General features: G+C 38.6%; 2 protein-coding genes and 1 long non-coding RNA gene across 6 annotated transcripts; 1 reads left to right on the top strand and 2 right to left on the bottom strand.

Annotated features, from left to right (window-relative positions):
- Nucleotides 1-62,868: 62,868 nt before the first annotated feature.
- LOC137090840 (E3 SUMO-protein ligase ZBED1-like) lies at nt 62,869-65,447 on the bottom strand. Its single transcript, XM_067454787.1, has 3 exons — nt 65,217-65,447; nt 64,781-65,125; nt 62,869-62,961 (listed from the first exon to the last, which is right to left on the bottom strand). The coding sequence occupies exons 1-3, from the start codon at nt 65,445-65,447 to the stop codon at nt 62,869-62,871; spliced, it is 669 nt and encodes a 222-aa protein (XP_067310888.1).
- Nucleotides 65,448-176,354: 110,907 nt separating this feature from the next.
- Nucleotides 176,355-562,495, bottom strand: grid1a (glutamate receptor, ionotropic, delta 1a). 4 transcript variants are annotated; one of them, XM_067455445.1, is made up of 17 exons: nt 562,345-562,495; nt 534,928-535,083; nt 323,565-323,849; nt 295,063-295,268; nt 252,012-252,065; nt 245,402-245,575; nt 228,289-228,450; nt 228,008-228,127; nt 206,316-206,417; nt 203,082-203,279; nt 202,089-202,419; nt 199,138-199,276; nt 187,954-188,149; nt 183,217-183,383; nt 181,562-181,802; nt 178,943-179,078; nt 176,355-177,116 (listed from the first exon to the last, which is right to left on the bottom strand). In XM_067455445.1, exons 3-17 carry the CDS (start codon nt 323,836-323,838, stop codon nt 176,728-176,730), a joined length of 2,889 nt encoding a protein of 962 aa, XP_067311546.1. In that variant the 5' UTR covers nt 323,839-323,849; nt 534,928-535,083; nt 562,345-562,495; the 3' UTR covers nt 176,355-176,727. The 4 variants fall into 4 exon arrangements, with proteins under 4 accessions (XP_067311546.1, XP_067311544.1, XP_067311545.1 ...); XM_067455443.1 differs by lacking the exon at nt 562,345-562,495 and adding an exon at nt 539,740-540,102; XM_067455444.1 differs by lacking the exons at nt 178,943-179,078; nt 562,345-562,495 and adding an exon at nt 539,740-540,099.
- LOC137091217 (uncharacterized) lies at nt 540,598-541,482 on the top strand. Its single transcript, XR_010908051.1, has 2 exons — nt 540,598-540,736; nt 540,873-541,482. It is a non-coding gene; the product is annotated as an uncharacterized lncRNA (long non-coding RNA).
- Nucleotides 562,496-576,716: the final 14,221 nt, after the last annotated feature.

Here is a 576,716-nt window from a genome sequence, read left to right as displayed (position 1 = left end):
TGTGATTATGGGGTGTGTTTCAACCGAACCAGGAAAGACATCAATTGGATAGACCTACAAGCAATCAGAGCAACGAAGCGACGCATTGTCAAAATGTCAACAGAGTTCAACTGCACTGTTGCCAAGTCCACGTTTTTTCTGTGGGTTGTTTTCTATGTCCGCTGGTTTAAGCGACTATTATGTGATGTATAGACCCATGAGTGCGAATTTTAGCAGGCAACCTTGCCAAAATAACACACCCCCAAACGCCTTTTTTTTTAGGGCTAGTAGTTGGCGGGTTTTGTTGTAAAAACTTGGCAACCCTGTCTGCACGCGCGCTGAAATCAGGCTGGAATACACAATCTTTGCCGGTGTTGTAAAAAAATAAAATAATAATGATACACAGAGTACTTACCCAACATGATCATCATTTCTGAGAGAAATTGTGAAGGTGAATGCATACAAACAAGCTCTCCGTTTAGGATTCGAACAAATATAATCCAAGCCCCTTTGATGACGTGCATGATTACGTTACTGTTGATCATCTGTCCGTCGTCGTCTAAAGCCCGCCCTGATTATTTCATTGGTCTGAACAGTTTCTGTTCGGGGATAATTACTCCTCTATGGATCGAGGCCAGACCGAACTGCCCGACCTAAAAATGTTGTGGGCGGGGCTGAGTTCGGCTGGCATCCAGGTGTAACCCTGTTGAAATATATTTATTGGTATAAGATATACAAGTTGAATAAATAATTTCATAGTTTAATAAATAGAATACCAGGTAAAAAAAAAAGTTAAGATTCATTGACCAGTGACGAAGTTATGATTTTGCTCAATGAGAAAAATGCATATTGGTTAATGTTCATGGTTTACTAATACAGCATTTAAAATGTTAAATATTTGTTGAGTAATAATATGTGAAAATACTTTAAAACATGCCTGTAAAAATAGGAATATAAAGTTACACAAATGCTTTGTTAAGTTATTTTATTTCTGCGAGTATGTGTATGAGCCAATGAGAGTAGAGGTCAAGGGACAAGGAAGAGAGAGACGAACGCAGGTGGTTTTGTTTGCGGTAAAGAAAAGACTGTTGTGGTGAATGTATCGCACTGTGTGAGTGAGAGGGTTCCACAAGGACTCTTAGAACGTGAGTGGTGATAGTTCCGTCTGTGTGAGTGGTAAACTCATCACTGTAAGACAGAAGTAAGTTTAAATTAGCCGCTGATTAAGTGACTAGTGTTTGTGCATGGACTTTGCTGACAAGTTAGCGACCAGCGACCTCGATTAGTAAAGCCCGTGTTGAACTGTGCGACCGATGATGATCAAAGACCCTGACGGAGCCGGATAGTGCTATCGAGTGGTGGACTTTGCTGAGATCGTCATGTGCATCTTCTCTTCAGACTTTTCTCTTCAGCGTGAATCTTCTCGTTCTGCCCTCTGCTGCTGACGCCTTTGATCCTGTGCGAGGGAGGTTACATTTACATTGAGTAAAAGGTACCGTATTTTTTTGTTTGGCCTGTGTGGTGAAGCAGCCATTTGGTTTAAGGCTACAACGCACCCAAGCTACATTCAGGCCTGCATCGTTTGAACATTTGACGTGTATTTGAATATTAAGCTAGGGTTTTGCCGGCTATTTTCTTTTTTTGGGCCCTTATGTTTTCAATGTGATTTGTGATCTGAAAAGTGATTTTGACAGAACATATCTAACTTTTCCTAAGTAAATCCTGTTTTACTTTTTTATAAAACAGTTGCAGTTTCTGATTCTTTTGATATTTTAAGTTATTTCAGAAAAAGAGTATATTTGGACTAAATGTGAAAGTGTTTATAGGATAAAAGTAAGTCCAAGGCATTTAATTTCCTGTTCAAGTGTAGATATTACTGTTTAAATAGTGATTTAAAGGGGAAAAGTATTTAATATAATAAGTAAGTAAATACACACACACAAGTTAAACATTTATACGTTTATTAGTGAAACCTCACTTATTGGATAGTACAGTGTGACGGTCTTGCCTGGGCGGTCTGCACAATGAGGAAACAACACGTGGAAATGAAGGATCCAAGCAAGAAAGAATAAATCAGTTCCACAGCATATCTCGTTAGTTCTGCTCTTTATTTAAAACTATTTTCTCTTTTAATCCTTTTAAACTCATGCTTTGTGATCGTATAGTGGATTGTTTTAGAAAGAGAGAAGTTATAATAAACATTTTCAATGAATTAATCACAAATCAACTCAATGAAAGACAGAACAATTCAATTAAGTTCCATATAAAGGAAAACATCCCCACCTAGCGGTGAACATGCGCAATACATGAATAAAACAATTAATCCATTAAACACAACACATTTTACAAACATACCTGCACAATGAGGAAACAACACGTGGAAATGAAGGATCCAAGCAAGAAAGAATAAATCAGTTCTACATAAAACACAAGATAATGCACAAATTAATTACGATTGTGCCACGTATTACAAAATAAAAATAAATCATTATAAAACAACACATTCGACGCCAAACACATATGAAAAGTTCCCTAAGGAGTTCATAGAAAGAAACGTCCACAAAAAAAGGAAGTATATGCGTTTTACACACTTTTAACTGATAATTCTCTGCCTGCTCAAAACGTGCGACTTACCCACAGCATATCTCGTTAGTTCTGCTGTGGGCGGTCCCCATTCCAAGAGCTAAATGCCATCACGTATTCCTGCAGATGGCGCTGTCCCCATTTATGCATCATTTAACACTAACATTTACACTCCGTTACAAGCTAGTTAAAGAACTCAGGATAGCCACCTCTCGTTATAGTTAAGCACGCTAGAGAGGTGCTACACAGGCTAATAGAGTGTATGTATGTATAGTATTTTGAGAGAGAGAGAGAGAGAGAGAGAGAGAGAGAGAGAGAGATCAACTAAACAAATGTATTTCATGTATGCGGAAGCCATTGTAAGTCCACAAGACCGGAAGTGTGTATGAAGTGTGCCATTTGGGACAGGGCCTTCCTTGGTTACTACCATTCACTCATAATCATGGCTGTGCTGCCATCTAATCGTGTAATAATGTAACTTTCACTGAAGCCCATATCAAATTACCCAATACCACAAAGGCATATTATTTATATAAAATAACATTTATTAAACAATATTTAAAGCTGCAGTCTGTAACTTTTTGCACTCTAGTGGTTAATAAACAGAACTGCATGCATCTTGCCAACCCGTTCTCACCCCCAAGGCGTCAAAATCCGAAGCATGGTCAAGTGCCTTCCGCGTCACAATTAAGGCGCTAAAGGTGCCCCTGGGCGTCATTTTGCGACGCGCTGGGTGCTCCATTCATTTCAATGAGAAACCTTTGGCGTCATACACAGACGCATTTAATTATTTGCATTTATAAAAGCAGACATGATTTTATTAATATTTAAAGGCTACTTTTATATTTTGGAGCAACTAACTCCACTCCTACCCTAAACCTACCCATATCTAAACAATATAAAACACATACCAGGCAAATAAATGTACAGTCACAAGTATTTATTGCAAAAACTGACCAAAACAGTATAAAAGTATTAGCTCATGTTGCATTCCAAGTCTTCTGAAGTCATACGATGTCTTCATGTGAAGAACAGAGTTGATCTTGATGTTTTAATCGCTGAAATGATGATCCCGCTGCCCCGTGAACGAACTCATTCATATCTCATTCAAATAATTCAAAAGACTCCTGAGCATGACGCAATCGGTCACAAGACACACGAGAGCCAATGACATTTTACAATCAATGCTGACGTAATGACGCAATTGGTCACAAGACATACGAGAGCCAATGCAATTTTACTATGAAATCTCACGTAACGGGCACCAATATTTGAAATTTGATTGTGTTTGTTGATGATCTTCTGCGGATGGAGATGCTGATCGCTTTTGGGGATTTTCTTCATGCAAATCAATCGTTTGGCCTCGGAAAACTTGGATTATTTAACTTTTTTGAATAACTCGTGGATGCAGTAGTATGTTATATCCTGTGTTTTATATCATGTTCACACAAATGGGTAGGTTTAGGGATGGGATGAGGTTGGGTTACATGTTAAGCATGTCTAAATAACGTAAATAAATGTAAATAAAATTATGCTTGCTGATTAAATTGAAAAACACACTCCAACATGTCATAATGGCAAAATCATAAACTAATACAATTTCACCATGACGATAACATCACTAATACCTAGTGCGTCTGTGTATGACGCCAAAGGTTTATCACTGAAATGAATAGGCTTGTTTGAGATGAGCAAAATCTGCGCAGAACCGATCACCGGTGATCAGCGCGAGATGCATGCCGGTTAGAAATGTGTCCGAGGGCGGTCTGCCTTGCTCTGATGTCATGCTGACGTATGTCACAAATCTCTCGCGATGGCGAGGCGGATGTGTCGGATTCTACAGTCGAGCGCAGTTGCTCTCCACCGACTGCGCTGAACAAAAGCATGATGGGAAACGACTTGCTGACGACACAGCTTAATGCTTATTGGTTTAAACAACTGTGATGTATAGTTCTTTTTTTTAAATATTTGATTTTAAAACTCTGATATCATGTTTTTATGTGAATAAATTATGTGTGAATATTCTTAAACTCTCGGAGAGTGCGATCTCTCTGTTGGTTATGTGATTGTTGTCATATTAATAAAAATATATAAAAACATGTATGTAATTAAAGTAAAAATGCTTGATAAACAGGTCTTTCGAATGGAAATAAATAACAAAAACTTTGGGTGTCTTGTTCATAATCTTTATTTCCATATAAAAGCAACAGAACTTAAATTACATCCAGTTTATCAGCAAGAGAGCGCACGAGTGTGAATCCCGCGATATCCGCAACTGATCTCGCAGGTGTCTGATCCACTACGAGAAGAAAGAACTGTCCGGCTTGCCTGCCTAGTCTCGCCTTTATTTCAGGCGAGGCAAGGCGCATCTCAAACAAGCCTATTGGAACACCCAGCGCGTCGAAACATGACGCCTTGGGGTACCTTTAGCGTCTTTATTGTGATGCAGAAGGCACTTGAGCATGCTTCGGTTTTTGACGCCTTGGGAGTGAGAATGGGTTGATCTTGCAGAAGAACATTGCAGCCGGAGCTACTTCTCTCTGTTTATGTCTATGGCAGATCACGCAGGGACTGTGCTCCTCCGCAGTGCTACCTACCAGTCTGGCCTGAAATAGTCCCAATATAAATACGTATTATAAGTGTACCATAATGATTCAGGGTAAGATAAAAACACAGTTTGAAAAATGGATTCATGTTGTACATTCTCATGATATAATTTTTGTAAATCTTGAACACAAAAAAAGTTACGGACAGCAGCTTTAAAGGTGGGGTAAGTGTTATTTCAAAATTGTTTTAGAAAAAGTACTCGGGCAGAGTGGAATAACAAACTTGTAGCCAATCAGCAGGTTCAGTTCAAGAGAAGCTCAGTGCACGTCATTATTCAAAACACATGAGTCACACAGGACGGACATTAGCCAAGAAAGAACTAATATATGCAGGCTTTTGCTTCACTATGCTTGTGTGTCATGTTCGCTTGTTTGTCCATTTGTGATCGTATTGTGGCTCACTTCAGCGATGATAAAGACCCGATCATTTCCACTCCGTATGGAGCATCTAAAACCCCTCAGTATTTCAAGGTTTCAACCGTCTGACAGGTAAGATACTATACTCCTAATATATCTTTGTTTCCTTTTTTCAAGGACCCATCCGGTCATAATTGTAATATGTTGTTAGCTGGACTATCAAGCTTATACTAACATTATCAAATTGTTCATGAGAACTGTTTGTGTTTTGTGATCGCTATAACTCTAATCTTGTCATAATTGTAATATGTTCATTAGTTAGACTGTCGTGGTCGTGTACTATCGAGTTGTTCATAAGAACGGTTTGTGTTTTTGTGATGGAAGTGGTGACTTTTTCATTGAATATTGGACATGGATTAGTTACACACAGATTCTGCCGTAGTCGTTGCCTGGGTTACAGGTGTGGGGCGGAGCTATAAAAATAGGACAGAGACCCTTTAGGGGGTAGGGGCGTGTTTGTTTTGGTGATTTGAAATGTCAACAACGGTTACCAGAAAGCACTTACCCCACCTTTAAATTATCAACAATAGCCATTATAAAAGACAAAAGGAAATAAACACAAGAAAACAATTATTACAAGGTCTAGTGCAGGATTTAACTTAAATATAGTTATATAGTCAGTCACCTACTGAATCACTTTCCCACCGCGTTCATTTTCATAAAATCAGTTTAGTTAGAGAACAGACACTACAATTAAAAACTGAATGTGTCTGTTCAATATAATGTGATTTAGCCACTGAGGGGGAGGGTGGGGGAAGGCACTTTTAATTCCTTTAACAATGGAAGAAAATACAAGGGATCTGTGTTTCAATTCACAATATAAACAGCTGTTCACTTTGACTTTAGTCTTTGAGTTTTAGAACAAGGTGTTATCTGTTCTGCCATAGTGTTAAAACACTGGTAAATTTGGCAGTAAAAAAACAACATTGTTTTGGTCTTGGTTGAGTTTATCTGTAAAATAAGTTCAATCATTTTAAATTTGCATTAACTGTATGATGTGTTGCTAATTGCGTTAAGAGTTTAGGAAAATTGTTAAAAGTATTGAGAAAATTGTCATAGCTATTGTAAAAAGACTGTAAATAAATTGCTAGTAACCCAGATATCACTACTTTTTGTTTAGAGCCGCAGCTAATGCTGTTTGCATGAAAGCTCAACACAAGCCTGCTGTCGCAGTCGCAACGCTGCATATGCAGGATGGGTGAAAACTGGACACTACTATAAAGCACTATCCATTATTCTCTATGATCTTTAATATTTTCTAGAGAATTGTTTTCTTTAAGTATTCAATATACAGTTCAACTAGGAGATTGCCTATAAAACCTGCAATCTTCCATTTACCAGCCCTTAGCTTTACAACTAGCTTGTTCCAAATCTGTCTCTTTGATCCCACCTCTAAAACCTGCTGCATGTATTCAGTGAAGTGCACTCACTGTAGTTTGCCAGATGCCTTTGTTTTGTGGATCAGTAACCTGTGAAATTCTAGACAGATCAGCATACTTGATGTATGTCATACACACAGTACACTGAGTGCTTTTGTTCATTATGAATTCAGGGTTTTTAGAAATGTATGGATGATCAATTTTAGAACAGTAGTTCTCAACGGGCGGGTCGCAACCCAAAAATGGGACACAAGAAAAAACTCAAATATGCAAATGCAAATAAAAATATTCCAATTATTTCTAACCAATAAATCATGCATAGATAGTAGGGAAAAATAAATGGGTTTAATAAAGTGAAAAATTAACATTCATTTTAAAATGTATTAATTATTTTAATATTTTATTAAGTTATATCAATAAAATATGACTACAGAGTTTTTTGAGCTTTGAATTTTTAGTAGCCAAGAGCATGAAACCATCAATCAAAATTCAAGAGACATATATCATGTTAATAGTTTGATATATTGTAAGCAGTTCATTATTATATTGATATTATTATATTTAGGGACATTTTTAGTATGATAAACAGTTTTGGATCCTTTGTTGAGCTTAACGTTCAATGTAAAACCTGTCCAGTTGAAAAATACTGATCTAGACTGAACAGAAATCTACTAGAATCAGTCATAGCCCTCCACAGTGCACCATCCCACTTCTTTTTATGCTTTAAAACATATTTAAATGAGTTAAACATTTATATGGCAAATTAATAACTTGGAAAAGACACAAAAAAACTCCTCTGTCATGTCTCATACTTTATTGATAATTTGTTATTAATGATTATCTCAGTATTTCTCTCACATGATCTATTTTTAACGTCTGTTTTGTCAGATTAATCATTGATGAATCGACTGTCATTGTTTAAGCCTGTGTTTGCATTAGTGTTTGATGAAACATTAATGCACTTCTGTCTATTAGTAACCGTTTAATTAATATTTTAGTAGTTGTAAGCTCAAATCAAAATTTTGGATGAATAACAATGATTGATGATTGTCTGTGATTCAATATCCAGCAGGATTACAGATTAAATATTTAATTCTGACTAGGAGGTCTTTAAAAAAAAATCAAGATAGGTAGACACTATGTGAAAACCTTTAAGACAAAAATGTTGTACAATACAATATCAGTCATGTATAGCTTTTCCAATCAGACAAGCTTTCAATCTCTCTGCATGAGAAACAGGTTTTCCCTTCAAAAAGAATACAGTGTAATATTTATACTGCTCTAGGCTTCGGTTGGATTTAAAATGACCTGCAGAAATCTAGGGAGAGTTGAAATGGTACAAGCACAACTACAGAACCATATAACAAATACATTTAAGAATAGATCAATCTGATTCAGTGACACTATAATAATATACACAAAGGTTATGTGAGACATAATTTGCCATTCATCACTTGACTTTCAAACTCATAGCTATTAAGAAGATAAAGAGGATAATTGTATTATTCTTTCTGGATTGAAATCACTGTCTGCACAGATGATGTTTATCAATGTTTCCTGCGTTTGAGAGCTCTGTCACTTTAAGAGACAGACAGTCACCCTCCGGCAGTTTGCTAAGGGTCGTATTCTGCTGTAGGCAAAATGAATTAAAGGAAAAAATAAAATCAGAAATCCACCAAGCATAGACCTGAGTTGGTTTCATTCAGTAACCGAGCAAGTGGAGAAAATGGTATAGTGTGAAAGAGCCGTTTTAATCAATTTTGACACCCATGTTATTTTACAACCCCCTGTAAACAATTTCTGATATTTATTCATGGTCAATACAATAACAAAAAATATGAAGAGGGGCGGAACAGGATGATGAACCCAATGGACCCTTTTCAAAAACTGATGACGCATTTTAACGGTCATCAATATAAATTAAATCCTGCAATTTTTTTTTGTATTTTCATTTTTTAAAATGCATGTACATTTATAACTGTTATGTGTGTCGGATGCAGCAGAGAAGAGAAGATCCAAGACTTCCAAACAATACTGGCTTTATTCAAAACAGACCATCAAACACCATTATCTAACGTGAGACCGGACAAAGACAGAGTGAACAGGGGAGAACTAAATACCAACACTGAAGATGGGGAGTGGTGACAACGATGACACTTAACTAAACACAGCTGAATGGGACTAAACTAATGAGGGTTACTATGAAAACGGAAAGGTGGCGGGAAATTGAACAAAGGAACATGAGACAAATCAAAACAGGAAGTACAAGGAGAAAAACACAACCACAACAGACCATACATGTAACAATAACACTAATACTTTGTATTTTAACACTTTTGCATCAAATTACAAAAACAAGTTAACGCTGCTGTAAGGGTGTCTAAAATGCAGTAGTAATATAAGAATATCCGGTAAGTTTCAGAGTTGAAAACTTCCTTGTTAGTTAAAGAAAAGCATTTATTGACAGCTGGCCCAGCGAATGATTGATCTTTAAATGAAACTTAACAAAAGCCTTGTGCCTGACATAAATAAATAACAGGCCTACGTGGAGCTAAACCGGAAAGAACTTCCAAGCAATAAATGCAGTATAAACTTAATTCGGCTTTCGGCCGAAGAAAACGTCCTAGTTATGTATGTAACCCTCATTCCCTGAAGGATGGAAAAGAGATGTACGTCAGAACTGAAGGACGAACTCTGATCCCAATTCGTCATCAGTTCTGAAGTACATCGAACATGACCGACTGAAAGGGAACGATGGAGCTCAGCTCTCTTGTAGGACATCTCAATTCTCTAATTCCACCGCAAGGATCGAGGAGTGAGGAGGCTTTCTGAGGAGTCATGAGCGAGGATACACAGGTGCATCCTTCGCGGAAGTGTTTTATCGACTAAGTGTGACGCACACATCAATTCTCCTCCCCCTTCACATCTTGCCACAGTTTATTCATTATTATTATTATTGTTTACATGTACAAGAGCACTTGTTAAGAATAACTGGTAATATGAAATAAAATGTGGACAAATGTGCTATTTTGGCATATTCTTCTGGGAGAAATGCCCGTAAGTCCCAAGGAAATTCCGCCCTTGTTGACGTCACATAGGCCCATACTCGAGAAAAAGACAAAAACTTTCCAAAATTTGTGAGAAACAATAAGGAGTATTTTTGACTCAAAACAAAAAAAGGCAATGAATGGGGACTGGGACTTTTAAGCTTAAAGTGTTATAAAAGTGATCATTTTGTTGCATTTTAAGTCTTCTGAAGCATGAGAAACAGACCAAAGATGAAGTGCTTACTAATTAAAAGTAGTGACATCCACCTTTATTCTTCTTGGCATATTCATGAGAGAGGTAGCAGTAACTGATGATAAATTATTGTTATCTTTTTTGTGTGAGTCAGATGATATCAAATAAGTGGTTGATTCGGTGTACAAAAACGTCAACTCAATAATAAATTATTGATAATAGAATGTGAAATTTGAACTCACATGGTCGCAGTGGTTAACAGTTCACCTGAGGGAAGATTATTTAGTCATATGTGGCACTTTTAATATAATTTTATGTATATCCTTTTTTGAAGTTTGAAATCATCAGTCTCCATTCGAGTAGATGCAACAGACAGTATTCAGAATTTCTCATTTTGTATTCCACAGAAGAAAGAACGTTGTATGATTTTTGGAAGCAGGCGAGTGAAATAATGACAGAATTGTGGGTGAACGTTTTCGGAGAGCTCAATTATCCTGTTTTAGGATTATATAATATTTGTAAAAAAAAAAAAAAAAAATGTAGATCTGTGAAACTTTGAATACGATCCACTTTCATCAAATGCTCTATCTAGAAGATCAGGATATTTGAGTCTCTACCTCTTAAATGTTTGTTCTGTCCTCAGGAGCTCTTTTTTTCACAGTTTACCAAAGCTATTATTGTAATTGGTTTCCACTCTCTTTAGTTCCTTTTCTTTCCAATCCAGACGTGCACAGTGAGCTGCTGTTTAATCACCGCTTCTCTGCACTTGCCAAAGGCATATTACAAAGCCTGTGGCAAAAAGCCCCTACAGACAAAACTTTTGCCTATTATGTTTAATTTTTTCCTTAGCCACTAAGTTCTTTTTCTTCCAAAGCACCTAAAAGCACATAATCATTCACTGTTTTTATATGAAAGATGTTTGTTTTTTATAGTTTTTTTTAAAGCTGCAGGGTGCTTTGATTGCATCATACAAGGAGGTCTGCAATACCTGGAGAGAGCCATCCATTAGCATTTAAAGCTAAAATAAGTGGTTTAAAGTGGAAACACAAACTTTTTAAGATCCATCAATAATGTTTTTATATCAGGTCGGTCATGTATGGATTGTAGATTTGCTTCCTAGTTTTATCTGATTATAGGTTTTTGGATAATCAATGGCGGTGACCAGTAATCAGGCTCCTCGTGGGCACACTTGGCTCATGCTTCAGAACTGGTCAATCCCTATTTACGCTCTGCTGCATCTGAGTCTATAGTCCAATAATGGAAACTTATACATTTTATTGTGGGTCATAAGAGATGCTGATTCACTGCTGATGATTTTAATTTGTTTGCTTCTAAGGTGCTGTACTTTTTCTTCTTATGTACATTTACCCCGTCCATCCAGAGATGCTACATAAACAGGCTGTTTGTGCAGGCAGTACAAAGAGTTCTGTGTGTAATGTGGGTTATAAAGTCATCAAATTATGTGACTTATGAATCTGCCCCCTAGGTAATTAACCTAAAAGTTTATTTATTTATATGTATTTTATTTCCATTTTTCATCCCAGCCAGTGCTATTGTGCATACGATTGCATGTGCATGACTTTTATGATGCTTTCTTATTTAGAATTAAATTAATAGGATTTATTTTTCTTATTATTATTCAGTGGTTAGCGGTAGGGTTTTGGTTTGGGTATAAAATATCCCCTTAAAAATATAATATAATTAATATAAAATAAATATATTAAAACATATTGCAGTTTTATCAACTTCAGTGTTTTTTTGGTCATTTTAACCACATTATGATATCCAAATTTTGACAAGGCTTTGGTAGACTTACAAGAACGTCACACAAACTTTTGTTGTTTTGCCTTTTCTTTCATTTTCACATCCACTAAACACATAAACCTCTGTTGATAGTTATTTATTCATGTTAGACATAAACATAGGCGTAATTTATGGCTGGGACGGGTGGTACATGTCCCCACCACTTTTTTAAAAACATCTTGCTTCACGAATGAACCTAACTAATACAAACAAAACATCTCTGGTTAACTAGAAGAGTAGGCACTATCATTTAGTTCGTTTGTTAAATAAGAGGCGTTCTGGCACTCGTTGCCGCTGTTATCAGTGGTGCAGATTTCTCTCGCGGCTCATGCAGTCTTCACACAGATGAGCGTTTTAATCTAATGCTTAACGCCGTTGCAGAGACTTTCTTGTTCCGGTCAGATCACGAAACAAAATGCACAAAAACTGTCCCTGCTCTTGATGTACTGATGATATTCGAATTTGATGAGAGAAAAAAAATAGGCTACGAGGGCAGATAAGAAACGAGAACTTCTAACAAGTTTAACAGACTAGACCAGGGATTATAAGCAAAGTGTGCAAATCTATATGCCTTTATTCACGTGAAAATTCTTGGCACACCGCTATATTGTGTTTAGATGCAATAATTAAACGAGATTTATATCAATGAATGAACTATTTAATTGATCTTAATACTAATTTTTCTGCAATTGTTATTGTACATATTTTACTTCTGATATAACATTGTATCAGCAATGCAACCCCCTTAATTGGCCATATAGTGCATATCATATGCACGCGAAAAACTGCGTACCATATGCATGCCAAAGCTCATTTTGACGTATGAGCGCCCCTCATACGTCAAAAGGAGCTTTGACGTGCATATAGTTAGCAGTTTTTTGCATGCATATGATACGCAATTTATGTCCCACCCACTTTTTAAAACAAAGTTACGCCACTGGACATACATCACTTGCCCATGCATGTCTCTTCATAACCATAAATAAAAGTTGATCTGGCTAATTTGATGGATATATGGTGTGGAAGTACCATAGGTTAGTTGTCACATGAGTCAAGACATAGATACACTACATCTCAAACCACCAGAGAATCACCTGTTTAAAAAAAACAGAACAGTGGAGAGTATGTTGGCAAAAAGAGAAGGTGACAGTCACATATCGTAATAAAACAAGAATCAACATTGGCTTGGCTTTTTGGAGATACTGAGACCTGAGGGATTTGAAATGTTATAAAATGCAGAGAAGCCATTTTTATTACTCAACAGGGTAATGGGTAAGGTGTTTTGTCGAACAGATAAATTGCCATACAGTATTTAGAGTAGCTCTCTAGATTTTATTGTAAAGCATTATCTATTTTGATTATGGGTTGTTGTAGGGCTGTGCTGGAATTAATTTTCAAAGAAGTACCATTTTTATTAATGGATAAAGCTACAGTATTGTCTTTAGCTAGTCAGCTTGATATCCTTTCCATCTAAACTGGTTATATCTTAAGCCTAGTATTGATTAGAAACAAACCTTATTCATCGGCACAGTCACGCAGAGCCAAAGCACAACCAACTTCTGCAAAAAAAATGCACACCGTTTTGTTTTTTGATATGTCATTAATTTTGAATTAGTTAGTTAACAGTCATGTGCCTCAACAAGCAAAGTCAGAAGATAAGTATACCGTTGCAAATCATTAGCTAATTAATAATTAAAGCAAACAACTTGAAGTTGAAATGCATGGCTTTAACCCATTGTGGTAATTAACACATGACTTTACACTATTATTCATTAATATTATAAGTTATTAGGGATTTAATACATTATGACACTTCCACTGGAGGCAAGTTTAGATGATGAACCCAAGTGCAGTTTGTTAACAAACATGAACAGATACAAACGATGACTTAAAATTGACTTGACTAGAAAAGGCTTGACTTGAACCATGACAGACACTTACCAACATCGGGTTACATCAAACAATACTCAAACAAGGACCAAGGCAAACATGAGGGCTTAAATACACAGAGACTAATGACTAACAAGACATACATGTGAACAAAATCAAGACATAGAACCATTAGGTGTGTTCGACATCGGCTGCGGCTGGATGCAGCAGATCCGTGAGATTAAAGGCTACAACATACATAAAAAAAATTACGTAATTTTGTTCTCACAACCCTGGTTTGGGAGTTCTCGCAGGCTGTTCTCGACACATCGCAGATCTTTTTTCTTACAGGTGTCCTGTTGTCATGCGATGAATCCGACCAATAGTGGAACAGTTGTGTTGTCATCAGAGCTCATGCAGTCTGGTGCAGCCGCTCTAGAGAAACTGCACTGGCTGTATTAGCCGGCTCTAATGGCTTTGATGCCATACGTCACTTTAACGTGGCGTCGGTGCTGCTTCAAGATTTCTAACCGGCAAACACTGCTTCAAGCCGATTGGTCTGTGCATCGCTGCATCTAGTCGAACAAACCTAATGGCAGAACTGAATTAATAACGCATGACAAAAACAACCAATGAGAACATAACACATGAGTACAAGCGGAGCACAATACAATGGAACATATGGCAGGATCACATGACAAAAAGGAACAAAGGAACCCAAAACCTTGACAGACACATTTGACTAATAACAATTGATTGATTATTTAATCTATTAATCAAATAGAATCTTCATTTGTTGCTGATGCAGTAATCATTGAGGAATAGTTTAGTTCTTCACGAGTCATACATTAACTTTTAAATATAAAATATGATTATCTGTGCATTAATTGAATTATGCATATTAGTGCACCTGTATTGTAAAGTGTGACCAATTATTTTATATTATATTGCTGTGTTTGTAAGCCAAATCACAAAAGTGAATTTTGATTAGCTCTAAAATGTCTTCATGAGAGAGTAAAGAGTGAAAAGGAATGTTTTTGTTTTTTGTCATGACATTCACAAACCTCTGTATTGCTTTGATGAACTGCCAGTGTTAGGTTGAGTGAATATGGCTCTATTAAAGCATATTAAAATATACAGTAGATTTCCTCCTCCTCACAGAGGCCGAGATAAATGCATATATTTATCATTTCAAAGGATTCTAGTCTGTAGAATTTATAGCTCTGTTGACCTGAAGAAGTGGATGCAGCTTTAGGGCATCTTCAGGGGAAATCTTCAAAGAGCATGCTAGTTCCTTCAGTGAACTGAAGAAGACAGACAAACACCCTCACCCAGAAGAAAACACAACTGCCAGGTTCTCCATAAGAATAAGACCTCGGTCATTCTTAGAAACAGCTAAACAATAAAGAGAAAAAAAAAGCTGAGCCAATAAAGTGAACAGAAGTAACAGATACAAAGACAATGATACCCTCCAAACACACAGTTCTCTTCTGAGCCCTCTATAATCAAACACTTGGCCCCCAATTAGTAGCTTCAGCAGGAGGATTTAAAGTGAGAGATCAAACGGCAGGCAGGCCATTCTGAAGTGTGACAGAAATGGGTCCCGTCCACTGAAAAAGTGTGTCCCCGAGCGCTTCTGGAGATCAATAAGTGTTTATAAAATACTTTATATACATCCAGGGTGTGTTATAATGACATGCTACTGAAACTCTTCAGATTTTAATTTATTTTTATTTTTATCACTGCTGTAAAGCTTTGCTCTGTACAAGTGTGCAGTCAGTATAATCCACATCACAAGAATCTTCTAAATTCAATCAGGAATCTATCTAAATTCAAATTCAAAATTGCTTTATGCATGTAAATGATACAGTATTGCCAAAGCTAGGAAAATACATGAACACACACACACACACACACACATTACATACACATTCACCTGCTGTCGCTCAGGCTGTGGTACATCCACACGTATCTCGCACCCAACGCTGCTGTCTGTCTCTTTCCTGCACTTTGGGCGGTGGACAGGGGTCAGCATGGGCATCCTGACTGGTCTGCGCTTATGCAGCCCCATATGCAGCAAACTGCGATGCACTGTGTATTCTGAAACCTTTCTATCAGAACCAGCATTAACTTCTTCAGCAATTTGAGCTAAAGTAGCTTGTCTATTTATCACATGGGCCAGACTTCGCTCCCCACGTGCCTTGGTCGCCGGTTCACCACTGTTCCTTTCTTGGACCACTTTTGATAGATATTGACAACTGCAGACTGGGAACACCCCACAAGAGCTGCAGTTTTTGAGATAAACTGACCCAGTTGTCTAGACATCACAATTTGGCCCTTGTCAAACTCGCTCAAATCCTCACACTTGCTATTTTTTCCTCCTTCTAACACATCAACTTTAGGGACAAAATAATCACTTGCTGCCTAATATTTCCCACCCACTAACATGTGCCATTATGAAGGTAATCAGTGTTATTCACTTCACCTGTCAGTGGTCATAATGTTATGGCTGATTATATATATATATATATATATATATATATATATATATATATATATATACTACTATATATATATTTCCTGACGCAGAGAGCTCGATGAATTCAACAGCTAGCCTCAGAATATGACATTTAGTGCATCCAGCTCTTTCCACATATCTGAAATACCTTACTCTTAGAGGGTGTTTGTGGCAGAGTTATATGAGCCAGTGAGAGACAGACAACACAGCTGCTCTCAGGCTCCCTGTGAAGTGATTCAGCCTTCTGATAAACACCAAAAATAACCACCCGCTGAGCTCCTCTCCTCTCTGATCATTTAACACACCCCAAACCTGTGACAGACTGTGAACTCACCAGTGAGACCAAGCCCTGTCACCCATTTATGTGTCAGAACCCCTGAGCCCTGCGCTGTGATGGAGAAACATCCACTTCCTCCAGCCCTCAGGATCCAGAAAGGCTCAGGTGTTGACTGAACCCCTATGGCAGAATTTCATTTTGGGCATCGCTGAGCGGAAGCAGACAGCTGCAGATACGCTTCCCATATACACCACACTAAGACATGACTAATCGATATCTCACTCTGCGTGCGGCTGATCCTGCCTTCTGTAATGGGCGTATATTGGTGATGGGACCCGTTACTAAATCCAGATGGCCTCCGGTGCAGACTGACTAACAGTACACAGCCTGAAAGGTAAATGTGCCCCTAATGGTGTGGCTTTATGCTGTTGTGATGGTCACATTTAATAATCAGAGCTGGAACTGACAGAAAAAAAGGAAACCTGTCATGGCTCCATCTCATTATAATGAACGAATCTCACTGTAAGTGAAATTATAGCAGGTGACATTAAAGTAGATGCTGAATGATCACTTTTATCAGTTTATTAGATCTTTGTCTGTGCTGATATTTTTTTCCTACTAGATTTATGTTATAGGAAGTCAACATCCTTTTAAATGTGATCACTCTGTATGCATTTGACTGTGACAATTGTCATTCTAGATTTCAGTTCCAAACTCTTTTCTTTGCATGGAAGAACTTAGACAACCTAGAACACTTTACTGTATTTTTTTTTTTTTAGTAAAGGGAAAGAGCTGTTAAAGTTTGATGTTATTTTGACATTTAAAAGTTGTGTTATGTCGATTTTTGAGGTTCCCATTTGTGAAGTGGTTCGTGAAGACCTTGCGGTTAGGCTGTGCTGTTCTCAGCTGTAACTGTTAAGAAATGTTTTACTTGATCATTACTTGCATGCTACAAATGTTACAATTAACATGTGATCAAGTGTTTTATTGACTAGACTTTATAAAAGAAAATTAATTAATTTGACAAAGTTCCCACAGTCTAAATATGGTCATCAGTTCTACCCTTCTTTATCCTACTTTAGTTGGAACGACATGATTTTTTTAAGTACTCTTCACCAAATAAATTTAAGTTCTTACAACAGGATTACAAAAAAACCTTTAAAACCAATTCGATTTTGTTGGAAAAATGTAATTCAATTTTGTGGGAAAGTTTTCCTTAATTTAATTAAGTTCGTTCAACAGCTTATTTTCTAAGTGAAGGATATATGGATAGAGGAGAGAAATAAAAGGAAAGAAGGAAGGTTGAAAAAAAGAAAAAATAAGAAATAAATCAAACACTGTAACAGATTACATCTGCAATTCTCTGTCTGATTTTGTGTGTAATTTCCAGTACTTGAGAAGAACACTGGCTCTCTAACAACTGTTCCAGTAAGCATTTTAATCTTTAATGATTTTTTAACGCTTCTCGAAAGTGGATAAACACCCTTTAATGCAGCGAATGTTCAGCATGACCAGCTCTGAATACTTATTTCAATAAAGAGGCACTGACCAACATAAGAGTTACAGGAAAATTCACTTACCACAGTGCCTCATAGCCCTGTGTTTCCTGATAGGCCCATGAATTCATGCGGGATGGATGGGTGAAGGTAAAAGAATGTGGCCTGAGGTGTGTCTGTCAGATATGAATAAGTGCAGTCCTCCCAGGTGTCATCTCCTCCATCATCACAGTGGAGGGCTCCCCTATTTGGGGCAGGACTGCTCCAGGACTTGCCTACCCCGAGGTAAGACTGAGAGGATGTGGGGAGATCCCTGCTGTGCTTCGCTGGCGCACTGACAGATGGAATCCTCTCAGACAAACACAACTGAGGAGAACTACTGAAGAGTAGGGCATAGATACACTTTATCTTATTTTTAATGAATTTTGCCACTTATTTTCAGAGAATGACTTCTACGTTGCATGTGGAGCTGATCACGTATTGGAAGCACATGTGGTTATTTATTTCTTTTTTTATTTACTATTTACTCATTCAGTGAAAAAAAATATTTTTAATGTGTGTGTACTTTTATTTTGGAATTAAGAAAAGGGCAAAATCTTACAGCAAAACAAGTTATGGGAGGTTAGTACTGTAGTTATAAATATGCATGCAGTTGCCAAGTGATGAATATGCATATTTACAGGCATCTTATTGATGAATATGTATATTTTAGACCTCTCAGTCACTCTTGCTGAAAGCAGTGGGGGTTTTCTCAGAAGAACAGGTGCTCCTAGGGTGAGTCTGATAGGAAAGCTGAGTGAGCTTCTGCCACCTATGGAGATAGAAGAGCTCAATAAAACCTCTCTAACCTTGGTTTACAGCAACAGGCTCAAGATTCTCCACTGTCAGTGCCTCTCTCATTTAAACTAGTTTTATACTTCCCTTACAAAAGAGTTAATTTTGTTACATTTATATTTAATCCATTTAGCAGACACTTTTAACTAAAGTGACTTACAAATGAGGAAAACAATAGAAACAATCGAATCCAATAGGGTAACAATAGGCAAGTGTTGTGACCAGTTAGTCTAGCACAGTACATGTAGCCAGTTTTAATTAATAATAAAAAAATAATATACAGATTAGAATAATAGAATATCTTCTTTCCCTTGATCCTGACTAGTCTCCCAGTTCCTGACACTGAAAAACATCCCCACAGCACGATGCTGCCACCACCATGCTTCACTGTATGGATGGTAATGGCCAGGTGATGAGTGGTGCCTTGTTTCCTTTAGACGTGACACTTGCCATTCAGGTCAAAGTGTTCAATCTTCGTTTCCTCAGACCAGAGAATTTTGTTTCTCGTGGTTTGAGAGCCCTCCAGGTCTTCAAGTTGCCTTTTACTGAGGAGTGGCTTTTGTCTGACCACTGTACCATACAAGCCTGATTGGTGGAGTGCTGCAGAGATAGTTATTTTTCTGGAAGGTTCTTATCTCTCCACAGAGAAATGCTGGACCTCTGTCAGAGTGACCATTGTGTTCTTGCTCACCTTCCTGACTAAAGGCCCTTCACCACCGATCGTTCAGTTTGACCAGACAGACAGCTCTAGGAAAAGTCCTGGTGGTTCCCAATTCCTTCCATTTATGGATAATGGAGGCCACTGTGCTTAATGGAACCTTTAATGCTACAGAATTTTTTTTCGGTAACAATTTAGAATAATGGTCATTAGTTAACATTACTTAATGTATTAAATAACCAACACATTCTCACACCCAACTCGTCACATATGGAAGCTTGACCAGGACCCCTTGTCGTCACTTTTCAACGAACTGGGCGTACCTTTATCGTCAATTTTCGACGCGATGGGTGCTCCATTCATTTCAATGAGAAACCTTTGGCGTCATACACAGACGCATTTAATTATTTGCGTTTGTAAAAGCAGACATGATTTTATTAATATTTAAAGGCTACTTTTATATTTTGTAGCAACTAACCCCACTCCTACCCTAAACCTACCCACATCTTAACAATATAAAACACATACCAGGCAAATAAATGTACAGTCACAAGTATTTATTGCAAAATCTGACCAAAACAGTATAAAAGTATTAGCTCATGTTGCATTCCAAGTCTTCTGAAGTCATACGATGTCTTCATGTGAAGAACAGAGTTGATCTTGATGTTTTAATCACTGAAATGATGATCCCGCTGCCCCGTGAACGAACTCATTCATATCTCATTCAAATAATTCAAAAGACTCCTGAGCATGACGCAATCGGTCACAAGACACACGAGAGCCAATGACATTTTACAATCAATGCTGACGTAATGACGCAATTGGTCACAAGACATATGAGAGCCAATGAAATTTCACTATGAAATCTAAAGTACGGGCGGCAATATTTGAAATTTGTTGTGTTCGTGATCTTTGGCGGATGGAGATGCTGATCGCTTTTGGGGATTTTCTTCATGCAAATCAATCGTTTGGCCTCGGAAAACTTGGATTATTTAACTTTTTTGAATAACTTGTGGATGCAGTCGTATGTTATATCCTGTGTTTTATATCATGTTCACACAAATGGGTAGGTTTAGGGATGGGGTGGGGTTGGGTTACATGTTAAAATGTGTCTAAATAGCGTAAATAAAATAAATGTAAATGAAATTATGCTTGCTGATTTAATTGAGAAGCACACTCAAACATGTCATAATGGCAAAATTATAAACCAATAAATAATTTCAATAAATAAATCAAAAAATAAATTTCACCATGACGATAATATTCCCATTCCCAGTGCGTCTGTGTATGACGCCAAAGGTTTCTCAGTGAAATGAATGGAGCACCCAGCGCGTCGAAAATTGACGATAAGGGTACGCCCAGCTCGTTGAAAAGTGACGACAAGGGGTCCTGGTCAAGCGTCCATATGTGACGAGTTGGGTGTGAGAATGTGTTGAAATAACATGAACTAACCATGAGCAGTATATGTGTTACTGTATTTGTAGTTAATGTTAATAAAAATACAGCTGTTCATAGTTTGTTCACAGTGCATTAACTAATGTTAACAAGATTTTAATAATGCATTTGCAAATGTTGAAATTAACACTAACAAGATAAGTGCAGTTCATTATTAGTTCAAGTTAATTCATGTAGTGATGTGTTCTGTGTATGATGTTCTGCCTACTCCATCAAATCTCCACACGTGGGGGTTAGCAGAGAGCCCCAATTGTAAGCTTTGTGAAAAAACAGCTAACCTTGAGCATGTACTCTCATCGTGTCGGTTAGGCTTGGCAGATGGGAAATTTAGGTGGCGACACGACAAGATTCTAGCCCAGTTGGCAGATGGCGCAGAGCAGGCGAGGAAGAAGGTGAAGAAGATTTCTAACGGGCCTAACTTTATCCACTGCGTCAGGCCAGGAGAAAGCACTGCAACAGGACGAAAGGGTAGAGGGATCTTGGCTTCAGCAAATGACTGGGAGATGAGGGCCGACCTGAAAAAGCAGCTAAAATTCCCAGAAGATATAGCCCACACAAGCCTTAGACCAGACATTGTCCTCTGGTCGAAAGGTATCAAGCAGGTGGTGCTCATAGAGCTAACAGTGCCCTGGGAATCGAGGATGGAGGAGGCACAGGAGTGTAAGCTCAAAAAATACCAAGACCTTGTCCTCAAAAGCCAGCAAAACGGATGGAAGGCCTGGAACCTGCCCGTGGAGGTCGGCTGCAGGGGCTTTGCTGGGCAGTCACTCTGGAGAACCCTTGGAATACTGGGTATCGTGGGTCTGGCCAGGAAGCGTTTGGTAGCCAATGTCACCAAACAGGCAGAAACAGCATCCCGATGGATCTGGATACAGCGAGATGTGCGGTGGCGGAGCCAACCTGGGGAAGGATCAAGGATCAGGAGACGGGTGGTGGTCAGCTGGGGTAGATCCAGGACGCTGGATCTGCTGTCAAGCCCTCCCGAGGTGTCATTGGCTTAAATTGATGAAACATCAATGAAGGGGGGTGCCCATCTGATGACCGGCTGTGGCCACCCAAGTCTTGTTCAGGTATGTGGCCAAGGCCAGACTTGGCTCAGGAAGGAGGACGGTCCTGCTTGGCATAGTCCCGCTGGTGCCTTGGAAGGGAAGAAGGAGAGGAGAGTGGAGAGAGCGATGCTGCTGGCCCACAGATGGTGCAGGGCAGGGTACCTGTAAAGGTGGGCCAGGCGCGATGACCCACATCGTATTTTGCATATATAGTTAACTAATGTTAACTAATGACCTTTATTCTAAAGTGTTACCTTTTTTTCTTTACCCTTCCCCAGATCTGTGCCTCGATACAATCCTGTCTCGGAGGTCTTTGGACAATTCTTTGAACTTCATGGCTTGGTTTGTCCTCTGACATGCACTGTTAACTGTGGGACCTTATATAAACCTTATATGTGTGCCTTCCCAAATCAACTTGATCAAACATCTTGATGTGGGTTTGGCTTGTCAGGCTACCACTTTTTAGTAGTTTATAAAAGTGTCCTTTCAGTGTTAGGTGTATACTTATCATTTGTACTGCAACTATAATACAAATGAACTTAAAGGGGTGATGAATTGAGAAATCAACTTTCCCTTGAGCTTTTGATATATAAAAGGTCATGGTAATATAAGAATATCCTCTAAATTTCAGAGCTGAAATCTTCTTTGTTAGTCAAAGAAAAGCTTTTATAGACACTAGGCCCAGAAAACAATCTTGTGCTTCTTTCTTACTTCATAGTGCTATGAAACACACATCTACAGCACGTTTAATCCAGTAGCCCCGCCCACAGACTCATTTAGGTGATCGGCTCGTGCAACACACTTATGTGAGTAAAATGTTTTTATATTTAATAGTATTGCATTGTTATAGATCTTTTTGCTTATGTGTACGTGTCTAACAGAGCATAACTTTAGCACACTGGACACGTATGGGCCAGGGCTCGCAAAGCCCGGCAAACCGATGAATCTCATAATATTTCGTTCATGATGTGGTCTCTCTTGACTTGACATTTGAATGGCGGCGTGTGCGTGCATGTGTGTGTGACGGTTCGCGCTTATATCGGCCGATCTATGTGTAATATTAACATAATAGTCCAATCAATCGTGGGTGGATGAGAAATAAATCATTGTGTTTGTTTGATAAAGATGTTTACAAGCCCTGCTGTGATTGAGAAAATCATTCCGGTTGCTGCTTTCAAAGCAATCTTTCCTCTCCCTCATGTGAACTGACAGGGGAGCTTAAGCTAATTAAATATGCAAATCTTCTCCAAGTCTCCAGTGCATCACGGCCATCAAAGCCAAGTTTTTTGGAGAGAGCCTCAAAACCAGTGTAGAAAATAGCCTATTACTTATTGGTTATGATATGTAAAAACCACACGAACATCATTAGTTGACATCAGACAACAGTATAAAAAATATAAAAAAGCCAGTTCATGACACCTTTAAAGGTATATTGATAGTTTACTAGTGAAATACTTTTTTAGTTTATAAAAGTACAGTAAAAGGTATTTGAAGTATACTCTCAGTAATCTACTTGTTACATTTTTTATACTACAAGTATACATGCAAGTTTTCTTTAAGTGATCTTAATATCGTACTAGTTTACTATTTATATATACAAGTATACATGCAAGTTTTCTTTAAGTGAACTTAATATCATACCAGTTTACTATTTATATATTATTTTTGCACTTTAGGTATACCACTATGTTAAGTATATTAAGTATACTACTATTTAGGTATTAATTTTATACTTGATATATACCTTTAACTGTACTTCAACCCTGCCAGCATTTTATAAATTTTGTTGCCAGCCAGGATCAGCATTTTTGATCCTTTTCACAGGACTTTCATGGTCCCCAGAAGATTTTGATGAATGAATATCTGAACATATAATATATTAAAATACAGAAAAGAGCTTTTTTTCTGCTTGAAAAAATACTAGCTTCATGCTTTTTTTTTAAAATCAACGCTTGAATGTGGGTGTTACATTTTAAACAAAATGTTGAGAAAATCACACCATGGTTTGTTTCTGCTTCTTCTTCGACTGTGTTTTGAACTGGAGACTCTGTACTCTTTCAGAAGATTTGTAATAGCGTCCCCTAATGAATTAAAGTAAAAACATAGGTTTCCAGAAATGTTTGTTAATGGCGGGGAAAGAGTTGATTGGACTGTGGAAAAAAAAATAGACTACCCATTAAAAGAGTAAACACAACTACAAGCCAAGTATACTCTGGATACTTAAAGTATAATTAAAGTAAGCTCTAGGCCAAACACACTTAGACTTCACTATATGTCAAGTAGATTTCTTAAGTGTATTTTATTTAAAGTATATTTCTGAAAAGTACATAAACATAAAAATAGACTGAAAGTATAATAAAAGTATACTTCCTTATTTATTTATTTTTACAAGTGTAGCCTACTAATAGCACATTTGATTGAACTTATTTTTTTTATCTCATGGATGGGGACATAGATACATTTAATTTAAATAATTTGCCTTTGGCTATTGAAATATCCTTTTATAATACAGAATGTATTATGCAATGCAATTAAGTGAAACATTTGTTTATAGCATACATGATTCATATTTAAATTGTATTTTATTAGTTTATATGAACTGTGTAATATTTAGAAATGTGGTGACACATTCTATCCAGCCTTCATGTGGAAGAAATAGAAACATTTAGCCTCCCATCATTTTACAGCTTCCCACACACCAGAAGATGTGTCAAGATCTTTTGTCCTCACATTAAATTCCTGGCACTGTGTGATTATAGAGCAACCGAGTGTTTGTATAGTCTATATCTTTGTGCCTCTGCAGCATAATGGCTTGTACAGTATTGTCAAATATTCAGTCATGTCGGCAGTCTGAAACTCATATTGATTGGCTGCTATATTACCACAGGCACTAAAGGAACAAGATCCATGCACAGACACAAAGACTTGCCAAACTTTCACAAAGCAACACACTTTTGATCTCTTTTGAAGTATTATTGTAGCATTTACAAGACAATCATTGGCTGGGTGTTATCTGAGAATATGCGATGTGCTCTATCATTTTGAGTAGGAAGTCACTGCCAGCCATTTGTGGAGCGACACAAACAGTTATTGCAGTTATTATGTATGTTATATTACAATAAAGGCTGTTTTAATGTAAAGGATTGCCATATTTTTCAGTTTTAAAATCCCATAACGCTTGTGCTATATATCTTACTTATTAATAGCACAGAAAAAAACCAAATGAATATCATAAGGTATATAGAAAGATACAAAACAGCTTAAAGAAATGTAACTTATTGCCTCTTATTTAACCCAGTGTTTCAACTGTAATATTAATAAAACAGCAATTAATTAACAACTTGCCATTTGACTTGACAATGCATATCACTAAAACTGTGAATTATTGTTAAATATATACTCTATTATAAAAATTTTTTTTTAAAATTAAGCCTGCAATTTTTCTTTCGCTTGGTTTATCTTAGAGTGAAACTGTCCTTCTAGAAGATATCTCTTGTCTGTTGAATTAAAGCAATAATGCCAAACAACGCTGACCAAAGAGTTGCCCTATGTTTGAAAGAATAAGTATTCTAGTCCGCAAGGGGAATCAGTGCTACCCCACAGTGAAGCAATAGCTAAGGAGGAGTATCAGCAACAGATATGATGCTGGTGATCAGCTTCCTCATGCGGCTCCAGCTCAGTCCAATTAGAGCACTTGGTAAAGGTGTTATCCTTCAATCCCACTTTCATCTTGCTGAATGAGGTGATGAACAGGGGACAGAGAGAAAGGCACAATGTGATAAAGGTTGATGGAAGTTTAATGAGACAGAAAGTTCACATTCAGCAAATAACTAGAAAAGCAAGAAACTGAATGCAGAGACATGGTCATTTTATGGGAAAGGGGAATTGTTGCATGAAAATGTGACTTTTTTCACTGTACTTAAAAGATTTTTGTGAGACCATCTTTATTGTTTAATATATTTATTGGATTTTTCAATTTAAACTAATAAAGACAAAACAATACACCAATGGAAAACAAAAACAAAACAAAAAATAAAAATAGGAACCCCCCACACACACACGCACGCACACACAAAAATACAAATTAACAAAAAGGACAGACTCACAATGGTTAAGTCAGCCAGAATATACTATACAAAACTAAGTTACTCTTGCACCTTTGTAGATGGTTGATCAAAAATGTTTTAAGAAAGGCCTCCAAACCTGATCAAATTTCTTTTCTGAACCCCTCCATACAAATCTAATCCTCTCCAGTTTTAGATAGAACAACACATATTTGATCCAATGTGGCACTGTGGGTGGGGCAGCATCCCTCTATTTCAGAAGAATCAAGCGTGGAGCCAACAGAGTTATAAAAACAATGAGCCTTTGACCCCCAGCAGACAATGCTAAACTCTCAGTATTGAACCCAAAAATAAAAAATGGATTCAGTGTTATTTTGACTCCAAGTAAACAAGTCAGTGCTTCACGGATACCTTCCCAAAATTGTTGTAGGACAGAACCAGAACGTGTATTAGAGTGGCCTCTAATTAGAGTGGTCTCTAACTGCTGTCTTACACCGATCACACATCAATTACACCCGGCAGCGACAAGGAGTCAGAAGAAAGCTTCTCCATCTCCACCCATGCAGGCCCACTGTTGTCCGAGTAGTGCACCCAAAAGGACAGACAACATAGATTGGCAGCCCGGTAATAATAGCAAAAGTTTGGAAGAGCTAGACCATCATCTTTTTCAATTTCTGCAGATGTTCTTTACACAAATGCGGAGTTTTGCCATTCCAAATAAATGATGAAATTACAGAATCAAGTTTTTTAAAATAAACATTGAGATTCACACAGAAAGACTTTGAAATTAATATAAGTATCTAGGTAATATAGACATTTTGATCACATTCACTCTCCCAACTAGTGAAAGGAAAAGAGGTGACCATTTAGACAATCCCTGTTGAATTTTCAATTGCAGTTTAGTGAAATTTTCTTTGAAAAGGTGCCAGATTTTCCTTGTAACGGTAATACCAAGATTACCAAGAACTATGCTTAGTAATTTTAAAAGGTATGCTAATTTCGGCTAAAACAGAATCTGCTAGATTAAAAGGGAGTAATTCACTCTTGTGAACATTTAGTTTATAACCTGACATCTCCCCAAATTTAACCAGAAGATCCATAATATGAGGAATAGCCGTTTCAGCCCTAGAGACAACCAGCAGTAGATCATCGGCATAAAGAGACAATTTGTGTTCAGTGCCCCACCTCAAGATGCCGTGAATAGACTGATTACTTCTTATAGCTATATGGCTAATGGCTCAATTGCTAACACAAAAAGGAGGGGACTGAGGGGACAACCCTGGCGGGTGCCACGGTGTAAACTGAACGGTTTTAAATAAGTGTTGTTAGTGAGCAACATAGCTGAAGGGCAGGCGTACAAAAGCCTTACCCAGGATAAAAAGGAACTGCCGAACCCAAATCTCAAGTTTCAAAAAGATATTCCCATTTCACTCTATCGAACGCCTGCTCTGCATCCATACCACACTAGGAGTGTACATGATGTTAAGTAAATGACAAATACTAAAAAAAGTGTTTGGTCACGAGATACAATGTTAGGCAGAACTCTCTCTAAACGACAGGCCAAGACTTTGGCCAAGATTTTATAGTCACTATTCAAAGGTGAAATTGGTCTGTAAGATCCACATTCTATGGGGTTTTTATCCTTTTTTTGGGAGCAACGTAATGCAAGCCTGGTTTAGACTATCCGGAAGAGCCCGTCTGTTAAGAGAGTCTGTGTACAATGCGGTCAAGATGGTGGTTAATTTGTCAGAGTATGTTAAATAAAACTAATTCGGCAAACCGTCTGGGCCTGGTGACTTGCGAGACTGTAAAGATTTAATTGCTGCCAAGATTTCCTGCTGTTGTATAGGTGCATCCAAGGCTGAGACCTCATCGAGAGACAAAATATGCTGGCCTCTAAAGAAGTCAGAAAGAAGATTAGAATTACAGGTTGTTGTAATAGTGCCGAAAAGCATCATTTATCTGCTGCTGGTCAGTAACGATCTCATCCTTCCCTAAAGTCACACCATTAATGGTTTGCTTCGCTCTTGCACCCTTCAATTGCCTTGCCAGAAGCTGGCCTGCCTTATCTCCATGCTCGTATATGTTACTCCGTTTTTTTAACAATACATATTCTATAGAATGTGAAGTAAGTAGTCATATTCTGCACCAAGCTTCAAATGCTCTTTATACAGATCTTGAGAGGGATTATGAGAGTCTCTATTATCCAGATCAGTGATTTGCCTTTCTAATTGTTTTTGCTTAGAAACAGAATCCCGTTTTTTTTGTTTTGTTTTTGCCATGAAAGAAATCACCTGACCTCTAAGATAAGCCTTAAGAGCTTCCCAGACTGATGAAATAGGAACATCTGGTGTCAAATTGATTTCTAGAAACAATGAAATTTGGTCAGAGATACATTTAGTAAAAGTGTCATCACTTATTAAAAGAAGAGAGTTAAATCTTCAGAGCTGCCTAATAGGAAAAACACCAAATATGCTTAGATTTAATAAGAGAGGTGCATGGACAGATATCACAATAGGTTAAAAATCACTGACTGAATATTAGTGGTCAGTTTGTTATCCGTTAACAATAATAATCAATTCTGCTATAGGACTGATGGGCATTTGAGAAGAAAGAATATTGTCTATCCTGTGGGTGCAAATTGCCAAATATCTGAAATACCAAAAGTGGAGAGGAATGACTGTAAATATGAGGTGGATTTAGATACTATAACCAGGCCTAGCAGATGACCTATCCATCCCGGGATCTAGACAAAGATTAAAGTCATCTCCCAAGATAAGCATGTGTGAATTTACCCATGGACCCGTGCAAAAAAGTGTGGATCATCACAGTTTGGGGCATATATATTGGCTAATATAACATTACAGTTTTTTTCAGTCACTAACAAGCGTTTGTTCAATCAGTTGTCATATTTTCAAAACTCTAAACACAATTAGCACAGCATCAGTGTTTTGTGGCCATACCTTTCACACATTTCATGTCATTTTCACACAATATGCAGTGAGTGAACACATTTCCACAATTCTTACATTTTCTTAACAGACAAGCTATACCTCCCAACAAAATTATGGATTATTTTTGTAGCATTTACGAATGTTAACACACAACATCCCACAATAGAAAAAACAATATTCCAAACCTTAGATACAGTATAAAAACCCCTGCTTCTGCAAAGATATCAGTAAAAAAAAAAAAATCAGCTGATAATAAACAAACAATTGAATAATTAAAAACACAGCTGATTCCAGTCTGGCTTAGACTCAGTGACAGGGTTTTTTTTTTTTATATTACATTGACACTTATACAGTAACATGAGGACTTTGAGGAGTAACGTTTTTGGAAAAAGACAAACACTGTAATGTCTGGACAAGGAAGAGTAAGAGCAAAGGGCCGAGGAGAAGAGCAGGCCCAGTGAGAGATGCAGTGAGAGGCGCAGGATCCAAGGGTGGACATACTAAGCAGTTTTATCCCAGGTGCATAAAACCCTTGGATAAAATCAGATGTGATGTTGATGAAGACATGTGGCCTAACCCTGAAGATCACAGAGATTGGATAAACTTCAGTAAAACTTTTTCTGTTCTATCATAGCGTGTTTCTACTTTACCTCCTGTAGTACAGTTTTTCTCAATTGCTAAAACACTAAAACCCATCGGTTGAACAAATTTCTCAGTTGCCTGAACTCATTTAGCTAATTGTGCAGTCTGTTGTCAATACCTTAAAACATAATTTGCAGATCTCAGACTTTTCAGCTAAACTCTAAACACATTCTTATTGTCAAGACACATTCTGCACTCTAATGCACATGCCTTCATACGGGTTAACACAAGTGACAACAATCAAATACAAATGGAGAACACAATGTCATTGATTGAACACAACCACTCAAAACTGATTTAACCTGTTTCAAATGATGAGACACAACCAATATAAGTACAGTGCATTGTAGGCTGTATACTGTACAATGAACAAATCATATTGCCCTGAACATGTTGCTTTCCATTTGTTTACAGTAGGCTACTGACTGCTCAATAGATTTTGACTGGTTGCAGGTTCATATCAACAAAGGACAAGTTTGTGAGATGCAGAGTACAGTACTGTAAAAATCAGCCTAATCTAATGAAAATGCATATCTATAGCACAAATTGTATTTATCGCGTGATTTATGTGCCAAAATGAGTTTTTATGTGCATATGTTACACATGCAGTTTTCGTGTGCATATGATATGTACTTTATATTGTGTTATGTGCACGTACTCCAAACACCTCAACCTACCTAATAGGGTGACAATGCAAATCATATGCACATAAAAAATAATTGTGACGTATAAATATGCATTTCATGAGAATGAGTTGGTAAAAATAGGGCTACAAGCAAGAGTAAGAACAAAAAATTGCAAAGCAAAGCAGAGTAGTAATAATTTCTGACCAATTTTGAGCTACTATGATTACAAGACAATGACAGAAAAATATGAAATTTGTTTTGAGATTAAAAATTTACTTCTGCCTGAGAATGTTTTGAACAATGTGTTTTCTATTTTTTGCTGTATTGTTTACTGATTGCTTGATAGTGTTTATCATTTTGATCCCTTTGTTTATGATTTGAGAGCAGTGTTTGATTTTGAACACAGGTAAAACAGTTTTGAGGCGAAAGTTTCATTTTGCAAGAGGAGTCAGAGGTTTTGTGAATAGTGCTTGAAGAGGAGGTTTTGTGTTTAATGGTTTCAGAAAATGGAGCAAGGTTTCAGAAATAGTGTTTAAGCAATTGAGAAAAACTGTAAATAGTATAGGGGGAAAAAAACGAATGTGGTTTTTACTGTAATGCTTTTGAATTTGAACATTACTGTACATGTTGACATACAGTTCCCAACCAAGAAATGTAGTGTAAAAATGGTGGACTGCATGTTTTTCATGAAAATACCTGTAAAACTGAAACATAAAAGTCTATGCAATTTTTGTAAAGTTAACAATAGCCAGTATTTTGAAACCTGGTATACTTTGATTGACTGCATGTACCTTGTGAAGTGAAAAGAAGTGTTATTCTTTGACAGAATAATTTCATTTTGAGTCAGAATTCCAGTGTTTTGGTAAAATTAGTGTGTGCGGAGAAAGATGTGTTCTATTTTGAAATGAAGAGTTAGTGTATATTTAACAAAATGTTCTTTTGAGAAGAAAATTATCCATTTGGCCAACTGTGTTTTGTAGGTGTGAGTCTGTGTTAAGAGTTTAGAAAAATTATCTGAAGTATAGCTAAGCACTTGTTAGCGATTGAAAAAAACTGTAATATTATAAAGAGAACCAGTGTCTATGACATATCTGCCATTGGGGTCGGCCAGACTTGAAGGAGTAAAGGAAACACTTTTGCAACACCTCTCGCTTTATAAAAACTGAAAAGTTGAGTGAAAAAGCTGCCCCGACCATCCACATTTCAAGTGGGCAGTATCCAATGTTTTAAGATATGTTTCTTAAATAAATGCTATTGCTGTCCCCATATTTTTCAAGTGTGTGAGAGCCTTCTTTCTTTTGACTGGGTGGTTAAGGCCTTTAACATTCCAGGTTATAATATCAAGTGTGCAAGCCATTAAAGGGCAATATGTTTTTTTTTTTTTTAAATGAAGAATTTTTATTATTAACTTGCATTACACATACTTAAATAAAGAAAATGAAAACAAATAGTAGTTATAATAATATCCTGGCTGAAATTCCTAAAACAAAGTCTAAGCATTTTGGTCTGTTAAAATTTACAGCGATGCACAAAAACCCTCCCAAAAAACCTGAACCCCCAGGTGACACCAGATGCCAGAACAAACAGCACACCTAACCATGGGCGTAGATTACGCGGGGGACGTGTCCCCCTCACTTTTAATAAAATGTATTTTCGTCCCCCGCACTTTTACTGGGTCTCACCGATCCTAGTCGACCCGCTCCGAACGGGATTCGAACCAGCGTTACCTGCGTGGCAGCGGGCAAGTTAACAGCGACGCTAAAAATTAGCGTCGCTGTTAAAAATGAGCTTTCTCTAATCTCGGTTGATAGGCAGGTGTATTTACATAGAAACCAATGTGAATACATCAAGATTTAAATTCAGAGACAAAAAATTATCTATGCATGACCTGCCATTTTATTCGCATCTATATGAGGAGGGCGCTCAGAAAGTCCAAAAGTGGATTCGTAGAAGTAATACCCAGTCACACTGGAGCTGCAGCTGAAGGAAAACAATCGTTATGAGTGATGAAACGTGACGACGACAATCAGACGATTGTGACAATATGCTTTGTGTGTTTTTCAAGTCATCTCGATTTAGGCTATTTATTGACAATAAAGTAGGCCTATATCTTATGAATAATGCAGCTTTTAATGTTTAGTAGCCTATCTTCTGCTCACCAAGGCTGCATTTATGTAATAAAAAATAGTTAAAACAGTATTATTTTGAAATATTATTACAAATTAAAACAGCTTTTTTCCCTATGTGAATATATATATTCCTGTGATCAAAGCTGTATTTATCATCACTACTCCAGTCTTCAGTGTCTCATGATCCTTCACTAATCATTCTCATATGATGATTTTATAATCAAGAAACATTTATGATTATTATCTGTGTTGAAAACAGTTGTGCTGCTTTAAAGCTGAGCTAAGTCTTATTTCAAAACCGTTTTAGAAAAAGGACACATGCCGAGTGGAATAACAAACTTGTAGCCAATCAGCAGGTAAGGGGCGTGTCTACTATTGATGGTGAGAAGAGCGCTCGCTCTCGCTCTGTACACGTCATTATTCAAAACACACGAGTCACACATGACGGACATTAGCCGAGAACTTATGGAGCTAGAAATATGACTAAATGATCTGAATTTGAATTGTATAAATCTGAATTATTGACAAGTGTAATCTAACAAAATTGAATATTATGTTGCATTTTACATAGTTCTGAATTTTAATTTTTTAAAATGTTGAATATAGAACCTTTGAAATTGAACACATCTGAAATGCTTTTGTGTCGAAATTGTTTAGACATGTATTTTCAAACAGCAGATATTTTGTTCTGAATTAATTGACTGGAAATATTCAGTTTTTGAAAATACAGATTCAAGATTTCAGATGAAAAAGAAATTCAGATCATCAAATTCAATATTCTAAAATACAGATCATCAAATTCAATATTCTAAAATTCAGATCATCAAATTCAATATTCTAAAATTCAGATCATCAAATTCAATATTCTAAAATTCAGATCATCAAATTCAATGTTCTAAAATTCAGATCATCAAATTCAATATTCTAAAATTCAGATCGCAGAAATTCAGATCTTACAGAAAGTAGGCCAGAGGTCATCAGGGAAGAGTAAAGGATGTCAGAAAAATCCAATGGAGCACCATATCTGATCATTTCATTTACTATTTGTAATGGAATAAAGAGAAAAGATCAAACAACCCCTTTATACTTTTTTGTTTATTTTAGATTAATGCACAGAAAAAGAGATTTCGGCTAGATTTCTCATTTTTTCGTGTGGTTTACCGCACAATTAAATAAGGTTGGGTACTGATTAATATTTTATATATCAGATAAACTTTTTTTTCTGTGAAACAGGTTAAGTTGCACAGAAAAGTTGCCTGATCTAGGACCTGCCCAGTACAGTTTAAGAAGCGGTAGTCTTCTACTGCTATAAGACTACTATTTTGTTGAACAGACCTGGGCTGAATCTGAAATCGCCTCCTATACCCTCAATACCTACAAACAAGTTTCAAAATCCGGCCTATCAGGTAGAGTACAGAGTAAATTGTATGTACTGTACAGTGTATTGGGGGGATTTTTGGTGGTATAAATATATTGATTTTGTAGTAATATTCTCATCAGTGTTCTATCAGCTTTTACATAGGCCTAATTAAATCTGCATATTTGTGATGTTTACCCCAGGGCGTTATGTCATTTTATAAAGGCCATTTTTTAAATCTTATTAAATGTATGCATTTCATGTTCAATTCTTACATTTGATTAATAAATGCAGTTATATTAGTAAGACACTAGGGCTTTTACCAATCAAATTAATTAATTTAAACTGCAAAAATAAAACGGCAATAAATAATGTTATGAGATTGATGTTCTAAATGTTTGAATATACAAATAAAAAAATGCAATGATACTTTTAAACATGAAACTAAACCGCCAATAGGTGGCAGCAAGTGATCGTCTTAATGAGTGAGTCATTGAGTCGTTCATTCAAATGATTCATTCAAAACGCTGATTCATTCAGTTCAAAACACCGCGCTGAGTGTTGTTCCTTTGGAACTATATTCGTCGGTGAAATCATAGTTGAAATAGAAAAAAAAAAGGTTTTTGAGTCTAAAATGTAAGTACCTAATAATGAATTATGCTACACAATTCACGATTGCAATGTAGCTATTTGAAATCGTTTAGATTGCTGCTCACTTGTTTTGATTTCTCCACGAATGTCTCACAAAGAGATAGGCAGCGCCAGCCTCAACGCGACTTTGTTACCAGAGATACACTCCATTATCAGTCGCTGTTTACATTGAATATAATAATAAATAAATTATCTGGTTATTTTAATGTTTTATTTGTCCTGTCGGGAAAGTAAAACCCTCTTTGATTTGTCCCAGACAAAGATAATGGTTCATGTCATGAGCGCTGCCTTTTGCTTGAACTGAGGGCTACAGTTATCTGTGACTGTCACGCCATAGACTGTTAAAAAATAGGTCACGAATCATTAGAGTATTTCCCATTATTATTGTTAACAACTTCACCCCCCACCCCCAAAAGAAAACTCATTCATTCACTTGTTCGAGTTAACTGTATTAGTGGACTAAAGTAGGGAATAGTGAGGGTTTAGGGGGGCGATTTTGGATTCAACCCTGGAGAACGACAGATGACGTCAAACGCTTAGATTTTCTTCACTAATCAGCGATTTGTAAATCACGCACGAAAAATGAGAAATCTAGCCGAAATCTCTTTTTCTGTGCATTAATCTAAAATAAACAAAAAAGTATAAAGGGGTTGTTTGATCTTTTCTCTTTCTTCCATTACAAATAGTAAATGAAATGATCAGATATGGTGCTCCGTTGGATTTTTCTGACATCCTTTACTCTTCCCTGATGACCTCTGGCCTACTTTCTGTAAGATCTGAATTTCTGCGATCTGAATTTTAGAACATTGAATTTGATGATCTGAATTTTAGAACATTGAATTTGATGATCTGAATTTTAGAATATTGAATTTGATGATCTGAATTTTAGAATATTGAATTTGATGATCTGAATTTTAGAATATTGAATTTGATGATCTGAATTTTAGAACATTGAATTTGATGATCTGAATTTTAGAATATTGAATTTGATGATCTGAATTTTAGAACATTGAATTTGATGATCTGAATTTTAGAATATTGAATTTGATGATCTGAATTTTAGAATATTGAATTTGATGATCTGAATTTTAGAATATTGAATTTGATGATCTGTATTTTAGAATATTGAATTTGATGATCTGAATTTCTTCTTCATCTGAAATCTTGAATCTGTATTTTCAAAAACTGAATATTTCCAGTCGATTAATTCAGAACAAAATATCTGCTGTTTGAAAATACATGTCTAAACAATTTCAACATAAAAACATATCAGATGTGTTCAATTTCAAAGGTTCTATATTCAACATTTTAAAAAATTCAAATTCAGAACTATGTAAAACGCAACATAATATTCAGTTTTGTTAGATTACACTTGTCAATAATTCAGATTTATACAATTCAAATTCAGATCATTTTGTCATATTTCTAGCTCCATACGAACTAGCCTAATATATGCTGTTTGACTAAGCTCGTGTGTCATGTTCACTTGTTAGTCCTTTGTGATCGTATTGTGGCTCACTTCAGCGATGATAAAGACCCGTTCATTTCCACACCGTACTATGGAGCATCTAAATCTCCTCACTGTGTGCTTCAAGCATCAGCTCACACAATGTCTCCTTCAAGTAAGATACTATACTCCTAATATATGTTTGCTTACTCTTTTCATGATCTATATAACCCTTATCCAGTCATAATTGTAATATGTCGTTAGCTGGACTGTGTGCCTGTGTTCTATAGAGTTGTTCATGAGAACAGTTCGATCGCTGACTCTAATCTTGTCATAATTGTAATATGTCGTTAGCTGGACTGTGTGCTTGTGTACTATCGAGTTGTTCACGAGAACTGTTTGTGTGTGTTTTTGTGATTGCTGTAACTCTAATCTTGTCATAATTGTAATATGTTCATTAGTTGGACTGTCTTGCTCGTGTACTATCGAGTTGTTCACAAGAACGGTTTGTGTTTTTGTGATAAAAGGGGCGACTTTTTCATTGAATATTCGACCTAGATTAGATACACAGAGATTCTGCCATAGCCGTTGATGCCTCTGGGTTACGTATGTGTGGGGCGGCGCTATCAAAACAGGGGCGAGACTCTTTTGGGTGTAGGGGCGTGTTTGTTTTGGTGATTTGTTTTGGCTCCTCACGACACATTGGTTTGTTGATTTAAAATACCCACGGTTACCAGATAGCACTTACCCCACCTTTAAAATGTTGTGGAAACCATGATAGCCTACATGTTATTTTTCAGGATTCTTTAATGAATAGAAAGTTCAATGGACAGCATTTATTTGCATTTATTAAATAAATTATTATCTTTTGTAATATTAAAAATATCACTTGTGATCAATTTAATGCATGTCTGATCAATAAAAGTATTAATTTCTCTCTTTTTTAATTTGACCACAAATGTTTAGATGGTTTCCACAAAAATGAAGCAGCACAACTGATAATAATCATAAGTGTGTGTTGATCATCAGATCCTCATATGAAAATGATTAGTGAAGGATCATGTGACACTGAAGACTGCAGTAATGATGACCAATTCAGCTTTGATCACAGGAATAAATGTACTATATATTCACATAGAGAACAGCATGGTTTACATCAGAATATATATATATATATATATATATATATATATATATATATATATATATATATATATATATATATATATATATATATATCAGAATATATATATATATATATATATATATATATATATATATATATATATATATATATATATATATATATATATAATTTTATATTGCAGAAAATCTATGGAGTCTTAATGCACAAGTGTTTGTAGTATATAAACCAATCATAAAATTGGCATAAAAATAGGAGAATAATATTATAGATATTAATTAGTGGTTATTGTTCGCAGTGTATTTGATATCTTGCCCAATTAAAAGCAAGAGATGCGCTAAATTATATTGGTCAAAAAAAAATAAATAAAAAATAATGGTATTACGACATTTCTGTTCCCCTCACTTCTGAAAAGATGGCTACGCTCCTGCACCTACCCTATCCAATTGCAGAACTTCCATAAACTAATTCTAACTCAACTCCACAGAACCTAAGAGATTAAAGGGTTAGTTCACCCAAAAATGAAAATTAGATGTTAATCTGCTTACACAAATGCATCCAACATGTAGGTGTGTCTTTGTTTCTTCAGTAGAACACAAATGAATATTTTAACTCCAACCATTGCTGTGTGCCAGTCATATAATGGGGTGTACAATAAACAGGTAACAATTCTATGAGAGGAAAACATACAAACAAAAATACATGCTTAGGCAACATGCACAAAAACCCTGCTGCTCCTCACGACACATTGATTTGTTAAGACATGAACCGATCGGTTTCTGTGAGAAACCGAACAGTATTTATGTTATTTTTTTACCTCATATCCCGACGAGTCTCATCAAGTTTTCCCATCGGCTGTAACTTCCGTCTGATGAGGTCAAAACCGCCGTGATCATATATATACATATTATACATATATATCCTCATTTGTGCCTGTGCAGATCGCTCGAATGAGGAATCTACATGGTTTATATCTATTATCACATCGGTTTTGACCTCACCTATAATGGAAGTGGGTTGGGAAAACTTCGGGGAGTGTAGTCCTCACATATACGGAACGGCTGGTCCCGGTACTTCAATTGCGCCTCTCTTCCTGGCCTCCAGGATCAGTAGATCTTTATTTTGGTGCCGGTGAAAACAAATGATAACAGGGACCAGGTTTGGGGATCAGGTCGCGATTTGCACGATCCAACTCTGGCGGGGAAGGGAAAGTATCTTGCCCAAAAACATCCTGTAGCAGCAGTGAAAAAAACTTAGATGGTTGAGGACCTTCAATCCCCTCTGGTAGACTGACAATGCGCTAGCTTAGTTTTAAGCTTTTCATTACAGGCTTGTTAGGCGTTCATCATGGCTATCCGATGCCTTATGAAGTCCATCAAATTTCCCATTCACTTCATCAAAGAAAGTTGCTTTAAATTCTGCAACTAGAGCTGTCCTGTGTTCGGCTAGGCTGTTTTGTAGGGGTGTGCATTGGCACTGCCTTCACGATTCGATTCGATTACGATTCACCAGGTAACGATTCGATTCAATTCGATTCTACGATGCATTGTGATGCATCAAAATTCTACTGCACACAAAGCAAATTTTTCATCAGTCATGAGGCAATACAAGCAGATATTAAACAACAGATTGTATGGCTGCTATGTGTCTCCTGTATCTTTGACATAAAAGTTATTAAATTAAATAAAATGTAATTAAATAAAATTAAATAAAATGCAATTAACCCTTAAATGCATGACTGTTTCACCAAACATTCTTACATATTCAGGTCGTTAGCGACCCGGATCTATATTTAACATGGATAGACCTCTACCTGTCGTCATAATATATAAAACTCCTGATTTTAGAGTAACAGCTACAGAAGAATAAAATAAAACCTATTTCGTTACCTTTTGGAGCTTGGAAGGATTCAGTTTGAGCAGATGTTTAATACCATCATCATATGCAACCCATTCTCACTCCCAAGGCGTCAAAATCCGAAGCATAGTCAAGTGCCTTCCGCGTCACAACTAAGACGCTAAAGGTGCCCCTGGGCGTCATTTTGCGACGCGCTGGGTGCTCCATTCATTACAACGATAAACCTTTGGCGTCATAAACAGACGCATTTAATTATTTGCGTTTATAAAAGCAGACATGATTTTATTAATATTTAAAGGCTACTTTTATATTTTGGAACAACTAACTCCACTCCTACCCTAAACCTACCCATAGCATCTGCGTCATATTCGCGATCTCCAGCATATTCTCCAAACTCATTTTCAACGTCTTCGAAATCAATATTTTGATCACTGACAGCTTCTTGACCACATCCATCATCAAGAGACAGTGACACTAACATATGATTGTGTTTAGTATTTGCTCTCTGAAGTAAATCACTAAGTCATTTCAAGTTTTGCAGATTATAATTATTGTTTCGTTTTCTGTCAGCGGTAACTATGAGTGAAACGTCACTTCATCATTGGGTATCAGACATTGCCACCTTGTGGAATAAAGGTGAATTGCACATAATCGATTATGGCACTTTGCCGCATCGATGCTGAATCGTTCATGCCCCGCATCGCGATGCATCGCCGAATCGATTATTGTTGACACCCCTACTGTTTTGTAGGCTTGACTGATAGCTGCAGAGGCAACAGCCTCCGCTGCCATTGTTTTTTCAGCTAATTTATTAGAATTGGGTGGCATAACAGGACAAGCTGATAGCGCAAACCTCTCAAAGTGTCTCAAGGTTGCTTCACATCAAAATAAGCAATTAGGTAGGTTCAATAAGTTAAAGAAAAGCGGGTGGCTCTACTGCCAGCACCAGAGCCCATCCTCACTCCATCCACAGCTCTTCTTCCAGCACCAGAGCTAGGGTTGGGCATCGAGAACCGGTTCTAACTTGGAACCGTTTAAAAAATAACGATTCCATTGGAATCGTTTAGAAAATTTATTTTCGGTTCCGATCTTCGGTTCCAAGCGCGCAAGTTTTGGTTTCCATGGCTACCTGATTTCCGGTGCTTGCGCGCCCGCTTGTTCTTTTAGTCATGGAAGCCCGGTAAGCGGCTCTGAAGTGTGGATTTATTTCACTTTTAAAAAGCCTGGGTCGGCACAGTGCAACTAGTGTTGTCAAAAATATCGATACTGAAATATCTGAAAAGATACGATAGCCTGCTCAGCCTACACAATCGATCCCAGCTGCTCTGCTCTCCTCTCTGACCGACAGCGAGTTGACACGCAGCCGCATATTCTCATTCAGCCGGTTAACCCTCTGAACATGACGGACGCGCGTTCTGCTGGACTTTTCCTCATGACAGCGTGTTAGTGTGTGTGATCGGTCTGAATTTCGCGCGGGATTGCACATAATTCTACGAATCCCCGCAGATTTCAAGCTCACATCTGAAGCGCACACACACACATAGCCTACCGTAATAAAGCCGCCCCTGACATACAAGTGCAAATATTCGCTTCTTTTTACAGCTTATTATTGGTCAAATACACTCAAACAAATTATCAGTGCACATTTTGAACAGTATGTAAACACAGTCTTAAATCAATTCAGGAAGAAATGAAGAATGAGTAACAGGAACAGTGTTCAGGATCCATGAGTGCGGCAGTTCTTAAAGGGACAACAGTCATTTGTTATTCAAAGTCAAACTACAAAAAGACAAACGATCACACTGCTCTTGACTGATCAACTTGTCTAACTTTAATGGTTTTATATGAAACGATTTAATTTTTTGCAAAAACATTATCCAATGTTATTTTAAATTTATTTAGCCACTTTGCGTTTTTTTATTCAGTTTCTTACCTGAATGTTAGACCTACCTGAAAAAATAAAGCAGTCTATTTCATTTATATCTTTTATTCTATTGTATTTATTTGTGCTATTTTTTGTAATATGTATCTTTGTTTATTCAATTTACCATTCAAAATCAAGCTTACTTGTGCTGTGTGTAAACTATTGCAACACAATTACCCCGTTGTAAAAAATACATTGAGTTAACAAATATTTGTGAGATAATTTTAATAGTAATTGATCAATGTTTATATATGAGAAAAAGCTTAAAAGCTTTATCATATAAAGTGATCTCTTCAGAAGAAATGTTTGATTGCCTAGACTTTCAAAAGACAGACAAAAAACAAATTATATAAAAAATATCTAATTGACAGTATATGCAGCGTTTTCCCCCCGTTGTATTGAAAATAGCATTGAATATCGATGTGACATGTTTTGACTCCACCCCTCAAAGAATCGGAATCGAGAATCGAAAAGAACCGGAATCGAAAGTAAGAATCGGAATCGGAATCAGAATCAGAATCAGACTCGTTCAAATCAAAACAATGCCCAACCCTAACCAGAGCCCATCCTCACTCCATCTACAGCTCTACTGTCAGCACCAGAGCCCATCCTCACTCCATCCACAGCTCTACTGTCAGCACAAGAGCCCATCCTCACTCCATCCACAGCTCTACTGCCAGAACCAGAGCCCATCCTCACTCCATCTACAGCTCTACTGCCAGCACCAGAGCCCATCCTCACTCCATCCACAGCTCTAATGTCAGCACAAGAGCCCATCCTCACTCCATCTACAGTCTACTGTCAGTACCAGAGCCCATTCTCACTCTATCCACAGCTCTATTGCCAGCACAAGAGCCCATCCTCACTCCATCTACAGCTCTACTGTCAGCACCAGAGCCCATCCTCACTCCATCCACAGCTCTACTGTCAGCACAAGAGCCCATCCTCACTCCATCCACAGCTCTACTGCCAGCACCAGAGCCCATCCTCACTCAATCCACAGCTCTACTGCCAGCACCAGAGCCCATCTTCACTCCATCTACAGCTCTACTGCCAGCACCAGAGCCCATCCTCACTCCATCCACAGCTCTACTGTCAGCACCAGAGCCCGTCCTCACTCCATCCACAGCTCTACTGCCAGCACCAGAGCCCATCCTCACTCCATCTACAGCTCTACTGTCAGCACCAGAGCCCATCCTCACTCCATCCACAGCTCTATTGCCAGCACCAGAGCCCATCCTCACTCCATCCACAGCTCTACTGTCAGCACCAGAGCCCATCCTCACTCCATCTACAGGTCTACTGTCAGTACCAGAGCCCATCCTCACTCCATCCACAGCTCTACTGCCAGCACCAGAGCCCATCCTCACTCCATCCACAGCTCTACTGTCAGCACCAGAGCCCATCTTCACTCCATCCACAGCTCTACTGTCAGCACCAGAGCCCATCCTCACTCCATCCACAGCTCTACGGTCAGCACCAGAGCCCATCCTCACTCCATCCACAGCTCTACTGCCAGCACCAGAGCCCATCCTCACTCCATCTACAGGTCTACTGACAGCACCAGAGCCCCGGCCTCACTCCATCCACAGCTCTACTGTCAGCACCAGAGCCCATCCTCACTCCATCTACAGGTCTACTGACAGCACCAGAGCCCAGGCCTCACTCCATCCACAGCTCTACTGTCAGCACCAGAGCCCATCCTCATTCCATCCACAGCTCTACTGTCAGCACAAGAGCCCATCCTCACTCCATCTACAGCTCTACCGCAGCACCAGAGCCCATCCTCACTCCATCTACAGGTCTACTGACAGCACCAGAGCCCAGGGCTCACTCCATCCACAGCTCTACTGTCAGCACCAGAGCCCCGGCTTCACTCCATCCACAGCCCCACCAATGAGAGATCCATGTGGCCAGAAATGCAGAAGAAAATGCACAGACAAATTTAGTGAGGAGAGATGCAAGAAGATCAAGGAGATCTGGTACAGGTACTGGGACATGGACTCCACAGACAGACATGCATTCATGTTCCACAGTGTCAGCCAGGTACCAACAGCAAAATCTGTGGATAGAAATACAAGTCGGCGTGGCAGGTCCTTTGCCTAGGTTAAAGAATGAAATTCAGGTCCCACAGCAGGTCTGTAAAACGTTCTTCTTTTCTTGGCCACTTTGGGGTACCACCCGACAAATGACAGCCTGGTCCTCTCTGTGATGGGGAAGGAGATAGGAAATGAAGTGATCACAAGAGACCAAAGAGGAAGACATACACCTGCCAACAAGCTGGAAATGCAGCCTGTATATTATCATATTAAATCTTTCCACCCATCAGTGAGCAACTATCGCAGGGAGCATGCCCCACATCGTCGCTACCTCCCTAGCGACATTTACATCAAGCTCATGTATGATGATTATTTAGAAAAAGACAACAGCTGCTCCTATGAAAGCTACCGCAAAGCTGTAAAGCATGAGAACATTAGCTTTGCAAAGCTTGGAGAGGAGGAATGTGAGGAGTGCTTACTGCAGGATCAGCACATAAAAAATGACCATGATGGGGATGGCCATGACATGGACTGCTTGCAGTACCAGAGGTGGTGTGGGCATAAAGAGTCTGCCGTGCAGAGCAGGATGAGATACCAGGCTTATGCGGAGAAGGACTGGCCAGAGGACACATTAGTGAAGAGTCTGGACCTTCAAAAATTAATCATGTTGCCTCAGATGCCTGGTCTGAAAACATCAATCTTCAAAAAGCGCATTGTTGCATTCCATGAGACTTTTGCCTCTGTAGGCAAGAAGAAAAATAAGAAAAATACCATCTCTGTGGTCAGGCCGAAGTGCAGCAGAGATCACCTCGGCCTATGTGACTGCACTAAAGAAAGAACGAGACATATGTCACAGCATATTCTGGGTGGACAACTGATCTGCCCAAAAATAAGAATTGGTGCCTGCTATCCTCCCTGGTCTGCCTTGTTAATGGTGATACAACCTCAATGGAGGATATCACTCTAAAATACTTTGAGAAGGGACACACTTTCATGTGCGCTGACAGTTTTCACCATGGCGTCGAGCAGGAGATGAGAAATCGTCCTGGAGGAGTGGTGTATGACTTTGAGGATTTTGTGAGTGTTGTGTCATGCTCAAACCCAGGAAGGTGGAAGTAGATGAAGATGAAGAATGTGGATGTGCTGAATTGGAAGGATGGCCACTCTGCTGTTAAGATTAAGAAGGCCCCAAAGCTGGGAGAGATGTCAGTAATTCAGCTTCGACGTGGCTCCAGGAGCCTGTTCTTTAAAAAAAAACATGAGGAGGATCACTTTACTGAGTTGGACTTCCTCCGGGTTAAGTTCGAGCTGAAGGTGCCCTCTCTCCTGAGACCACATGACCGGGGGATAGAAGCGGCAAAGAAGAATGACATAATCAAAAAATTATGTCCTTTTATGCCCCCAAACAGGAGAGCTTTCTGGTCTGCACTGCCTGAGAGCAATGTCGAGGAGGATGAGGAGTAAGAACATCAAGAATCAACATCAAATGAACATGATTCCAAGTTCACTTAATTGTACATAGTTTATTATCTCTTATTCCAATCCCATTCATTTTTAATTTGTACATGATTTGTTCTATCTTTGTTATATCTGTTATATCTGTGCATTCCATTATTAAATTAATGTTTACTCATTAGAAATATGCTTATCTTGTATTTATTCATATAATTCAGTGTCACTTAACAGGCAGCCTATAAGGTTTGCTTCACACCAATTGAAGATACTCTTTTCTTGAGGTATTGTCATGTCTAATGTATTAATAATGCCATCAGAATGCAACCAAAGCACATGATAGTGGCTATGAGTAATTGTAAATCATCCAAAATAAATGCCAGGATCACTAGATTTTATAAAGGCATCACTATAATGATTTTGTAAATGGTGATCAGCAACTAAACACATGATAATGTGGACGGACGTTGCTGCCTTTTGCCTTGGCATGACTTCTAACTTTTTGCAGACAATACAAAGGCAGAGTGCAGTAACTTCAAAATAGGGGTCAGCTAAAACAGTTTTCTGTAGATAATTTTCTTTACTAAATCATCTAATTGTCAATTTCCAGTGTCCTACCTATAATTAATGTGGCTGGACATGCAACTTAAAATCTTTAAAGTCATTTTTATCAGTTCCACACTCTAGCGAGTTGAGGTCTTTTGCCTTTGTAGGGCAGACTTTTTATTCCTCAATAAATCCTCAATAAATCCTGAAAAAAGTATTACAGGTTCCAACAAAATATTAAGCAGCACAACTGTAATTTCAATAAGATTTCACAATTAAATGCAGGCTTGAAGAGCCTGAGACATCTTCAGAAACATTAAAAATAGTAATGCTTCCAATCCAAACTTTTGACTGGTATTGTGTGTGTGTGTGTATATATATAATTTGACTTATCTCATTTGACTTTTTAAAAAATATGCCTTTAAGTATAAAATGGATGAGAGGTTTATTAAGGGGAATGCTGTTAGTGCTGTGGTTTTTAGATAAATTAATTAAGGTTGGTACAGCCTACATTTAAAAAAGATGAAAGCTGTTATAAACCACAGAATGTGAAAGGGGTTGTCTGGATCACGAAAAAAAACGTGGATGAAATACATTTCTAATTCACAGAAGGAGCATTTTGTGACATGCTAAATCATTAAAACATTTTGTGAGACAACCCCTTTGGTGGAAAAGAAAAGTGGAATTCACTTCACTTCATTTTGTCATGAAGTGCCCCATATTCATTCAGTCCAAGAAATTAGTTTGGTTACACTTGGCACCCCATCATTTTAATCACAGTTTTATTATAATCAGAAGTATCCGGCCTACTGAGAGAGCATGTGTAAGTAGCATGTGTATTTTAAATTTGCTAAATTATTTAATCAAGTTTCATGATTGTTGTTGGTAAAAACACTTTATTTCAATTATCCACTTACTACCCTACTAATCATAAGTAACGTTGCAACTACATGTCAACTTACTCTCATTAGAGTATTATTAGACTATCTGCTTAATATCTCCCAACTCTTTATTTTGATAGTCTCCCAACAGACATTCTACTGACCATATGAAACATATTCTACTAACCCAAACCCTAACACCTAACCCTACCTAAAAGTCTACAGTCTACTAATACTCCAATGAGATTGGGCATGTATAGTTGCAAAGATACTTATAGTTAGTATAACCAAATATGTCATTATAAATATTATTATTTACTTCCCAACAAATTATTTGTCTATCTCACATAAATATCCTGTATATTTTATAGTTTATGAAACACATGCCAATGCAATAAAGCCAGCACAATCCCATGACATCATTCCAGGACTGATCAGCAAGTATTGACATCAGCCATCGAGTGATCGAGCAGCTGTCCACTGAAATCTTCTTGAATATGATTTATACTAATAATTGTTTTGGCAAAGCCAACTTAATTTCAGCTAAATCCTCATGTGGTATAGCTGCAGAAATCCTGATTAGTGTGTACAGAATTTAACACAGGAAATGAGTCTGAACAGCACAGGCCGGAGATCCTGGAAATCTCCCCGGCTGTTTGCTGTGTTCTGAATGAAACAGAATGGCAAACGTTTATGCTTCATATCCAGCAAGGCCCATCGTTCCCGGTGGAGCTACAGTGTCACTAATGGAATATCTCACAGCCTGACACTCTTCTGACGAGCCAGGCTCAGCTGAGAGAATAACTGATGGGGTAAGGCCAGTCCCCCCCCCGCTCGTCCTGCTCACTGACAGCTAACGCACTGCGCTGCGCTCGCTCGCTTTGTTTTCCTCCACCGGGAGATGAATGTTTTGTGATGGCGAGAGGAAAGAATCTGTGTGCTGAATATTACAACACCGCATGTTCCAGAAGCGTGGACAGTGCAGAAAAGATAGCAACAATATGTGAACATGGAAAGGCCAGTTTCACTGTTTAGTTTCATATAAAAAAAAATACTCCTCATTACATAGATGCACCAATGCTAAAATTTTGACCGATACAGATAAGCTGCTAATTATTTTCATGTTATGGTTGATAACCAAACAGGTCTTACTGAAATAAACTAAAATAAAAATTAAACAAAGGCTAAAATCAGTCAATTTACAAGCAATTTGGGGCATCATAACATTATAAAGTGCAATATAAAAATGTGTTAATGATTATAAAATTATTAGTGCTTTTACAAATTAACTGTGGCTGTTAAATGACAGTAAATATTATCGACATTTTTAAATATGAGAAACGAGCATGAACAATTAAATATTCTTGGAAAAAAATGAATTCAGCTGGACTATGTTTGAAGTCTAGAAGCCAATATATCTAAATGAGCTGCTGCCCATCATGGACTGTTAAACATTTGGTGCAGTCAGTAAATTAGCTCCAGAGGACTGTTGTGTGACTTCAGCGGAGTCTTGTGGTGTAAGGCTGGGACAGAATTTAAAAGTTATCATTAATATTTTATTCTGCAACCAGTGTATAAAGCGCAAAGCTGAGGATGATTGGAAGCAAATGTTTTAGTGTGTGTGTGTGAGGACTTTTTTAAGTACATTGAAGTAATTAAATCCTGTATTGAATGAGAATCAAATTACAGGAGTCTCAAAACGAATCTCAAAAATAATCTCTGATTCTGAGCCTAACAATATGCTTTTTCTCGCCGTCATTTGTCTCAACCTCAAATGCTGCACTCAAAGACCACCTGATGTCTGCTCACTGACCCACTGACGCATATTTTACACAAATCTGGAAAGAACTATCTGCAATCTGCCACTTCTAATCTGATTTACGGCAGTCCGGGTGATCCAGTCCACATGGAAACAAATTTGTGTTTACAAGACTGTTACAATGAGCTCTTATGAGGAAGAACTAATTATTAGATGAAAATTGGCCAGATCTGGTATCAAATCTTTGAGTTATTAAGAGTTTTGCAACCCGATATGGGAATCTGATCTTTCGTATGGAATTGTATACATTGAATCATAAGAAAACCTTAACTGCGGCATAAGCAGGTTGTGTGAAAATGAGATGCCGTGAGATTAGTGTTGGTGTTTTGATTTGAAGCAACTAGCAAATAAAGTAGATATCCATGAGCATAACTGGAAACCTATTACTTCTTGAACAGAATAAATTTTCACTCATTTCCATGTCCCCCGTCACATCTGTCTCATCATTAGTCTTGTTCTTTTCCAGCTGGTCAGGAATTCAAAATCAAGTTAGACAGCATTAGCAACCCTGCAGCATTAGGGACTGGGTGCAATTTTCATGTAAATGTGAATTTTTTTTGTGTGTGTGATGTTCAGACATTAAAGTTGGCATGAAAGTTGGACTGAAATGAAAATTCACCCTATTGATCTATTGTTGAACTATTCATCCGTGTGTATGCCTTTTTTTAGATTGTAAAGTTTAATCAAAAAGTCATAACCCAGTCTTCCAGTGAAACGAAAGACTTCTCTCAGCGTATGCGAGACTTATCCAATTATTTAGTCCACATAAATCCACCCTTTCTTGCAATTGACCCAAGCTCGCAATCAGATCTGCATTTATCAACAACCAATGGATAGAACCAAGTCTTTATTTCTGTAATCAGTTTCAGATGTGAAAAAATACTGAAGAATCTGTTTGCATGTCTATGTAGAAGCTGAAATTGTATTGCAATGATTTGCGGTTTAAAAACAGCTTTGCAATTACTTTTGGCTTTTTAATCTTTTGTATTTTTGTATCCATTTTTTGTTGTAAATATATTTTAAGTGGGCACTGCCTCTAGTCCACAACAATATATTGTTTTATTTCCATTTAAGTGAACATAAGCCTATCACACTGTAAAATGAGACTGTTAGGGGTTAACAGCTTATGACCCAGGACCAGTAGTGAAGAAATGAAGACAGAGTCAGGATTGCAATTAATTAAAAGAAAAATTTACTTAGAATAGTTTGCAGTTTCAAAAGCAGAAGCCAGCTTCAAGTCTCACAAGGAGTTCGTATAGGCTGTGCTCCCTCTCTCACCGTCTCGTTGCCTCGCCCTATCGTACATACAATTGGCCCAACAGTTATACCGTTTTCAAGGTCTTATCCACGTCATTCTGATTGGCTCAGATAAAATGTAATGTAAGCAACTTTCAGATAGGAGCACATATCGCCAAACAAGGTAGACAAGTCGTCACCCCATAACCAGAATTACATCACAGTGACCTCATAGGCCACCGAAAAGCGTCTTCAAGTTGGGCTTTTTCTGCAGAAATGTCCATCTCCAACATTAGGCCTACACAGATACACACACACACAAACTCCAGAGAATACTGGTTTCCTCCAAGGTTGAGAACATCTTAACTACCAAAACATTTCTCCAAAGCATGCTGATAGCATGTGCTTTCTCGCAGTGAGAGGTACGGACAATAGTAAAGGCAATATTCATCTTGACTCTTTAGTGGTTCAGTAAAAGTAAATATAAAAGGAATAAAATATAATAAATTAAATGAAAGACAAATCCATATTTCATCTCTGGAAGCCGGGCTAAGTGAGCAAACCCTGTTACTGCACTCCTGACATGTTAGGGGTGTGTGATACCTCCAAAATCCAAACACATGACCTTGTTGCCAGTGTTTAGTGACACATAGGTCAGACCCTCAGTCACTCCTCAGAGACCAAATACACACTTTAGAAAACAAGAAACAAAGCAAAATCATAACTGGAAAGAATCATTATAATAATATAGGTAATATAGGAAGATAAATATTAATTAAGGTTTTGATGATGAAGTTAATTAGGATATAAATATATACAGGTATATTGAAGCGGCAGTGGATTTCAGAATCCACCCTTCAAGACATAAGCCTATCACACTTTTGATGAGTTAAAACAATGTAAAAACATATGTTGTCATAACTTATTGAACATATAATTTTTTACAGTGCAGTGGCCTCCGGTCTACAACAATACTTTTTTTTTTTTTGTCAATAAAGGACGATGAAGACAGCTCTACTTTTGAGATTTGAAACCATTCCATATTTGTATGTACCTCTATGGTTGTTTTTTTCTTCTGCAGTGATTAGCTGTCTACATGCTATTGCTAGCACTATTGACCTTTTATCTCATCAGCCTCCTGACTAAATACACAATGGCATTACCTTTTCCTTTTTCATTAAATATTTCTCTCACACAATTCACCTTTAGACAGCTGAAGACATGCCAAGTATCAGGACCCGATACTTCTAAAAGACACTGTCTGTCCATGGTGGGAATTGAGGCATTCTTTGGTTAGGGCAGGAAGCTCTGTCAGATGCAGAGAGATGTACCAACAGAGTGAATATGAAATATTAATTATTCTAAACCTGTGCCAAACCTGGTCTACTCTTCCACGCTCTTCAACAAAACGAGTTTCACAGTGAGTATTAAAAAACTGCTCCATCTTCTCACCCTTAATATTTAATATAAACTGGCCAGCTGTAGTTTTTCTCACTAGGGTTGTGGTTGGTCTGGCAGGAGGATCATTTTTAAATAGAACCCTTACAAAGTTGTAGACAGTAAAAAAGGAGTTCCATATTTCAATATACAGTAAAATATATTCTATATTGCTGATTCTATAAGCCTTGATCGTCCTCTTTTTGTGTTGCAGTTTTTTATCTTTTAAAATATATATTCTCTTTGCGTCTCGTTGCTCTCTCTGTCTCTCTCGCTTTCTTTCTCTTTCTGGTCTTCATTAATGAATTTTAGTCTGGCTCTTGTCTGTCTTCTCTCTGAAGGGTCATTGGTGCTGAGTCTCATTTCTTCCCCTTTCTCTTGGTCGTTGCGGTTGGAAACAGTTGAAATTTCATACTCCATATCTTTGTTAACTAGTATTTAGCTATTATTTTTAGACATTTTTTTTTTTGGATCATCAGTAATCAATCGATAAAAAATGCAGGTGTCATGATGGTCAAAACCTGGAGAATACCTTTAATTTCACCTAAATGACACTTAACACCCTCACAGATTCATTTCAAGTTTGAATGTGGTGTGGCAAATCAGCAATATCAAGAGGGTTTAAATTGTTTACTTTTTTATTAGTCTTCCCATGAACGCCATTATCTTTTAATTCAAAGCGATTTGCAAATGCGGACCTCATGCAGAAACAAGAGGTTGGATTTTGCGTATGAATAGCGCAATAGCCAATCATAATGCAATTGAGGCATAGCCTCCTCTTATGTGACTCTCCCCTATTCATTCTCAATCACCCCCCATAAACACTTAAGGTGGTATGTTAAAGTCGGCATGAAATGAAAGTTGAGATTGTCTTTGCTTGACATATACTGTATATCTGAGTGAAGTGGCTTTCCAAACAAGAAAAAATAAGAGGGATTTGATTTTGTCCATTAAGAACTAATTGGATGATTATTGGATCAATGTGATTAGCTATTGCTGCGATCTCATGTGAGTGTGATTTTGTGCTAGTAAACACGTCAGTAGAAGAGAATAATAATAATAATGATGTGCTCGGATTAATTACGAAGAATATATATATATATATATATATATATATATATATATATATATATATATATATATATATATATATATATATATATATATATATATATATATATATATATATATATATATATACATATATATACATTTATATATACAAACCTGATTTGACATTGATGTTGAGATAGTATATAGTGTGTAATACAGAAGAAATATAAAATAACATTATCACTGGTCTCATAAATATACATTTTTATTCAACCACTCTAAACCCACCAACCTATTCAAGTAAAACATTGCACAGGGAAATCAGAAAAGGGCAAATGTAGGGAAAAAAGCCTAATATGCTTTATATTTGTATTATTGTAGTTCCTTTTAGTTATTAAAAACAAAATTATTCAATTTAAATATTTACTACATTGGTTTTACCGAATGACCAAGGCTGGTTATACCGAATGACTATGTCTGCTACCCTTGACATTATGACTATTTAAGACAATACACAGACACAAATAGCAACAAAAGAACATTTTATTGGTAACATTTAATTGTTATTGGAACAAACATATTTAAGAAAAACTCATATTGTAATGATATAAGTAATTAAAACACTTAAATGTTTAATTGTACATGGAACAAGTGTTTAAATGGTTAAACGATGAGCTGCTATACATTCATGAAAGCAACAAAAGAACATTTTATTGTTAACATTTAATTGTTATTGGAACAAACATATTTAAATAAAACTCATATTGTAATGATATAAGTAATTAAAACACTTAAATGTTTAATTGTACACAGAACAAGTGTTTAAATTGTTAAACGATGAGCTGCTATGCATTGATGAAAGTCGTCCAGTCTCTGGAACATAATCTTGAGGACCGTGAATTTAGAGGTTCTGGCTCACTAATTTTTGCATGCACATCTTCTTTAAAGTAAAATATCTTGTCTGGTTTGGCTGGCCAGATAAAGATATTTCTCTCCCCTGACTGCTGCATGCAGTTGATCTCAATCTCATCTTCAATCACCTCGAGGGCCTGGCCTACAGAATGATGGGCAAAACTGGCTAGGATGTTCTAAGTGGTTGCTAGGGAGTTGTTAGGGTGTTCTAGGTGGTTGCTATGATGTTGCTAGGAGGTTGGTAGTTATCACAGATAGTTACTATGGAGTTTTTATAGAGTTCTTAGCATGATTTTGCACTTAGCTAATCACTATTAGCATGGAATTATTCATTTGTTAGCATGTGTAGCATGATGGAGCTCCTGTTTGCTAGCATGAGTCAAAAGGACCAAAGCCTATGTCTATACAATGTTTTGAATCAGAGATATAGGTCTTGCTAAATGGTTGCTAGGGTACTCTGTTTGGTTGCTAGGGAGTAGCTTGGCAGCTGTCAATGATGATAGGCTGCTTGTCAGTATGAATGATATAAAGCAACCACAATGCTTCTAGGACATTCAGATTCAAAGATATCCCTAGTTGGGTTTGGGTTGCTAGGGTGGTCAACAGTGGTTGCTAGGGCGTGGCTAGGAACTGTTGAAGTTGATTGATGATTAGCTGTTTGCTCCCCCAAGTTAAACGAGCCAACCCTCATGTTTTTATGACACTTCTATCCAAAGATGTCCCTTTTGATCTCTTTGATCAGTCTATGGGATCAGTTGCTAGGGTGCTCTAAATGGTTGCTTTGGTATAATATAATAGTAATAATAATATAAATAATAAAAAAAAAATATACCTCTCTCTTCTTTTGGCAAGTAGCTCTTCTTTTTTAACAGGATCAGCATTGATCCTTTCCCAATAGCGAGCTGCTTTTTTCCTTATTTGATAAAGGCATCTGCAAAAGTAAAATTCAGTAAAAAATTATGTAAAAATATCCTCTGGACATTTCCTATTAATAAAATGTTGTATTTATTTATTCCAGATATGTACAAATATGATCAACATGCATTGCTGTCATTCGGAACAACCAGTAGGTCATTCGGTATAACCAGAATTTTGGTATTACCGAATGACAATTTTGGTATTACCGAATGACGAAATATACAAACAGTGCTAACAGGCTGATATCTATCTAGCTAGCTAAGCATCTAGCTATCTAGCTAGCAAAAGGACAATCAAACATTTTATATTCAGTACAAATTTTTAAAATATTACAACATTTTCCATGTTTTATTGCGGTTGTACCGAATGACCTGATATTTCGGGACATGCATATGAGCAAGTGGAAACATGATTTTTTCAAATAGTTAAGGGAGAGTTACTTACTTTGCTTCACAACCGTGTGGTCCTTTGCAGGTGTCTGAATGATGTTAGATCCTGTCACATGATATTGACAGCATGACTTGATCCAAAATGGTGCCTTTATACTGGTTACTCCGAATGACATCAATGAAATTCATTTTTCCGGACATTCTTTCTCAGAACAAAGCAATGACTTCTACACATAATTTCAATACCATTTTGCACTATGTTGATATATGATGATATAAAATCATGCCAGAATAAAAAATATATAATTTTATTACATTTTAAGATATTTTAATCACAAATGAAATGGCTGTATTGGCCTTTGGACGGTTAAACCGAATGACATTTTGACACTTCAAAGTCGTTAAAATACCGTTATATGTAGGAAGATATAATTAAAACCTTTTGGATTCAATAAAAGAGATCAAGTTGTACTATCTTACATACTTTGGCTGTCATATCTTTATTTTTTATTATTATTAAGGCCTTTGGACAAAAAAATGACACGTCACGTCATTGACCCATATATATATATATATATATATATATATATATATATATATATATATATATATATATATATATATATATATATATAAATTATTTCAAATTGGTTTCTTGAACATGACAATGAGTTCACTGTACTAAAATCGCCCCCACAGTCAACAGGACTGGAGCTTCGTGCCCTGGATGTGCATCCCACAAATCTCCATCAACTGCAAGATGCTATCCTATCAATATGGGCCAACATTTCTAAAGAATGCTTTCAGCACCTTGTTGAATTAATGCCACATAGAAATGAGGCAGTTCTGAAGGCGAAAGGGGGTCAAACACAGTATCAGTATGGCGTTCCTAATAATGCGTCTGAAACAGGTAGCATAGTGCATCTCAACATTTTCAACATTAACATTTTAATAACATTATAATCATGACTTTTTGAAAAATATTTTTTTTGTTTTGAGGAGGTGGGGTAGCGCACTATAGGCCCCCTGTGGAGCGGCCTAAGCTTTTGTCTTTAATGGCATTTTTTCCCCTTAGGCCTACATTACTTTTGCTTTTATACTTTGAAACCAGTACTTTTACACTTGCAAAAAGTAAAGTAAATGCTTGAGCTGATACTTCAACTTCTACAGAAATCTTTTTAAACCCTAGCATCTATACCTCTACTTGATGAATGTGAATACTTTTGACACCTCTGACCATTGCAGTGGGCTGCAGGGGGTCTCCTTGTAGGATAGTTTTTGTAGCTTTACAGTGTTTACACGTGTTTTTTCTTTTGTCTGAGGTTTCTTACACTCACACACCCGCTCTTTTCAGACTCACACGCACAGTGATTGCTGAGGTGTATTCAAGCTTGACCGAGAATAGGTTTTGTAACTCACTTGAATTGGGACGAAGGGAATATAGTTCTAGGAGTGCAGGAGGAAGCAATCAGTCGGCTTTCCCCTCTGTGGGGTCACACCACTCTGACAGAATGACCTACAAAACAGCATGTTTCTGTACAACCACTTCCTGTGTCGTTTATACACCACTGAACCCCATCAGACTGGAGCGAGGAAGAGCTGCTTCTGTTTTACACATCAGCCCTTCTGGTTCTCCTTTCCAACAGCTACAAGGTTTCCAGATGTTCTTAAAAAACGTTCACAGGTTATTAGGCAGATTTAAATTTTGGTCTGTTAAATATTTACAATATGTTTACACCAAATGTACAAATGTTCCTCTGGAGACTGAAGTAATTTACAAATGTAAGCTTTTCTAAAGATCGAGATTATTAGCCTGGTTGCCAGCCGAACTCAGCCCCGCCAACATTTTTTTTTAGGTCGGGCAGTTCGGTCTGGCCTTGCTCCATAGAGGAGTAATTATCCCCGAACAGAAACTGTCCAGACCAATGAAATCATCAGGGTGGGCTTTAGACGACGATGGACAGATGATCAACATTAACGTAATCATGCACGTCATCAAAGGGGCTTGGATTATATTTTTTCTAATCCTAAACGGAGAGCTTGTTTGTATATGCATTCACCTTCACAATTTCTCTCAGAAATGATGATCATGTTGGGTGTATCATTAAATTATTTTATTTTTTTATAACACCATGTATTCCAGCCTGATTCCAGCTCGTGTGCAGACAGGGTTGCCAAGTTTTTACAAAAAAATTTGGCAACACCTTTCGTTGCTCTGATTGGTTGTAGGTCTATCCAATTGATGTCTTCCCTGGTTCGGTTGAAACACACCCCATAATCACAGCCCAATGGAGCAGTTTCAGACTCATATTCTGACTAGAATTGAGTATGACCACGTCAGGCTAAGAGATTATAACAGTTTTGAGGCTAATTAAAAGTGATAATGTCCATATAAAATATAATGATTTTGAGTTACTGATCTATATAAATAACTGGATTGCTCATTGTGTTCTAAACTGCCATCAGGTAGTTGTGTTTGGTAGGAAGTGTTTGAGCAGCCATCTTACCATTCCCTACCGACAGAGGGCCTCATTGACATACAGCCAAAACACTCAAGACAGTAGCATAGTGTTGACTCAGATCCGGCCCATATCTGGTGTGCGTTGAATCCACCACCAGATGTGGCCCAGATCTGGGCCGACACTATGTTGCTGTCTGGGACTGACCTAAAATCGTCCGATTCACCCGCATCTCATCACACAGGATTAGTTATACACAGAGATGGAAAGAGTACTTAAATTTGTACTCAAGTACAAGTACTGTTACATTGTTACAAATAAAAGTACTGGTGTCAAAAAAGCACTTAAGTTAAAGTACCAAGTACTCTTCTCAAAAACTTCTCAGAGTACGAATTACTAGTTACTTTTTAACCAGAAATATTTAATGAATTACCAATATATACAGTGGTTATGGAAAGTATTCAGACCCCCTTACATTTTTCACTCTTTGTTATAGTGGAGCAAATTGCTAAAATCATTTATGTTATTTTTGTTCTTATTAATGTACACACAACACCCCATATTGACAGAAAAACACAGAATTTTTGACATTTTTGCAGAAAAAAAGAGAACCTGTAATATCACATGGTCCTAATTATTCAGACCATTTGATGTGACACTCATAGGTTTAACTGCTGTCCATTTCTTCTGATCATCCTTGAGTTCTACACCTTCATTTGAGTCCAGCTGTGTTTGATTATACTGACTGAACTTGATTAGGAAAGCCACACACCTGTCTATATAAGACCTTACAGCCCACAGTGCATGTCAGAGCAAATGAGAATCATGAGGTCAAATGAACTGCCTGAAGAGCTCAGAGACAGACTTGTGGCAAGGCAAAGATCTGGCCAAAGTTACAAAAAAAAATGCTGCTACACTGTTTTTCAGGTGCAGGGACAGGACGACTTGTTGAAATCGAGAGAAAGATGAATGCGGCCAAGTACAGGGATATCCTGGACGAAAATCTTCTCCAGCGTGCTCAAGACATCAGACTGGGCCGAAGGTTTACCTTCCAACAATACAATGCAACCTGACATTTACATTTAAAGGGGGGGTGAAACACTCAGTTTCAGTCAATCTCATGTCAATCTTGAGTACCTATAGAGTAGTATTGCATCCTTCATATCTCCGAAAAGTCTTTAGTTTTATCATATTTATAAAATAAATATAGGCTGTACCGAGTCTTTCCGGAAAAAACCGAGCGCCTGGAGGCGTATCGTGTGGGCGGAGCTAAAGAATGACAAGAGCGCAAAGCGATGACGTCCTCAAGCGTGGAGAAACCCATCTATCTCAGCTAATACAGATAATGATCCACAATCAAATCTGAGGGAGAAATAAATTGAACAGGAGAAACGGCAACAGCAGGACGTCCATCTCTGTGGTATGTAAGTTACTGTATTTAATGGCCTCTCCACATTTCTGTGTGTTTACTCGCAGTGTATGAGGACATGATTCGGTTTATGGACTATTTGTATGCGACTAGACCTTAGAAGTAGCAAGCAAAACGGTTTTGCACGTCAGAATACTGTAACGTTATACAGAGAACAACAATGGAGTAACCGTTAGCGCATTTGAATGACGAAGCACGCGATCGTGTCGTTTACTGATGTTTACTCATGCGACGGTAGCCAATAGCAGAGACATTTGAAGCAGTTTAAGTTAACTCACCGTCGAAGCTTTATCGCTGGGACCGCTCCGTCAGAAACACACTTCTTTGGTATGATTTGGTAAAGTCCTGTGACAGCAGTGGCGTGTAAATCCATTTTGAGACGCAACTGAAACGATGTTGTCAAGCTTCCCGTCATTTCTGCGTTCAAATCGGTTCAAATGCAGCGCTGCCTTCCCGGAATGCTGTGCTGAAGAGTTGAAGTCGCTCGACGTCACCCATAGGAATAAAGTGGAGCGCGGCGCCGTTCACGGACGACTGGATCTGCAGCTGAGAGACTGTTTACAGCGTGCTCTAGTCACGCGCACGCGCACCCTACCGGGAGAAGAGCCCGTACGGCCCATACAAGGACCTTCCGCTCTTATTAACGTCAAATAGACCCATACTCGAAAAAAACTCGCCGAAACTTGTGAGAAACCGGAAGGAGTATTTTTGACACAGAAATACTCCATCAAACGTCCAACATTAGTCTTTGAAACTTTGTCTATGTTTAGGATGGGAATCCAAGTCTTTAACAGTGTAAAAAGCTCAGTATGCATGAAACAGCATTTCACCCCCCCTTTAATCATTTAGCAGACGCTTTTATCCAAAGCGACTTACAAAAAAGGGTAGAGCAAGAGAAGCAACGAAACAAACAAGGCCAACAACCTGTAAGAGCTGTAAGAAAATCTCAATTAATTAGCACAGTACACAACTTTTTTTTTATTTTTTATAGCCAGCTACAACAAATACTCACGTACGGAAAATACAGAACACTGGATTTTGATAGCTATGACAAAACTGGAGAGGATCTGCAAGGAGGAATGGCAGAGGATCCCCAAATCCAGGTGTGAAAAACGTATAGCATCTTTCCTAAAAAGACTCAAGGCTGTATTAGATCAAAACTGTGCTTCTACTAAATACTGCGCAATGGGTCTGAATACTTAGGACAATGTGATATTTCAGTTTTTCTTGTTTAATAAATCTGCAAAAATGTCAACAATAATTTTTTTCTAATATGGGGTGCTGTGTGTACATTAATGAGAGAAAAAAGAACTTAAATGATTTTGGCAAATGGCTGCAATGTAACAGAGTGAAACATGTAAGGGGTCTGAATACTTTCTGTACCTACTGTATTTAATCAAGAGAATCTTTATTTTCAAGCTTCAAAAAGCACAAGACTCACTGTAGAACTAACCCATTTGTAGCGGTTTAATTTCAAGTCTTCTGAGACACGTCTGTATTTTATGAACAGTTTTTAATAGGGCTTTTGTATATTTAAACATAAATCAGCTAACCACTACAATAATCTCACTTAAATATTTGCTCACTCTGTGTGTTTGTGTCTTTACACACAGCTCATAGAAGCTTGAATTTTTTTAAAAAAAAAGTAAACAGTCAGTAATAAAATAATATTAATTAAAAATAAAACAAATTACCTAAATGCAGAGATTTGAAGGCTCAGTTATTCATTTTGATGCTTATTTTTTTAAAATGTATATTCACTTGCTTTATATTATATCCTTTTTTGTTTTGTTGCTTATTTAGTTCATTTTTATTTTTATGATATCACAGAGGTTTATTTTGTATATTATATCAAGTGTACAGTTAATTTTTTTTGCGTCTTGAAGTGAATATACTTTGTTCTTTATCACTCTGTGTTGTGTTTGTTTCCTTTTTTGTTTTGAAAAAAACTGAGCCTTCAAATCTCCTTTGTAAAAGCTTTACGAGGCATAACTATTCCTCACTTTAGATGAGCTCACAAAATAGTTCACTGACAAATAGCCTAAATGTTTCATAACTACCTGAATTAATCATGAATTACAGTAGGAATATGTGTTAATAACACAATAACTATATCTCCAATAATATAGTATAAATAATACAACGTATAAAGGTATATTTAAATTGTTTATTAATCATTTACTTATACTTTCTAAATGATGAACCACTGACAGCTTCTAAGTAACTGGTTTTGTAAATAATTTAATAATGTAGAAATTATAAATTGATCATTAATAAAGTATGAAAATACAATTATTAAACGCATTATAGATATGTTTATGAATAAAGTATGCTTTACAAATTATTAATTACCAGCCGGTACTTCATAGTTCCAAAGAAGGATGGAGGGTTAAGGCCTATTTTAGATCTGCTTCGACTAAACAGAGCAGTAAAGAAATTAAAATTCAAGATGCTCACGATAAAACAGATCGTGTGTCACATCAGGTCCGAGGACTGGTGTGTCACAATAGACCTAAAAGATGTTTACTTCCACATCCGCAGCACAGACAGTTCCTCAGGTTTGCTTTCGGGGGCGAAGCTTACCAATATCGAGTGCTGCCTTTCGGCCTAGCTTTATTGCCCCGCACTTTCACAAAAGTGTGTGGATGCGGCTCTGGCTCTGTTGCGACTCCAGGGCATTCGTGTGCTCAATTACATCGACGATTGGCTGGTATTAGCGCAGTCGAAACAGCTGGCGGTTCAGCGTCAAGATGCTGTTCTTGCCAACATGAGAGTGTTGGGGCTAAGGTTGAATGGAAAGAAAAGTGTGTTGGCACCTCAGCAGAGCATTACTATTCTGGGGGTAGTGTGGGACACGAAAACAATGTCGGCTCAGCTATCTCCTCCCAGGATGAAAACGATCCTGGATACCGTGAACCAGATAAAGCTAGGTCAGTCACTCACTGTAAGACACATTCGGAGAGTGTTAGGGCTGATGGCAGCAGCGTCCAATGTGATACCTTTTGGCCTGCTGTACTTGAGACCCTTACAGTGGTGGCTCAGGACCAAGGGGGTTCATCCCGAGCGGAAATCCCTTTTTCGCTTGATCAAGGTCACGCGGCGCTGCCTACGTGCCTTGGTAAAGTGGAAGGATCCTTGGTTCCTGTCCCAAGGTCCAGTTCTGGGGGTTCCTTGTCGTCACATAACGCTAATGACGGATGCCTCCCTAACTGGCTGGGGGGCGGTCATGAGTGGCCGCTCGGCTCGGGGTCTGTGGAGCGGCCATCAGCTCTCCTGGCACATAAACCAGTTGGAGCTGATGGCCGTGTTCCTGTCACTCAGGCACTTTCTCCCAGACCTTTGGGGCAGCCATGTGCTAATTTGGTCGGACAACACAGCGGTGGTCTCGTACATAAATCGCCGGGGGGGTTAAGATCGCGCGGTTGTGGAAGCTGGCGCATCGAATGTTGATTTGGGCCCAGGGCAAAATGCTGTCGCTCAGAGCTATTTACATCCCGGGGAGCCTGAATGTAGTGGCAGACTCCCTGTCGAGGCAGGGAGTGTTGCCGGGGGAATGGAGACTCCACCCCGAGGTGGTGGAGAGTCTCTGGATTCGCTTCGGGCGAGCTCAGGTGGATCTGTTTGCGTCTCAATAGACAACGCACTGTCCGCTATTCTTCTCCCTCACGCATCCAGCCCCACTGGGGCTGGACGCAATGGTACAGACGTGGCCGAGGCCGCGTCTGTACGCCTTTCCCCCTCTGGCGTTGCTCCCAGGAGTGCTGGAGAGAGTCCGCCGGGACGGGGCCCAGCTTTAATTGATAGCCCCGTTCTGGCCGGGCCGAGTGTGGCTATCCGACATCCTATCTCTCCTCGGGGGTCCCCCCTGGGAAATTCCCGTCAGGAGGGACCTTCTCTCGCAAGCAGGGGGGTCATTACTGCACCCCCGTCCGGAGCTGTGGAAACTGTGGGCTTGGGCTCTGAGGGGGCCCAGCTCATAGATAGGGGTCTATCTACTGAGGTGATAGAAACCATGTTGCACTCAAGAGCACCATCCACAAGGAGACTTTACGCCCTTAAATGGAGAGTTTTCGTCGCCTGGTGTACAGGCCATACTTTAGACCCTGTTAACTGCTCGGTCGGTTCAGTACTTGAGTTCCTACAAGAAAAATTCTCTGCAGGGTTATCCCCTTCGACTCTGAAGATGTACATGGCGGCTATATCAGCCTACCACACGCCTTTAGACAATGCATCAGTAGGGAAACACCCGTGGGTCATGCGTTTCCTTCGTGGTACTTTGAGGCTCAGACCTGCGGCACGCTCGAGGGTGCCTACCAGGGACCTGGCCATAGTGTTGGAAGGCCTTATGTTAGCCCTGTTCGAGCCGATAGAAGAAGTGTCAGAAAAGTTTCTTACATTAAAAACGGTATTTCTTCTGGCTATTTCATCCCTAAAGAGAGTAGGAGACCTACAGGCTCTGTCAGTGGCACCCTCTTGCCTCGAGTTTGCACCTGGAATGGTGAAGGCATTTCTCTTCCCGAGGGAAGGGTATGTGCCCAAGGTCCCGACTAATGTAGCGGGACCAGTAATGCTGCAGGCTTTCTGTCCTTCTCCATTTCTTGATCAAGACCAAGAGAAGCTGAATCTGCTTTGTCCGGTCAGGGCCCTAGACGCCTTTGTCCACAGAGCTGCCCTGTGGCGAAAGTCAGAGCAACTGTTTGTGTGTTTTGGGTCCCCGAGTAAGGGAAAACCGGCTTCGAAGCAGACACTTAGTAAGTGGATAGTCACTCGCTTACGAGCCGGCCGGACAGCCTTCACCACTGAGGGTCCGTGCTCACTCCACCAGGAGTATGGCTGCCTCTATGCCTCTATATCAGGAGTTTCACTTTCAGAGGTGTGTGATGCGGCAGGGTGGTCCTCTCTGCATACGTTTGTGAGGTTCTACAATCTAGATGTAGCCTCTTCCCCAGGGTCCCGGGTGTTTCTGGGTTGAGCGAAATTCACATAGACAGACATTTTGGGACTCTGGCGACATGGGCATTAAGTTCTCCTAGCGTTTCGATGCAGCTCGAGTTCCCTCGATAAAGGGAGTGTCTCAGGTTACGTATGTAACCATGGTTCCCTGAGAGGGAACGAGACACTGCGGCGCTATGCCATACTTCCGGCATGCCTGTGAGTGATTTGTTTGGCTTTTTCAGAAGCTAGTGACTGTTTGGTCCGGGTATGCTTTATAGCTTCCTGGTCGATGACGTCACCCGCCTATGATATCTCTCCCCGCTATTGGACTGATTTCACGAGTGCTTCATGACGCATCACGCAGAGGCGTTCCCTTAGCGTTTCGATGCAGCGTCTCGTTCCCTCTCAGGGAACCATGGTTACATACGTAACCTGAGACGTTTTATCAGAGCAACTTAGAAAAGCCCTTAATTTACTGCCAAAGACTTGCAAGATGACCTGATAAAAGGAGGAAAAAAGATTTCATAGCAGAGTATAAGTAAAACACTAGACAAACATGGTATTCATTGTGAAAACTTGCCGAATGCCACTCTTGACAAAAAAAAAAAACTGACTTGAAAATTCTAAAAATCATTTAAATACCTGGAGTTCTGGAATAAAAACTGGAACCTTCTGATCAGCGGTATGTCTGGTGCAAAAAAAATGGGTGCTTTGCTGTCACAGGAAGTGGAAATCTTGACTTTATGAAGCACATCATGAATTCTTTGAAGTATCGATTCATTTTGGCCAAGATGGTGATGTTTTCAGTGCAGAGACTAAAGCTTGAGGATCAATGGACTTTCCTGCAGGACAGCCATCCCGAAGTATACATCCACATCAGGGATCAGTCATAGAACGTTCTTGAGTGGCCTGTACAGGCTTCAGATTTAAATCTTATTGAAAATATATTTGGTGAAATTTTAATAAAGCAGTGGTTACATGAAAACCAAAGATTATCAGTGATCTGGAAGCTTTTTCAAGTGAGGAATTGGTCAAGATTGCAGTAGAAAGGTGACAGAAGCTTCTAAGCACTTACAGGCAGTGTTTACTGGAGGTTATAAAGAATAAAAGATTCTGCTGAACAATTGAACAGTTTTGTACATGAATGTTTAGAGCCAATTTGATTTTTTTTTCAACTCTACGGTATCACTCAAATGTGTATAAATAACTTTCTATAATAGTTTACTTATGCCTTTGTTGTATTGTTTTCATAATATTTTAATATATATATATATAACATTAATATTGTGAAATATTACAATGTAAAATAATGGTATTTATTTGTGAAGCAAAGCTGCATTTTCATCAACCATTACGTCAGTCACTGATTCATTCAAATTTGCTGATTTATTATTAATGGTGGAAACAGTTTAATGCTGTTTAATGCATTATTTTTATAACCTGTGATACTTTTTTCAGGTTTTTTAGATTAATAAAAGGTTTTTTGAAAACGTTTTTTTTCTTTATAGAAATATTTTGTAACCATACATTTAGTTGCAAATAAAATTATTCAACCCCTGTGACCTGAAGGATATTTCACTGCAGATATATATATATATATATATATATATATATATATATATATATATATATATATATATATATATATATATATATATATATATATATATATATATATATATATATAAAGGCTGCACGATATTGGGAAAATATGCGATATGCGATATCGTTGTTGAATATTGCGATAACGATATTTCTTGTGATATCACATTTCCCTTGAGAAATGCTAGATTTATTAGCTTTTTTTTTTTTGTTTTTAAATATGTAACGATCATATTAAATTAAACAGGTAATAGATTATCTTCTGATCTAATTAAATGCACTGTGAACAAAGGCTTTTTTCCCCTTTTTATTTAACTGTTAAGGTGCAAACATTTAGAGTTTAAATTAACACTATGAATGACTGAAAACCTTGGCACATATTTGGATTTCCGGTTTGCTGTTACCTGCCAACACAAAAAAGCACATTACTCTCTCAAACATTACTTTTTTTAAATTCACATGTAACCATGCAATCATCAACATCTTGAACAAAATATTCTCTTTCTTGCCTGTTTTTTTTTTAAATAAAAATATACTATTATTAAACAAAGTGTACAGGCCTTAAATAAATTGGTATTTAGTGGAAATCCTAACATCTTGTCAACATCCACCAGAATAAGTGTAAACATATTTCAGCACAATGCAATGTCATATGTGCTTAACAGTGAAAGGAATTTTATTTCAAGTTTTTTGCTAGGAAAACTAGCATATTGACCTTGGTAGGTTTTAAACACGTGTGTTGGCATGTCACAACATTTCCTGCTGTACTAAAAAGTCTCTCAGAAGGTGAACTAGTTGCAGGTATACAGAGATACTTCCTGGCTAGTTTACTCAGGTGTGGGAAGTTGACCTGATGGAGTCGCCACCAAGTGAGAGGGTCCATCTCACTGTCTATGGTGGGAGACACCAAGTAGTTGTTCAGTTCAGCCTCCACAGCGTGTGATGGTACCACAGATGATGGAGCTGGGGATGTCTTGAAGAAACTGCCCAGGGATTTTTTTGCCTTCTTTAGGATGACATCTGATGGACCCTGGTGGTCTTGATTACTTAGGCTTTGCTCCTAAAATAGAGAAATAAAGTAAACTAAATATTGCAATCAAATCTAGTAATAGTTTATTATCATCACTTACTATTGTCATATAAACATTTACCTTTGACACAGTTGCTTCAATTTCAGACATCACCCTGGCACTGATGTCTGACACCTTGTCACTGCTGATGTAGCCGACTTTGAATCTGGGGTCCATAAAGGTGGTCATGTCCAGAAGTTCTTGAGTTGCTGGGTTGTCGTACTTACTGTTCATGTAGTCTAGAATCTTCATCTTTATGGACTTTGTTAAATCACTGTCTTCTTCCTTTGCAGCAAGAACTGAGGTGTTCATCAAGTGAAGTATAGGTTTCACGTACGAAACACTTACGTAACTTTCACCTGACAAAGCATCTGTAAATTCTTGCAGAGGCTGCAATGCCTGGTTTATGGACTCAAGTACATCTAGGTCCTGCCAAGAAGGAACCAAATGTCTTGACTTTCTGTTTGCTGACAGGACGTCACATGGCCCGCTGCTGCTCCAAAACTCTCTGAATCATTTTCTGTCTCGAACCCCACCTTGTAGGGCATTCTGTGATGAGGAAGTGTTCCGGGAGGTTGTGCTCTTTTTGTGCATTTTTCAGGGCCATCTTCTCCTTCCAGCTGTGGGAGAAATGTCCAACTAATCTTTTGCAAAGACCAACAGCTCGAGTAATGCGCTCATCACCTTTAACAGCATTTTCTGAAGAGAGAAGACAAAACAAGGACATACGGGGTTAAATAACATTGCAATATTATAATTACAATTTTATATAAGAGCATTTGAGATAGAAAACAGTCGGCTACAATTTACTATCCATTTCCTAAATAAAAATTGTCTTAAATATTATTTTAAAAAATAAATATCGAAAACTATTTAGAATAATGGTCATTCATTAACATTAGTTAATGTATTAACTGACATGAACAGTACATTTGTTACTGTATTTTTCATCTTTGTTTACGTTAGTTAATAAAAATACAGTTGTTCATGCTAGTTTACAGTGCATTAACAAATGTTATGATTTTAATAACGTATTAGTATATGTTGAAATTAACAGAGATAAATAAATGCTTAATAAGTGCAGTTCATTATTAGTTAATGTTAACTAATAAACCTTATTCTAAAGTGGTACCGAAATATAATCTAGTATTTAATATCATGCCTACATTCAACTACACCTTTTCTGTTTTCATTGAAATATTTGCAAATATAAACAATAAAAACTCACCAATGGCCAGATGCAAGCGGTGACCGAAGCATTATAGTCTGACCCAATTGTTCACTTCGGTAGCTTTCACCACATTAGCGCCGTTGTCTGTAGTGATGGACACTTGATTAAGTTCCAGCTGGCTAAAACTTCCCGCAGTCCATGGGCTATGTTTTCACTGGTATGGGATTCAGAGAAATATACAACACCCAGACAACGTGCTTTTAATTCCAAGTCTTGTGTAAGAAAGTGAACGGTAAAGCTCATGTAGGGCTCGGTTGTACGACTGGACCACAGGTCAGTGGTGCTAGCGTAGAAGTCCACTTGCCGCAGCTCTGTGCTCACTGTTTTCACGCAGGTGTCGTACATCTCCGGTCCAATTTGTTAATCAGACTCACAAAGCCTTCTCTGCTCACGGTGTTAACAGGCATCATGTCTTTAGCTAAAAAACGCGTGATAGCTTCTGTTAATTCTAGGGATGTCAACGATTAATCGATGATCGATTAATTGTCGATAAGACATTTGATCGATAAGACTTATCGATCATCGATTAAGCAGGGTCATGCGCGTGCGTGAGGAAACGGGAGGAAAAATGATGCGAGCGTGCCCGAGTTCTATTTGGAACCATTTTACAGCTGGAGTCACACCTTCATCATGACTGCAAGCTTGCATGTGCATTCGCAGCCTTTTGTTTTGTGCAAATGTAAGTTGTAATATTGTGTTTATTTTGTGCAGGCCTATCTATAGCTGATTTATCTCATAAGGATGCATTTGGTTAATAATTAACGTTAGAGGCGAGCGGTAGTAAAAGCGTGGTGGTGATCAGCTTCAGCTCCAACAGCACTAATAATGACTATGATTGGGACTGTCATATTACACAACATTAATGAGAACACTATTGGAATAAAACATTGTGATTGTTAAGTATTTGGGTTTATTTGCCGTGTGTTTTATTGCGTTGATCCAGGAAGAGCGCGCACACAACATGAGTCACGCATTCTGACTCGCGCATGTAACTAGTTCAAGTTCACTTCTGCATTCGCATCAGATTGTGCTGAAGTAATTTGTAATATTACATTTATTTTGTAACGTTATATATGTGATCAATCATAAAGGATGCGTTTCTTTCAGCGAAATAAAACGCACTAGCAAGTGGCTTCAGTCAGTGATGGCTATCGGTTTTCATTCAGTGCTTCGGCTTTAGCGTATAAAGAGCAATGCATAATAACGATGATTGGGACAGTCATATTGTATAACAGAAATGAGAACACTATTTTAATAAATGGTTGTAAAGTCATTGGGTTTAGGTGCCGTGTTCAGAGCGTTGTTCCTAGAGCGCGTGAACACAACGCGTCTCCCATTCTGAATATGATCATCAGCAACTCAATTCAAGTTCACTTGTTCATTCGCATCATTTTGTGAAGATATATAATTTGTAATATTTTGTTAACTTTATATAAATCTGATTAATCTCATATAGGAAGCTTTTTGTTGAGGTAAATAACGTGCTAGCAAAGTTTCAGTGTAACTTACCAGTGTTGATTCAGCGCATCGGATTCAGCTCGCGCTGTTCAAACAGCAACGCACAACTAATAATAACTATGATTGGGACGGCCACATTACATAACATTAATGAAAACAATATTTTAATAAATCGTTTTGAATTAACTGGGTTTAGGTGACGTTTCAGCACGTTGCTCTTGCAAGTGCGTCCACAAATTCTGAATAACAGATCTGAGGCGGCGTTCGTACATGTTATATTTGGTTATTAAATAAGTAATTTAATTTCATTATAAATAACAGACTAATTTTACAATCCCATAGCCCTTTGTTTAGATAAAAAAAAAATCCCTCTCATTCATTTGGTGAAGAACATGGCGTTTTGAGCAGCATTGCACTTAGGCCTACTGTCATGCTGTCCGCTATAAGCCACTGCTGTTGCATATTTCAGTATTATGGTTAACGATTAATCGATTAATTGATCGTTAATTTAAACGACGATCGATCATGGGAATTTGTGAAAATTGACATCCCTAGTTAATTCCCTGTGGCGTTTCGAAGTTTTTTCATAAGGAGTTACATTAGCAAAACTTTGATCAATGCTTGTTTGTGAGACTCTGTTTTTTTTTTTACTTGGAATTTCTTTAGCAGTTTTGGGCTTACTTTTGAAGTCGTTATACAGCTCCCTGTGGTTGTGTTCCAGGTGACTGTGGAGATTAGTTGTATTTCCTCTCGACGTGGCCACAATCGTTCTGCATGACTTACAAAGTACCTGCATTTGTGACACGTCACCTCTCTTGAAGCCAAAATATTGCCACATTTCAGACGTACAGTTCTTTTTAGCCACAAGTTCATCGCTGTCATTATTTTCCTCGCTCGTCTCAACTCCCACCATTAGTTTTAATTTTCCAACATCTGCTCTGGGCGCTCTTCTTACCGCTCTGAGCCAGTAGGTACCTCTTACTGAGGAGGCGGGGTATAAAGATAGTAAGGCCCCATCTGATTGGTCAATTTTGGATAAACGACATATGCATGCAACGCACAAATGCTTGGCACATTTTTTATTTGAAAAAAGGTTTTATATATCGCACGTCTCCGCGATACAGATATTGCATATACTATTATCGCGATTGCGATATTTTTTTGATATATCGTGCAGCCCTATATATATAACCCCCTATATATATATATATATATATATATATATATATATATATATATGAAAGTCTTCTTTCAAAAACATAAAAAATAGTAATGTTTTCGATATCAGTTAAAATGTGAAATATATTTATCTTTTTTTTTTAATAGGTGCAATGAAATGGAGCAGTAAAACATGCAGGTATAATGCAACAATGAGGGGTGACCTCTTACAACATTACAGATTACAACATTGGCCATGTGGAACCTCAAAAATACGTACTGCTCACAATTCCAATGAGATTGTTATTAGCATCTAGTATCTGTTCTGTGTCTATGTTGTTGAAAAAACGTCACAGTTTCTTTTGTGTTCAGAAAAGGTGGAAACCTTTTTTCTTATCTATTTTATTTGAAACCACACAGCTGCATTGTGTACTTTCAGCAATTTGTGCCTATAAAGAAAGAAACATAAAAAGAGACGTGTTCTGTTCTCACCCTTTGTGAATTGATATGGATTAAAAGATACATGGGGAAAAAGATGTAGTTCTGTTGATAAAAAGTAGTGAATGTTCACTCTGAGAATATTAATAGATGCTATTTTTGTGATAGTTGTTGGCAATAATTAAGGAGTTTATAATTCATCTTGGACGTCTCTGTTACCTGAAATCAGAATTAATTAAATTATTTCAACCCATTCAAAACAATAAACAATTACATGAAGTAGTCTTCATTAGCATAGCGGGGGAACCAATATTTGCTATTTGCAGTTACTCCATTTTGAATGCTTGATTTGGATATTATTTGAATTATTAGATATTGTTGAACATTGCTTGTAATCTGTTGCCACAACTTTGAGTAGATATAGTGTTTTCATAGTGTAGATATGTTAAAAGAGAAACTAATTTAATATTTTGTTATAGCATTTAATAATCCATTCAAGTTCCTTTTTTGTGATGTTTTTTAACACATTTTGGGAGGAGCACGTTCAGATAATTAAACCTAATTAAACACAAGCGGAGAACATTAAGCCAATCAATTTAATCAATGATAAGAGGTGTATATATACAGCAGATTTACCTCCTTTCGGTGACTTTTATTTTTTTAAAGCACAGACATTTTTTCTCATCTGATGCAATTGGGCTCCTGTTAGATGCTGCAAAAGTATTTTTGATCGGTCGCTCCAAATTAAGGCTACTCCCAGTCCATTGGCCAGAAGGATGCCGTGAGCGGCTCCCATCAGAGGCATCACGGGTTCTCTGCATATGTTGGGGGTTTTCTGGTGGCTGTCCTCTGCTCTTTGCTTTTTTGGGAGATACTCTGGGTTCGGGCCAAAATTCCAAGCCCAGAGCCCTCCCCCGGACAGCACGCCAAATACGCATTGCTCTATTTAATTTGATGTAAGTGTGAACTTGTGAAAGAGAAAATAAAATAATATTAATAGAGTCATATATATTTTGAAATTATATGTCTCACAAAGCATCAATACATACAAGCAGTGACAAAAGTGAACTATGAAAAATATATAAAAGCAAAATAATAAACACAACATTAATAAAACAAGTTAGTAATACAATTGATAAAGTACAACAATAACTGCAATAAATCTTTCTTTTTCCAATAGCTTTGTTTGTCAATAGCTTGTAAAAGACAAACATAATAAATAAGCCACTCAGTAAGTCTGTTTTTCCCCCACAGAATTCATTGTTCTTCATCTAAAGTAAATCATTAAAATAAAGGCCACTTTATATTAATGATAATGCAAATTGCATTCAGTATAATATGAGTTAGATGAGGTTTCATGTCGATGAAGGGGTACTTGAGCCTGCCTGATGAGGTACTTAAGACGAGAAAGGTTGCAAAACACTACTATTTTACAAACCTGCAAATGTTCTTGAAGACCTAGTAAGGTGAAAATAGTGAAGATAAATAAATGTTGGTGACACTTTACAATAAGGTGTAACATTAGTAATGTATTAACTAACATGAACTAACAATGAAGTCTTTGTTAATCGGAGTTAATAAATATACAATTCATGTTAGTTCACAGTGCTTTAACTAATGTTAATAAATACAACTTTCGATTTTAATAATGTATTAGAAACTGTTGAAATTTAGCATATTAACTAACTAATGAAATCTTATGGTAAAGTGTTACCTATGTGTATACATTACATCTGAGCATAAAATAAGTCTTTTAAAAACAAAGTTTACGGTATCTTTCGGATGAGACGTTAAACTAAAGTTCTGACTTTCTGTTGTCATAAAAAAAATCCCAGGATGTCCTTTGGAAAAAGAGTAGGGGTGTGACCCTGGCATCCTGGCGAAATTTGCCCAGTGGTTTCTGTTCATAATGGGCTCCTAATCATCCCCATATACTAAATGCTTCAATATGGCTGCCGTCGCATCATCCAGGTGGATGGTTGAGGAGATTCCCACTCTATATACTGTAAAAAAAAATAATAAATAATCTAGTGACTGATCACATCTAAATTTTCCAGTTATCTGAATTGAAATTATGTGAATTGATACATTTTTCAGCTGGCCGAATTGAAATTCTATAAATTGATGCAATTTAATTCACAGAAATTCAATTCGGCCAACTGAAAAATGTAGATGTCATCAGTCACTTGAAAATTGTATGTAAACTTAGAATAGCCAGAGAAGCTCTATATAAATGTAACAAATCTAACAAATGAAAAGAGTTATTCTTCTCTATATTCTATTCTTTTCTATCCAGAGAGCATTCACATCAGGAGGTTAGCTCTTATTCTCTAAGTGGATTAAACTCAAAGCTAAATCATATGTCATATGATGGCACATACTGACTCTGCTGGATTTACTGCTCCTGATTCTGTGAATGTAGAGATGCAAGAGGTCAAGCAGTGTTACTGTTTTCTGTATGAAAATGAATGCCAGGTCAGAACTTTGATTTTGTGCCACTGTTCTCTGGCACAAAAGTTATTGTGTTTAAATCTGTATTCCATGATTGCTGGAGTATTTTAACGGTGTTTTTGTTGGCTTCAGATGGCGTTTTCTTAACAGGCAGGCACCTTGTCTCTGTACAGAAACATTTGCATCAAAGTTTAGGGACAAAAGACAATCAGCCCTTCCACAGATGGATAGCACAGCAGTTCATGATGATAAATGGCTTTACTGTCAGACTGAATAACTGAAGTTGCTGCCTTTACCACAGTCACTGTCATCAATGGAACGGTCATGGACGTCACACTATAATGGAAACCTGCAAGAATCAGGACTCTAAAGTCTAACAGGTGTAAGAAAGGTTTGATGAATGTGACTCAGTTGTGATGTCTAATTGTCTATGAGTCCTTACAAAAATTAAAACAGGATATGGGTTTAGAACAACATGAGAGTGAGAAAATGGTCCCTTTCGTTAGAACTATTTCTTTTAAATGGCAGATTAACCTTAAACTACCCTGAGCGGTATTGCAAGGTCTTGAAAATATCATTTAAAGTTTTGATGTGAAAAGTTGAAGGTTATTGCAGCGAATGTGAAGTGATCAGAATCACAAAGGGGTACAAATTACAGGCTAATGCCAGCATCACACTCCAAAAATAATGACACAATTCATTTTATAATTTTAGTTTTTCAGCCAAGGTTCTTCACAGCCAGTAGAAGCATTCTTATGGGCTTTAAGTCTGAGATTGAATAGGAAATGTGGCGAGACATTTTTATGCTCTTTTCCTTCCTCTCCAGTAGATGCTGACAGACCAGACACTTGAAGTAACAGGACTTAAACCGCTAGTGACGTTTCAATATAAACAAGCACTGCTAGAAATCCACAGGGAATTATGTTTTTTAGGCATTCTTTCCCTGCCCGAAGTCGGTGTCTTTGGATATTTAAGGAAGTGTTGTACGATCTGCAGTGTCCTTGAAGTTTGGACTGATCTGACAAGGAGATTGCTAAATACATCACTATTTAGAAATGGGTGCACACTAAAAGAGGTAGTTCTGTTTGTTTGACATCTACTGTTTGGCCTGCCACTATTACTTCTTTCACAAACACTTGTTGTTGTTGTTTTGTTTTTTTGGTCTTTTTTGACCTATAGAACACATTGTTTAATTGGATAAAGCATTACTTTTGCAATCACACACAAAAGCTAATGCATCCATGTCCAACTTGCAAAAATGTTTTCCTTGCCAACACAGATGACAGAAGCTACATGGTGGATTTCTTGTGGTCAGCCTGCCAATAGCAAATCTCACAGTGTGGATTTTATCTCAAAATGTGTCTCTGTCAACAATGCCTGTCAGTACATTATCTTCATCTGAGTTAATTAGTGGAAGAGTAAACACTGGAAATCGGCTCGGGTTATGTATATAACCCTTGTTCCCTGAGAGGGAACGAGCACTGCGTCGAAACGCTTTGGGGATGCTCCCTAAGCATCAGCGAATCTGAAGCCTGAATAAACACTAGTCCAATCCGATTGGTCGTGCGTGATGACGTCATTGTGACGGCGTACCCGGAAGTATAAAAGGGGAGCCGGCGCATAATGGCGGCAGTTCTTGCTCTGAAGCATGCGCTCCAGGCGTGCCGAGGTGTGGCGGTACGACGCAGTGCTCGTTCCCTCTCAGGGAACAAGGGTTATATACATAACCCGAGCCGTTCCCTTATCGAGGGAACTTCCCACTGCGTCGAAACGCTTTGGGGAACGAGTACCCACTAGGCCACACCGAGGGTAGCGCCTGTCCTAGTGTGAAGCCGGAAACCGGGCACAACTAGGGTTGGAGCACCCTCGCGCCAGGCGTCGCAGGGAGATCCAGGCTATAAAACCTGATAAAAGTGTGTGGAGTAGCCCACCCCGCCGCCTCGCAGATATCCTGCAGGGGGACCCCAGAAAGGAGGGCCACCGAAGAGGCCATGCCTCTGGTGGAATGTGCCCTCACGGCTACAGGTGAAGGCAAACTGCGCACCTGGTAAGCCATGGTTATTGCCTGGACTATCCAGTTACTGATAGTCTGGGTAGACGCAGGCAACCCCTTCTTGGGTGAGCCAAAACACACCAACAATTGTTGCGATCTCCTCCACTGTGCGGACTTCGCCAGATACACCCTGAGTGCCCTGACCGGGCAGAGTAGGTGAAGCCTCCCCTCTTCCGCCGTCACGTGAGGCGGAGGATGAAATGCCTGCAGAACCAAAGACCTGACCACCCTTGATGGGACCTTGGGCACATAGCCCGGCCTAGGGTGCAAGATGGCCTTTACTCCACCCGGGGCAAACTCCAGGCAAGTCGGCGTTACTGCCAAGGCCTGGAGATCCCCTACTCTCCTTAGAGAGGTAATGGCGAGTAGAAAGGCCACCTTAAGGGTCAGATTCTTAGGTTCTGCTGACTCTAGTGGCTCGAAGGGGGCCTCAGCCAATCCCTCGAGAACCACTGCCAGGTCCCAGGTTGGAACTCTGGACTGAGCCACAGGCCTCATCCTCCGAGCCCCACGGAGGAACTGTACAACCAGCTGGTGCCTACCCAAAGGCCCATCACCCAGAGGAGTGTGGAAAGCCGCAATGGCAGCCACGTACACCTTGAGTGTGGACGGGGTTAGGCCCGCAGAGAAGCGATCTTGGAGGAACTCCAGCACTGAAGCCACTGGGCAGTTAACTGGGTCCTCCTCACGCCTCCTGCACCAAGTGGAAAATACATTCCACTTGAGGCTGTACAGTCTCCTTGTGGACGGAGCCCTGGAGCTGAGTAAGGTCTCTACCACCTCTGCCGACAGGCCAGCCTCTAGGTACCTGGCCCCCTCAGGGGCCAAACCCAAAGGTTCCATATCTCCGGCCGGGGGTGGAAAATCGACCCCGCCGCCTGAGACAGGAGATCCCTCCTCAGAGGAATCTGCCATGGATGACCTGCCAGCAGGGCTATGATATCCGAGAACCAAACTCGCGTCGGCCAACGGGGTGCTACCAGAAGTAGACTGACCCCCTGCCGACGGACCCTCTCCAGGACTCCCGGGAGCAGAGCAATCGGGGGAAATGCGTACAGACGCAGCCTCGGCCACGTCTGCACCATGGCATCCAACCCCAACGGGGCTGGATGCGTGAGGGAGAACCACAGTGGACAGTGGGACGTCTCTTGAGACGCAAACAGATCCACTTCCACTGGGCCGAACCTCTCGCATATGGCCTCCACCACTTCGGGGTGGAGCCGCCACTCCCCGGGCCTCAGCCCCTGCCTCGACAGGATGTCTGCTCCCTGATTTTGAACCCCCGGGACATACATTGCCCTGATGGACAACAGTTTCCCCTGGGACCACAGGAGGATTAGATGCGCCAATCTGCACAGAGGGCGCGATCTTACCCCTCCCTGGCGATTGAGGTACGCTACGACAGCCGTATTGTCTGTCCGCACCAGGACATGTTGGCCGCGGAGGTCCGGGAAAAAGCTCCTGAGAGCTTTGTAGACCGCCATCATCTCCAGGCAATTTATGTGCCAGGAGGAATGACGGCCCTCCCATGGGCCCCTCGCAAAGCGGCCGTCCATGACCGCGCCCCAACCAGTGAGGGAGGCGTCTGTTGAAACGGATTTCCGGCAACAGGACGCTCCCAACACTGGTCCCTGGGACAGAAACCAAGGTTTCTTCCATATGACTAGGGAACGAAGGCATCTGCGCGTTACCCTGATCATACGAAAAGGATTCCCTCTGGGGGAAAACCCCTTGGTTTTCAACCACCACTGGAGGGGTCTCATGTGTAGCAGGCCGAACGGTATCACGTTGGACGCTGCTGCCATGTGCCCCAGCACTCTCTGAAAGTGCTTCACAGTGATGGTGTGGCCTAGCCTTATTCCTGAGACCATCGCCAGTATGGTCTCGACGCGCGCGGGAGACAATTGTGCCCGCATCGTCGTCGAATCCCATACTACCCCTAGGAACGTAGTCCTCTGGGACGGCGTCAACACACTCTTGTTCGTGTTGAGTCTCAGCCCCAAGCACTTTATGTGGGCTAGAACGACATCTCGATGCCGAACCGCCATCTCGTACGACTGGGCCAGTATGAGCCAGTCGTCGATATAATTCAGTACACGGATGCCCTGAAGCCTCATAGGAGCCAGGGCTGCATCCATGCACTTTGTGAATGTGCGTGGGGAGAGGGCTAGGCCGAAGGGAAGAACTCGATATTGGTACGCTTCGCCCCCGAAAGCGAACCTCAGGAACTTCCTGTGACATGGAAGGATGGAGATATGAAAGTATGCGTCCTTCAGATCTATCGTGACGAACCAGTCCTGGGACTGGATCTGACTCACGATCATGGGGATAGTGAGCATTTTGAATCTGAACCTCCTTAGAGACCGATTCAAATCCCTTAGATCTATAATCGGACGCAACCCTCCATCCTTTTTGGGAACTATAAAGTACCGGCTGTAGAAGCCGGACTCCCTCTCTGGCGGAGGAACATGTTCTATGGCCCCCTTTGCCAGTAAGGTCTTTACTTCTAGTTCCATTACCCGACCCCGCTCTGGTACCACTGTAGTCCAGGTCACCCCCCTGAACCCAGGGGGAGGCCGACCGAACTGCAGTCTGTACCCATTTTCTACAATGCGCAGGACCCATGTGGATACACTCGGAAGGCATTTCCATGCGCCGAGATAATCTACTAAGGGAACCAGCCTCTCGAGGCTGGCGTCGGGTGTTACACGAGCCTCGTCCCCGACCCCCTGAAGCGGTTGCCCGGCAGGAAGTGGTTGGGGACGAGTCTCTGTGTGCGGACGCGCCAGCTGCCCAGCCGCAGGTCTTTCCAGAGGCGGCTGGAGCAGCGTGCGTTCGCGGGAAATCGATGTGGCCCGAAGCGTCGTAGACGGCGGGATTACCACATCGATTTCCCCAGGGCGCCGCGAAGGAAGCAACCTCGGTTGCCCCCTCGCGGGAGGGACCGCCCTGAGAAGTCCTGCCGAGGCTAGGACTTCTTTGCGGCAGCCTTTCGCGCCTGAAGGACGTTCCTCAGATCGCCCTTCGGAGCGGAAGGCTGCTGTTGAGCGCGCCGCCTCTGTTGCCAAGCTCCCGGAGGAGGGGCTCTAGAGGCGACGCTCTCTTTTTGCATCTGACGATGCGAGGAGGAGCTGGTCGGCGGCTGAGGCTGCCCGCTAGGGCCAGCCTTCCCGGGCTTAGAGCGGCGAGGGAGGTACTGCTGGAAGGCCGCTGACTGTCTCTTCGCCTCCTGGTGTCTGGAGACGACGGAGTTAACCGCGTCCCCAAACAGACCAGAAGGCGAGATCGGGGAGTCCAGGAGGAAGGATCTGTCCTTCTCCTTTATCCCCGACAGATTCAGCCAGAGATGTCTCTCCGTTGTCACCATAGCTGCCATGGAGCGGCCGATGGCACGGGCCGTCTCCTTGGTAACACGGAGAGACAAATCTGCGACCTTCCTGAGTTCCAGTACATCCTCCGGAGAGGGACCCTCGCCCTCATCCAGCTCTTTTAGAAGGTCAGCCTGGTAGGCCTGCAAGATCGACAGAGTGTGCAGCGCACTACCAGCCCGCCCAGCCGCCATATAAGCCTTGCCCACCAGCCCTGAGGTGTCCCGACAGGGTTTGGTGGGCAGCACCGGGGTTTTAAGGGACGATGCCGATTCGGGCGAAAGATAGCTCGCGAGAGCATCCTCCACCCGCGGCATCGCCCCATAGCCCGCCTCGCGTGCCCCCAGAACGTTGGAATAGTCCAACAGTGGGGGATTAGAGACACGCGAGGAATAGGGCTTCCTCCACGATCTACACACCTCGGTGTGCAGATCGGGGAAAAAAGGCAAACCCCGGCGCGGTGTTTGGACCCGGTGTGCGAGGAACCGGTCATCCAGCCTACTGGGTGGCCGAACTTCCTGTTCCTCCTGTGGCCACTCAATGTTGAGTTTAGCCACAGCCCGGGTCAACACCTCGACCAATTCCTCCTGGGCGGGCGGATGAGGCGATGGAAAAACCTCATCCCCCGCCCCGATGCCCGCGCCCTCCGGCTCCTCGGAACCGGAGAGAACGAGCATCGGACCCTCCGCCCCGGGGGAAGAAGCCGCAAAGCGGGCTTCCACACGGGGAGGAAGATCATCGGAACTGTCCGAGGAGGATTGGGAAAGTGCCGCAGCAGTCCCAAAGCCCTCGGACAGATCCCGCTGTGAGCCCCATGATCTGCGACGCCGTGACGCCTCAGCGACCGCGGGTCCAGAACCATGGGGCTCACGAGGCTGGCCGGTCTCATCGAACACGGCCAGCCTAGAGCGGAGCAGCCTGAGTGTCAGCCGCTCACAGTGCTCACAGGCGGCTCCCTCGAGAGCCGCCCGAGCGTGCTGCACACCCAGACACTGCACACATAACAGGTGTGTATCCGATCCCGAGATGAAGCGGGGACACGGATGCACACACTGTCTAAATCCGCTCTTTCCTTCCATACTTTTACTATAAAGTTTTCACTCACACACACACTCGCAACTGGACAGACAACAGTAAATAGACAGACCAAACAGAGAGCGCTATGCTGAAGAGCAATAACTGCCGCCATTATGCGCCGGCTCCCCTTTTATACTTCCGGGTACGCCGTCACAATGACGTCATCACGCACGACCAATCGGATTGGACTAGTGTTTATTCAGGCTTCAGATTCGCTGATGCTTAGGGAGCATCCCCAAAGCGTTTCGACGCAGTGGGAAGTTCCCTCGATAAGGGAACTAATTATTTGGAGTTATTCATTTTATTATAGGAGAAGTGTTGTGCAATTAATACAGGTTTGACTTACTATATTAACTAAAATTACTGAAATTGCTTGCTTTAAAGCTTTATAAATCTCAAAAATGTAAATTACCCTATGATTTACACAGGTCTATATGATATTCTTCTTTCATATGAATACAATCAGTTATATAAAAAAAGTGTCCTGGCTAATCCAAGCATTATCATGGCAATAAATGGCAGCTCAAATTTTGAAGCCCAAAAAAGTGCATCTATCCATCATAAAAGTGATCCATACGGCTCCAGGAGGCTAATAAAGGCCTTTTGGAGTGAATCTATTGATTTTGTGGTTTAAAAACCAAATGAGAGCGCTGTCAACGGCTCCCTTAACATAAACAAAGCTTGTTGATGGAAGCACTCTCTTGCTTTCGCTCTGGTTGATGTGCGCACAACTCTCAGAGAAGTGCCCATACAAGCAGTTACACCCTTTATAACCTCATACAGGGCTGAAAATAACCTTCCAAAACTAGTTTGAATCCTGAAGGAGTGTATTTGTCATATGTCAAACTAATTTTTTCAGCATGAGAATCCATCTCTTTAACAGTGTAAAGTCAGAATGCTTGAAATAGCATTAGACCCCCTTTTAAGTAAAACAACAAAACTTCTGCCATTGTTTCATGATGTGTTAAAGAGTAGAGATTCTGGTGTGCTTCAAGTATAACATCAACATTAATTGAATCAGAAAAGAAACAACTTCAAACATCATCATGCGGGGCTCATTTATTGGGTCTGTCTCCATTAAAATGTGTGCTCATGCACACCACAGTCGCTTAAGCCGCTCTCTGCAGTCTGATATATTTATGAGACTATGGGTGTGTTTTTCATGGCTGAGAAATGACTATCTAGTCAACTTGATACAAGTGGACACAACTTGGAAGGAAAAGAATTTGCCTCATATAGTTAGTTTTTTTTATTATTATTTTTTTATTTGCTAACATCCTTTTATGCAATCTGTAGTCATTTTCAAAACTCTAAACACACTTAGCACAACATCCATCTGCTGTGACCATACATAAGCTCAATTCATTCTCCACACACTGGCTTTTCTCACAAAATGCTTACCCAATACCAAAACCATGGATCTTTCTTGCCTTATTAAAGGTGCACTATGTAGTATTTTTGCAGTAAAATACCAAAAAAACACTAGGCTGGTGTTATATATTTTGTTCAGTTGAGTACCTACAATATCCCAAATGTTTCCAACTATTTGTAAATTGTGAGAAATTGCTATTTTAACTAAGGACCGGGACGTTTCAGCATAGCGTTTGAGGGAGTCGCCTGTCAATTGCGTCATATCTGCGCTACCCTCGGTTTCGGGTTTTATTTGGCAGGAGCGCTTTACTCTTAGCAGTGTGAACAAGTGAACGCACGGAGTAACGTCATAACATAATTTTCAACACACTTAAATGTATCTAATATAATAAACAGAGCTGCATTACCTCATAATCATAACTGAAAGAGTGTATCAGTGCAGGCACCCGGCGAATGGGTCCCGTCCCTATACTGCTCTGCTTCATACTACAGTAACGTTAATAACTAGCCTAGAAATCTAGACGTACCCTAGCGGCAGCAAATTTAATAAAGTGTCGTCTAGGAACTCTCAATACCCTTCTGAGCTGTATTCCTCAGAATCTGGACGGGCCAATCACATTGTGTTTAGAGTCGGCGGGCGGGGCCATAATGACGACGGCCGAGTTGCGTTTGTGTGCTTCTGTTGTCTAGTAAACACAGAAACTGGCGAACGGCGGCGGTCTTTCGAATCAGTTTTGACTGCGATTGTGGAAGACTTGCAGTTAATCTTTTCTCTGAGAAAAGAACAAAGAACGGCACTGAAGTCATTCTTAAAAAGGGAAGATGTTTTCGGAGTTTAGCCGACCGGATACGGTGAATGTTTAATCTGTCAGCGAGCTCTGTTTCACCTTCGTTGCTCTGGTTGGTGTAGCGCTATCCTATCGCGTGCAGAGGGAGTTTGAAAGACATCCGTTTATCCCGGCCCTCGGATTGAGCCCTGTCTATGGTGAGTTTCCAGACCAAACATCTTGATGTGGGTCTGGCTTGTCAGGCTAGTTAATAACTGCATCCATGAACATGATTTCTGCCCGAGTCCTATTTTCCACCGGCTGTGAGGTTAAGACCACATGTCCCAAGATACTGCGCTCAAACTTTGCTTCATCAAACTACGCTTTTGTTTTGAATAGGCGCCCTCCAGTGGACGGAAAGTTGCATAGTGCACCTTTAACAAGACCTAATAAGACATAATGTTGTGATCTTTAAATATACTACTTCTGCAACAACAGCATTTTTAGGTAACAGATCACTGAAATATTGAGAAATAGGTGAATATGTGCATCACTATGTATTTCCCCCTTAAGGCCCTTTCACACTGGACACGATTTTGTTGCACAAATAATTTGGGCAATATTTCAATTTTTTGAACAGCTGTTTGTGTAATGAGTGCTTGCACAATGAACGCGAATGTGCTGTGGCAAATTTTTTATTTATTTTTTGTTTCGATGTCGATTATTTTTCTTTTAGCAGCAACAGAAACAGCTTCAACCATTCACATGCACAGAAACAATGGTGATGAAATGTCCAGTTGCTGTAACTAACTATTCAATCAACATTAACCTTTACCAGGCATGACATTTCTCATAAGATTACAGCTGTACACCTGCAGCTGTGTTTACTACTGTGTTGAAAGCAATAACTTAAAGGTGCCCTAGAATGAAAAATGTAATTAACCTTGTCATAGTAAAATAATAAGAGTTCAGTACATGGACATCATATACTGTGAGTCTCTAACACCATTGCCTCCTACTTCTTATGTAAATCGCGTGCATGAAAAACACCACGGAAAAATAAGTGATTCTCAACATAACGCCACCGGTGATGCAATCCCTGGGGATCATTAATATGTACCCCCCAACATTTGCATCTGTCCAAACATGTTCATTGTCAGGTGGAACTGACAGAGACGAATCATCAGGACTGCAGGTAAACAAACAACACGTGAGGAAAGCGAAAACAGCAGCTCTCATGGACACACGTCATGTTCCCGGCTGTGCAGGGGACGTGAGGACTTTTCATACCCTTCCCACAGATAAAACATGTCAACAGTCATGGTTGATGTTTATCATAATTGGATACCACAACAATTTAATTCATAATCCTTTGTTTGTTCGCCCCATTTCAAACAAGCTTCACTCAGCGTCTTAAACTGAAGAAATTGGTAATTACAACTGTATTCCTGCAAGCAGTAAGTAGCCATTTATCCACTTATTGACTGTGTAAAAAATTTCTGATTAAATTGAAAGTTTCTTTGAGAGAGAGCATTGTCTAGATAACGCAATATGCGTACAGTAACAATAGAAAACCAAATACCATACAAAACTAAATACCGTGTCTATGACAAAGTTTAATATTATTTTGTATTAAATATACAACCGTTTCTTACAGATCGTTCACTCGATCCTTCTAGCGAACGTCACCTTTTCCACCATGTAAGTTAAAACAATAGTCATTTGACAAGGCTATTCACCTATATATATATATATATATATATATATATATATATATATATATATATATATATATATATCTGTGTGCTATGGGGCGACGATATCCCAAAAGGAAGACACTTGCAGCAGTCTCTGCTGTAAATCGCTGAGCCATTTCAAGTTTACAATCATCTTCTACTTCTTCCATTGTACGTGCAGTTGAGTTCTGTTGTCAACTATGCATCGCTCAACAAAAGTCACTTACTTCCTTGGTTGTAGGTCTATCCAATTTAGTGCAGAGGTATTTTTGCCCCATAATCACAGCCTAATGAGCACATTCTGAATAGAATCTGAGTATGACAACATCAGGCTAGAAAAACACTGCTTTTTGAAAACTACTACTTTGTACAGCTAAAAGACTATATTAGATTTTTTTTATTTTATATTTTGAACATATTAATTAATATGTTTTATCAGTGATCCTGGATGTAAATTTTTTTCGAAATTCAACGTTAACACTTTTTAAAAATTGTTTGTTTGTTCTATACAGGCCAAAATGCCATTACACAAAAAAAAAATGAATTAAATAAATAACATATCAAAGGCTTGAGCCTTTGATATGTAAAAGTTCATCATTATATACGAATATCCTGTAAGTTTCAGAGATGAAAACGTCCTTGTCTGTCAAAGAAAAGCTTTTATTGACACCAGGCCCAGCAAACAATCGATCTTAGAATAGGCCACACCTTGACAGCATTGTATGCTGATACGCCGCCTCAACAAAAGAATATGTAAACCTGCTTCTGTAGCCAATTTTTCTGTATCCTGTAAAAAATTGTAACAAGATCCAGAGCAAATACTTTACAGTGTATCTGTATTTTTATATAGAATCAATACAGAAACAAACTATCTGTGAAATGAGATACTAGTAACACTTCCACTTATATACTGTACCATAATAAGTGTAACTTATCTGCATTGTGTTGGGAAGACAGTATTTGCGGCTTTGCGGATCTTTTATTTCTGAGTCTTTTAACAATGAGAGTCACCCTCGATTCCTCTCTAGTGTTTCACCAATGCAAAGAGAATAAATCACATTAAACAAGAAAATAAATGTAACAGAAAACATACCTGATATGAAAAAATAGAAGCAGCCTCTTAATGCATGAGAGTCATCCTCGTGTCCTAAAATGAATACCGGTCACCACGTGCTTCATTAATAAAGCAAATTTAACTTAAAAAGAGTAAAATAACAACAAAATAACCACATAGATAAGTAAAAAAATATGATATACATAAATTGAAGTGAAGATATAGACATAAAAGCAAGAATTAAAATAAGGATTACAAAAGATTAACAAGAGCCCAAAATAACCTCACCTATCCAGTGCATCACAAATGTAAAGAGGAAGAGGAGGGGACAGAACAGGAAATGACATTGACTCGTGATTGTATCACAATTAAAGCAGAAAGCACTCACATTTCAATTCGGGCAGTTATATCAGGTGTATGTATACGAGCAATTTTTCTGTGAATTCTAATAAACAATATATACAATTAACAGGAAACATTATGTACCTGTTATACAGGCAGTGTCTCAACTAAAAAAGCACTGCCCTGCCAAAATGCTTTCAAGCTTTTACAGCTAGACAGCGCCTAGCGTCTTCATCTGGACAAAAACGCATTTGGTGGACAAATGGCCTCAGCGACCAGTAAAAAATGCTGAGTTCTCAGTGCTTCGTTATGCTCATGGTGTTCTAAAAGCGTGGCATTCCCATTGAAAACAATTGGATACGTTAGCCAGCCACGTGAATAAACGCTTTGGTGGACACACAGTCTAAAGCCCTATTCGGATGGTAATTGTTTCTCACGTGGACGTCCGTAAAGATATATAATTGCATGCCACCTCAGTGATAAAACTCGTGCATGCGGATGGTGATTTATTCAGGCGGAGGAGCGAGTTGGTTGGAGGAGCAGTGATCCTGCACACCTGGGAACACTGCTCACGTGGTCAGTTGAATGATTGTCTACTGTAAAAATATCATATGTTTGGAATAATAAGATTAAAATCATATTTAATTTAATAATAGAAAAAGTTTAATTTTTTTAATTTTCCATTTTAAAATGAGCCCCACACTTTATATTAGGTGGCCTTAAGTATGCACTTACATCAAAAAATAAGTAAAATGTACTGTTTTCAAATTATATTGCAATACACCTTTGTTGATATTGAGGTGGGATACGGGTAGAGTTAGGGACAGGTGTGGTGGTATGGGTAAGTTTAAGGGTAGGTTTAGGTGTAAGGGAAGTGCCAACTGTGTAATTACAAATGTAACTACAGAAATTAATTACAGACATAATTACATGCAGGTATTTTTTTAAATGTAAGTACAGTGTAAAAACACGTATGTATACACAATAAGTGCACTGCATCAAATGATTAATTAAAATGTTAGTACACAGTAGTTAAAGCCACCTAATATAAAGTGGGTCCAAAATGAGAAGTCATTTTAAAATGTGGAAATGAGCGGAAATAATTAATACAATTTACCCTATATAACATTACTGCCGTGATAACGGCTCATTTCAAATGTTTACGTATTTTTTCTTTTCTTTTGAGTGGTAATGAAAGATTATTCTTGTAAATACTTTCCAGCATTTCAGTTATAAAAGTGTAGGCTATAGATTTTAAAATGCATCAGAATTACAGCGCAGCGCAACGATAAGGTGCTCCGCAGGGGTCAAAAAGGATGTAAACGGTTCATTTTGATGCAGTCTCTTTGAAAACTCAGAGATGTGGATTGGAATGGCAATTAAATTACTTTACGACCTTGGTGTTTGTCAAAAAACAGTGTGTATTTCGACCAGGGATTTTTTTATGCGGGTGGTGGGAGAAAACACTGACATTCTGGATTCGGACTGCAATAAAATCACTGACTAGCCCCTGTAAATGATGAATATACAGTCTAAAAAAACTGTGCTAAAATATAGTACTAAAAGTGGTTCTTTTGCTTTTAATCATAGAGGAACCACTTTAAGAGCTGTATAGCACCAAATCTTGGTGATTCAGTGTTTCTTCAGCGGTTCTTCACAAGTTCTTTGGGATGACTGGGGTGCGATATAGCACTGTTACCATATACAGAACCTGTTAAGCCCCTGTATGGTCCTTTACATGCCAAATAACTACTGTTGGTGCTGTTTAGCACCCTTATTGAGGAAGAAATAAAATGCGATATGGCACCTCTTATGGGTTCTACATAGCACCATTTGACAAAGGTGCTGTAGAGCAGTGGTTCCCAAACCTGTCCTGGAGGACCACCAGCCCTGCACATTTTGTATGTCTCCCAATATCTGACACACCCATTTCAGGTCTTGTAGTCTCTACTAATGAGCACATGAGTTGAATCAGGTGTGTTAGATGAGGGATACATACAAAATGTGCAGGGCTGGTGGTCCTCCAGGACAGGTTTGGGAACCACTGCTCTACAGCACCTTTAAAGATATGGTGCTATTTGGCACCAAAAGTGGCTCCCCTATGATTACAAGCCAAGAACCACAAATAGTTGCAAGTAGGTACATTTTTATTTAGAGTGTACCTTACGACCCCACAAGAAACAATTACCGTCCGAATAGGGCTTAAAGGTAGGGTAGGACGGACTGATCTAAAACACTTTTGTCCAAATTTGTTTAAACTTTCTTTATATGTCAATACATAATTAAAATGTAAGTTCTCTGAAAAGGAGAGTATAAAAACCGAGTGACTCTAGATTTTTTTAATCTGCAATAAATACCGCTCATTATTTTTGTTCGGGAGGAAACAAATGATTGGCTTGGGCGACTGCTACCATGGCGACCACCGCTTTCGCTACAGGATCTGCTCACATGCGCGCGCTCGTTTGATTTGAGCAGTTCAAGAGGCAAGAAACCTCTTTAAACCTCAAAATAGGGCCAAAATAGTGATCACAAAATAAACTTTTATTGCCTTTTTTTCTCTGTATCCACAGGCTCTTGGTGCCTGTTACCACTAAATGGCATCATATTTGGTCAAATTGCAATTGTGCTGGCCTTTTTGGATTTTGATTAGATTGAAGTCACATATGTGTTTAAGGGCCCTATTTTAACGATCTGAAACGCAAGTGTCAAAGCGCAAGTAACTTTGTAGGCGGGTCTCGGCGCTGTTGCTATTTTCCTGGCGGGATAAATGGCTCTTGCGCCCGGCGCAAATCTAAAATGGGTTGGTCTGAAGTAGCTTCATTATTCATAGGTGTGGTTTGGGCGTAACATGAATAAACCAATCAGAGCGGCATCCAACATTCCCTTTAAAAGCAGGTGCGCAAGTTCAAATATAGATTGCTATTATTATGGCGTATTTACCAGGCGCACGTTCTTGTAAGAGCAGCCCTTACGAAAACAAAAATATATTGCAGTATATTGGAATATTTCATGCAATACATTAGGCAATATATTCACATATATGGGAATTAATATTTATATCTTTCAATATATTGCAATATATTGAAAGCGGCAATCATTTGTATAGTTTGCAATATATTACATGAATATATAATATATTTTATTAATAATAATAATAATAATAATAATAATAATAATACGTTTTATTTATATAGCGCCTTTCCAGAGCTCAAGGACACTTTACAATAAACAAACAACAATAAAGCCAATTACAAACAGAGTAGACAGAACAACAGTAGGCAATTGAGAGTGCAAGTATAATAATAGAGAAATCGGGGTGAAAAAAAATATATATATAATACCATCAATATATTATTCCATATATTTACAATATATTAAAATATATTTCAAGTAATATATTGGTAACTATATTTTCCTTTCATAAGGGAGTGAAAGACAGAGAATGAAAGACAGAGAAGTTGTGTTGTATGGGGATGGGAGAAACCCACCCAAAATAGCGTTGGTTAAACAGTTTTTTAGTTTTTCAGTCGATTTTTTTTCCTGGTTCTTGACGGCCAAATCAATTTGTCAGATGTCCTTATATACATATATGTCTTGCCACTATTGGGCAAACAGGTCTGATCCTTAATTACTACAATAAGCCTGAATAATTTGTAAGCTAGGTTTATGCCTATTTTTTCACATCTTCGTGGCACACCACAGTGTGTTCATATTTTTTTAGTGTAACAATTTATGATTTGCAAAAATAACTGTTGCATCTGTGTAGATTTCATGAGCAAGTGTATGCGCGTTGTACACGCTATACATTATGGTCAAGCATGCGCCCTTAAAATAGCATAATGAACAACGCGCAACGCGCCACTGACTTTAGACCAGGTTTTTTCTGGTCAGTGGCGCAACTGTTTAATGGAACAGCAAAATACCACCAGGGATTGTTTGCGCCGGAACACGCCTCCTTTTTTGCGCTGAACCGCCCAGGGAGCGCAGGTTCACTAGTTTAGCAACGTGCTTCAAGGGTGATATTTGTGTGCTATCTATCCAATCAACCTTTGGAATTGACTGTGTTTGCACTAGTCTTGACTGTAAATGAATTAGACTACTAAGTTGCCCATTTTCAACCCATGTACTCATTTCCCATTAGCGAACCAGCTAGGTCCCACATCGGGAGCCCAGCTGGGTTTGTGGGAAGAACTACATTTATTAATATACAAAAAATCTCAAAGTGCTACAGACTTAAAACAATCAACAAAACATTTTAAAAAATAAAATGGAAAAAATAAGAAGTTATATATAAACTTATGAAATACTTAAAATGCAATAAATGTAATCAGTTGTTAGGGTTAGGCTGTTACCCATAATTGTACAAAAACAAAACCAACTGCAAACAATAAAATGTTACAATTCTAAATATAGCCCAAATGTGGCCCACATGGGACCCTCAAATAAACAATAATGGGCAACCTAACTGGGCCCCACAACTTTATCCAAGATGGGGCCCACATTCTGCCCATCAAACTGCCCACCCTGAGCCCATGCCCAGATGACGCCCATGTAGCCCAGCTAAACCCCATGTGGGGCCCACATGGACATGTTGGCTGGGAATAATGGCAGAGAAAGAGCATTCAAAATTCACAGTGCAGGGTTTTACAGTCAGCGAAGGCAAACAATGCAAAAAAAGGAAGACAAGGCAATGCACAGAAAGTCTTTGGATTAACAAAGAAATCAAACGCGAGTAAATATCTGCGTGGCTTTTCAACGATGGTGAGAACTGAGGGACCTGAAAAACGACTCATTGCTGGCTGTATTTCTGCTGGACAGTTAATCTTTCATTTTGATTATACATTGTTTTGTCAAGAGCACATGAAGCTGCCTAATATATCTAATAACATTACTTAGCATAAAGTTACAAAATACACTTAGCCATTAGTAGAGATGATAAATACTCAATATGCTTAGCTCAAGTTGATCGCTGTTGTGTTGAATTTCGCAAAATTAACTTTAGATAACAAAATGCATGTGTAAAAGCTAGTACACCGCATCCAGGAACTTTTTTTAGAGCTAAGTTAGCTTTAGCTACTACTAATCAACAATGCTTTCATCATAGAAACTCTTACATGCAAAACACAGTATATGTTATGAATCTTACCCGAAATTCATCTTCATCACAGTATAACTGATGTTATTGGAAAAACATGATGCTACCCGTTTTCTTTGCCTCATAAATATAACGTACTCGGTTACTTTCGTAACCTCGGTTCCCTGAGAGAGAGGAACGAGTATTACGTATGGGAAAAACTCCTTTTCTCGAGAATGTGAAGCAAAACTTTTAATAAAGGTATCTATGTAAAGCGCAGTGAGCTGCACGGCCATAGCCCAGCGCGAGGAGCGCTCTGATTGGCCGGGCTGCGGCAACTGCAGGAACCTATGGTGAGGCGGCTGAGAGGAACGAACCAATGGGGGGCGTTCCAGAAGCCCGCCGAAAAAGGTGCTTATATTTGCATACAGGAGGCTATATAAGACCCTAATTCGCCATAGGTGTCAGGTTTTAAGATCGACTGAAGCGATACCTGAGAAGCATAAACACGGCACGGAACGTAATACTCGTTCCTCTCTCTCAGGGAACCGAGGTTACGAAAGTAACCGAGTACGTTCCCTTTCGAGAGAGGTTCCTCGTATTACGTATGGGAACACAATGTAAAGCGCCGTGTGTGCTGACTGACCCAGTATACCCAAAGCACATGTTATAAACCCCCGAGACACCGACAGAGGCGGCTTATAAGGGGAATGAAGAACCGGAAGAGTCGGTTCGTTTGAACAGCTGATCGGACATAGTCGGATCTTATGATGAATGAATAGTGCTTAAGGACTAATGTGTACAGGCCAAAATGTAAGGCAATCTGTTTGCCAGGGTCAAGATAGAGCCTAGATGGAGAGAAGCCCTGCTTGTAGAGCTGGAACCTCCAACTTGTAGAATCTGATAAAAGTGGACGGAGAGGCCCAGCCTGCCGCCGCACAGATATCTTCCAAAGAAATGTCACACGACCAAGCCCAAGATGAGGCCATGCCTCTAGAGGAGTGGGCTTAAATGCCTGTAGGACAGGTTAGGTCCTGGACCTATATGCTAGTGGGACTGCATCCACTATCCAGTGTGAGAGACTGTTTCATGACAGCACAAACTTTAGTGCGGCCACCGAAGCAATGAAGAGCTGATCCGACTGCCTGAAGGGGGCGGAGCGCTCTAAATACAATCTCAATGCTCTGACTGGGCAGAATAGGTTTGCGTCTTATTCTCTCTGAGACGCGGGTTAAGCAGTGCAAAGACCTGCATACTGAAGGGGTTGATAGCACTTTCAGCATAAAACCATGCCTCGGTTTGAGCACAACCTTGAAGTTGCTGGACCCAAACTCAAGACAGGAAGGGCTCACGGAGAGTGCAGGTAAGCCACCCACTCGGTTAACCGAGGCCACAGCCAGCAGAAAAACAGTTTTGAGTGATATGTGCTTCAAGCTCGTGTTCTGAAGTGGTTAGGAGGGGGAACCCTTCACGGCCTCCAAAACCATGGCGAGGTCCCAAATAGGGACCGAGGTAGGGGCAAGGCGGGCTGAATCTCCTGGCCCCTTTAAGAAAACACACAATAAGATCACTTTTCCCTAGTGAATGTGCCGCGATCGGAGCGTGGCTAGCTGCTATGGCGGAGACACACACCCCGAGTATGGAGGGGGGACGGCCCGCATCCATTAGCTCTTGGAGAAAGCGAGCGGTTCCGCCAGTTCGCATGAGTGTGCGTCGATGTTTCGCGTGGCACATTGGTTAGAAAACCACTGACCACTTCAAAGCAGAGCTGCCAGATAGCAGGGGCTCTAGCTTCCGAAATAGTGTTCATAACTTGTCAGAGAGGTTCCCGGATACCGTTGATGGGCCATACGTGGAGGGCCCACAGCTCGGGATTGGGATGCCAGACCTTCCCTTTCATTGGCAGAATAGGCATGGGGCTGTGTCTGACAGCTGAAACAGTATGGAGAACCATGTGCGGTTCTTCCAAAGTGGGGCTATTAAAAAGCACAGGCTGCAGCTGGATCGCGATCGGAGGGAACATATAGAGGGAGTCTGGGCCAACATGGGCCAGGGCATCCCTGCGTTTGCAGAAAAAATATTGGGCAGCGTGTGCTGTGCGAGCTGAATTGTTTGCGGGTAAAGGGACCATCCCCCTGGGGACATGGGTCCTCTGGATAACATGTCCGGACCCTGATTCAGAATACCTGGCACGTAAGCCGCCCTTAGGGAGCTCAGATTGTGCTCTGCCCATAAAATGAGATGCTTAGCCATGCAGTGAACAGAGTCTGATCTCGGCTGCCCTAGCGATTTTATGTACATTATCAAGACGTGGTGGTTCTTATGCCGTAAGTCTTGAGTCTATGACAATGACTGTACTGATAAGCCTGCCCCTCGAAGGCGAATCTCAAGAATGGCCTGTAGTGGGGGTGGGGGGGTTATCGTAACGTGAAGTATGCGTTTTTCAGATCTATTGAGAAAACCCAATCCCCGGGGCGAATGTGCGCGAGGATTTGTTTCACCGTCAGCACCTTGAAACGAGCGTGTCATAAGTGCTTTGTTCAGATGCCTGGAAAATGGGCCTGAGACCGCCACCCATTTTCGGCATGAGGAATTAGCGACAGTAAAAACCTGACTCGCTAGCGTCGGGTGTACTGTTTTCGCCGCTCTCTCCTTTAACAGTCTCAATGCCTCAGCGAGAAGCACGTGACTGACACTGCTTCTTACAGAGGGCTCGACCACGGCTTGAATCGCGGGGTCTGCGAGCAAAACTGTAGCGAGAACCTCGTTTTATATGTTCAACACCCAATATTATATACCAGGAATGGCCTGCCAGGCCTGGGCTCGTAAAGCCAGGGGTTGAATTAGATTCGGGGGCTGGCCGCTTAGTAATAGGGGCCTGTTAGCCGGGTTGCTTGTGCTGTAACACTGCTTGTAACACTGTGGGGATAGTGTTAGTTTTGGCGGTGCAGGCTTTGCAGTGGGCGCACGCCTCACATTTATATTGTGTGTGCGAGAGTGAACTTTGTGAAAAGTGCTTGGGTGCAGGAGTGCAGACTGTAAAGTGGGCACATTTCCTACATAGAAAGCTCTTTTGTGTGTAGTGTAAACAATGTGCAGTGGCGCACAACCTACGTAGAATACCCACGGTGCAAACCAGTGAGCAAATCCACAGGGGTAAACGCACACAGCATTAGTGTGCAGACGAGCGTGTTTAACACAGGCTAGTTGACTGCAATATTTCATCTCCAGTCACTTAACTTAAGGGAACTGGGAGAATGTAAGGAAGTGCGGGTGGTATGTGAGCCATTCCACAATGCCGTTATGCTCTAGTCTAGACTGAAAGCGCGCATGCAGACAAGCGTGTTTGACCACAGGCTAGTTGACTGCAATAAGGCTAGTTGACTTTATATGGTGTAATCCGGCCGCGGCGGGATTTATTTGTGATTTTGTGAGGCTGAATTAACAGTGCTTATGTAGGGGTGCACACTGTGTAGTGGACACTTTGTCTACAGTGTAAAAACCTTTCCAGCCGCCTGAATAAAGGGGACTGGAAGTGATAGAGTGAAAAAAGGGCTTAGCTTGGCAGCCATTTTCCGACGCCCTTATGCTCTGACAGTGAGCGCGTGCTATGACGTAAGCCGCGCTCTAGTCAGCAACGCGCTGTGGAAGGGGCGCGCGCTATCATGACAAGGCAGCCATTACAACTTCCTTGGCAGTAAGCGCGCGCTGCAGCGACATTGTTCTTGACATACCCAACAGCCCGAGCTCGCTCGTCTAACTTACTCTAGTATTCTCTGTCCGCAGCGCTTCAGCACGGCGGCGGTAGAATGAGCACGGCGAGAGCTTCGGCTCGAGTTTGTTTATTCACTCTAGTATTCTCTGTCCGCGGCGATAGAGCGACAGGACGAGAGAATTGGAAGCGTGAGGTAAAACTCTGTCCGCGGCGCTTCTAGCACGGCGAGAGCTTCGGCTCGAGTTTGTTTATTCACTCTAGTATTCTCTGTCCGCGGCGATAGAGCGACAGGACGAGAGAATTGGAAGCGTGAGGTAAAACTCTGTCCGCGGCGCTTCTAGCACGGCGACAGCTTCGGCTCGAGTTTGTTTATTCACTCTAGTATTCTCCGTCCGCGGCGATAGAGCGACAGGACGAGAGAATTGGAAACGTGAGGTAAAACTCTGTCCGCGGCGCTTCTAGCACGGCGAGAGCTTCGGCTCGAGTTTGTTTATTCACTCTAGTATTCTCTGTCCGCGGCGATAGAGCGACAGGACGAGAGAATTGGAAGCGTGAGGTAAAACTCTGTCCGCGGCATCTAGCACGGCGAGAGCTTCGGCTCGAGTTTGTTTATTCACTCTAGTATTCTCTGTCCGCGGCGATATCGCGACTGAACCAGAGAAGAGGAAGACTGAGGAAAAAACTCCGTCTGTCCGCGGCGCCTCCTCAGCGCGACGGTATAGTGACGAGAGCTTCGGCTCGAGTTCGCCTATTCACTCTAGTATTCTCTGTCCGCGGCTGTAGCGCGACGGAATGAGAGAAGAGTGGGAACAACTCTGTGGCAGCGGCGGAAGAAGAGCCGCGGCGGCGGCAGAGTGAAGAGAGCTTCGGCTTGAGTGTGCTCATGTCCTCTAACATTCTCTCTTTCCGCGGCGCTATTCAGCGCGACGGGACGAGAGCAGAGGGAGAGTGAGAAGAGCTCCGTCTTTCCGCGGCGCTTAACGACGCGGCGGAACGAGAGAGTCCTCGAGTAGAACAAGCCTGTAAGCTCTAGAAGTGGCGTTGCAGCGGCAACACACACACAAACACATATAACACTCAACATAGACACAGTTTAAAGGATATATAACGCCGGATGGCGTAGCTGGAACGGCAGAGAAGGCGGAGAGGGAGTCCGTCGTCCTCAGCTGCAGGTTCCGCTGGTGCCTTTTCAACGGCGGTGCTTCTTCCGGAGACCAGCGAAGGTATCGCTGAAGGAGATAAAATCTTAAAACCTGACACCTATGGCGAATTAGGGTCTTATATAGCCTCCTGTATGCAAATATAAGCACCTTTTTCGGCGGGCTTCTGGAACGCCCCCCATTGGTTCGTTCCTCTCAGCCGCCTCACCATAGGTTCCTGCAGTTGCCGCAGCCCGGCCAATCAGAGCGCTCCTCGCGCTGGGCTATGGCCGTGCAGCTCACTGCGCTTTACATAGATACCTTTATTAAAAGTTTTGCTTCACATTCTCGAGAAAAGGAGTTTTTCCCATACGTAATACGAGGAACCTCTCTCGAAAGGGAACTAGCTCGTTACCAAATCAAACAAAAATATATTTATATACTTTACCATTCCAGCTTGATAGTGAGTACTAAAAGACATCTTATTTGTTTATATTCATACTGATAAAGTTCGATTTTTTTTTATTGCATGTGATTGTGACATGTTGTCACTACATGCTTGTCTGAGGTAAATAATGCGTTTTCCAGCTGATTGGCCATCGAGCGCTTCATGTATTTTGGGGGCGTGGCTTTGGAAAGAGCCCAGAAGGGAGAAGGTGGAGTGAATGGAAATAATGAGCTGTCTTTAAAACAGTCGTGAGAGGTCTACAGACACTCAATTTTTATACTTTCTTTTTCAGAGAACATTTTAATTATGTATTGATATATAAAGAAAGTTTAAACAAGCTTGGAAAAAAATTTTTTTTTAACCAATTCCTACCTTTCCTACCTTTAACAGACTAATGCTACTACTTTATACGGAGATAAGAGGAAAATAAAATGCCATCAAAACTTCTGAAGACTGTCAGTTCCCTTCAGTGATACATTCATATAAACTCCAAATCAATATTTAAATTTTTCTTTCGTGAACAGTGTTCCTGGTAGATTAGAGTATTTGCTCTCCTGGCACATATGTGCTCTTATTTTTGCTTCCCTGTTAAGCGTATGCCTGTGTTAACATCCTGTTTACAGACTTCATAATATTTTCACACATATGGCATTTTGGAAAATAATTGCAAAGCAGTTTGTTTGCAGGTCTAGAAAGAGATCAGCTAAAATAAAAGTAAAACCTGTCCACTGCGTGTGGACTAGTGAGTGCATCTCCTATATTACTTTTATCAAGCATTTTTACTTTAATTACATACATGTTTTTATATATTTCTATTAATATGACAACAATCACATAACCAACAGAGAGATCGCACTCTGTGAGAGTTTGGGAATAGTCACACATAATTTATACACATAAAAACATGATATCAGAGTTTTAAAATCAAATATTTGTAAAAAAGGACCATACATCACGGTTGTTTAAACCAATGAGCATTAATCTGTGTCGTCAGCAAGTCGTTTCCCATTATGCTTTTGCTCAGCGCAGTCGATGGAGAGCAACTGTGCTCGACTGTAGAATCCGACACATCCGCCTCGCCATCGCGAGAGATTTTTGACATACGTCAGCATGACATCAGAGCAAGGCAGACCGCCCTCGGACACATTTCTAACCGGCATGCATCTCGCGATGATCACCGGTGATCGGTTCTGCACAGATTTTGCTCATCTCAAATAAGCCTACGTGAGTCACTGTCCGGTCTCGTCTAAGAGAAGCTACTAACGCTCTCTGTTTTACCTCAGGACTCCCGCGAAGATATCTATTGATCTCCAACGTCTCTTGTCAAGTCTCCCTGTGTTTCTAGTCCAGTGTGTGTGTCCAGCGAACTTTCCAGTGATTCTCTCCAGCGATTCCCATTCCCTCACGAAGACATCCCTCTCACCTGCTCACCTACACTTCACCCTGTTACACTCTCTGGTGCTCAATAAACTCTGCTAACTCAAATCTTTGTCTCCTGCAGTCTCTGTACCGGTGACATTATTAAACTGCTGTCTACAATTCTTATTTAAGCAACATCACAGTCGTTTGTCACAGCATTGGCTCTACTGATAATTTTAGCTATAAGACAATATATGCAGTCAATTATGAAGTTTGTTTTTTCATATAAATGTGTTTTTTTTTTTTTTTTTTTTTTTTTTACATAAAACCCTTTTGTTGACAGTATTTTTGTGTATGCTGTAAGTTCTATATCAGTTTGGATAATTTAACTACCATCCTTCTCACGTTGACCTCCTTGTTGCCACGGCAACCTGATTAATCATCACATGTTTTTAAAATATATGAATAGGTCAGAGCATTAATGAGGGCGCAACATGAGATGAAGAACCACGGACTTCACCTCTCAGTTATGAAAGCCTAAGAAATACTGCAAGGGTCACAACCATTTTAAGGTTGACAGATAATCTGGGAGTATGATTAGTGTTATTAAGAGTTATGAGGTCAAAGTTCATTGCACCCACGCACCAAAGATTGTTAGAGTTTTTCTCAATTGCTTTAGCACATTTTTCAAAACAGTCTCTAAACTGTAAGCTCAATTGTCACAACTGTTTGCTGGAACATTAGAACTCTATTGCATGTCTGCAAAATGTATTTACTCGCCCAAAACATTTAATTCATGCTTCAAAACCTAGTCAATGTATAAGTAAAATGGCCAGTGCCACTAAAATAAAAAGTGTGTTTTTGTCATTGTGTGGGCCACACTGGTCAAAATGTTTAAATGTATTTTAATTTGTTATATATACATTTAATATATTTTCTACCTTTGTGAACACTGTCTGTTTACTACAGTATAGAATGTTGGTTTTGTCTATGAAAGCTCTTGTGTATTACACTAAGCTTTTAGATACAGGGTTTACTCTTTAAATTTTTTTTTTACTTCAACAACTAACACGAACACGCTTCCATCCTTCTCTCTGCTCTCCGAGGCAGATATTTCTAAACTCATCCTTTCCAATCACCCTACTACCTGTCCACTTGATCCTATACCCACACACCTCCTTCAGGCCATTTCTTCTTCAATCACTCCTGCACTCACTCACATTGTCAACACTTCTCTTCACACGGGAACCTTTCCCTCAGCATTTAAGCAGGCTCGGGTAACTCCACTGCTTAAGAAACCCTCTCTGAATCCAGCACTTTTAGAAAACTACAGACCGGTTTCCCTTCTGCCTTTCATTGCAAAGACACTTGAGCGAGTTGTGTTCAATCAACTCTCTGTGTTTCTTGAACAGAACAACCTCCTGGACAATCAAAAAAATTCAATTCAAAAGCGACCATTCGACTGAGACTGCCTTGCTTGCGGTAACTGAGGCATTGAGACTGGCAAAAGCAGCTTCCAAATTCTCAGTGCTCATCCTGCTGGATCTGTCTGCTTTTGACACAGTTAACCACCAGATCCTCCTGTCAAAAGACGACGGGGATCTCAGGAACTGCTCTCCAGTGGTTCAGGTCTTACCTCTCTGGTAGGTCCTACAGGGTGTCATGGAGAGGTGAAGTGTCTAAGTCACATCATCTAGCTACTGGGGTTCCCCAGGGCTCAGTGCTTGGACCACTTCTCTTCTCCATCTACATGTCATCATTAGGCTCTTTCATTCAGAAATACGGCTTCTCCTATCACTGCTATGCTGATGACACTCAACCATTCTCATTTCAACCAGATGATCCTACAGTCAGTGTTCGTATCATAACTCCATCAAGGACAGCCAGGAACCTTGGATTTGTGATTGATGACCAGTTAAACTTCACTGACCACATTACTGCAACAGCCCGGCCCTGCAGATTTGCTTTATCGACATTAGAAAGATTAGACCCTTCCTATCAGAACAGGCTGCACAACTCCTGGTTCTGTCACGATCCCAGCTCTGGGTCTTTTGTTTAGTATGGACTTTTATGTTGAAGTGCCTTCTGTTTTCATTGTTTCTGTTCTCTTCCTGTTTGGTTTCTGTCTCTCCTTGTTGTCATATCAGTTGTTATGGTTACCTTCATTGTACACACCTGCAGTCTATCTACTCATTGTTTTGTGTATTTAAGGTCTTGGTTTTCATGTAGGGTTTGCGAGTCGTTAATTGTAAGTCTGGATGTTCTGACCTGCGTTTACTGTTCTTTGGTAGGATCGTGTTTGTTTTCTGATTCTGATGTCCCTGTACTTTTCTGAGGAGTCTTGGAATTAAATGTGTGCGTGCAAATGGATTCTCTCTCAGCTTATTTTCTCAGTGATCCATTACAGAACGACTCTGGAAGGTCATGTTACACCTCTCTTCATCAGACTGCACTGGTTGCCAATGGCTGCTCGCATCAAATTCAAGGCACTAGTTCTCGCCTACAAAACAACCACTGGCTCTGCACCAATATACCTAAACTCGCTTGTTCAGACTTACACACCCTCCAGAATCTTGCGTTCTGCAAGTGAGCAGCGCCTCGTGGTTCCATCCCAAAGAGGAATGAAATCACTCTCACTGACCTTTTCCTGGACCGTTTCCACCTGGTGGAATGAAATGCCGATCTCAATTCGTGCTGCTGAGTCTGTAGCCATTTTTAAAAAACATCTTAAGACACATCTCTTCCAATTGCACCTGACCAATAAAAAATAGCACTTAACTATCCATTAATTTTTGTTTGTGTGTCCCAAAAAAAAAAAAAAACATCAACTGTACTGTGCTAATTAACTGAGACTTCTTACAGCTCTTACAGGTTGTTGGCCTTGTTTGTTTCGTTGCTTCTATTGCTCTCCCCTTTTTTGTAAGTCACTTTGGATAAAAGCGTCTGCTAAATGATTAAATGTAAATGTACTTGAAAAAATTGAATACTGTAGTAAATGAGAAGAAAATGGACATTTGGTCACACTTTATATTAGGTGTTTTTATCTTGTAAATAATGCACTTACATCATAAAATATGCACAGTGTATTTATTGTCTTCATATTGAACACTTGTGCTGCTATAGAGGTGGATACAGGTACGGTTACAGGGATAGGTTTATGGGTGGTTTAAAGAGTAACGGAAGGGTCAACAGTGTAATTATTTATTTAATTACAGCTGTAATGAAGGTATTTTTTTTTAAAGATATAAGTACAATATCAAGAAGGTAGTCATAATGCTATACCTGATCTGTATACTGTACAGATCTTAATATACTGTATATTAAGATACATGACAGATAGAGAGGTACACATGCACAACCTCACACCAACACACACTTCTGGACGTAAAACCAGACCAGACAACAATATAACAACATTTAGAATTTGAATTATTCCACTACCCCGTCTGAAAACGTTTTACTACAAAAAGGAGTTACACATGGCCCCTATGACAGTATCTGACCACTGCAGATCCAACGGGCTTGTAAATGTGAAGAAGGTCATTGCCTCTGGGTGCATCCATACACGACTAAATGAGGATCTGTCATGGAAAAATCCATAAATGCAGTTGTTACCTGCCACTCTCATCCATATAACATGAGGTGGCACATCTGTTTCTGCATGTATTAGAGCCTTGACAGATGGCATTGCAAGTAGAAATGTACACACACACACACACACACACACACACACACACACATCCTTTGCAAAGTTCTCATCTGTTTTTGAAAGCAACAGGAATCCAGATGGAGGTCCTTTCTCCACCTCTGGGTGCAGTGAACACACCTACTCTACCATACAGAATGGCACATTAGGGTAGAATCAGATTGAATTAAAGGCTTTGACATTATTCCCTGCTCTTAGAGGCTTCACGCTGCTTTCAAATGCTTATTTTTTTGACAATTTTCTGTGTGATGGAACCAGAGGGGTCATTTGAAAGTTCGATGCATGTAATCAACTGTTTTCTTTATTCAGGTCATCCATTATGATCTCCTATTACAATAGAGCACAGTTCTTCTACAGATGCACACAGTTTTGAACCGAGCTGGCGGCTAGATTTCTCAGAAAGGGTTGTTCTGGACGGTGAGAGGCTGAAAGAAATGGTTCTTTTGTTGTAGAAATGCACAGTACAAAATGTCTTGTCTGTGAAGCTTCACCTTGAAATCCATTTCTAAATGCAGCTATTATGATGGGGCTGTTTGGATAATCCCTTTCTTGTTTAATTAGAAGGAAAAAAATGCAATAAATAAAATGTAATAAATAACTAAATTAAATTCTTTAATGTTCCTAAGTTCCTTGTTTAATTTTAACCTGCATAATGTTTGATTTGAACACTGCAACAACAACAAAAATAATAAAATGCTTTTCTTACTTGTCTTGTCTCTAGTCCAAACATCTAAAAATTCTTAAAACAAGAAGTATTTACTAGACAAGCAAAAGTAATTAACTCCAAAATAAGACAGTTTTTGCTTAAAATAAGCAAAATAATCTGTCAGTGGGGTAAGAAATATAATATTAAACCAAGCAAACTCTTTATTTTGAGTATTTATTTTTCCCAAAACAAGACAATACATTTTACTTGTCTAGTCAAGTTTTACCAACCCGTTCTCACTCCCAAGGCGTCAAAATCCGAAGCATAGTCAAGTGCCTTCCGCGTCACAATTAAGACGCTAAAGGTGCCCCTGGGCGTCATTTTGCGACGCGCTGGGTGCTCCATTCATTACAATGATAAACCTTTGGCGTCATAAACAGACGCATTTAATTATTTGCGTTTATAAAAGCAGACATGATTTTATTAATATTTAAAGGCTACTTTTATATTTCGGAGCAACTAACTCCACTCCTACCCTAAACCTACCCATATCTAAACAATATAAAACACATACCAGGCAAATAAATGTACAGTCACAAGTATTTATTGCAAAAAACTGACCAAAGCAGTATAAAAGTATTAACTCATGTTGCATTCCAAGTCTTCTGAAGTCATACGATATCTTCATGTGAAGAACAGAGTCGATCTTGATGTTTTAATCGCTGAAATGATGATCCCGCTGCCCCGTGAACGAACTCATTCATTTCTCATTCAAATAATTCAAAAGACTCCTGAGCATGACGCAATTGGTCACAAGCATAGACCGTAAAAAAATAAGACACACGAGAGCCAATGACATTTTACAATCAATGCTGACGTAATGACGCAATTGGTCACAAGACATACGAGAGCCAATGCAATTTCACTATGAAATCTCACGTAACCGGCGCCAGTATTTGAAATTTGATTGTGTTTGTTGATGATCTTCTGCGGATGGAGATGCTGATCGCTTTTGGGGATTTTCTTCATACAAATCAATCGTTTGGCCTCGGAAAACTTGGATTATTTAACTTTTTTGAATAACTTGTATGCAGTCATATATGTCAGGCTATATCCTGTGTTTTATATCATGTTCAGACAAATGGGTAGGTTTAGGGATGGGATGGGGTTGGGTTACATGTAAGGCATGTCTAAATAGCGTAAATAAAATAAATGTAAATAAAATTATGCTTGCTGATTAAATTGAAAAACACACTCCAACATGTCATTATGGCAAAATCATAAACTAATACAATTTCACCATGACGATAACATTACTAATACCCAGCGCGTATGTGTATGACGCCAAAGGTTTCTCACTGAAATGAATGGAGCACCCAGCGCGTCGAAACATGACGCCTTGGGGCACCTTTAGCGTCTCTATTGTGACGCGGAAGGCACTTGACCATGCTTCGGTTTTTGACGCCTTGGGAGTGAGAATGGGTTGGTTTTACTCTGTTTCTTAATCTAAGAAATGTTAAATTTGGACTAACAAAGAAAAGGAAATCCTGCACACATCAATACTTGCAAACATCAAAACCCTTTTATTAGCAATGCTAGGAAAGTTTTAGGAAGTATTGATAGTGCTGTATTTCCTTTGCTTGTTTTTTTGTTGAGATTTTTGGATCTGGTTCTGCTTTGTCCAACGCACCTATCTATTATCGATGCTTATTGTGCGATGGTAATTGTGCACTAATAGAAATTTTGACTAGAAGCAAGACAAAAATACTAAGTAAGAAAAGCCCAGTGAAAGTGAAAAAACCCAGCATATGCTGGTTAGGTATGTTTTAAAGCATGACAGCTGTTTTTGCTGGCCAATTGCTGATCCTAAGAAACTAACCCCAGCTCAGGATCAGCTAAAACCAGCTCATGACCAATAAGAACCAGCATAAACCAGCTCAAACCAGCTGTAATGCTTCAAAACATACCTAAACAGCATAGGCTGTCTTGTTCAACAGGGAACTGCAACTGCTTCACCTCTTTCTCTCACAGTTTTTGTTGTTGTTGTTGTTCCTTCACATCAATAACATTTTAGAATTCAATTGCATTGTTGGTGGTTCGAGCGGGTATGATGCCGCCTGCTACAGTACATTGCTCTGAAACCCGACAGCTGTGAGTTTTCCTCTCGCTGTGTGCCGGCTGTGCTTGATGCTATGGTGTTTATCCTCGATCTGTGGCCTGGTAGCCACAGGTTGTCGTGGTTTGTTTTATCACTCCAGCAGGGACTGATTGTTTGGTTTTTATTTCTCCACTTGTTCTCATTCAGTTTGGTTTGGTGGATTGGCATGTTCGGAATACCTTTACTCTGGACTATGCTTGAGCTTTGTTGTTATGTGTGTGTGTGTGGGTAGTATATGTATATTATTTAGCTTGGTCTTCTTGTTTTGTTTAGATGTACGATCGTATTTTTGCTTGCCTACAGCAAAGGAAACATTGTTATTATTTTTCAGCATCACCTTGGTAATTAGATGGCACAGCTAGTCATGTGACACCAGCATTGAAAGCAACCCGCTCCAAGCTTCTTTAGAGAACATATTTCATGTAAGTGTAAATCATTTTAATAATATTTCACGAAACTACTTTAAGGCATCTGTGGAAAAAAGAACCTTGAGGCATTCATGTTCTTAATCAGAATACTATCTTTGTTTCGTAAACAAAACAATAATAGGCACTGTCAATCAAAAGAACAACACTTTGAATATTAAAATAAAACATCTTAAAAAAAAGTAAACCATCTTGTTAACAATAACTAGATAAATTTTTTTGTAGAAGTTCACTTTATAAAATGTATTCTTTTGAAACGCTGTTATTAAACCCGACAACACTTTACTCAGAAAGGGTTTATTGATTAAATGAAATGACTGTAAAACTACATATCAATGCATATTTAATGTTATACAAATTTGTAAAAGAAACCCCTGAGTTTACTGATAAATGATCCTATGCACAGCCGCCAAGTGACATCTACTCAAGTAAATTAAAGTCATTAAATAAAAAAAATTGTTTCTGCTAAATAGCGGCAAGCGTTTCCTCTTAAAACCTATTCCCAAAGCTGCTGAGACATTGTCTGGCTATCACCAAGCAGTTTAAGATTGAACATTAGACTGGAGAGTCTGCTCTGTATTTTCTACTGCACAAGAGGCGTGATCAAATGGCATTATTTGAATACCTTTTTATGCAATTAGATTTAACCAATCAGACCACAAGAGGCGTGATCAATGGGCAATGACCCATTGTTTCTCTATCTGTCATCGTGTTAAACCCGCCAATAGTGCGCCAGGTGGATAAGCCAGTCTGTGATTGGTTCCTGCGAAAGTGTAACAGAAGCAGTAGAATTGAATGTACAGGTTTCCAGACTGAGTTGCCGGGCGAAATCAATTTGCCGACAGATCAGGCTGGGTTTACCCAGTCTAGCTGAGACCTACTTTTACCAAAGAAGAGAGAGAAGTCTTAAGCTAAGAAAAAGGGCACAGATGACCTTGTTGTTATGGACGATGTCACCACGCTTACTAACAATGCCCACAGTGATTGGCTGATGGAGGTGGGCTCTCTGTCAGTGATTTAATCATAGAAATATTGTAGAACAAGGTATAATGTTGCCAAATGCAAATGAAGGTTTTTAAACAAGAACCTTTCCATATTCAAATAAAGATTTCAAAATAAAAATGTTGCAATACTTAAAGATATTAAACAGTAGGCTAAGTGTCATTAATTCAACTAGTATATATGTTCAGCTAATTGTCAGCCTCTTACATGTCTGCATTTCGAGAGATGGCAGAATTCAAGCAGCAAATTATATTTTATAAACAAAATTCACGAGGAGCATGTTCAAATGATCTAATCAGCTCAAGAGGAGACATATGCTGTACACAGCCGACTCACCTATAGTTACCTCGACAGTTTTTTTGAACCCCTTCCCCACCCTGACTCCTCACTCTGGGTTTGGATAGCACAGACAGCATGGCAAATAGGCTTTTACACAATCCGACCATTTGTAAGTGCGAACTTGTGAAACTACTGCCACAGGTAATCAGACAATATAAGATTTTTTCTTTATTTATTGAAGATTTATTTGTGGCATTTTTGCCCTTTTTATTATGGTAGGACAGCGATTATAAAGGAAGCGAAGGGGTGAAATGTCCAAATGTCTCCAAATGTCTAACTTGGCTCACCCGAACTGCCCACAAGGCTATCAGCGCAGATGATGGGACATTATTCTAACTTAAGAAATGTTTTATTGTCTATTATTCAATGCTTATTGCTTATATACCAATCAGGCATAACATTATGACAGGTGAAGTGAATAACTCTGATTATTTCTTTATCACGACACCTTTTTGTGGGGCAGTACATGAACATTTTGTCCTCAAAGTTGATGTGTTTGAAGCAGGAAAAATTGGCAAGCGTAAGATTTTGAGTGAGTTTGAGAAGGGCGACATTGTGATGGCTAGACGACTGGGTAAGAGCATCTCCAAAACTTCAGCTCTTTACATGGAGAGTGAAGTCTTGCCCGCCTGGTGTGATCAAACAGTTGAGCTACTGTAGCTCAAATTGCTCAAGACGTTAAAGGGGTGATGCATTGAGAAATCAACTTTCCCTTGAGCTTTTGATATATAAAAGGTCATGGTAATATAAGAATATCCTGTAAGTTTCAGAGCTGAAAACGTCCTTGTTAGTCAAAGAAACGCTTTTATAGACACCAGGCCCAGAAAACGATTGTGGTTGCATCTTGACGTCATCGGCTGAAGAAACACCGCCTCTACAGAATAGTAAGCACATGCAATTCAGTAGCTCCTACACTTCAGTAGTGTATATTTAGTTGAATAACTTGGATCATAATTTTAGTGTCCCCATGTTTTTTAAAGATGTAATTTTAAAAATGAGCAGAAATAAGTTAATACAATGCTGCAAATGTAACCTATATAACGTAATTACTGCTGCAAGAACGGCTCATTTCAAAAGTTTATGTATTTTTTTCTTCTCTTTTGAGAGATGATGAAAGATTATTCTTGTAAATACTTTCCAGCATTTCAGTTATAAAAGTGTAGGCTATCTTTAAAGTGCATCCGAATTACAGCGCAGCGCAACGATAAGGTGCTCCGCAGGGGTCAAAAATCATGTAAACAGTTAATTTTGAAGCAATCTCCTCTTGAAAACTCAAAGATGTGGATTGGGATGGCAATTAAATTACCATACGACCTTGGTGTTTGTCAAAAAACAGTAGATAATTGTGCCGGGGATTTTTACACTGGTGGTGGGAGAAAAACACTGACATTCTGGATTCGGACCCCAATAAAATCACTGACTAGCCCCTGTAAATGATGAAAATACCTTACGACCCGACGAGAAAGAATTACCGTCTGAATAGGGCTTTAGTACTCTTGACTACCTCTAATTTTTCACAGATTTGGGAGCTGGTTTTAACTCTAAAATGCTTTGTGATATACTCTTAGAGCCCTAAAATTAGTACTCATATGGCCATTATTTTTAAGACTTTCACCTAATTTGGGAAATTAGGAGCTAGCTGATGATTTGTAAATATGGCCCCAGACGTTTTTTTCTCTTTTTCTTTTTTAGAAATTGTAATTTGCGGTGAAGCGGTTGATTGCAAGCTCGCATTTAGATCTGTCTCCATTTTTCAATGCAAAACATGTGAAAAAGAAAAATACGTGGGCATCTTAAAATCCATTTAATAACCAATAGATTAAACCGGGGTTCCTCATATCTTGCCCTGCTGCGTTCCAGTTAGTTTTTATCATGCCCTTCACTCGCTAACTTCCCTCCGTCTCGTTCACTCTGATGTGCATCATTGCTAACGTTGCATGAGTGTCCACTACTGGCGGAACATTTGCAATGGACTGAACTGGACCGCCCTAAGCCCTTGATCACTTGGAATCCACTATGGAGTGTATTTATTTATTTATTTATTTTCCTTTACGAAATTGTTTAATGCAACATCCTATATGTATATAAGTGTATTCGGATTGTTTTAAAAAAAAAATTAATATTAAAAATATCATAGAGTTGTTTGTGGTGGGGTAAATTAAACGCGTTATGCGCTGACGTCATAATCGCATTGCATTGTGGTATGAAGCTGCCTGAAGTGTACATATGAAGTAGACTCACTCACTCGCACACATAACAGGCTTTGTCCATATAAACTTCCCTTGTCCACTTCATGAAGTGGAACCATAGACCGTAAAAAAATATGGACGACTCGACATCATCCGTTTCCGCTTGCCATATTTGAAGCTTTCAGGCATATGGGAAGCCAAACAATCCAAAAGTGGGATGAGTCAGCGGGCTGTTACAGAGCTCGCGCCGCGCGGACATGTCATCTGCGCGGTTCAATAGACCGAGCCGCGCGGCCGACTCGTCAGCGCAGCGCGGACCTGTTTACTAGTGCTACCCAATTGGCAGCGCGGCGCGAATTAATCCCTTTTTTTCACGGTCTGTGGAACTAATCCTCACCAGCGCTGTAATGAACAAACCCTTTAACTGTCACCGTCCCACAGGTGGGACGCTTGGCGCTCTTTTTTTGATTGCCTTTTTTTCGTATCATATATTTTAGTAATTATCATAAATTAGGTATCATTCGAAAGCTTACGAACTCAAAATTCATCCTGTGAAAACCGTTTTGAAATCAGACGTTGCTTTACCATGGAAACGGTACTCTAATTTCTTCTAGCGGGTTCCTCCCCTAGTGGGCAGTGTCATGTTTCATATTACGAAATGTATTTTAACTACTTTATAATCAAAATCTTTTCTAATCTTGACAAAACACATATCATTGGAAAGGTCTGAGTCTCAAGGTTCCATATGTGGTGACTGTTTTGTGATGGAAGTGATATTTGGACAGAAATTTACAGGAAAATGCATCAAAAAAACAATCAATGGAAATTGAATGACACCCGGTGGCTATTTTTGGTATAGCGCCTAAACAAAATCTCATGGGGACTTCAATTTTTGTGATATCAACTTCAAATTTGGAACACAACTTGGTTAGACATATGCCTTTGATTTTATAGTAATTTTAGAGTAAAACATTTTTTGTAAAATATATATTTTATATAAAATAAAAAATATTTAGTACTGTATTCTATACTAAATGCTTTCACTTCAGCAATAATCTGCTGATTGTCTTCTTTAAATCAAGACCAAACTTAAGTCTATATTCCAAACCATTCTTGAATTACAGCCTTTTAAGTTTGGATAGTGCATTTTCATGACTATTCTCAAAAACGGGGGTGACAGTTAAAGGGTTAAACCGATACAAGTTCATTTGAAGCAGAAACTTCAATGACTTATTTATCAATATTATGATATTATGATATAGCCTTATCTATCTATCTATCTATCTATCTATCTATCTATCTATCTATCTATCTATCTATCTATCTATCTATCTATCTATCTATCTATCTATAATTATGGAATTCAGATATAAAAAGCTTAAGTATTACAGTCATGGGCGTCGGAAGCAAATAAAAAAATGTAATTTAGTCTACAAATAATAGCTGAATGCAAAACTTCATACAATAGGCTAATACGATTAATTACCTGAACATAAACTCTGATATAATTACCAGGAGGTGGGCGCTTCTCAAGAGGAATATGATATTGAAAATCATTAACGTTTGCTTTACAGATATTTCCATATAGCGTGCAGTTCAGTATCGACACAACACTGACTTGACTTTTCAAGATAATAAACAAAAGAAAATGCATTTCATCCCCGATTTCATTTATCTACTGTAGGGAAAAACAATTAAACTTCAGCAGAGAACCAATGTTTGTAAGGAATGAGGGGTTTCTTTATTGTAGCCTATATTTGAGTGCATTTATGGTTCGCGCCGCGCTGCCCATTGGGTAGCGCTAGTAAACAGGTCCGCGCTGCGCTGACGAGTCGGCCGCGCGGCTCGGTCTATTGAACCGCGCAGATGACATGTCCGCGCGGCGCGAGCTCTGTAACAGCCCGCTGACTCATCCCACTTTTGGATTGTTTGGCTTCCCATACAGGCAGCCTTGCACGGCGCGGACATCTTGGGACCGAGTCTGCGCAGTAGCGATTTCGGGACCGGAGTTGCGCAGTAGAGCGCAGGAAGTAGAGCAGGAAGTACAGTCGCGATATCAAAAGCCCGCCCACACTCTCGCAGATGCAGAACAATTAATTATGTTGGTGTGAAATAAACAGTTATGGAAATGTAGAAATTAAAGCTAAACCTCTAATCTGCTCCCAAAAATTTCGAAAAAAGTCCGTTAGCGCCTCAGTGACAACTTCACTCAGAGAAGCCGTCAGTCTCAGCTGTCAATCATGACGTCACACCCCCGTTTTTATAGCACCAAATAACTAACTCAAACTAAACTTATTTTTAAAACGAACACCTGAAATGAAATCATCGTGATGATAACTGCCTTCAGTGACATAAACTAACTTTGGGGGAAACATTTTTGAAGTGTAATTTTATTATTTAGATTGCCTCGCGTCCATTAGAAATCACAGAGGGGCGGCTATACTGGGACCGGTCACCGGGGGGCGATCGAGGCGCGAAAGCTTCAGTAAATGAGAGGGAGACTGCAGGCTTGAGTGGAACGCACTTCAAAATGGCAGCGGGGATTCCCCCGAGGGGAAGTGCTTAGGGAAGTTCGCAAGTGCGTGTCTAATAGTGGTGTGGAACGCAGCACAGGAGGGCCAATGCACTGCAGAGTTCAGCTCCAACCCTGATCAAACACACCCACCTGCAATTTTCTAATGATCCTGAACACATTGATTAGCATGTTCAGGTGTGTTTGATTAGGGTTAGAGCTAAACTCTGCAGGAAAGTGGCTCTTGTGGGCCAGATTAGAAGATGTCTTGATTAAACTATGCTGTTACGCTCGAAAGTAGGCCTACATCAAAATACGAAAGAAAAGATCTATTGCTACTTTACTTGTGTCATTTTAGCAGCAGTAGAGACATTCAGAGAATCCCTTAATGCCTGAGTTTTTCTCAGTGGAATTTAAGTGACTGTTTTATTTATTTATTTATTTATTTATTTATTTATTTATTTATTTATTTAAGATGCAATTATTTGTATTATTTACATTTGTATATAAAATATATTATTTATAAAAATCAGTTTTCATTAAACAAGGCAGAGTTTTTACAAGCTAAACTAATACCATCGAATGGAAATAACTTTGATGCTTTGACACTTTGAACTGAATCAGCATGGAATGATATCATTACACTGTAGAGTGGAGTGTTGCAAGAGAGTGTAAAGAGATCCTTTGAGAGCTGTGTGTGAAGAACTCTACTTTGGCAATTCAAAATTACCTTTTATGGATTTAGCCTCATTCTTCATGTAGTGTTGTTGCCTCAGTTTGCCCAAATAAAACTCCCAAGTTTTATAAACACTGGCCAAAAAGAACATCACTTTGAATGCATGACTTGCTCCAGGAGGGAGGCTGTAGTTAGGCCATATGAAGATGGAGTGTCATATCTTCACATTGTCCCTTGATATGCCGCCAGCCTATTGGACAATTAGCAGAGCCTGAAGCCAGAAGAGAACCTTCCGTCATCACTCTCTCCTTCCATAAACAGGAGCTGATGAAGAGAGCAGCAGGGGGGTTGACTAAGTGCCATCTCACACCAGGCCTAATCTCCCCACAGATGCCTCATCTGTGTCCTCTAATGAAGACTAAACTTACTCTCAGCTGCTGCCTGATTGAGGCGAGGCGATGCTTCCCTAAAGAGGAACTGTAAAGAAATAGAGGAAGATTTAATCAATCAATCAAAACATTTTATTGTTTATATTTTATATCTCAACACATTGGACTGAAGTTTAGATAAGGGAGATGATGAAACTATTTCAATGAGTGGCAAGAAAAATGTGTCAAGTTCAAATACAAATCTGCAAATGTTATAGAAAACAAGTGTGCATCAGTATATCAATTCAAAGGAAATACAGAGAGAAATTTTGTCACTAGCTGTTCTGCACAAACTTTGACTAAAATAAATATAATGGAAACTGTTACTAACCACCGTTTCCTGAAGAAAGGAAAGAAATGTACACACAGTGACTGTCTGAATTTATTCACTCCTTCAAGTGAATTGGATTAGTGGGCTAACGTAGGGAATAGTTAATGAGGGTTTAGGGCTGATTTGGAATCAGACTTGGAGCATGCACATGGTGTCTGACTAGGGTTGAGATGTGGGGTGATGACATCATCATTTCACAAAATATATGGATTGGCTGTACACACGAAAAGACAAGGGTGTTTTTTTTTCTGATTTATCCATTCCAGGACCCGATTTAAAAAAAAAAAAAAAAAAAAAAAAAAAAATCAGGCTCCCAAACCGGCGATTTTATTTTATTAGCCTACCAAAATCAAAACATGCACAAGAAAAACTAATAAAACATCTTAATTTTGTATGCCTGATGTTTGCCTACAGAACAACGTCTAGCGTGTCAACACGCATATTCTCTCTCTCTCTCTCTCTCTCTCTCTCTCTCTCTCTCTCTCTCTCTCTCTCTCTCTCTCTCTCTCTGTGCGTGTGCGCATGTGCGGGCACTCTGAGGTGTGTTTGAGTGAGTTACTTTATTCCTATTTCCTTTTTCCTTTAATTTAGTTTAGAAATTTTGGTTTAGTATTTAATTGTCACTGTTTTAATCACCAGGATGAAAATGGGGGCAAATTCAGATGGTTGTGCTCCTTTAACCGCTCAACATGGGTGTAATTGTTTACCTGATGAGTCCATAACAGCTGAGGACTGTCTAATTGCGATTAGCAGCGAAGTTGGTGTGTGTAACATTGTGTCTGCATCCAGAATGAATAAGGCAGATTTTTTTGAAAGAAGTCTCCTTGGTTCAGCATCTAGTTGAATTTGGTTTATCCATCAAAGATACTTTTTTAGCGGTTTTGCCGTTGTCAAATCTGTCTAAGAAGGTTATCCTTTCGAATGTGCCCCCATTTCATCACCAAAGATTCACTTGAGCATTTGTTAGGACGTTATGGTAAGATAGTGGGGCCGATTAAAATGATCCCTTTAGGATTGAAAAATCCAAAACTCAAACATGTGATGTCATTTAGACATTCATTATCCTGAACACTGAATTTCAATCCTTCAATACATCAGCGAAAACCACCGTGCTGGGTAAATATTACACAATTTATATCGGGTTGAGCTCGCGATGCCTGCCGGAGAGTCCGTCGATTGTGTACATTTCACAGGCATCAGGATTTATAGCTCATCGTCTCAGGGCGATGATGGTGTGCTGATAGACAGAAGTGACATTCAGTAAATGGATTCTGATAGCGACGCTATATGACAGAAAATCCTTCTACTGTAAATTCTCAGGGAAGGTTTGTAGAGAGTCACAATCTTAAATTAAACATTCCTATTATACAGTTTGTCAAATCAATGATTTTTTGGATGATACCTTTAATCAGTGAAAACCAAACCTTATAAAATACTTCCCAGGTTTACAGCTTTTCGTTGATTCATGTACAATGGCAATAAGAAAGGCAACATTGGGTGAGTTTGATCAGCCGAAACGCTATAGGCTCAAAAAACACATGAACATGGTCATAAAAAAGATTAAAAGCTCGTTATAAAGACTATGGGGTCATGATTGTCAGTTTATTTTTTGGGGTTTTTGGATACCCTAGCATTTTCATTTCCATGACATCCATAAGTATTGGATCTTTTAACATCAATGGATGTCGGGACACAACAAAGAGACTTGCTTTGTTTAATTATTTACAATTAAAGAAGGCAGACATTATTATGCTTCAAGAGACTCATTGATTTACAGAATCAGACACAATGGAATTGTGACTTGAAGGGAAATCTTTTAATGAGCCACGGGACTAATTTTAGTGCTGGTTTTGCTATACTTTTTTCTCCATGTGTCTGTAATCAACCAGTTATGTCTGAAATAATACCTGGTCGACTTTTAAGAGCAGATATTGCGGTAGGACAAATCAGGTTTCCTTTTTTTAATGTATATGCTCCAAATGTTGGACTTGAGCGAAAGATATTTTTAAAAAAATTGTCTGATTCTTTGACACAGTGCCCACAGGATAATGTTGTGGTTGTAGGAGGTGATTTTAACTGCACATTAAACCCTGATTTAGACCGAAACCATGATAAACCACATTTAAGTTCTGCAGAAGAGTTAAAAAATGTTGTTGGTTATTATGACTGATGTTAATTTATGGAGAGAGGGAGTTTTCCTGGGGTTAAACAGTATACCTGGTTAAAAGTTAACTCAAATGTTTGTTGGGAGCAAGACTTGGCCCGATTTTATGTTGCTAGGAGTAATAGAAGTAGGTTTTATAATAGTCAAATAGTACCATCTTTTCTATCTGATCACCATTATATATCCATAGCTGTGTCTGTCCTGTCTTCTAAAATACACAAATCACACTGGCACTTTAACAACAGATTATTACAGGATCACTCTTTTGGCCTTTTTTGGCAATCTTGGAAAGAGGAGAGATGTGGTCAGTGGTGGGACATAGGTACAGTACATATTAAGTTATTCTGCCAACAATATACTGCCTATAACACCAGAGATCTGAAAGAAAAAAATGAGATCACTTGAAGAAGAAATTTTGATAAAAAGTAACCATGGTGGCTCTGCTGATTCCATTGAGGGGAATAAACTCCTTTTAAAGACTCTGTTGGAGGAGCAAGGAAAGACCGCCCTCTTAAAGACCAGATACTCTCAACTAAATGAAATGGATGCTCCTTCTGCTTTCTTTTTTGGTTTGGAAAACCCCCCCGAGAGAACATAAGTATTTTCATAAACTGAATTTACCAAAAGGTGGGGTGACAACTGATCAGCAGGAGATCCGAACTCACGCACTTTCCTTTTATGAGGACCTCTACTGTGCTGAATCATGTGACAGATCAGCGGCAGAAGAACTGTTATGTGACCTACCACAGCTATCAGATGAAGATCAACACATCCTTGAGAACCCCATCTCCTTTGCAGAACTCTCTATTGCCATCCAGGAATTGAGACCTGGGAAGTCGCCGGGGCTGACTGTCTTTCAGCTGAATTTTACCGAGCCTGCTGGACTTTGATTGGAGAGGATTTGTATGCAGTTTTTTTGGAAAGTTTCACCAGAGGGAAACTTCCATTGAGTTGCCGGAGGGCAATCGTAACATTGCTACCCAAAAAGGGAGATCTTGGATTCCTTAAAAACTGGTGACCTGTGTCACTGATCTGTGTTGACTTTAAAATTGTATCTAAATCATTAACTAATAGACTCAAAAACTACATGACAAATGTAATCCATGAAGATAAGTCATTTTGTGTGCAAAAACGTTTTATAATCATTTTATAATCATTTAATTTACAATTTATAAACGTTTGATAATCTTTTTCTCGTAAGAGACATTATTACAGTTGCACAAAGACACAAATTGGACATTGGATTCATCTCTGTGGATCAAGAAAAAGCTTTTGATAGGGTGGACCATCATTATTTGTTTAAGACCCTCGAAGCTTTTGGTTTCGGCACTTATTTTATTTCTCTTGTCAAGCTGCTGTACAGTGACATTTACAGTATGATAAGAATGAATGGGTCTTTAACGAGGCCTTTCTCCGTGACTAGAGGAATAAGACAAGGATGTCCTCTGTCTGGTCTTTTGTACTCTATTTCTATTGAACCCCTGCTAGTTATGCTAAGGAAACAGCTGTGTGGTATTGGTGCCCCAGGCTTCCCAGAAATAGCCCTGGTTAAATTAACAGCATACGCAGATGATATTACAGTAATAATCAAGAGCACTGATGATGTCACCAAACTTATTTATTGTTTGAATAAGTTTCAGAAAGCTACATCTTCTCGTATTAACTGGGATAAATGTGCATCCTTGTTGTTGGGAGACTGGGTAGATATAGGACCACCCCAATTGCCACAACAATGTAAATGGGTCCAAGATGGAATTAAAGTACTTGGTGTTTTTTTGGGGACCGCTCTATATACTGAAAAGAATTGGGAGGGATTACCAAATCGGGTGATTGGTAGACTGCAAAAATGGAAATGGCTTCTCCCACAGCTCTCTTTTCAGAGGGGTGTTTGATTATCAATAATCTGGCTGCCTCAATGATATGGCATAGAGTAACTGTTTTAAATCCTCCTAAGGAACTGCTTACAGTTTTTTTCAGTCGCTAACAAGCGTTTGTCCAATCAGTTGTCACATTTTCAAAACTCTAAACACAATTAGCACAGCATCAGTCTTTTGTGGCCATACCTTTCACACATTTCATGTCGTTTTCACACAATATGCAGTGAGTGAACACATTTCCACAATTCTTACATTTTCTTAATAGACAAGCTATACCTCCCAACAAAATCATGGATTATTTTTGTAGCATTTACGAATGTTAACACACAACAGCAAAAATAAAAAACCCTGCTTCTCCAAATATATTAGTTAAAAAAACAATATATCAGCTGATAATAAACAAACAATTGAATAATTAAAAACACAGCTGATTCCAGTCTGGCTTAGACTCAGTGACAGGGTTTTTTTTTTATATTACATTGACACTTATACAGTAACAGGAGGACTTTGAGGAGTAACGTTTTTGGAAAAAGACAAACACTGTAATGTCTGGACAAGGAAGAGTAAGAGCAAAGAGCCGAGGAGAAGAGCAGGCCCAGTGAGAGATGCAGTGAGAGGCGCAGGATCCAAGGGTGGACATACTAAGCAGTTTTATCCCAGGTGCATAAAACCCTTGGATAAAATCAGATGTGATGTTGATGAAGACATGTGGCCTATCCCTGAAGATCACAGAGATAGGATACAGTACATTTCTGTAAAACTTTTTCTGTTCTGTCATAGCGTGTTTACTTTACCTCCTGTAGTAAATAGTAAAGGGGGAAAAAAACTAATGTGGTTTTTACTGTAATGCTTTTGAATTTGAACATTACTGTACATGTTGACATACAGTTCCCAACCAAGAAATGTAGTGTAAAAATGGTGGACTGCATGTTTTTCATGCAAATACCTATAAAACTGAAACATAAAAGTCTATGCAATTTTTGTAAAGTTAACAATAGCCAGTATTTTGAAACCTGGTATACTTTGATTGACTGCATGTACCTTGTGAAGTGAAAAGAAGTGTTATTCTTTGACAGAATAATTTCATTTTGAGCCAGAATTCCAGTGTTTTGGTAAAATTAGTGTGTGCGGAGAAAGATGTGTTCTATTTTGAAATGAAGAGTTAGTGTATATTTAACAAAATGTTCTTTTGAGAAGAAAATTATCCATTTGGCCAACTGTGTTTTGTAGGTGTGAGTCTGTTAAGAGTTTAGAAAAATTATCTGAAGTATAGCTAAGCACTTGTTAGCGATTGAAAAAAACTGTAATACCATTCAAAAAGCTTTCGTGGATTTTTTTTTGGAACGATAGCATTGGCTTATTCCTGGCATACTTTACCTCCCTGTGGCAGAGGGAGGTCAAGGACTTATACATGTAGAGTCCAAAATATTAGGAATGAGATTACAAACATTACAGAGGTTGTTATATTGCTCTGATTCTTTAAGGTGGATCACATTTGGGTTATCTATATTAACAGATTTAGGTGGGATAGGTCTTGACAAACAGATGTTTTAATAGAAAAGCTCATTGAGGGAAATGCACAATGTATTGTTTGTAATTTTTACATGTCCATTATCAAGTCATGGAAATATTTCAATTTTTCAAGAGCAGAGGATGTGCACTATGGGGTTTCAGAAATTGTTTTTTTAACCCTCTTATAAAATTACCATCTAATTTGTCTTGTTTTGTTCCATATTTTTTAAATGCTGGTCTAAGTACAGTAAGAGATCTAACTGATTTGACACAATGTCAGTGGGAAACTGTTGCTCGCTGCACAGGTTAAATTAAAATCTCTGAGGACTGTAGATATGATAATCAAGTGTATTAGGGATGCTATCCCCCTGCATTGATGTCCTTTATAAACTCAGCCCTGTTAAATGGGTTTACACCTCAGAACTTTCCTGAATTGAAGGTGATCCCTAAAGATGGAGGAGTTAGGGGTAATATAAACCAGAATACATTGTTGAAGGGATATGGGGATTTGTTTTCATATAAAAATACCTTGTTTATATTGGGATATAAATATAAAAGATCATGGCAACAACAATGTGTTTTAGCCAATTTTTTAATTGGCCAAGCTAAGTTAGCTATTTTGAAATCCCACCCGTGTAAAAATGCAGGAAAAGAAGTTGGTATAGTTGCTATGTTTAAATCTTTAATAGAATCTCGAGTGGTCATTGAGTATACATATTTCAAACACACTGATAATATTGCTTTGTTTGAATGGAGATGGGGTGTGAGAGAGGCATTGGTGTCAGTGAGTGAGTACAGAAGTTTAGTTTTTAATTGGTAAAATGTTTGTTTTTATTCATATACAATTGTTTTTAAAATTAAGTTTGTTAATAAGTGGGTTAAACCCTAAATTGTATTAAATAAAAGGTGTTAAAAGTCTCTCTCTCTCTATCTCTCTCTCTCTCGCTCGCTCGATAAAAGCATCTGCTAAATGTAAATGTGATTATTACATGTGAAATGTACACATTTAACAAGAAATAAAAGGAGGATTGTGTGTTATTTGAATCCTTGAAAATGAAATGCCCGATAAATTTTGTAAAAAACTATTACTGTATTTCCCTGAATACTACATTTCTTAAATAAAACAGTTTACAAGACTGCAAAAAGACTTAAGGATGTTTGAATTACTAGTGTATAATGTGTTCTTTGAAACTAACAGCAAAGGACCTTCAGTTTTATGTTCTCTGATTCAATCGCCCTACATCGTGGAGTTACAACGCAAGCTTTGAAACTGCAAAACCATTTCACTCTTTACAATACTTATTTTCACATCTGTTTTTGAAAAGTCCCTTACAAATATTTTAAAAATGGCAACAAAATAAAAAAGTTGAAATAAGTACTTTAACAGCTTTTCAAAATGTTTTCATTTGCCAGAGTGAATGTGGACAGGACACATTGTATAAATGTTATGTAGCCCGTCTTTTTAGCTATTTTTGTCTCACAGTTTCTATTTTCACAACAAGAAGGTAAGATCTTATATAAAGTGCTTGTAAAAACAAAGGTTGATGAGAAAATGTAGACTGCTATACTGCTCTTTAAAGGAAGTGTATGTAAGATTGTGGCCAAAACTGATACTGCAATCACTTTCAAATGACTGTATAGTGGTGTTTCCCCTCTCCTCTTCCCCCTGACTCGAGGTTGCCAGATAGGCTGTAGGATCCAGCAGGAATGTTTGTAGCTGTAGATCTGGCAACCCAGATGCAGAAACACTTCTGACTTTGTGATTGGTCGAAAGGTGGAGGGTGGAGCTTCAGGCCAAAACACATGTCAACATCAGTTGAGGGCTGCAACAACAACTTTTAAATAAAAATATTCTGATAAGTATTTGAAATTAGTATTTGAAATTGATTTCTTCATGTCTAGTGACATATCAGGGCCATTTTATGATTCATTGAAATAAATATCTTACATACAGTTCTTTTAAAATAACCATTCTGTTCACTTAATTGGTTCTATGTGGAGTAAAAAATGACCTGTTTCCTTAATTTATTATATGTATGCAGTACCGAGTTTTGCAAGCCCCAAAATATCTCATCAAGTCCCAAGCAAAGCATGCTGGGAACTACAGTTTCAGATACTTTTCAAATATTAATTGGTTCACATTCACCCCAAATTAATGTAATCTAGATTGCACATTTTAGAGAATTACATTAATCGAAAGCAAAGAAATCACGTTTAGAAGAGAAACACAATTTTGTTGCGTAGATCGCAAATAAGATTAAGTAAATTGGACTGCGTGTTTTCCTTTTTTGTCAGTTCATATAATTAGAATGTCATCAAAAAGTTGATTTATTTCACAAATTCCATTCAAAAAGTTATACACTTGCATATTATATTAATTCATTACACACAGACTGATATAATTCAAATGTTTATTTCTTTTCATTTTGATGACTATAACTGACAGCTAAGGAAAATCCCAAATTACTATCTCAGAAAATTTGAATATTGTGAAAAGGTTCAATATTGAAGGCACCTGGTGCCACACTCTAATCAGCTAATTATTTCAAAACACCTGCAAAGGTCTTTAAATAGTCTCTCAGTCTAACTAGAATGAGTTGAAACAATATGTTAAATTGTTCTCTGATATCTACATAGAGGGTATGTGGCTTATTTAAGGGCAAAAATTGTCCAGATGCAGTTGTACAGGTCCATTTACAACCCTATAAATTGTCCCTAGGATGTAATGCTCTGTTTTTGCCTTATTTGGAAGAGTCATGAATATTAGTGTGGAGCTCTGCTCTGATTGGCTTCACAGCAGCTCACAGCAGTTCAGCTGTTAAGCTCGTGAGTCCTGGCCGTCCTGACAGAACACAGACCGACTGAATGACACTTTAAGCAGAACATCTCAAATGGAGATTGCTAAAATGCAGCTTTCTTGTTTATTGGTGTTTTCAGATCTGCACGTGTGTGAGAGAGAGCTTGCGTGCATATGGTTGCCAGATTGTACATGTTTAGGTAAAACACTGGATAGTATACTTGTTCTTTTCACAGAAAAGCTCTGATTGGGGGATTTAACGTACTGAAATCTGACAACCGCAAGCACTACTGCTCTTCCTTCCCTCTGACAAAACCAAAACCTGTGACTCGTCTTTTGTCTTGTTTATATAACGTTAGTCACAATGTAGGCTACGCAGTGACTGTGATGTACTCTTATATACAAGCATGCAAAAACATCATACTTAAGTTCTCAAAAATATAAATATATATATTTTTACAAAACTAATAGCCTTGTCAAATGACTATTGTTTTAACTTATATTGTGGAATAAGCGATGTTCGCTCGAAGGATCGAATGAACGATCTGTAAGCAACGTATCTACAGTTGTATTTTGTAATACAAAATATTAACCTTTGTCATTAGACACACTATTTAGTTTTGTATGGTATTTGGTTTTCTATTGTTACTGTACTAGCATCTTGCGTTATCTAGACAATGCTGTCTCTCTAAGAAACTTTCAAATGAATCAGAAATTGTTTAAACAGTCAATTTGTGGATAAATTCGCTACTTACTGCTTGCAGGAATACAGTTGTAATTGCCACTTTCTTCAGTTTAATTTCTTCAGTTTGTTTGAAATGGGGTGAACAAACAAACAATCTTGAATTAAATTGTTGCGGTATCCAATTATGATAAACATCAACCATGACTGTTGACATGCGTACGTGAGTTTTTGTTGTCGATGGCTATTGCTCCGCTTTTAGCTAGAATGCCATAAAAAACCAACCCATTGGGCCACTGAATCCGCATTAACGACAACAGTTGGGGCATCAGCCTTAGTCCTAATGGGTTGTTATCATAGCTATCAAAATCCAGTGTTCTGTATTTTGCGTACGTGAGTTTTTATTGTAGATGGCTATAAAAAAAAATAAAAATAAAAAAAAAAAGTGTATTGTGCTAATTAATTGAGATTTCTTACAGCTCTTACAGGTTGTTGGCCTTGTTTGTTTCGTTGCTTCTATTGCTCTACCCTTTTTTGTAAGTCGCTTTGGATAAAAGCGTCTGCTAAATGATTAAATGTAAATGTAATGTAAATGTTGACATGTTTTATCTGTGGGAAGGGTATGAAAAGTCCTCACGTCCCCCGCACAGCCTGGAACATGACGTGTGTCCATGAGAGCTGCCGTTTTCGCTTTCCTCACATGTTGTTTGTTTACCTGCAGTCCTGATGATTCGTCTCTGTCAGTTCCGCCTGACATGTTTGGACAGATGCAAATGTTGGGGGCGTACATATAAATGATCCCCAACGCTTGCGTCACGGTTGGGTTTATGTTGAGAATCACTTAATTTTCTGTGGTGTTTTTTATGCACGAGAATTACATAAGAAGTAGGAGGTAATGGTGTTTGAGACTCAGTATGTGATGTCCATGTACTGAACTCTTATTATTTCACTATGGCAAGGATAATTCAATTTTTCATTCTATGGCACCTTTAAGTCTGAACTGCAAAAAGCAATGCAATTGTCAGTCATCCATTTAACGCATGTTCACAGAGAAAAACAACAGATAAACAGCGCTGGTTGTTCTCTCAATACAGAAAGCTAAGCCTGTTTGTTTTACAGACTGAGAAATCGCTTCAGAAGATTCAGTGACAGAGCAGTCCAAACTCATTCAAGTAGATTCAGGCCTTTTTGCAAACGCGTTTGACTCATTTAGAACATAATTTAAGCGTCAAAATGTGTACACTGCACAGTTCAGTTAGAGTTGTTAAACTGAATGTATGATTTTTTTCTTCTTAAATATTCACATAAACAACAAATTGTTCATCTCTATAGCAACAGTAGACCCTGTAAATATACCCCCACCCGGGCTTCTCACATTACATTCACACAGGGCCTGTTAAGTGCTCCTCAACAAAATCAGTATCTAATAATAATAATAAATGTAAAAGATAATTAAAACAAAAAACATAAAAGGCTTTTCATTTCAGTTGAAAATATCTCTCCATTTCCATATTATTGTGATGTGTATCCAATCATTTGATAAACTATTCAGTTACACATCAAAGGCAGATCTATTTGGTTTCAATCTCATCTTATTTTATATATCCTGTCTACAGATTCCCCTCTCATATTTATCTTTATCATATTGTTCCAGACTCCCAGCGTGAGATCTTGATGGAGCAGCTTGGTACAGCTAGCACACTTTTGATCTGCAGAACGTTGTGGCCTTCTACCTGCTGCGCTACCTTTTCTAATTCCCTAGAAAGTCCTGTTTGCATAAGAATGCAACCAGAAACAACGGGGAAGTATACAATGACATGAAGCCCTGAGTATAACACATTAGTCGAAAAACTTTTTAGGCCATTTAGTGTGAAGTAAAGCTAAATGTCTGCTAAATGGAGGGAGATACAGATAAAACAAGGGAAAAAAAACAGCTGCTGATGTTCCTGTTGCTATGGTGACTGGAATAATCAAGAGCATCTGTGCATTTTCTTTCAAAAATGTGCTTATGAAAAAGTGTATATAGTAGAGCTTCTGAGGGTGCAGAAATGCTGAGATATAATTGAGAAGCTGGAAGAACAGGGGAAATGCTGCATCAAATGGAATGAACCGTCACTTTTAATTTCCACAGAGATTAAAATAACACAAAACTAAAGTGACAGGCTTCACAAGGGTGCTGCAGTTCCTTTCTAGAAAACTGATTGACTAAGTAAAGGGTAATCAGCGTTTACCAGTAACTTGTCGTTTCTGTCCTGGGGCCCGTTCTTCGTATGTCGCTAACTCAGTTATCTGGATTTGACTGTTGGCGATTTGGCTTGATCTTGGATTGTTTGGTTCTTTGAAGCTCATCCTGGACTGGCTGTCATAGCAACAGGTCCGTTAGCTTAAACCTGCTCGAGATCAGGCTTATTTCAATCAATCAATCAATCAATCAATCAACTTTATTTATATAGCGCTTTTAAAATGACGATTGTTTAAAAGTAGCTTCAATGTCAAAGCAGCTTTAAATTAATTAGCGTTTACTGGTAAATCATGTTTACCGGTAAATCCTGTTTTCCTGTAAACAGGATTAGATAACATCTTGAGGTGATACTTAAAATCTGTCCCAGCCACTGCTACTTTATTACAAGATTTCATTACTGAACCAGGGGCAATAATAATTTAAAATAATAATAGATATAGAAGTTTATTTGAAAATATTTTATTGTTGTGTAAAATTTGTGTATAATTATATAGACAGTCACTTGATCGAGAGATTTATTTGTGAATTGTGATGGAATGATTACTTTCTAGTTGTTTTGGAGGTTTACACACAAGTAACCTTTGTCATGCATTAATGTGAGTGATGACGGATATTATGGGAGTGGCTTCATGCAGTGCAAGAGATGCAGATCGTTTGATCTTGATTGTTAAGAAACTTTAAATAATACTGTCACATGACATCTGCTTCAAATTGAATTAAAAATGAAATTATGACATTGAAATCAAAAAATGTAAAGTGTGTACAAATATTCAGGGGCGTGGGACTGGGGGGATAAAGGGTACTGAGTAACCAGGGCCCGAGGCGGGGGGGGGGGGGGGGGGGGGGGGGCGCGGCGGCTTAGAAGTCAGTTTTCTATACATACACATACATGGTACGGGGGCCCAGCAAGATGGTTTGTACCCAGGGCCCAAAATTTGGTGCTACGCCCCTGCAAATATTATAAAATCATGAATATCATTGTGAATCATGTTCATCAAAACAGTGCACATTTAATTGATCTAACTTTTATGTTGGTTTGGTCGTTTGTCTGTTTCCTTATAAAGTTTCCTTATAAAGGTCCAGAAATTAGTTTTTTTTTTTCTTTGACAAGTTTCTAGCCAGGTGACTTTTAGGTAATCAGGTAATCCAATCCGCAAATTCTTTTTAAGAACCATTAGCCAGAGATCAGTTATCACGATTAAAAGATCTGGGATCTGTCAAATCATCTCAGATGCATTATTTGAGGTATGAATAATGGGAGTGTGGGTGGTCCCCTGCCCTTTAAAAACTCCCAGAGATGTTAGATTGTAAAGTTTAAGATGGAGTGGTTGTGTTTAATGCTTGGTCTTGAATGGTTAAAGCTGCAGTTTGAACCTGTCATATTATTTTGCCTCTTTGTCAGAACTTAAATGGGTTCAGATGCTTTAAATAATAATAATCACATGAGTTATGTAAAATGTCAAGAGCATATCTTCATCAAGCATTCACTGCTACAATAGAAGCAGCCAAAGCCTCATTTAATGGCAGAATGTCTTGTTTTGAAAGTGTAATTATATATAAAAAGGCATGCATGGCTGTAAGTAGTATTCATTTATTTAACCACTTAATATTAAAATGATTCTATTTGTTATTGAAAGCAACAAGCTGGCATGATACAGACTCAGTTGCAATTAAAAACAAAGGGACAAGTAACATTTATCAGAAACTGTCAACATCCAAACTAACAGTGGGAGAGGGTTGGATGTTGCTGTAAACAATTATATTCGTTATTCCATGAATATTTTTACATGTTACATTTATTTAGTTCAGATTTTAGTAGTTTGTTTGTGAGCTGGTATGAAACATGGTTTGACTTTAATGTTTTGGAACCTTTGGAATCATTTAGTCACTGCATTTGCCTCAGCACCGTTTGATCCAACATCACATGGAGTTCCTCTAATTAGTGCAGCTTATTATAATCATACTACAATGGGTGGCACAGAGAATGTACATGATTTATTGAGTAATTAAGTTTGAGTCTCTGGGAGGTTTCACTTTGAAAATGAAATTCCCTTTTGTGGTGATGGCCTTAGAAGGATTTCCTTTTTTTGTGCTGTGCATCCTCCTTCTCTGTCCTTTGATCTTACTTTAAACAAATTCCCTTGTTGAAAAATATTTAATTTCAAGTACAGTCGTGCCCTTAATAAACAATCAGAGCTGACTTCCTATCCAGTTATCTGGATTTGACTGTTGACGATTTGGCTTGATCTCGGATTGTTTGGTTCTTTGAAGCTCAGCCTGGACTGGCTGTCATAGCAACAGGTCCGTTAGCTTAAACCTGCTCGAGAGCTTATTTCATGTAAACAGGATTAGATTGCATCTTGAGGTGATACTTAAAATCTGCCTCAGCCACTTTATTACAAGACTTCATTACTGAACCAGGGTCACACAACAAATCTGCTTCAAATTGAATTAAAAATGATTTTACGGCATTGAAATAAAAATGTTAAGTGTGTACAAATATTGAATATAAATAGTTGCGAATCATGTTCATCAAAACAGTGCACATTTAATTTATCTAACTTTTATGTTGGTTTGGTAGTTTGTCTGTTTCCTTATAAAGGTCCAGAAATTAGTGTTTTTTTTTCTTCTTCTTTTTTCTTTGACAAGTTTTTTGCCAGGTGGCTTTTTTAATAATATGATGTCATTACATTGTCTTGACGCCAACCAATCGCTCCATTGCTGATCGTGGTTTCGAGTATCGATGCATCTGGGAACACAGGCACGAGCAGTGATCTCAGATAATTTAATCCAGATATTTTAATCCAATCTGCAAATTCGCTTGAAGAACCAAATTAGAGATCAGTTATCAGGATTAAAAGATCTGGGATCTGTCAAATCATCTCGGATGTATTAAGCGAGGTACGAAGAACCTTGGTGGGCATCTTCTTCTAAAAACAAAAAAAATCTTACAGATCAAAACTTGTAGTGTATTTTTTGTTACACATGTTTTTACATTAACCTCATGCCCTTCATGTAGCTTTAAGTCTATTTTAGGTTGAGCTAACCAAGGTGGAATTGGAGATATTACAAGTTTTGGAGCAAAGAACTTTGTGTCTAACCCAGTTTCCTTAACCCACTCCTTTATTTTCCATGCAAAGCCTTTATAGTGTATTCAGTTTCCCAACTTTCCGTAAATACTCCTTTTCCAGGATTATTATTTCTTTGTCCCTGTAGATTAATCCAGTATGCCATATCTAGTTTTTCTCTTCTTATATATACAGTGGCTTTTTTGATGCTTCAATTTGTAGTGCTGCAATTGATCTCGTTTTAAATGCCCATAAAATAAGTCATAATGCTTTGACTTGCATGATATCTAATTTCTTTAACATAGTTGCAGATTATGCCGATGCATGCACAATACATCCATAATATAGGACTGATCGCATGAGACCAACAAATATACCCTTTAATGATCGTTTGTCTTCACCCCAATCTTGTCTTGCAACACCTCTCATAAATTTGAGTACTTTACTCTTGTGTCTTCCAGTTGGTTCACCGTGTTGATTGCTTTCAGGTATGTATCGTTATGTCATTAGTCCTTGTGTATACATAGCAGAGGTGGGACAAAGTCATTGTTATGCAGTGGTGGGCTATCAGGGCCTTCTCTGCTGGCCCTTTCAAAATCTGTTTCTTTTGATGTTCTTATTGGTCCGTGTTTTTGTTTTGTTTAAGAATATTTGTGCCAGTGAGCTGATTTTGATTCATTTCATCATTTGCCTAAACGGTGACACGTGAGTGCAGTGGTACCATTAATAAATAGTCAAATTGCCTTTTTTTCTCGCATATACTTTTTGCTTGGCTCCTTCCCAACGAACACGTTGAAAGCAAGATTGCGGTATTGCGTACAGTGTATTGTATTTTTGTAGAGTGTGTGTGTGTTGGGGGGGGGAGGGGTTGTTATGGCGACAGTGTGGGGTGTGTTGATCGTTAGTGAAGGCCCTGACTGAAACCCCACGGTACGCTACTGTTGTTATGCAAGTCACAAGTAAGTCTCAAGTCTTTGCCCTCGAGTCCCGAGTCAAAAATGAGTCAAGTCCCGAGTCGAATCAGAAGTCAAAGCCAACAAGTCTCAAGTCCAAAGTCCTATACTTTCGAGTCACTTCAAGTCATCTTACCACAGAAATAAAATGTATACAAATTATGCATGTCTGTAAGATTTGTATTTATTTAAACCTCTTTTTATACAATGACATTAAAGGGGGGGTGAAATGCTGTTTCATGCATACTGATCTTTTTACACTGTTAAAGACTTGGAATCCCATACTAAACATAGACAAAGTTTCAAAAGTTAAGGTGGACGTTTGATGGGAGTATTTCTTTGTCAAAAATACTACTTCTGGTTAGTCATAAGTTTCGGCAAGTTTTTTGAGATCATGCGTCCCCTTTGACGTTAATGGGGGCGGAATTTCCTTGTATGGGCCTTACGGACAATTCTACCGGAAGCGCGTGAGAGAGAGAGGGAGAGAGCGAAAGTAACAGGCTACGCCCATCAAAGCGCTGGCTTGTAGGATGCTGGACAGGTGATGTGCACATAACAATGTCACCAAAAAAGTGCGTTTTTGGTTGCCAGACCAAGACAGTCCTGCACAGATTCCCCAAAAACCCCGCGTTAAGGCAACAGTGGATGTAATTTGCTTTTCCGGATCAGCAACTGAGTTGCGCGAATGTTTATATCTGTTCGCTGCATTTCGGTGCCGACTGTTTCATAAACAAGGCCCAGCTCGACGCCGGATTTTCCCAATCGCCTAATGCTGAAGGATGGAGCAGTCCCAACGTTAGAAGGGTGAGTGAGACTGCTTCAAATGTCTGTTTTTTTTTTAGTCCGCTTACTGTCTACACAAACCACGCGTAAACACACAAACACACGTGCACAACTGCACTTCCCACATGTACACCTTCAAAGACAAAAATACGACGATATAATTCAAGTATAAATATGTAAATAACACAAGCCGCTAAGCATATTATATAGTTAGTGTATAACTTGTACCACATAGAGACGTCCTGCTCTAGTCGTTTTTGCTGCTGCTCCTGTTCAACTGCAGCCTCTGGGTCTGATTCCGGATCATAGATGTATGGCTGTATCTGATTAAAAGCCATATTTTTATTTTCAATAAAGTTTTTTTCCCGCTGTTAGGGATGACGCACTCGACTCAACACAATAGCAGCGCGCTGCTGCACACGTCATTATTTAGCTCCGCTCACACGACACGCCCCCACCCGCTCGGCTTTTTTCGGAAAGACTCGGAACAGCGCATCTTTCTTATATAATTATTTAAAAAATAAAGACTTTTCGGAGATATGCAGGATGCAATGCTACTCTATAGGTACTCAAGATTGACATGACACTGACTGAAACTGAGTGTTTCACCCCCCCTTTAAGCAAATACAGTAAAAAAATTTTTTTACAAAAAAATGCTTGTATTTCAACAGCATATTGCTCTAGAACAATGCACAGCAGCTTCAGTCCTGTATTGTATTGACCTCATATTGCAAAACAGTTTAACTTTCAAATAGACATGGGTCCTTTTAGCCTAAACTTAGGGCCATTATGGGAATATTCTTTAACTTTTTTTGGTTTAATTTGGTTTACTAATTATTTAATTTATTCAATTATTTTGTTTTGCTATAATTTTTAATGCCAGCTTGCCATGGCCCCCCTAGCGGCACCCAGGGGTCACCGTCCCCACATTTTGAAAACCACTGCTATAAAGCATCTTTCAGACTTCAGGTTCTTGAGGGAAAGGGCTTTCTTATGGCTTTTGAAGCAGTGACAATATTCCTAATACTGCATACACTGAAACTGGAATGTATTATCGTATACCGTAGTGTATAATTGACAATGAATATTAACACAACAACATTGATATGAGTAAAGAGTAGTTTCAAATACAACATGTGAGGCTATAAGGGATTTTCTGACATCTGTTTCATATTCTTCTCAGGTATGAAGAATACCTAGAGGGGTGGAGGGCCCAAAACAAGCCCAATATTATTATATTATTTATTATCATCAGTATAATTTATGATCAATAATTTATCAATAAATGAGCCTGCAACATATTAAACTGAAATTTCTTGGAGTTTAAAAAGCAAATACAGATGGGATTTTACAAAACTCTTCAAATTGCAATAAAGACTGTGAACAGAAGATGTTTGGAGATGGAAATAGAGAAAAAGGGACGGTGAAGGTTAATTATGGTAACTCCAATCTGAGTTATTGCACACATATTAGGAGCAGTGGTGAACATTAGGAACACACTATAAACCGTAAAAAGGATAATCCCTGCATCTCAATGTGCAATCTGCCCTAAACAGTATTGAAAATTACTAATGTCACATAGCTATTATTTAGGATTAATATGCACTTTTTTACAGTCTATGATTGGGAGTTGCTGCACAGGAAAACAGGATGCGCTGCAATATAGAGACATATTTATAATAAAATACATTCGAACCATACCTATTAGTAGCCGAAACTTGTTTTTTTGTTTTGTTAGTTTATTTTTTTATTTTTTATGTATTATAATAGCCTGTCATAATAAATAGCCTACATTATACAAAAATTTTTAAAATTAAATGAGGTGCCTCTCCCTGTTTCCTCTCCATCTCTGTACATAGTGGCATTGTTTAAAAAAAAAAAATGTATTTGTCTATTTACGTCTACGAACTACCATTACATTTAACGTCACATCCCATGCCTGCACGTTGAACGCGATTTTTCTTCAATGAGGGGAAGAAGGAGGCGGGATGTAGCCTATATGAGGACGAATTACTACATCACTTGTATCATTGCACTATATCATTAGCTGTGAGAAGACAGTGCCAGTCAATGTATTTGGACAAAACAGCGACTATAAATGTAAAGAAACAAAGTTGCTTGTCATATTTTCCTAACGCAACCACATTTTTTCAAATAAGCCCAAAAAACTGCGACCCAGAAAAGAACTAAAGATTTTTTACCGCGACTTGCCAAAAAAAGAAGCCTAAAGTCACGTGTTATACGCGGACTTGGCAACTATGGATACTGTCGAATCAAACTGATGTGGGACTGCAGTGATTGGATGTCGCGCAGGCAGCGCGCGTGCCCTTTGCATGCTTACAGGTGCACATTTTTTTCACAGATGCAGATACACATAGAGCGGCACAGCCGTGTGAAAAAAAAATCCTCAGGATTTCATGGGAAGTAGCAAGTCTTCTCGAGTCAAAAGGCGCAAGTCCAAGTGAAGTCACGAGTCATTGATGTTAAAGTCCAAGTGGAGTTACAAGCCTTTGTACATTTTGTCATCAAATTCATGACTCTAGTCCAAGTCACATGACTCGAGTCCACACCTCTGATACATAGCCCTCATGTAAAGCTTTGTTCCCATCTGTTTGGTGAGTCCATGTTCATGCTACCCAAGTCTTAATTATAATCGTAAAAAAAATAAAAATAATTCCAATTCTAAATATGGACAAGTTTCAAAAGTTGGACGTTTGGAGTATTTCTGTAGCTGTGTCATTTCGGAAGGCTTGTATTTGAAGGCTGCATGCATCATAAAGCTCTCTCAATTCAAAAAAGTGAGAAGGCCACTCCAAATACGACCTTCGACTGCGCCTTTCTTTCACAGGAATTCAGTGTGTATGAGGTGCATCCTTCGCTGCTGCAGATAATTCAGAATTATTTGTCTCCATTAACAACCATCCCACTTTTTTTTTTTTTATATTTGAAAAAGGCACCACTGCCAGATTAACATACTTGGGTCATGCCACAGTTTCAGAGCTCTGATGCAGCTGTGATTGACTGGGATGCATAAAAAGCCTGATGTCCACAATCTACATGGGACTCTGGCCTTGAGCCAGAATTGAAGTGGACGCATATACAGGAGACCAAGATGGCAGAGTGACGAGGCGGAAGCCAGCAGCCTCTGGAATTTCTTCAGTGGCACAGACCTGCCTGGCATGATGTCACAGGGCAGAAAGAATTGTTTCCACGCGCAGGCGAGAAAGACTGGCCCTCATAGCTATCGAGTTGAAATAAACAAAGGGGGAACTTACTTTCCTGCATATTCACCCGTAGTCCCAGGTTTTGAAAAAAACTTTCCAAACTTGTGAGAAACCGGAAGGAGTATTTTTCACAAAAAGAAACTTTGTCCATGTTCAGCAATGGAGTCCAAGTCTTTAACAGTAAAAAAACAAAGTATCCATGAAATGCCCCCTAAAAAAAAAAAAAGTAATTAAAGAATACAAACGCAGGTGGATCATTTCCATAATGATCAATGCAATCTACCACGAGGTGTGCCAAATAGTGTCTAGCTTAATGCTGCCTTCACATACTATCAGAATTATTGGAAATACTCGTTTTTCCTAGTGTTTAGTAGTTGCCGAATGTCTGTGCCAGTCTGCAGATTTTGTTTTGGCTTAATTTTTCAGAACTTGTGTGGCACACTGGATTCACAAAGTGGGGTTAATGCAGCTCAGGTCGAAAAATAGAGAAATGACAGTGCCAGTGCAAGTTCTACCAGGAAGAATATAATGCCATGTCATTCATTCATAATACAGTTTTTCTCAATTGCTTAAACACTATTTCTGAAACCTTGCTCCATTTTCTGAAACCATTAAACACAAAACCTCCTCTTCAAGCACTATTCACAAAACCTCTGACTCCTCTTGCAAAATGAAACTTTCGCCTCAAAACTGTTTTACCTGTGTTCAAAATCAAACACTGCTCTCAAATCATAAACAAAGTGATCAACATGATAAACACTATCAAGCAATCAGCAAACAATACAGCAAAAAATAGAAAACACATTGTTCAAAACATTCTCAGGCAGAAGTAAATTTTTAATCTCAAAACAAATTTCATATTTTTCTGTCATTGTCTTGTAATCATAGTAGCTCAAAATTGGTCAGAAATTATTACTACTCTGCTTTGCTTTGCAATTTTTTGTTCTTACTCTTGCTTGTAGCCCTATTTTTACCAACTCATTCTCATGAAATGCATATTTATACGTCACAATTATTTTTTATGTGCATATGATTTGCATTGTCACCCTATTGGGTAGGTTGAGGTGTTTGGAGTACGTGCACATAACACAATATAAAGTACATATCATATGCACACGAAAACTGCATGTGTAACATATGCACATAAAAACTCATTTTGGCACATAAATCACTAGATAAATACAATTTGTGCTATAGATATGCATTTTCATTAGATTAGGCTGATTTTTACAGTACTGTACTCTGCATCTCACAAACTTGTCCTTTGTTGATATGAACCTGCAACCAGTCAAAATCTATTGAGCAGTCAGTAGCCTACTGTAAACAAATGGAAAGCAACATGTTCAGGGCAATATGATTTGTTCATTGTACAGTATACAGCCTACAATGCACTGTACTTATATTGGTTGTGTCTCATCATTTGAAACAGATTAAATCAGTTTTGAGTGGTTGTGTTCAATCAATGACATTGTGTTCTCCATTTGTATTTGATTGTTGTCACTTGTGTTAACCCGTATGAAGGCATGTGCATTAGAGTGCAGAATGTGTCTTGACAATAAGAATGTGTTTAGAGTTTAGCTGAAAAGTCTAAGTGAGATCTGCAAATTATGTTTTACCATGTGAAATGGTTTAAGGTATTGACAACAGACTGCACAATTAGCTAAATGAGTTCAGGCAACTGAGAAATTTGTTCAACCGATGGGTTTTAGTGTTTTAGCAATTGAGAAAAACTGTAATAGGTCTGGTCATCACTGCTTGACAGTAAGCACTGAATTATCTGTTTCATGTTCACAGTTGACAATGCTGACATTTCCCTCCATACTCCCCACCACCACCAGGTTGGCCCTGTCCATCTATCGGCAGTAGGTTCAGCCCCTGCCTTCATCTTCAGGAAGGATCAGCCAAATCTACAGCCCCAGGATTTGGACTAAGGAATAAAAACGAATGTGAATGTCAATACCATCAATATACTGTATAATCCATTATCAGTTGCTGTTTACATTTAATGTAATGTAATCAATCATTTGCAGCTATGATGTTTTCATTGAATTCATTGAATACCACAAAAAACGTAATTTAGGCTAGTTAAATAAGTTTTCCAAATTTCCCTGGAAAACATGAAAAAATGGTCTGTGGTTAATTAGTGAATATCAGAGTTGAGGCTGCTCTCAGAACAACTGAAGCTAGAAAAAGTTACAGTGAAAGTGAAACTGACTGAAAATGTTGGGGAAAATCTGGTACCAGTAATGTCATGAAAAAGAGAGGTAGGCCAGGAAAATTGCTTACTAAACCGTTCTTTAACAAAATAGGTCAGTGCACTGGGAGTCAATGTGATGCCGTGTCCCGACAGGACACCTGATAAGACCGTAGCCCGCACACTACGGGACGGTCACATCTCTGTATACCAGCACAGCGTGCACTGCCCGAACAATTATGCATTCAAAGTCCACGTTTCTTTTCGCACTATTATGAGGCTGGTTTGTAAAGCATGTATATCAAAAGGATTACAGACTTGCCAGCTGCTGATGTGATATTTTCATTATGAGTTTTTTTTCTCTCTAAAAAAGCTACATGTGGCACGTCTTTTTTTTAAAAAGACAATTGTGGATGAACATGACCATCACAATGGTGCAGTCCACACTCAATGACCTTCGTAAAGGTAGAGTCCCCTCCTCCACACCTCAATCTATTTTCTCCACGAGAGGGAATACTTTGGCTGGTGGTCAGGGAGATCTGAGGGTCACAGTGTGGGACAACCCCACAAATCTTCCTCATGCCCCATGTCTGGGCCGGTCATTCTTCTTTGCTGCTGGCTGATACTAGTTAACTCTCAAGAGCAGGTTTGTGAACACAGGAACCAGCTGACCATGACACCTTGCCCTTTGCTCCGTGCAGAGGATCTCTGATCTGGGTATGGAAATCAACTCGGTTGCCATGTGCACGCAGATTGCCAGTCAATTCGAGGGCAAGAGTGCAGTTTCACTCAAATTATTTCAGAGGCTTCTGGGGCATATTGTATCCACAGCAGTGGTTACTCCGCTCAGATTGTTTCATATGAGACCACTTCAGCATTGGCTTAGCAATTGAGTCCCGAGATGGGCATGGCAACAAGGCACGCTGTGGGTGCCAGTTACTTGGGCCTGTCATCAAACATTCCCTCCATGGTCGAACCTCTACTTTCCACAGGCCGGAGTGTCCTTAGAATGAGTATCCAGGCATGCTGTTGTGTGAAAATGCCTGTAAAAGTACTGAAGTACTTGTTTTTAAAAGTACTTGAGGTATCAAGAGTACAAGAGTATATTTTCTAAATATTGCATTACTGCCACAGTTCTTACATTTATGTACAGAACTGCCTACATGGAGTTATGAAAAATGTTAATACCTTGGAGAATGTAAAAGGAATTGAAAGTAAAATCAAGTAATTTTCATCTTTTTACCATGTTGCTTTATTTAAAACATTTCTCACTTGCCCACAAGGCAATAGCACAATGGCAACGCTTTTTCACCCACATTTTAATCTGACTGTATTAAACACACTGCATACTCAAGAACATCACTGGTTGGCCAACCGCAGAGGAAGCAAAGCAACCGCAGAAACCGCGGCAACAGCAGTGCTCAGGTTTTTTTGTGTGTGGCTGTACAATTGGTCACTGTGTGCATGTAATGCTAAATAAATTAATAATGATACAAGAGTGTTACGACTGTCATTTTCCCTCGAACGTATTTGTATCCGGTGTTTCCTTTATTTTAAATAGGCATACTAAAACCTATGGCAGGCGCTCATCCCAAAACCTAATGTCACGTCGCCAGTTAAATTAAACAATAAACTGTCACATACTTGTCTGTTGCTGGATTAAATTTATTTTTTACTTAAATAAATATTTTTAAACAAAAATGATTTCAAAAGATAAGATATATTGAAGGAAAAACATCTTTAGGCTAAATTCAGCTCACTTTAATGTGCATCTGTCTGTGCACACGTAAATAATAGGCATTCTTTTGCAGTCAGATAATTTTAAAGCATTTTTTTGTTGAGTAAAAATATTAAATGCATAGCCTATAAGTTATTTGGGTTGGATAATTGGTAGATCAATATAGAGGCGATGACAAAAGCTGCACTCATTGAAGAGATGGTGGGAGTGGAGAACGAAGAGACCGCCGCTGCCAGTGCTTCAGTGGTTGGAGACGAAGGGCAAGTGGTGGTGCCACCTGCAGAAAAGAAAAAGACTCTTGGAGACCTAGCTTTCTAAAGTCACGAACAACATCCGTGTCAGCGCCCATACCCAAGAGAGCGCAAGCAGATAACGAGCGCACGCACTGCATGAGGAGTGCTTCAACTCCAACGCGAATCCACTGTCCCAGTGGCGCGATAACCAGTCTAGATTTCCGTTGCTGTCCAAAGTCGTGTGCAAATAGATGTGTGTTTGTGCAACGAGCGCACCATCGGAAAATGTTTTCACATAAGGTCAATATGTTGGTTTTGCTAGCACGAAACAAGGACATGATGCCTTCAAGTGCTATCGGAAGTTTCCCGCTTCAGAAGTCGTGATAACGAGCTTGTTGTGTTCAGGTGCTTTGTTGTCGGAAAGAATGGAAGACGCCAAGTTCATACTTTTGTGCGTCTTTGGAAAATGTTATTTTAACACTATTACCATTTCAGTCATTTCCCGGTCCCAGAAATTCATAGAATTTTACCACACTATCTAGATAGTCAGCTTGCTCACTATTCTGGAATTATGGTCAACTGGATGCAATTTTCGATGTGTTTAAAATACACAATATGCTTCAAATTATTATTAATTTATGTTAATATGTACTACTTTAACGACAAGACAAGACAAGACAATTAAATTGTTGTGAAAAAAACCCCTAATAAAACACCTGCCATTCTCTCCCATTTTTAACGGTTATGCCACGGCCATCTCGGGAACTTGGGTATCAAAATTATTTCTGAACTTCCCAGTGGTAAACACGACATCAGAGGGCGTTCATGTGCAATTTTTACCTCGAAAACTCGTATTTACGATAATTTGGATAGCACATGAAGGCAGCACACATATGGGGCTATTGAGCCACCCATAATAACCACAATAGAAATTTCTTATCCGCGACAGCCCTATTTTTCCTTTTTTAAAATGTTCTATTAAGAAGTAATGGGTACTTACGGTTATGGATAGAAATGTAGCGGAGTAAAGAGTACAGTATTTGCGTCTCAAATGTACTTGAGTAAAGTCATGAGTACACCCCCAAAAAAAAAGATACTCGAGTAAAGTACAGATCCCTTAAAATTGTACTTTAGTACTGTACTCAAGTAAATATACTCCATTACTGTCTGGCTCTGCAAGGTTCCCACCACTCCTTTAAGAGATCTGGTGTTAAACCTGCAAGTGCTACCCCTGGAGGAGGCAGACCCTGCCATGGCACTGCTCTGTCCAAAACATGCTGTGCGCACTTACATAGAATGGGGTGTTTCAGACCAGCTCTGTGTGGTAGGGAGGGCAGCGGAAGGAAAAGGCTCTCTCCAAGCAGAGGTTTTCTCACTGGATAGTGGACATATGTCTTTCCCTTGACAAGATTACCTTGCCACCCCTGGGATTGAAACATTCGACCCTGCAGGCTGGTTCCCTCAGAGGTTCCATTTGAATCTTGTTTGTGGGTCATATGTGTATTCTGTAATTCCTCCCTTTGGGCAGGCATTGTGTTGCATATTTCCACGTGGGATATGCTTCCCCAGTGTACCTTGGCATCAGACATTGAGCCTATAGCCCCTTGTTCGTGCTAGCCTTATGGCAGCTTAGGTCAGCGCAGGATGCTGGAAGATTACTATTTGTTTGATTTTATGATTTTAAAGTCTGGTAGTATATGATCCTCAGTCATGTAGCATCTGACTCCCAGCTTTTCTCTGTAACCATTTGCAAAGTTGGCAAGTGATGCCTGCTGTTTAAAAATATGTCGAGTTTTAGTAATATTTAGTTTATTCTAACCTTTAGTAAATCCCCAGACTCTCATAACATACATGTACTGTCTGAAAAGGAAACTGCTAAATGCATAAGCAATAAGGTCAGTCCCAAAAATAACCCTGTCCACGCCTTTTTAGCGCAAATTTTTCACTGCGTATCTTGAGTAAACCTTGACAGTAGTTTTTAACACCAAAAGAGGATTTGAGCTGGCCAAGTTGTTAGTAAATTTGACCCTAAGACTGAGTAGTAGGTGTACTGCACAAATCAACCTCAAACAACAAAGCAACAGTCCCATTCTCTGCTTTGGTGATGTCTGTTTCTATAAGCACACAGCTTTTTTTCTGGGTGTCCAGTGATGTGGCTTCTCCAATTATGGTTGGCACGGTAACCTGTAATCTACTGAAAATAGGGAACACATTTGAAATAAATCCAGCTATTTATGAATGCACAAGACACCATTTTTGTTGATGCATGCCACACTCATGTCATATTTTAAGCAAACCTGTCCTTATCTTTATCAGTACCCATTTACGAGCAAATGCTGAAATTGGAGGCTTGTTCTGAAAATGTTATTGTCTAACATGCCATAAATGCCTAGCATTACATCAGTTTCACATTATTGAATTATCTTTTTGCCATAGAAGATTTAGAAAAAAAACAGCGATTCATGGAAAACAGCAAATAGGACTGTAAAGAAGAGGATGTGGCAGTAGATCTATTTTATGACTTCTTTGCCCTTTCCTGGATTATAAAATGTCTTCTGTGGTGCAGGGAAAAACAAATGCTCTGTAATACAATGTGACGTCTACAGACAGAAGCACACACATTCACACAGACCTTGTCAGCTCTTGGGACATTTCTGGAGGGAGACAGCCAAGCTCTGTGTTGTAGAACCCCGCTGTGATAGTCCCCTCTGAATGTTTTACTTGTGATGCAGCCTGAATCATAATCACACCATGTTCGTGCGTTGGTCAGAGGTGTATGGCTTCCTGACTGAGCGTGGTTTCTCCCAAGGTTTTTTCTCCATTCTTTAACCTGATGGAGTTTGGGTTCCTTGCCACCATAGCCTCTGGCTTGCTTACTTGGGGACACTTAATAATCAACAATATTATTGATCTGACTTCACTGATGCGGTTGTATGAGAATTGAACTGAGATGACAATTTTTGCAGAGCTAGATTATTGATGAAATTAATTAATTTAATAATGAATGCTCTTTACGATGGAACTGAATTAACACTGAACTGACTTCAGCTGAACATGCATAATTTTCCTGTTATCACCTGTAAACCTGCTTCGAAACAATATGTATTGTATAGAGCGCTATACATAAAGGTGACTTGACTTTAATTGATAGTAGTACCACAACAATGGGGCATTTCCCCGGGCTCCTAAAAACAACCTCCCGTCCTTGACAGATCCAGAGAGATTTCCACAGACATCTGCGTGATTCCCTGGAGAGTGTTCTAGCTTTCATGTGCTTTGTTTTCACAGTGGAAGTAAAATAATCAATTCAAGAGATAGGATTAGGAGTGCATGTTAACACAGAGGCTACAGTTCCATTGTAATTATGCCAAAGCTAATATTTTCCAAGAATCAAAAGTTACAGAACCATGTCTCGTTTGTCTTACAGGTGTTTAATTACTGTATAGGTGGTACATTGAAAACCTTTTTCAAAGGTTTTATTTTCTTTTTCCTGCACCTTGATTTTTCCCAATTGGCAAGATTTTATAATTGTGAGCCACTGGTGTGAAAATGATAGCTTTGTGCTGGTGTACATTTACATTGGTGTTTTTACACATATTTTACTTTGAATATAAAATGGCAACCCTACATTGTAATCAGGGTTCAAAATTTACACCCGCCAACTTGACAAATGCAGGTAAAAAATGTACTGTGACTGGTAGCGCTGTCAAACCACTAGTCAATTTGGCGAGCTACTTATTACTCACTTTGCTGTTGAAGTTTGTGTAAGCCAAATCTGTGCAGATTTAGCACAAATACTCAACTCATGAGTCACCACAAAATCAGTTAATCGGCACATTTCTGACTTTTATATAGGGGAGAGTGGGGCACAACTTTACACTTTTTGAATGTCTCAGTTTGTGTAAATCCACTTGGGGTTCAGAGTGTTTATTTTTTCCCACATTAATTTCCCACTTGACTAGAACAATTATGTGGTTTTGTTTCATTAATACATATTATTCAGTAATATATTCTAAAGATGTTTTAATTTAGCAATTTATTTCAATGTTGATATGGCAATATACACTAAGCTTCGTCATGCTGGCATGTGTGGAAAGTTTTAAAACCTGTGTTGCAACTTTCCACACGTCAGCATGACGGAACTTAGTGTTAGAGACTAGGGAAAGTATTGTAGTTCTTTGTTCTTCTTCTCTTGCAACCATTTTATGATGCACTCAATACGTTTGAGAATTGAAAATGTTGAACAGAAAAACAAGTGTGATTTACCAGACAAATATGAACCAAAATAGTTGTACAAAATATAACAAGTATAGCAGCCACCTACAGTATATTGCAGGGGTCGCCAACTGGACATCTGGACCGCGAAGCCTTTTGACGCAATTAAATAAATAAATGCCAAATGCATAAAATAAATAAATAATGAATCACATTTATATCAGGCAGCTCAGTAGAACCGTTTTTTCCTATGTCGCCACGGTTGCGTTGACAGTTAAAGGGGTCGCACACCGGATTGAAGCTCAGCGGCGCGTCTCGGGTATCTCACACCGGATGCACACATTATATACGCGCCAGCTCAGTTTTGAATTGACTTCTGACAGAAGAACTTCACGATGAGTGTCTCTCTTGTAGCACAGGGTGAAATCAGTATGTACATGGATGATTTCAGGGAAATATAATATAAATGTAATACATCGTGCAGCTTTTCTGTCAGAAGTTGATTCAAAACTGAGCTTGCTCGTATGTGAGCGTCCGGTGTGAGATCCTGAGACGCGCCCATGAGCTTTAGTCCGGTGTGCTACCCCATTTAGCGTAGGCTACATTACTAGGCTCACTATATGTTCAGACTCGCAGTCACGCATGCAGTGAAGAGACTGAGATTAGAAAGCGGCGCGCAAAACAGAGGCTGAATCAGAAATTGGCCCCTTAACCCGCAGTCACTACTCTCTGAGTTAGTCCACTATTACATTTCTTTTGAAGGAGTGAATGAAAACGAGTGCGTGAAGTCAGACAGCTGTTGTGTGTACATCGGCAGTGCAACGTGATTGAATGAGTGAAAGTGTCCACTGTGGTTTTGGAACCAGGAATTTGTATGCTTCCATTTCATCTCTTAGTTAAACTCAGCTCAGCCTCAGCCTTTTGAGATGTTATTTGAGGTTACTGGTATTTACGGTTTTCTGGATTTAAAGGAACAGTTGAAATGGAGATAAAATATTTTGTGCACTTTTTCATTTTTCCATCACTGGTGGCACTTTATTTTTTGCCTGTTTGTGTTTCTGGATGATATTTCTAATGATTTTTTACCAGTGCAATTTGAAGCACAGAGAGAGCAGTGCTGAAGATAGCCTGCAATTAGTTAGGTAGAGACTATACATGTCAATGAACATAAAATTATGTTATGAGATTTCTGTTTTGTTTTTTAACCAGGAGGGTTTGTGTTCATTGATTGTTACTGTTTATCTCAGTTCAGCAGAAAAAGCACTTTAGTTGCTAGTAATGTTGAAATTAATGTATTTTCAGTGCAGATTTAGAGATATTTTATTTAGAGACATTTTTTCATTCATCATATTTTTTGTCAGACATGGCTACTGGCTACTACTGAATTTAGATATTTTGTACCAAAGCAACTTAAACAGAACAACCTCAAAATGAAATACATTTTGTGAAGGATTACCTAGGTTTGCTTTAACAATAAAGACATTTATCTATATGAGAACAATAAAGACATTTTTAAATCTACACTAATTTATGTTGTTAGGTATATAATTGTCCGGACCTCGGCCTGGTGAGGAAGGTTTTTTTCTGGGCCCCAAGCTTTTTAGTTGAAGACCCCTGGTTTACGTTATATAAAGCTTTAAAGTTCTGCATAATTGTAACAGGGTGTCCACTGAAGGCGAGGTTGATGAACCCAAGTGCAGTTTAATTAATATAACGCAGAACATAAACATAGAACAAAGACCTGGCAAAAGAACATAAAACTTGGCATGACTTGACTTAAACTAGACATAAACTAGACTTGACAAACCACTCACCAACAGCAGGTTACACATACAATAACTGACAAAGACTATGGCAAACATGAGTGCTTAAATACACAAGGGCTAATGACAAAACAAGGGACACCTGTGAACAATGATTAACTCATAAACCAATGAAAACAGGAACACGAGGCAGGAACACATGAGGGCATGGAATCACATGACAATAGACCACATGACAAAACCAGGAAGTGCATGACAACATGACAGTGAACATGAAAACCTAAAAACATGAAACATGAAAGGTGTGTTCGACATCGGCTGCGGCTGGATGCATGCGATCGGCGAGAGTAGCCGAGTGCAGGCGGGGAGGAGCTGCAAACGGAGACGTGAAGTCGGACACTTTCAGCTTCTCGTGGTGACGCTTGCACTGCGTTTGCAAACTTTATCACAGCTGAAGTTAAATAAATGCAGTATTTCTCAAATACACAGATGTTTCAAATGATATTTTTATCCAATACTTTATGTACTGTTTAATAAAGCGTCTATTTGGACAAGATTAAAGTTCAACATATAAGTGTTGTCAACGGTTTTTATCAGTTTTAGTTTGATAAACATGACAATATAACGTCGCGACTACATGAAAAGAGGTTTTACTGTTATAAATAAATGATTTGTGAGCATTAGTGTAACATAAGGTTTTAGAATAAACATGAAACACACGTGGTCGCTGTCATGCGGTGAATCCGGCCAATCGTGGATCAGCTGTGTCGTCATCAGAGCTCGAGCAGCCTCCTGCAGCCACCCTTGAGAATCTGCACCGGCTGCATCAGCCGGCTGCTCTCGATTCGCTCTCGCGGTACTTTGTTGACATACGTCACAGTCACGTGCTGTCGGCGCTGTCTCAAGTCGGACAACATTTCTAACCGGCATGCACTGCTTCAAGTCAGCCGCCGATCGGTCTGCGCATCGCTAGGTGAAGTCGAACAAGCCTGAAACCTACACCAAAACACCCTGTGACAATAATTAAGGGCGTGGTTACAAGTGGATAGCCATTTATCTGCCGTCTATAGGGCATTTCAGAATGTTTCTAAACAATCGGCACGAAGATACTTCCGGGTGGCAGAACGCGAGCGGCTTCTACTGACAAACTGAAGAGATCAGCCGGCTACTGTAAACGGTTACAGTTAAGAACATTGTTGTTGATTAAAGTTCTAACTATGACGAAAACGTGTTGTGTTTGGGGTTGCGCTGTCAGATATACAGCAAAAGGTGTAGGATTTTATCGATTTCATTCAGAAAGAAGTAAATATATCCAGCAAAACCTGTGGATGAGGAGGCTAAAGCGAGTGGACGTCGGCAAAAGTGGCGCAAAAGAGAAATATTCTCAAAACGGTTCATCTGCAAAATCATAGCAGAGCATAATTATCTTCAGCTGGGGAAATTCGAGACTAAACTTTAGATCTCTTTTAAAGATTCAACTCATTGCCAGTCACTGCCTGAAGTAAAAGTAGGAAGAGACCGGACTTCTAGTGTCATGTAGGCTACTGATCCAATGTCAATGGAAGAAATAGGAAACGCAAAACATAGTTGTAGGCTGATGGATGATTGATGCTTGGCTTCATCATCACCTAACGTTAGCGGAGGAGCGCTAGTCTACAGCACGCTATCCTTTTGACCGTCAGAAGCTCACATCTGTGCCATCGGATCTGACCCCGACCGAGCAACAGAAAACGATCATAGCCTTTTTTAGTTAGATAACAGGAAATAGACCATCTACGATAGCCTAACGTATTGTAAGTCAAACAGCAACAGTCACTAAAAAAACTACTCAATGGTAGGCTAAGGCCCATTTAAAAATGATGGTATTAGACTAGCGCTACATCTACTGGAGCAAGGTTAGTTATTTCATGTATTGCTGTCTCCTGAATTAGTTAATCAGTCCCTCAATAATCATGTTAACTATGTCTGAAACCCAAGCAATTTACTAGCGTTGCCATAGGAACGCTTCGGATTTTGCCACCCGGACGAACGTTTATTACTGTTGTGACATCATGGTGAATTGTCGTATAGTCCTTGCGTCACCTCAGCTTCGCGCACATCCCGCCTTTTCATCTTCTGTTATCCGGGAGTGACACGCGATGACTCGCTCACAAGATGGCAACGCCCAGCTCGCCCCTACTTTAAGCTTCAGAACGGCTTATCGGAATCCTATGGGTGACGTCACGGATACTACGTCCATATTTTTTTAGTCTATGCTTTCATCACATAAATGTCGACTTAAAAAAATCTGAAGTCTTTTTCAACCCCTAGTGTTTAATGAATGCATACACGTTTAACTTTTTGAATGGAATTAGTGAAATAAATAAACTTTTTGATGATATTGTAATTATATGGCCAGCACCTGTATGTACTGACAGTAGTAAGTTTCTGTGCTTGCTATAAAAGGTAAATGAGGGAACAGCAGGACAGAATGTTGAAGTAATGAGTACCCAAGGAAACAGGTCCTGATAGAACTAAACACAGAAACTGACTGTAACATACTACCACGCTAAAATCAGAGTGAGAGTGACATGATGAAAATGTAATTTATTCCTCTGATTGCAAAACTGAATTTTCATCAGCTATTATTCCAGACTTCAGCGTCACATGATCCTTCAGAAATCATTCTAATATGCTAATTTGGTGCTCACAAATCTATTTAGGTTACATGCATCCTTGATGAATAAATTATTAATTTCTTTATTAAAAGTACATAGTACTGACCCAAAACTTTTGATCAGGTATTGTAAAAATGATATGTGCTAGACAGCTGAAAGTTGCTACAGCACATGCAAACTCTAGCTCCAGTCTAATTAATCTTACTTGTTATACAGACATTCACAGTGGCATCTGGCCTACAAAGATACTTTCCTTCATTTTAATATTCCTTTGTTAATTTAAATCACATTGGAGGTCTAACTTGAAAAACAATTCTGCACTCATTTTCCTTGCTAACTCCATCAATGACAGGGGTCATGGTGCTGCCGTAAGTCTGGTCTTTATATAGTTTCAGCTAAAACAAAGGCAAAGGAGTACATGGGAATAAATTCAAGTCAATGGGAGTGAAAAGGCCAAGTACAGGGGCAGTTATAGAGGGTGACCTTGAAGCATATAGTCATTAAAAAGTCCCATTAGGTGGCCTTGGCTGTATGTGTTCATGGTGGAGAGCTCCTAGCACATCGCTCATGGGACTGTACCTGGAAAGACCTATGTGTTAGCATCCTCATTCATATCAAAATCACTTGCTCTTCTCATCTATGTATATCTGTCAGTAGATTAGCAGGTGCACTTTCTGTCGCCCTCCATCTCTAAACACACCAGCATCACGCCATTAACTGCTTATTGAGGCATCATTTCTATCAATTACCTCTGCCTAAATCCCTATATGCAAATCAGTCCTCAAGGACATGCTCAGCTGTCACTCTCCACTAGCCAATCACTGTTTGTGCCATTGATTACCATGGAAATAATCTTAGGAAGGAGATGGCTTAGAGGTGGGGCTGCTTATTATGAGAAACTCAATTTTTATCAGGGTGAAACTTGTCATTTGTCTCCATTTTCAGTATCAGGCCTCATCTTAATGGCAGGGTGCTGTATATTGACATTAGCATGTCACGTTGCTTCTTTATTTAGAATCACAAGACAGGAAAGAGAAATGAAAAGGTATTTTCAGTATTTCTGGAGAATGTTAAAAGCCTGATGTCAGATCCATATTTTTACTCCCAGATTAATAATAAGATTATTATTATTACTATCATCATTGTTTTAAATATTTAATATGTGAAAACTTTTGAAATTATTATTTTTTACATATTAAAACAGGTATTTTAGATTGGAATAATACTTCCCATTATTACTGTATTATGTTTCATTAAATAAATCCAGCCTTGGTGAGCATAAGAAACGTTTGAATGGTAGTTTACAACATATTCTTTAATTTTCAGAAAAATTAAGACATATAAAATAGGGTACACAACAAAAGAAAATGGCTTCAGAGGGCAAAAAGTCATGATCCTGAAAAACGTCAAGACAAGTGAAATAGGCAAGCTTTCCATGCTCAATGTCTCTGTTTAGGAAACCACCGGCTGATTTGTTTGTTTCCTGTGACAGTAAAGAGAGGCTTTTTAATGCTGGGCCACATTTACGAAGCATTCACCCTGCACAAACAAACCAATTACTCTTACAAGGTCTGCAGAGCACATGGCCATGCCCACAGTTTTATTGGGTTCCAACTTAGAGGTGATTTTGTGTATCACTGAACACATTCAGAAGGGAGGATTTCATTCACTGGAACTAAGGACTAGTACAACCCACATTAAATAAAAAGGAGGCTTGTGAGCTATCTGTTTCTGTAAAGCAAGGATTTAAATCTGAATGTGAACTTCAAGTTCAGCTGTTCTGATTTCTTAAATTAAGATTTAAATAGGGAAAATTGGCCATATGAAGTTGTGCAGTGTTTAGGAAAGTGTTGGGGAAAGATACTTTTAAAATTAATGCATTAAAATAGGCCTATTACTCTCTAAAAAGTAACTAATTACAGCATTTTATATTCTTTTTAAGTAATGTGTTCTGTTACTTTTGCGTTACTGTGGATTGCAGAAGAATTGAACACTGATGATGATTTACTAAACACTGATGTTGCGAATAGAAACATACATTTTTTTTAGCCTAGAAATCTAGACGCACCCTATAGCGGCAGCAAATCTAATCTGCCCATGAGTGTTGTCTAGCAACTCTCAATACCCTTCTGAGCTGTAAACGCCAAACTCTTGTCGGGCCAATCACGTTGTGTATAGAGTCGGTGGGCGGGGCCATAATGACGAAGGCCGAGTTGCGTTTGCGTGCTTCTAGTAAACACAGAAACTGGCAAACAGCGGTCATTTGAATCAGCTTTGACCGCGACTCTGGAAGACTTGGACTTCAGCTTTTCTCTGAGAAAAGAACAAAGAACGGCACTGAAGTCATTTCATTAAAAAGGGAAGATGTGTTCAGAGTTTTGCAGACCAGATGCGGTGAACGTTTAATCTATCAACGAGCTCCACTTCACCTTCATTGTTCTGTTCGGTTGTAGCGCTATCCTATCGCGTGCAGAGGGAGTTTGAAAGACAACCGTTTATCCTGCTCCTCGGATTGAGCCCTGTCAATGGTGAGTTTCCAGACTAAACATCTTGATGTGGATCTGGCTTGTCAGGCTAACAGTTTTTATTTCTAGAAGGACACTGGACACTGCAGACATCCAGGTGGACACTGGATTTGCAGACATATTGAGATTAAAACACAATGCTGTGCCTTGTATATTGGATCCGACAGGAATGGTGCAGCAGACTTATGTGAGTAAAATATGTTTTTATATACTATAGTATTGCATTGTTATAGATTGTACTGATAATGTGTATGTGACGTGTCTAACAGAGCATACCAGCATGCGTTTACAGGCTGGAATCCCTTATTTTTTGGTTCATTGTGATTTGGGTTCAGACTCCCAGGGCTCGCAAAGCCCAACGTCCCAGGGCTATGTGTTTTCCAGACCGGCTAACAAAACATAAGCCCGTCGGAAGGCTGGTGAATCTTAAATAGTGAAATAATATTCCTTTCTTGATCTCCATTGTGTTTGAAGCGTGAGCGTGGGTGTGTGTCTGGTTTGCGCTTATATCCACCGATCGGACGGGCCAAGTAAAAAAAAATAAATCTATCAGGGGTGGATGAGAGATAAATCGTGTTTGTTTGATGAATACATTTTGAGACTGAGCCCTGTCAGAGAATTATTCCGGCCACTTTCAAAACAATCCCTTCCTCACCTAAACGGCTCGGGTTATGTATATAACCCTTGTTCCCTGAGAGGGAACGAGCACTGCGTCGGAACGACGATTTGGGGATACTCCCTTAGCATGAACGCGTCTGAAGTATGAATGAAACTAGTCCAATCCTTATTGGTCCTACGTCATGACGTAGATGTGACGGCATACCCGGAAGCTATAAAGGGGAGCCCGGCGCATAGTAGCGTCAATTATCGCGATGAAGCATAATGCTCTCAGGCGATACGCGGTGTGGCGACGAGACGCAGTGCTCGTTCCCTCTCAGGGAACAAGGGTTATATACATAACCCGAGCCGTTCCCTATATCGAGGGAACTTCGCACTGCGTCGGAACGACGATTTGGGGAACGAGTACCCACTAGGCCACACCAAGGATACGCCTGCCCTATTGTGAGCTGGAGACCAGGCACAATCAGGACTGGAGTACCCTGCCGCCGGGGGTCGCAGGGAGGTGTAGGCTGTAAAACCTTATAAATGTGTGCTGAGTAGCCCAGCCAGCCGCTTCACAGATGTCCTGCATAGGGACTCCGGACAGAAGGGCCACCGAAGAGGCCATGCCTCTAGTCGAGTGGGCTCTCAAGGCAATAGGTGAAGGCAGATTGCGCACCTGATATGCCAAGGCTATTGCCTGCACAATCCAATTACTGATAGTAGGGGTTGACGCAGGCAGCCCTTTCTTGGGTGAGCCAAAACACACTAAAAGTTGGTCTGATTTCCTCCACTGAGCTGACCTTTCCAGATAGATCCTTAGGGCCCGAACTGGACACAAAAGGAATAATCTCCCTTCTTCCGCCGTCACATGGGGCGGAGGATGAAAAGCCTGAAGAACCAAAGATCTGACCGTACTGGATGGAACCTTCGGCACATACCCTGGCCTAGGGTGTAGTACGGCCTTTACTCCTCCCGGGGCAAACTCCAAGCAGGTTGGCGTGATGGCCAAAGCTTGAAGATCTCCCACTCTCCTGAGAGAGGTAATAGCAAGGAGGAACGCCACTTTAAGCGTTAGATTCTTAGGTTCTGCTGTCTCCAGTGGTTCGAAGGGGGCCTCAGCCAGGCCTTCGAGAACCACTGCCAGATCCCAGGTTGGAACTCTGGTGCGCACTACAGGTCTTAACCTACGCGCCCCACGAAGGAAGCGTACAACCAACTGATGCCTACCCAAAGGCCCATCACCTAACGGAGCGTGGAAAGCTCCAATAGCTGCCACATACACCTTAAGTGTGGACGGGGTAAGCCCTGCAGAGAAACGATTTTGGAGGAACTCCAGTACTGAAGCCACTGGGCAGTTAACTGGGTCCACCTCACGTTCTCTACACCAAGTGACGAAAACATTCCACTTGAGGCTGTACAATCTCCTAGTAGACGGGGCCCTAGAGCTAAGTAAGGTCTCTATAACGTCTGCCGGCAGGCCCTCCTCTCGGAACCTGGCCCCCTCAGGGGCCAGACCCAGAGGTTCCAGATTTCGGGGCGGGGGTGAAATATTGTGCCCCCCGCCTGTGATAGGAGGTCCCTCTCCAGGACCCCTGGGAGCAGAGCGACGGGGGGAAATGCATACAGACGCCGCCTCGGCCACGTCTGTACCATGGCGTCCAACCCCAGCGGGGCTGGGTGCGTGAGGGAGAACCACAGTGGAAAGTGGGACGTCTCTCGAGACGCAAACAGATCCACTTCCACTGGGCCGAACCTCCTGACAATCGCCTCCACCACCTCTGGGTGGAGCCGCCATTCCCCGGGCCTCAGCCCTTGCCTCGATAGTATATCTGCCCCCTGATTCTGTATCCCCGGGATATACATTGCCCTGAGGGATAACAATCTGTCTTGTGACCAGCGAAGAATGAGATGCGCCAGTTTGCATAGCGGGCGCGACCTCAACCCCCCCTGGTGGTTCAGATATGCCACGACAGCCGTATTGTCTGTACGGACTAGAACGTGGTACCCGCGAAGCTCTGGGAGGAAACTCCTGAGAGCCCTGTAAACCGCCATCATTTCCAGGCAGTTTATGCCAGGTCGAATGATGGTCCTCCCATAAACCCCTCGCAAAGCGGCCTTCCATGACCGCGCCCCAACCAGTTAGGGAAGCATCTGTTGAAACGGTTTTCCGGCAACATGATGCTCCCAGTACTGGCCCTTGGGACAGAAACCAAGCTTTCTTCCATATACCTAGAGCCCGAAGGCACTTGCGCGTGACTCTGATCATACGGAATGGGTTCCCTCTGGGGGAAAACCCCTTGGTTTTCAGCCACCACTGTAGAGCTCTCATATGTAGCAGGCCGAACGGAATAATGTTGGACGCTGCCGCTAGATGCCCTAACACTATCTGAAAGTGTTTCACAGTGATACTCTGGCCTAGCTTTATTCTTGAGACTACCGCCAGGATGGTCTTGATTCGTGCGGGGGAGAGTTGCGCCCGCATCGAAACCGAATCCCATACTACCCCCAGAAAGGTCGTTTTCTGGGCTGGCGCCAACACGCTCTTTTTTGTGTTGAGCCTCAACCCCAAGCGTTGGATATGTGCTAGAACTACATCTCGATGTTGAACTGCCATCTCGGACGACTGGGCCAGTATAAGCCAGTCGTCGATGTAATTCAGTACCCGGATGCCCTGAAGTCTCAATGGAGCCAGAGCTGCATCCATACATTTGGTAAACGTGCGAGGGGAAAGAGCTAGACCGAAGGGAAGCACTCGATATTGGTACGCTTCGCCCCCGAAAGCGAACCTCAGAAACTTCCTGTGGCATGGAAGGATGGAGACATGAAAATAGGCTTCTTTTAAATCTATCGTGACGAACCAGTCCTTGGGCTGGATCTGACTCACGATTGTGGGAATGGTTAACATCTTGAACCTGAATCTCCTCAGAGACCGGTTCAGATACCTCAGATCTAAAATCGGCCGAAGCCCTCCATCCTTTTTTGGAACTATAAAGTACCGGCTGTAGAACCCGGCCTCCCTCTCCGACGGCGGGACCCACTCTATGGCCCCCTTTGCCAGCAAGGATTTCACTTCTTGTTCCATTACCCGAACCCGCTCTGGCACCACTGCAGTCCATGTCACCCCATTGAACTTTGGCGGGGGGTGATCGAACTGCAGTCTGTACCCTATCTCTACAGTACGCAGGACCCATGTGGATATATTCGGAAGGCATTTCCATGCGCCGAGATAATCTACTAAGGGAATCAGCCTCTCGAGGCTGGTCTCGGGTGTTATTTGAGTCTCGTTTCCCGTCCCCTGAAGCGGATGCCCGGCAGGGGACGAAATACGATTTTCGATATTTGGACACTCGTCCCGCCCAGTCGCAGGTCTTACTCGAGGCGACTGGATCGAAACGTGCCCTAGGAAAAACGATGTGGCCCGAAGCGTCTGTGACGGCGGGATTACCACATCGTTTTCCCTTCGAGAGCGTCGCGCGAGAGACAACCTCGGTTGTTCCCGCGCGAGGGGGACCGCTCTCTGAAGCCCTACCACAGCTAGGACTTCTTCCCAGCAGCCTTCTTAGCGAGAAGGACGTTCCTTAGATCGCCCTTCTGCACGGAAGCCTGCTGGTGAGAGCGCCGCCTCTGTTGCCAAGCTCCCGGAGGAGGGGCTCTAGAAGCGACGCTCTCTTTCTGCACCTGACGGTGCGAGGAGCTGGCTGACGGCTGCGACTGCCCACTAGTGGCAGCCTTTGCTGGTTTTGGCCGACGAGGGAGAAACTGTCGGAAGGCTGCTGACTGTTTTCTCGCCTCCTGAAACCTGTCGACGACCGAATTAACGGCGTCGCCGAACAGGCCAGAAGACGAGATCGGGGAGTCTAGGAGAAAAGTCTTATCTTTCTCCTTCATCCCCGACAGATTTAGCCACAGGTGTCTCTCCACTGTCACCATAGAGGCCATGGAGCGGCCGATGGCACGGGCCGTCTCCTTGGTGACGTGGAGAGACAGATCAGCAGCCTTCCTAAGCTCTAATACATCCTCCGGGGAGGGACCTTCTCCCTCGTCAAGCTCTTTTAATAGGTCGGCCTGGTACGCCTGCAATATCGATAGCGTGTGCAGAGCGCTACCAGCCCGACCCGCCGCCATATATGCCCTGCCCACCAACGCTGATGTGTCCCTGCATGGCTTGGTGGGCAGTACCGGGGCTTTTAGGGACGATGCCGATTCGGGTGACAGATAGCTCGCGAGAGCATCTTCCACCCGCGGCATCGTCCCGTAGCCTGCCTCGCGCGCACCCAAGACATTAGCATAATCTAATACTGGGGGGTTGGATATGCGCGCGGAGTATGGTCTGTTCCAGGACCTACACAACTCGTTGTGCAGGTCCGGAAAGAACGGCAAGCCCCGGCGAGGCGACTGAGCCCGGCGCGAGAGAAACCGGTCGTCCAGCCTACTGGATGGCTGGACTTCCTGCCTCTCTTGTGGCCAATCGATATTTAACTTGGCCACGGCACGAGTCAGTACCTCAATAAGCTCCTCTTGGGCGGGTGGGTGCGGTGGTGACATGTATGCGGCCCCACCCGCCTCGATGTTGATATCTTCCGGATCCTCGGATCCAGAGAGAATCAACATCTGATTCTCCACCCCGGGGGAAGAAGCCGCTTCGCGGGCTTTCACACGAGGTGGGAGAATCTCTGAACTATCAGAGGAAGATTGAGAAAGTGCCTCGGCAGTCTCAATCTCCGCTGATACGTCCAGCTGCGAGCCCCATGATCTGCGACGCCGCGCCGCCTCAGCGGACGCAGGCCCAGAACCACGGGGCTCGCGTGGTTGGCCGGCCTCGTCAAAGACCGCCAACCGAGACCTCAGCACCCTGAGCGTCAGCAGCTCGCAGTGGCTGCAGGCGGCTCCCTCGAGAGCCGCCTGAGCATGCTGAACGCCCAGGCACTGTACACAAAGAGAGTGCGTGTCCGTTCCCGAGATGTAGCGGGGACACGGATGCACGCACCTCTTAAACTCAGAACTACACATATTATCTTCGTTCTTAGGTCTCTTTTTTACTGAATATATATATATATTTATATGGGACAGACAACAATAAATAGACAGACAATGTTCAAACACACACAGAGCGTTATGCTGAAGAGCGATAACTGACGCTACTATGCGCCGGGCTCCCCTTTATAGCTTCCGGGTATGCCGTCACATCTACGTCATGACGTAGGACCAATAAGGATTGGACTAGTTTCATTCATACTTCAGACGCGTTCATGCTAAGGGAGTATCCCCAAATCGTCGTTCCGACGCAGTGCGAAGTTCCCTCGATATAGGGAACTGACGGTAGCAGAAGCTCATTAAATATGCAAAACGTTTCCAATCCTAGCTGTGGCCGTTTATTTAAGTTAAGTCTTCAGTGCGACACGCCCATCAAAACCCAGAGTTCAGGAGAGAGCCTCAAAATTAGTGTAGAAAATAGCCTATTAGTTATGATGTTTTTAATGTAAAAACCATGGGAACATCATTAGTTGACCTCAGACAACAGTATACAAAAATTTAAAAAAGCCAGTTCATGACAACTTTAAAACAGAAGTGTTACCAGATATGACCCTTTAGGCTGATTCAGTCACACTGTTAAATACTGATGGGTAGATGCATTGCTAGATGTTACCGCCTAAAGCAAACGCCTTTTGAAACGTGGCTAATATGTTCAAGCTTGGTTTGAGGCCATGTAAACTTGAAAGGGGTGGACTTAAGAAGGTTTTTAGGGAATTAGTCTTAATTGCATGAAAGCCCACAGCTAAGAATGAGTTTGTCCTGATGTGTGGCCACAATTCAGAGCCTTTCAACATTGGGATAGTTGTCTGTTGTCACAGAGCTTTTATAGGCCAGACTGCAGCTGTGTAGTCTGGCCCATAAAAGCTTTTTGAGAACAGAAACTCACAACACAGAAAGAAACTGCCGACGACCAGAGATGAGGGGCTGAGTGCGACTCCTTCACGCTCCTCACTCAAGCCCACTGTCACACAAACTGACATTTACTGTCAAAATACAGTAATATGATCCCTCTCTTGATCTGAGAGTGACTCTGTCATGAGAAATCCATAATGATAACAAAGATTTAAAAATGTAAAAGCCTATTAGGATGAGATTCACTGATATCTGACATAAACATGGGCAAGATGAATGATAACAGAACATAATACTCATTGTGCTTGTGGTATAATATTTCAATTCTCCTTAGGTGCTTTATTAGATTAATTTGTGTTTAATTACATTTTCTGATTACATTAGCTGCCTATTAGTCACTCTTAATTTATATCACCACTGAAAATAAAAAGGAGACAGTAATATGTTCATCTTGATCGTGTCATGTGCAGACAGACATTTTAGTAAAGCGGACCAGACCTTTAGTGGCATTAGGTCTGGTCCACAGCTTATATTGTTAGAGATCCACATGCTTGGTCAGAAGGAGACTGTTTGACCAATAAGTGATCAAACCAAGTCGACGTTGTGCTGTTTAAGGGTGGATTTATCTAAAACCAACTATACTATAACAATAGACTAGCAATTTTTTAAGCCTCTTTAGAACAGAGGTCCAAGAACAGAGTCTTGAGGAACACCCATGAAAAAGCGAACACGTAGAAGATTTGAAGTAATGAATAGTAATACAAAATTGTCTATAAGTGAGATATGATATAAACCAAGATAAAGCACCACCTAAGATGAGAGAGCTGATAGCCAAGAGGTAAGTATGTCATGAGATGTGTCGAAGGCAGCTGTTAAGTCAGTAAGACAACCACAATCAGCAGACATTAGTCATTTTTACCAATGCTATTTTTCAGTGCTGTGGCCTGACCGAAAGGCAGATTGAAAGGGATCAGGAAGATTGTTAGTAGAGAGATGAGCTTGTAACTGAGAGGCAACTACTTTTTCAAACAGCTTTGTAATGAAAGAAAGATTAGATATAGGTCTGAAATTATTCATAACAGAAGAAGCAGGACAGACCCAGAAGAAAAAGAACAGTTGATCAGATGAGCAGTGAGAGATGGGAGTTTTCTCCAGAGTGGCTGTACAGCTGAATTAAATTCTGTTGCATGATCTTCCTGTTAACACTGTGAAGCTGCTTTGAAACAATTGGACTTTTAAAACACACTATATAAATAAAGGTGATTTGATTTTAATGAGATTATAGAGAGGCAGTTTTTTAAAGAGAGGTAGGTGCTGGATCTAACTGACAAGTAGATAAACTAATTTGAATTGTTAATGGACTGGTGGGAGTAATAGAGGATGTATTTTATGGGCTGAGGTGAGGGCCAGTTAGAAGAGACTTCTGATGAGTTTGATGAAAATGTTTAATAGATTGATTTTATCTTATTTACAGAAAGTGGAGGAAGGAGTTGCAGATGTCATTTGAGCCAGTAATAAGATGGATCTAATGGGTTGTGATAAGATCCAAGAGTTTTATTTGCTTAGTTGTTAATATTAAGCATGGTGTCAATTAAAAATGTTAAAAAAGAGAATCATGCAGACAGAATTTAACAGGACATGTCAGAGTGGAAGGTTTCCCCCCCCTCATTTTCTTATACGATGTTATACTTGAACCAGTAGGATATTGGGTTGTTATGTCTTCGCTTGTGTTTATGGGTTAATTGAAATGGGTCGGTAATAATTTGGTGGGTTTTTTTTGGTTGGTGCAGCGCTTCTGGTGTGTATGATGAATAGTTGTTTAGGCCGCTGGGAATTTGTGAATCTACAAATTCCCAGCGGCCTAAACAATTATTCATCATACACACCAGAAGCGCTGCACCAACCAAAAAACCCCCCACCAAATTATTACCGACCCATTTCAATTAACCCATTGGTGAGACGTCTGCCGATATGCAATATTTTGGATGGTGTTCTTTGTTTTGGAAAGCGTTTTAAGTGCATCGTATTCTAACACGCTGAGGTGCTCGTGCTTCGGTCTTGAGTGCGATTACGAAAAATAACCATGGTTTTATTATAGTAAAAGTATAGCTAATTGTTTATTACCATTTATATAACCACAGTTTTACCACAAATAAACACGGTTCAACCATGGTTCATTTGTGGATACCATTAACTACAAAATGTTTTTTTGGTTTTATCTGTAGTAAAAGCATGGTTAATTTTCATATGGGTAAAGCTGGTGTGGATGTTGAACCTGAACAGGACAAATGTTAAAGAAAATTTTAACTCACAGCAAAGACTTTGGCTAATAAACTTGAACAACTTTAGAAAGAACATTATTTCTAATGTTGGAAGTAAAGGATGTCAATTCAACATAGCCCACAAGATGTTCAACAACATCAATGACCTCTTCAGCAAGCATCAAGGCAGAGGCTGATATAGCAGCTTTGTTGGTTTGTCAAAATTGAATGAAGGAAAAACATGAAAGTGAAGCAAAAGAACAAAACCTAAGGAAACAGAAAGAGGATTTTGAGTTGCGAATGAAAATTGCTGCAACTATGGCAAACGTGAAGGTGCTTAAAGGCTCTAGCGTGCATTGTGTTAAAATTGATGTGATGCAGCATTCTGTTGGAATAAATTCAGATTTTGATAAAGGACAACAGTCAACACAGACACTCAGCGCTGATGCAAAGTCATTTAATCCTAGAGCTAAGACTCAAAAAACTGTTTCTTCTAAGGATACAAGTACCAAGGCTACCATGGGCAATGTTTCTCAGACCATTTTTTCCCAGAAAATCTCAAATTCAAGTAAACAACTCAGAGTGGTTGCGTGAATACCAGTGCCCAGTATGGAAGTAGTTCTACTGGTGGCTGAGGAAATAATGATCAAGTTCTCCATACTATGGATAAACTAACTAAAATCGCATGTTAGCTGAGTCAACAACGGTGTTTGTCATCTTTGCCTAAAAGGGAACGTGTTTGATGGAAACCCTCTGCAATATCATGTCTTCATGAAATAGTTTAAAAATGGCGTGGAGCATAAAACTTAAAGCCCTAGTGATAGCTTTCTTGAACTGTACAAGGGGTTATCCAAAAGATATTATAAAGAGTTGCCAGCATATGCCTGCTGACCATGGGTATTTAAGGGCCAAAGGTTTACTACAAGAGCACTTTAGTGACCAGTAGGCCTATAAAATGTTATCTGCTTATGGAAAAGGCTCTTTCATGGGCAAATGTCAAAATTTAAGGTGTCAGAGCTTTACATGATTATAGTCTGTTCCTAAGAAGCTGTTGTAACTCCATGGAAGATGTAGTATTTTCATGAGATGGATACACTAGTAAATAAATTACTATACAAATTGAGTGGAAAATGGAAATCTGAAGTCTGTGAATTGCAGGAAACTGTCAATCAAAGAGCTACCTTTAGCGATATCGTTAACTTTGTTGAAAGAATGAAAAATAATAAAATAATGACTGATCCATTGTTGAAGCAAGGCAGGTCTCAGTCTTATCCTAAACCAAAATAAACAGTTTTGATAGTGCCATCACAGTAATGGAAAAGAAATCAGAAATTGGAACCAACAGAAAACAAGTTGTTTCACCGAGCAACAAGAGTTGTTTGTTTTGTAGATGTGGACATGCTTTGGAATTGTGCCCTCTATTGGAAAAGAGGAGTCATGGTGAATAGATTCCATTCTTAAAAGAGAATGGCATTTGTTTTTGGCTGTATGTGTACAGCCAAAGTAAAAATGTACAGTAAAAATTGTGAAAATTGCTTTTTAAGTAAAGTGTGTGATCTTAAGCACCCAAGAGAACAGGAGACTGATTCAAAACTTGTCAGGAGACAAACGGACACTGTAATAGGCAGTGCTCTGGAATCTGTTGAGTCCAGTGGATTTATTGGGGCTGGTGGATGCGAATTTAAACTTTTCATAGTTCCTGTGCAAGTGAAATCAAAAAAGGAAATCAGACTGTAGTTACTTATTCTTTTCTCAATCAAGGTAGCACAGTAGTATTTTGTACACCTGGATTGATGAACAGACTTGGTCTTTCAGAGAAAAAGACTAATATTCTCTTGCATACTATGGGTCAGGACTCAGGAGAAAGTCATAACTACTCATGTTGTTTCTGGATTAGAGGTGGCTGGTTTGAACAAAGAAGACTTCTTGGAGTTGCCTGATGTCTATACACAAAATATTATGCCTGTGCACAGTGGAAACATCCCAGTACAAAAGGATCTGCAGGGATGGCCAAATATGAAACGTGAATTTGCCTGAAATTTACTCTGATATAGAACTGCTTTTAAGAATAAATGCCCCAAGAGTTTTGGAGGATTCAACTCATCTGCAGTGTCAATAATGACCTTATGCAATAATAACTAGGTTGGGATGGACAGTAAATGGTCCACTAAGAGGAGATAGTGGTGACCAGTCTGCCTTTGGGTTTCCTGATGTTACAGTTAACAGGATTTTGGTTTCAAACTTGGGAGAGCTTTGCAACAACAATTCAAGCTTGATTTCCCTAAATGCAATACAAATGAACAAGTTGGGTTATCAAGAGATCACAAATTCATTGAGATGGTAACAGGCACATTAAAGATTCTAGATGGTCATTATTCTATTGGCTTCTCTTTGAGAAAGAAAGCTGTTCATATGCCGGACAACAGGACATGTGGTCAACACACAACAGTGTGTGCTGAACCTATAGAGAAGGTTGAAAAAGGTTTCATTTCATTCAGAATATTCTGTTTTCATGAAAGACCTTATTTCTAAAGGTTATGCAGAGAGAGTGCCAACTGAGGACGTAGTGATGGTAAAGTATGGTACATACCCCATCATGGTGTCCATCACCCTCGGAAATGAAAGCTCTGGGTCATATCTGATTGTGGTGCTACATTTCAAGGGACATCTTTGAATGTTTAACTATTACCTGGTCCAGTCCTTACCAGTTCATTGAGTGGTTATAACACAATTTAAGAAGGAAAGAGTGGTGATCATGGCAGATATTGATGCCATGTTTTATCAAGTGAAGGTGCTAAAGGATGATGCAGATTTGCACTGAACAAATGGATAAATAACAATCAATATATCCTGGCGAAAATTCCAGATGAATTCAGAGCAAAAAAATGTGAAGGATTTGGATTTGGAGCAATATTTACTCCTGGTAGAGAGAGTGCTAGGAGTACAGTGGTGCATTTACATTTAATCATTTAGCAGACGCTTTTATCCAAAGCGACTTACAAAAAAGGGGAGAGCAATAGAAGCAACGAAAAAAACAAGGCCAACAACCTGTAAGAGCTGTAAGAAGTCTCAATTAGTTAGCACAGTACACTTTTTTATTTTTTTATTTTTTTATAGCCATCTACAATAGCCATCTACAATAGCCACCTACAACAAAAACTCACGTACGCAAAATACAGAACACTGGATTTTGATAGCTATGATAACAACCCATTAGGACTAAGGCTGATGCCCCAACTGTTGTCGTTAATGCAGATTCAGTGGCCCAATGGGTTGGTTTTGTATGGCATTCTAGCTAAACGCGCCGCAATAGCCATCTACAACAAAAACTCACGTACGCAAAATACAGAACACTGGATTTTGATAGCCATGATAACAACCCATTAGGACTAAGGCTGTTGCATACAATAGGAAGTTTAGGATTGTGTTGCAGCAAAAACCTCTGACCATAGGAGGGATCCTAACCAAGAGTTCTGTCTCTGTTTCCTGTGATTTTATATGCAAAAAGACCTTGCCAGATCTGTGCAAGAAGAAACTTGGTTGGGATAAAGTTATTCCTGCTATATGAATGCTCAGGAGTGGATGAATTGGTTAGTTGGATTGCATGAATTGGAAAGTTACAAGATCGAAAGATGCTTCAAACCTTTGGGCTTCAGAGAGGTGAGCACAGTACAATCACAAAACAAAGTAATCACAAAACCACTGGTAATTGTCCTAAAAGGGAGTGGACAGTCTTACAAAAGCAAGAGCTTACAAACACTACAGCAAGCACTTTATCAACAAGAATGTTGGCTAGCAGAGGCCAACAGCTTTGCCTTTTGTTTACATCATAGCAACAACATAAAACATATAGTTGGAACTGTTAATAAAGAATGTGACTAGAAATAAGAAGACATATTTACAAGTTATGATCCACAAACTACAGAATGTCCTGACAGAGTGGGACCTGCTCCATTTCAGGAGAAGCTTTTTTTGCGTAGCCTGCATTGTGCTCTCAAGCTGTTCTCAGTAAAATGTGCAGCACACTGATAACTGGGGATATCATTTTTAGGAACAGTGTTTAAAATAAAATTGTCATTCTTAGGCCCGATAAGATAGAACGGTTTGAAAACGCGAGGCGCACTGCACTGCCTGTTTTGGTTGACGTTTTTTTATTTAGAAAAGAGCAGTGCGCTGCAGTTGTTTTTAATGTTGATAGGTAACCCATAAATCAGCTGTCCTGTAAGTTTGACGAGAGTGACGAAAGGCAGGGAGGAAAGTGTGTGCAGTAAGCCCTTGAGATGGTTGGGTTTGTTTATGTAAATGACTAACCTCGTGCATGCAGCCACTCATTTAGAATTCTCCACATTCACTAACATCAGAACGAGGTTAAGAACAAATTCATGTGTGTATGAACGCATGTTTTGTGAATCAGGTAGAGATTTTTCACGAGAAGTTCTCCTGTGCGTACAAATATGAAAGAATCCATGCAATTGACCTATCGTATAAGCCCCTCCCCTGGGGTACTGTAACACTGATTCCAGGCATCCTGAGAGGATTTTCTGGGTGTCATAGGGTGTTTTCACACTTGGTCATTTTCAGGGGTCTGAGGGTGGTTTGCATGATTTTTGGCCCATATTTGAACACTCCTAACGATATCAGACCCATTTAAAGCAAACCAAGCCGAGGCCATCACGAGAGGTGGTCTGGGTATGGTTCGATCTCATCTTATGGTACGGTTCGCTAAAAACACGCAGTCTGAACACAAGGCTTACTTTATTTTTCTGTTTGCGAATTCCAATATAGTTTGGTCATCAGATGCCTCTGTACAAATTGGCTGTTCATCATGAATGCTTCTTCTGACAAATCTCTGCAAATTATTTGTTCATAACAACAATTATGAAGCACACCTGAAGCACACGCACAGAAGTGTGAGAAATAAACAAATTCTTTAGCGAGAAACACTGGAATAGAATATTAGCGTCTTATTTCATCCTGCGTTCTGCCTGCGAGTGTCGTCTAGCAACTCTCAATACCCTTCTGAGCTGTAATCACCAAACTCTTGCCGGGCCAATCACATCGTGTATAGAGTCAGTGGGCCATAATGACAACGCCAGAGTTGCCCTTGCATGCTTCTTGTAAACACAGAAACTGGCGAACGGCGGTCTTTCGAATCAGCTTTGACCGCGACTCTGGAAGACTTGGAGTTAAGTTTTTCTCTGAGAAAAGAATAAAGAGCGGCACTGAAGTCATTCTTAAAAAGGGAAGATGTGTTCGGAGTTTTGCAGACAGGATACGGCGAATGTTTAATCTATCAACAAGCTCTGTTTCACCTTCGTTGCTCTGGTTGGTTGTAGCGATATCCTATCGCGTGCAGAGGGAGTTTGAAAGACAACCGTTTATCCCGCCCCTCAGATTGAGCCCTGTCTATGGTGAGTTTCCAGACCAAACATCTTGATGTGGGTCTGGCTTGTCAGGCTAGGTTTTGTCTGAAGTAAATGTAAACATCTGCATTATAGTCAAATAAAAGAATCAGTGGAGTCATACAGTGAAGAATAGGCTATGTATGCAGTTTTATTTTTCGATGTGATTATTCCATTTCTTACTTGAATGCTGCTTTTAGGCATATCTATACTTTACCTGGAAAATTTAAAGCAGTTTATTTCATTTTAATCTTTCTTTTATTATTTTATTGCATTGTTTATTTTTTGTAGCCTATGATGATGTTATAATTGCCTTCTGCAATAAAATTGTAAAATTGAATGAATCAAGGAAAACAATTCAAAATAAATGTTAGTTACAAATGTGGATGTGTGATATAGCTATATTTATAAGGTTTTTTGTAAAAAGATAAACTAATTAAATCAACAGCATTTGTAGCAATGTCATAAAGTAAAATAATAATCTTTACAAACAAATATCATGCTTACTGTACCAACACAAACTTGTGACTGCCATTTTTTAAATAGCAGCTAATCAAGCTAACAGCTGCTCGATTGTAATCTCCGTCTATACAAATCATGGAGAGCTGCACGAATGCGTTGGATTCGCGGCGTTTTGATGCCGATGTAGGATCTTATAAAGCCATGAGCCATTGAGGGAAGGCTCGTTCGAGATGCATCGGCACGTGCTGCGCAGACCGATCGCCATATGACATCAAAGTACAGCGAGTGCAAACGACTCCTTATGCTTTTGAATCGCTCACGCAGTATTTTGATATCATACGTGGATCGGTCCGCGCAGCGCCGATGCATCTTGAACAAGCCTGGTGTGTTTGTATTTCCCGCTGCCTTGCTAGCATTGCTATAACACTAGCAAGAAACATGAGACGTATACAGTGACATTAGACCTGGCTATGTGGTGGATCTCTAGCCTGTGGAAAGCCAAACCGGTTCTTAAAGGCTCTCAAGTCGAACCAACTTGGAATTGACACTAGCACTGGCTCTGAACTAGCACCTGGTTCATTCTGGTGGAAAAGGGGTATTAAAGGAGTCTGAGTTCGGTTCTTTTTAAGAGGTCCCAAGTGTGAAAACACCCACACTCTCATTAATTTACAATTAAAGTGAGTCCCTGCTAACATAGATACAATGTTTTTGTAGGCTTTCCCAGTAATGCTGACCAAGTCTGTTTAATCCGTGGGGGAAAACAATCCATTCAAATGAACACGCGTAGACCTTGTTAGATGCTTTATCTTTACTTGTAATGGTTATTATTGATTTTTGGTGCAATGCCGAAAAGTTGCTGTGTGGTGTTCTGCACTTCTAATAAGTAAAAAAAACAACAACAAAAAAACAATCTGAAGTTTTATACTGCCGAATAACAGACGGAGCTGTTCGTCAATTCCGAAAGCCTGTGCAATACGTCCATTACAATGAAACATTTGCACTAAATGATTTATTGTATTTTTCTCATCAGAAGCATGCTGCAACAAAATATTACATAATAGCCATAAATCATCCAGTCTTTTGTTGAAGACGGTTGCTATACAAAAAAACAAAAAAACGCTGCTATTGTCTGTAATTTGAGAATACTATTGTGAGACTGATATGTCAACTCCAAATTTGTGGATTTTTTACTAACTAACTCATTTACTGATCAAACTAATTCATTTGTGCATGGCTGTAGTGGTGTAGGCAGAAAGTGGATGATGGGTGGGCCTCTAATACTGTTGGTGGGCCAGCTGCTGAAATAATTTGCATTATCCCATAATTTGGAGGAAAATCCAATTGAAACATAGCAACACAGCTACTCCTCATGTTGGATCTTTGCATAATTTGTGTAATTTGTGTATGTTAATGATAATGCAACGTAGAAAGAGAGTTTGTGAATGAGACCTAAATGCGCACATTTTCATGCTTTGTTTGTTTAGCTCTTATGGTGATTTTTTATTTAATTTTTTGAGTGGAAAAAGGATGCAATTAACTTCATAAACCATCAGTTAAGTTTGACCATCAATCGGAGGGGGTCCACTACATTCTGTGTTCAAAAACAACTTGGGATAAGGTTTTCACATGGACAGCTGTCATTGTAAGACAGTTAGCAACTCTGTTTGTTTGTCCGAGATAGTAACAGTAACTAAGGGGGGCGGGGCTTATCGATAGATCAGTTAGTGAATGTTAGGGAACAATCCAACACTCTCCATTGACTTTGTATCACGTGAGGCTACCTCCTTGTCATTTCGGACTTATTACAAAAAGCAGAACCATTTCTAAAAGATGATATGTGACAAGGTGTACAGTAAACAGGCTATAAAACACATACTTACGTTTTTATAAGCTGTCGACCCCAAAAAACGAGCATTTAAGGAGATAAAAGTGGATACAGGCAATAAGACGTGAAGCTTCAGCACAAAGAATGGGTCAGTTTTGGGATCCTGACACTCAGTATGTCTCAGTATGTCTATGCGTGCAGTAAACATGTTGTCAAATATCCAAATGTCAGCTTTATATATTTCCTGTCGCTGATTAATCCCATCCAGTGGCCGTAGTTATCAGTGTAATATAGCATGTCGCGCTCTGTCTTAATTGCCTGTATCCACTTTTAGGTCTTTAAACACTAGTTTTTTGGGTCCACATATTATAAAAACGTCTGTTTGTTTTTTTTGGTACTGGGTTCTTTAGCTTGTTTTATGTACACCATGTCACATATCAGCTTTTAGACATTGTTAGATTTTTTTAAATAAGTCAGAAAAAATAAGGAGGTCGCTTCCCGTAGTAGAAAGTCAATGGAGACCCCCCCCCCCCCCCCCCCCCCCGTTGGGCGTAACTTTCAGATTATGACGCATGTCGCTCTGTCTCTATTGTCTCTTTGACATAGCAAAAGCATAGCAATAGCAATAGCACTCCAAGCATAGCAATAGCACATCTTCTTTAATATAGCTCAACCAGGCCTCATCCCCTTTTTGTGTATTCCATGGGCAGGAAATTTTTATAAGCTATGAGTAACATTGTTAGCCTAGAAATCTAGACGCACCCTAGCGGCAGCAAATCTAATTTGCAGCGAGTGTCGTCTTGCAACTCTCCATACACTTCTGAGCTGTAAACACCAAACTCTGGTCGGGCCAATCCCATCGTGTATATGTCGGTGGGCGGGGCTTAACATAATGAGGACAGAGTTGCGTGCGACTTGAAAATAAAGAAGCTGGCAAACGGCGGTCTTTCGAATGAGAAAAGAACAAAGAACGGCACTGAAATCCTAATTCTTAAGAAGGGAAGATGTGTTCAGAGTTTTGCCGACCGGATACAGTGAAAGGTTAATCTATCAACTAGCTCCGCTTCACGTTGCTCTGGTTGGTAGTAGCGCTATCCTATTGCGTGCAGAGGGAGTTCATCGTTTATCGTTTCACCGTTTATCTAGCCCCTTGGATTGAGCTGTCAATGGTGAGGTTCCAGACCAAACATCTTAATGTGAGTCTGGCTTGTCAGGCTATAACACTGTGACTTCATAAAGCAGAAAAAAAATGCTTTGTAGGCCAAATTAATTGTTCATTGTAGTTCTTGGAAAGTGGCTTCTGTGAAATAAAACTTTAAGCTTTGTTAAGCCTGAAGTGATGTGATAAAATGTCAACCCTTTGTCTGTGTTCTGTATTTTGCTTAATGCAATTGTTTTCAACTAAAAATATAAAGTGAGAAATAAAATTGCCATACTACAATTTAAAAGTTGTTACAAGTTTGTAAACTAAACTTTTGTCGGATTGAACCTATGTTAACAGACTGTTTTGCCACAATTAATACAATTCAATTCACAGATATTCAATTAGGCCAAATGAAAAATTTGAATGCAACCTGTCACTATACATTTTTGGAGAGTTCTAGAAGAGTTGGAGCGGTCTGGTATTTTTTTAGTTTTTAGTGTAGACTTCAGTTATGCTCATGGATATCTAGTGAAATAAGTGCCTCAAACAAAACTCTGAATATTTTTCAAATATGTAATGTCTTTCTCCTGGACAACATTGGCCAATCCAATGAATATTTCATCAGATTGACAACATACTTTCCAGTTTTGTATGCAAAATGCATTAGATGGTCAGTGAACTGTGCTGTCTGAGGCTGGTCATAAAAATAAAATTGCTGAGTTACACTGGTATTGCACTGTAAACTCTCACAAGAACACTTCATTAAACTCATTCTGCTGTGTTTCCAAAAAAATCACAATAAATTAGATCTTCAGTTGCCAAACATTTGTCAGTCAACACCATTAAACATCACATTCCTTTTAGTAGATGGCATGGCACAAACAAAAGGTTCTAAAACACAAGTCCTCATCTCAGGAGTGTACATCATGAATTTTATATTGTATATATACATTATTAATCTACTTATATGTGAGGAAGAAACAACTCAACTTAATTTTTTCTGAGTTACGCATTTCCCTTGCATTCTAATAAAGAGAGAGAGGCAATTTTTTATCTGTGCTAACGGTTCAGAGGCACAGAGCCCTTTAAGAAGATTCACAGTTTTGAGTTTTAGGGGACAGCAAGGGTTTATCTACATCACAATGTCTTACTTCTGCTTTGTTGCCAGCTCTTGCGTGCCAACGAGGTGCTGATGCAACTTTCAGGGGACATATGACAGCATGAGTGTGTGTGCGAGGGTGTGCCAGCACTCTTTGTGTTGAATACCCCCCTGCGTCTGCTGGAGTATGTGTCGGATACAAAGACATCAATGCCTTCATGCTAGGACAGAGAGATGTGACACAAATTAACAAGGATTAACAATATCTTGAAAGGAAACTTTTAATAAAAACTTGTTACTGAGTAGTATTCATTAATTTGTATAACGACTGGATTGCTCACGACTTTCTAAACTGCTATCACGTGGTGAAGCCACCGGATGTGTTCGAGTCAAAAAACATTGACCTAAAATCACCCGATTCGCAGGATTAGTTTTATGATATATGTATGTAAATTAATATGTTATCTGTAATGTTCATGGTCATTTCGGTGAGTCATTGAAATCGTTAATGTGGGTCAAAGCAGTTAACGTTACTGATCTAACACAAAACATATTTCTTTATGTATGAAATTATGGAAAAAATATTAAACATTAATACATATCTACAGAAGCCCAGAACAGCCATGGATAATATATTTTTTTCTGTCTCTTTGTGATCACAACTTAATTTTCTTGTGATCTCGAGATGACAAAAGTTGTTTTCTCGTGATCACGACTTTATTTTTTCTCGTGATCTTGAGATGACAAAAGTTGTTTTCTCGTGATCACGACTTAATCTTATCAAAGTTACACTACTGCCAACAGGTGTCGGTATAGAACCAAGTAACTGATGGGGTGCGGTGTAGCCTAAGCGTTTGCATCTTATTGTGCATTATTTAAGATGCCATTTTAACCAGCAGCCTAAATAACTGTTAGTTTGCCACATCATTGTGTCACTCAATGTATATAGCCTATTGATAAGAAATATGATTAAATAGCCTATGTAAAAATGTGTGGCAGCCTATAATTTAATTCAGTGATAATTTGTAACTAAAATTATTGTATTTTGTGCTTTTCTTTGTAGCAAACCATGCACATAAACACTTTCCTCAAACAGCATCCCAAGGTTGTATTATATCTACTGGATTAAACGTTTGAGAATAGCATAGAAGGAACGGACATGATACCAGGATAGTAATATACTATAATAACAAACAAATTATGTAATGTAATTTAATTTCAATCAAATAAGAAACAAAAAACAAAAGGCTAAATCGAATCTCTAAACGATTTTTAGAATAGTTACAGAATAATCGGCCATCCTTCTGAATGCACTGCCCCTGCGCTTTTGATCATTTAAACATGTTAATTACACAAATAATATGCTTTATTTAAGCTACACTATGTAACTTTTACGTCCGCTTGAGGGCGCCTATGCAAAACAAAGGTGTAGTTTGGTAGTTTGATGATGCCAGGATTGAGCGCAAAATAATGTGGTCTTCACCTAACACTAACAGCCAGTGGAAAAGAATCGGGATAGCATAGTTGGAAACATGTGGAACATTGTAAGAATTCAACTGAACAAAATATAATAACACTGGCCTGGTGGTATTTGGATATTTTACTGCAAAATAATACGTAGTGCACCTTTAAGCAAAGCAAAGATTTTGCTGAAAGATCCAGCGCATGGTTAATCCGTCAACCAGATGCCCGTGAAAGTCGTGTTTGTTGCTATAGCAACATTAGACTCTGGGTGCAGTGCAGTATTTCAGAATAAAACAATCGTGAAAAGATTGTCGTGATCACGACAAAACAACTTTTGTATCTCCTCAGGCAACGTTTTCTCATTAAAATCATATAATTTCCAATTAATTAAATAGAACGCAGACCTTATTAGGGAATATGGCAGCGTTGCAGCTTCACTTTTTATAACGTCATGAGCAATCCAGTTCTCTATATAGAGCAGTTAGCCTAGAAATCTAGACGCACCCTAGCGGCAGCAAATCTAATTTGCAGGCAGGGCGTCTAGAAACTCTCTGTTGGCTTGCGAGCTGGAAAAACCAAACTCTGGTCAGGCCAATCACATCGTGTGTAGAGTCGGTGGGCGTGCTTAAAATGACAGCAGAGTTGGTTGTGTTCCGCATGCTTGTAAACAAAGAAGCTGGCGAACAGCTGTCTTTCGAATCAGCTTTGGCCGCGACTCTGGACGACTTTTCTGGTTAAGCTTTTCTCTGAGAAAAGAACAATGTGTGTTCTGAGCTTTGCTGACCAGATACAGCAAAAGTTTAATCTACCAACTAGCTCCTGTGACTACGTCACCTTCTTTGTTGCTCTGGTTGGTAGTAGCACTATCCTATTGCGTGCAGACAGAGGGACTTTGAAAGACAACTGTTTATCCCGCCCCTTGGATTGAGCCCTGCTAACGGTGTGTTCCAAAACTCAACAGACTTGATGTGGGTCTGGCTTGTCAGGCTATAGATCATTGGTTGTATAACACAAATCCTAATGGAAGAGATGACAGACAGACAGACGGACAGACAGACAGACAGACAGACGGACAGACAGACAGACAGACAGACAGGCAGACATTACATTAACACAGTACAAAAATTCTAAAAATATGCATTTTACATTTTTTAATGTATGAAAATTAAATGAAAGACTGGGTCACTTAATTAGTGGAAGTGATCTGACAGTGTAATAAGTGAAGATGGAGCAATCAGAAGCACCAGTTCAGAGACTGAAGAGCCCATCATGACAGCTGTGCCGCTTTTAATCTCACAGACAGAGGCAGACATCTACATGTAGGAACTAATGAGTCAGAATTCACTATCAAAGGGTCATGGAGGATAAAGCTTTATTCAAGTATGCCTTTAATGTTTGACTAGAGACAGATTCAAAAGTAAACAAGGCGCTCAGAAGACTGAATCTGTAAAGGCACAGCCATCATGCAGGGTCAAGTATCACCCTAAAATTATCACACCAGGTTTTCTTGGACAGTTTGATGTTGCAGAATGACTAACAATACTTGCTGAACCTTTGCTTTAAGCCCAGTCTTGGAAACATTACTGACAAGTCCTATAAGTTACTGCTTCTATCTGCGAGTTTGATTGTTTGTGAGGTGTTAATCCTTGGATGATCTGTTTAGATAAATTTACATCAAAATTTACTGAAGTTACCCAAAAAGATTAGACTGGGTAAACCCAGCCTGATTTGCTGGTGATTTAATTTCGCCCGGCAACTCAGTCTAGAAACATGTACATTAATTTCTACTGCTTCTGTTACACTTTTGTGGGAACCAATCACAGACTGGCTTATCCACCTGGTGCACTATTGGCGGGTTTAACACGATGACAGATAGGGGTTGTTGCCTGTTGATCACGCCTCTTGTGGTCTGATTGGTTGAAAGACTATCCAATTGCATACAGAGTCATTCAAATAATGCCAGTTGATCACGCCTCTTTTGCAGAACTATTAATTCAATAAATTCATTTATAACTATTAATTTATACATAGCAGATTCCCCAGACCAGTGTTCAATCTTAAATTGAGCTTGGTCTGGTGATAGCCAGACAACCTAAAGATGGTTATTTGGTAAAACTATGTTGCTGGGGCACTTATAATAGTGCCAGAGAAGATCCAGTGCTTTCTTTCTTTCATTCTTCTTCTTAAAAAAAGAGAGAATATTGTTTCAGGCTTTGTTCATTCCAGTAAAAAAAATCCTTAATTTGCTTCATGGTTTAGTTTTGTCTTACAATTTGTAGCCTATTTATTTAGGTCGCAAAAATAACTGTTGCACAAATAGCAAGTAGCACAAACCTTTAGTCCTTTTACTTAAAGGGTTAGTTCACCCAAAAATTTAAATTCTGTCATTAATTACATTACCCTCATGTCGTTCGACGGCCATAAGCCCTTTGATCATCTTCGGAACACAAATAAAGATATTTTTGTTTAAATCCGATGGCTCAGAAACGCCTCCATTGACAACAAAGACATTTATTCTTTATTTAGAACAAATAAATGATGACAGGATTTCCATTTTTGGGTGAATTATCCCATTAAGTAATTAAATTCACATTCAGTGTTAGTCCATATAGTATGATAATTCTCTATTAAATGTTAAAGGGTTACTTCAGCGATTAGCATATGGCTTTGTATCAGTAGAAACCCTGGAGTATATTCAAATGATTGTGCTTTCCCCCATCGTATCCCCCTGAGACAAGAGATTTATGCATTTTATTTCTGGAAAAATTCCTCCTATGATGCAAATTGACGATATTTGCATCATAGGAGGAATGTTTGGCCAAAGGCTAAAGACTACAGCCAGCAGAGGGAGCCATTTCCTCATGTTTTGAACTTGCGCATGGGGGATGGAGATCACACACTCACAGCTCAGCTCGCAGCCACAGGCACTCATTTAAACGGAGCTATGGTGAGCAATGTAAGTCTTTTAACTTCTCAAATTAATTTCTATGAAAGTTAAGCTTGCAGAGGCATGAACTGAAACCCGCCAGACTGACCTCGCGTTGTGAATGTATCCCACGAGCGTAGTCGCGATTACCTCAGCTCTCATCATGAGAGCTCATTCAGCTCATTTATCTGACTCCTGCAGTTAGTGCTCAGTGCTATGACTCACTCATTATATTGAACAGACACGTTCAGTTTTTAATTGTAGCGTATGTTCTCTAACTCAGTCACAGTAATCCAGTAGCGGTGGCTTTGGGAATGGCCTCACAGGGCAGTGAAGCTTTCTGGGAATTGTAGTCTTTCATCCCCATGAGACAAAAATACATTTTCTGTCTTTTCTCAGTCTAGAAGGCACCAAATTCAAAAATAATTTCACATTGATGACCCAGTTTAAATACAGATTCATCTTCCTAGCGCTGAAGTACCCCTTTAATTCTGTCTAGTTTTATAGAACTACAAGCTCTATTGCATTTTTGCACCGTTATTAGGATTAACTGATATATAGTAGGACACCCTACTATATATCAGGTAATCCTAATAACGGTGCAAAAATGCAATAACTGATATATATATTAGGGTGTGTTTTTATGGTCAATCAACTTATAAAGAGAAGACCAAAAAAAAAAAAAAAAAAAAAAAAAAACCCACTTTACCAGAAAGTAGTCACAGTCAGAGCAAATTACATTCTAAAAACTTTTCTGGCAAGATATTTTTAATTTATCTTCACAAAGTGCAAAAGACAAATGGGATTTATTTAAAATGTTAATCACATGTTTTCAGCATGGTGATGTGAAGGGGTGAGAGAGAGAGAGAGAGAGAGAGAGAGAGAGAGAGAGAGAGAGAGAGAGAGAGAGAGAGAGAGAGAGAGAGAGAGAGAGAGAGAGAAATTCTGTAGAAGTCTGGCGCTGTCTTGTTTTTCCGAAGGCTTTTGCATTTCAGAGCATAAAAGTTTCATTGCCCTCACTCAATGCAGTGTTTCTCATGGATTATTTATTAAATGAGGAGTGGCTGTTTATCATATAGCTAATCCGGCTGAGCACAGGTACAGGCTAACGGCTGTCTGCACACTCATCATCCGTGATAAATCTCTGAGCTCGTGAACCACAGCAGGAAAGACGCATCTCATTCGTTTGACTCATGCTTGGTGGTCCAGAGAGGCGATGCAGTGGAGCGCTCTATTTGTTTAGCTAGAACAAGATCTCAAGAAGTGAAGTCGTATTTAGAGCTGTATTTTAATCCCAAAACACACACACCAAAAAGAATGTTTTTTAGACATTTATGATTGTGCAGGCATATAACACTAGACTGAAAGAAGACTACAGCCTGCAGAAAATAACAGTAGTACATATTTTCAGTAAAATCTGTTCTGAATGCAGTATACAAGCCATGATTGTCTTTTTTTTGCAGCAATTGCAATTATATTACAGTAAAAGTAATACAGGAATATTAATACGGAAGTCTTCTGAGCTGATGCAATTTTTTTGCTTTGATAATATCAGATTGCTGGATGGTGAGACTGGCCAATCAGAATTTAGTTTTTTAGAGACCTGTGTAAAGGGTTCTGTTCAGATTTTGCCATTCGTTTTTCCCGTATTGATTTTTTAAAGTCTTTGTTTAAGCATTATAAGCCATGAACCAAACAGTGGAAACTTTGATATAAAGCAAGATGGTTTTTGAAAATTGGTTTAGTAGCTCTAGCGTGGGTTTGCTCCCACAGTCCAAAGACATGCAAGTTAGGTGGATTGGATAAGCCAAATTGAGTGTGTGTGAATGTGTCCCAGATCTCTTGGTGCTGGGTTGTGTCAGGAAGGGTGTGTGTGAAGCAGATCCTGCAAATGAGCAGGAAATAATGCTAGGAAGATGGTCTTGTAGGTCTATCTGTTCATTTGGCGCACAACGTACTTTGCTGCAGTTAAAAAAATGTTGTACATTCTTTAGGCCTATAGTATGAATCTATAGGCCTAATATAGTATTTGATGCATCGTATTCATCAAATTCTTACCACATCCACATGTTGTCACTGTCAGGTGACTTACCAGTGTCAGTTGTGTTGTGTCGCTTCACTGCCATGTGCTGCTTCCGAAAGCTGGAACATGAAAACGCCATCCAGAGCTAGGAAGGACACAGGGCACATCCTTTAAACTTGTCACATCCTTGCTGGTAAATCTTTGTTAAAAAACATCTTCATGCTCTATCCATCTGTTCCTCATTTGTTGTTGAATTGGACCGTTCGTTTAGTCTTACTATAACCTACAATATTTAATATTTATAACTATATCTAATTGCTTTAAACCTCCATTCTCCTTCTTTGCACTCCCACCTCCTAGCTATCTAATTTCCTTGTATACTCCCACATGAGCTGATACTCATAAATATGTAACGCTTAATCTCATAATCTGACTCCTATATAACTTTTGTGAAAATGTAAATGTCTGCTCTGCTTTCAGTCTGTTGAAACATGGGAAGCTGAAGGTCCACACACAACTACACAGCTGATTCACACAACTATAATCCGGCTTGATACTCTATATGATTGTAAATACATTTTATTTTATTTCCTCCGTCCCGTGTTCTGTTGGTAATTCTACTCAAAATACAAGTTCTGTCACATAGTGTTTGTTTGCTTTCTTTATTTATATAACACAAATTAACAACAACCGGAGTTGACCAAAGTGCTTTACACAGTTAATTCACAAACAAACATAATATAAAAAAGAAACAAGAAAAGAAAAAAGAAAACCAATATTTAAAAATATACAGTTTAAACAGTATATGCCCCCTTCATTAAATAGGCTTTCAGCAACTTCTTGAAAACCGGCAGGAGTGTAACAGAGTAATAATAATTGCAATAAGAGTAACTCATTCCAAAGTCTCGGCCCGGTTACCGCAAAGGCTCGATCGATCGCCTTTGTGTACCCGGGTTGTCCTGGGCACTGCAAGTAGGTTTAGGTTTTCTGAATGGAGTGATCTTTTAGGATTATATGGAAGCAGTAGAGGAGATATGGCTGGGCCTGGTTGTGTAAGGATTTAAAAATGAATAATACAATTTCATACCTTATTCTAAGGTGAACTGGCTGGTGACCTCTCTGCACACAGTGACTACTACCACTCTACCGCCACCATCTCATATTAGAAATAAGGTTTGGTCCTTCCGTTGTGGAGAATAAATACAGAATGCCTGCAAAATCAATTTTAAATGCACACTTTCACGGTCAATCTTCCTTTTCTTCAGATCTGACAATTTGGAAGAGGCCATTAACGTGGCTTTTCCGACACTTATTTTGCAAATGACACTTGGCAGAACAAATGAGCTACCTGAGACATGTCAACATCACTACGCTTGGGCCAGACAGCGTTGTCATAACGTCTTTACGCTGCTCTGATCGGTTGTCATATGCCAACAGTTAATATAAGAAGGGGAGTTAAAAGGCTGGCTTTTTCTTGTTTTTTTTTGTGTGCAATTCTGTTAGACATTTAACATGCATGTAGCTAGTAGTGTAAACGGCCATTCGCACGAGCTTTGGTGAACACAATCCTTACACCATCACTCTCTGTCCAGATTAAATCTTCCTTCGGTCAGAATCCAAACCGGAATCCACATACTGAGTATCTCTGATGTAGTGAAGAATGGTTGTATTGGACTGAGAGGAAAAGGAAAAAAAAAGCTGATAAACTTATAAGTCTCTAGGCATTTTTTTTTGTACATGGTTTGTTCTGCACAATCATTAAATTGCAAACACTTCTGTATTATGTATTGTGTTCATGGGCTGTGTATCAGTTGCATGCTGACCACTGCAACTGCTTTAAATAATGCCTGCAAAAAGGCAGTTTACAAAACACACACTGGCAAGATTTTCCAGCAGCACTTGAAACTTGATGGAGTTTTAAAAAAATGCGATCTGACAGCCGCCATATTTCTTGCTTTCTCCACCTCTCACCTGTGGGCATTGATATTCCCTCCATCTCTTCTAAGCCACAGTATTCCGCCTGCCTCTCAATCTCTCCGCCTGGCAAATATTGATCTAGCAAAATGACTTCTCAAGGTTAGGGTGCTAGTTTGTGTGCTACAGTAGATAAGGCGAGGGGCTTGTTATTTGCCGTCTGCACTACTGAAGCCCGCTGTGTCACGGGTGGAAGTCTGAGGTTCGCCAGAATCAGGTGTAAAATATTTTCCATCATGACTTGTTTACTGATGTGGGGTTTCTTTTATCCTTTTGTTTTGGTTGGATGTTTTTCAGGAAGACACGCTGCACCTGTGAATCTTGAATGATTTGTGTGAGGGAAGCTCTGGGTTTCCCCCCCTATTTCTGCAGCCATCTTGCACTTAATTTATATGGCTAATAGCTTCATATTAACGGGACTCAATAGCATCAGTATCATCTTTGGCCACTGTGTTGTGTTCATTTTGCTGCTATAATTAGGGCTCATGGTTTTGCATATCGGAGCCACACTGCTTATACAATTACCAATGATTTTTTTTCCCCAGACCACAAACGTGCCAATCATTTCTTCAGAAAATGGGATATTAATAAAACATTTGCTGCCTTTTTATGAATGTGTTAATCGCAAAGTGTCTTCAGAGCAATTACCTTCTATTCACTATTGAGCCTTGGACCCAAAGCTTTTATAATTCAATTGCGATAGATATGATTAACATTTGAAAACCGATGCCTTGCGGACATGTATTTTTGTTCCTGTTTATGAGTTCATCCATCCATAATTTTTTAACCTTTCTCACGTGATAGAAATTAACTTCTATTTGTATGTTATGACTCAATTTAACATATTCAATATGGCATGCATTCTCATAGAAATGTAATGGCATAAGGGAAATCTTAATTGTGGCTAATTTACAAATTGTGTGCCTGTTTATGTGATTTATGAGGACACAATATTGTATAACTACATGGGTATTACACTGGTATTACACTATAAATATGTGGTATGTGGTTCATATTTCAAATAGCTTTAAAAAAGAACTAAATTATGTTTTTTTGAGAAAGTAAAAATGCAGAATGTTTCCTGTGATGGGTAGGTTTAGGGGTAGGGGCAGTGTAAGGGGATAGAAATGTGTGTGTATGGTATAGAAACCATTATGCCTATGGAGAGTCCCGTAAACCACATAGACCAACGTGTGTGTGTGTGTGTGTGTGTGTGTGTGTGTGTGTGTGTGTGTGTGTGTGTGTGTGTGTGTGTGTGTGTGTGTGTGTGTGTGTGTGTGTGTGTGTGTGTGTGTCGATCAGATAAAACATCATGACCACTAACAGGTAAAGTGAATAACACTGATCTCTCTTCATCCCAGCACCTGTTAGGGGGTGGGATATATTAGGCAGCAATTTAACATTTTGTCTTCAAAGTTAATGTGTTAGAAGCAGGAAAAATGGGCAAGCATAATTTGAGCGAGTTTCGTAAGGGCCAAATTATGATGGTAAGACAACTGGCATTTCCAAAACTGCAGATCTTCTGGGGTGTTCCTGGTCTGCAGTGGTCAGTATCTATCAAAAGTGGTCCAAGGAAGGAACGGTGGTGAACCATGCGCGGCCAAGGCTCAATGATGCACGTGGGGAGCGAAGGCTGGCCTGTGTGATCCGATCAAATAGACGAGCTACGTATATATGTATGTGATATGCCTGATCGGTGTACAGTGTATATTGATTTATGAAATTTGGAAGGGTGGTAGTAAGAATTACACCCTAAGTAATATCTGTTTGCTTTCTTATTTTTGTATTTGGAACAGACACATATAAAACAAGCCCTGAATAGACAATGAAATCAGTTGGTTGATAGTTTGTTCATTACAGCTCACATCAGAAATTTCGCACCTGTTGCTAACACCGATATCTGCAGTGAGCTGCAATATTAGAATGATTTTAGCAATGCCAACCAATTGAGGCCTTTTGATCAAATGTAAATGTGACAGGTTTCAACTTTTTCGATCATATTAAGCTAGAAGTTGAACCGAGCATTTTATAAACATGCTGTGAAACTGCATCTTCTCACAAATTATGCATAGCATAAAAATGTTTGCTGCATTTTGTTCAGGGCTTTTAGTATTCCATGGGTGCTCAGACTTTGATTTCAATAAATAATTTTATGATTTAAATACCTGAGATGAAAAGAATCAGACATGGACAAATGTCTGTGAACCTGCAAGCTAAATCTTTAAAAAAAAAATCTTACTGTAGAAATACACAGTCAACTTCATCATCACTTGTGTTGAAGTGTATAACTTTTGAAACATGTTTTTAATGTCTCTTGCCCTTGCAGGGTCACTCATGGCATCCACATGGTGCCCTAGATCTTATTGACACAGCTGGCAGGAGGGACGGAGAGGGCACTGCCAATCTGTTCACCTGAAAAACTCAATAGCTCAAGTACTTGAAATCCGGTGTGTTCACGCATCCTTATGGACTATAAGCACTATGTGACCTTTTGATTTTGCTTGACTTTGGAGAATGGGGTGCAAATAGTCAAGTGTCATACTGAGAGACCTGTGAATGTGAACTCTGCGGTGATCCGATTCATGTTGGCAACAGAGAGAGGCGCAAAAACCTCAAGTGACTGCTGATGTGTTCAGAGCTTCTGAATGGTTATGCTCATTAGTAGAAATAAGACTTGGATTTAACTAAGCGCACACCAAGAGGATTCTAAAAATCAATAATCATGTAGAGTTTATCTGAAAACAAACTGTATAATTAATGCTTTCATTGATTTGTTGCGCAGGGGAATGTCAGTTGTTGATCATTATAAGTATTTGAGATAGAAGAAACATTATTTAGAAGATGAAGCCTGGGGGCACTGCTCAACACCACGTGAAAACACTTCAGGCCTCATTCATAAAATGTCCGTTGAAACCTTCCTATCATTTGATTCTGAAATGTGCGTACATGTTATTCAGAGAACAAATGTACACCAAAAAACACACACCTCCAGAAGTAAAATGTATAAATCGCAAATGATCTTGAAATGTAGCTGAATGGTTTCTCTGCTTTGTAAACGCCACCTAATTATTATCATTAACAGTCAATGTCCAAATCCTTTTTCTTGAGAATGACGAATGGCAAGAATTGCTTCGATTTCCAAATCCCTGATGTACTCTGACTCTCTGCCACAAGGAAAAGCGCTATGTCTGCTTATGTTGCCTTCAGCATTAATGTCTTTACTGTCACTTTTGTTCAATTTAATGTAACCTTGTAAATGTTTTATTTCTTTCAATAATAAAAATTTAAAAAATCTTACTGACTTTGATCAGTACAGCAATACATTTTTAACATTAAAATATGCATAGCTAATATATAATGATCCAATATTAATTAAAAATAATACATTTATAAATTAGATTTTTTTTTTGTTGTTGAACTGAACCTTATTACATTTTTAGAGAATCATAAACATGATTTGGAGTTAAATAGAGTTTGTTTTAAACCAAAATAATCTTAAATTACCACTGTGATTTTCCTTCAACATATTAAGAGCATACCATACTGGTTTCAGGAACAGAATAAAGAAAGATTTTTATATTCTTCAATTTTTCTACTAAAGAGAAGCAACATAGTTGATACTTATATTTCTCTCTCATTTGTGTATCTAGAGTTCACTATAAAAAGACTCGAATTAAGCTATTATACGAGTTTGCAGAATTTCAGGTACATATAATGTGCATATGTCTCCCTTTTAAAACATATTTGATACTTAAGGCGAGTGTCTTGTGTGCTGTAGTCTACAGATTATTTTGTACACTTGGCTGTCAAAGGCTAAGACAGCTTCAGTCTTCATACATACTCTAAGAGCATAAAGAGCTTCTATTAAAACTTTGTTCCCTGGTCCTGCAGTTTCACTGATTAATTTCTTTTAAAGGATTAGTTCACTTCAAAACAAAAAATTCCTGATAATTTACTCACCCCCATCTCATCCAAGATATTCATGTCTTTCTTTCTTCAGTCAAAAAGAAATTACATTTTTTTAGAGGAAACTCGTCACATAATGGACTTCAATGGCAACCAAGATGTAAAGGTCCAAATGAATGCAGTTTCAAAGGGCTTTAGAGGGCTCTGCACGATCGTAGCTGAGAAAATCTCAGGGTCTTATCTAGCGAAACCATCGGTCATAAAAAAATTAAAAAAAACGCTTTATCCTCAAATGTGCAACTTCGGTGTTGTGCTTCTTCACAATGTATGATGTCATCACGTCGTAAAGGTAATGTTTGTGACGTACGTGGAAGTATCTACCCAGTGTTAAAACAAACTTGCAAAGACTAAATCAAATGCCATTATAAAAAAACAAAAAAACAATGATGTCGGATAATTTTAATGTTTTTCGGCACTAGGTCGACACGGACGTAACCTTTCCGGCGTAATGACGTCATACATCGTCAAGAAGCACAATACCGAAGTCACACATTTGAGGTTAAAAATTATAAAAACAAATGTTTTTAATGACCGATGGTTTCGCTAGATAAGACCCTGAGATTCCTTGTCTGGGATCGTGCAGAGCTTCTGAAGCCCTTCGAAACACTTTGAAACTGGATTGATTTGGACCTTCAACCAATCGGTTGCCATGGAAGTCTTTGATGGGGAGAACAATTCTGGAATGTTTTCCTTAAAAAAGTGTTTTCAACTGAAGAAAGAAAGACGCAGACATCTTGGATGAGATGGGGGTAAAAAGTAAAATATCAGGAAATTTCCATTTTGAAGTGAACTCCTCCTTTAAAGCTTCTTTTATATTAAACAAAAAGAAAATATGATCAAGAGATTTGCAAATTGTTTTCCTTTCAGTTGTTTTCTAATTCAAATAAAACAAATCTTTTAACGTGGCACTTAGAAAACATCCACAAGGAATTCTCATTTTTATTTTAGAACAAAATTTACAAAGCCATTCAAACAGTCTGTATTTTATGTAATTACTTTTTTTAAACTGAACTTCAAAAAAATCATGAATATTCAAAATACACTTTGACTTCACTGCTGTCTCTTATTATATACAAATATGTACAGGCAAGGATATTCAGTGTCTCACAGTCATATGTTTTTGTACTGGGAAAAAAAAGAGATCTCCATATCTGTTTGTATGTATGTAATTGTATAAATGCAACCAGACCAGATCCAAACTCAGTTTTTGTGATTGGTTGGTTGGCAGTCTTTATAACGGTCTGACAGGTTGGCTCAAATAGAGGTCCCATGGCTTGGATCAATGGCTTCTGGGATGGGTCCCCCGGGCACTGCCTGGTAAGAGATGGGCATAGGTGTCTTTACGGGGCTCTGGCGGAAAAGGCCTCCGTTGGGCGCCCGGTGTTTGCAGCGCATGGAGGGCGGCAGAGTGGAACTGCTGAGAGGGAGGGGGAGGCTCCGTCCGGGCACGCGGCCGACCCCAGGACCCTCCTGGAGGAACGAAGTCACGGACAGGCCCCCAGGGGGGAAATCTCTCATGGTTTCCTGGGAGCTCTGCTGTGGCCGCATGCTGCCCATGTCCAGGGCAGAGATCTCCAGAGACTGACCTGGCAGCTGCTTGTGCACCAGATCGTCCTCCATCAGCCCACTCAAACGCTGGTGAACCTGCTCCAGATCCATCTCTTTGTCCTGGGAACGACAAAGAAAACGGCGACTGAGACCGAGTCGGAGGTGAAGGGAAGATGAAAAGGTGGGGATTGATTTGTGGGGTGGAAGGCGGAAAGAAAATGAGAAATGACAATCAAAAAGCGGGGGGACTTCGAAGCAAAAACGGATGTGTATGAAAGGAACACGGAAGTGCATGTGATCTTTCAGAAAATAGCAGAAGGTGTTTACCAAGGGCTCCAACAATCACATCAGCTCTGATTAATGATAACAATTACACAACGTACTACTGACGGCGCAGAATAATCTCATAAAAATAAAATCAAATCCATCTCGTCTCCCACCCGCTCCAGCAGGCAAAAAGGTCTGAATGCTAAAACAGCTTCATATCCGAAAAGTTGCGAAATGAAAGAAATCAATGATGCAAATGAGACTGTGCGCTGGGAAACATGGGCCATAAATTGAATTGCAAACACAAGCCTTGGCGCTTCAATGTTTCAAGCTTATTCCGGAGGAGCCATGAAAGGGGTATTTCTTCATTCTTTGATACGCACTGCCGTGAAATAGCTTCGGTCATGCGCCAGTGACGCCATGGCGTGCCACTTAATGAAAGAATCAAGCCAACATTAACAGGCTGCTAACTGCTTGCATTTTTTCCCCACATAGTTCTGATAGTCATTTAATTCTCCTTCCATGCATCCTTCGTAAGAGAGTGAGAGAGGAGGGTGGACTCGACACTATGAAGCTTTCATCAAACGCTGATAACCGTTACATCCAGGGCTACCCTGTTAATCACTGTTCTTCTTCTCTGTTTTAGTACTGAAGTCAGTTCAGTAATGCATCATCCTTTCAATTTCAATGGGATTGTTCGCTCCAAAATGAAAATTCACTCATCGTTTACTCACCCTCCTGACATTCCGAACCTGTATGGCTTTCTATGGAGAAAGAATTTCAATGATTTCCAAAATGTTTTTAAAAATATATATATTATATGGATTATGTGAACAAAAACATGTTACATAATGTCTTCTTTTGTGTTTCTAAGAAAGATTTCTAATAACGAAATTCATACAGGTTTAGAACATGGCAGAGTAATTGAGTTTTCACTTTTGGGTGAACCAGCCCGTTAACTCAATTGTAAAGGTCTTTGGGTTCTACCGCGGTCGATGCCAGCAAATCAGCTGTATAGTCTACAGTTTTGTACCATTTATGGGTAATTAGAGGTGTCACATTATGAGACTATGTTTCTGAGTCATAAGATCAATGAGGAGATAATTACTGTAGAGCTCATGAAGCTGTAATAGAAAGTCTGAATGTGTCTCTAATTAAAAATGCATTAATTTCCCATTAAAATACACCCAATTTGGGGCACTTACAGCCGTGACAAACAACACAACCGGAGGCCAATGTCTTTTTGGATTCCAGATTGTGATATTTTGGGACATCAGTGTGGCCACTGAATGGGTGATCTGATGGATGATAACAGATGATGAATTTGATGAGAATGTGGAGCGAAATGGAGAGGCACACAGTGGGATTCCTGTTAGTGCTGCTTTGGCAAAGAGATTCCAGGAATAAAATAATCAGTCTCTTAATATAATGTACTTTATCAATCCACACAATATGGATGAATTAACCTCTCTGACTCAGCCTGGGTCTCTGTCATCAGTTAGCTCTCTATGCATGAGTGAGTCATAATAACCTCACTACCCACATCCACATATAATCATCTGATTGATCTAGAGTCCTAACCCGCTCCAGGAGAACGCATGTCCTTCCTCTAAATGACTTCACATTATCAAGCCCTGTTCACCCCACTGACAGGTATCCCTGCTCAGGTCTCTGCTGACCTGTGTAAAAAGCCTGCGTGTCTTCCCAGTCTCTTTCTCTCTCTGGCCAAACGTCCCGTGCGCATCCTGCAGCAGTTGCAATTTCATTATATGCCAATGAGCCAGACGCCATCTCCAGAGTGCAGCCCTTAGTGTCCTGTATGAGACCATAGAGAACCTGTGACTGCCTGGACATTGGCATATAATTGCAATAAGAAGACACAGAGAGGGATATAAAACGTAAAATGTGTAAAGTTGGTTATTGTGTGGTTCTTATTGCTTGCCAGAGCTCCAATCACTTCCTACGTACAGTGTGTATCATAAAGCAAACAAAACCATACATAAAAGAAACACTCAAATTGTACAGTCATACGGCAGACAGAACACCTTAAAGCGAGAACAAGGAGTCGGTGAAAGCAATATAGTCTGAAAGCTAGTAAAAGTTCTTATCTCTTCATGTGTTATTAATTCAAATCCAGTCAAATTTAAAGCAATTGATGAATGGAATTCATAATACAGACGTCTGATGGCTATTATTCAACGATGTCTGCAAAATGTAATATTACGTTTTTGGCAATCAACATTCCTGAACTGTAATATGTGGTTTATGATCTGTTGCTCTCGCCAACGTGCTTGTCATGGCTCAAGATATCACCAAAGGGAAAGGAGAGAAGGAGAGGAGACAAGGACGGAAGAGTAACTGCAGAACATTTGAACAAAAGTCAAAAAGTCACTGGCTTTCTCATTGCACACACTTTAGTTTAGGGATCCAGGTACAACCTTAGCCTAACAACCTATCTGAAGCAGCAGAAGAATTGAGATGTTTGTATGCAGAAAGTTACTTGGAAACATCTTTTTAATGAAAATACTTATACTAGTAGTTGCCCATAACAAAGAGCTAATGGATTTGACTACAGAAGCTATCATATCCACTTAAGGATATGGTACATCCAAAAAAGAATATTCTGTTATAATTTTCTGTGGTTCCAAGCTCGTATGATTTTCCTTCTTTTGTGGAACACAAAAGAAAATATCTTAAGCAGTTTTAATCTATTATAAAGTCAACAGGACCCCAAATTTCAAGCTCCAAAATGGACATCGACAAGTAGCGTGAAAGTATTCAACAATACAGCAACATAAAGTATAAAATAACATCAATCCTCATTAGTTTTTACACTTCTTGTGACCAAACAGCATTACGTTTGTGGTTGAAACACATGGACCAATTTCAAGCTACTTTAAAGTTCTTTTTTTAAGAGGTTGAAAGTTGTGGGTCCCATTGATTTAGACAACTGGATTTTGATAGGTAGTTGTAGTAATGTAGATTTTCGAATGCCCTGCCAGCATCTGAGGCTATCTTCATAGCAAAAATACAAGAGTTGTATGAACACAAAAAGAAAATATAGCAGTTAATATTATATAATATTCAGGTAACATCTTACTTACTACTCAAGTAAACTTTGTAGAAATGTTGTCTACTGGCATCAAAAAGTGTGACTACTAAAAGATGTTTAATGGAAAGGGGGTTTAATGGAAATCTAATACATTTGGGTCTTCTCAAATATTTTGAGATGTGGGCGTCGCACAAATAATTGGAAGCAGATGATTGCAAACGGACTAAGAATTTGGAAAATTCCAGCATACGTCACCAGACAGAAGTCTGATGTATTTTGATCAAATATTATGGGCCCTATCATACACAGAAACACTGTTGAATTTATTGTTCAATAGCGCAGTAGAGCATGTTAGTAATATGCACCTATAGGCGGGTGCGCAACGCGCATACAATCTGCTTATTATACACACAGGGATGAGCAGCACACAAACATATTCCTATCTGGAGAAGCGTTCAGTCCTTCTGCTGGCAAATGCCGCCATGTAAATAGTGAATCCGCCATGGTGCTAGCGCAACTGGCTTTTAAAGGGAATGGGTTATGAGACACTGATTGGTTTATTGAACGTTACGCCCAAAACACACCCATGACTCATTAAGAGACTAGTACAACCCTTTTGGACCATACGCCTGGCATGCCGGACGTTTTTTCCGTCGTTAAACTAGCAAAAGTGGATTTGGACATGCCCTAAGTACACTTGCGGCATACAATTCAGACCATGCGCTCAGATCGTTAAAAAAATTGCCCAATGAGGTCAAACAAAAACAAACCACTTATGTACGGATGACTAGTTTAAAATAAGATCAACAACCTTCATTTAAAAATAAATATATAGGGTGAATTATCATTTTATCCTGAAGTATTAAAAAATTTCCACAGTATATTTTGTGTTGCATGGAAGTAAGTCATACAGGTTTGGAACGACATAATGGTGAGTAAAAGATGACTGAACTTTCATATTTGGGTAAACTACCCCTTCAAATAATCAATGAATGTATCTGTTTTTTTTTTTTAGTGACTCCCTCCCCTTTCACCCTTCCCTCTTGGCTTTTCTTTAGCAACACTTGGCATATGGGAGGCAGTAAGTTCTTGATGGTCACACCTATAGCTGGGTGTACTGGAGTTCGACTAAATCAGGGCTTGCGTCAGTGGCATCTGGATCCATAAAGTAGAGTGTGGCAGTGGCTGTATAGTCCTGGGCGTGGTGGGCAGGGGTTGGCCGTAGTTTGGCCGCCTGTGGGGTCACCTCTTTGGGCTGTGCCCGTTGGCAGCGTGGCCCGTTCCACCAAGACTCCAGAGCAGCCACCAGGCAGGCCAGCAGCAGCCCCGCTGCTAGGATGCAGAAGACCCCAGCGAAGCTGTGCAGTCTCAAGGCACGGCCCTCCGGCTGAGGCTCTGCATGTTTGTCCAGGTCGCAGCGACCTTTCCGAGGCCACCACTTCTGCTTTAGAATGTCAAGGTCTCCTTTCTCCTGCAGGTCAAGGATCCTGAAGAGAAAAGGGACCGATCTTGTTATGAGGGTTATGAAACAAATCTGTCATTGCTTTAATTGGTAACACTTTAGAATAAGGCTCATTAGTTAATGTATTAACGAACATGAACTAACCATGAGCAGTTCACTTGTTACTGCATTTGTTCATCTTTGTTAAGGTTAGTTAATAAAAATACAGCTGTTCATAGTTTGTTCATGGTTTGTTCACAGTGCATTAACTAATGTTAACAAGATTTTAATAATGTATTAGTAAATGTTGAAATTAACATTAACAAAGAAAAATAAATGCTTTATAAGTGCAGTTCATTATTAGTTTGTAGTTAACTAATGAACCTTATTTTAAAGTGTTATCCTTTAATGTTGCCTGTTATATTGCTTTATGAAAAATATATTAGCAAGAGGACATAAAATGAAGCTCTGAAAAATGTACCGTACAGATGACCGAAAGGGGATAAAGAAGCAAATATTACATTCAGTGGTCACGGAAAATGACCAAGGAATAAATTATGGAATCACAGTAGTGTTGGTTTTCAATGATCTCTTCAGATTAAAGGCAGAGATACAAGGTTCTTAAATAGTGTTAACAAACTTTTCAAAACACAGAAAAAAAGAAAATCACTTCAGCAGTGGCAATGAACATTTGGTTTTCTATTACAGTCTTAGGTTTCTCTTTATTCATTGACAAGTCTTTCCTAGTTATTAATTTCAATGCAGCATACATTCAGAAAGAGAATGTATTTATAAAGAACCCAGAGCAAAAGGTCAATAACTATTGATAGAAAAGAAAATGTCAAAGGTTGAAAAATAAAGTCTGTTCAACTGCAATCGTCCTGGGTATTAATTTAAAAAGTGTTTGATTCTAATTCCCCGTAACAGACTGGCAGGTGATTGTAGAGGTTCCTTCATGAAAATGCATTTCAAGGCCTTGATGTTAGACTGATATGTGCATTATTAATTGCCGGCAAGCTTACCTCCCTAAAGCTAATTAGTATGTGAGCAGAGCGCCGGTATGAGCTGAAAATATGAATGCAAATTATAGTCAAACAAATGAAGGGCTGCAGGGTGAGGTGCTTTAAAGCCAGTGGAGAGAAGAAAGCATGGGTGGGAATGAAGATAAATGCTATGAAGAGCAGTAACTGGTGAATCAACACGATTCATGGGTTCTCCGGCAAGACTGCGTCTGCCAAGGAAATAAATGTAATGTAAACGAGAGAAAGGACAGATGATGAAAGAAAAAGGGAAGCAATCCATCACAGTCAGCCACTGTGATGTTTGCGAAGCGTCTGAGTTTTGTGATATTGACTTGAAATGATTGAAACAATGGTGTCTATCCTTCAGCTAGTTAAACGACTTGTATCGCTCTTCGCGATCGTATTGCACATATATACACTCTGAAAGGAAGAGCTCACTTCTGCGAGAAGAGATCTCGGTAGGGGCTGCCGTGCTGCAGGGCCAGGCCATATCCTTTGCTGCTCATGCTGTTTCCTGTGACCACCAGCGTACAATCATCATCTGTCAGAGCCGCATACTCTAACACCGCCAGGTCCCACAGGAAGGCATACGGATCCCGCTTCACCTGCGAGAAACCACACACGCATAGTACAGTGTTTCATTTGCCCATTTAGAACATTGTGGCAGATTTCTGTGGTTTTGATAACAGTAACGTAAACACAGCCTGGGGTTATCCTGAGATGGAGAGCTTCTCCTTTTAGTCGCTCAGTTCTTGTCAGACAGGTCACAGACATCATTGAAAATGAAAGATGTTTATTTTTCACTGAACGTCATGAGATGGCTTTGAACTTGTTTCTTCTCTGGAAACTAGCCACCCCCGCTTTCTTTTTCAAGAGATTAACACGCACACACTCGCTCTCTCTTCTCTCTCTAGGGAAAATGGCTTCCCCCCACCCCCCCTCCACCACATTAAATAAAGCAGCGTAAGCGTCCGCTTTCCTACGTCTCTTTTAGACTCTATCGCAGTTATGACAAACCTTCATATGACAAGTACAAAGGGGAAAAAATTGATGTCAAAGAAGAAATGACAAAGAAGTTATCGTCCCCTGGCTCTTCCCTATAAATATTACATTTTCCCTAAATCTTTGTAAAGTACAAATACCCGTCACCGCTTAAAATATTAACAGTTTGTCTTTCAAATGCACATCTATTAGTAGGATTTTCATACTTTCAACCTATTAAAGCATTTATATATATCTTGTTCAAAATAATAGCAGTACAATGTGACTAACCAGAATAATCAAGGTTTTTAGTATATTTTTTATTGCTACGTGGCAAACAAGTTACCAGTAGGTTCAGTAGATTGTCAGAAAACAAATGAGACCCAGCATTCATGATATGCACGCTCTTAAGGCTGTGCAATTGGGCAATTAGTTGAAAGGGGTGTGTTCAAAAAAATAGGTCTACCTTTGACTGTACAAACTCAAAACTATTTTGTACAAACTTTTTTTTTTCTGGGACTTAGCAATCCTGTGAATTACTAAACTAATATTTAGTTTTATGACCACAGTTTTTTAAAACTGCTTGACATCTGTGTGGCATGGAGTCAACCAACTTGTGGCACCTCTCAGCTGTTATTCCACTCCATGATTCTTTAACAACATTCCACAATTCATTCACATTTCTTGGTTTTGCTTCAGAAACTGCATTTTTGATATCACCCCACAAGTTCTCAATTGGATTAAGGTCTGGAGATTGGGCTGGCCACTCCATAACATTAATTTTGTTGGTTTGGAACCAAGACTTTGCCCGTTTACTAGTGTGTTTTGGGTCATTGTCTTGTTGAAACAACCATTTCAAGGGCATGTCCTCTTCAGCATAGGGCAACATGACCTCTTCAAGTATTTTAACATATGCAAACTGATCCATGATCCCTGGTATGCGATAAATAGGCCCAACACCATAGTAGGAGAAACATGCCCATATCATGATGCTTGCACCTCCATGCTTCACTGTCTTCACTGTGTACTGTGGCTTGAATTCAGAGTTTGGGGGTCGTCTCACAAACTGCCTGTGGCCCTTGGACCCAAAAAGAACAATTTTACTCTCATCAGTCCACAAAATGTTCCTCCATTTCTCTTTAGGCCAGTTGATGTGTTCTTTGGCAAATTGTAACCTCTTCTGCACATGCCTTTTTTTTAACAGAGGGACTTTGCGGGGGATTCTTGAAAATAGATTAGCTTCACACAGACGTCTTCTAACTGTCACAGTACTTACAGGTAACTCCAGACTGTCTTTGATCATCCTGGAGGTGATCTTTGGCTGAGCCTTTGCCATTCTGGTTATTCTTCTATCCATTTTGATGGTTGTCTTCCGTTTTCTTCCACGTCTCTCTGGTTTTGCTCTCCATTTAAAGGCATTGGAGATCATTTTAGCTGAACAGCCTATCATTTTTTGCACCTCTTTATAGGTTTTCCCCTCTCTAATCAACTTTTTAATCAAAGTACGCTGTTCTTCTGAACAATGTCTTGAACGACCCATTTTCCTCAGCTTTCAAATGCATGTTCAACAAGTGTTGGCTTCATCCTTAAATAGAGGCCACCTGATTCACACCTGTTTCTTCACAAAATTGATGACCTCAGTGATTGAATGCCACACTGCTATTTTTTTGAACACACCCCTTTCAACTAATTCAACTAATTGCCCAATTGCACAGCCTTAAGAGCGTGCATATCATGAATGCTGGGTCTCATTTGTTTTCTGATAATCTACTGAACCTACTGGTAACTTGTTTGCCACGTAGCAATAAAAAAAATATACGAAAAACTTTGATTATTCTGGTTAGTCACATTGTACTGCTATTATTTTGAACAAGACTGTGTGTATATATATATATATATATATATATATATATATATATATATATATATATATATATATATATATATATATATATATATATATATATATATATATATATATATATACAGAATCAAAGATATACTAGTCTTCAGTTTGGAGAAAGTGCATTAGTTAAACAAAGACAGTAACCTCTAATAGACTGGATGAACGGACACAGAAATGCAGTAAGAATAACTAAACCAGTTGTTCATCAGGTTTCTATGAGTACATTCAAGTACTTAAACAACTTTTGTTTTCATAATGCGGTCACATTAAAAACTATTTTTTTTTGTACAGGGTTCTGATGAACAGAAAGAACAGCATTTATTTAAAACATGTATACATTTCACTTTTGATCCTTTTAATGCATCCTTGGTGAATAAATGCCAGTTCAATCCATTGATGATAAAGATAACGATAACGGACCAGGGGAACGATATCATTGGAATCACTTTAAAATGTTATTTTGCTTTCCGCTTTGCTAAACTGTCCCTTGGTTGTGGCCTCATTTCCAGCACATACAATTTTCATGATATTTCAGGGGGAAAAATCATCTAAAAATGGAAACATTTCTCTTGTGATGCATGTGTATATACTACTGGACATTGTTAAAGAGCACATTAAACTAGTGATGGTGTGACACGTTTTGTGTAAGAGAATTATTGTTTGAGGGATAAAATAACTGACGAAGTACTTGTATATGTGAATCTGTTGGCCTGACAATAGCATTATTCAACACCATCCGAAGTGTGGGGGTGCTGACATACAGGCCTCTATTTCTCTGTCTTATCTCTTTTCATTATTCTGCTTAAGAAATCAATTCTGAGCCTGCTGAATTGTTAGCTTAATAGCCAGTTATAAAAAACTCTCAAAGAGATTCATGGTTTTGGTAATGTCTCCAGTGAAAAGCATGCCAGTAGATATGTGCTCTCTATAACAATAAGACGAGCTGTGAAATTGCATAGCTGCATTTTTTTGAAGTTTTATCAAAGGGTTTGATGTGGATATCAAGTGTAGATTCTCTTGGAATCTGCAACAGTTTATATACAAAGTGACTTTGAAAGTTTTACCAAACAAGCATAAATACATGAATGGATTCAGCAGCATATGAATTGTAATTTTTATGGCTCACACAATATGGAGGGATATTACATTGTCTGAGCCATGAATATTTATCTTGATACGCTAAAGCTGTTTTCTCATGCTTTCTGTCAGACTTGTATGCTACATTTCCTTTTCTCTCTTTAATGATGCAAGATGCCAGAATCATTCTGTTACGAACCTAAACAGACCGCATCTTGCTGATTGCTCTTTCTGTGTTCTGTGATATATTTGGATTACAAAGATCCACCGATAGCCAGACAGCATCAGCCACATGGTACTGCACAGAAAAGCTCTTGCCAGAACTTCAGCATCACTGACAGTTCTTACCAATCACCACACAGCTAAATTCAGCACCAAGGACAGCTCCACACCGTCTAACAGGGCTGGTGCTGATTTGAAAGGATTGAACCAGTTTAATAATAGCTTCTCTTATATTCTGTTTCAGGTGCTGTTTATACAGATATATACAATAACTGAACATATATGAAGACACACATATATATATATATATATATATATATATATATATATATATATATATATATATATATATATATATATATATATATATATATATATATATATATATATATATAAAATTGTAATAATATTTTACAATAGAACTGTGTTCAATCTATCTGTGGTAAAATAAATCCAGCCTTGAGAGAATTATTTCAAAAAACATTTTAAAAATCTTACTGACCTCAAACATTTGAACTGCAGTGTATATTGTTTGTGAAAAAAGTATACTATTATAAAGATACCCATTATTTTCAAAGACATGATATATATATATATATATATATATATATATATATATATATATATATATATATGTATATATATATATATATATATATATATATATATATATATATATATATAATACATGAAAATTAGTTTTTCTTACTGTCAGAAAGATATAAATATATACACCAAAAATATATACACCGATCACGCATACCATTATGACCACTGACAGGTGAAGTGAATAACACTGATTATCTCTTTATCATGGCACTTGTTAGTGGGTGGGCTATATTATAGTGAACATTTTGTCATTGTAGTTAATGAAAATACATAGATGCCTTGGTATTTAGGGGATAACCCTTCCAAAAACCCTTGGATTGGGCAACATATGTGGAATCTTTACATCAACTGTAAGTAACAGGACTGTGTACGTCTTATACCTTGCGGATGCCTTCAGCAGGAGAGATCACAGAGTTGTCCTGTCCCTGATTTTTATTGATAGTTCTCCACAGCTCGGCGAATGTGCTGTCTTGCTCCAGGGGGTTCGTGCCCTTCACCCTGAAATACTCGAACACAGCAGACTCTCTCACCGTTCCGTAGCTCAGCTCTGTCTGCTTGGAAAGGTCTTGAAATGTTCTGAATTGAGAAGAAAGGTAACAATAGTATAACAGGCACAAAATGCACATTATATAAAAAATAAATAAAACCAGATATATTAGCAAAATGTGGACGAATACAAGTAATATGCTGTTAAATTATTGATGCCTGATGCTCAGAATGTGCTTGCTAAATCACTGTTCACAAGTGTGTACCAGATGATTCGAGTGTTTAAACAATCTGGAGGTATATAATATGCCTCAAACTACAACATAAGAAGCTGTGAATGGTACATTTCACAACCTGCCTAAACAGTGTGAAAGGAGCATCAAACAATTAAAATCACACTCTCGTCGGAGCCAAACATTTGAGCATATCATATGGTGCTTTTCAGCTAACTAAACATATCACTTTATTATTTTTTGCTGTCATAAAAGCAAAGCTTTATATGCATGTAATTAAACATTTCATACAGTCATACCTCATAATAGTTTAGAAACCAAATGAAATGAATCACAATTAATGGAATGGTATAGTAAAAAAAAAGGCTATAGTGCATATAGGGCTATAGAGGCTGAATGTTTAGCATTGGTGTTGGTGTTATACGTATGTCCTCACGCCAAATAATACTACTACAGAGCCAGTTTATTACAAAATGAATTTTTGATTTCATCATTATCTAGTTTTAGGAAATTTAAAACTTCAAAAATATATCTGTAGTGTGTGTACTGCCTCCACTCAAAAAACTCTTCTCTGAAAAACCTCTATTTTTTTTTTTAATCAAGTGGCTTATAACCTGTGCGACATGTCCTTCACCTCTTTATAATACTATTCATCTCAAATGCACTCATGAATCACAGAGGTGTGAGGTTGAGCTAATGAAATGCTATGGGGGTTAATGAAAGACCCTTATCTAACACTACCATTACTGCTTGAACTGACCCTCTCTAAGTACCAATCTAAAAATGTGAAAATCTTTTTCTGGTTAACATCTGCAACAATACGATCTACTCCAGATTATAACAATGAAAGAGCTCATGCAACAATCAATCCCTAATGCAAAAGCAGACAAGGCACAACACTTAAACTGTCACAAATAATGAATCAATGCATACACATGATGTATTAATTAATTATTTGAATTATTAGGAGGAAAATAATACCCCGTGACAAAATATAGTTCTAAATGAGCTTGCCGTTCACAGCTGCTGCTTTCCATCTGCAACTTCTGATTTCACGCAGTCCATGTGTGATGTTTTTAAGGCAGCAGGCTGCTCTTCCCTCCTGCGTAATGACACTTTGTTGCTTCTCCTTCTGGTTTTAGTGGGGGAGTGATTTCACGTTGAGATAAGCATCTTCCATCACCCTTGACAAGCTATTTAACAGGACCCATTCCATTCCATTTTTTTTTTTTTTTTTTTTTTTGCAGATTCAATGAGTCGGATTGTAAATCTTGAGATGATAAATCAGAACAATTAATCAGTTTAATTATAGTGGTACTGCCACAGCTGGAGGAACTATGGAAATATGTTACATTTGGTGTCATCTTGTTGTATGGTAAAGTCATTTATACTCAAATCCCAACTGAGCAGCTTTTGTAGTCTTAATTATCTTTATGTATATGGATGCAGAAAAACAAAACAAAAGAAACAATCACCTTTACAAGAAAAAATTATATTTTAAAATATATTGAAAAAAAAAGTTATTTTAAATTAACAATATTTAACAATATTAATATAATATACATTTTCTTTCAAAAATTCTTTCAAACTCAACCTCCAACTTTTAAACATTATAGTAAATCTAGTCATTAACAATTATTTTTAAATTCTAATCTTTACATGTTGCAAAAACAAACAAACAAAGAAAAAAAAAAGCTTGCGTCTGTATCACTGAGCCCAGTTTAGTCTAAGACCCAATTTGACCCACAGCATCATATCATTACACTGAGATGAGATGCTGTATGCTCTTGAGGCAAGTGTAAGGCTCTGGTTAGAGCCTCCTTGGTTATTCGTAGGGTTAGGGGAGAGCAGGCACAATCTAACGTTTTTAACGCTCAGTTTTTTCCCCCACATTCATTTCCCACATGTACAAATATGTGGTTTTGTTACATTAATACGGTGTATACTTTGTAAACTTTTTTCTTGATTTACACCAAAAGAATGGAAGTACATTGTAACATGTGAGGGGCACATTTGTAACAGGACCAAATTACAGCTTAAAATGTTACCTGAAATAATCAAAATCATATCCAAGACCAACTAAAATATTTTTCAATGAAAATAAATGTATTCATTTTAAATATATTACCAATATAATAATTTTGGAGTTTGACAACAAACATCCAATTTTTTTTTTTCTAAATAATGTTGATAAGGCACCTATAAAAACACTCAGTTTTATCATCCTGGCATGTATGAAAAGTTTTAAGCCTTGAATGTTACAACTAACTCGCATTTGGTTGTATAATAATAATAATAATAAACAGGTTGTTGGCTGAGCAGTTATAATTTTTTAGCCTCTATTAATAGAGGTTGATTTTGGGTTGCTCTTGAAAGCCACAGGCTATGGTCCCTGAGCCTGAGCCATGCTCCCTTAAAGGAGCCCACGTTTAAGGTTAGGTTGAGGTCTCCAGGCCTTTGAGCTAGTGCCCTGGAAGGAGTCCTTTCTTTTTGGAATTAGACTCTTCTTTGAGTCATGTAGCTTGGGCAAACTGGCTGTAGGGAGCAGTGCCACTGACAGCTAGGCTGGTGCAAACCCATGGGGGGACTTAACCATGGAAGTTTCCATGAAGTTAGCCTCTTTTGCTTGTTAAACCCAATGTTGACAGCACAGCCCCTCAGCATGACAGTGTGAGTATTCTCGTTACCCATAGTGCTTCGATGCAATGCGAGTTTCGTTTCGAAAGGGAACATCTTGGATTATGACTGTAACCCTGGTTCCCTGAGAACAGGGAATAAGACATTACATATTTTTGCTATGCTTCAGGGCTGCCTGTGGATGACATGTTCTCTGTTTATACTTCTGGGTTGTACTAGTATGATGTCAGAGCTGTCGTCGGCCAATAGGATTGCCGTTATTTTACAGGTGCTTTAGTCATCAGTCACGCTGAGGCGTTGCCCATAGCGTTCTCTGTTCTCAGGGAAACAGGGTTGCAGACAACACACTGCAGGCAGCAAAGAATGAGCAATAAGCTTATAACACATGATGTGTTCTTGCATTAATAAACAGCTAGTCAGATGCAGATGTGTTTTTGATCTTGACACTGTTGTAAAAATGTGGTCACGGTGAGAGATGCTAAAAAAATGGCAAAAAGATAGCTAGAGATGATCAACTGGAATTTTTTTTTGATTGAATATATATATATATATATATATATATATATATATATATATATATATATATATATATATATATATATATATATATATATATATATATATATATATATATATATATATATATATATATATATATACATACATACATACACACACACACCTAAAGGATTGTTAGGAACACCATACTAATACGGTGTTTAACCCCCTTTCACCTTCAGAACTGTCTTAATTCTACATTGCATTGATTCAACAGCGTGCTGAAAGCATTCTTTAAAAATATTGTCCCATATTGATAGGATAGCATCTTGCAGTTGATGGAGATCCAGGGCACGAAGCTCCCGTTCCACCATATCCCAAAAATGCTCTTTTGGGTTGAGATCTGGTGACTGCGGGGGCCATTTTAGTACAGTGAACTCATTGTCATGTTCAAGAAACCAATTTGGAATATTTTGAGCTTTGTGACATGGTGCATTGTCCTGCTGGAAGTAGCCATAAGAGGATGGGTAGATGTTGGTCATTAACGGATGGAAATTTGTCAGAAACAATGCAGGTAGGCTGTGGCATTTAAACGATGCCCAAATGGCACTAAGGGGCCTAAAGTGTGCCAAGAAAACATCCCCCACACCATTACACCACCACCACCAGCCTGCACAGGGGTAACAAGGCATGATGGATCCATGTTCTCATTCTGTTTACACCAAATTCTGACTCTACCATCTAAATGTCTCAAAAGAAATCGAGACTCATCAGACAGGCAACATTTTCTGTCTTTAACTGTCCAATTTTGGTGAGCTTTTGCAAATTATAGCCTCTTTTTCCTATTTGTAGTGGAGATGAGTGGTACCAGGTGGGGTCTTCTGCTGTTGTAGCCCATCCACCTCAAGGTTGTGCGTGTTGTGGCTCCACAAATGTTTTTCTGCATACTTCGGTTGTAACGAGTGGTTATTTCAGTCAAAGTTGCTCTTCTATCAGCTTGAATCAGTCTGCCCATTATCCTTTGACCTCTAGCATCAACAAGGCATTTTCGCCTTGAATGTTTTTTTTCCTTTTCACACCATTCTTTGTAAACCCTAGAAATGGTTGTGTGTGAAAATCCCAGTAACTGAGGAGATTGTGAAATACTCAGATCTGGCACCAACAACCATGTCACACTCAAAATTGCTTAAATCACTTTTCTTTCCCATTCTGACATTCAGTTGTGAGTTCAGGAGATTGTCTTGACCAGGACCACACGCCTAAATGCATTGAAGAAACTGCCATGTGATTGGTTGATTAGATAATTGTATTAATGAGAAATTGAACAGGTGTTCCTAATAATCCTTTAGGAGAGTGTATATATAAAATGCAACATATAAGGTATTTAAATTTCTATAAATAAGTTTAAAATATACATAGTTTAAAAATAGATTTTATCTAAGTAGATATTGATACAGTATGTGTGATTATTTGCCATAGATTTGGTCAATTAATCAGCATATTATTTAAAATCTTTAATTGACTGATAGTCCTAAAATTGCAGGTAGTAAGTACAATCTCCATGTCTCTGAGTTTCTTGAAGCAGTACAAATCAATTGAGGCGCTCTAACAAGGTATTATTAATTGTAATATGAAAATAATTATTTGAGATCCATTTTCTTGTTTTTGTTTCATTTTGTATGAGAATGCAAAATGGTTCTGTTTTGAATGAAGCTTATTTATCTGTTTTAAACTAAACCAATAAAAATACATTTTAACCACATCATTAATCATGCAAAATTAAAAGGAAGACTAAATGCTCACAAAATAGTTTACAAACAATTTGCAAACAAAATTCAAAATAGTACGCCTACATTTTATACAAAAAAATGACATTGAAAATGAAGAGAGTCAACTAGCTGGCCAATCAGCAGCCATTCCACCAGCCAATCACAGCCTACTGACCTCAGGGGACCTCAGGACTGAACACAACATTTGTCAAGCCTGAATCCCATTTTACATCTAAGGCTGGTGAGAGATATGAAAGACTCCCAGTGGACTCACAGTGTGCTAACGATACCGTATCATGCTCCAGCAGGGCTGCCTGATTTTAATAACAGTTACAAACAAGGTGATTAGCACAACCATAGCAGCTGTGGATGCTGCCACTGAGAGACGGAGGAAATAATCCCCTCGAGCCTCAACACACACACACACACACACATGCACGCACACACGCACGTACGTACATACGTACACACGCACAGACACAGAGCTGAATGAGAAATGTGACAGAAGCAAACTCTCCATTAATGCTCCAAAGAAGAACATTTGGGCAAACAGTGTCGAGTCTTTTTGCTAGCGAACTAACAGGTCCGCCAGGAGTATAAAGTCAGAATTCAGAGGGACAGAATGCAATAAGCTTCTCCCACCTTGGATTTTCTGCTGGGCTGAGAGGGCTGAATTCAATGAGCAGGCAGATAACATTTACAGAGGCAGGAAACTATTTGCACATCAGGTATAGGGCATTACCAGTTCATACAAGACAACTCTCATAGTCAAATAAGAGGGAGGTTTTAAAGCAGAAAGCATTTATTTCTGCTCTGACAAAGCAATTATCCTTCTGTAGTGAGGAAAAAGAATTCACTGCCGCTCTTTTGTGGTACATTGTTATCTGACATTTGTACACTGTATATATACAGTACAGACCAAAAGTTTGGACACATTACTATTTGTAATATTTTTGAAAGAAGTTTCTTCTTCTCATCAATGCTGCATTTATTTGATCTAAAAATACAGATTTTTTTTTTAAATGTGATATATTATTACTTTGTAAACCCTAGAAATGGCTGAGCATGAAAATCCTAGTAACTGAGCAGATTGTTAAATACTCATTAAAATTGTGAAATAAATAAGTATTTAGTCAGCCACCATTTGTGCAAGTTCTCCCACTTAAAAAGACGAGAGAGGCCTGTAATTTTCATCATAGGTTCACTTCAACTATGAGAGACAGAATGAGAAAAAAATACACAAAATCACATCTGACTTCTGATTTTTAAAGAATTTATTTGCAAATTATGGTGGAAAATAAGTATTTGGTCACCTAGAAAAAAACAAGATTTCTGGCTCTCAAAGGGTATATAACAAAGTATTGGGATGAACTTTTGTTATTCACCAATTACTTATTGTCCACCATAAAATGCAAATAAATTCTTTAAAAATCAGACAATGTGATTTTCTGGATTTCCTTTTTCTCATTCTGTCTCTCATAGATGAAGTGAACATATGATGGAAATTACAGGCCTCTCTCATATTTTTAAGTGGGAGAACTTGCACTAAATGGTGTCTGACTAAATACTTTTTTGCCCCACTGTGTGTGTGTGTGTATATATATATATATATACACATATGTATGTATTTATACACAATAAGTATAAATAAAAAAGACCTGTCTGTTTATAAAAACATGCATGAGAATTATCTGAATTATCTGAAGTAGCTTGAAGAAAGAAAAAAAGGAAAAAAAACATGCAAAAACAAAAGTAAAAGAAAAGGCTCTACAGAAATAGAAAAAAGAAAAAGATTTTAATATGAGGCGACCTTTTCGTGGAATTTATGGAGAATGTCAGGAACTGCGAGCTCCCTGCTGGGAAGTTAAGGACCAACGTGATCTCTAAGAGACAGCCGGCATGCTGGGATTTCAGATTTAATTTGAAGAAATAGGATGCATTTAGCAGATTCACTGTATTATTTCTTTCAATTTTAGGCCTACTTCCCCTACTCCTGAAAAACAGATTCGCTGTCAGACAGGGGTTGCATTGACTAGGTTGCACAGTCATTTCCCCTTCAAATAAATAGCATAATGCAAAGATAAATATAAAATGAAACTAAAGAGATTTGTGTAAAAATAACACACACATGTTAAGCTACACTACACACACCTGAGATGGGTAATTTACAATATTCACATTTACCAAGATTTACAGTCTGTACGAATCAATACAGCCAAGTTAGAGGCAATCTACAAATTTGAATTTTAATATTTAAAAACGTGCAGTGTATGGGCTTCAGAATATGATTCAATCTAGAAGATATCATACATGTTTGATATTTCGAGCTGATTACACAAAACACATTGTTTTCATTTGTCATGCATCTCCTAGAAACAAGGTGCATGGAAACGAGGTTTACCTCTGTAACCATTAGGTTTGCCAGGTCTGTCCAAGAAAAGTATCCCAATGGCCATTCATAAGTAGCCCCGTGTGATTTTCTCCATCGCTTGGACAAATTCTTCACTGAAATTGTATGTCTGGGAGGTGTTTTGGGGCTGTTGGAGCCATGAAATCGAATGTACTGCATAAAAATATTTTCCCCATGGCAACAACTTAAAAGTAGCCGAGTTCTGTAGAAAAAACACAGACTTGGCACACACTGGTAACCATTTACAAAGTCTGCAATTGTATGTGTAAAAAAATGTATTAGCATTTTGAAAGTTGTGTGTAGTGCATTCCTGCCCAAAACGGGATTTTGAATGGCCATTGACTTTGAATGCCATGTCACCTCAATTTTAGCATCACTCCATTGGCTCCAGTTTAAGATCCAGTTCAAGATTTTGTTGTTTGTTTTTAAAGGTGTCTAAACATGAGGTCTTAAAATAAAATCCAAAATTAGTTGGACGTATGCCGGAGTATTTCTGTGCCAAATACACTCCTTAAGGATTCAAATAAGTTTCAGAATGTTTTTTTTTTTACAGAGTATGGACATTGCTCATTTTCGAGAATCGGAATTGCTTGTATGCTCCAGGATGAGAGCATGTGCACATCAACCAAAGCGAAAGCAAGAGCGCGCCCATCAACGAGCTTTGTTCGGGTTACAGGAGCAGCGCTGACATTTTGTTTTTAGACCACAATGTCACTAAAGAAGTGTGTTATTGTTTGTGAAGGAAAGATAACCTTGTTCAGCTTCCCAAATAATCTGCCGTTAAGGAAACAGAGGATGCTGTTCGTTTTTCCGGAGCAGCAGGGGAGTTCTGTAAGTGTGTTTATTTGATCCCCGTCATGAGTTAAAACCGTGGGCGGTGAATGAAACTGCATCAAATGTCTGTGTTTTGTTGGCAATCGGCACGTAAGTGTATATAATGTAAATAACATGAATGTATAGTGAATTGAAAGTTATCCAGGGATAATGCCATGATGTATTATGTGTGTGTGTGCTCGTATCTGTCTTTTATAAATATGAAAAAACTAAAGACTCTTTAGAGATATGAAGGATGCAATAAACTCTATCGGTACTCAAGATTAACATGAGACTGGCAGAAACTGTGTGTGTTGTGTACCATTTAAAGTTCTTAATGATAGAGCTCCATCTTATCTGAAAGATCTTCTGATTCCCCATTCATCTAAGTTGATCCTTTGACATGGCTCTTTTGTATGCCCCTTGTTCTTGTTTAAAAAACGAACGGCGGTTTTAACGCCGATGTGCATGGTAAGCAATGAGTGCATTCACACCGGCAGAGGGAGCAGCACGTGAGCAGCAGTGAAGCGGGGGTTTCGACGTCGAGCCTATTTTTGCTGCGCTGCTGACACAAAATAAATGTTTTCACACAAAAAGTGCTCAAAATGCACACAAGAAGCATATTTAGTGTGTTTTAACAAAAACTGGAGTGTGTCCGAAAATAAAATAAAGATTTTTTTTATTTTTATAGAATATATATTTTTTTGGTCTGAAAAATTTGTAAACATATCGAAGTATGAATGAAACAACATGATCGGAAATTGTTTTCTTGGCTGTGTTCGTCGTTTACCTTTTACATGCGAATGTTGTAGACTACACCTCCCCATGTTAACAAACTTTTAAGACTCAAGTTTATAATCAGTGTTGGGGAAAGTTACTTCGAAAAGCAATGCATTACAATTGAGCAACCAAGTTACTTTTTTAAGAAAAGTAATGCTCTATGTTACATTTGCGTTACTTTTTCTCACCTTTGTTTTTTTATAACAAAAAAAATATATTTTTGTGCAAATGTGAAGACCTCTTCACAGCAAAATTTAAATAATAAACCAAGTTAAAAATGAAAATTCATGCATGTACAGTAGAGGGCGCAGTGCAATCAAACCTTTCAGCTGTGCTGCCATTCTGGATAATTGAAGGATAGAATGCGGGAGAAAAAAGTTTTACACTCTTACTTCTCCAATAAAAACAAAAAAATCGAATTTTTTTTTTGCCTTTGGTTTAACTGAATCATCAAAAATTAGCAGCAAGACACTGGTCAATAAAGGTAGTTTAAATGCATAAATGCATTTTTTTAACAGTTTTATTAAATATTTAATTATTGGAGGTTTGCATACTATTCTGATTTTGCATTTGACATTTGAGTACTAAATCTTTATTGTGCAAATGAAATAAATGCTCACATTTAGTTTAGAACTAACCTGTTCACACACAACACCTTTGCACTTTTAAGTTCTTAACATGGCGACAAGATCTGGGGACAACATGTCAGTCAAATGAATGTGAAAAAGTAACTCTTTAAACTCTTTTAATATTTTGTTGTAAATTTTAAAAGTAATGCTTTTACTAGCAACTAGTAATCTGATTAAGTAACTCAAGTTACTTGTAATACATTACCCCAAACACTGTAAATGAACAACTTCTAAAAACAAAAAAAGGCTAGATGTCTTTATAAGGAGAAATACTCGTATGATACTTATATTATATATAGCGTTGGAGCCGCTGCTCTGACGCTGTACAAACGCTTCCGGTGTGAATATACTCTTGCGCGTCTGCAGCTGCAGTGACGGTGTGGTTGTGCTAATGTGAAGCTCACACTTGCAGAGTGAAACGGGCCCGTAAAGGGTGATAGAGGCTTTTCAGTTGCTGCCCCTGTTTATGGAATCAGCTGCCACTGGACTATCCGCCTTACACCTTCTATTATCATTTTTTAAAAAGAGCCTGAAAAGAAAAAGAGCCTTTATTCAGTTTTTTTAATTTAAATTCACATTTCTCTGTTGGTCAGCTTTGCCATTTTTAAATAAAATGAGCTTATTTACTTGATGGAGAAACCATAATCGGCTTTTTCGATACAGCATTTGGCTATATTGCTATTGCCAACCAGCTAAAACTTGACCCCTTGTCTGTATCACTGAACCCCACTGTGATTTTATCTCATTTCATCCTCCATTATGTTTCTTGCTGTTTCTTTTTGTCAGTGACTCTGCACTGCAGCCATGTAATAAGATTCACTCACCCATCACTCGTTTTTTCAATACCTGAAACGAATTAAGTCGCCTAAAGGCTGACAGAAACTATAAACGAAAGGTACACGCTTTTTTGTACAGTTTATATCAACACAAGCAGTATGAACTTTGCTATAAAGATAAACACACAATCATTTCCTCTATCCCGCATCAACAAGCAGACATTTTCTCCAGTAACACAATCCAGAAACGGCTCAATGCATTGTGAGTCATTTATATAAGGTAAACGTTGACCGACAGACTAATCGACTAATTTTCTGGATGACTAGTCAACTAGTAAAAATGAGCAGTCTGATCTAATCAAATCTGATGCTAATAAAGGCAATCTAGTGACGTGTTATCCTAACTTGTCCTGGAGCTACGTTTAGAGATGTGACGGCTCTAATAAAGCTCTATGACACACCATGTGGTTGATGGGAGTGCATACAAGCATCTGGAGATGTTTGGAGTTCTGCCACTGGACTAGTTAGCTTACCGAATTGCGTTGTCCATGCGGGACACAGTGAGGTAAGCTGCCAGGTTGGCTGTGTAGGATGAACACACAATAAGGGTGAATAGCCACCAGCTTCCCATTGCAATCCTGAGAGCCATCGAACTCATGAAGGATTCACCACCTGCAAACGCAAGAAATAATAGAAGAAAAAAAACATTCTGCTGGTTAAATCATTGTTTACACCATTTCACCGATACAAATAAAGAGAGAATACAATGAGTCAATGGAAAAACATGCTTTTTTTTAGACAGCAGGGTTTAACTGGTTCATGCTAAACCCTGACCCCGTGTCTATATCACTGAACCCTTCTGGGATTTTATCTCATTTCAGCCTTCCATTATTTTTCTTCCTGCTGTTTTTTGGCAGTGACACAGCACCGCAGACATGTAATAAGATTCACTCTCCTATCACCTGCTTTCTCAGAAAAGCTCAACACCTTATAAGCCTGTGCTGAAATGTCAACACAATATTCCTCTCAGCACACACAGCTTTGGAAATGTCATCACTGACACAGAGATGGTGAGAATAAAACGGTAAAGGAAAAGATCTGGAGCTATCATGCTCAATGGAGCTTGTTAGGGCCTGGACGTTTTTTCTTATTGGTCTCTGAGCCAAATTATCTGAGATCTGAGATGTCATTTTAGGGCTAAAAGGATATCCACAGAGTCTGTAATTGGAAAGGTCAAAGGTTAAGTGGGCATCTATGCTCATTACAGGGTTGAGAGTGGACTGGGAAAAAAATAACTGTCCCAATAAAAGAAGTGCTTGTGCTTTTATGTGACCAGGCATAAAATTGTAATCACTTTAGTTTGGAAACACCCACGCCAACAAGCACATTTCGTTTGTGGATTTCACAATAAAGTTACACATTTTCTTTCATTAATGATTAGCTGCATTTACAACATACTATCAAGTATTTAGGGCAAATTAAAATATGGAAAAATTATTTATAATCAGAAAATGCAGTTTAAAAGTTTTTAAGGTCTTTAAGATTTTTACAATTATTTGATAAAAATACAGCAAAAGTATTGTGAAATATTTATACTTTATTACATGGCTCTGTGAAATACTTGATTCTGATTGGTCAATCGCGCATTCCAGCGGTATGTTATTTCCAGATAACACCCGCTCATCCGGGTACTACGAGTTATCTTGACCGGTACTACTTCTATGCTTAACGCTGGCGCCATCTTGTGGCTTAAACAGCCGTGGGTTACAATGGAAGACTTCAAGGCAGGTTTCCTTTATAAAGTTTTAAATATGGATAAACCAATGGTTCTTTTTTCTGGTTTAAACAAAGTCGTTTATCTCTTTTAATAACTTTGAAAGAGTTATCCATGCTTTTATCAGCAGTAGGCTAGACTATTGCAACTCTCTATATTTGGGGATTGGGCAGTCTTCCTTGAACTGCCTTCAAATGGTTCAAAATGCGTTTGCCAGATTTTTCCTGTGCGTCAAACAATTGATTTTAAAGTACTGCTATTGGTTTTTAAACCACTACATGGATTAGCACCACAATACCTTACAGACCTGCTGATTGAACACCATCCAGGGAGAGCCCTTAGGTCTGCAAATCAGAGGCTCTTAGGGATCCCTAAAACTAGATTCAAATCTAGGGGCAACCATGCCTTCTCCGTAGCTCCTCCTAGACTTTGGAATACCCTGTCGATGCAAATTAGAACTGCTCCCACATTATCCATTTTAAATCACAGTTAAAGACATTTTTATTTGGTATGGCTTATAATTCATGATTCATCTGTTTTGAATGTCGTTGTTGTTTTCTGTGGTGTCATTTTCTTTATGTTTTGAATATTATCCTGTTTAATTATTTTTCTGTACAGCACATTAGTCAATGGCAGTTGTTTTTAATAGTGCTATATAAATAAATTGACATTGACTTGAAATATTGTGTTTCAGAAATGATCTCCGTCCATGTACACTGGGCATATGTGTACAAGTGGAAACAGTAGCCTCTTGTGCATGTAGGCAGCTGCGGTATTATAAAATGCCACAAGTCACACAGTCAGCAAACATGCAGTTCTGTCTCCATGTTATTGTTTACAAGGCTGGTAGCTTTTTATGCTTTTGGGAAACACAGCCCTGGTCTGTTATTGTCACATTTCGGTAACGTAATGTGGGCAGCCATGCCTTGGTTTTCTGTTTTGGTCTGTTTACACTGAAATTCAACCCTAGAGTTTTCAAACTAAAACGGTCAGCAGCATTTCTGAAAGTCTCACTGGAGAAGTTTAGTCGACAGACACCACCGTAGCTAAAGTCATGCGTTTTAAAACAAAAATGCACTAGTCTAAACAGGGCCTTAGTTGGGACGAGTTCCCGTGGAAGTCCCGTGGGAGTGCAGGTCTCTAGTTGGGGAACCACTAATATCGCTGACATAATTTGAGCACTGTAGCGCACTATATGGTCCTTCATAAGTGACAGTAAACGTTTTTTTAAGAAGGTGACACAAATGCAAGCCTGTTTTCATAATCATTCACCATGTGTGTTTCATTATCGAATTATGGGTCCAGGAATTATAGTTAGCTGTTGAAAAAAAAAACTGTACTGTAAATGTCACTTAACAGCTGTTGTCAATTGCTTGCATCTTGGTCTGAGTTGCTACATCTGAAAGTGCAGAGATAGACATAGAAATATGCAGCTTTCAATAGTGAGTTGCAGAATTCCTATGGAATAATACATTTTGTCAAACAGTCAAAATGTGTGACTCTGGGGATTGTCTCTGGTGCTGCAAGTTGTACTTAAACATTTGAAGAATTATATATTCTGCTGAAAACATATTTTCTTTAACTAAAAATATTAAATCGCTGTACAAGCTGTGCTCCTGTACACAAGAATGTCTGATTGCACCATCCAGGTGAGGTGACTTAATCAGCAATACCTCATCCCTCAAGTTCATGTGGCGTGACCCCGCTCACCTTGCTGTACAAAGGCTCCGTAGACGATCCAGATGGCACTTTGGAAGGACGTCGTGACAGAAGCAGGCTGGTGGGGCCCAGGAGGATTCTGGGAGCGAACAGACTGGACGCGTCGGAGCAGAAAGACCATGACACCCACCACAGGAATGGCGGCGGCAATGCAGGCCCACACTGCCAGGTCAAATGGTGCCAGCAAGGAGAAGATGTTGAGTCTTTCTTCTGCTTTAGTCATCAGGATTCCCACAGAATAATCCAGATAGCGTTTGCTGAAGTCCACCACATTCTCTCGTTCTGGAGTGATGGTGATGGCTGAAATAGCCACATCTGCTCTCTAAGAAAAAATGCATTAAGAGTATGTTAAAGCTATACTGTGATATTTTCCCCCATCTTGCGGTGAAAAGGTATATGACCAGCCAGTGAATAATAGTTTCTGTTCCTTTCAATTCCGATTTCATTTGAACTCCTACGGTGGCCGATTTAGTCCAAGATTAACATGGCAGTCCCCCTCTTCACATTCGACACGGTGCCATGGAGTCTTAAAACGCGAAAGGCGAAGCTTGAATTTACGGGTATGTCCCTCTTTGGCTAATGTACTTTCAAGGTGGAGGGCCAACATGGCGACCAGCATTTGAACCCCTCACCCGTATGTATTTTCAATGGCATATTATAAACTTACGAGAATACTTTATTACTTGAAAGAAGTAAATATACATTAATGAGCACATATATTTTTGAAAGAACTAAGTGTTTTTAGCTAAGAATAAACTAAAAAAGTTACACAGTGTAGCTTTAAATATGTCTGCGATATCAATAACATAAGTGAAGACTGGCTGTATATATGACAAGAAATTAAACTGAATAACCAAAGTAAATGTCTTCATATCTATATGCCTGCAGCACTGACTAATACAAATGTGCAGTTGCAGACAAAACCAAATATGCATGCTATATATGATTATTACACAAAACAGTCTTTATAAATGTGAATCTCACCTTTCCAATTAGCTCTCCAATCATTCCGTTCCAAGACCCGTTGGCCTGAGGAGACCCACATTTCCCATCAGCCACCTGATACATTTCATACTTAAAGCCCAGAATTTTGGCCAGGGCATCCAGAACATCTATGGAAAATCCCTTATATCTTTTGGGTTGACCTAGAATATTTTCAGCCACCATTACGAAGGGCTCCTCCTGAAGACAACAGAGAAAATTTGTGCTTTATTTGAAAAGTGTATTTATTTATTTGACACTTTGGTAACCTGGTTTAGAACTAAATTAAGGAGATATGAGAGGACGCATATACTTGTACTTTATTCACATTCGCTACTGTACAAAAGTTTGGTGTTGGATTTTTCTTTTTCTTTTTTCTTTTCGAAGTCTCTCAAAGCTGTGACTTTTTTGATCATTAATACATTGTGAACTGTTATTATTTAGAAGAATTTATTTCTATTTTAATATATTTTTATTCCTGTAAAGCAAAGCCGGATTTTAAGCATCACTTTGATTTGACAGAAATCATACAAATATGCCGATTTGGTGGTTCTCAGTATTATGTTTTACTGCTTAATAGTTTTTTGCAGGATTCCTTTGACTTAAAAAAAAACAGCATTTATTTGAAAAATAAATCTTTTGTAGCATTACAAACTTTTGTTAACAATTTTTTTGCATTCTTTCAGAATAAAAGTATTATCTTGCAAAAAAAAAAAACACTTTTTGTGTGATCTTATTCCCAGTATATGCAAGAGGATTCATTTGTAGAGGTTTTCAAACAATGGCATTCCGAGTCTTATTTTCCCACAATTCATATATCTCTCAAAGCATTTTAACATTAATGGACAGGGCTAAAAGCTGACATAGCCATTATTTGGCATTAGCGTCAAAGAGATTTAGATCGAATCTTATCATTTATTCCTTTCCAGGGGTGGATGAAACCAGGGAGCAGTCTGATTAATATGTTTGGACATATTTCTGCAAATAAAAAGATTTAATATTGATTTCATACCTTATTTTTAGATTAGGAATTCATCTGTTTAGTTTGTGACTTGCAGTCTGGTTGGCTCTCTGTCACATTCAAACCAACGGCTGATGTGACATTTTTACCAGTGCCAGCTGGGAACCTTTGGTCTCAGGTTAATCTAAATGAAGTTTTTTAGCTGACCTGTTACACCATGGCCAGGGGAGCGTGCAATGCCTCATCAGACAGAAATTACCTTTCTAAATTCACCAGGACAATTTGCAGTAAGGCATATTGCCACCAAACAAGACTGACTATTTGTCAATCAGTCCCTGTGCACTCAAATACAGATGGGTGAAATCTGAGGCTCAAGCTGGTAAACTGTAATTGTATTTAGAGAGAGTGCAACAGTGTTAGACTGGAGAATAAATAAAGAGCAAAACCCAAAGGAATAGCATGACTAAAGTACTGATGCATGATGAGACAAAAAGACGAAAACCACACAGTGCATTGCTATTTTGAGGCAACTGAAATAGACTGCACCTTTGACCAACTGAAAGCTGGGGCTTAACTGAAATCTGGTGACCAACTGAAAGCTGGTCTTAAGTCAATAGCACAATTTTGGCACAAAAAGCGTGTTAGTAATGTGCACCTATAGGCGGGTCCACAATGCACATACTCTTCTTATTACACACACAGGGATGTGCAATAGCACACAAATATTTAAAAAAATCTTGTGTTCAGTCTTTCCATACACAAATTCCACCATATAAATAGCGAATCAAAAATAGGCTTTTAAATGGAATGGGAGATGAGACTGGTTTGTTTATGCCCAAAACACACCCATTAATGATTAAGGTACAAACCTTTTATGCTGCGTTCCAGTTCGTTTTAATTATGCCCTTCACTCGCTAACTTCCCTCCGTCTCATTCACTCGGATGTGCGACATTGCTTACGTTGCATTAGTGTCCACTACTGGCGGAACATTTGCAATGGACTGAACTGGAACGCCCTAAGCCCTTGATCACTTGGAATCCACTATGGAGTTTATTTATTTATTTTTTCCTTTACGAAATTGTTTAATGCAGCATTCTATAGGCATATAGGTGTGTTTGGGTTGTTTTAAACGTTTTTTTAAATATCATAGAGTTGTTTGTGGTGGGGTAAATAAAACGCGATATGCGGTGACGTCACAATCGAGTTGCATTGTGGTATGAAGCTGCCTGAAGTGTACATATGAAGTAGACTAATGGTCTAAATTGAAGGAGCCAGGCTCTGTCCATATAAACTTCCCTTGTCCACTTCACGGAGTGGAACGCACTTCAAAATGGCAGCGGGGATTCCCCTGAGGGGAAGTGCTTAGGGAAGTTTGCAAGTGCGTGTCTAATAGTGGAGTGGAACGCAGCATTATGCTGTTTTTCCCGCCATTTAACTAGCAAAAGTTGATTCGGCCATGCCCTAAGTGCATTTGCGGTGTGCGCTTTAGACCAGGGGTTTTGTTCTGCTCTGCATGTCTTCCTCATCTAACACATCTGATTCAACTGATGAGCTCATTATTAAAGACTGGAAGACCTGACATGGGTGTGTCAAATTTTGGAGACATGAAAAATGTGCAGGGCTTGGAGTCCTCCAGGATAGGTTTGAAAACCCCTGCTTTAAACCATGCGCTGAGATCGTTAAAATAGGGCCGATAATCTTCCATAAAAGTATAGACAGTTTGTTAGCAGTCTTTTTGAAGGATTCATTAAAAGATTCAGATCATAAGAATCATTCGCTTATGAATAAAAAAACAGTTAAAACAATTGGTATACTCTGGTGTTATTGCATGCAGCCTGTAATGTGTTTTCTTTCATGATACACTGTCTATTTTATCTGGAATGTTTCTCTGAATTTCATATCATTTAAACAAGTAGGACATGTTCTCTGAAAATCACACACAGTTATTTCTGGAAAAAACATTCCTACCATCCAATGATTACCTGCAGGGAACTTGCAAGAATCATCATTATCCTAGCTGGCCCTGGATTAACATTCCTATCTTACAATCAGAGTTAAGCATAGGAATGGGGTTAGTGCCTAAAACAACATTCTTTCATTAATAACATTCAATTCTTTTTAGATGGAAGGATATGTATTGCTTGACAGGAATGTTATTCAAGGAACTTGTCCTACTTACTGTATGAAATTTTAAAGTGATTGTACAGTGCCCTGGCATCAGTAAGACATTGATTGGACCTACGGGGTGCTGAATCAGATGCATTGAAATACGCACCAGTAAGGTCACCACTTTTAGAGTAATTCCCTGCATGCCATGCTCGGCACGGTTCTCCCTCAGACTGCCGTTCAGCCCACGATCAGAGTCCCACGTCGCCAGCTGGAAGACAGGAAGAGATTGCGATTGAGCTTTGATGAAGTTTGAAATATTAGAAACGATTGCAGAGAAAAGAAAAAGAAAAAAAAGAGTACGCATGAAGAACTGGACAGTTGCTGAAAGCCAGGGATGACCGCACATGACCTAAGTTATGGTCCCCACACACTTGTCTATGATAGGTCTATGATGGACCCCTCATCATTTAGCAAAAATCACCAGCTCTTTCAGGATTCACCTCAAGGGTTAAGCTATTTGTGCTTTTGTTACACACCCAGGTCGAAATGGTCATAGAAGTGTGTGAGGTGGTAACATTTATATTCACAAAATCACAAATCTGTCACATTTTCCACTTCTCTTTTAAAAGTAATATGGGACACAGACCTAAGTTTGCATGCACACACACATGCACGCACGCACACACGCACACACACACACAAACACGTAGTGTTTCCATGTTTTATGGGGACTTTTCAAAGGCGTAATGGTTTTTATACTGTACAACCGTATTTTCAATCCCCTTACACTGCCCCTGCCCCTAAACCTACCCATCACAGGAAACATTCTGCATTTTTACTTTCTCAAAAAAATTGATTTATAAGCTGTTTTCCTCATGGGGACCTAAAAATGTCCCCACAAGGACAAGGATTTCGGATATTGCCATCTTTGTGGGGCGAGCGCACACACACACACACACACACACACACACACACACACACACACACACACACACACACACACACACACACACACACACACACACACACACACACACACACACACACACACACACACACACACACACACACACACACACACACACACACACACACACACGCTCCTTGTCGATATGCTTTCACAGGCTGTTGATTAGAGCCAATATCAGCACAGGAAACACAATAAAGCAGAAAACAATACAAAAAAGAGTAACAACTATACCAAAAGTTTTTTTTTAATTTAAAAAGGCCTTGAAGCTGAGCTGAGATGTTACTGAAAACAAAATCAACATCAACAACAATAAAACATATTCATTTGAAATGTAAAATGTAATATTCCAGAAGGATACAAATTATTCAAATACAGTTTTTTTCCCCATTCCTAACACACTAAAATGACGTGCACAGCACAATTATTTAAACTGACACACAGAGAGCAAAACCTCTACTCAAGTCTCCTAAAGTCGTAACACATTTTCTGCTTTACACACATTTTGCAATTCAAAATGGCACATTTTAAATGCCCTGAACACGGTTTTCTGCATAAGAAACAACTATCTGACATAAAGTCACATGTTTGCCATTTCAAAACACTGCCATTCAAAATGACACTGCATAAGCTAAATGGCCAATACATGAGCTGCCGGGCCAAACACCTCACTGGTTAATGGTTAACACTTCCATCAGGATGGAAGCACTATGAAAAGACTATAGGTCTTATTTAATTTATATATATATATATATATATATATATATATATATATATATATATATATATATATATATATATATATATATATATATATATATATATATATATATAGCATATTCTTGTTCAGTCCAATGTAAATATATCTGACTTTTTGGTGAAAGTTTAAATAACAAATCAACAGCATGTGTGTGTATCTGTAAATTAAATATTATACATAATATTGGGCATAGTATTATGGCAAAGCATTCTAAAGATGACAGTGTGTTTCATTATGCCCAACAGTGTGTAGTTGGTTAGACAAAAATCTGGTAATATGAATGAAGTGTGTGCTATTTCGTGCAAAAGTTTCACTTTGATAATGCTATATGCAGTTTTGGTTGCAGTGCTTCATTTTGCAAAATATTTGAGGAATTTTGCAGTTTGGGTGCGTGGTTTTGATAAAAACAGCCTAGTTTGCAAAATTGTGTGTTAGCAATTGGAAAAAACTGTAATAGTGGTAAAAATTCAGGTAAGATTAGGTTTTAGGCTTTTGTCGCTGAAAAACGCATCATCTTGTTTTCAGTCACAAAGCATGCAAGTAGATGTCAGAATAAAAAATAAAAAAAATCAACTGCAATTCTGTATGGTAATATTATGATGATTGCTGGAGCCAAAGCTTTGCAGGCAGCACATTGGCCTTGTCCCAAATGGCACACTTCATGTGCACTTTCGGTTTTAAGGACTTACAATGGCCTCTGCGCCTGAGTGTCCGTTAGGTCCACGAGACCGCAGGGTGTTCCATTTGTCATTTTAGGTCTCAGAAGGGTGCTTGCGAGAGCCCCGTTTGAGGTCAGTTTGCACCCTCGAAGCACTCTTTTGCAGAGCCCGCGCTGGTGCGGGTTACGCGGTGGACTACTTCCCGGCAGTCAAAGCGACATTACGTTGTGAAAGTGCAACTCAGAGGAAGACCGTGAGGGTTTCTGGAATATGTTTATATTAATATGTTTATGGAACATGTTTAATGCCATTTGGGACAGGGCCTTTGACATGTGGCACACTTTCTCATCTCCTAATGCTTCCTGTCTCCTTCCTACTGTCCCATCCATAAAAGGTAAATGGCAGAAATGATCTACAATAAAGCAAGTATGAACAGAGCTAGTATTAACTGTCTTGGGGTGAAACAATTGCAGCGGTTTCAGGAAGAAGAAAAATAACATTTCTGAGCAATATCAATAAAGGCTAATATCTAAAATGAAATCGACTTTATTGCTGAACATGCACATAGGCTATATAGAATATAAAAAACACAATAATATTTCTATTCTATATTATAAGAACTCTATTTCAGTATCTATATATTATTCCATGAAAAACTATCTTCAGTTTTGTAGGCATTATCCTGTATGCGAGTAGCATAGCAACATATTAGCCCGTATAGAAATGACAAAAAGAAAGCACTTAGATTCTCCTTCCACGAGCAATGACAGTGCTTCTGTAGAACACAGCGCCTCACTTCAAGATGAAAGCTGTGATACATCTATCTTTAACTTCAGAGCCATTCATCATAATCCCAATATCCCACCAGATCCGTTCCGCCGCTGTGACGGATTCAGCAGGCCACTGTACCAACATCTCGATAAGAAACAACTCTGACCCTGAAATCATGCTTGGCTCTTGTCTGGCCAGCGTTTGACCCCTCCGGTCCTCTGTGAGTGACAGGATGACAGAGGCTTAAGGCATCTGCCCTAATGACATGTGTCATATATCTTCACTGTAGCGGCCAATACACACAATCCCTCTCACAACAACAGAACCTACCTCATCCGCAATAGCAGATTCAGTTCAGAAAGCTTTACAAGCAAGGTATATCTAATATGATTAAATTAAGACGAATGTTTAAATCATGCTATGCTTATATCACACAGCATTTTCTCTTTGTTTAATGTACTAGCAATGGGATTTTTCAGTGTCTCTTACTGTGGGTTACACCCATAGGTCGCAATAAAAGGCAAGTGTCTTTATGAGAGGTTCATATCAATAATTTACACAAGTGATTTGTTCAAAAACACTTTATTCATTCATGAACAAACCAAGGGAATGTCTTTATGAGTGAGCCATTGAATCACTCACTCAAGCGGTTAATTAAAAAAAAACACTGAATCATTCAGGAATGAAACACGGGATTTTCATTATTAGAGTCAATTGAATCATTCACATAAGGGGTGTTTGGACAACATCGGGGTGGGGTGCTGGAAGCAGTATTTTTGAAAAGGGGGCTTTGAGGTATTAATGGGGGGAATGTTTGTTTAATGTGAGTTTACATCAAATATTTACAGGCTGAAACTCGTGACTACATGCAAAGAAAAATGGTCTGCAACATTCTAAAACTGTTACTGCACCGGCACATCCTTAGATACATCAAAGAGAATGCTCTGAATGCTTTCGTCTTTTCAGTATAGCGTAAGCATGTAGATCCGGTGCATCGAAAACAGAACATAGCATCTGTTTACTATCAGCGATTTGCCATGTCCAATATGGGCAGAAAGATCACTGATTTTAATGGGTCCATGTGCTTTGGGCTCGTCGTGTGACGTAATTTGCGACCAGTGTAGCTTAACCTGCCCAGAATCGACTATGTGTATCATTTTTCATAGCAATGACTATTTACTTGTTTTTGTACAGCGTATGTACACACGACGTATTTACTTAACACTAACAGTGTTTCTTTTAGCTTTCGGTATGGAAGCTCCCGAAATTCCAGAGTGTTTAGCATTCAGACACAATATCAAAACGATATGCTTTATTCTTGTTTTCTGTTGGAGAATGTATATGAATACCTCCTATTTGCTGACTGGCTGCAGTAATCTACATTATGTTTCAAAGACAAATTTCTAAAGCGTTTATTCAACACTTCACAATTTCAAAAAATATATTTTTTCCCCCTGTGATGGCAAAGCCCCATTACTGAAAATATTTGTTAGAAATGTTTATTAACATTATGAATCTATTTACATTTATTGCACATTAACAATTTAAGACATGCAGCAACATACCTATATAATAAGGCACAACGCATTTATAACACCAAATCAAATGGACTCATTTTACGGTTTTGGGTTTTGTTTGTGTTCACGTCTTCGTATTTATGCTTATTGTCCTGTTCCTGGTTGTGTCACGTGTTCCTGTTTGCCATGTGATCCTGGCATGTACTACATTGTCATGCTTCCCTCATTGGTTGTTTTTGTCCTGTGTTCATCTTGTTAGTCATCAATCTATGGAAGTAAAACTGTGCCACTGGATTTTGAATTCTAATTTTTAGCACTGAATTTTGTTACATCGAATTTTTAACACTGAATTTTATTTTGCATCTAAATCAGACTTTGAATTTTAAAAGCCATCGAATTTCTAGCTCTGTTTTTTTTTGCCTATGACATTTTTTCAATGTTTTAAAAAAATTCAGTGTAAAAAGAAATTCAACGTCTCAAAAAATTCAGTGTAAAAAAATTCAACGTCTCAAAAGATTCAGTGTTAAAAAATTCAACGTCTCAAAAGATTCAGTGTAAAATAATTCAACGTCTCAAAAAATTCAGTGTAAAAATATTCAGAGTCAACATCCGGGTAACCAAGGAGAAGCAATCGATCCCTGTATCAAATCATCCAACATCCAGCCAATCATTTACGCTCCATTGGTCATGAGTAAACTCACTGAAGCGCCATCGTGTGTGTTCTGAGCCATGCTGCTGAGCTCTGGAGCTCACCTGAAGTGAACTTCCCCGCCAGTGCCGTTTCTAGTCATAGGCAAACTAGGCGGTCGCCTAGGGCGCCAACAGTTGGGGGGCGTCAATGAGCCCCCGCCCCAACAAGATTTTTTAGTTATTTCATATATATTTTATTATTAATATTTCGTACTTTTGCTATTTCAAGGCATTATGATTAGTTGCGATTATTGGAGTGAAGTCGCCATGGTGATAGTGGAGCTGCTGTAATGAAATGAGATCATGTAGAGGGCGGCAGGGAACGTCGTCATCCGTGGCGTTGTAACGCTTGTGTCCGAGTGAAAAATGCGGATAGCTCACTTAATGTAACTGGAGTGGATGCAAACACGGAGGCGATTAACATCAAACAGATCGCACTTTATTCCCCGCTGAACTCTCATCACAAACTCCCTTTCCATCCACATCATTACTTAATAAAACAAAATAACTGACTGTTAGCAACAGAAAACAGAAAATAATCCCCACACATGGGAGCTCAAGACTCAGTGCGCACATACACAAAATGCAGACTTCGTTTGCAGGGAGCGCGCGCAACTCTTAAAGGGGCCACACTATATTTCTACTCGTTACAGCGTGCTTTAGTTTCATCATCATTAAAAGGTCCAAGCCATCAGGGGCTCAGTATCGTAAAAAGAAAGCGAAATATAGAGGTATAGCCTACTTATTGGTTACTTGTTCTCTACTAAGCTGGTCCCTCTATCATAACGTTGAGCAAAACATTACACTGAATATTAGTACTGGACGGACCACACGCCATGCTCATTTCAGGTGCAGAACATTATAGCAGTTAATTTGAATAATTTTTTTTTACATCAGAGATAGCTGTTTAGTGTAAATTGATCAAGTAGGCTAATACTGTCATAACCATGGGCGTCACTAGGCCCTTTTTTATGAACTTATGCATCAGCCCCCCCTAAAAAAATATGTGATTAACCTTTAAAACATGAAACTGGCGCAAGGCTTCGGCTACTGCTTCGTCCCGTCTTTTAGTCTTTGTGTCAGTGTGTTCTTAATCCGCAGCGGCGCCGAGTGACATGGTTTTCAAGCTATTGTTATCTAATTTTTTGGCCTTCAGAACATCTTAAAATACACATATGTAGATCATAGAAATCAAATTTTTCTCGGGGGAGCATGCCCCCGAACCCCCCAACATCTGTGATCTCACAGATAATAAACCTAGCTACATTATTCGATTAATGCATGTACAATATGCCCATGAAATAAGGAAGTCATATTTACTTAATAAGTTGAAGTTTAAAAAAAAAAAAGGGGGGGGGGGGGGGGGGTGCAACATATGAATCTCGCCTAGGGTGCCAGAAAGGCTAGAAACGGCCCTGTTCCCCGCCTTCCTGTTTTAGCGTCACATGACCAATGGAGCGTAAATGATTGGCTGGATGTTGGATGATTTGATACAGGGATCGATTGCTTCTCCTTGGTTACCCGGATGTTGACTCTGAATATTTTTACACTGAATTTTTTGAGACGTTGAATTATTTTACACTGAATCTTTTGAGACGTTGAATTTTTTAACACTGAATCTTTTGAGACGTTGAATTTTTTTACACTGAATTTTTTGAGACGTTGAATTTCTTTTTACACTGAATTTTTTTAAAACATTGAAAAAATGTCAAAGGCAAAAAAAAAACAGAGCTAGAAATTCGATGGCTTTTAAAATTCAAAGTCTGATTTAGATGCAAAATAAAATTCAGTGTTAAAAATTCGATGTAAAAAAATTCAGTGCTAAAAATTAGAATTCAAAATCCAGTGGCACAGTTTTACTTCCATATCAATCTCTGTGTATTTAAGCCATCGTGTCATGCGTCGTTATTGTTTCCTGTATACCACTGTTGGTGAGTTGGTCATGGTCAGTTTCAAGTCAAGTCAAGGAAGTATTTGTTCATGTTTGGATGACACTAAACTGCACATGGGTTCTTAAAGCTTGCCTCCAGTGGATCAACGTTACATCTCATAACCAAGGTGTTGAGAACATAATGAGAATATAACTAAAATAGTAAACATTTTTGACATAGAGAAACATAGGTTTTAGAGTTTCGCTTTTTAAAGGTCCCGTTCTTCGCGATTCCATCTTTCAAACTTTAGTTAGTGTGTAATGTTGCTGTTAGAGCATAAATAATACCTGTAAAATTATAAAGCTCAAAGTTCAATGCCAAGCGAGATATTTAATTTAACAGAAGTTCCCTTTCAAAGCCTACAGCGAACGGCCGGTTTGGACTACAGCAGGAAGTGCAGGGATGTAATGACGTCACTAGAACCATTTGTTGACTAACCCTCCGCCCACAAGAGCATGCAAAATAGGGGGCGTGGTCTTGTTGCTCTCCCACGTGGAGAAGAGCGTGCATTCAGCGCTTGCATCTCCCCATTATGGTAAGAGGCGACACCTTTCCGGGCAAAGTGCGCTAAGCTGCTGTCCAATCACAACACGGGAAGCGCTGGCCCAATCAGAACTCGTTACGTGTTTCTGAAGGAGGGACTTCATAGAACAAAGAAATCATCAGGCCGTTTTTAGGACAGAGAAAACAGCGCTGTACAGATAAGTAAATTGTGTGAAAAATACTTTGTTTTTTTTTTACACGCGAGACATGAACTCATGTTATATTGCACACTGTAAACATTATCAAAGCTTTGAAAATGAACGGAAAAGAACGGGACCTTTAAAGTATTTGAAGTGTTGACATATTCTCACAAAATCATAAAAAAATAAAGTAGCGTTTAAATTTCTTCCATTTACATGTGAGAATGTGATATTTTCAGGAAACAGGATATCTTCTAAGGGATAAATATTACTTTGCAAGATTATTAAGAAATGAAAAACAAACCGAAAACTTCTAATCTATAAAACTTCCGCTACATATGCTGAATGGAATTTTCTAACAAGTCTCTTTAACCTTTGGGTCAGCAGTGTGTCAGGAATCCTTGCTGAATACAAGTATCAGTTTCTTTAAAAAAAGTAAACAATCATTTGAACGGTAGTGTAAATATAATCAGGTCATGTATAAGTAATTAGGGGTGGTAGGGGACCTAGATAACAGGTGGGGTCCTGGCCCAAAAAAGGGAACCACCGATATAGGGGATTCTTTCAAACACTGCATGTGTTGCTATGAGATGTGCAAAAGTGATTCAACTTTGTTTGGATCTTTTTTCATTGACACAAAAATAGACAAAGGAACTGGCGAAATTGTGTCTAAGAAAGTTATTTAATGTTAACTCCTTGTTTATTGAACTGTTGTGAAAAAGTAATATCATATTTGCAATCATGCGTCTGGTCTCACTGGCCTCATATCTGCCAGTTTGACTCCACGACATGGGATTATCACAGTTTTCTTCGTTTTATTAAATTGAATATATTTTGCCATACTATGCTGAAATTGATTTGTGAATTGTGTGATTAAATCAAGCCTTGTAGCCTAACTTTTTATAGAAGTTAAATCAGAATAGTTCAGCTGCCTTCAGAGAGCTGCGAGGATAAGATCTCTTCTGTTATACACACTTCAGCAAGCTGAAAGAATTCCTCCATCCTCTCTTTCTGCCCTGTTTTCCCAGGTGAGGCTGACAGGGGTTTTTCTTCTTTATCTCATATATGTTTTCCCCCAAAATTTTTCTTTTAGCTTTTTCCTGTGCTGTTAAATAGTTAATCATGTGGGTGGGTGTTGACAGAGATGAGAGAGAGCAATGTGGCTTGTCCACTGGAGATGTTCTGTCAGTGAACACTTGAATGGCAGATATATCCCACAGCAAAAAAGAGCTCTCTATCATCTGCAAGTGTGTGTACTTCACACTTGCTAAAACCCAGTGTCATATGTCTCTTAAAGGGACAGATACCCCCAAAATGAACTTTCTATTATTATTGAATCACCCTCATGTTGTTCAAACCGTGCTTGACGTAATGCAAAAAACATAAGAAGAAATGTTGTAGTATTATGACTGATATGCGAATGACAAAAGGTAAGAAAACATTTATATAACATTTTTAGGTCTAAACTATTAATTTAACCTAGCAGCAAATATTCACAATAGATTGTCACAGTAGTATCTATTTGGACAGAAAGTCCATAAACTGGTACAAAACCCCCATATCCTCCTGGGACCCAGGAATAGACTTTTGTCCACTTTTGTTACTGGACATTATCCTTTAGTCAATTTCTCTGACATAATACATAGAGATTTTTAAAGGAATTTTCCTGCTTCAAGCCAATTTCCTTCAATATATATATATTTACACCAATAACATAACAGTTACATTCAGGACCTTTTCTTCATATTATAGAGCACATTGGATAAATTATGCAGCTATAATTGTGGGTGTGTTATCATGGATGTCAGAGTTTGTATGTGTGTGTATGTTGTATTTTTTGTTGTTGATAAAAATGTGTCTGGCATGTGATATTTATGAGAAAAACTACTGCAAATAACAAACCCAGCCACTGTGTCCCAGTGGATCTTTGCTGGCATCTAATCTGGAAAATTTGGGAATCTTACTGAAAGCTAATTCTTTAAAGTCCTGTAAAGAGCTTTGCAGAAATACCAAATGTTTAGAGGCTTCATCAGGACAACAACTTTTTCTGGATATTTAAAAATGGCTAACATTAATGTTTAGCACTCATATGGACTTATGATAATATTTTGTAATTCTAATTTAATTCCAATAAATCTGTTTGTTATAAATCAGCATCTCAGGAAAATGTTATGGAATTTCTAATTAAAATATGACTTTCTGTTACAGAAAAGGGCATTGATTTCATAAATGTCCACTGTGGACGCTAGGACTTAAATGTTTATCAGGCATTTTGAAGACAACAAGTGAATAAGGAAATAAATGACATATCGATATTGTCATGAAATATTAGAGATTATTATGAAAATGTTGACAATTATTACACGTCTATTTGCATTACATGTTGCACCAAGAACACATTAATATGCAAATTAGATGCAGTGTATAGATACATTGCATTGAATGGGAAATCCAAGTATGGCCATTTTACCCACATATTGCATAATGGCACTAATAGTATGGTACTAATGGTAAATCAATACATTCCGCTATATCTTTCATAGTTAGGAATCATATTTAAACAAAGTTTTGCCTATACATGTAATTTCTTCTTTTCTTAATTTTTTTAACAGTCCTGATTCCTGGCATCAACTACAGAAGGCATATAACATAATATGAATACTATAAAAATGTTCAAAAACATTTTTTTCCTCCATTTGTTTCTTATGCTCTAAACAATGTAATGACATGGAAAAAACTAAATTCAATGATACTTTAATAATTCATGTTCCGGTAATTCCTGTTTAAAGACATTAGGGAATTAAATCAAGGCTTCAATAGTCCTTTTTCAGCATTTACATAATACCTCTCTGACTGTCTTTTGTCTTTGCTGGGTGTTGTGTCGGCCGCTTTGTACAGGCAGACGATGAGCTGGTTTGTGCCGTTTTCTAGACTTGTGTTCGTTTCATCTCTTGTTCTTGATATTAGTGCTACAAGCCAAGCAGAACCTCGCCTGTGAAGACGTGATCATTTTGTCAAGACTAAAGGTCTGTGTGGCAGAAGTTTACAGCTTTTATTGTTTGTGACTAGGAGAGCTGATGTCTCTACTTGAGAGCACATAGGGGAAAGAGGCAGAGGAACAAAGAGCTAGAGAGAAAGGATTACACACAAACGAAACCATACAGTAGGAAACAGTATGAGAGACGTGCAAAGCGATGGGGAGAGAGAGAGAGAGAGAGAGAGAGAGAGAGAGAGAGAGAGAGAGAGAGAGAGAGAGAGAGAGAGAGAGAGAGAGAGAGAGAGAGAGAGAGAGAGAGAGATGAAATGTATTTTCGTATTGTGAAGCTGTTGACTTTTTATGATTCTGTAAGCTGTTGCTGTGATTGGTAAGTGAAAGATAGAAAGTGAGATGTCTTTTGGCCTCTTTATTGAGTCTGTGAGAGAAACTCATTACTGTTCATCAAATCAAATGAGACTTTCATGAGTGATAAATTTGCCTCTTCTCTGCATCAGCACACTATCAAAACACACACACACACACACACGCACGCACGCACACGCACACACACACACACACACACACACACACACACACACACACACGCACATACGCACACACGCACACACGCACACACACACACACACACACACACACACGCACACACTATCTGTCACACATGTGCTGCTTTATTCAACTCACCGAGCCAATTTAAAAAGATTTTGATGGATATATCATCATTTTAATCACTTGAATTATTACATTTCTTGACTATTTATTATTTTATGAGATCTAATTTAAACTCAAACTGTATCAGCAGCTTTTTGGCAATATAGAGGTAAAGAACTAAAACTATGATACTACTATCAGTTATACAAACCTAATTTTATGTTGATAAGAAAAACAAAGTACACTGTAAAAAAATATATGTTCAATAAGTTATGACAACATGTGTTTTTACATTGTTTTAATTCATCAAAATAAGTTAAGAAATGTTAAACTTTTTTTATAAGCTATACAAGATGCAACTATTTTTTTATTGTCAGTTATGTCAGTTTAACATAATCTAAGTTGAAATAACTTAAACATCCAAGTTGATTATACTTAAAAATTTCAGGCTGTGACTTTTTTTTTTAATTTTTTTTTTTTTTTACAAAATATACAGTGGTTATAATTTATGGAATCACTTGCAGAATTTGTAATTTGTAATTTTTATCATATAAATTCAAGTGTTGGTTGGTATGGATAAGTGTGGTTTGCGTAACTGCATACATTTTGGCACAAGTGTGTATTTTTAGGAATTCCTTTAATAAATATATATTTACAAATGGCACAAAAAAGTTAAATTTAGCACCTTTTCTGCTTCTGTATATTATAGAGACAACTGGATAAATGAGGCAGCTATAATTGTGTGGGTGTGTTGGTATGGATGTCAGGGTGTGGTTTGTTGTGTGCAATAAAAAAAAGTGTGCGTGTATGTATGTGATATTTATGAGAAAAACTACTGCAAATCACAAATCCAACCGCTGCGTCCCAGTAGAGCTTGGGTGGCATCTAATAGGGAAAATTTGGTACGGCACCTAAAAGAAATCTTACTGAAAGCTAATTTTTTAAGATCAAACTTGGAACGTGTTTAGATTTATAGCTTTGGTTTTCGAGCAGTTTTTGAATCAACATGTTTTATTAAACATATATTTTATATAAAATAAAGTTCAGAAATACTGCCCTGATCATGTCAAGGATCAGCCAAATTTCCATGTTCCATATTAAAAGAGGAAAATAAGATCAAAGGCGCCTTTTACCCCAGGGCACATTTAGCCCCATTGTACACTACATTGTACACTTTATAACCCATTATTATATGGAAAATCTACCTATTAAGCTCACCAAAGTACATTGAGACATTTTAGTGCAAAGGATGGGTTCAGTATAATAAGTTATGTTAAAATAAAATATTAATCTCTCACAAAATAATATTACATTTTTATTATTTTATGACGAAGGCATTTAAGATGTGCATCATTAAATGCAAAAAGTCTGGCTGTGCTTAATGGGTATGTTTGTACCCTTAAAGCACACCCCTGTTGCCATTAAGCTTTATTTTTTATTTTAAACAACATTACTAAAGAATAATAAAGATTAACTTGAAGCGACAACCATCAGTTAATATTTAAAGTTTGTTTTTGAACTACATAAACATTCATTGTGGATGAGCTTAAAGCAAGCACGCTGGTCTTATTGGAACAGCAAAAAAAATGTATTAATAAATATTATTAAATAAAATTTAAAAGGACAATTTTGCTAATAAAAAATCTAGGCATGTATTAAGTTCATACATATTTAAATATGGACCGCTATGAAAATAATATATGAAATTAATACTTTTTCTTATTTATATCACACTGAAGCTGTCTTTAGAAAATTACAGCAGTGTAAAACCACAGAACATCAACAAACTGAACATTTATAATATAATGGATTTAAAAGTACAATACAGTAATGCCTGTGAAGTAATATATTAGTGTAGCAAAGTCTTTTAGAGAGTAAGCTAACAATGTTCTCTAGCACCTGCGTTATGTTGCTTAAACTATTTTTTGGATCTAACTGTAATTATTTTCCAAATCAAGGTTCCAGGTTATACTAGGCAAAAATCTAAATATTAATCTCTTAATTTTACAATAAGAAGTTACAATTACAAAATAAAAGGCTTAAACATTTAAAACAAATGCACATTTGAGGGGTTACTTTTAGGTGAAAGTTTTCAGACAGCTTTCAAAATGGCCGCCAGACACTGTGAACACACAGATACCCATATAGCTTGATATCACAGGAGGTATATAGTAACAAACACATCAAACGGTAAAGACATCAAGTAGGAGGATAAATTTCAAGACATCAAGTAGGATGATTTTTTTTTTCTTTTTATAATCTGAGCTCAAATATAGTAGTGTGCCTAATGGGTATGTGTGCTTAATGGGTACTTGAGCTTAACAGGTACGTTTGCCCTATATGTTTGAACCAATTATTAAAAGTATTAGTAAAGGGACTATTATTAAAGGTACTAGTCTCTATTTATGTCAAAAGCCTGTGAATGAATCTGCATGTGCTCAGAGCTTACATATTCATATGCATATGCATGTGTTAGAAAAATAAAGAGCATTTCAGGTTTTGACCTTTATTCCATACAATAAGGTATGGGCATCCTCTGAGACCAGTGAGGTCAGCTGTATGCCTCTTTGCACAAGATGCTCACATTGACTCATTAAGGCTCTTTTTATCTCCCTCCCAGATTCACCTGCAACCTCGGCCAATCATTGCCATGGGAACTGCTCAGGTAATTGTGCCGAGGTCATTCACGATTGGGTTGGCCAGACTCAAACACAATACCCATGCTTCTCGAGAGACCCAAATTTAACCTGATGTCACTCACAAAGATCAGGCACGAGATCATATGTGTTCACTTCGGCCTTATCTTTTAGCAGCATGTGCAGGACAAAGTATCTGCCTAGCCTGACTTGCTATTAGTTTCGTCTGTCCTTCTCTCACTCCCTTCACTTTCTTGTTTATTCAGATCATTAAACCGTTGAATCAATCTAGTTAACCAAAATGTCTTGCTCACATGCGTCTCTAACTGTCAATCTAAATAATGTTTCAGAACTTAATTAATCCATCTCACATTACTGGATATATGACATCCCTAAACTGTTTATTCACATTTATTAATTCAGTGGCTTGTCAAGTTCGTCAACCTTTTAGAGGTTTCTTTTCTCAGCACCTGCTCCCCACATGGAGGTGTTGGGCTGAACTGCTCTGAGCGGGACTGGGAGCAGATCCATCTTGTATAAAATGCTTGGTTTCCCATTCTGGATTACACCGTATGAGACAATTTAATGAAAAGAGAAGATTAAAAGAAAGTGAGCGGGGGAGACAGGGAATGACACAGATGGAACTGGTAAGAATGAGAGCGGGAGAGAGAATAGCATCTCCATCTTCATTATGGAGGTAGATTCCTCTCTACGTCTGGCTGAAAAACAACCTCCTCATTCCAAACATCCAGTATACTAGACACATTGTTTTGCTCTATAGAATGCAGGGTTGCAGAAGTGTGTCTGCACAGCACAGTTCATATTGATTGGTCATTTGTGGGAAGAATTCTTTTGACCTCCTTGGATATTAGAAATGTTATCAGAAATGCTGTGTGTGTTTGTGTTTTTAATGATAATATTATTTATTTTTACATAAGTAAATATACAGTGTCACTTTTAAAAAATGAGAACAACATTTCAAGTAGAAATTTCAAATATATGTCAACTATCAAATATACTGGACGTTTAGACTCTGAGTTTTATACTAACATGCCCATATTTTCATATAATTAATAATGTAATAATGATAGAGTGTGTGTATATATATATATACTAGGCATGGTACATGAAAAACACGTTCGGTTCACTTTTCTCGCTTCAACTAATGCGCAATGTAGTCTCGTGCCTGTCAGTTACCTCAGACAGTGAGTGTCCTTTTTTACGCAAAATAAGAAGTGTGTGTGTGGACATCCAGTAAAAGACAGTAAAAGTGGAGTGCTGCAGGTCACGTCACATGTAGAAAATGGCATATGCGAGAGATAAGGAAGGCTGGCCGGAGTTGGAGGATGCGCCTGCGTTGTATAACGCCGACTTTACACTGCACACGCAAGCAGTGTGTTGGAAGGGCAGAAGTGGGTATGGAGAGCGGGAGCCGTGCACGCCCGTTGTGCTTTCGCAATTGTCTCGCGCAGTAGAACCGCGGCTCGTGTATAGCAAATACATTCTGTCACCTTTTCCGGTGTTCTTCTCTGATACCTGTCATTCTCGTGCTTTGATTCATAATGGGCAGCATATATCTGCTGCAAATGCGATGTGTTCCCCTCTGTCCAAAAAAACACATATGCATTAACATGTTGTATATAAGTATAGTTTACATGATAATGTAACATTAAAATTAAAGGGGTGGTAAAACACGATTTCACTTTTCTAACTTTAGCTAGTGTGTAATGTTGCTGTTTGAGCATAAACAACATCTGCAAAGTTACAACAACGACAGGTAGGGAACTACAGCTTTTTCCTCAGACTCGCTGACATCAGCAGCTATAATATTTACATAAACCCCTCCTCCGAGAATATTAAATAAGGGGGGCGAGTCCATATTGCAATGCAGACGAAACTACTGTTATTTTCATCTGGATTGTAGGTCCACTTTGTTCAGCCTTCCTAGGGACAGGGGGTTAGGGATCAATGGTTAAAATTTAAATCTCGCTCTCTGTGCTGCACATTTTCACGGAGGAAAATGTTCCCTGCATCGTACGATCACAATATATGATTGAAACGTTCAGTGATCAACAGCCAAATTCAAAAATGTAAATCTTCTTTAGCACGTTGCCTGGCGCTGAGCCTGAGCCAGAGTGAGAGACTGACTTGAGCTCAGTGTCTTTTAATGTTTATTTTAGAGTTACACTTCAAATTACATTTGAAAACAAATCAGAAAAATGTCACATATCATTCAGGAGCAGTGGATGATCTTTGGTTGTAAATCCAGCATGCTCCATCTCCATCAGTGTTTAAACATATACCAGCGGCCGGACGCCCACAGCCCGTGATAACTTTACCGATCAACTAACACAATCATTTTCTACCCTGTTCCCTCACGTAATGTCACATAACATATATCAGATGAAGTGGATGATCTTGTGTTGTAAATCCAGCAGGCTCCGACTCCCTGTCAGTGTTGAAAACATGGGATGGCGGCGCCTCACTACAGCTCGTGATAACTTGCTGATCATCAAACACGTGAACTAGGCGGTTAACGAATAAGAACACAGTTGGGCCAGCAAACTAATCTGAGCCCATTGTGTATTTTTGAGGGACTGGTTTCATAGAACCCATTACAAGGAGGTACAGAGCAGTGTAGAATAAAGGTAAAATATATGAAAAATAATGCAATTTTTTAAAAATGAACACGTTACAGTGCACCCCACAAACACAATCAGGCCTTCGAAAGAATGTGTTTTACCACCTCTTTAAGATAAGCTTCTAGTTTTAATAATTTAAACAGGCCTTTGAAGCTTGGGCAAAAAGCTGCTCACACTGAATTAAAGCCACAGTGCATTGTTCTGATCAAAATTGACATGATTTCATGAACATTTTTACGCCAATGTGTTGGACTCGGTACGCTGTGTAAGCAGGAGACAGCCAGTTATGAAACAACTTCTATATGATATAACTTTTTTAAAAACTGTATCCTAAATTGTGGATAATTTAACTAGGCCTATATATCATATGCTGAAGTAAATTTCTGGAGTGTTAACAATAAAAAGAAAAAAAGAAAAAGAAACGCACAGAACCGAAAACCGTGATGCTAAAACTGTGATACGAACCGAACCGTGGGTTTTGTGAACCGTGCCACCCCAAATACACACACACACACACACACACACACACACACACACACACACACACACACACACACACACACACACACACACACACACACACACACACACACACACACACACACACACACACACACACACGCACACGCACACACAGCTTGTTTTGAATCAGGAAAAATGGGCAAGTGTAAGGATTTGAGGGAGTTTGACAAATGCCAGATTGTGATGGCTAGAGGAGAGTCAGAGCATCTCCAAAACTACAGCTATTGTGGGGTTTTCCTGGTCTGCAGTGGTCAGTATCTATCAAAAATGGTCCAAGAAAGGAAAAGTGGTAAACCGGCGACAGGGTCATGGATGGCCAAAGGCTCATTGATGCACATGGAGAGCTATGGCTTGCCCGTGTCCGTGTCCAATCAAACAGCTCAAATTGCTAAAGAAGTTAATGCTGATCCTGACAAAAAGGTGTCAGAATACACAGTGCATGGCAGTGTGTTGTGTATGGGGCTGTATAGCTGCAGACCAGTCAGGGTGCCCATGCTGACCCCTGTCCACCACTGAAAGCACCAACAGTAAGCATCAGAACTGGACCATGGAGCAATGGGAGAAGGTGGCCTGGTCTGACGAATCACGCTTTCTTTTACATCACGTGGATGGCTGGGTGCGTGTGCGTGTGCGCGTGCACTGCTTACCTGGGGAACACATGGCACCAGGATGCACTATGGGAAAAAGGCAAGCCAGCAGAGGCAGTGGAATGCTTTGGGCAATGTTCTGCTGGGAAACCTTGGGTCCTGCCATCCATGTGGATGTTATTTGACACGTACCATCTACCTAAACATTGTTGCAGAGCAGACCATGTACACCCTTGCATGGAAACAGTATTCCCTGGTGGCTGTGACCTCTTTCAGTAGGATAATGCGCCCTGCCACAAAGCACAAATGGTTCAGGAATGGTTTGAGGAGAAAAACAACAAGTTTCAGATGTTGACTTGGCCTCCAAATTCCCCTGTGGGATGTGCTGAACAAACAAGTCAGATCCATGGAGGCCCCACCTCACAACTTACAGGACTTTAAGGATCTGCTACTAACATCTTGGTACCAGACAAAACAGCACAACTTCCGGGTTCTAGTGGAGTTCATACTGTGACGGGTCAGGGATGTTTTGCCAGCAATGGGGGACCAACACAATATTAAGAGGTCTTAATATATAGGTCATAATGTTATGCCTAATTTGTGTATATGTGACCCTGGACCACAAAACCAATCATAAGGGTCAATTTCTTGAAATTGAGATTTATACATCATCTGAAAGTTGAATAAATAAGTTGAATAAACAATATTTGTGCGAGATATCTGGAATCTGAGGGTGCAAAAAAATCTAAATATCGAGAAAGTTGTCACGATGAAGACCTTAGCCGTGCATAAAACTAATATATGATAGGAAATGTACAAAATATCTTTGTGGAACATGATCTTTACTTATTATCATAATGATTTTTGGCATAAAAGAAACATTTATAATTTTGACCGTTACAATTTTACCGTTAGAAAAAACGTTGGTTAATGTCACAAATATAGCCCCCCTCATGAATGAATGAATAAATAAATAAATAAATATGTACGTATACACACACATAAATAATCTATTTAAAATGCACCAATACAGTTTTCACAATTAAACTTAACATATTCTGTAACAATTCCCATCTTTGAATTTAAATAAACAAATGAGGTATGGAGAGGAGAGAGTGGAAAGATTAAAACGCAGGAATAGTATCATGTGATGTGCAGAGTGCCTCTATACGGCTTCAGAGAGCCTCGAGGAGGAGACATCATTTTAAGAAGAGATCAGAGCAGAGGATGCATATTCATGCTGATGGGCAGCAGGACGTGTATGTTTATTAGCTGTCAGTGTAACGGACAGTAGGGGTGCGTCAGTGTGTATGTGCGTGTGAGTGTGAAGTCATTAGCTCTCTGTTTCTTGCCAGAGGGAATAGTCGTGTTCATCTCACACGGTCACTAATATTCAGGCAACACGATTGAGATTTGGTGTGTGATAGACCCAGCAACCCTGCTAATGACCACAGCCATGTCGCAAAGCACTTCCACTGCCCTGCGAGCAAGTGCGTATGAGTGCTTGCGGATCAGAGAGATGAAAGAGAACTAGAGACAGAGAAAGAAGTGATAGATTCATCAGCTCTGACGGGTACATTTGAATCTGTTGAATGTGTTGATGTTTGTGTGTTTTTGAGAGATTTAATGAACTCTGAGCTATTTGTCTGTGTGTGTGTTAAAGTATCTTGGCCATGTTCCATATCAGTGCCTTCAGTTCCAAAACACAGCAGGACCCAACAATCTGTCGCTCATCTTGTCTCTGTCTGTCTGTCGCTCTCACTCATCTCGCCTACAGTCCACAAAATCTTACGGCATACATTTCTGCCAAAAATGGTGCAAAATACTATGCATGTCTATCAAGCTAACACGTCCAGGTAGAAACTGGTGCCCAGAGGGGGGTTTAAAAATAAAGGACAGTATCCAGCATACTGTATAGTGTGCCAATAGTGGTTCCATGTAACTTTAACTGTTGTGATATTTTGGGGGCACTTATTTTAAAGGGATACTTCACAGCTTTTTCATATAAAACTGTTATTCCGTTAACTAAAACAGTGCGTGCACTTAATCGCTCTGACTACTAAGCCCAGTTCATTCACTAGGTTACCAAACAGAGATCAAGTTAGAAGCAACCAAAGACCTCCACGTTTTCCCTATTTAAAGGGTTAGTTCACCCAAAAATGAAATTGATGTCATTAATGACTCATACTAATGTCATTCCACACCCGTAATACCTTCGTTCATCATCGGAACACAGTTTAAGATATTTTATATTTTAGTCCCAGAGCATAATGCAGTCTATGCACACTTTACTGTCCATGTCCAGAAAGCTAATAAAAACATCATCAAAGTAGTCTATATGTGACATCAGTTGGTTCATTAGAGTCTCTTGAAGCATCGAAAATACATTTTGGTCCAAAAATATCAAAAACTACGATTTTATTCAGCATTGTCTTCTCCTCCATATGCCTCCAAAAAGAATCAAACGGTTAATGAATCAGTGAATCATTCAATGATTCGGGTCGCTAATGTCACGTGATTTCAGCAGTTTGGCAGTTTGACGCGAACCGAACTGCTGAAATCACGTGACATTAGCGACGACCCGAATCATTGTGTGAAACATCACTGTGTTTCGATGATGAACGGAGGTCTTACGGGTGTGGAACGACATTAGGGTAAGTCATTAATGACATCAATTTCATTTTTGGGTGAACTAATCCTTTAAATACAGTTACACACATTGTTGAACGATCAAGTATGATGACGCTTTTCTAAGCAGATTAAAAGAAGAACTATAATGTATGGCGGAATATCATTTCTGAGAGTACTTCGACTCGGCACAGTAAAAAGTCCCGGTTGAAAGATCCTCCCTCACATATCCCCCTTCCTCTCTCATTTCTGTCAATAGGGGTAAGTGTTATTCCAAAACCGTTTCACAAAACGGACTTGGGCCAAGTGCAATAAGAATCTTGTAGCCAATCAGCAGGTAAGGGGCCTGTCTACTATTGATGGTGAAAAGAGAGCGCAGTGCATGCATAAAGTGCACGTCATTATTCAAAACACAAGACACATAATAACGGACATTATCGGAGAACTAATATATGCTGGCTTTTGCTTCACTATGCTTTGCTTGTTTGTCCATTTGTGATCGTATTGTGGCTCACTTCAGCAAAGATAAAGAGCCGTTCATTTCCACACCGTATGGAGCATCTAAATCTCCTCACTGTCTGTTTCAACCGTCAGCTCACAAAATGTGTCCGACAAGTAAGATACAATCCTCCTAATATGTTTGTTTCTTCTTTTCCTGATCTATATAACCCATATCCGGTCATAATTGTAATATGTTGTTAGCTGGACTATCGTGCTCGTTTACTATCGAGTTGTCATGAGAACGGTTTGTGTTTTTGCGATCGCTATAACTCTAATCTTGTCATAATTGTAATATGTCGTTAGTTGAACTCGTTCTCGTGTACTATCGAGTTGTTCATGAGAACAGTTTGGGTTTTGTGAATGTTATTACTCTAATCTTGTCCTAATTGTAATATGTTCGTTAGTTGGACTGTCATGCTTGTGTACTATTGAGTTGATCATAAGAACAGTTTGTGTTTTTGTGATTGAAGTGGTGACTTTTTCATTAAATATTCGACCTGGATTAGTAACACACAGATTCTGCCATGGTCGTTGCCTGGGTAATGTATGTGTGGGGCGGAGATATCAAAACACATGCATTGCCCTTTTCCAGAAGACAACCAAGATGAGAAAGCTTTGGAAAATCACAGCATTGCAAGCCGGGTTTCCCGATAGCATGCTAAATACTGCTTTTAAAATATCTATGTCATTCTCACCCTTTCACAAGATTTCCACTCACCCGCTTTACATCTTTTCCAAACGTCTCACTGTAACTGGTCCCCAGGATCTCAAACTGGACATGAGAGTTCGCGCCATTGCTTCGGAAGTCCATTAAACCAGTGAGCCCAGAAATCCGTCCCTGAAGAGAACGACAAATAAGACTTCTGTTCAGAAAGAAATTCATCATTCAAACCAGACCAGTTGTATTGAACACTATTGAACATTACTAGGCTGAACTGAAGAGAACTGAACCAGATCAGATTAAGTGTAAGTGAGATTAATTGAAAAGTGACTTTAGACCTTTTGGATGGTGTCCAGCATGGACCAGCCTCCATTCCAGGGCTTGGTTGACTTCCTCATGCAGTTCAGACTGGCCATGCTGTGCCACTTTCTGTCCTCTAACTTCCGGTAGAAGGCATTGGCCAACATCAGCACGCTGTCATACAGGTACAGACTAGACACCTAAAGACACATACACCAAACAAATGTTGTAATTACATTTGTATTTTTTTTCTTACATGCACATCTCACAGCAGTTACACTTAATAACCTGACAATGCATGTGAACATCTAAAAGAGATAGTTCTCCAAAAAATGACAATTCTGTTATCATTCATTCTCCCTCGTGTATGACTCTCTTCACACTCCAGTCCAGTAGGCGGCAGACATGTTAACCTGCTTCTTCATAGTGTTGTACAGTTTGCAGACGAATCATGCGTTTGAACTGTTTTTTTAAGCGAACAGGCTGAACCTCACTTTATGTTTTTTGCTGGTTTATGTAAAAAGGTGAATTGGTCAAGACTAGTTTATTCACTATAGATGTAAAACACCTGCTTCATATCATTATTGGCTGCTTTAACAATAGCATTGCGTATATGTGACATCATTGTGTTATTACGTAAACTAAATGGTGAATCGCTTTTTGAACCGGTTCATTGAAAAAAAACTCTCCAAAAGAACCAGTTTGTTGAAAAGGATCGAGCTGAGTCTGAAATCACCCCCTATTAGAGGGGACAGCCATTTGTAGTGGTGTCCGAAACCATAGTGGACGTTATTGAGAGCACTCATTCCATCCCACAATATAGTGTACCACTGATGTAAGCCCGGTGTATGAACTCAGTGTCCGAATTCCCTCACTCCAATCAGGTGTCATTAACTCCTTCAAGTGGACGTGAATGAGGGTATAGGGGATGATTTTGAACACAGCATTAGACCATCACTACTACTACTACTACTGGCATTTTAAAGTCATACCAATGTAAAAATTTGAATTTATGCCTCCTACTGGACTGGAGTGTAAAGCGCAAAAGAAAGCACTAGTGGAGACAGCAATTGTACTATACAATTCCTACAATTCCTTACATTTCAGATTGTTTTTCATCATATTTTTCCATTTTCGCCTTCTGAGTTCTGCAAAAGATGAACTTATTCAATCTGCATATGTCTTGTGTGGATATCTGTTTAGTAATTCCAAAATATCATGCAAGCGTGGCCTTAATAATAATAGTTATCAGTGTTTTGTTGTACATCAGTGCACTCAGTCCTTAATAAGGATGCCTACACACTAGCGTTTACGTCAGAGAACAATGCAATTGTAACAACAACGACTCATGAGTTTAATGTCTCGGGGAATAATTAACTCAAAAGGGATTTAATATTCAATATTCATGAATTTATGAATATAATTTGCCAGTTGTTCATTACGTATTAAAATTTTCCGATAGGGAAAATTGTTTAATTAAATACAAGTAACCCTTTATGGAATTGCTTGAACTTATCCTACTAAGTTTGTCCTGCAAATTAGTTATAGACTTTTCAAATCAATTCTCAATAAAGGGATTACTGCTTTACGAGCGCATAAGAAACATTAACTTTACTGATCAGGATAAGTTCAATATTTCAAATGGTCATACAGTTTACTTTACTAACATAGTAGCATAAGCAGTTAGGTAACGTTTAGATCGCAAGTTTCATTGACTTTGTGTATGTGGCAGAATAACAGATTCAACTCATTAAATGTCTTTCGGAGGTTTAATAAACACAGACTAAAAATAACACTACAATTCACACAGAAAGTACATACTAAATATGCAACAAGAGAGTAGAAGTATAGATATTAACGAAAGAATACATAAAAGAGAATAATGAATAGACTGAAGTTAGAGAGAGATAAAAGAGAGAGAGAGAGACAAAGAGAGTGAGGGGGAGAGAGAGACAAAGAGAGTGGGGGGGGGTAAGCAAGGCATGCTTTCCTTCAGTTCAACCAAATACGACCTTCACGGAGTTAATTTATCCCAACGGGAGAATAACACACCCTCTTTACAGCAGTAAGAAATAGAATACTTGCATTCTTTTTGGTTTCGTTTTGGCTTCTCGCTTGTGTGCGTATGTGTCTCTGCGTGTTCAAATGTCCTGCATGTCCGGCGGTCCTTTCCGAGGTTGGGAGGGAAGCGGCTGTTTGCTTTAGCGATGCTTCGTGTTCTTGAAGATCGGATTGTAGAAGAGAAGATTTTTGGAAGAGATGAGGCCTGCTTGGAGGGCCTGCATTGGTGGCCTGGCTCAAGGGCCAGCCACGATGACGTGTTGGTTCAGCCAGCGAGAGAAGAGAGAGAAGTAAGAGAACAAGAAGAAGAGGAGGAGGGCATCCGAGGTCCTCCTTTTATGGTCTGGCCGTAGTCCCACCCTCCAGGGTTAGACTTAACCAATGAGAGTGTTGGGATTTCCCGGCGGGAAATTCCTCAGCAGACTTTATTGCTCTTTGTTTGAAGGTTCGACTCAGTGGGTCTCTGAGTCTTCATACTATAATTAATGCAACAAACACACACTGCATTTTCTGAATAAGTGATATACCTGGAAGTGTAAGTCGTGAAGTGAGCATTAATTTGATAGGAGACATGACATATATGAGGTTATCTGAACTAGTACTTTGTTAAGACACAGACAAAAAGATGCAAAATACCATACAGAAGAAACATTTTACAAAACAATTATGTGTTTACATATAATGTCCTGGGGTGCATGTTCATTTATAGATGGTTTGTCTATAATTTGAGGCAAAAGCTCTGTGTCTCTGTGTCAAAAGCTCTGTGGCCACATTCTTTCCGGCCATAAAAGATCTTATCAGATGGTTTCCAGGGTGACTGAAGAATCTCCCTCTGTTGTGTTGGGGGGGAAGGTATGCTAGTGAGCACAACTTTCAAAACATATTTGTTAAATGTAACTGGAGATTGTGTGTTTGATTCGCCTGAGTCGCTACATAATCCCCCCTTTCGCTAGTTGTTGTCCCTCCTATGGACAACAACGAGCGATATCAAAGATTCAGGAAGATCAGACACACCATAGCCATGTTAGGCTCCAGTTGTTTGTGTCTCCGGAAGTGATGGTCGTTCCACGGCAGATAAGGCAGACAGTAGCCCAGTTCAGGTCTCTGTGCTTGTGCAGCAGGTGTCGAGGCAGCAGGTGCCCTGACGGGGCGTCACCTGTCATCCAGAAGTCCGTTTGTGTGGTGCAGGTGTGCTGTGGGCTTTCTGCAGCCCTGGGTGGAACCATGTTCCTCGCAATGGCCAGTCAGTCCTTTAGGTCTCCTGCCTAGGAAGATGGACTGCATCTTGACACTTTTATGTCCTATGCTGACTAGGAACTTTTCAGAGGGTGCCTCGCATTGTGGCCAGGCTGGGTGCCTTCTGGTGATCCACTTTGGTTTCTCTGTTTCAAAGTTCAAAGTCATTGGGGTTTTGAGAATCCCTTCAGAGGCGGCCTTGTGTTCGTTTAAGGCCTTCTTTCTCAAATCACATGCATGACATAGTGTGGGGCTTGGCAGTATTGCCTACAAGATGACTAACTGGTGTTGGAGGAGAAGGTTCTTGAAGCTGGTGTAAGGTTAGGCAGAGGGCTTGGTCTCCTCCCCCCCTTTGCGTTTGTGTGCAGGGCTGGAGGAGCTTGCGCTGCTGATGTGAAGTTCAGGAGAGTACGTCTTTCTTTTGAGGATTCATTTGCAGTTGGTGATCAGCAGTCCAGGTTGCTCTCTCAGTACGATGCCCGAGGCTGGACCCGGTGTGATGATGTCTGGTGATGGCTGGCCTCTGATTGTCTGGAGGCACAGGAGCATGATCACGGCCGCGTTTCTTAGGCATTTCCAGATCTGTTGCATGGCCTCAGTAGTGAAGTGGATGCCTCTGTCTGAGTTGATTCTCAGTGGCAATCTTGACAGGAAAAAGATGTGATTCATCAGGTGGTATGCCGTGGTCTGGGCGGTGTCGTTGGGTGCTGGTTGACACTCCACCCACTTGGTAAACTGGCACACCACTGTGAGAAAGTACTTTTTGCCTTTTGTGGACCTGGGCAGGGGTTCTACCCGGTCGATTTGTAGGTTTGACCATGGGAACGTGGTCCCTCTGTGTTGCAGTGGGGCTCTGTGGCTCGGGTTTGCTGGTTGGAACTGGCAGCGAACTAGCCCTTCTCTAACATACTCTGCTGCATCTTGATGCATCCCAGGCCCATATGCCACCTGTTTCAGTGTGTCATACGTGGCTCTGGTGCCGTGGTGTCCAGCACATGGTGTGTTGTGGGCGTACATTAGCATCACCCCCCTTTGCGACCGTGGCACTACAAGCTGTGGCGCTGTGTTGCCATCGGGTGCACACCAGAGAATGTTGTCCATAATACGCATCATGTGTCTGGAGTTATGTAGATGCTTGTGGCTAGAGTCATCAATGAGCTCAGAGTCAGTGATAGGGTGGTTGGAGGGGTCTGAGAGGTGGTCAAGAATTGTCTTTATTGCAGTGTCAGAGGTTTGCATATCCGCAATATCGTTGTTGGAAATTTGCGGAGTTAGCGGTAGCAGCTGCAAGGCCGGCATTGTAGCCGGTGTCGATCGCTTGCTGTGGGATAGCCCTGCAACAATGTGGCTGGATGTGGGGTTCGGGGGTGCCCACATGTCGCCGTGTGTTGTGTTTTTACTGATTGTATTGCACAGTGGTAGACTTTTTGTTGAGTTGTCTGCCCACAGTGCAGGGATACTGTTCGTTGTGACAATGTCATTCAGCTGTAGGTCATTCATGACCTGGGGGCAGAAGGCATCAGAGTCTTTGGATAGCTGAAATGTGCAAAGTAGCGAACTTGAACTTGGCTTTGGGGCTGAGGCTGTGTTGTCACAGTGTGCCGCAGGGGGTCCCGTGGCCTTTGTGACCTGGCAGTTTGGCTCTGTGGGAGTTCCCGTGACCTCTGTGACTTGACAGTCTTGCTCAGACGGTGTGTGTGTCTGAAGGGGCAGAGGGTCACGCACTTGAGCCCAGACTTTCAGCTGTTTGAAGTCCAGTACGGGTTCGAAGCGGTCCAGCAGGTCTTTTCCGATGAGAAACGGATAAGTGTTCATAGGGGAGATATAGACTGGGTGTATCAGCCTCATAGGTCCAATTGTCAGGTGGATGGAAGCTACGTGCTTGAGCTGGATGTCGTTTTGGCTATACGACTGCACATTTAGCTTACAAGTGTGAAGGTTAAGGGTGCGATTTTTCCTCTGTGCTTCAAATCTGAGTCTTTCAAACAGTTGGGCGGATATAAGCGTGAGGTCGGAGCCAGTGTCAACTAGGGCTTCGAGCTTAAATTCCCTTTCCATAGTGATAGTCAGATAGAGTTTTCGAGCCATCCCCTTCTCGATTAGGTTTCCCAGGAGTCTTGGTGTGGGGACCTGTGTGTTGCTTGATAAGCCGTCTGGATATGTGTCAAGTGTCTCATTATGCGTGCAAACAATCAAAACAGCGCTTTTTGGTACATTGGGCTGCGCCATGATACTGTCTTGATTAGAGGCTGTTGCTGTCAGCTGTCGTGTGGGTGTGCTGCTGACATGTGGGGGTGCAACAGTTAGTACACTAGTCCGTGGTTGGGGAACAGTGTTCAGGGTGGATGATTCAGTTGCAGGAAGGGCGGGAAGGTTGATTTCAGGTATTATGTCTAGTCGTGCTGTACCTGGTCCGTCCTTCTTGTCTTCCTTGTGAGGTTTCTGTCGGAGGAACTCTTTCAGGATCTTTATGAGCTCTGTAACTTCAGAAGCAGCTACACTTTCTTTTCCAGACGTGGGTTCAGGTCTGGGCCTACCATTGTCCCGACGAGAGTGGCCTCTTCGCTGGCTTTCTGGGCGAGGCGGGTCCCAGGATCCTTCAGAGCGATCGCTCTGGTACCGTGGACGGTCGCCATTATGACCACGCTGCCCTCTGCTGGCTTGGAGTGGTTTGGACTCTCTGTTGACGGGTCGGTAACTGTGGTTCTGTTTGGCGCCCTCTAGGGTTAGCTCTGGGTGGTGCACAGAGACAGGGCAGATGGTGGGCTGTTTTACAGTCTTTTCAGAAATGGTTTTCTGTTTGACGTAAGCTTTGTGAGCCAAGTCTCTTAACTGTTGCGTGCCCATGCTGCGCGGGCACGCCAGCACCCCCAGGTGGTAACTGATGGTAGGGTGCAGGTTTCGGAGGAAAAGAGTTTTGAAGTTGATGTCCTCCTCCATGCCTGGGTCGTTACGTGCCCCGAAGTAGGCACGTCGCAGTCTGTTATAAAAGTTCTGTGAGGTCTCACGTCGAGCTTGCTTGAGGTCCATGGCAGTGATGAACCCCTGGTCTGACTCGGGATCGGAGTACTCACGAATTAGAGCTTGTCGTAGATGCCAGTAGTCCGCTTTGATGGCCTCTGGTTGTCGATCCAGAAAGCTGCGTACGTCACGATTAGACGTGGCCCTGAGCAGGTACAGTCTGTCCCAGTTGTTCGCGTGAGCGACAGTTTGCAAGTAAAAGTCTATGTCTTTTAAGTATGCGTGGACGTCGTGTCCTCCTGCCGGGTCTGGGCTGAAAGTAGGAATATTTCTGGCCAGCTTGTCAAGGTTCTTTGAAGCTTCGTGGCTGTTGACCTTGACTTCCTGGAAGGGCGTCCTTTCCTTTGCTGCTGACGGGGATTCGTGGAGACTGGCGGGTGATCTTTTAAACAGGGGGCTGTCGTCCCCCCTCGTAGCTCTTGCTTCGTGGCTAAAATGTGCGGAGTAACTGGTCAGGGGAAACTGTGTGTTGTGTGTTTCCCCCTTCCGGTAACGTTGCACTATATATGATTGTCTCAGTTCTCTTTGCACCATGTCAAGTTCATTTTTGAGCTCGTGTCTTTGCTGGACGAGCTCGTCGATCTCGGCTTGTGCCGACTGCAAATGTTTTGCATAGACTTTAGCTTTAATGTCTCTGTCTTTAAGTTCATCAGTGGCTCTCTCCAGGAGGAATTCGCCACGCCGAAGCTTTTCGTCGAGGTGTTTCCTGGCGTCTTTCTCTGACTGTACTCGTCGGTCGGTGTCACGACGGAGCTCCTTCAGGGTCTTTTGAAGCCTTTCTATTTCTTGTCTTTGTTCTTTGTCTGTTTCGTCGTCTTTCTCTGTGTCTAGAAGCTGATCTAGACGAAGCTGGGTGAGGGCTTGGTCTCTCTGGGCCTCCTTGGCTTGAAGCTTTAGCGTTGCTGCCTCCTGTTCCAGGTTGTCGTAGCTCCCTTCGCTTAGCCGTGCCTGTGCGATGAGGACGTGGGCGAGGCTTCCGAGGATCTTGGCCACTTCCTTGTTGGAGTAGCTGTGCGTGGGGTCGTGTGTCATCAGCTGGTCTAGCTCGGTGTCCAGTTGCTCCTGGCTTGGCTGGCCCAGACTTCCTTGACTGGTGGCCGTTAGCGCTTCCAGCCATGTCGTTAGGCGATCCCACGGGACGGCGGAACTGGGGGCACGGAACATTACTGCGGACGAAAGAAACACAGCACACACACACACACACAGAGAGAGAGCCAATGCAAGCTTGTTCTAAGCTAACGAGCTATCGTACGGATAGCTGGGAATTTTGGCTAACTGATCTAGACAGTTAGATAATTAGACAATTCAGACAATTAGGTGGGCGGTAGCCCTGGGGGGTCACTTGGTGAACTGCTGCTCGGTCGTCCCGGGACTATTTAATTCTCCTTGGGGTCTCTTGGTGAACTGAAAGAAACACAATCGTGATAGTCCAACAGTGAGGATAGGAAAGAGCACAGTGGAAACAAACACAAGATGAATTGGTCTGTAATGAAAGGAATGTCAGCGTGCGCGCCGGGAGTGTTAGGGAAAATTAATAGGCTTAATGCTCAAGATATACTAAAATTCGGCTTGTACTATGGGTTATCCCATTTAGCTCATCCGGGGTGGATTGAGGTCGCTTAAGTGGAAGATTAAATATCAAGAGCAATTTAGAAAAAGGCAAAAGTTTCTGTCAAGTAATGATAAACAAAAGCACTTTTGATACTGTTTGTAATTACCAGACTGAGCTTTATTCCCACTGGTAGGGGAAAAGAAAAACTTTTGCAGAGAGAAAAAAAAATAAATAAATAAATAAAATAAAATAAAAATAAAATAATAATAATAATTTTTAATTAAAAAAATTAATTAAAATTAAAAATTAAAATTAAAAATTAAAAATTAAAATAAAATTATAAATAAAAAAAAAAAAAAAAAAAATAAATAAAAAAAAAATTAGAAGCTCAACTTAATTCAAATTAAATTCAAAGCAAGTTTAAATGAAATTTAAATAAGCCTGTAAGGAAAATCAAATAAAAGAAAGCCAATCAAAAATCTTATCCTATAATGATTAATCTCTAAGTGGGAGTTATCCAAATAACAGAATTAATCAGACAGGGAGTAGGGATTTAGTGTTGTGCTGACTTAACAGGGTATAACCACACGGTGGCGTCCTTCCTTCCAATTGGACTGTGTGACTTAAACCTAATTTCACTTTGAGTTAGAGGAAGTTATGTTTCTTTTTAAACTTCAAATTCGAATAAGGGTGTTTAATCAGCGAGAAAGGAGATTTGGTTGTTGCTAGAAAAATTGTATAAATGAAACTGTGTACAACAGTAAGCAATAAACAATTTATAGGCTCAAACTTATTTTGTTAAGGCAGAATCACATAACGGAGAGTGAAACTATCCGAATTTATCCACACGATGGCGCTATTGCGCCCGCCCTAGACTAGAGTTAGTTAGGCGGAAATGCTCACCAGATGGTTTTGTCTGGTTCTAGAGTCGCCCTCTGGCGGTTTGCAAGCGGCGTTGCAATTCTTGAGTCGCCCTCTGGCGGTTTGCAAGCGGCGTTGCAATTTCTTGAGTCGCCCTCTGGCGGTTTGCAAGCGGCGTTGCAATTTCTGAGTCGCCCTGGCGTTTTGCACTTTACTGGCTTTTGCAGATCATTTAAAAATGACTGCACTTTATGTGCACGAGCAACGAAACGGGTGACAAACAGGAATTTATCTTCTGCCTATTCACGCATTTTACATGGACTCCAATAGACATTTATCAATATGGCTGACGGTTTTCAGCATCTCTGATTCAAATGTTTTAGGTCTCAGGTCTTTGGTTAGCTAAGCCAGACTTAAACCAGGAGTTATCGTTTATCTTAACGATATAATAATTATTCTGAGGCCCCTTATATTGTACAGGAGAGTCTCGTCCTGTCCCAATCTTCCGCACAGATAGAAACTTTTTGTAGTTCAGATCAAGCGGGATAACGCAACGTACGTGTCTACAGACATCATCAAAATCTCATTATTTTGATGGAACACATAATATATTGCTCGAGTCAAATGTATGGGTTTCCTACAATACATTTGTTTGGAAATCACGCGGATAAAACCTATTGCGCCTACGGCTGCAGGGGGTTTCGGAGATCACGCGGATTTTCGTACCGTTCATATTTTTATTAATATAATCCGGCTACTTCAACATTTCTCAGCATCTGTTTATGCTTGGGTTCGCCTTGCGCGTACCGTTCAATTCACAAAACAACACCAAAACAAAACGAAACAAAAACGCGCGTGCAGGTTATTAATACCTCAAAAATACACAATGAATAGAATATGAATATCATTCACACATACACAAACGTTTGAAACTTGCCCGCATTCTCCACCAAATACATGTAACAACAACGACTCATGAGTTTAATGTCTCGGGGAATAATTAACTCAAAAGGGATTTAATATTCAATATTCATGAATTTATGAATATAATTTGCCAGTTGTTCATTACGTATTAAAATTTTCCGATAGGGAAAATTGTTTAATTAAATACAAGTAACCCTTTATGGAATTGCTTGAACTTATCCTACTAAGTTTGTCCTGCAAATTAGTTATAGACTTTTCAAATCAATTCTCAATAAAGGGATTACTGCTTTACGAGCGCATAAGAAACATTAACTTTACTGATCAGGATAAGTTCAATATTTCAAATGGTCATACAGTTTACTTTACTAACATAGTAGCATAAGCAGTTAGGTAACGTTTAGATCGCAAGTTTCATTGACTTTGTGTATGTGGCAGAATAACAGATTCAACTCATTAAATGTCTTTCGGAGGTTTAATAAACACAGACTAAAAATAACACTACAATTCACACAGAAAGTACATACTAAATATGCAACAAGAGAGTAGAAGTATAGATATTAACGAAAGAATACATAAAAGAGAATAATGAATAGACTGAAGTTAGAGAGAGATAAAAGAGAGAGAGAGAGACAAAGAGAGTGAGGGGGAGAGAGAGACAAAGAGAGTGGGGGGGGGGTAAGCAAGGCATGCTTTCCTTCAGTTCAACCAAATACGACCTTCACGGAGTTAATTTATCCCAACGGGAGAATAACACACCCTCTTTACAGCAGTAAGAAATAGAATACTTGCATTCTTTTTGGTTTCGTTTTGGCTTCTCGCTTGTGTGCGTATGTGTCTCTGCGTGTTCAAATGTCCTGCATGTCCGGCGGTCCTTTCCGAGGTTGGGAGGGAAGCGGCTGTTTGCTTTAGCGATGCTTCGTGTTCTTGAAGATCGGATTGTAGAAGAGAAGATTTTTGGAAGAGATGAGGCCTGCTTGGAGGGCCTGCATTGGTGGCCTGGCTCAAGGGCCAGCCACGATGACGTGTTGGTTCAGCCAGCGAGAGAAGAGAGAGAAGTAAGAGAACAAGAAGAAGAGGAGGAGGGCATCCGAGGTCCTCCTTTTATGGTCTGGCCGTAGTCCCACCCTCCAGGGTTAGACTTAACCAATGAGAGTGTTGGGATTTCCCGGCGGGAAATTCCTCAGCAGACTTTATTGCTCTTTGTTTGAAGGTTCGACTCAGTGGGTCTCTGAGTCTTCATACTATAATTAATGCAACAAACACACACTGCATTTTCTGAATAAGTGATATACCTGGAAGTGTAAGTCGTGAAGTGAGCATTAATTTGATAGGAGACATGACATATATGAGGTTATCTGAACTAGTACTTTGTTAAGACACAGACAAAAAGATGCAAAATACCATACAGAAGAAACATTTTACAAAACAATTATGTGTTTACATATAATGTCCTGGGGTGCATGTTCATTTATAGATGGTTTGTCTATAATTTGAGGCAAAAGCTCTGTGTCTCTGTGTCAAAAGCTCTGTGGCCACATTCTTTCCGGCCATAAAAGATCTTATCAGATGGTTTCCAGGGTGACTGAAGAATCTCCCTCTGTTGTGTTGGGGGGGAAGGTATGCTAGTGAGCACAACTTTCAAAACATATTTGTTAAATGTAACTGGAGATTGTGTGTTTGATTCGCCTGAGTCGCTACACAATGGTGTGTTATTGTGAAAGTACTTCATCATGCAATCAAAAGTAAAAGCATCCATTGACCGAGATGCCCAGTTGTAATTTCCTGTTGTAATTTAGTGCAGAATTCTGCTTGATTGCAGACTGATTCAGTTGTTTTCACACCCTCAAATCCATTCGTGTGTATTGCTATCTGTCAAACGCTCTGTCAGTTTCTCCAGTGTGTTGGCCTTAGTCTAAAAACATTTAAACATGTAGTTAAATAGGGCTATATGACCAAACCACATACTAAAATTGTTCTCTAACTTTGTGAAAGACAGATTGAGTATTTGAATGTGTCTGCTGACTCTCTCTTCGAGACAGAGCGCAAGAGGAAAAGAAAGAGCGCTGCAGGAGATTTTTGCATGACTCTGTTCCTGCAGAGAGCAGCTGTCGTGCTGAGAGACACCTGGAGAGAGAAAAGACACCCTCAACGACAGCGCTGTTATCGTCAAGGAGACAAGAGCACGGGGGCCGCGCGGACAAACTCAATGTCCCTTCAGACATGTGATCCTGACAAAACAACACACTTATGAGCAGATCAATGCGTAGGGAGAGGGAATGAAGGCGTGATTGAGAGAGGAAAGAGTTCATGCAAATGATGTTGGGAGGAATGAAAAACATGATTTTACAAGCACTGTCCTAAATGTTTTCTCCTTCAAGAATATACGTCAAATAGAAAAAGGAGTCACAATTCCATTTTTAACCCTAACCTCAAAGAACTTTTGCCTCTGTATCGTCATCTGTAATTGAAAAATCACATTTAGATTTATGAATCTGAAAATTTGTTTTTAACACTGATTTATTTATATTTATGTACACACACAATAATGTTAATTTTTACACCAAAGAACTTGTGTAAATACAAAGCAGTATACATCACCATGTTCTGATATAGTTAAACATTTTCTAAGTGTTATAATTTGCCCAGGCAGAGACTAAACTCATATGTAATTGTACTGACATTTTAAAATCAAATACAAATTGTTTAGTTTTACACCAGATACAATTAAGTCATATATGCTAGTGAGCCAAAATCAAAGTGACTGTATTTCAAATGCATGTTTAGTACTTAATTCAGTCAAGCATAACTGTATACACACATATAGCTGCAGGCATACAACTGTGAATGTGTTTCATTTCAGTTTACTATACAGTCAACTTGCCACCAATGGTTTACTAAAATCTTAAGTGCCATATGTGGTATAAAGAAATGGAGAATGATCTTTATTTGCTCTGCTGAAGCTGGCAATCATATCCACAACCGTTCTCACATACACTGTGTTCATGTTCATCTGGGTTTTCCAGCCTAGGCACAATCTGTTTGCCCATGTAAGATTTGCGTGAATACAGAAAATGCTAATGTACATGTGACATAAGGTTTTGATCACTGATGCTCCTCGTTCGTCCCCTAAGAAGAGAAGTGGTGAAGAGACTTCAGAATGCCCTGCCAGCTGTACGATTAGTCAGACATTTCCTTGACATGGATTTAAAGCTTTGAAAGCCCTGTGAGGACTGTGGAATTATGAGTCAAGGCCTGCAAGTGAGACAAAACGTGTTATCTGTTTTAACAGCTTACTGCTGATAGAGAGTGAAGACTCGCACAGCTACTAAGTAACAAATAACATGAATCTGTGACTTAACTTCTCTGTGTGCTCCTGTGTGAATGCGAGCAAGCCAGCATGATTCCTAACACTGTTTCATGACTTGTTTTAATGCCAGCATGTCTCTCACTGAGAACCGCTGATACCACAATGCATCCAATGCACTTAAAAGTGACTTTCAATTTGGTCCACTATCAAAGAGGTCTACAAATAAATGCTTTCTATTAGTATTCACATTCTTCTTAATGTCAGTTGGTGGTGCAGGCACAAGGAAGTACATGATTTTACATCTTACCATTTTCTCATGGGCTCCATAAGGCCATTATGCACCTAAGCGTTTTTAGCCAGCTGAAAACGCTAGGCGCTCTGCTGAAAAGGCTTAGCTGTGAGCACTTTGTCATTGACTATATAGGGTCCTGTTATGCCCCTTTTACCAATTCTTTATTTTGTTTCTGGGATGTACTAGAATTAGTTTTCATGCTTGATTGTTCAAAAAACAAATGATATTCCACATATTTTACATTATTGCCGAACCTCTCTTCCCAGTCTGTCTTAAATGATCTGTATAGTGCCTGTTTCGATAATTGTATTGTGATTGGCGCTTACAACTTAAAACTTAAAACATGTCTTGGAAATGTCACACCCCTTCCCATAACTGTGACTTTCATCTGCTCAGGTGTACAAATTAATGATAGCGTTGATTCTGCCATACTAATTCAGACACTGAAAAGTTTAACGAGCAAGAGGATCACACCGATTTTACAAGATGTTTAAGAGTGGTAAGAAGAATTAGTGAACAGTCTTAAGAAAGCGAGAGCTTACAAAAAACTGGAGCTCCATAACAAAACATGACATCAACACTGTAAAGTTAGCTTGCAGGCTAGCGGATCCAAATAGCTTTGCTTTTTGTTTACATAGTAGCAACAACATAAAATGTATAATTATAAAAGTTAATAGAAAAGACAGCAACAGATAATACAAAATACTTGTGATCCATAAACAACTCTTCATTGGAAGCTATTCATTGGAAATACATTTTAACCACTGGTTTCTTATTTCGTCCCCCATAGGAAGGCCACACAAAGGGGTTTGGAATCCGGAATGGAAAAAAACAGCATCTATTCGGTATGGCAAAGAAACATTACTAAACCAGTTCTTCTTCATCTTCTATATCTCAGCTTTGCTAGGCCTCATCCCCCTTGTTTTACATATTCCAAAGAAAGTGATTATTTAAATGGGTGACATTGTGACTTCACAAGATCCAGAAGATGTCCCAACGAGCCATTTGCTGTAGTTCTTGAAAAGTGTTCTTTTAAAGAAAATATCTCCCTTTGAAGTGGACTTTGAGCTTTGCAACCTTGCAAATCTTTTTTTATGCTAAAACAGGATCAATACACACTAACTAAAGTTGAAAAAGTTAAAAACATACTAGGACCCTTTAAAATAGCACGGTAAGAAATACCAGTCAGTAAGCAGCATACAAATTACTGGAAGCAGATGACAGCAGAAGCCAGATATACATTTACAAATAGCCATGCCTTCTTTATTCTATTGCCTAAGCTTATCTGAGGCATTTGAGTGGAAATAAAATATAAATAATTTATTTAGATACATTTTTTTACCAGTTTGAATTGGAATGGCATCCTTAACTCCAATCCCCACACTCCATCTTGCATGTTTATAAAACTTCTTAGTGCTGTATTTCCTTGATAAATGTAGGAATCATCAGAGTTTTGTCCTATTACCTTGTCAACTTTGCTGCCTAATGTCAACTCCTCTAACCATTTATGCACTGCCAATGCAAAACAATCTAACAATCCATTACAAAAAAAGGACACTATATGAGCAATATATATGTTACTTAATGTCTAATTGAACACATTTTGAGAACAACGTTGATGACACTAGCTTGAAATCTGAATGAATTAAACAAAGCAACAAAATTAAAACATCAATTAGATGTATAAAAGCATGGCACCCACAGAGCTTTTTGTTCAGCGTTGCGTGAACTGTCAGCATGGCGCATGGAAACCCGTGGCCCGAGGGCTCGGAATCACAATGCTGCAACCTCTTGAGTTAATTAAAACAGCCATTCTGCCACAGCAAAGATTCAATCTCTTACTCTTTTCAACCTGCACCGTATCGTTAGTACCAATGTAAGGGCGAGAGGTGTCCCTGAGGCTCCTAACATCTCGCATATCTCCTCCTTTTTTTCTGTAAAGGACTTATTTGTCCTTTTGTGGTGCTGCTTCGGCATTAACTGGTATGCAACTTTCTTTCTTCATGAATTATTAAGACACTGAGCCCCAGAGAAAAGACACATGGATTTGCCATCTGCTCTAAAAGAAGGAAAATGAATTCTAAGACCCAAATAAGGTTTGCATATAGCCAAAAACAGATACAGTGTTTTAATGTTGCGTAAGCGGGAGGGGGATGTTTTCACAATTACAGCGTACCGTCTGTGACTTAACAAGATCATATTTGTTAACGGGCAAAAGCATCAGGGCACATGCGGCTAATCTGGATAAGTCATGCATAACCCTGTTTTGAATTAAGATTCTAGAGAAATTAAACGATACAACCAAGAAAATAAACATGACAGTTACTGCAGTCATTATGCAGCGTCGCCGATACTTCTAAAGTGCAAATGCAAAACTGTGATGAAAAGACAATTACAGATGAATTCAGACTTGAGCTAGTGGAGTAATTAATTCACTCCTTTGCTGCAAGAAAGCAGCTGCCAAGTATCTTAACTGAACTGTGAATACAATATAACCTTTCGCAAAAGGCCACAGATATGACATTTCTTGTAACTCAAACGGATCTCAATGTAAAAAATAAATAAATAAATAAATCTTTGTTGAGGATAGCCTTGTAGCCAGAATTTCTGGTCAACTCTGATACAAAAAGAGACTGTCTAAAGCCAACAGCTGCGGTTTGTTTTGTTTTTATATGCCGTTTTTAGGTTGAGGCTTTATCTGAAATAGATTTTACTAAAAAAAATAGGCCATCTGAGGCTAGGGTTGGGTACCGAAACCCTATACAACCGGTATGTACCAGACCGAATCAGAACGCAGATTTCGGTTCCTCATTTCGGTGCCATCAAACATGCTTTCGCGCTTTGGCTGGCTTGAGCCAGAGACAGACACGCTCAGCGCTCGTCACATATCACCATGATTCAGTGTTTTCAACCACATCATGGTTTCAGACATTTAAATGCATATAAGCAGCAAAAACACACATTGGGAGTGGCAATAACAATCCTTTCTGAGAGTTATAATTTGACTGTTTTATTCATATCACACACATTTTATCAGTTACTGTAGTTTACTCTATTCTTCTCTGAGTTCATCGGTCAATTTCTTTCATGTATTTCGCTAGACGAGGATGAATTTACATGATGTAAATCCGAAAGATCCGATTCTCTGAGGTGCAAACTAACATGGAGGCGCCCATCGCACATTTTAGATCAACTAACATGATCATTATGACAAAACACATTCCCTTACACATATTTGAAAATCAAATGACATTGGTAACTAGTTTGTGAATATTATGAATAAAAAAGAAAAATACTAAGTAAACCGATACTGCTGAGCTCTGAGCTGTCATACAGCGCTTTTGCGGCTGCTGTGTGTCATGTGATGTGAGAAGCACAAATGCCATGGAAACAATACGGCGATGCGTTCTAAGGCAGAGAATGGTCATATTAATGAAAAATAATGCTGAACTGAAGCTGGTTTGTAGCAGACCAAGACTAAATACTACTTTGCTGTTATTAGTGCTGTAATATATCTTGTATTATTTAGTGTTAAATTAGGCCTATTGTAGTTGGGTTCGGTGACATTAGCTTTTATTGTGAATTTAGGTAAATTGTGTTTTGTATCTATTTATATATTTAAGTCTACTTTAAACTTTTAATAAATAGTTTAATTTAAAGAATAAAAAAGCCGTTATTTAATGTCATCCACCATCGTTTTGTGGCTCTTTTTTACAAAAGTATCGGTTCAGGGACCGTTATCGTTTTAAAAGTATACCGGTTTGGGTCCGGAATTGACAAAAAACCCAACCCTATCTGAGGCTGAGACTACATTGAAAATTGATTTGACCTTGACCTACAGATCTCATTCTGATGAATAATTATGAATTCACTGCGCTTTTGAAAAGATATACGCACCTCTAGAGATTGCAGGTATCCTTCCTGTGGGTCGCAAAGAAGCGAGGAGATGCGATGATTATTCCTCATGCAGCGGATGTTGGTGTCCCTCCACAGGGGGAAGATCTGTCGGATCACTGTCATCCGGCCCAGAGCGCTGTGGACAAGCTCCATGATCTCTGTGTCACTGACCTCCTACACTCAGAGAGAGAGAGAGAGAGAGAGAGAGAGAGAGAGAGAGAGAGAGAGAGAGAGAGAGAGAGAGAGAGAGAGAGAGAGAGAGAGAGAGAGAGAGAGAGAGAGAGAGAGAGAGAGAGAGATGAAATGTATTTTCGTATTCACAATGGTATAGTGTGAAGACTGGCATATACTGGCTGCACTGAGGACTTTCCCCTTTCCCTGCAAATAGAGTACATTGCTTTGGCCCAATAGCATTAAATATCCCTGCTGATGTTTCTGATAAAGAAAAATCAGAAGATCCCTGGTGTTATAGCTGACCATCTAGGGTGGTTGCTCATGCTGAATCGGATTCAAAGATGATGGCCATGCTTGCCCGGGCAGCCATGTGCATCGGACTCCAGTAAACCCTCTACCTTGTCCTGAGTGCTGGTGATTGATGATTGGTTCCTGGGTGTGGCGCGGTTCACAGCTTTCTCCCGGAAGTGCATAATTAGGAGGCACAGACGTTTTAGAAGGCACTTCTAGAAGGGACTTTTGTACTGCCCAAATCCACTTCACAGCCTCCTCTACTCTCATTACCTAGGATGGTGGGGCTGCCAGGAGATTCCCCAGGTGTAGCATGCAATTGTACCCACAAAGTGCTGCCACCTTGCAAACTAGCCACATGTCCCGTCCAAGGTCTGTAAGCCTCTGCCCTGCATGAGATGGCCATCCTGCAAATCCATCTGGACACAGGTAGTTCTGATCTGACAAAGTATGCTTTCGCATCACGTAAGGTGGCCTATTTGGCAATAGTCAAGTCAAGTCAAATTTATTTATATAGCGTTTTTACAATGTTGATTGTTTCAAAGCAGCTTCACAGTCTTAACCCGTTAGGCGGCAGAGGTTTTTTCCTAAAATGTTAAATTTTGACATCTTAATTTCAAAAGGCTATATCTTAAAAGAGATAAAAGATAGAAACTTTCTGTTAATTAGAGAAATATTAAGGATGACCCAAAGTTTATATAGGGATTAAGTTTATGTAGGGATACATTGTCCCATCTAATTTGCATATGACGTCATAATTTGGTGGCAATCTTGGATTATAGAATTTTCAATGAAAGCCACGCTTAAATGACAAAATGCAGCACTTCTTTCCCCAAACATGTCCCTCACCTTCTGTATGCTATATTGCACAATACTGAATGTTCTGGTAAATAGTATAGGAATATTCGAAACATCGGAGTCATCACGCTGGAGACGGGTTTATTGAGGAGGACTTGTTGATGAGGCAAATTCAGTGGAGACACTAATTGACATGTTCTCAGCAGACACTTCAATACTGTGGAGTACTTTGTCCAGCAGTCCGAAAGCAGACTGAGGTCAGTAAGCACATCTTGGTTTAGTGTGATACCACCGCCACCAGGCTGCTGTGGGCTGGTCCCTAGTCTTATTGTCGCTGAGGGCGTCCCCGTGCGCCTTCTACACCTGCTCCAGTGCGACCAGAGATGTCAATCCGGCTGCTTTGCTGAACCCCTGCAAGAAGGTGACACAGCAAAGCCGTTCCTCAGGCTGCCGATAAACACTCTAAGCTGCCTGATACGGGTGGCCCAGAGATGGAGGGAGCTGGTGCTGGTTATGGTTATTATCACGCCATCATTCTAAATTGGTCTTTTTTCATGCTTTAGAAAAATGTCTTATTAATATAAAATTAAACACAAGGTCTACTGCTTAATATTTTTTTTGTGGAAACAGTGGCACTGTTCCCAAAATTCTCTGATGAATAGAAAGCAAAAAAAAAAAAAAAAAAAAAAAACAGCATTTGTTTGAAATGTAAATCTTTCGTAACATATTATAAATATCTTTACCATCACTTTTGAGCAATTTAATGAATTATTGCTTAAAAAGTATTAACTTCTTTTTAAAAATGCTTTGCTTTTTTAATGTTAGTGTTTCTTACATTTATTGAATATAGAATTGTTACATAGGTTTTAATTCTTTCGGATGACAAAATGTCCTCTAAAGTGTGCACTGTTTGTTTATGGGCAGGTTATTGAGTCAGGCGCTTCACAGCATCTTTCGTCTACGAGTGAAACACAGTTCGAAGTTCACCGGCAGAGCATGAGACCACCTCAGGCATGAGAACCAGCGCTGATATGGTGGAAAGGAATAACAGACTACACGGTTGATTGCACTTGAGTCATTTTTAAATGTTTAATTTTCACTTCTTACATGCTTGTTACATGAGTTTAAATGTAGGTAATATTGTATGTTAAAACAGTATAAAATATGCTGTACTGCTGCTACTCATCGACAATAAAGGCCAATGCCATGTATACCTGTGGACTATTAGAGGTTAAGGTTTAGAGGAAATAAAAAGTTAATATTACCCATACTATAAAAGTTAATTGTTTTACTTACATTTACATTGATTCATAAAGTGTTTCATAAAGCTATTCTGCGTCCTCCTGCACCTCATTACACATACACTCACACATACATACATGCACACACACACACACACACACACACACACAGATCAAGCATAACATTGCCTAATATTCTGTTGGCCAAACTTTTTCTGCCAAAACAGCCCTGACACATAGTGGATGGACAACATGGACTCCACTAGACCCCTGAAGGCATGCTGTGGTAACTGGGACCAATATGTTAGCAGCAGATCCTTTATGTCCTGTAAGTTGTGAGGTAGGGCCTCCATGGCATGTACTTATTTGTTCAGCACATCCCACAGATCCTCGATAGGATTGAGATCTGGGGAATTCGGAGGTCAAGTCAACACCTCAAACTCGTTAGGCTCATCAAACCATTACTGAACCAATTTTGCTTTGTGACAGGGCTCCCCATACGCAACAAACTGCGATGCACTGTGTATCCTGTTCTATCAGAAACTTCTTGAGACAATTTGAACTACAGTAGCTCGTCTGTTTCATCAGACCAAAATATTCAGCTTTTGCTCCCTGAGCATCACTGAGCCTTGGCCTGTTCCTTCTTTGGACCACTTCTGATAGAAACTGACTTTAGAAACCCAAGTGCAGTTTCTTTATTGATTCAAACTTAACAAAACTCAATCATTAACATAAAACAAAAACTTGACAAAAACCAAACAAAGGACTAAACTTGACATTAACTTTCCTTTACATAACCAAACACTCGCCAACAGCAGATATACACATTCATATAAATCAATAAGAGACAAAGACTACGGCAAACATGAGGGCTTAAAGGGTTACTTCAGCGATTAGCATATGGCTTTGTATCAGTAAAAAACCCTGGAGTATATTCAAATGATTGTGCTTTCCCCCATCGTATCCCCCTGAGACAAGAGATTTATGCATTTTTTTTCTGGAAAAATTCCTCCTATGATGCAAATTGACGATATTTGCATCATGGGAGGAATGTTTGGCCAAAGGCTAAAGACTACAGCCAGCAGAGGAAGCCATTTCCTCATGTTTTGAACCCGAGCATGGGGGATGGAGATCACACACTCACAGCTCAGTTGGCAGCTACAGTCTTCGAAACGGAGCTATGGTGAGCAATGTAAGACTTTTAACTTCTCAAATTAATTTCAATGAATGTTAAGCTTGCAAAGGCATGAACTGAAACGCACCAGACTGAACTCGCGTTGTGAATGTATGCCACGAGTGTAGTCGCGATTACCTCAGCTCTCATCATGAGAGCTCATCAGCTCATTTAACTGACTCCTGCAGTTAGTGCTCAGTGCTGTCACTCACTCATTATATTGAACAGACACGTTCAGTTTTTATTTGTAGTTACTTCTCCAACTCAGTCAGAGTAATCCAGTAGCGGTGGCTTTGGGAATGGCCTTACAGGGCAGCAAAGCATTCTGGGAATTGTAGTCTTTCATCCCCATGAGACAAAAATACATTTTCTGTCTTTTCTCAGTCTAAAAGGCACCAAATTCAAAAATAATTTCACATTTCTACTACATTAATGACCCAGTTTAAATACAGATTCATCTTCCCAGCGCTGAAGTACCCCTTTAAATACACAAGGGCTAAACCAATGACAACATGACACAGGAACACGAGGCAGGAACCCATGAGGGCATATAGTCACATGACAAGGGAACACATGACAAAACCAGGAAGTGCATGACAGAACATGACAGTGAACATGATAAACTTAAATAACATGAACCTACACCAAAACACCCTGTGACAGTGTAACATTGAAGTTAACGGCTATTTTTGTAGTAAATCTTTTCAGGCTTTGCACTTTGCAGACAGTCCCTTCAGACTCACAGAGATCATTTTATATTAACGCAAATATCTTTGCTAGAAAATGCAAAAGTTTGAGAGAACAAAAATATCTCTGTATCTGTAAGAAACAACATAGGAGATATAAATTAGCTTTTGACACACTGCAGTATGTTTGGGTCTTACAGTGACTTTGATCTTACAAAACATTGCTCTATAATCTTGGCAGCAGTATAACAGTTGGCATATGGACAAAAAAAAAAGTATAGCTGGAGAATACCCAGAGATCACAGTGCTGAGATGACTCACATGAATGCTGGGAGTTCATAAGTAACCTCCAAACACATTCATCAGAACAGCCCAACATACAAATGATCTCTGATACTAGTCCCAGGTGAAGGTATTAATTATTCATGACAATAAAACTTTTTACTGATCAACTGATCAAGGTGACATTAAGCACCTTCTGATGTCACTGTCTGTAATTAAATCACCGCAGATGTTTAAATCTCTGAACACGCTGCATGAAATCTGTCATTTAATTAAACTTCAGGCATTTGTGACATTGAGAGAATGTTTTGACATCTAATAAAGGTCAGAGCCCCGGAATATAGCTTAAGACACACCTGTACATGAGCTTGGGCTTAAGGAAAGCACAGTTAATATTTCCCTGCTCAATATTTCATTTAAATTATTTCCAGTAAAATTGTTTATTTGGCATCATTTGTATTAAACTTGACTGTGTTTCAAATACTGATAAACCAAATCCAGCTTAAATGAACAAACTATACGATCTGCTATGAGTCATGACCTTGATGAATGAAAACCGTAGAGGCTCATTTCTGTTCATTTCTGCCGTTGTGTTGACCTTTATGTCCGCTTTGTGTTGAGGCACAAGCAAATTAGTCAGCTTCAATTCAGGATAAGAGACAAACAGAAGCATCAAAGCGATGTTACTCAGTGAACATCGAAACCTCTCTTGCTCAACCCTTGAGAGAAAGAGAGAGAGAGAGAGAGAGAGAGAGAGAGAGAGAGAGAGAGAGAGAGAGAGAGAGAGAGAGAGAGAGAGAGAGAGAGAGAGAGAGAGAGAGAGAGAGAGAGAGAGATGTGGGCAACACCTGAATAATAGATATTCTTATTTGAGCTATATATTTCACACGCCTTGTTCCTTGGTGACTTTTCTTCATAGGAAATTGACATCATCTGGTCACCCCTCATGCTGTTCCAAACCTGTATGTCGTAAATGAATGGTGACCACATGTTTTTTAAAGCTAGTGAATGATGACTTTTGTACACATTAGGTTCACAAGGCTAGAAATACATCATACTAGACTTAATTGGACTATGCTTATATAATGCATTCTTGTGTTTTTTTGTGCTTAACAGCTCCCTAAAAAGGAGCAAAAGTTTTTATTTGATATGATTGTCAGAGGTGCTCTCTTCTATACACCGAAAGTGGATGGGGAATCCACTTTCGGTATACAGTACAGAAGAGTGTACCTCTGACAATCATATAAAATACAAATGTAGGTATCAAATACCTACATCCAAAGTTGTTATATGTATTCTTGATACATGACTCCTCCATGTGAATGGTTTTCAAACTCACATTTGTTTGGCCAGTAGTGTAGAGGGAGACAGAGTGCTTTTGGATAAGCTTGTAGTGTGCTGTAAAATTTCAAACTCGAGTATGACAATGTCATATTGTCAGCTACTCCCATAGAAACAAACTAAAAGCAAAGTTTTCTTTCTCTCTCTCTCTGACATTGTCTGATTCTTTTTCGTTTTATGTAGAGATTTCTGTTGGTGTCAACACATCAAACAGCATCAGATTTTTTATGCCATCCACTGCACTTCACTCTTATTGGGCCAGACTCTCTGTGCTCAGCTCTTATTGGCTTATATAGGGCCAGACTCTCATGAGGTCTTGCTTCCATCCAGCTCTCAGTCAGCAGAGCGAGGGAGAGAGCAGAATAAGGAGAGCAAAATTGTGGCTCTGAGTCGTGCCAGTGCAATAATCCACTGTCAGCTTTAGTCTAGCATGGTGACAGCATATTACATACTGAATGAGAGATGTGCCACATATCAAACACTGTAAGTTGAAATTGGATATGACGACAGAAGACTGAACTGGGCTGTTTTCTGTATTTGACTGCCAACTGCTTTGAGGTTGATGTCTCTTTTCAGAAACAGATAAGAATGAATTATGAAACTCATTATGAATATGTGCTTACCTCATTGGCGTACACCCAGTGACTATCTTTGGATGCTAGATTCGTTTCCACTGCCTGGAGAAAACAAAAAGACAAAAGAAGAGATGAAAATAAACAACTATCTTCTTGGTCTGCATACAAAGTTATAAGCTCAAGCATGGCGTAAAGAGAGCCAAGAACACTCTTTTAAAAAAGTTTGCTTCATTTGCAACTTTTCAGAACACATTCTGTACACTTCTAATACATTATAATTTCTGCTTCTGGTAACAAACTTACAAAAAGTAAATTTGTGAATATTTGTGAAAAAGCTGTCAAAAGTTCATGTCTCACCTATGTGTGCACACACAGTCATAATAATTAAAAAAAAAACGTAATTAGTGATTATTTTGAGTCTCTAATTAATGTAGTGTAACACACACTATTCTTTATGAGGGTTTCTGTCACTTATAATTCCTTGCCGATACGAAATAGAGAACAGAGAGTCACAAATTGGGCTGATGGAAACGATTTACATTACATCTGTCAAACACTTAAAAAATATGTTGGATTTACTTCATTTTTTTATGTCAACAGGTTCCACAGAACTGGTTAATATGTTGAATTGAATTAACGTTGTTTATTTAAGTAAACTTAAGTTGTTGTTGTTGTTTTTTATGAAAGGTTATTTCAATGCCATTTAGTTGAATCAGGTTAACATTCTTAATTTTTTCCAAAACTATTAAGTTTAATTATTCTAAAATGAATATCAAACAAAAAACCACAACAAGTAATCCAGTTTAATTACAAATTTACAAATGTTATCTAACCAGAAAATATTTTAACAAAATCTTACTGGCTAGCCATACAATGGTTTTGTTACATCCATGGAATCCCCAAAATAGTTTTTTTTTTATTATTATTATTAAAACAACTTTAACACAAACTTTTAAATGCCAACATAACAGACCATTACACTTTAAATCATCTCTCAATTTTCTCTTCTTGTTAAAAGTGCATAAAATAGCACTTTATTTAAACATTTACTCTCTGAATTCTGCCCCATTGCGAAGCATGATGGGTAGTGAAAGTCCTGTTTGTTTGGGTTACTTGATTTAAACATGTTATTTAAAAATAAAAACATCAATTTATATCAAAGAGTAACGGTTTTAAGTCAATATAACAAGAAGCAGTTACATTTGAACCAGAAACCTAATATCATACAATGAGTGAAGAATGGTTAATCACAATCTGGTTAATTCCCCAAAAACGAGAATTCTGTTCTGTTTATGTTTAATTACTATTATTTATATTTTATACTAGATATTTTTGATGAACCCTAAGAGCTTTTTGTCCCTCTATTGACAGCTATGCAATTCCCACTTTCAAGCAGAAAGGTAGCAAAGACATCATAAGCCCCGTTTCCACCAAAATTACCCGGAACAATTTGTACCAGGAACTTTTTACAGGAACTTTTCTCCCCCCCAGACCTGCAGCTGTCTGCGTTTCGACCGCGATCTAAAGTTCCGAGAAGATTAGGCAAATTAGTCTGGTGATGTAGGACTGCACGCGACTTGCTCCTCCAAATCAGTGAAGCACAGTAATCATTTTTGTGTGTACCGATTGAAAGGTTTAGTGGACTATTTACATGAGACGTTATCTAAACCGATCTGGTGTTTACATGTGATGACTTTCAATCGCAATCATTTTGTCACATGCAGTTTGTCTGCCGCATCAAAAATGTCGCCGCTGTTTTCTCCAGCAGCTGGAGTGTGTTAACTGTAGCCATAGCAACTCTTAACGGCCACCAGGACTAATACAGTATTATTTATAGCTATTTATTTGTTGTAAAGTGTAATAATCATCTCAAAAAAAAAAAATCTTCTGTCAGGCGCAGTTAAAGTAAAAACTGCCTGGGGCAATATACGCTGTGTCATTACTCCAACATTATCTTCATAACTTACGAAATAAAAAGTTTACCCCTCAGAAAAATTAACTTTCCTCTTGTCAACATGAGCGCGGCGCGCGCCGTCACGACATGTAAGGACACACACTTAAAAGTAATCGGTCAGGTCGTTTACATGGTGAAAAAAAATGAATAACGAGTATGGAAGAGATTCAAGCTGTGCTGCTTTTGCTGGTTATGTATAGGTTTACTAAGAGGTAATTAACAACGACAGAAAAGAGCACTAATATGCATATTCAGCAGCATACAGCATATTCAGAAAGCTTGTAAAGCTAGATTTAAAATGACAATGTATATTATTATCAGCTATTACGGACACTGCACGTGAGATGGCTGAGACTAACGCGTGCCATCAGACAGACAGCACAAGACTGATATTTACTGAACATAGACCAAACCTCGCAAAAGACTTTTAAAAATGCCCGTTGAACTAAAATGCTGCGTGAGCTCAACCAATCAGCATGTTCAGCGCCCAAGTCCCGCCCTCGAAAGTTCCTGAACTTTGAAAAAGTACTACCTCGCGAGCAGGGCCGTTTGGAGGGGGAAATATTTACCCGGAACTTCATTTTGACCCTGGTTCCTGCGGTCTAAACAAACCAAGTACCACCCAAAGTTCCTAGTTCCTGGGTAAAGTTCCTGTGGTGGAAACGGGGCTATACAAGTAATCCATGTGACTCCAGTGGTTTAACTTTAGTTTTATGAAGAGACGTGAGGGATTTGCTTGCAAGGGAAAAAAAACATAATTTACCACTTTATTTACTAAACATTAATCTCCAACACACATTTACAAAAGCACCACAATGCATACAAGTTGTGTTGGCACAGCGGACATTGTTATGTGTACGTGCGTTGAAGATTAATATTTTGTAAATAAAGTGGTAAATTAGGTTTTTTGTACAAACACAAAGCACTCGCGTCACTTCATACCATTGAGGTTTAGCCACTGGAGTCACATGGACTACTTTTATGATGTCTTTACCTTTCTGGGGCTTGAAAGTGGAAGTTGCGTACCAGTCAGTGGAGAAACAGAAAGCTCTCAGATTTCATCTTAATTTGTGTTATGAAGACGAATGAATACTTTAGTGTTTGGACCGACATGACAGGTGTGTAATTAATGACAGAACTTTTTGGGTGAACTAACCCTTTAAAGGGATAGTTCGCCCACAACTGACAATTATTTTATTATTTACCTGCCCTGCATGGATTTCTATCTTCTGTGGAACACAAACTATAGTATTTGTTAAGGATGCTGGTAACCAAAAAAGTTTAGATTCGCATTTATTTTCATTGTGGACACAAAAAAATTCTTTCATGTTTCTCAGAAAGTCATACAGGTTTGGAACAACATCAGAATGAGTAAATAATTTTCATTGTAGAGAATTTTCATTTCTTTAGGTGAACTATACCTTTATGTAACAGTGAAAGTACATGGTACAGTTTTCCTCAAAAACACAGTCCTGTGGTTAGAAATGCAATGCAGTCACAAACAGTCAACGAAATGGGAATAGTGATTTTTTGATATCTGGGTGTGAATCTTGACAGTGGCCACAGTGGAATATCTCTGTGAGATAGGAACACCCGCAGAGGGACAGTCTGGCTTTCATGTTTAGGGAATATATTGGACTAACTGCAGGCAGTAATGAAGCGATAAGACCACATTGCAGGAGACTGATCAAAAACGTTCCTTATCAAACATCCTGACCACGTTCAATATAGGTGTATCCAAGAACGAGATAGTGGGAGTGTATTTCTATGTCAGATACAAACAGCAAAAAAGTAATTTTCCTGCTCAAGCTGCATTTCTAAGTGCGCATATCAGATGCTGGAAAAGATTAAAAAACAGCTAAGGGCTTGAACGCCGCTTGCATGAGCAAAACAATGAAGAGTGTCTTAGGGGTTCTTTACATAAACTTGAAAATATTGATCCGAATTCTTCTACTGAATTGCACAACAGATCAGGGGCCGTATTCATAAAACATTTTATCTTACCACTAAGAGTTCTCCTAAATGGCAGTAAAAGTTCTTAGTCTTAGTGGACATCTAGAGAGATTGCAGAATTCAAGCGAAAATTATGTTTTATATATATACAGCCAAGAGCTGACTTACTTAACATCAGATACCTCCAAAGTTTTCTGCATCCTTCCGCCACCCCGTTCCTCACTCTCGGTCTGCGATACGGGACAGAACTCTGGGTTTGGGCTAAATACCGAGCTCGGAGCCGTCAATCGCTTCGGACAGCATGTCAAATACGCTTATATTGTTTTACTTTATTCAATCATTTGTAAGTGTGACCTCGTAAAAACAACTGCCACAGGTAATCTGGCAGTATTTTTTATTATTATTATTAAACATACATTTATTATCACTATTGCCTCAATGTTGTATAGTGTCTTTGGCTAGATTGCGGCAGCAGCCATTAGGATTGTTTGTGATAGTCACTTAGTTTCGTCTTGACTAATCCTAGGGTTTCATGGATTTAGGAGATAATGTAAGTGCTAAAATGCGTTGTGAAATACTCTTAGAGCAAAACATTTGGAGTCCTAAAATTAGAAATGATACGCCCATTTTTAAAAAAAAGAGTTTCTCCTAAATCTGCAAATTAGTAGCTACTTTTAGCCTTAAGATGTTTTGTGAATAAAGCCCCCAGATCAATAAAAGTATCCATGACTGCAATCCCGTGCCAGGAAAAGTGAGTCTCTTCAACTAAAACTACTGATTTAAGGGAGAAGATCCTATTTGATCCCTTTATTCTTCATCTCAACCTTCAAAGAATCTATTTACGTTGTGGTACTGTGACAGAGGCTGGTATCACTTCCTTCAGCACCACTGCTTTGTATCACGAATAAAAGACAGAACATACAGTAGCACAAGATCTATCTTTAATGGTAAACAAAATGAAAAATGAGGTGAGCTAGATTAGCAAAAAAGCAGGTTTACACCTGATTCCACAGCAGCTTTTGAATAATAAAACTTTTGTTGTTTTTTTAGCTTTATTAAGCAGCATGTAAAACAAACAAAAAATGAAATTAGAGATAGCATCACTTAAGGAAAGACAATCAAAACGCAATAACTGCTAGTATACTAGACTACTTTGCTATGTTCATAATAAGAACAAATGATTCTATTATCTGACAGACAATTTATTCCTTGAGTGAGAAAAGTGTTTTGAAGCTGTGCTGTAAACAGTTTTTTGATTGCTCTTGGTAGATTAATACATTAAGGAAAGTGTAAAATGCATCCCACTCTATTAACAGTTAACATTTTCAAATCAGCCTGGTGTGTATCTGATTGCCGAAGGGAATTTATATGTAAAAAAAAAAAAAGACCAATAACACTGCATGCCCAATAATATTAATATAAGGGCTTGTTAATATTAAAGGTCCCGTTCTTTGCGATACCATCTTTCAAACTTTAGTTAGTGTGTAATGTTGCTGTTAGAGCATAAATAATACCTGTAAAATTATAAAACTCAAAGTTCAATGCCAAGCGAGATATTTAATTTAACAGAAGTTCCCTTTGAAAGCCTACAGCGAACGGCCGGTTTGGACTACAGCCCTGCACTTCCTGCTTTAATGACGCAACTAAAACCGTTTGTTGATGAACCCTCCGCCCACAAGAACACGCAAATTCGGGGGCGTTGTCCTTTTGCTCTCGCAGGTCGAGAATAGGAAGTGTTGTTTTTGTAGAGTGTGTTTGTCGCCATGCCATTGAAACGCTGTTATTTTCATCCCGGAGTCAAATCACCTTTGTTTGGCCTTCCCACGGATGCTGTACGTAGAGATCAATGACAACAGTTTATGGTTAACTCCGTTCCGGAAAATTATAATCACAATTTAAAACTATGTGCAGCACATTTTGCTGAGGACTGCTTCCTCAATCTCAATCAGTTTAATGGCGGATTCGCAGAAAGATTATTCTTAAAAGATGATGCAGTTCCCTCTTTGTTGTTTATGGACCACAACCGGTAAGTGTATTTTATTATTTAAGTTAGTCCGTTTATGTAACTCATTACACAAAGTGTAACGCTGTTTAGATTTGTTAACTAACGTTAGATGGTAATTGAAACTAATCTGAAAAACGTAGTATATAAAAGTGTAGTAATTCATTCAGACACCATCGATTGTTGGTGTTTGTAATGATCAGTTTAAACTACTGAATAGACAGCTTACCATTCTGAAACATCCAGCAAAAGACTTTCCTGAGCAGGTTGTAATCGATCCTCTTCGATATTCTTCGGGTCTGATTCCGGCTCAAATTGATAAGGCAATATAGACATTTAACATTGAGCGTGCGTATCTCCCCGTTATGGTAAGAGGCGGGACCTTTCCGGGCAACGTGCGCTAAGCTGCTGTCCAATCACAGCGCGGGAAGCACTGGCCTAATCAGAACTCATTACGTGTTTCGGAAGGAGGGACTTCATAGAACAAGGAAATCATCAGAGAAAACAGCGCTGTACAGATAAGTAAATTGTGTGAAAAACACTGTGTTTTTTTACACGCGAAACATGAACTCATGTTATATTGCACACTGTAAACATAATCAAAGCTTCGAAAACACGCGAAGAACGGGACCTTTAACAGTATTAATTAGTGTCGTACTCAAGACTTTTTTTTGAAGGTCTTGGTCTTTGACCACATTTGTACTTGGTCTTTCAAGACCGGTCAAGACCATAGCTGCTGTAATATTACTAAATTACCAGTGCATTGTCTGGTGTAATTATTAAAATCTTTAAAGGGGTGATGAATTGAGGAATCAACTTTTCCTTGAGCTTTTGATATATAAAAGGTCATGGTAATATAAGAATATCCTCTAAGTTTCAGAGCTGAAAACTTCATTGTTAGTCAAAGAAAAGATTTTATAGACACCAGGCTCAGCAAATGGTCCTGTGCTTCATACTGACGTCAGTGCGCGACGAAACGCCACCTACAGCGTCTCTAATCCAGTAGCCCCGCCCACCGACTCATGGAGGGCTCGTGCAAGCTGGTCAACAACAATTTAAGATATTGCGCTATTCCTGTTTGTGAAAGAACACAGTAGCTCCATAAGCTTCCTTCGGATCCTAATATTAGGAGTGTGTGGTTGAACTTTATTTTTAATGAAGTTCCAGCTCACGTGGGGAAGACATGTTCACTTCATTTCACTGCAGGATCGTTTGTAAACAAATCTCCAGTCGATGCTGGATTTGGATCCGACAGGAATTGTGCAAGACACCGTTGTGAGTAAAACGTGTTTTTATAAGTAATAGTATTGCTTTGTTATAGATCGTTTTGCTTATGTGTACGTGTCTAACAGAAACATACCTCAGTACGCTGGACTCAGACACGAACCTTGAATTGAACCTTGAATAAGACCAGCAGCAGCACTTTCTGAGCAGTGATTTTCAATAAAAATCGCCATTAGTTTTCCTTCTATCATTTCATCACACATGCATCATACATGAGTCCTCTTAAACTGTTAAAAAATTTGAATGGATCAATGCATGGCCATGATAAAGAAAAACACAGTGCCCCATTACTATTTAACAATTCATGTAGCTCAGCAAACAAGGTCATGGGTTTGATGCATCTTATAAAATGCAACAATAAAATATTCAATATTTTGTCATAATTGACAGTGATTCCCCTTTGACAGAAATCAAAGAAATAATGAAAAACGAGAGAGAGGCATATATGCAGCATTGGAAACATCAAACCAAAGAGCAAAGCCGTCTTCAATGTTATCTGGGACTAAACAGAGAGTACAGTCTGGCTAACTATCTCATCTCAGTCAGAAACACAACACACAGAGCGTTATTAACGAAGTACAGGCTGAGTGACCACACGCTGGCCATAGAAAGAGGGCGGCATAAGAAGACATGGCTGCCCACAGAAGAGCGTATCTGTAGAGAGTGTAGATCAGGAGCAGTGGAGACAGAGGCACACTTCTTCCTCCACTGTGATAAATACACCGCCCTAAGAGACTCACTGGATGGGCAAATACAACACATTATCCCTGACTTCCAGTCACTACACCATCACGAAAAACTGAAGGTCTTACTCGGTGAAGGACCTGCTTCCACTTATATAGCACAGCATATCTATAAATGCCACAAATTGAGATGTACTGAGTGAACACATCCTGATTAATAATATATGTATTGCTTATTATCTGTATATATAAATATAAATGTGAATATGTTTGATGTATGTTTCTGTTTTGCTTTGTGAAATGCTTTGGCAATATGTACCCATGTATGTCATGCCAATAAAGCACAATTGAATTGAATTGAATTGAAATTGAAATTGAATTGAGTGTGTGAGTGAGTGAGTGAGTGAGTGAGTGAGTGAGTGAGTGTGTGTGTGTGTGAGTGAGTGAGTGAGTGAGTGAGTGAGTGAGTGAGTGAGTGAGTGAGTGAGTGAGTGAGTGAGTGAGTGTGTGAGTGTGTGTGTGAGTGAGTGAGTGAGTGAGTGAGTGAGTAAATGCGTGTGTGTGTGTGTGTGTGTGTTTCTGTGTGAGTGTGTGAGTGAGTGAGTGAGAGAGTGAGTGAGTGAGTCAGTAAGTGAGTGAGTGAGTGAGTTTGTGAGTGAGTGAGTGTGTGTGTGTGAGAGTGAGTGAGTGAGTGAGTGAGTGAGTGAGTGAGTGAGTGAGTGAGTGAGTGAGTGAGTGAGTGAGTGAGTGAGTGAATAAAGATCTGTGGCTAAAGGAAAAGTAAACATGTTTTTGGTGAGTAGAAGCACGTATATATATATTGCTCTCAGATGGCAATAACAAAACATTTCAAAACACTTCCATAATTCAATTCTCACTGGCAGAAGAAGCATAAAGGAATAAATGCATCAGCTGAAGAGGATATACACTTTGAAATGAAATCCAGTCTGCTATCTGCAGTGTTTCTCTCCTGATTCTCGTCACATAACCTTCCTGTTTCTAAAAGAGTTTCAGTTCTGCATTGATTTCACCTTTGGTTTTCTTTGGCTTTGCTTTCTTACCACTGCATCTTGCAAGAAACAGCAAATACTGTAAGCTTGGAAAAATTTGAACAAACACAAAAAGGACAAATACAAACCTAAGCATGTCAGTTGCACTGGAGATGTTCTCCCTCTGCTGTTTCATTATTAAGTTGTTGAAGTTGAGAAATAAACAGCTTGTTAACAAGGCTGTGCCCTTGAAAGGTGCTCTGCTAAGACCATTTCTCACTTCTTCAGACGCACACTCAAAAGGCATAAACAAGTGCAGAAAGATTTGATCCTGGTGGATTTAAGGAGGAAAATCTAATGGTCAATTCGAGGAGGAATAGGTCTAATGAAAGTTTGATGTCTAAAACCGAATTCACTCAGGGTCAACAGCTTTAAACACTAAAAAAATATATATTTTACTGCATGTTCAAATTGCTTAAAATGAACTAAAGCAACACAAATGATATACATTTTGTCCTACCTTAATTTGATTGTGTTCGATCCACTTAAATATAATTCAAAATTGAAGTTTACTTAATCCATTTGTTTTGAGACTACATGAATGATTTGTGTTGCATTAACTGAAACTGGGCGAGTCTTGTTAGTTCCCAGCAAGCTTTGCATATGGCTAAATCGAGAGAGTAAATGTTGGTATTTTTATGTAAACGTGTTATTTTATGTATTTTTGAGGAAGATGAGAAAGGGGGAGACTTGGCTGTGTTTAATAGTGTTTAGTATTAAATTACATCGGAATTAGAATAATTTAAATTACAGTGGGCTACCATTGTGGAGAAGAGTGGAGCATTTGCTTAGGCTGTGGACTAATACAACTAATGTCATAACGGCTTTGCTGAAAGAGCTTTTAATGCCTAGCATTTAAGATGCTAATGTGTGCTATTGCTTTGCAAAAAGTTTGTCAACAAACTTCAGTTCTTTAACATTAAAATATATGAAATTGAAGTGGATGAATGAATATATAAAATTAAATGCCTGAATCATGTCAGAGAGCCATATAAAATTCACTCTGAGACTACTTAATTGGGTCACTTAAAAGGTAGTCATTCCATGATGTTGAAGTTACATGAACAAATTATATTTGTGTAACAGAGGCCAGCTAGTAGTTGCTGTGCGAGTGAGGGTGTGTTCAATTAAAACAAACCCTGGTACAATTGCTTGGTTATTGTGGTTCATTTGAACATCTGTGAAACAAGCGGACTGAAGCCACTAAAAAGATGGGTCTCGGTCCGCTTCCAAACGAACTCTGAAGTGGTTCGATTGATATATGAACGCAACACGGACCAAAGACATGTAAACTAATCAAAAACAGGACATAATGTCACAAGATGCGACGCTACAAGCATCAGTCCTGATACCGATACCGATGCCTGGGCTTTATGTATCTGTCGATACCCGATACCGATCCGATACTATTGCTGAAACTGTATACCTTCCTTGAAGAGACTAAAGGCACCAGACTTTACTAAATAAAGATAATAAGACAAAATAACATATGTATGCAAAGTGAATTGAATTGAATTCTTATTTATTTAAAAAACAATTGTGCATTCAAATCTAAAATATAATTTAGGGCTCGACATTAAGCATACTCTCTCTCCTTCGGATAAGTAAAATGGTCATTCACTTGTCCGAGTAAAAAATGTGCTTTGAAAAAAGTTAGATTTCTGTGTGTGTGTGTGAGTGTGTGTGTTGTAAATATAACTTATTCTGAAGCAATATTCTCAGAGTTCAATCAGCTTTGACATATTTTAAATCTGCATATTTGTGATATTTTACCTTTATAAAGGGCATTTTCCCCTACTCTTATTAAATATAAGCTAAGCTTCAGGTTTTTGATCTATACATTAAATGAAAATAAGACACTATAGGGATGTTACCAATCAAATTAAATTATTTACCCAGAAAAAATACTACTGCATTAAATAATGTTATGAGATTTGTATTTTTGAATAAACAAAAAAATGTTGAAAAATATAGGAAACTAAACCACCAGTAGGTGGCAGTAGATGAGTCTTAATGAGTGAGTCATTAATTCAAACGATTCCTTCAAACGACTGATTCCTTTAAGAATGAGGCAGTCGTTTACGAACAGGTTATTGAATCTATGATTCAGCCACTGAATCATTCAGAACACGCGAGACGTGTTCTGCTTTTTGGAACTTTATTGCTTGGAATCTTTGTTTGGAACTATTTTCGCAGCTGAAATAGAACAAAAGGACTCAATATTGCATCTAAAATGTAAGTAACTAATGTTAATCATTGTTTATGGAGCTGTCACAGGAAATCAGTGACATTTTCAATCGTGATGGTATTCAGGAAACAGCACATTTGGTCGTGTGATGTTGTTTAACTGTTTCATATGTTATAAAGATAAAAACGTAACATTTTAAATGTTTACCGCAAATGTTTACCGCAATTACTATGTGTGAGCGGCGCTTTTTTGATTTCTTCTCAAGATGCGCGAGCGTCAACAGCATGTTGTTACCGTCAGTTCATTACATTAGCCTCTATCCATATCCACTATCAGTCACCACTTACACTAAATTAATCCTTTGCATCCTGCAAAGTTAATTGCTGGGCTGTATTGTCCACTCCTTTAGTTTTGCTGAGCTGCAGGAATGCAGTGTGCTCCTTAACATGGTGTTTCTGGCATGGCAAGCATAAAATATCTTTACGTATCCGACTCTCTGGCTTGCTCCATGTTTCTTCGAGCATGCGACACACGTGAAGCTGACGAATGACGTAGGGTTCTGCTGCGATTAAAAAAACAAAATAAAAAAAACACCTGGATCGGCCTGTGGATCTGTTCATTTTTCCGATCCCCGATCCAGCTTTGTAGTCAGTATCGCGGCCGATATCCGATCCTAATATCGGATCGGTGCACTCCTAGCTACAAGTCAGCTGATTTGACAATGCGGAAAGATCGGTGTATCAAATGAGTAACGTTAACATTAGAGGGAAAACGTGGAGCAACGACAAGGTAAGTGCCTCATCAATATTTGGGCCGAACATGTTTCGAAAATGCTAGAAAAAAAGCATACCTGGTTCTTCTCATCAAAGGACCTGTGATGCCCATTAGTTGGTACAGATGACGGGACAGAACTGCCGTCTCTTTTTTTTTTTCATTTCTGCATACAACGGAGGAAATCCTGGTGCTGTTTTGAATGTTTTGAGCATTTTATGAGCTCTTCGTGAGTTCTCAGCTGGTAAAAATAATGCCATATGTACATGCATAAAATGACGGCGTTTAATCCAGCACACAGCATTGTTTTGAATGTTCGGTAAGCAAGCTCCTACGTCATATAAGCCGACCAATCAGGTTGTTACCGTCTCCCTATGCCTTTGGTTCTGTAACTTTAAGTTCGCTGATAAAAATGGCAGTGTGAACGCTAAGTGGACCAGGACTATATGTTTTTTTTTTGTTTTTTGGTCCGGACAAAACGAACCAATCTAACTGAACTACAAGTGTGAACGCAACCTAAACCTCACTCCTCTGACCTAAATAGATGCTCTAGAGACTGACACTAGAGGTTGCAGCCTTTAGCCTTCTTGTTGAAGCGTCTGACTCTCTTGCCGGCGGACCTGGATTCAAGGATAGGAGGGGTTACATTTGTTTAACTTAATTGATTCATGTGGAACCGATGTACACAACTAAATAATCTAAGTCCAACGCACTTTTTTTCAGTATACAGGAGAGAGATGCTCCACTCGAGACATGCTTTCATCTCAAAAGAGGGGGATGCAATCCAGCGACGCAAAATGAGAAGAATATTTTTTTATTACTTCTGTTCTCACCCAGCAAACCAGACAAAAACATATGAGCTAGGTAAACTAGAGCACTGGGGATGGAACGCAGAATCATTTGGGATGAGATATTGCTCCACATAGTGAGACTCTCCAGTGATTGGTCAGTGGGGAGCTATACTGAGCTCTGATTGGCCCCTTCATTGGTTTTCTGGAAATAAACAAACATGTCTTCTTTATTGCTACGAGAGCAAGGTGAATGCATTAACATCAGTTCCCCCGCAACTGCCCCATGAACCAAAAAAACATTTGTCTTCAGAATAGCACTCGAAAAAGATCAAATCAGCAAGCACAACTGAAATCAAATCAATACACACTACTCATAAAAGCACATTTGCCAATTTTTGGCCAGGAGGAATGCTTGCACCGGTCATGTTCACCTCTGAGATGCATGGTAACAAACACAGCAAAGCACAATGGGTGTCAATATTCGTTAGGTCTGTCAACAACACTTGATTAGGAGCCACTTCCTGTGTTGCCTGCTTGCGCATACCACCCCGTGGGTTTGTTTATGTATCTACATGCATTTCATATGCATGACAGCATTCTGACAAAAGCAAAGTTCACTGGCAAACCACCAATAATCCTTTGAGACAAACACAGTGAAAGTGCAGCTAGGCTTTTCCATTACTAACAGACCAAGTAAATTGCTTTCCATGCTAATAGCTGCAGTTTCTCTTTTAAATTAAACCAGGCAATAAACAAAACACAAAGATACTATAAATGTACACAATAGAATTAAAATAAGAACATTGTCTAATTTGCGTCTCTTTTTAATGACTACAGGGTGTTCCATTAAAGACAAACATTTGAATAATGTGGTTTTTATTCCTTAGGGAAGGAAGAGTCGATGAAAGGAGGAACCACGAGCGGTTACCATGTGTAATGGCATGAAATATCACTGCCAGAGAAAACAAATAAACAAAAATCTGCAGAGAAATGATACACCACTCGTATTGCACTGTCAAGGGCTGTTTAAGCAGGTGGGGGAGAGATGGGAGGACAGATAAGAGCGATGGAAATTACACTATTATGGTTGAAATGTGGGTTAGAATGTGATAAAGAAAGACTGTTAAATGATTTTGATCAAGTGGATTGAAAATGGCACAATTTTAAAGCACAAACTAGGTTATAAACAGTCCATCTGGGCATCTCGCCCTTATACCTTTGGGATCTACCCTCATCCATTATTCTGCTCTGTACTATTTTAAGTTTGTCGACACACTCTAACAGTTTGAAAAATCTCATCTGAACAGTCATAAACATGCTCTCTCTCTCTCTCTCTCTCTCTCTCTCTCTCTCTCTCTCTCTCTCTCTCTCTCTCTCTCTACCCCCCCCCCCCATCAATATGTGCAACAAACAATCAGCTGAAAGCCAATGAGAATTGATTCCCTGACACTGAGATTTGTGGGAGAGCAGGAAGTCTTTGATAGTCCAGGATTGGGTTCAGACTCTCGAATCAAACACCTACTGATTGCTGTCAATCCGCAACAGCATAAACAACAGCAAAACAGACAGGGATCCACTTTCAATGAGTCATGCATAAACTGTTTACCATCATAAAAAAATAACAGGACAACTCATTTTTGGAAATCAATTATCCCCTAGGGATGTGCAAAACTTTGCAATCGACTAGTAGAACACAAAAGATGATAATTTGAACAATCTTACTATTGTTTTGTCCATATGTCAATAATGTACAAACAACACTGAACCTTCATTGACTTAGAAGATAGAAGATAGAAAATGATATAGGTTTAGAAAATGGGGATGAGGAAATTACAAAATGTCTAAACTATCTCTTTAAAGAAACTTTTGCTACCAAAATCTACAAAATATGATGATATCCTCAAGAGTGTTTTTATATTTAAAGGGGTGATGAATTGAGAAATCAACTTCCCCTTGAGCTTTTGATATATAAAAGGTCATGGTAATATAAGTAATGGTAATATCCTCTAAGTTTCAGAGCTGAAAACTTCCTTGTTAGTCAAAGAAAAGCTTTTATAGACACCAGGCCCAGCAAATCTTCTGCTTCATTCTTATGTCGACTCATGGAGGTGACCGGCTCGTGCTAGCTAGCTATCCAACAACTATAAACATGCCGAGGAAGATAGCAAGATATTGCGCTATTCCCGGTTGTGGAAGAACACAGTCGCTGCATAAGCGTCCTTCGGATCCTAATATTAGGAATGTGTGGTTGAACTTTATTTTTAATGAAGTTCCAGCTCACGTGGGGAAGACATGTTCACTTCATTTCACTGTGGAATCGTTTGTAAACAAATCTCCAGTCGATGCTGGATTTGGATCCGACAGGAATGGTGCAACACACTTATGTGAGTAAAACGTGTTTTTATATGTAATAGTATTGCATTATTATAGATCGTTTTGCTTATGTGTATGTAGAAATCTAGGCCGAAGAATCTCATAGTGCTGTTGTCTGTTGACATTTGAAGGGTGTGTGTGTGTGTGTGTGTGTGTGTGTGTGTGTGTGTGTGTGTGTGTGTGTGCGCGCGCATGCGGTTCGCGCGTATATCAACCGATTGTGTGGCCTATGTGTAATATAAACATAATAGTCCAACCAATCGTGGGTGGATGAGGAATAAATCATTGTGCTTGTTTGATAAAGACCTTTACAAGCCCTGTGATCGAGAAAATCGTTCCGGTGCTGCTTTCACAACAATCCTCTCTATCATGTGAACTGACAGGGGAGCTGAAGCTCATTAAATATGCAAATCTTCTCCAATCCTAGCCGTGAGCGTTTACTTCCAAGTCTCCAGTGCGTCACGCCCATCAAAACCCAGCGTTTTGGAGAGAGAGCCTCAAAACCAGTGTAGAAAATAGCCTATTACTTATTAGTTATGATGTTTTTGAATGTAAAAACTACACAACATCAGTAGTTGACCTCAGACAAAAGTATTAAAAAAAAAAGACACCTTTAAAGTACATCATATAATATACAGTATTTATATTTATAGTACAGTATATGTATATAGACCCATTTATATCAAAACATTAAAACATGACTAATTGGCTTTTAGTTTTCAGTTTTATACTGTACTAAAGACAAAATAAATATGATCTGTATTTTTATATTTTTTCGAATGCATTTTAGATGCATTATTATCCGTGACAGTGAGTAAAGATTTAAAATGTTACAAAATATTTATATTTCAAATAAATGTTGTTCTATTGAACATTCTATCAACAACTTCTGAAAAAATGCATCACAGTTTCCACAAAAATATTAAGCAGCACAAGCATTTTCAACAATAATGATAATTCTTAACAGAAATTAAATTAGGCCAATTGAAAAATTTTGATGTCATCAGTCACTAGAAAATGTTCAATTGGAGAGGTCTGACTTTTTTTTTTTTTTTTACAGTGCATGATGATTTGCTGCTTAAGTGATGCAATTTAATTCACAGAAATTCAATTTGGCCAACTGAAAAATTTAGATGTGATCAGTCACTAGAAAATGTTTATTATTTAGACCTGATTTTTTTTTTTTTTTTTTTACAGTGTATTAGAATGATTTCTAAAGGATCATGTGACACTGAAGACTGAAGTAATGCCATTAAAGGAATACATTACATTTTATGTTCAAATATATTATACTAGAAAAGTTATTTTAAATTGTGATATTATTATTTCACAATATTTCTGTTTGAACTGTATGAGACACTTCTTTCAGAAACAAAAAATCTTAACAAATCCAAACTATCGAACAGCACTGTTTTTTTTATACCCACTACTAGAATAATGTCAGTAATGTAAAGAAAAATCTGTGAAAATCAAATTAATTTGTACAGCACTATATGTAAAGCAGTTTTACATCTAACTTTGACACTCTCACTCATACCTATCCTTTCCATCCTAGTTTTTCTCTCTTAAGGTACTCACATTCACATTATTGTTTCAGCTCTGTCTAATTCTAAGCTGGACCTTGTTAAGTTACCTGTTACTATGGTAACTCTTATCTAGGCTGGTGTTTAATTTAAGATGGAAGGCTTTAGACAGAGGCTGCTCTACTAACGGAAGCAACAGGTATTCATGTTACTGAAAAAGAGCAATAAATAGGGTTACTAACTACAGTGGCCGAGAGAGCTTGACATGGTGCACATGCACATGCAAAACACATGCAAATAAAGAAAACATCGGTTTGACAACACGTGCTGCAAAAGTTCACAACTCAACTAAATACAGAAACGCACTGCAAATACTCTGTATTTGGTTCTGCTGTGAACTTTTGCAGCATGTGTTTTCAAACTGATGAAAATGGTGAAGATGATGAAGATTTGCTGGTGTTTTTTCTATTTGCATGTGTCATCAGCTGCAGCGCGTTGAGCTCTATGGGCCACTGAAGCTATCCATCAAACGCATGAATTAAGAATGTGAGATCAATGTGTTCAATGCTTCACAAAGAAAAACTGACATCCTCAGGGAACAAGATTGTGACAAGATTCCTTTATTTTTTGTAATGTGTTGTGGGCTTGTTTTTTTGCCCCTGGATCAACATTCAACACATCAACATTTGCAAACATGTATAAGATACTGGATCCTCACGCATTCCTTCTAGTCCTTCCTTAATTTGATATTTCATCACGCACAAACCCTGCATTAACTCACTCTGGTATCTATCTGTTGCTGTGACAAAGACATTTGGCCTCCCTCCTTTACTGCATTCCCATATGTGCACTACCCTGACTATCATGTAAATTCAGGTCTCCAATTGAAAATTTTCTAGTGACTGATCACATCTAAATTTTTTCAGTTGGCCAAATTAAATTTCTGTGAATTAATTTGCATCAAATCACAGAAATTCGAGCAGGGCATTATTTGCCTAATGCGTCAGATCAAGAAGCATTTAATTCTTTGCATTTGTAAAAGTAGACATGATTTTATGAATATTTATAGGCTACTTTTATATTTTGGAGAAACTAACCCCACTCCTACCCTAAACCTACAATCCCAACCCACTCTCAACAATATAAAACATGTAACAGGCTAATAAAAGTACAATAAAGGTTTTTATTGCAAAAACTGACCAAAAAAAGTATAAAACTATTAACTTGTGTTGCATTCCAAGTCTTCTAAAGTCATACGATATCTTCATGGAAAGAACAGAGTTGATCTTAATGTTTTAATCGCTGAAATGACGATCCCACTGCTCCGTCAATGCACTCATTCATTTCTCATTCAATTGATACACCTGACTCTTTAGCATGACGCAATTGGTCACGAGACACGAGAGCCAATGAAATTTTACAATCAATGCAGGCGTAATGACACAATTGGTCACGAGACACACGAGAGCCAATGAAATTTTACAATCAATGCAGGCGTAATGACACAATTGGTCACGAGACACACGAGAGCCAATGAAATTTTACAATCAATGCAGGCGTAATGACACAATTGGTCACGAGACACACGAGAGCCAATGAAATTTTACAATCAATGCAGGCGTAATGACACAATTGGTCACGAGACATACCAGAGCAAATGCAGTTTCATTATGAAATCTGAAGTAACGATTCTTCAGATGGCAATTTGTTAAATTTGATGTGTGTGTGCATGATCTTCGGCGGATGAGACACAGATTGCTTTTGGGGATTTTCTTCACACAAATCAATTGTTTGTCATGGGAACACTTGGAATATTCGTACTTTTTGAATAAATTGTGCATGCAGTCGTATCTGCCTTTTATATCCTATGTTTAATATCATATTATACACAAATGGGTAGGTTAAGGAATGGGATAGGGTTGGGTTATATGTTCAAACATGTCTAACCACCGTAAATAATAATAAATGTAAATAAAAACATACTCCAACATGTCGTAATGGCAAAATCATAACCCAATATATAATTAAATTATGATGATATGCTCTACGCATCTGTGTATGACGGCCAAAAATTACACTAAAGGGGTACCCTGTGTGTTAAAATGTGACGCTGAGGGGTCCTGACCAAGGATCAATACGTGACGAGTTGGGAGTGAGAACGTGTTGTCCAGAGAGTTCCTGGATTTCATCAAAAATATCTTAATTTGTCTTCCGAAGATAAACAAAGGTCTTTGGAACGACATGAGGGAGAGTAATTAATGACAAAATTAAATTTTGGGAGTGAATTAACCTTTCAATGAAGTAACAGGGTTCATTTTGTACATATCATATCATACCACAAGACCAAATCCCTTTTCAAGGATGCAAATATAATTTATAGGGAGAAAACATACAAAAAAAAGTCTGAGTTACCTGGCAGACACAGCAGGACTAACCGCAGACAAAAAACTCAGGCCCTGTCCTCTCAAGCCCTGTCTCCGTCTGTCAGTCCATCTTGAGAGAGATTCATATAAAGATTCACAGTATGAGTCTACTGTGTGTTTTGTTCAATTTTTGAAAACTCAAATCACTAGTGTACATGACCAGGCAATAAAGCCAGAATGATTACTCAGGCATCAGTCAGTTCACAGCTGTTGGATACTCAAGGGAAATTGTTTCAAGAAACGGCAGCACTCAAGCAATAAAAAGGAACACCTGATAATGTACACAAATAACTGTAAATTCAACACAAATCCTCACACAGATGGAGGAGTTTCCCCTTAAGAGGACTCCAGCTGTCAAACTTTAAGAAAGGTGAGACAGCACTTAACCTTGAGAGAGTGTGTAGTAAAAACTAATATTATAAGTCATACTCATAAGTCAGCATTCAAGTGTGAGATATTTCCGTTTTACACAACTTTCTATTTCATATCCTGATTGGCTTCATCACTCGGTCTCCTCTCCACCAATCAGCTGGTGTGTGGTGAGCGTTCTGGCGCAATATGGCTGCCGTCACATCAGCCAGGTTGATGCTGCACATTGTGGTGGTTGAGGATATTCCCCCCTTCTATGTAAAGCGCTTTGAGTGCCTTGAAAAGTGCTATATAAATCGAACGCATAAATCGAACGCACATTTGCTTTTGCCCACTTGGCAATTGACCGCAGATACATGATATATGTGCCTATAAGTATTAGTTAATATTAGTATAAATATTAGTTATGTGCAAAACCTTTTATTGGAGGTCTGCACTGCCGCAAGACTACCTCAAGTTCCACAGGACCCGATGCAACAAAGCTTTGAACTGCTGAGTGTTCATATGGGAGGGAAGATATTTATGCGAGTGCAAGAAAAGAGAATGATAGATATCTAAAGACAAAATAAATGTTGCATGAATGCATTATGTTTTAAAGGTAAAGAATGTTGTTTGTGTTATTTCTCCACAGTTTACAGAGACAGGGTTGGATATTCTCAATGTTGGATTGTAGGAGGCAGCGAGGGAAAGCAGATTTCTTTCGCCTGCTCTGACAAATGCAACAAGGTTAGGTCTGAAGCATTGTGCATATGGGGAAAATGGGAAAAAATGCCTAAGGCACCGGAGCAAGACAGAATCTTATGTAAGAGGAACTAAAAATTCACATAGATCTCTACCTGTGGGAGAAAATGTGAAAGCGGCAGGCGGGAGCGTGTCAGGATCTTGCGGGAAACAAAAAAAAAATCCATCCTGTGAGGACCTCTATTGTTTATTTTATAAACTGATTTTTAATCAAAAGTATAGATCACACGGAAATGAAAATTATCTCATTACTTACTTCATCATGCCATCCCACAAGACTTTCTTTTTTCAGATAAACACAAAGATTTTTAGGAAAATAATCCATCTCTTAGCCCATATAATGCCACTGAATTGATGCTGCTTGTTTGACGCTTGAAAAACCACACACAGCAACCGTAACGGTCTATACAACCCCAGTGGATGAATCAATGTCTTATGAAGACGAACGATAAGTACATCATATGAAAAATACTTCTTAAAGTAGTATATAAGTACATATAAGTAAAACATTTTTTTAAACGTATTGATTGCTCATATGACAGTAAACTGGAAGCAATGACTTATTAGTTACCATCAAAATAAAGAATAAAATGTTACCTATATTTTAAATCCAAATATATTTTTTATATTTCCTAAAATAATACAACTTTGTATGGATTTACCCATAACGTATTTAAATATTCTATATTGACCCTTGATGTATGTTTTGCTGTATACTGTCTACTGTATATTATCATCTGTCTACAGAGAAACAAAGGCCCCAAACTTTATCCCATATACAACAAAGGCCTTGAGTGTCCTCTTTGAGAATATCTTGAAAATCCGGGAATTATCCATTTTAAAGGCAGCACTCACAGAGCTCGTGATAAGTGGAGAATCAACATCTGCCGTGGCTTTTCGGAGATGGGGAGAACAGAAGAATTAGAACTTTTGTAAAAGCAATGCGGAGATGGAGTTATGAGTAATGCATTTTATTGGACAAAGTGTTATGTATGCAGCTCTCTAACATAAAGTACTGTCTCACAGAAACCGATCAGTTTGTGTCTTAAGAAATCAATGTGTCATCAGGAGCAGCAGGGTTTTTGTGCATGTTGCCTAAGCATGTTTTTTTGTTTTTTTTGTATGTTTTGCTCTCTTAGAACCTTACCCATTTACATGATTATATGACTGGCACACAGCAATGGTTGGAGTTAAAAATCTTCATTTGTGTTCTACTGAAGAAACAAACACACCCACATGTTGGATGCACTGGGGGTAAGCAGATAAACATCACATTTTCATTTTTGGGTGAACTATACCTTTAACATAGCATTATCAATTGTGAAGGGTCATTTAATTATGGGTTGTTGCAGCAATATTATTTTCAAATAAGTACTGTGTATACTAATGGGTATAATTACAATAATGTCTTCAGTAAGTCAGCTTGAGATACTTTTAATCTAAACTGGGCTTATCTCTTAAGTTTAGTAGTGAGCAGTAGATAGCCATATTTATTTGCAGTCACGCAGAACCAAAGCACAAAAACAAAACAATGTTTTTATACAAAATGCATGAAGATTTTTAACCCATAGTGTTAAGCAGTGCGAAAGTTCCAGTAGTGTTCCTTTGACTATAATGTACTGAATCCTAACGGCATGAGATGATCACATCTGAAAGTAAATATGTGTCATTATTAGCCAAGGGGCCTTTATGATGGCCCCATTGGCTGCCTGCTCAAGATGTCTTTGTAGATCTAGGTGATAAGGTCTAGGTGATATCAGTAATCACAGCCTTATAAAATAGAATATAGAATGATAGCCAACTCACAGATAAACAGATTGCTCACTTTCTTTAAAAAATGTCATCATAAACGCTTCAATCAGTGCTTTAAGTAAGTTTAAATTGTGTAAAACTTTAAGCTGCACAGCACTTTTATGTTGCTACAGTTGTATCTATACTGATTGCAATGCCTCAAATTATTTGTTTAGCAGTCTCTTTAGGCTACAGGGACCAGTGACCATGGCAACACATGGTTTTTGTGTATGAAATAATAATTAGATTTGATTTTACTCAGATCATCTATTAGTGAGCAGTACACTTAAAACGCTAAATTGAATCAGTACAAAAATCAAATCACAATTTCCCAACAATAAGATAATGTAGAACAGTTTCCACATCACAATTTTTCTCAAATGATCCATGCTCACCCAGAAACTTGTATTGACCGTTAGTTCCGAACAAGACATTAAAATGCACAAAGTAGACGGTGAACTCTAAACCTCTGAGTGCCATTGTGAAATCTAAATAGATAGTGGGTGTGTGAAGCTAATTTGTAGAGGCGGGAATATTTCTCTGTATAATTTCACTTGCTTGCTCTATCTCCTTGGCTTGAAGGTAATAACAGACTTCAGAGCGGTGAATAAAAACAAAATAAAAACAGTGGTTTTAAAAATTGCTTAAATAGATACTCTTGACTGACCAATTTGTGGCTTGAAAAATTGGAGCCAGCTGTCGTGGTGAATAAAGAAAGCTCTTTATTATTGTAATTGCAAGTCACACTGACAAAGAGAGCCAAAATCTCCCAGTGCGTGGGACAGATATTTATGCAAACACTTCAGTTAGAAATGCATATTGAATGTCAAACTAACAGTTTTGTAAAGATATCAGATATCTCATTTAGACATTGAAAGATTATTTTGAAATGTTTCTGACTAGGCTGTAAAAAAATAAAAAAATAAAAAATGTAATTGGTGTTTTGCTGTTTGTCCACATTAAAACATTTCCCCCCATAAATGTATGCAAACAAATTGATATTTAAAAGTTTTTACATGACTGTGAATGTGTCAGGGGACTTAAGCCAAATATTATCAAAGAAACTGCACAACATGCCGATTCCCACTCTTGAGGATATTAACTAAAATTACAATTAGAATGTCATGCACTGGTGTGTTTGAGAGAATTGACAGGGCTTTATTTTCCCTTCGGGGCGCAGGCTACACGTGTACAGTGGGCCAAAAAGAATACATACAAAAGGTCATTTGTTCCTTTGGCGGTGACTGTGTTAAACCAAATTCTTAATTAAGATATTGAGGTATAATTATATGGGTAGGTGTTTGTACACCTATGATAGAACGCATGTTATATGCCGCAATAGTATGGTATTTACTTGGTCTATGTGCTTATGTTTTTTATGGGGACAATGTGTTTTATTATGTGATAGTGTGGATGTATAGTATTGCCAGTGTCAAAGATGAATTTCAGAAAAACTGAACGAAAATAAAGTTAAAATAACTAACTATGAAAGTTGGGTTAAAAATGATCCAGCCAAACAACCATCTTTGTCACAAACTACACATACTCCAATCTTTAGCTTAATCTATTTCGAACTCAGGTGGGAACAAAATGGGGTGGGTGGGGTGCTACAATTCAGGTGTGAACAGTCTTGTGTTGTCTGCGCACTCCATAAGTAAGAAGAATTGAACATGAGCTATAGTGATTGTGTGTTTAGCTCTCTGCCCACTTGCTGGGAAAACTAATTAAATCACCTGTTTCTCAATCAATAAATACCCTCTAAACCACACCTGAGACTATAAAGTTTCACAATAGCAATTTGAGCTTTTAAAATGCTGTGTGGCTAGATAGAAGCATTTAAGCCTTATTCTCAAAGAGGACACTCAAGGCCTTTGTTGGTCTATATGCTGGTCTATAAGTTTGGGACCTTTGTTTCTTTGTAAACAGATGATAATATATATGGATAATGACAAAGTATATAGCAAAACCTATATCAAGGGTCAAGGAACATTTATAATATTAAAATACATTATGGGTAAACGCATAAAAAGTTATATTATTTTAGGAAATATAATATATATATATATATATATATATATATATATATATATATATATATATATATATATATATATATATATATATATATATATATATATATATATATATATATACAATACCTCGCTTTAACACATTTATTGCACCTATTTAACTCATCAGAGTGTTAGAAGTGCATTAGTTGACTGGGGTGGTTAGGGTTAGTATAAGTTGACATGTACTGTAGTAGCAAAGTTACTTATAGTCAATGGGATGTCTTTTGAAGGACCATCACAATAAAGAATTAGCAGATATTAAGAAGACAGTCTACTAATACTCTAATGACAGATATTTGACATGTGGTTGCAAAGTTACTTATAGTCAATAGAATGTTCAGAATGTACCATCAAAATAAAGACCAAAATGTTACTTATATTTTAAATCCAAATATATATATATATATATTGTTTTTTAATTAACAAAACATTTTATGTAGAATTAATTTAAAATAAATTATATATTTTACTGGCCATTTCTTGTTCTGGCCATTTTATTTAAAACAAATTTACACTTTTGGGGGGGTTGTGAGGGGTGTGGTTTATTGTAAGGCCAGATTTACCGTGATGTATTGGTGACAACGTGGCCCTTCTTGTGATGTTAAACTACTGTCAGGATTTACTAAAGACACGCAATGAAAAGTTTGTGCAGAAAAGGGGGGGAAAGAGTTATTTTTGCACCTGACCTTATTTCCATATGTATTTGCAGGAGTTTCTCTTTCCGACTCAAAATTGTATGGGAGGAGAATATTTAAATGAATAATACAAGGTTAGTTACTAAGGTTTGCGCTCGACAGTTTACTGGGGTTTGTGCCATTATTTACCACCTCCAAAAAAACCTCTCAAACCAGACACTAATTGAGTTGGTCATTATGGAAATGATCCAGCTGTGTCTGTGCTTTTTCAATTTGTGCATCACCAGTAGATCAAGCTCAAGATCAAGAACATTCCACTCCCATCTGTGCTTTTTTGGAAATGCGCTCTCATGCTAATTTGCCGTGTTTAGTAAATCGGGCCCCTTGTCTGAACAGCCACTAGCTCTGCTTAGCATCACAAACTTCAAAATCAACCACTTCACAGCTACAGTAAGTATCTGTACTGTAACAGTTTCACTGTATTACTGATTGACACTGGAATTAGAGATCCCTGAGACCCCTGTTTTCCACATCAGGTTATCACTTAGTCTGTTCAATTACTGTCAATTAATTCGGATAGAAAGAGTCATCTAAATTGAAAGTTACCAAACTACTTTTGCTCAGCATTATGCATTGTATGCACTGTGTAAATGACACACATCAATGCTAGATGAAGTTGATTATGTGTGTTTACACACATGGCATGCCGGAGAGTGATGGTAAAAAGAAGACAACACCATGATCAAAGCCTGTATTTTCCAATCACTCCTGCCTCCATTAGTTTGATGAATGAGGCGAATCTACCTCCCAGACAGGGCCAAAGTCCTGAAAAATGATGCAATTACATGTCTTTGAATAGAGGGGGAGAGTGAGCGAGAGGGGGAAAGAATTAGAGTGAGAGAGAGAGAGAGAGAGAGAGTGAGAGAGAGAGAGAGAGAGAGAGAGAGAGAGAGAGAGAGAGAGAGAGAGAGAGAGAGAGAGAGAGAGAGAGAGAGAGAGAGAGAGAGAGAGAGAGAGAGAGAGAGGGAGAGGATGTGTCATTGAGGATACTTCACAAAAGGAATGAGAATGGAAAATTCACTCGTTTTCTTTCTCTATTAAATGCCGCTATGTTGGAATCTGTCATATGATTGTATGGGTGAACTGACCTGTACAGAGCTGTTACACCACAATAGAGCTACAAATTATTCTTACTCTCAGGAGTCAAAAAATATCTTCCTTTAGATGCAGATGTAGCTTTATTTAATTTGTTCAAAAGTGACCCCAGTCTTTTGCAATATTCATATACCAAGGTTTCATTTGACTTTCAACCACATGGAAGTTAATATTCCGTTCATTTAAATAAAAATGGTTGCGCTTATCAGATTTTCTGGGCTGACGCACATGCATGTGGGCAGCTCACTTTAGACGCAGGCAAGCTGACTACAATGAATACTTTTTTGTTTGTTAGACTTGCTGACTGTTCTTGGTCTTGACATTGATTTTAGTGCTTGCATGATTATAGCATAATTTGTTTTAAAATGTGCTTTAGAGATTAACGGGTTAGTTCACCCAAAATTAAATTGATGTCATTAATGACTCACCTTAATGTCGTTCCACACGTAAGACCTCCGTTCATCTTCAGAACACAGTTTAAGATATTTTAGATTTAGTCCAAGAGCATAATAAAGTGTATGCACACTATACTGTTTATGTCCAGAAAGGAATAAAAAACATTATCAAAGTAGTCCATATGTGACATCAGTTAGTTAATTGGAATCTCTTGAAGCATAGACAATACATTTTGGTCAAAAAATAACAAAAACTACGACTTTATTCAGCATTGTCTCCTCTTCCTTGTTTGTGTTCAATCCTCAAATGAAGATTCAAACGGTCACGAATCAGCTTATTGATTCATGGTTTCGGATCGCCAATGTCACGTGATTTCAGCAGTTTGGCAATTTGACACGCAATCCGAATCATGAATCAATACGCTGATTCACAACCGTTTGAATCTTTATTTGAGGATTGAACACAAACAAGGAAGAGGAGACAATGCTGAATAAAGTACAATTTTTGCACCAAATGTATTTTGAATGCTTCAAGAGATTCTAATTAACCAACTGATGTCACATATGGACTACTTTGATGATGTTTTTATTCCTTTCTAGACATGGACAGTATAGTGTGCCTACACTTTCATGAAGGAACAGAAAAGCTCTCTGACTAAATATAAAATATCTTAAACTGTGTTCTGAAGATGAACGGAGGTCTTACAGGTGTGGAACGACATTAGGGTGAGTCATTAATGACATAAATCTCATTTTTGGGTAAACTAACCCTTTAAGTAAAAAAAATGACTGTATATAAAAGGAATGGCAATGTGTGTCATTTCTGATACTATGGGTGTTTTGAGTGTGAGTTTATGTGACGCTTCACTCTTGGATGATAGAGCTTCAGTAGTTCTTACTATATCTTCTTGATGCTTTTCACAAACATCACCAGTGGTTTCAATGAAAAGTACATCACACAAATGATTATGTTGGTTTCAATTATTAGTAACAATTGTGAAGAAGCTGGCATTGAAAAAAAAATTCAGAGTTCAGATGGGCATTGAAATACTTGCTTCTTGGTTTAGTATGTGTTTGCTTTTACTGAATGACATGGAATGTAAAAGAATGGATTGAACTTAAAAGCACAGACCAGTACTTTTATTGCGTTGCAAACCATGTCTTCATTTGCCTTTCATAAAAATGGGAACAAATTGCGACATTTCACCTATGAACTTAAAGCGAAAATTTACCAAAACAAAATATAGCAGCGAACCTGAGGTTTCAGAGACCTTTGTACAATTTATAATCCACATCTTTTGTTGAAACACAGCAAAAGGCACTTTCTTGTACAGCATATCATTAAAAAAAGATTTTCTTCTTTTAACTCTCTATAGAAACACCAAGGTCTTGGTACAGCAATGTCTCCAAGATGCTGTTTCGTACTATGTTTCCGCACCTAATGTTCTTGCTCAGCTGATGATGCCAACAACGCCAAGGTCATGGGTTCAGTTCCCGGGGTACAAACATACTGAAAACAATGTGTACCTTGAAATTCTTTTACGCCATTTTGTATAAAAACTGCCCAAAAGGCTGAAATTATCTCAATGTATTCAGTTCTACAGTGAGTTGTAAATTGTTTTGTGGTTGTGCTTCCCACCTCTACCAGAACAACCTGTTTAGGATTCAGATCCTTTGTTTCTGCATGCACCATGCATTAATTGAAGAACAGAGGCCAGAGGCCACCCCATTATATAGTCTACAGGACACTGGGCCTTCTGTGTGGCAGCTCTCATTTGGCAGAGCTACTTTTGCATGGTTGGGATAGAGGACTAGTGAAGACTACGACCCACGTCCTGCCCTCATGCTAAACCTGCCCTCAGGATCCCACGCCTTATTGTGCCGCCATTAGTCTACAGATACAGGTATCTCACTGCACTTCCCTCAGCATGTGCCAATACAATTCTTCGCTAATGATGCTTTTTATTCCACCTCGTTTCTGCTCCAGAGCACCCTCAGGTTCACCGCCGATTAATTAGTCCTGTCAATCCACCCCCTTCCCCCAATAAACACTACCTTTCTTCATCCTAGCTATGTTCGAATTTATGCTCTTGCATTTGGTCTGATTACAACCTTTTTTCCTGTGCAAATGATATTCTTGTTACAAGTATCGTACAAATAAAATCAAAGTGAACTGGAATGAAATGGATTTAATTGAGTAACCAGCAGCTAACGAGCAGAATGTATAACACTACTTCACATAAACAAGCACACAGTAATATTAGCTTACAAATTACAGCAATTTGCCTCAAAATGGATTCATGTACATATTGATCTGAAAGCTGCCTTTGTCTAAAATCCTTGGTAAAATATTTATTCTGATTCTTTTCCAGGATAGCATTTGAAGGAAAATGCCACATTTACATACCCAAAGCCCTTCAGATCTCTTAGCTCTCTGGCTCCAGGGAGGCTGATCTTGACTGGAATTCTATATCTCATCTTACTCAGAAACACATCAAGACCTTATTGGCTGAATCTCTGTACCTCAGTGGTAATGACACATCGACTAATTACATCACTTGTTCTCTTCACATTTAATTCTACATATTGCTTAAAGGAACACTTTTTGGGACTTAAGCTTATTCACTGTATCCATAGACAAAAAAAAAAAAAAAAAAAATTTTGATTGTGGCTTTTAAATGTTGTGAGAGAACGGTTAATTTACGAATGTGTAGTGTAGCCTAGTTTTGATCACTTTATTTAAAGTGGTGGCTGTGTGCCGTGTGTAAAAGTAAAATAAAATAGTCTTAGCCTCCTGCTGACTAGTGTCCTGCCCTTCCCAACCCGTTTATACCGTTTATTTTTTTCCGGTCTATGGTTTACACACACATAGATGATTCGACTATCGGTCGACCATAGAGAGATTCGAAAATTCTGATTCGAATGTGTAAATCCTTAGTCGGGGACACCCCTAGTATGGACTTATCTAACGGCGTCTTCCTTCAAAGCAAAGGAACAGATATCTGAATATGATTACTTGTATAGCGTATCCAACACACATCTTCATATAAATATAAGCATTCATATTACATTTTTGTGGATGTATAGTTTGCTGGCTTTTACAGAAAACATCCTTCTGCTATTTACCATTATTCAAAAAAAATAAATCAATCAATGCTGATATCACACAATATAATATTTGTTCTGAGAAGCAGATTGAATGAGAAATTCAAGTTTTTCTATTTTTCTTTTTCTTTCTGTACATGGTCAAGTTTAGAGGTCAGTGTAAAATAGTTTTCTGATTGCTCCCTTTATGTCTGTCAGTGTGTTCCTTCAGCCATGGAGGTACAAAAGAGTGAAAGACACATACAAAAAGAATGAAAAAGGCAAAGAATAGAGCTATAGGACAGTCTGGGAAATGATACACATCCTTCATGTCTAATCAATTCATTTCAGACCACAGGTCTGGAGGTCTCAAAACATCCTACACCAGAGACACAAATAAGATTTACCAGAAGTGCACCAACAATGTGCTGCCAGTTCTCATTGAGTGTATTAAAAAAGCACCCCCCACCCCCCGCTCTCTCTCCAATTATACTAAAGAGGAATGACAGCTTTTATGGATCACCTTTCACTGGGTTGTTGATCGTAAAAGTTGTACAGTGACATCCAGATGCACAGAGTATTAATACTTGATGGGATATTTCACACACACACAAAACAAACTCTGTTGCTTACTTTCATGTTGCTCTAAACCTTCTTTCATTGTGAGGAAGATGAGTAAAAAGTAACAGAAATGTTATTTTTGGATGAACTGTTCAGAAATGTTTCTCACGCTAATTTTCCATTACATACATTTGTTCTACTATTATTCTAAATGAGGGGGTGTGTGCATGCAGTTAGTAAAAGAAAACAGGACTCAACAGACCAGGCGACCTTTTCTACTGCTCCAAGCAATCGATGATTGCATGTCCATTGTGCTTTCGATGGTGGACTGGGGTCATCGAAGGCACTCTGTTTGGACTGAGCATACACAGCCCCATACGAGGCAGAGTGTGATGCACTGAGTGTTGTGACACATTTCTCCCATAACCATCATAAAAATGTTGTGTGACTTGAGCCACGATAGACCTTCTGTTGGCTTAGGCCAGACAGGTTAGCTCATTGTTGCCCTCGTGCATCAATGAGCCTTGGGCGCCCAACACTCTGTCACTTGTTTGTGGTTGCTCCCTCCTCGGGCCACTGTTGGTAAAATCTCACCACTGCTGACCGGGAGGAACCCAAAAACCTTGCAGTTTCAGAAATACTCCAACCCAGTTGCCTTGCCATAACAATATGGCTATTGTCAAAGTCGCTCAGATATTTATTCCTGCTAATTTCTCCTGCATACAACACATTATTTATGAGGACTGATTGTTTGCTACCCAGGCCTAATCACCTATATTAACACAAAATGTAACTGTTAATTTATGGGGGAATCATAACTTCTGTATGAAAAAGTTATAAGTATATTTGTATATGTTTATAAATAAGACCAAATAAATGAGTTTTGAGAAAACATAATTCATTTATAATGACAAACAATAAGCAAACACTTCAAGAGGAATTAGTAAGTCCCCACAATTAACAATCAACCTGTAAATCAGTTATATATACAGCCTGATTTAGCATGTCTGAAATAGTCAGTATTAAATCTATAGTTTGTATATCATGCTGAACTAGGATATAAATAAACACACTACTGATGACTAGTTGCAAATTGAATCATGTCAACTATGATATTAATGACTGAATTGATTAATAACATTTAATTAAGAGTTAGAGTAATTTTACATTTTTTGCACTCACACTTTTAGATTATGCCTCTAAATATAAAGAAAAATTGCACTGAGTTTCAATGTAATTTGCTGAAATGAATTCTTTCTGAAGGGCTCTTAAATGTCCTCTTACGTTAAGCACTAACACAAGTAATAATCATCCATCATGTCGACGGGCTGCCAGATGTAACCTTTGCTGATTTTAATCTAACATCCTGCCACTTTCCATAACAATTTTTTCCCCTTAGAGAAAAGTGTTCCAAAATTCAAACTCGGGCTGTAAGTTAGTTAGTTGTTACAAACTGTTGTTGATTGACAGTTTGAATGGAAACACTGTCACACAAGACAGTTTTGTAATAAAGAGCGTGAACCCTCTACTCAGGCATTTGATTAATTGGGTAGGCGATTGCCTTCTGAGGTGTATTCTAAGACATCCTGTATGAGTTCAGAAAGAGATTCCTGAGAGGTTGAGAGCCTCTTAAAGACTTTTATCATGTTCATGATTAAACTTGACCTAGCTGTGACTCAGCACCTTAAGATTTGCTGACTCACCCGTCCACCACATCAAAGACGTTCCCCTTAGATTCTTCTGACACAACAGAGTGGAAACCTGTACTGTACAATCACTTCCTTTCTTAATCATTCAGGCATTCTGTGAGCGCACGCCATGTAAAACCTTGAATAGGCCTAGAAATACAGAGTGAATGTTCAGCGCAGCATTCAGTAGACCCCTCTCCGTATAGGTTAACAGTAATGCTAAGCACACCAGAGTGCTGTCAGGGCTTTAACGGTGATGCTGAGAGAAGCAGAGTTTTCAAAGTGATTTTGAAAGCCTCTCGAGTGTGTGAGGCAGCCTACGGGTCAGGTTTTTCCACTGTCACATTTTAAAACTATCACCTAACCACAGGAAACAGAGAATGGACGAGGAACTCTGTCTTTGATGTTCTTATTAGGGTTAGACAGCAAGGTGGAAGATTGATTAAAATGCAAGGAGAAACGGAAAGAGAGAAAAAAGAGGGAGAAAGAATATCCTACATCAGAATTGACGAGAAGGCGGGTTGAGGTAGAAAAGATGGAGAAATAGTGAGAAAGTGAAGGAGTACTTCTCAAAGATGAATGAGCGTAAGGACAGTGATAGATAACACGCTGACGAGCTTCATTTGTTGCTGCGGTGGGGGGTCAGGGGCTCTGGAATGTAGGTTGTGCCTTTGTGTGTTTGTGTGTTTGTGTGTGTGTGTGTGTGTGTGTGTGTGTGTGTGTGTGTGTGTGTGTGTGTGTGTGTGTGTGTAGTATGTGTCCGAAATGAATGGCTGGCAACCGAGAGCCAGGTCTAATTCAGAGTCTAATTCCACCAGAGTATTCCATTTTTGATAACCTTATGACATCCAGTTTTGTTATGGGTTCTGCACCCTTCTGCCAATGTGGAAAACACTGATCGTACTAAACCACTTTGGTAAATAATATGAAGATAATAAATTAACAACACATATTCCTAATGTGATGCCTGCACTGGTTGTATATTTCAACAGACACACAGCATAATCAGTGAGACTGATCAAATAACTGATAGTAGACTGTTTTAGTAGAAGAATGGATGGATGGATGGATGGATGGATGGATGGATGGATGGATGGATGGGAACAATTCATCACTTAATCTGACTAGTTGTTTGTTCATAACAATGTCTAATTAAAGACACAATGAGAACCGAATTGTGTACCAATACTTTATGCTTTTGAATTGAAACATAAATAAAAATAATAAAAATTTGTTTTAGAAAAGTAAAAAAATAAGTTACCTTTGCCTTCAAATTTTTAGTTCACTGAAATAAAAAAATGGAGTAACATTTTTTAACAACTGACAACCTTTATTCAAATATTATTCAAAGATTTTGTAAGCATATTGGGTAATTATTAGCCTGGATGCCAGCCGAACTTTTTAGGTCGGGCGGTTGGGTCTGGCCTCGATCCATAGAGGAGTAATTATCCCCGAACAGAAACTGTTCAGACCAATGAAATCATCAGGGCGGGCTTTAGACGACGACGAACAGGGCTTGGATTATATTTGTTTGAATCCTAAACGGAGAGCTTGTTCTTTTATTTTTTTACAACACCGGCAAAGATTGTTTATTTCAGCACACGTGCAGACAGGGTTGCCAAGTTTTTACAACAAAACCAACTACAGCCCAAAACAATAGCTTCTCGGGGGGGTTCTCCGGAAAAAAATGGTGTTTGAGGGATAAAGTGTGTTATTTTGGAACGGTTGCCTGCTAAAACGCACACTCATGGGTCTAAATATCACACAAGAGTCGCTTCAACAAGCGGACATGGAAAACAACCGGCGGGGGGAAAAAACGCGGACTTGGCAAGTGCAGTTGAACTCTGTTGACATTTGACAACTAACATAATGCATCGCTTCATTGCTCTGATTGGTTGTAGGTCTATCCAATTGAGGTCTTTTCTGTTTCGGTCAGAGCGGCTCTTCTGAAGCTCTCACTGTAAAAAAATTAAATATTTTTTTTACAGTGTAGTATTAGAAGTATTTGTTAATAAGTACTAAGCACTATAAGAATTGTTCATGGAATCTTTATCCTGAACTTTAAGTGGAATCTGAATTGGAAGTAGAATTATTAAATTCCTTACGGTTTCCATCCCTAATTCTAGCATCTGTGAAAAGGTCACAGTAAAGACAGAATATTTACAATGTTGACTGTGAAATCCCAAAGCGTTCAGCTGAATATACAAGGCATCTGTCAGGGTCTAGATGTATGCAATCATCGGTCTGTAAGTGATGCCTTTATTTTTAGAGCTATGACAAGGACAGTTCAGTGTATGGGCGGCTGAACTATCATGGCAGCTATAATCACTACTAGCAATAACAAACCATGCAGTGCTGCGAAATATAAATCCCTATGATACAACCACTTTCAAACATATCACCTGTTTGATTTTAAACAATACAGAAATGTCACTGCATATAAACAAACTGCCAAACTATGTTATGCAAAGCCTTGTCTATGAAATTGGAATGACGCACTCTTGTATTTGAATAGTGTTGCAGCAGAATGCAGAATTAAATCACCACAGATGTCATCTCATAGTGAAGGGAAAAAAAATAAAAAAATAAAATCACCAATGAAAAATATCATTAGGTTTCCTGAATACCCAGCTGAATCTAGTCATGGTCCAGTAAACTGTGAGCTGAAATTTCATTTCACTGCTGGTTTGTGTATGTTTTCATTAATAACACACAGACTGGGAGAGAAATTAGAGTTTAGAGGAATATTACTTTCATTTAAGCGATTTTATATCCAGCCTCATTATGGCTTCAACAAAGTATGAAATTTTGTTTGCAAGTATTATTTCTGCTGAGACTTCCTTACCACTTGATGCGGAAGAATTTGCATGTTTAGATAAACAAAATAATAAAATCAAACGCCCATCCCAGGAGTCCCCTAATACTCCTGACAAAAACAATGACTTGCAGACTAAAACAATTGATGAGCCTGGGACTCATTGGCATTCTGTGAGCGTTTAACAGGTCTTACCCCAACCTCTCTCTTTTTTTAATCAGCACGTCGGGAGTTTTCATTGGCGTTTTAATAATTAAATCTTTAAAATACAACTGGATGTGGGTAATTATCTACTAAGTCTCATTAGGGCTGCTTTTGAAGGATATGAAGAGGGTATGTGTGTATGTGTATCTATTCATGTTTTGCAGACAAGGGAGGGTAAAGCACTCATGTCATAATGAGAAAAAAAATAATATGCTAGATGTCTAATTGTGTTGTCCACAATTATCTTTATGTCTGGTAGTAAAGATAATGATTTTTATAAGAGAGACATCCCAACACAACTCTACAACAGCTGACTTATCAAAATGAGTTATAAGAAATGTGACAAGCATTTGTCTGTGCAAAACTCATTATGCCATATGAGAGATTGCCGGAGCATTACTATGCGGTTTCTAAAGACTTCGGGGTCGTTGCTAGGCCAAAATCAAAAGCAAACCCCAGGGGCTAGTTGCATAAACTTATCACCTATGTTAAGACTGTGTCTTAAGCACTAATTTGTCCAACTAGCAATTAGTCAAAATGTAATCAGTCTTACTTTTCTAAGGGTGCTTTCACATCTCTAGTTCGGTTCATTTGGTCCGAACCAAGGGCAAACAATTATACATTGTTGCATTTTTCAGCTTTTTTGGTTCCTTTTCACACCACACTGATTGCTTTGATCCGAACCAGTTGAAACGAACCAAAACGCAGGCACATGACAACATCCACATCACTCATTGGCCATGGCGTATTTCCTAAACTGCTTTTCGATTGGTCAGCATTTGCGTGTGGAAAAATTCCAACAGAAGAGGCAAACCCAGCAAACTATAATAACACTATGGAGAGACGATTGCGCGGGCCAGTTTTGTCCCTGGCCATAATCTACTACACTGTGTGTATTTACCACAGTATGCAAACAATACATTTTTATAATGAAGCGCGGATGCGACTTGAAAACAACGGTCAAATGCACTGCAGACGCCGAGCGTGCATCACTCGTCACTTCAAGCGGAGGCATGCCTTAATTATTCTTAATGCATTAATAATAACTGACATGCTCATCTTCCCAAATATATTTTCAACGATCTATCAGGTAATAATGTCATGCACACAATGTCAGCGCAGCTAACTACGGCAGCTGGTTTAGTCCAAAAATGATCAGTACTTTTGCAGTTGGTTCTGTTCAAGGTCGGATCACGATCTCACCACAAACAAACCGCTCCAGAGTTCGTTTGAAAGCGTACCGCTTGTTTGGTCCGCTTTTGGTGCGCACCCGAGTGCGATTGCTGCTTTCAGACCTGACCAAACGAACTACACCAAAGAGGGAAACGTACTCTAGTACGATTCAACGAACTCTAGTACGAATCAACCGAACTAAATGAGGCAGATGTGAAAGGACCCTAATTCAAATTAAACCAATCTACCATTTTATGTAACTGATTTTAAAAAGAAAGAAATCAATGACTTGCTTTTAAGACTAGTCTAAGTAGTTTATGCAACCAGCCCCTGGTCTTGTATTCTAGTCCCTACTTGCATGTCTTATACGAGTCATTGCTTAGAAAAACACAAAAGTTATAAAGCACAACTCTACTTGACGGTTTGAAGTAGGGCAGATTCTGATTATGAAAACATAAAAAACACTCGCTGCTCTTGATTTTGTCAAAGTAATGTTAATCGACAGTGTGCTGGTTTAATTTACATTACAAACTGTAGTAGGTTATTAGATGAATACTATGCTGTTTAATTGACAAAAAAAAAAACAAAAAAAAAAAACTATATAACTTTTTTATTTCAATGATATCTGTGATTCTTGATTCTTATATTTGTACTATATAAGCATAATCCCGTAATATCGGTAATCTCATAGCAACCTTATTTCCAGCATATACGATTTAAGCCATTATGTCCACTCTAAATAATTACAATACTGACAAACAGTACTTGCTAGAGCTTATTACAAACAAAAGCTAAACACCAGCCAGGACTCTTTGAAATTGCTCACCCTGGCAAAAACACATGGCACAGGTATATAATCCGTATCTGTTCAGCAGAACAAAAGAAATGACATATAAACCAGACGTGTGCTTAATCGCCCTTGGGGCCACCAGAAGCCTTTGTTTCATATAACAACAGATACAGATACATATTTTTTCTGCATTTTTCATCTAGTTACTCATTATAGTGATAACCTCCACCGATCTTTACTATGATCCATTAAAACCAAGGCAACTAGCATTCAAATACTAGTAACTACAGATCAAAGAGAAAAAACAAACAAAAAAAGATGTTTAATTACTAGGGATGCCACAATTCTCAATATAATTTTGAACCGTTCGTTATAGCATTCCGGGTTCAGTACTCGCTTGTGAATTGCTTTTTTTTTTCAGTTTTGCATTTAATTAATTATTTTCATTTCTCTCCGTTGGAAATATTTCTCTCCGTTTATTTCGCTCTGTTTGCCTGTGAGTCTACTCGCTGATATGATCAAATATCCAATCACTGCACTAAAGTTAGCGGGTGTTTAGCCACGCTTGAAATGCTGGTCTCAGAGAGTTATACTCACGGAAAACTATAGTTATTCACAATCACGAAAGTTCATTATTTGTATGAGTTTTAAAGCCTTGCCGTTTAAACATTTAATTTGCATGCTTATGCACTGTTTTACATGAGCTGAGCGCTCGCACTAAAAGCCTGTTAGTTTACTACTTAGATTACTGGACTAAGTAGTCTTACTGCGCTAATACGGTCAAAGACACACAAGGTTAACATAAATAAACCCAGTCGGATATGTCTAAAGTGAAAGTAAAATCTGCGTGTCTGTATATGAGATGCGAGCAGGTTGTGAACACTTGTCCTTAAAGGGACAGTTCACCTCTAGAATTATGTTAATAAAACAACAAAAGACAAGGGAAATATATATATATATATATATTTATATTATACAATACACTACGAAGGTGTACAATTATTTTTAAGTAAAGTTGTACATTTAAGTAAGGTTTTTCAAGTCTTTTAAGTAAAAAAAAAACCCTCCTTTACCTCTTATTGTTCCTGTCGCCTAAGAATAGAATAGCAAAACAACGAACTGAACCAAATGGTTCAATGGTTTGTATTGAACCGTGGACTAACTGTATTGTTGCATCGCTAATAATTACCATAAATAAGCTTAAGGCTACAATAATGTTTTTGTTAGACCGTCCATTTAGCAGCTTACACTGTGTACCACAACAGGGAGACTTTAGATTGAGCCAGAGTCATCTGGCTAATGGGCTCATGGCTCTCGAGAAGTCATGGATTTTCAAAGATCAGATGCATCTCTTGCTATATCCAGTCGTTCTTGGATAGTTTGTGCTTGGGCCCGGGTAAAAATGTGTCCACATGCACGAGTGGATGGCTATTAAATGACAATGACTAAATGACTATATGTACTGGATGGATACCTTGTGTCCTTGGCTATTTTCCACCTCTCTCTGCAAGTCCTGACAGGCCGACATGCTCGACCTAACGCACAACGGTGGTAATGGCTGTGTGAATCGCATAGAGAGCCATAGACGAATCAGAGCATGGAAAACCTCCCTAAAACACTGATAGCAGCTCTCTGAACCCAGCTGTTTATCTGACCGTGTCTCAGAGCAGCAAATCACCATGGAAATACACATATATACAAGACTTCCTCAAATAGACAAGGTTATTCAGATAAGAGTACTGCCCACAGGGCTTAAAGCAAGAGAAAGATGGCATGGCAAACTCATTCCCTCAACTACTCAGAGTTCAATTTAGACTTTAAGACTATTGCAGAGAACTCCCAGGATGTTTTACTGCTCCAAAGAACTCTATCTCTCAGCTGTCACACTGCTAACCAGCAGAGGAACCTGCTGTCCAAACTAGCTCTAGGTTCAATCTCAGCACACACACACACACACACACACACACACACACACACACACACACACACACACACACACACACACGCACGCACGCACGCACGCACGCACGCACGCACGCACGCACGCACGCACGCACGCACGCACGCACACACACACACACACACACACACACACACACACACACACACACACACACACACACACACACACACACACACACACACACTGGTTTCACTATATTAGTGAGGCTGTTTTATACATACAATGATTTTTATACGGAGGTGATGATATTTGCTAACACCAAGCCTTACCCAAACCTGTAGATATCAGTAGATTTAAAAAACAAAACATGATATAGCTGATGATTTATAATTTTCAACTTTCAAACTGAGAGGATCACAAGCCAAAATCTGTTAGTGTTTTCATACTTACACTACTGTTCAAAATTGTGGAATTAGTAAGATATTTCAATGTTTTACACTAAAGACAGCAATACTGAGAATTTAAATGACCTGTTTTGTATTTTTATGTTTTAAAATGTAATTTATTACTCTGATGGCAAAGCAGACTTTTCAGCAGCCATTTCGCCAGTATGTTACATGATCCTTTAGTGAGTTTTTATAACAAATGTAGACATTTGTTATAAAAAACATTATCAAAAGCCTTTATTGTTTATAGCTTAGATCTATTTAATGCATCCTTGCTGAATACAATATTTTATTTCTTTCTTTAAAAAAAAATAAAAAATAATAATTTAAAAACCCCAACCTTTTAAACTTTTCTGGCGCTACTACATAACTTTTTGCACACACTGACATGACTCACTTTTCTGTTAAACAGAATGTTGCATTTTAAATAATTAAATAATATTGTATCTAATAACACACACAGACACGCAGATGTACCTAAAGAGAGATTTTCATCAGCTTTACTGAACTTTGGAGTACAATTTTTTACCCCTAGTATAGCTAAGCAAACCCAAACACAATTGGGTCAAGATGAAACTAATAAATGAAACAAATAAATGTGTTATATGGCTTTACATTTAGTTTTTTTTCTTCTGTACATTTTTATGTGTCCTGTTTAATTTGACTATCATACTTTTTTTTTACCATGCTTTACTGAAGACACCCACTAAAATGCCATTGAGTGTAACAATATTTATGTATCAGAAAATCTTATTAGGCATATTTAAAACAGGAATCATCTGATGACATTAAAAGACTTCAGCCATAAATATGAATACATTTTAATTTTTAAATCTTTATAATTTGCCACTATCCTTCAAACCACTGGGTTTTACCAATTTGTCAGTAAGAAGTTTTTGTCAGAAAATAAAAAACATTTAAAATATAATCACATTTAGTATGATTTTTACATAACTATATCCGTTACACTGTTACCATGGTTTGTTATTCTTTTTCTTTATTTTGATAATAGATAATAATGCCATTGTTCCCATGATTGCAATGTTTTTAGTATTATTAAATACTGTATCATTAAGTTAGTTTGAAATGACGGCAGAAGCAGATTGTTAAAAATTAATAAGCATTTTATTCTACTGTTCTGATGCGTTCTGCAATGCTAGCTTAGCTTGTCACTTTCTTTCCAACTTGCTCGGCTTCAAAAATTACACCTTGCAGCTATATTTATGAATACTTCTTGTTTGTCAGCATAAATGATGTTATCAGGATGGGTATTTTGGGTAGAGAATGCCCTCAATGGTCTCTTTTGACCTATTGGACTATTCTCTTTTCCTTGGTGCCTGTTCACACCAAGTATGATAACTATATTGAGACATTATAAAGGTATAGTGTATTATATTTATATTAAAGATATAGCACATTATTTCCCCCATATGTCGATTTAAAAAAAAAAAATTAAAGTAAACATGTCTTTTAATGAAAATTACTTTTGTAAACTTTATTTGATGCAGACACCAAAGATTGTGATATCTCGTTGTTGACCCATATACACTGCTGAGCTGGAAATCAAGGATTTGTTAGAGGTGTAAAAGCAAGCACTACACCTTGTGATTCACAAGCAGTTCAAAATATGAATAATAACAAATAATGATTTTCATTACATCTTCCATTTTGATCTAGTCAATTCTGCAATAGATATGTAGCAAAAATATGTTTTGATTAAATATTATGTATAATACATCAATTATGATAATTTATTTTCAGTTTAGTTTCTTTTTAGTTTTTTCTAACCCGTCCAATGTACATAATGGTTTTATGTTACATCGAATGTTGTTAAAATAATGTCTATTGATGTTTTTGTTTTTTTACCATGATGGTGTTTAGTGTTTGCGTGAATGATGTGTACTTTCTTTACAAGTATTGTCCTCCTCAGCTTGTGGAAAATCTGTGATGAGCTTTGATCCATCATGTGAGACTCATCACCAAAGTGTTTGGTGGTTGTCAGTATATACCAAATACATAACAAATACTAACATTTCAGTAGGTTGGTAATTTAACATTATTTCAGGTAATGGAATACTTTTTTTTTTTTTTTTTACTATAAATTTTACTTAAATCTCTAACACCTAAAATGTTGCTACAGTATTTTCTACGGTAAATGTCTAGCAACCACAGCAGCCAGTTTTTTTTACTGAAAATGTAACAAATATTTTCAGGGACACTGAGTGCTCACTTCACATGATTCAGTTACATATGTGGACGTATGCAATTCTCAATTTCACAAGGTGGCTGTCTGATAAAATGAGCAGTTTTCAACCCTCTCATCAATTTTACATTAAGACATAAAAAAAAAAGTGTACATAAATAAATTTGCAAAAATGTCCTGTAAAGACTCCACAAGTGTATGATTGTGTAACACTTTATTCCGATGGCCCACTTTACACATTACATTTAGACTACATGTCAACAACTACCAGTCAGAGTATTAGTAGACTGTCTGCTTAATATCTGCTAACACTTTATTATACACTTGATGATGCATCCATATACATTCTACTGACTGTAAGTATCTTTGCAAGTAACTTATTCTACTAATACTTTAATGAGAGCTACAGTAGTTGACATGTAGTTGCAAAGTTATGACTAAAGTGGACTTTCAAAATAAATCTGTAACAAAATGTAATCTGGGACTGTAATAGCTGGAAGAGTCACTCATCTCTTTCTTGAGGGCCCTATGGCAGTGACCACAGCAGGGTGAGGGATTTTGATATAAACAGTATCTCCTGATACTCAGTCATAAGTCATCAGTCCTTCACACATCCCTATCAGGATTCAAACCAACAACCTTCCAAATCCCAAACGCAGCTTTCCCAAATAGCTCCCGCAAATTTAAACACGATTCTCTACTCTTTCAATCATAAAGTGTTCAGATCATTTTGCAGAGATTACAGCTAAACAGAATGCAATGCACAGGATGAGCCACTTTAGTTATTTTCCAGCCCATTTGGCACAACAATCCATGTGCTTCTCCAGCAAAAACTTCATTCAAAAAGGACTTATTAGCAGACAACAAACAACACTATGCTGTAGACTAGGGCTGTGCAATATATCGAAATTATTGCAAAATGTACATATCGCAATATGCATATCGCAATGGCACGCAATATCTGAATGATTTTAATAGGCTACTTCATCCTTGTGATTACAAACACAGTTTTGTCACAACAGCTGTCTTGATTAGTATTCATGTAAACCCAATCGGTTATGCTTTAAGTGAAGGATATCAGTTTCAGAAAAGAAGCCGAATGCGTCTCAATAGGATCCATGCATTAGCTCTTAAAGTGACAGGCAGCTACTACAGGAAACCTGTCGCTGTCTGTCAAACAACAAAAGCAAAAAAAATCACTCAGTGCTCTTTTTGCTAAATAAAATTTGTAGCATTATTATGTATCAGTGTATATTTAATTCATGTGAAGACTGTTTTTACTGTTTTTAATAACAAAGATTAAATAAAATAACAAAAATAATCATCCACCCCTAGTTCAGGTGTTCATGTTTAATTGGATATTCTTGATGGTAAGGTTTAGGTTGATATGACTATCTGTTACCAAGTGAAGGAAAGAGTTTTTGGTATTTAAATATTTGCATTACATTTTTTGTTTGTTTACATTGATGTTAAAATTATATTGTCAGATTTGTGACAATCATTTTTTTCTAAAACACTGCTGGTCACTTTCAGAAGTTGTATCAATGCTCTATTTTCCCAGAAAGAATGTGAAACACATAAATGGTATCATTCTCATTTTTTTTTTTTTATAATAGAATTTAAATAGATTTTACACACTAATAGCAATATCTGTATCTCATATCGGATTATTTAACAAGTTATTGAATATCACTTTTATTTTTCAATATCGCACAGCACTACCGTAGACAACACAAACACACAGTTTAATCAAATAAAATCTAAATCAGGACTTTCTGTAGATGTCTACAGACTTCTGTTGTGCTTAATTTGACACAAATCCAACCCTAACAAGAATATATATATATATATATATATATATATATATATATATATATATATATATATATATATATATATATATATATATATATATATATATACATACACACACACACACACACACACACACACACACACACACACACACACACACACACACACACACACACACACACATATTAATAAATTATTATTATTTTTTTTATTTTTTCCATCTATACAAGTATCACTTCTGAACTGCTGTTACAATGGCTCGTACCTGGTGTATGAAGACCTGGGCAGTGCGAGGACTGAGCAGCAGAATGGCCCGTCTGAGCGTGTCCCGGTAACGGTTCAGCTCCTCCATCCTCATTGTGCTGAACAGGGTAGAAAAGACTTTCGTCACATTCCGGTCAACCTGCTGTAGAGACACATCCAAACCCATTCGAGACGCCTGGTCCAGAAATCCACGCATTCCCCGCACGTCTGAAACAGGCAGAATGTGAGAAAAAGCAAAAGATTGTGGTTAAAAACCAAGACTCTGGCAGAAAGCTAAAACAGTATTTAAGATGAAGAGTGAGGTGAAACTAGATCAAATAGACTGAACATCTGATTCAAGATCAGAGGTTTCCCGACAGAATAACTTCATATAATTGTAAATTTGCTTTAGAGATATTATGCTAAAAGGGATAGCAAGATCTGTAAAAATATCTAGTTTTAGAGATTGCTTTAACTTTAGAAAGGAGAGTCTCTTCCTTGCTCTGGAAATCCTGTTTTGTTGCCCTTTTGCACATCACGGATTTCAAGTCACGTTGTGCTCAGCTCAGTCTACAGAAGTGGCTTTTTGATGGCTTAATCGTCTGGCATTGAGATTTCAAACCATCTACTCACAGAAAGGACACAAGAACCGTGCTCTAAGAGGGTCAAAATGTGAGAATGAGATTTTAATGTCTAATTAGAGCAATATAGACCAATCATAAAAATGCATGAATACTTCAACTTAACTGTGTACATTTATGGTCTTCACTTCGAGCTGTAATTACATTTTCATGGCATGACATTGAGGCAGTCAGAATGTTGCAAAGAGCTATAACTTGTCTGCATCTTTACACTTTCCCTTTCGTCTTTTATTCACTGCTTGTTGAAAAAAGGGAGAAGAAACAGAATACTTTCAAGAACCTGTCAAAGTAAGGAAGAAAAACAGACTGATAAAACGCATTAAGAGGGAGAGAAAATGTTTAGCCCGTCTGGAGTTGACAGCTGCCTTCTCCCCTGCAAACAAATCGGAAACTGTCTACGTATAAGCTAATTTTTCAGATATACGATTTTGCAGTGGACACCAAGTGGCAAAACAACACTTCTCATTGAAAAAAATAATAATTATATTTATTGATGAACTACATGATAAATGAAAACTGAATAAATATTTCCTAAATGCACAAACAACATCAGAAGTACGACTGATCAGCAAATCCGTTTGTCTGGTAACTATTTTCTTTTATCCTGTGTTATTTTGTTTGTCCATATTTTTTAAGGATGTGGGCATGTCATGTCATGTTTCCTGCTTGTTTGGATGTGAAAAGCTATTTTAATGGAAGTGTATGTAAGATTGTGGCCAAAAACTGGTACTGCAATCACATTCAAATGACTGTAGAGCGGTGTTTCCCCTCTCCCTCTCCCCCTGACTCGAGGTTGCCAGATAGCTGCAGGATCCAGGAGGCGCGTTTGTAGCTGTAGCTGTGGTAACTAGAGCAGATCTGGCAACCCGGATGCTGAAACACTACTGACTTTGTGATTGGTTGATAAGTGGAGGGCGGAGCTTCAGGCCAAAACACAACATGACAACATCAACATCAGTTGAGGGCTGCAACAACAACTTTTAAATGACAATATTCTGGCCGGTCTACTGTTGTCAGTGATACAAGTATTTGAAATTAACATGATTTCTTAATGTCTAGTGACATATCAGGGCTGTTTTATGATTAATTGAAATACATTTCTTACATTTCTATTTGAAATAGCTTATTTTGCAATCCTAATTATCAACCATTATGATTAGTTTCAGTAGTTTTTCATGCTTCCTAACAGAGCTGTGAACCATTTTTGGGTTAACAACCACTGTTGTAAAACATTCTGGTTAAGCAAACATAATAACTGATTCATATCAACTTTTCAAAACATTTCCTGTCACATATAATGAGCTATATCTGCATTGTATGATAATTTTTTGGTTTGTTAATAATAATTATCAAACATATCATCAGATATATTATCTAATGTATAAAATGAAATTGCCTGTCCTTTCTTCCATGTCTAACATCAACCTTTTGCTTCAGACATAATTTATTCAGACAACCACATGGTCCAGTTTTCAGGATTATATTGCAACACAGCAAAGCTAATTAGACATCAAGAATGATCAAAGACCACATATGTGTGAGTGTGTACTTGATATACTTGATTATGGCCCACCCTCTGTGCATTGCGGTATACTACAACCTACAAAGAGTTTTCATGTGTAACTGTCAAAGGCCAATAAGAGCTGTGCTTGTAAACCTCACTCCCCTGATCTCAAGAGACACCCTAGCAACTGACGCTAGACGCTACGGTCTTTAGGCTTCCTGGAGAGCGGCATTTCGAATCCCGCTCCGAGCAGGTTGAGTAGGACCGGTTACACATGACAACTGACAATCAAAACATTATGTGGCCCACAACAGCCTCGGTGTGCTCTCAAAACAACAACCAATAAGAAAGTCTAATCATTTGAGCACTTGTGCAAAGAAGTTGGACTAAATACACTAATGAAAACCCTTTCAGCATAACTGACAATAATCATAGTAAGCTAGTTCCCTATCTCGAGGGAACTTCGAGCTGCGTCGAAACGCTAGGGGACGCCTCTGCGTGCCACGTCATGAAGCACTTGTGTAATCAGTCCAATAGCGGGACGATACGTCACGGGCGGGTGACGTCATCGACCAGGAAGCTATAAAGCATGCCCGGACCAAACAGTCACTAGCTTCTGTGTCTTCACAAGCGCTCTGTGTGATATTGTATGTCCATTTATTGTGTGTGTGTCAAAAGAGAAAAGAGAATGTCTAGTCAGTTCAGGCGTTGTGTTCCTCCCTGCCCTCGTTACATCACGGGCGGAGATACACACGACCTGTGCGTTATGTGTTTGGGGCTCGAGCATGCCCAGTCAGCTCTCGAGGGGGTTGGCTGCGAGCATTGCGAGAGTCTCCCAATGCGTACATTAAGATCACGCCGGGCACTCTTCGAGGAGAGTGCTTTGGCTCGCGGTCCTCAGGGCTCGGGTCCCGCTGCTGCCGAGGCACAGCGAAGGCTCGCGTCTTGGGGATCGCAGTTAGATCTGGTGGCGGGGTTAGAGACGGGTGATCCCCTATCTCTGCCCTTACCCGCTGGATCTCAAGCCTCAGCTCGCGAGTTGGAAGCACGCTCTGCGGTTTCTTCCGCTCGCGCTGAGGCACAAGATCAGCTGCAGCACTCCAGTTCCGAGGAACTGGATGTTGTAAGCGTAAATGAAACTGACGAACTACTTCCACCATTACACACACACGCACAGGAGGAGCTAATGGAGGTTGTCACTCGCGCCGTTGCCAGATTAAGTTTAGACTGGCCGGCCGAGCGTTATGAGTCACAAAAGCACACAAGCAGGCTAGATGAAAGATTTCTGCCCTCATATACACAACCTCCTAAGCGGGGCTTGCCATTTTTCCCGGACCTTCACACCGAGGTGTCGAGGTCCTGGGCTAAACCAGCGTCAGCCCGAGTTTTCAACCCGTCAACATCTGAATATTCAAATATAAACGGGTTGAAGGCTCATGGTTATGCGGCGATGCCGCGGGTGGAAGAGACGCTCGCGAGCTATCTCTCCCCCGAGTCAGCATCGTCGCTGCAAGCCCCGCAGCTGCCCACCAAGCCCGTAAGAACAACATCAGCGCTGGTGGGCAGGGCGTACTCGGCAGCCGGGCAGGCGGCCGCCTGTTTACATACGGTGGCCGTCCTGCAAGCATATCAGGCAGATTTATTGGGGGATATAAATGAAGAAACTGAGGAAGTGGGGAGAGAAACGATCGCCGAAATTAGACGGGCGGCAGATTTGTCTCTTCGTGCCACCAGGGAGACGGCCAGATCCATCGGCCGCTCTATGGCAGCCCTGGTGGCCACGGAGAGACATTTATGGTTAAATCTATCAGATATAAAAGAAAGGGATAAGAAGTTTCTGATGGATTCGCCCGTCTCGCCTACTGGCCTCTTTGGTGACGCTGTAACAACAGTCGTCGACCGTTACCAGGAGGCCAGGAAGCAGGCGGCGGCGTTCTCAAAATTTCTCCCCCGCAAATCATATCCCCCAGGGGCTGCCGGGCGGGGGCAGCCCCAGCCGAGTACGTCCTCCTCCGCAGCGCATCGAGCGCAACAGAAACAGAGCGTGGCCGCTCGGGCCCCCCCGCAGAGAGAACGGGGGTCCGGGCGACGCGCTCAGCCGGGACCTTCCCGCGGTAGGACGGATCTGAGGACCGTCCTTATCGCTAGGAAGGCCTCGACTAAGAAGTCCTGACGCCAAGAGCGCAGGGCTTCCGATGGCAGTCCCCTCCGGGAAAGTGCGGCTCGCCGAGGCGCCCGCTCTTTCCCGGTGCCATCGGGGGGCCGGTCTGCCAACCCTGCCACCATTGGTGCTTCAGGGCGCGGCGGTCCCCAGCGAACGCATATCTCCATGTCCGCCCGGAAACGTAGCGGCTTGGGGATGTTCGCGCCCTCTCGGGAGGGCCCCTGGGCGGTCAGTTCGGTTGCTACCTGCCGGTTATCCGTTACAGGACACCGGGCTGACCACACAGGAAAATCCAGAGACCAGCCTCGAGAGGCTGGTTCCCTTAGTAGATTTTCTGGCAGCGTGGAAACTTCTGCCGAATGTCTCAGAATGGGTCCTGCGTACAATAGAAAAAGGGTACAGAATTCAATTCGGGTTACACCCGCCCGTGTTCAACGGGGTTACTGCCACGGTAGTAAGCCCCGAGCAGGCTCTGGTAATGGAACAAGAGGTACAGACTCTTCTGCGAAAAGAGGCTATAGAACGGGTCCCTCCCCACTGCAGAGAGTCGGGGTTTTACAGCCGGTACTTCATAGTTCCGAAGAAGGATGGGGGGTTAAGGCCTATCTTAGATCTGCGTCATCTAAACAGAGCAGTAAAAAGATTAAAATTCAAAATGCTCACGATAAAACAGATCGTGTGTCACATCAGGTCCGAGGACTGGTGTGTCACGATAGATTTAAAAGATGCGTACTTCCACATCTCCATCCTTCCGCAGCACAGACAGTTCCTCAGGTTCGCTTTTGGGGGAAAAGCGTACCAATATCGAGTGCTGCCATTCGGTCTAGCTTTATCGCCCCGCACTTTCACGAAGTGCGTGGATGCAGCTCTGGCTCCGCTGCGACTCCAGGGCATCCGCGTGCTAAATTACATCGACGATTGGCTAGTGTTAGCACAGTCGAAACAACTGGCGGTTCAGCATCGAGATGCTGTTCTCGCCCACATGAAGGTGTTGGGGCTAAGGTTGAACGAAAAGAAAAGTATGTTGGCGCCACAGCAGAGCATTACTTTTCTGGGGGTAGTTTGGGACACGAGAACGATGTCGGCTCGGCTATCTCCGCCCAGGGTAAAAACGATCCTGAATACCGTCAACCAGATAAAGCTAGGCCAGTCACTCACTGTCAAACACTTTCAAAGAGTGTTGGGTTTGATGGCAGCAGCGTCCAACGTGATACCTTTTGGCCTGCTGTACATGAGACCCTTGCAGTGGTGGCTCAGGACCAAGGGGTTCTCCCCGAGGGGAAACCCTTTTCGCCTAATCAAGGTCACGCGGCGCTGCCTACGTGCCTTGGTGAAGTGGAAAGATCCTTGGTTCCTTTCCCAAGGTCCAGTTCTGGGGGCTCCTTGTCGTCGCGTAATGCTAACGACGGATGCCTCCCTAACTGGCTGGGGAACGGTCATGAGTGGCCGCTCGGCCCAAGGTCTGTGGAGGGGCCATCAGCTCTCCTGGCACATAAACCAGCTGGAGCTGATGGCTGTGTTTCAAGCACTCAAACACTTCCTCCCAGACCTACGGGGCCGCCATGTGTTAGTTCGGTCAGACAACACTTCGGTGGTCTCGTATATAAATCACCAGGGGGGATTGAGATCGCGTCGGTTGTGGAAGCTCACGCATCACATTCTGATATGGGCCCAAGGCAAGATACTCTCGCTCAGGGCGATGTACATCCCGGGGGTCCTGAATGTAGCGGCAGACTCCCTGTCGAGGCAGGGAGTGGTGCCGGGGGAATGGAGGCTCCACCCCGAGGTGGTGGAGGAGCTGTGGATCCGCTTTGGGCGAGCCCAGGTGGATCTGTTTGCGTCTCGAGAGACGACACATTGTCCAGCATTCTTTTCCCTCAAACATCCAGCCCCACTGGGGCTGGACGCAATGGTACAGACGTGGCCGAGGCTGCGTCTGTACGCCTTTCCCCCTCTGGCGTTGCTCCCAGGAGTGCTGGAGAGAGTCCGCCGGGACGGGCTTCAGCTCTTATTGGTAGCCCCGTTCTGGCCGGGCCGAGTATGGCTCTCAGACATCATGTCTCTCCTAGAGGGTCCTCCCTGGGAAATCCCAGTCAGGAGGGATCTTCTTTCACAGGCCGGGGGGTCAGTACTGCACCCGCGCCCGGAACTGTGGAAACTGTGGGCTTGGCCCCTGAGGGGGCCCAGTTCATAAACACGGGTCTATCGACTGAGGTGATAGAGACCATGTTGCACTCCAGAGCACCATCCACAAGGAGACTTTACGCACTCAAATGGAGAGTTTTTGTCGCCTGGTGTACGCACCAGACTTTGGACCCTGTTAACTGCCCGGTCGGTTCAGTTCTCGAGTTCTTGCAAGAAAAATTCTCCGCAGGGTTATCCCCGTCGACTCTGAAAGTGTATGTGTCGGCGATATCTGCTATCATAATCCATTAGATAACGCATCATTAGGGAGACACCCGTGGGTCACGCGTTTCCTCCGTGGTACCTTGAGGCTCAGACCTGCGGCACGCTCCAGGGTGCCGACTTGGGACCTGGCCATAGTGCTGGAAGGCCTTATGTCGGCTCCCTTCGAGCCGTTAGAGGAAGTGTCAGAAAAGTTCCTCACACTAAAAACAGTGTTTCTCCTAGCGATTTCATCACTGAAAAGAGTAGGAGACCTACAGGCTCTATCAGTAGCACCTTCTTGCCTTGAATTTGCACCAGGAATGGTGAAAGCATTTCTCTTCCCGAGGGAAGGATATGTTCCCAAGGTCCCGACCAACGTGCCGGGACCAGTAATGCTGCAGGCTTTCTGTCCGCCTCCGTTCACTAGTCAAGACCAAGAGAAGCTAAATCTGCTATGTCCGGTCAGGGCCCTAGATGCATATGTCCACAGAGCTGCCCTGTGGCGAAAGTCAGAACAGTTGTTTGTATGTTTTGGGTCCTCCAATAAGGGAAAACCGGCTTCAAAGCAGACGCTTAGCAAGTGGATAGTCGAGGCTATTTCGCTCGCTTATGAGTCGGTCGGACATCCTTCACCTATGAGGGTCCGCGCCCACTCTACTAGGAGTATGGCTGCCTCTATGGCTCTTATTTCGGGAGTTTCACTGTCAGAGGTTTGTGATGCGGCTGGGTGGTCCTCTCCGCATACATTTGTGAGGTTTTACAATCTGGACGTAGCCTCTACTCCGGGGTCCCGGGTGTTTCTGGGTTAAATCACACAAACAGACATTTGGGACTCTGGCGACGTGGGTATTGAGGTCCCCTAGCGTTTCGACGCAGCTCGAAGTTCCCTCGAGATAGGGAACGTCTCAGGTTACGTATGTAACCATGGTTCCCTGAGAGGGAACGAGACGCTGCGTCGAGATGCCATACTCCCGGCATGCCTGTGATCGACTTGTTCGACTTTTTCAGAAGCTAGTGACTGTTTGGTCCGGGCATGCTTTATAGCTTCCTGGTCGATGACGTCACCCGCCCGTGACGTATCGTCCCGCTATTGGACTGATTACACAAGTGCTTCATGACGTGGCACGCAGAGGCGTCCCCTAGCGTTTCGACGCAGCGTCTCGTTCCCTCTCAGGGAACCATGGTTACATACGTAACCTGAGACGTTTTATTTTTTACATTTAAATACTTCGTATTATCAATTTAAAAACCTGCATCTTGATGAATTTTAGCATTTAAAGGGATAGTTTACCCAAAAAAGAACATTTGCTGTCAATTTACTCACCCTTAGGCTGTCCAAGATGTTGGTGACTTTTTTTTAGTAGAATAGTAAAGACAATTTTTAGCTGAAACCATAGTCCTCTGTGATAATGTGAGTCAATGGGTGCCATATATATATATATATATATATATATATATATATATATATATATATATATATATATATATATATATATATATATATACAGTCTTGTTCAAAATAATAGCAGTACAATGTGACTAACCAGAATAATCAAGGTTTTTAGTATTTTTTTTATTGCTACGTGGCAAACAAGTTACCAGTAGGTTCAGTAGATTCTCAGAAAACAAATGAGACCCAGCATTCATGATATGTACGCTCTTAAGGCTGTGCAATTGGGCAATTAGTTGAATTAGTTGAAAGGGGTGTGTTCAAAAAAATAGCAGTGTGGCATTCAATCACTGAGGTCATCAATTTTGTGAAGAAACAGGTGTGAATCAGGTGGCCCCTATTTAAGGATGAAGCCAACACTTGTTGAACATGCGTTTGAAAGCTGAGGAAAATGGGTCGTTCAAGACATTGTTCAGAAGAACAGCGTACTTTGATTAAAAAGTTGATTAGAGAGGGGAAAACCTATAAAGAGGTGCAAAAAATGATAGGCTGTTCAGCTAAAATGCTCTCCAATGCCTTAAACCTGTATATATATATATATATATATAAGCACCTATTATGGACTATTTAGCTCTACCTGAGCGTCGGGTTGAACCTCTCGCAGTTTATTATTTACAACATTTTTTTTTTAGCTCTAATCCACAGCCTTGGCAAACCATCCTGAGCATGTTTACAACAGTCTGCAGCACGAGCTTCCTGTCGCATAATGACATATGCGCAGGAGCTGATGCTGTTTGTTTACTACGGAAAGGGAGGGCGAGTATTTACCATTAGTATGAACGTCTAAAGAGGTTCAACCCGACGCTCAGGTAGAGTTAAATAGTCCATAATAGGTGTTTTTGGGAAAGGGAAAAGTCCAAAGACACAAAAAAGCCAGGTCCAAGGTACACAGTCAGATGTAAAAAAAGGAGAAGGAATGAATTAAAATCCTTTATTAGGTATGGCTTTAGTCATTTTTAAAATTACAACAGCCAACATGTTTCAACCAACAATGTTTTTTATCAGGGAAAAGCAGCTGCTTGTATATAATGTTCAGTTTCTTGATAGGCTGATCGTTTTACTTCTTGAGACCTCAATGTATCATGTGGGTATTCATTTTGTTTTGTTTGCATATGCTTTTTTGAATCTCAGATGAATCTCAATTTAAGAATTAATTTCAAATGAATCTCAAATTAAGAACAATGAAGACATGAAAATCACTAAAATGCGGGGTTAATAGGAGTATAATGTGTTCTTCCATGACCCAAGACCATGTAACATTTAGAAAATGAATTAGTGACCGAATGAATTAATACCTCCCCAGCTACAAAAGTGTATTGAAGTATGTGTTAATGCTATAAAAAAAAAATATATATACCTTAAAAAATATCATAAAAAATAAAAAATAAAAATTCTGACTGTTGAAACCAGGAATGGGTAAGAGCAAAAGTTGATATAAAGGACTTCTTGATGATAACCGGTCATTTTAATCTACAGGTGATTGATTAGCACTGGATTTAGTAGCATTAGCAGTGCTTCAGTAGACACCCAGTGAGCAAAGATTATTCACAATCATTTCCAGCAGCTGTTATTTCTGTTGAATTGGCAGTTTAAGAGAATGACTAAAGCATGTCCTACATTAACAGAGCATGATAGAGAACATAAAATCAGATTTGGAAATTGTGCTATTAGCTAAAAAGTCCAGGTAACGGTAAATGTCACTTCACACTGCTATAAACTGATGAATTATCTGATTGAACTTCAGCAAATACTGGATGAACTGAATTTGAAGCTTTTGTACATTTGGATACACTTAACATGTTTAATTTATCTTAATGATTAAACAATCAAATCAACATAATATTTTATATTCAACATTATATAATAACGTTTAACAATAAGAATTAGTGCTGGGCAACGATTAAAATGTTTAATCACAATTAATCACATGATTTTCTGCGATTAATCGTGATTAATCGCAGTAAGCGCAAAATTCTATAATGAATACGAAATTGCAGCTAAATGAACAAAAGTGCAATAAAATATGTATTTGTGATATTCAACCCAGGGCATTATTTAATTGCATAAAGGCCTTTAAAAACAAAAACAAACAAAAATCTTATTAAATGTATGCATCATCTTTCATGTTAAATTCTTACATTTGATTAATAAATTCAGCAATAATAGTAAAAACACTATAGGCTGTTACCAATCAAATTAAATAATTTAAACTGCAAAAATACAGCTGCAATACATAATGTATATAAGATTGATGTTCTAAATAAAACATGTAATCATACATTTAAACATAACCGCCAATAGGCGGCAGCAAGCGATCGTCTTCATAAGTGAGTCATCGAGTCGTTTATTCAAATGATTCATTCAAAATGCTGAATCATTTAGTTACAAAACACCGCGCTGAGTGTTTGCTTTCTTTTGGAACTATTTTTGTCGGTGAAATCATGGGTGAAATGGAACAAAAAAGGTTGTTTGGATCTAAAATGTAAGTAACTTAACTTAATATTATTTAGGCTACTTGTTTATTGAACTGGGCTACACCATTCATGCTACACAATTCATGATTGCAAAGTCGACTTGTGTTATTAACAATATCATAAATCATATGAGATCGGTGGTCAAATCAGGCTCCGCATATCGATGCATCAAATCTTCGACTATTCGGGGTCACCCCTAATATATATATATATATATATATATATATATATATATATATATATATATATATATATATATATATATATATATATATATATATATATATATATATATATACCCCTAATATATATAACGCCTAAACAAAATCTCTTGGCACCTTCAATTTTTGTGATATCAACTTCAAATTTGGAACATAATGTGGTTAGATATATTGTTTTAATTTGATACTACTTTTAATACAAACTGTATAACATACTTATTTATATAAAATGAAAAAATAAAAAACAAAAGTAAAATATGAAGCCCTGTGTTGTCAAAAAAAAAAAGTTAAAAAAAGATTGTTTTTAACCCAGGAGTGTACGGTTAAGGAGGACACAGTAATGCATCACTTAATTCGTCATATGCTAACCAATCAGTCAATCAGTAAATGTCATATGCTCTTTTCTTGATGTTTGTGACTTTGGAGTGACCAAACAAGTGAGCCATCAGTATTCCCAACCAGCAAACACACCAGACATAATAGTTCAATTTAAAGTTTTAGAATACCATTGTAATTCAATTATCACAGCTGTAGCTACAAACTGAAGAGAAAATTCAGTCTCTTGACGAGACGGTCTCTGAAATATATAAATAAAAGATGTGGAAACCTGTGGAAAGAAAGAGATGAGAGAAGTCTTTTGAGAAACAAATTGGATTTGCTTAAAGAGCGTAATTATACATATCTAAAGGCATATACAAGCTGCCGTCGCACTGGGTGAGACACGGGGTAAAGAGGTTTGCCGGGAATCAATGAAACTCTAACAATGACCGGTTCAATGTTCCCCTGTTGCTTCATTTGTTTGTTCAGGGTTCATCTCGATTAAAGCAGCATTATTCAGTGTAATCAGCAAAATCTCGAATACAACACATCTATCTTACAAAGATCCGCAGTCTGATATAAGCAATATCTTGCTAAGCTAAATTAATGTGGAGCTCTAGTCACAATATATTCAGTAGAATATTACTGAGGAATAAGATCATTCATTTAAACATCAGAGGACTTAAAATCACAACAACACTGTAGTAGACCTAAATTACTTCTACTGCATCATAAACATTCACTAATTTAATATTTTATGAATGCATCTTCACAAGAGGACGTACATTTTGATGAATGGACTGCAGGATGCTTGATCTTTGCATTAAAGGTCATCGAACACAACCTTTCAAAAGATGTGTTAATTGGTTCAGCATAGGGTTAGGAGTTTTGAAACCTCATGATTCGATCCTCTACAAGGGCATCTAGACAGTTGCTAGGAGATGGCAAAATCATTTTAGCTGCATTTTCTTTTTTCATGATTCTGTTTGTGTCTCTATCCTCCTGCCTGCTGTATACAGCGAACCAGGGGCCGGAGTGTGAGTATTACTCATGAAGGCCATGGGGAGCACTCTTCCCAGAGAGACTTGGAATACTTATGTCCTAATAAATGAGAGAGGGTTTGGTTGACAGACTGTTGATTGGGTCCACGTGACAGCACTGCAGAATCTACACGGTTGCTCATTTAACTGTCAATGACATGAACTGTCCAGAGACATACCCTGAATGTAAAACAAAGCTTCTGTCTATCTCTCTTCCTCTCTATCCAATTTAGAGATGGGTTCTCCTTGTGTTGAAGAGGAAGCCAATTAAAAAAGGTTCATCATCATCTTGTTCGAAAGCAGGACACAATGACACAGACTACATTATTACCCCAATGTTCTAACAAAAGAGCGAGACTTCCGCATTAACCACTGCATTTTCACTAATTTGACCAGGAGGCCACAAGAGGACATCCAGAACATTACAAATAAATGGCAAAACAACAACAACAAAAAATCTTGGTGGCTTGTAAAATCTCACTGTGGTGGATAACAACCAGGTTTAAAAAATAAATAAAATACAAACAAAACTACAAAAACTGACAAAAAACATTGTGAGGGTGGTTGCACTGAGAGCACAATGAATGGAATACAACTAACAAACAGTCTTTAATCAAAATCCAAAGAAACACCAGGAGAATGACAATGAGTAAAGATACACAACCACCTAACGCAAACGATACTGAACACAGAACACACAGCCCAGGTGATTATCTTGATGGTTCTGCAGATTATTTTATCATATTTTCCTGTGATGTGAGGTGTGTTAAGAGTGCTCGGATCTAAATCTGCTCAGAAGAACGTCAGAGCTCAAATCATAAAAATTCAACATGTTAAAGGATTAGTTCACCCAAAAATGACACCCGTAAGACCTCCGATCTCCGATTTTTTGTTTTTTAAATCCGATGGCTCAGAAAGGCCTCTATTGGCCACAATGTCATTTCCTCTCTCAAGAACCATAAAAGGCCCTAAAGACGTTGTTACAAAGCCCATCTCACTACAGTGGTTCGACAAAAATAGTTTTTGTGCGCAAAATTAAAAAATAAAACATATAATAACATATAGTGATGGCCACTTTTAAAACACTGCTTCCTGATGCTTCGGAGCTTGGTGAATAATATTGATTACTTCAAAAAGTCAAAACCTGACTTTGGCGATCGGAACCACTGATTCGATACACTCTTTTTTGAGCACAAAATCTATTCTCGTCGCTTCATAAAATGATTGTAGATCCACTGTAGTGAGATGGACTTTGTAATGACGTCTTTAGTGCCTTTTATGGGTTTTGAGAGAATAAATGTAATTGCTGCCAATTCAGTCCTGTCTGAGCCATCGGATTTCAACAAAAATATCTTTATTTGTGTTCCGAAGATGAATGGAGGTCTTACAGGTGTCAAACGACATTGGGGTGAGTAATTAATGATGGAATTTTCATTTTTGGGTGAACTAACCCTTTAAATGTTTACGATCAGAAATCCTGCTGTGTGGGGGATCTCCAAGGACAAATGCATGAGCGCTCTGGAGATTATCACGTGAAACAAATCAATACCCAATCAAAAAATGGGCTGAAGGAAGACTCATCGCCAACTCATGCTGTAACATGTAAAGCCCGTCATCACACTGTCTCCATGACTCCCTTATCTAAACATTTCTTAACTGTGAATTTCCTCTATAAAGCAGTACACTATAAGCAGTGTTGTAGTTGAGACCAGCTTATTCGAGTCTGAGTTGAGACCAGAGAGCCGGTGCAATCGTATATATATTTACATAGATTCCTCATTCGACCAATCCACGCAGGCACTAATGAGGAATATATATATATATATATATATATATATATATATATATATATATATATATATATATATATATATATATATATATATATATATATATATATATATATATATATATATTTTTTTTTTTTTTTTTTTTTTTTTTTTTTTTTGCCCTTCTTCATCGGAAACAAGCCAAAAGGCATGAGCCAAAGGGTTTAATATGGATTCATATGTCTGTGTGTTTGAGAAGTGTGTCGGAGGAAGAGAGGGCGTGCGACCTTAGACATTTTTGGTGGAGATGCTCATTTTATTAATAATTAAACAACGTTTGGATTTCTCTGTGACACTTTTGTCCTACTTTGTAAATAGTATATATATATATATATATATATATATATATATATATATATATATATATATATATATATATATATATATATATATATATATATATATATATATATATAAAAATAACAGTTGAGACAAATAATGTAGCAGCAATGTGACTTTCTGGAAAACGCGATAACTAAAGGATGCCAGGTGGACACAGTAAAATAGAAGTGTGACCATGAGCGCGGGCATAAAAAGTCACTTGCTTCTATCGAGAACGAACTACTAAGCATTAGCTGTCAAAATGCTGAGATTTTATGCATAGGGTAAAGAAATTATTAGTTCTTAATCTTTGTGCTTTCGCTCCACATGTCGATGAAAATTGGACGTTGTTCCCTTGCATCTGTAATTGATGTACCTCAGAATTTACACATTGCAGAATGTTTTTGTTTCTGAGTCTTACATATGAACTCTTTGTGGCTCTTATATGCAAACTGAATAACAGATGATGTAGCAGACATTTCCACACATAGTTAAGAACTAGCTCGCGCCACATGATCCTTCCTGACCTGAGTCCTGCTACCTTTGCGTTAGTCACGTGCAGTTGCGCGTAAGAAAACCACACATCATTGGAAGCGTCAAACATCAATTTTTAAATATTAACACAGAGTAATAATCATGAATATTTTGAATGGGACTCGGGTGGACTCGGAAATAAGTCAGAGTCCTAACATGTTCGAGTACAAGTCAATTCCGAGTCCAAATGCACACGAGTCCATGGCGAGACCGAGACCATTAAAATATGAAGACCGTAAAAATCTAATGATTAAAAACCATAAAAACATAAAAGTCTTGAGTACAAATCACTGACTATAAGCTCCATTTCTTCTTGCTGGTTGACAGCCATGTTTGCTTATTTTAAAGTATAAAGAACATACATATTGAAAATTGTATAAGATTTAAAAAAATCTTTTAGCGTGGCTCCAGCCATGAGGAGGCTAATCAATGGAACTCAAAACATGTGCATAGCATTTTCAGTGTTCATAACAAACAAGGAAAGCCAATCAAGATACAAAAGGAACTACCGTTACCGTTCATGAATGAAGTCAATAGTTTTTTAATAAGTAGGCTAAAGAAAATTTAACTCCATTTTATATGCTGAAATATTAACTGATTGAGTAACTAAAATATGTAAATGCTATAGAAAGTAAATAATAATATAAATAAAAATAAATAAATACATTTTAAACATTACTAATTATATTATTAATATTTAATAGTACTAACAACATATTTTCAACTATTAAAACTAAGGCAAAAGTCATCATCAGAGAGAGAAAAAAATACTTCTCAGAACAGGTGGTATTGTAGATTAGTGTTTCCCAACCGGGGTGCCGCTGTAAAAGGTGCCGGCATGCACTTGCACTGCGGTTCATCTCACATCTGATGATGCATATTTAATATGAGTTATAACTTGAAAATAATGCTTTATGTATGTTTCTGTCGATGGATACATGTGCTGGCTCCTCAGTTTTACACTAAAACAACAGCGATGATAAAAGAAAAATGTTCAATTCATGCGAGTGCTGCCGTATGTTCGAATATGAGCAGTCATTTTTTTGAGCAGTCATTTTTTTGTGAGAAGATCTGTCTGTGCACTCATCTGAAAGTGAGCACACGTCTCACAGCGCAATATTGAGTTATCTTTCAAATCTTGTGCTTCAACGGACAAACTCACACAGAAAGTATGTCAACATGTCCATCTTGATGAGTATCCAAGACATAGTCTGTATATACCTTAAGTGAACTTTATGCAGTCGAGAAAGACGACGCATATCTGTGCATTAGGTCTTAAAGGGGCAGTAGCCTTTACTGCGGTCTGTTTAATGTCAAATAAAATATAAGGACAAAAATGCAGTTACATATGCAGTTATTTTACATTTGATTACTTTATTCTATTTCTTTACCTAAAAAGTTACGTTAGACCTACCTGAAAAACCTGAAAAGCATTGTTTATTTTATTAGTATATTTGCTCGATAGTATTTATTTGTGCTGCTAAGTGAATCTAAGTTATTTGTTCTTATTTTCTTTATTTTTATTTGAGAGGTGTCCTTTTTTCCCTGAATATAGCCAATACCGAACTGTACTGAAACCGTCAACCTAAAACCGTGATACAAACCGAACCGAGAGCAATCTGTACCATATGCGAGGGGGTGCCACAAAATTTTGAACATTTTCAAAGGGTGCCATGACTGAAAAAAGGTTGGGAAACACTGCTGTAGATGAAAAATGCTATCAGTTCTACACTAGTGAATAAAGCAAAAGGACACATAAATCAGCGGCATGCTAAAAATAAAGGGACACTCGTAAACTGTGGGACTGCTCAGCTAAAACCAAAACATCAATAAAACTGAGAACTTGCTTACAAAACCAACTTTCACAGGTCTGTGGGCCAGCTTACTGTTGTTTATAAATTACACAACAAAATGATCTCAACATTAAGACGTTTTATAGACTTACTTTATGGAGGCTGGATGTACACAAAAATACTGTAAATAGGGGATAAAACAGCTCAAGAGAGAATCAGTTGCCAAGAAACTGACAGTCCCTCTGTAATAATCTAAAGCTGCTTTTCCACCATCGGGCCAAACCCTACTCATTACTTAATCATTCTATTCCATGCAGACACAACCCATCCAGTACAAATATGGTTTCATTTCCAATGTGGGGCTGAAAAACTGTGAAACTTTTTGAACTGTGAAACATACACTATATTGCCAAAAGTATTGGGGCACCCCTCCAAATAATTGAATTAAGGTGTTCCAATCACTTAAATGGCCAAATGTGTATACATCAAGCACCTAGGCATGAGACTGCTTCAACAAACATTTGTAAAAGAATGGCTCGCTCTCAGGAGCTCAGTGAATACAAATGTGGTAATGTGATAAGTCAACAGTCAACTTTCAGCAGTCAACAGCTGCAGACCTGCAAACTTTGTGTGGCCTTCAGATTACTTCGAGAACAGTGTGTAGAGAGCTTCAAGGAATGGGTTTCCAAGGCCGAGCAGCTGCATTCAAGCCTTATATCACCAAGTGTAATGCAAAGCGTCAGATGCAGTGGAAATCACTCCACCACTGGAATCTAGAGCAGTGGAGACATGTTCTCTGGATTGACGAATCACGCATCTCTGTCTGGCAATCTGATAGACAAGTCTGGGTTTGGTGGTTTCCAGGAGAACGGTACTTGCATGACTGCATTCTGCTGAGTGTAAAGTTTGGTGGAGGGGGTATTATGGTGTGGGGTTGTTTTTCAGGGGTTGGGATTGGCCCCTTAGTTCCAGCGAAGGAACTCTTAATGATTCAGCATACCAAGACATTTTGGACAATTTCATGTTCCCAACTTTGTGGGAACAGTTTGGGGATGACCTAAAACAAGGTCTATAAACACATTTGGTGTGGAGGAGCTAGACTGGCCTGCACAAAGTCCTCAACCCGATAGAATAATCCCATTTTTGGGATGAATTAGAGCAGAGACTGTGAGCCAGACCTTCTCATCCAACATCAGTGCCTGCCCTCATAAATGCGCTGCTAAAAGAATGGTCAAAAATTCCCATAAACACACTCCTAAACCTTGTGGAAAGCCTTCACAGAAGAGTTGAAGCTTTTGTAGCTGCAAAGGGTGGGCCAACTCCATATTAAACCCTATGGATTTAGAATGATATGTCATTAAAGTTCATGTGCATGTAAAGACCAAAACTTTTGGCAAAATAGTGTATTTGTCAGTCAATGCCTTGGTAATGCAAGAGTTTACAAATTATATGAGATATAAATAGCGACTGCATTATGGCAACTGCGTTATGGTGGATGATCAGAAATTTATTTAAATGTTATTATTAAGTTACTGCGCTTGGCCAGCTACAGAAAAATTGGTAGCCAGGCAACAGACTAGTGATCAATAATGTGTGGCAACATCACTACATGCATTCCAACTGCCACAAATTAACTTTATATAAAGCCAAGGTGCATGCAGACACTATATCTCTCACTTCTGGTATTTCATTCACCTAAATAGGAGAAACAACTCTATAATATCTTTTTTCCCCTGCTTTCAGGTCGTGGGTAAATTTAACACACCCACAGACTGTGGGTTTCAATTTGTACTGCCAGTGTCCCTGCACCAGCGTGAGAGAAGTTCTAAGATTAATTATTTTCTCTCTTTTACGTGCAGATTCATAATGTAAGATAATTTATGTCCTGTTCCTTAAATGTCACTGCGTTTTTGCTGTCTAAAACCAGCTCTCAGTGTATTTATTTTTAATATAGAATGTGCTGTGCATATTTTATGCTGAGCATATTTTATGAAATGATGGTTTTGTAAAAAAGTTTAAAGGCAAAGATTTTGGTATGGTGGGCATTGTCATAACAAAAAAGTTGTGAGACAAGTAAAGACAAGCCATCACTATATATATATATATATATATATATATATATATATATATATATATATATATATATATAAAAATTATAATAGAAGCACTGAGTATTATTTTTTCAGACACAATATGTAAGATTTTTAGATTAAAATAACAAATCAAAAAAAATCATTAGAACAATGTTATATACTTTGTTGTGTACTTACTACATTATCCTAGGGCTGGGCGATAAAACAATAATAATAATTATCACGATATAATTTTCCTCGATAAAACGATAACAACAGTTCAATAAAATCTCGATATAATGTTTATGCGCTATGCGTAATTCTGCACATGCGCATTGCAGACCGGGCGCAACACAGCTCATCACCCTGAACACACCATTCCCACTGTCAAACATGGTGGTGGCAGAATCATGGTTTGGGCCTGCTTTTCTTCAGCAGGGACAAGGAAGATGGTTAAAATTGATGGGAAGATAAATGGAGCCAAATACAGGACCATTCTGGAAGAAAACCTGATGGAGTCTGCAAAAGACCTGAGACTGGGACGGAGATTTGTCTTCCAACAAGACAATGATCTAAAACATAAAGCAAAATCTGCAATGGAATGGTTCAAAAATAAACATATCCAGGTGTTAGAATGGCCAAGTCAAAGTCCAGACCTGAATCCAATTGAGAATCTGTGGAAAGAACTGAAAAACCGCAGTTCACAAACGCTCTCCATCCAACCTCACTGAGCTCGAGCTGTTCTGCAAAGAGGAATGGGCAAAAATTTCAGTCTCTCAATGTGCAAAACTGATAAAGACATACCCCAAGAGACTTACAGCTGTAATCACAGCAAAACGTGGCGCTACAAAGTATTAACTTAAGGGGGCCGAATAATTTTGCACGCCCCATTTTTAAGTTTTTGATTTGTTAAAAAAGTTTGAAATATCCAATAAATTTCATTCCACTTCATGATTGTGTCCCACTTGTTGTTGATTCTTCACAAAATTCAACTCTCTCTCTCTCTCTCTCTCTCTCTCTCTCTCTCTCTATATATATATATATATATATATATATATATATATATATATATATATAATCTAATCTTTTTAAATCTAACCATTTGAATCGTTTGTACCGTATCCATGTAATTTTCCATACGCAAACGCTATCACTCACTGGTTTTCTGCAACCTAGCTGCGCATGCTTACAAGTTTACAAACAGTCAATTGGTCTGTTGTTTGAATCACTTGTTTTCTGTTTACCTGTTTGAATAACTTGTTTCGTTACCCTGCATACGCAATGAATAGAGCGGAAATGGCCAGCTGCAATGCATAATTAAACCTCTGCTGGCCTTGAAAGTGGTGTGTATTGCAGGTGCCTTTTATAACCATTTGTTCAAGTGGCATCATTAAAATAATACATGAACGCGATTTCTGTCCGAGTCTGTTGGATTCCTTTTCATCAGCTGTGGAGGTGAGGATGACAACTTCCTTGAATCCACGCTCATTAACAGAATCATCAAGCTACGTGTTTTTGTTTTTGTTTGTTTGTTTTTTTTGTTTTTTGATTAAGCACCCTCTAGTGGTGAAAATTACATATTGTGCCTTCAATTCCATTGTATTTTTTTACCATTATTATTATTTGTTTATAAAAAAGTGGACAAATATAGACAGACTAAACAACAGGCAATCAGGCAGATAGACAGACAGATAGACATGGACACAATGGACAGACACAGACAACAACTCTATATAAAAACAAATAAACAACAAAATGTCCCTAACAACCTACGCCCTTGCCAAGAAGCCTGTTATCAGTGTGTCAAGTATTTCACATCCAGAGTGACTGGAGGGTTTCATGTTCAGTGATGTGAGCTCTGCACCACGATCAATCATGTTATACATCTTGATTGGGGCTTTTCCTCTGACCTCTGCGATACGGTTTGAAGGATGCTACTTGCTCCAGGGTGCTTAGTGGTCTGACTCATCTCAGCCTACTGTCTGAACCTGCCTAAAGCAAATTCAGTTGCAGTTATAGCCTTAGCATAAACGCTGAGCTAAAGCGCAGTGTAGTTGCATCTATTCTGAAATAGATCTCAGCCATGTAGACCACAAGGGAGCTCTGCTTTGACCGGGGGGATCAAAATGCCCCATAGTGGTTGTGAGTTGCTTTTCATCCAGACTTTTGAATCCATCATGGCATCCTGTTAGCACAGCAAACCACCCAACCCCAAAGCAAGGAGAGAGCTACATGGGCTGTGGAGAGTTTCTTGGGATAATGGGGATTTTAAGAAGACAAGATTGGAACAAAAGGAGATTTGGCCTGCGTGCTGGTTATAGTTCTCTCGAAAATGAAAAATCTGACATCATTTATTTTTCCACACAATAACAATAAAAAATATCACTTCAAAAAAATCTTCAAAAAGCACAATAAAAGTGATCCATCTGATTTGTGCACTACATTCCAAGTATTATAAAGCATAAATAACAGCCTTGTGTGAGGAATAAACCATTTAACTAGTTTTTCACCGATAATATTCCCTTCCAGCAAGCTGTTATACACTAACCATTGAGTCTGTGAGCTGAACTAGAGAATCAGACCAGACCATGAACACATCATTCAGACAGTTGTTGTAAACTAAATCAACAATTTATTTGAAAAGACTCAAATTATTAAAAAAAAATCTCATGAGGCTATAGGGTGAAAGTCAAATTTTGTTTTTATAGTGTTTTGTCTCAAAAGAAAAGAAAATAGAAATTTCTGTCATGAAACTCTAGATGTCGCAGGCTAATAGGTCCTTAACTCAACCCACTTGTAATCACACTATCTATATAGGGCACAGATCAGAGTCCCGCACGGGTCCATTTTTGGAGACCTGCCCCCGCCTGTACCCGCAAGGTTTAACACCAGATCCGACCCGTGACCCGTGAAAATATCAAAATGAAAATCCGCACCTGCCCAGACCCGTTAATATTTGGCCCGTTACCCGACCCGTGCCCGCAATAAATCACACGCGCTAAAATCATTCAAATTAAAATGCTTTATTTTTTTTATCTTGCACCTCTCTCAACATCACAAGAGCGTCATGAATTAGCAAATAAAACAGGCAAAAGTGCCTTTAAAGACTCGTTGTCAACAATTTCATATACTCCACTCACCAACTTTACTTTTGCAGCTACTCCTGCAATGCTCGCTCCTTCTGGGCTACGAGAGGCATCAACAAAAGTTTCAATGTGGCAGTGGTGGTGACGTAATGGGTCTAATGGAATATCGTTGTTGCACGTATGTGTAATGGTAATTTGGACATAGAAATTGTAATAGCCTAAAATATGTTTGAGAGGGGAAGAAGGAGGCGGGAACCGGCGAACATTTAAAAGACTTTAACTAAACAAACCGAAAGTAAAGTGGGCAGCCCCTCATGGACATCTGCCACGCGCACACACATAATAAAACGTAAACACAACTCAACGTCAAATCCAGGTCTGGTGATCTCTCGTCCCATGATATGCCTCCAAGCTCCTTTAGAGGACTTGAGACCGGTGTGGCTCGCAGGTGACGCTCATTCACAATCATGCCCCGGTCTCGCTCGCTCTCTCACTCGTTCACCTCCCCACAGAAATATTGCACGTATTTTTCATCCGCGCTACTACCCGCCCGCACAGAGTCACAGAGTGAATTATCTGCCTGCATCCCCGCCTGTGAATTTTATAAATGTCACAATCCACACAATTTAGCCACTTTTATGCAGGTACCCGACCCGTTGCAGGACTCTGGCACAGATGATTGGTTCCTGCTGGTTCAGCAGCCAATGAGCTTGCATGCTCAACCTTCAAATACTCGGCTAGCATTTATTGTAGCAGTGCAGCGTGCTTTTAGAAACCCTCAACCTTCTCCAGTTCCACCTGTATAGAACTGCTACAGATAATTCATGTACGCTATAATGTACAGCAGCAGCAACAATAACAAACAGATCTATTCTGCCGAGACCAAATATATCAACATTGTCATACCTATTACCATGTCAAACATTCTGAGAGTTGTCATGAAAGAAGTACATTTCTTCAGAAGGTATCTCTCTCTCTCTCTCTGCGCGGATGCTGAGGGTGAGTGGGCAGAGTTTGCTGTGAGAGTACAGCTGAGTGAGTTTTCCTTGCTTTCTCTTAACTTTCATACTGTTTCTGTTTTAAAGTTTTTGGATTATATATTTTCTAAGTTTCGGAGTGTATAACATAGGATAGGTAGAGTCTTTTGGGTTAAAAGAAAATCACCGCTATCCAGTGTCTGCTGGGTGGCAATGGTGTCTTCAGGACGGGTGAGTTTGGACCAGTTGTCGCGTAGACGCGGTATAAAGCTTGCGTCTGTGTTTAATGTCTCGGTGGAATAATGTGCTTCGGCTGTAAGAGAAGTTGTCGGTTTTGACAGCATGCTATCAGCTTCGTGAATGAACAGTGCTGTTGTTGTTTTTCTGGACAATATTGAAAAACTAAACAGTATTGTGCAGAATGCCATTGTTATAAAATATACCATCATTCCTGTAATGGAGCTGCATATTATGCAGGCACATAATATGACCTATGAAAAAGCTAGACACAGAATTACAGGATTTTGCTGATGTTACTAAAGATCAGAGATATTTGAAAACTCTTAAATCACCCCAAAAAATCTATTCTCATAGATCTATTAGGAATTAGGGCACAAGGAACATTGGTTTTGATCTCGGTTTTTAAATCTTTCACAAATAGATGGCCCATGTAAGTTCTTTTTCAGTCTTACATGAAAGAATGGTCAGAGACGTTGTTTCACTGATACTCCAAAGCTAACAGAACCCTCTGAAATAAGAGGGAGAGCAGTACAGTTCTTTGCTGTAGAGCAGTGAGTATGCTGAGCATGCTGGTTTGTCTGCTGACTTCTACAAAGGTCTACCCAGTATTTCAGAGAGCGCAACAGTCAATCTGAAGAGGCCGCTGTGCTGCTCTGAAAGAGATGGAGGGGGGTAAAGCCCCTGGCATAAATGGACTCCCTGTAGAGTTTTACCGAGATTTCTGGGCAGTTTTGGGTAATCCCTGTTCTCAATGAGAGCATAACTGAGGGACTGTTGCCTTTAAGCTGCAGAAGAGCAGTGATTACCTTGCTGCCTAAGAAAGGCCATCTACAAGAAATAAAGAACTGGATGCCAGTGAGCTGGCTATGCTCTGACCTGCAAACATTCTCTAAAACTTTGGCTAAGAGGCTGAAAAAGGTGATGGGGGAATAATTTATGTTGATCAGACCTATTATGTTCGAGGAAGAGCTACTGTATTTTAGATAATGCTTGCCTTAAACAGGATCTTTTAAATGTTTGCAGTCTTTCTGATTTGGTCTTGTTGTTTGTTCAAGAAAAAGAGTCGAGCACAGACATCTCTGGAAAACTTTAGATGCTTTTGATTTTGGATTGGATTTCATTAATATGATCAAAGTTATGTACCAGGACGTTGAAAGTGTTTTGAAAATCAATGATGGTTTGAGTGCCGCTTTTAAAGTTTTTAGTGGTATTAGGCATGGTTGTGCACTAACGAAAATGCTATATTATCTGGCTATTGAGCCTTTGCTGTATAAATTTTTCTTTGCACTATGGTGATATACAGTTCAGGTCTCAGCATATCCTGATGATATTGTAATCTTGGTTAAGGGTCAGCGAGATATTAGACAAATGGAGGGTATTTTACAAGATTTTGGAACTATCTCAGCTGCTAAAGTAAATTGAAATAAGTGTGATGTCTACAAGTTTTACCAGATAAAATAACCTGGAAAATTTGAGGTTTTAAATATTTGGGAGTTTATCTTGGATATATAATTACACTGCAAAAAAAAAAAAAAAAAAAATGGCTGCTTGCACTGGATTCCACAAGGTGTAATGTTTTTAACTAAAGTTAAAGGTTGACAAGGTTTGGTGAATCTACCAAGCAGAATAGCAACAATTCATATACAATTAATTCAGAGATTTTTAACAGAACCTGCTGACTTGGTGGAGGAATGTGACTAAGTTTATTCTACAAAGAGTGGAGGGATTTAATTTGATGTTGGACTCTTCTTTATGGATTACAGGAACTTGCACCTGAATGGCGTATCTCCTTTTTATTGTGGACTTTTTAAAGCCTGGGGACTCTCCACTTTTGAGAAAAAGGACATAATCATTATTTCAGATTTTGGACGAGCCCCTTGTCAAGGGGGGTCGTCTAGACATAACGGATTAGAAGTTGTGTGCCTCTAGAACTGTGAAGCTGAGACAAATTGTCAGTGTGGCTAGCCATGACTTAAGTGATGTTACAGCAGAAGTCAATTCACCATACAGGAACAATAGTAGAAATGTGGAGAAAGAGGCCCACATAATGGAAAATCGCACTACTCATGGACTTTGATAAAGGCTTTAAGGTTCCTGATACAAAATATCCTGTTCCAATCTCCGGACTTGAAGGGCATGTCATGTCCTCTGCTAGACCTTCACAAGCTACAAAATTTGGATTTGGATATAGTGAAGGGGAAGACTTTAAATCAATGTTGTGTTAACATTTTGAATAGAGTTGCTTTAAACGGAAGAGTTGTCTGGAAGGAAAAGTTAGAAATGGGTGAAAAAACTGAACCATTTTGGAGAGTGTTTTACAAACCAACATTGATGAAAAAATCTGGAGATTTACAATGGAGAATTTTACACAGTGCTATGCAGTTAAACCGAGTGTTAATGATCAGTGTGTGAACAGAGATGGCGACAAAGAGGAAAACCTCTAGAGTTGTTGTTGATTTTAAGTACTAATTTAATAAACAATATGACATCTTTTGAGCTGCTTTGGTGCTATTAGACTATTTTCTTTGCTTTGATGGAGAGAGATTTATATTTTCTCTCTCTCTCTCTCTCTCTCTCTCTCTCTCTCTCTCTCTCTCTCTCTCTCTCTCTCTCTCTCTCTCTCTCTCGTTTATTTGTTTGCATTGTACAAGAGGAAAAAAAGTTTTAGCTGAACAATCCTTTTAAAAGGCAAGCTAAGCCAAAGAATTCTTTGTTAAAATGAATCTTTTCAGAGCCTGCGGCACTGCAGAGGAGACTGTTACAGTTTAAGTGTTAATTGGTGTCAGTAGTAAGTACAAAGCATTTTTATGAGGGAGCTTTATTCTTGACCTTCCCCAACAAAACCTAAAAATGTACTGTGGTTTTCAGGAAACAATATACGCCACACAAGACCCGACAATGAACAAGCAACTTACAGTTAAAGCTACAAAACTAAAGACCTTATTAATGTAAACTGCAAATGCTGTAGAAAATGCTTGTCAGCATATTCTGGGAACACTGAAACCCATAAATACGTTTTACTGTCAGATAGGACTAGAAAACAGAGAAGAATAATCATCAGCTAATGTGTTTTGAGCCTGGTATTATCTTAAGGGCAGATTAGGATTCAGGCACAAAACCAGGGTTGAGACTAGGAAGTAGCACAGGGTAAGTTGTATTACCCAGTTTACCCAATCAGAAATGAGATTTTGATTCATGTTAATATACTGTATGTCTACCACATTACTGAGGTGACAATCTTAAGGATGTCAATTAAGAAATTAAAATTGAATTAAAATGTTACCTATATGTTTATCATTTACACAATATATGAAGTATGAAGTAGCTAAGTTAAAAAAAAACATCTATTATGCTCACCAAGGCTGCATTTATTTGAACAAAAAAACAGTTCTAATACTAAAGTAAGCAAGTAAGTAAGTAAGCTTTATTTCTATAGCACTTTTCAGAGACAAAAGGTCACAAAGTGCTTCACAAAATTAAAATATACACATAAAAGATATACACATACAAATATACATATATACACAAAAACATACAAAACCATAATTGCTTATGAAATGCTTGTCTAAAAAGATGCGTCTTAAGGTGTTTTTTAAAAGCTTCCACAGAGTTCAAAGCTCTCAAGGCTAATGGAAGAGAGTTCCAGAGCCTTGGAGCTACTACACAGAATGCTCGGTCACCTCTTGTTTTAAAACGTGTTCTAGGAACAGTTAAAAGGTCTTGGCCTGAAGACATCAAAGAGCGACCAGAATTGTATACATGCAGTATATCCTGGATATAAGAGGGAGCTTGATCATGCAAGGCTCTGTAAGTAATGGTAATGCGCGTGCTTCTAGTAAACACAGAAACTGGCAAACGGCGGTCTTTCGAATCAGCTTTGACTGCGATTCTGCAAGACTTGGAGTTCAGCTTTTCTCTGAGAAAATAACAAAGAACGGCACTGAAGTCATTCTTAAGAAGGGAAGATGTGTTCTGAGTTTTGCCGACCGGATACGGCAAAATTTTAATCTGTCAACGAGCTCTGCTTCACCTTCGTTGCTCTGTTTGGTTGTAGCGCTATCCAATTGCGTGCACGCCGTGCAGAGGGAGTTTGAAAGACAACCGTTTATCCCGCCCCTCGGATTGAGCCCTGTCAATGGTGAGTTTCCAGACCAAACATCTTGATATGGTCTGGCTTGTCAGGCTAGTACAAAACATCTACTCAAACTGAACCCTTCCAAGCTACAAAAGGGAACGAAATATGCTTTATTTTATTCTCCTGTAATTGTTACTCTAATATCAGGAGAGTTTTATATTATCGCGATAGGTACAGATCTACCAGGGATATATATGGATCCAGGTCGCTAAAGACCCCAATATGCAAGAATGATATGCGAAAAACAGTCATGCATTTAAGGGATAACCATGTAGCTTTCAGACAAGACTTGTTGTTTTATATTTCATTTGAGGCCTTTTTATGGCATTAAATGTTGAGAGCGCATTATTGTAACGCGAGCGCGTATCTATGTAATGAATCTCTCCGCTCCATGCAGATTTTAATTTACGATAGCACAAAATTTACTGGACCAGTGCTTTTACATATGGCTCTGCTCTTGCTCAGATTTTACATGTGCATGCTCAAACTTTGCCTAGTGTGCTCTCGCGATCTCCTTGCTTTCTCTAGAATTGTCTTCTGATTTATACAGAAACCTGCCATTTTCACCACAATGATAATTTACGAAGCACGCCCAGCACCTACACGCAGTCTTTGCCTCATCATCATGACAATAGTCCAGGTCAGATTATGTCAGAGTTTGTTGTCGCCGATTAAACATGTTCAGTCGGGTGAAAACAAACAAAAACAAACTCCGGCCAACGGCAACAGACAGGGGTAACACACTAAATCGACAGACTTGTTTGCTGGTGTTTGTTTGTGAATTGGCCTTTAGGGTAAACATTAAAGATCAAACTTCAGTCTTGGGCTGGATTACAATTTAAAAGAGGTCAGGTTAAAAGTAATTTGTTAAAGAGGTCTGACATAGAGACAATTCTGGATTGACAGCCAAACTCGATTCCCATACAGCTGAACATCACTGGCTCAATGAGGGAATCAGAAGGTTATCCTAGTCCATGTGATATATATCCTAAAAGTTTCATGGTTTTCAAAACACTACAGTGCTGAAGCTAGTCAACAACTGACAGTCTGCCTTTTAGTCTGCCAGAGTCCACCTGCTCACATCAAATTTTAACTTCAGAGCTGATGTCTTTGCACAATTAATTTTTTTGTTGTTGGAAGAATTGTTAATGGACAGCATCATGTTTTCCTCTGAAATTTCTATGGACCAAAATATCATGATGTATTATGAATTCCAACTGATGTGTCAAAGAACAACTGTCTCCCTTCCCGTCGATGTGACCCCTGCCCTCCTATCATTGACCTCCAACAAGGCTCCCAACTGAAGATGGGTGCCACAAAGGTTCACCTTCACTCACCGTATTCGCTGTCATAGAAAACAATGAACTTGTGCCAGCGCAGTTCAGAGACGAGCGTGATCATGACATCATTTAGGCGCACAGGAGGGCGTGCAGCCAGAGTGTAGCGCTCTCCATCGGGGCTGGGATTGAGCTGGCACTCAGCGCGAGGTGTGCCGTCTCCATTCCTCTGGATGAACAGGTGAGGTATGTGCATGGCGTCCGTGAGAGATTGTAGCGCATTGGCTGCAGCACATCCCGTTGACGACACCAATGCCAGTATCCCCTGATTCATGAGCTCGCAGGCTAGAGAATTAAAGAAAAGAAAAAGGTTAGAGAATTAGAGAGTCTATGAGTCATATGCACTACTTTACAACATTTAAGCACATTGACCATAATAGAACTTATGGTCCATTTTCATCAGCCAGTGGCAATTAATGCAGAAAATGTCAGGGTGATCCCGCAGAGAACAGGTGGGATAATGTGTCCAGATTTCGCAGGGCAAAAGTAATTCTCTTCAGTGTATTGCCATATGCTGCTAATTCATTGCCTCTGTTGAACATCAGTGTAACAATTTCTCAAGGAAATCTAGTTAAAGTGGACATAAATAATTTATGACATATGACATTTAATAGATGTTGCCATCTGAGAGCCGCAAGCTAAGAAACATATGCTTGTACATATAGTTACCGTTGTTTTTTTATAATGATAAAAAGTGGACTTCTAATCCAAGGTTGTTCCAGGGTATGTATCTGACAATGTGCCCATATAAAAAGGGCATTTTGACATAGAAAAATTGTAGTAATATTCCCAGCTTTGTGCACATAGCATTGTTCTTCATATTTTGAGAACAGCACAAAAACATTACATCTATGCACAAATGTATCTTGGGAAAGAGGTATAATATACGTCACAGAACATTTGACTTCCTTCTTCAGTTAGAAGATTATTTTTCTTCTTATATTTATACAAATCAAATGTAGTTAAGAGTACTTTGCCGTATTTATTTGCACTGTAATACATATTTTATTATAGATCCCAAAAAGGGGGACTGTAAATTAATTTTGTCTAGTGAGAGCACAAAAAGTTTTATAACTGCAGGAGCTGGAAAATCAATTATTAATAAAACCAAAAGCATTCAAAATGCACACTGTACGGAGAGTGGCTAATGGAGGTGGAATTATTCTCCAAGTGAGAAATAAAACCCGATAGTTTCTGTAACTTTCACACAATAACTGTTTGTCCACATGTCCCCAGAGAGGCTGTGTGCTAGTTTCATTAAAGCAAAAGCCTGGATTCAGATTAGCTGATCGCAAAGGTTTTAAAAAAACGGCTCTTTAAAGACGTAGGCAGATCAATGGATTACAAATCCCAATGAAAATTAGAGGAAACACAATGATTTTTTTTTTCAGCAGAGAAACTAATTACTTTTTTTTCCTAAGAAGCTGAACAAATAATTTTGCACAAAGCTAACAGAGAAAACACATTTAGTAAACATCTGAACAAACACAATTTACATTGTTATTCCGATGAATGAACCCACTTTAACTGAACACAAAATACCCTAAATCACTTCCAGCTCCCCAGGTGAAATTGACGTACTATGTATTAAAATGCATTATGGTATTTTTTTTTTTGTACTAAAAACATACTCAAGTACATTTTAATGCATTTAATACTACATATTTTTCACCTGGGTCCATAATAGGCTGCTGAAGACTGAAGGATGTTTTTCAACATTATATTTTCCTTGCGTTAAAAAAAAAAGCTTTTAGAAATAATGACCTTGTATGAACTGAAAATCTCCAACATATGGACTCCATGTGGTTTAAACCAGTACAGAAAAGACACTTGTTATGCAAGTCATTTATTTATAGTCAAAAACACCTGCGAGGAAAACCATGAACCATCCACGAGCCTCAGACTGTACAGAGTTAATATGAAATGCCCTTTGTTTAGTTTAAGACCTGAACATGACGTACAGCGTACTTTAACACCATTTATCTAAACTGACATGGAAAAACACAGAATAATGCTTTGAGAAGTAATATGGCTCATATCTTACAGATAAATGTGTCTGTTCATGAGTTATGAGCTCCTTATCTCTCCGTAACTATGCAAATAGTGTTACAAAAAAAAAAATGTCTGTGTGTATAACAGAGCTATGGATGAATAAAGGTGTTAAAAGCCTGATAGATAAAAAAACATTTGCTGATTCACAACACGGAACATTATGTTCTTATCCAGAGAGAAAAAGATGAAAAGACTGATAGGGTTAGGAAGAATAAGAGGTTTGTCTACAGAAAAAGAAAACTGCCTCCATGTTATGCCGTCATGATAGAGCTGATAGACAACGCAGAAACAGTCGCAACTCCATCAATCAACCCGACAACATCCCCAAACTTCAGAGCAAGAGAAACATCCACAGCCTGCAGGGCACAGCAAAACACGCCAAGGGAAACCGATAAGTCATGTGAGAATGGTCATTAAACCATATGATGTGGAAATTCGCACTGGCAGACACTGTTCGCCGGTCCATGAATTCTACATCTATACCGTCTTACACATCGTGGCGATGACAAGCGCCAAACAAAAGGATAGTTCACCTAAAAATGCCAAGTCTGTCATCATGTACTCACCCTCATGTCGTTCCAAACCTGTAAAACCTTCTTTCTTCTGTGGAACATAAAAGAAGAGATTTAAAAGAATGTTTTTAATCCATACAATAAAAGTCAGTCGGTGAAAAAAACCTAAAAAACATTCTTGCAAAATATCTCATTTTGTATTCCACAGAAGAAAGAGAAGTCACACAGGTTTGAAACAACATCAGGGAGAGAAAATGATGACAGACGATTCAGGTTCCCTATTCAACATTCAACAAAGAGTTCTCAGGCAATCAGAGAAGCGAGATGGCACAATAAAAACACGCATCAATACAGTGCGAGTAGAATTAGATTAGAATTTAGTTTAATAATAACGCTGCTTCCCTCTCTCTAAATCCACACATAGCTTCTTATGCAGATTATGGCATATTATGACTAATACTCAATTATAGAGTCACGGTTTACGTACAGGGTGAACGGCGCCATTCTTTGTAATCCCTGATTTCAGAATTTGAATCTGTGTCTCTGCACCGCTGATATAATGCATTTAAAAATGTATTTGTCATGCAGATTAGCGACTTTTATCACAAAATAGGATTAAATAAAAGAAATTATCTCAAGGAATATATGGGGGCTCAAATCAGAATGCAGGACTAATTCATAATCTTATATTGACACAGGGCCAAATGAAATAAATTAATCCACAGCTCGCAGCACACCTCCAGAGTCTCCGTGTCATTGATTTGAAAAGCCCCTGTGTCGTAATTTTTTACGATATGGCAATAGAGACGGTTGATCGGGTGATTCTCTTACCAGAAATGACATAAGTCGTGCTGCCAGAAGGATTTCACACTAACGGTCAGATGTTTTCATTGGTCTTTGTGAGCAGAGAAACTGATGCTGAAGGTGTTGCGGACAGGCTTCTCGTTTGTGGTTCGATAAGTAAAACTGTGGCTTTTACGCACAGTCCATCAGTCTATGATTGGAGTTTCAAGACTGAATTTAGAAAACAGAAAGATACTGTAACACACTGTGTTTGTGTATTCAGTATGTGTAGGAGTGTGTGAATGAACAGTATGTGTGTAAGGTGGCATGTCCACTGGATAAGCTTAAAAGATTACCAGACCACAAACATCAACCCCTACAAAATCCCATAATCCTGTTGGAATTGGCATCATCAAAGTCATTCAGCGCCCTGTACTATCCGAAGGAAAACGATCCTCCATCTGTACATAATGGAAAAGCCTTTAATAAGCATTTTTATCCTAAAAAGCACATAAAATCATAAATGTGCAGATAAAAAAAGAAAAAAAAGAAAAGATTTCTATAAAACAAACGGAAAATTTTAGGGGGAAAAAATCCTTTAATTTGTACAAAATTTTTTACGCTTGCTTGAGGTGGTTTTTGACTTATGAAAAAGAGTGTGAATAAAGAGAGATAAATATAAATATATATATATTTATATATATATATATATAACAATAATAAAAATAATTTAGTGCGTAGCGAACAATTAAACAAACGTGACTACCGTAAGTGCCGCTGATGTTTTATTTACTGTTGGTTACTTGGTTACCAATACATCATCATCCGCTCAAACAACTATACAGAAACGCACCTATTTTACATTTGTTTTTGTGCGAACTTTGAAGATATTTGCTTTGTCACAGTGTCACTTTGTTACTCTGTCAACGTGTAAGATGCTGCAAAAGAAAAGAAAAAAAGTCGGACCCGTTTGTATGTTAACATAGTATGTACAATGTTAGGACAGCCTATTGAATTCCAAGGCTTTCTGTATCAGAACATAATACAAAACCATTTAGTGCTGGGCAGGTCTTCAAATTTGAAAAATAAAACCTCAGATGAACAACAACACACAACATATCACACTGTGTCATTATTTTTTAGCAAAAAAAGTCAAGATGGAAAAACCATGGGTGACAAAGTTAGGACACCCTATCATTCAATTGCCTGTAGATCCACTTTTAGCAGCAATAACTTGTAATCATTTCTGCATGATTTATCAGTCTCTCACATCCTTCTGTAGGAATTTTTGTCCACTCTTTACAACACTGTTTCAGAAATGTGTGGCCATTTGTAAATGCACAGCTCTTGCGCACTACATTTTCTGCCCTCCCTCATGCAGTATAATTGGTTAACTCCACATGATTGACAGGAGCAGAATGTGAGGGTGATCCATGGGCAGATCAGACAGAAGGAATGTGGTCTAACAGCGCTCGTCAATGTCAAAATGATTGAAAAGGCCAATCAAATCAAAGAAGGCGGGGTCTTCACACACAGACAAGCAATCAATCTATTGCTTAATGCCACTGCGGAGAGAGACCTTCCGGTGAAATCACAAAACAAAATACATAAACGTGTCCATGCTCTTAATGTACAATCATTGATGAACATTTTTTTATATATATATATATATATATATATATATATATATATATATATATATGAGAGCGGATTAGAACCAGGAACCTTTGACACGGTTTACAAAAGTTCTACCACCAGACCATTAAGGAAGTCGAATATAATCAGCGGATCTATGTATTCATTTACTAATGCGAAAATTCTTGGGACTAATAATATATTTGACGCAAATTAATGCAAATATTATTTGCAAATACATAGTACTAAAAGTATTTCCCAAATAGAATTAGATCTACAATTTTGTTCACTGTTCTGTTCTTTATGCTTTCTAAAAATAAAATAAAAATGGTCCCCCATATTTCATTTTTTCAAAATGATTTAATTTCTAAAGGCTATATTTTCAAAAATAGAGCCGGCTCTTGAGATATGCTTCCGACGTTCACCTAACAGCGTAAAACCGCTCAAGAAAGGAATGTTCAAATTCAGAGGAACAGTTCATGTTCAGAAGAAACATTCAGGTTGAAGAACAGTTAATAATAAAGATTGAGAAGATTGGATCACTTTTGCTCCTTTTTTTAGAATACTTGAAACTCTTTTTTGTGGAATACTTGATGCGGCCCAGCCTGACCTAGACTGGACCTCCAGGTAAGTTTGAGACCCTGTGGCCTGTTGCACAAAGCTGGTTTCAGTTGTTACCCAGGTAAGTTCAAGATTAGTTTGAGCAAACCCTGGTTTTTCGGGCTCAATAAGGTGGTTGTGTTTTTATTAGTGTTTATCACCATGGTAACTTACACTACACAGCTAACCTGCTCTGGAGCAGGATTTATTCTGGGTTTGAGATCGCAAACCCAAACTGGACCAATCAGCTGCAAGTAAAGATGCAATAGAGCCACACCCCCTGTATGTCTCGGTCCAAATTAAAGACGTTTATAATGAAAAAACTTGAAATAAAATTGTGCATCTTTTGGTGCTAATTATTTATTATATTTATATTATATGAATTTTAATCACTTTGAATTCATATATGTTCATATAAATATTATTTTAATTGACAAGTAGCCAAATAGTATTATAAATAAAATACATGCATTCATAATTCTTTTAAACAACGTGTATTCATTTGAGCTCTTTGTGATAATTATTAGGCATATATTCTTTAAGCTGCCTTCTCAAACTGTCGCTGCAGCATCAGAGTTTATTCCTGCTTTGTAAACATATTTCATTTCATAATAATTTTCAAAATGATCTCTCAATCTTCAGAAGAGAAGTGAATCAAACGTACACTGTGACTGGCTGTTTGCCACACATGTCACACTTTCAGGTGCATGCACTTCAGAGTTGATCGCTAACTCTGGATTAAACCTGAGTTGACAGAGAAAGCTTATACCGAGCTTTGAGAAACAGTTGAACTTGATCTAAACCAGGTTGGATTTAACTGGATTTGTCAACTCTAAACCTACTCTGAAACTCAGAGTTTGTTCAGCAAGCTTCATGCCTCTGATCTATATATACAGTATTATCACAACAAAACAAACTGTCTTCTTATACAGGTCCTTCTAAAAAAAATAGCATACGTGATAAAAGTTCATTATTTTCCATAATGTAATGATAAAAATTAAACTTTCATATATTTTAAATTCATTGCACACCAACTGAAATATTTCAGGTATTTTTTTGTTTTAATACTAATGATTTTGGCATACAGCTTATGAAAACTCAAAAATGAAATCTCAAAAATTAGCATATCATAAAATGGTTCTCTAAACCAGCTATTAACCTAATCATCTGAATCAACCAATTAACTCTAAACACCTGCAAAAGATTCCTGAGGCTTTAAAAAGCTCCCAGCCTGGTTCATTACTCAAAACCGCAATCATGGGTAAGACTACCGAACTGACTGCTGTGCAGAATGCCATCATTGACACTCTCAAGCGAGAGGGTAAGACACAGAAAGAAATTTCTGACCGAATAGGCTGTTCCCAGAGTGCTGTATCAAGGCACCTCAGTGGGAAATCTGTGGGAAGGAAAAAGTGTGGCAAAAAACGCTGCACAACGAGAAGAGGTGACCGGACCCTGAGGAAGATTGTGGAGAAGGACCGATTCCAGACCTTGGGGGACCTGCAGAAGCAGTGGACTGAGTCTGGAGTAGAAACATCCAGAGCCACCGTGCACAGGCGTGTGCAGGAAATGGGCTACAGGTGCCGCATTCCTCAGGTCAAGCCACTTTTGGGCTACAGAGAAGCAGCAATGGACTGTTGCTCAGTGGTCCAAAGTACTTTTTTCGGATGAAAGCAAATTTTGCATGTGATTTGGAAATCAAGGTGCCAGAGACTGGAGGAAGACTGGGGAGAAGGAAATGCCAAAATGCCTGAAGTCCAGTGTCAAGTACCCACAGTCAGTGATGGTCTGGGGTGCCATGTCAGCTGCTGGTGTTGGTCCACTGTGTTTTATCAAGGGCAGGGTCAATGCAGCTAGCTATCAGGAGATTTTGGAGCACTTCATGCTTCCATCTGCTGAAAAGCTTTATGGAGAAGAAGATTTCGTTTTTCAGCAGGACCTGGAACCTGCTCACAGTGCCAAAACCACTGGTAAATGGTTTACTGACCATGGTATTACTGTGCTCAATTGGCCTGCCAACGCTCCTGACCTGAACCCCATAGAGAATCTGTGGGATATTGTGAAGAGAAAGTTGAGAGATGGAAGACCCAACACTCTGGATGAGCTTAAGGCCGCTATCGAAGCATCCTGGTCCTCCATCACACCTCAGCAGTGCCACAGGCTGATCGCCTCCATGCCACGCCGCATTAAAGCAGTCATTTCTGCAAAAGGATTCCTGACCAAGTATTGAGTGCATAACTGAACATAATTATTTGAAGGTTGACTTTTTTTTGTATTAAAAACACTTTTCTTTTATTGGTAGGATGAAATATGCTAATTTTTTGAGATATGAATTTGGGGTTTTCATGAGCTGTATGCCAAAATCATCAGAATTAAAACAATAAAAGACCTGAAATATTTCAGTTGGTGTGCAATGAATCTAAAATATATGAAAGTTAAATTTTTATCATTACATTATAGAAAAATAATGAACCTTTATCACATATGCTAATTTTTTTTAGAAGGACCTGTACACATTTGGTTTGCTTCCTGTCCTCAAATATACTGTATAGAAGATATGATATACTATGCTGGAAGAAACTGACTCTATTTTATTGTAAACATAAAGAATGTCAAACCTTTAGCTCCATATGAATGTTTATTATTATTATTATTATTATTATTATTATTATTATTATTATTATTATTTGTAGTAGTATTAATTTACCAGTAATTCACATATGAGAGTATTTCTGTTTTATTCACCTGTAAATCGGCTGTGGTTTTCCACAGTTTTCGACCTGAAGTCCCATTTACTTCCATGGATGAATGAAAGCAAAACTCTTTTCTGTACAAAAGAGGATAAGGATGAAAAGAAGGTACAATTAGGAAGGATATAGAGAGAGAAAAGAAGAGCTAATTCACTGCATTATTCTCCATCATCCACACCCCACACATCTTTCCCAACACTCCATCTTCATACTAAAAACCTAGTGCCAACAAGGAGATACAGGGTGAATAGAGAGCCTCCATCGAGCAGACAGCCCGGCACTAAGTCCTTCCTGACTTTGTCAGAGTGAGTTATTCATATTGTCCCGCCCTGTCCTGTGTCCTTCATTAATACATAATGTGTAGCACCTGCAATTATGCACAGAAAAGCTATTTCAAGATTTGATGCTTTGAATTACAACAGGCCAGGAAGCAGCCTTGAAAATACGCTTGCTGCTTGTCTCAGAAATTTTACATTAAATATGAGTTATTGACATTTTACCTTGCCAGATGCTAGTCACTTTTTTCCTCTCAGTAAACAGAAATGCAGTACAGCCTGTTATTGAGCTACAAATAATGAAACAACAGTCATTTTCAAACAAATTAGTTAACTTTGAATGTTTATTTTTTCAGGCTTAAAGTTAACTACTTTTACTTCTGTAAAAAGTACATCAAAGAGAAAATCCTAAAAAAAGCTTCAATACTCACTCAAGTGCTATTCTTAGAGGAGAACCTGCAGAATTGGATGAGACACTTAAGTGAGATTCTTAATCCGTGTGACTCCTCTGAGATCTCCCAGTACACCTTACAGTGGAAATAACAGGACAGCAGCCTAATCTCTTCCACTTGAGTTCTGCTCTTTAGAAATCAATGATGGTAGAGAAGCTAGTATGTCCCAGAAGAACAAAGCACAACAGTGTTTCAGAGGCAGCTAAACAACATTGGCTGTCCTTGTGAAAACTGCATATCCTGGCTGCACATTACAAAATCATTCAACAGCCATTATGGTTTAATGGCAAATTAGAATATAATCCATGAGATATTTCTATGCTGGTCCAGTTAGTTAATGCTAGTGGATATGGCATACAAACTGCAGGAAGAATTCTTGCTTGTTTAAGGGAGATTTCATCCCCAAAAATGTAATTAGCCCATGATTTACTCACCCTCAAGCCATCCTAGGTGTATAAGAAATTCTTTCAGAGGAATACAATCAAAATTCAATTAAAAGTATCCTGACTCTTCCAAGCATTATAATGGCAGCCCAAAATATTAATAATAATAATAATAATAATAATAATAATAATAATAATAATAATAATTAATTACATTTATATAGCATTAAAAAGCCTAAAAACTGCATCCATCAAGTATAAAAGTAATCCACACAACTCCAGGAGTTAAAAAAAGGCCTTCTGTGATGTATGACATTAGGCATAGCATAATTATTTTGAATTGGGCATTACGCTTTCTTAGGAAGTTGAATACAAAGACGTTCCGCCAGAATATATTTTACTTTATAAAGTTTTAAATATGGATATTTTTCTTACAAAAATGTATCAGTTCGCCTTAGAAGGTCTTTATTAATCCCACGGAACCAATGATGATTTAATTATATAATAGATGGATGTACTTTTTTAGACTTCACATTTTGCCATTTGTCATACTGCCATTATAAAGCTTGTCCAGGACATTTTTTAATATAACTTTGAAGGTATTTGTCTGAAAGAACAGTCATATACACCTAGGATGGCTTGAGGGTGAGTAAATCATAGGGAAATTTTCATTTTTGAGTGAACTATCCCTTTAAGGTATTTGCATGTAGTGCAAAAAGGCAAAACACAATATCTGTTGGTGACAAATCATGCTGATTTATATCATGTGAAATGACGTTATGTAGATCAGAATCAACCAACCAAACTTATGAGAAGATACTCATCCAATACTTTGACCTTTATCATACAGCGTTCAAATAAGATAATCTAATTTTAAAGTCAACATAAAAGAGCGCTCAAAAGAAGAGTATAGAGTGCATTTTGAATTCAGGCTGACTTTGACAGCAGCAGTGAATGGTGAGGTCTGGTCTACAGAAGATGTCTGTCTACACTTGTGTTTGTTTTGAGTGTGCGTGTCTATTTTTATCTATAAATCACCGCACTGTGGCAGATTATTTTGCTAATTAGCATAGTTAGTCTATCACAGCTGGAGTGCTAATTGCTCTTCTGGTTGCAGAAGCCTGTCCTGTGACGGACCAGTCCTTTAAATTGGGAAACACCATGCCAGCCTCTCCGAAAGCTCTCCCCGGGGCTCAATCACATCACTGTTCCATGTTAAATCCAGTTTTTATTTATTTATTATTATCTCTGAAGTTACAATCTTCATTCAGTGGACTTGTGTGATAACCCCCCACACTTGACACCACAGCAACTGTTATTGGGATGCTGCCACTTTAAGATCCGCCGATGCAGCAATTTCTTTAAGTTAATTTAAGACATTATTTAACTCATTCAAGACTGCTATTTTGAGAATACTCAACAAAATGGGCATTTTGGCATACTTCTGTGTGTTATAGTTGGCTTTTGTCTAGTCATGCTTGAATGATTTAAAAGCATTTGCATGAATGATAGTGTGATCATATAATGTAGCACAGCCAAAGGATGACATAAAAAAGGGATGTTGCGTTAATTGTGTTAAATATTTTTAAAGGGGTGATGAATTGAGGTATCAACTTTTCCTTGAGCTTTTGATATATAAAAGGTCATGGTAATATAAGAATATCCTCTAAGTTTCAGAGCTGAAAACTTCATTGTTAGTCAAAGAAAAGATTTTATAGACACCAGGCTCAGCAAATGGTCCTGTGCTTCATACTGACATCAGTGCGCGACGAAACGCCGCCTCTACAGCGTCTCTAATCCAGTAGCCCCGCCCACCGACTCATGGAGGGCTTGTGCAAGCTGGTCAACAACAATACATGCCGAGGAACATTAAAATATTGCGCTATTCCTGGTTGTGGAAGAACACAGTCGCTGCATAAGCTTCCTTCAGATCCTAATCTCCAGTCGATGCTGGATTTGGATCCGACAGGAATGGTGCAACACACCGATGTGAGTAAAACGTGTTTTTATATGTAATAGTACTGCATTGTTATAGATCGTTTTGCTTATGTGTACGTGTCTAACAGAGCATATCTTTAGCACGCTAGACACATATGGGGGCCAGGGCTCACAAAGCCCGGCAGGCCGATAAATCTCATTATATTCCTTTCTTGTTCTGCTATTCTCTCTCTCTCTCTCTCTCTCTCTCTCTCTCTCTCTCTCTCTCTCTCTCTCTCTCGAGTTGACATCTGAAGGGCGGCGCGCGGCGAACTTGTGTGTGTGTGTGTGTGTGTGTGTGTGTGTGTGTGGTTCACGCTTATATCGTCCGATCTTGCGGGCTATGTGTAATTAGTTACTATGTGTAATAGAGTTACAAAAACTAAAAACATTTGTCTTTATTTTAATAGTCCATTATTGAAGGCAACCGATCCGCTTTTGAATTTTACGAGCCACCCTGTCCTCCCTACATGCCACTCAAGGTTGATGCAAGACGGACTGTCTTTATATCCTCATGTTACAACTGTCCTTTTTACCCATGTCCTTTGACTTTCAACAAATCAAAAGTTAACTCAAGTGTTGCTAAACAAGTAACCACGCTTGACAAATTCTATGGTCTCTATAGCCCTTAAACATTCTGTTATTGAATCACCGTGTAAGTTGGTTGACCACTGCTAGTTCATTTTAGGATCATCTTGGCACTCAAGATCTTCAGAGCTCAGCTGAGCAGAGACTTCCCACGGCCGGCTTCTGTTCTCTCAGCGGTAACTGTTGTGAAGGAGCCAAGCACACACTTTCAGCTAAAGTGTGGGGGACTGGTCACTTGGCGTCCTATCGAGGAACGTTATTGAAAGGACCTTTGGGGACGATCCATGCTGGATTTATTGTGCTGCTAATTTTAGATTTTCTTTTACTCGCGCTGTGTTTTAGATGGTCAAAAGTGCATTTCTGCTTAAAACAACAGTTTCATCCTCACAATGCTGATTCAATCAGACTTATTTAAGAGTCAAAAGACAATAAATAAAAGAAAAGAGAAAGCAGAGTGTGAGAAAAGAAAAAGAAAAACAGACCTCAAAGAAGAAATAATGAAGACTCAAATAGAAACAAAGACTGTGGATGAAAGGTACAGAAAAAAGTTTTGAATGATCAATAAATATATCTCAGTCTCACTAGACGGTAGAAGAAAAGAGTGAAAAGATAAATCCAGTTGTGTTTGATTTAAAGTCACTAAAGGCTTCAGCAAATAGTAGCACTAGACAACAGATAAGCACAGTCATCTCTGAAATCAATGTCTGAAGACTGTGACATTACAAGAAGCATCAATAAATGTTGTCTCAAGGGACTTCAGTTTAGACTCACACAAACACTCTGCTCGCTTACACACACATGGGCCGGTGGATTACAGAGAAGTTGCCATTAGATGACAAAATGTCATGGGATTGTGATTGCTGAGTTTATACAAACATAATGTAGAAATTCTGAAGACAAATCAGATATAAGCTTAAGTGAAGCAGAGAGAACCAAAGAGAGGGTCAAAAATGACATGGCAGATGGCTGCTGAAATTTCAATCTGTGGTATCTTCGGGGCCTTATGTTAAAAAAAAGTCCCCGAAATGTGACTCCAGTTTCTATTCATGTAACATTTACGTCGGAAGACTGATGTGATGCCGTTTGCTCTTAAAACCTGGAGAGATTCTTACTCTCTTTTAAATGCATGGAATATTAAAAACAGAGCACAGGTGTCACTCTTTCTTTCTCTCGCTCCCCCTTTCATCAAGTATATCTTCTCTGCTCTCACTCTCTCATCTTTGGTCTGACATTAACTTTCAAAGGATCCAGTCGTCTATAGTAGAAGGAGAGGTAGTCAAATGTCACAGAGTATTTGATGTACAATCCGCCTCCCTTTAAATCATTGTTGCACCTGTCTTAAAGGGACAGTACAAAAGAAACTGTTCTATACAATTCGGTCATTAGCGGCTTTTCCACTGTCGGGCCGAATGGTTCTTAGGATGGCAAGGACAGTTCCAATTGTGTTTCCACTTGAGCCTGGTACGGCACGGCACGATTACAAACCGGCCAGGAATTCTCTGCACGGTTGTCTCACCGACGGAGTTAAAGCGGCTATTGTTTCCTCACCTACATACCTTTCCAAACTCGCATGCTGTAATTTTTCTATTGAACACAAATGGAGAAATCTTTCTCTAGCTCTTTTCTACAACATCAACAGTTCATCCTTGGAAAAACGTCAAAACAACACCATAAAAGTAGACTTGTGCCCTACATTCCAAGTTTTTCCAAGGCATACAGTGACTTTTTTAAAATGTAATTTGTAATTCACTAAAAAAGGGACACACGAGAACCAATGACATCTGATGATGTTGTGATGTTCATCAAAAGCTACGGCAGATGGTATATGTTTTCACTAAATGATGATGAACATTTCTTAGTCTTTCCTCATCCAAAGCAAACATATGGCTATAGAGGCCTTAGAATACAGAGCGTGCATCATATAACTTTCATGGTGCTTTATTTTTGGCTTTTGACTGATGTTTCTCTCTCAAACCTTCTAGCTGCAGCCACTATGACATCAGCAAAAAAAAAAAAAAAAAGAAAAGTTACATCTTTCAAAGACTGTTCTGAGGTTTGTTTACTGCAAAAAACGGCAACAGGAGTTAGCTGCAAATAATCTTCCGTAATCACTGACTCATTCTTTCTAGATCATTTACTTGGACTTGTGTAATTGAACCCACCATAATGAATGTCTGGTAAATTCCCAAGATATATCAGGAGGCATGCCAGCATTTTAAATGGATAAATAAACAATGTCATATTCTAATTTATCTACTTTCACGACTCCAGAGTGACTGTGGGATATCAAGTGAGTCATATAATGGAGTTCAACAAACCAATGTAGAGCATCATGTAAACTGCAACCATCACCGTTGGAGTGAAACAATTTTTTTGGGAGACAATTTTTTTATTTGATTATGAGGTTAGAATAGTCCGACACTTGGTGATAGCTGTAATAATTACCTCAAAAGATAAGAGTCATGGAAAGATATGCTGATGCACTTACTGTGTTTTTGGGTTTACTGGATGATTTTTAAATGTGTTTTGATACCCTTAAGATTCTCATCTTTTCCTGGTTAAATAAACATCACTTTACATTAAAAAGGAAATTAAACTTTCATATATTTTAGATTCATTGCACACCAACTGAAATATTTCAGGTCTTTTATTGTTTTAATACTGATGATTTTGGCATACATCTCATGAAAAAAGAAAAACAATCTCAAAAAATTTGCATATAATGAAAAGGTTCTCTAAACAAGCTATTAACCTAATCATCTGAATCAACTAATTAACTCTAAACACCTGCAAAAGATTCCTGAGGCTTTTAAAAACTCCCAGCCTGGTTCATTACTCAAAAACGCAATCATGGGTAAGACTGCCGACCCGACCCTGTCCAGAAGGCCATCATTGACACCCTCAAGCGAGAGGGTAAGACACAGAAAGAAATTTCTGAACGAATAGGCTGTTCCCAGAGTGCTGTATCAAGGCACCTCAGTGGGAAATCTGTGGGAAGGAAAAAGTGTGGCAAAAAATGCTGAACAACGAGAAGAGGTGACCGGACCCTGAGGAAGATTGTGGAGAAGGACCGATTCCAGACCTTGGGGGACCTGCGGAAGCAGTGGACTGAGTCTGGAGTAGAAACATCCAGAGCCACCGTGCACAGGCGTGTGCAGGAAATGGGCTACAGGTGCCACATTCCTCAGGTCAAGCCACTTTTGGGCTACAGAGAAGCAGCAATGGACTGTTGCTCAGTGGTCCAAAATACTTTCTCAGATGAAAGCTAATTTTGCATGTCATTCGGAAATCTGGGGAGAAGGAAATGCCAAAATACCCACAGTCAGTGATGGTCTGGGGTGCCATGTCTGCTGGTGTTGGTCCACTGTGTTTTATCAAGGGCAGGGTCAATGCAGCTAGCTATCAGGAGATTTTGGAGCACTTCATGCTTCCATCTGCTGAAAAGCTTAATGGAGATGAAGATTTTGTTTTTCAGTACGACCTGGCACCTGCTCACAGTGCCAAAACCACTGGTAATTGAAAAAGAGAAAGTTGAGAGATGGAAGACCCAACACTCTGGATGAGCTTAAGGCCGCTATAGAAGCATCCTGGGCCTCCATAACACCTCAGCAGTGCCACAGGCTGATTGCCTCCATGCCACGCTGCATTGAAGCAGTCATTTCTGCAAAAGGATTCCTGACCAAGTATTGAGTGCATAACTCATGACTTTTTTTGTATTAAAAACACTTTTCTTTTATTGGTCGGATGAAATATGCTATTTTTTTGAGATATTGACCTGACATATTTCAGTTGGTGTGCAATGAATCTAAAATATATGAAAGTTTAATTTTTATCATTTCATTATGGAAAATAATGAACTTTATCACATATGCTAATTATTTGAGGACCTTTACCCCACTCATTCTCAATAAAATTATTAGAGTATATTCACAGATGCAAAGTAAATGCATCTAATTTTGCAGCAAGATAATAAAAAAAATGTAAATTTTTCCCTTATTTCCTGAAGAAGGAGACATATGTCGGAACTGACTGATGAATTGATGTACATCGAACATGACCGACTGAAAGGGAACATCTTTTTCAAGTGAACATTTTGTCCACAAAGTTGATGTGTTAGAAGCAGGAAAAATGGGCAAGCATAATGATTTGACTGAGTTTGACAAGTATCTATCAGTATCTATCAAAAGTGGTCCAAGAAAGTAACAGCGGTGAACTGGCGACAGGGTCATGGGTGGCCAAGGCTCATTGATGTACGTGGGGAGCGAAGGCTGGCCCATGTAGTCCCATCAAACAGACGAGCTACTGTAGCTCAAATTGCTCAATAAGTTAATGCATCCCAGTTTGTTGTATAAAGGGCTGCATAGCCGCAGACCAGTCCCATGCTGACCCCTTTCCAAAAAGAGGTCAGCATGGGAAAAAGTGCCACTGAAAGTGCCAACAGTGGGCATATGAGCATCAGAACTGGACCACGAAGCAAACAAGTACACTGTAAAAAAATATTTAGAAAAAAAGTTACCTGGTTGCCTTAAAATTTTGAGTTCATTGAAATTAAAATTTTGAGTTAATACAATGAACATTTTTTGAGATTCGACAACCTTTATTAAAAGATTATTAAACGATTTTGTAAGCATATAGGGTAATTGTGTGTGTTTTATTTCTGATGACGCAGTGAAACATGCCAAATAGTGCTATTTTCATGATTTATCACATTTTTTATGTGGTTCAGATACAAAAATATTTTGAGTTTCTATTTATTAAACAAATTTCCTTCATTGTATCAACTCAATTTTTTAATTTAAATAAACTCAATTTTAAGGCAACCAGGTTACTTACTTTTTTAAGTTAAACCAACAAAAAACAACCTACATTTTTTACAGTGTAGCCTGGTCTGATGAATCATGTTTCCTTGGGTCCTGCATCCATGATGTTACTTTGACACGTACTACCTAACTAAGCATTGTTGCAGACCATGTACACCCTTTCATGGAAACGGTATTAACTGGTGGCTGTGACCTCTTTCAGCAGGATAATGCGCCCTGCCTCAAAGCAAAAAGGGTTCAGGAATGGTTTGAGGAGCACAATAACAAGTTTGAGGCATTGACTCGGTCTGCAAATTCCCCAGAATTTAATCCAATCGAGAATTTGTGGGAATTGCTGAACAAACAAGTCCGATCCATAGAGGCCCCACCACTCAACTTACAGGACTTAAAGGATCTGTTGCTAACATCTTGGTGCCATGGTGATGTGCTGTAAATCCAGCAGATACAATTCTATGAATTACAGTGCAAATTAACATGGTGGTGTTCATCGCACATTACAGATCAGCATCATTATAAAGGTGTAAAGAGCGTTTTAACGCTAAGACAAAAGCTGAGATCTAACGCCCTGCAATAAAACAATAAAACTCACTAATCTGGAGAGAAGATCTCAGAGAGACTGTAGGACACCGCCCTGACTGAAACCGAAACGTGAAGATTGTGTACCATGGATTTATGTTTAATTAGGTTTACTTAAATTCTGCCTGGGTTAGTATTTCTTAGTAGTTCTTAGTATAATCAGATAATCTGACTGTATTAGCGCTGTATTAGCAAGTTACTAAATGTATATTACTAAAATTACACTTTTTGTCAAGTGAGCAGGTGCAACCATTTAAAATATTCACTCAGCAATCCTCTGACTAAATATCAGAACTGGCCAGTTTGTGTTCGTGAGTGAGTGAATCTGGACGTTTCGTCTTTGTGCGGTCTCTTGATGAACGAATGTTTGAAAATAAGAGATACTAAGAAATATCAATGATCCAAATTAAATCACAACAAAAGACGCACAAGTCATTGAACCAGTCAGTTAGATTTATTTCTGAGCTAACGGATGGAACTTACAAAGGTTTATAATAATAATACAGTGATGCAGTCAAAAATAATAATGGGAGATGCAGTCTAAAACTAAATCTAGGTTGTCAGCAATATTTTAAACTCACATGTGAAATGGTTAAATGTCAAAGCTTTTCTTAATCTTGTCTTGCTTTTCAAGAAAAACATAAACATCCTTAAAACAAGATCAATTTACTTGAGAAGGAAAATATTGTCAAATACTGTAGGTTTGTTTATCGTACCCTAGTGACATAGCTCTCACTTAGATTTATGCTTTATATTTGGGGAAAGTGGGGGGTGTCTGCTAAAAGAGTGAGAAAAATAAACTTAAATCAAGATCAAAACAAGTCTTATTACAAGTTTTAATATCTTATGTAATTTTGTTTTTTTAATTATATTTAGGTACTTCTACTGGGGGAAAATACTGATTAATGATTTATATTTGTTTTATAGCTTTGGGTTTGGGTTGTTTAGGGTTAGGAAACAAACTCTACTTGAAAGTGCCCTACAATGCATCAGGACACACAAGTTCCCCATACTAAAAAAAAAAAAAAAAAAAAAAAAAAAAAAGTTTGTTTAATGAACTTAATTAAATTAAGGAAAACTTTCCATGCAACTAGTTTAGGTCAGTACAACAAGAATAAAAACATTAATGTGGCACTACTAGACAATTTGTTTATTAATATATCCAATGAATAGGATAAGCAAGTAACAATATAAGAAATAATAAGAAGAAATTATCTTTTACTAAAAACACATAACAAATCTTTTTGTTTTACAAATGTAAGTGGATTTAAGAATCATGTTAATTTGTGACAACAAGTATTTTTAATGATTTTTAAAATGTACTGGGGACAAAATTACTTTAGTTAGGGTTTATCTAAATTGAAGCATTTAAACTTTAACAAAGTCATTTGAAGTGCACCTTCTCTGGCTCTCAAATATAAGTATTGCATAAGACTGACTCCAGTTGACGTTATGGGCTTCAAATTCCCAAAAAAACAACCTCACTCTGCTGGACAAACACACCATCTGACATTTAGGCCTGGAGGAAGCAAGAGGCTGAGCTTGAAATTATTCATTTTGAGTTTTCTGTCAGACCCAAAAACTAAGGAACATAATATGCGAGAAAAACCCTGCATGTTTCTTCTTTTCCTTTGTCTCTCGGTTTTTAATCTTGTTAGGTAAATTTACAGAATTAAAACTATTTCACTTAGTCTTGTTTCATCATTTTATAGTCCTTGATCAATATTGTGATGCCATCTGAAAGGCATCTAAATGTTGTCTTCCGTTCTTGTCAAAAAGTTATCTTGGCTGACAAGCCATAGCCAACAGATTCGGTCATAATCATAATCATTATCATGATTATTAGGCATAGTTTAAGAAAAAGTTCCCTGTTGAGGTATTTCTCTTTGCGCGTCATACTAACATTTTTTTCTCATAAATTGCAAGGCATATTTACTAATTCATTTCCATCCACTAGAGCTTCTACTTCATTTTTAAAAAGTTTTAAACCATACTCAAATCATACCAGTAGCCTAAAAGCAGTGTTATTTATACCATGTGATCACATGATGAGATCACGTGACCAGTCAAATGCTTGTAATTATATTCATTTGTTACTGGACTACAGAAAAGGCTGCAATTAGGCTATAAGCAAAATAACGAAACGTGACACAAGGTTGGATCTATTTAGGACATCAAATTAATATTGTGAGTATTTTTCTCCCCATTTCCTGTAGATCGGACTCACTGTACCCTCAGTGTAACTTATAAAACATTAATATGTTTTGATGCGTTTATTTATTTCCACCCTCCAAGGCCTTAATGGACTTTGTAATAGCGATGGCTGGGCTGATGCCCATTAGTAGCAGGGCTTAATGTTTGCTCACAGAAGCATGTGGGCCGCATTTAAAGTCTGGCAGAATGTGAGCATTGGCTTGACTTTGCTTGGCTAACGGCAGGTATACACATTTGAGGCTAATGAATCTCTCTCCCTGCGTTTTAGCATGTCTGTTCTCCTTAGAGGGCAATGAGGCTTAAAGCTATGGAACACAGCATCTGGGTAATATGCTTTTTAGTGTAAGGTTGTTTGCGCATTCATTTGTGAAAGGATTATAAGCCATTTTTAACATTAGCAGAACATGCTAATGCCTCTTTTTTCAGGTTGCAGCTAAGATGTGAACTTCTGTGAGAATTCAACATCACTGTGCACATTTTATTAGTCGTGCTGGCTTTTTTAAACATACAAAAAAAAAAAAAAATGGAATTGAAATAATAAAAGCAGCTATTGTCATGTAACCGTCCAAAAACTAGTATAAGGAGACTTATGAATCTTTGCTCTTCTGAAGATCTGGAAAAACCTCTGGCTATTATTAATGTAATGACACTGACAAAAAGCATGGAATTCTTCAGATTCATAATCTAATTTGATCAGTATTCCTTGTTCTTTGATCCATGATGAACATTTAAGCATGTGTATGTTGATGATTCTTATTTGCATTAATGGGAATATTTCAAAAGGTCCACATGTCTTATTGCACTTAGGGGAGTTTAATTTTAGAAAACCTCCCACAGATTTGCGTCAGGTACTTTTATTACTGCGAAAAACCTCAAATTCGACTATTACCGTGGCGTTAAGCAGCACTTAGGGACGGCTTATTAAAGAGCGGAAACCTGATGAGTATAATTAGCTCATATGTTTCCCTCGACAGATGCGCTGGGGACGTTAATGCGTTACTAAAATCTCTCTTGGATGCACGCTCACCGCTGATTATGCCGATATTGTCACAAACAAATGCGGACTGCATTTAAATGTACATTAAAGAGGACGGTGCCAATCACCATATAACGGGAGCAGGCTCCAACCAAATGTCAGATTAACACCATATTTCTTTCATTAAAAAAAAAAAACACTAAAAATTACATTAAATATAAATAATACAATGATAAAATGTCTAGAGAAATGAGGGACAATGCTACAGCTATAATGCTCTTAGTCTAGATTTACAACTACTTACAAAAAAATCATAAATATTTAAACTTCACAATAATTAGCATGAAAAAATATATAGCAAGTAATACAAATGTATTACATTAATAAAATGTTATTCAATTAACATTTTAATAATATTACTATATATCTTCTTTCTAATAATCTTCTTCCTCTTATATATCCTGAAGAGGGTTGCAACATGATACTTATTGCATTTGTGCTTTTGTTTTTATTTGGTTGTGCTTTTGTGAATAGAAGGATGAGAGAGAGGTCTGCTTCATTCTACAAGCCTCCAGATAGGTGTCTCTTTAGCCGTTGCACTTACCAGTGATCCTAAAGCGGCACTGTTGACATCTAAAATTAGAAGCAGAGCTGATGCTGATTCAGGCCACGCTCAGAGTCCAGGCTGTTTCAATTATGAGATGGGTATGCCCTATAGGTCACAGACTCAGACAGGATCCGTCACGAAAAACCCCTGAGTCAATGCCGCGGTCCTCGCCTACACGCACTGCTCCAGAGATGCATTACAGAGCGAGCAGGGAGTTTTAATGATCAGTGGAGATGCTAGGAGTTAGCATCAATTTTTAATTAAACTTGCATTTAGCTTAAATATGAACCGTTTTGAACCATTCTGATTAGTGTTTCTGTAGCCCATACTGAATGGTGGAACTGAACAACTGACCTGAACCAAATCAAACTCAACTAAATCGACTCAACTCAAATTTCAATGAACTGTAAAATCGAATCAACATAAACTGAACCAAATCCAGTGGTGCTTCTCAACGATCAAATTGACGGTTCCTCGTTTCCTCGCCTCCTACTTCCTCCAGCTCGTGACCTGGAAACCAATCAACCTCAGCTATCTTGAAGGGCATCTAAATTCTCTAATTGCACCTTGAGAAGGCGAAGAATGAGGAGCAAGGAAGTTTCCACAGGTGTATCCTTCCCTCACATCTTACGGCGGTGGAGCTAAGACGCAAGGAAAAGAAACGACGATGCACAAATAAGAAATAAGAAACACCACAGGTGAACAAATGAAATGAACCAAAATCAAACTGAACTAAATTGAATCGGCTTAAGTTACACTGAACTGTACTGAACAGAACCAAACTGAGTCATCAGTTTGATGCATTATTGATAACAGGCAGATTAATGCATAGGCCAACCCAGGCTGCAGACTAGGGGAGAAGGGTCCAGCTGCGGCTTGGGCCTTCCCGTCATGAAACAAGAACGCCTATAGGGCGTTCCTGGTAGCGTTTCATCGACCAATCTCGATGTGTTTCTCAAGGCACATGGGTATGATGTCATATGCGTTATTTTTCCCCCCAAACCGGTTCAGCGGAAATGCCCTGCAACCGATTCTAAACATTTCATTTGGCCATGTCAATCACAATAACGACTGCCTACACCCAACCCTGATCCATAAACCTACCCATCACAAGAAATTCATTGAAATTTGAGTTGAGTCGATTTAGTTGAGTTTGATTTGGTTCAGGTCAGTTGTTCAGTTGGCGAAGAAGAAGTAGTTCCAGTCTGTGAAAACGGTAACCCCCACCAGCACAATAATGCCATTTGTGGCCGCAGTTGGATGATATTGGACTAGGGGCCCATGTGCGCGTTTTTGTTGCAAATATTTACTCCAATAAATTGCACATTTTACTAGTTGATGGTTTTAAAATAACAGGCAGTTGACAAGCGCACAGTGCGCATCACAGATTAATGTTACATAACCCTCAGTATCACAAGGATTTGGCATTTCCAATTAATGTATTAAATTACAATTATTATTTTTGATAAAAAATTAGGCTATTCATATATAATAAATATGATGTATAATACAAATGATGCTACTTTTATTTATTTTTATTAACTGGAATTAATGTTACAATTATCTTGCCCCACAGTTATTTCACAGCACATCACACCACGCACGCTGTGAGGATAATAAAAAAATAGAGAGATAAGCTTAATGAAAATGTTTTAAAGACATTTAGGTCTATTATACAATGATTTAAAAGCATATCTTTAATATATTTAAATTAAGAACAAAGTTCTTTATTTAAGAGTTTTTAAAAACAACTTGCTTAACATGAAATACTTCTCTTATTTCACAATGGGCCACAAGAGAAATATTAATAAAATAAATGAAGACAGTTATATACTGTTATCAGCACATGTTGAAGTAGATTTGTCTCTGGGAGAACATTCACTGCTAATGCAGCATCAGATCACATCCATGAAAGTGTGATCAATTTTTACTTTCACTTTCTGCAGTAATTCAGTTTGGAGTTTGAGACTTCTTCACCAGCATAACTCAGCATAAACTCAAAGCACAGGAGGCACAGGTCTTATCCTTACTAACAATTGGAAATACTCAACCTACTCCTCTCTATGCATTAACAACTCGTTCGAATACCATGCTATTATAGTTACAACTCCTGTTGAGATCCATATTGTGGTCATTTACCGCCATCCTAGGTCAATTGGGCACCTTTGTGTCACGGTTTATGAATTCACCGTCTCTCTTCTCTGTGTCTTGTGAGGTTGTGTTGGAGGTGTGGTCACTGATTATGGGACTCATCACCTTCACCTGCTGCACTCATCAGCCACACTATTTAACCCAGTCTCTCACTGCCACCCATTGTCAGATCGTTACAGGTGCTCCTGGTGTGGTTTGTTTCGGCTTCTGTTCCCCTTGGGGATTTCTCTGTTCCGGGGCCAGGATTTCGGCCTCTGGTTGTCCGCTGCTTCCCTGCTCCACCGTGTCGCCCGCCTGGCCGCCTGCACCTGACCTTCGCTGTGGTGCGCCTGCCTGTGCCCTGGAGCCTGTCTTATTGCTACTTTTCTGCCTGTTAATTGAGTCTTGTTTATTGTCGATGCTCGCCATCATGTGTTACAATAAACCTGTTATCCTTTCGCTATTGGAGTCTCCTGTCTCTCATTACAGTTGTGACTCTTTGTAGAGGAGCTGGATGTGCTGCTGTCCTCATTCCCAGAGAATGGAAGCCCACTTGTAGTCTTTGGCTATTCCAACATTTACCTCCACAAACCTTATGCTACAGATATCCACTCACTTCTAGCCTCATTTGATCTCAAACGGCTCATCCATACACATACACACAAACCAAGTTGACCTCATCTACAAACGCAACTGCATTACACACAACATTTCATTGAAACCTCTACACATTTCAGATCATTACTTGGTCACGTTTAATCTACAACTCACTACTTGTGCACCACCATCCCTCAACCAGATACTTTCTGAGCTGAAAAACTGTGCTCACTTTCTCCTCCTCATCTGTCCTGTTGTGTCATCTTCTCTTCCCTCATCCACACAATTCTCATCTATGGATATAAATACTGCAACAGACATTTTCTACACCCTCTAACTCTAGGTTATCGGATGTTCTTCATGAACAGAAGTATCTAAACCTCTCCTCTCCAGCCATCCAATCACCTCTCCTCTAGACTCCATCCCCTCACACCTTCTACAATCCATCTCTTCTACACTCCTTCCAGTACTCACACACATTATCAACACTCTCTGCATGGGCATTTTCCCTACCACATTCAAGCAGGCTCGGGTAACCCTACTGCTTAAAAAAAAAAAAACACACATTAAACACATCACTTGTAGATAGCTCCCCTCTACCATTCATAATGAAAACACTTGAATGAGTTGTTTTCACTCAGGTTTCATCTTTCCTCTTAGAGCATGACCAGCTAGATGTCAACCAATCAGGTTTCAAAAGGGGCCATTCAACAGAGATTGCAATACTGTCAGTCACTGAAGCCCTGAGTTTGCAGATTGCGAAAGCTTATTCCAAGTCATTAGTTCTTATCCTCCTTGATCTATCTGCTGCCTTTGTCACTGTGAATAATCAGATTCTTCTGTCCACCCTCTCATCACTGGGCATCACAGGGATTACACTCTACTGGTCTGAGTCCTATGTCACAGGTCTTTCAAGGTTGCCTGGAGAAGGGAGGTATCCAAAGCACATCTACTGACCATGGAGATTCCTCAGGGCTCAGTGCTTGGACCTTCTATTCTCATACCATTGCTATGCTGATGACACACGGCTCTACCTTTCATTTCAACCAGATGATACCACAGTAGCTGCATGAATCCCAAGCTGTCTGGCGGACATATCAGCATGGATGAAAGAACATCACCTGCAGCTCAAACTAGCAAAGACTGAGCTTCACGTCTTCCCTGTCAATCTGACTTGACAACTAGATTTCACCATCCAGCTAGGTTCATCCTTGATTACCCCTTCAAGGTCGGTCAGAAATCTTGGAGTATCCTTTGGAACCAGCTGTCCTTCAAAGACCACATTTCAAAAGAATTGGTCATGCAGGTTTCCGCTGCACAACATCAGGAAGATCCGACCATTCTTGACAGCACATACAACACAGCTTCTCGCCCAGGCCCTGGTCATTTCTAGGCTTCTATACCGCAATGTACTTCGGGCTGAACTTCCATTGTGCATGATCAAAAGATTCAGAATGCAGCAGCACATCTCATCTTCAACGAGCCCAAAAGGGCTCACATGTCACTCCTCTCTTCATCTCTCTGCACTGGGTACCACTCGCTAATTGCATCAAGTCCAAGGTGTTGACGTTTGCTTACAGATCCACCACAAGCTCAGTACCTACGAGTCTACACCCCAATCAGAAGCCTTTTTTCACTTTTTGAAATTTTTCTTCATGACGGATCACTTCCTGTATTCCTCAGTTGTAAATCGCTTTAGATAAAAGCATCTGTTAAATGAATAAATGTAAATGTAGATGTAGATCCTTTAGGACAGTGGTTGCCAATCCGTCAATCGCGATCGACTGGTAGATCTTTATCACTGTCCCGGTAGCTTCTGATTAATAACCAAAAAATAAGCAAGTAAGTGGAATTAGGTACTTATTCTTTAAGGCAGAACGCAAGACAAACGTCTCATTACTTTCTGATGAGTGGGCAGTCCTTGGCTGGAGCGCAAGCTATGAACATTGCATGCGTTTAATATTTCTGTTGCTCATTGCACAGTTTATTTTCTGTTCAGTAACGCAGTTGTTAGTGGAGTGTTTTGCAAACTGCTCCATGTGTGCGTGGGATCGACAAAGCTGCTAATAAACCCCGGTGAAATATCAAATACATGAGTTTTGCTTACACTTGGCTACAACCATTCAGGCCAGCTATCCCGCCTCTCTGTGTAAAGCGTTACACATAATCAAGGCTCGAAATCACTCCATATGCTCCCAAAATGGGTTCTTTGCAACATCAAAATTCGAACCGGACAAATCGACCGACTTTATAGTTAGATGTGACAGCGCTACTGCAGCACACATCAGCGCTGATGAGCAGCTGAATATCTCTTCAGCAAACTGCCGCAAATTAAAGTGAAATTTGCACACGGATACACAATCATCATCATTGAAACTAAAGAACTTAATTATCAGTGCTTATGCCACTCTCTCTCCTATTGCAGTCCTTGATTTTGAATCAATAAAATGCTGTTGATCAATAAAATGCAGCTCATAATTATTGATCTCCGTGACATGAACTCCATTAAAAATGCATAGCGCAGGAATTAAAGATCGGAGACACATGGAATCGTTCTGATAAATTAGATAGATGTCTGACCTGTAAAAACGCATGAAGTTGAGAGATATAAATAGTCCCAGGAAGATCACTGTTTGGCATGCTTGAAACATAGGAAGAAAAATATTATATTGAATTGGTGAGGGGTGTTATATAAATGCATCTCTGAATGAAACTGACGGTCTTCAGTATAGTTTCGATGGCATTTTTACAGCTGTACCCAAAGAAACGCTTCTTTCCCATAAGCACGACCTACTGTCAGAGTGGGAATTAGCATTTTTATTCAGTTCATCTGTTTTTTTTTTTATTTGTCCAAATGTCTTATGTAACAATGTTACAAAGCTAAAGTCAGACCAATCTGTATTTGCTCTAAGTCTTGAGATTATGCAGTCTTGAAAAAAAAAAACTAGAAAAAAAACCCTGCTCATGCTACCTGTGTGTATCTTTGTTTGGATCATGATTAAAATGCATTGGTTGCCTCATTTCAATAAACTACTTTTTAGGCCAATTTGGTTACATAATTGTTATATAAAGAAACAAATAAAATACAAACAAACAAATAAAAAAATCGACAGATGTGTCAAAAAAAAAAAAACTCGGCCATAAAAAATCTATACGTAAATCTTGTCTTTCATCATGGCAGAGGTTCCATGCTCGAAAAGGTTGGTGACCACTGCTTTAGGGAAATGAAACCCTGAACTTTACTGAACAGAACAAAACTAAATCAACCAGAACTAAAGTGAACTAAATAAAAACTTGACAACTAAACTAAATCTACCAAAACTGAACTGAATTTACTCTGCTTGAACTGTACGGAACTGAACCGGACAAATGAACTGAAGAAAAGCAAACCAAGTCAAAATAACTGAACCAGACCAAATCAAACTGAACTGAGCACAATCAGCAACTTCAAATGCACCAAACTGTACTGAACTGAATCAAATCAAATAGAACTGAACTGTATAAATAAAATGTATCAAACCAAATCAAACTGAGCTCAATTAAATACAATAACCTGAACAACTGAACTTCAAAATTGAATAACTGAACCAAATCTAATCACACTGTGAACTAAACGATATTGACTCGATTTGAATTTCACTGAACTGTAATGAACTGAATTGAAGATTTGTTAAGACTGGCAATCACTGCTATTCGAAAAAATGAAGAAAAAAAAAATAATAATAATAATAAAAGGATAGGAGTAAAGACCTCCAAAGCCCAAAATGATAAATACTGATGGCCTAATGGTTAAAGATATGGGCTGCTGGTTTGAATCTGTTCTGCTCTGACACCCTTGAGCAAGACACATAACCTGACTTGGCTTCTGCAGAACTGTTCCTGTAATTAAATCTGTGTCTAACATGTCACATGGGATAAAAGCGTCTGCTAAATGACTAGTAACTAGGCAGGCATCAGACAATGACACGCTAATGGCAGAGCATGTCGGTATCATCACTGGAGGGGCTATAGCCCCAAACTGGCATCTCCACCACAGACAAAAGATTACAGGGGGAAAAAATGCTCAGTATAAGGATGATTCCTACAGTCAGTACACTGATTTAACAATGTGCAAAACCTTTGAATATAATCATAATATTAGCCAAAAGGTTTTTTTGTGTTCTTTGTGAAAACAACAATCTGCCACGGTCAGCAGATTCGAAACAATCCCTCTGAGTTAAAGAGTAAAACTACACAGCCACAGGCAAGCCCAAGCGATTCTCTCCAAATCATACTTCCGTTTAAACTCATCCTGTGGTCACACAGTAAGCTCTCTGTACAAAACAGCTCAACTCAGCAAGATACCGGCATTTCTAAACGCAGCGGATGAAGACAAATGTTTGCAGGCACCATAAGGTGTCTGCTCTTCCTGTTTTTGTTTTTTTTCTTTCTTACTTTTTTCCTCGAGCTAATGCAGCCCATTTTGATAAATGATCAAGGGCCAAGAAACTGAATCAAACGACATCTAATACGCTTGTTCGTGGCACTTCAGAAAACAGTTGGAGATTTATGCCATTGAATGAGTGCGGTCAGCCTTGGCATAAAAGGCCAGCGGGGGAGATCACATGCAAGAAGGGAGGAAGGGAATGGGCTAAAACAAAAAATGACACCAAATAACATGTTACGGAGGGGAATACAAAAGCTTTTCTGAGATTCCCAACAGCCAAGCACGAGCCGTTAAAACCAGAAGCAGAGCTCGAGGAAAATGGGTTGCAATTACTCTCAGAGAATAACACTGTCCAAATCAATCATTGCCAAAACCCAGACAGGTGTCAGGGAGAATGAGGAGCGGTCCGATCGCACACACGCGCCGACGCTCCAGTCACCTGAGAGCTTTGTCATAACAACCCCCCCTCCCATCTTAATTGGGGAATGATTAACGAGCTTCTGGGAGACGTGTCCTTGAATGTGCCAGGGAAAGCAGACGACCGCATCAGTCCTCCAAGAACTCTTCCGAAAGCTCATGTTTATACGGATTTCAGGGCCTCAAGAGTTTCTATCTGAATCTACCTGAATGGGTCAAAATCGTTGAAATGGATGAACTAATTACATAGTAAACAACTCATCCACTCGAAAACAAAGCACTTTCAGACACATCACAATCTAAATAACCTCAAAAGGATGAGGCAGTGAGTGAGCTGGTTTTAGCAACCACTTAGCTCAAGTAAAGGTGCACCTTCACGCCAGTGTCATTCTTTACACTTACTGAGAATTTGATGCCTAATACTTCCAAAAAAAAGTTGTTTGAATTACTCTTATTATTTTGATGCAAATGAACATCGGCTTAAAAACCAGTGGTGGCTCGTCAGGTTATATACAGTGGTGGTCAAAATTGTTGGCAACCCTGGTAAATGTGGCTGTAAACAAAATAAATCTGCGTTGATTATCCATTTGATCTTTTATTAAACAATGAAGTAAAGTAATTGAAAACCACATTAATCATATTATGAAATAAATGCTTTTCTCCAAAACACATTGGCCACAATTGTTGACACCCTTTTATTTAATACTTTTTGCAACCTCCTTTTCCCAAGATAACAGCCCTGATAAGATAAAAACTCTCCTCCTCGCCATGTATTAGGACGATATAGACACACGTCCTCTTTCAGGCAGAATTGTAACATCTTTAGTTTATTAGAATATCTTAGTTATCGTCCTGATGGTGGAAATGGGGATTTCCAATGCTTTAGCTATTTTCCTACAGCCACTTTCTATTTTGTGAAGCTCAACAATCTTTTGCTGCACATCAGAACTATATTCTGTGGTTTCACTCATTGTGATGAATGATTAAGGGAATTTGGCCTTTGCGCCTCCTTATATTCATACTCCTGTGGAACAAGACATCATAAGCGGGACAATGTAATGTTCCTTGTCACCCTGGTGTGCTAAAAAATGTAAATATTAATGTAAGTATACTTCAGAGATATTTTATTCATAAACAATTCTAGGGGTGCCAACAATAGTGGCCAACATGTTTTGGATAAAAGCATTTATTTCATAATGTGATTTACGCCCCATTTGCAATTCTTTTACTTTAATGAAAGGTTGGATTTGTGTGAATTTTTTTTAAATAAAAGTTCAAAAGGATAAACAATGCAGATACATTTTTTACTGCCATATTTGATCATATTTACCAGGGGTAATAACAATTTTGACCACGACTGTATACTATAGGCCCATAGTTGAAGAAACACCCATAAATGTGGTAACTAAAAATAATGATTTCCAGAAACAGATCTCTAAATGTGATATTATTATGCATACTTGCAGAATGCTTTTAATTGATTATTTTTCAAAATGCTGATGAGTTGTCTAAAGTGATTTTGGTCACTTTGCCTAGGGCTTGAAAGTGAACATAATCACTTTCAAATTGTATAGTTGTATTCTTTATTTGTGGTTTTCACTCAAGCAAGGTTTTTAGTATCACATTAATAGTTCCATGTTTACTGACTTTACAAATATTTTGAGTGAGGCATAATGAGAAATAATTTGCTTTAGAAACATACAAGTGAGCTGTGCATAAAACAATTTCCTGAATACGTGCTCATTTAGGATCAGTAATAAAAAGCCTTTATACTCTCAGCATGTCAGATCAGTGCAGAAGCTACAGTATAAGCAGTGGATGGGGAGGTCATGGTTATGACCATCATTTGTGCCCTTCATCTACTCGGTCTTAACTGCATGTCTCGACTTCATGCCCCATAACTCCCGTTTATGGACCAGCCGGTCCAGTTGTGGTATAAAGATAAAAATGAAGACGTCCTCAAATTCCTGTCCAATCTTATAAAGTGGTTCTAATGGACATCAACATTATGGCTTTAATATTAGATAGTAAAATGGCATAGTAAAATATAAAATAAGGAAAATCAAGGCTTTATACCATCTTTGCATAATTTGTTACATTTTATTTTTGGAAGGTTCATACAAGCAGATGCATTGGAAATGTATTCCTTTGCATACCTTTGATTTTAAAATATTTTAAAAACAAATGTATTAAACTGATTTTCAGATCATTCTAGCATGCTAATCATTCTAATATGCTAATATTCTTAATTTGAAAGAAGAAGAAGAAAAAAAAACATACTGACCCTAATCTTTTTATACAAATATCCAAAAACAAAAGTGTTGCCATGCATTCACAATGATGATTAGTGTGAAAGCATGAACATGACAATGCAAATATACAGTTATACAAAGAGATATATAGAGGAGAGCGGGGCTCTTAGTTTGTGTAAATCCACTTGGGTTTCAGAGTAATTATTTTTTTCCACATTAATTTCACACTTGTCTAGAACAATTCTTGATTTACCCTGAAAGAATGAAAGTGTAATGTGACAACATGCCCCTTAGGCGAGGTACATTGTGAGGGGCACATTTGTAACATAACCAAATGACAACTTAAAATGTTACCTGATATAATCAAAAACATATTATAGACAAACTAAAATATTTTGTCAATAAAATACAATTATTACCTTTTTAACATAAAAAATTAAAAAATGCAATCATTAAAAATATTTAAAAAATGTTGAAATTTGACAACAAACACATCGCAAAATACATCTTTATAGCATAGTTATAGCACCGGATTATTACCCTATAATGCAGACAGGGTAAACCAGGAACATACAATAGAAGTAGAGGCAACACCAATGACTAACAAAAACACAACTGAAACACAGGGGTTAAAATACACAGGGAACACAAGGGTTAATGATGGACAGATGTAGATAATTAGTTACTAATGAGGGTAACTACAGAAACTCGCCCTGCGTCCCAATTCGCATACTCTCCATCCTAAATAGTATTCGAAAATTAGTATGTCCCAAATCGTAGTATGTTGAAAAGTGTATTCCAAAGATTACCGGATGGTTTACTATTTCCGGTCCGAATTCGAAGTATGGATCGATGGGCACTCTAATGGCTGACATTACCCACTACCCACTGCGAGTTGGACGAGGATTCGATTAGAACTACACACGCGGATATAAAGCGTTAAAAAACTACAAACATGACGGATGTGCGAGTCAGACGGTTAAGTAGAAAAGTTTAGATAAAGGGGTTTGAGTGACCAACTATCAATATTTATCCTGACAAAAATATATTTATTCAGTGTTGTCCACATTATATTTCACCTGCAGCAGCATTGTGAAATTTTTTAATGACATGTTTGGCCATTAACTTTTAAATGCATCATTATATTGAAATTGCAAACACATGAGGATAGTCTCTGACCCACAAAGACCCACACATGGCAGATCAACGAGCGGCTACATTTCTCTCCGATACGGTAGGAGATTAAACTGAATGTGGAGGATTTGAACTGTGACGAATCTGACGATGATTGACAGGGCAGATAAACGGCGACGGGATGCACGTAACTAAGCACCAGAGTCTGTTAAAGATGGCGAAGTAGTATGTCCCGAAGCTTGCATACTTTTCTGCTACACACTCAAAAGTATTTACCTTTTCTTCACAAAAAAAATACATACTTTTAGGACGTAGTATAAGTAGGCGAATTGGGACGCAGCAAAAGGCTAAAGCCGAATGCCCCCTATTACCCTCAAATAGGGCATTATTTGAAGGGACAGCGATTTGGTGTAGTGTCCGAAACTATAGTGTATGTTATAAAGTGCACTCATCCTATCCCACATTGCACCGCATTAACGAGTGTACAGCTGATGTACACTCAACGGCTGACCAAATTTATTCACGTGTACTTTATTAGTAGAGAGTAGGGAATAGTGTTTGAGGGTTTAGGGGACGATTTTGGATTCAGGCAAAAGAGGCAACAGAGGCAAACAGGAACTAAACACAGGGACATTGGGAACAGAACTTCAAAATAAGACTCCACATGACAACACAAATTAACACAGACCCAGGGCACATTACAATAATAATGAACTGCATAATATATCCAAAACAACTAAAGTTCAGTTTATTTACATGAGTCATCTGAACGGATATATTCACTAGAATAATTCAGACTTTAAAGTGCCCCTATTATGCTTTTTTAAAGTTTCATTTTCTCATAACATTGCACATCACCACAGTGTAGGGTGACCACCCGTCCAGCATTTTGCGGGATAGTCCCTGCTTAAAAGAAATAAGTAGTGTCCCGTATATCAGTTATGTCTGTATTAGGCCTATTATTATTATTTCATCCCTGTATGTATCCCTGTTTCAGTCTGCATTATTAGACTCAGTTTTAGGTAATACTGCAGACCACAGCTAATTTACAGAAGCATTTCAGTAAGACCGTAATAACATGAGTTAGTCGGTAAGCCAGATAACTACACAATATGAAACACAATAAACACATTGTAGAGTACAGCGTCTTCTTGACATGATGCTATCTAGTATCCACTGCTGTGTTTGAGGGGTTTTCCCTGGTGTCTGCTCATGCAATAAGTGGATGGGCAATATGCTAATGTTTCATATTGACAGATGTATTACATCTGCCTTTCATTGCAAAGACACTTGAGCGAGTTGTGTTCAATCAACTCTCTGTTTCTTGAACAGAACAACCTCCTGGACAACAACCAATCCGGCTTCAAAAGCGGCCACTCGACTGAGACTGCCTTGCGTTCGGTAACTGAGACACTGAGACTGGCAAAAGCAGCTTCCAAATCCTCAGTGCTCATCCTGCTGGATCTGTCTGCTGCTTTTAACAGTTAACCACCAGATCCTCCTGTCAACACTTAAGACGACGGGGATCTCAGGAACTGCTCTCCAGTGGTTCAGGTCTTACCTCTCTGGTAGGTCCTACAGGGTGTCATGGAGAGGTGAAGTGTCTAAGTCACATCATCTAGCTACTGGGGTTCCCCAGGGCTCAGTGCTTGGACCACTTCTCTTCACCATCTGCCTGTCATCATAAGGTTCTGTCATTCAGAAACATGGCTTCTCCTATCACTGCTATGCTGATGACACTCAACAACTCTACTTCACATTTCAACCAGATTATCCTACAGTCAGTTTTCTGATCCTACAGTCAGTGTTCATATCGCTGCCTACCTAACAGACATTTCTGACTGGATGAAGGAGCATCACCTTCAACTCAATCTTGCAAAGACAGAATTGCTTGTTGTCTCAACCAACCCAGCACTTCATCAAAATTTCTCCATTCAGCTCGGTTCATCAACCATAACTCCATTCAGGAACCTTGGAGTTGTGATTGATGACCAGTTAAACTTCACTGACCACATTACTGCAACAGCCCGGTCCTGCAGATTTGCTTTATACAACATTAGAAAGATTAGACCCTTCCTATCAGAACAGGCTGCACAACTCCTGGTCCAAGCTCTTGTTCTCTCCAGACTGGACTATTGTAATGCTCTTCTGGCTGGGCTTCCAGCATGCACTATCAAACCCTTGCAGCTGATCCAGAATGCAGCGGCGAGAGTGGTCTTTAATGAGCCGAAGAGAGCGCATGTCATGCCTCTCTTCATCAGACTGCACTGGTTGCCAATGGCCGCTCGCATCAAATTCAAGGCACTGGTTCTCGCCTACAAAACAACCACTGGCTCTGCACCAATATACCTAAACTCACTTGTTCAGACTTACACACCCTCCAGAAGCTTGCGTTCTGCGAGTGAGCGGCGCCTCGTGGTTCCATCCCAAAGAGGCATGAAATCGCTCTCACAGACATTTTCCTGGACCGTTCCCACCTGGTGGAATGACCTGCCGATCTCAATTCATGCTGCTGAGTCTGTAGCCATTTTTAAAAACATCTTTACGACACATCTTTTCTAATTGCACCTGACCAATAAAGAATAGCACTTAACTATCCAATTACATTTTCTGTTTGTTTATCTTAAAAAATTAACTGAGACTTCTTACAGCTCTTGCAGGTTGTTGGCCTTGTTTGTTTCGTTGCTTCTTTTGCTCTCCCCTTTTTGTAAGTCGCTTTGGATAAAAGCCTCTGCTAAATGATTAAATGTAAATGTAAATGTATTGACATCAAAACGAAACGGCTTGGGATTCAATTAAAAAAACAAACACACAAAAAAAGATTGGCTTAGTTTAGACTCAGAGTCGACTCTTACTTTTGAGAGAGAATAACTTTTTATATGGTGCACTTTCAGATTTAAAACCTTGCAGGATGTTTTCATTCACTTATAACTATGTTACACACTACATGAAACATTATTTTCAAAAATACATAATTGGGGCACTTTAAAATAATACATATTTTACACACAGCACAGTTTAGCAGGAAGTGTTTTATTATTGCCTTATATATAGTTCACTCAGATATATGCTGTGTGCTCAAAATGTGACATTAAAAACTGAGATGTAGCATAATGTCATGCTATATCGCTACTTGATGAAAAAGTAGCTTGTTACAGAAAATGTTAAAAGTAGCATCAGGCAACTACAGTACTCCAGTAACCCAGAAATATCAGATCATGGGCCCTACAGTGTTAGAACCCCTGCCTCAGACACAACGGCAGCAGGTAAAACAGGATGACGCCGTTTCACCAGAGAATCCAAATGACAAATTTTGGACCATGACCGCCTTTTGACAGCCATAATCCATAAATAGCGTATTTAATGCACCAGAGGCCTGTAACGACACTGATATCAAATATACAGGAGTGTAAATCAGAGTTTCACAGTCCACTGCCTTAAACTCACTCAAACAGTCACTCAGACATCAGGATTATTCGTGCAGAAGATCTGGACCTCAGATTACAGGAGGACCGTATCTATTATTTGCTGAGGAAGGAGCCAAGCGTGAATGTGATAAGGGTATTTGGATGCGTGAAAGTATAAAGCTATTTGTTAGAGTAGGACTCTGGCCTTATACATGCCCCTACCACCCAGGCAGCTCTTTGGTTCAAATCAGAGGTCTTCCAGGATCCCTCGTCACTTTAAATAGCAATGATGTGTCTACAATCTTCTCAATCTCTCCAGAGTTGTTCTATAAACTTCAGATACAAAATAGCGTGCTCTTTTATGAAGGAAAACATTTGATGTAGACTAAGAATTTAAAAAAAAAAGAAAAAAAAGGCAAAAGGCAAAAGCCAAAACATTTCACATAAAGAAAATGAGATGCACATCAAGATGCTGGGTCCGGGAACTAACCTAGGGATGGGTATCATTAAGGTTTTAACAGAATAACTACTCTTACCGATACTGCTTATCGGTCCAGTATTTTAATGGTATTCTTATCGGTTCTTTTTGCTATACTTTTTTATAATAAACAGCAAAATTAAGAACATAATTAGCATTACTTTATAGAAAATGTAAAATATCTATAGCAAAATAAACAGCAATGTTTGAACAAAACAATTATAAAACATCTATTTTTGATGTTTTATATGTATATGATAATAGCAAGAACAAAGTACAAACAAATGGTCAATTAAATACAAAAAATATACAATAAAACAAAGATACAAATGAAATACAGTGCTTGAATCTCAGGAAGGTCTAACATTACTGTTCAGGTAAATGGCATTCAAAAGACATCTAATAAAGTAATCAAATATAAAATAACACTTTATAGATTTCACTGTACAAATTGATAGATTAATGCTTTTTAAAGCTGTGTATCTTTCTCTTCGCCTTTTGCTGTTGGATTCACATTAACGGCAGTATGGCACAATCGTCAGGGTTTATTTTGTGGCCCCTTTAAGACCAGATCTAATAATATAGGCTACATAATATTTTCTCCCAACTATTAATGCCAATTTAAGACATAAACTGTGCTTAAGTGAATAATCTCCAAGCTGTCATTTTAGGCTATTTGCTGTGTATATTTGATGGTTTAGACATGCACATGCACAAAGCCTAAAGTACTACAATAACGTGCAAGTTACGGTCGGTTTCAAAGTGCACACGCTTGTCTTTCAAACTCCCTCTGCATGCGATAGGATAGCGCTACAACCAACCAGAGCAACGTGAAGCGGAGCTAGTTAATGGATTAAACTTTCGGCGTATCCGTTCTGCTAAACTCCGAACACATCTTCCCTTCTTAAGAATGACTTCAGTGCCGTTCTTTGTTCTTTTCTCAGAGAAAAGCTTAACTCCAAGTCTTCCAGAGTCGCGGCCAAAGCCGATTCGAAAGACCGCCATTCGCCAGTTTCTTTACAAGTAGCACACAACTCTGCCATCATTATGTTAAGCCCGTCCCCGACTCAATACATGATGAGATTGGCCTGACCAGAGTTTGGTTTTTACAGCTCAGAAGTGAGAGTTGACACTCGTGGTAGATTAGATTTGCTGCTGCTAGTAGATGAATCAGTGTCTACATTTCTAGGCTAACAGAAAATGTATTTGGCAAGTAATTTCTGCAGACTGCTCTTAACCATGACACACTCAATTTAAATAAAACTTTGCTTAATGTACTTAATATATGAAAAGTTGGTATTTAAGAGCAGGATATACTTTATGAACATAGCCAAATGGGATTGAATTTACAACTTTGTGTTACCATCTACAATCCTTAAATGCTAAACACTTAAAGGGATAGTTCACTTTTTACATATACATAGTAAATAACTTTAGTTTAAAAAACTCTTGAGTTCCCCAAGAGGGGATTTAGCAAACGCCAACCCCCCTAAACATTATATTGACAAAATAAGCATTAAAACTGCTATAAAACCTTAGTGAAAAGGTTGTAAAACAGAGTTTGTTGGTCAAATGTCCCAGGACAGATTAAATCTGTGATTTCAATTATTTATTTATGCTAATGAAACATTCGTATTTACCTAATGCACTGATTCATATAATTCATGCACTGTTACCACTCTCCGAGGCATCTCCTGCTTAAACTGCCTTTGTTGCTTTTCAAAAAAGACCATATAGCGTTAAGAAATAAAGCAGGCAATGAATGATATTATTGGCCGGACCTACTGAACATCCTTCACAGATGAATCAGTATTTTGAGTCTGCATGAGATCTCATTTGTGAACAATCTGGGACATCTTATTCATGAATGAACTGAAGAAACGAGGCGTGAAGATCTGCTGACTGACAACTAAACTAAAGAGGCCACGATGCCATGTAAGCAAATACGGAGAGGAAATGAGCTGCAAGAATGGTATGTAAAAATAACTGATGACCACAGTCAACTGAAATGACGTAAGGATGTTCTTTTCTAAAGCTTGGTAAAGGTTGTAGTGGCTAGACCAATCAGACACACAATTGATTGTTACATTGAATGAATAATCCAACAGACCCCTCGAGACCATAACAAGCAACGGTCTAAGCAGGACAAAGAAGGCTCCGAGAAGTCTGCTTTCCACTGATCGTTATAAACTTTTATTCCCCTGCCGAAACTAGTCAGGTAACTTGTGAACCTCAGACACATTCTAGTTGGTGGGAAGGTGGCCAGCACATGCAACAATACAGGCCAAGGAAAGACACACAATACACATATAAATTACTTATTTCCATTAATTCATAGACAAACCTTTCTATGAATAAACATACATATCTCCAGGACATTGTGTGTATTACAACTGTTTTGTATACTGTTTTTTGTATTGTATACTGTTTATCGTATACCTAGAACTAGGGCTGTCAAGCAATAAAATGTTTTTATCTATGTTTTTCTCTGTTATTTATGGTGCAGCCGCGTGTATTAAATGCATTAATAATTTTAATGTGTCATTTTTCCCAATAAAAAATTAATAAAATGAACGTTAAATCAACAGCCCTAAATCTATTAGAAAATGTTACCTTACTGGTATCATGCATCACGCTAAAATAATCAACCTTTAAGGCTGCACTATGTAACTTTTCCATCCACTAGAGGGCGCATATTGAAAACAAAGGCATAGCTTGATGACGGCAAGTTTGAGCTCAAAATCTTGGGACTTGGGATTCTTGATTTTCACCTCACAGCCAGTGGAAAAGAAAAATCCCGGCCGAGTTATCTACTGCCTTTGACAAACACAAGGTCGTGTGGTGATGTAATAGCTGTCTGAATCCACATCTCTAAATTTTCAAGAATATATCAATTCAAAATTCACTGTTTATAATAATTTTTGACCACTGCAAAACAATTTGGATGCATTTCTAGACTTGTATTTCTTTAAAATGCTGGCAAGTATTTACAAGAACAATATATTTCATCACTGCTCAAACAAATTAAAATAAAATCACTTAAACATTTGAATTGGTCGGTTATTTATAGCAGCATTTATTATAATACCAAGCATATGACATTTTAGTTACAGCATACAATCATGTTACAGACCACATGGGTGGCGCGTTTCCGATCACAAAACTCTCCCGTCCACCGTGAATAAATCACAGTCCGAATGCATGAGTTTTAGGTTTTCTCCTATGGTTTTATCACTGAGGTGGCCCACACAAGTGCACATTTATGGTGTCGGATTTGTGTGAAAAAGGCGAAGGCCACATTACATACGTCACGACCAAACGTTAGCGATTGGTTATGGCAGATCCAGAGTAGCTCAGCAGATCCAATAGTTTTAAACCTCAACAGAGTGCCTGCCTTCGCGGAAATAAACCCTTGTCAATGGAGAGTGGCCAGACTCTATGTACAAATGAAATCTTAAAATAGCAATTTTCTCACAATATACAAATAGTTGGAAACATTTGGAATATTGTAAAAACTCAACTGAACTCAACTCAATCAAAATAGATAACACTGGCCTGGTGGTTTTTGGATATTTGACTGCAAAAATTCTACATAGTGCACCATTGGTGTATGGGTAGAAATATAATGTACTGTGTAACTCCTCATAATGTACTGTGTTTGTTATATTAATCAGAGTACGAAGGGACACAAAACTGCCAGCCCACTCTGCTCATGCAAATGAGACAGCTTCCAAACAAAGGAACCTTTGTCATTTGTCAAGCCAAACTTGAGAGGTGAGAAGTTTTAAGGGCACTGTCTCAGTGACTCTGGATTAGACTGGAGTCCGTTCTGACTGCAACACCGCAGGAACCCCACTTTGCTCTGTAGGGCCTCAAAACATCAAGCCATGATGAAACTTTTGACTACAAACTCCCGACCACAACTAAGTCAGACTAACATGGCTAAAGTTTGTCATTGTTCAACCCAGAAGAATCTGTAACAACTTCACCACCACTGAACTACTGAACCATCAAAACATTCTTCTGAGACTGCATATCCAGACACTTACAATGAGTAACAATGAGTTATAATTAATTATTAATATTTCCCTTGAGCTAATTTGCTACAAAGTGAAGACCAGATGTTGACAAAATGTAGTGTCTTAGTATAATAAGTGTCTTATGCGGCCTTCACATGCTATCGGAAATTTCATACTTTCCGTGATTATGAGGTCATTGCACTCAAATTTTGAGCACTTAAACTAGGAAACTAGTATTTATGATAATTCCAATAGCACGAAAATGCAGTAGTAAGATATTAATATTAAATTGCTTATGAATGACTTTTGTGAATGAATCTTTAGACTAAATTTTTAAATTACTTAGTTATTAAAGGAACAGCCACCTGAAAATGAAAATGTGGTCATCATGAACTCACCGTTGAGTTAAAAACGTACTTTCTTCACTGGAACACAAAATAAGATATTGTGAAAGACGTTTCAACTGTTTTTTGTCCATATAATGAAAATCCGTGGGGTCTAAAACAACACGGAACCCTATTGACAATTTTTTTTTCTTTTTTTTTTGTGCGTTCCAAATATGAAGTAGATTCATACTGGTTTTAGATAAATAAATAACGCAACATTTTCATTTTCAGTAGGCTAATACTATATTAGTCGAAAAAAATCTAAAAATGAAAAAATGAAAATCACCACAGGTCCAGCAAACATATAAATAAAACCATAATGCACTTCAAAACAGAGGGGAAAAACACATTTCCATTAACACATATGGCTGCCACTCTTCCAACACATCTACAGACCCACATTCTCATGCCATTTAGAAAATAACAAACCAGAGCTCCAACATGAAGATGCCAAAGAAGTGTTCCTAGAATAGCTGATACAATAATGAACAAAAAGAGCAAATAAATGGTTGGGTCAAAGATAAGTAAGAGTGAAAAATAACTTGCTTCGTAGAACACACAATGCTACTGCTGAGACTGAGAAAGCAAATGAATGTACATGATTTTATTTTACGTGTGAACAATTAGTTGCTAATGTTGTTTGTTGCTAATGTTGACCTCTGACAAGGTCTTACATGGACATATCTGTGTGGGAGAGAATGACAGGAATCAGTGTAAGCAAACATGTACCCATACATTTTCATGTGTGAGTACTCATCTGACAAATGGATTGATAGGGTAGTTGGAGTAGGTGTTTTAGAGTTAAAACCAAAGAGTGCTGTTTAACTTGAGTCAGCTAAAAAGAGAATGACCCACCCAACCCCGTAAAAAATCATTTTCACTGACGTGGCTAAATCCTTCATGAATTTTCTCTCTCACTCCCCAATCTTTTTGTTCCTGTGCTGAAATTGCTGATATAGTCACTAGTGATATAGACACAGAGAATGTGAAACACAGATTTACTTCACTGGATCTACCTGTTCCCACCGGGTACTGCCGAACACTTTCATCCCAGTTCTTTTCAATTAGGTAGTGAAATTGAGGCAACGCTGCTAACTCTGCTATATTCTTCAGTGTCAATAGTAGCTATTTTCAAAACACTTAAGCTTTTTTAGTAACAAAAAACTTTTAACAACAAGTAGAGATTTACTTTTACATTTGTCACACACACACACAGAGAGAGAGAGAGAGAGAGAGAGAGAGAGAGAGAGAGAGAGAGAGAGAGAGAGAGAGAGAGAGAGAGAGAGAGAGAGAGAGAGAGAGAGAGTCCAATGAACAACTGTCCAATGAATCATTTCATTTGGTTAAAAATGATTAAACGGCTCACTGGTTCATATGTAGAGCTTAGAAGCCAATTTATTGAATCGATTAGTTTAAACAGTTTGTGTTAATAAATTATTCATCGACTCACTAAATGCCTGTACATCACTCCCTGTGCTACATTTATATCTTTTAGTATGTAAATATTTAATCAAATTCTGCAGTTCTACACTATATATTATTTCAGTCATATAGATTAGGATGTTCCTAGTAAGTAGTATTTAGTGTAAATGTACTAAGGTATAATTTAGTATTTATGCAGTTATATTATGTTTATCATCTTATTTATTTTTCCAGATCAGATGGTGGACCCTGAAGTGTCTGCAGAGAGCGTGTCAATTAGTCTCCTCTCTGAAATGATCTCATCGGCACAGCATCCTCAATAAACCCGTCCCCGGCGTGATGACTCCAATCCGTTGTATATTCTTATTTAATAATAGTTTAATCAACACGTCATCCTCAATAAATCCGTCTTCGGTGCGATGACTCAGATCCTTCGACCGGTGTGGTGTCTGGGTCTAATATAATTTCTGACCTGTAAGGTTACCAGAATAATAATCATACACTGTTTGTTAATGGGCCAGAGGAGAACTAACACCCAGACTGAGCCTGGTTTCTCCCAAGGTTAATTTTTCTCCATTTTACCCAGATGGAATTTTGGTTCCTTGCCACTGTCGCCTTTGGCTTGGCTTGTTCAGTTCGGGACAATAACATTTTAACTAAATATCTTAAATGTAATAACTAAACTAACTTAACTATAACTAAATTACTGATCTGTCCACATTGTCGCTATATGATAATTGAAATGAGCTGATGTCATCGCCGTTTTCTCCAGAGCAGCTGTACAGCCAAATCATTATTTTCCTGTTGAACACTGTAAAGCTGCTTTGAAACAATTGGCATTGTAAAAAGCGCTATATAAATAAAGTTGACTTGACTTTATTATATAAACTGTATGAGAATCTATAGTGAAGCTATACTTATATAGTGAGCCAATACTATTTTCTAACCCTTAATCTAAACCTTCCATTGAGAAGACATTGTAAGGACAGTTGGCTGCTCCCGCAATGTAAATGATTTCATTTTTTACTATCATTCTGGGGATATTTGGTTCCTACAACACAGGTAGTCCAGACTGACACACACATTTTCCCTGAGGGACTCAATGTGCTGGTCCTAATCACAGAAGTTTCTGCAAGAACAGTGGGCCAGATAGAGTATTTACTGCATGTAAACAAATAATACAAAAAATACCAGCAGGACGAAACTTTGTCCAAAAACAGTCAGCACAGTCTCTGCTTATGGGCTAACAGGCCTAACGGTCAAAACATCTACATTGTCATTTCTTGTTGTCATTTCATCCAACTCCCTAAGTTTGCTTGCTTCTTTCTCAAAGTCTTCTATTCAGCAGATTTTACAAATGCAGATATTGGTAACACTTTAGTCTATTTTTTACAATGATATTGGCTGTTTACTAAAGCACATGCTAATACCTTCTTCTGCATGACCATATTCATCATCCCTTAATCCTACCTGACACCTACATTTAACAAATACCTTTCTAACTATTGATAAGCAGTAATTAGGAGTTCATTGAGGCAAAAATAAATAAATAAATAATGTATCCTTGCTGAATACAAGTATTAATTTCTTTAAAAAAATATGTAATTACCCCAACCTTTGAACCTTCGTTCTGTTTGCCTCTACACTTTTCCTATTAAACAACTTTTAACTTTAACAACACTCATCTAATGAACACGCCAATGGCACACAGAAAAAGTGCAGAATAAAACAAATTAGCAAAGCTGCCAGTCAGTGAGGCAGTAATACATGCAAATATTACAAAAGCTCATGAATAGTCACGGCGTGAGGAAAACAGGTGTAATACAGAGATTAAAAGATATGGACTTTAAACCTGTCCAGAACATAATAAGAACCTCCAAAAGCCAAACAAACGAATCACTATCCAGCTCTGAGTGACTGACACTTCATCTTTGTAATAACCTTGGGCCGAGACAACAGCACAATGGAAAAGTGCCAGCTTTTATTGGATTTTCTGAACTGCAAAGCCCTGCAGTGAGCACCGGCCCAATTGCGCAGGAACTTCTTGTTTTCTTTTCCCCCCTTCGTTCTTCCTACATTTTTCACTTCTCTGTCTAAAAGTCAAATTCTCTCGTTTCCTTCTCCCTCTCTCTGTACAATAACACAAAAACAACTTTTAAAAAGATTTGCAGAAAAATCCATATCTTGCTTTCACAAGGAATGGGATGATCATTTTGAACGCTATTAGAGATCATTTATATTTATATATAAATATATCGATAAAACACACCAGTCAAAATGTCACAGAATATCACTCTTTAACTTTTCAGGTAAAATGTATTACTGCCTAGAGCAGCCATCAAACATTTACCACATGCAGTACTAGCACAATGATTTATTATAGTGAGCACGACAAGCACTTCAACCAATCTCTGGTCATTTCATTCATCAATGTTCAGTGACAGATCCCTTCAGCATGCACTAAAAGCTTTAAGTTTCTTTGTACTATAGAGGACAGCATATTCACTTTTGATGTGTCTGCTGTGATTGGGTCTCAAAGTATCAGCCCTCATATGTCTCATCTGTAAAGGCTCCATTACTTTCTGTCTGATGCAGTGATGTCTTTAGTTATGAGACCAGATAACATTATTCTCAGCACTCCACTGAGCACAATGCCTGGCCACTTAAAAAAAAACAGTTAAAACCAAGAGGTCAGACGTGACTGGTTAACATTTTACAGTTCGTTTTTTGGAGATCACCAGACATCATCTCTGACTTTTTTTTTTTAACGAAACTTTAAACTCACAGACCTCAACCATTCACAAAACCAAGACTAGACAAGTTCCAACAATGACTGCATAGAGGATGTTTTCTTTCTTTTTTTCTTCTTACGATCAGTAAAAGGCAGACTGAGTGAGAGTATTTTTCATTCCTCCATTCAATTTTTGCAGCAACATGGTCATTTTCAGCCGATCTTAAAGGTCAGGTCAGGCAATGAACCAATGCTTCAGATGAAAGGCCATTGATAAAAACGAATCATTCATACACACTTTTCGGCAACGTATAACAGCCACTAGATCTCTGCCCTGAAGAAAGTCAGGCTTATTTCAACAACTGCATCTATTTTCAGAAAATATATCACTCACAGTAGAAAAAGACTCTTACATAAGTCGAAATTTAAAAGTGAACTTTGGTTTTTATTCTTCTGTTTTTCACATATTGCCTTTTTTTCTTTCTCAAGAACAACTTTGAGCTGCTGTCTATGTAGACATGAAAGTTATTTCTCTCAAGACAAAACCACATGTCCGAGGGCATTTGGAATTTGATTTTCAAAGACAGGAAACAAACCTTCTGAAGAAATCAACGGATGACAGACAGACAGACAGACAGACAGACAGACAGACAGACAGACAGACAGACAGACAGACAGACAGACAGACAGACAGACAGACAGACAGACAGACAGACAGACAGACAGACAGACAGACAGACAGATAGATAGATAGATAGATAGATAGATAGATAGATAGATAGATAGATAGATAGATAGATAGATAGATAGATAGATAGATAGATAGATAGATAGATAGATAGATAGATAGATAGATAGATAGATAGATCACATTATGATGACTTTTGTCCATATTTTGCTATATTGTGGCCAATTTTATCTGAAACCCTGCTGGATTCTTTGTATTTGACCCCAGGACTTCAGTGATGGATGTCACCTGCCTCAGACCACCTTCTTCACTCCAAAGGCTCACATTACTCTTCTTTTCAGATAGAGAGTGGCAGTGAGAGCTTGTGTCACAATGAATGCTGGGAAATATGTTTTCCTTGGCCCAAACAGATTATGTGTCTGCAAACTCATAGGCCCTTATTCATCTCAAGGTTAGAGCTGTGACTCCTAGCACTCAGTCTTCAGCAAAAGAGGGATGAGGGAATAAAAGAGAGAGAAGGAAAGAAAAGGCGAGTGAAGAAAAGTGTTGTTTTTAAGAGCATCTCTGTCAGAAAATGCACATTACGTGCTGTCACATCCATCAGTGTGTGCGGTCCAGGCAGATGGAGCTAGATGAACACAAATGAGGGGATGCTGGAACATAAACCAGATAGCACATCAAACATCACTCATTGTAGAATCAGGCCCTGAAATGAATGGTATTAAATAAAATCCACTTTACATTTGACCCATTTGTACAAACTGTTATGTAAAATATCCACGGCATGCTGGCTGTAACATGTTCAGAGTGTGAACAGATATATGGATGCATTATGGTGTGTTCAGACGCGAAGGAAGCGATAAGTGCGAGTGATTTGCATGTTAAGTCAATGCAAAGACTCGAATAGACATTCTGTGGCGCGAAGGAGTCGACGCGCATGACGTGTTTGGCGCAAATGACACGGCGTGAAGACTGCGAATTGACAGATATTTGCGCTGCGTTAACCAATCAGAAGGCTTCTGTCACGTGGTGAAGTGACGGATGGGAAACCCCAAGGCCAGAGTAATTTAAAAATCCTACTGTTATTATGTCACAAAATGTAGTTTTTCAGGCATGAATGTAGTTGTTTAAAGCTAAAATATGTGGTTTGTTTATTAAGAGAGCGCCTATTTGTAAATTTGATTGTGTTGTGAGTTTGTGTTTTGATTGAGTTGTGAGATCCAGGCAATCAGCGGTGCTCAGCGTTCATTAACCCCAGTGGGAGCAGCCTTAACTCAGCTAGTCCGTCTGACGACTGCCGCTGCCTGGCAGAAGCCCCTCCCATGACATGAATTCGCATCTGTTGTGTAGTGAATGTCATGCGCGAATTAAGCGAATTTCACGCAATAGCAATAGCGTGATTTATTCGTGTCCAATGTGAACGCACCATTAGGTGATATGCAGAATGTATTTCCATTATATGGTGGATTTGCATTACTCCAATTGAATAATTTGTAATGACTTTAATAGATGAAATTCAGATGATTGGTTCCTGCTATATCAGTAGCCAAGGAGCTTGCACGCTCAACCTTCAAATACTCGGCTAGCTTTTGCCTTAGCAGTGCAGCGCGCTTTCAGAAACCGCCCCCCTCCCCCAGCTCCACCTGTATAGATTTGCCTCAGGTAATTAATGTATACTCTATTGTACAGCAGCATGTCTGTCTGGCTCAAAGCAGCATGTCGTGTATGTATTGGCAGTAGCAAGTCTCGTACTTGATCTGCAGCAGCAGCAACACCAGCGTAGCAGGTCTACTTAGTCATATACATTACCATGCCAAACACTCAGAGATGTCATGATAGAAATACAGTTATTTGAATTTAAATCCAGATAAAGCAAGCTAAATTATTTCTACCAGGGGCCCAGATGCGTACTCGTCAAGCACCAAATTATTACTCTATCTGATTTTTTAGCCAGCATGAACAGATTATTTGTGCAATTATTAACTTGTGAAATTGTTATTAAAATAGTTTTCCCTGCAAGAAGCTTGCGATCCAAAGCCTGTGTGCTGATTTGCAGTGAAAAGAAGAAAAAGAAAAAAAGATTATGGAGGAGGAAAGTGTTGGGGAGACACATGGAGCAATGATTGCATTCTGCAAACAGAGCTGGACAGTAACTAAGTACATTTACTTGAGTACAGTACTTAAGTACACTTGTTGAGTATCTGTACTTTACTTGAGTCATATTTTTTCTGGAAACTTATGACTTTAACTTTACTACATTTTAAAGACAAATATCGTACTTTTTACTTTACTACATTTAGTCAAGTTACATCCTCAAAGTCAAAAGTCATTTCTGTAGCAGCTTTGAAAGTCAGTGGATGATTTTTTTTCTTTTTTAAAAGGTGTTTATTTATTTTTTACAGAAAGGCTCTTATGAATCACTTTTGTAGGGTCACATGAAGGTCAATGATTTCCCTGCATATTTTTAACACTGATCAGTTTATAGCAAAATGGAAGACGACGGATGTCAAAATGTTCATTTTGTCAGGTAAACAAAGTTGGTTATGTCTTAAATGAACGTAAACAGTTGGAGAATATCAGATGTGTATCAGTGTATTGGATTCGTGCGTTAGGCCTTAAAGTGACAGCAGCTTTGTAAAGAGCTCTGTAACTTTTATACATGTATTTAAAGAAGTTTAAGGTAGGCATATAATTGTTTGTCGGATGGAGCATCACTGACTGGCTTAAACCATCATGATGGCATAATGTGCATTTATACAACAATAATAAAATAATGCGTTGACATAAAAAAAGGAAATTTACTTTTGATACTTAAGTAAAACAAATACTTCTGTACTTTTACTTAGGTAAAAATCTGTAAAACAGAGTAATAGTTGACCAGTAGTACTTTTACTTTTACTCAAGTAATGAAGTTGTGTACTTTGTCCACCTCTGTCTGCAAACAGAGTTGGAGGTAAATAATTAATTTAGTATAATAAATAATAAAATAAATAATTTAGCAATGTGCTGCTGTTGCAGCTGGTCAAGCAACTGTTTGTGCTTCATTCCAGTTTTATATAAATATAAATGTTAATATGTAAATATATCTATTAAAATACTAATATTCAGGTCTGTAAATCCTCGAACTTCCCGCTGCCCTGTATCTTGCTCTCTCATTGGCTGTAGATCATTGCCAGTGTAATTTTCAGTCAGGACACATTTCACTCAGCAAGATTTTGAATCGCCGACAGGTCTAGATATTTACCATGGCAAATATCTCATGGGTGTCGGCAACTCATCTGTGATTCTCTCAGATGTCGTGTTTGATAATTCAAACTGCGTGATTGTCACTCACGCGAACGAGAACCTTTTGCCTATGATTTCTAGCATTTGTCAGCGATTTGGCAAAACCTGACGGCAAGTGAAAATCGGACCTAAAATAATGCAAAATACAGTTTCATGGCCTTTTACTAATAATTATGTCCAGTAAATGTTGCTGCTACTTAGATTAAACATCCTTATATAAAAATGATTTAAAAAAAACATTCATTATTGTGGCAAGCAGCGGGGCGAGGGACCACGAGAGCGGGCCGGTGACAAGTGGTAATGAGTGCCAGCTACGCAACACACCAGTCTCGTCTCGCGGCCGAGTGACGGGAGCATAAAAGGAGGAGCAAAGGCAGCGAAAGACGAGAGAGGACCATACCTGGATTGTATGTTATGTTTTGATAAACGGTCTGTTGTGTGTGTGCGGGCAGTCGTCCGTGAGGGGCTGCCCCCGTTTTATTATGTGTGTGGGCAGTCGTCCATGAGGGGCTGCCCGCGGTTTACTTTCGTTTTGTTTATTTATTTTGGAATTAAAGTTTGGTGAACGTTCGCCTCCTTCCTTCCATCAAAGAACCTCGTTACAATCATAAAAAAGGATCATATTTTTGGACCTTAAATCGTAATGTATAAGCATTGCAATTTTAAAAGCAAAGCTCATTTTAGGGTGAAGTGTGACCCAGACAGATTCTCAACAGGTTTTGTGAGATTCACCCTTAAAAACATGAAGAAAAACATCCACAATATTCATGTAGAGCATGACACCAGTGCTGTCAGAAGGATCACAGCTGTGCAGGGACGTATGGCGTGACTCTTTGTCCCTTTGCGTGTGTGAGTGGTTATGTGCATGATGTTTATAACTAATCCAAAACACGGCACAGATGTACTCCTAATGGCAAAGCAATGACTGTGAGGCCGCGCGTGTGTGTGGAGGGCGAACAAAGGCTTGGGTCTATCAATTTAACATCAGTTTATTACAAGAATCCAGTGGTAAGGCCACACATACACTCTCTCTCACACTTAAGCGCTTGTCGGTTCTTTTTCTCTCTCTTTTCTGAAACGCACACTCGCAGAAGGGTAAAGTCCAGGGAGAAGGTCATAGACAGAGAAAATATTTGAAACAGAAATTCAGCGTCTTTATGAGTCTGTTCAGCAGTGACATTGAAGTTCATCTATTTGGTTCCTTTGAAGTCTTTTTAAAAAATCTGCTGTTCATAAGAATGTGAATCTAATACAAAAAAAATCTAAACAAAAAGGCAGACATGTCTCCTTGAAAAAAAAAGTCTTAAATGAGGTCCAGCACTGTAATAGTGCCGGGTTATCACACTCCGGCTTAATTAAGTTCACCGATAGAGGTTACCTAGTCTAAACGGGAAAATGTTTTCTAGATCGGATGTTGCATAATAATGGAATGGTCAAAGCAAATGAAACCTTTTCGAACATTTATTTAGTGAATCTGAGTTTTAACTGAATAATGCCTAACCAAATTATCAGCATAGCCATTAAAGCCACTAATACAATTAAAAGTCTCTAAATTATGTAATCATAAAATCTCTTTACTGGGCGCTGGGTTGCTCTGACCCGAGTCGTTATACCTCCAGCATGCCATTATGAAAATTCAGTTATTATTAAATTTAACAATTAGTGAAGAAGTCTTGCAAGGAAAAATGCTAACATTCCTTCCATTTGAAATTAACATGACCCATGGCAACTGGATGTTAATTTTGCAAGTTTATGAAGGCCACGGAGCAATAACCTGATTAAACTATTCTTTTAAGCAATAGTTAAAGGGGAAATTATAATTAAATTCTCAAAAGCAGATGGGTTTATGATGTTGGTTGCACCACCAGCTACACTGCAGAAAGAAAAGGTCAGAAAGAAAAAGTTCATTTAAAAAATAAATATATAAATATTGCTAATGCATAAGCATAACATATATATATATATATATATATATATATATATATATATATATATATATATATATATATATATATATATATATATATATATATATATATATATATATATATATATATATATATATATATATATATATATATATATTATTTCATGTTATAATAGATATTTAAAATAGTTTAAAGTAATATAAAAATCTAAATGAATTTTAACTCAAAAATGTGTAAAAATTAAATAATATTTTTCAGAGAATATTGAATTAAGTTTGATAGGATTTTTCTTACCTCATTGGCAATTGTGTCTGGTTTAAAGCAAAAAATCTGAGTCAAGCTCTAAAAATATGTGCCAGGAATATAAGTAAGTAAGTAAGTAAGTAAGTAAGTAAGTAAGTAAGTAAGTAAGTAAGTAAATAAATAAAACATCTGCCAATAAAGTATAAGCATTTAACATAATTTAATATTTAGGTTTTTTTTAAAACTTATTACCCTATCTCAGTATTTACTTTGTTCTAGAGTGTTTAGGTTTTATTTGTACTGAAGGAAAAAAAAGAAAACTTTTTTCAGTGTAGAAAGGACTTTTTTATGTGTATGATTCTATGGATGATGGGACTACCTTGGCAACAGAAGCGACAGCCTCACAGCAGCCAGACGCCCACAGGGGTTTTAGGGAGGACAACATTTGCCCTGAGTGAAATGTGAACCAGCAAACATCTCATTCATGATTCAGGCTCCCTGCTCTCTGAACCACAGCTCTGAGGATTTCAGAAAACTCTGATTATGTCCCCAAGCTCCTCTAGCGGTCTCTGAGACGGCAGGTGATAGACGGAGATTTTGCCAAACGCAAAAATGTATATGTAATGGCTTTGCTAGTGTCATAAAGCCATGGAAAGGTCCAAATCATAAGATAAATTGGCTAGTCCAGAAGCATCTAATATGTGGTTGCAAAACAGAAATAAGAACATCAAATAGACAGATCAATCAGAGGATCTGTGCTCAGACTCAGAGAGAAAAAGGCTTCTCCCTCAGGCGAGCGGTTTGATGGAGGGAGCGTTTAAGGAGAAATAGGCAGAGCGGCAGCATTGATGAAGGTAAGGGATGTTTATCTGCTGGACGGATGATAGAGGCTTCGTGTCATCAAAGAGTACACAAAATTATCTACATTCAATTCATTTGAATTCATTTGAATCTAATAAAAGCAAAATCCACAGGAATTGGAAAGGACATGGAGTGTATGAATATAAAAAAGTTGTTGTTGTGTATTATTACTTTTAATACTGTTCTGGGTAGAATTGTGTAATTATGACTAAACTATTACATCTGTGAGTCTTGCCTTCTTGCTCTGCATACCAAATTAATTTTGTCATTAATAATAAACTTGGATGGCAATTGACATGTCTTTTTCCAACATTTATGTGCCGGGCTTAAAGGTGTCATGAACTGCCTTTTCTACATTTTTTCTTTTCCACTTATGTCAACTTATGAAGTTTGCATGGTTTTTACATTCAAAAACATCATAACTATTAATAGGACGTTTTCTACTCTGGTTTGGAGGTTTTCTCCAGACCACTGGGTTTTGATGGGCACTGGAGACTTAGAAGTAAACGCTCAGGGTGAGGATTGAAGAAGACTCGCATATTTAATGAGCTTTAACTCCCTTGTCAGTTCACGGAGGGATAAGGGATTGTTTTGAAAGCAGCAACCGGAATAATTCTCTAAATAATTATCTGACAGGGCTCTCAAAATGTATTTATCAAACAAAACAAAAAGATTTATCTCTCATACACCTGCGATTGATTTAATTTCTGTATAACTTGGCCCGCTCGATCGATGGATATCAGCACGAACCGCACACACACACACACATGCGCGCGCTCTTCAAATAGAATAGGTCTAGAGAGTGAACAACAGATCAAGGAATTAATGTTATTTCACTATTAAAAATTCACCGGCCTGCCGACGTGCTGACGTTTTGGTAGCCCTTCTGGAAAACACAGAAGACCCAGGACAATGGGCTTTTCGAGCCCCCGACCCATTACATTACATAACATTACATGTCCAATCGGATCTGTTCTGAGCAAGAATCGCAATGAACCAACAAATAAGGGATTCTCCAGGCTGTGACAACGTGCTAAAGGAATGTTCTGTTAAGACACCTACACACAATCAATATCTGTAACAATGCAATACTATCGCACAAAAAAAAAAAAAAAAGTCGGTGGGTGGGGCAGAAGCTGCGTACAGATTGAGGCGGCGTTTCACCCTTCTAATACATCATTGATTTGAGAGACTCGTTGTCTGGGCCTGGTGTCTATAAAAGCTTTTCTTTCACTAACAAGGAAGTTTTCAGCTCTGAAACTTACAGGAAATTCCTATATTACCGGGACCTTTTATATCAAAGGTGCAATGGAAATTCATCACCCCTTTAACTTTCAGAGAATACCAATTGAAATAAAATAAATAAAATAAACTGGCAAATGTATATGTATTTATATACATAAAATAAATTGATTTACTGGCCATTTAACTACTAACCTAAATAACTGCATGGGTTAAATTAAAAGGACTGTTTTTAGTTAGATAATGAATCAAATAAAGACAATATCAGAGAATAGAGACTTGCATTGTGCTTTTGGTTCATTCCATTCCATTATTCATTCCAGTGTGTTATCGTATTCTGCGATTGTTGAAGAGCACAATTTTGGTGACACACCAGAGTCGTACAGTAAGAGCAGGGGGGCCTGTTATATTGATGCACAATGAACAAACCGTGTGTGTACACGCTCTTGATCACTGATCGCACGCTGCATTCATGTACAGACACATTTGCATTTATTCCACACACACTCGGGAAGGAGAAATTGATTTATGCAGTCAAAGCGGTTGATTCAGGAGTTATTGGTGTCTCTGTGTGGTCCTGTTCGGTACCGCAGCTTGACTCGTCTAAAACGGGAGAAAAAATCTGTTTGTTGTTGCTACTATACGCTGTGAATTCTGTAACTTTTTTCTGTAATGTTTTTTTTTTTCATGGGTGCTTAGGTGTGTATAAATGTATTATATAATAGAAGATTTATTATATAATATAATATATTTATTTTTAGTTTTGGAGTATCCAATGATCCTTGAAGCTTGCAGAAAATATAGTTTTATGATTGTTTACATTGCTGGATATAGCAAACGATATGTATCAAAAAAATGTATGTGTTTAATGAGATAATAACATATGCTTAACACACAGCACTAACAAACTCGTACGGCGCTTTCGCCGCTCTACTGAAGTCATAATGAGTACCAGGCAGTCACTTTATCCATGAATTAAATACAAGCGCAACATCATGTGTACAGTAAAGGATCTGTGGCGAAACTAGCTGAACTAAACTGAATAGTTCTGACCATGTAAAGTGAAATGTTGAGGTAAACTATATGCTGCCCTTCATGTCTGTTGAGGTCATGAATTGTATGAATTGGCATTGTGCAACACTTCAGTAAACGGTGAGAGATGTAATTAGACACTAATATGTCTAATTACTAATTACTAAACATTACATTTATGACAGCTGTTTTAGGATAGAAATGTTACACAGAACAATGAAAAGACTATCATCCAGAGGTCCACTTTAGGAGGGGAAGAGACAGGAAAAGAGAAGGATACAGATGGAAAAAAAGAGCAATGGAAATGAGGAGTGATGAAATGAAGAGACAGCGGGTATAACAGATAATCTACTGCCCACTAACATGGTTTTGAAATCTATTTAATATTTAAAAAAATATATATAGCCTTCAAACATATTAAAATGCACATATAAAGCTCAGGAAAATCAACAATTTTCTTGGGGGACCATGCCGCTGAACCACCTTAAACAGATCAAAATTGGGACCTCACTGGTTTTAAAACTCCTTAAGGCAGTTGCATGCTCATAAGCTGTTGCTGTTTCTAGAAACCTGTTTGCTTTGACCTCATATCTGGTTGTTGCATAAAAAGGGTGATGAGAAATCAACTTTCCCTTGAGCTTTTGATATATAAAAGGTCATGGCAATGTAAGATTATCCTGCAAGTTTCAGAGCTGAAAACTTCCTTTTTATTCAAAGAAAAGCTTTTATAGACACCAGGCCCAGAAAACATTGGTAAGCTTCATCCGTGACAAAACACACCTCTACAAAACGTGTAATTCAGTAGCCCCGCCCACCGACTCATGGAGCTCTTAGGATCACTAGCCAGCAGCAATAGCAATGTGGAAGAAGATGGCAAGATATATAGTGGAAGAACCAGGGTATTCTCACAAAAATGTGTATAAATAGTACGAGTGTGCAATGTCGTGGAATGTATACGCCAAAACTCATTTTGGCGTGTCTATGGCACGTGGTTTTTCGCGTGCATATGAGACGCATTTTATGGCGTATTATACATACGAACCCCCCACCCCACCACCCTAAACCTACCCAAGCGCGTGTCATATATACGCCCCACTAACCTAAACCTACCCAAGCGCGTGTCATATATACGCCATAAAGTGCGTCTCATATGCACGTGAAAAACAGCGTATCATATGCACGCCAAAATGAGTTTTGGCGTATACATTCCACGACATTGCACACTCGTACTATTTATACGCATTTATGTGTGATCGGGTCGCTGCATAAGCTTCCTTCGGATCATAACATTAGGAATGTGTGATACTTCATTTATTTTTAATGAAGTTCCAGCTCACGTGGTGAAGACAATGTATGTGTGTTTGCTTCATTTCAATGCAGAATCGTTTGTAAACAAGCCTCAAGTGCTAGATTTGCAGATACAATATAATAATATTAGAAATAATATTCCAATCAATCGCGGGTGGATGAGAAATAAATCATTGTGTTTACTTGATAAAGACGTTTACGAGCCCTGTGGTCGAGATAATCTTTGCAGTTTCCGCTTTCCAAATAATCACTCCCTCATGTGAACTGACAGGGGCATAGATATGACAGGGGAGCTGAAGCTCATTAAATATGCAAATCTTATCCAATCCTAGCCGTGGGCATTTACTTCCAAGTCTCTGGTGCGGCACACCCATCAAAACCTAGCGTTCAGAAGACAGCCTCAAAACCAGTGTAGAAAAAAGCCTATTACTTATTAGTTATGATGTTTTTGAATGTAAAAACCACACGAACGTCATTAGTTGACCTCAGACAACAGTATAAAAAAAGAAAAAAAGCCAGTTCATGACACCTTTAAGGCTGTTAATGTGTTGCAGCCTGGAATATGTATATATAAGCCTACTTAATATTAAATGTAATATTCAGACAGTATGCTCATTGTATCTCTGCTTTGAAGATTTAGTTTTAATAAAAATACTAATTATGTATGTGGTAGAATATTGTGGCACCAAGATTGGCTACAATGGGGGCCTTGGGTTTGTTATAGCCAGGGCCCTACATGATTTTAATCAAACGTTGCTGACATCCAGTTAGGCTGAATTAAACAGCAATGTGAAACACAAGAAACATTATTACAATGGCCAGTGGTTAAGGCTGAATTAAAGGGTTAGTTCACCAAAAAAAAAGAAAATTCTGTCATTAATTGCTTACCCTGATGTCGTTCGACACCTGTAAGACCTCCGTTCATCTTCGGAACACAAATGAAGTTATTTTTGTTGAAATCCGATGGCTCAGACAGGCCTTCATTGACACCAATGTCATTTCCTCTCTCAAGACCCATTAAAGGCACTAAAGACGTCATTACAAAGTCCATCTCACCACAGTGGCTCTACAAAAAAAAACTAAATAACGGCTTTTCAAAACAGACTTTTCATGGCCGATTTAAAAAAAGTTTTGAACGTTATAATCAGTTTATTGATTCATGATTCTGATCACCAGTGTCATGTGATTTCAGCAGTTTGGCAGTCTTACACGCGATCCGAATCATGAATCAATATGCTGATTTATAACCGTTTGAAACTTTGTTTTGAAATCGGCCATCACTATATAAGTCGTTATTTATTTATTTTGCCCACAAAATCTATTCTCGTTGCTTCATAAAATTATTGTAGAGCCACTGTAGTGAGATGGGCTTTGTAATGACGTCTTTAGTGCCTTTATGGGTCTTGAGAGAGGAAATGACATTGGTGTCAATGAAGGCCGGTCTGAGCCATCGGATTTCGACAAAATAATCTTCATTTGAGTTCCGAAGATGAACGGAGGTCTTACGGGTGTTGAACGACATTAGGGTAAGTAATTAATGACAGAATTTTCATTTTTGAGTGAACTAACCCTTTAAAGTGATCCAACACATTCCTAGAAGCCTCATTACGGAGTATATATATATATATGTGTGTGTGTGTGTACTATCTACTTGAGGAACCACCGTGTAAAATGTTACATTTTAATATCTTAAACCACGGACACCTCCATATAATCCTCTTTATGGCCAGCAGCCTGCCGTCCTAATTAACATTATCTTGTAGTAAACTGCCTTTAATATTCTCAGTACAGTGCTAATGGGATTTGCCTGTCATATGAACTCCTCTAGAAACATAATGTAGACAAAATAAGGGAAAAATGCATGCTGTTCATGCAATTCACATGATCCGCTTTTATCTGCAAGCCGTACTTTATTGGGAGTCTACAGCGGATACATGCACCTATGGTTTAAATGGAACAAAGATCAATGTTCATTGGACAACAGGTTCTGAAAAAAACATTGTTATTCCCATTATCGGATGGTATGATTCTCAATCAGTGAATTTTTTAAGTCTGACTTTACACTGAATTGAGTGAGCTCTAAAATGGGTGGGGCATTTCAATAAACAGCAAATGTACAATGTTATACAGCTAATTGAGCTATACAGTTTATCAGTAGAGTGATAAGCAGCTTTTAGAACACAAAACATTAATGGCAAAAGCACCAGCTACTACTGTCAAGTAATAATAATATTTTTTTTTCTTACTTTTTACTGTATAACAGCAGACTCTGTATGTGCTGGTAAGCTAATATATAATTTATTTTATTTCCCAAGACAAGAGCCACATTTCACAACAGTATTTTGCATAAATTTCAGAGGTCTCCACAAACATAACAATCTTACGCCTCTTATTCTATTTCATTCTCTGTTGGGGCACTTTGTGTAAAGGGGCCCCCAAAGAGTGGCTGGATTAGCATAAACCGGCTCTCAGCTCACACACACAGTGAAGGGTCGGCGTCTTTGATATGCAAGCTGATATCATGCTGCTCTGAGCAAATAAGTTGCTCCACAAAATGACATTGTTAGATTGCTGTATTAAAATGTATTAAAATTACATTGTTAGATGAAGAATATTACCGTTCATATTATTCATAATATTATCACTATTATCAATATTATATCATTTGTGTCACCAGTCACTTGCTTAATGCTATTATAATATCTGACTGAGTATGATTAAACATAACTATGCTCTTGAACTTTTCACCAGACAAGCGAGGTGACAGCAGTTCTGGCAGATTTATTTCCAGGTCAGCTGATCGGTGGGACTGATGAGTAACAGAAGGAAGGTTACTGAGGTCTCTGTCCTGTTTTGTCACCGAGGTACCCTCCAGCAAGTCGCTTCATCTCGCATCATATCAAGAGGATTGCGGTTTGTCTACTTCGGATAAAATTTCAATTTTAGATATGTTCAAAGAGCTGAAGGCTGATAAAGCCTCAGATTTATACACATTTCAAAGCTACTGACCAAGCAACTGACTAGGCTCAAGCTCTTTAAAAATGCAGGGACATATTCAGTATGAGTTTAAATAAATAACCAGCAGAATTGCCATGTTTATTTCTAAATGTTATGCCGATTGCATATACATTCTTGGCAGACACTTACTACCAAAGTGACCTACAAGAAAGTGGATATATTGTGTAGCTACGCTTCAGTTACAATAATAGATACATAAAGAAGAGTCCCATGCACAGACATTTTAAAGGGCAGCACAGTCAAGTTAATTTGGTTTCATGTTTGTAATGGAGACTTTCCATAGACATTTGATTTTTTTATACTGTATATTCTATAGCTCTAAATCAGGGGTGTCCAAAGTCCAGCCCAGGGGCCAAATGCGGATGGGGTGAGCTTCAAACGGCCCGCACCTTGTCTATTAAAATATATTATGTGGCCCACCATACATAATTTACAAATTGTGCAGTTTCACAATGTCAGCGCAAGGTGGCGGTACTAGATTTTAGGCGAGGGGAACGCCCTTAAAGTGTAATGAAACCAAGCGGCAACCTCCCGCGATCTCTCTTGAAGCTAATACGGAAGTAATGTCAACTGCAATTCCTCAACTGGCCTCTAGGGACAGGCTCCAGAAGGAAGCAGAATCCCATGTTAAAATTCTCAACTTTACAGCAAAAAAAAACATGTTTACAGCCTGGTACAAATTGTGGTTTTGGCCTATACGGCTAATTTTGATCTTCATGACAACTGTGAGGGGGTGAATTTTTTTATAACTCATTAGTTTACGTTATATAAAGCCTTTAAGTTCTGTATAATTAAGGGCGTGGTTACAAGTGAATAGCCATTTATCTGGCGTCTATAGTCATTGCGTCACCTCAGCTCTGCGCACATCCCGCCTTTTTGCCCATCTTCTGTTATCCGGGAGTGACACGCGATGACTCGCTCACAAGATGGCAACGCCCAGCTCGCCCCTACTTTAAGCTTCAGAACGGCTTATCGGAATCCTATGAGTGACGTCACGGACACTACGTCCATATTTTTTTACATTCTATGAATGAAACTTAAGCTGCGTCCGAAAACCTAGGCAGCTGCCTCACAAATTTATCAGGCAATGGCTAATAAGGCAGCGTTTTGGGCACGAAGGCACCTCACAAAACTATTTTTTTCAGACAGAATTCTAAGGCAGAGTAACAGTTTAATGATCTACAACCAAATAGAGAGAGCTTCGGGGAGAACTAAACAAGTATTTAATTACTACATTTGTAATTTCTCACTAGAAATTACACCAGAAATGGAAAATATTGTTAAACAACATAAATTTTTACACAAAACATACCAGCAAACGCAACTTTCAGACGCCATCTTTATTCCCCAGCTCAACTGTCACTGAATGGAAAGCAGTGAAGGATACATGTATGATGACTTCAAAAATTGATCAGATGAAGGTATCTCAGGAGACAGGAATTGAAGCAAACATTAGATAAGGACGTGGCTTGATGCCTTCCTGCCTTCAAATGTGTCCTCCAGAGGTAGCATTTTCCAGGTTTCGGGTGCAGCCTCATGCTCGCAAGCTCTGAGTCTGAACCGAGCATGCCACACAAGTCCTGAAAACTTAAGCCAAAGCGCATCGATCTCCCCTGGTGACTGGAAGCAGTATAGATTATAAACCCCGCCCCCTCCATGAAATGTAATGGGGCATAGACTAACTAAACAATCAAACTACACTTTCTAAAGTGTAGTCACTCTACACTTTTCTACACTTACACATCTTTTTCTAAAGATGGTTTCTGAATGAAAGACACACTGGATGTGGCCTCAGGCCTTGGAGAGGAATTTATTAAAATAAATATATACCTAAAATTTTCAAAAAAGGGGAATAAAGTGTCCATGGGGATAAAAGTGCCCAACATAAACAGGGGATCTAGTTATGCTGGGGCACATGCAGGGAAGGTAGTGCTCATGGGTCTGTCCAATTAAAAGGGCAGGGTCCTGACGGCCACACACACTCCCGTCTTCAGTCCGCTTCTCCAGTGGCTCAGCGTCCCAAGGGCCACAGCTTTTGAGGGGCAAAGCGGCATGGCTATTCTCAGCCTGATGGCGGTGACGCGCGCATGCTTGCATGGTCAAACTGCTCAGGTGACTCACGGCTTGGCAGCGCCGGAATGACTCTCCACCTCCCTCTTTGACCTGCAAGGACACCAGCGTGCATGCACAGAGGAAAGGACCAGTCTCTGAAGGACATGCGCGCTCTGCTTTTAACAGCGAGGCTTCATTCTATCCAGGCGTGCCTCATTACGCGCCACCAGTCCTCGTTGTTACAGCCCCCCTCCTCTCTCTCACACCCACTCTAGTGAGGAACCTGACAAAGGGCCGCGATTTAAGTGATGGGGTGGCGATGATAATAAAGGAGAGGCAGTTCCATCACACAAGACTAATATGTGATCACACAAGTCCCTATCATCAAGTCTCAAACAAGTCCCAAGCCTTTTGGTCTCTTCCTCTGTGCACACAAACCAAGCTCATCTCAAGCAAGTCAAGTCAAATCCTGCTAAGGGTCAAGTCAAGCCAAGTCAAGTTGCATACCAAACAGAAACAAGATTATATTAGCCTCAAGCTTCATTTTTTTTCCCCTCAGAAATGATAAACTTTTTTGGTTATACATTATGATAATAACAATTATACTAAATAAAAATAATATTGATAATAATAATAATTAAACAACAGTGTTGAAGATAAAATAGTTCACAAGCATTGTGTTTAAGGGGGTCTGAATACTTTCCTGTGTACTTTCCAGAGAGAGCTGGATAAAAGGGGAACAGAAGATGACAAAAGGAGTTAAGGCATGTGAGCAATAAAATGGTCGAAACAATAAATAAAGAAATGGCCATTTGATAACCAGCGAGGTTAAAGGAAGGAGAGAGATTAATTGTCTGTTGTTTGAGGATTGGCTGTCAGTAGTCAACATCCTGCTGAGCATTTTTATGAGGTGTTGACTGTGAATTGAGCCTTTGTGTGCACTGGATCTTGGTGCTGATGAAATTAGGACTCAAAGAAGGAAAGACAAGAAGGGAAGATGAAGGGAAAATTGATGGATGAAAATAAAAGTTGCATATAACTGCTAATTTCTTCCTTATGCTTCAAGACAATAAGGAATCCCATTGGCTTTTTCTTCCTGCGTATTATGGTGCTGTACACTCTGGATTTGCACACAGTTCTCCTCTGACTGCCTCTGTTTAATTATGCAGACTACAGCTGAAGCAAAAGCCCCTTCAGTAACACTATCTGAAACCCCTCTACCCTGTCAGGATTATCCACAGAAAAAAACAAAAGACATACAAAAGCCTTGCTTTGGTTGCAATTTAATTCTTTATTTTATTTTTTTATTTGAACAAATACAAACTATAACCTGAATGAAGACTAAAGATGTCTAAAGGTCTTAAGAAACAGGCCCGATCCTTTTCTTTGTTCCTCAACCATAATTGCACTTCATAATTTTTTTAAACAAAATTCTTGTTTTAGCTTTTCCTTTTTACTTGTTTTTTCTTGTCTTCTGTACTATAACCCTTTATACTTGCAGTTGTGGTATTGCGGTAGGCATGTTGTTTGGCTCTTTTATGATAAATTGCTTGTGAAGTTCCTCATTTGTAAGTCATTTGGGATAAAAGCATCTGCTAAATGACTAAATGTAAATGTAAGTGTAAGACTGGCTTTCTATCCAGTAGCCTTCTGGTTCATTAGTTCACTGTAGACAATATGAAAATCCCTTGATGAAGTTCCTCTAAAGGCTGTAAGCTGCCTTGAGCTATAGAATAATTTTCCCCCCAGTGTGGTTGTTTCAGCTGTGGTTTGGAGGTACTGTGTTCATTTGGTATTCAGCAGTGTTGTATGTCTACATTTAAAAATGATCAGACTTGTATAGTGTTTTAAAAACAAGTTGATGATATTTTCAGCGTTAACTACTTGGCACAAGCCAAGCGTGCCACACAAGTCCTGAAAAGTGAAGCGCCCCCAGGTGGCTGGATGCAGTATAGGTCATAAACCCCGCCCTGCCCATGAAATGTAATGGGACATAGACAAACTAAACAATCAAATTACATTTCAAATACATTTTTCCCCAAAGATGGTTTCTTTCATTTTAGGCAGTTTTTGTTTTTAGTATGCTGATGTTAGTTCAAGTGTTTGTTTTTAAATAAGTTTGGTTTTAAAGGTTTATAATGTCAGTTATTTGATGCTATAAAAATGGGGGTGCGACGTCATGATTTACAGTTGAGATTGACAGCTTCTCTAAGTGAAGTAGTCACTGAGGCGCCAGCTTACATTTTCTGGAACTTTGGGAGGAGACTGGAACCTTAACATCAGTTTCTACAACTCCATAACTGTTTATTTCTCAAAGAGTTGTAGTGTGAGCTTGATACCGGGGCTCATTTTCATGCTCACTACTGAGCAGACTCAGGCTCCAAGCTGCTACTGGCAGACTCGAGACTCAAAATGTCAGCGCCATATTTGAACTGGTGGTTTTACTTACTTGAATGGAAGAGAGTGAAGGTCACTCTCCAAGGTCCAAGAGAGTGAAGGTTCATCCATCTTTTTTTTTACAGTATATAGCACAAGCTAATTGGTTCTTGTTGCATCTGCAGCCAATGAGCTTGTTGCTCAACATTTAAATGGCTGGTTACCCTACACTATAGCTTTCAGCGTGCTTTTTAAAAGCTGTATGGATCTGCTATGGGTCATTGATATATGCAATTTGTACAGCAGCAGTATGCCTTACATACTCACAGCAGAGTATCAGATTATGTACTGGCAATAGGAAGTTCCTGTACTTGCTCTGCAGCAGCTGCAATAAACAACAGTAATCATCAAATAGCAGCAGCAAAGAAGATCTATTCCGCCAATACCAAATACATAACATTGTCATATCTATTACAATGCTAAAAATCGTCAGGTAGTTGTAATGATAGAACTTCTAATACAAGGAAACTGTCATCACCACTTAATTTCCCTTAAAGGTGGTTTCTATCGCTTTGGTTTGTCATAGTTGAGTTTCATACGGATACAAAAGTCGTGGTCACGAACTTAGTTTCTTTTAGCTTTGTGGACAAACACAGGAGGGTTTGAGGCAGATTAAAGCTACTAAACTGCATTAATCCACTTTTAATCCTGAGCCGCCCACATCAGGAAACCACTGCAACACACGCACACACGCACACACACACACACACACACACACACACACACACACACACACACACACACACACACACACACACACACACACACACACACACCGATTTCCCTAAACGCTCATTACAGGCACACACGAGCACCATTTGTCATACCAACAGTCTTGCCCACAACATTCTTCATCTAACCATCACCCACACTAACAGAAGCACTACCGAACACACACACTTGAAGTTTAAAATTAAAATGCTTCATTATTTATATGCATATGCATTTGCGGAGAGAGCGAGAATAAAGAACTAGTTTCCTGTTTTATCATTCTGTCTGAATGGTGAGGGTGAATCACTTGTTGTCAGTCTGTATTTCACATGATGACATAAAGCTGTCATTTATTGTTTGAAGAGAACATTTAGTCGGGTCACACGTTCACTTCTGGCTGCTTTATAGTGACGTATTAAATGGATCCACAAAATTAAACTTGGCAAGTAAGAGTGAACTAACCACTCTCAGTGTAAACTTCACCTTGTGCCACCCTAATGCTTAATCAGAACCAATCATGAATCATTCAGTTCTGACATTTCTTGAACCGCAGTACCCAGTCTTCACAGTACAGACACTTTATAAATTCAACCATTTTACTTCTATTAGTTGTAAGGTTTGTTGAGCGGAAGACACTTTCCCCTCATGGACTGGCGCTTTCCGAATCCTTCAGAGAAGGTGTAATTTTCATACCGAGGGCCATTTGAAGGGCCTTATGATGAAAAACTATGTTTTCACATGTTTTAATGCACAGAGGCGGTGTAATTGTTCTTAGGCCGCAATCACAATCACAGGAAACCATGAATCAGACTCATAGTTGATTGCTGGTTCTCATTCACAGACAAAAAAAGACGTGCACTGACTATCATGATGGCCACAGAGTGTGTAAGGCTTGATCCTGATGCAAAAGCGAATCGAAATGATGATAATCAGAGGTCGGGGGCTTGAGTCACATGACTTGTTTATATCACAGAAATTTAAGGACTTAAGACATGCTTGACTGAATAAAGAAAATGCCTTGACTTTGAATTGAGATTCAATGACTCATGACTTGACTTGAACTGTGTGACTCGAGAATGATTTTATAACAACTAAAGCAATTATATATATATATATATATATATATATATTTTTTTTTCTTCAATAAATCATCGCAACATCAATTGATGAACAAAATGGGGGTAGGAGAAAATCTCCCAACATCATTTATTTTGGATTTAAGTGCCAAAGCAGTAATACCATATTTTGATATTATATTTAATATTAAAATATATTTTATATTTTGAATTTTAAATTACATAATCGTAGATAAAGGGCAATATTTTAACGATCTGAGTGCATGGTCTGAAGCATATGGCACAGGTGCACTTAGTGCGTGTCCCCACCAATAGGCACATATTACTAATGTGCCCTTTAAATAACACAACAAATATGGCCTCAGACCAGGGGCTATTGCACAAAACTAGGATAAGGGATTAAGCCGGGATATCTTGGTGATCCTAGCTCAATTTATCTGCTAATATACAGTTATCTTTCATTATCGTTATCATTCTTGGTGTGAGTGTGCCTTCAGGGTACATTTACAGAAGAGCGGTGTACTAAATTTTGCATACAGATGACAAGATTACCAAGATATCCCGGCTTAATCCCTTATCCTAGTTTTGTGCAATAGGGCCCAGACCACAGTCGTTTTCAGTGTCCTCGAAATAGCAACGTACCAACAATGTGCCTGAACACACCTCGTTTTCAGACCAGCACGTCCATGGGCGAACAGATGAGCATGAGTGCGTCTGCGACGCTGGATGTGAAAATGGTAACTGTGCCAGGCTTAAACTAGCTCAAAACACTGGCGTCTCATTTCGCTGGGTGTAGGGCTGTTCAAAGGTTGAAATATCGGGACTCTTTCTGGTTATTAGTGTGATGAATTACAGAACCTGTGGATTACTCTGCTGGGACTTCCACCAAAAATCTAATTGAGACCAGTTGAAAGGACATTGAACTGACAAATTATCTTTGGTTTTCATATGCATCTCAATAGGATGCAATTTTATCTAATGCACCGACACTGAATTACAATGAAATAGAAGCTTTTCATTTCCAAACACAAGTACAGTCTCAACGCTGGCTCAGCCAGAAGCTCACATCGCTCAACAAAACAGCAATTCTGCGCCAGTGTTACACTCTCCGGGGAAGTCAACCTACGAATGCTCAGCTTATTGGCTTACTTATAGCTGTCGCTGCATATTAAAGTTCTCCTTAAAGGAACAGGTCATGCCACATTTTACCCTGACTGCTTAATCTCCACAGCGCCACATTCATTATCAAGTAATGAATTCAGCATCTCTAATGCTACTGAAATTGAACACGTGGAGCAAGGCAGCTGTGCTTCGGTTGTGAAAGTGGGAGGAGAGAGAAATAATTAGCCTGCCAGCAGTTGAGAACCAAACTAAGTCAGGGTGTAGCACTCCAAGCCTTGAAGTTCATAAGCTGCTATCTGAGTCGTACAGCGAGGGTGAAAATGTCAAAGTGTGTGAATGTGTGTGTATTAGAGCAGAACGAGATAGAAAGGGAAACTAACTGAGAGAGGACATCAATAAGGCATGTAAAAGTCTACTTTGTCCTAATGCAAAAATCCCCACCTGTTAATCAGGTGCTTTTTATCTCTCAGTACAATTTACCTTTGACCCCGAAAGCAGCTTTCCTGACCTCAATAATGTATTCTCACTTCAAATGAACACAAACCAGGGGCATTCATCACTTCTTAATTATGCACTCTTTTCCCCATTTAATTTGAACGACATCCCGGCGAGATTCAGAGAAAAAAAAAAAACTTGCAGGAAGCCTGAAGCTAAACCAGCTCAACCAGAAAAGCTTTCCCAGACAGAGAGAACTAGATTTGTTTATAGTCTGAGTGGAATGACACCCTGTTTTCCACAGAGATAAACATTTATGAATACATTAATAACTTAAACTCTTTAAAGCTAATTTAAAAGGTAAATAAAATAAAGACGATTTATCCCAAATGTCTTGGGCCACTCAATGATAGACAATACAACACACTTAGCTTTGGAAGTACCTGCTTCCGTCGGATTAGCCATGTTTGGCTAATGTTTTCAGCATTATTCTTGTTTAGCAAAGTCTTTTTGATCTATGCTGTTGCCTGTTGAAATTAATCTTTACTTTCTTTTCCTTTTCTTTGGTTTCCAGCTGTTAGCTGACAGACAAATCAGTCTAAAAGCAAAATTACTTTAGCAACCAAACAACCTAAAGATATTTCCCATGACACACCAATACAATTTCTGATGTAGCTTAGATGATACATTTGACTAAATGCAAATAAGGTAAATAAAATAAAGAAGATTTTTCCCAAATGTCTTGAGCCATATGTAATGCATTTTTATTAGCTAACATTTTTGTCAATTCCTCTGGTATAGAGGGTGCAACCTGAAAGAAGCTTGTCGTGACTTGTTCTTCAGTCACTCAGTTACTTTGCCTTCATAGAAGCTTCAGGTCTGAGCCAGCGGTGAGACCACAGCTCAGACCATGCATGTACTAAAAGTTCAGTCTTTGAAACGCGTCTTACTCAAGTCTCTTACATGTCTCTGGGTCTTCTTCTATCTCACCAACCTGTGTCCTCTTAGCCTGTGTGCTAATGCTGTTCTGTACCACCTTCAATCCTTCTCAAAGGAGACGGATCTCACGAAAATGCGTATAAATAGTACGAGTTTGCAATCTCGTGGAATGTATACGCCAAAATGAGTTTGCGCGGGTTTGTATTTATGGTACGCGGTTTTTCGCGTGCATATGATACGCACTTTATGGCATATTATACATACGAACAGATTTTTTTGTGAACTATCCCTTTAAAAAAAAGAAAAAAAAAGAACATAACATAACTTATTAAAGGTGCCCATAAATGAGTTTAAACAAATATTTTAAACTGTTCTCTGATATCTACATAAAAGGCATATGGCTTATTTAAGGGGAAAAAATGTCCAGATACGGTTTTACAGGTCCAATTACAACCCTAGAAATTGTCTCTAGAATGAAATGCTCTGTTTTTGCCTTAGTTGGAGGGGTCATGAATAGTAATGTGTAATTCCGCTCTGATTGGCTGTTTCACTGCACAGCCTATTTCAGTTGTTCACAATGACAGCAAACACATCTCTACTGTCTGTCACAACAGAGATTAGGCATCTAACTGTATATGTGTGAGCCTGATTTTGAGGAAGATGAAGATTTTGAGGAGCAACCTATTCTTTTGAGATTGGAAATGGACGCTTCTGAGTGGTAAGTTTAGTCTTTATTCTCAGTAAGAACCTGCAAGACGTAACTGTCATGTCGATCGCACTGCAGTGCCCCCCAAGAACGTGATTTCTAATTTCTACCAGAGGCGATTTAACCAAAAGAGTGTGATTTCTACAAAAGGGGACCCACCTGTTGACAGTTTTGTTCTTTGGTACAGGTAGTTTTGCCTGGCCTATATTATAGGAAAATGTTGGGGGCATACATATTAACGATCCCGATTGTTGCACCATGGTCGGTGTAATGTTGATATTTGCCTATTTTTCCATGGTGTTTTTTACGCACAAGATTTAAATATGAGGGAAGAAGCAATGGTGTTTGAAACTCACGGAATGTGGTTTCCATTTACTGAACTCTTATTATTCAACTATGCAATTTTTCAATCTAGGACACCTTTGAAAGTTGAGTATATAGGGCTAAAATTAAAGGGGTGTGGTGTCCTAAAAGATTACGGATAATAGTTTAAATTGAACGATTCATCACTGTTTTACCCCAGAATGCATCATAGCTCTTTCAGCTGTATTTATTTGCATGCCTGCATTGTTTGCACTTTCCACAAAATCTAAAACACTTCAGTATGACCTTCTGAAAGGGTCAACAAAGTAGTACACAGAGGAAGTGTGAAATCACAAACAGTACCCATAAAAAGTGTTTATTTGGACCTCTTCTTGTCTATTACAGAAAGGTTCAGCAGCGTTGCTAGGTAACATGCTAGGTGACCATTTTAACAATGTGAAATCGCTGTAGAGGTGTAAACTTGAGACATGGTGCTGGCACTCAGCTGGCAGACTTCGCAAAAAGGTATATTGATGGCAAAACTACATGTCACAATCAGAATTAACTGCTGGGTGACCAAACAGCACACATTCAGTGCGAGGAAGTATGCTTTTCCAGCCAAACAATGAAGCCATTCATTTAAAAGATGATCTTTCTGGTGTCTGCCTGGTTGGTCAGCCAATGATAATTACAGCATATGCCACGAATAACCTTACATTACCTTAATCAGAATCAGCAGAAGGAGGTGGAAAACTGATCATGCATAAAAAAAATAACTGGAGAAATTGCAATATGGTGGCCATAGGAAAGTAAAATGAGTGCAATAACTTTCATTGATTAAATTATTTAAATAACAAACCACCTGGCTATTTTGCTCTTGAATGTGTTTGCATGTTTTGGATGCAACTTGTTTCAGATTTTACTAGTGATTTGAAACTAAAATGTATGAAGACCTACCCCAAATCTAATAAACAACTAAATAAATTATCATATATTCATTACATTTTTACTGTAACTATAATTTAAAATGATAAATTAAAACCTATAAAAGCAGTGTTTTTTTGTCAAATGGGAATAAAAATGTTAAACACGCATAACCTGTTTTTATTGGTAATTTGAAACAAAGTATGACCCACCCCTAGCCTAAGTAAATCAATAAAATAAAAAAAAAATTGCAATACTGTGCCCCTTAATATAAATATCCAGTCATGAAATATTAAAGGGGCACGGGCTCATAGGTTCTTTACATGGATTCTGCAAGCAATCACATCATCATTACTACATGGCACAATGTGAAAGCTGATTGGCCTCTGCTGATCCTGCAGCCAATGAGACTTCCTCAACATTTAAAAAGTCTGGTTAAGTGTTTGCTTTAAGCTAGTCCTGCTGGGCGCTATCAGAGATCCTCTGAGACCCTCCACCTCCTCCAGCTCCACCTGCCTAGATCTGCTGTGGGATGTATGTGCCATATCCAATAACAATGTAATACTATTTTGAGAGTGGTCATGAGTGAAATTATATAAATTATAATGTCAAAAGTAATGTTTTCTGACAAACAAGGGTGGGCTGAATATCCACATACTTAAAATAATACTGAAGTTTTTATTTAACCGTTCAAGTCTTCATTACACTTGATTTTAGCTTATGAAGACCCGAGAGGTCAGTACGCTGCAGTCATTTAATAAAATGAAGGGTTCTGACATCAGTGCATGGATACTGGTGAGGGAACAGCAGCAGAAGGAATAAATGTTTTGGAAACATTCCCATCGCTCACAGTCAGGGACTAAGGTGACACTGACACTAGACAACAACGGCAACAAACACAGCACACATTTTAGATTTGGGCTTTAATATGATCATATATCTGACAAGTTCCAGCTCATTATTTGCATATATGAGCAATTTAGATCGGACAAATAGATGATAACATTTGGCAGATTTGCCATAGTCTTTGACACTATGAAAATATGACTCATGATTTGTAGTACTCACATTTAATCATTTTTAAAGATGTGTATACACTGATTGTGATGTGAAAGGAGTCGTTAAAAATGAGCCTCATGAAAAATTCAAACATATTTGAAATGATTTCCATCTCTCTGAGTCCCCAGATACACTCTGATTGACTCTATGTATTGCTCACTTAGTCTGAGATATTCACGTTGTGCTAATCACTAGTGAAACATTCTCAAAACAGTGTGAATGCAGTTAATATTCTCTAACTCCACAATGTTCACATACACACCAACAAATCAGTTCATTGTTAACTCTGTGGAGTTAGAGAACATTAGCTGCATTTACACTTTTCTTTTAATGATTTGGGAACATTTTATTAGCACAACATGAATAGCATGGTAACTCTGCAACCATTGGGCAAAGATTTGATTCATCCATTCATATGAAACTAATCCTACATTAAAGGGGGGGTGAAACACTCAGTTTCAGTCAGTGTCATGTCAATCTTGAGTACCTATAGAGTAGCATTGCATCCTGCATATCTCCGAAAAGTCTTTATTTTTTTAATAATTATATAAGAAAGATGCGCTGTTCCGAGTCTTTCCGGAAAAAGCCGAGCGGGTGGGGGCGCGTCGTGTGAGCGGAGCTAAATAATGACGTGTGCAGCAGCGCGCTGTGTGTTGAGTCGAGTGCGTCATCCCTAACAGCGGGAAAAAAACTTTATTCAAAATAAAAATATGGCTTTTAATCAGATACAGCCATACATCTATGATCCGGAATCAGACCCAGAGGCTGCAGTTGAACAGGAGCAGCAGCAAAAACGACTAGAGCAGGACGTCTCTATGTGGTACAAGTTATACACTAACTATATAATATGCTTAGCGGCTTGTGTTAATTACATATTTATACTTGAATTATATCGTCGTATTTTTGTCTTTGAAGGTGTACATGTGGGAAGTGCAGTTGTGCACGTGTGTTTGTGTGTTTACGCGTGGTTTGTGTAGACAGTAAGCGGACTAAAAAAAACACAGACATTTGAACCAGTCTCACTCACCCTTCTAACGTTGGGACTGCTCCATCCTTCAGCATTAGGCGATTGGGAAAATGCGGCGTCGAGCTGGGCCTTGTTTATGAAACAGTCGGCACCGAAATGCAGCGAACAGATATAAACATTCGCGCAACTCAGTTGCTGATCCGGAAAAGCAAATTACATCCACTGTTGCCTTAACGCGGGGTTTTTGGGGAATCTGTGCAGGACTGTCTTGGTCTGGCAACCAAAAACGCACTTTTTTGGTGACATTATGTGCTATGTGTAATTGTCACCTGTCCAGCATCCTACAAACCAGCGCTTTGATGGGCGTAGGCTGTTGCTTTCGCTCTCTCCCTCGCTCTCTCTCACGCGCTTCTGGTAGAATTGTCCGTAAGGCCCATACAAGGAAATTCCGCCCCCATTAACGTCAAAGGGGACGCATGATCGCAAAAAACTTGCCGAAACTTATGACTAACCGGAAGTAGTATTTTTGACAAAGAAATACTCCCATCAAACGTCCACCTTAACTTTTGAAACTTTGTCTATGTTTAGTATGGGATTCCAAGTCTTTAACAGTGTAAAAAGATCAGTATGCATGAAACAGCATTTCACCCCCCCTTTAACATGTTTGTTTGTTTGTTTGTGTGTGTGTGTGTGTGTGTGTGTGTGTGTGTGTGTGTGTGTGTGTGTAGCTTAAATTAATTGTTCACAATTTGTTCAACCGATGTGGACATTTAACCCGTTGTTTCACCTTAGCATTTTATGTATATATACTAACATAGAACATAATACAAATCACACTATATACTACATACAAAACACATATTTTATATAGAGTTCACAATCCTCCAAACTCATTCTTATTGTCACCAGTTTATGTATGGAGACTTAAGAGTGTCCTCTTGTCTGCATGAGAGCTATTCTCTCTTATCTCTTTGTCTCACAAGGGAATTTCTGTACCACTGGTAAATTCAATTCACAGTTTGACAGGGGAACAATGACACGGCCATCCCCTGGTCCGTTATACAGACAGTTCCTTTTGTATTTTGAATTTATGAAATGGGACTGTTAGAAATCACGTACAAACACATGAAGGAAATAGTAAAAGAACAGTACAAGGAAGAATAAGTTGCCTTTTGAAGTACAAATAATGCTGTTGGTTTTGAATATGAAAACACTATGGTAATTCTAAGATGGACAATATTTAGCTGTTAATGGGATGTGGGCAGTGGACAGACATTTTCAGGTTTCTCCAGATGAGTTCAATTGGTTTCAATCCCAGGTACTCTAGGCCACTCAAGGAAATTCATAGAGTTGTCCATAAGCCACATGCACTGTCTTAGCTGTGTGCTTAGGGTCATTGTCCTGTTAGAAGGTGAAACTTTCTCGAGTCCCCTAGCCCCAGCCGCTGAACAACATCCCCACAGCATGATACTGCTACCATCACACTTTACTTATGAGGAGCCGTGCCTGGTTTCCTTCAAACTTGATGAGGTTCATCATATTGTTTCTCAAAGTCTGAGAGAGTCTATGTGCTTTTTTGTGTTTAAATGACAACTGAGTTTTCATGGTGTCTTAACTGTGGATTGAGTCTGCCCATAAAGCCCAGATTGGTGGAGTGTTGCAGTGATGTTTGTCCTTCTGTAAAAATCTCCATATTTGATCGTGGAGCTCAACTATACACTGTAAAAGAATATTGTTGGTTTAACTTAAAAAAGTAAGCAACCTGGTTGCCTTAAAATGGTTGATACAATTAAGAGTTGATACAATAAAGGAAATTGTTTTAATAAATATAAAACCACATAAAAAAAAGATAAATCATGAAAATAGCACATTTTGCTATGTTTCACTCAGTCTTCACAAATAAAACAAACATAATTACCCAATATGCTTACAAAATCGTTTAAAAATATTTGAATAAAGGTTGTTGATTCTCATAAATGTTCATTGTATTTACTCATTTTTTATTTGATTTCAATTAACTCAAAATTTTAAGGCAACCAAATAACTTATTTTTAAAATATTTTTTTTACAGTGTAGTGACCATCACCTTCTTGGCCATCACTCTGACCGAGGATCTTCTCCATTGATTGCACGGTTTGGCAAGGCGGCCTCCTGGTTGTTCCAAACTTATTCCATTAAGGATTATGGAGTCTACATGCTTCTGTGAACCTTCAATGCAGCAGAATGCATTTACAGTATTCCCCATATCTGTGACACAATCCTGTCTCTGAGCTCTAAAGTCATCTCTTATGACTTCATGGTTGGTTTTTGCTCTGGTATGCATTTCATCTGTTAGACATTTTATTAAGAGGTGGTATTACTTATGCAAGGTAATTATTTTATTTTATTTTAATAAATTTGCAGTTGTTACAAAAAGTAATTTAAAGCAGTTTAGCATAAGACTGCAACAACAAAAAGTGAAAAAATGAAGGGGTATGAACACTTTCGTAATTTGCATTATTAATAAATAATTAACATTCATATGACCATCTTTAACATTTTTTTTCTGTCTACAGTACATGTACAAGTCATAAAATATGTGACACGTGCACAAATACTAAATATTTCATGAAATGGTATGTGCATATCTATTGGGAAATGTCTACTGTAAAGTATTTAAACATGTTATGTGAAACCAGCAAGCTCCATCTAACTCTGCCTCTAAGAACTCAACATCCCTTAACAGTTTAGACATGGCATCCAGTGAAGTGCAACAGAACACAGTTTAGTTCAGTCCATGAAGCTTTTCCAAAAAGGAAACTAAATGAAGTTAGTTCTATTTTTGTTTAGCATACATGGAACACCAGGTTAAAATCCCAGCCTAATATACTGTATAATGCTTCTTTGTGTAATTATACAGGTAAAGATACAAGTACATATACTTTGAAAGTTGTACTAGATTACACGTTTGAATGAGCACAGCGCTTATGGCTATTTCCCCTGTGAAAATGTGGAAAAAATAAGAATTATACTTGTAAAGAAGACATTACCTAAGCTTGAGTTTTTAAAAACAGCTTTAATGGCATGATGCACCATCATGCACTAACAAAAAGAAGTACTGTTGAAAACAAAATGCCTATTCCAGCACTAATGTGTTTATTTCCTGCATATAACCTCTACAGGCTCACATATGCATGGGATTTTTTTGTATTTATAAGTAAAGCCTCATGTTCCATCAGCTCCGGTGTTACAACTAACTTTGAGAGTTCAAAATGGGATTCATATGCTCCACTCGGACAACTAAATCAATCTACACAAAATCAAGCGTGACAGAATCCAAGAGTGAAGGAGATGATGGGAGAAGAGGCCGGGGAGAGCTTGGAACACTCAGCAGTACGTGAAGCACAATGAAATCTCATGACGTGTCCGCTGAGAATGGGGCTTCTTAAGGTCAAAGCACAGGTGAAAACAATCAATTTGTTTCCATCACAGACAAATGGCCTTTGAGTAGCTTGTGCACTGCTGTATGCCACCGTTTCTATTGATGTATTTGCTAATGGCTAAATGGCAGAAAAGATGATTTCTGGTTCAAGTCCCAGACAAGATACCCTCCCTCTGACTTTTTGCCATTGTGCCCTAAAGCGAGTTACTTCAAACCATTTTTGTGCTGTAGGGAGCGCTGTGTTGTTTCTAAAATTTTAATGTACTTTTTTTTTTTTTTAAACATGCATTCCCAGCTCTGCATACACAACAGTGTCTGTAAATTTAGACTAGAATAGCATGTAATCTTCTTCTGTCTGTTGCGGGTGCCCTGTCAAAAAAAAAAAAAAAAAATGAAACAAAAAAAGAGAAACTGGTCTATGATGCCTCTGCTTACTGATGCTAAAAATATTCTTTTCTTCTCTGATCATTCTCCTTGATATTTTCCACCTGCAGATAATGTGTTTTTGTGCCCTTTTCTAAAGCACAGACCACAGCAGAATGGTATCCTCAAAGAGCTGCAGTCCAAAATGTGCACGCGCACGCACACACACTTGAAGCGACCCTCTTGCTGTCCAGTTAATGATAAAGCTCGTTGGTTTGATTAGCATGTCTCGCGGATTAATTAGCGATGAATGGAAATGAACTGTGAAAAATGGCATCGTTGTTTGTAGAGGAAGAAGCGTGGGTGGCAGCGATGGATCTGATGGCCCAGTGAAGGATAAAGCCTCCATGCTTAAACCAATTTTAAACTTTCGGTGCTCACATTAATGGTCTGGAGCTTCTCCAAGTCAAGGCAAATTAAAGTTCAGCGTTTGTTCAGCCGTTTCAGCACTGGGGATTCTTAGAGGTCAGAACAAGGGCTCTTAAACAGCACACTGAACTGTAAAAGGTAGATAACTGTCAATGAAATGTTAATCGCCGCATTGCCGTTTCAATCGGCAGGTTAATTGTACTGTTGTTAAATTATATTCCAATAAGCACATGGCTGTTAAACATTTCATCCTGTTTTCATTCTACTATGGCAATTAATTCACAGCAGCTCAGAGCAGCCAAAGCCATAGGTTTGGTTCAAACTAGGCAGATGCACCGTTTTAGTCCACACAGCTGATCAGTTTTTTTGCGTTTATAAGTATGAAAGTGTTGTCTATTATTTTATTTTAGTTTATCTGCTTACCCACAGGGCATCCAACATGTAGGTGTGTCTTTGTTTCTTCAGTAGAACACAAATGAAGATGTTTAACTCAAATGAAGATGTTTAACTTGTCTTTCCTGTAGCTCAATGAGTAGAGCATGGCGCTAGCAACGCCAAGGTCATGGGTTCGATTCCCAGGGAAAGCAAGACTTGACAAAAATGTAAAATGTGTACCTTGAATACAATGTAAGTCGCTTTGGATAAAAGCATCTGCCAAATGCATAAATGTAAATGTAAATGTAACTCCAACCGTTGCTGTGTGCCAGTCATATAATGCATGTCAATGGGTAACATTAACAATTCTATGAGAGCAAAAATGCTTAGACAATATGCACAAAGAGCCCTGTGGCTCATGACGACACATTGATATCTTAAGACACAAACTGATAAGATTGTGTGAGAAATCGAGCTGTATTTATATCATTTTTTACCTCGAATGGATACGCTATATCCAACAGCCTGGAATGGCTTCACTTCCGGTAAAGAAGGTCGGCCGGGGATTTTTACGCGGGTGGTGGGAGACAAAACACTGACATTCTGGATTCGGATGGCAATAAAATCACAGACTAGCCCCTGTAAATGTGAATGAATGAAAATATAAGACCCCACGAGAAACAATTACCGTCCGAATAGGGCTGTAGTCAGCTCAGCCATAGGCAAAACTTCACCAATCTAAAAAAAAATTGCTTTTAGAGCCATTCAAACTGATTAATTAACACAAAGGATGACTATATGTTTTGAAGTACTGTATCAAGACAAGAGAAGGCGAGTTAATTTGCCCAGACTTAATTCTCTGCTTTGCATATTAGCTTAAGTAAATGTTACCCCGTTTTTTCCTAGTCTGGACGATTCATTGTAATCAGTTTTAACAGTAGTTTTTTTTTTTTTTACAGTATTAATAATAATAATAATAAAATCCTTTTCTTTTTCTAACAGCTGCCTTAAACCAGGAATTGTGGTTCTCTTGAAAAATTCTAGGATGCTCCTCAACCTCCCTAGCCTGGATGCCAGCTGAACTCAGCCCCACAACATTTGTGATTGGACAGTTGGGTCTGGTCTTGATACACAGAGGAGTAATTATCCCCGAACAGAAACTGTTCGGACCAATGAAATCATCAGGGCGGGCTTTAGACGATGACGGACAGAGGATAAACACTACGTCATCAAAGGCGCTTGGATTAAATTTGTTCAAATCCTGAACAGAGAGCTTGTTTGTATACGCATTCACCTTCCCTATTTCTCTCTGAAATGATGCACATGTTGGTAAGGACTCTGTGTATCCTTAAATTCGTTTTTTTTTTTTTTTTTTTTTTTTTACAACACCTGCAAAGATTGTTTATTCCAGCGTGCGTGCAGACAGGGTTGCCAAGTTTTTTCCATAAAACCCACCAACTACTAGCCCAAAACAAGCGCAAATGCCCGATAGCTTTTCGGGAGAGTTCTCCAAAAAAAAAAAAAAAAAAACACTTGTGGGGTAAAATGTGTGTTATTTTGGAAAGCTTGCCTGCTAGAATTCGCATTGCTGGGTCTATATATCACATAACGGAGGTCCCTTCAACCAGCGGAAATGGAAAACAAACTGCGGGAAAAAAGGCAGATTTGGCAACACAGTGCAGTTAAGTTCTGTTGGCATTTGACAACGTTATGCGTCTCTTCATTGCTCTGATTGGTTGAAGGTCTATCCAATTTATGTTGTTCCTGGATCAGTTGAAACACGCCCCATAATCACAGCCCAGCGGAGTATCAAACTCATATTCTGACTAGAATTGAGTATGACCACATCTAATTTAGCACTTGATATCTTTTTTAAATCCCTAAGGAAATAAAAAACAACTACAATCTCTCATCCAAGTCATACACCTGACCAAAAAATCTAAACCCAGTGCCATACATGTCTGATAAATGTTTCTGACATTTAAGAGCAACGAAATGTTCATGAATCATTTTTATTGAGCTCTTAAAACCAAGCTTCAATGCTCGTTGTGACTGTCTATAAGGGGGGAAAGATAGAAAGTCTCAGAGTGAGGGAGGAAATAAATATGGCCACATAACAAATACTCAAAGCATTCAATCTATAATGCTGTGCGAGACAACCGTTCATCAGCTCTCACAGTTTGTCTCGGATATGACGGCATGAAATCACAGCGTAATGAAATCCAAAATGCAATTAATCTCTAGGACAGTGGTCACTAATTATCCAAAATCAACCAGATTAACTCATGCCTCTTTTATCTGGACTGGAGTGGGTTCAATTGTCTACATCAGCGTTGAGTGGAGTGACTGAACACGGCCCTGAACGTGTCTCCTGGTGTACGAGTGAATCATACAGATGAGAATCTATTCCGGTCATGTATTAGATGAGAAGATTAGATCATATAAAAACAAAAATAACAGAGCCGTTCAAGACACTGTCCAGCTGAATAAATGAGACCAATATAAGGGTCTAAGTGAAATGCGTTATTTGGCTTCTATTCAATCATTTCTCTATGCTTGCCTGGCTACAATCCACATCAGGACGAAAGGGTTCAAGTGTCAGGACTGGCTGCTATCGTGGCCCAGATCGCCCCTGCTGGTACATGTTGGAATTACACTCACTTGGACACATAAATTATCTTTCTTCACTGACGGCCATTGAAAAGGTACTGTTTTCTGACAAAATAAAATATGTTATGCAAGAAACATACAAGTCAAATATTTTACAGTAGATGTTTTAGATTGCAACAGCAATGCGCAAGGCCTTTTTACGCTTTGCTTTGAAAACTTGCCAATTATCATTAAACAATTAGTGTTAATGATAGTAGTACCTGTAAATATTTTAATGCACTGATTATTCATTAAGCATTCAGGTATTAAGGCAGCAATAAATTAATATTCAGTAGAGTCAAAAAAGATGTAGATGTTCAGAAATAGAAGTTCACAGAATGAACTTCATTAATCAGTTAAAGGGATAGTTCACCAAAAAATGAAAATTCTGTCATCATTTAGTCATGCCCAAATTGTTGCAAACCTTTATGAATTTCTGAATTAATTTCTGAATGCTTGTAACCAGGCAAATCTCATTTTTGGGTAAACTACCCTTTTAGGAACGCGCGCTGTCTGAGGCGACTTTGTGCGCACGCGAGTGAGATCATTTTTATGGACAAAGGAACTGTACTCCTCTCCAAAAACATACAAATAAAGATACTTTTACATGTTTAATTGCTATTTGGAGCATTGAGATTGCTAGATGAGGACTTAATTAACTAATTTAAGTAAAATCATTTTTTACTAAACGTTATTTTTCATCTCGTGCGCATTCTGACTCCTTTTGCCAGCACAGGTCACATATTTTTTGCAACATATTGAAAACTGGATTAGTTATTGTACACAAGCCTCCACACAGGTTCCCACACCTTTTTTCCTGTGAATTCTTCTTATCATTATCATTATCATTATTATTATTATTAAATTCAATATTAAAGTTAATGATGTCCAGAGTGCTTTTTAAAAAAGATCTTTAAAATATATCCCTCTGTTTTCCACAGCAGAAAGAAAAACATGAAGGTAAACAACGATGACATTTGTTTTTTTAGCTGAACTATCCCTTTACGTTTCACGACTTTTCAATTCAAAATTGAATCTTGAACAGCACCGTGGGATTGATACACTTTTCGCATCAATGTACCACAAACAATGCATGGATTGGTTGAATATGAATTCATTTATTTGAGAGATTGCCACATGCTGGAGAGGTTGACACATTAGTTGCACTTCGCAATTCTTGACAAGACATCTTCTTGAGAGTTTCATAAAAATAAAAAAATAAAAGTGCACAGTCCATGGATGTGTGGCACTGAGACAAAGCCTTCTTTGAAAGTGTTACATTATGTGAAATGCTCACAGTTGCCAAATGTCTGGATTGTCGGGAAGACTAAAACACACATTCTGCCGGCTCTGCAGTGCTGTAGTGTCACTCTTTGCTAATGGAAAGCACAGCAGGCAAATGAGATCATGGCTTCCTGCAAATGAGGTGTGCAGTAGAGAACAGCAGTCTGCTTTAAAGAGCACCGCGCAAACAAGAATAACACACACACACTATCAATACATACCACTGCATACATGCTCACACACACTCACACACGCCATTTTCAGGCAGACGGGGCAGTAGGTTCTTCAGTAAGTGTAAACAATGCTTTTAATTAAAGTTTCAGCATGAGTGGTCCCACTAGTCTTCCCTGACCACCACACCTTGTGCTTTTCATTTCTGTCTGTTTACCTCAGCCCTGATATGTATTTGTGTATTTCTTTTTAGATAAAAGACACAGTTCAGTGCTGCTGTTGAGAGACAGTACTGTGTGCACACCGCACATTTGGCTTGTGACCAGGGAGGCCAAACACAGAACACACACATATACAAACACAGCAGATGTAACAGCTGTTGAAACCACCACTCTGACACTGATTTGATGTAATATCCAAATTATGTCTTATCTCATGATCGCTAATCACACTGCGATGGCTAAGAGGAGGAAAGGATAAGGGACAGATCTGGAGATTTCTCTCTTGTTGCCAATATTATGTAGTAGATTCACTATTTGTAGCAATGCTGTTATCAGAAGAGAGTGATAGTGTTACTAGTTTTAAAACCACTACGATGTTCAGAAGCTTTTCCATGTCTGTAACGTGAAATATGCACATTGATGGTGGTTTTGAGGAGATTCCCCTCTTCCAAATGTAAAGCGCTTTGAGAAAAGCATTTTATAGAATGTAAAAAAATATTATTATTAAACACTACAATGTTACATTTAAATGTACAGTTAGCGTAACATAACACAGCGACATATCTTTTATTCCATATTATTACACGGCTCTGTAAAATACTTGAATTTGATTGGTCAATCGCGCATTCCAGCGGTATGTTATTTCCAGATAACAACCGCTCATCCGGGTACTACGAGTTATCTTGACCGGTACTACTTTTATGCTTAACGCTGACGCCATCTTGTGGCTTAAACAGCCGTGGGTTACAATGGAAGACTTCAAGGCAGGTTTCCTTTATAACGTTTTAATATAGATATTTTTCTTACACAAACGCATCGATTCAAATCAGAAGGCTCTATTAACCCATCGGAACCGTGTGGAGCACGTTATTTGATGGATAGCTGCATTTTTATGGACTTCAAACAGAACTACAATTACTGCTTGGATTAACGTTAGCCTGGACTTTTTAAATATAACTCCGATTGTATTTGTCTGAAAGAAGAATGTCATATACACCTACGATAACTTGAGGGTCAGTAAATCATAGGCTTGGTTTCATTTTTGGGAGAACTAACCCTTTCAGCATTCATTTTCAACATTTAGCAAGGGCATATGGCAAATCTTAAAGCAATAAGATTATTTGCTGCAATTAGAACTGTTTTTATTTGCAGAAGCTTTGTGGAAGAGCTAATCAAATATTTAATCTCAAGAAAATATTTTGTGTCTAATAATTATTTATTTGAGACTAGTAGCCGTGTAATAAGCCTAGGTGTTGGTTGCTAGGCAACATGGGGGAGAGGACGCTGGCGTTGTCTGTTCGCCGCTTCTCCACCCACAACAAATCATGTTAATGTACTATTAGATTTACATTTTATTTTATTTACTTATGTTTGTGACTAGTCTAACAGTCAGAGCTACAATTGGGACTGTTGCTGATTGCTGGCAGCCACTGAGAGGTCGTTGTTCGTCGTTTCGCCGTTTTCAACCGCTTCTCTAATGTTTACGTTTGAATTGCTGCGGTTGGTTTCTGGTTTGGAGGACATTTGATGTTTCTCGCCGCGGGTGCTCACTGGTGGTCTCCCTTGGGCTTGGGCTGCATGGTGGCTGAAGTTTGCACCGGGCTAGCGTCATCCGGGCTCTCGTCGTCGGCGTCCGGCATGATGTTGGGATGTTCTGCTTCTCGGCTGCGCCGCTGTTCCGTCCTGCATTGCGACCGTGGAGCGGCTTGGACATCTGCGCCGGCCCCGGTGTGTCCACAGAAGTGCCCGGAGGAATGTTCTGCCTCCTGCATGGTGCTGCAGCGATCCCCATCGTTTGAATCATCATGAAGAAGAGCCATCATCTGGTTTTCAGCTGTCGTGCCTCGGCGATGTCATCGGGACACTGCCGCTGGGAGAAATCTGAAACATGGAGTGGACCACAGTGTGCTGCGGAGCTAACAGAGACTTCCACCATCAGCTGTTTTCTGTCCACCATCAGCTCTGTTTCTGTTCACCATCAGCTCTGTTTCTGTTCTGTTTTCTGTGTTGGTTGACTGTTTGTAGTATTCTATATTTTTACTTGTTATTCATTTTTTGTTGTTATCCCCCCCCCCTCTGTTGCACTTTGAGATTCTTCGGAATGAAAAGTGCATTATAAATAAAATCTATTATTATTATTATTATAAGCCGGGATAATGTACACCCAGCCGGTTGTTATCGCAGAATAAACCCTGACAGAGTGATCAGGACCCCGACGCGAAGCGGATAACTGTACATTATCCCTTACTTATGACGTACATCTGAGTGAAATTATCGAAAATAAAGATGATTCTAATTTTTGTTTTTTGACTTAATTGAGGCAGATCTGAATGTAAGCTTGCAGTTGGTTGCAATAAAAGAGGTATGGTTAATGACAAAAAATAAATCATATTAATCAGAGAGTTCCCAGCAAGCAATTTTGTGTTTAAAAGACAAAGCCCTGAGACTAGACAAAAACAAGGCAAGGTTTAGGCTGAAAATTGACCAATGAAATGAAGCCAAACACCTTGTAATCACTGAGTGTGTTTACATGCACGTTCTTAAGCCGATTATGCCTAATAAGCCAACAATGAACATGGTCGTGTAAACATTTTCTTTTATCAATGTTTTATAAACAAGTTTCGAGAAAAGGAGCTTGAAGCCCTACCCCTGGGCAGCACGCCAAATACGCATTTAGGTTGCTTTCACACTTGGTTCGATTGCCTGGACCGAACCAGAGTTCGATTGCTCCCCCTCCCCCTGCCCCCGCTGGACTGTGTTTATATTATATTATTTGGTTTCCAAACCGGGGTTCGTTTGTGTCATCAAAGCAGCAGCTGTTTACCCTGTTGTGAAGGCGGCGAAATGCATAGCCTAGCTCGTCACTTTTATTTTTTTGTTTTTGAACCGTTGGTTTTGTTACCAAAGCTTCTGTATGTAATGACACGTGCGTCTATCTAGTTTTTTGCCTCTTACCCCAATTTCGCACTGCATGTAAACGCATTAACCTGCCCGTGCGGACACAAAAACCAGTGGGTTACATGTGGACACACTGCGTGGACATCTGCGGACTCTCCTGATTAAGGCTGGACGATTTTGGATAACAATCTAATTGCGATATATTTTTACCAATATTGTGATTGTAAGTTTAATATGTGATTCTTTTTTAAGCTCTTTATCTTCTGTTATTCAACAAAGATGAGCAATAAATCGTTGTATGGTAATGATTGGAATCTTTAGGCACCTCACAATCTGATTCCAAAACAAACTTGTTAACTTTTTTTCTAATTAATCAATCTTATTAATAAAACTTTTTTTAAATATATTATATATGCAGTTATAAGTACTTTTTAAAATAATTACACAATATATTATTAAAACAATTGCCTGTTATTTTTAAATATATAAACTAATATAGCTTCAAAACATAAAAGCTATAAATAATAAAGAGGAACAAAAACATATTACAAGCGATGAACAAAAAGGTGCGCTGCTTTCAGAATTTAAGAATATCTGAGCGTTTTCCATTCATGAGCAGTGAGTGATTTTTCTCTTCCTCAGCTATACTGTTTCTTGATTATTAGACAGCGGGAGATCTGCATTTACACTAATGCACCGATCTTTTCTAAAATATAAGATGTGTCTTGTGCTGTCTATTTCCTTGAGACATTACTGACTGTGTTTACATTCATTTTGCACCATAAAAGCATTTTGAGACGCGCGCAGCTGCTTGTGCGAGCACTCTTCACAAAGCACAGCGCGAGCATTTGAAACTGAAACACTTCTGTCAGTGAGTTTCCTATTTTTAAAATATAAACACGCTGCATTCCAAACGACATAAATGAAGACATTTGTAAGCATGTGTAAGGAAAATACCGGCGGACGAGAACACGCACAGCCTGCGAATGTCATTGTGATTCACTTCAACCTTTCCAAACGTTATGGAATATTATTTTATGGTTTGAGTGTTGCGAGTGTGTGGAAATGGAAGCAAGCAGAATACAGGCATTTCTAAAACACACACAGCGCCAGTGCGCACCTGCAGTTAAAATCTAAGCTCAGAATTGATCCAGAATCGTTAGAGATAATCTTTTCCTAAAGCACTATTGTATAGTATGACCAACACAATTTAATTGGATTAAACACAAACTGTTCTTTCCTTTATGCCAGGCCTGTTAGGTGTAACATTCCAAAAATTGATGCTTATTCTGCAGTCACTTTAGTATAATCTGGTTTAAAAAATGCGGTTTTGAGTTTAACATTTTTTTGTTTTATCATATTGCGATTTTACAAATGCAATTAATCGCTCAGCCCAACTCCTGATGATAAAAACACGTCACAGGGATGGCCTTAGTATAGGTATTACAGAGTCTGAAACCCCCTTAAACACAACAAAAAGAAGAAAGCTGGATACAGAATATAATTAACTGCAGTCAACTCAAATCAAACATGCAGATTCCGGATGTTTGCCAGTGATGAAAATAGTCTTAATTACACCTGCAAGCTGACATCAAAACTATATATAACAACAATCAAGTGAATGTAATATAAATACAGTAAACATTTTCATGTAGATTAGTTGGTAGCTTATCTAGCAATCTACTTCATCATTGTCTCCATAACGGCATGCACTTTTAGGGATGTAAAAAACATAAAGGCTAATGACTCATTCTCTCACTGCACTGTTTACATGCAATATTGTGGGCTCTAGTAATAGCTTAGTCACGACCAAATTGCAAAAGGTACAAATTGTGTAATTTATCAGAAAACAACCGCATACACTGGTCTACAGCCAACAAAGCAAATAAACCACGTCATTTTCAACAACCTCAGTAACACGAAAGCATTAATGACATGTAGGGGTTGGCTAATTATATGCATGATTAGGAGATGATGACATCAAATGTGTGTTAACATCAATGTATAGCAAAAAAAATGTGGTTATAATGCTAACAATGTAATGCGTGATTGTTAGATCAGCTTTAATACACAATGAATGTGTGCTTCGGTTAGTTTGCTCTAAAGAATTTTGGAAGCTCATAATATCATTAGCTCAGTGGTCTCTAATTTTTCAAACTAGGTGCATATTAGTCATTTGAATTAATTTTTCATATATATATATATATATATATATATATATATATATATATATATATATATATATATATATATATATATATATATATATATATATATATATATATATATATATATATATATATATATCCATATCCTATATAGAAAAAGTCCTGGGGGCCATTTTCTGAGTAAGTAGTACAATTCATGCTTGCAGAAATGAAACCTGAAGTTCACGTGTCACAAAGAACAAATGCATCATCTCGGAGTGTTTCAAAAAGAGTTTTCAAAGCAGCCGAATGAATAAATGGCAGATGGGGAGAGAGCATTCATTTGGCATAATGCAGCTTCACACCAGCCTCACATAGAAAGAAAGAGAGGGTGAAATGAACAGACATTAAAGGAACAGATATATGGTCGGAGATAAATCTGAAGTAGGAGAGCGAGAGGAGCGAGATGAGTTGTCGAGTGGGTGGCTGTGGTCAATTACACGCTCAACGTACTAAAACAAAATGGCTCCATCTGAGCAGTGTTACAGCAGACAGTGCTCGGGTGGGCTGAAGATCTGTAATGAATGACTCCTCGTGCATGGATACGAAAAGAAGAACCTCACGTGTTCACGTAAACCCAGAGGAGTTCTGGGACTGTACTGACATAGGAAGCGAAGTGTGTGTAGGTCAAAAGACAGCTTGTGATTGAACCCTGCCTCTGTATGTTTAAGTTTAAAAGAGAATACAGTCCTCCGGGTTGGTTGCATTAATGATGCAGTTTGAAAGTGTTTTTTTGTTTTTTTCTATGTGCTGTAATGCTGCAATGCTAATGTCAGAAAATGAGAAATCCTTCAGAGAATTTTTCAGAGCTGATTTGCCATTAAGTTTAAACTGCTTTCAACCTACACAGATAAACAAAGCCAAACTATGGTGAAAAAAGAGCACGTTTCACAACAAACATCTACCAGTTCCTATGCAACCACCAGTCAGTCAAATCAACTCATCAGAAAAGCTCAGACAATTATCAAAAAAACTAATATAATTAATCATGATATTCCAATCATTTAGTCTTTAATTAAATCCATTTCAAAATAAAATGTTTTTCATCCCAATATTTGTGAGCATATTAAACACGTATTGGTTTCATCGAATAAATATGTCAGGTGGCCTTAATTACTATGTACTAATTGTACTAAGTAATAATTGAATGCACTTGTGTACGTTTTAACATTGTACTTGTAACACTGCATGCAATTACATCTGTAATTATTACATTTATAATTACACTGTTGATACTTCCCTTACACCTAACTCTACCCTTAAACTTACCCAAACCACCACATCTATAGACAGACAGACAGACAGACAGACAGACAGACAGACAGACAGACAGACAGACAGACAGACAGACAGACAGACAGACAGATAGATAGATAGACAGACAGACAGACAGACAGACAGACAGACAGACAGACAGACAGACAGACAGACAAACTATCCAAAGAACAGATTGAAGACAATAGGGCTGTGCAATATATCGAAATTATCGAAATATCACAAATGTACATCACAATATGCATTCCGCAACGGCACGCAATATCTGAATGGTCAGAATAGGCCACTTCACCATTGTGAAAAGTGTAGCTTTAGGCTGATGCATATAGCAGAGAATAGACTGGGCACACGACTGTTACTCATGTGACTTGATTGATGTTAAAAAGAGTTTTTAAATGCAATAAATTGCAAAAACAACACCTTACGGTCTTGCGCTATCTGACACACACACCGAAACGTGTGCACAAGCTGGCGCTCTGAAAGCGTGTGATACCTTCAGTTCTCTTTTTTGTCTTGTTACACAGTCAAACTGTCATACACACACCGTTATGTCAAAATGGCCGTCTTGATGAGTATTCATGTAAACACAGTCAATTATGCTTTAAGTGAACGATATCAGTTGGGGAAAGAAACCGAATGCATGTCAATAGGATCCGTGCATTAGCTCTTAAAGGGACAGACAACAAAAGAACAATAGAAAATCACTCAGTGCTCTTGGCTGAATAACCTTTTGTAGCTTTATTATGTATCAGTGTATATTTAATTCATGTGAAGACTACTGTTTTTAGTTCTTATTTTTAATAACAAAGACAAATTAAAATAACAAAAATAATCGTTCACCCCTAGTTCAGAAGTCTTTGTTTATCTGGATGTTCTTGATGTTCAGTTTTAGGTTGATATAACTATTACCAAGTCAAGCAAAGAGTTTTTGGTATTTAAATAGCTGCATTACATTTTTTGTTTGTTTACATTAGCATTAAAATTATATTGTCAGATTGGTGACATACATTTTTGGTAAAACACTGCAGGTCACTTTCAGTAGTTGTATAGTGATGCTTTCTTTTCCCAGAAAGAATGTGAAACACATAAATGGTATCATTTTTAGTTTATAAATATAATTTACATAGATTTTACACACTAATAGCAAAATCGTATCGCATATTGAATATCGCATTATTTAAAATGGTATTGCATATCGCATTATTCTTCAATGTCACACAAGCCCTACAAGACAATGAACCATTCTACATTTGATAAAAAGGATCACACTGCAGGAGAGTTATAATTGAATAAAGTTTACTTGTGAGAAAGTGGCCAGAAAAAAAAATGGAAGGTTATTTTCTGTTTGACAGTATTTTCATGTGAAACAGCCCCAGCACCTGGTGTAATGTCAGCTTTAACGCTACAGTCTCTGACACTTTGGCCGCTATGACCCATGGCGTGTTGCTGCCAGCATTTTTCTGACATTACGGCAAGGGGCTGCAGCCTGACGATAGGTCACAGAGCATCACTGAGATTGGGGTTTTATTTTTAGGGATGGCGAAGACCTTGCTTCACATACTCTAACACACCAACACCTTCATGTCTGAGGTTAAGATAGACACGATTGTCAGAAACAGAGCAGACACACAAGGTGTTGTGCTCACACACAGGTTCAAATCTGGTCTACAACTGCATGTCCTGATCCCATCCCCTCTCTATTTGTAAAAAAAAAAAAAAAAAAAAAAAAAAACAAATGTCTGTTCATTGGCTCTAAAAGTAAATTATTTTTTCAGCATTTCATTTTTACACCACTCCATAGGGCTAATTGCAAACAGAAACTACAAAAGTACTACAAAAACTTTTCATGTTGGTGCATTATTTGAGTGTTTAGGGGGCAAAGTTTCTTTTTTCTTTTTTTTGTGGGGAAGAGGGATGGTGGTATTGGTCTTATTGGTTTATTTAAATTAATAAAAGAAGTGTTTCTACTTCAAATTCAGTTTTTATTTACATTAATGCCACATTTTAAATTCAAAATGGTGAAATTTCATTAAAACAATGTCAAGTAGTTTGCATCACTTGATATTACTGTTGGTTGCTAAACGTTTTTATCGTAAAATAGTTATCAGATATCTTCCTAGAATACTACTTATATTCTATATAGTATCCCTAGAACCTTTTTGTTCCATAAACAACAACATGCTCAGAATTGCAGAACTGCAACTGAAGAAAAAAAGATTATTATCCTAATGTAAGAAAAACAAGTCTTTTTTCCCCTTCTTGTCAATTTGCTGTGTCAGCCATCACGGGCATTATACACGAGTGCGTTTACACGGATATCCATCTCTCACATATATAATGGAACTCACAATGACAGATTAACACACAACAAATGGGTTCTTCTGTTCCTGCCACACTCCGAGCTGATTCTGCCCCAGGCATCCTCTCAGGCCAGAAACTATATTTATGTAGAGTATGTTATTAAGATGACAAAACTGTCATGCGTGTGACATGCTAACGTCTTAGCTGACAGACCCTCAGCGAAATAAGTAAGGTAGAAAAACATACGCAACTCATTCTATGTGACCCAATGTGCTGTTCACACAAGCATGACATTATGCATCATGTAATTCTCACTTCATAATCGTCATGTGGAATGGAATTATCTACACGAAAGAAAGAAAGAAAGAAAGAAAGAAAGAAAGAAAGAAAGAAAGAAAGAAAGAAAGAAAGAAAGAAAGAAAGAAAGAAAGAAAGAAAGAAAGAAAGAAAGAAAGAAAGAACGAATGCCTTTTCATGAAGCTAACTCTGAATGGATTTGTAGAAAAGGAAAATTAGGCTTGATCTTATCAAATAATTGACTCTGATAGGTTTGGTGCTCTAATATACATAACATCCATTTGACAGGTCGCTCTGGTTGATATCTTGTGTTATCAAAGAGGTGAGTGAATAATATAATGAAATATTTGTCATAATACATTTTATACAACTGAACACACTTTCTGAACGCACTGAGCAGAATAAAAGCGCCAGAAAAATTCATTCCATCAACTAATCCATTCAAAAACTTACTTAGAAAGTTGGGTAGCAAGCTATAAATGCTCACTTTAACTAACCATAGGTAACTAACTACACATGTTGACTTTATCATGTAACTAGCTGACACACATACAGACAGGCAGCTCGCACATCACTAAAATAGCTTAGAAAAAGAAAAGTTGTAGCACATACATTTCATATCTTAAAACCCACAGCTTCACTACGAGTAGAGAGATGCTTCCAGGCAGAATTAATTCACACTCTCGCCCTCTCACTAATGCATTCATATGAATGTAATCTTTACTGTGCTACTTTATCTGTATCTGATTTAGAACTGACAGAAATCTGTGAGGAAAATAACGACAAAAGAACTGATAAAAATAAGTTGTTATGTTGTGGGCAGTGCTGTGTCATATGCCATAGTTTTGCACGAGGCAACCCGCGTTCGAGTCTCAGCTCTGGGTTCAGGCTTATTTGTTTATCGATTATGTCATCAGCGACTAGTCGAATCGCCATTCGTCAAATAAATGTCGACTTAAAAAAAAATCTGGGATGCACAAATTCAAATTTCTGATGCTATTTAGAATGGATCTTATTTGAATCGGGATGCAGCAATTGTGTTGGGCTCAAGCTCAATGCTCTGAGAATGCGGTGGCACATTAAGAATGCAACATGTGGTTGCTGTAATGTTTGTGGAAGGGACTTCTTTAACTGAAATGACCTAATCTGGTCTGAATTTCTGCAAAGTGCCTCCGCTGAAATACACGGAAGCCTGCAAAACGGAACACAATGTCTCATCGTCTCTTCTCTTTTCAAATCAAGCCATATATTCCACCAAGCCAAATTTAGATTGCACAGAAGACGCTAACAGGCAGTTTGAATTTCACTATTAAAGAAACCATTTCAGCTGATCTCTATTTTAAGCCTCTATGGGAAAAGAAATCGCATTTCCTAAAATAGCGCATCAAGTATTTTGGTCATGCTACAAACTCCTTCCAAGGTCAAAAGCCATAAAGACTCCTGACCCAGACTAGGACTTGAGAAGCCAGAACCAGTTCAGGAACACATTTATCATCTTGAGTGGTCTAGAGGCCAAGGGTTAAAAATAAAAACTGCATGAAATGGGTTAAAAGTCAAGATGAAAGTATTAATAATTTAGAACCTGGCAAACCACCTTTTCTTTGTGATTTGTATAAAAGAACCAGGTTTCTTCTGATACACTACAGGCACCTTTTCTCTTGCCTTGAAAGCTAATTTTATTACCAAACAACTCATCAGGCATTCAAATATATCAATTACAGTGCTATGGTGTACCTTCCCCTCAAGTCTGGATCAGTAGACATTGTTGTTGTTTATCAGCAATGGGAGTGTCAGTTCTTTTCAGACCTGGCCCAAGCTGACACTAATAATTTTCAATTAGTACATATAAGCTACTTCGTTCTCATATGTAATTCCTCTCTAAATCAGCTCCCCGCCGTTGAGCTTCTGTTGGGATGCATACTAACTGATCACAGGACCGCCTGCAAATGGGGTGTCAGAATTACAACAGGTATTGACAAGCTACCGAAGTGTACTGTGTCAGACTTGATTGATGTAAACACAGTGTGCACTCAATCATAGTAGAAGGGTTCACTCCCTGCACGCAGGTATGTGTGCAAAGTGCTTTACTGTTTTCCTTTGCATATAAATGAGCCACCTGTGCCACAGCAAATAAATAACGGGAATATTATGTAATGCCGTCTTACCTGAATAGTAGGAATCGTCAAGTGGAGAAAGCATGAAAAACAGAAAGAAAAGATAAACACCCGTGAGTTAAATATAACAATTCATTTTTTAGATATAAACACCCACACACAAATACAAACACACGTGTTCCCAAAGGCTGTATTTTATTAAAAACCCAGTAAAAACTGTAATATTGTGAACTATTATTACACTGTAAAAAAAAATATTTAGAAAAGAATTTACCTGGTTGCCTTAAAATTTTGAGTTCATTGAAATTTAAATTTTGAGTTAATACAATGAACATTTTTTTTTAGATTTGGCAACCTTTATTAAAATATTATTAAAAGATGTTTTATTTCTAATGACGCAGTGAAACACGCCAAATAGTGCTATTTTTAAATTTTTTATGTGGTTCAGATACAATAATATTTTGAGTTTCTATTTATTAAACAAATTTCCTTCATTGTATCAACTCAAAATTTTGAGTTTATTGAAATTAAAAATTTAAGGCAACCAGGTTACTTACTTTTTTAAGTTAAACCAACAAAAACCAACACAATTTTTTTACAGTGTACTATTGTAAAATAACTTCTTTATTCTATTGGGATATAGTTTAAAATATATTTTATTCCTGCAATGACAATGCTGTTCTTTCACTTTAGTGTTAAGTGTCACATGATCCTTCAGAAATCATTCTAATATGCTGATTTGCAGCTTAAACCAGCCCTAGTATGGCATTTGAACGTTTCTATTTTTGTTTCGAGTCCCCAACAACAGGTTTATATGCATGCAAGGTCAAAAAACACTTTTATTGTCTTATAATATGCATTTATTTTTCCCTTCTTTGCTCAACGACTCCCAAAGGATTCATTCAATTATGTTTTTTTTCAAAGCTCTCCTTTGCGGGATGCTAATCTGCGGTGATTGGTCAGATGACCAAGTCAGTTGTGATTGGTGCGTGCAGCACATGTCAGAAATGGATCACCTATCACCATTACTGGATTATGGCTTGTCAAGTGTTGAACATTTTATACAGTGTATGAACAGACATGGCATACATTTTGCAGTACCAAGTTGAGTCCCACAAGGGAATGTCCAGAGTGGCTGATGAACCAGGAAGTCAATCACAAACACAACTGGAGCAGGAGCTTTCTCAGTGGTATTTGTAAATGTAGTTTATGACACTTCAGGCCGATTGCACTTGAAGAATGTCTGAGAAGTGACTTATTGTAATCTGATTAATCTTGCTGTCTGTCGCTATTTGTTAGTTCAGTATAACGCATCACGGACAAATGACTTACCTAATTTATTTAGGTGTATGTGTGGGAACAGGCAAAATGCAGGCAATATGCTAATGTTTCATCTTGAAGTCACAACAAGGCTTGGTATTTGTTTCAAAAACTATTCATTTAATTGACTCTTTTGAGAGACAATAATTAACTATGGTGCACTTTCAGATTTAAAACTTTGCAGAATGTTTTCATCCGCAACATCATTATCAGTTAAAAACAGTTGCGCTGCTTCATTTATTGATGAAGGACAAAAGTCATAATAATAATATTCGTATATAAAACTGTCAAAAGAGAAAAAATATGTTAACAAAACTTATTTAAATCACAACAGCTAATGACATCTAATTCAAATCTGTTTCTGAGCCGACAAGTAAAATTAAGTAAACTCAAGTCAAATGGTATAATTTTGGGCGGTGTGAGAAAATGTATGCTGGCAGGTCAGAATTTCAAAGCTGATACATTTAGCGCGCTGTCAAAGCAAGCCATCTAGAGTACTAAAATAATTTGATGAAAACAACATGTACAACTTAATTAACGGTATAGTTATATGCATTTAGAGAACTCTACTGTCAACCATACTCTGCATAAACCATCCAAATCTAACACTTAAAGAGGGGGTGTCTTCCTGATGAGTCTAATTCATTTACATCTGAAAAACCCTGAGAATTGCCCCGTCAACACTCCATCAGACTCAATCACAGGGGGTCATGCTATCTTATCAGTGTGATTCATCAAAAGATCCCATCATTCACACTCCAGCTGGGACGCACTGCTCCTAACTTCATCACAATCATGCCCAGATGAAATGCACAAAAAAAAACACAGAATGAACCGTACAATCATATAGTCCCAGAGTGTTTTAATAATGTGACTTTAAGTGCTCAAACTGAATAATGGATAACTGATTCAATGGATGAGGGAAATTAATGAATGCAATATGTAATTAAAATAACATTGAATGGGTTTGTTTATACACCTAGTCCGAAATTATTTACCGTCATGACCTTTTGATATACTCATAGTGCAATATTGTGGTAGTTTCCTTGCACTGCACTAAAGCAACTATGCAATTTAGGCGATGCTGCAAAAGTTTAGCAATGAACACAATTTATATTGCACAATTTAAGATTTGGAGGATAAGCTCCGGGTGATCGGCTGTTGAGGATCTGGCATACTGTTCTATACTGGGATGTTACAAACACCTTAATTGGCTAATTAAAAGGTGCAACAACAAAAAAACAGATATACACTGGAAAAAAAAAATATTTTACTGCTTGTTCAAATTGCTTAATTAAAATGAGCAAAAGCACAATTGCTATAGATTTTCTCCACATTTAATTTGATTGTGTTCAGTCCACTGAAAAATAAGTCAGATTGAAGTCAAACTTAATCAGTTTGTGTTGTTATATGAATGATTTGTGTTGGATTAACTGAAACTGGGTGGGGCTTGTTAGTTCACAGCATGATTTGCATATGACTAAATCAAGAGAGAGTAAATGTTGTTATTTTATGTAAAAGTGTTTTGTTTATGTATTCTTAAGCAAAATGAGAAAGAGGAGGCTTGATTGTGTTTAATAAAGTTTAATATTCAATTATGTTTGAATTATTAGAAAAAAATTAAATTATTGTGGGTTACCATTTTGGAGAAGAGTGGAGCATTTGCTTAGGCTGTGGACTAATACACTAATGTCATAATGGCTTTGCTGAAGGAGCTTTTAATGCTAATAGCATTTCATATGCTAATGTGTGCTATTAGTATCTAAAGGTTTGTTAACTAACTAGTGCAGTATTATAATAGTCGTGTAACACTAAATTATATGCAATTGATGTGGATGATAGTAGTCGGAAGTTCTGATCATTTTACTGACTCAGTTCTTTGAGTCTGGTTCAGCAAAATGAACAAAACTTTTTTCGAGTCATTTTGCGTCATTTCGTTCATTTCAGCAAAATATAATAAAAATGACATGTTAAATAGCCCAACTCATCGAGTACTTATGAAAATGTTGATTACATTTGTAAAACTAAATAAAAATAAACTATAGGGTACTGCAACCAAAGCCCAATTCTAAGAAACTGAAATGTTTAATTAATTGATTAGTTGTTGGGTCAGGCTATTGCAGTCTAACTCTGTTAGTTCACCTCACTTCCTGATCCGAGACATTCTTTCTTTTGCAACTTCATATTTATCACGTTTGTTCTCCACCACTCGTTTCTTCGAACTCCTAGAGACGCACGTTAGTTGAATGTCAACTCGTCTGTGTCTGACGCTGATCAGATCTGGGGCTGGGCCGCCCGAACCGCGTGACACAGGTCCGGAAACAAAAATGATTAGTTCTTACGAGTCTTTCAGGTTTGAGTCTTTCGCTCTTCCTGTTAGTCCCATAGAGTCTATGCTGTCAGTAACGGAAACAGAAAAGATTAGTTCTTACAAGTCTTTCGGGTTTGAGACGTTCGTTCTTTTGTCTCGTGACTTGTCACCGTATTGAACACTAGTTCACAACCTTTTTAGTAACAAGCACGTAGTTATGTTTTTATATATATATATATATATAAAATTCTCAGTTAATATCAGACATATACACATATGGGAAATATATTGACTTTTCAAGTCTAACATCACAAATTCAATTAGACTATTACTAATTTTGAATCAACTGTATTTTATTATTATCTATTGAGTTGTTATATAATTTTGTTGTCCTTGTTTTATTAATAAAAAAAAAATCAGGTAAAAAAAAATGAAATTAACTGTTATGTATTTTGGATTCATGCATATTTGAGTCATTCAAAAATATGCATGATATGCAAAAATATGCATGATATATATATATATATATATATATATATATATATATATATATATATATATATATATATATATATATATATATATATATACACAGCATAGACTCTATGGGACAGACAGGAAGAATAAAACACTCAAACCCGAGACTCAAAAGAACTAATCTTTTCTGTTTCCATTACTGACAGCATAGACTCTATGGGACTAACAGGAAGAGCGAAAGACTCAAAGATTCAGACAGCACAAGTTGCGTAATGCGCATGCGTGGTCAACACAAATGAACGAATCACTCTCTGAGACAAATCGGTAGTCCCGAGTCATTTTAAAGATTCGCTCAAAATGAACGAATCGTTCATGAACGACACATCACTAGTGGATGAATGAATATATGAAATCATGACAGGGAATCATATAAAATTCACTTTGAAAGTACTTAATTGAGTCTCTTAAAATGTATTCATTCCATGATGTTGAAGTTACATGAGCAAATTATGTTTACCACAATTAATTCATGTGGGACCAATGTACATAATTTAATAATTTAAATCCAACGCACTTTTTTTTCAGTGTGGTGGATATAAAGCTTTTCTCCATCATGTGATGAGCAACTGTTGCCAAATTCATAATCAAATTTAAAAATTGAATTTACCACCAGCTTTCTGTGAGCGGTAATAGTGTGATGTTACTTGCAGCAGGCATTTAGCAATGAGTTTTGAGAAAATATTATGATAAGCCTAATTTGCATGGATAGAGGCGTGCTCAAAAGAATGACAATGATGTAATTTAAATATAGCGCATTGCTACTGTAGCCCTCAGTTAAACTGGATTGTGGGCGGTAAGAGAATAAAGACACATCTTTCCGCACCGATATAAAACACACAGCTGTTTGCGAACTAAGCGCCAACACATTTGGAGCGCATGTGTTAACCACTAGGCCAAGACTTCAACTTCCATTTCAGTCTCTCTCAGTCTCCTCTCTTTCATAAGGCTGTCATTCAGTCCCTTCCGTCTTCTGTTTTGGGACTCTGATAAGGAAGGCCAAGCTATTAAATTTATCTTCTAACCTCTCTCTTTGGCATTATCAGTCTATTCTATCAGTCTTTAGAGATGTCTCCGCAGTCCCTTTCCCTCCCTCTCTGTCAATCTAATCTCAACGGCTCCAGCTGACGACAGATGGGAACACACACAGCCACTCACACACTCCATCAGAGACTATGGCTGCAGGTTTTGAGGCTCTATGATATGATCTAGGCTGTCAAGACACTGTTGAGATCTCTCTCCCCATCTTTTCCTCCACCCCTCTATATCTCTCTCCACACGCTCATAGAAACATAAGTACAGACACATAAAATGACACCTGTTCTTTTATCTGTGAAGAGAAAGCCACTCTTTCTAAATGACTCCTGTGGTGAGAACCACTAAAACAGTGCTCGCATCACAAGAGTCCCGCGGAGTTTGGACTTTAGGTCTACAAATTCCCCCTAGCAGGATATCGGCTCTAAAATAGCATAGTGAGAACATGTGACTGGGTCATGAACCGCATCCTGCTGGCATGTGGGTGAAGTGGTTGTGTTGGGCAGTCTGCAATTGGCAACACTTGATCAAATATCAGCATGGATCGCAGCAGGTGGCTGGGGGGGTGGGCGGTAACCAAAGGGCATCGCTAGCATGAGGGATTATCTAGAGGGAGGGCCAGCTGGTACTGGTGAATGGACAGGTTTGGGTCTGTAGATGCCAAGTAGAGCTGCGCAGATAGACTCCGACTCCCACGGACACAGTGGACATTCGTACCGTGATGATGCCAATGGTCTAGAGGCGCCAGGGCAGACAGCCCACGGACTGAAAACAATGCCTTCATTCCAGCCCTGGATAATGCGAGCTGAATGACAAGTAGATGGAGATGCAACAGACTGACAAACACCATGTGTGTGAATTCTGCTGCAGCGCACTGCAATATTGACTCCTGATATAGACCACTGAATGCGGCGATCACTGTCGTTTAATAAGGGTGAATGTGTTTAGACCAGCTGGAGTGGGATTAGGAAAAACATCAATTCCATTATCTATGCGAGTACACTGTAAAATCCAACAGTTGTTCTAACTAACACTTTTTGGTTAACTTTAATTAATGTCTTAATTCAAAAATCTAGCAATCTGTACTATTCACATACTATGCCTTGTTTCCTTAGTAAAAGTTTTTGAAAAAGTTTTCTAAGAATTTTCACTCATTTTCACGCAATTATATTTCTCTAGATGCACTCACTCATTTCCTAAAGTAATCTTGAATGTTAAATTGTCAATACAACTGAAACATTTCAGAGAACATCACTTAAAGGTGCACTATGTATGTAGGATTTTTTGCAGTGAAATATATAAAAAAACATCAGGTCAGTGTTATATATTTTGTTCAGTTGAGTTCTTACAGTACCCTAAATGTTTCCAACTATTTGTAAATTGTGAGAGTGTCTGAGGGAGTCGCCTGTCAATTGTGTCATATCTGCGTTAGCCTTGTGCTGCGTCCCAATTCGCCTACTTATACTACGTCCTAAAAGTATGTACTCTTTTTGTGAAGAAAAAGTATATACTTTTGAGTGTGTAGCAGAAAAGTATGCAAGCTTCGGGACATACTACTTCGCCATCTTTAACGGACTCTGGTGCTTAGTTACATGCATCCCGTCGCCGTTTATCTGCCCTGTCAATCATCGTCAGAATCGTCACAGTTCAAATCCTTCACATTCAGTTTAATCTCCTACCGTATCGGAGAGAAATGTAGCCGCTTGTTGATCTGCCATTTGTGGGTCTTTAATGCAGAGACTCTCCTCCTGTGTTTGCAGTTTAAATATAATGATGCATTTAAAATTTAATGGCCAAACATGTCATTACAAAAGTTCACAATGCTGCTGCATGTGAAATATAATATGGACAACACTGAATAAATATATTTTTGTCAGGTTAAATATTGATAGGTTCACTCAAACCCCTTTATCTAAACTTCTCTACTTAACCGTCGAACTCGCACATCCGTCATGTTTGTAGTTTTTTAACGCTTTTTATCCGCGTTTGTAGTTCTAATCGAATCCTTACTGTCTATGAATCCTCGTCCAACTCGCAATGGGTTGTGGGCAATATCATCCGTTAGAGTGCCCATCGATCCATACTGTGAATTCGGACCGGAAATAGTAAACCATCCGGGAATCTTTGGAATACTCTTTTCAACATACTACGATTTGGGACATACTAATTCTATTTTCGAATACTATTTAGGATGGATAGTATGCGAATTGGGACGCAGGGTTGGTTTCATTTTGCAGAAACACAACTGTAACTCAACACTCAAGTGCAACAAGTGTCACAGCAGCACAGAGCAAACGCACAGAGTAACATCATAGCATCATTTTAAACACACTTAAATGTATCTGATATGATAAACAGAGCTGTGTTACCTCATACTTGTAAAAAAAAACAAAAGTGAAAATGGAACCGGCGACTGTGTCCCATCATAATAAAAGTCCCGCTGCTCGCAAGCCATGTGTTTGCTTGCTCAGCTCCCTCACCACTCGGACCTGCTCTGCTTCATACTACAGTAACGTTAATAACCGCATCCATCAACATGATTTCTGCCCGAGTCCTATCCCGATTCTTTTCCACCGGCTTTGAGGTGAAGACCACAAGTCTTAAGATTCTGAGCTCAAACCTGGCATCATCAAACTACGCCTTTCTTTTGAATAGGCGCCCTCTAGCGGACGGAAAAGTTACATAGTGTAGCTTTAAACTGACTTCATAAATTGAACTCACCATTACCGTGATTAGTGTAATTTTTGCCAAAATAATGTGTGATGTATGAGCCATCATATAAGCAAAATCAACAGTGATTACAAGGTGTTTGATTTCATTTCTATGCGTAGCCTTTGTGTAGCCATGATTTGGCTATGTCTGTTAAATTTTCGCTGACAGTCTAGATGTCAGGCTTGTGTTTGGACTTTTAAACTCAAAATTGCTTGCTGGGTAATGTCAACACCTTGTGAAACTTTTAATTGGGTTGATATAATCCCTCTATATTTGTGACTATATCTTATAATTAACCATGCTTGAGTCACACACAGACTTCAACATTCAGCATATAAAACACAACAATGGTGTAGTCAAGAGTGAATCTTAAGTAAATCATCTACAGTTAAGTATTCTCTACGGCTCTTTTTTAGTTACTAGTTCTCTTGTGTAAGTGTGTGACTGAGAGAGTGTACGCAGGAAGTCTGTAGCATGTCTGCAAGAGAGGAAGGACTGTGCATTTGACTCTTGTTAAATCGAACAATAGATGGATAGAATGATCGGCAGATGGAACGACAGACAGAAAGATATCGCAGATGGAGAAATAGATAGACAGAATGATAGACAGATTGAACGATGGAACTATAGAACTGCAGATATAATGACAGACAGATCTGTAGATAGTAGGAATGTGCCCAAAGCCGAATACTTTGTCTGGAAAGGCGCGGATAATGGCATCAAAATGAATAATGTATTCTAGAAAAAACAGCTGAAGAATAGAAAAAAAAAATCTCACTCCTCATGTTTGCTGGAAAACAGATTAGCCAGTGGATATAGCATGATATTACATAAACATATAAAACCACTAGGCAAAAATGAGTGAGTGATGATGATGATGATATGAACATTGTACATTGAACATTGTATGATATGATACACAAATGAATGAAATAAGCACAAGATCGCAAATCAAAAAGCTGCGTTGCCGTCTCAAGCACGTCTCTCAGAAATCAGCTCTCTGTCAAGATTAATATCATCTGCTGAATCACACACATTGATCACTTGATTTAAATGTTTTAAACCTTGTATGATATGATAGGATTCGTGATATTTCTCTGTCTCAATCTTTCTCTGAGACGGCAAGCATTTAGGCAATATATACTGTATCATTTGTTTGTTGCATTTGTATGTATAGTCAAAGTTGTGTTTGTGCAATTTGAAACCGCTGAATAATTTCTTTAAACTTCCATGTTCTGTAATCAGGTGTTTATAGTCCGATCCTCTCAAGGTTGTGGATGACTGTCCTGACATAACTCTGTACACAAAGTTCCTCTGGAAAATATAAAATAATTTTTTTCTTTGGTATTTTTTTCTTTTTTATCTCTTTTAATTAACATTGTTTTTTTAATTAGAAGATATTTAAATATTTATTTTTCAGGATTGTCTCCGAGCCAGGACTCGAGCTTGAGTTAGCCTAAGCAAAACCGCATTACATCTCGAAGCACTGCCTATGAGAACAAATTAAATGTGTCTGTTCAAAATAATGTGAGTGAGCCGATTAAGAGTCAGGGTACAAAAACAGCAGGAGTCAGATTACATTCATCACAAGATCTGAGGTAAGCGCGGGTACGGCGTACATTCACAGCACGTGTTCAGTCTGGCGTGTTTTCAGCTCATGCTTTTAGAATCTTAAAGGGTTACTTCAGCGATTAGCATCTGGCTTTCTATCAGTAGAAACCCTGGAGTATATTCGAATGATCGTGGGAAAGTGATCAGTGATTCAGTAGCAGTGGCCTTAGGAATGGCCTCACAGGGCAGCGAAGCATTCTGGGAATTGTAGTCTTTCATCCCCATGAGACAAAAATACATTTTCTGTCTTTTCTCAGTCTAGAAAGCACCAAATTCAAAAATAATTGCACATTTCTACTACATTAATGACCCAGTTTAAATACAGGTCCATCTTTCCAGAGCTGAAGTACCCCTTTAACTTTCATAGGAGGTTTTTTCCACGATCATTTCTTTTCCAAGGCACGATCATTCGAATATACTTTTCCAGGTTTCTACTGTTACAGTGCTAAATCGATGAAGTAACCCTTTAAAACTTCTCAAGTAAGCCCTGCCCACTCCTGATTTTATCTGAATATAGATATCAATCATTTTAAGATTGTTTCAGATACAAATAGTGGCTCTGCTGCACACCCCTAGTAGAATATGGATAATTTCCTGGAAGTTAAGTCTCATGAAGTTTTAAACATTAATGATACTTATTCATGTCTCATCCCTGCTGTTTTTCAGTGATGCAGCTCTATTGTCACTCCTGCTGTGAGCGAATGTTCACGCCTGTGTGTCTAGTTCTGGACACTCAAAGGACGACTAGGGGACTTCAGACTTATTCACTCACTCACATAGAAGAACTGGAGAGAGAGGAAAATCTTAAAAAAGAGAGAAGGAGAGAACAAAACTACTCTCCACTGGTTGATTCATGAAGAACCTGTACACGACAGATAAACGAAACGAAGCGCGATAAGGTACTCATCTATTCCCTTTTTGATGGCCCTAATATTTTTTTTCCTCTCTTCTCCTCTGCTGTTCTCTAGCATGTCCTTTGGTTTGCGGGGCTGCCGCTGACCCTCTCGGATAGAGAGTTCGGCACACTGCCATACCCTGAGGGAGGATGAAATGAGTTTTAAGAAGAAAAAAGAAAAAAGAGAAAGAGAAAGAGAGAGAGAGAGAGAGAGAGAGAGAGAGAGAGAGAGAGAGAGAGAGAGAGAGAGAGAGAGAGAGAGAGATGGAGAGAGAGAGAGAAATGACCAGACAGTCTAGTGAGGAGTAATATTCAACATGTCCTGGCAGCAGTCGTCTAAATGCTAATCCACTATCAGGTACACAGTGCCTCATAGTCCCGCGGCTCTAAAACGGCTCTATCAGTGTGTGCCAAGAAATTACAACAGCTTAATTTAATTAAGACACAGTCACCACATAAAGTGGACGCAACAGTTCGTAGTAGCATTGTGAGCATAGACTGTGACCTTTCAGTATGATTCGGCACTTTGAAACACAGACAGTTGACATCACTCCCTAAGGCGGGAATGTCGCAAAAGTCTTGACCCATAAAAGCTAAAGCTGTTTTGCATCATCCATTAATTCTCATTATAGTTTCAAAACATGCATCCTATGCCAGATGTGCCTTTTGGCTATTCAGATAAACATTAGCTAAGCCAAAAAGTAAAAAATCTTTTTTTTTTTTGTACTTTCTTCTACTTTCAAAAGAAACAGCCCACAACAACACCCCACTGACATTTTTTTATTTTTCCGCTCAAGCCATCTGTGCACAGATCAGCTGGATTTGCAGTGAAAAATACTTCTATTACTGCAACATGTTCCTTGCTCTGTAGGTAAATTATCACAAAATTGCTTGATGTGCAAACAAACACGGTACAAAAAGTAACACAACCACTTCAATGCTAACCTGGTTAGAACCAGACCACTCTCGGTATAACTGAGTTATGGTCTGGCAAAGCTTCATAGACAAATCATTTCTAAAGGGGCATCACCAACGGACGATGACGTATTCGGAGCGACGGAGAAACATCTGAGACAGCAAATATCTGTTTGTGATTTCGAAGATGTTGCAATGGCTTCTGACGACTTTTGACGTTTTTGTAAAATAAATATGATAATAGCTGGTGTCCACCGCCACTCCATCGACATTTTTGCAAAATTTGGAGTAGCATTTCAGACCGACTGAAATATTGATGAATTGAATATTGAATATTGATGAGTCTTTGGGAAATTGTGTCTCACAAACTTTATTCAAATTCAGTCATTTCAGATGTGTTAGAATATGTTCAGACTTGAGCATAGTTACCCTAGTTATATATTTACAATTGTTTACATTTTTGACATGACTACCTGATCTAGTCTGAGGAAATAATCACAGAAAGGCCAGATACAGAGCTGTGTGTGGTGTTAGCACATGAGCCCTCTACCCATTCTCCTCATCAAAGTAGCCGGTGTAATCCATATCTGGTACCCGAGTGTTGCTCTTTGCTCGGGTTTTACTAAAAAGGAAAGGTTTAAATTGCTTAAAACAGACACGATAGCTGATTCGAACGAGTGATATTCCACGGCGGCATCCATCTTTGTAATGTAAAAAATTAGCTTCATTGTCGCTGCTCTGTCGTAATCGTGTAAAGGCCGCCCCAACGTTTCTGATTGGTGCCGCGATTTCAACGGATTAGAAATGGGTTTGAATGAGCTCTTTGCCAGAGTAAATCTAAGTTTGCCGGAAGTTGTCTGGGTTTTCCCAGGCTACTTCAGTGCCAATTTAGTGATGGTAGCCTACTCACATCTTTATTGCTTGCCGAATATTTACGGTTGTGCAAAGAGAGGAAAACCTCTTGGAAAAAAGCATTTTGGAAACAAAAATTCTAGCACAAGGTGTTTGAAGGTCTCTGAAATTGAAAATGGTCTTAAAGGAGCTAAAGTGCTGAGCCGTCGGTGGATGAAATAAAGAATGCAAGAATTAAAATTATAAATTTAACTGGCATTCACAGTGAAATGCAGTTTTTAACCTTAAGTGGTTGTCAGAACAAAAGCTCCTCTAATAAACTGATAAAGTGATCCAACGCAAATTATTTAAGTTGAAATTCTCTGAAAAGTCAAAAGATATTTCTGTATTAATGGGCAATCATGATCAGAAGGTTGGCAATCATGAACCATTCCAGCCAACCAGTTTTCGGTATGACTTAACCATACAGACATTCCCCTTTTCAAAAGTTAGTTGTGGTTAACATACGAATAACTTTTTTTTTACAACATTAATTCCAAAAGATATGAATGCATCATTATAATCAGTCTTGTTATTGTTGACTAAAAATATTTTTTGTTAAATGAAATAAAGCTTAAATAAAAAATAGATGGTAACATTTTAAGCTCTCATTTGTGAACATCAGTTTATGTATTGATGAGCTAACAAAGAGCAATTCATTTGCTAGAGTTTTTATTCATCTTTGTTAATTATAGTTAGTAAAATATACAGCCATTCATCATTAGTTCATGTTAGCTCGCAGTGCATTAACAAATGTCAACTAATACAACTTTTGGTTTTAATAATGAATTAGTAAATGTTGAACTTAACAGTAATAAATACTGAAGAATACTGTTCAGCAACTACTTTAGTAAACTAACTCATGAAACCTTATTGTAAAGTGATACCATATGTGATACCATAATAAACAGAAATTAATTAAAAATGTTGCCTTGCAACTAAATTAAATAATACAAATTTGAGTTGAAGTACTAAACGTACTAACTAAAAAAGAAAAGGCACAAAGGCACACAACTAAAAAAAGAATGTAAAAAATAAAAGCTAATTCAAAATATCATTAAATACTCTAACAGCATATAAATACTACTAAAGTAACACTGATTAATCAGGCAAAGTGTATTTGAGTTTAATTATCAGAAAAAAAGAAAAGGATCATATAATAACACTTATTAGTTTTGAACAATAATGATTTAGCACAGATTGCCCCAAGTCCCAAACAAAGAACAAGCTGCTATTTTCTCCAGCTTAGAGCAACACATTATATATTCACCAACTCCAAAAATATGGTCCTTCCACTCTGTCTCTCATCCTTTCTCAGTCTTTTCTCTGTTTGGGACTGGCAATGTGTTTGCATCACTTTCCGCTCATCTTTTGGCACATCATTGCAACAGTAAGGCTGCACAAACAGAACACGTCATGTCAACATCCTTTTTCAGATTTGACAGGTTTTCTTCCATTAAATCATACAAATCCAAAGATCATTACTATGCCACGCAACTTTAAGTTAGGTAAAAAACAGACAATCGTGGAAGCATACATTTGGAAATATTTCCAATTGTGTTTAATATAGTTTTAACCCCGGTAACACCTTAAATGACATCAAATTCCTAAATGAATAGAGGTTATTTATAGTTAATAGTAGTCCAAAAAATGTAATTTGGAATCTGCCCAAAATCCCATTCTCCTTCCATCCCTTGACATCTACATGAGTATGCAGGTTTCCCCAGTTTAAAAACAACAAAACAATTTAATTTGATTTCATACCAAACTGCACTTGCATTTTTTACAATTTGCTCCATTAATTTTCCCTGCTAAGTGTGTGTGATTTCTGTGACAGGACAGTTATTTTGAAGTTTATTTGCATGTGTTTGCGTTCTCCCCGGTGAGTGTGAATCCGCTGAGGGAAAAAGTCCTCTGATTTTTGAAGTGTGATGTCTTAGAGCCTGAAGAGAAGTTTAGGAGTTCTCCTCTGATTTCAAGCAGAGTCGTGAACACTCATCTGAATAATTATACCCACTCTATCCTTTCTTCTGTCAGTCCAAAAGCTTTCCTGAGTACATTAACGGCAGCTCCACACAAACCCTGCCCTAGTTGTCAGCATCTTCCCTAAAATAAAACAAAAAAAAACAGAGATGCTGAAAAGATGGATCTGTAGTGGATCTGTAGTTCCCAGCATGCTTTGTAAGGGACTGCATTAGAAGAGTAAATTTAGAGATTAAAGTGTTATTTTATGTGTTTTTCAGTAAAAGGAAAGATCTTTTAGTGTATGTTAGTGTTTAATGTTCAGTTATGTTGGACATTTAGAGGAGTTTCTGTAATTATGGTTACCATTATGCAGAAGAGTGGAGCTAGTGTTTAGGCTAAGCGCACTCATATAAACACATTTATTGGATGGTCCCACCCTCAAGTTATTTTTGAATTTAGTTTTTAAACATTTACTTAGAAGTAGTAGTTCATTTAATAAGGTAAATTAAATCGATAAATGTGTTCACCTAACATCTAGTGGTAGGAAGTTCGGATCATTTTACTGACTCAGATCTTTGAATCTCGTTCAGCAAAATGAACAAATCTTTTTTCAAGTCATTTTGTCCATTTAAACAGAATGTAATTAAAAGGTCACATGTTACATTTTTCAAAACATTTAGTACTTTTGGACTAAAAAAAACTATAATCTTGCCTCAAACGTTCTTTATTTAGACACTTCACATTTAATCACGTCTGTTCCCTAGAAAGATTAGTGACGTTACACCACTCGTGACTTCTGGGTAGAGCCGTCAGTTCTGTCATCATGTCTGATCTGGGCCGTGACAGCCTCATATAATACATGCATCCGGAAACAGAAAAGATTAGTTCTCTCGAGTCTTCGAGTAATTCGTTCATCAAGTACCAGCCACATATAGGCAAGACTATGCAGTCACCGGAAACAGAAGAGATTAGTTCTCTCGAGTCTTCTCGCCAAGTCGCCATAGGCTGAATGTAGAAGCAGTTCATCTCTCGAGTCTTCTCGTTCAAGTCGTTCTTCGGGTCTGACTCTGAGTCTTGTTCTTTTGTCACATGACCGCGCCGGTTCAGTGTCTCACAAGTCATATACAACATTACAGTCGTATTATTGACTGCAGGTTATAATATATTTATTATTATAAAATCATCAGAAGATATGGGCAATAAACTCTTATGCTTATCCATTCTGACCAACCCAACATGTCTAGGATTCATAGGAAAATCAATTATTATAGGCCTACTAGCTAAAAAAAACTGGGGGGAAAAACAAAAACAAAAAAACAACTACGCACTTGTTTGTGAGGAAGGTTGTGAATGAACTATTTCTGTATCCAACACGGCTGTCACGTGACAGACCGAAGACTCAAGAGAACGAATCATTTATGTTTCCGGTACAGACTGCATAGCCTTATGGGGCTGGGACTTGACGAACGAATGACTCAAACCCTGACTCGAAAAATGAACTAATCAATTCTGTTTCCTCTACAGAATATATTGGATGTTGCACATGCGCGGTCAACACAAAATGAACGAATCGCTCACAGAGAAGTCATATTAAAGTTCTCGAGTAATATTAAAGATTCGTTCAAAATGAACGAATCGTTCATGAACGACACATCACTACTAGCCTCATAAACTTTTATAAAAGTAACATAATATTATAAAGTAAACTACACATAAAATATTATGTAACAGTTACAAATTCAAATGGTTTGTATTACTTAAAGAAATGTCAGCTTTACTTGACATTCTTTTGTTCATATAACTAAATTGTTATTTGTTAAACTTACTCAATATAGTTGTGTTGAACCACTTGCCGCTGCTTTAAATAAATTCAACAATTTCTATTTTGAGTGCAGCATCATTACTACAATCTTCAGTGTCACATGATCCTTTAGAAATCATTATGATGATTTGCTGTTTTGATCGGTTTTTGATCAGTAAGATTTTGTGTGTTTTTAGAATTCTCTTATGCTCACCAACGCTGCATTAAAATAACTCTATCTATCTAACTCTATATGTTTTCTATCTGAACATATTTTAAAATGTAATTTATTACTGTGATGCAAAGCTGAATTTTCACGTCACATGATCCTTCACAAATCATTCTAATATGATGATCGGCTGCTCAAGAAACATTTTTGATTATAATCAATGTTGAACGTTTTTTAGGGTTCTTTGATGAATAGGAAGTTTGAAAGAACAGTATTTATCTGAAATAGAAAATTTTGTAACTTGAACTGTACTATACCGTTCAAAAGTTTTGGGTCAGTAAGAATTATTATTATTTAATTTCTCTCTGTGAAAAAAACTTCAAGAAATCAAAACATGAATTCAGCATAAATTAACTATAATTTTGTTATAGAAAATGGCAAAAGGTCTACACATTAGCGCTTGTATTTAGGACTGTCAGTATAGTGAGCCATACGCATCAGACAGTCAGCAAATGGACTGTGGGCGTGCCGTCTGAGGCTAGCGTGGCAGTGAAGCTCCAACATTAAATCAGTGAAAGCTAATCCCATCATGAAGAGCTTCACTTAAACCAATCCACAACACATAATTAAATATAAGCAAGGCGCCCATAGGTAAAACTGCACAGTTCTGTGGGGTTCAAATGAGTTAAGACCCTTTTTTGGTGATGTTACATCAGCATAATCTAGCTCATGGTGATAAGAAAGAATAAAAAAGCATGAATGGAGATGAGAAAGAGAGAGCGCTTTGTCTCATTTTGGACTCTTACCAGAGCATATGCGCAAGTGCTACTTTAAAAGTGTGTGTGTGTGTGTGTGGTTGTCTCTCCAGCTATAACACAAAGGTCTTCGCTACATGCTGGCAGCCGTGTGAATGGTTGCATCGCAGCGTTACTGTGCACAAACGCAAGAAATTTGGCACTGTGGGCAATTCCACCCCCATCCCCTCTTCCTCGCTCCCACTCCAAGAGTTCAGTGAGTCATTATTGCACTTCTATCCATATGTGAATAAAAATTAGTTGTTCTGACTTGAGTGCTGCAGTTTATGAGTGATTATCAAGCATGAGCTGTTAAACCAGTAGAGATAATTAGTGCTGTTCATCGTGCAGCGAGAGAGAAATGCTTGTGCTCGAAAGTCAAGAGATTCAAGTGAAGCCAGCTAAAGAGTGAAGAACAAAAGATAAAAAAGGGTAAAGGATAAAATAAAAAAAAACACTTAAAATGAGGGAGAACATCTAAAACATTAACAGACTGAAAGATGAAGAAAAATTGATATCAGAAAAAAATTAGGGCTGCCCACTAATAGTCCGCTAAACGTAAGTCGAACAAAAATGTTTTTCGTCAATTAGTCACAGAAAAAAACAAACACAGGAAGTGGCGAAGTCACAGTCTGTGAGGAACAGTTCGTTAACAGCGGGTCCTTATGGTAATTACAGAATGCCGGAAAGGAAATCCAAATGTTCCCTGATCATCCATCGACCAGTTATCATTTTAAACATGTAAGAAGTAGCAACTTTACTTGGCTATTCAATCTAACATTAACCTAGATAAATGTAAGCTATTATTAGGCGCACTTGTAGTTTTTCCTGATAACAGCGGAAACAACTTAAATGACATTTTTGGTCATACAGATAAGATTAATACATGATAATAATAAAAATAATAATACATTTTATTTGTATTGCACTTTACATTTGAAACAAATCTCAAAGTGCTACAGTTAAGATCATTTAAAAAACGCAAAATACTAATAGATTTAACAGCTAAAAGACATAAGCTCTCCCAAAAAGAAATGTTATAAGTCCTTTTTTAAAAGTCTCAAAAGCTTGAGGTGCCCTCAGATGGTCAGGTAGGGCACAGGAAGGGCATTCCAAATCCACGGAGCGGCAGAACAGAAAGCCTGATCACCCATAGTGCTGAGTTTAGTCTTGGGAAGGTGGAGGTGGTTTGAGTTTGTTGAGCGAAGTGATCGAGCTGTAGTTGAAGGTGTGAGTAGTTCTTTCAGATAGGAGGGGAGATACAGGATATAGATACATCATGTAAATGGTCTACTTTTATTTGTCTAAACTCAAAATAACAACAAAACGTTGTGCTTTTATGTTGCTTTTTTAAAGAAAACAAGCAGTACTCTGCCGTTCTCGGTCTCAAACTCACGAGTCTGCTACTTGCCTCACAGACATATCTACTTTTTTTAAACAAACCAAGTCAAATGGTTTGGAATCTGTTCAAATTATGGAATCTGTGTGTGAAAGGCACATTTCTCTCTAAAGGCGTGTCCACTATACTGTGAAGATGGCGAGTCAGCATTGTCAACTTAATCTTTTAGCCGACACTGACACAGAAAACACTAGTTTATTAATAAGCAATTTAAATGCCTCCTTGCTCATTTTTCAGACACATTCATAATCATCACTTTTGCCGGTGCTTTATGGAAAGGTTTATGTGTGCGCTTGAGCATGGAAAACGAAATATATTACACCTATATTTATATTAAAGGATCATTATGGTTTAGTACCCACCACCCCATATATATTTAAGTTATGAAATTAATATAAATGTGTGAGAGTTGACTATTAGTGGCTTAAATTAATGACTACTAGTTATCTACAACAATCTTTAGTTGGAGGAAGCCCTAGAAACCATTATATGTGGAAAAATACATATATACTTGGTCCTGACCCGTCTAGGCATGGACTTCACTAGATCCCTGAAGGTGTGCTGTGGTATTTGGCACCAATATGTTAGCAGCAGGTCCTTTAAGTCCTGTTAATTGCAAGGTGGGGCCAGAATTAACTTCTTGAGCAATTTGAGCTACAGTAGTTTGTCAGTTTGATCAGACCACACGGGCCACACTTTGCTTCCCACATGCATCAATGAGCCTTGGCCTCCCATGACCCTGTCACAGGTTCACCACTGTTCCTTCCTCTGACCTGTTTTAAAAGATAGTGACCACTGCAGACCTGGAATGCTCAAGAGATCACAAATTGGCCCTTGTAAAACTGGCTCAAATCCTTGCAAATCTAAAATGTTCACTTCTACGGTATGGGCTACACGTCCAATTCCATGTATACTTCTGCAACGTTTTCCATGCCGACTTGCATTTAAACATGCAAAGGGAGCATGATACACCTGTTCAGTTTTATTTATATTTGTTCTATTGCTAATTAGTTTTCACCATTTTTTTTTTTATTGTCTGTTTACTTTACTGCAAATAATGTATTTAAAGATTTTGCATATACTTGCATTTAACCAATTCAAATGCTGAATGCATTCAAGTCACATTCCAAAATCATTAAAAAAACAAATGGAATCTCTTGGAAGAAAAGCACTGGAAAAGACACAGAGCATCAGAGTTCTGCGGCAGCGAGGCTTTCCACATCTGAGCACGAGTCTGTGTCCATATAAATCAGAAAACACAATAATTGCATGCAGCAGTAACCATGGAACTGAATGGGTGATGGAAGTCATGCAAGAGTGATGGCTTGCATAGAATTATTTATGATGGTGTATCTGGAGAGAATAACAATATATATATATATATATATTTAGTATATAATCACATATTAACCCCCAGGAAAAACCATCATATTTCATGATTTATTACCTGATTAAGTTTTAAATGGACAAGGCTTAATTTTAAGTATTTACCATTTTTCACCCAGAGAGTGTGGCACAAGTCTAAAACAGATCCTATATTTAAGGGAAGAAGAAACATTTGTGTGTTTATATTTGTTTTTCTCATCCATAAATAAAAGTGACAGAAAATGAAGAAAGGGAAATTCAAACTAGCAGAAGGATTTTGGGGAAGGTGTGCTGATGTACAGGTTCTAATTTACTTCAGAGATGAAAGTGTAAGATAAAACACCCTGCCACACATGCAGTGCCTCCAAGAGCTGAACATCCTGTAAACCCCCTCAAAGATCCACTGCATGACACTTGCCAAGAACAGGATTACTGAACAGGATTTCAGCATCTCTGCAGTTCCTGGGCCCTCCTCCCAACCTGCGACTGAACTTACCACCATAGTTTTGAAGACTTCGGGCCAGATTTACTAACAGCTTGTGTAAACCCTCTTTTGGTGTTCAAAAACTACTGTCAGGATTTACTAAAGACACAAAGTGAAAAATGTGTGCTGAAAAGGCGTGAACCGGGTTATTTTTGCGGCTGACCGTATTGCATATGCATTTGCAGGAGTCCGTTCCCCCCCATCTTGCTCTAGGTCTTGCGTTGGTCAATGTAGAAATGATCCGGCTGCATCTGCAACTTTACACTCCTATCTGCGTTTTTTTTTTTTTTTATTTAGCTTTCACGCTAATTTGCCCTATTTAGAAAAACCTGGCCCTTACATCATTACCTATTAGTCTCAGACGGATCCACTGGGCAATAAAGGGAAATGGCAATAAAAACATGTCTCATCTTGTCAGCTGCTTCATGGCTGCCTTCACCCTATACCTTCACTTCACCCGCTCAAGGAAGACATTCTGATTTCACTATGAACATCTCTTTGAGAATACAATTATAGGCCTAAATCAAAAGGATTGTGTAACTCAAAAATCTTCTCACAAACTGAATCTGGATTCCCAGATGACCAATTTCAAGAATCAGTCTGAGATTTTAGTCTTGCTGAAAGAAAAAGTATCATAGGTAATAAGGACAGATAGTCTTGATAAGCAAACAATCTTTGCTTTTTTTAGTTAATTACAGTTATATGAATTGTATAAAAAAAAATTAGAATGACAGATAGAACGACAGACAGGTAGAAGCAGAAGTCATTATTTGCTTTATTTATCTGTCCACTTTATTCATGAGTTATTAAAATCATCCTTGAAAAATACCAGTTAATTTTTAATTAATGAGCCAAGTTTCAGTTCACTCCGGTGCCAGCCCAATCTGAAATGACATTGACCCAGGCTTAATTGATTTCGTACAAAGCCATTAGACTTCGGATTAGAAGTGCCCTGACGAGAACTCTCTCTTTTCCCAAGAGAGGACTGATCATGTCTTTGCTGTAAACATAAGCACTACACAAAAACTCAAAAAGAACTTAAAGTCAATGTAACTCAGCTCATGCTCCCTTTGGCCCTTATTTGCTCACCCTCATGTCGACCAAAACCTGTAAGAAGTCGCCTTCATAAAATTAACGTTAAATCACTGGAGTCAAATGGAATATTTTATCAATGTCTTTCTAACCTTTCTGGGCCTTGAAAGTGTTAATTAAATAGCAGTCTATGGAGGGGTCAGAGAGCTCTCGGATTTCATCAAAAAATATCTTCGTTTAATTCACTAAAAGGTGAATGACAACCAAATTTTACTGCATTGTGTACATGGCCTTTAAATGCTTTGCTAAGAAGGTGCAAAGAAGACTTAAAACTGTCTTCCTGTTTCCTCTCACTACTTTATTCAACACGCAAAAACATATTGGGTATGAACAGTATGCAGCCGTCACAATATCCCCATCACTAAAGCTGAGTAATGTTGGTAAATGGCTAATTATGTAAGGCTTTGTTTTGACCACTGCTCTCAAGAGCTCAGTTTCCACTCAGTTTTGAAGGACATCTCGTTTTAAAGCCCATTTGTCTGATTGCAGCATTGAGACATTCAAGCCAATTACTGCTTCACGCAGCCCAAGAAACCAATTCACTGCTTTAGCTCTCTGTTGCTCCTTTTATGTTCCCCCAGACAGGACAGAGAAGCTGCAAATAAGGCAACATACAAGATTCATGTTAATTAGCGAGTCTTGAGGCTCAGTGCTAAATTAATGAAGCTGATGCAGCCGATTAAGTGATTAGGTGAAATGAACTTCTGTCATCACATTTTAATGCTTCATACTTTCTCCTTTTTCATTTCAAGCTCAGAGGAGTCATGAGTATAATTGAATTTTTCATAATACACTCACAGGAGGGGGATTTGTGATGCTCCTCTACGTACCGAGACATGACCAGCTTTGTAAATAACATTTCATTATATATTCCAAAAAATTTCGGCATCTCATCGTGGTGCGTCGTGCGCTTCTGTTTTTAATAACAATCACGCCCCCTCTAGGCTCCATACGTTGACACACAGCGAGTGAAACAAACAACAATTCAGGTCTGTAAATATTTTATAAAGTCACCAGTGTAATATAGCGCAAAAGCTCATTTGTTTTGGGAGTTAGGTTTATGCATGCATGAGATTTTCGCTACATGTCGTTTTTCCTTCAGATCGTCTATCTCTCCTAATGAGAGCTGGGAATCCTCCGAGCATATAATGCAATAACCACAGAGTATGAAACCACGGGACTTCAGGCTACAGCCAGAACATGCAACATACAATCAAATTTAGCAGCACAACACGCCACGCGTCATCATGTGATTCATTGTGGAATCGATGGTTTTGGATCATATGATAAAAGCAGCTGTGTCACTACTATTCTCCAGATGCTGGTGCAGATGTTGGTGGTCAGCAGGGCTGTAACTGAATGCAAAAACACAATCTAAACCTCTTTGAAATGTACATTATCTGTGACAACTCAATGGAGCTGATAATGAGGGGCAGAAAATGAATCCCTTTACATGTCACTTAAGTCAACTTTTATAGAGAGGTTTCCAGTGCCGTTGAACTTGGGTTGCATAAATATAATACCAAGAACAACCAATGGTTTATTGTTTTTCTTTTTTATTAAACAATTGCAAATTATATGTATGTTATATGTAAAATAACTGTCATTCATACACTAAAAAAAAAATATTGCTTTGCAACTACATTGACCTGGCCAGCTGCCATAACCTGCCATTTCCAATTGATATCCCTGAAGTACAGAACCATTTTTGTCAGTCAATATTGGATATTTAAATGTATATGCTCATTTAACCTAGTTTTTAGGCCCCCGATTTACTCACGGCGAAACTCTTTGTCATGCTTCGTTTAGAGGTTCATTTCAGGTATGAAATGAAGTTCGAAAATCCATGAGCAGCAATATATATTGTTGGCATACATCCAAATCCGCCCACACTGATCAGAGCAGTGTTTAGATGAATATGTAAATATGTCTGACCTCTATGGACTCAACAGAAGAAACTAACCAGAAAATATTTACACATGAAAAAAGCACACAACTACCTATTATGTAATCGCCACAAACGAATGGCAGTACAAAGGTGTATATTTCCTATTAATATTGTAATATTATATAATATAAGTCACCCTAATATTGCTAAATGTACCCGACTTTTCATATCAACAGAAGATCTAGCTTCGCTTGAGACGCCCCTGCTTCACAGCATAATAACGATGATATGCTAAAGCCCACCCACATGTTGATGTGATGTATGGCATGAGTCCTTCTGTCCACACAACAACGACTTTCCCAAATATTATATCTAAACAAAATGTGGACAAAAATCCACTAAAAGAACTTAATAACATCCATAACAACAATGCAAATACTAAAAGAGTCATATAAACCATAACTGTGTCCTAACCCAACGGGAGAAGAAAAAAAAAAACATTTTTCGTTTTTATGTCTGTGGCGTTGTGGCTGGAACAACATACAAAGTAGACCTAAGTCAAGTGAAAATGATGTGCTTTATTTAATGTAAAAAAAAGACAAAGAAAATGTGATTTTGATTATAATTTTTCATGACCTTTATAGACATAGCTGAAGGCAACAATGGATTAAAGGAACACTCCACTTTTTTGAAAACAGGCTCATTTTCCAAGTCCCTTAGTGTTAAACAGTTGAGTTTTACCGTTTTTAAATCCATTCAGCTGATCTGGCAGTAAAACTTTTAGCATACATCATTGAATCAAATTAAACCATTAGAATCGCTCTCAGAAATGGCCAAAGACATTATTTTTTCAAAGATAATATTTTTCCTATTTAAAACTTTGCGTACTAAGACCAACGGACAATGAGAAGTAGCGATTTTTAGACCGATATAGATATGAACTATTCTCTCATTCCTGCGTAATAATCACAGAACTTTGCTGCCATGGGGGCAGCGGTGCAATGATATCACGCAGTGCCTGAAAGTGGTCCTCAGATAGGTAACTTCCAATGCAAGCGGCACTAAGTTTGTGTAGTTAAAGATAATGCACTTTTACAACAGAAAATCTGTGATCATTACGCAGGAATGAGAAAATAGTTCCTAGTCATATCGGTCTAAAAAAATGGCAACTTTTCATTTTCGTTGGTCTTAGTACACGGTGTAACTATGGAAGAGTCAAGTTTTAAATAGGAAAAATATTGAAAGTCTTTAGTCATTTTTTGAGGGCGATGCTAATGGTCTAATCCGATTCAATGATGCATGCTAAGCTATGCTAAAAGTGCTACCGCCAGATACAGAGATCAGATGAATTGATTCAAAAATGGTAAAACTCAACTGTTTAACTCAAAGGGACTTGGAAAATAAGACTATTTTCCAAAAAAGTGGAGTGTCCCTTTACCCTCAGATCTTGAAAATAAAGGAAACAGCTATGTTCAAACAGTAAAGATAAACAAACAAGTGTATTCTATGGAAGAATTATTTTTATTTTTTACGATTTAGGAATTTGATATTGTACTTAATCTCTTTCTTTGTGAATGCAGTCAGTGCGCTTGCAGAGAGCCCGCTCACACGCTCTTCTGATTGGCTGGGATTTTTAATTTGATTGATTTCAGGTCGAGTCTGGTTTGCCGCTGAAAATCTTGTTGCATCGCTTCTGGTTAGGACACGGAGTTAGGCTGTTTAAATTGGCTTTTCAAAGTTTGTATAAGCGCCAGGGTATGGCAGCTGCCATACATAAACGCCGCCTCTTGTTACGAGGTAGTTTGTAACATAAGAAACACCAGTGATTTTAAACCACGTTTTTGAGATCATCTTTGGTTCACTACATTTTTAAGAAGAATATAACTCAGCAATGGTGTTAACTTGTGAATTTGCGCATGGTTTGTCTTAAAGCATATTAAAAACACCTCATGGATATAAACATTTTCATCACAGGGGTTGTTTAAAGAACAGAGATTTTTTAAGTGTGTACAATTGCACAGCATGCCTTTCCCTACATGCAGAGAGAATGGTTCCCAGAGCTTTTACCAGCAAATACCCTTTTCCCCAATGAAATCTCTTTCTTTGCGCTCCTGTAACCCACTTTTGACCTTTTCTTTCTGTCGGTTCAGTGTGCTCTTTTGATGAAGATAACGAAGCCACGACCTCTGAGATACAGAGGGCCTCGATCTGCTGCTTTGTAAGTCACAGCAAACATTGAGGGTGAAATCTGTCTGTTCATATTTATGCTAAAGTAAAGTGCTAAGAGAGGTCAGGCCTTTCAAAACATCTAATGTAGACGTTACCCGGAAGGAGCGATAATAACAAATGCAAACATATTGATTTGTAAGTTCATAGCATAGGACTGAATCCTAACAAGTTCCGAGCTGTCAGAGAGCCTCTTTCTAACCTACAGACACAGTAAGTCACCTCAGTGTGCCTGACACCCAGTGTCTGACAGCAGTCACACTCAATTCAATCACACAACATTTATAGTCTTGCACTGGACCAAGCAAATGCTCCAAACCAAATGTTCTCTGACCCCCTATTAAATTTCAGGATGACTCATTCCGGGGAGCTTGAAATGAAATGAATGCTGAATAAAAAATAATTTAGCTTGGCAAAACTAGCCTATGATTTTCAAATTAACATGTTAGGCCAGTTGCTATCAACGTTTGCTCGATTTGTTTTTTATTACAACAGATATGAATTCTTATTTATTGTTCTTAATACTTTTATGTTTATTGACGGCAAATGCACGTTCCGCCTTTTACTGTGGAAATCTATGCAGGAAACATGAAATTGATCTGACTAACCTGTATATTCATATGTATTTTTTTTATGCAACTCTACTTTTTCAAGGGGAAATTATAGAAATCTCAACAGAATTTTCAAAGAATTTTACATTATAAAGTTAGACAAAATAATGCTGAGTGGGCAGGATTCAAAGATGCCTCTCGGACACACACGTACACAGCACACACTTACTCAAACTTAAACGTTCCCCTCCTGGCATTCTGGGCTCTTCCTGTGCAGGAAAGCTGTTTCTCTTTTATTCAGCATAACCACTGTTCAGAAATGCAATGAATAAATGACATGCATCTTCTCTCATTTTTACCCTTTCGTCCTTTCCGTACTTCCTCCTTTCATCTTTGCCTGCTTATTTTCATATCTACTATATGTACCTTTTTTATCTATCCATCCGTGCGTCCATATGTCTATCCTATTTGTATGTGTATCAATGTATCTATCCAGACAGAGAGAGAGAGAGAGAGAGAGAGAAAGAGAGAGAGAGAGAGAGAGAGAGATAGGTAGGTAGGTAGGTAGGTAGGTAGGTAGGTGATAGATAGATAGATAGATAGATAGATAGATAGATAGATAGATAGATAGATAGATAGATAGATAGATAGATAGATAGATAGATAGATAGATAGATAGATAGATAGATAGATAGATAGATAGATAGATAGATAGATAGATAGATAGATAGATAGATAGATAGATAGATAGATAGATAGATAGAGCAATATATAGAGATCTAGAGAACTCTGGCTTCTCTTTCTGTTACGTGGGCTTTTATAAAAAGGATTGAATTTAACAAATATTACTTTTTCTTTCATTTAGAATGCATTTCTTACAGTCTCAGACTAATTCTGCTCATTTGTGCCATCAGGGGTTTCACACTTCAGATGTGTGGGCTGCACAGATTCATTTGTCAGTCTCACGACGCTCTGAGGAGATTCTCACCTGGCAGACCGAAGCCAAACGCAAAACAAACTACCATTACATTCACAGAGAAAAATGGAAGAATTCGCCCTGTAAAGGTCCTCGAGAGTTCACCTGAGACATGCACAGACAATTTCTAAAACAATTGAACCCACTGGGTGCAGTTTTCGGCTGATAAAACCAACGCTGCACGATGCCAGCAAAACACAAAGTCTAGGGTGCAACCGTATCTGCAAAAACACCATATTTGAGGTTGTGTCGAGTACTGAGCCACTCACACCGTTATCAGTGATGTACGGCTCGCTTCATTACCCATGCAGACTGTCAGACCGTGGGTCGTGTACAGCAGACAAACAGCCGTGTATCATCAAGGTGACGCAGACTTCACAGGTTTGGCAGGTTTTTGCAGGTGAAGACACAAGCAGCGGGTGCCTGTTTTGCAGACCAGATGGCATTGCTTAGTTAACCCACCTCTGCTAGGCAACCCATCATAAGGTGAAAGAGAGGGAGACGGTAAGAGCTAGAGAGATCGAGCGCAAGAGAGAGAGAGAGAGAGAGAGAGAGAGAGAGAGAGAGAGAGAGAGAGACATAGGGAAAATGTCCAGTGCCAGGGCTTCATTAGAGGCCAACCAGACGACTCAAGTGGCTGCAGATGTGTTTACATGAAGGCCCGAAACAACGCTGTTTGTGGTGCTAATTTTTCTCAGAAATCAGAGCGCATTCAGTGTTAGTGCGGGCTTGTGGGTAATCTAAGGTCAGCTTTACATATACAAATAGGCTATCGAGATGCAAATGCCCAGCGAGTGTGTTTTTTGATCGTTGTCTTTAGTTTCGCAATAATATTTCACAAACTGCATCTCTCTTTCATTTTGACTTTTATGTATTAAAACTATTTAACATGTTGAAATCATGCTGACATGCAATAGGGCTCTTAACACGTTTTGATAGTAGCGTGGTGATAGTAATAGTGATAGAGTGAACACAAAAACGCCTTGCTTCAGGCAAAACCATGCAACTCCACTGGTGTAAGAGAGAGAAAAGTAAGGTCTGTTTATGAGTAACAGTCTGGTCTGCTATGTGATGTGATCCCAGCAACTGATGCAATTTGGGTTTCAGGATAAATTACTGGTTTGTATGGCAGTTTAAAGATATGGGAGAGAGAGAGAGAGAGAGAGAGAGAGAGAGAGAGAGAGAGAGAGAGAGAGAGAGAGAGAGAGAGAGAGAGAGAGAGAGAGAGAGAGAGAGAGAGAGAGAGAGAGAGAGAGAGAGAGAGAGAGAGAGAGAGGAGAGAGAGAGAGAGAGAGAGAGAGAGAGAGAGAGAGAGAGAGAGAGAGAGAGAGAGAGAGAAGCCTGCCTAAAGCACGCTGTAATTGCAATGGTTTGCAATGAATAAGGCCATTACTGTTAATGTCTTTAGGGATAGTGCGTACCATTTGTCACTCTTATACACTCAAGCGGCAACAAACCCTTAAAATGCGGCATGGTCATAATTGAAACCTTTTCTATAGGAAAAATCAACTGTACATTTGGTCAATATGTCATGTTTTGCTCTGACAGCTGTTAAATATAACACTGGCCCAATGAATAGGCAATCTCTCTGTCAAATAAGACAGACGCTTATTATTTAAAGATTTACTGTAGAGTCATTGTTCAATCAGATGTAAAGCTTTATCAATGTTGACAAATCTTTCCACTACAAACAGTCCCTAAATGCTAATGTGACAAACAAGGTTTGTTCGGACAAGATGTCCTTAGTCGTTCATTCACTCTGAACTAACATATCATACATTTTCATCATGCAATGTTTTTCTTCTGAAGTCCCTTTGGTATTTTTTTCTAGCCTATTTTCTCTATGATCCTTAGAATAAACTTTAAAGTTGTTGTTGCTATCGCTATCGAAGTTGCCAGATTTAAAATAGTTTCGCATCTTTTTCGATGAATCGGAATAGCATTCTCCAGATATTACAGACCTCACTGACACACCATCTTTGCGTAAAGTGAGCAACATTGCTTTGGTGCACTGCAAACATAGTCCAAATATAGTTTGCACTGCCACATCCTTCAATAACAACCTCTTTGCACAGCCTGCATTGAAAAGGTTCACTAAACAACCCACGCTCAAATGTGCCGTGCAAACTGGACTGTTAAAAATAAACCTCAGCCACTCTCTCAACATTAGGATGCTTTGAATGTATATTTCGAAGTGGCACATGACCCATACACAGACAGGGACAGCTTAAAGGGTTAGTTCACCCAAAAATGAAATTTCTGTCATTAATGACTCGTTCCTCACCCGTAAGAGCTCCGTTCATTTTCGGAACACAGTTTAAGATATTTTATATTTTAGTCCCAGAGCATATGAAGTCTATGCACAGTTTTCTGTCCATGTCCAGAAAGGGAATAAAAAATATCATAAAAGTAGTCCATATGTGACATCAGTTGGTTAATTAGAATCTCTTGAAGCATCGAAAATACAAAAATAACAAAAAACTACGACTTTATTCAGCATTGTCTTCTCTTCTGTGTTCCTCAAATAAACATTCATATAAATCAGTGAATTGATCAATAATTCAGATCGCCGCAATGTCATGTGATTTCAGCAGTTTGGCAGTTTGACATGCGATCCAAACTGCTGAAATCACATGACATTGGCAGTACAGTTACAGGTTTGTGGGCTGAGGCGGAATATTTTGTTTTCCTAGCACATAAAAGCCCTCTTGAAGGAATTTTACCACCCCTTAAGACAAACCACTCGTCAACATAAGTGCATCACATACAATTATAAATCCAGAACAAAAAGATCTTCTTTCCAGAAACACTATATTGAGATGCACAAAGTTTAATATCAGACTAAAACAATACAATAACAATAAAAGAATAATAATCTTAAAAACTTTGATATCATGCCAATCACATCATATACTGTCCACACTGAATAAAACATGATTTTTACTGCTTGTTCAAATTGCTTATTTAAAATGAGCTAAAACAACACCACTGATATACATTTTGTCCAAACTTTCAAACTTTGTCTCAATCCACTTAAATATAAGTCACAATTGATGTCAAACTTAATCAATTTGTGTTGTTACATCAATGATTTGTGTTGCATTAACTAAATCTGGGCAGGGCTTAGTTCACAGCATGATTTGCATATGGCTAATTCAAGAGAGAGTAAATGTTTTTACTCGTAAAAATGTAATCTGTCAAAGTGTTTTTTTACGTATTTTTGAGCAAAATAAGTAAGGGGGAGACTTGATTGTGTTTAATAGAGTTTAATATTAAATTATGTTGGAATTGTTAGAACAATTTAAATTATTGTGGGTTACCTTTCTGGAGAAGAGTGGAGCATTTGCTTAGACTGTGGACTAATACAACTAATCACAACGGCTTTGCTGAAGGAGCTTTTAATGCTAATAGCATTTAAGATACTACAGTAATGTGTGCTATTGCTAGCTAGTATATGAAAGTGAAGTGGATGAATGAATATATGAAATGAAATGCCTGAATCATGCCAGGTAGCCATATAAAATTCACTTTGAAATTACTTAATTGAGTCACTTAAAATGTATAAATTCCATGATGTTGACGTTACATGAAGAAATTATGTTCGTTTAACACAATTGTTTCATATGGGACAGATGTACACAATTAAATAATGCAAATCGAACACACTTTTTTTCAGTGCAGTAAGTTCAAAAAGTATAATTTGCTTTTTTACGCGTACGCAATTGTATGCACACAATCAAACTTTCAGCCTTGAAAAGTATATTTCCTTTGACTTGTACGCAAACACGGGCGTTCAACACATGCACAGTTTTGAGCAATCGCTTGCCACATTTTACAACCCGTCTCAATACTGCAAAAAAATGTGCAACCTGTTACAAAACCTGTTTTTACCGATTACAAAAATCCGTCTGTGTGCTTTCAGTACGCACGTACTCTTCTGATTACGAAATTGGCGTCACGTACTGTATGCTGGCCCTCATGTAAAAATTTAGGTATACTTTGGACTGTAGTCTGACTTTGCATTGTGTCATGTATATTTTGACAGAGAGCTTATAGCCAATCATAATTATGTATGTAAACATACTGTCTTAGCCTGTCTTGGTTTATCCGTTTTCTCATATCTTCCTGTTCGATTTGGCCAACTCCAAGGAAACATTCAGAGGGCTCTGTCTGAACTGATGACCCAAATAGAAACAATGCCCTTCTGTGGCTTGAGGCCTGCCCAGCAACACCCCGTTCCTGACTTGGCTAGAGGAAATGGCTCGGGTCTTCAGCTCAAACCATATGTCCGGTGACAGACCTCTCAGCATTAGGAGGCCAAAGCCGTGTCCTGCCATGACTCTGATTTCAGTTGAGCACAGTTTTGGGCGTTTACCGTAAGATTCCCCAGCTTTGGTTATAGGAAAGATTCATGAGGATTTGACTTAATGGAACTAATGAATGGACAGACTCATTCATGCAAGCATTGTCTTCTTGGCAACATTTCCATTTTTCCCTATCCCCATTCTCTTTTTAATAAACACTTCAGAAAGAATCTGTCAGTTATTATATATAAGGATAGTTATGAGAATTTCATATCCTAGGTTCCATTTGATAGGCTGAAAAGAGCTTTAGCGTTCCTGCCAAAATGAAGTGATGCTTATTTTCTCTGACAGGCATCAAGAACGAGTGTGAAACACAAACCAAATGGCGAACCATTCCCGCACTTTGATGATCCGCCACCACCCTGTAGCAAACTGCATATGCGCCATGGGAAATTTAAGTGGGCGGAAGACTCTTCCCGCAGAGAAAAAGAGCTTCGGCGCACCTTATCCCCCCTTCCACTCCTGATTTGAAGATACACTTTTGTTTAATTGTGCAGCTCTTTTGATGAGAATAAAGCCCACCATTTAGAAACATAAAGCACGGCCCACCCTGCTGTTCTGGCTGGATATGGACCCACAGATAATTATTTTCGCCTTGAGTTTCTCATTCATCTCAGACTGCGAGAGAGTCTGGGTTTTTTTCGGGGTTTTTTCGACTGGCCTCCAAAAACAAGTTCCACTCGTTTGCTGGGTCTCCTTGCTATTCTATTTCTCGAGGAAATTACTCCATCTTCACTTTCCACTCCTCTAGTTCTATCCTTCCTTCTCTCCACATTTCCCTCCTCAATCTTTTCTGGACCCTCCCAGCTTTGTGTTCCTCCCCAGGCCAAGAGGAGCAGCTCTGATCAATTGTGGCCTGTTATTTCACAGAGGAAGCCGCAGCACTTCCCTCTCAGCTCTCATTATTCATTACGAGCACACAGACAGGCCTGCAAGAGTATGATGAAGAGATGCTCCAATACACCACAAAGAGATCTGGAAACTATACTGGCCGCTGGAGAAGCCTGTTTGTGCGCATGTGGAGTGTTTTGAAGCAAGGTTACAGTCCCAAGGAGAAGGGTTTCGTGGCAATCAAACAGCAAGTCGAGAGAGATAATGAGAGAGCAGAGCCTTTAAAATCCACGTCTGTCAACCAGTTGCTGGGCTTTTGTTGAAAGATAACTACACGCTACAGCTCTGTTCTACACACGAACCTTGTCTGGCACATTAACTGTGGCTCTCTAAAGGGAAAAATGGATGTCTGGATGGAGAACAATCAAACTGTTGTTTGTTTGCTTTGGCTGGTTTATAATTACCAGCTCTTATCGACCTGACACATGCGTATAAGTGCAGCTATAGAAATTATTTATTGCCTCTAATCTACCTCGGGCATGTAATGAACTTTCAGATTGTAATAGGTGCGACTGAAGGCAAACGTTTTGTTGATCTGATTCAAAGAGCTCATTAACATGCGATAAAGGAAGGTGGAGCATGAACAGGCGCATGTTATTGGCCTTGATCAATAGTTAACTGAAAAATCAGATAAAATCACTGGCCCTTCATATTCGACATGAAGCCGCAGAGCTTGAAGGTTGTCAGAATGTGCTCTGATCACTGTAAATCACATCTAATCTGTCAATCACACTCGCAGTTTCTTTTCTTCCACCGGGAGAGTGGGAAAATGACATGATCTACACAGTGAGCTGTTCTAGCAAGTACTTTAGCTCATATCAGGCAGCCGCATGGCTGAGGGCGCTTTTACAATAGAGCTTTTTGTGAAGACCAGAGTTCGACAGAGTTTTGTTTGTATGGTGAACTGGCATACGGATCTTGTCAATTGTGAATTTAAAGGAATCTGTCCTAAATCTTGGAAGTGAAAAGCTAATTATAACATAATTTGACTATGAGTGCCATAATATGAAGTAAACAATTATCAATTTATTCATAAAGTAGATTTTTTTTTTTTTTCCCCGAATCAAATTGAGAAGATGCAGTTAAAAGCACAACATGTAAATTTTTGGATTTAAAACAAATAGAACAAATGTTATATATTTTGTTGATTTGTGTAGTTTTATTATCCCAAATGTTTCCAAGACTGTTTAAATCCCGATAAATAAGCAATTTTAACCAGGACACGGACCATGTCTGTGCATTGCCTGTCAATGACATCATACACACGTTCCCCCTTGATTTCCATGGAAACCATGCATGGAAACATCAAATGTGTTATATGTTATGTCATCATGTGTTTTATTAGACCGGTGAGCAACTGTTTGGATACATTCATCGACAGAAAACAAATCATTGTTACATAGCTCAACACAATTAGTCTTATTGTTTAAATCTCGTTTTCTTGATTTACTGCGAGTAGACTTACGCACCTGCTTTTAAAGGGAATGTTGGATGACGCTCTGATTGGTTTATTCACGTTACGCCCAAACCACACCATGGCTCATATTGATCTACACTATATTGCCAAAAGTTTTGGGACACCCCTCCAAATAATAGAATTCAAGTGTTCCAATCACTTCCATGGCCACAAGTATAAAAATCAAGCACTTAGGCATGCAGGCTGCTTCTACATAAATTTGTGAAAGAATAGGTCGCTCTCAGGAGCTCTGTGAATTCAAGCGTGGTACCTGTGAAATAAGTCAATTTGTGAAATTTCCTTACAACTAAATATTTCACGGTCAACTGTTGGTGGTATTATAACAAATGTGGAAGCAATTGGGAAGAACAGCAACTCCGTCACAAAGTGGTAGGCCATGTAAAATCACATAGCAGGGTCAGCACATGGTGAGGTGCACAATGCTCAGAAGTTGCCAGCTTTCTGCGTCAATAGCTATAGACCTCCAAATTTTGTGTGGCCTTTAGATTAGCTCAAAAACATGCATAGAGAGCTTCATGGAATTGATTTCCATGGCTGCATACCTTCAGCATACCAAGACATTTTGGACAATTTCATGCTCCCAACTTTGTGGAAACAGTTTGTTCAAACAACACACCCTTCCTGTTTCAACATGACAGTGCACCAATGCACAAAGCAAGGTCCATAAAGACATGGATGAGTGAGTTTGGTGTGGAGGAAGTTGACTGGCCTGCACAGAGTCCTGACCTCAACCCGATAGAACACCTTTGGGATGAATTAGAGCGGAGACTGCAAGCCAGGCCTTTTCGTCCAACATCAGTGCCTGACTTCATAAATGCGCTTCTAGAAAAATGGTCAAAAAATACCACACTCCTAAACCTTTTGAAAAGCTTACCAAGAAGAATTGAAGCTGTTATAACTGCAAAGGGTGAGCCAACTCCATATTAAAACCTACGGAATAAGAATGGGATGTCATTAAAATGAATGTGCATGTAAAGGCAGGCGTACCAAAACCTTGCTAATATAGTGTAGCTTACTGCAGTATGCAACAAGTGTCTCATAGTAGCTGCCAAGGGAATGCACGGAGTAGCATTTTAATAACTTTCCCTAACCCAAATAACTTTCAGCACACTTGAATATAATATGATAAAACAGTGCTGCTATATTGTGCCTGAAAATGTAATAAAGAGTTTGAAATATGTCTATTTATTTGGCAATGTGAAAATTTATTACTAACACTTTAACACTTTATTACTAAGAACAAGAATATTTTTTCAATTTATTGTTTTATTATTATTTTTATTTTCAAACTAATGAATTGATCAATTGCATGTATGTACAATTTTTAAATCCAAAATGCCTAAATTATTAATACAACAGTGAAGCTGACGCATATGTATAGCGTTTCAGAACCAAAAATACAACGGGAAAAGAGACCAGGGGTGGAATCGAATTCTGGTTCGGACCAAGAAAATGTGAAAACAGCCTAAAGGCTGACAGGAACACAACCTTGCACAGCAAGACATCACAGTCTTGGGAAATCAAAACTTAAGAAAGGGGAAAAAAAGAGCTAAAATCATTGGGAAAGATCTTGAGTGGGAGGGTTGTGGCCAGATCTGCAGGCAGTCAATACGGAGGGAATCTGTGGTGCGATAAATACAGATTATTTAGAGGTGATGGTACATATCTGTGATTCAGAGTTTGGGAGAGAAGTTATCTTTGAGCTCTCATGATGGCAGCACTGCTAGTTCCACCCACTTCTGAAACACACACATGTAGTGGCTCAGATTGTATTCCTAGTTAGCTACCTTCCTAGGGAACATGCCTTGCCTCAAGAGTTGTCTCCTAGCCAGGTTTTCCAGAGCTTAAACTGGACTTGCAGCCTGGCTAACTGGTTTTCACATGCTCAAACAGGTCTACTATGTTTAGCCGGTTTAGCAAGTCAATCATCTGGTAAGTACCCAGAACTCCTTTAACACCCTCAAACACAACACCTGATCAGTGGAACCCAGCTTGGTGCCAGCTAATGCTGGGTATACACTAAAAGAAAAATCAGGAAGATTTGGGGCCGATTTCTTCACTTCCAACAATCCTCAGTAAAGTCCTGATTATCTTGATGTTTCTACAGTTATCTTAATAGATTTTCCTGTAGTGTAAGGTGTGTTAAAGGGATACTTCACTGCCTTTTCATATTAAACTATGTTATTCCCTTAACTTAAACGAGTTGATACACACCTCTCTCATCTCAGTGCGTGCACTTAATCTCTCTGACACGCAGTGACGATCTGATAGCATTTAGCTTAGCTCCCTAAGCCCAGTTCATTCACTATGGAACCAAACAGAGATCAAGTTAGAAGTACCAAACACCTCCACGTTTCCCCTATTTAAATACAGTTACACGAGTAATTGAACAATCAAGTATGGTGACAAAATAAAACGTGGCGCGTTTCTAATCGGATTAAAAAGGAGAACTATAATGTATGGCGGAATAGCACTTCTGAGAGTACTTCGGCTCGGCGCAGTAAAAAGTCCCGGCCAAAACATCTTCCCTCACATCTCCCTATTGACAGAAATGAGAGAGCGAGGGGGAGGTGTGAGGAAAGATGTTTCGGCCGGGACATTTAACTGCGGCGAGCCGAAGTACTCTCAGAAGTGCTAATCCGCCATACATTATAGTTCTCCTTTTTAATCCGATTAGAGAAGTACCACGTTTTATTTTGTCATCATACTTGATCGTTCAACTATTCGTGTAACTGTATTTAAATAGGGAAAAGATGGAGGTGTTTGGTACTTCTAACTTGATCTCTGTTTGGTACCATAGTGAATGAACTGGGCTTAGTGGGCTAAGCTAAATGCTATCAGATCATCACCGCGCGTTAGAGAGATTAAGTGCACGCACTGAGACGAGAGAGGTATGTATCAACTCGTTTTAGTTAAGGGAATAACATAGTTTAATATGAAAAAGTGGTGAAGTAACCCTTTAAGAGTGACCGAATCTGCTCAGAAGAATGTCAGAGCTGGCCCGTTCTCAGATCAGAAATCCTGTTGTGTGGGGGAACCCCGAGGACAAACGTGTGCAAGCTCTGGAAATTATCATGTGAAACTAATCAATACCTAATCAGAAAGCAAGCTGATGGAAGACTCAAACATTTTCCTTCAAAACAATCTGTTAGTTAATGGTGTGCTTTCCTGACCACATCACGGCACTCGACACACCAAAGGAACAAAAAGGTTAAATTTATGATTTCTTTTAATCATGTTTGTGGTCTCACATTTTGAAAATCTAATAAAAGAATTAAAATATTTTAGTGTGGCCCCAGTTTAAGACAAACAAACTACCCTAGGATGTTTTAATAGGTGTTATCTTTATTAGGTGTTTGCAGCATTAATGCAACCTTCTACAGTCATATTTACTATATGTTTGGCAAATTGTCACATGGAAAGTCTCGGTCCGCTTGTTTGGTGCACACAAGGGTTCGGATGGCACCAATGTTTTTACTACCTTTCTGGACCTTGAAAGTGTTCATTAAATAGCTGTCTATTGATAGGCCTGAGAGCTCTCGGATTTCATCAAAAATATCTTAATTTGTGCTCCGAAGATAAACGGAGGGTTTGGAACGACAGGAGGGTGAGTAATTAATGACATGAGAATTTTAATTTTGGGTGAATTAACCCTTTAAGACGCCATGTTTCTGCCAAGTTCGAAGGCAGTATCACATTAATTTCGCATTCATTTTTGATGGCGTGAACATAGCAAATCGTGAACGGTGAAACTAAAACCGTGATACAAACCGAACCGCGAGCAATCTGTAGCGTAACGTATGCGAGGGGATGCCATAAAATGTTGAAAATTTTCAAAGGGAGCCATGACTGAAAAAAGGTTTGGAAACACTGCATTAGAGTATTGGATGGTTTACTTAGCAAAATCAAAACTATTAGAATCAATAGTTATTAGCTCTGCATGAAAAGTGTTATGCTGTGTCACATGGAGTTGCAGCCTATGGCAAGTGTTCCAAATTAGCCACTTATCAGTTAGGATGCTGCTGTATAAGGTAAGCAGTTCACTAGGTTTTAGAACAGAACTACTGTAAGAGGCATAGTAGAAAATCCAGAAGTGACAATTGTTGACATATGATGAACAATTGAAATTCAGAGAGAAAAGATAAGAGGGAAAGAGCAGCTCGTCGTTTCTGTATTATATAACAGCGTGAGTGCATTAGACAGGTTTAGGGAAAACTGAACGGAAGGGAGACAAACATCAAAGACATTCCCAAACAACCTATTCTTTTTTTCCTAGTCTCTCTCTCTCTCTCTCTCACTCTCTCTCACTCTCTCTCTCTCTCTCTCTCTCTCTCTCTCTCTCTCTCTCTCTCTCTCTCTCTCTCTCTCTCTCACTCCCTCAGTCATGTGATTACGCTGTTTATGAACAGAGGGCGACAAGGTGACAGAATGCAATAATTAAAAAAATGAAAGAAAAGGGCCGTCGCAGAGCAGAGGTCAGACACTCCAGGCCTTCTTTTATTCTTTGTGTTCAGCATATCAAGAGAATGTCACAAATCTGCTATTATTATGCAGAGTACATGGACAGGATATGCCCCTGTGTAGAGATTGATAGAAAACCTGTTTAAAATGCATCACCCGTAGCATTGTGACCACGGACGCGATGATCTCGTTCACAAACACCCAGGTGAGATAGGGGACATTCTTCAAAGTCCTGGTGCCACATAAATTAGCTTTGTTAAGAGCGTATATGTTTGAAGATGCATTAAGCAAAGGACTGAACTCTTTTTAATAACCCTTTAAATGAAAGTGAAATAATGAGGGGGGGACTTAGACGAGACTGAATGAAAGAGGAAAAGAATGCGTTATTTTCAAAGAATATTGGCATCAACTCCCTGCACGAGTATTTGATTCAGTATAAAGGCTATGTATATGCACAGCATCAAAGAGTCTATTAGCACAGGTGTGTGTGTGTGTGTGTGTGTGTGTGTGTGTGTGTGTGTGTGTGTGTGTGTGTGTGTGTGTGTGTGTGTGTGTGTGTGTGTGTGTGTGTGTGTGTGTGTGTGTGTGTCGCTGTGGATGTTCTACTGGGGTTCTGAGCTGTCAGTCCCATTAAAAGGTCAGCAGTATTTCTCCTTGATTAGAGACAAATGTTACACCGGCTATTAATCAAAGAGCAGCTGCACCAATAACAAAAAAAACCCCAAAAAACAGACACACAATGAGCCGATGTGCTTTTGCTTTGCCTTTCTCTCGCTCGCACATACACACAAGATAATTTAAAAAGATAATACATAAAAAAATTAAAAACACCCTCAACGTCATATGATTGCTCTCCTCTTTTAAAACACAAAAGGAGATGTTTTCTTGAATGTTTGGGGTACTGTCACGTGTGCTCTGTGTCTGTCCTTTAACTATCATGTTGATAAGTCTCCCCAGGTGTTTCCCATTTACCACACCTTCTTTAGCTTGTTTACCTGTGTGCGTATATAATGTGCTTTTGGTTCACTTGTCTTTTGTCGGTCGTTGTTTGCTTGTTCGTGTCTTGGGTCTTGAGTTCCTGTTTTATGTATGTAAATATTTGAATTAAAGCTGTGCGTGAGAGTGGATTCCACCTCTCTGCTTCGACTCTCAGCATTTGTAACAGGTGCTTTAATATCAAACCACAAAAATCAAGTTTGACATCACTGATATCAGTGGTTTTTTTTGTGTGATTGAATGAATATTAAGGCTGTCAAAATAAACGTTTTTATAACGCGTTAACGCAAATTATTTTTAACGGTACTCATTTTATTAAAGGGTTTAAAGTGCGATTAACGCAGGGCGCAATTTCTGTTTGATCCGTGGCCCATAGTTGGAGAAATCGAGATCAGCCACAGACATAAAGGATGGAGCAACAAACATTAATAGGGAAAGAAAAGGGTTAACGTTAACATTACTATTCTGAAACATGCAGTTATAAGCTACCTTTTTGTTCTGTTTACCTTTACAGCCTGCCTCAGGTTAGTTTCATTAGGTTTCATTTCGTTAGGTTCGTTTTGTTTCATTATTAAGTTCATTTAGAAAAATGTTTAGAGCAATTTTTTGTTTGTTGTCAAAACTGAACTATTTTAATGGCTGCAACAATGTAAAAAACAAAAACAAATAAATAAATAAAAAACACGGACTCGGGCTGAGAATTTTAATAAGCTGTCGGTTTTTACTAAGGAAAATGACTAAAATAGTAACTCACAGTGACTTGGATAAGTAAATTTAATCTGATTACTGGTTACTGATCCGCGCTTATATCGTCCGATCGTGCGGGCTATGTGTAATATAAAAATAATAGTCCAATCATTCACGGGTCAATTAGAAATAAAACATTGTGTTTGTTTGATAAAGACGTTTACGAGCCCTGCGATCGAGAAAATCATTCTGGTTGCAGATTCTCCCTCACTCTCTCCTCTCTCATGTCACTGAATTGACAGGGGAGCTGAAGCTCATTAAATATGCCAATCTTCTCCAATCCTTGCCGTGAGCGTTTACTTCCAAGTCTCCAGTGCGTCACACCCATCAAAACCCAGCGTTTTGGAGAGAGCCTCAAAACCAGTGTAGAAAATAGCCTATTACTTATTAGATATGATGTTTTTGAATGTAAAAACCACACAAACGTCATTAGTTGACCTCAATTATTTTTTAAAAACCAGTTCATGACACCTTTAAGCTTAGGCTTAAGAAACATGAGCAATTTCTTTGAAAAACATCTGTGACCTTTGATACATGTCTAGTCTTCATGCTCTGAGTATGGTTTCACTAATAATAAACTACAATAAATTCACTAGACATATTTGTCCATACCCATGTTGATTATCGTGTGTGTGTGTGTGTGTGTGTGTGTGTGTGTGTGTGTGTGTGTGTGTGTGTGTGTGTGTGTGTGTGTGTGTGTGTGTGTGTGTGTGTGTGTGTGTGTGTGTTAAGAGATAATGTATGTGCCACAAAGCAAGTATGAAAACACTGCAATAACATTAATTCTCCTCACACTTTCTGCTCTAAAGCACCAGACCTGAAAGAAATAACCCTGAGAAAACCACTTCCAGACAGGGCTGATCCCCTCACACATGAAGTCTCAGCAAGTGGCTTTAGCAGCCTTGAACACAACAGAGTAATAGGCCAGGAAGCGATGCATAAGCAGGGCAACCAAGAGGAAACGCAGGGCTGAGACCTCCTGACGTGTTCAGGCTGCAGTTCTTCCTGGACAAGCTTGTATCGTATCTGGGCTGTTTGTTCATCCCATTAGCCTGGTCCATTCATACCAAGCACTTGTATTAAGCAGAAGCACCATGCCTGTTCAAACTGAGGCGCGTGACACCTAGTGTCTCTCTGAAATGATGTGGAAGAATTCACAAATGTGCAATATGCAATCTACAATCTTATCATTAGATTGAACGCTCCAATCAAGTCACATCTTCAACAAATTATTTGTTTTAAAATAAAAATAGTTTTCTTTCTCTAGAATAAAAAGTTGCTAATTTGCTTGGTAACAATTTATAAAAATTGAACGGTAAAAAGTAAATAAAAATAAAAAACATTTTACAGTTCAAGATATATTAAGTAATATTATAGATATTGTATTATGAAATAAAATTAATTGACATTACTAAATCTTAATAAATATCATTATTAGGTTTTCCAAACTTATATAATATATACTACTATATATCTTTTATAATATAATAAAAATAAAGGGATTTTTTTTTTTAAATTAGCATTGCATATTTATGAATTGACGATTTTATTTATAATTAGTAAATTAGTAAATTAGTAAATTAGTAAATTATTATATAATATAATATAATATAATATAATATAATATAATATAATATAATATAATATAATATAATATAATATAATATAATATAATATAATATAATATAATATAATATAATATAATATAATACAGGCCAATCATCAGTTAGATTATGAAAAATATTATTAGCTTATCGTATTATCCAGAATGTAATATCCCTATTTCATATGTAATATAATTTGCATTCCTACATAATGCATGATCTTAACAATTAAACTTAGCAAATTAAAATAAACTGTCATTTTTCATTTTTCTCGTTAGTGACCACACATGCCTTATAGTATTACATGAATATTTAATATTGATGACAAATATCTCTGTGAAATACATAAAAGCCCTTAATTAGACACAATTATGTGCGTGTGGGAGTTTGAGGGGGCCGTGTTTTCGTGACCAGGTGTCCACATCTATGGATGTTTTTAGCCCTCTTCTTCATCGACATCACACCCACAGATATCTTAAAGTTGCGTGCCACTGCCATATGACAGTTCCCTGTGAGCCGTTATGCCAGATATCCAAATACACACACACACACACACACACACACACACTCAGCGAGGCTCCATCCTTGCTGTGGACAGCGCAGAATTTGTGTGGCACCAGAGGGGGCACGCTTGGGATCCTGAGAGGAAAAAAGCTTGGTGAATAGGTGAAAGCTACTTGAGTTAAGTATGTATGTTCAGGAGGGGTGCTAATGAAATTCAAGTTTATATGTTTTCTTCACAAGGACACAATCCAGATTAACTAAAGATCTTCCTTCAGCTGTCTTAAGCAAGAGCTCTCCAAATGGATCAATAGCTGTTATGGAAATACTGGTTAATATGCAGACATAATTAAGATAACAGCAATATTAAAAAGGCTTCAAGCTGTTCCTCATCCGCCGTGTGTGTGATTTTGCTTGTGGTACTTCCAGCGCTCTTCATTTTCACTTTAATGCATTTTCTGGGTTCCAGACGTGGATTAAAATTAGTTCTACATGAAACAGCCTTTTTCCAAATGAATCTACTGTGGAAAATCCTTTTTAGGGTAGATCTAGGCTTAATACTCAATTCGCCAAAGAATCAATCACTGTTTTTGTTCCGTCTCTCTTCAAACAGCCCTCATCTTTTCCCTTGTAAAGTATATTCGTTCTGTGAGATGCCTTTAGTATTTACTGTGCCCCTAAATCAGTCAAAACAGTTGGTAAACTCAGAAACAGCCCTTGCAAAAAAAGTTCTGCGGTGGTACCATATGGCACTTTGTAATGTAAAAATTCAACTGCCATGCCATTTACATCATCATCCAGGGTACATGTTACTGCCATGGTATAGCCATGACTGTTTCTCTGGTAGTTTTATGTAATTGAGGGCTGCGTCTGTCCTCCAGATATCCTGAGGTGAGAATGCAGTAACTTCCAGTCCAGCTCTACTAATCTCAATTAACATGAACATAAAACTGAATGTGAAATAGGTTTTTATTCTCCTCCCTCTCTAAGATATAGTGGTGACAATTCCTGGTCCAAAGCACCATATGCCGACCATATAAATCTTGCAGACACTGAGAGCTGTAAAGGTAATGACCGTAACGTGGGCACCCTCTCTAATGAATTACCCAGGAGGGGGTAGTTAGTGTGTTTAACAGTGTCATGTCCCTGAGGCCGCACTGACACACACAAAAAACACAGTCAGTCGCAGAAGGTCGAATATCAATTCCTTTGTAGTGATTCTTTATTTGTTCAGGGTGGAGCCTTGCAGTCAAACTCCCCAAACAGCATTATTATTTATTTATTTTTTTAAGACAGCAGAATACTGCACAATTACTAAGTACAAAAACTAGTACAGAAAAATGCAAAAGAGAGAGAGAAGAAAATAGCTATCTAGTCGGTGGTGCTTTACTAAACCTACCTCTATATACTATATTATACTTTAGCATCAGTGTTGCCAGAGAAGCAAGATGGAATTAAATTAAATTAAATGGAAAATGTAATATATATATATATATATATATATATATATATATATATATATATACACACACACAGTATTGTTCAAAATAATAGCAGTACAATGTGACTAACCAGAATAATCAAGGTTTTTAGTATATTTTTTATTGCTACGTGGCAAACAAGTTACCAGTAGGTTCAGTAGATTGTCAGAAAACAAACAAGACCCAGCATTCATGATATGCACGCTCTTAAGGCTGTGCAATTGGGCAATTAGTTGAAAGGGGTGTGTTCAAAAAAACTCTCATCAGTCCACAAAATGTTCCTCCATTTCTCTTTAGGCCAGTTGATGTGTTCTTTGGCAAATTGTAACCTCTTCTGCACATGCCTTTTTTTTTACAGAGGGACTTTGCGGGGGATTCTTGAAAATAGATTAGCTTCACACAGACGTCTTCTAACTGTCACAGTACTTACAGGTAACTCCAGACTGTCTTTGATCATCCTGGAGGTGATCATTGGCTGAGCCTTTGCCATTCTGGTTATTCTTCTATCCATTTTGATGGTTGTCTTCCGTTTTCTTCCACGTCTCTCTGGTTTTGCTCTCCATTTTAAGGCATTGGAGATCATTTTAGCTGAACAGCCTATCATTTTTTGCACCTCTTTATAGGTTTTCCCCTCTCTAATCAACTTTTTAATCAAAGTACGCTGTTCTTCTGGACAATGTCTTGAACGACCCATTTTCCTCAGCTTTCAAATGCATGTTCAACAAGTGTTGGCTTCATCCTTAAATAGGGGCCACCTGATTCACACGTTTCTTCACAAAATTGATGACCTCAGTGATTGAATGCCACACTGCTATTTTTTTGAACACACCCCTTTCAACTAATTCAACTAATTGCCCAATTGCACAGCCTTAAGAGCGTGCATATCATGAATGCTGGGTCTCATTTGTTTTCTGAGAATCTACTGAACCTACTGGTAACTTGTTTGCCACGTAGCAATAAAAAAAATATACGAAAAACCTTGATTATTCTGGTTAGTCACATTGTACTGCTATTATTTTGAACAATACTATATATACACCTAAATAATTATTAGGAACACCACACTAATACTGTGTTTAACCCCCTTTCACCTTCAGAACTGCCTTAATTCTATGTGGCATTAATTCAACAAGGTGCTGAAATCATTCTTTAGAAATGTTGGCCCATATTGATAGGATAGCATCTTGCAGTTGATGGAGATTTGTGCGATGCACTTCTAGGGCACGAAGCTCCCGTTCCACCACATCCCAAAGATGCTCTATTGGGTTGAGATCTGGTGACTGTGGGCTGTGGGGGCCATTTTAGTACAGTGAACTCACTGTCATGTTCAAGAAACCAATTTGAAATGATTCAAGTTTGTGATATGGTGCATACTTGGTGGAATTAGCCATCAGAGGATGGGTACATGGCAGTCAAAAAGCGATGGATAGAAACAATGCTCAGGTAGGCCTTGGCATTTAAACGACTGTGAAAATCCCAGTAACTGAGCAGATTGTGAAATACTCAGACCGGTCCGTCTGGCATCAACAACCATGCCACACTCAAAATTGCTTAAATCCCCTTTCTTTCCCATTCTGACATTCAGTTTGGAGTTCAGGAGATTGTCTTGACCAGGACCAAACCCCTAAATGCATTGAAGAAACTGTCATGTGATTGGTTGTTTAGATAATTGCATTAATGAGAAATTGAACGGGGGTTCCTAATAATCCATGAACACAAACATCAAATATATGGTTTTCCGACATCATTTTAAAAAAATCTCTGTAATTCCCTGATGCTGTTCCTATCTATCTTCACCTGTTACTTCTCTTCTTCTATTCGATTTGTGCAAATAAAAGAAAATAGTAATGATAAATTAATAAATATTTCATGGTTATCAACAGAACACGCTGTGAAAAGTAGAAACATGGGGCAAAAAGAGCAACAAACTACAGTGCTTAATAATAATATTTTAGAATACTGCTCGACTAACATTGAAGGAGAGACCCCATTTTATATCCAGGGGCTACCATAGACAACACAAAAGGCCTTAGCAGCTGCATAGCAACACCCTGGCAACCTCCCACATTCTGCAACGACTTCTACACAGGCAAGACACTCACATTTTCTTCACAGAAAGCATAAAATCGGGATTTTCGTTTATAGATGCAACTGAATACCACATACATCTGCATGTCTTCACATTTGTGCTTGTGGAGGCGTGATGGCTTCTGTGGGTGTGTGAGCATTTAAACCACTTAAGATTCATTTTCACCAGTAATCAATTCATTCAACAGCTCAAATGTGCAGCTCTGTTTTTGGTCTGAAATATTCATGGAGCCTTTCTGTTATCTGAATTTCGCTGCAGGCATCGAGCCCGGTTTTAACACTTTTCTGGCACAGACCTAGTGCATGTGGAGGGTCACTGAGGTTCAGTTATTATTTCACTTCCCCCAAATAGCTTTATCATCAAAATGAGAGCAGTTTATAATTATTGTTTTGTTAAATTAACCAATTTGTGTTTCCATACCTACACATTATAAATAAACACATACCGTATAGTCCTACCACCCAAAGCGATGTCCCTGCACAGATCGAAGTAATACATTTTCAATTACCGACTGTATTGTTACGAATATAAGATAACGTTTTTGTTTTTTTCTTGGAGATACATACCAAAATTAGGTTGCCTTATATTAGGGGTCTAAACATCTATGTCAATAATACACCTGCAACAGTAGGTAACAACAAATATGTGTAGGACTGATAAATGCAGGAGTCATCAAACTAATCTTTTTAAGCAGCCAAGAAATACGGTGTAATGTTAGATGATGTCAGGCCGAAAAAGACAGTATTCAAATGGTAACAGTCAAAGAAAAGATTACAGCAGTCCTAAAAGTTGCTGCTTCAAAGGAACAGACAGGCAAGTCTGTCAGTACGTAGAATAAAACGTAGAGAAATTGGCTACCCGTAACCAGAGCCGTCATCTAGCTGAAGGCACTGGAAATCAACAAAGAGCTGAACTTACCCACCAGCGAGGCTGGTCATTTAGTTTTTTCAGCTACGTCCTGACACACTTGCATGTCAGTTTTCTTGAAGCGGCCACTTTGATGCAGTGTAAGGGCCGGTTCACAGAGAACACATTTTTGCTGTTAAAATGCGAAGTGCAGGTCAGTGATAAAAAAAAATAAAAAAAATTTAAAAGTTGAACAGATTTTAACTTTAGCGGCATGTTTGTAGAGCGCAGTGTCATGTACGAGACCCAAAAGACGTGAACGTAATGGTTATTCACGTCCTTCTAGCATGTGTTTACATACAAAAAAAATAATATAGAGCAGTGGAATGGAAAAACGCATTTTGTGTAAAAAAAAAAAAAAAATGCTGCCTTTTCAGCACTATTTCATCGGCCTAAAAAAACCTTCATATCCCTTGGATCACATAGCTATTGTTGATCAAACACCTGTATTTTATGACATGCCAGTAACTGTGACTGTACTTTAAAAAGCAATAAATCAGTCATAAGCCCTGTTTCCACTGAAATTACCTGTAACATTTTGTCCCAGGAACTTTTTTCCCTCAGACCTGCTGCTGTTGCGTTTCCATCGCAATCTAAAGTACAGCGAAGATTAGTCCGGTGACGTAGGACTGAACGCGGCTTTCCAGTATCCACTGGATTTCATCCTCATAATATAAACTTAATAAAGCCTGAACCCTGTCGTTGGTCCATCGGCTGTTTTTTTTAATAGTCATTGTTGATTCGAGTTATCACATGCCTGTCCTGTCTCGGTTATCGCTTGTGGTTTTTGTTATTTTGGGCTTGTGCTCCTGTCTTTTGTCTAGATCCCACCCCCCTTGTTATCTCATTATTGGTTTAATTTGCCCCACCTGTGTTGCCTCATTTCCCTGCTTGAATTGTCTCCTTTATAAGCTCCTTGTTTTTGTTAGTCCTTGTTGGATCGTTGTATTGTCTACGTCTCCCGATTCACCGTGATCTCTGTTGGTTTGTTATAGTTTGCATTTTATTATTCTGATTATGTGGGGTGTTTCCTCGTGGGTTTTTGTTTTCTGTTTGAATTTGTTGAATAAATTATCCTCTTTTCTGCACTTGAGTCCTTGCACCAGTTTTCCTTTGTTTTTGTCATGACACGAATAGCAAACAACTCTTATAGCATGCACCGCAACACTTTTAGGTTGAAATAAAATGCTGTGTGAACTGAATCAGTCAGCATGTTCAACGCTCAAGTCCCACCCCAGTGAACTTACTGAAAAAGTACTACCCATGCGGCAACCTCCCCCACTTTCTGTTGAAGCCAATATGGCAGTGACTTAAACTGCAATTCATCAACTGCCCAATAGGGACATGAGCCCCATATTAAAATGCTAACTTAACAGCAGAAAAAAACATGTTTACAGCCTGGTACAAATTGTGGTTTTGGTCTACACGGCTAATTTTGGCCTTCATGACAACTGTGAGGAGGGTGAATTTTTTTTTATAACTCATTCATTTACATTAAATAAAGCCTTAAAGTTCTGCATAATTAAGGGCGTGGTCACTTTGAGTGACAGGTGAATAGCCATTATTGGTCTGTTGGTCATCACATCACCTCTGCTCCGCCCACGTCCCGCATCTTTGCCCATTTTCAGTTAACCGGGCGTGACGAACAATGATGCATTGCCAAGATGGCAACGGCCAGTTCGTCTCAACTTTGCACTTCAAAACTGCTCTTGGCCTATGGGTGATGTCACGTACACTACGTCCATATTTTTTTTACAGTCTAAGGTACTAACTCAAGAGCAGCGCTGTTTTGAGGGGCAAAATATTTATTTTAGACCCTGGTTCCTATGGTCGAAACATACACCACCCCCAAGTTCCTATCGTTCCTGGGGAAAGTTCCTGCAGTGGAAACGTGGCTATAGTGAAATCTACTAAAATGAGAACTTAGGTTATTTTTATGGTAGCTACTGTATGCCATTAAGTGTTTATTTCTAAATGTGATTGTTGTTTAGACATTTTAACAGTATTTACAATTAACCATATGTATTTATTTATTTTGTAGGCCATTTAAATATGAAAAATATGCAATATGAGACTTGGTTTACAAAAAGCCTTTTCCTAAAGGTACATCTTGAAAAAGTCTTATATTAAGGGTTGTCATCAGAAAATACAGTATGTAAAATGCCCCAAAAAATGTCTTACAGATAAAGGTAACAAGGTATATTTGACATAAAGAAACCAGAAGTGCACACACAAGATAATTAGACAGAGGAGAGTGTCAAAAAGACATTCTGGGGGGGTTACATCTCTTCTCTTGCCCTTTTAGCGTAATTATGATTTGAATGAGGAGCAAAAGGTCACAAATAAGATCTGACTAAAGAGTTCCAACACCTGCCATGCTCCCAGCACCTCGACAGAGACATTCAGCCCGAATCGAACATGCTGCACACTTCCGAACATGCCATTTTACCAATTGATGCCCTTTATGTGGCTTCGTGTATGATTTATTCCTCTTCGTCTGACTGCGCCCATGATATCCCAACCTTATGGAGTATGATTTCCCTCATCTAAATGCAGAAGGACGTCTTCTCAGCGTGAAGGCTGGGTGCTCGCTCTTAGAGCAGGAGAGGCTGAGATTAAAGATGCATGAAGCTACACATCCCCCTGAAGATGATCAGCACGGTTTCATATTCTCTCTCAAACTACCGAGCATATGTAGATATTCTCCACACAACCTACAGAACCACAAATGCAAGCTGCAAAAGAGAGCATCGCTGCAGTACATTAGCAAGACGGAATACTCATCAGGCAACTTTGTTTTCCATATCAGCTTTTTAGGAGTGCACACCTGTTTGTTTTTGAATGCTAATTGATTGTTTTGTACTATGAACACTCTCTCCCTACAGACATACAGAATAAGAAATTTAATCACAATGCATTAAAAGACTAGAACATGCTGGGTTTCTTCTTGTAACGGAATTCAGGCTCTTGAAGAATTCAGCTGAATCGGAAAATGAAGGGCGAGAAGATATGCGTTTTAGTCTTTTACTCAGAGGGATATAGTCATAAAAGGGTTTATTTTATACTTTTATGTTTTAATGCATTCTTATTTAATTAACAGTCTAAATAAGCAAAGCACTCAAACTTAAAAACAAAAGGTCAAGATCTGAAATATCAGCATGCTTTCAGAAGCCTAAGACACAGAAGGATTGAAATGGAAATGTGTGGTGAGGGGGGCTACTCCCTGTTGGTTTTAGGGTATAGAGGAAGTGTCTATGATGTGAATCCAATTTGGAGGTATCCTATAGGGGCAAAGCAGCAGATTGGAATGGAAATTCATAATCACAATTGACAGCAGACAAATTTGAAGGCCCAAACAAAATAACGGAAGAATTACTGCAACTGGAAAGAAGAAATTACTAAGAGAAATGAATAAGAAATGAAGCATCAATGTACACTCTAGCAATTGATGTTTGCAGAAACACAGAACGAAAAAAAATCACATTCTCACTCTTTTCAAAAAATGCACATTACCCTAAACTAGAGATACTCAATTAAGAAGGCCCAGAACGGGATCCTTCAAGACTCCAGGGACACAATTAAAGAATCCTGAAAGATCATGTGACACTAAAGACTAAAGTAATGATACTGAAAATACAGCTTTGCCATCACAGGAATAATAATAATAATAAAACGTTTTTTTATTATTATTATTCACTTAGGGAAAAATTTAAGAGACTTTAATTTTAAGGCCCTGAAAATAACCTAAATATATGTTTGATCATGTTTTGATTGAAATTTAACGATGATTAACTCAAAAATTTAGCTTGTGTAAGCTTCTACGTCAAGAAAAGTATAGGCGTCCTTTCAAAAACGGCATTTATTTCAGAACAGAAATAAGAAGAAGAGTAGTTTTTCATTCCAATAAATCTACAATAAACTGCTAATTATAATGAATTTACAGTTCCTGAAAAAAATAAACTATTTACAGAATTTACAAAGAGTAAAAAAAAAAAATTTAGCTGATAAAACCAGTCTGTCACTGCGCAATCTGGCAAGCAAGCAGGTGCGCCTAGTTTCATGGAAACTAAGCACGAGGAGTATTCATCATAGACAGTAAAAGTAATGGACACAGCGACCCCATAGACTTCAACGGCGAAAAGTGAAGTCAATTAGTAACACTCACTTCCTGATGGCTGAGCGTACTGCGCAGGCTCAGACTGAGCTTGACGACGTGGATGTGACGTGAGCCTCCTGTCTGACAGTTGTAGGTCTTCTAGTAGTTGTGGAAAGTGAAATCTGAATCACGTTGTTTAAATATTTTCTCCCATTGCTTTTGGCTCACTATGAGCTTCTCCCCATTCTTCTTCCTTGATTTTATCGGACTTTATGTGCCCCCGACTGTCTCAAAGACAGTAAAAGATTGCTCCCGGGCGCCTTCTCCTGTCTATACGGTAATTTCTCTACTGTGCGACAGAGTCGCGTTGGTTATGATGCAATCGTTAGCCTATTTTTACAAAAACAGCTTCTACGGGGCGAAAGTGTAAGATACAAGGTAATGGAGCCTTTTATACATTGTTGTGTTTCTTTAGAAATAAACAGTGGACAAATGGAGTCTTTAAACGCCTCAGATGTAAAGTTATTCACTGTCAAAATGACGCAAAAATGAATGGGAGTCAATGGGATGCTAACAGCAGGTGATGGCTTGGTTAGCAATGGCCACCCCTATGGGAGGTACGCTTTTCGGGTGCTAGATTACCCCCTTGGTATTCACCAATAATGCTTACAAACACTGCACAAGATAATGCCTTTTGATTGGTTTCTACGTCCGTCAATCAAACCTTTGCTGGCAAGACATTGGCTAGGCATTAATTGGCATTATCCAAAGAAAACCATGGACACTTTGATTGATAGCTCTCAAGCCATTAATGCTCTTCCTGTATATGAATCTTCAGAAAAACTGTGATTGAAGGAGAAAGATCTGGGAGGGTTTCACTTGAGAGGAAGAGTCCAAACTACAGGAGAGATCGTCAGAATAATGATTAGAATCTATATTTCATTGAAAATGGACATGGTTGATTTCTCTAACTCAAACTCTCTTGCAAACAATGCAAACGTGGAATGCATTTTGAAAAGCGGACTAGGGATGCACGATATTATCGGCACGACATCGGAATCGGCCGATAAACGCTTAAAATATAAAAATCGGCATCGGTCGATATGAAAACATTATGCCGATATGCCTTGCCGATATGATAACATGTTGATATGTGCCTGCAATAACTCACGTGTGCAAGGAGTGCTACAGATGAGACCATGTCAGCACTGCAGTCATTCTTCAAGTGAAAACAAGAAAATACATTGCATGTACAGTGATTTATATTGACTGTTTTTAAATGCTGCCTTGAATTTCTGAATGCACGTACAGAAGGACGTGACCGTCAGCAGCAGATTTGCCACGTTTTCACAACAAAACGAACCCAAAACAAGCCCAATCGCGTCTCCCCACTCTCTAGCGCGTGCGGCAGCCTCCACAGCAGCAGAAGCTCCTCCAGGTCCTAGTGCCCTCCAGCTAGACCGCTATATATTTATACATGTAGTGGGTGCGCTGTTGTTACACTACAATGAAAAGTAGAATACACAAATAAATTGAAGTTACTTCTTGTTCAGAATAAACAAATCAGTAATGATGTCATAAATCACAAGCATGACACTTGTACATTAAATACTTTTATATACAGTGTATTAATCTGTAATAAAATTTTATGAAATGGATGATGAAAAATAATCCAAGGAGCTCTACAATAATTGTAGAATTAAAAGACAGCATCAATGGATGTCATGCCACCCCCACTTCATGTGCACAAACGTTAAATCCAAAAATACAATATTAAGGTTACAGCTGCATCTGGGGTGAAAAATTACTGACTTTATTATTGTTATTTTCAGAGCTTTTAATATACTCTTATCATAAAAAGAACTTTATTAAAATTTATTTATCTTCAACAAGAATCCTTTTATTAAGGAGACCTCAGAAATCTGAAACCAGAATGAAAAAAAAATTGTTTTTGCTCAAAATGGTGTTCTTTCCAAACAAAGGGAAAAAATAAACATATATCGGCATCGGTATCGGCATCGGCCAAAATGAGCTGAAAATATCGGCATATCGGATATCGGCAAAAATCCAATATCGTGCATCCCTAAAGCGGACCCTTACATTGAAATGTATACTGTTGTTTCTTGGATTCGTCCGATCTGATCTGCACGATAGGAGATCAAAGATGAGTACCGCGCTTATTATCCTACTGTTTAAATAGCTAGTGCTTCAGCGTTTTATTAAACCCTTTCCTCTCTGGTGTATTTATTGCAAAAATCATATTCAAAATCAATTACTTGAGTTAAAAACTAGACTAAAACAGCAAGACAATGCAAATATGATTGCACAGCAAGACAATGCAAATATGATTAAATAATCCACATCTGAAGCGGATTCACGCAACAATAATAACAGCGCTCATCACTCTAGGTTATGTACGAGGTGTTAAATTTGTCCAGTAAAAACGTGAAGATCACAAGTAGCAGATCGCAGAAGCAGAGAACCAATCACGAACAAGGAAGGCAAGTAAGAACATCTCGTCTAACAACTAAAAGTTTGCTAGCAGATATACCTTTGATATCCCCAATTAACTCCTGCTCAACTGAACTGGCCTCAGCCAAATTTCATCTCTTAAACTATTCAGATCATGTTTTAAAGTCCAGATATCAAGGACTGCATCTTATCAAATCACTTGACAAGTAGTCAGAGTAATTCTGCATGGAGTGTGAGACTCACTTCACACTTCACTGAGTGTGTTCATGATAAATCTTGTTAACCTCTTCCCCTCTCATCTTCCCTCTCTTTGTATGTCAAGTATAGGGGCCGTCGGGTCTCAGGAGTCCTTGTTCGGTTTTACTGATGATGGAAGAGCTTTGTGCATCTGGTCAAATTGAAGAACATCTGGGTCCGTGGTTTTGTGTATTTTGTTACAGAAGTATTCTAATCCCCCTACATGGGAATATCTGGGCACTTGTGTTTGTAATGAGCGCTGGTGTTGTTGGCAGATTGTTTTTTGCCGTTTCACATGTTAACATGTTTAAACCAGCCAAATCTAAGCTGAATTGCTTTTGTTGGGGACATTCCATAAGCTGAATTAACTTCTGTGTGGACTGAATTACTGCAAAATTAACTAGTTTGTCGGATGACGGCTACAAGTAATGCATTTATGCTGATAAATTGGGCGAATCTGCATATTCTTTACTTTTTATTTATTCAGCATGGATTCGCTTTCAAGGATGAGTCAACAAATTGCATAAATATGCCTCTCTTAGCTTGATAAATATGTTAAAGTGACACTTACTTTTTATGTAATGCTACAGTAAAAACACTGTTCAAGTTGTAGGGATGCTTTCTTTGCACAAAAAGAATGTGAAACCTATGTTGGTTATATAATTTCCAGTTTGCCATTTTTGTAAGTTAATATGATTATTTAGTATCTAAATTAAAACTTTGTAATATACTTTCATTAAAAAAATCTATTTAGTATTATAAGAAATCATTCATTTATCCTGGTGAAAAACAGCTCTGTTTTCAGCGAGCCGTTTCTGTGCATGTGCCTTTTATGCTAATGAGCTTTGCTCACCCCGCCCCTCTGTTCTGCAGGAGAAAGTTTGACAACACGAGTCTCTCAGAACACATCTGTGCAAGTTCAACCGTATCAATTAAATATATCAGATAGATCAACATCAAAATGACTGCTGTGTTCATTATTACACCCAAGAACAGAACACCACAATCGCTTAGACGCCATTCTGCTCCAGCGTTATCCACAATGGCGGACAGGTTGCGCTCGCTCAGGGCGGGTCTGAGCTGAAACGCTGCTGTCAATCAACAGTCGTGGGAGCGGTGTCCGATCATGTGACGTCACACATCGAACGGCTTGATTTCAGACAGGTGAAAACATATAAGGAGATTTAAAAAAAAAAAAAAACACTTGATGGATTTTTATCATTATAGGATGGTTGTGTACAGTCAAATGTAATTTTAATGTATTTTTTAAACTTAAAGCATTATTTTACCACAGATCAAATATTGCAATATTTAACTGTTTTTTCCCCCATCAATATCGGGGAGCCCTACTTTCCATGTTGATATTCATGATTTCAGACTTTCAATTTCAGCATCATTCTTCCATGAGTGGTCCATTCATATTGAAGAGAGGCAATGGTCACTGTGTTTGATATATTCTGTGATGACAATCCACATCCCGCCATCAGAATCTGATGATATATGTATATATTCTGTGCTGATGGGCACATTCAGGCACAGCTCTCCGTTTTTTGACATCTATATAAACATGATGTGAGATTTTTTTACACTCCTCAGAGGGAAATATAAAGGGACATTGAGACAGCTGATGCTCAGCTACAGTAAAAGCGATTTGACATCAAGCATGTCTTTTCCACAAGCGCTGCGGCTGCACATTCAGCCAATGTTTGCCATTTTGAAAACTAAGCCTCAAATGAACAGATGACATCACAGGCATATGACAGCCGCCGATGGGGCTGAGATAGAGGTTTAATTTCCTATTAGAGCGGCATTTACACATGAGCCCACTGGGAGACTGGGGTCGTCTAATAACCCGGCCACATCACACAGCGGGGCTCCACAAAGAGAGATCAGCCCTGAACTGCTTCGACAATACCCACTGTGGCCCACGTAACTTCAGCAAAGAATACGGGTCTAAAGCACAAACTCTCTGCGAACGTATTTTTGTGATTTATAAAGATTTACACGCAATCTTTCAGTAAAGCCAAGTGTGGTATTCTCCAAACCAGTTTAAAACACCATACATGCACATTTGAATAAACCTGAGTGGGAACATTTTCACACAGAAATAAACATTTAGAATAAAATACAGAAAAAAAGCAGAAAATTGTGCTTTTGTAAAATAAAGAAAACAAGATGCGCTTTCTGTCGTCTGGGTTTCCTTTCCCCGAAGCTGTTTGTGGAGCGGCGCCGTGCCTCACAATAACAAACTCAGCAGCACACAGTCACACAATTTCTTTAGTTTTGTTAATCTGTTAATTAAGTCAAATGTTTTTAGTGTATTTATTCCTTTTATATAGACACATATAAAAGTCTATAGACAGATTTTTGTTAAATAAATTATTGTTTTTATTTTATTTTTAATGTAACAACATTTTCCTTAAATCCTGACCACCCATTTTTTAAGTCTTGTGACCCACCCGAGGGTCGCGGCCAGGGTTTGAAAAAAGTATCAAATAAATATATAAAAAATATAATAGAAATACAATAAAATGTAGTGTACTAAAATGAAATGGGATGCATGCATTTTATTATAATATAAAATATTATAATATTATTTTAGGAATTAAATAATTAAATTACCATATATTAAGTGTTATTAATTTAATAAGCCTGGAATATGTTCTGAATAAAAAGGCAGCTCTAATTTTGGTCTACCTTTATATATATATTACAAATATAAATATAATTGTATTTATAATTAAATATAAAGATTTAGATTTAAAAAAAATAAAATATACTAAAATCTTTTCAAAATAAAATTAATCCAATTTTTAAAAAAAACAATGAAATTGAATAATATATTCAATTTCTAATAAAACAATAGAAACAACAACAACAACAACAACAGTGACTTTTTTGAACTGACAATGCAATATGTATAAATACTCTGCTTTGAGTTTGTGCCATGTCTTAATGCCTGCAGTTAGTAATTAGCATGATACACATCCACATTTAAAACAATGCAGATTTACAAGCATTACAATGGGTATGAGAACAAATGTATGCCTGTACGCACAGTCGAGTCCTTTTCTGCACACAGGTTGGCAATATGAAAGACAAGTCATTGAGCTAGCTGTCTAGTCTAAGAAAGCTACTTGAGTGGATTAATATCTTACTACATCTTAGTTCTCCTCCTGCTGTTGGATGTCAGCACACATTGTACTCGTACACATGCATGTCAGATCGCACGTGTGAGGGGGCACAGCACTTGTCAGAAGTAAGGTTTTACAGATTCAGAGACAAGATACATCTTCCGCAAAGTCCATCTCTCTCCTGCCTTCTGGGTTCCTGAGGAAGTGCTGCATTCTGCCAGTGGGGATGAGGGATTCCCAGTCAAGTGCTGATGCTAAGCACTAAAATCCTGAGGATTTGGCCTGTGATTCATGCCTTTCATGCCAATCGTGGTTGTGGCGTTACAGACTTTTGAGCTCCTCCAGGTGATGGAACCCAGCAGAGAGTAATTAAGACTCAGGACGGCTGCTACTGCCACAAATCCTGCTCATGTGTGATCCACTGGACTCTAAATCACATCTGGTAATGAGTGAGACTAATGGAGCTCTTTCATCTAGACCTTTTGAAAGGGGTGGGAGCAGAAATAGAAAGGGGTGATGTATGAAAAGAAATACATGTCAGCACAAGAATGGTACTCCTAATATAACTTTGCCATTATGTCTCTTACTCAGAAACATAAGAACAGATTTAGCATCTATAATATAAGGTCATAGCGAATATTATTTTCTGTGTTTTAGATGTCTAGCGACACAACTTTCCCTTTGTTAAGGGTAAGATGTGTCATACGATGTAAGTCAAGAAGTATGTTTAATCATCGCTATATACTTATTTATAACCATCTTTTCTGCACCATCAAATCAGAATGATTTTCGAGGGATTGTGTGACACTGAGACTTGGCTCTTGAAAAACTGGGTCAGAGCATCTCCAAAACTGCAGCACTTGTGGGGTGTTCTCGGTTTGCAGTGGTCAGTATCTATCAAAAGTGGTCCAAGGAACAGTGGTGAACTGGCCAAGACTCACTGATGCACGTGGGGAGCGAAGGCTAACCCGTGTGGTGCGATCAAACAGACGAGCTACTGTAGTTCAAATTTCTCAACAAGTTAATGCTGGCACCTTCAGCGGTCTAATGGAGTCCATTCATCGACGGGTCAAGGCTGTATTGGCAGCAAAAAGGGGACCAACACAATATTATATATATATATATATATATATATATATATATATATATATATATATATATATATATATATATATTATAATCCTAATAGCGCAATCCTCTGATACTCTAAAAAGTAAAAAATAATAACACAGTATATATATATATATATATATATATATATATATATATATATATATATATATATATATATATATATATATATATATATATATATATATATATATATATATATATATATATATATATATATATATATATATATATATACTGTGTTATTATTTTTTACTTTTTAGAGTATCAGAGGATTGCGCTGGAAATCTTTTCAATATCTAGTGCAAATTAGTCCAATATGAGGATGCATTCCAAGATAGAGGAAATATGAGATAAAGCAATTTAAGACAAATGACATTTTAAACAAGGTAAGATAAATCAATGAAGATATGTTTTTAAAAGTGCCCCTCATTAAAAGACAATTATTTTGCACAAAGAGAAAAACAGTGCTTGTAGATGTTTTAATTAATAATACTGATCTGCCAACATTGTCGCTATATGATAAATTAAAATAAGCTGATAACATCACTGTTTTCTCCAGAACGACTGTACAGCCAAAGCAAATTTTGTTGCCATATTGTCTTGTTTAACAATGTGAAGCTGCTTTGAAACAGTCGTCATTGTAAAAGCGCTATATAAATAAAGTTGGTTGATTGATTGATTGATTAATAAAAGCTGGGGAAAAAACAACAACATGGAGCAACTGCCTCATGAGAACAAACATACTGATATCAGGTGACCAAAACCTACTCACTTTAATCTATGTAATACCTGTTACTGGACATATTCACTGATGAAATCAATTCATCTTGGCTGACTGCGAGTGGAGTGTTTCTACGATGATGTCGATAACTGAAGACTTTTGCATAGCGCTACATGCACACATCAGTATGAACCTAAGAAATCTGGCCAGCAGAATATTTTTCTTTTTTTTAAATGATGTGTGTGTGTGCACCTATAGATACAGAGAGCTCAGCAACTTTCTCCATTTCTTCTAGAGAAGTCTAATACTGGAAAATAGAGCAAAAGCTAAAGGAATAACAATCTCCACCAGCCTAGGAAGAAAAAGAAATATAGAGCCCAAGTGAGATTCACATTTTTGAATGGCATCGATTACCCGCACAAAAACAAAGCTGCAGAGGCTGTTGCTTGTAATGGTATCCATATTGGAAAATACCAGCATCTGTGGGAGGACCAACTCTATTTCCAAACTAATGCTGGAGATGATTACTGTGGGGATGCTGTTGAGTTTCAACAGATTTACTGGGCCGGACTGAATAAAATGATTGCAAACCAACAGATTGAATTTTCTGCCCCTTCGTAGACTCACTATGCTGTCAACTTTTTTTTTCTCCAATTGAGGTTCTCCACTGAATGAATTGTGAAGTCTGTAGATGAGGTTCAGTGTGGTTTTGGCAAAGCACCTCTCCATTTTAATTGCATTCTGTAATGACATATATTGTGTGTTACAATTATTTCGGAATATTTTCCCTCGACTACAGGAAGTTCATTGCGACGAGGGCCGGTTCAGCAGCATGAAACAGAGCTGTTCCATGGGAAAGCGTAGATTGCGTGGGTAAGCCATGCTCACTCAATCGCGTTCAGCCCCCACACACTCAAAACGCATCATTATGCTGGACTATCTGGCGACCCCTTATATCAGGGGATGGGCGGTGGGGCGGGAGGGTGATTTTGGAGCCAATCATCCGTTTATTACATGGTAAGCAGGACAAAATGTAGGCTAAAACAGAATGAAACCCAATCCTGGATCTGTGTTTCTGCTTAAAAAAAATTAAAAAAATAACACAAAATAAATCTATGTTATATTCCATAAAAATGATCAAAGCTAATGCATCACGTTCAAAGCTCATCGCAGCTAAAAGCAGCTTTGTATGATATGGGATTACTGTAGCATTTTAGGCGCATTGCAGGTAGTAAATTAATCCAGGCTCTAGTGGATTTTCTGTTTTTTTTAGGAGATCCACACTGTTGCATACACAATTATGTAATACCCTGCAGCTGCTAGAGCTGGAATGAAGGCAGAAACCTCTTGATATATCGATTGAGGTAAGGGTGGAATGGACATGAAAACAGCTGGGTTGAGAGCTGGGTTTATCGCACACATTCATATACATATTTCTAACTCAATAGAGAGCATTAGTCTAGCATAGCCAGAGATTTCACAATGACAAAGTTTTGTCCATGCTGCAAACTATTCTGGACATCAACAGGAAAATAGCATTCGACCCATATGTAAATCCATCCATTATTTTATTTTTTTTACTTCGAAATTGGTCACAATCTCAGTTCAGTCACCAGTTCTGTGCATTGTTTCGTAAGGACTTTTATGTTGAAGTGCCTTCTCTGTTTTCATTGTTTCCAGTGTTGCCAAGTCCGCGGTAAATTGGGCGACTTTTAACCACTTGCCGCGGGTTGATTTTTTTATCCCGCGGGTTAAAGGTTTAACATATTGCATCAGTTATATTTAGCTGAAATGGTTGTGTTGAAATAAATATTTTACTTTAGCCAATTCATATTCCACCAATGATAACAAGGATTCTAGGATGATGACATAAGCAATATCGTATCAGCATAACTGTGCTGATAAGCGCACACTTTGTGAGGTACAGTGGCACTGCTGGGCTTGTTCGCTAATGTGTGTGTGTGTGTGTGTGTGTGTGTGTGTGTGTGCTTTTCGTTCCCATGGTAACCGAATGCGTGCTCTCCAGGGTTGTTGCTGGTAAATAATAATTTAAAAAATAAATGTCATACACAGAAGAATTTTCTGTAAATTAACATTTAATGAGGAATATCTTGCATTGTTTATTTTACATTATTTTTAATTAAGTCTATTAATTAAAATAGACTGTTTATAATTACTTATACAATTATCTTTTAGTATAAATGGTGTGTAGTGCATAACACTACCATAAAATGTGTATTGGAGTGTTATATTTAGATTTTTTGGTATTGGGCTAGTTTTGGGCTAGTTGGATTGGCCATTGGGCTACTTTTGGGCTATTTTTGATTGGCCATTGGGCTGGTTTTGTTGCGAAAACCTGGCAACCCTGATTGTTTCTATATTCTCTTCCTGTGCGGTTTCTGTCTCTCCTGGTTGTAGGGCTGTTCGTTTCCGAAATTTTTGGAATCGATTCCAATCCCAATTCCTGGTTCCGGAATCGATTCTGCACTGTCGTTTTCGAGTCTTGTTTTTTGAACACAATGGATGGAGGAACCTAGTCCCGATTTTAAATTATGGCTGCTACTGAAATGGCCCATACAGCCCAGCAGTACATGTGTTTTAAAAATGAAAAGATAGCACATTATTCAAGGATGTGCAATTATTGCATGTTTAAAACTACATGACTTAAATTCATGTGCACAGTTAAGTTAAATGACTACGTTTAAATAAGTGATTTTGCTCAGAATGTACAAGGCAAAATAACCACAATATTAAATGTGCACTATGTAGTATTTTAGCAGTAAAATATCCAAAAACCACCAGGCCAGTGTTATATATTTTGTTCAGTTGAGTACTTACAATATCCCAAATGTTTCCAATTATTTGTAAATTGTGAGAAAATTGCTATTTTAACTAAGGACCGGGACATTTCAGCATAGCGTTTGAGGAAGTCGCCTGTCAATTGCGTCTCTGCGCTACCCTCGGTTTCGGGTTTTATTTGGCAGGAGTGCTTTACTCTTAGCAGTGTGAACAAGTGAACGCATGGAGTAACTATCATTTTCACGGAGTATCATTTTCAACACACTTAAATGTATCTAATATGATAAACAGAGCTGCATTACCTCATAATCATAACCGGAAGAGCGGAAATAGTGCAGGCGTGCCTAGCGAATGTGTCCTGTCCCATCATAATAAAAGTCCCGTTGCTCGTGAGGCGGTATTTGTGCAACAATCGCTCCAGCGGCCATGCTTAGCTCCACAACACTCGGTCCTGCTCTGCTTTAGACTACAGTAACGTTAATAACCGCATCCATGAACGTGATTTCTGCCCGGGTCCTATTTTCCACCAGCTGTGAGGTGAAGACCACATGTCCCAAAATGCTGCGCTTAAACTTGGCGTCATCAAACTATGCATTTGTTTTGAATAGGTGCCCTCCAGTGGACGGAAAGTTGCATAGTGCACCTTTAACAAAAACAATAATATAAGAGTGCACAGTTTATTTGTCAATCAGATGCAGGAAGTTGCGTTCGTTATTATAGCAACAGTAGACTCGGTCATTAAGTAATTAATCTGTACTCTAGGTGCATTTTCTTTCAGAATTATTATTAGATTATAGAAAATAAAAGAAAATTGAAATTGAAAATAAGACCCTCACATCTGCATCTCTGTAAGCTGTGCTCAAAACCTACCGTTGTGGACAACATGTAGTAAACTTGTCCACGATGCAGGATCACAGAAGGAAACAATGATTAACCTAAGTGAATGAAAGGTAGGATAATCAGCGATAAGAACAGTTTCAGCGTGGCATACGATAAAAATAAGTGCAAAACAATTGCTGAATTGTTTTATTTTTAACTGGTTCTATGAAACTTTTAGAGTTTTTAAAGAGGGCTTTTAAAGAGGAGTCGATTTCCCTCGTTGGAATCGATTCCAAACGTTGGAATCTTTTTGGAATCGATTCTTTTTGAAATCGATTCTTTTTGGAATCGATTCCAGCCCTACCTTGTTGTCGTATTAGTTGTTATAGTTACCATTTTTGAACACACCAGCAGCTTCTTATCTACTCATTGTCCTGTTTATTTAAGGTCTTTGTTTTCAATTATGTTTTGCTAGTCTTCAAATGTATCTGTAACATATTGCTGACTGAAGAGGCTGAGAGAGAAACCACTTGCATGCACGCTTTTAATTATAAGACTCCACATGAAAATACAAGAACATCTGACTCATAAACACGATCCACCACAGAAAACACCATACACACAATACATCCTGACACATTTAACGACTGGCAAAACATAATATATATATATATATATATATATATATATATATATATATATATATATATATATATATATATATATATATATATATATATATATACTTTATATACATACACATAAGTGCTCTCTAAGATATTGTCATCGGCCATAAAAAAAACTACCAGTCAACCACTAATTTACATATTCACATTTATACAAAACTGTATAAAGCAGACAAACTGAAAACCCTTAATCACTGTTTTGCTGCTGTGTAGCATCTTAGTCCATGAAGCATCTGAAGACAAAATTACATCCACACCCCAACAATGAAAGGTCATGATCAATACTTTAGAAAAGTACAGCAGCATACTTGCTGATAATCAAAGCATGACAGCAATTTGCTTTCTCAGCATGCATTTATGAACAGATACAGCAGATAGTCCAAGGTCATTTTTGATTGTGTTATTAGTGCATACATTTGATTCTGGTATTAGTCCAACGCTCTACCATCGTAGAGCAAAATAGATCCACACACATTCATTTTCCATAGCCTTTAAACTTTAGAAAGACGAAGAACGTGAAAAATGTGAGAAAAGAGTGGGAGGTAGAGAGGCAAGAACGGGGAAGTCTAGAACAAGACTAGAACAAGAAAGAGTGTCTTAACCATTTTCTGTCATCACAAATGGACCAGGAGACAAATGTGTTTATTGACTCTCCATAATAGTGCAAAAGGTATCATAGGTATATGGGTCAACAGTCAAACACCATTATGATCCCTGCCTTTCCTAATGTCATTTCTGTTTTGCATGCGTTTAAAGAGACAATTCACCTAAAAAATAAAATTCATTCATCATTTACTCAACCTTATGCCATTACAAATATGTAAGGTTGTTTTTTCTATGGAGCACACTTCCAAATTCATTTCACAAGATCTTGAATAATTTAAGTTCAACTGAAACACGATTCATTTAGATAGCTATTTGGGCAGAAATAAATGATCTCTCAGCTGTAAAATATCTATGGCAGATTAATCCAAATCAGTAACTCACCTTTTTGAACTATTCAATAAAAGAATCATCTAATGAGAGTCATTTGGTCAACATGAACTGCTGTTGTATGGGAAATGTTGAGCATGACCATGTTCATGTTCAGGTGAACTATTCCTTTAATAAACTCTTAAGGGTTCTGATATCATCTCTGAAATGTTTTATGACGTTCATTCCTTGCAAAATAAACCTCTATGTTTCACATGTGTGTTTACTGCCTCTATTACGGCTGGGTTTATCTGACTACTTATGTGTGTGATGTTTCCAGTTATGTATTAACATTGCTATCACAGTAATGACCATATTCGTTTCAAACTATTTCAATTACTGACCCGTCAAGCCATTTTCTCTCACTCTCTTTTTCTGTCTCTCTGAGCAGAGCATGTTCTGCGATCCTCGAAAAATCATTAATGAAGTGTCACTTTTTCTTAGATTCACTGATAATTAGCGTTGCTCTCTGACGGCAGTGATTAAAACAATCTTTCTGCAGACTAGGACAAGGTGTTTCAGCATGGGTGATTTACTTAATGTGTGTGTGTGTGTATGTGTGTTGTGTGTGTATGTGTTTGTTTTTGTGATATATCAGGACACAAATGTGTATAATGACATAGGCATTAGAAGGAGAGGGTGAAATATGAGGACATTACCCATGTCCCCGTTTTTCTAATTGCTTATAAATCATACAGGATGAGTTTTTTTGAGAAAGTAAAAATGCAGAATGTTTCCTGTGATTTTCCTGTGGGCAGGTTTAGGGGCAGGGGCAGTATAGGAGGACAGAAAACAGGGTTTGTACCGTATAAAAACCATTATGTCTATGGAGAGTCCCCAAAAAGATAGTGAAGCAGATGTGTGTGTGTGTGTGTGTGTGTGTGTGTGTGTGTGTGTGTGTGTGTGTGTGTGTGTGTGTGTGTGTGTGTGTGTGTGTGTGTGTGTGTGTGTGTGTGTGTGTGTGTGTGTGTGTGTGTGTGTGTGTGTGTGTGTGTCCTTGTTTATATTACATTGTGTGGACCAAATGTCCCCATGCAACATATTCTCACACCCAACTCGTCACATGTGGACGCTTGACCCGGACCCCTTGTCGTCACTTTTCAACGAACTGGGCGTACCTTTATCGTCAATTTGCGACGCGCTGGGTGCTCCATTCATTACAATAATAAACCTTTGGCGTCATAAACAGACGCATTTAATTATTTGCGTTTATAAAAGCAGACATGATTTTATTAATATTTAAAGGCTACTTTTATATTTTGGAGCAACTAACCCAACTCAAATAAATGTACAGTCACAAGTATTTATTGCAAAAACGGACCAAAACAGTATAAAAGTATTAACTCATTTTGCATTCCAAGTCTTCTGAAGTCATACGATGTCTTTAATCGCTGAAATGATGATCCCGCTGCCCCGTGAACGAACTCATTCATAACTCAGAAGACTCCTGAGCATGACGCAATCGGTCACAAGACACGAGAGCCAATGACATTTTACAATCAATGCTGACGTAATGACGCAATCGGTCACAAGACATACGAGAGCCAATGCAATTTCACTATGAAATCTCATGTAACGGGCAGCAATATTTGAAATTTGATGTGTTCATGATCTTCATCGGATGGAGATGCTGATCGCTTTTGGGGATTTTCTTCATACAAATCAATCGTTTGGCCTCGGAAAACTTGGATTATTTAACTTTTTGAATAACTCGTGGATGCAGTAGTATGTTATATCCTGTGTTTTATATCATGTTCACACAAATGGGTAGGTTTAGGGATGGGATGGGGTTGGGTTACATGTTAAGCATGTCTAAATAGCATGTCTAATATTTTATTTATTTTTATTTACATAAAATAAATGTAAATAAAATTATGCTTGCTGATTAAATTGAAAAACACACTCCAACATGTCATAATGGCAAAATCATAAACTAAAACAATTTCACCATGACGAAAACATTCCCAGTGCGCATGTGTATATGACGCCAAAGGTTTCTCACTGAAATGAATGGAACACCCAGCGCGTCGAAACATGACGCCTTGGGGTAACTTTTGTGTCTTAATTGTGACGCGGAAGGCACTTGACCATGCTTCAGAGGTCTATAGAAGTCTATCGGACTACCCTGCACATCGAAAATTGACGATAAAGGTACGCCCAGTTCGTTGAAAAGTGACGACAAGGGGTCCGGGTCAAGCGTCCATATGTGACGAGCTGGGTGTGAGAATGTGTTGCCCCATAAGGATAGAAAAACCTGAGATCACCTACATTGTGGGGACTAGCCAGCGGTCCCCACTTTTCGAAAGGCTTATAAATCATACAGGATGAGTTCTTTTTTTTTTTGAGAATTTTTAAATAAATATCCTGGGTTTAATAAAAGTTAAACTTACACTTATATAATGTTGACCACCATAAAGAGTAGCTGAAAATTCAGCTTTGCCATTAGAGAAGTACATTTTATTTTTAAATATATTAAAATAGAAAATAGAATATATATCACAATATTCCTGTTTTTGCTGTATCAAATAACAGCAGCCATGCTAAGCTTAAGATACTACTTTCAAAAACATTTTTAAAAAAAACATAATAATCTTACCAAACACAAACTTTTGAACATTACTGTACAAAAAAAGCTTTGAACTATCAAAAATTGGCTGATGGTCTGAGAAAAAATGTGTAAAACCTTCAGAAGTATCCTACCATTATCTGCATGTATTTACCAGTATGTGTGCATAAACCAGCAGTCTGGTGAATGTTGGGTTGGGTTAAGGAGCTCATTGTTTTGTGATGCAGTATATCATTCTACATCTTATTAAGTTAAGATGAATCAGCATCCCACAGAGACCGGGAATGGATCCAACTATGTCTAATCAATGTCACCATCCCCAAGACTTAAAGCACACAGTCAATATGCTTTCATAATGACCAGCCGAGCCGCTACTGCTTCCATAACTGTGGTGTTAATATTGTACACTGTGCCGCTCATATAGATTAAACCCCAACCCAATAAATACAGACCTTCTAAATGGGGTAAAGCATGCAAAATATTAAAACATGCCATCAATAGATTTTAGTGTGTGAATTAACAGGAGAAGGTTTGCTTTTAAAGATCCTGCACGGCAATGCTTGGGAAAAAAATGCTTCGAAAACATTACAAGGGCTGGTAAATTAAAAGTCTCCCAAACGATCAATACTGTGTGCAAGTGAAGGATTATTTGCATTAGCTAGAACATTGCACAAGTTCTCCATTAAAGCTAAATCATTAATCATTAAAATGATTTTTTATGAGTTTATACTGAAGATGTACTGATATTAAAAAGCTTGCCAATACTGATAAACCAATAATTATTTTTATGTTGATTGGTATGGCTGATAACCAAAGAGCAGTTATTTCACCCTCTGAACCAGACAAACGTGCTGGCGAGTTCTGCTGGATTTTTCCTCATTAGAGAGTAAACCAACTTGAAATACTCCATCCTTTTAGGTCACACCGACATGAGAGATGTGTCTTTACAAAGCTTAAAGTGTCTAAAATTATTTGTGTACACTCAAAATAAAAACAAATTGTTTTGCTTTTTCAGGATGTGGGTTGTCCCAATGCTCTGTCAGTAAAGAGAGTCACTCTGAAATGCGTCTGAAAATGAACTAACTACTTGCCACACAAATATGACAGATATGTCTTTAGTAAGCTTGAAATGTCTACTTTTAGTGTACATACGAGAGGTATATTTTAAACTCATTATCGTTCATGTGACCACACCCACGCGCGCAAAACAATTTATATGCTAACTATCCGCATGAAGGAAAGAACCCGAAAACGAAGAATCAACTTCATCATTCTTCTGCTTTTAATCGAGTTTGGAAGACACGCTATGAGTTTACCTTGGATTTACCTCAGAAGAAGAATGCGATTTTAACTAATTTTCCCAGCGTTATTGTTACATAAACTTCACATTGCAGGCTACTAGTTAAACTATTGCCAGACAAAAATGTGTGAAATTGACAGAAACATGTTGAAATATGAAATATAGTTAGGTTGGCAACTTTTCAAATGATAAATAAAAACACGTATGACATGAGGATGTTTTTATGCTCTATGAAACAGCATGATATAAAAGTAGCATGAGTGTTTACACTAACATGATATTATAATGTTTAGACTAGTATTTACTGTGAAATAGTCTTTTCGTGGATATCTGCTTAAAAGTTTATAATGTGTTTATAGACAGAAGCGGCTCAATCGTTCCAGTAAATGGTCTCTGTAAGCACATTTGAAAAGTAAAATGCACCAAACATTAGGCTATATGTTTTTAACTTCAAACTTACTCAAAAACAGCATAATATATGAAAACATTGTAATGATAATCCATTCCATATAGGCTATTTTTCTGTAGTGCAGTGTACTGAAGTGGTCCTTTCTAGTGATTTATAGTTATAGGCCGCCTGCATTTTTCCCTAAAATCCTGGTCTTCACCTCACACCCGGTGGAAAATAGGACTCGGGTAAAAATCGTGTTCATGGATGCGGTTATTAACGTTACTGTAGTATGAAGCAGAGCAGTACCGAGTGTTGTGGAGCTGAGCAAGGAAGCTGGAGCAATTGTTACACAAACACGCCTCACGAGCAACGGGACTTTTATTATGACGGGCCGAGACACAATTGCCGGGCAGCCACACTATTTCCACTTTTCCGGTCATGAGTATAAGGTAACGCAGCTATGTTTATCATCAGATACATTTAGTTGTGTTTAAAATGATGCTATGACAGTACTCTATGACATTATGTGGGTTCACTCGGTGTCTGCTGTGACATTTGTTCGCATTGCTAAGAGAAAAGCACTTCTACCAAATACCATATATATACATTAGGGGTGCTGATCTCAATCGTTCGGTAATCGCTTTGAGATGATTGATCAGTGGTCTCTAAAAAGGCCGATCTTATAAACCGATCTAATGCTGATGACACTCTTGAGAGCTAGGGCATGACATGCAGCAGCACCACCTCATTCTCTTTCCATCGCGGGTAAAATAATTATAATGCTGAAGGTGAGGTACAACTCATATTAAATAACTTACAAAGTCATTTTAAAACTTTCTGTGAAACGCAAGTTCACAAACAGCACAATGAACCACCGCGTACACGCGCTTTCTCTCTCTCCCTCTCAAATGGCTTCACATCACCGCATCGATTCTGCACTAAAATCGGGCTCCACAGATGATACAGAATTTGCCACTTGCACAATTGAGGCAGTGTCGCATCGTCACTAAAGTTTATCATGTTCAGCACTTGCGCGCTCTCCAAAAACAGACCATAACACACACACGCACACAGGCCACCTCACAAATTGCACTGAAATGGTCAAATACACACAAATGTATATACTAAATTACCATATAGAAGAGTATGCACATAAACCCTATCGTCGTGACTCGCAAGTGAACATTTGTGTAACTGCATGTAACAGTGTATTCGCTCTTAAAGTGACAGCAATGAACTGCTGTCTCTGAGTTTCTCTTTGTCTTGTGTTGTTTGATTAACCTTAATGACACTCACTGCTCTTGAATGACTTAAGTATGTAGTTATTTAAAGGTGCCCTAGAATGAAAAACTTAATGAACCTTGCCATAGTGAAATAATAAGAGTTCAGTAAATGGACATCACATACTGTGAGTCTCAAACACCATTGCCTCCTACTTCTTATGTAAATCTCGTAAATCAAAAACTCAAAAACAAAAACAGAAAAAAAAAGTGTTTCTCAACATAAACCCAACCATGACGTAAGCGTTGGGGATCATTTATATGCACGCCCCCAACATCTGTCCAAACAAGCCGAATCTACTGATGGTAAACAAGACACTCGAAGATAGCAAAAACGGCTCTCATGACACATGGTTGAGGTTTATTATAATCGGATACCACAACAAATTCTGCCCATTTCCTGAAGAAAGGGGCAACTATATTCCTGCAAGCAGTAAGTAATTTATTCGCTGTTTAAACAATTTCTGATTAAATTGAAAGTTTCTTAGAGAAACCGCATTGTCTAGATGACGCAAGATGCTAGTACAGTAAAAATAGGAAACTCCAAGTCCCAAACAAAACTAAATAGTGTGTCTAATGACAAAGGTTAATATTATTTTGTATCATGCGATCCTTCTAGCAAACGTCACCTTTTTCACCATGTAAGTTAATACGATAATCAATGGAGATTGCTGAAATGCAGCTTACTTGTTTATAGGTGTTTGAGAACATCCGTGCGTGAGAGAGAGAGCTTGCGCGCATATGGTTGCCAGATTGGACATGTTTAGATCAAACAGGACAATTTATAGTGTTGTAAATGGACCTGTAAAACTATCTGGACAATTTTTGCCCTTAAATAAGCCGCATACCCTCTATGTAGATATCAGAGAACAATTTAACATATTGTATCAAATCATAGGGCACCTTTAAAACATTTGAAAATACAGTTTAATTAGTCAAATGTTGAACAATTAAATAAGTTAACGGAAATTAAAAAAGCACAAAAGCAGTCGGATAATTTCCATAATGACCAACCAGTTCGCATCTGTTAATAAACTGATGAGCGCAAATCTTAGTAAATCACCTCTCATGATTCAATTAAATACGCTCCTTTTTATGCCTAAAAGGGAAACCCCTACGAATGCATAAGCAATATGGTCAGCCACAAAAATACCTTTTCTGCGCTCATTTTTCACCACGTGTCTTTAGTAAATCCTGACAGTAGTTTTCTATCGCCAAAAGACGGTTTGCACTCGACCAAACTTTTAGTAAATCTGGCCAAATAAAAAAAATGTTGTATTTGTTAACAAAATGCACTGTGAACATGAACAATCAATGAACAGCTTGATTTTATTAACTAAAATTAACAACGGTTAATAAATAAAAAGTAACAAATGCATCTCATTTTTAGTTCATGTCAGTTAATACATTTTAAAAAGTGTTACCGTTGTTATAATATTTGTTTAATTTGAGTACAAAATCACTAGTTTTTAAACTACAATACTTAATAACGAAAGCTTTCGTGACAAAGCGACATCACATTAGCGCGTAATCACGATAGAGAACAGTTGACAAATTTATTCCAATAGTCCGGTTGACAATTAAAGTGAGGGGGATACAATCTGTCAAATGAATTACTAATACAAAAAGTTGCCACCACATAACACTAAATGGCAAAGAAAAGAGACACAGACAATCTAAACATCACAAATTATTTCCAGCACATTAAACACTGCCTGTCTAACTAGTGCCAACCCATTGCACCAAATCAGGTGCATGATTGTAACGCTCCCAGCTGACAGAGAGTACAGTGAACCTCTCAAAGCAGTCAGGCACAGACTCAAAAAAAACTGCTGTGCTTTTCCAGCAGTATTCAGATCAGAGGAATGCTAAAAATATGTCAATTTAATGTGTGCTGTGATCTGGTTTAACAGCTTTAAGAAAGGAAGTCAAAAGCGAGGAAGTTTCGCATATCACTGAGCAATCAGATGTAAGACAATAGAAAAGTTCTATCAGATGTTATTCAAGACAGCAATGAGATTAAACAGAAAACAAAAGGAGTCTCTTGATTCTGTGATTCTGAAGTAATGTGTATCCTCTAGATATCTCAAAAACATCTCAAACTCTCCTTAGAGTTGTCAGATTCCAGGGTCTGGAAATTAGAAGTCAAAGATTTCAATATGAAATCAGATGTTTAACATCAAATAAAACATCTAAGATCAAATCATCCCCATGAATTTCAGTGGCTCCGGATTGGGTCTTCTCTTCTCTGACACAAAAGTTAATGACTAAATAAACAAACTGTAAACAGAACAAGAAAAAATATTAAATAATATTAAATAAATAAAGTTTATTAAAAAAAAACTAATTATAGTCAACAACCTAAATGAAAAACAGAGAATTCTATTAAGCCTCTTGAACTATGACAGAAGAGTCTCTCAGCAATAAAACTGGCCTCTGAGTATCAGAAAAATGAGCAGATGAACAAACATACAAATAATGACTGAGCTGGGAAATGCATCACAGGTTTTACAAAAAAATATTAGCTGGCAGCTATCACACTGTAGCCCAAAAGTGTTTGCCCACTGAAGCGAAGCAGGGTTGAGCTTGGTAAGTACCTGGATGGGACACCTCCTGGGAAAACTAGGTTGCTGTTGGAAGAGGTGATATATAGGGCAGCAGGGGGTGCTCGCCCTGTGGTATGTGCAGGTCCTAACACTAACATGGGCACTATACTGTCAGAAAGCACCGCCCTTCAAATTAGACGTTAAACCGAGGTCTGGTCATAAAAATAAAATCACAGGGTGTCCTTCAAAAAAGAGCAGGGGTGTAACCACAGTATCCTTCCTGTTGTCCATTGGCCTCTGCTCATAATCATAGCCTCCTAGTCCTAACCATCCCCGTATACTGATTGGCTGCTTCAGTCTGTCTCATCTCTACCAATAAGCTGGTGTTTGCTGGTGCAATATGGCTGTCGTCGCATTATTGCATTATTGGTGGTGGTTAAGAAGTTTCCCTTCTTCCATATGTAAAACGCTTTGAGAACAGAGAAGATTTCACTGGCTACTGCTTCTCAAATCTCAGGATTTGCAAAATGCTTGCTCTTTTATTTATTTGGACCAGCTTTCTCCTCCAAATCCCAACCTGTAAGTATGATAAATTATTGATGTATATATATTTATATTTTATGTATGTATATATATATTTTTCAAATTCGTAGTTTTGTGTTTTATATCATGTACGCTTCCAGCTAACCGGCTAACATTGTTATTGTCTTACTGAAATATTTCTGCGTAGCAGCTTTGGGCCACTATTACTAGTTCTTTCCAATGTTTCTTCATCGGACTGGCGCTTGGAACTTTAAAATAGATAACAGATAGTTGTTTAAAATCATAATTCTCACAATCACAACATTGCAGATTTTTTTAACAAATAAATGCAGCTTTGGTGAAAATAAGAGACTTCTTTCAGAAACCAAAAAAATGACCATCCACAAACGGTACTTGTACAGTACTTGTAATGCTACCTAATCTGTTTTTGTACAATATATCAAGTTTGTGTTGCCAATAAAACTTCTAAATTGACTAAAAGCCATGAAAAATGAGTTGATAAGCGGGTGCACCCTGACATAATGCAGCATATTCAAAGCTGGTTGTAGTGTGCAGCAGTAGGATCCGAGGAGTGCTTGGAGATTAGTCTTTGAGGGTTCAGCCAACAGCTCAGGTACGGATGAATAATTGTGCTTCGAAGTGCCTAAAACATAATTATAAGTTTCTACCATATTCCTGAATGGGTGGTCTCTTAAACCCCTGCACAAAGCAGCCCAGAGGAGTAAATCAATTTACAGACGATGTCTTCATGGCATGATCATGCAGATTTCACACGTATAGAAACACCCACAGGTCAAGAATAGCTGCTCCCTACCATGTGCGAGTCCTGCTGTCTAATTACAAGGAAAAGGTCAAACAACAAGCTAATGGGCCTCACATGGTGCTAATGGGGCAGTGGATACATGTGAACACACACTACTGCACACACATACGAACACAAAAACACCTACACACACATGCTACAAGATTAATTCTGCATGATTCTGAATAAATCTCATTAATAAATGTAAGAAATGAGCATGCACAAACTCCAGATCCCCCAGGCTGTGTGAAAATACACAGTGGGCTGTCAATAAACCTTCCTAGAAACACACACACAGACCTCCTGTGTGTCAATAACTCTGCATAGTTTATGGAGCTCTACCTGTGCTGCTTGTCTGCATGTCAATTTTTAAGAACCGATCGGCCCTGCCGTATACAGTGTGTGTGTGTGTGTTTGGGGGGGTTTAAAAAAAACAGACGTCAGTCCTGATTACGTTGGTAATGTGCGCAAACACTTATTTCTATATCACTCAGATTCTGAATTACAGGACACTTTAATGACTATTGTATGGTGAATTGACTTGAGGCGTTGAAATTAATTGTTGTGAAATATTTGAATACATTTAGACGCTCATGCACACTGGCCTGATTTCTGGTATGAAGAGTAATCAGCATATTATGTAGATAACAATGCGATTAATTAAGAAAGAACCCTTCCGACTTCTCAAAATGTGTGTCTGTTCTTCCCTAGCGGTCCATCACTGGAGTAAAAACTGTTAGTATGCTAATCATTCTTAGTCAGGTTGGTCCTTCTGAACTGTTTGTCATTTTAATGACAAAAGAAAATTTAACAAAGACAAAACACCCCTTGGGATCCCGAAATACAGTTCACGCAGTTCCCTTACAAAATATAATGGGGAAAAAAAACTGCAAAAAGACATACATGGACTTCAACTGTTGAAGATATTTTAATATTAATTAATTAATTGCCAAATTTGCCATCAAATAAACACTTTAATAAACACATTAGAGCTGCACGAAATATATTTTTTAGCGTTGATATCGTGATCGCAGCCGCATATAGCCGCATCGCAGATGTCAAATATAGGGATCGTAGTTGATCTGTGATCCGTACGGGCCAGCTGCTCCCCAGTTAAGAACACACACGTGATTCACGGATTAATTGCAAGTCGAGTCAGACCTCAAGTGCAAAAGAACTTTCATTCTCTTTCTTTTCAGCATAAACGGACATGTGCATGTAAAATCTCTAAATGCCCATCTTGGCAAGAATACTCATAAATGCAGTCAGTCAGATATGTGTTGTTAAAGGGACACATCAACTTTTTAGCTTATTCACCGTATCCCCTAGAGTTATGTCTAGGAACTATTCTCTCATTCCTGCATAATGATCGTAGACTGTAAAAAAATATGGACGTAGTGTCCGTGACATTACCCATAGGATTCAGACGAACCGTTCTGGAGCGTAAAGTAAAGACGAGCTGGCCTCGCATCATTGCGCATCACGCCCGGATAACAGAAAATGGGCAAAGAGGCGGGACAGGGGCGGAGCTGCGGTAACGCGATGACTAACAGACAGTGGATAAATGGCTATCCACCAGTCACTTAAGGGTGGGGTAAGTGCTTTCTGGTAACCGTTGTTGACATTTCAAATCACCAAAACAAACACGCCCCTACCCCCTAAAGGGTCTCTGTCCTATTTTGATAGCTCCGCCCCACACCTGTAACCCAGGCAACGACTATTGCAGAATCTGTGTGCAACTAATCCATGTCGAATATTCAATGAAAAAGTTCTTATGAACAACTCGATAGTACACGACCACGACAGTCTAACTAATGAACATATTAAAATTATGACTAATGTCTCATTAACAACTCAATAACGTTAGTATACAAGCTCGATAGTCCAGCTAACAACATATTACAATTTTGACCGGATGGGTTAAATAGATGAAAAGAGGAAACAAACATACATTAGGAGTAAAGGATCTTACCTGTCGGACACATTTTGTGAGCTGAAGGTTGAAACCTTGAAACACTGAGGGGTTTTAGATGCTCCATACGGCGTGGAAATGAACGGGTCTTTATCATCGCTGAAGTGAGCCAGAATACGATCGTAATAGACAAACAAGCAAACATGACACAAGAGCATATTCAAGCAAAAGCAGCATATGTTAGTTCTTTCTTGGCTAATGTCCGTCCTGTGTGACTCGTGTGTTTTGAATAATGACGTGCACTGAGCCTCTCTTCTCACCATAGACACGCCCTTTACCTGCTGATTGGCTACAAGTTTGTTATTCCACTCTGCCCGAGTACTTTTTCTAAAACAGTTTTGAAATAACACTTACCCCACCTTTAAAGTGACCACGCCCTTAATTATGCAGAACTTTAAGGCTTTATATAATGTAACTAATGAGTTATTAAAATATTCACCCCCCTCACAGTTGTCATGAAGGGAAAAATTTGCCGTATAGACCAAAACCTCAATTTGTACCAGGCTGTAAATATGTTTTTTTTTTTTTTTCTGCTGTAAAGTTGGGCATTTTAAGATGGGGCTCAGTGAGATTCTGCTCCCTTCTGGAGCCTGTGGCCAGGTGAGGAACTGCAGTTTAAGTAACTTCCGTAATGGCTTCAACAGAAACTGCGGGAGGTTGCCGCTTGGTAATGATCCAGGAACTTTGCTGTCATAACATGCACTCTAAAAAATGCTGGGTTAAAAACAACCCAGGTTGGGATGAAAATCGACAAACCCAGAAATTGGGTTGTTTGAACCCAGTGAATGGACCCATTCAAACAACCCAATTTCTGGGTTTGTCCATTTTCAACCCAACTTGGGTTGTTTTTAACCCAGCATTTTTTGGAGTGTGGGTTTAGCAGACGCAATGATATCGCGCAGCGCCTAAAAATAGCCAACTTCCTCAATATACCCAACGTGACAACCTGCTTACAGAGAGAGCATGCTGGGGACTATTGTCAGGTGCTGCGTAATGTCATTGCCCATGGTACGGCAGCAAAGTCCCTTGATTATTATGCAGGAATGAGAGAATAGTTCCTAGAAATATCAGTCTATAAAATCAACTGGGGGGTTAAATTCCTATTGAAACATATAGCAAAACCGCAAAAAGTAGGCTATTCCTCATATGTTGGACATTTTATTGTCTATTTACTTTTAATATAGTCTATTCTGTATGTTGATGCTTTCTCAAGCTCCCATAGTACGAGCTGTGTTTGTGATATTTGAATACGGCGCTCAGAATTTTTTACAATTCCGCTAGGTGCTACTAGTGTCGTAGAAACGAAATACTGCACTAAGCTCCGGTGATCGGCTGCAACGTGAAAAAAAAATGAAAACAAAAATGAACAAAGTATGAGATAGATATAACCCGAGTCCTTATAACTATATCATGAAGAGAAATCACAATGTCTGAGTCCTGTATAACAATCTGCCATTGCTAATACAGTACATGTGGCTTATGTACATTTAAGGAAACCACTTGTTCACAAATATTACATGCAAATGTCATGCCACGGTGGGCCAGAATAGAAACCTACCCATATGACTGTTCTAAACAAATAGGAGTTGGCTGAAGATGTTGATAATATCATCATATTCTGTATTCATATTCTGTTCACTTTCAAACAACAAAAGTGTTATGGCGTCCTATCCTCTTTGTCAAGACGTGTTTCCTTCTTAAATGTCTCATAAATGGCAGTTTAGCCATGTTTTAATAAACAAAAAAGGTGCTGCTAGTTTAAATCTGATTATTGCCGTGAAGAAAACCATATAACATCACTACTGGCGTGACGTAACCGAAGAGACGAATTAGCATATTTGTATTAATATTAGAATAGACTTCTAATGCATGATAAATAAATCACATTTAAAATAATTATTGGAGAATTGTTAAACATTAGAAAATAGTGTTATTTAAAAAAATAATTAAAAAAATCCCTGGATCTGACAGGGTGGGCAAGCTCTCAATCAGGCCCACCCGTAGCTATGTGAGTGCTTGAACGTGGTCATTGTGTTGCTGTCTATGTGGAGTCAGAAAGCTCTCAGATTTAAGTAACACTTTAAAATGCATTTTTGCATGGTTTGTTTTTGCCTCACTTTGACGATAGCATGAAGACGACAAGAAAGGAGCACAGTTCAATATGCCAGTACATTTCCAGCTAAATTAGGTTTATGAAACTTCACATAAAAAAAAAACAGACAAACATTGAGAGAGAAAGAGAGCAACCAAAGTACTGTACTTTATAAAAGGCTGTATAAGATAATAACAACCATCTCTGATAAACAACCATGAAATGCATTAGTGGCCAGAGAGCAACATCAGTCACCTCTCAAACCTGAAAATACTTCAGCTTGGAAAAGAATTCAAACCCCCCCCCCCCCCCCCCCCCCCCCCCCCCCCAAAAAAAGATCCGCTACAGCAAAACCACAACAGCACCACAGCGTGGGAGACTGGGAGAGAGCCAGCAGAAAAGAGAAGAAAACTGACGAGCCGGAGTGCAAAAGGGGAGGACAGAGCAAACGAGAACAAACACGCACTCTCATTAAGGGTGAAAGTCTGAAAATATCACAAGTAACTATTCTGAAGTATACAAAAGTATAGTGTCCCCTGATAATTCATAGTGGATAGAACTGTCAAAAAAGAAAGCATTCTTTTGATAATTAATATTATTGTAGGCGGAAGTCTGTCACAAATAATCTGCTTTAAAATGTTCTCTTTTGTATGCTCTTTTTAATGCTCTTTTTATGCTGTAAAAATGCTGAAAACTGTCAAGTTGATTTGCAGATTTGCTTTACATATCCACACACACACACACACACACTTTTTATCAAGTCTGGTGACCAAGTTTATGGCAGTAAAATTAAATACAGTGTGTGGTGCACAAAATATTTAGCCATTACTTGCAAATACTGTGGGATCATTCAAATTTTATTTGAATGACATATTTTAAACACGCTTCAAAACTGCGCAGCATTATCAGGGATGCAAACGGGTGAGGGGTAAAAAGGTGAGACATTGCATGGATAGAGAAAACTTTCTTAGAGTTCTTAAAAAATGTTATATATGTATATATTTTCATGCTCATTTCTGCCACTATTAAAGTATCTTTACATCTGCCAGAAAACTAATTTTAACAGGTAAGAGGTACAAAGTTTTTTTGTGTGTTTTATGCAGGGCCAAACAACACTTTATAAAACACAAAAAAGGATTCAGTAGATGTGGGAGACATAAACTACATAAACAAACAAAAAACAAGACGGCCACAACCAGATAACATGTATGTTGGGAATCATCTTAGCTTCATTAACACTCAAAACTGAAAACTGAAGATCCCACTGGTTACAAATGCATCAATATGGGATACTTCGAACACCACCTCGTAAGTTAAACCCTATTTCTTTATTACCTTGTAATGTCACTCATGTCACAAAACGAGAAAAAAAGCCTGAACGGCCATGCACATATTTTTGGTTTAGAATTAGAGCCAATTAACCGGTGGTGAAAATGTACTCACCGTTACATCCCAGAAATATAGTAAACAATAGGATAAAAACAAAGTTATTTCCATGGGGTTTTTTGCCACAAAAAAGACATTTTATTACATACATATTTTATTACATTTTTCCCACTCTCTCTCTCAAACCAACACACATACAGTACGGACAAAAACTCGCACAGACACGTGATGATTTTATCAGTAAGCTAGATGACATTTCTCACTAGCGAGGGAATAATGGCGCAGTTTCATAATAGTAATTTTGTATATGTAGACGCTGCTGCCGAACAGTATAACATGAGACTCACAGTCTCTCTCTCTCTCTCTCTCTCTCTCTCTCTCTCTCTCTCTCTCTCTCTCTCTCTCTCTCTCTCTCTCTCTTTCTCTCTCTCTCTTTCTCTCTCTCTCTCTCTCATAAATGCATTAGAATGCTCTCAATGGCTGAATCCTCCATTACTAGCTCTAAAATTACGTTTTGGATTTAGCAACGGAGGCTTGGGGTTTTAGATGCTCAAGAAATGAGTCCCGCACACAGGAGCGTTTTAAGGACAAAAACCTGACAAATGTCTTGAAATACATCATCTGAACAATTTGGTGTGGTAACTGTAGTATAATACATGTTGTAAAATGTTTTGTACATTTTTAGTTGTCCCTCAAAATTTGCAAAGGCCATCAGCAATTTCTTTTGGCCCTCGGGTGTCCTGGGACCCCAGTTTGAAAACCTCTGCACTACACTTACGTGTCTAGTAAACTGCTATAAAGAACTACTTAGTGATTTAAAAGTTTATTTGTCTTTTGGCCATGTATTATCTTACCTAGGGCACCAACTAATGTAGTCAGGGATATGACTACTAGCCTGACAAGTAGCCTGACAAGCCAGACCCACATCAAGATATTTGGTCTGGAAACTCACCATTGACAGCTCAATCCGAGGGGCGCGATAAACGATTTTCTTTCAAACTCCCTCTGCACGTGATAAGATAGCGCTACAACCAACCAGAGCAACGAAGGTGAAAAGGAGCTAGTTGATAGATTAAACCTTTCGCCGTATCCGGTCGGCAAAACTCAGAACACATCTTCCCTTTTTAAGAATGACTTCAGTGCCATTCTTTGTTCTTTTCTCAGAGAAAAGCTTAACTCCAAGTCTTCCAGAGTCGCGGTCAAAGCTGATTCAAATGACCGCCGTTCGGCAGTTTCTGTGTTTACTAGCACGCAAACACAACTCGGCCTTCGTCATTATGCCCACTGACTCTATACATGATGTGATTGGCCCGGCAAGACTTTGGCGTTTACAGCTCAGAAGGGTATTGAGAGTTGCTAGACGACACTCGTGGGCAGATTAGATTTGCTGCCGCTATGGTGCGTCTAGATTTCTAGGCTAGACTACTATTGGTGTCACACTTTAAAAAAGAACAGGCGCAAGATACCTCTGGTCTTCCAGTACACTTCAAATCGTAATATGCACAGATATTGGTTAATTTAGACAAAGAAATAAGGATTAGCCAACAAAACCAAAATGTTCAATAATGAACCAACAGATTTTAAAAAAAGGCTTGTGGCAACAAGGGCTTGTGGTGTTCTGTGATGTAACTCCATTTAAAATATTCCAGCACAAGCACTTTGACTCTAATCAGGGGCAGCGCTCGACTCTGGCTGATCACTTTAAACTGTGGGACAGTGGGATATCGCCATCCCTCAAGCAGCCATTTCAGACCGTATTTAATGCAGTTAGCATCGACCTGCACCAAAGCTGTGCAGGTCACTTGAGAGCCCGTTTTATAAAAGTGGCTTTGTCTGGTACTGCTCCCATAAACACACCGTTTTGAAACAGAGGATTTTTTCGTGGTACTTTTAAACTCTATTCCATGCATCCTGGAATGGCATGTCATGACTTCCTTAAAAGTACCACATAAAATAGGAAGTTTGGGGGGATGGATGATGAAAAGAAAGAAAGCAGGACAGCAGAAAATTGGATGCTGTGGGTTTAGGGAGTTGGTTTATCATCTTGGTTTGTCATCTTTTGTGTTCAAGTTACTTACAAAATGTAATACGTTTTATAATACTAGTTACTGTAATTTGAAAGTAATTAGTTACATTACAATATTACTGAAATGTTATGTGTTACACTATGTTATGCTTTACTTTTGAGTTGCTTTTACCAAATAACCACATTATGAATAGGCATTCTAAAATGCTCAAATGTATTTGTGGTTTATTGCTGCTCATTATACATCCAGTGGAGGGCTATGTGCATAGCATAATGACTGTGTGTAGGCCACCAAGCCAACTAAAAATGTAGAGCCATATTTACTAAAAGCTTGCTCCAGCGCAAACCCTCTTTTGCCGTTAAAAAACTACTGGGAAGATTTTCTAACGAAAAATCAGTGCTGAAAAGGTGTGGACGGGCTATTTTTGCAGCTGATATTATTCAATAAGGTTAGCTCAATTTATTCTTCAATTTACGAGCATATGTACTTGACTTGACTATTACGCTCTTGTCCTTTTCTCTGACAAACTGAAAATAATGTGAGTATCAATCTCAGTCATCTCAACCATCGAAATCCAGCATTTCGCAGTGTTGGTAAATTTTTTATAAAAAACACTTTATTTTGGGTTAAATGTTGTTGTAACATGCGTTACTGAGATTTTAACGAGAATAATATTACTAACATTTTATTAGTAATGTGTTATATTACTGAGTTGAAGCAAATAGTAATATATTACTGTAATGGCTTTACTTTTGTAATGCATTATTCCCAACAGTGTTGTTCAATAGCAACATTTCACCCAATGGCATCACCTCAAACTTCTCATCTACTCCATGATGATCTTTATTTTTTTATAGGTTTATAAATGTTTGATTAAACAGTTAAAGGTGCACTATCAACACAGTGACAGCATATAAAACGTCAACACTCTTATGTACACTACTGCTGAAAAGTAATGATTTTGAAATTTGATTGTTTATGCTCATTAAGGCCGTATTTATTTGACCAAACATGCAGGAAAACTTTAAAATAACCATAATTACTTTAAATGGCATAGCTGAATTTTCAGCATCACTTCAGTCTTCATCGTCCCTTGATCCTTCATAAATCATTCTAATATGCTGATTTGCTGCTCAAGAAAGTTCAATGTTGAAAACAGCTGCATATTTTTAAAGACTCTGTGATGGACTGAAAGTTTAAAACAGTATTCCCTGGAAATATAAACCTTTTAAATATTATAAATGTCTTCCCTTTTGAACAAACGTGTATGCAGTAGGCAAGACTTTAGAGACATACAAATAATTATGAATATTTAAAGATATAAAATATCGAAATTCAAAGAATGCAAATAAAATGCATCTGCTAGAACCAAAGTTTGAATGCTAATGCTTTCAAGATTGTCCAATGACATCATTCCACACATCATTCCTAAACAACTCATTCAGACGCCTCCTGCAGCCATCTCGTCCAATCAGTTTCTTCAATCAATGAAACTAGCCAGACAGAGAAAAACAGAGGAAGAGTGAGAGCGAGAGAGAGGAATAATGGCGTTTTCCCAAAGGACAGAGGGAGATCTAGACTGAATGATGAGTGCTTGATTGACACATTCTTGAGCGTCTCTGTCAGTGTATAGGAAATGAAAGCAGCGACATCAGGCCACATTGACAAAGCTCTGATCAATACTGCTCAGCCCCATCTAGAGATGATGGCATTAATGATAATGAGGAGAGAGTGAAAGAGAAATCCATGCCACACAAAGCCCATTTCCTAAGATTTTCAAAGTGAAAAAAAGAAGAAGAGATGTTTGTTCACATATAATTTCCGAGTTGTATCTGGGTCTACAGGGGTTCAGAATTTCATGTTGAAAATCTGGTCCTTAAAAACTTATTTAAACATGAAAAATAACAGAGTTTTAGCATTTTGAAAAATGTACATCAAGGCAAAGCTATGATGTAAAATGAAGAAACATTTCAAATTCAAATATTTCACTCACATTGTTATTCTGGTAATATAACTAAAAAGTAATACATTACAAAATTACAAAGTAAAAGACTTACTCAAGTGAATTCTAGATTATAGCAGAAACATCCAATATATTTTTACCAGCTAATATTATCAATTTATTGATTTTATGGCAGCTAGTGTTGCACGATATACCGGTACTAGAAAAGTACTGCGATACCCTGCTATTACAAACACTATGATATGGAATTATTACCGGTACTTTAAGGAGGACAGCATGCTAATAAGAGCTGTATTTCTTCATTTGAGTCGATGTGTTACAGCAGGAGTCGGGACGTGTGTGCAGAGCTCTGCTTCCACCGTTCACTAAACATTGGAAGCAGTTAAATATATACGCTCAGCACATGACAAGAAAAGCAACAGAAACATGCATGAGAAAATAAAGCGTGGCACGGGACGTGCTTGTGCTGCCGGACTCTGACCTGAAGAGCGCGCACACGCCTTTTGGACAACATGTGATCCCGATCCAGTTCTATTATGGTGTTTGGGTTTGAATGGTCAAAAATGTGTAAAAATGCACGTCCTGGCGAGCCTTCAGGTAAACACAGTAGGGGATGTCTTTTGTGAACGTTTACAGTTGAGGTAATTGGATCCGTGCAGGTCTTAAGCCAGACCTATTCTGTGTGATTAATGTTAAGCAAACAACAATGAAAAATAGAAAATCATCCCATGCAGGGCTAAATAGCTTTAATTTATTTCTTGACTTGCTATTAAATAGACATGTAGCTGAAAAATAAAGCCCTGTTTTTGTATTGTTTGTCATTTGTATTTCGCATTTGTTGTTTATTTTTAAAAACAAAGATTAAAATAAAAATCTATATTGTAATTATAAAATTACATTTAAAAAATATATAATTACTTGGCATGAAATAAGATTTTGGTCATCCCAACCTGTTAACATGATTGATATCTGATTATTGCAAACATCTCAGTAAGGATGTTTACACTGGCATGCTATTATTATTGCAATAAGAGGATGCATCAGAAGGACCACAGGTGCTGAAGGTTTCAAACACAATGGATGTGCATTTGTTGCTTTACTGTTTAGGATGTTTTTTTCCCCGGCACATATACACTTATACTCTCAGGAGTATAAGAGCCTCAGTAGGTATACAGATTTAATGAGCAGTGTGATGCCTACACTACTGTTAAAAAGTTTGGAGTCAGAAAGCTTATTTAAAAAATAAATTAATACTTTTATTTAGTAAGGATGCATTAAATAAATCAAAAGTGACAGTAAAGACATTTTAGTACTTTTGAACTTTATGTTCATCAAAGAATCGTGATTTCCACAAAATTATTAACAGGACAACATTGATAAGATACTCAGTATTTTTATTTTTTTGTAAATTTGTCATATATATTTTGTTTAAAAAATATAAAACAATGAATAATAAGTTCTGTTGTCATATTATTCAATTACTTTTGCTGGGTTTATTGGGGGCATGGTATCGATTTAGTATCAGTATTGAGGTATTTTAGTCTGGTATCGTATCAAAGTCATCATTTTGGTATCGTGACAACACTAATGGCAGCAGAATGATAATTCCATACACATGCCTATGTAATGTACACGAAAGTTTGGAGTCAAAAACGTTTGTAAGATTTTTATGTTTTTTTATGCTCACCTGCTTAAAAACGGTAATACATTTGTGAAATATTATTTACAATAGACAACACAACATTTATTTATAATACAAAATAATATTACGTAATACAGTTTATAGAACTACATGATATAATTTATAATACAGTTGTTATTTTGCTACATTTTAAAAGGTATACAAATAAAAACTATTACAAATTATTATTATGTAATAATATAAACTATATTATGTAATGTTAATTGTATTATAAATGTTATCTATTGTAAATAATATTTTACAAATGTATTACTGTAAATATTAATGCATTCAATTAAAAGGTTATTTCAGCGATTAGCATATGGCTTTGTATCAGTAGAAACCCTGGAGTATAATCAAATCATTGCGCTTTCCCCCCTCACATCCCCCTGAGACAAGAGATTTATGCATTTTATTTCTGGAAAAATTCCTCCTATGATGCAAATTGACGATATTTGCATCATAGGAACAATGTTTGGCCAAAGGCTAAAGACTACAGCCAGCAGAGGGAGCCATTTCCGCATGTTTTGAACTCGCGCATGGGGAATGGAGATCACACACTCATAGCTCAGCTCGCAGCTACAGGCACCCATTTAAACGGAGCTATGGTGAGCAATGTAAGTCTTTTAACTTCTCAAATTAATTTCTATGAAAGTTAAGCTTGCAAAGGCATGAACGGAAACGCGCCAGACTGAACTCTCGTTGTAAATGTATGCCGCGAATGTAGTCGCGATTACCTCAGCTCTCATCATGAGAGCTCATCAGCTCATTTATCTGAATCCTGCAGTTTGTGCTCAGTGCTGTGACTCACTCATTATATTGAACACACACGTTAAGTTTTTAATTGTAGTGTCTTCTCACTTCTCCAACTCACAATAATCTGGGAATTGTTCTGGGAATTGTTGTCTTTCATCCCCAGGAGACAAAAAAGAAATTGTCTGTCTTTTCTCAGTCTAGAAGGCACCAAATTCAAAAATAATTTCACATTTCTACTACATTGATGACCCAGTTTAAATACAGATTAATCTTCCCAGCGCTGAAGTACCCCTTTAATTAAAAGTGACAGTAAATACATTTTAGTTCTATTGAACTGAATGTTTATCAAATAATCATTATTTCATCACAAATATTAGCAGGACAACATTGATATACACTGAATAAAAATCCAATATCCAATCCAATATAACCCATATTATATATATATATATATATATATATATATATATATATATATATATATATATATATATATATATATATATATATATATATATATATATATATATATATATATATTAAATACAGACAAATTCACACACAAAAAAAATAGTATCTTATCAATGTTGTCCTGCTAATAATTTTGTGGAAATCATGATTCTTTGATGAACATAAAGTTCAAAAGAACTAAAATGTCTTTACTGTCACTTTTGATTTATTTAATGCATCCTTACTAAATAAAAGTATTAATTTATTTTTTAAATAAGCTTTCTGACTCCAAACTTTTTAACAGTAGTGTAGGCATCACACTGCTCATTAAATCTGTATACCTACTGAGGCTCTTATACTCCTTAGAGTATGAATGTATATGTGCCGGAAAAAAAACATCCCAAACAGTAAAGCAACAAATGCAAATCCATTGTGTTTGAAACCTTCAGCACCTGTGGTCCTTCTGATGCAGCTCAGCTTTTGCCGAGAAGATATGCTACCACCCACAAAGTTTCTAGCTTCATTTTTCATTGTTCTGTAATTAGTTGGCCAATTCTATGCCATCCAAGGGTTCAGCAGAGTTACAAAAAATACGTTAATTTGTTATCACATTATGTTAATTGAAGAAAAGACTACGAAAGCACTTAATTGTGTTAATGGCAAATGTCTGGTATCCGTGGAAGACAGGAGGAGAAAGGGAACATTTTCACACCTTTGTATTTGCCAATGTCATAGTTACTGAAGCCAGAAGATACTGAGAAAGAACAGATCATTTTATAATTTTCTATGGCCAATTAAACACTGCCAACAAGCACTGACATTAGCAAAGCACAAATACTACAAATGGCCTGTAAACCATTAATGATCCATGTCATATGCTTATTAAAACTGTACTACCTCCTTATTGGATGACATGTGTGGCCATATGTTTCTCATGCGCGTTCTTGACATATGGAGAACACTAATCATATAGAGACCACTCTGGAGCCTAAACTAGCAGGATACATAATCTGCCAGGGGGTAAAAATATTACAGATCACATATATAATAATGTGGTAACGCATATTTAGTTCATAAATGAATCAGCGATTTAATCGATTTGTTCAAAAACACTGATTCATTCAAGCAACTCGCCCTTGTGAATGAGTCATTGAATCAACTCGCCCTCGTGAATGAGTCATTGAATCAACTCGCCGTTGTGAATGAGTCATTGAATCATTTACTCAGTGACGCACACATAAAGAAAGTATTTTTTCACACCTACTGGCAAAACAATGTTTTTTTGCCAAAAGAGTCACAAAAAGACACTAACTGTCTGAAAAAGACGGAAATATCCCAGAGCTCGGCCAATCAAATGTGAAAACTGTACCCATTGTATAATAAGGTTAATTCTTAAATTCAGAAATTCTAAACCAGCAGAACTGTTCAACACCTCAGCAGAGATTTATCCTGCTCATTACACACGCAACATGAATTGTTAACCTAATAGTCGCTTGAATGATTGGAATCGTGTCCTCTGTGGGTCAGCGTAAAATAACCCGGTGAAATGCACTTGGGATTTTCATTAATCTGATATTGAATGACCATTCCAGCTTCATCCTCCACTTCATTTCCAGCTTCACATGGTCAGTCTGGCTGTTCACAAATCAACAACAGAGAACACATTTGTCCGTTATCTCTTTTACTACAAATCCAGTGTTTTGTTTATCAGACAGTCAGCGGGTTTTTTATCCGGTTATTTAGAGAGCTTACCGATCTTAAACTAATCAGTGTGCAATCCGACAAACCAGGATCAAGTCTTCCAAATCACACCATCCGTAACATTAATCCTGAGAACCATCCAGAGATCCCCTCCTTCACAATTTTGAGAAGCGCTTCCTTAACGTCAGCTAGACGCACCGCTGCACTAATGAGATTACAAAGCCTATTTTAGTATCCCTTTATTGTTGGAAGAGAAGAGAGGAGGGCAGGAGAGGGCAGAAACAAAGTGTGCTATAACAGGGCTTTGTGGGAAGACATTTACGGCTAAAGGCCAAAGAATGCAACACTTACATGGCATTAAACACATCTAGCTTCAGAGGCCATGGATTTACAGAGAAACCGAGAATGAGGATCAACATATCTGTAAGGGAGGAAAGAATGACATAATATGCCAATATGAACAGCTGAACGCTGTTGAACTCAGCAGAGGGAGGATGAGGAGGACTTGATGAACTGACGAAGACTCCCAGGGGAAGCAATGAGAGCCTGTGGGTCTATAAAGATGCAAAGCCCTGATCTATGGATCTATAAAAGTGACGCGCACATGCACAAAACCCACAAATGCAGTTTGCCATAGTGATTGGGAGTCCTGAAACTCAAAATTACTTCAATCCCAGTGTTATCACTGCATCCAATTAAATATGCAATTATGTAGGAAATCGACCTCATATTCAACATAAACGTGGCTAGGAGGAGATTGGACATCGCACAGGTGAGCCTGGATTGATGTGCAACTTACGGCAAGAATGAAAACATCAGATCTCTCCTCTGCACTCTCCGATTTTGTTTGGGCAAATCAAGCGTGAAAACCCATTACACTAAATGTCAAAACAAACACAATGAGTTCAGTGAAATCATTACAACCGTTTTAAGCCAGAGAGCGATTTAGAAGGAACAGAGAAACCAAGAAGCAGAGATGTTTTCCTAAGGGATGTGACATTTTCTTTCGCGACTGACCCTCGCGTGATCCGCTACCACATCTTCCGTTGTGTTAAAAAAGGACTCAGGTGATGTAATATCCCTTCTCTGGAGGTACAGAAATACAGCGTGTGGGCTTTCGTGGAAGACGTGGCAAAACAGTGCTTGAGGTGCTAAACTGATGATCTAAACCGGTAGATTTCAAAAGACTTTCTCATAAGAAAACATACAGTAATAGAGACGGAGAGAAACAGGTCCATCCAGGGCCTTTCATAATAAGTCAGTGGGAATTGTGTGTCTACATCTGACTGGTAAAATAAATAGGTTTTGTTTTTGTGGAAGAAACATACTTTATCAAAAGTGATAGTATTATTAAAAGATTTCAATCTGATTCAATCAATTATTGTGTATAAATGTCAATCATGGTTTCTATGAACATTTATTTTTATACTTTTATATAGACATATTTCTATATTTTAAACATTTCTTTAAGAAAAAGAGCATTTGCAACAAACTATACATGTTCAACAGCTGTAAATCCAATCATGTTAGTTTGCAAGGCATACAAAGCGACGTACAAGATCAATGAATCCTACATTTTAGTGGCAGTGTTAGCACTGGCTGCAAAGGGCTAGTGACATTTCTGCCAATTTTTCCCCAAACTCTCACATTTAACTTGGACAAATTGTCCAGCCCTGCTAACAAAAAATACATGACTGACTATGATGTGTTATATGTTATAAACCATATTACACGGCTCTGTGGAATACTTGATTATTATTGGTCAATCGTGCCATCCACCGGTAAAATCTGATGACAAGGGCTCATCCTGGTTAGTCAACGCTTTGTTACGATTGCTATATTTTGTTTCAGTTATGTACAGTTGTGTATAGTTATGTATGTCACCCAGGTATTGTGGACTCCCTCTTGTTTCATACAAGTGCAGCTGCTGACAATTTGCGACTATTCTTTTGTACATCGTACTGAATTATGAGAAAACAAGTATGATTTTAAAATAGTTTAATCTCAGATCAATATCTCTTATCCCCATAATTATTTATGTGGTGAAAATGTGTAATAAGTTGTATGACTGTACCCGTCCATATCAAGTTTAAATTTCCATCTAGTGTAAACTTGCCACTTGCTAGCAACTTCTTTCTCCATTGAAGCTTTGTGTTTAAAGAGCTAAATTTGGCTCAGATCAATATTTCATGTCTAATTTTTACTTATGTGGCAAGTAGCCGCGGGAGTAATAAGTGGGATAATGTACATCCAGCCAGTTGTTATCGTAGAATAAACCCCCTTGGAGATGCAAGACTTTTTTTGCCATAAATAAATATAATTCTACATTGTCCTTGGAACGGCATCTTCAAGAAATCAGAACCATGCAGGTCGACATTTTGCTAATCATTATTAATTTTTTATATATATATTTTTTATATATTCATACTGACAGACATATTCTTTCTTCTTTTAGTAATTTAATCACAAAGGAAATTGATTCATGGCTAGATCTAACGATAGCGGAAATCGAAATGATCAAGCTCTAAATCTCCTGGTCTTTTGTGGTCATTGGAGACCTTCTGTAATAATCTCTCGTATCTGCCTCAAATCTTTCAGAGCAAAGCCACCTCTTCCATCTGAGAAAAAAAAAGCCAATCGATTCATCTGTCAGACGATGAATAAAGCATTCTGTGATTCTGTCAGGATGTTGCTCCTCATTATTGATTTACACATTCAGAAATGACAAGAACCTCATGCATACGAATGAGATGATTACCATTAATATTAAATATATTCTTCAACACTGTTCAAGGCTAGCCATTTAAAGTTTTTATAAGCTAGTGTCCATTTTTTATGAAAAATATGTAGTGATTAAAAAAAAAGAAAAAAAAAGAAAAAAAAAAGTTTCCATAAATGTACTGCGGATGATTTTATTTATGATTTCTCTTTCTCTGATGTCAGGTAGAGGTTCTTTCAAATGTACTGATTGAGTGAATGTAACCATAACAACCACCACATAGGTCCGTGGCAGCAGAGCACAATCGCTGAAGTACTGTTTTACGCAAAACCAAGGGACCAACCGTTCAAGCTCTGACACTCAAAGAGAAGAAAGGAGACAAGATTAGACGAAGCGAGACGAGATCCCATTCTGAGTTCCACTACTCAATAAAAGGGTAGAGCAAAGCGATTTAATTGTCTTTTTCATGAATTCACACAGAGAAACGCACACTTTTTATAAAGCCTATGCCTAAAAAGACACGTTATAATGTCTAAGAGCAGTCAAGTCTAATCCTCTTCTATGAAGACTTTCTTTGTCTCTTTCTTACACAGTAGACTGTCTCGTCTTCTCTCTCAGTTAGTAAGGGTTTGAGTTCATCCATGATATTAATATTGTGTGTACATTAGGGATCTTAAAAAAAAGAATCTTCTGAGGTTATATTTATCCTATGTATTGAATTCCTGAGACTTCGAGAGTAGGTTTAACATGATAAACAGGCTACGCTTTAACATAACGTATACGCTAGCATAGGCATATAGTCGACCGTGTAGCCTTTTGAAGTATACTCCATTTGATAGTGTGCACAAACGCAGGCCGTCGACTCGTACCCTCTATAAAGTTTCCAGTGTCTGTGCTATATTTCCCACACAAGCGTTTGTCAAAGTGGGCGTCTGTTGTTGTTGCAGTCTCCGGCATGTTGTTTGTGTTTCTACTGTGGAACAACAAAAAGATAGCTATATGCTATATTCCACCTTGTGGAACAACTGATTATCGAGTGGCACACGTACAGTAAGCGCATACTATTTTGATGATGAAATTTGCATCACGGGGCCTTGTGTACATGTAAAAACTGAGTGTACTTTGGGTTTAAACGTGCAGTGTAATGTACATATTTACGAGGATCTATAGACAGAAATGCAATACATAACTATTTTTTAAGAAAAGATCCCCCACACCATTACACCACCACCACACGCCTGCACAGTGGTAACAAGGCATCTTGTTCTCCTTCTGTTTACGCCAAATTCTGACTCTACCATCTGAATGTCTCAACAGAAATCAAGAATCATCAGACCAGGCAAAAATTTTCCAGTCTTCAACTGTCCAATTTTGACTCGTGCAAATGTTAGCTTGTGCAAATTTTAGCCTCTTTTTCCTATTTGTAGTGGAGATGAGTGGTACCCGGTGGGGTCTTCTGCTGTTGTAGCCCATCCACCTCAAGGTTGTGCGTGTTGTGGCTTCACAAATGCTTTGCTGCATACCTTGGTTGTAACGAGTGGTTATTTCACTCAAAGCTGCTCTTCTATCAGCTTGAATCAGTCAGCCCATTCTCCTCTGACCTATGGCATCAACAAGGCATTTTCGCCCACTTGACTGCTGCATACTGAATGTTTTTCCCAAATACTATAGTCACAAATATATCACAAATACTATAGAGAAAGTTATTGGAATAGACTTCCCCAACTTGCAGACAGCTTTTTACAGGATTGTGTTGTTCTGCTCAATGTTAATGGCTTCAAACTGTTCATGACTAGTTGAAAAATATCTTCCGGTTCTTTTGAGTTTAATGCAGACCAAAAATTCACTATAGGGTTCAAACCAATACTCTGACCAGGCTAAAACACGAGCCTGAAGGTTCTCAAGCCACTTCTTGGTTGTCAATTTGGGCAGAAGCATTGTCTTGTTGAAAAATAACTTCTGATCATTCCTCTTTAGATAAAAACTTTTTCATTTGTGGGAAGCAAGCCATTCTGCAATATTTTCCTGTACTCCAAAGCATTAAATAACTTTTTTACAGTGAAGTAGCTCACTGGTACAAGCAGCTAAAAAGGATTGACACACAATGGCAGTTCTTCCTCCATGCTTCACTCTAGTAAAGATGCATTTATTATTATAATTTCTCACCAGATTTTCGAAAGACAACACAGGAGCATCACCATACAACTCCAACTTCCCACATTCTGTGACAAACTGAATGATGTCTTTAATGTTTTTCTGAGACAGCTTTATAAGAGGTGAATTTGCTTAAAGGGTTAGTTCACCCAAAAATGAAAATGTGATGTTTATCTGCTTACCCCCAGTGCATCCAACATGTAGGTGTGTTTGTTTCTTCAGTGGAACACAAATGAAGATTTTTAACTCCAACCATTGCTGTGTGCCAGTCATATAATCATCTTGTCTAGTGAGGTCAAGCTGCGGCCTGATCATATATATATATATATATATATATATATATATATATATATATATATATATATATATATATATATATATATATATATATATAAAATAGAATCCTCATTAGTGCCTGCGCAGATCAGTTGATTGAGGAGTCTACAAGGTGTATATCTATGCTTGTGCCGCATCTTGACCCCACTAGACGGAAGTTACTGCCGATGGGAAAACTTGATGAGACTTGTCGGGATATGAGGTAAAAATAATATCATAAATACTGTTCGGTTTCTCACAGAAACCAATCAGTTTGTGTCTTAAGAAATCAATGTGTCATCAGGAGCAGCGGAATTTTTGTGCACGTTGCCTAAGCATGTTTTTTTTGTTTTTTTTTGTAAGTTTTGCTCTCATAGAGCCTTACCTATTCACATGATTATATGACTGGCACACAGCAACGGTTGGAGTTACAAATCTTCATTTGTGTTCTACTGAAGAAAGAAAACATACCTACATGTTGAATGCACTGGGGGTAAGCAGATAAACATCACATTTTCATTTTTGGGTGAACTATCCCTTTAAATGTGATTAATTAATTTGTAGTTGAGACAAGAAAAAGCTTAGTGTTTAGCCATTTTTGTGTCTGTCTGTCTGTCTGTCTGTTTTTTTGTTTTGTTTTTTGCTCAGATTAAAACCATGGTTCTGTGAGGCATGACATTTTGTTCCTTTAATATGTCTCTACCCTGCATGCAGCAGAATGGCAATACAACTCACTCAACATTACTTGAAATAATGAATACTGTTACTGCGAATATCGCACAACTTAATGAAAACCTAAAAAAGATTTATTTGTGGGTCAATGAAAAGTCCTACCAAAATAGAAAAACAAGAGTGTGTGCACTGAATTTAAAATATCAATTTAAAATTCAATTACAAAGGTCTCTGAGACTAATAATCTAATAATCTGAAAAAGCATGTGCATACACTTACTCGCATCAGTATTATTATTAAACACTGAGAATTATGTGTGTCCAACACACAGACATCTTGCGGTAAGAGGATCTAATTTAATCTTCCAGGCACACTTTTTGGACAGTCTCGGAGACGGCGTTAACTTTATGCTAAACATGCACAGTAAATTAGCTATATGTCATCTGTGCCTTCCTTCCTCTAGCATTGCTGTTTTATTCATCGTTTATGCACAATGTAGACACAGAAATATGCATTAGATACTGCTCAGTATTATTTAAGATGCAGATATGTTCATTAAATTTTGCAGCTAATGAGGTAATAAGCCAATCTTAAGGGTAGACCACTGTGTTTAATCCTAGTTTGTCTGTTGTATCCAGGCATTAAGGAGTTAATTTACACTATTGTTAAAAGAGTACAAAGTCAGTAAGATATAATTTGTTAATGGTGCAGAGACCAATACGTATCTTCTGCCAATACGTTCCAGAACATGCCAACATTGTGTACAGCCAACAGATATAACTGTAGTCCATTCAAAGTTGGAAGTGGGTTGTTCATAAAATCAAAAGGTTTCTAGTGTCAATGTTTCATGAATCGGCACTCCCCTGCTGCTGAATCTATGCCGTCGCTGCATGGCAAATTAAATCATATTTTGAGTTGTGAAACGTGAGTCCACTGTCTGATTTTAATGTTATGCAATAAAATGATGCATAGCAAAAAATTCAATAAAATAAAAAACACACAACAGAACTAATGTAGTCAGATTCAATAACAAATAACTCTTGTGAATCCATTCTTTTCAGAGTATCAAACACATACAAAGACTGCACATACAGAGTGACTTGTGCAGCTGGTTCACAAACAAACACACAAAAGCTAAATATTTTTTTTTAGTTAAAGCATGTAGAGCGACCAATGTAACCTGATTAGGTAAACAAATGATTTTTGTGAACCAGCTCTTTCAATTAATCATAAATACAGGGGGAGCAGCATAGTCTGATTCCTAAAGCAAATTACTCTTATGAGCAGGTTCTTTTCACTTTATTTGATTTAAATAAGTCTGATTTAAAATAAGTCTGAAACGCTTTATATTTATTGCTGTCTGTTAAGTAAGGGATAATATACATCCAGCCGGTGGCAATTTTTAAAATTTGATGTGTGTGTGCATGATCTTCGGTGGAAGGAGACGCCGATCGCTTTTGGGGATTTTCTTCGCACAAATCAATCGTTTGTCCTCGAAACACTTGGAATATTTGGAACACTTTTTGAATAAATTGTGCATGCAGTCTTATTGGCCTTTTATATCCTATGTTTTATATCATAAAACACACATGGGTAGGTTAAGGAATGGGGTTGGGTTACATTTTAATATGTGTCTAACTAGCGTAAATAAAAATAAATGTAAATGAAAATATACTCTCCAACATGTCATAATGGGAAAATCATAACCCAATATATAATTTAATTATGATGATATGGCCAACGCATCTGTGTATGATGCCAAAGGTTTCTCATTGAAATGAATAAAGCACTTTGCTCGTCAAAAAATGAGGCTAAAGGGGTAACCTGTGTGTTAAAATGTGACACAGAGGGGTCCTGACCAAGCGACAATATGTGACTAGTTGGGAGTAAGAACGTGGCTACCGTACTTGTCTCAAGTAAATTAGTTAAAAAATATTATCTTGAGTTTAAATATTTTATTAGCTCTTACGCAAAGCTTTGGCGAAGAAAAACAGTTTCAAACTGCTTTAAGCCTTTATCGATTGCTGAAAAGATTCGTATTTTTTTTACGCTTTTTTTTTTTACCATATATGTTGAAATTAATGCTGAAAGGGATAGTTTACCCAAAAATGAAAATTTTCCCATGATTTACTCACCCCTCAAGTCATGTGTATATGACATATTTATATAGTTATATTATATAGTTATAGTTCTGCTAATCCAAGCTTTATAATGGCAGTAATTGTAGCTCTGTTTTTTTATAAGTCCATAAAAAATGCATCTGTCCTTCAAATAACATGCTCCACACAGCTCCGGGGGGTTAATAAAGACTTCTGAAGTAAATTGATGAGTTTTTGTAAGAAAAATATCCATATTTAAAACTTTATATAGTAAAAATAGTATAGTAAATAAAAATATTAAAGTTCCAGCCTATCGTCTTCCATGGAAAAGGTGTTGAAAGTGCCTTCTTACAATTCAAGATGTACTTTCAACACTTTTCCCATAAATTGAATACAGAATGCGACTGTCCGAAACTTTACTTTATAAAGTTTTAAACTTATAAAACTATCTATTCGCTTCAGATGGCCTTTATTAACCCCCAGGAGCCGTGTGGAACCCGTTATTTGATGGAGAGATGCATTTTTATTAACTTCAAAAACAGAGCTACAACTGCTGCCATTATAAAGCTAGGATTAGTCAGCATTATTAAAATATACAGCTAGGATGACTTGAGGGTGAGTAAATCATGGACTAATTAAAAAATTTTGGTGAACACAAAGTCTTCTTCCATTGTAACCCGTGGTGGTTAAGTGTTTCAATCACAAGATGGCACCAGACAGTCAACGACAGCGGAGTGATACGTTAAGCATATATAGCCCCGTTTCCACCACAGGAACTTTACCCAGGAACCAGGAACTTTGGGTGGTACTTCGTGTGTTTAGACCGCAGGAACCAGGGTCTAAATGAAGTTCCGGGTAAATATTTCCTCCTCCAAACGGCCCTGCTCGTGAGGTGGTACTTTTCCAAAGTTCAGGAACTTTCGAGGGCGGGGTTTGGGCGCTGAACATGCTGATTGGTTGAGCTCACGCAGCATTTTATTTCAACGGGCATTTTAAAAGTCTTTTGCGAGGTTCGTTCTGCGTTCAGTAAATATCAGTCTTGCTCTCTGTCTGATGGCGCGCGTTCGTCTCAGCCATCTCACATGCAATGTCCGTAATAGCTGATAATAATATACATTGTCATTTTAAATCTAGCTTTACAAGCTTTCTGAATATGCTGCATGCTGCTGAATCTGCATATTAGTGCTCTTTTCTGTCGTTGTTAATTACCTCTTTAGTAAACCTATACATAACCAGCAAAAGCAGCACAGCTTGAATCTCTTCCATACTCGTTATTATTTTTTTTTCACCATGTAAACGACCTGACCGATTACTTTAGAGTGTGTGTCCTAACATGACGTGACGGCGCGTGCCGCGCTCATGTTGACAAGAGAGGAAAGTAAATTTTTCTGAGGGGTAAACTTTTTATTTCGTGAGTTATGAAGATAATGTTGGAGTAATGACACAGCGTATATTGCCCCAGGCAGTTTTTACTTTAACTGCGCCTGACAGAAGATTTTTTTTTTCTGAGATGATTATTACACTTTACAACAAATAGCTATAAATAATACTGTATTAGTCCTGGTGGCCGTTAAGAGTTGCTATGGCTACAGTTAACACACTCCAGCTGCTGGAGAAAACAGCGGCGACATTTTTGATGCGGCAGACAAACTGCATGTGACAAAATGATTGCGATTGAAAGTCATCACACACTCTAAAAACTTATACTATGATTTACTCAATTTTTTTGGTGAAACATTTATACACTAAAAAAATTGAGTAAATTTTAAAGCAGTGAAATCAATTATAGACACCATATGAACTGAGTAAATGCAAGTAAAAAAATTAAGTAGATCTGAGTAACTGCATTTGTTACATTAACAAATTCTATTGAGAAGAAAAAATTGGGTAAAAAGCATTTAAAAAACAATATTTATGACTAATATGAACTGTTTTTATTTATGAGTATTACTAACGTGTATAGTATAACTTTAATTTCCTCTAAACCTTTGTAAAATACTCCACAGTCCACACAAACACACTTATACATGACATGGCCTTTATTGTCGACGAGTAATGTTACAGCAATAACGTTACAGCATATATTACTGTTTTGACATGTAAAGAATAAGTTATTTTACAACATTTAAACTCATGTAACAAACATTTTAGAAGTAAAAATTAAACATTTAAAAGTAATTCAAGAGTAATCAACCGGTCTGTTATCCCACCGTTTCCAAGTATCAGCGCTGTTTCTCGAGCCTGAGATGGACTAACGTTAGCGGTCTGCGGGTGGACTCTGAACTTGATCATCTGAAAAATCATCTGAACCTGAAAGATGCTGCGAGGCGCCAGACTCCATAACCTGACAATAAACAAACAGTGCCCAGTTTAAATAAGATTTCATCATCCAAATTCATTATATGCATTATCTTTACGAATAAAGTTGTGTGTTTTGAGCAAGCCTGCAGTCTCCCTCTCATTTACTGAAGCTTTCGCGCCTCGATCGCCCCCCGGTGACCGGTCCCAGTATAGCCGCCCCTCTGTGTTTTCTAATGGACGCGAGGCAAACTAAATAATAAAATTACACTTTAAAAATGTTTCCCCAAAGTTAGTTTATGTCACTGAAGGCAGTTATCATCACGATGATTTCATTTCAGGTGTTCGTTTTTAAAATAAGTTTACTTTGAGTTAGTTATTTGATGCTATAAAAACGGGGGGTGTGACGTCATGATTGACAGCTGAGACTGACGGCTTCTCTGAGTGAAGTTGTCACTGAGGCACTAACGGACTTTTTTCGGAATTTTTGGGAGCAGATTAGAGCTTTAGCTTTAATTTCTATATTTCCATAACTGTTTATTTCACACCAACATTATTAATTGTTCTGCATCTGCGAGAGTGTGGGCGGGCTTTTGATATCGCGACTGTACTTCCTGCTCTACTTCCTGCGCTCTACTGCGCAACTCCGGTCCCGAAATCGCTACTGCGCAGACTCGGTCCCAAGATGTCCGCGCCGTGCAAGGCTGCCTGAAAGCTTCAACTCTGCCAAGCGGAAACGGATGATGTCGAGTCGTCCATATTTTTTTACGGTCTATGGTTTTGAGCAACACAGCAGGCGTTTCAAAGACCAACGCCACACTTAAGGTGACTCACACTGTCCCTGTATGTTGTTTTGAATTAAATAAAATGCCTTTTAGCACAGTAATGATTATATAGATAAAGCAAAACATACAAACCTGAATTTCAGAGGAAATGCCCCAATTCAGCGACGCTGAGAAGAAGAAACTGCTCTGGTGACTGAGGAGAATTCAAATATCCGCCCTCACTCAACCGTCGAGCTGTCGTTGTGTCAGAGGGTGGGGGAGGGGCGCATTGTTTTAATCGAGTAAACTTACTCAATTTCTTCAGTGTGTGTTAAATATTAATAATCTTGATTTTAATTAAGTAATATTTGTGGTTCTTGAAACAGATCGGTTTAATTCTCCATTCTCAAATATTTTGAAATAAATTTCGCAAATGTATTAAGTATATTTAAAATAAATAATTGGTTATTTGAATACTAAATTATTTTAGTGAAAAAAACTTAAAAATAACTATAATTTTTAGACAAAATTAATTGTTGGATTTTTAGTCAATTATTTTGGTATGTTTAACTAAAACCATCAAGTAAATGATATTGAGATATTTTATCAAGTTAATAAAGTTAATTATTACTGTGATATTTACTAAGCCACTGATTTATTTTTTAGAGTGCATGTAAACACCAGATCGGTTTAGATAACGTCTCATGTAAATAGTCCACTAAACCTTTCAATCGGTACACTTAAAAATGATATCCTTCACTGATTTGGAGGAGCAGTCGCGTGCAGTCCTACATCACCAGACTAATTTGCCTAATCTTCTCAGAACTTTATCGCGGTCGAAACGCAGACAGCTGCAGGTCTGGGGGGGAGAAAAGTTCCTGTATAAAAGTTCCTGGTACAAATTGTTCCGGGTAATTTTGGTGGAAACGGGGCTTATGTAGTACCGGTCAACATAATTTGTAGTACCCGGAGGAGCTGTGTGTTATTCACTTTGGCGGTTGTTATCAGGGAATAATATACCACTGGAATGTGCAATTGACCAATCAGAATCTGGTATTTCACAGAGCCTTGTAATAATGCTGCACAAACTCACAGAATTAGCGGAAACTGACATAATCTCTTTAAAATGTAATCAAAATGGACATTGTAACTGAAATACACCCAAATACCCAGTAGGACTAGCACTTGACCAGCTAAAAACCAGCTGCCATGCTAAAAACCATACCTAACCAGCATATGCTGTGTTTTTTTTTCAACAGGTTAAATCCAAATGCAAGTCAATTTGACACCTTACGAATCAAAAACATTTATTGAATTAGGAAATCTGTATTAATACCCAACCCTTCTCTTAGGTCATTTTGAGATTGTACCCAACTGTTGCCTCACACAAGGTTTGTTTGTGTTTTTCTTGTTTTTTTCTGTATCCTTATGGACTGTTTACCCATCTTGTATTTTCATGTTTCCCGGCTGGATCCAACTGGAGCTTCCTTTTGTAATGTGTCTCTAGTCATGAAAGGTGGCTGCTATGTTTCACTGGCCGGCCATGGGCTCTCTCCCAGCTTCCTCTACAGCATTTGCTGAGTGGCCTTTGCGGACAGACTGGTCGTGTCTCAGATAGAGGGCTTCTGTTGCATGGTAACTGTGCCCACTGGGTGTTCAACATGTACAGCTTGGGACTTGTGGGTCGTCTCGGGTTGCTTGCCGCCCCCGCCGCACTTCTCGCTCCGGCAGAGACACTTCATCTATTCCACTCTCATTCATTCTGTTTGGACTGGTGAATCGGACGCAGTCAGATCCACCCCATCAAGTTAAAAATCCGACATCATGTGGAGTCCTATTGCTCTTGAAATCCAGACTTGCACTGGTACACAGTATAATCTCCTATTTGTGTTCGCCCATTTTCGTAAACTCTCTGTGAGTCACACTACAACTTCAAACAGGACTTGCACGGGTAAATATAGCAGACTTTTGAATTTGCAAATAATCACACAGGTCACTTTTTTGCATTTGTTTATATGATAAATAACTCCACGTCCTCTCATATAACAGTGTGAGATCAACTGGAGTGGAGTAGAGTGCACTTGCTAACAGCGCAAAAACACTGTTATGATCTTGGAGAGAATAATTATGAATCATTTACATAGACCCTGAGTTCTTAAAGAGACGCAACTATGTCTTTTCTCTCCCACACACATACATGTGTATTAATCAAATACTGTGAATTGTGATGTTCCTTAGCCATTAGGCACTTCTGTATATCATTCATGTTGTTAGAGAAAATTGTTGTCACCTCCTGTATGCATTCCCTGTGGGTTTCTAAAGAGCGTGGGGATGTTAGGGGAAAAAACACTCTTAACAAAACTACAATGCATCAATCTTTTATCCCAACGTGCTCTCAGACAGTGCATATGCAAACTGCTTGTGACAGCCAAGAGGTGAACGCAGCACATGGCACATTGTTTTAATGAGCGCATCTGCCGTCTGATAAAGGAGGCATGGCCCTTAGCAAGCATGCGAACATGCACATTTAAGGGTGAGATGCATCTGACAGGGTCAAGGGTTCTGGTCGGGTTCTGTCACCCAGGGCCATATTTTTGTAGAATCAAAGTCTATTTTCACCTGGCTAATGACTAATCCTGAGTTAGATGACACTTTTATGCAAAGTGACGTTCAGGGACACTTAGTACAGGGATGTTTCCCCTGGAGCTAACTGAGGTTAAGTTTCACACTCAGTGACGAGACAATGGTGACGTGATTTCGGTCCTGCTTCATGTAGTGCAAGTCATGGATCACACTTGTGGGGTTTACTACAACTACTACAACCTAATTGCAGCACAGGTTTTTTTGTTTTGTTTTTTAAATGGGGTGAAAATAGGGTGGGTCTTGGTTTAATCTATCTGTTGCTGATTGAATGGAGGCTTATCTGAGCGATATAACAAAGCAGCGGGGTTTAAGAGGACTAAATGTTTGGTGAAGTCTAGTATATGTCAAAAGTTTCACCGAAAGATCAATTTGTCATTTTTGAGGATTCACTTGAATCCTTTTATTAACTCTTTCCCCACCATTGACAAGTTTGATCAGTTTTCCATGTTGACGCTGTAATACTTTAGGGGGCGCTATTATTCATCTCTTGAGCGAGTACAGAATCCCCAGATCAAAATACAGGGGAAAAAAGCAGCAGACACGAACAATCATATAAAAACAGAACAGAAACAGCACACTAATCCAAAACCGCCTAATGTTATTGAATGAAATGTAGACCCGTGGAAATGGATAGGGGCTTTGATGGACTCAATCTATACCATTCATTGTTCTGGGTGTAGCCTTTGACAAAAACATGTTTTTTCTCAGCATTTTTCTTAAATGGTTGCTTTTTGATGAAACTAACCCAAAAGTGTTGATAAAAAAAAGAATGCATGAAACTAGAATAAAACTGAGAGGGTATGTTCTTTCTTTGGCTATATTGCATGTTCAGAGATATTCATACAATAAAATATCCTGGGGGCCAGGAATTTTTTGTTGAAAATTACCAAAAAAGCTGGTGGTGGCTGGCAACATTTTTTTAATTTCTTTTTAACACTGGCGGGGAAAAAGTTAATTATACAAGGCATATTTGCTATATGAATGCGAATGGAAGTCTTTTCAGCACAGATTCAGACACTATTTTGAGCACTGCCCACATCCTGTTCTATCCAGAAACAGACAGATCATTTAGTCATTACATCAAATACAGAATTATATACAGATAATGGCTTGGCTTTGCTGCACAAACCTATTAAGCAGGCAGGTGCAGTGACAAGTGTGTATCATCAGCAGCATCTCAAGTCTGCGCTGGACTGGGGTCTGCGCTGAAAGTTCCACTCAAATGCATTCAAATCCTTCATCACTCAAATTAACTGTCAAGAGATGAAGGTATTCACAAAAATTTGATTTGGCGGGCGAGGCGGGGGTGTTTTGACACTGAAATGATAGACAAAAAAATGTGAATTAGAGCACAGGACTCTGATGATATTCATCATGACACCGCAGATCAGACGGCCATGTGAGAGAGCAGATGGCATCTGTGAGAGGTGTCATGCACAGACATGACACTGCCAAAGATCTGCAGAGTCATGTTGATTGGCAGGTTTTAGCTCCATCGAGCTTCCAAAACTTCTCTATTGACGTTTTCTAGATTCCATCAGTCAGTTCAGTATGTTAACTGACTGGTGGTAGCTGTTCCCAAAATAAGCTGTACATATGTAATTGGCCTATTGTTCTCTTTTGAAGCTTTATGATGTTTTGTGATGCCATGTATTAGATTTATTTTAAAGGTAGGGTAGGCAAGAATTGGTTAAAAAACGTTTTTTTTCCCAAATTTGTTTAAACGTTCTTTATATATCAATACATAATTAAAATGTAAGTACTCAAATTTTATACTTTCTTTTTTAAAGTATCTGTAGACCTCTCACGACCGTTTTAAAGACAGCTCATTATTTCCATTCACTCCACCTTCTCCCTTCTGGGCTCTTTCCAAAGCCACGCCACCAAAATACATGAATGCGCTACCCCGGCCGCTCAGCTGGAAAACGCATTATTTACCTGAGATGAGCGGTGTGCATGTAGTGACAACATGTCACAATCACATAAAAAATCTAACTTTATCAGTATGAATATAAACAAATTAGATGTCTTTTAGTACTCACTATCAAGCTAGAATATCAATACTGGTAAAGTTTAAAATATATTTTTGTTTAATTCGGTAACAAGCTAGTTATATTTATAAGGCAAAGACAACAGGTAGCATCATGTTTTTCCAATAGCATCAAGTATACTGTAACGAAGATGAATTTCGTGTAAGATTCATAACATATGCTGTGTTTTTCATGTAAGAGTTTTCATGATGAAAGCATTGTTGATTAGTAGTAGCTAAAGCTAACTTACTTCTAAAAAAAATTTCCTGGATGCGTGTACTAGCTTTTGCACATGCATTTTGTTATCTAAAGTTACATTTTGGGCAATTCAACACGACAGCGATCAACTTGAGCTGAGCATATTGAGTATTTATCATCTCTACTAATGGCTAAGTGTATAATATTGTAACTTTATGCTAAGTAATGTTATGCTATATTAGGCAGCTACATGTACTAGTGATACATGCTTCATCAAAACATAAACCAAAAAAATGTATAATCAAAATGAAAGATTACCTGTCCAGCATAAATAGTCATCAAGGAGTCGCTTTTCAGCCACTTTCAGGTCCCTCAGTTCTCATCATTGTTGGAAAGCCATGCTGATATTTTCTTTGTTTATCCAAGACTTCTTGTGCATTGCCTTTACATGTAGGCCTACTGTCTTCCTTTTTTATGCATTGTTTGCCTTCGCTGACTGCAAAACCCGGCACCGTGCATTTTGAATGCTTCTGCTCTTCCTAGGGGTGCGCGCATGTGTGGGCAGAACCTGTAGCAAAAGCGGTGGTTGCCATGGTAGCGAGAGAGAGTGACAGTCGCCCAAGCCAATCATTTGTTTTGTCCCAAACGAAAATAATGAGCGGTGTTTATTGCATATTAAACAGTCTAGAATTATTTGATTTTTATACTCTCTTTTTCACAGTACTTACATTTTAATTATGCATTGACATAATAAAGAAAGTTTAAACAAATTTGGACAAAAGTGTTTTAGATCATTCCTACCTACCCTACCTTTAAAACATACAAATTTTATCTCTAGGAGGAGTTTGTTAAAGTACGACGTCTGGCAAAATGGCAAAAACTGTATAAATATTTGCTGAGAAATTTGCTTCCTGTTGGGTTTTCATTTTTTCAATGGGGATTACATAGTGTTTATTTTGACTTGAAATATACATTTAATCCTTCAATATCCTGATGCAAACATCAGCATTTGCTCTTCTGACTGAGTTTGAGGAGATAACATGATCAGAAATGTATATTATTTGAACCTTTGTCACCTCCTTGATTTCTTCCTTCATCCCCTTGGACATTTTCTGGTGCTATCGTCACCTTCAATCTCTGCAAAGCTGCTTTGTAGCAAGTGTCATTACATAAAGTGCTGCTCAAATGATTTAGAATTGAATTGAATGCAGATTTAGCAGAGGACTGTGACTAGAGGTTATTTTACTCATTCACGTAGCGAGAGTTTGAGTGCAGACAGCAGAGCCTCTCACAGCAGTGGAGAGTGCGAATGACGTAACCCGCTGTAAGGTTTCTGAAAGCGGCTTGATTGGCATGAGAGATTTAGGATTATCTGAGAATATTTCAATTGTTTTCTCTCTAAATTCCATTAATGTCACTCCTCTTACTTCCTGAGTAGCTAAAACACTCTCTCTCTGGGGTCAAGTAAACAAGCTGATAATGGCGGATAGAAGATCAATAGGTTAGATGCTGAACCAAATTTTCCTGATGAGTTTGACCTGGAAGTCAAGACTACATCTACTCAGCATTACATTAGTCACACACTCATGGCACGAGAGTTCAAGAGGTCAAGCAACCAAATGTACACAATTATAACGAATCAAATTTTGTTAGATCTTTTGAGATAGACAAGCTTCATGTACTATGAAAATACTGTACATTTCAGAACTCTACAGTCTAAAAAGAGCTTTAATTAAAACGAGACGTTTAACTTGCTCAAAAATCTTTGGATTTCTGACATTGGAAACCCGAATATGTTAGCATATGATGTCCCACATTTACACACCTCTAGATGATGCGAGTACAGAGCCGTAGAAAACTAGACAGCGTTTCTCCTTTCGCATGTTAATGTGTTTCTTAAATGCATAGCAGCAAAAACGTACTGATTCTAAGGGTCAATGAAAAGGTGAAAACTATAGAAATAAAATATTAGATCTGTGAATCTCTTGAAAATTATCGAATCTGTGAAAATATGACTGTATGGACTCGAGTTTAAACACTGGTATTGCATCGGCAGGACATATAAATGTGAGCCAGGTGAAAAGGAAAAGGGGGATAGAGAGAGAGAATATACTCTGGTAATGCAAATGTAGGCCTAATGTTATTTGCTATGCTAATTAAGCAAACGAAATAGAAAGTAAAAATCAAATTGAATTAAGAGAAGACAGAGAAAGACTGAGAAAAACGCTCACTCATTATGACAAGAAAGTCTATGTTCATATCTGAATCAGTCATACTGTTCATTATGCAAGACAGAGGACCCAAACTGGCATGGCACTGACAATTGAGTATTTCTTCTTCTTTTGCCAAGCTGAGCCCAGAAGTTCAGGGAGTTCAGGGCTAATGCAGGGTTTAGCAATTAGGAAGACTAGTTCAAATCCAAGCTGGTGGTTACATTTGGAGAAGAACTCTTGCATTGTTTTAGTACTGAAATTTCTTCAGTCATTCTGCTCAACATCTGAAGAAAAGCGGCATTCGTGTTTGAACAAAACTCGAGTTAGTACAGTATATTCTGAGGATTTTTTTTTTTTTTTTGTCACATACTGTCTGGAATCGTATTACAATTTAAAATAACTGCTTTCTATTTGAATATTACGTAGGAAAGACCTTTTTAATGCAAACATTTCAATACAGAGTAATAAGAACACTAGACAAGCATGGTCTTCATCCTGGGACATCTTGCCGAATTACACTTTTTAACAAAAACAAAAAAAAAGGCAAACTTGAACAAAAAATGTGGATAGACCTATGGAGTTCTTGAAGAATGTTTAATGGAGTGATGTGACCAAACTGTAACTTTTTGGATCCATGGATCAGTCACAGTTTATGAGCAGAAGAATACCATCTCTATGGTCAAGCATGAGGTGGTCCAGTCTCGTTATGGGAGTACTTTGCTGTCGCAGGAAGTGGAAATCTTGACTTTATGAAGCACATCATGAATTCTTTGAAGTATTGATTCATTTTGGCCAAGATGGTGATGCCTTCAGTGCAGAGACTGAAGCTTGAGGATCAACGGACTTTCTTGCAGGACAGTCGTCCCAAAGTATACATCCAAATCTACTTAAGCTTGGTTCAGGGATCACGCCCGTTTCACACATACTCCGTCTGCACTGCGTGTGCGGTGCGTATTTTTTTCAGTACCCATGTTAACGGATGACAGCTTTCACACTGCACTCGGATGCGGTCCGTCAGTCCGTTCCAGTGCGTTGCGTCTGCAGCAGTGCACGGATCGTTTTCGTACCGAGTCTATTTTTTGCTGCGCTGCGTTGCTGCATTAAAGCGACAGAAGATCGTTCGCATTAAAATAAACATGTACTGATGCGAAAATCTAGTCATTTCACCACAGATGCATATCATTTAAAATATACTCTTGTTTCAAAGTCAACACATGGCTTTTTTTCTCAAGTAAAGCAACAAAACGACACCTTACCTGGCATTTAGGTAAAAAAAAATTGCCATAATGGATAGCACTCATACTTTCTTGGAGGTGAAAAGCAAAGTTCTTTTTGACCTGCAGGATTTCTTTTAAAAGGGGTTAAAAACGAAAGAAAAGACGAGAGTCGGCTGTTTTTGAATATACTATTGTAAGTTTCTAATTTAAAATGTTTGTGATTTAAGGCTATAAACTATGTTTAAATGTTTTGCCACTTGTGTGAGCTAAATCTAAAGTATATAAATATGAATAAATTAATTTAATAAAATGTTGTTTAAATGTAGTAGGGTACGTAACCTGACTTCTATTAAAGAGTAAACAAAGAGAATTTGAATTCTGACGAGGCATGTTCAGTAAAAACTTTTGGATTTTAAAAAATAATGAATAAATGCTGTGTTTGTGGTATGCAACAGTGGATCAGTTGCGGACTGCAAACGCAGAATATGTGAAAGCACTACAGGGTGTGGGGCTCCTGCAACGCACACGCAACGCAACACGCACCGCACACGCACTGCAGACGGAGTATGTGTGAAACGGGCGTCAGTCGTAGACCGTTCTTGAGTGGCCTGTACAGTTTCTAGATTTAAATCTCGTTGAAAATATTTGAATAAAGTGTGGTTACATGGAAACCAAAGATTATCAGTGATCTGGAAGCTTTTTCAAGTGATGAATTGGTCAAGATTGCAGTAGAGAGGTGACAGAAGCTTCTAAGCACTTACAGGCAGCGTTTACTGGAGGTAATACAGAATAAAAGATTCTGCTACTTAATCTCTCTGGCGGTTGTATCATTTTGTATATGAATATTTAGAACCAATTTCATTAACTTTACATTCTCCGAATCACTCAAATGTATATTAATAAACTTTCTATAATATTTTATTGACGCCTTTGTTGATTTTTTTTCATCAAATTTTGTTCCCCGCAGCAAAATGTCTTGCAGGTCAAGGGGATTGAATGAATTATTATTATTTTTTCATTGTGACAGTATTTGAAATAGAAATATTTTGTAAAATCATAAATGCCTTCACTGTCATGTCAATTGAAAGTTTTTTTTCTGAAGAAAATAATTTCTTTCAAAAACTAAAAGTAGTGTATAAATGCCAAATAATGTGCTAAGGGCATAATAATTGAGATGTATCACTCTGCTTCGAATGTTGGGAACATGTTGCCACTGATAATGTCCATTAGTTGAGTATTTCAACTTGAAGTGTTCAAAAATTGTTCAAATTTTCAGTGATGACCAGAAGCTTTGTAGGAAATAATGTCTCTCTCTGTCCCATCAAATCCCTTTGTTGTCTAAATTATTCTGAGCATATTTGCAAATTTAGGCTCTTTTCTGTCCACAAACAGATTTGAAATGCAGCAAAACACAGGCAAAAGAAAGCCCAGAGTGTATTATCTCATTACCACAGTGTGAGGCAAAATGATGAAATATGATGTATTCAATTTAAAAATCACCCAGACAGCCCATTATTCAATGCCTGCTGACAAAATCTCCAGACCATCTCTCAAAACCACTGCACTGGGATAACAGACAAAAACACAGCTAAATCAGTTTCAAATTCAAAACTCCTGTAGATTTTCTCTCTTTAAGCTCTAAAAAGCGCTGCAATTTGGAAGTTCTCAAACTCAGAACCATTATGCCATTACCTGTGATTACCTGAAGATTTTAGATAAACAATATATACAACAAAAAATATTACAATTGCTGAACTACCATCAACATATTTATTGCAAATTTCGGGATCTAACATTTAAAAAAAATTGGATGTAAACAAGAAGCGATTTAAAAAATAATAATTTTAAATTCAGTATGAAGACGTGTAAACCAGTGCTTCTCAAAGTGGGGTGCATCAATACTACGGGGTGGGGGTGGAAGGGAGAGGGAAAAAAAACAACCATCGCAACAGCATTCAAGAGCATTTATACACACACACACACACACACACACACACACACACACACACACACACACACACACACACACACACACACACACACACGTAATATGCCTTTACACAGCAGCACCGAACACCAAGAAGTTGCTTGCCATAGAAAAGCTTCAGAAGAGAGAATCACAAGCTGCTGTTGTGAACGTGCCGAACCGCTGTTGTACTTGTTTTCCATTCAGAAGACGTTCAAGAAGCTAAGCTCCTGAGGCACTGTCAAAAGATGTTATATATTGTTTAAAGGGAAGTGTGACCAAATAAGTTTGAGAACCACTGGTGTGAACTATAATAGAAAAATGTACCTAATATAAATGCACAAGGTTAATTTGGAAAGAACTGAACACATCTAATCTTTAAATACAGTAACTGCCAAAGCATATAAGCATCTACCTACCTACTTCTGGCATCTGCTGGTTTTGCATCCCTCCACCTTCTTAACTCCACCAACATAAATTTAGTCATCTCGTTTATCACACTCTTCCTAGAACTAGTAGTCCCTGGGGGGTAAATCTACGCTCAAGCTGAGGTTGCTTCCTCGAGCCCCTCCACTGCGGACAGCAAGCCAAATACGCTTTAACCTTATAGCTAAACTATATGGGTAAACAAACTCATGAAATCTTTAGATGCGCTTAAAAAAGAATTAAACAAGTCTCAAGTTTTTTTCATGTTCATGTCATTTGGGACATTTACTACATTCAATAAATGAGCGACAATGGCTCCGATTTATTTTTTATTTTTTTATTTGCAAAAGTTTCCATAGAAATTTCAATTCATCTCTTTTGGGCCCATAGGATGGAACCTCTGCCTGAATGCAGCGACATTAGTAAATTTCAGAAACATTTTGTGGGTCTATTGTTATTAGTGGAGCAATGTATGAAGCGCAGCTAACACAGAAATCTAACCAAGCATATACTTCTGTTGCTCCACATGGTGTTTTTTCATGAACGACTGAACCCAAAGCGAAATATTTAGCATGAATTGCAATTGAAATGAAGAGATTTCCCCCGCACAAATTCACAGAACAACAATGAATGTGACGGAACCTTTATTTGCCTGTTTTTTTTTTTTTTCCGGAAAATCAATTTTACAACATGGATAAAAACATAGCTACTGGCATGATTTAATTTCTTTTGTTTACTGGTTAACAGCCTTAAATCAAACTCTCACATCCACATCTGGTTTCTCACATTGCTCGTTTGTACTCTCTTCCATCACTTGCATCACTGCAAGGCCATTTCAAGGACAATTTCCTTCATCCTGCAGAATGGAGTGTTCTCTCTCCATCAGGCCTACACTAGCAGCTCAAACTCTCTGACCATTAACTCTCCCAGCTGTTTCAAAAGAGCGTCTGATAAATCACGTGACTCGAATCACAAGCTTTACCTCCCCTCACCCAGACCACACCACTAGAGAGAAACTATAATCCTTTTAGCTTAATAACCATGCAATGCAAATCTGTTTAATGAAAGCATATCGGGATACTGTACTTGTTAAAGACAGAGTAAGTGAGAGAGAGACAGACAGACAGATTGGGGGGGGGGGGGGGTGACCGAGGCAGCTCTTTTCTCCAGGCAGCTAATTATCTCATGGTTGTTTTTTATTCATTGTAAGCGAGAGCAGTTCATGGCCTGTAACCTGGTCACTCGACAATGATAGGCGAGACTCTAGGGCCCTGAGTGGATCTCACCCACCGTTCGGTCTCAGAGCTCGCTCTAATTAAACAAGGTTCTATCTATATTCGTCCTTTAATCAAGCATGCTGTTTACACAGAGCTCACGGTGGCGAACGGCACAAGAGGCCTGAGTTTTGTCCTCACGTGCACGTGGCCTCTGTGAAAAGCAAATGATTAATACTCACTCCATTGTGTGTACTCATGATGACCTCCTTCAATTATTCCCAGGGCATTCATAAACATCCAAGACAGAGCTTTCAGATGAAAATATTCACAGCTATTTAAGCTGAGACAATCTCAGTAATATGATTGTGTATATTGGTTTCAGTTAATATTACATTGCACACGCATGCGTTTGTCCTGCACTGCTGTTAGCTGTAATGGGGTCAGTGGAAGAAAAGTCTGTAAATGTTTAGGGCTCTCAAAGTTAACTTCAAAATGTCAAATTACCATTACAGTCTCATTCTGCTTCCAGAAGTCATGAGATTAATCATGGTATTATTGTTCTGACAGCCCTAGATCCTAAAAGTAAACAATATTATAATAATTTGCTTTAGTGCATAAAAAAGCTAACTATGGTATAACGAGACAAACCAAATACCGGAACATATTAACTTTAGAAAATTATTCAGAAAACTATTTGATTTGTTTTTATTGTTACTGTTAAAATTATTTCATAAAATCCTTGATTTTTGTCTCAAATATTCAATGGAGAACATGAAGTCCCCAAGGGGTTTGTGGGTCACAGTTTGAAAACCTCAAAACAAGGCACTTTACATGAGATTTTTCCAAGGGGATGTCCTTGTAGCACAAAAAATATATACTGTAAGTTGCTTTGGATAAACAAATATGCCAACTAGTAGACCATTGAAAGTGGGTTGTTAACATAAGCATTAAGACTTCAGTGGCACTTGTGGAATCTCAAGTTCACTACGCTGAGAACAGGATCACTTCATGCCTTAGCAAAGCATTGCTCCCACTCAAAGAGTGTTCAGACTATTCCAACAAGCAGCTTATTGACACCTATATATACCTTTGCCATTGAGTATATTCAGTATCTCTGAGGCTACAGACATTTGAGATCAGATATTAATGAGATGTCCAGTGATTTGAGGCTCAGTCTACATAAAAAATGAAACTGAGTTTCTGACAGTAGCCATTTTGGATCTCATTAATATGAGACACTGGCCATAGCTGCACTGGGGACCTGAAGTAGACAAGCTGCCATTTTGAAAGGGCACGTCAGAATGTGAATAGCCAACTAAGACCACCTCCTGACTCAGCTTTAGATAAGACACAGAGAAAGCGCAAGAGCGTGAGAGAGAGAACTGCGACCCAAGGACCGCTCTTGTACAGCCGACTAGGAAACTTATCTCTAAAAGTTCAGGAACCAAAGAATCGTAGGTGTCATTTGAATTTATCTGTGTGAATATGTAAGGAATAATGCGTGTGTGGACAGGTTTTTATGAGAGCCTGGGAGGTCCTCTGTGAAGGGTCAATTCCGAATCGTCTTCTCACAAATTCCACTTTATAGCTGATATAGCTGACAAAGATACAACAGCTAGGGAGTAGGGCTGTAAACGAATATTCTAAATGTGAATATATGTATTCGAATAGTTAAAAAAAAATAAAAAAAATAAAGCTGCCCGTGGTAGTAGAGGCATGGCTGTCTGCTTTGCGAGTAGGCGTGGGGGACAGGTCACCCACTGTCTGGCTGGCACAGCGTCATGGCAGAAAGTGCAGAGCCCAACTCGACCGGGAGTAAAAACAATAAAATTGTTGAGCCAAGAGATGAAGTTGTATGCAAGCTATGTAAGATACAGTTAGCATACCATTTGACCACTAGCAACATGAGGTCATTTCTCTAAATTATGTGCCTCGTTTTATTTAGCGTTAAACAGAAACATTACTAAAGTGTAGGCTACTGTTATGACTGAATATATATTGCATGAATAAAGGATAAATGCACTGCTTCCACTGGTTTGATTATTTAACGTTTCATGTCAAGGAAAAAGTTCCGTGTTTACCACAGCTCACTCGAAGCTTTCAATATGGTGTAAAATTTCAATTAATATTAAAGGGGTGGTTCCGTGTTTTTTTTTCTAGGCTTGGTTGTGTCTATGGGGCGCAGTATAACATGTCTTTTTTTTAATGCTGTATTTTTATATTTGACCTTTATTCCACACCACTGTCTCCACTGTCCTTTGAACAGCTCGTTTGCTTCCTGCTTCAATGATGCCCATCCCTCTGAAAAACGCAATGGTCTTAGATTGGCTAGATGGCCAAATGTAGTTTCATGTATTTTTATTTGCTGAAGTGCCAAGTACCATTACGGGCAGAAGTCACATCTGCAGTGACTAGCAAGGGTTTATGAGGGCACCAACCCAAGAAGGAGCTTGTTGAAGTCCAAACCGGCCATTTTTGTAGGCAATAAACTGCTATAACTTTGAAAGACAATATCTCCGTTTGCATTGAACTTTTAGCGCTGTAACTTTGCAGATACTGTTTATGCTCTAACAGCTACATTACACACTCACTAAAGATAAAAAAGTGAAATCACATGCAACCACCCCTTTAATAATATTTGTCTCAATAAAGCCATTTGGGACGCAACCTTAAATTGTTTGCACAAAACTCTTGATCAGCACTTAAAATGTGTTTGTTCATTTAAATAGTTATGCGCTAAGAGCGTGAGGGCGAGAGAGAGTGAAGTCTGCGGTCTTGGCCATTAGTTTAGTTTTTGTGTAGGTGATACGTTGTCACATATGTTTAAACTTAAATGGACTACCTATACAAGTAGTTATGTCTCTTTGTATTAACTTGTCCTGTTATTGACATAACTCACTTCATTGAGAAAATGCGCAACCAGATTTTCGAATAGTTTGAATATTCATGTTTTTTTTAAGGGAATATTTGAACGTAATTTTTGAGCAATTTTGACAGCCCTACTGGGGAGCTGGGGAGGGCTCTGCTTAGTATCCCAATACACACCTGCCAAAGACACATGTTCAATTTTAATACAGCCCACTCACTTTCCGACTTAAAATCTGAAATATATTTGTTGCAGAATGCTGAACACATTTACAGTTCATTATTGATTTAGTTTATATAGAGGTCTATATTTTGGATTAATATTTTGGTGGGGCTCCTTACAGTCGAGCTGCGGCTGCTCACACTCCCAACAAGATATTAGCCGCCATCAACCTATTTAAGATGCTTTGGGAGTCTACCTATATTTCTAAGACCAGTTCAGTTTATAAGATCTCTCCACCACCAATAACTGATGCTTTAAAATAACAGGTGGGTTGATAAGCAGCCAAAACTCATCCAGAGGATGAAAAGAGACCTTATTGACTTCTAAAAAAAAAAGGAAAACACCACAGACAAGATGAAAGAGGAGACAGAGCTGAGAATTAAGGAGAAATCCGTGTTCTTTACAAGAAGGGAGTGTCAAACCTTTTGAGCAAAGAAAGATCTAACAGCACCCAGGATGACCATTTCTATTTTCTGTGGCCAAGAAGCCAAAAAGTTCAAATCAGGGCTTTAGAAAGGCTTAACAGGAGAGAGAAAAGCAGAAGGGCTGAGAAATTGAGAAGGGATGGGGTAAAGAAAAGAAATAAAAAGAGCAGAGGACTCTCAATGTGACGCTCAAAGTTGGTTTCACACAGGACATGACCTTTTTCAAGCGATTTCACTTTCAGGTGACTATTTCTCCATGTCAGCACTTTTCCCCCAAAAAGCACAGCAGGACACAACAAGGCCACATTTGCCTCTTGAATATTAGCTTGACTCGTCGCAACAGGAATCTGCTATCTTGCATTATTGTCTCTCATAAAAAAATGCATTGGCTCATTGTTATGCAGCAGCACAGTCTCTCTCACACACATGCACAACTGCGAAAAAAAACACTTCATCCTCTACAACACGCACACATGCACCTCTGCACCCACACACTCTGACCTACTGCGTGAGATGTCTGTGTGGGTGAATGATTTAGTCACACAGCTGTAATGAGTAATTAGACGTAATGCCCATGGCAGCACAAATGCAAGTGAGATAAACACACAGCTGGATCCCCACAATACACACACACATGCCGGAGCCACAAGCTCACTCACGCTGTGTCATCTCCCCACATACAGGATCTTAAGTCATTTTATTGACTGGTGGGGACTATGCTATGCCAAAAGCGTATGTGTGTTGCAGATAGAGGAGATTAAGTGGCTGTATGTGACTGTGGGTGTGCACTTGTGTATATTTGACAGGTGAGTTTCTTCTCAGTAGGGTGATTGTGAGCTAAAGAGCAAAGTGAAAGGTCATCACCACTCAACTGTCACTCAGAACCAGGGAGGCTAATCGATCCCAGAGCACCTGGAAACCAGACAGAAGCACAATACTCAGCGTCCTCGGTATGGGCAATCATTCCTACTGTCATCTCTAGACATCCTGGAGCCCAATTCAACAAACATTCTTTGTTTGAACAGAATTCAGCTTTTTTTTACTTAAAGGGATACTTCACCGTTTTTTCATTTTAAACTATGTTATTCCCTTAACTAAGATGAGTTGATACATACCTCTGTCGTCTAAGTGCGTGCACTTAATCTCTCTGACGCGGGGTGACATTCTGATAGCATTTAGCTTAGCACACTAATCACAGTTCATTCCTATGGTACCAAACAGAGATCAAGTAAGAAGCAACCAATCAACTCCACGTTTCCCCTATTTAAATACAGTTACATGAATAGTTGGACGATCAAGTATGGTGACACAAAATAAAACGTGGCGCTTTTTTAACCGAGTTAAAAAGGAGAACTATAATGTATGGCGGAATAGCACTTCTGAGAGTACTTCAACTCGGCGCAGTAAAAAGTCCCGGCCGAAACATCCTCCCTCACATCTCCCCCTCCCTCTCTCATTTCCGTAAATAGAACCAACGTGATCTGCACGCCTGCATCAGTAGTAGTTTGAGCAGAGTTGACGAAGTACCAGTTTGTAGGAAGATAGTTTGAACAATCATGGTTATAATGTGCGTCGTAAAGGGTTGTGAGAACAAGGCGAAGGTATTTAGTGCCGTCATGTTTCACCGATTTCGGCGGAAAGCTTGGTTAGCTGCTTTGAACATTGATGCAACAACATCGCTGGAGATTCTGAAGAAATGGCGTGTTTGCTCCGAGCATGTCACACAGGCGGACTATACCTCCACAGGATTACGCCTAAAGGATTCTGCCACACCGACAATAATCAAAGCAAGAACACAACAAAGTGGATCATCACCTAACACTGTAAGTGTCCGTTTGCATGGTATTTGGTTGTCCTGAAGTGCAGGTGGCAGTAACCTTAGCTTATCAAACTTTTGTGGTGTTTAACCTAGTAAACACAAGTAACTTTGCTGCGAAATCAGTGCGCTTGTGAGACAGGCAATACAGAGTTTTTGACTGTTTGATGTACTTGAGAAGTGAGCTCAGAAATAAAAATGAAGTATAAGCCTAAGCCCGTAGTGTAACGTTATAACTTAGTGTCACCAAATCAACAGGCACTGTGTCAGCTTTCCAAGTGATCTTAAGTAAAAGACAAAAGCCAATATTAGTATACTTTAACATAGCAACGTTTAATATTACAGATGGAACATTCACGAGAACATCATAAAAACAAACAAACAGATTTTATGAGATGTACCTCTCAATATAGAAACCTGCAACCGCAGTGAAAAAATAAACATAAAAACTCCCCTTACACTATAAGCTTTAATGTCAATATGGTAATATGTGAAATGCTCGGAGCAAACACGCCATTTCTTCAGAATCTCCAGCGATGTTGTTGCATCAATGTTCAAATCAGCTAACCAAGCTTTCCGCCGAAATCGGTGAAACATGACGGCACTAAATACCTTCGCCTTGTTCTCACAACCCTTTACGACGCACATTATAACCATGATTGTTCAAACTATCTTCCTACAAACTGGTACTTCGTCAACTCTGCTCAAACTACTACTGATGCAGGCGTGCAGATCACGTTGGTTCTATTTACGGAAATGAGAGAGGGAGGGGGAGATGTGAGGGAGGATGTTTCGGCCGGGACTTTTTACTGCGCCGAGTTGAAGTACTCTCAGAAGTGCTATTCCGCCATACATTATAGTTCTCCTTTTTAACTCGGTTAAAAAAGCGCCACGTATTATTTTGTGTCACCATACTTGATCGTCCAACTATTCGTGTAACTGTATTTAAATAGGGGAAACGTGGAGTTGATTGGTTGCTTCTAACTTGATCTCTGTTTGGTTCCATAGGAATGAACTGTGATTAGTGTGCTAAGCTAAATGCTATCAGAATGTCACCCCGCGTCAGAGAGATTAAGAGCACGCACTCAGACGACAGAGGTATGTATCCACTCATCTTAGTTAAGGGAATAACATAGTTTAATATGAAAAAACGGTGAAGTATCCCTTTAAGTGCACATCCCTACTATGCTTTTCTAAGATATTACTTATCATGCATGTCATAGCTTTTTGTATACGTAAAATGTCTGCAAAGTTTCAAAGATCAATGTGAACAAGAAATGGCTATTGGACAGAGTTATTTTCTCCCGAGAGATAGAACCAAACTTCCTGAAACGAGTTGACAGTAATTCCAATCTTACATCCTGCACAAATCTACATAGGTTTATTATACATTTGCATAATGCCAGCCTATGGTCTCAAGCTCAATAGATATGTTAAAATAATGGCAATTTTCTGTTCATATTACTCTGTGTATGCAAGTGCTGAGGAAGCCTCTGGAGCTGACATTTAAATAGAGTTGTGGGCGTTTTGTTGCCAATGCGTACTGTAATCGTTAGACTATTCACAACAGACTGGGCCATCTGACCAATCAGTGCAGAGTAGGCTCTAGGAAAGTGGTTTAGAGAGACCATGTCCTTGATCGAAACCATTTCAAACACTGCAAGAGAAGAGGGTGATGCTGCAATGTATATTATAAGAACATTAAAGTGTTTGTTTGTTTTTTACCATGCATGCAAACCTATTGTAAGAGACAGTACTCTTGAAACAGTGACTCTTGAACCATGCCCCTCTCACCCCTTCCCTCGTCGAGAAAAAGTAAACTCAGCCTAAAATCAGCCTAAAAGACAGCTTACTCTTCTATACTACTGCATAAATTAGCTTTGACAAGAAACGCAACAAGCAAACAGCACAGTGAATGTGAGAGTTATAACCAAAATAAAACGGAACGTAATTAAATGCAAATCCTCATTACAAATAATTGCACCAGACAGGTGTGTGCATTTCAGCAGAATAAGAAGACAACTGGCTGGGTTGCAAAACATATGAAACACAAGACCTATAAAAAAATGCATGTAAGCCGATACATCATGGCAGCGCTCAGAACAAAGCAAATTAGTGACACACTTCCACATCATAGACAGTGACTCATGCCACAAAGCAGCAATAATGATCATAATTAGTATAATTAGACTGGCACAGCTACCGATTACATGTATGTAACAGACAGTAATAAACATATGGTTTATTTGGTAAGAATGTTGTCTCAGCCTCAGGCGTCACACCCACGGACCGTTGGCTGAACGTCTGATGCATAAGGCACACTTTCTGGAAACACTTCAGAAGTTTCAAAGTCGTCATCGATTGGTTGAATTCTACAGGATGCCCGCGAGACGTGTGCGCTTGCGTTTATGTAACGGTCCGAATGAAAACAAATGTCGTGACCCCAAACTCCCTTGTTGAAGAAGAACGGCAACATGTTTACAACTGTGACGGTGAGCGCTTACCAGGTTCAACTAAAAACTGGATTTTCAGAAGTGTGTGAAGTTCGCGGCTCTATTGTTGATAGATGCACGCAGGTCTGTTATAGCAGGAACATTGGCTTTACATTTTGACGCCCCTAGACATGAAGCAGAACAAAAACGAACTGTGATTGGTTGCGTTACAAGGTCAGTCAAACGTCCTCTTGGGCGGTCCTTGACCAATAAAAGCTGTGAAAGAGTCCAGACCTTCTGCCATCAGTATGAAGGACTGACTACGCAAGACTAACACACAAAAAAAAATATTATTATGCAGATAATACATTTACAGAATGACCAGCAAAAATGTATATTTCTGCAAAAATATTTCTGCAAAAATGTACATATAAAACATTTAAAACGAATGAAAAATAGTTGGAACCTATTTCATTTTAATTTACCCAAACAGCAAACAATTCCGGAAGTAAAGCTTTAGCTTTTTGGTTGATGATGTCATACAGGGGTATCACTTTTATTTGCTAGGGTTGAAACAAGTGTGCCGCACACACTTTTCTGAAAAGTGAAGCCAACGCATTTTTATTCTCAATGTAATCGAATGGGACACGAGCCAATCTAAAGAAAATCCAATTACACTTCAAATAATTTCTTTCTTAAGATGGTTTCTGTCATTTTAGGTAGTTCTTATGCAAACATTTGTTCATCTGTTTTTCCAAAAATTGGTTTTAGTTAGTTATTTAATGGTATAAAAACACAGTATAACATCATGAACGACAGTTACGCTTGCGATTGAGTGTGAGGGAGTGTGGGTGCGACCTTGATGCCACAGCTCCACCTTAGGGTCACTACTCTGCAGACTCACCAACTGTAACTGGGATATTTTGGCCTAATTTTTCTACATTGGAAGGAAGCAGAGAGGCGCTGTCCATCTTTTTACAGTCTATGAGTTAAAAGGCTTTCAAAAGCTTTGGCTTTCTGCAAAAGGCTATTTAATCATATTTTTGGCATAAAGTTAGTGATAACAAACCCAACCCATTTAGAGGGACAATATAATTGAAGTGGCCATTTTTCATTTAGCCCTTCACATTGCAACACAGACTGAAATGGCAGATTTGAAGTTCCTCAAAAAGATTCAGATGTTCACTGTCAAATTATAAATTCCTGACATAACATTAGAACTGATGACTTTTTATTTAAAAAATGGTTTTAAACTATTATTTAAAAATGTATAAATAATCTCTCTTTTTTGTTGTTGTTTAGGTCAGGCCTAGAGGGACACTTCATTTGATCAGCTACCAATCGCTATTGGCCGATAATCACTTCTAATCATTGGATTGCCTCAATTTGCGTGAGGTGTGGCATGACATGCAGCTCTCTCAAGCTCTGTCCGGCGCAGGTAAAATAATTTGATTTCTGATAGTTAGGTACAAATAAAATAGTTATTGTGTGCACAAAAATCAAAATAACGACTTTATCCACCAAGTTATTGACATGAACTCGACGCATGCACGAGAAAATGACGCAAATCCACCATTCAAATACATGACCCAGAAGTGGTTCCAGGTGAGTTCACGTCCGAGACCTACACGGAAGATGTTGCTGTTGTCATTATTTAGATTTTTTTTGCGCACAAAAACTATTCTCGTCTCGTTGGTAAAATTATTGTACAGCCACTGTAGTGAGATGGACTTTGTAACGTCTTTAGTGCCTTTATGGGTCTTTTGAGTGGGTCAGTGGAAATATACTGAATGCAATGGAGGCCTTTCTGAAGCCTTTCTCAGCCATCAACTTTTAACAAAAATATCTTCATTTGTGTGCCGAAGATGAACAAAGGGGTTACGGGTCTCCAAAGATAAATAATTTTCATTTATGGGTGAACTAACCCTTTAAACACAAAGTCAAGTGCTGAACTCCCACCAAGCTAAAAGTAGAGTCTGCAACTATGATGATTATTTCCATAATTTCCAGAAAGTGCAAAAATGGCCTTTGAAGTGTTTTTTAATTGAGTTCATCAGTGATTCTTCAAGAACTGCCATACAATCAAATACCACCCAAGTCTGTGATTATGATCTTAGGAAAAAATCTGAGAACAGCGGAAACATTCTTACAAATCTATTTCATACAAAATTTCTCAACATCTTAAGAAGATTTTAATGAACCCAGACCCTTTCTGTAATGCGAGAAAGATTAGTTATGAGAACTCTTTTTAAAATTTATCTCAGGTACGATCAAACTGAGGATTTGTTTAATATGAGGAAGGCTACACAAATGTCTGGACTGGACAGATGATGACAGCTGGCCTTCATGCTTGATAAAAATAAATCAAGTCCTGATACAGTCATACATCACTGTCTGTGAGCGGCACTGCTGTGTGACACGAACACCCTCAGCATGTTACCACATATGTCCTCAGCACATTTCCACATGGGTATTCTTCCACTGGATTCTGATTTCAAGAGGTGATTATTGAGTCAGTTTGAAAGGTTTATATCGAAATAAAGACAGAGAGGATGAAATCAACACTTGAAAGCCCTAGAGATACATAAAATGAAATGGAAATCCCACACTTGCTCCTATTCTACTTGTTGACGTCAGACCCTCACGAGAAGGTCCGATGTTATCGGGAAACTGCTCAAGCAAGCGGAGCAGACAGAAAGATAAAGTAGAACGCTGTGGTTAATCGATTGCTGAAAGATCCCAGTCACTCACTCACCTTCCTGTACTGCCTGGAAGGGGTTGTTGGGCTCGATAAGTTTGATGGAATGGGTAATCCTCTCGCTCTGGAGGATGTCGTCATTCAAACTCAGGTCTGAAATGGCAAGCTGAAAAACCTCATCGTCCCGTATGGCGTTCTGTTCAAAAATAGCTCCTGTTGAATGAAACAGACAGTATGCTATTATTAATATATCATTCATATTGAAAGACATTTTATATAATAATAATAATAATAATAAATTTTATTTATAATGCACTTTATATTAAACAAAATCTCAAAGTGCTACAGAATTTAAAAACAAAAACAAAACAATCAACAACAATAAATAAATAAAACCGAAAAATAAAATAAAATAAATTAAACAAGTAGCAAGTCAATTAAAAGTCAATTAAAAGCTCTGCTAAAAAGGTGGGTTTTAAGACCACGCTTAAAAGTATCTATAGTCTGTGGAGTCCGCAGGTGGTCAGGGAGAGCATTCCACAGACTGGGGGCTGAAGAGCAGAATGCCCGATCCCCCATAGTACGGAGATTGGCTGTGGGAGTTTTGAGGCGATACAGGGAAACAGAGCGGAGGTTACGAGTGGCTGTTTGTGTGGTGAGGAGTTCCTTGAGATAGGAGGGAGCATCACCATGGATGCACTGGTGGGTAAGGAGAGAGATCTTGTACTCGATCCTGAACGACACAGGAAGCCAGTGGAGTGATTTGAGAATGGGGGTGATGTGGTCGTATTTGCGCACCCTCATGAGGATCCTAGCAGCGCTGTTCTGAATACACTGCAGCCTCTGGAGATTTTTGCTAGGGATGCCAATAAGGAGCGCATTGCAGTAGTCCAGCCTGGAGGAGATAAAGGCATGGACAAGCTTCTCCGCATCAGCCAGTGATAGAATGGGACGAAGTTTGGCAATGTTTCTGAGGTGGAAGAAGGAGGTCTTACACAGGTGTTTGATGTGCGCTTCAAAAGTAAGCTGTGATTCCATTCTGACCCCCAGATTCGTGACTGAAGTGGAAAGAGGAATGACCTGATCAGAGAAAGCAATGCTGGTGATAACGGACTTCTGGACCTGAAGTGGAGTGCCGACTAGGATAGCTTCAGTTTTGGAGCTGTTTAGCTGCAGAAAGTTTTGCTTCATCCACGCCTTTATCTCATCCAGGCAAGTGATCAAAGTGGATGGTGTGAGGTCAGCAGAGGGAGATGAACTTGTCCTAAAGTAAAGTTGAGTGTCATCAGCATAGCAGTGAAAAGAAATCCCATGCCGGTTGATGAGACGGCCAAGGGGGAGCATGTAGAGTATGAACAGGGTGGGTCCGAGCACAGAGCCTTGAGGGACACCGCAGGTGACATTGTGTGACAGGGATGTAGCTTCTCCTAACGCAACATATTCAGTTCTCCCAGTGAGATAAGAAGAAAACCAGTTGTGGACCGAGTCAGAGAGACCAATGGTGGAATGTAAACGGTGAAGGAGGATGTTATGGTCAACTGTATCGAAAGCTGCAGTTAAGTCCAGGAGGATGAGAAGGGATGGGGAACCAGCATCTGCCGCCATCAAAAGATCGTTTGTGACCCTGACCAAAGCTGTTTCTGTGCTGTGTCCTGAGCGGAAACCAGACTGAAATATTTTATTATTGACTGATATTTTATATGTATTCCATACTTTCATATCCATCTCGTGGGTAACGATAAGGGAATGCAGATTCATAATGTGGGTAAAATCGCTGAAACTATAGTATACCCTTTTAGGTTATAGAGAAAGCACCATATAACTATCACACACAATTTACAGCAACTTCCTCACCTGTCAATAGCCAACGGCACTTTAGGAGTGATTTCAGCACCATGGAGAGCGCAATCACTGCAAATGCTGTAAATATTCTATACGCATCCTTAATTTGTCAAGGGCATTTTGCAGTCTGTGGAAACACAGTGGGTTGTAGGCCTAGGGGAAGATCTTTTATGTCAAGGGGATCTTATACGTGACCAGGTGCATCTGTGGCAAATTTGACATTTTTACTTGTTATTGTTAGAGTTCGCCAAGTCCTTGAAAAGTCATACAATTCAGAAAGTGAACAGGCCATGCAAAAAATCCCAGACAGATAAATGAAAAATGTACAAATTCATATATTTAAGTAAGGGATTATTCTCTAAATGCACAGTTACTCATAAAATAACTAAAAACTGTATATGATTTAATGATTCTTTTAATATCTTACTGGCAGATTAGCTTAAAGCTTCCGCAAATGAAAACAAGAAGAACACTGATGCAATATCAATTTGCAATCTAAATGTATTAAATCGCAAGATTCTGCCAAAGTTGCACTGATATGAAAAAGAGAGATGAATTGAGATGTTCAATGCCACGACTGACCTATCAGACTTAAGTATTTCTCAGGGCCAGCTGCTTACGGATTAATCCTAGACATAATATTGCAAGGAGCAATTTAAACATTGACTTCACATGACTGAGTAACCCATAAAGTTCTGTTTCACTAACAAGTCCATGACACTTGGAAATACAGCCCAGTATTAAATCAGAATGTGTCTGGATGCAATCAATAAGGCTGATTTGTGCAGGCCTATAAACAGTGACCCATCAATGATATGACACATTGAGATCAAGGCGACAGTGATAGAATGCACACAGCAGCCGGCTTAAAGTGCCAAAGGTGTAGGAGAAGCAAATAGGGCTTTATTTATTTGCATGCACGGTTAGCCATCAAACAGCCACTGAGGCTTCAAGCCGAGCACTGGGACAACAAAAGGACGCTCATTTTAATCACTTCGCCAACACATGCAGGTCAATGACAAATAAGGATGTTTAATGTTATACATTTTTTGCATTTGTTAAAAAAAATATATATATATTATATATATATATATATATATATATATATATATTATATATATATATCCTAAAATTCTGAATCATGAATATCAAGACGTATTATTTAACTCACTCTATTTGACATTAACCAAAGTGTATTTTCATTAAAAAAAATTATCAAAATACTCTAAAAGAAACCGCTCCATTTTTGTTCGTCACATGACAACAAAATGGCTTCCTGCACGTCTGTTACGCCAAAGTGTCTTTGTTTGGCACAAATATTAATATTTTAAAACAAAATATATTTTCTTCTTAATAAGGACAAGCGATTATGCCAACCATGCATTATTATTATTATTTTTTTTTATTACTTCATGACTAAATTAAAAAAATAAAAAAATAAAATAAAAAATGAGGGTCATCTCAATCGCCTAAAGAGAGTAACTTGAAAATCATTATCTACCACCTAAAACCACCTACCAATGATAACAAAAAATTAAATAGTTTAGACCAAAATGAGATAAAAACTTGAGAAGAATCATAAACTTATGCTGTGTTCCAGGCAGGTTTTTGAGTAAGTGTAAGTCACGACTTTGTAGTTCCAGGCAAAGTCATGCCAAAATGCCTGCGTTTAAGGAATTGTGATAGCTAGATAAACAAAGCATGGCAGACTGTAAAGGGCTTGACCATAAAGGGCTCATTTACAATCATTTATATCGCCAAGGGTGCTTACTCCTTGCTTATTTGAGGGAAACGGATGAGGAAAAAACGGCGCATAAGGCAAGAAAACTGTTACACCTTTTATTTTACGTTATTTCTAAAATACCGACTCCCATAAACACCGAGTATGCTGTCATTGTTGTTTCGCGGGCTATTTGACGTCAGAACTCGTAACTGGGGGTGCATCAATCTAGTGCGTGTTCACGGGTGAGAAGTCAAGGGTTTGACACTTTGACTGTCGTTCCAGTGCATTTTCACCGGTAGAAGGTTGGAAAAACACGGGTAACGTTGCCTGGAACGCGCCAATAGACCAACAGGTAACTGGTAACAGGGGGTCATGTCATGAGATAGCCTAAATCAATTACTGTATGTTCAATACATTTCAATAAGTACAATTCTGTTAAAATGTTATATTATAACAGCTTCTATGCTTAACCTAATGGGACTTAATGGGAACCTAATCCACCCTTTTATAACTAGGCTTCAAATCCAATTTTGAGTGATCTTTGCTGTGTGGAGAAGAGCCAAGCACCGGATGATGGAGAACATCCACTGAATACAAAAGAGAGCTTCCCTACCAACAGATGAAGCACCAGATAACACACCAGAATACGGCAAGAGCCAGTTTTATTTATCCGCATTTCTCAGAGTAACATGTTTACGGGTGTTTTGAACCAATTTATTCAAGTCAGCAAAAAAACAAGACCGGTCCAAGCATAAGTTTACTGGAAAGGACCGACTAGCTGCAGTATCAGACACAAGACGGCTAAGCTTGCTAATTCAAACTAATGATAAAGCAAACGCTTCTGAGGAAAGGGTTACAATAGGCAGACACAAGCGCAAGTTGAAGTTCAGTTTAGAAACGCCGAGCGAGCATGCACGAGAAGAGACTTGTCGCGCGCTCATAGCCTTCCTCACTGAACGGAATTAACATTTCTGTCACGTTCAACAGAAAGTTCAGGCTTAAGGCTGGGGAGGGGTGGACTGGAGTTAACCCTGGAAAAAAACGAGAATAACCGTCTCGGTTTGCTTAAATGTGTAGCTAAAAACATTCGTGGACCCTACGCGTTCGCAGCCACCTGAAATGCACTTTGTAGACCTGTTTGCTAATGTTTCCTGGCAAGTTAAAGCCATTTATCAAATGCCAAACTGTTCAGGGGAGCGAATATGTCTTCTATCAAGTCAGATATGCACGCGTTCGACTTTAAAAAAGCAATGTACTGAATAAAGTCCTCCGTGATTCACGCGTCTGTCCAAGACCGTGCTTACCGATGTGAATAATGGAGTCCGCGCGAGCTGAGCGGCACTGCAGGATCCATAAGGAGAGGCTGATCACGAGCAACTCCATCTCCAGTTCTCGCCCCGGTGTATCATCCACGCGTCCACGTCGTTTCAAAAATCCAGTTCCAGAGAGAAAGAGAGTGTGCGCGAGAACGACCACTGTGGAGATCAAGGATGCGTCACTTCTATCTTTCTCTGAGATCTATTAAAATTGAAAGTGAGAAAGGATATTCGCGGGGAAAAAAAGAAGCTCTCAAGGGAAGGAAAGCAGAAAAGGAGGGGTAGGAGAGCAAGGGAAACGACGGGGGTACCACGGTCAGAAGCAAAGCAACGGGTCCGCGCGCTCCAGCTCTCACTGTGGTTTGGATACTGCTAACTGCAGCGCAGAGAGTCTCTCTCTCTCTCTCTCTCTCTCTCTCTCTCTCTCTCTCTCTCTCTCTCTCAGCTCGCAGTTCTTTACGTTTCGCTCCACCACGTGACCGAAGAATCGAAAGATCGGAACGGTACGGTAAAAACCAAGGAGAAATGAAATCTGCGCGCGCCGGAGTGAGTCGCCACATCGGAGTGGCTGCGGGAGGTCTTGCGCAGCCCTGAGCGCGTGAAGTTTAACCGGCCACCAGGAAGAAGATTTTTCTCAAAACTATTTTTCCCCTATTGAAAGACAGACACTCGAACCGGTGCTCTTGAAGGAACCCTCACTAGCCTTGAGCCGGTGCTCCTGAAGGGGAATAAAAGTTGTTGATATACGGACGCTTAAAATCCTCAACAGAAGTTCGCCGCACGTACAGCGACTCCAGAAGTGAAAGAGAAGAAAAAGGCGACCTCGAGCGCTCCGTTTACCGGTGGGTGTTTTTCCCGATGTACAGACCCTGCTAGCACACTGAACGAAGGAAAGCAATGCCATTGAGACTGAAATGACTGAATAGTGAATGGTTGACTAATGTCAAATCTATAGGCATTTTTACAAAAACATTGCAGAGCTAAGGTGAGTCGTTTGAACGAGTCTGCCAGCTCACTGAGCAAATTCTATTCGCTGACATGCAAAAGATGAAAATGCGTCTCAAGTCACGTTTCTTGCAGAATTTTTCCAGCATACTTTTCTGACATTTTCCCCTATGTAGGATGGAGAATGATAACCTTCACCTTACAATTAAAGGATATTTCTTGACACGACACTAACAGAAATATCTCTTAATTGTTTGGTGAAGGCTATCAGGTCGTCAGCTTGGATCGCTCGGACGTGGACAGCACCACAGCGCCCCTATGGTGACTCGGACGAACTGCTGTCGCGAGGCTCTCTGAGTGAGAACCCTACATAAGACATTAGTTCATCTGTTTAATAAACGAAGCAAAATGTAAACTTTTGTATGCAGTTAATGTATAAGGTTAATTTCCAGGTTAACCTTTGTTTGTTTTTCCTTTTCAGTTTTGTTTCCTCAGTTGAACCATCTTTTGATAAAAATGTCTTTGTTACTTGAGATATCGTATTAGCTAAATGACAGAAAAGGAATGATTAACAAAACAAATTTTAATGTAGTAGAACTAGTTTTAGTAGAACATGTCCACCCCCATCCTTCTTCTTGTATGTGAACTCTACAGCATTTGTGGCATAATACATAATACAATTTTTCAATTTATCCCAGGCACTAATAATGTAAGTTAACAGGACATGCATATGCCATACATGTTAACATAAAACTAGTGTGAATAAAATCACTTACTACCCATAAATCTAATCTTTGAACTTCATTGTCATGACATTGGCTTTTGACTTTTTTACGATGTCCTCACAAGCAAGTGAAGTAACTTCCTTATTTGCATGAACCTGAGCAGGTAGTCTGTCTGTCTCTCCTTTGTCTTGAATCAGCGAAGGACATATTAGTTTGTGTCCTTTTTGTTGTCTGCACATATTTTAAATATCTGATGACAAAAACAAGATATGCTACATATCTCTATTGATGTACTGGAAACACCCATGGGAATTATGTCAGTGATAGATATCTAGATGTGCTGTAGATCTGGATACAACAAGACATTCACTGCAAGCAACAACAACAACAAAAAAAGAAAAAAAAGAGAGCGATAGATAGATATATACTAACTCACCTTAAGGATTATTAGGAACACCATACTAATAATGTGTTTGACCCCCTTTCGCCTTCAGAACTGTCTTAATTCTATGTGGCATTGGATCGTCAAGGTGCTGAAATCATTCTTTAGAAATGTTGGCCCATATTGATAGGATAGCATCTTGCAGTTGATGGAGATTTGTGGGATGCAAATCCAGGGCACGAAGCTCCCATTCCACAGTCCTCCACATCCCTGATGTGACATCCCACCACATCCTAATAATCCCCATATCCTGATTGGCTTCATCACTCTGTCTCCTCTCCACCAATCAGCTGGTGTGTGGTGAGCGTTCTGGCGCAATATGGCTGCCGTCGCATCATCCAGGTGGGTGCTGCACATTGGTGGTGGTTGAGGAGATTCCCCCTTCTATGTAAAGCTCTTTGGGTGTCTAGACAAGCGCTATATAAATGTAATGAATTATTATTATTATTATTATTATTATTATTATTATTATTATTATCCCAAAGATGCTCTATTGGGTTGAGATCTGGTGACTGTGGGGGCCATTTTAATACAGTGAACTCATTGTCATGTTCAAGAAACCAATTTGAAATGATTCAAGCTTTGTGACATGGTGCATTATCCTGCTGGAAGTAGCCATCCGAGGATGGGTATATGGTGGTCATAAAGGGATGGACATGGTCAGAAACAATGCAGGTAAGCCGTGGCATTTAAAATATGTCCAATTGGCACTAAGGGGCCTAAAGTGTGCCAAGAAAACATCCCCCACACCATTACACCACCACCACCAGCAGCCTGGACAGTGTTAACAAGGCATGATGCATCCATGTTCTCATTCGGTTGATGCCACATTCTGACTCTACCATCTAAATGTCTCAACAGAAATCGAGACTCATCAGACAGGCAACATTTTTCCAGTCTTCAACTGTCTGAATTTTGGTGAGCTCGTGCAAATTATAGCCTCTTTTTCCTATTTGTAGTGGAGATGAGTGGTACCCGGTGGGGTCTTCTGCTGTTGTAGCCCATCCGCCTCAAGGTTGTGCGTGTTGTGGCTTCACAAATGCTTTGCTGCATACCTTGGTTGTAACGAGTGGTTATTTCAGTCAAAGTTGCTCTTCTATCAGCTTGAATCAGTCGGCCCATTCTCCTCTGACCTCTAGGATCAACAAGGCATTTTCACCCATAGCACTGCCGCATACTGGATGTTTTTCCCTTTTCACATCATTCTTTGTAAACCCTAGAAATGGTTGTGTGTGAAAATCCCAGTAACTGAGCAGATTGTGAAATACTCAGACCGGCCGTCTGGCACCAACAACCATGCCACGCTCAAAATAGCTTAAATCACCTTTCTTTCCCACTTTGACATTCAGTTTGGATTTCAGGAGAATGTATATATTATTTGTATAAAAAAAAAAAAAAAAAAAAAAAAAAAAAAATCGAACATAAATTTGAAAATGTCCACAATTAAATGAAGGTCTGGTACTAGAGCACAAATGCAATGTGGAATGAACATGATCAAAAATGTTTTACTTTAATTCAGATGTTTTCCCCCCACAATATCGATGGTAATATACATTATGCAACAAATGCAGTCAATTAGCGTAACTTGTATTGAACTGGGAACATTCCATTCATCCCTACATAGAAAACAACTCTATCTTTCTTAATTTAATCGGCACCTGATCCTTATGCAGGTGGATATGTGGTTGTAATCTGAACTAATGATAATGAAGAGCTTTCCTGTGTTCGCTGAAACATGTGGTGAATACGACTCAGCACTGCTGATGGTTAATGTGACTCTCCATCCTCAAGGCTCAAGGTTGGATTAGTGTACTAATCTGTGTTTTGGCTCCACACTCCAGTTAGACTCTGGGTGTTAACCAAACAAGACAGAGCAGCGAGTGTCACAACTTATTTGGTGAATACTAGACTTGTGCCACTGCAAGGACTATGTAAAGGGGATAAAGGAAAGGGCAAAGAGCAGAGGCAAGTCAACTATATACACCGAAAAATTCGATTTTATGATCTAATTTACAAGATTTATCCAACTGAAGAATAATTTTTAAAAAATGACAGCCAATCAGATCCATCCGGTTTTAACGAGCTCTTAAAGTGACAGACAAGTACGCGCTTAGAATAAACAGAACTATATCGTCCATTGGTGTGGATGCTAATATTTATCATTCTTGGTGTGAATGGGCCTTCACTCTTCATGCAGTTCTGTCATCAGAAAGATCATCAAAAAGACAACAAGAGCCTGAAAACAACAAGACTGGCTTTAAAGGGTAAGATCAACACCTCTGATTCAAACCCAATAAAAGGGGTGTGAGAAAACAAGCCGCAAAGATGAAAAGAAACAGAGAATATGGTAGAGATGAGTTGTGTGAAGCTGCTGTCTGACCACTTGTCAGTGATCTCACAAGCCGTGACGTACATAATTAAAGCCGATCAAAGGGAAGCAGACATGTTTAATGCCCCCTAGCTCCCTTCCAGCTGTAGCCTCATTCGTGCACTACTATTATGAGAGAATGAAAACATTATAGTGCACATTACCATTACAAAAATTCACTAAAACCTCAAAAAACACAATAAACAGTCACAAAACACAGGTTCAAATTGAATTCAGGTCAGACGGTGGCTGAATTTTAACATTTATAGTCTTGTTTGGATGAGGACGTCATATGCGGTATTAGGGAATAGAAAATCAAAACAGCGGCAATCACTCCAAATTACAAAAGAGAACAACAAAACCATTAGCATTGCTTAATATAACCGTATGCCACTATGTGGCCATACAAAACTCACCCCAATGAGTTCATTGTCTGAGTCATTGCGTGAATTATGCGCTTGACAACATTTGTCCAATTAAAGGGATAATTCACCCAAAATTGAAAATTAGCCCATGATTTATTCTCAAGCCATCCTAAACTCTCAGAAAAAAAAGGTGCAGTGCTGTCGCTGGGGCGGTACCCTAAGGTACAAAAGTGAAAAGGTACATCTGTGTTCGTTTTCGGTTTTGTACCTTAGGGTACCGCCCCAGTGCACCTTTTTTCTGACAGTGTAGGTGTATATGACATTCTTCTTTCAGACAGATTCAATCTGAGTTTTATTAAACATTTCAACATTCATATTACATTTAATCCAAGCATAATATAAGCAGTGAATGGCAACCCAAAAAGGCATCCATCCATTATAAAAGTAATTCACATGGCACATAGGGGGTTGATAAAGACCTTTTGAAGCGAATTAATGTTTTTCTAAGAAAAATATCCATATTTAACACATTATGAAGTAAAATATCTAGCTTCTGTCAGACCGTCTTCTGCATTCAATTTATTAACTCCTCGGAGCCGAGTGAATTATTTTTATAATGGATGGATGTGCTTTTTTGTGCTTACTGCCATTATAATGCTTGGATTAGCCACAACATTTTTTAATATAACTCCTATTTGTCTAAAGACGAATGTCATACCTAGGATGGCTTGAGAGTGAGAAAATTATGGTATAATTGTAACTTTTTGGGATTAGTATTACATCTCATCATGCCATCTGTAAAATAATACCAAACATTTTTTTCAGATAAGTAAAAATAACTTTAAGTAGAGAAATGAGGTTTATGCCACACTGTGTTGTCTGTTTAACAGAAAGCCTGTCAGCTCTTGTTAGTGTACTAACCGCACTAGCACAGCGGTTCATCCACGCACAAGGCCAGCCGATGGAATGCGCGAGCAGAGCGGAGAGCGCCGTTGTCACATGTGCTCCAGTCAATGACCATTCAGCACTCGAGCAGCTGTTTGAGAGAGAATGCATAGTTCCTCTCCATCTCTTCTTCAGACGACAGCATGAAGTTGTGTTTTAGATGAAGAGAGACTGTCATTTCAAGCTCTCAAGATTTCCTGGAGAGTGTAAATAGACCTGGCATTTGAATAGATCAAACATGCATGAACGCCCGCAGCCAGGTGCGAGGGCCATTTTTCCAAATGGTATGTCAAGAATTTATTTATTCCAGCAAATGAGCTCTGCCTTGCGCATCCCAAAGTCTCGAAGCAAGAAGGCTGCAAACAACCATTAATTATCATGACGGTGAACTTTTTAGAAACAATGGCAGATTATTTTTTTCATTTTTGAACATCTCTGTCTAAAACTACTTTGAGTGCCTTTCTCTGTCTTCATCCCATTAGAACCTAAGCATTGTTCTCTATTACATAAATGCATATTGTAGCTGTAAATCGGCGATATTACCATGAACCCTAATTTCCAATTACTACTCATAGACTGTAAAAAAAAAATATGGCCGTAGTGTCCGCAAAGTCACCCATAGGATTCTGAAGAGCAGTTTTGTAGCGTAAAGTAGGAGCTGAGCGTTGCCATCTTGTTAGAGCATCATCACGTGTTACTCCCGGATAACAAAACATTTGGTCAAAGAGGCGGGATGTGGGCGGAGCTTAGGTGACATGATGACTAACAGACAAACGACAATCCACCTGTCACTCAAAGTGGCCATGCCCTTAATTATGCAGACCTAAAGGAGTACTTCAGCGCTGGGAAGATGAATCTGTATTTAAACTGGGTCATTAATGTAGTAGAAATGTGAAATTTTTTTTTTTTTATTTAGTGCTTACTAGACTGAGAAAAGACAGAAAACATATTTTTGTCTCATGGGGATGAAAGACAACAATTCCCAGAATTCTTTGCTGCCCTACGAGGCCACTCGCAAAGCCACCTATTAGATTACTGAATCACTGATTACTTTCCCACCACGATTGCAATCATTTTCATAAAATCAGTTCAGTTAGAGAACAAACACCACAATTAAAAACTGAACGTGTGTTCAATATGTGATTTAGCCGCTGAGGGAGTCTCACAGCCCAAAACGCTGCAGGAGTCAGATATATTGACAGTCATGGATGAGCTCGTGATGAGAGCTGAGGTAAACGCGTCCGCGGCATAGATTCACAGCGCATGTTCAGTCTGCTGCGTTTTCAGCTCATGCCTTTGAAAGCTTAACTTTAATAGGAATTAGTTTGAAAGGTTGAAAGACTTACTTTGCTCTGCTGGCCGTACCGTTTGGGGGGGGGGGGGGGGGTGTTAGTCCAACAAAAACTAAGTTGGACGTTTGATGGAGTATTTCTGTGTCAAAAATACCAATTTCTCACAAGTTTCGGAGAGTTTTTTTCGAGTATGGCTCTGCTTGATGTTACTAGAGCGGAAGGTCCTTGTATGGGCCGTACGGGCTCTTCTCTTGGTAGGATGCGCGTGACTAGAGCGAGACCACGATCCACTTTATTCCTATGGGTGACATCAAGCGACTTTAATGCTTTAGCAACAGCAAGTCACTGCTGTCAGGACTTCAACAAATCATACCAAAGAAGTGTGTTTTTGACGGAGCGGTCCCAGCGATAAAGGTTCGGTCCTGCTTTGGAAGCAGCCGGTGAGTAAAACTGCTTCAAATGTCTGTGCTGTTGGCTATCGTCGCGTGAGTGCAGATATTCAAATGCGCTAACGGTTACTCCATTGTTGTTCTATGTATAACGTTACAGTATTCTGACGTGCAAAACCGTTTTGCTTGCTACTGCTAAGGTTTAGTCGCATACAATAGTCCATAAAACGAATCATGTCCTCATAAACTGCGAGTAAACACACACAAATGTTGACAGGTCACTAAATACAGTACATACCCCAGAGACGGATGTCCTGCTGTTGCTGTTTCTCCCTTTCAATTTATTTTAGCCTCCGAATGATTCTGGATCATATATCTATTAGCTGAGATCGATAGCCATGGGTTTTTCCACGCTTGAGGACGTCACTGCTTTGCGCACTTGTCATTCTTTAGCTCCGCCCACACGATACGCCTCCAGGCGCTCGTTTTTTTCCGGAAAGACTCGGTGCATCCTATATTTCTTTTATAAATATAATAAAACTAAAGACTTTTCGGAGATATGAAGGATGCAATACTACTCTATAGGTACTCAAGATTGACATGAGATTGACTGAAACTGAGTCCCCCCCCCCCCCCCCCCCACCAAACAGAAATGCCTGAGGCTGCAGCTGCAAGTGTGATCTCCCATCCCCCACGCGCGAGTTCAAAACATGTGGAAATGGCTCCCTCTGCTGGCTGTAGTCTTTAGCCTCTGGCCAACAATTCCTCTGATGGCGCAAATTGATGATATTTGCGTCATGGGAGGAATTTTTCCAGAAATAAAATGCATAAATCTCTTGTCTCAGGGAGATATAAGGAGGGAAAGCGCAATCATTTGAATATACTCCAGGGTTTCTACTGATACAAAGCCATGTGCTAATCGCTGAAGTAACCCTTTAAGGCTTTATATAATGTAAACTAATGAGTTATAAAAAAATTACCCCCCTCACAGTTGTCATGAAGGGCAAAATTAGCCGTATAGACCAAAACCACAATTTGTACCAGGCTGTAAACATGGTTTATTCTGCTGTAAAGTTGGGCATTTTAACATGGGGTAAACGAGTCTGCTCCCTTCTGGAGCCTAAATTGCAGTTGAAACTTATGATTACGTATTGGCTTCAAGAGAGACTGCGGGAGGTTGTCGATTGTCACTACTACGATGACACAGAAAAATAATGGATGCAAACAACTTTTTAAAATGTTTTTTTAATGAAGAAAAATTAACGAAATGGTTTGTTTAAAATTGAGAAGCTCCGGATGTTCAGTACTGATTTGAGACGAACAACAGTGATTAAACTGAACAGCAAGTTCTCATAAGAGAAACCACTTACTATTGTAACTCCTAAATGCACAGTCTATGCCTGTACTTCAGACATTAATAAGAGGTTTTTAGAAAACGAAGGAGTCTTCAATGAATGCTGTAAAAGCACACAAATCAATGGCAAGCTCATTCTTTTCTATTTGTGGTGCAGTGATTTTGGTCTGCACCGTTTCCCCATAACACTTAGAGGGTTAGTTCACCCAAAAATGACATTCTGTCATTATTTACTCACCCTCATGTTGTTCCAGACCAGTAAGACCTTCGTTCATCTTAATATCCATTTCAGGGCCTTGTTGAAAACGGGTCAGAGAGGGGTCAAATAGCCCTAAAATATCTTTGTAACTTGAGTTCCGTAGATGAATAAAGGTCTTATGAGTTTGGAATGACATGTGGGTAATTAATTAATGACAGAAATTATAACTTTAATATTACAAATAGAAATGGAAAAACAACAGGGTTCTGTAAAGAAACAGAAGTGAGCCAAATGTCTTTTTCCCCCTATGCACTAGTGTTTTTACACTCAGTTTGATTTCACTGCGGAATAGTGTGGATATGAGTTCCTGTGACATGCCAAACACATCATTTGAAGTAGCAGCAGCCAACCTTAAAATCATCCATGTCAGAAATGAAGTTTGTTCAGAGCACACAGAGGCAGCTCACCTGTACTGTCAGGTCCATAACAGAATCTGACAGAGATCAGATTCACGCACAGCCCAGCAGGGAAAGATTGACGCCCATCTGTCTTTATGAAACTAAAATACATACTCATAGCCAGTCATTTTTCTCCCTTAAAGGCACATATATAGTCTCCACAGACAGAGGAGGATGATCATTGGGCTAATTATCGTTTATTTTCCGCCAAAATGACATCTAATGAATTAAAATGAGCTCTTCTAATAGCTTAGTAAGGCTTTGAGAGTTTCTTTGACTAATTTCTAATGTCTAATGTAAGAGACTAATTAGTCATCTTAGTCTGGGAAGAAGCCAGGCCTGCAGCTAAACACAAGCACATCAGCAGGTCAAACTGAAATGGACCAGTGCCCTGACAGTAAGAGATTTAAGCAGTATTAATTCATTTTTGGGTTATAAGTTTTGCTTATTTGATCATTTTTCTAATTTATTTTTGTTCAGCCAACTTAAAACACATTACATAAAATATAAATTTTAAAAAATGAATGTGGTCTTGAGGTTTTGAATCAGTACGATTTTTGAAAATTATTTTAAAAGATCTATCATGCTTACAAGGCTGTATTTAAAATCAGAAACACATTAAATTAGTGATATTGCAAAATATTATACCAAATTAAAATAACTATAGTTGTTTAAAAATATTTTAAGATTTTTTAATTTCAGTGATTTCAGAGCAAAGCTGAATAATGGCAGGACCACTACCGTCAAAGATGTTGACTACATTTTTAACCAATTTTTATTTAAATAAGCAATAATTCCAAATTCCAATAAATATGTCATGTGTCATTCCAATACCATCATCGGTCCTCCATCCCACTATCTCCTGTATTCTTAGTACAGTATAAAGCATAACATTATAACCACCTTCCTAATATTGTGTTGGTTCCCATTTTGCTGCCAAAACAGACCTGACCCGTCAAGTCATGGACTCCACTAGACCCCTAAAGGTGTACTGTGGTATCTGGCACCAAGTTGTTAGCAGTAGATCCTTTAAGAACTGTAAGTTGCGAGGTGGGGTATCCATGGATCAGACTTGTTTGTTCAGCACATCCCACAGATGCTCAATTGGATTGAGATCTGGAGAATTCGGAGGGCAAGCCTCATATGCAACAAACTGTGATGCATTGTGTATTCTGACGCATTTCTATCAGAAACAGCATTAACTCCTTGAGCAATCTGAGCTACAGTAGCTCATCTGTTTGCTCGGACCACACGGGCCAGCCTTCGCTCCCCACGTGCCTCAATGAGCCTTGGCCACCTATGACCCTGTCGCCGGTTCACCACTGTTCCTTTCTTGGACCACTTTTGATAGATACTGACCACTGCAGACTGGGAACACCCCATAAGAGCTGCAGTTTTTGAGATGCTCTGACCCAGTCGTCTATCCATCACAATTTGGCCCTTGTCAAACTCGTTCAAATCCTTACACTTGCCCATTTTTCCTGCTTCTAATCATGGGCATCACTAGGCCCTTCTTGTGTTAAGTTGGTTCTTCAATCCGCACCAGCGCAGAGCAAAGCGCACGTCAGAAGCAGAGGTGTGTGTGCATAAATCTGAGCCTCATTGTCTGTCATCCGCTCGTCAATGTCAAAATATTTGAGGAAACTAATCAAATGAGAGTAGGCGGGCTTTATGTTCATACAGAAACTGCTGGATTGAGCACAAATTTTTGCAGCGCAACTCGACGTCAAATGAGAGAAATGTAAGCAGCTAAACTAAACATTGACCAGCTAAACCTGTCATGTTTGAAAGCTGCTACTTTAAGTCAGAAATGTTAAACAAAAAAGAGAAAAACATTCAGGCAAATGATTAAACTTTTGTCTAATTTTGCCATTTTGAGTTGAAAATATGCCTGTGTGATTCATAATGTAGGCCTAATTTACGAACAAGAAATAATAAAGCCATTTTCATCAGATTAGGCATAAGATTGATAATGAATGTGTGTATATATATTGTAAAATAATATAATTCCATTTGTAACCTTGAGTAAATTTTTTTTTTAAATTGTCAGCCTGTATTTAGGCATGAGGTTAGTAATGAATGTGTGTTATATTGTGAATTAATTGAATAAACTTTAAACTTTAATAAACAGTAAATTAACGTGTCTAAGAAAATTATTCACAAAACATATAAATATCAGCATGTTAATATGTAAACCATATGTTTACTTTCTTCACCGACGAAAATGGAAAATATCCTATATCAGTCAAAGCTCAGCGTTATGAGGGGAAGAGACAGGGCAAGATAAAAACAGAAAACAGAGATGTGGAGATAAGAAAGACAAATAATCTACTGCACAGTGACATGGTTTTCAAGCTATTGTTATCTAATTTTTTGGCCTTCAGAACATCTTAAAATGCACATATGTAGATCATAGAAATCTAAATTTTCTTGGGGGAGCATGCCCCCCAACCTCCCTAACATTTGGGATCTGGGTGAATATAAACCTGCCTACATTATACATGGGTATGATTAATGAATAGCCATGCAAATTTTAGCTTTATACGTAATAATTAAAGGGATACTTCGCAGCTTTTTCATTCCCTTAACTAAAACGAGTTGATACATACCTCTCTCGTCTTAGTGCGTGCAATTAATCGGCGCAGTAAAAAGTCACGCCTGAAACATCCTCCCTCAGGAGATGTGAGGGAGCATGTTTCAGCCGGGAATTTTTACTGCGTCGAGTCAAAGTGCTCTCAGAAGTGCTATCCCGCAATACATTATAACATTATAGTTATCATTTTTAATCCGCTTAGAAAAGCTCCACATTTTATTTTATGTCATCATATTTGATCGTTCAACTATGCGTGTAACCATATTTAAATGGTATTTTTATAAATAAAAAAAGGTGTTTGGTCACTTCTAACTTGATCTCTGTTTGGTACCATAATGAATGAACTGGGCTTAGTGGGCTAAGCTAAATGCTATCAGAATGTCACCGCGCGTCAGAGAGATTAAGTGCACGTGCTCAGACGAGAGAGGTATGTATCAACTCGTTTTAGTTAAGGGAATAACAGTTTAATATGAAAAAGTGGTGAAGGATCCCTATAAAAGCCAATTTCCTGTGCATGTTAGTATGTACACTCTAAAAAAATGCTGGGTTAAAAACAACCCAAGTTGGGTTGAAAATGGACAAACCCAGAAATTGGGTTGTTTGAATGGGTCCATTTGCTAGGGTTCAAACAACCCAATTTCTCGATTTGTCCATTTCCAACCCAACTTGGGTTGTTTTTAACCCAGTAGTTTTTAGAGTGTAATAGTGCAATTTGTACCCTAAACTAAAGTGTGAATTTTTTTTCCCCCATAGGCTACCCTCACTGGGGACTAAGTCCCCCTAAAATGAAAATCCTAGAAACACCCCTGCTTTTTTTTAATACATCAACTTTGAGAACAAAATGTCCACTTGCTGTGTAATATATCCCACCCACTAACAGAAATAATCAGTGTTATTAACTAATATGACCCTTCGAGCAATGACTCATGTCCCCACATTGTGGACAAGCCACACGTCAATCTTCTCATTTTTCTTTCACATTTACACGGACATGAGATGTTGCTATCAGATAAACCTTTCAGGCTCACACTTGAGGAATGATTTACAATCCGAGATGCCGAGGCACATCTGGTGGGACATCTCGAAAGGACAAGTGACCTTGATGTGTGGATGTCAGCAACTGCATGTTTGATATGAAGCAGCCCCTACTCCCCTCTTTTTCCCTCTTGCTCTTGATGTCACTAACTCATCTCCTGCCGATCTTGCTCATATTTTGCACACTAATTTCATTTCATGTTTATCTTTAAACATGATTCTCTCTCTTCCCGTCCCTCTTTCTCTCTTTGTGCATACAGAACCCCGACAGCGAAAAGAAGAATGACAGTATTTCAGCTGTCTTGTAGCTCAGGCTCCCAGCATGCATCTAAATAAAATAACAGTAGAATACAGGCATTAGAGAAGGGCTATGGCTACAGTTTTGCAGGCAACGGGAGATGAGGTGCACCTGGCTCTAATAGCACCTTGTCACTGGCGCCGCTGTTGTTCAATATTCTCTAAGAACAGGATACATCTTTCTGCACTCAGTGCATGTCAAAGTGTGTGGCATGCTCCAGGTTCTGATTGTTTATGAGCTCATTTAGAGCTCATGTCATTTCACGCATACTGTAAGTAAACCGCTGCCTAAAGCAGGCCACGCTCAACTTGAGCACTAAGCCAGAATGAAGCCCCATAACCGAGCACTTCATTAATTCGCCATGGAAACTCGGGCAAAAAAAGAAGAAAGTGAAGAAAAAAGAAGCGGAGTCTTTGTTTACAATGGCAAACTGCTGTTTTATCTCTGTTAAAACTGTTCTGAACTGAACACTGAGGCAAGACTCTTCTACATTATTGATGAGGTTTTTGCAATTTCCAAAGGAGCACATGAAAAATAAGATCTGAACACCAGTTTCAGTGATCCCAAACTCTCTTTAAAATTTCTGGGGACAAAATGTTCTCACAGTTTCTAAGCAAAATGCACTTTGGACTCTGATGTTTAATATTTAGAAAAAGCATAAATTAAGCTTCTCTTTCATGAGAGAGATGAAGTCTAGAGAGAGTACCTGTGCTACCTTCAGAACCCGCTCATTTTCTTTGCTCATGTCTCAGAGGCCACGTCTCCCTTCTCAAACTGTCCAGGGGCTGCTGTTGCCAGACCTGTCAATCTGTCAGACCTGCTAGACTAAAAACCTGTTAATTGGATAACTAGGAGTTACCATGAAAAATAATAAATCTGCAGTGCAATCGAGCAGGGCTGAGCAGAGTCTGCCGCCATGGACAGTGGAGGCGGAGTGCTGGAGTGAATTGCTCACTTTCGTGTCCCTGGGTTGTGGAGGGGCGACTGCCGTCTGAGAGGGGACGGAGGATTCGCCGCTTTTGCCTGAGACCGGAGGTCTGGGACATTTATATTGAGGGTTTTAGTTTATGCTGGAATGGTCCGTGAGGGGCTGGCGTTTTCTTTTGTTTTGTTGTTTATGTTTATAATTGGTCTGGCTATCACCAGACCAAGCTCAATTTAAAATTGAACATTGGTCTGGGGAGTCCGCTCTGTATTTTCTACTATAACAAGAGCCGTAATCAACTGGCATTATTCGAATAACTCTTTACGCAATTGGATAGTCCTTCAACCAATCAGACCACAAGAGGCGTGATCAACAGATATATTTTCTCTATCTGTCATCATGTTAAACCAATAGAGTGCCAGGTGGATAAGCCATTCTGTGATTGGTTCCCGCAAAAATGTAACAGCAGCAGTAGAAATGAATGTACAGGTTTCCGGACCGAGTTGCCGGGCGAAATCAAATCTGCGGCAGATCAGGCTGGGTTTACCCAGTCTAGTTTATAGTGATATTAAAATTATGTATAACCTTTTCCAGTTCCTGTCTCCTTCATTATACAACAAACCTTAATACACAATGTTATTAACTTTACCTGATGCCAAAATGCCATTCTGTAATGCCTGAAACACTGTCACCGCCATCATTTATGGCGAGTTTCTGGCAACCAGTTACCCATTTATTTTTAAAGCAAATTTCCCAAGGTTTTTTTGCAGGATTTAGTCACTCTTTCCTTTGCTCTCTTGTCGTATCTGACCCTCTCCCTATTAATGTGAGGCTGCTGTTTGGACATTTCTTCTGCTCTACTCTAATGAGTGTGAAATGAAAATTACACTCAGTGTGATTGATGTATGCATGACATCAAAACTGTGCTTAAAACCATGAGGAAGGAAACTGTGTAATCAGATCAGCCACTGACTAAAGTGTGAGCGAGAAAAAAAAAATCTTTATAATGTATCATTACATTGACCTACATAAACACATATACATATACATGTGTGTGTATGTATGTATGTATGTATGTATGTATGTATGTATGTATGTATGTATGTATATATATATATATATATATATATATATATATATATATATATATATATATATATATATATATATATATATATATATATATATATATATATATATATATATATATATACACACACACACACAATGACTCATATGAACATTTAGTCGTAGAGAAACAGTGGACAAGACACAAACAAACCTGACCTTTCCTCTCCATTGGCAAAAAATGAATACTGTATAAATCTTGCTCTGTATATTTTCTATACATTGTTTTAATAGTGTTTGCCTGCAGATAAAAAATATATTAAAAAAAGAGTGCGCGCGCGCACACACACACACACACACACACACACACACACACACACCATATGGCCAAGACAGCACATTGCCTCCTAAACTTTTTTTAAAAATGTATGATTGCAGACTTCATGTGCTGTAAGACACTAAACATTACAAAATAAGGTTAATGCATTGAAATATAGCATTCTTCAAATATGTGACAAGATCTTATTCACACTATATTAAGATTCTCACAGGTTCTGACTCTTATTCGCTACAGCATAACAGAAATTATAGGAAAGGCCTTATGGTAACTGGTAACTAACATTACTACTGCCAACACAGTCAGATTTTGCATAGAGCAGAGTGTTATTTGGAGTGTGAAATTTTGTTGGAAGGTCTTGATTCTATCATGTATTTAATTCATTGGTTTCATTTTCTCCATTTAAAACTGAAGTAGAAAAAAAGTTATTAATTAAAAGTTAAAACAACTGTTCTGTTGTTTGCCGTAATAATGAACATCCATAGACTCCCATGCATCTGAGCCCCTAAGGATGCAGTGGATTCATTTCATTTATAAAAGAAATGTGTCCAAGAAAATTGCTAAATTCATATATGTTTGTGTAAACCATTTCACAAAGCAGTCCTTTCCAAATGAGGGTCAGTAAAAAAGCAGCACATATTTGAAATCTTTTGTTTGAATCGTGTCTTTCTATGAAATAAATCCCACTTGCTTTGGTATTTTGATATGTAATGCAATGACATTCACACCTTTTAAGTGTGAAGTGTTCAAACTCTTTTTGAGACAACCGTGTCTGAATCTCATAGTTCACAGCCTGTGCCCAGCATGCGACTGAATTCAGAGCCAAATGTTATAATAAATGCATTTATATTAGGCTCTCGTTTCAGACACATGAAGCTATTTGTCTATTCCTTATAGAGTGATACAGCTGAAAGTGGCAGGCCGTTAACGCTATTGAATTGCAAATCTACTTTCAACAGTCCTGGATTGTGAAGTGAATATAAACCTTCACTTTGAACAGATATCTGAAAGTTTATTATTAACATACTGTTACACCCGAAACTGCCCTTCCAAAAGACCTAAGCAAAGAATAACAAATGTACCTTTGAAGCTTTATTGTATTATGCATCTGGAAGCATTTTTGTACTCACACATGCAGGTTCCTGTCTCGGTAATGTTTTACCTGAGGGTTTCATTTTATTTATAGAGCTTTGTTGAGTCAGGTGATCACACTTTTCACTTTTTAATGCATCTTCATTCCTTTCTCTCTCATTCATTTGACCTTGTTTAGGTTGCCTCACTGAAGACCCAATAAAAGTTTGTAAATGCTGATTACTCCTCTCCTCCCCTCACATTCTCTCAATTTCTCTGCCAGTATACACTCAGGATCTCTGTCATTAATTTCCTCTGATGGAATTCCTGAATCAGCTAAACGAGCAAAAATATTCCAATCACCACATGGTTATTTACATAATAGCAATTTGGCTCGAGCATAATGGCAAAATAGCTGTTTTGCATAAGCACAAAAGGCATAATCTTAATGATTTTGCCGTCAAACAATTTTATGCTTAATAGTTTGGTGATACCCTCAAATTTCAGTGGAAAAAACTGCTTGCCGGGAATATAAATGTCCTTTCCACTTGAATGGTTTAACAGAAGCCCAGCAAACACACTCACATACATAAACACATAAATACAGACAGAAATAGATACATACAGGTGTTTCTTGAGCACCACATAAGCATATTAGAGTGGCACTGAAAACTCTAATAATTGCTGCTGAATTCATCTTTGCCATCACAGGAAGAAACTAAATTTTACAATATATTAAACAAGAAATGAGTTTTGTTTATACTGGAAATGCACCAATGTTTAAACTGTAATATTGTAAAATGGTATTAAATATAAAATATGTTTAATATAAGTTATATAACCACTGCTCAAAAAACTAAGGGAACACTTAAAAACCACACACTGGATCTTAATGAATGAAATATTACATTTGAAATTCTTTACAGACATTCTATAATTTGTTATCTATATTCTATTTACTGTATACTAAGTGACAATAGTAGCGTTGTCTTATCAATGATATTCACAAATAGTGATGTATTATATTTGCACCTGCATGTAAAAGCAGTTCATTGCGATGTTTGTAAATAATTAGATGCTATTTATACTTTATTTTGGCAGATATTATTTGCACCTCAGTATTGCTATACGTTAACAGGATGCAATAATATAATGTTTATTAAAATTATTAAATGTATGCCACCTTAATTGGACATTAAAAGCCTTCCCTGTATCTACCCCTAATCCTACCCAATACATAGCTACTTTTATTATTATTAAACATTTTTAGAACATGTTCTTAATTGAAAGTAAATGCGTTACTGATGTTATTTGTGATGGGAAAAGGGAAAAAAGTGAGCTCGGCAAAAAGCAGATTAGGACCAGTGTCAAAACCTAGTTTTATGAGCCACGCTGAAAAGACATGCATCTTTTGAGTATTGGGTGGAGCTGGTGTAAAAAGCACTTGCCAACAAGGCATGCTATTTGCACTTGTGGTAAACAGACACTCCGCATCTAAAAACTGCCTACACGCTCTAGTCACATGAGGTCGGGCATTATCACGCACCAGGAGAAACCTAGGGGCTAGGGCCCACTGCACCAACATAATGTCCACCAAAGGGTTTTAAGCCAGCTAAAAACACCTCGCTGTGGGCGCTTTAGAGCGTTTTGGCAGGGCAGCTTTTTTTCAGTTGAGACTCTGCTTGTTATGATACAGAATATATGCTGTAAGTGTTACTACTAGTATCTCATTTCACAGGTAGTTTTTTAATCTATTGATTCTATATAAAATTGAAAATACAATGTAAAGTATTTGCTCTGGCTCCATTTTTATGCTGCTTGTTTTCATGCTGACGTACAAACATAATGTGGCGGTTGGTCGGTGTTGTATTTGTCCCGCCCCTCCTCCACTCTGATTGGACGGCTGGGTGAAAAGTGGCAGTGATGAGTGCTGCATTTTACACAAAGTTGAACATTCTTCAGCTCTCAACGACCAGACAAAACGGTGAACACTCAGCGATTGAGCGTGAAATACTCGCTCAGCGCCTCGTTACGCTCATGGCCTTCTGAAAATGCAGCGCTCCCATCGAAAATAATTGAATACCCCAGACACGCGGCTTTAGGTCTATCAATGCCCGCTATCGTTTTCACCAACAGAAGCTCACGTCTGTGCCATCTGATCCGATTCAGAGCAACAGAAAATGATCATAGCCTTTTTAGTTCGATAACAAGAAAATAGACCAACTTCCAGAGCCTAACATATTGTAAGTCAAACAGCAACAGTCACTAAAATAACTACTCAATGGTAGGCTTAGGCTCATTTAAAAATTATGGTAGTAGACTAGCGCTACATCTACTGGAGCAAGATTAGGCATTTTATCTGTTGCCATCTCCTGAATTAATTCATCAGTCCCTCAATAATCATGTTAACTATCTGAATTCCAAGCAATTTACTAGAATTGCCATAGGAATGCTTTGGCTTTGGCCACCTGGAAGAACATCTATTACTGTCGTGACGTGGTGAATTGTCGTATTGGACAGATTGATATCCCTGAAGTTTGAATTGACTTGGTGTTATACTGTGATGATTAAGTTTTCCCTTCATTTTATGAACTGTATATAACTATTGTTGCCCCCTATTGTATTTTGTAAATAAATTGCCATAAATGCAACAAAAACTAATCCAAGACAAATGAAAAAAAAGGGGGAAAAAGTGCAGTGGAATGTGGGTATTGTACAGCTGCAGACCAGTTTTTGATTAATTGGTTTCTCAATGAAATGTTGAAAACACAATATACCAACAAAAGGAACAACAATGGACAAACAGAGACAGAACAGTTTGAAAAGTAAAATCGATTGCTTCCAGAAGATTCATTGTGTTCTGGTGAGTCATGAACAAAATTTTAACCTAAACTCCTTTTCCAAATGTCAAACGAGTCTTTATTTAGAAACTGTTGGTTTTAAAGTCAAGTGTATTCAACCCACAAAAATATCTTTGTGAAAGTGCAGCATGCCGTGTCAAAAAATGGATTATCTAGGAGTCTGAACGCCCAGGAAGCTGACAGCAGCGTTTGAATGCATTCCCTGATAAATGTGACCTGATCGTGGAAATGCCGTGGCTTTTTTTCCCCACAGCGCACAAATACCCCCTAAACAAACTCCCCCACTCGCTCACTCTCATAACCTCCATATTTTCGTCTAATTGGCAAACATTTTATTATCATATTCCTTTGAGCTCCTGCAAATGAATTGTGAAGTAATTGCAAACTTGACATTTACCTTAATTAATAAATCATATGCTAAATGGACGGTTCACCGTTCTGCTGTCAGCCAGACCTTGAACCGTTTATGTCTTCCGAGGTTAAACCTGTCACTGAAGTACATCTGGAAGTGTTGGGGTTTTATGTTTTGCAGCATCTCAGTCCTGCTCTTGGTCAGTATGCAGATCGATACAGGAAGGCTCATGAGAGCCATTTAATGTCCGTGTGTCGATTATGTTTGGCTGTACTCCAGTGGCTGAAAGTTGTTTGTCACGATAATGAAATACATAATGCATGATAGGAATGAAGAAATAAAGAAGCTACATCTGGTCCCTTACGAGGGAGGAAAGAGCAAGGAGGAGAGTGCAAGGATGAGGGAGAATGCCATTCTTCTAATCAGATGTTAATAATGTCTTGCGCGAGATGAGAAATGCAGACACGGATCAATGGGGATCAACCTGTTCTTATCCGTTTGTGAGGATCGCAAAATAAAAACCGATTACGAAATTAAATATCCGAACACGTCACCTGACCTCCATTCTGCTCGCATCTAAATATTCTCACATCGCGCATTAAAAACAAGCACAATAATGCAAAACCTCATGATACAACGGAGCTTCCTGTGGTTTGAATATGATTAAACGTTCTATTATTCTCCTCGGAAGACATCCGCCGAATCACTCCATCCTCATGTGACCTCATTTAGCCTCAGGGCTCTGAATCCTCCATAATTTGTTTGCGGTGCAAAGGATTTGATGTGTTATAAATTAGTCAAAAGCTAATAAATATGAAGTTAAAGTATGATATATTTTGTTTTCGCTGGATCTGAAAAAAATAAATAAAGATTGTAGACGCATCAGTTTCTGATACCTTTGGTATTTAATGCTCTCTTTGGGCAGTTATATTTATTCATTTGTATTGTTTGTTTATCTATTTATGTATTCCGGGTTGTTCAAGGGAATTAACTGATGCGATGTCTAACCAGCACACACACACACATTATAAACTGGCTCAAGAGAGAGGGAAAGTGAGAGGAAACTAAAAGAGGATGAAAGAGAGAATTTAGATTCCCCCTTTTGAAATCCCTATCAAAACGTATCGGTTTAAGTAAAGCAGCTCTAAACTGCATGGCCGGAGATGATCCCCCGTGGAGAGCAGTGATGCCAGCTATTTTCAAAGGAAAGTAGCTAAAGCCTGCCCAGAAAGTCGCTAGATGACAATTAGCAGTCAATTAGCAGTCGTGACATCATCATGTCGTACTTGCATTCTGCCTATGTCTGTTCTTTTGAAAGTTTTTCCACGCAGATTTTAAGTAAAATTCCCATGTGGAATTAAGTCAAATCTACTTAACCAAGTTAAATCAACAAAAATAAGTAACATTAACTTGCCTAGTTAATTAGTAGCTTGTGGACGGTGTATGTAACGCATCTATACGTATGGTACGCCGTGCCTTCTGCATGCGCTTGATACAGAAGTATAAATTGGGCTTAATGCCCTGTCCAAACGAACACTGTTATTTTCAATACCGCAGCTTTTTTATGCGGTTTGGCCGTTCACCCACAACCAAAGCCGGTATCCGGACACTAAAACTGAACTTTTTTGGAAAACTCCAGCCAGGGTGGAGATTTTTAGAAACTTTGATTGCAGTGGTGTCATGTGGACAGTGAAACCAGAGATTTTGGCTTGTTAAGTCAGAACCGGAACAGGCAATAGCCTTTTGCGTCTGATCTGTCAACCTGGTTAGGGTTAAATTGCAACCCGGTTGCATTGGCATGCTCTTGACAGCGCTTCATAGCAAGTTTTTTGGTAACACTTTATTTTGATAGTCCACTTTAGACATTCTACTAACTATAAGTAACTTTGCAACTACATGTCAACTAACTGTCATTAGAGTATTTGTAGACTGTCTGATTAATATTTACTAAAACTTTTTTTTTGTCGGCCCCCCAACAGACATTCTACTGACTATAAGTAAATTGGCAACTACAATTAAACTTATTCTACTAACCCGAACCCTCACACCTAACCGTAACCTACCAGTCTACTGACAGTCTACTAATACAGCTGACATGTAGTTGCAAAATTACTTATAGTTAGTAGAATGTCTAAAGTGGACTATCAAAATAAAGTGTAACCAGTTTGGTAGTTTTCATGTAGACATGATTTTTTTTTAAAAGGATAAGAGAAAATCTGTTTAGAAAAATACATGTGGACTAAGTAAAAAATACATGAGATTGTGTAGACAACATATCTTCAGTAATGTAGTACCTAAACACCTAAACACAGAGACCTCAATACTTGGTACACAATCTACAACATTTCGAGCAGAAAATGAATCCAAATGTCACAAAACAGCAAATTATTAAGACTAACAACAAAAGCAATGATAAAACAGCATGAAAAATAAATGGAAAACAGTGCAAAATGCAACCTTATTCATTATTCATGCCTCAGTGCATGATGGGAAGAGCAGTATCGGAAAGTTGAGTAGGGTTTACTTAAAGGATTAGTTCACTTCAAAATGAAAATTTCCTATTTTACTCACCCCCATCTCATCCAAGAGGTTCATGTCTTTCTTTCTTCCGTCGAAAAGAAATTACGTTTTTTAAGGAAGAATTTCAGGATTTTTCTCCCCATCACAGATCTCCATGGCAACCAAAATGTTGAAGGTCCAAATCAATGCAGTTTCAAAGGGCTTCAGAGGCTCTGCGCAATCCCAGCTGAGGAATAGGGTCAGAAAAAACAGGGTCTATTTTATTATTTTTTATTTGGACAAATAATGAAGTATTTTTTCCATAATAATAGGCCTGCATTAATCTGTATTTTTTATATACATTTACTGTCCAAGTTGCAATAAAGAATAAAAACAAAAATGACACTGCTTTACAAAAGTAATATGAAAGGAATATACTTAACTTAACACCATACAAGGAAAGGACAGTGGAAGAGAAGAAAATGCAAACCAAAAAAAGATTAAAAAAATATCAGTGGCACTTGGACATCAAACATCAGCATGTGAATGTGTGAAATCTCAAAAGATTTGAACTAGAGAAGTCTTCCACACTTTGAGGACCACTGCCCTAAGGGTTTCATATACACACTGTAATATTACAAAGTTACACTACAGGACAGCTGAACAGGTTTTATTGTCCTTTATTGTCAAGAAAGTTTAACATTTATCGCCATGCTTGAAATATTTGGATACAGTACATAAAATAACATTAGGGGGGAAAATGCAATTTTCTGTTCATTTATTTTTAATGCACAACCTTTAATGTTGCTCCTGCTACCAGATTAAAATATATTTGAATTTAAATTTTATGTTTTTTTCTAATGAAAAACTGTTTGGGTGACATATTTTTATGGCGAGGGTAAAGCCACTCACTTATGTAGCGTTTCTCATGATCCATTAAGGGCCAAGTTCAAAAAATTACATCCAGATGTTTCTGGGAATTAATGATCTCATTCAGTTTAATGTTCAAAAGAACTTTCATAAGAGCATGTATAAATGATAAGTAAGATTTGTTAAGCTGTAAAGTGTGTGTGAGATTTTGTTTATGTGTGCTTTTAATGGTAAAATGGTAGTGTGCAATATAATACTATATTTTTATAAAATAAAACAAAGTGGATGGGGTGGGAGAGGAATAAATAAAATGATAGTTCCTGTTGAGAGGAGAAGAATGCTAAAACAAATAGACAAGGCCCTGTGATGAACGCACACTCACATCCAACGTGCCTGCAGTTTGCCTCCTTCCATTAGCTTTGTTTATATACCGATCAGGCATAACATTATGACCTATTATTGTGTTGGTCCCCTTTTTGCTGCCAAAACAGCCCTGACCTGTCAAGGCATGGACTCCACTAGAACCCTGAAGGTGTGTTGTGGTTTCTGGCACCAAGATGTTAGCAGCTGATCCTTTATGTACTATGGATTGGACTTGTTTTGTTCAGCACATCCCACAGGCGTCAATTGAATTGAGAATCTGGGCAATTTGGAAGCCAATTCAGCACCTCAAAATCATTGTTGTGCTCCTCAAACCATTTTGGGTTTATGGCAGGACATGTTATCCTGCTGAAAGAGGTCACAGCCACCAGGTAATACTGTTTCCATGAAAGGGTGTACATTGGCCGCAACAATGCTTAGGTAGGTGGTGTCAAGTAACATCCACATGGATGGCAGAGCCCAAAATTTCCCAGCAGAACATTGCCAAAACCATCACCGCCAGATTGCCTTTGCAATTGTCTGCCTATCACCAGAACAAGCTCAATTTAAGGTTGAACATTGGTCTGGGGAATCTGCTCTGTATTTTCTACTGCACAAGGGGCGTGATCAAAAAGCATTATTTGAATGACTCTGTACACAATTGGATAGTCCTTCAACCAATCAGACCACAAGAGGCGTGATCAACAGGCAAAAACCCATCGTTTCTCTATCTGTCATCGCGTTAAACACACCAATAGTGCGCCAGGTGGATAAGCCATTGGTTCCCGCAAAAGTGTAACCCAGTCTAGGTGAGTAAATAAGGACAGAATAAAACAGTCAGCCCCAAGAAGCCATGGTTTAAAGTGGATTTATTAAACTCTCAATTGGGTAAATGGTTCATCAATGAGGACAGGTGTGATGGTTCACACAGATATAAATGATACGTGTTGGTGCTTGTTGTTTGCCTGACGAAGACCCTTTGGGTCGAAATACTGTCCTTTTTAATACATTTATGGGAGCAGCAAACAGCAGTGTGCAGATTTTTTGTTTACTATGATTTATGCTTTATTGAATCTAGCACCTGATTCCAAAGTTTCATGGATGTGTGCAAATTTTTTCTTTTTAATGTGGATTCATAAAACATGTCATGCCTAAAACCCCCATAGCTGTTAAATGCACTGTAGACCACGGCCACTTGCTTTTGATCGTTTTATAATTGTAGTTTTTTGAGGAAACTGTTCCTTTAAAAAAAAAAAAAAGTCTTACAGACCAAATGCCTTGTTAGTATGTTTTCTGTCATTACCAGTGAAGATGTGGCTGTCAAATTATGTGTGAAAATGTTTTTCTTTTCTTTTCTTTTTTTGTATGTGAAATAGTACAGTTGGTTTAACAAGATAAATGTTCAATTGTATTTTTAAAATGTTCAAACTGTCATTTCAAGTACATGCTATATGATATAATGCATACTTTGAGGTGAGGTGGAAATTACATTTGCTAATTCAAAGAAAAAGAGCCAATTTTCCTATTATGCATTTATGTTTATTGTTATGCTGTTCATTTTTTAGTAGACAGTGATATTGTAAAAAGTGTGGTTTATTCTTTCAAGAGTTCACAGCTAAAAATGCCCATTGTTGAAGAAACCGCCACACATGTGCAATGCCAATCAAATCTGACACCTCCTCCTGCTTGTGCACCTGTTCAGTGTCAGTCAAGTTGTTACAATAGAGAATATTTTCTGCCACTGACACCTCACACATTCACACAGGCCTCCCTCTCTTCAGACAGCCTGTGCTCATTTCTCATTCACACTTAAGTGTACACCAAATAGCTTGAGTGCAAAATATAAAGAGCATAATTCAAACTGCATGAATGTTAGCGATGGGAATCGCAGGCTACCTCATGATATGATACGGTATGATACATGCTCATGATGCACGAGAATATCATGATACAGCAATTCTGCGATAATCAATATATTGCAAGACAATCCTATAATGATACATCATAAAGAAAATGCACATGAAAAGATAAAGTGCAGGTTTTTGAGACTGGTCTTAAACGTGGCTATAGGGCATCTTGTTTTTTTTGGTTCTTTTTTACTCACACTGCTGTCCACTGTCCCAATAAAAACCTTTTTCACAGGCCAGTTAACTAAGGAAATCAGGGAAATCTATCTAGAGCGCCTTAATTTATTAACCAAAATATTCATATTTGTCACCAGCGTATCGATTATCGTATCACACTGAGAAGGGTAACGCACGGAGAACAATATATTGCCCTAATGATAATTTTTCCCATGGCTAATGGTTTTTGTAACGTGCTAGCTCATTTGTTGTCAACATCCGCTACACCAGTTTGTAATCCAGCTTGGACCAACTAAAAATCAACTAAAAGCTTGGAAAAGCTAGAAATATATAAAACCATCAGGAGAAGCTACACTGTAATAAAAAATAAAATAAAAAATATTTAAAAAGTCACAGCCTGAAATTTTTAATTAAAATCAACTTGTATGTTTAATGGGGTACTTCAGCACTGGGACGATGAATCTGTATTTAAACTGGATCATTAAAGTAGTAGAAATGTGAAATTATTTTTGAATTTGGTGCCTTCTAGACTGAGAAAAGACCGAAAATGTATTTTTGTCTCATGGGGATGAAAGACAACAATTCCCAGAATGCTTCGCTGCCCTGTGAGGCCATTTCCAAAGCCACCGCTACTGGATTACTGTGACTGAGTTAGAGAACAGACGCTACAATTAAAAACTGAACGTGTCTGTTCAATATAACGATCGAGTTGCCGCGTGAGTCTTACAGCACTAACTGAGATTAGGAGTCAGATTACATTTAACGTCATAAATGAGTTGATGAGCTCTCGTGATGAGAGCTGAGGTAATCGTGAGCACACTCGCGGCATACATTCACAACACGAGTTCAGTCTTGCGTGTTTTCAGTTCATGCCTTTGGAAGCTTAACTTTCATAGAAATTAATTTGTGATGTTAAAACACTTACATTGCTCAGCATCCGTTTAAATGAATGCCTGCAGCTGCTAGTTGTGCTGTGAGTGTGATCTCCATCCCTCATGTGGGGGTTGAAAACATGCGGAAATGGCTCCCTCTGCTGGCTGTAGTCTTTAGCCTCTGGCCAAACATTCTAAAGATGACGCAAATATCGTCAATTTGCATCACGGGAGGAATTTTTCCAAAAATAAAATGCATAAATCTCTCCTATCAGGGGGATATGAGGGGGGGGAAGCATAACAATTTGATTATACTCCAGGGTTTCTACTGATACAAAGCCATATGCTAATCGCTGAAGTAACCCTTTAAGTTATTTCAACTTAGATTACGTTAAACTGCCTTTAAAAAAAATTAGTTGCACCTACGAAAAAAAGTTGAACATAACTTATTTTGATGAGTTAAAATGTAAAAACATATCATAACTTATTGAACATATTTTTTACAGTGTAGTTAAAAAGTTAAGCTGGCTCCTAACAAATTTTAATACAAGCAACATGAAAAATGACTAGGAAAAATAAGCAAATTATAGCATTCTACACTATAAAAAAAAAAGTGTTGTTTTTTGTTGGTTTAACTTAAAAAAGTAAGTAACCTGGTTGCCTTAAAATTTTGAGTTTATTGAAATTAAAAATTTGAGTTGATACAATGAAGGAAATTAGTTTAATAAATATAATCTCAAAATATTATTGTATCTGAACCACATAACAAATTTGATAAATCATGAAAATAGCACAATTTGGCATGTTTCACTGCATCATCAGAAATAACACAATTACCCAATATGCTTACAAAATCTTTTAATTATATTTTATAAAGGTTGTCGAATCTCAAAAAATGTTCATTGTATTAACTCCAAATTTCAATTTCAATGAACTCAAAATTTTAAGGCAACCAGGTAACTTTTTTAAAATATTTTTTTTACAGTGTACCAAACCAGTTGTTATCTACAGAAAACAACATGACAAAATAGCATGAACTATAAAATTATGCCAAAGTCAATCACACCAAATGGAAAATACCACACGCAAATCAGAAAGAGAATGATAATCAAACTAATGTACTAACCAATAGTGAGAAGGCAAAGTGTTGCAGTATGCATCGTCTCTTCAGAACGTCACCCAAATGTCACATCTACCTTTGAAACATGCTTTTACACAAGAACCTTGAATTTGAAGCAGATTATGGATGCTAACAGTTTATCCCCCTACAATCTGACTGCATATGAAAGTTGTCATTATCACAGAAAGCTCAGCCCACAGAACTAGAAGCATCTGTACTTGCTTGGAACAAACAGACTGGACAGATGAAAGTGATGTTTTAATCAGGACACCTGCAGCTGTCACATCTGTGATTTAAAGAGCTGATATGAGGATCTGGACGGAGGAGGGGGGAGATGCCACTTCAGTTAAAAAGAGGGGACTAAAGACATGTGTGTATTCGTTCATCTGAGGACATCAGAGAAAACTTCTTCCTCAGACCAGAATACACACAGAGAGGTCATGAATTCACTCTCATGTTGTTTCAAACAGGTATAACATTCTTTCATCCGTAGCACCGAAACAAACGTACAGTATATTCTGAAGCAAAAACACCCATTTTTTTAAAATATCTTCTTTTGTGTTCCACAGATGAAAGAAAAATCGTATATGTTAGGAACGACCTGAGTAAATGTTTTCAGGGTAAACAATCTTTCTAAGTCCAAAAAAGCAAAAGCTGAAATCATGTCAATGAATGCTCTGCTTTTATTTTTGTATTTTAAGTATCTCCATTGTTCTAGAAAATCTCAACAGTATAATTTGTGCAACCTGGCACCTACAAAATTATAGCATTCTGCCAAACCCCTGTGGTCAACTTTAAATGAACATTGTCACACATATTCACATGTAAATGAGCTTTGATGGAAAACTGTTTGGCAGAAGTGACAAACTGCCAATTCCTGCCAACGGGTTGCTGCAGGTTCGCTTGCTAACACCAGACTGCTTTAGACAATCAAATTTACCAGATATTCCCTACCAGTTTTTCTTCAGCTTTTATTGTGTGAAAAAAAAAAAACATGTGGTTTGGATCATTGGCCAAATACACCTTTTCGAGTAGTCTGTGTGAGAGAACCGTGTTTGGCTCAATCAGTTCACGGTGAGCTGAAATTGTTGCCGTCATAGTGCAAAATAACACACTGTTCACTAGAAAACCTCTGGAGGTTCAAATGCCTCTCTAATGAAGTTCTTATCTTCTTCCTGCTCCCTCACTTTTCACCCTTCTCTCCCCTACATTCTCTATTATTCTCGCTCTCTTAATCACTTACTCCCGTACCTTCAAATTTAGAGAAGCAGTATTGTTGGCAGGAGTATCAAAACGCAATAGCGCCGAAGCAATATAAATTCAGCAGCTGGAATCAAATCAGAGCGTACTGAAAAAAAGAAAAGAAAAAAGTTAAAGGAGGAAGGAATAGCTCTAATTACAATAGCTCACAATTAACAGAGGATAAACATTATTGATCAGAATATGTATATGGCTGCAATGTTTATTTCTGTTCCTCTTCACAATGAAAATATTTTATATTGTGAAAAGATTCTTTGATTAATAGTTTATTTTTATTTTATTTTAGGGTTCAATTCAAATTTTTAACTATAGTTGCTTATTAGCTTGCATATTTCTCATATTTCTATGATATTGGCAGTTTATTAGTATTTCTAAAGCACTGATGTTTAGATATCTTTTAACTGCAAAACAAGTTAAGTTGAATTATTATTACTATTATTTAGAAAATGTTCTTCTGGTTCTGTCAGTGGCTTAATGTCCTCCACTCCATTTCTAGATTGCACCACAAGCCTTATTTTAATTTATTTAATGATTTGGTAACTTGCCATTTTGTGGACCTGCTCAAGGTCTGCTAACATTTGACTTTGTTAGACGTAAAGGGGAGGTCTAATTCGTTTCCAATATTACATCATCATAGTTTATTAAGTTTTCATTAATTTTGTTTAATTACAATTTTGAGGTTGCATGTGAGGTCTGCCTGATTGATTATATCACTAATTAAAACCTATGACCGCAAGAGACGTGACTCTTTTCTGAATTCTCATATTAAGACCCAGTTCTGTCTTGCAGACTTGCAGAATTTTTCTTTATGCCATTAGCGCAGATTTGTCCATTTGCAGACAATGAGTTTGACTAAGATTTTTGCCATGATCTCGCTTATGGGCAGCTCAGTGCTAGCACCTCTTCTACATGCAAAAACTGGTCCCCACCCCATTGCCTCCCGTTGCTTTTCTTTCCAAACAGCCACCCTGATCCTTACTGTTTGCTCTGTCTGATTCCACAGCTCTGTGTGCGTGTGATACACGAGGCCCCCACCAGGCATGACTGGAATGGAGAGGCTTGCTGCCTGTGGGAGGTCAGAGGCTGGAATCTGGTGACATGCCATCAGAGGCTATTAAAGCACTGAGTCCTGCAGCGAGAGAGTCAATGAGCCTGACACTCCACTGTCAGCCTCTGCTCATCAGCCTTGGAGGGACAGAGATACTGCTGGGATTAACATGCACACACAAACACACCTGCAGCAGACCATTTAACACACACACACACACACACACACACACACAAACACACACAAACACACCTGCAGCAGACCGTTTAACTCATAAGCACACATACACATACTTGTAACAAATCATTTAACACTCACACATACCTGCAGTACACCGATTAAGACAAACACACGTCACACACAAAGTTGAAATAAATTTATATATGTATGTAGATAATTGCACCCTTCCCTTTTAGGTTTACCACAATCTTTAACAGGAAACAAAAATAATTGAGACGAAAAAGATAAAACTCTTGATCACCACCGTACACTTAGCCACTTGCTAACTTAACACAGGAGAATCCCAACCTCTTAACCCACAATTACACCATTTTCAGTCTGGACCAGGAGAGAAGGGTTCCACCGCAGCACACCTCCAAATGGCCTTATAAGCTCCACTCTCAGCCGCAAACACGCTGGCATAACGAGCTCCAGGTGTACGTCATCCTGCCGAATGTATTGGGACACCCCTCCAATTCTCTAAATCCAGGTGTTCCAGTCACTTCCACTGAAGGCCATGGGCATATATAAAATCAAGCACCTATATGTAGACTGCTTCTACAACTTTTGTGAAAGAATGGGTCGCTCTCAGGAGCTCAGTGAATTCAAGAGTGGTAACGTGATAGGTTGCCACTTGTGAAATAAGTCCATGCGTGACATTTCCTTACTACTAAATATTCTGCGGTCAACTGGTGGTGGTACTGTAACAAAGCAAAAGCAATTGGGAACAACAGCAACTCAGCCATGAATTGGTAGGCCACATAAAAATCACAGAGCGGGGAAAGCACATGGTGAGGTGCACAATGTGCAGAAGTCATCAAATTTCTATAGTCAATAACTACAGACCTCTAAACTTTGTGTGGCCTTCCGATTAGCTCAGTAACAGTGTGTAGACAGCTTCATGGAATGGGTTTCCATGGCTGAGCTGCTGCATCCAAGCCTTACATCACCAGAAACAATGCAAAGCGTAAGATGCAGTGGTGTAAAGCATCTAGGCAAGACTTTTTCTATATAAAAGTCCTAGTTCTCTGAAATATTGTTCACAAATCTGTGTTAAGCCCTATTTGCACGGGACTAGTATTATCTGGGGACCTCTGGTGATTCGTAATAAATAAATGAAGAGGTGTTCTCTTCACGGATGAATCCCAGTTGTCACTGTACAGGGCAGAAGGCAGACAGCGTGTATGACGTTGTGTGGGTGGGAAGTTTGCTGATGTTAATATTGTGGATCAAGTGGCTGGTGGTGGCGGTGGAGTTATGGTATGAGCAGGCATATGTTATGGACAACGAACACAGGTACATTTTATTGATGGCATTTTAAATGCACAGAGATACCGTGACGAGGGCCTGAGGCTAATTGTTGTGCCCTTCATCCACAAACATCACCTCATGGTGCAACGTGATAATGCACGACAGGGCTAGCAAGCTTTTGCTATAGGCGAGCTAGGCGGTTGTTTAGTCCGACAATTGAGTGCCCTCTAGTGCCGCCCTTAGGATCTGTATACAATTCCCGGAAGCTGAAAACATCCTAGTTCTTGCATGGCCAGCATACTCACCGGATGTCACCCATCGAGCATGTTTGGGATACTCTGGAACGCCGTATCGGACAGCGTGTTCCAGTTCCTGCCGATATCCGGCAACTTCGCACACCCATTGAAAAGGAGTGGGCCACAATTAACAAACTGATCAACTCTTTGCAAAGGAGATGTGTTGCACTGCATGAGGCAAATGGTGGTCACACCAGATACTACTGACTGGTTTGTAATTTTGTTCAGTGTATTATATCATCACACCCTGGGCTAAATCTGTATCTGTATCTCAGTATTACCCATCAGCCATTCCACATTTAAATGTGTCAGTCATCCAGGACAATAACTATATAAATCAACCCGGACCGAGCAAACAATCACAGAAACACTTATATAAATAAGAAACACTAATTAGCCTTCATTAAGCCATGCAATATACACATTATAACAGCACATTTATGTCAATCTACTTACTGTTTCACCGTGTAAACAACATCTGCGAGTAGCTAAAAGGATTTCTTGAGTGAACCCTGTTAAACACAGCCAGGACATAGAGACGTGAAGATGAAAGCAGTGGGAGCCCCAGAGGAGCATTTAAAAGACACCAGACTGAGCGAGACCTCAAGTAACTTCACTCATGCAGAAGAGGCTCATCCAAAGACAAACGGAGAGAGATCTTCAACTGGGAGAAACGTGAGGATCTAAGGACTGTAGAAAAGCGAAGAACATGCATAACATAATTACGCCACTTATGCAAAGTTTTTGAGTGCCGCAAATCTGGAGAGGACATTGAATGCTGAATCTCTTTAAAGGGGTGGTTGCATGCAATTTCACTTTTTTAACTTAAGTTAGTGTGTAATGTTGCTGCATGAGCATGAACAGTATCTGCAAAGTTACAGCGCTGAATATTCAATGCAAACAGAGATATTGTCTTTTAAAGTTATGGCAGTTTATTGCCCACAAAAACGACCGGTTTGGACTACAACAAGCTTCTTCCCGGGTTGGTGACATCATAAACCCTTTCTATTAACATAAACACTGCCCCAGATGTGACTTCTGCCCGTAATGGTAAGGGGAGTAGCGTTTCCAGACAACCTGTGCTTGGCACTTCAGCCAATAAAAATACATGAAACTACATTTGGCCATCTAACCAATCTAAGACCATTGCGTTTTCAGAGGCATAGGCTTCATAGAAGCAGGAAGCAAAAGAGCCGTTCAAAGGACAGTGGAGACAGCGGTGTGGAATAAAGGTCAAATATAATACATTTTAAAAAAGAAGTATTAAGACATGACATACTGCGCCCCATAAACACAACCAAGCCTAGAGCCTAGAAAAACACGGAACCACCGCTTTAAAATCCTCCAGGTCTATACCCTTTAAAAATGTTTTGAATTAAAATGTGTTAATTAAACACAAACACTGAACTAGTGCTGGGCTTTTGATTTCGAAACACAGAAGCCGTCACAAACGTAACTGTGTAAAGCGTAATGTCACCGAAATTGTGGATGAATAAATCAGAAGTAGGATTTTACAATAAATTAAATCAAATATGGAGCAGTCTCTGTGAATAATAAAGTAAAAAAAAAAATCTAAATGAAAATCTAAAGTCTGCATGTTCTGCGTGTCTGAATGCATGCCACAGTTTCATCTACTGCACACATACTGAAGAACGTGTGACGCTCGTGGTGTTTTCAACGTCTGCTCTCTCACATATCCACAAAGAAACACAAAGGTCTTCACGAAAAAATAAAAGTTTGGTTAAACTAAGTAATTATAACAGAAATATACTTAGTAGTGTACTTGAAGTATTATTACTACTACTACTACTACAACTACTGGTACTAATACTACTACTACTACTACTACTACTACTACTACTACTACTACTACTACTACTACTACTACTACTACTACTACTAATAATAATAATAATAATAATAATAATAAGTATGTTTATTATACAGTTTATTAAAACACTGAAAAGGTCTTTATTACAACCCTGCCAAAATAAAATAAATTAAAAAAAATACGAATTAAATATATTACTATTGCATACTAGAATGTAATTATTTAACTTAAAGTACAAATAAAAATAACATTTATTAAAACAGTATTTTAAAGGATAATTTAACTTATTTGATTTAAGAGGTAAACTAAATTGATTAGGTATTTTTTTTACTGAATTTGAAATCTCTTTTTTAAGTCCTCCTGTAGTCAAGAGAACAAGAGTCTTTAAACCATGTTTTTGAGACCGTCTTTGGTTCACTGCAGTGTTACGGAGAAAATTCTCAGCAATAGTGTTGACTTATGAATTTGTATGTTTGTCTGAAAAACACCAAATAGACATAAACAACATTAAAAACTTGATTTTCACCACATGGGGTCTTTAAAGAAAATGTGTATTTTACGTTACAATGCTTTTCATGTACACCTGACAATAAGCCACTATAAACGTGCATAAAGGTCCAGTAAAAAAATAAAAAATAAAACTGATATTGTGAAACTGCCAGAATAGTAAAAAATACTGTGATAAGGATTTTGGTCATAACACCCAGCAGCACTACACTGAACATTTTGTCACAACTTAATTTCACAGCGCACAATCCGCTTTTTTGCTTCATCTGTTTGTGTTAGGCCTACATGTTGGCCTTCACTGAAACTGAGCAGGGGACTCCTAGTTCACAGCTTGTTTTGCAAGAAGCTGAATGAGGGCAGTAAATGTTAAAAGTGTTTTTCAACAAGATGAGAAACTTGTTAGCGTTTAATGTTTAGTTATATTGGGAATTACAAGAGTTTCTGCTGATTCATGCCTCTAACGCAGCGGCTGTCAAACTGTTTGGTTATGTTTTTTATTCATGTACCCTCATAATCTTTAGTCAAAAACAGTATCTCTCTAGTCTAGAAATCTAGACGCACCCTAGCAGAAGCAAATCTAATTTGCAGCCAGTGTCGTCTAGCAACTCTCCATAGACTTGTGAGTTGGAAAAAATAAACTCTGGTCAGGCCAATCTCATCGTGTATAGAGTTGGTTGACGGGCTTAACATAATGACGGCAGAGTTGCAGAAGGTCGGCGTGCTACTAGTAAACAAAAAAGCTGGCGAACAGCGGTCTTTCTTGAGTGATCCCTCTGGACTCTGGAAGACTTGGAGTTAAAGGGGGGGTGAAATGCTGTTTCATGCATACTGAGCTTTTTACACTGTTAAAGACTTGGATTCCCATCCTAAACATAGACAAAGTTTCAAAAACTAATGTTGGACGTTTGATGGAGTATTTCTGTGTCAAAAATACTACTTCCGGTTTCTCACAAGTTTCGGCGAGTTTTTTCCGAGTATGGGTCTACTTGACGTTAATAAGAGCGGAAGGTCCTTGTATGGGCCGTACGGGCTCTTCTCCCGGTAGGGTGCGCGTGCGCGTGACTAGAGCACGCTGTAAACAGTCTCTCAGATGCAGATCCAGTCGTCCGTGAACACTTATGTGGCGCCGCGCTCCACTTTATTCCTATGGGTGACGTCGAGCGACTTCAACGCTTCAGCACAGCATTCCGGGAAGGCAGCGCTGCATTTGAACCGATTTGAACACAGAAATGACGGGAAGCTTGACAACATCGTTTCAGTTGCGTCTCAAAATGGATTTACACGCCACTGCTTTCACATGACTTTACCAAATCATACCAAAGAAGTGTGTTTTTGACGGAGCGGTCCCAGCGATAAAGCTTTGACGGCGAGTTAACTTAAACTGCTTCAAATGTCTCTGCTATTGGCTACCGTCGCATGAGTAAACATCAGTAAACGACACGATCGTGTGCTTCGTCATTCAAATGCGCTAACGGATACTCCATTGTTGTTCTCTGTATAACGTTACAGTATTCTGACGTGCAAAACCGTTTTGCTTGCTACTTCTAAGGTCTAGTCGCATACAATAGTCCATAAACCGAATCATGTCCTCATACACTGCGAGTAAACACACAGAAATGTGGAGAGGCCATTAAATACAGTAACTTACATACCACAGAGACGGACGTCCTGCTGTTGCCGTTTCTCCTGTTCAATTTATTTCTCCCTCAGATTTGATTCTGGATCATTATCTGTATTAGCTGAGATAGCGATGGGTTTCTCCACGCTTGAGGACGTCACCGCTTTGCGCGCTTGTCATTCTTTAGCTCCACCCACACGATACGCCTCCAGGCGCTCGTTTTTTTCCGGAAAGACTCGGTACAGCCTATATTTCTTTTATAAATATGATAAAACTAAAGACTTTTCGGAGATATGAAGGATGCAATGCTACTCTATAGGTACTCAAGATTGACATGAGATTGACTGAAACTGAGTGTTTCACCACCCCTTTAAGCTTTTCTTTAAAAAAGAACAAAGAGTGGCACTGAAGTCATTCTTAAGAAGGGAAGATCAGAGATTTGACGACCGGATACGGCAAAAGGTTAATCTATCAACTAGCTGCGCTTAACGTTGCTCTGGTTGGGTGTAGAGCCATCCTATCATGTGCAGAGGGAGTTTGAAAGACAACCGTTTATCCCGCCCCTAGGAGTGAGCCCTGTCAATGGTGAGTGTCCAGAACCAACATCTTGAAGTGGATCTTGCTCTTCAGGCTAGTATCTTTCCCTTCTTTGTCGGTAATGATAGCCTTGTGTGGGAAGCACTTGCTTTCCTTTCTTAGTTGTATACTATCCTTTTCATTAAAGGCATGAAAAAGAAACATCTCTACATTTCTTTTCTGAAAACGTGTGCATTGGGTATCCTGTCACTCACATGAGAGTAACCTGTTTCACTGAGATATGTCACAAACGAGAGAAAAACATGATCATTTTATGCCTACTTTAAAAGTTCTTAAGTTTAATTACGTTTGTAAGTGGGCATAACTTGTAATTCAATATTTCATCCATAACGTACCACAAAGAGGAGTTACAGGTTTAAATAAATAACACAATAAAATACTCATTATGTTGCTTCTGGCGACACTTTCAAAGTAAAATGTCCTGTGAGTAGTACTAAAAGCTAACACTCAATCGCATTTGAAAATGATCTTCCATCTGCACTAAACCCATACAGGGCTTCAGACTGTGACC

Source organism: Pseudorasbora parva, chromosome 10, assembly GCF_024679245.1.
Source record: "Pseudorasbora parva isolate DD20220531a chromosome 10, ASM2467924v1, whole genome shotgun sequence".
Taxonomy (NCBI): Eukaryota; Metazoa; Chordata; class Actinopteri; order Cypriniformes; family Gobionidae; genus Pseudorasbora; species Pseudorasbora parva.
Note: the sequence above shows the minus strand (reverse complement) of the source record. Positions and strands in the feature narration are given on the sequence as shown.

What these genes read in the sequence shown, in the direction of transcription:
- LOC137090840 (XM_067454787.1), bottom strand. Translation starts at nt 65,447, where the DNA reads ATGAACACCTCAGTTCTTGCTGCAAAGGAAGAAGACAGTGATTTAACA. An exon ending in TTGAAGCAACTGTGTCAAAG is followed by an intron (nt 65,126 to 65,216) that starts GTAAATGTTTAT and finishes TCTCTATTTTAG; the next exon opens with GAGCAAAGCCTAAGTAATCA. An exon ending in CGTGTTTAAAACCTACCAAG is followed by an intron (nt 62,962 to 64,780) that starts GTCAATATGCTA and finishes TCCTTTTATCAG; the next exon opens with GTCATCTTGCAAGTCTTTGG.
- grid1a (XM_067455443.1), bottom strand. Translation starts at nt 539,818, where the DNA reads ATGGAGTTGCTCGTGATCAGCCTCTCCTTATGGATCCTGCAGTGCCGC. An exon ending in TGCTGGACACCATCCAAAAG is followed by an intron (nt 228,128 to 228,288) that starts GTCTAAAGTCAC and finishes CGTTCTCTTCAG; the next exon opens with GGACGGATTTCTGGGCTCAC. An exon ending in CGAGATCTCTTCTCGCAGAA is followed by an intron (nt 181,803 to 183,216) that starts GTGAGCTCTTCC and finishes TTTTCTCTTCAG; the next exon opens with GATCCTTGACCTGCAGGAGA.